Source organism: Silurus aristotelis (genome assembly GCF_946808225.1).
Source record: "Silurus aristotelis genome assembly, chromosome: 22".
Taxonomy (NCBI): Eukaryota; Metazoa; Chordata; class Actinopteri; order Siluriformes; family Siluridae; genus Silurus; species Silurus aristotelis.
Window position 1 is genome coordinate 6,857,300 of NC_139595.1, and position 495,000 is coordinate 7,352,299.

The 495,000-nt window shown below is 37.7% G+C and overlaps 20 protein-coding genes and 2 long non-coding RNA genes across 74 annotated transcripts; 14 read left to right on the forward strand and 8 right to left on the reverse strand.

The window, feature by feature from the left end:
* Positions 1-770: 770 nt before the first annotated feature.
* LOC310717184 (cathepsin Z) lies at positions 771-5,280 on the forward strand. Its single transcript, XM_083524904.1, has 6 exons — positions 771-1,018; positions 1,834-1,997; positions 2,637-2,816; positions 4,284-4,434; positions 4,527-4,692; positions 4,949-5,280. The coding sequence occupies exons 1-6, from the start codon at positions 879-881 to the stop codon at positions 5,060-5,062; spliced, it is 915 nt and encodes a 304-aa protein (XP_083381030.1). The 5' UTR covers positions 771-878; the 3' UTR covers positions 5,063-5,280.
* An 897-nt stretch (positions 5,281-6,177) lies between these two features.
* Positions 6,178-16,913, forward strand: abhd8a (abhydrolase domain containing 8a). 4 transcript variants are annotated; one of them, XM_083524888.1, is made up of 6 exons: positions 6,178-6,259; positions 6,412-6,562; positions 10,904-11,670; positions 12,010-12,180; positions 13,006-13,222; positions 14,020-16,913. In XM_083524888.1, the coding sequence occupies exons 3-6, from the start codon at positions 10,922-10,924 to the stop codon at positions 14,230-14,232; spliced, it is 1,350 nt and encodes a 449-aa protein (XP_083381014.1). In that variant the 5' UTR covers positions 6,178-6,259; positions 6,412-6,562; positions 10,904-10,921; the 3' UTR covers positions 14,233-16,913. The 4 variants fall into 4 exon arrangements, with proteins under 4 accessions (XP_083381014.1, XP_083381013.1, XP_083381015.1 ...); XM_083524887.1 differs by lacking the exon at positions 6,178-6,259 and having other exon boundaries at positions 6,266-6,562; XM_083524889.1 differs by lacking the exon at positions 6,178-6,259 and having other exon boundaries at positions 6,266-6,562; positions 10,909-11,670.
* Positions 16,914-26,456: 9,543 nt separating this feature from the next.
* On the forward strand, positions 26,457-40,780 carry LOC310717049 (uncharacterized protein). The gene is made up of 4 exons (XM_083524708.1): positions 26,457-26,807; positions 27,071-27,638; positions 37,119-37,389; positions 37,998-40,780. The coding sequence occupies exons 3-4, from the start codon at positions 37,146-37,148 to the stop codon at positions 38,423-38,425; spliced, it is 672 nt and encodes a 223-aa protein (XP_083380834.1). The 5' UTR covers positions 26,457-26,807; positions 27,071-27,638; positions 37,119-37,145; the 3' UTR covers positions 38,426-40,780.
* A 4,656-nt stretch (positions 40,781-45,436) lies between these two features.
* capsla (calcyphosine-like a) lies at positions 45,437-48,291 on the forward strand. The gene is made up of 4 exons (XM_083526220.1): positions 45,437-45,711; positions 45,848-46,025; positions 46,203-46,412; positions 47,299-48,291. The coding sequence occupies exons 1-4, from the start codon at positions 45,638-45,640 to the stop codon at positions 47,398-47,400; spliced, it is 564 nt and encodes a 187-aa protein (XP_083382346.1). The 5' UTR covers positions 45,437-45,637; the 3' UTR covers positions 47,401-48,291.
* ranbp3b (RAN binding protein 3b) lies at positions 47,990-72,461 on the reverse strand. Of its 8 annotated transcripts, none has more exons than XM_083525806.1 (17): positions 72,373-72,460; positions 63,787-63,845; positions 62,498-62,534; positions 61,524-61,610; positions 61,100-61,171; positions 59,835-59,900; positions 56,863-56,964; positions 55,767-55,867; positions 54,124-54,243; positions 53,942-54,039; positions 53,751-53,826; positions 53,512-53,605; positions 52,965-53,089; positions 52,604-52,724; positions 51,927-52,069; positions 50,948-51,194; positions 47,990-49,297 (listed from the first exon to the last, which is right to left on the reverse strand). In XM_083525806.1, the coding sequence occupies exons 1-17, from the start codon at positions 72,392-72,394 to the stop codon at positions 49,251-49,253; spliced, it is 1,617 nt and encodes a 538-aa protein (XP_083381932.1). In that variant the 5' UTR covers positions 72,395-72,460; the 3' UTR covers positions 47,990-49,250. The 8 variants fall into 8 exon arrangements, with proteins under 8 accessions (XP_083381932.1, XP_083381930.1, XP_083381931.1 ...); XM_083525804.1 differs by having other exon boundaries at positions 52,965-53,116; XM_083525805.1 differs by having other exon boundaries at positions 56,863-56,976.
* Positions 72,462-91,544: 19,083 nt separating this feature from the next.
* Positions 91,545-94,822, forward strand: ccl25a (chemokine (C-C motif) ligand 25a). Its single transcript, XM_083525374.1, has 5 exons — positions 91,545-91,680; positions 92,158-92,248; positions 92,945-93,062; positions 93,160-93,267; positions 93,693-94,822. The coding sequence occupies exons 2-5, from the start codon at positions 92,185-92,187 to the stop codon at positions 93,727-93,729; spliced, it is 327 nt and encodes a 108-aa protein (XP_083381500.1). The 5' UTR covers positions 91,545-91,680; positions 92,158-92,184; the 3' UTR covers positions 93,730-94,822.
* Positions 94,823-107,482: 12,660 nt separating this feature from the next.
* On the forward strand, positions 107,483-112,335 carry pnhd (pinhead). The gene is made up of 6 exons (XM_083524754.1): positions 107,483-108,669; positions 108,984-109,114; positions 109,990-110,266; positions 110,592-110,773; positions 111,625-111,683; positions 112,135-112,335. The coding sequence occupies exons 1-6, from the start codon at positions 108,591-108,593 to the stop codon at positions 112,283-112,285; spliced, it is 879 nt and encodes a 292-aa protein (XP_083380880.1). The 5' UTR covers positions 107,483-108,590; the 3' UTR covers positions 112,286-112,335.
* Positions 112,336-114,080: 1,745 nt separating this feature from the next.
* On the reverse strand, positions 114,081-115,041 carry LOC310717798. 2 transcript variants are annotated; one of them, XR_014530922.1, is made up of 2 exons: positions 114,929-115,041; positions 114,081-114,711 (listed from the first exon to the last, which is right to left on the reverse strand). It is a non-coding gene; the product is annotated as an uncharacterized lncRNA (long non-coding RNA). The 2 variants fall into 2 exon arrangements; XR_014530923.1 differs by lacking the exon at positions 114,929-115,041 and adding an exon at positions 114,811-114,922.
* On the forward strand, positions 115,012-116,995 carry admp (anti-dorsalizing morphogenic protein; the record flags this gene model as incomplete). The annotated part of the gene is made up of 5 exons (XM_083525916.1): positions 115,012-115,381; positions 115,570-115,706; positions 115,800-115,922; positions 116,014-116,209; positions 116,316-116,995. The coding sequence occupies 5 exons, from the start codon at positions 115,012-115,014 to the stop codon at positions 116,738-116,740; spliced, it is 1,251 nt and encodes a 416-aa protein (XP_083382042.1). The 3' UTR covers positions 116,741-116,995.
* A 2,641-nt stretch (positions 116,996-119,636) lies between these two features.
* Positions 119,637-145,649, reverse strand: LOC310717872 (GRAM domain-containing protein 2B). Of its 3 annotated transcripts, none has more exons than XM_083526252.1 (13): positions 135,421-135,581; positions 129,387-129,530; positions 128,859-128,919; positions 127,905-127,977; positions 127,542-127,645; positions 126,926-127,024; positions 126,686-126,757; positions 125,549-125,611; positions 124,885-125,002; positions 123,673-123,744; positions 123,383-123,482; positions 121,813-121,920; positions 119,637-121,427 (listed from the first exon to the last, which is right to left on the reverse strand). In XM_083526252.1, exons 1-13 carry the CDS (start codon positions 135,468-135,470, stop codon positions 121,412-121,414), a joined length of 1,080 nt encoding a protein of 359 aa, XP_083382378.1. In that variant the 5' UTR covers positions 135,471-135,581; the 3' UTR covers positions 119,637-121,411. The 3 variants fall into 3 exon arrangements, with proteins under 3 accessions (XP_083382378.1, XP_083382379.1, XP_083382380.1); XM_083526253.1 differs by lacking the exon at positions 135,421-135,581 and adding an exon at positions 132,359-132,559; XM_083526254.1 differs by lacking the exon at positions 135,421-135,581 and adding an exon at positions 145,472-145,649 and having other exon boundaries at positions 121,271-121,427.
* Positions 145,650-147,705: 2,056 nt separating this feature from the next.
* On the reverse strand, positions 147,706-287,530 carry ptprsb (protein tyrosine phosphatase receptor type Sb). Of its 13 annotated transcripts, none has more exons than XM_083525484.1 (32): positions 287,217-287,530; positions 268,168-268,303; positions 261,658-261,731; positions 256,941-257,013; positions 255,168-255,293; positions 249,370-249,515; positions 246,490-246,631; positions 235,626-235,814; positions 219,297-219,419; positions 202,764-203,033; positions 201,876-202,457; positions 200,820-200,956; positions 199,521-199,665; positions 179,689-179,783; positions 178,907-179,160; positions 177,258-177,345; positions 174,954-175,169; positions 173,721-173,878; positions 172,250-172,261; positions 171,810-171,922; positions 169,835-169,932; positions 169,238-169,361; positions 165,912-166,087; positions 164,314-164,433; positions 163,278-163,432; positions 161,978-162,263; positions 160,537-160,715; positions 157,865-157,991; positions 157,198-157,323; positions 155,594-155,748; positions 152,688-152,823; positions 147,706-151,589 (listed from the first exon to the last, which is right to left on the reverse strand). In XM_083525484.1, exons 5-32 carry the CDS (start codon positions 255,259-255,261, stop codon positions 151,521-151,523), a joined length of 4,515 nt encoding a protein of 1,504 aa, XP_083381610.1. In that variant the 5' UTR covers positions 255,262-255,293; positions 256,941-257,013; positions 261,658-261,731; positions 268,168-268,303; positions 287,217-287,530; the 3' UTR covers positions 147,706-151,520. The 13 variants fall into 13 exon arrangements, with proteins under 13 accessions (XP_083381610.1, XP_083381616.1, XP_083381605.1 ...); XM_083525490.1 differs by having other exon boundaries at positions 219,309-219,419; positions 287,217-287,528; XM_083525479.1 differs by lacking the exon at positions 256,941-257,013 and having other exon boundaries at positions 219,309-219,419; positions 287,217-287,525.
* A 10,149-nt stretch (positions 287,531-297,679) lies between these two features.
* fem1a (fem-1 homolog a) lies at positions 297,680-302,244 on the reverse strand. Its single transcript, XM_083525770.1, has one exon. It carries the CDS (start codon positions 301,090-301,092, stop codon positions 299,239-299,241), a length of 1,854 nt encoding a protein of 617 aa, XP_083381896.1. The 5' UTR covers positions 301,093-302,244; the 3' UTR covers positions 297,680-299,238.
* A 14,142-nt stretch (positions 302,245-316,386) lies between these two features.
* On the reverse strand, positions 316,387-334,041 carry LOC310717567 (fizzy-related protein homolog). Of its 6 annotated transcripts, none has more exons than XM_083525798.1 (14): positions 333,875-334,041; positions 331,315-331,395; positions 329,557-329,685; positions 329,383-329,446; positions 328,187-328,314; positions 327,253-327,335; positions 325,139-325,322; positions 324,976-325,041; positions 324,407-324,509; positions 323,802-323,986; positions 322,544-322,777; positions 320,606-320,710; positions 319,025-319,117; positions 316,387-317,401 (listed from the first exon to the last, which is right to left on the reverse strand). In XM_083525798.1, the coding sequence occupies exons 1-14, from the start codon at positions 334,037-334,039 to the stop codon at positions 317,360-317,362; spliced, it is 1,662 nt and encodes a 553-aa protein (XP_083381924.1). In that variant the 5' UTR covers positions 334,040-334,041; the 3' UTR covers positions 316,387-317,359. The 6 variants fall into 6 exon arrangements, with proteins under 6 accessions (XP_083381924.1, XP_083381923.1, XP_083381927.1 ...); XM_083525797.1 differs by having other exon boundaries at positions 328,187-328,317; XM_083525801.1 differs by having other exon boundaries at positions 328,187-328,317; positions 331,315-331,396; positions 333,868-333,992.
* A 1,088-nt stretch (positions 334,042-335,129) lies between these two features.
* LOC310717617 (uncharacterized protein) lies at positions 335,130-337,191 on the forward strand. The gene is made up of 2 exons (XM_083525908.1): positions 335,130-335,435; positions 335,518-337,191. Exons 1-2 carry the CDS (start codon positions 335,271-335,273, stop codon positions 336,661-336,663), a joined length of 1,311 nt encoding a protein of 436 aa, XP_083382034.1. The 5' UTR covers positions 335,130-335,270; the 3' UTR covers positions 336,664-337,191.
* A 938-nt stretch (positions 337,192-338,129) lies between these two features.
* Positions 338,130-340,711, forward strand: LOC310717780. The gene is made up of 2 exons (XR_014530904.1): positions 338,130-339,128; positions 340,023-340,711. It is a non-coding gene; the product is annotated as an uncharacterized lncRNA (long non-coding RNA).
* Positions 340,712-342,345: 1,634 nt separating this feature from the next.
* Positions 342,346-345,307, forward strand: LOC310717750 (uncharacterized protein). 2 transcript variants are annotated; one of them, XM_083526195.1, is made up of 3 exons: positions 342,346-342,489; positions 342,608-342,839; positions 344,644-345,307. In XM_083526195.1, the coding sequence occupies exons 2-3, from the start codon at positions 342,638-342,640 to the stop codon at positions 344,883-344,885; spliced, it is 444 nt and encodes a 147-aa protein (XP_083382321.1). In that variant the 5' UTR covers positions 342,346-342,489; positions 342,608-342,637; the 3' UTR covers positions 344,886-345,307. The 2 variants fall into 2 exon arrangements, with proteins under 2 accessions (XP_083382321.1, XP_083382320.1); XM_083526194.1 differs by having other exon boundaries at positions 342,346-342,464.
* Positions 345,308-348,209: 2,902 nt separating this feature from the next.
* Positions 348,210-413,040, forward strand: LOC310717446 (myomegalin). 22 transcript variants are annotated; one of them, XM_083525412.1, is made up of 49 exons: positions 348,210-349,002; positions 355,854-355,909; positions 356,108-356,175; positions 361,269-361,379; positions 366,997-367,073; positions 371,029-371,152; positions 371,486-371,646; positions 372,965-373,118; positions 373,920-373,973; positions 383,881-384,018; positions 384,314-384,433; positions 385,021-385,113; positions 385,199-385,402; positions 385,575-385,733; positions 386,005-386,109; positions 386,226-386,363; positions 386,457-386,636; positions 386,945-387,139; positions 387,385-387,585; positions 387,669-387,726; positions 387,807-387,892; positions 387,989-388,057; positions 388,211-388,317; positions 388,687-388,826; positions 391,557-391,684; positions 392,639-392,802; positions 392,933-393,329; positions 393,460-393,658; positions 394,436-394,552; positions 394,754-394,983; positions 395,214-395,425; positions 395,564-395,799; positions 395,973-396,027; positions 399,589-399,830; positions 400,153-400,230; positions 400,336-400,491; positions 400,918-401,130; positions 401,239-401,370; positions 401,653-401,769; positions 402,320-402,509; positions 402,697-402,821; positions 404,019-404,264; positions 405,418-405,519; positions 406,237-406,442; positions 407,810-407,953; positions 408,045-408,183; positions 408,605-408,651; positions 408,807-408,861; positions 410,943-413,040. In XM_083525412.1, exons 1-49 carry the CDS (start codon positions 348,953-348,955, stop codon positions 411,062-411,064), a joined length of 6,900 nt encoding a protein of 2,299 aa, XP_083381538.1. In that variant the 5' UTR covers positions 348,210-348,952; the 3' UTR covers positions 411,065-413,040. The 22 variants fall into 22 exon arrangements, with proteins under 22 accessions (XP_083381538.1, XP_083381541.1, XP_083381545.1 ...); XM_083525415.1 differs by lacking the exon at positions 400,336-400,491; XM_083525419.1 differs by lacking the exons at positions 400,336-400,491; positions 408,807-408,861.
* Positions 413,041-414,700: 1,660 nt separating this feature from the next.
* prkab2 (protein kinase, AMP-activated, beta 2 non-catalytic subunit) lies at positions 414,701-423,365 on the reverse strand. Its single transcript, XM_083526099.1, has 8 exons — positions 423,218-423,365; positions 420,390-420,568; positions 420,009-420,166; positions 419,409-419,502; positions 419,135-419,249; positions 417,266-417,399; positions 417,118-417,186; positions 414,701-416,087 (listed from the first exon to the last, which is right to left on the reverse strand). Exons 2-8 carry the CDS (start codon positions 420,540-420,542, stop codon positions 416,010-416,012), a joined length of 801 nt encoding a protein of 266 aa, XP_083382225.1. The 5' UTR covers positions 420,543-420,568; positions 423,218-423,365; the 3' UTR covers positions 414,701-416,009.
* A 3,470-nt stretch (positions 423,366-426,835) lies between these two features.
* cactin lies at positions 426,836-436,627 on the forward strand. The gene is made up of 10 exons (XM_083525649.1): positions 426,836-427,317; positions 428,498-429,098; positions 429,806-429,901; positions 430,001-430,146; positions 432,808-432,970; positions 433,165-433,279; positions 434,271-434,463; positions 434,550-434,672; positions 435,057-435,427; positions 436,048-436,627. The coding sequence occupies exons 1-10, from the start codon at positions 427,019-427,021 to the stop codon at positions 436,536-436,538; spliced, it is 2,598 nt and encodes an 865-aa protein (XP_083381775.1). The 5' UTR covers positions 426,836-427,018; the 3' UTR covers positions 436,539-436,627.
* A 4,190-nt stretch (positions 436,628-440,817) lies between these two features.
* On the forward strand, positions 440,818-443,142 carry LOC310717670 (uncharacterized protein). Its single transcript, XM_083526060.1, has 8 exons — positions 440,818-440,877; positions 441,115-441,172; positions 441,294-441,367; positions 441,539-441,631; positions 441,730-442,104; positions 442,292-442,387; positions 442,528-442,762; positions 443,016-443,142. Exons 1-7 carry the CDS (start codon positions 440,875-440,877, stop codon positions 442,759-442,761), a joined length of 933 nt encoding a protein of 310 aa, XP_083382186.1. The 5' UTR covers positions 440,818-440,874; the 3' UTR covers position 442,762; positions 443,016-443,142.
* Positions 443,143-449,294: 6,152 nt separating this feature from the next.
* LOC310717089 (uncharacterized protein) lies at positions 449,295-453,055 on the forward strand. Its single transcript, XM_083524766.1, has 6 exons — positions 449,295-449,739; positions 450,756-450,807; positions 450,928-451,001; positions 451,173-451,265; positions 451,364-452,785; positions 452,879-453,055. The coding sequence occupies exons 1-6, from the start codon at positions 449,713-449,715 to the stop codon at positions 452,975-452,977; spliced, it is 1,767 nt and encodes a 588-aa protein (XP_083380892.1). The 5' UTR covers positions 449,295-449,712; the 3' UTR covers positions 452,978-453,055.
* Positions 453,056-459,301: 6,246 nt separating this feature from the next.
* Positions 459,302-488,451, reverse strand: LOC310717090 (uncharacterized protein). Its single transcript, XM_083524767.1, has 28 exons — positions 488,324-488,451; positions 486,291-486,436; positions 483,309-483,371; positions 481,680-481,778; positions 481,456-481,555; positions 480,347-480,451; positions 480,069-480,220; positions 479,483-479,655; positions 478,785-478,938; positions 478,156-478,378; positions 477,921-478,036; positions 476,469-476,638; positions 474,790-474,842; positions 474,128-474,604; positions 468,690-469,001; positions 468,302-468,447; positions 467,867-467,929; positions 466,707-466,805; positions 466,477-466,576; positions 464,708-464,812; positions 464,409-464,560; positions 463,908-464,080; positions 463,210-463,363; positions 462,536-462,758; positions 462,301-462,416; positions 460,792-460,961; positions 460,021-460,073; positions 459,302-459,836 (listed from the first exon to the last, which is right to left on the reverse strand). Exons 1-28 carry the CDS (start codon positions 488,427-488,429, stop codon positions 459,451-459,453), a joined length of 4,389 nt encoding a protein of 1,462 aa, XP_083380893.1. The 5' UTR covers positions 488,430-488,451; the 3' UTR covers positions 459,302-459,450.
* Between the last annotated feature and the right edge of the window lie 6,549 nt (positions 488,452-495,000).

The window sequence follows — 495,000 nt, forward strand, 5'->3', positions numbered from 1 at the left end:
AGCGTTTTAAGGTGAACCTAACATCTATATACTGTATATATATATATATATATATATATATATATATATATATATATATATATATATATATATATATATATATATATATATATATATATAATTAATATAAATAAATTTAGATCGATTTATATATTTATTTTATCTTAAAATCAATCACATAATGCAAACAAAGAATGACAATTGTTACAAGCAGCTAAAGGAAATTTTATTGAACTTGTAAATCATTTGACTAATAAAATCACATAGCAATCTTTGTGATAATGAATTAATTAATATGAATAAAAATAAATCCGACTGGACATCAGTATGGAATTGCATTACAGCGGCTTTAACAGCTTCGGCTGAATACGGCTGAACTCGGCTCTATTTTCGGATATAACTTCGGCTAAATTCGGCTCAATTTTCGGTTAAACTCGGATATAACTTCGGCTAAACTCGGCTCAATTTTCGGCTGAACTCGGGTATTACTACGGCTGAACTCGGATATTACTACGGCTGAACTCGGCACAATTTTCGGCTGAACTCGGATATAACTTCGGCTAAACTCGGCTCAATTTTCGGCTGAACTCGGGTATTACTACGGCTGAACTCGGATATTACTACGGCTGAACTCGGCACAATTTTCGGCTGAACTCGGATATAACTTCGGCTAAACTCGGCTCAATTTTCGGCTGAACTCGGATATAACTTCGGCTAAACTCGGCTCAATTTTCGGCTGAACTCGGCACTATTTTCGGCTGAACTCGGCTCTATTTTTCTTGAGCGCGCGATGCATTGTGGTTGTTCATGCCCTGTGTTTTTGCATTAAGGGTGTGTGTGTATTTTTACTAAACCGCGGTACCTTTTAAAATCCCATCATGGCTCCTGAAGCCGGTATTTTACTTTGGCAGTTATTTATTTTGTTGGTTTTAGAACAGACGCCGAAAGGAACTGCTGTCGAGGAAATATACAAATCTTGCTACAAACCAGTCAAGTTCAACAGACCTACTTATATAAGGTACATAAATGTATAAAAAGCTGCAATCTGATTGGTTGACAGACTTTTCCTACCCATTCCTGAGATGGGATGCGTAGGGAACTAGTTTTATACAAAAGATCGTTTTAAGAACAAATTTCAGGCAAAATGTAGTGAAAAAACAACAACAACAGCAAGATGTCAAAAGTGTGGTGAATGTGTGATGAATAATTGACTCTAGATGAGTGAATTGTTAGAAAATGATTGCACATCTCGGTGTAGACCAGTGTTTCAGCCTTTTCATCATTGATATGGAACTGTAATGCAGCCAGGTCTTTATCTGTTCATTCACCTTAGAGCAGAGGGAAGAAGAAAAAGAGGAAGTGCAGAGGTGCACGAAAGAATGGGCAAAAAAATAACTAATTTGATTAAGAGCCGTAGGCTGATAGTGAATGTTGCATTATACCAAACTGTATTATATTAAAATAAAAATTGCCCAGTTTTCCCTCATTTATGATTTCATAATATTTAGAAGTAAATAAGTAGAATGACTCTGTAATCTGCATAACGAATGTAGTTTTATTTTCATTTAGTTCAATTAACCTTTTGTACAATAAAAACACAAAAACAGCCACATTTATAGTACAATAAAGTTCAGTGCCCCCTTTTTCCCTCTTCTCATACAGTATATGCCATAGCAGGCCAAATCAAAGGTCATTCATAGGCCTTAGTTTGGGCATCTCTGTAGAACATACGTAAATCAATTATATTATACTATATTGTATTGTGGACATTCATTCCATGCAGATCATTTCAGAGTGCTTTGCAATTGAAATGCATAATATGTATTTATGTAGAACCTATCCCAGGCCTCATGAGTACTTGAACATCACTGAACTTCCTGCTTCCTGGGACTGGCGTAACATCGATGGGATCAACTACGCGAGTGTGACGCGCAATCAACACATCCCTCAGTACTGTGGATCTTGCTGGGCCATGGGATCCACCAGCGCCCTCGCAGGTACACAACCTAGACTATGATACATAATTAATAACGGCTGAATCTCAAGCGATCACCTACTGGACTTATAATGCATTATACTGAACCCTTACATTTCTACCCTGTGTAGCTCTTATGCAGATAATGAACACAGGCTGAATCCCAAATGAATCCGTGTAGTGCATGAAGTGCTGTACCTGTATGCAGAAGCCATTATATCATACATTATGCAGTGTATGTGGAGATGGAAAGAAGTACATCATATAGCAGTTAAACATGTGCTTATTGTCCTGTTCAAAATGGAGAAAAGAGCTTATTGTACATATCGCTGAAATACCTAATGAAACCTATACCACAGCAGTATGGAGTTCCTGAATCTGATTACTCAGTAGGCATAAATACATTTTTCTGAATCTGCAGTTCTCACAGTTTTGGCTGTAATTTAAAAGATGTGTGGATGAGCTACATAATGAGCTACATAATGATAAAAAAATGTAAAACTTAAATTTTTCCAAAGGAAATTTTTATTTCACATGTTTGAAACGCAGTAGCAGTGTGTTTATTTTCAATATGGGAAATTCACAACAGCAGGTTGCACATTCTGAATTCTTTTTAATACGAACAAAAAAAACATCCCGTTGTTTTTTTCCCCCTCATAAGATCGTATAAACATCAAAAGAAAAGGGGCATGGCCGTCCGCTTACCTGTCCGTCCAGAACGTTATTGACTGTGGAAGGGCCGGCTCTTGTTTTGGAGGTGATCACATGGGTGTGTATGCTTACGCACATGACGAGGGCATTCCAGACGAAACCTGCAACAACTACCAGGCGCGAAATCAAAGTAAGAACAGAATTCATGTTATGAACACAAAATTAGTAAATTAGTAACAAATGAATGTAGCTCCTCGATCATATGTAATAAATAAACATATTTCATTTAAATGTAATTTTGTGCACTTAAGTATAAATCAGAAAAGTTAAACAGGACTCTCGCTGTAACAGGATCCGTGGACATACAATTTTCTTCTTAAAAACAATTATTTTACATTTTGTTTTACATTTAATTTTAATTTTAAAAAGAGAATTTTTTGAAAAATGTGATTTTTATTTTCTCAGAATATTCCAGAACCAAACTACGGAAAAACAAGTCATTTTCACGTTTCTTTGTTTATGCAAAAAAAAAAAAATAATAAAGGGAAAGTAAAAGAGAGAAATAATTTTTTCTTTTATGTGTAATTGCAGAACTACAAAAGCAGTACGTCACAGCATTTTCAGGACAGCTATGCTTAGCCATGTTTAGATTAGAAGTGGGCGGGGCTTATACAGTCTATATAGGCAGTTGCACTACTTAATACCTGTAATTTTCTTTTATTTGGATTGAGCTATTTTACATTCATTTTTATTGGATTGATGTCTGCAATTTTTGACAAAACTTCTTTTAAATGAGGTCACTTGACTTGTTTGGGTCCAGTATTGGACAATAACAATGTAAATGTAATTCGTTACTCTATTTAAGTAGCTTTTTTTTTTTTGCGTATCTGTACTTTAGTAAAGTATTTCTATTTGGGGAGACTCTAACTTCACTACAATTAAAAAATATCTGACTTTTTACTCAGCTACATTTTGCAAAATCATTTGCTCGTTTTTAATCATGAGTGGATAAAAACTTAACTGTCAAACACGTAGAAAATCAACGCACCAATCATGGTCGAGCGTGAGCTCTTGTTCCTGTTGTGTTTTGATTGGTGCTTGGTGGTATTTACTTATCACCAACATACAGTTCAGCATCAGTTCAACAGCAAGCAGAACATATGGAGAGGAATAAATGATGGAGGAAACTCCAGAATCGAACTCGTCACAACACCCGTGGCCTCATTTGCACGATTTTTTTAAATAGTTGAAAAGGTTTAAAATGATCATTTTAATAGATAATCAGTGTTTGACTCATTATTATCATTCTATTAATAGATTTTTCTGCTATGAGTAACAGAGTGTTTTCACAAACTGAGTTGATTAAGTAAAGAGTCTTGTGATAAAAATGATAATAGGAACATTATAACCATAAAAATCATAGAACTTTCGGTACTGGAGTAATATTTTACCGATTGTATCTCTACTTTTATTCAAATACATGTTGTGTGTATTTTGCAGTTTGGCTCTGGAGTATTAGAAGAACATTAAAAAACAAAGGTTATTATTATTTTTTTTTTCAAATTCTCTTTCTAAACTGAAAATTAAATGACCAGAAGGTACCTGGACCTAAAAGCATGAGGTTGGTTCTCCATCTACCCAATTTCTGTGTTTGTAGAATGTGATCAATTTAATCAATGTGGCACGTGCTCATTCTTCGGGTCCTGTTCGGTTGTAAAGAACTACACTACGTGGAAAGTAGGAGACTACGGTGAGATTTCAGGACGAGATCAGATGAAAGCTGAGATCTACAAAAATGGCCCAATCAGGCAAGTGTCCTACTTCATATATACACTGCCATATGCTCTTTCCTAATGTTTAAACATGATCCTCTTCCATCTTCATCTTCTTCGCATGGCAGCTGTGGAATCATGGCAACTAAACGTCTTGAGGCATATAAGGGAGGCGTGTTTTCAGAGTTTCATATCTTCCCACTCATGAACCACATCATATCTGTGGCAGGCTGGGGAGTCACCCATGATGGAATAGAGTATTGGATAGTCAGGAACTCCTGGGGCGAGTTTTGGGTGAGCTATCATTCTTATCTGTACAGCCAGAAGACTTTGTATATGACCTGTGTCAGAAAAGACAGTTGTTTACATTGCTATTTTTTTGTTTACTCCAACAAAAATATTCCTCTAATTGCATAATAAGGATATAAGGCACCCAATAGTTTATGAAGCACCACACAGACCAATGAAAAATGTTAATGGTTTTGAAGATGAGCCGGATATATTATATGATTGCATCACACACAGCAGTGATTTGTACTTTTGACCACAGGGTGAATCGGGCTGGGCCAGGATAGTCACCAGCGCGTATAAAGCGGGAAAAGGGAACAGATACAATCTTGCCATTGAGAAAGCCTGCGCATATGGAGACCCCATAGTGGCCTAGAGGAAGAGCAACCGTTTGGAGCAGCTTTATCCACATGTCCAGAGTGGAATCCAACAGAGGGCAACATGTAATATAGGCATTATTAAACCATTACAAATGGCAGTGTTGTTAGTAATAGAGTTCATTTTTTTTCCCAGGTGAAATGCGTTCATGGTTTATTATTGCCTGCTGTTTGATTTTAATTTAAAAAGTTTTTATAAAAAAAGGTTTAATTTTAACCTGCAATTTGCAAATAATTTTTTATTACCAATGTCTTGGTTAATGTATTAAAAAGAAAAAAGAATAAGACCTAATACAAGTATGGACAAATCAGTTCTCGCATACGCATGTAAACCGTTATATGTTTTTGCATTCTGTACAACTAGAGTCTGGAAGTAAATTTGACTAGAATTATAATGTACTTTTATATTTGTATACTTTTTTTATTGGTTTTTTTTTTTTTTTTTTATAATTTTGCAGGCTGCATTTTTTTCCCCTACAAATCAATATAACTAGGATATTTAGAATTTTTTTTATGACATTAAATCTATTTTATTCCCAGTTTGTACCACTGCAGAATGTTAAAAGGTTTTGGTGGTCAATATTAAAAATCTTTCTTTCTTTCTTGTATTATATTAATGCAGTGCTTTTCGGATTAATTACAATATTGTTTGTGATCATTTTCATGCTCATATTTTCTTTTTCCAATGGTGTATTTATCGTTTTCTAATTATTCTTCATTTATTATTCATTCATATAAATAATTGTAAAAATTTTATTTAATATATTTACACAAATATAATGTATTATCCTGGTGATTTAACAGTTTGCATTAAAAAACGAATCCAAGTCTATAAGCAAGACACTACAAAAGAACATCAACACACTTTCATTGTTTCATTCAACATTTTATACCAAGGTTTTAACCAAATATCAGTAAAATTTTTAGAAAATAAAAAACAGAAAATAAAAAAACAGTGAAATACCAGCTCTCTACATCAGTTCTAGCATGTACCAGTCCCTAGATAGATAAATAGATGATGCAGGCTCTTGCTGGCTCTTATTGGCCGACAACCTTAGTAACAGAATACAAGCGCTTCTCATTGGCTGCTTTGTTCGAGCACTCGGTCAGTAATTAGACAGCTTGAGTGCCAATTAAATGTGAGCCTCAAAAGCTCCGCCCCCTCCGACTCTGCAGAAAACAAGGGCATTGGGTTGGTAAGTAACCCACCCCGGGTGCACTGCGAAACGGGGATGCTGAGCACAGAGACGCGCCCCTGTCTCGGAGCAAGGCTTTTGATGACTGTTTATAATCTCTGTATATATAATGCACTCCTGGATGTGAAGCTGGATCCTCGTGCACTGTGCAGAATCCGGCTACACTGCAGCACTGGATTGTACGCAGACTAGAAACAGCATTGCTGCTGCTGGTGGTGTCCCCCCCCCCTCCATGTGAGTGGATGAGTCGGTCACTGCGTCTCTGCAGAACTGGAAACCATCGCTAAGGAATAAGCATCCCAGGTGAGCTGTGATATTCATGCATCTTTTTAAAATATATAATATGTATATATACACTAATCTTCTAATCTGCATTGTGGACTCTACAACATGATGTGTTGCTCAGAAACCCATCAATACCAATGATACGTTTATTGCAGCTGGATAAAATGTCTTATTGCCAAATATAAACCTCAAACATGCCATTACACATGCTATAATATTTAATGCATGAATTATTAATGGGCTTTGTTATGATGCACTGTATCCTGGTCAACTATGCAGTAATATGAATGTCAAATATTTTACTTAACAGATATTTACATTACATTACATTCAATACTTTTATCACATTACACAACATTAGTACTGTCATTATTTGTATGTTCAACTTGCACAAACAAGTGTATAATTGTGTACAATAATATATCATTTTCTTGTATACATATTTTCCACTCTTATAACCAGGTGAAATCTTTCGTTCTATCAGGGTTTTTACAATCATAATTTATTAAAGCTGGAAATCTATTTAGAATTTGTTTATTAATTGCTAGTGGTCCAAAAACAGACGACTAAATTTGTGATTGGATTTAGTTTGTGAAACCTTGTTTGTTTTTTTTTGGCCTCAAGAAAAAAATCCTCCCCTGTCCCTGTATCCCTTGGCCTTCACTGTCTACCTTCAGTATTGATCTATGTGCAACTCTTATCGAGCTTCCTTTTGGGAAATGGGTACACTGCACTCACTGCAGGATAATCTGATCTACAATTATTTGCCAAATCGAATCTCGAATCATCAGCATTGGAATAATTATGTCTCGTGATGAACTTGCAGACAACATGTGCAGTATTCCCACAAAAATGGCTTTTAGTAGGTGTTTGTATTTACAAATAGAGGATTTGAGTTCTGCTGATACACTGCGAATGGTTTAGATGGCTACCTGGCTTGTTTTAACTGGGCAGCTCTAAACTCGATTGTGTAAAACTCTGGCCTTTTGCTGCACATAGCATTGATTGGAGTTTGGGAACCTCGGAGGATGCCCTCTTTTGCCAAACGATAGTCAAGAAAATGCACTGCAGCATCTAGAAGCAAGGCTGACGTAGTAAATGTATGTCCTGAAACAATGTAAACCCAATGTTTTACTTCAAGATTACTCATAGAATGATGCATTTCTAATTCTAGAGCAGGGGGTCACCAACATGGGGCACCAGGTCGCCCGCAAGGACCACATGAGTCACCCGCGGACCTTTTCTAAAAAAAAAAATAGCTTACCATAGTACCACTTAAAAGTGAGCTGTATCTCTTTTTTTTTTTTTTTAAATCACACTTGCATTGGTGTGAATTTAAAAATGACAATATAAAAAAAAAAACCTTTCAAAATTGTTACATATTAGATTAGAGCCAGCTGGTCTCCAAGTTGATTTTTGTATGTTACGTAATTGATAATCTGTACAAACATGATGCAACGTAGTGCATGATTTGTTGTTAGTAACTGGTGAAAATGTTGTCGAAGTGATCATGTGAAGATGTAAATACTTGCTGAGATTTACAGAAAAAAGTTTTGCATATTGATATTTGTTTCTTACCTTGTTAAATCATTGTCGATAATATATTGTGAAAAATCCTTAACATGATCAGTGTCTTCACATACATGAATATCATTGATTATTAATAATAACATATAGTTAAAGGTAAATTGATCAAATTTGTTATTTCAGAAGTGTGTATCAAACTGGTAGCCCTTCACATGAATCGGTACCCAAGAAGTAGCTCTCAGTTTCAAAAAGTTTGGTGACCCCTGTTCTAGAGAATCATATGTCCTGAGTAAGTCTCAATGAGAAAATAAATAAATGAATACAGCAGACATATGTAAATCATTTGTCATTTATTATTTCTAATAATAGGATACCGAATGGATGGTGCAGTGTTCTTGTGTGCACAGTCCCATGTTTTGTTTTGGGTTTTCTTTTTTGCCCCCAAACCTCATTGACCACCTCATTGAACAGTAATGTAACATTTCCAAGTAACTACACTGTGTTGGGGATATGAAGTCGTTTTTGTTGTTTTCCAAACCACAATGGGAATAAACATGCAACTATAATAAAAAGTACGCTTAGCCATGACACCAAGTCTGGTTCCAATGTACTGTGTACCAATAATTTGTCCATCCTTCTATATAAAACCACACAAAACCTGTTCTCATCTTTCTCATTATTCTCACCCAGTGTCTATTAAAAACATCAAAAGTTTAATGACTTTACCACCAACACACCTTGAGACAGAATGGTCCTACATTTTATTTTACAATGATGACCTTAAGCTTTTTCACTTGGCCCTAATCCAGCAAAGGGAATTCTTGCTCTGCAATCACCAACGTAATAATACTTCAGTGCCAGTGGATAGGAAATCGGATCTCATTAAATAGATGTATCAAAAGCACTTATATTTATTTTACTTTAGTCCACGAGGATCTGCAGTTATTTTGAGCTACACTTTGGTAGGTTCCTGTTGAGAAGCTTCCTTTGATGTGAAATAATGTACAAACGAAAACCTACTATTTATTCTGCATAATGCATGGCACATCATCATGAACTTGCAGAAATGAGTGGAGATGTCCAGGAGTGGCTAAGGCGACCCAGCTAGGGAAAATCCCATGGAGCGAGAATGAGGGATGCAGGTGTTATTATGCGGCCCTTAAAAAAAAAAAAAGCCAGCCAGACAGGGAGTGTATCAGTGAGACAGCCTTGATAAGTGCTCATATTTCTCCCTGCAGCTCGGAACGCTGCTTGTGAAGAGCAGATCGACAGGAATCGCGACCCTGCGTTCTCAGCAACTAATCGTTAGTCTGTCAGCTCTCATCAGCACTTACAAAAGCCAGCGTGCTGACTAATGCTGTGCCAAGCTACTGGTGAGCAGGTGCACTCTACAGATTAGAAATAAAGTGCTAAAAAGAGTTAAATAGGAAACACAGGTGGAGGACACTTGTTCTGGTGTTGTGGAAGGCCAGACATTTGATATTTAATGTATTTCCTGTATCTCTGCAGAATTTTATATGTGCAAAATTGGGTTTGACACAATAGGAGGATTAAAAAACAGAAAATGACTGCACAACATCATGCTTAATAGCTCTGAATCGATTTGACTACAATGCTGTCTATATAAGAGGCATACAACAAGCACCTAGTCAGCAAAAATCCAATTTTGACCATTGTCTGCCTGTGCAAGTTGCATGATTACACAACGGCAGTCAGGCAGGCTTTCACACTCGAATGAAATCCAACCCAAATTAGCCTTCATTTGTATGACAGTTGTGCAGTCATGCCATAGGCTGCTTTTTTTTTTTTTTTCCCTCAGTGCCCAAAAGAAGTATGGTGGTGTTTTTGGAGCCATGGGTATTTTTAAATCAATGTCGAGGTGAATTGACGTGTCTTTTTTTCACCCACACACAGTACAGCTAAGCCACATGCTTCATATTATATTACCATTATGGCTTATGTGAATGGAATTGGAGGTCATTTATGTGGGTGAGTGTTTGGTCTTAATCGTGTTTGCTTTGGTATTAAAAAGATTTCCATTCCGGATCGAAGCACGTTTAAAACAAAAGCAGGTGAGGACTTGTGTATGAGTGTGCTTCTACTGCTTGAAAAAAAAAAAGTGGATCCGGAAGCTGCCTGAAAAACCTTTCAGCATTCACTAGCTCCTCCGAATGTCCTTATACAGTGTAGGTTGACAGCAGCTGTCAGGCACCGCATCAGCAATTGCATGCAGCTTCTTTTGTGTGAGTCACTCTGCTTGTTTATTTCTAGGGCACAACACAAAAGCCCACGCTGTAAAATAAATGCTTTGTGCCAGTGCTGGTCTACTGTACTGTAGCTGAACCCAGGTCAAGGACATATCTCGTTTGATATACTCGAGTCCAGATCATTACAATTATGTTATTTCATTTCAATGATGCTTTTATTCAAAGTGGCCTACAACAGGATAAACAGGATACAGTCATGTAATTGAGGGTTATACATCAGGTTCAAGCACCCAACTGTGACAGGCTGGCAGGTCTGGGATTTGAAACCACAACCTACTTTACAGTAAACACTGAGCCACCACTTATTGGTGGTATTTAGAGATTACTTGCGAAAGAGAAAGGGCAAAAATCCTCTTTCCTGATGACTTTTGCATGTCAGAAAGAAGACCAATTATTTTCAATCGTCGAAAAATCAGAAACACTCAACAATCGGTACAATGTTACACAGTGATTATGCATAAATATATTTATAGTTTGATTTAACTACAGTATGTGTATGTTTAAAATCAGACCATATGAATTTTACCATCGATTGATGACACTGATCAGACTCTCTATACATTAGTCCAGGTGAGCGAGCACCATGCTGACGAGCATCACAGAGGGCATCCTGTGCTGCCTGACAGGCAAAAGTGGAAATGTGGTGTTGCCTGTGAAGCCATCGGGCGCTGCTCCTTCTGATGGGTTCGAGTTTGTAGAGGTGAAGCCGGGTCGTGTTTTGCGTGTGCGTCATGTTCTGCCTGAGCGTCCTGCCAATCCAGAGCAGGAGCAGGGTACCAGTGTTCACTGCAAGCGCAAGATCACCGTCTACCGTAATGGCCAGCTGGTGATTGAGAACCTGGGGGACGTGTTGCGATCTGAGATCCTTCATTGCCCCAATGGAGATGTGGAGCAGTGCAGCACCGTGGAAGTAGAGCTCGCTGATTACTTCACTGCTCCTTCGTCCCCAGAACCCAAACCAGCTTCTCCTCCTATTCAGGCATCGGACCAACAGAAACCAGCTCCACCACCGAGGCGGCGCAAGAGGAAGCCCAAGCGTACAGTTCTCATTGACTCGGAGAGATGTATTAGCAGCTGTAAGGGGACGCACTCGGACGTGGCGCTTTTCTTCATCCATGGTGTTGGAGGCTCACTGGACATCTGGGGTCGTCAGTTGGACTTCTTCTCCAAATTGGGCTACGAGGTCATCGCACCAGATCTGGCAGGGCATGGAGCCAGCACTGCCCCTCAGATAGCGGCTGCTTACACTTTCTACGCCCTGGCTGAGGATCTACGTGCCATTTTCAAGAGATATGCTCGCAACCGCAACATCCTCATTGGCCATTCATACGGGTGAGTTTAGGCATAAGGTTTTTTAAACATGCTGACATTGGATCAGCTGTTTTGGCCCCACATACAGAGAAAGATAAATATATTTGTATTCATATAGGCAAGGGCTTTTAGGCAAAAGGAATTAGAGGAGAAGGAGGGTAAGAGGGTTTAGGGGAATTTAAGAGATTAGAGAGAAATGGTCTTATAAATAAGGGGGAGTTTTATTTATTTATTTATTTATTTTTTATAAATGTGACAGTGGCATTTTTTTTATATTTTTAATTTAAATATTTGCCAATATTTAAAATCTGATAAAAATGAACAAATCTAACATGTTGCCCCTTACTCTCTTCATTCAAGGGTGTCCTTCTGCACGTTTCTGGCACATGAGTACCCAGAGCAGGTACATAAGGTTGTGATGATAAATGGTGGAGGCCCCACAGCGCTGGAGCCAAGCCTCTGTTCCATCTTCCAGTTGCCCTCCTGTGTCCTGCACTGCTTGTCGCCTTGTCTGGCGTGGAGCTTCCTCAAGTATGAATTGCGCAAAAAAGTGCAATCAGTAAAAGGCTACATTCACACAGAAGGCAAAAGTGGCCCAAATCCGTTTTACTTACAAAATCTGATTATGAACTGATGTAAAAGGTGCACAAATCTCGTTCTGCCTTACAGGATTGAGGATACACACAAACATATATCAGATACATATCGTATTTCAGTAAACTGGAATCGACAATGTCATATTCAGTGTGCTTTTTGCAGTTCACACAGCGATACAGTTAAAAAATCTGTCACATTTGAGTTTGGCATCTACCAGAAGTGTAAACAGTTTAGCAGGTTAGCAGTTTAGCATCAAATAGTACAAATAGTAGCGATTGTGCAAATTGGGACAAGTGCAGATAAATATACAAATATACGTACAGCAAATAAATATAAAGGCTATGGCAGTGAAAAAATGTGCAGAAGCTAGTAGCATTTACTGCTAATTTAATATCTTATACTGGGCTTTTCTCAAATACAAACTCACCACATTACTAGGTAATATAATTGTGGTCATTAAAATGGTAGCTAAGCAGGTAAATTGTACCCCAATGGCATTTATTTTAGTTTTTTATTGGTCGTATGTCACATGGGTATTCAGCTAAATGTAATTGCACTAATAAAAAGCAACTAATAGCTCTTTAGCTGTTATTAATGACACCATTTATAGCCATTATGTTAGTACTGTGGTAGCAATGTATTAATTGTTTGACTTTGCTCTCTGTTGCTTTCTCTCACAATGTCATCTCTCTCTCTTTCTCTCTACTATCTCCCTATTACTGTTTCTTTTACCTACTTCTCATCCTCTCACCGTCTCAGGGCTGGATTTGCCAGACAGGGCGCTAAAGAGAAACAGCTGCTGAAGGAGGGCAATGCTTTTAACGTGTCCCCGTTCGTGCTGCGGGCCATGATGAGCGGTCAGTACTGGCCCGAGGGAGACGAGGTGTACCATGCCGAGCTTACTGTCCCCATCTTGCTTGTTCATGGCCTTTACGACAAGTTTGTGCCAATGGATGAGGATCAACGAATGGCCGAGGTATAGTGAAATATAAATAATAAATGAAAGAAAAGTACAAAAATAAAAGTGCAAATGAAAATACTTAGCATCTTCTTATTAAATAAGATCATGGAGTTTTCTTCGGGATCTACCAGTAGCCTAAAGATAACGTCATAGATGACAAGACAACCATAAACAACTAGATCTCTGTGCTGTAATGAATGTATTGTTCATTAAGAAGCATTATGTAATTTCAGATGCCCCCACAGAAGTGGCAGATGGTTACTGAATGAAACAAAGGCCTTCTTTTATTTGACTGAGGAGTGTTTCGACGATTCTTAAACATTTTATTCCAAACGACTGTCAAATTCTTAAATCTGATTGGTTAGAAGGTGTTCAATAAGTTTCCATAAAATTATAGAAGCTCTGACTGAAAGTTTTATTCAAATACTTTATAAACTCTATAGGAACTGTAAAATCACAAAGAATTTTATGCACGATGCTTCACATAATCTAAATCGAACATGTGGTGAGGCTTTTTGCACATTCTAAGTTCGGAGTTCTGCTCTTGGCTGACAGAGTGGAACCCAAGGTGTATTTCTTTTGCTGTTGAAGCCCAAAAATTCAGCATCTTGCATGTCCTAAAATGCTTCTAATCTCAACACAGCAAAAAATTTTGTAGAAAGTGATCCAACAATCAGTTATCCAAAGCTCTGAAGTATGACTTAATGAATTTCACTGCTGCCACATGATTGGCTGACAGGATAATACATGAATGAGCATGACGAGCAGGTGTTGCGTGGTCACGGATTATCTGACGTTCTCTGTATTTCCAGATTCTCCTATTTGCCTTCTTGAAAGTGATCGAGGAGGGCAGCCACATGGTTATGATGGAATGCCCAGACACAGTCAACACACTTCTACATGAGTTCTTTCTCTGGGAGCCAGACATCACCAGAAAGGATTGTGCAGATGATACACCTGCTACAGACACCACGACTGACGAAAGCACTGGCACACAAAAATCCAACAAGCCTGTAAACAAATAACCGATTGGGACCGGTGTTTTTGTTGGGCAGACCAATCAGAAGGCTCTTGATGGCAAGCTGTATGAGGTGGAGTGATCACCCAGGCTGAAAGCTAATTTTCTGGAGCGGAAGATTGAGGGTTCGAGCAAGTTGCATCAAGACAGCAAGAGCGATTCAAGAGACTCGGCTAACGCAGGCCAGAGGATAAAAGGAAAAGAAAAAAAACAAAACGAAATGAAAGCATAAACCTACTTTCAGACCAGAAATCGTGGTTTATTACATTTCATTGGTGTCATATCTCTCTGCTACCGTTTGGACAAATATCTTTTCTTCTTGTGGTGTATCAACAAAAGAACTGAAACTCTGTCTGTTGGCTGCAGAAGTGTGATAGCTCCAACTGGAAAGTTACAAACTGATTTCTTTGGGACTATGGAAGTGTCCCCATGCTCATGCACCGCTCGTAAATCCATTGTGTCAGATCTTTTGTGATCCACATGAGTGCATCAAAGCGGGGAGAGGATAAGAGCCAAATCTCTGTCATGTTTAACATGCTGTATCTGAACATTGTTATTTGTTCAATGTAACACTGATAATTATGAGGAAAAATATAGTAGTGATATTGTCTTCCCATATAACACACGCTTACAGTCTTAGGAGGATAAAAAAAATAGCAGGCTGGAAAGGAAAACAATGAAAAACATAATATTTATATAATAAATATTTAATTCGAAGGCATTTCCTCTGTCCTCGTTGAATAATTGAGGCTGTTATGTAGGCCATAACTTAAATACTAAAATGACACTGTTACTGTTAGCACTGTTTTAATGGGTTTTTTTGTTAACAAATTAATGTTTTCTTTAAACAAACGCAAAGTGCAGATTTGCGACTAAGTGCAGGGACGGAGAACACAAATGCAATGAGAAGAAAATTCTGTCAGCAGAAGCATGTTCTTGTCTCCTAGCAACAAGAAATTGGAGGAAATGATGTGTTGGTGGTGCATTCACAGCTCTGCCACAGAGAGGAAGAGAGAGAGAGAGAGAGAAAGAGAGCAAGAAAGAGAGAGGAAGAGAGAGAGTAATGTACCACTGATATGGTTTTGGTGCTCTAATAACACCCAGGGAATAAGCTAGAAAAACAAAATACTGTTAAAAATAACTTTAAGACTGGTAAACAAGCATGACCAACTTTAAGACTCTACTGGAGACATCAGTGTCATATGGCAGTGTTCGTATTTGTGTAAATTGCTGCACATTGAGTGATTATGCAAAGGAACAGGACATGACTTTCGGAAATAAACAGAAGTACAGAGATGGTGACTCATGAGCAAAGCACAGATCAAGGATATATAAAGATGCAGGTTGCCATAACAACAGACAGTAAATTGCCTGCATGGTAAATGAGAGGACGGCTTGGTCAGTGTGAGGCAGGAAGTGCATTGCAGAAAATCTAAAGGGTCCATATACGTTGCCTTTATTACTTCCCTCAAAATTTTTTCTGGGGGGCAAGAGGATAAATCATTTTGTTTTACCGCGTTTCCTGGGACACACTCATACAAATGAATTTACTGTGAGTGATGTTTTCAGCAGATATGCTCACTAGATGTTTTTTTTTTTTCACCTGTAAAAATCCTGCTGATATTTTCTTCTGTTAATCAGCCACGTCATGCTCCTTTAACGTCACGCTTTTGCATCACCGTTTTGCTGAGACACACGTTGATGAGAAACACCCATGTCATTCGAGATCATTCATTTCAGCCTCATCTTAAAATTAAAAAGAAATGAAAAAGGACAGCTTTTTTGCAATATTTTATTTTCAATCGAAAATCATCTCACCCGAGTTAATAAATGCAACGTACATTGCGCTTTGCTGTCAGGATAATGCAATGATTATGATGCAGTAAAACACAGAAAAAGCAACACAGAATTTAGGATTTTATTATTTTTTTTTATGAGAATTAAGGATCCCAAAGTTCTGAGATAAATTCGAGAATTACAAATTGATATATATAAACTTTTTTTTATTAAACTGATTTCATTATTTACCTTGGAGGATGACCAGATGTCTGTTGTGTCTGCATATACACAGAGAAGAGGGAGAGCATTTAAACAGCATTAATATCAGTGCTTGCAGGTCTAATCGAAGACTGTCAGTCACTACACTACGTTGTTGTATAAAAATCTCTAAGAGAATTATTATGCATGCAAAATGGAGGAACACTGTTTTAGAGCAAATCTGTTTATACCCAATACAAGATGTATTCATTCTTCTTTATCAAAACCTTTGTGATGTGAAACCATTGCTAAAGCACAAGTAGCATTTATAGGCATGGTATTTATGATCATTACGTTCCACTGTAGCTTTTAACAATCTTCACACCATCGTTATAACTCTATCCCTAGTAGGATGAATTCCTCAAGACACATAGACATGATCCAGTGTATATCCAACATTATAGACTCGGGTAATCACATGATCGTTCATGACGGTGTTTTTTTTTTGTGTGTGTTTGTTTTTGCAGCAATACCGTTTCCTAAAAGCTGATGTGTAACACTACTATGTAATAATTACTGCCAGGACAAATCAGTATGCCAATATTCTTTCTTTTTTTTTATCACTATCTTGTTTCGGGGGAAGAAACCACACTAAAATAACTCAGCTCTCACTTTGCGCTGCTAATAAACGATTATGCCAAGTATGAGCAATTGGTGTAAGTGTGAACCTAAGTGAAAATAAGTACACTGATAAAGAGTGTTGAATATTTAGCGACTGAAAGAAGTAGCTTCAGGTGCAGTGCACAAGTTGCTACACGTTAAAGGATGTTCGCTTACTGAACAAGAACGACTGCATACTGTAAGAGGGTGTTGAAAGATTTAGACTTTTCTCTTTAAGAACAAGTGAAGAAAATGAGGAGCTCAGTTTTGACATTTACGATTAATGCTCTTCCTCGGTGTGTGTGTGTGTGTGTGTGTGTGTGTGTGGGTGTGTGTGTGTGTGCGCAGTTTCAGTGCTCTACTCTACAGTGTACTACTATTCGTGGTTCAGTCTATGCCAGAGAGCTATGTTATACAATCTATCAGACACACACTGCCTGAAATGTGTGAATATATATATATATATATATATATATATATATATATATATATATATATATATATATATATATATATATATATATATATATATAATGTAAACAATAAAAAACCTACATAAAAAAGCAGCTCTGTGAGTGTTTAATGGCTTGAAAAAATGTTTAGAGAAGTGTTTTTAGATAATAGACAATTACATTACATAAGGTAGGCATTTTATTGTACTTTTCTTTTATTCCCTTTTAGTCATGACATTAAAGGAAAAATCCACACATGAAATATGTTCATACCAAAATACTTTTGGTGTGTCTAAAGATTCTGGTGCTAAATGTATGTATGTATGTAAGTTGTCTGTTGCACTGACATTATTGCAAGTGTCATTAAACATCCATTTATTTTTTAAATCTATAAACATAAACTAGCTTCGAAATTGAAATGAGCAAGAGCTTCTTGTCTCAAGTCAAGTCTAAATATCCCATGATTAAAACATGCAGTGTAAAAGGACTGGAGAAAGAAATCAGCTACAGTACAGTTGTGTTATGGCTCAGGTAGTTAGCAAAAAATAGTAGTTATTAAAATATTACTCCAGTAAAAGCAAAATTGCTCCCTTTATTATATTCGATGAAAAGCGTTTTAAAAGGTCAACTATGAATTATAAAATAAATCCTGGACACCATTGAGGATTAGGTGTCGAGTCTATGGATTCATGTCGAAGCCATTTAGGATGGGTTTTTTTCTTTAATTGAGCTGCCTATGGGTTTCGGTTGCAGGCTGATAAGAAGACCAACAGCAACAATTTACATGCATACCTATAAAAATAACCAAGAAAAACACAAGGGGAAAAAGCTGCAAACCTGTGTCTTGTTGTATTGGTGACCACTAGAGGGCGCTGCTGGTTGAGAAAACCTGTACAGATGAAGTGCACTTGCTTGCATCTCAGGCATTTTAGTGTAAAAATTTTTAATCTGAACCTACCTGAAGAGTTTAATGAATAAAACAGATTTTTTTTGTCATTAAAACTGTCAATACAGAGCTTACACTGCGTTGCAAGTCACGTTAGTCATTTTCCCGTGAACGCTTGAAATTAGCTGTAAAGTCAAAATTTTGTCAAAACTTGAAATGGCTGTCAGGAAACCGATTAATTAGAAACAGCCAAATATTTACACTTCACACTCTCGAAGCAGTCATCATCACAGCAGCTTCGGAGCGTATCCTTTATATTGAATGCTTGGCCACCCCACCCTCCTGCATATTTTTGCACTTAGTAACTCATCAAATATGAAGTCAGCTCTTAACTCGCACATGGAAAAGTAATGCTATGACTATGTCACCTGCTATTAACTTTTGGCACTGCATTTCATCTCAATTATATAATCTCATAGCTCTTACTCACAGGTGCAGCGGTTCACATCATATCATACCTGCGAATCAAACACTCTTTCATAATGTGTGGTCATTTTACAAGACATTTTCTGGATCTGATTTGTCATAAGGCATAAAATAACACATTTCCCAACTGGTGTTTCATATAATTTTACAGAAATGTTTACAGGAGTGTCAACCACAGTCATGTCAGGATGTCCTTGGTGAGCCCTTTAAATCATACACGGGTTTGAAATAAACATTTTAAGCCTCAGTAAAAAAAATAGCTGTAGTTTTCATCTGGATGTGTGTGCTAGTAGTGGATTGTGTTACAAGTAATTGGTTCCATCATTCGAGTAGTCATGCCCAGAGAGATTGAGTTGATTAACTAAAAAAATGTCAGCATGCCATGCATGGGTGTGTGCTTTGTTTACTCCGATCAATAACATGTATAAATTGTATGTTGTTAAGAAAACATGGTGACAAAATCACTACCATGAATAAAATGAAATTCAAATAAAATAGAAACTGGCACGTTAAAACTGGCACACGATTGCCACCCCTTTATTTTTTTCACCGTAAATTTTTTTGCATTTTTACTAGTTTCCTGAGTTCGCACCAAGTACAAAGACCACGACCCTTGAGACAGGAGAGACCATAACATAATACCAGTTCTATGTGACATCCTGATACAATAAAAACACACTAGGAATCAAATGGCTGAATAAACAGAAGTCATGCTGTAAAACAAGAGATAGAAAGAGAGAGAGAGAGAGAGAGGGAGAGAGAGAGAGAGAGAGAGAGAGAGAGAGAGAGAGAGAGAGAGAGAGATGGAAACAAAGGATTGTATGCGTCACCTCACGTGTCTAACTGTCACCTTTATACTTGGCAGGAAAAACGAAATGATTTTACACAGAAGCAAGTTTAGGAACAGATTGTTTTGACTAACACCAACACACAAAGTGTCACTATCTATTTTCATATCTTTAATGTCCCAAATATTCATATCTGCATCTCTTTTTATCGAATAAACCCCGTCTATGTGGCCTAAACCAGATGTTTTAGTGGCCTTTGCTTGTTCCAACACCATCTCACAGCATTTCGTGATATGGGCATCGACTTCAATCCATTGATTCGCGTTCATGGACATGAATTTCTCTCATTTTTCGTGTCACTAAGCACCACTGCCTCCGCCTGACTCCGTCTCCATAGACGCAGAGGATCATGGGTAATGCTAACAGAAATGCCAACGGTAATCTTTTTTTCCCCATTTTCATCAGAGCATAAGAGATACATTTAGGGTTAGTGTTATACTCTAATAAATGTGTGTGTCTCTAGTTAACACAGTCTCCTTAAATAACCAGGAGAATATATTTAATGTATTTTGAAAGGAAAGAACCACTGTTGATGGGTAATAACAGCGAGTAGCTTACCATATATAACGCAATAAATACAAGGATAAAATCTCATGTTCAAATGCTGAATAAAAGTGCTTAAAAAAGAAAAAAAGAAAATCAATAACAAAAAAAACAACAACAAACACAGTGTCTGTGGTATCCAGTGGAAGAAAGAAAACGTCACGGAGGCACCAAAAATACTTCCTATTGAAATACATTATATAGATTGTCGTCCTCAGTGACACAAAAAAAGAGGGAAGTTTGTATCTATGAACATGAATCAATATATCATAAAATGCCATGAGACTAGGCTGCTTGTTCACACATTAAAGATCTCCTATATGAGTATTATATTTTGTTACAGACCACAGGATCCTCATATCCTAGTACACTTCTAGTCTTAAATAGATTCTCTGGCAAGCTTTCTGAAAGGGAAGGGAAATAGAGCAAGTCAGAATCATATCTGAATTTGTTGCCATCTGTTCATTCCGATTACTATATTCATATTCCGTTACATCCCTAATACGAGTGCGTACAAACAAATCGGGTTTGATACTGTACTCATACTTCCTGTTCTCTATGCTTTTAATAGTCATTAAAAGCTGAGCAAATAATGACTCAAATAGACATATTGTTTTCATTTTTTTTTTGTTTAAACGACTTCCCAGTGTAAACGAAGAGATGAGGAAATTTGCTCTGGAAACGTTCACACAACTGCACACCTACAAATGGAAAAGAAAAGTCTTCATAATGCATGGAGAAAAGGTGACACATCCGCTCAACACTCGAGTTCTCGTGGGATTTTGCGCTATGAAAATAATACAGCGCCTCATTTAAGCGCTTCCCTTGAATGTAAACACAGAAAGTAAACAATCATAGATGTATATACGATAATGCAAAGATCTGTTCCATGTCTGAGCTTCGTCTGGCTCAGGGCTCTTTCCAGTACAATTCAGATTCAGAACACATCTTTTTCACCAGTTTCTATTACCACCATTATTGTCCAACAAAGAGCCATTGTATTGTCAATCTACTAGAATTAAATTAGGATGAAAACATATGGCCGTGCGAGTTTATTGCGGTTGTGTTTAGGAATGTCAACAAATCCAAATCCTTGCTGGCTTCGTAATGGTTGTGGGTTTGCAGGAGCAACTGTAGCATCGACTCAAATGGTTGTGACTATTGTATATTTGTTGTTTTGGCTCTGCACTCTAACATGCTGGATATGATATGGCATTGGCAATGAGGGGAATAGACATATCAGAGGAACTGTTTCAAAATCACAGCAAATTATATATACATGAAGCTCGAGTTAAAAAAAAACCAAAAAACTAAACAGTCAAATATTCTGTACAGACGCCATGTTTATAGTCTGGATGAACTGCTTTATATGTACAGTACTGGCATCCTGTGCAAACCTATTCCATTGCCAAGCATCTACTGTAATATAAGCCCGTTTTCTTTTTTTGTTTGTTTGTTTTTGTTATGATAATGTGATTAATGACAATGTAGCTGTGGTATTTCTGCAGAATTAAATTTCTAAAACATTTGGCTAAGAGACTTTCCTGTTTGTAACACATACTATTTTTTTTTCTTTTTCAAACCTGCAAAATAATTTGATCGCTTTGAACGTTAATAACCGTTAATTAAATATTAGATAACCGATATTAGCTAGCCATGTCCTGACAAAGTATCTAATAAATAAAATCACAATCAATAAAACTGATATCATTGACTTTAAGTTAGACTTATTTCAAAACATGTAGTTTTACTTTTTAAAACATAAATAAATATGTCTTGACATTTGATTTTAAGTACATTTTCTGGCTCCACAGTTTTACCTCTAGTTTTTGACACAGTACCCATGATTTCCTCAAGTACAGTGTAGATTTTCTGCTTTACATGTGACTCTTGAGTGCACTGAAAGTTATCCTTAATCTCAAATCTAAATATGTAACTTGGTTTTTCTTTACACCCTGAAACTTGTTCTGGATTTATTCAGTCAATATTTGAGGATTTGAGGTTTAGGGAACAGAACAAGCTGTCAGCCAGCCAGCATAGTAGGCTTCTCTGGTTAGCCTAGACATTCTCCCTGCACAGATTCTAACAATGGTTTTGTTCCCCTTAACAATATAAAAAACATGTAGGAATTACTGAAGCTCTTGGATGCTTATCCAAATATTATCTACAGACAAAAGAAATCTAAGGCAACAGCTAATCAATGCACACAATTACCTCTTGCATGTACTGTGACCATAATAAAATAAATAAGAAACCCTCAAAAAAAACCACACCTGCTTATCAAGAAATATGTATGACGCCATTTTCAGAAATACTGTCGGAAACCAAATATGTTTGTAAAAACCTCATATCCAAAGTGTGGCTACGGCATGAGAAAGTGACTGACTGTATTTGGATCCGTTTCACTATATATTTTTTATAACTTTAAAAAGAATCAAAAACTGTAGTGTTTTTCTTGGGCTTGTGTATTGTATTTTGCACTTTGGTGTATTTTTTGAATACTTTGCCTTCAATTAAAAAATGGCTTACTAAACTCAAAACTTTCTATTGAAAAAAATGCTTATTTTATGCATATTAGACAAGAATGTAAGAATCTGGGATTACATGGAAAACGTCGAGACTTTCAAACTGTTTGGACTTTGGATATCGCAGCCAATTACAATTAAGCCCCATGAGCTTGGAGTAAAAATAAGAAAAGTTAAATAAAATAGAGCCAATCTATCTATCTAAAGCTTGCCAGCAAACTAATCAGTAAAATGTAACTTAAATAGCTTTGGGGCGTTCACTAATGTTTGCAATCACAGTAGAAAACTAGTAGCACATAAACAAAATTATTTTTTAATTGGCTTGACCACTCTAAAAGCACTGATGTGAATTGTGGATGGTTCACCTTTGGCCTAATTTCCATAAAATCTGCATTTTATTTATTTATATTCATTTCTGAATTTTTATATATATTTTTTTAAAACAACATATAATCATTTAAAGGGGGAGTGGTGGCTCCAGCGGTTAAGGCGGTGGGTTACCGATCGGAAGGTCGGGGGTTCAAGCCCCGGTATCGCCAAGCTGCCACTCTTGGGCCCTTGAGCAAGGCCCCTAACCCTCTTTGCTCCAGGGGACCCTTACGAGAAAAACAAATCAAGGACCGTGACGTCGGAGCGACGTGGGGCTGCCTTCCCGTGGGCTCACCCCCTGCAGGAGGGACCGTAAGGGACCGGTGCTGAGAGGATTGGGCAGCAGTCGAAGGCGGGGGCCTTGACAGCCCGATCCCTGGACATGGAGAAGTGTCTGGGGGAATCTGCTTAGACTGCTGCCCCCGCGACCCGAATTACGGATAAGCGGGAGAAGATGAAATGAAAATGAAATAATCATTTAAAATGTTAACTTTATGTTTAAGTAAAAAAATAAAAAAAATAAAAAAATAAATAAATAAAAAGATAAAAATACATTACATTACATACATTCATTTCATAACAAAAAAGATAACATTAAGTGCCAAAGTCAATTTAAAATTCAACCATTTGAACTTTTTTGGCTTTATAATGTTTTGAATATATCGCTCCCTGACAGCTTTGTCTCAAACACACCAAACCTACGCCCATGGTTCCTTTTGCTTAAGTTGAAAATGATACGTCTTTTGTTACTTAGCTGGAAATCTTCAACTGCTTTCCTAAGAAATCCAACATACACTCTGAATTCCATGTAACACTCTTTAGATCATGAGTTAACATGTGTAAGGAGAGATAAACATGATGGTAAACACTTGGGTGAGAACAGAAGATTGAAATAGATTATGACTGCCAACATGCAAAACTACAATCTGTTTCTGCATCGATGCACAAAAGGTTATCAAGCATTTACAATGTAAAAAACATTTTCTTACATTCAGTAAAACTCTGTAGACCCTTTTTTGACATTTATATGCAAATTTCATGATGAAAACATTTTAACATTATTTATTCGAATTGATTCTTGTCTCGTGGACTGCTGTCAGCCCGAGATCGCATGGGATTTGGATGCAAAAGTAAGACTGCTAAAAGATCATGTAATGCATGTACTTTCACGCAATTTGGTGTGATAAGCAGGCGGACAGAGTAGAGAAATGTTTTATAATCACACTATTCGGTGTCACCAAGAAGAGCATGGGTTATCTTTTGAAGGTTGGGTTCCTCTGAAGGTTTCTCAGGGAGGTTTCTCTTGCTGCCATCACTTATGGGTTGGTTGATAGAGAATATAAAGTATCTTTGACATTTCATATCTTGTTTAAAATGCTGTTTTGTAACATGGCTGATTATTTGATGGCTTATAAATGAACTAAATTAACTCTGGCAAACTGTAAATAAGGGAATATAAACCAAAATGTGTCACTTGCTGGAAAGCTGAAGAGAAATACATTATTCCAAAAAGATAATCATAAGTGGGAAATAGTGTGCAGCTATGAAATCAGGATATGTGTCATTTTATGAATCAGGTCTGCAGATTGTTGGCTGGCTGAGAATCTTAGGAAGTGTAGTGTTATTGATTGATACAGGTTGTGACGTGATTTACAGTCCTGGGAAATGGAGCTTGTGTTTTCAACCGGGAGTGACACGAGAAGTTTTCTGGCAAGTAAGTGTTTAACCTAGAGGGGAAAAAAAAGCATTCAGAAAATTTTATCTGCATCAAGTTGCATCAAGATTAGTTTTCATTCTTTTGATGAGTCACGTAGCTGGAAAACAAAGGATTATATGTTTTCTCTCATTTGGAAAGGTGAGATGTCATGAGACTCATATTTGCAAGATATTATAAATATATTTAAACCAATTTTTTACATATTTTATTTATAGTGTTTTTTTTTTTTACTGACTTTAGAACGGAGACACCATGCACACACCTTCACGCCAAGTGCCAACTTAGAAACACCACTTCATGCAATGGGCACATTTCTGAACAGTAGGAGGAAACTGGTAATCCCAGAGGAGCCTCACAGAGTCAAAACTTTTATAAATAACAAATGTTCAGTTCAGTTTTCCGTTTTCTTAGTGGGTTCTCTGCTCTTCGACATTCTTAAGAAATAATTTCCAAGGTATAAACCAAATATCAGTATGCCTAACTTCAGGCATCTCCTGCTGGACTCTTTTGTTTGTTTCTTTAGTTTATATTTGATGTCAACTTGAGATTTTACTTATTTCTTGCTGAATGTTTTACAGTATTATCAAGGCCACAAAACAACGCAAATCTTGTTAAACATTTTAAGAGGCAGTGTGGAAATATTTACCACTTTCTGTTTAACACATACTGGGGTATGGCAATTACACAAATCTCTGATCATTCAAATTTTGTCATGAAGATGGTAAAATCAAGTCCTAGCGCAATCCTCACACTTTTACACCATGAACATTTTTGCATCATTGGGCTGACAATGTATATAATAGAGGAATAATGATAAATAAATGCTCCAATAATTTGGAGTTTCAGAAAAATGGATTACAGTTAATAAAATCCAGAGGCAAGCATCAGGATTGTGATGAATTGTAAAAAGAGCATGAATGACATCTAATAATAAGAATAGACAATGAAGATTTTTTTCTATTCTGTCACTGTCCCACTTTTTAATGAAGGAACATAACTCCAAAGGTAGCACATATTTTAATCCAATGCAATGACACAAATCTGATTATTGTAATCTGACCTAATCTGTTTAAAGTAAAACAAAATACTAACGTGAACATGAAATATTCCATTTATCAATCTCAACTACTTTCCTGCTACTATGGGTTGACATTAGAACACAAATTAGTAGCTTAGTGAAACTGACAGAATCTGGCGACATGTTATTAATTTCTTGCACTGACCCATGTCACGTCGTATTCGTTGTAACAGCACCGAGTGCTATGCACATAGTATACTCGGATAGTTCACGCTACACCCAGGTATTTATTTATTTTGAAGATTAGAGTGCTGGAGGGCTGCCCATAAGCCCTCCATCTGTTCGCCATTTGCTGCTTTTTTACACACCCAATATTCACACAGAAGAAAGAGCTGGCCCCTTTCAGAATAGCTGTGCCTATGTCTCGTTCTCCCAGTTTCATTTCTGTCCCCTACACTCTCTGGCAAACATCTCCTCTGGTTTATGTCCTTAGCTTGTGAGATGTTTTACTTTGGAATGACTTCCAGAGGGAATCATTCTCCAATGTGATTGAAGACTTTCCTTATTAGCCAACACAGCTGAAGGCCATGCGTGCTGCGGCGCTCGTGCATTGCGCAATAGAGGAGAGAACCTATGAGATCCATCCAGTCTAATGCACAATGCCAAAGCCCTTCGCTTCCCCATGCTGGCAGGTCACAGTGTAGCTTCCATCATCATTGCCATTGTTACAGGATGAAAGCTGGCACCTAAACACCAAAATTTGTTAGGCTGAAGTGTAACGTATTATAAAGGTACGAGAAGACACTGGACAGTATGTTCTGCTTGACCTGAGGGGGGAATGTCAGGGCAAAGCCACAAGCGATTAGTAGGACAGCAGTAATCTGAGCTAGTGTGTGATCGTTGGTTGGTCTGAGGTGGAGCCTTGGACACAGGGAGGAGAGAAGGAGTCCTACCAGGAGGAGCACACATATTCACACAGCCTAATCCTTACACTGTAATACACTCAGATATTTACAGAGGCTTACAGCCTATCCTGTGACTGTATTCACCACACCAAAAGAGATCCAGTGAGATTGTGCAAAGCTCCTCTTACTCACTGAGGTAAGTGAAGCTATGAAAGAAATGTGCTTCTTTATTATTGGGCTGCTTGTCACATGGATTATGTTGTTGCATGTGAAGTGTGTTAACTGTTATCTCAAAGTTTCAACATATGCTGTACACAATCTGAGATTAAAGCTAAAAATAATGTTATAATTTATGTAGTAAATGTTTTTTTACATTCACAACAAATATTTTCAAAAGAGCTTTTATTTTTGGGAATTCTTTCTTGACTGTTCACTTTTGTTCATGATCTGCTGTTTCAGATCTACATTCTGCTTTCTATATGGTGAAATCCAGCATCGATCTTCTGAAGTCCCAACCCGTATAATCGACGAATCATTTACCCGCCGGCTGCCCAGGACACCCAGATTTATACATGCTCTTCTATTTAAAAACGTCCACTTTACAAGCTGAATAAGATAACAAAAATTAATTCTGCTATTCCTGGAAATGGCTATACTGAAGGATGTGGAAGATCCTAGATTTCCTCCGGGGTATCCTGACTCATATGAATGATGTAAGCACTCAGAAAAAGTCTGGAAACGCTGTTACCATGACAAGGAATCCTCAACAGTAAACTGTGTCTACCATTTAGACTGTATCCGGACAACCCAGCCCAACCCAAACCAGCCCAGACCAGCCTAGCTTAGCCAGGGGGTTCCTTTCTACAAGTTCCACAAAACATGGAGGTAAAAGGCGTTGGGGGAGCATGATCTATCGTCCCCAATCCTCGCTTACGGAACAAAATGAGGGATTTCCCCTCTCAACCTCTTCCCTGAGGTCAACCCAGCACAGCACCACCCTGATAAGTCCGACTTAGCAGGGCACTCGGTAAGGACACATCTTCTTCTGTTACCATAAGCTACTCCTTATAGCCTGGATGGTAAACACCACAGCACCAGGAGGCTCCAAATTGCCAAAACGTATATTACTACCCAGAAACTACTGCTGATCTTGTATACATCAGGATTTGTCTGACAAATTTTGGGAATGCTTCAGTAAAATTTTACTGCATACAAAATTTTATTGATTTAACCCTAGGCTAACATGAGGTCTGAGAGTATTAGAATACCTTAGACAGGAAATGCATGTTTTCTGGTTTCTACAAAATACTCCCAGGCTTAAATCCCTGCAGAGGATCCACAGTTATTGTTAACTTCCTCTGAGTCATCCACTCTGAACTTTGCACTATATGGCATGCAATTCATGGTATGCCACTTAAAAAGGTTGGGTGTTATTGAATGCAAGTTGGGATCATGAAGTAATTACATTTGTCTACCTGTGTGTTAATGGCTTTTACGTGTATAGGTCAGAAAGGGAGAAATGACTTGTTAGGTCTCATTTTTGTACCAACAGAAGTCATTTACTTATGACTCAGACTGGTTCATCAGGTATTGTGCAGTCAATCTTTACTGTAGTAACTTTAATGGTGAGACAAGGTCCCTCGGAAGTATATGTAGCGGTACAAGAGGTTGATATCGATCCTCTATTATCCCCTGTAACCTGGGATTCAATATGGTTTAGATTGAGGGATGAATAAAGTTTTTCCCCCATCAATCACACTATAAAATCTGCCACTTTGCACTTAAGGGCTTTTTACTCATCTTTCAATATTAGTAGGTGATGAGATTTCCAAACCAGCCAAAGCCGCATGGGCAATGACTCTAACTTGTGCGTTGGCATTTTGTTTTGATGTCTACATGCTTTAGATTGATGTAGTTGAGATTTGTTTTCTCTGCCTTCTCTGCTCTAACATGCTCACAGAAACTGTATTTAGCTACAGCCAAGCTTTAATCAACTAAGCTTTTAAGCTGCCACCACATATAACAAAACATAAAGTTTGGATACTTTGTAGGAGTGTGAACTCTTCAGTGTACACAGATCCTGTCAAGATTCCTTAGAAAAGCATACACATGCTATAAAGGCAGCGAGACAAATATTGTGGTCTGAAATGTTGTATTCAGTCTTCAGCATCAATTCGAAAAAATGTGAGAGAAGTAATACAATACTAAAAAAACAAACCAAAAACAAACCAAACAACCAATGAGAACATTCATGTAAGTGCATTTGGATTGAATTTTCCTATCTTTTGCCTGCTGTTTCTGGTGTCGCTGGCAAGGATAAAGTAGTTATTGAGGAGAAATGAATGAATTCCACCTAAAGGAAGATATAATTTACAGTGTCTGCATAGGCTGTTAGTATATTATATTAATAACGGTTAAGAAAGAAAATTATATATACCTTAAATGTATATTAATACCTTAATATTTTTCTCCTGGACACCATCATCTGTGTTAGAGTTTCACACATCTGTTTGTGCAGCCAGAATTTTATGTGTTAGATGTTTCTTGTTTTTTACACAGGGCACATTTTTAACAAGCGAACAGACATAAATGGAAGTGAAAGATCTTCAAAGCTACTAGGGGCAGAAAAATCTTAAGGCGGCAGCCATTGTAAAAATATCAAATTCCTCGTCTGAATACCTCCATAGATCCACAAATCAAACTACTTTCACTAGATATCTAAAGGTATTCCTTTTAAAAGTTTACACAAACTTAATTTGCACAGTAAAAAAATGTTAAATGCTGCAATGCAAATATATACGTGCTGAATGACAGCCAAACTACATGTTACATCGGTAGTGGTTTATTTGATGTAAAGTACTGGTACAACAATCCAGATTTTAACTCGGTTAACACACTTACATTTGTATAATCTGATCTATTCATAGAGAGACCAGTGTTAATTATGCATTAGCGCTGTTACTATAAACAGACTAAAACCTTCCAACATCAATGTTTGTGCCTTTCGACGAAGACATCAGACTTACCAGTGCCAGTGTTCCCATTTTGAAAGTATAAAGCCTTGAAGCTGGTTTAAATTTTAAGGATGTTAGATAACAGAAAAACGTGTGACATTTTATTGTCAGCCTTCAGCAAAGTCATGGCTGAAGTAGGCCGTCATGAATATATTTTCACGGACAAAGTGGACATGAAGTGCAGTGAAGGTTTGGATTTTTGATCATATAGATAGAAAGGAGTTTTGCTTATATGGAGACTAACCTTTACATGCTCCAAACACAGACTTGGGTTTGTCTAAATAACTGGATTTCTATCAGCAGAATCAAGTTAGAATTGAAATTAGGTGACAAAATAATAAGATGTCCAAAAAACCACCAAGAAAAAAAACAAGGTTGGAAATAATTTATGATGACTTGCAAAATATCATAGTAAAGAAAACAAAGATGTTCATCAGTAATGTGAAGTAAGTACGCTGATATATTAGTAGCCATGTATCGTAACACATGATTAGACAGATATCCTAATCCCTGCATTACATAATCAAACGAACTAGTGGAAAGTACAGGGATTAGACTTGAGTTTACTGGCAGGGCTTTTTTTTTTTTATGTCTTTCAGCAATGGAAAAGAAACTTGTGACGTTTAATTTTGCCACCTTGTGGAAAGAGTTCAGTAGTGCAGTAACCTAGTTGGCCAAACTGTCAATCTGCAGTTGCTTGGGGATGTAATAAGATGATGCATTTTCTTACATGATCTTCCATGGCTAGTAAATATTAGAGTATTTAATGTATGCCACCGCTTGGTCTTGTCAACAAGGCTTGGCTTTGTGAGATTTAAACTGCAGCAGCAGGGTTCAATGGAGCTCTGATTATCCTGTCATGACCTCAGTGCGCTGAAAAACAAAATTCGCTTTGTAGCATACATGAATTAGGCAACACTGGCTATGGTAGGACAGTGTATTCATTCTTCCTATCATAACAGGCTAACTGACAAGAATCAAATGATGTGGCAGAATCAAATTTGTCGCAATTGTAGAAGTGAGGAAGCGTACAGTGGAATCAGATCGCCTGCGTGTAAACCTGGTATGTTTTTCCCATTTAGCCATTTGTAACATCTGTCCTCTGAAATGTAATATTTTCACAAATCCAGCACATAATGGACCTATTTGTCTAGCTCCAAACCCCTAAAACCGTCACACTTAACCATATCTTTTTATTCATTCGGATCTGGACCCCATTTGTGGGTGGATTAATTCAGCAATCAAATTTGTCTCGTACGTGCCAGGTCTGTGATATCTGTTCCAGTTCTTTTCAGCAAAACTTTCACAGGCTCCTAACCTGAACAAATACACAAATGTGATTATGTTAAAACAGACAGGAAAAAACAAATCTGAATTGAGTAGTCCAGCCATCTGTCTCAACATTGCCTAAGGGAGCAGGTCAAGAATTACTAAGGGGAAATAACTTTTTAAAAAGCTTTTAAGCACATAGGAATCTCAACGAGTTCGTAACATAAGCAAGTCATAACTCAAAGCTTCTGGGAAATGAGACACAAGTTAAGATACTCAAGCATCGTGGTGCGAGCAAGTTGGAATACATGAACTTTCTTTTTTTTTTGTGTAAGGGAAAGGTGATAGTTGAGATGGTTAGCATATGTGGGTGCACCGTGTGTGGTGTCAAATGAGGAAGCTGCCAGATTAGCATCACCGGCTGCGTTCTAGAAAGAGCTAGTCAAAGGTGTCTGCCCATATGACTGTAGATAAAGCAGGCGGCATTAGTGTTAATCCTGTTCTGATCTTTGCAGAACACTTCTCTTCCATGTCCTTACTGCTTCACCAAACTCTGGAAGGAAAGGAGGAATCCAACAGTGAACAGTGACCCACTTTATTAAAGTTGTTCATAAAAGAAAAAAAAAATTAGCAGCGCTTGTTAGACACCAGTCAATTATTAGATTAGATTTGGAATGTATTTTTTTAAAAATGTGGAAAATCACCAAATATTTACAGGTGGTTTGTTAGGGCTCAAGGAGCGTTTTTTTTTTTTTTTTTACTGCAAACTGGCACAAAAATAAATAATTACACTTACTGCAAATTTTAATCCCAGTTATGCCACAGCCGTCAATGGCCAGAAGCCAGGGAGCCAATATTGACTATGCTTTCTAGGTAGGCAGGATGAACTACTCTCCCTGTCCTGTCACTCCCAAAAACACTGGACAATAATGAGTGTTAAACTCATGTATGCAGAAGAGGGCAAATAGCACTACTCTCTGAGTAGGTTATTCTGCCCTAAGAAGCTGCATGAAAAACAGCTTGATAAATTACTGTTGGTTGGTTTCTAATGTTTTGGGGAAGCATGTGTTCACCTTCAAAATCCACTGTAATAACCTGCAGTGTGTTTGTTAATGCATTTTATTGTTTACATAGAATACTCTGTTTTATGATACAGGCTCCTGTGATATCATTATTATATAGGTTTTAACATTAGGTGTCTTAGTTTCCTGAAACAGAAGACTCAAGTATTTACACTAGTAAAAAGTTTATACGGTATGCGCACACTCTCTCTGTCTCTGTCTCTTTCTCTCTCTCTCACACACACACACACACACACACACACACACACACACACACACACACACACACACACACACACACACACACACACACACACACACACACACACACACACACACACACACACACACACACAGCACCTGGCCAGTTGAAGTGCTGTGTCAACTCTGTTTGAACCTGCAGGGTTCCTTTCATAGACTCATGAATCAAAACCTGGTGTATTCCACTCAGCCACAGCATTTGGACTGCTGGACCCAACTGAATAAAATATGCCATCCATGTGTTTTGTGTAGACTGTATTTTCATTCCTTAGAAAAAAAATCCATCTTGGTCTGTTGATCAGTTTCTGCTCTTTTACAAAACCATTGTGAAGACAACAAGACTGCAGTCTTGTAGCTCTGAGATAGAAATAATTCACCCACAAATGTTAACATTGTAGACAGTGAATGATAATTACACTGAGTGAAAGTTTGCACTGAGTGCTGAATAATCACAATGTACTCCATACAAAGCTTTTTTTTTCCTTTTTTCTTTTACATATCCACTGTGGAGTTACAATCAGCATGTGAAGTAATTTATGTTATTTACATAGGCAATTAGGTTTACTTTACAGTGTAGTCCCTTTTACTTTAATTTACAGTACACAGTATGTGATTAATACAAATCTTTCTTCAAAAGGAAAAAAAAAGAAAGAAACAGAAAGAACTCAAGTAAAGAAGAGCTTTCGTACTGGAAAGAGTTCATGGAAAAGGCAAATTTACTCAAAAAGTGTATTTTTTAATATTATTTCATTTAATAGTATTTTTTATATACTATTTATAGCACTATTTTAATACACTATTTTTTAAGAGTAAAGCCCATTTGTCGACCAGTATGCTCTTTTTGTAGCGACGTACCATACCCACCACAAACCAACCTCCCAAATGTAGTTTCTGAAAGTCTGATTTTCACTCGGAGATATGACTGTAGCTAATAGTTTGTTGTGATCGTTGGAATAAAACCATATAAAACAAATATATTCAAACCCAGAGTGTGTATTTGTGGCCTCATGAGGTCAGCTGTAACACCAATTACACCCAGCTGCAGTGATGAAACCGACAGCCTGCACCACATTCTAGCACGATACGAAACACGAAAGGTGCTTAATGACAGACATTATACTTTTACATTCAAATCATCATGAGCATGTATTCATGTCCAAAGAGCTTAGTAATTAGGCCTCAAACTGATGTGGCTGGACATGGAGAATTTGAAATTGGAACACGGATGGAATGGAAAATGGTTTTTAAATTGTTTTAACTGTGATCAAGCAAATCCTAGATGTCCTTTTAACAAGCAATTATAAGTCGAATAGAAGTCTGACAGAAGTGAAACCGTGGTTTTTTGCAGTTATAATCAATCCGATTTCTCACAACCCCAAAAATACAACTTTGTTATATCTGCATGTTTATCATTGACATGCCATGCTTTGATGAATTTCCACAAATGATAATATAATCATTTGGCTCTTGAAGTGACAGAGATGTAACAACGCTTTTTTCATCACTGAGTCAAATGAAATGTGAAAGAAAAAGCCACGATTGAAGAACTGTCATAAATGAGACATCCTTTATGATGATGGCTTTTCTTTCTTTATGGCTACCATCCCCGTGCATGTTCTCCAATTGTGGTTTTCCTACCTACCATGCTCCAGGTGTCTTAATTCTGTCTGGCATATCATCCTGTATTCCTGCCTCACACCTACAGCTACCAGGATAGGCTCTAAATTCAGTGACCATTCTTCAGGACAAAGTAGTTACTGAAGATAAAACGTGTTTTTTAAATATATCTTTTTAACAAGTTCGTATTTTTAAGCTTCATTTGTGGTTTTGCTTTTAACTAGTATTATCACTTGTGCCTAAAACGTTTTAGGACTATTAATTAACTTATTTTTTTGCCCTTAAAGTGTGATTTGAAGTAACCCCAAGTTCCTCTAAAGGTACATGAGCTATTGTCTTGTTGTATGTATTGCAATGTGACTTCTGAAGAAGTGCAGGAATAAACTATTACGAATGTGTTGCTTTTTTACTAACATCACTGTATTATAAATGTTTAAAACATTAGGTAGGGAAACACTTATAGGATGGATGAGGCTATTAATAGCTTCTGTTATGGCAGCAGTAATGCTTACAGATGACTTATTGATGAAGCTAAGACATATTAATTTTTACTTTGTCATAACTTTAGCACTTGGCTATACATCATACTCTTACAGCTGTCCTCATAGTTTGTATACATAGACGGGTTAATTACAGCACTAATAGTAAGTACATAAACACCTATTAACACCAGGTGTCCATACTGTTCCAAGACTACTGTGTTAATTGCAAAAAAGTGGTTAAAGGTGGTGGTAGGAGCAATGAAGATCAACAAGCAACCAATCAAGCTTGGTGTTTGATTATTTATTTCTGCAATCAAGTGAAAAAAAAAAAAATCATTATTGGCTTCCCATTGACTAATATGTTCCATTTTCGGAGAAGTTTATTGACACAGCGTTAAGTTATTAGACTTTACACATTCTGGCGTAATGGGGATTTGGATATAAAATATTTAAGTGCTTGGCTGCATGAATAAATAATAAGAAAAATTTAAAATTTATCTTCATTTGTGAGAAACAGAGATTAAACATCTGCCAAAAATAGTATTGAGTTTTTTCATACTCAGAATGAACAAAATCCAAAACACACAGAACATAAAACTGGAATCGAATTGAATCATGTTTCTCATGGAAAAAAGAACGTTCAAGATCAACCCAAATGTTGCCTAAAGGAGAATAAATAATGTGATTTGTTTCGTGTGGTAAAGAAATACTGCGTAATATATTTCAGGTTTCAGATGATATTTTAGAACATGCTTTTATCTAGAGTAACTTGCAAAATGAACTCTGCAGAAGGGCCAACCAGCTAATAGGAAACAGTGGTTATACACTCAGCGCTTCACTTCAATAGGAACACCTGTATCCCTGCTCATTCATTCATCAATCTAATAAGCCAATGATCTAAGCTCATGGCAGCTAAGCAGACACACAAACAAAAACAGGTGAAGTGCTCTGGTTCATATTTACATTACAGTTGGAAATGAGGGGGGAAAAAAACTAGCAGTGTTTCCCAGTCTTCAGCAGTCCAATTCTGGTGAGCCTGTTCACAATGTAGATTTAGATTTATTTTCTTGACTGACAGAACTGGAATCTGTCATGGTATTCGGCTGTTGAAGCACATCTGCTTCAAGATTTGATATGTTGTGAGTTCTGAGATCCATTTCTGCATACTATGCAGAACCTGCAGACCCAGTGGTCACAATTTGCTTATTTCACATCGTTCTGTGTAAAATCTATAGGCTGCTGTCAAAAAAGTAAATCAGCAAACCTCTGAAATTAAGACCAGCCTATCTTGCACCAACAGCTAAGCCACGCTCCATGCTGATGTTTAATATGAATTTGCATGATAAGCATTAATTGTGCACACTACAGCGTTTTCTGTCTGTGTTTGAAGATAGCATTAGATTCAGCTGACAGACGCATACTGTTTATTACATCCCTCTTGGTACCACTACAGGAAAAAGTGCTGTTCCTTCCTAACGTATGAATTACAGTTGTTCACTGCAAAAATAACACAGAGATTTCTTTAAAAGACAGACATTTATAGTAAGGGTGGTCTTGTGTTTCTTCCTTCAAAAGCTTTGGCTGTTAAAGTATTTCTTAAAAAATCTATCCATCTCTTTATGGCATATACATTTTTAGATCTGTATCAGCCAAGGCTAAACAGATCATATTTCACAAACCACATAGACCACCACACAGCAAGTTTGCCAAAACACTTAACTGTGCGTCCTGTCTGGATTTGTTCTTAGCTGCTACACATTTCCCACTTCCTGATCTGGGGAAATGTTTTCCTCTTGCTGATCATGGAAGGCAGCAGATGGCACAAGACCACTATCTGTAGGTGGTAATAAGACTGTAATATTATTCAGGTGTGCAGAATAAAGAGGGATTGATGATGTAAATGATGATATAATGCTAAAATGAACATATACCTACTTGGACAATGATGAACAAGATGCACAGTCATGCTAGCAAAACAAATATATAATTGAGGTCTTGCGTGTCTTTTGTTGCACGCACGCACACACACGCATACACGCACGCACGCACGCACGCGTACACACACACACACACACACACACACACACACACACACACACACACACACACACAAACACACAGACACACACACACACACACACACACACACACACACACACACACACACACACACACACACAACACCAACAGGAATAAGTACGTTTGTCTGGCTAAATCTGTTCCCATTCACTAAATCAACAGTTTCATTAAACAGAGAGGGACTGCAGTGGGTTTTTACTTTTACAAATGCTGAGGTTGAATGTTTGGACATGCTTATAAATACTGATGTGGGGTCCCCACCCTGGCGGATGTTCTACGCCCTCGTGAAAACTGAGAAAAGGATCGCATAAAGAGTAAGGTCTGATCTATGGCATCGAAAGAAAAGAAAAAAAAACTCTTTGCATTCACCTTGAGCAAACAGAGAAGGGTACAGTAAGGATGAAACACGGGTCACAAATAGGGCATAAGAGCACAAAATGAGCACAGAACCTATTAGTGCTAATCTATAAATGCAAACGGCAAAAACAGTTTTGTTCCTGACATACTTACAAATCCATTATATACTCTTGTGAGAAAGAAGAAGGCGACTCTTTATTCAACACCACCAGTTCATCTATATGTCCACATCTGAATTTCCACAACTATATGTTGAATATCTGAATGAAATTACTTGATATACCCTAAGGGCAAACAGTTTAGTATTGTGTTATTATTGTCTTTTATAATAATGCCTAATGTATGATATTTTTTCTTTGTCTTGTAGAGTTTCAATGCTCCACGCCGTTCTAAGATGAAGTTATGGAAAAAGGCCATTTTTGCCTTTATACTTCTTAGCGCTGCTCTCTCTCTCCTGCTTATCATAACAATGGTACCTGCTGGGTCCATCATCACTTGGGACTCAACTATATCTGTACATCCTTTAACAATAACACCATTACCATCATTATCATCAACATTATCATCGCCGCCCAAGGTGACCAGTCGGCGGCGAGTGGGCAGAGCATCTGAGGACATGGAGTCTCTCTTATCTGAGTGTAAGAAACACACACTATTTTCCTGTGGATTAGTTGGGCTAAAAATAAACTGTTTGAGATTTACAGTACTGCTCAGCCATTTATGCTGTTTCATTTACACATCTCACTCACATCACACCTCGTATTTCGGGTCCCAGGGACCCAAGACAGATTACAAGGGGATAAAGAGCCCAGTCTTTTACAATCAGGCCAATTATAAATTGATGGTGAGATGTCAACATTAGTGAGAATATTATGGTTTCAATTCTAAGATTAAAGATTCCCAAATGACCCAAAATCCATGTTTATATAGAGTGAAAAATCAGTTCTTAAACTGTTGAGTTTAAAATGTATTTTAATGCCAGAAATATGCACTCACCTGATCCCTAAATCTTCATGCTGCTCAAGTTATCAGTCAAGAGGCCATTGTATTATAAAGTAAGATATAATCCACCCTTACATGTCTCCCAAGTTGTTGAATTCAGGCCAAAAAAAACATGCCAGCACTGCTCTGCCTTGTAAAGCACACGTATGCCTTCCCTTTTAAAACTTTTTTACTGCCAGTTTTCAGATATTTTATTTATTTATTTATTTATTTATTTATTTATTTATTTATTGCTGTCTTGCAGTTTCCTACCTGTTTCAGACCTTTACTGAGGGTGAGCTACAGAGGGTCATCAGGTCATTGGTGGACAGTAAAGTTGGGAGAAGGACCAAGCGGGCAAAAAGTGCAGAGGTCTGCTCATTGCACCAGGTGGTGCTAACAGTGAGTGAACTGGGCCTAGGTTATGAAAGCGATGAGACAGTGCGCTTCCGTTACTGCAGAGGAAAGTGTACCAGGCGCCTCAGCAACTATGACATGGTGCTGAAAAACCTGATCCAGCGCAAGGCATCCGAGAAAGACTTAACCACTAAAGGGGGCAGTGCTAAGACGGAGAGAGCACCCTACAGCCGCTGCTGCCGGCCCACCAAATACGAGAACATGTCATTTTTTGACAATAAGGCAAAGTTCTTCACCATTCAGGACGTGTCAGCCAGAAAGTGTGGCTGTGTGTGAGACTGCAGAGTTTGCTGACATGGGACTTGAGAAAGAGTCAATTAGGTGAAAGTGGAAGGTGAATTATGTCCATAAAAATTCATTTGGAGAGTCCATGCTGAATCCATGCATTTCATAATCAAAGCCACAGGCTAGATAGTTGTGTCTGACCCTCTGGCAGTGCAGATAGTGGGATGATAGAAGGTCGGTGATAATGCTTTTAAGGGTTTCTACAGAGTTTGGAGCTTAGGAGAAAGAAGATGCTTTAGTGATATGACCGCATGCGAAGTAGCAACATCCAGTGCTGAGACACAACACTGGCCTTTTTATTGAATAATTTTAAATAGGAAATTTCCATATGGACTAAAGCAGTATAGAAACATGTTCTTTTTTTTTTTTCTTTTTTTTTGGTAACAGATACAATCTGTATATTCAAGAATGAAGTTATCCACAGCTACCTCATTTGTATTTGGTTACAGAAATACACATCACACCAGTTCCCATGTGGTCAACTATTCATTGATATAGATGTTTATAAACACCAAATGCTCAGGTCAAATACTGAAGAAGAAAAAAAAAAGCATACACTGCTACTTGAAGTGAAAACCCATAAACTCACACCTTCATTTTCTTTGTACTTGTCAAAAGTACAATCGAACTTGATGCATTTCACAGCCCAAATACAGAACTGTGTCTTTTTTGATGAATCCAAATTTCATGTTGTAGGTCATGAACACTGATGTCTGAGACAATTCTGTTGAAGTTTAAAAATTAAGTTGTTTGTATTATGTCTTATCAAATTGTGACAGAACTTCCAATCAAATGTGCTGCTTTTTATGAACTGTTGTTACCTGATAGTTTTAACTTTAAAAGACATCTGCTCATGATTCTTAAAGATTATGCTCTAGTATATCTATGGGGTTAAGTGAGACTTGTTGGATTGTCCCATATTTTTAGCCCACTGTGCACAGCATTAACATCTAAGTCCCTGTAAGTCAAGTGGCCACAAATAACTAAACAGAACAGTTAGATAACTTTCACATCTAATTTTGAAGGTTCTCTATGTTTTATCCCAGAAAAGGTCAAATTATATACAGGAAGTAATTGCACACACAAGCACAGACAGATTTTGGCCTGAATTATATTCAGAGATATCATGCTGTAAACACAACCTTTAGAAAATTAAATGGACTAAATGGACACAAGGCGAAAGGAGGTAAAGAAGCATACAGCCTCATAGCCACATTAGACTTAGATTTACCTACAACACAACAAAAAAGACACGTCAGTAATTAATGGTTTCTTACAATTCTTTCAATATCGATAGAAGCGTAATTCATGTTCTTTTTTATGTTCTAATAGGCTTCACATTTTTTTTATATAGTTGCAGATTTGCAACTGGAATATTGCAAATATTATGAATGGTTTCACAATCATCATTAAGAGAAATGCTTTAGGTCAGAGACATAAAATGAATGTTCTGGAAAACTCTAATTCATGGGAAATGGGATGCAATAATAAAATCAGTATACATTTACTATATTGCAACTCACAGATAATACTTTATATGTTAATATATTCTTATTTTGTTTCTTTCAAATACTGTATGTCTCAAAAAAGTGCTTTTTTAAGTGGAACACATTTTTGGGTTAATTTTGTCCATTAGTTTTGGACCAGATTGTATTTTAGCATAAAGTGTAGGACTGTATTTTGTTTTATATTACTCTGTGTACCTCTGTGTAAAGATGACCTGAAAGAGGCAGTACAATGTGTGTACAGAAAGCTTCTTCTTAAGTTACCAATTTACAGATTTAGGCAGCGTTGGACTTTTGCCAGACCAACAGCAGGAATGTTGATGCAGTGCATCTTTGATGTGAATAATCGATATTTATTAGACAGTGGTGTGCATATTTATTTAGATACTTTACTCTAAAGGGAGATATTGACTTATTTATTTAAACAAATCCCAGCTTGTGCCAAATGTATTTTCTAACAAATCTACTATTCCTAAGTAACTGCTGAATAAACATACTCAGCTTTACAAAAAAAAAACAATGTCTCCTTTTTATTCCATTGCATCCAAACCCCAAGTGTTCTTTCTCTGTTCCTGAAGATTGCAACCTGATGGCTGACTCCATTGCCTCAACAACAAAATAATAATCATGGCGTAAACAAATGTCCGAGCCCCAAAGAAACATGCTTTTAGAAATCTTTGCAAGTTGAACAGAGCTAATGAGTCGCTTAGAGTAGCTCTTCTGAAGTAACTCATCTAAGGTGGTCTCTAGCGTCTGAGTGAAGCCAGACGCATTACTGAAGACCTTCATTAATATGGACATTACATCAGCTTCTAAAATTCTAGTCAGACTATGTCTTTTTCAAGATCCCAAATTGAACAAAAGCAGTTATTTTTTTCAATGGGGAAAAAAATGTTTGTACAGCCACAAGTAGCTCATCCATCAATATGAGTTCATATAAAAGTACAAAAAAGAATTACAACATACTCTTTGTTGAAACATGCCTGTAAATGCAACCATGGCTCACTGCAATAAACAATTACCATAGTGAGGAAAGTATGTCTGCTCTGCTGTGTGCTTGCGCTATGCAAGGAAACAAATTTAACACGTTTAGCAAGCTCTACTTAATGCCAGCATTTAAAAATAGAAGCTTCAGCTGGCAAATAACAATGTGTGCATTTGATATCTACAGAACATCTGACTACGATACTATCAAGACCACAACTTACTGTAAATAATTTAGTTACAATATTTGCAGGTTGGTATTTTACTAAGAAACTGCTTAAGGTTTGGGCAAATTAAAATTTCTTGTGATCATTCTTGTTTTACACATGAAACCAATTATTGTCACCTCAAACAGTTCCCCTCTGGCCATGCCATTCACAATATCGTCAATCCATTACAACAAATAAACCGCCTTGAATTCCACACAACTCGTTCACCCACCGTTTAATCTTGTGTAATGGGTTTCTTAATGAGAATGTCTTTCACCATGTTTCAAGATGCTTTTCTGTACAGGGTGCAGAAAGCCTGTAAACATATAATGGCTGTTGATGACAGGCAGATTCATGAACAGGTTTAATACGTTACGTATACAGTGGTCTGAATTAGATTTAAAGACTGCACTTAAATGTGTTTCAAAAACACTGTACACTGTACAAATTGTGAATAAAAAAGGAATGCAATAATTTACAAATCTCAAACTTATATTTCATTCACAATAGAATATAGATAACATATCAAATGTTGAAAGTGAACATTTTGAAATGTCATGTCAAATATTGGCTCATTTTGGAATTCATGAGAGCTACACATTCCAAAAAAGTTGGGACAGGTAGCAATAAGAGGCCGGAAAATTTAAATTGACACATAAGAAACAGCTGGAGGACCAATTTGCAACTTATAAGGTCAACTGGCAACATGATTGGGTATAAAAAGAGCCTCTCAGAGTGGCAGTGTCTCTCAGAAGTCAAGATCGGCAGAGGATCACCAATTCCCCCAATACTGCGGCAAAAAATAGTGGAGCAATATCAGAAAGGAGTTTCTCAGAGAAAAATTGCAGAGTTTGAAGTTCTCATCATCTACAGTGCATAATATCATCCAAAGATTCAGAGAATCTGGAACAATCTCTGTATGTAAGGGTCAAGGCTGGAAAAAGATACTGGATGCCCGTGATCTTCGGGCCCTTAGATGGCACTGCATCACATGCAGGAATGCTACTGTAATAGAACTCACAACATGGGCTCAGGAATACTTCCAGAAAACATTATCGGTGAACACAATCTACCGTGCCATTCGCTGTTGCCGGCTTAAACTCTATTGGTCAAAAAAGAAGCCATATCTAAACATGATCCAGAAGCGCAGGCGTTTTCTCTGGGCCAAGGCTCATTTAAAATGGACTGTGGCAAAATGGAAAACTGTTCTGTGGTCAGACGAATTAAAATGTGAAGTTCTTTTTGGAAAACTGGGACGCCATGTCATCCGGACTAAAGAGGATAAGGACAACCCAAGTTGTTATCAGCGTTTAGTTCAGAAGCCTGCATCTCTGATGGTACGGGGTTGCATGAGTGCGTGTGGCATGGGCAGCTTACACATCTGGAAAGGCAACATCAATGCTGAAAGGTATATTCAAGTTCTAGAACAACATATGCTCCCATCCAGACGTCGTCTCTTTCAGGGAAAACTTGGCATTTTCCAACATGACAATGCCAGACCACATACTGCATCAATTACAACTTCATGACTGTGTAGAAGGACAATCCGGGTACTGAAATGGCCAGACTGCAGTCCAGATCTTTCACCCATAGAAAACATTTAGTGCATCATAAAGAGGAAAATGCGACAAAGAAGACCTAAGACAGTTGAGCAACTAGAAGCCTGTATTAGACAAGAATGGGACAACATTCCTATTCCTAATCTTGAGCAACTTGTCTCCTCAGTCCCCAGACTTTTGCAGACTGTTATAAAAAGAAGAGGGGATGCCACACAGTGGTAAACATGGCCTTGTCCCAACTTTTTTGAGATGTGTTGATGCCGTGAAATTAAAAATCAACTTATTTTCCCTTTAAAATAATACATTTCCTCAGTTTAAACATTTGATATGTCATCTATGTTGTATTCTGAATTCTGTATTCTGTTTGTACATGCACAGAAATAGAAGATGTTTTGGGGTGCATTATTGCAATGTCTGCATTAAAACGGCATTAATCTTTAACAACGCTATCAAACTGGACAGCAAGAGCAGCTACTGCCGTACATCGTCCACCATCATTTGTAGTTAAATGCATCACATGACTGCATGACATATTTAAAAAATACATGCTTGTTTTTGAATTTCACTACAATGTTTGTTTTTGAAACGCTCCGTCTTTTCTGAACGAAAATGTTGTCTTAATGTGAATGGAAGGCCAAAACAGAAAAAACAGAAAAATACATCTAGACTGTGGGACAAGCCTACTTGATTTGACTTTAAATTCCCACCGTTTACGGTACAAAGTGAAACAAAATAACGTAACAACATAAATTAACAAAAGGTAACAAAACTAACTAGGACCGAACATAAAGTGGGCGTGTGCGACATTTAGTTTGAAAACAACATGACATTGAGGCAGTAGATGCAGTGACACTGCAGCATCAACCAGTATGGAATACAGAAGATTTGTGTGCAAATGATTATTGCAAATGAATTGTCTATATAATAATAAGTACTGTAAATGCAATGTGCAAAATAGCAATTATTTACAAACAGTTTGTGTCAGGGTGTCTGTCCTGTGTGTCAGTCCAGTCCCTTTTTATTAAGTAGTCGAATGGCTGGTGGAAAGAAACTGTTACACATTTTGGATGTGAAGACCTGAATGTTTCAGTTCCTTTTTCCAGACGGCACAAGCGTGAAGAGTGTGTAGAGGTTTGATCAGTCACAATGCTGGTGTCTTTGCGGATGCAGCGTGTTGTGTTAACGTCCATGCTGGAGAGAAGAGAGACCCTGATCACCTTCACGTTCCTGCTTGGAGTTTATCCAAGTCAATGAATTTTGTACAAGATATATTTAATGAGAATGAGCATATGCTGGTGTGCACAGTGTTCTGTAACTGATAACTTAAAATAAATGCACAATAAAGTTGCATTCTGGTTCGTTTTTTTCATATTACTAGTAAGGTAAACCAACAACAAAACTAACTATAACAAAACTAAAAATCGCGTGCGTTACATTATTTTTGGTTAAAATGACCCAAAATATTTATGTACATATTGTGATAATGGACCTGGTATTTTAATAAATTTGTACCAAAAGTTGAGTTTGTTTGTTTGTATGTTGTTACACTTAGGGATTCTGCTTTAAATCTAGGCAAGTGCATGTGTATACATTCTGACTACTGTTCAATTAATTCAATTTGCATAACATTATTAAGATAAATATTTGTTCTAAAATGTGAGCTCAATACTTCAAATGTTTCCAGTGTTGTTTTTTAGTCAAGGCAATGATTTAAGGATGTCACCCACAACTAAGCTAGTCCAACAAGTCTAAACACGTTGAACGTAGTCACACAAATAAAACGTCTCCTGAAGAAAATTCGAGAAATTTCTCAACGGCATGATCTCTACCGGTTCACCTGTGATTAGCGTAGAAATCAGCCAATCGGGTTCCTTCTCTATTAGAAGGGCGGGATTGTAACGAGTGCACCTGGAAAGACGGCGGGAATTACGGAGGTTAAGAGGTTGTGGTTTTGTTTGTTTGTGTGTTTAACTTGCCATGGTATTTAAAAACTGATGAGCCAGAACAGAGCTAGGAGACTACTGTGACCACTGTGTAAGGAGATAGCATTGCTGGCTTTACAATTTAGTTTAGTCTTGGAATGATGCTGAAATACAAAATGGAGACTTTCTAACATGGATAATTATCCCAAAATGAACAACTTCCCACCTGATTAATGGATAATAATTGTGTTCCTTGAACCCAGGACTTAATATTTTGTACTACTTTATATTATATGTGTGTCCTGTGGTCTCCAGCTCAATAGCCTATATTAATTTGTGTCCATGAATAATTATTAATTAACCATAATGCCACCTTAGATGGCTTGAAGGGACACGACATCAGCAACTACATGTGTAGTGAATGTGCAGTATTGTTTGCTACTTGTTTTAATTTTTTTTTAACCAGCCTTATAACGCGATTTACCATGTACTACATCTAATATACAAAATGTATAAAAGTGTTTACCTGAATTCTTACTTGGTGCAGAGTTTTGTTAACAGCAACCTTCCCTGAAACAGAGAAGCCATTCACATAGATGATGATGTATTATTTATTGTATATGATCTGAGAAGCTCTACAGACCTGGAGTGGACTTTGAACAAAGATTGCTTTTTTTCCCCCCTCCAGATCAAGTTATTGCAGTTTAACTGTTACCCAGTAACTTTATTTGCATTTTTGTTTCCAAGCCAACGAAGCCTTCTGGGCATTTTCTTTGTTTGCCCACATGACTCTTTTATTCCCATGCCAACTTGTACACTCTGTGGACTTTTAGATCCTCACACTCAGATTACAATACGATCAGACAAGAGAGGTTGCTGCTTATAGCAAATCCCCCCAGCAAAACTATTTGAATCAAAGTGTAGCTGCTTTTATATACTGACTATCTGAGCTCTCTTGCAAGTGTCTAGATCTTTTGGATCATCTGGATCAGGAGTCCAAACAACAAACCCTGCAAGAAAAAGGATGGGAGATGTGCTCGAGGAGATAAGAAAGCAGTGTCTGAGTAGAGGAGCAGCTGGGATTAAAGGCCTAGCAAGGCAAGAGACTGCACTTTTTTCCCCCTCATGCACATATTTACATGTATGACCATTATATGCTTTAATAGTGTCACGTGCGATTCGATTTAGAATGATGTAATCATACATGACATTGGCGATCTTGCTGTGTATCCAGAACCTTTCGCATCATGGATGACGATGGCAGCAAGTCTCTAAACCTGGAAGAGTTCCAGAAAGGTTTGGAGACCTACGGATTGTGTGTTGGAAAGGACAAGGTGAAGGAGATTTTCACGTTAGTGGACAAGGATAAAAGTGGCACCATCGACTTTGAGGAATTTCTTGAGAAACTAAGGGTAAGGAAATCAGGTGCAGTGTCACATTTTAAATATGTTCCTTTTTCCAAGGGTATTTATGGATTTAGGTGATTTAATTTTGGCTGTGGGAAAAAAAAGGTTATAAAAGACCCAGTCACTCACCAAATGAGCATTAAAAAAAGTTTTGTGGACTCATGTCAGATCATGTATCCCCAGCCCCCTATGTCTAGTGTCAGAAAGCAGGTGATAAAACAGGCCTTCCAGAAGCTGGACCGAACCGGTGATGGCGTTGTAACTGTACAAGACTTGCAGGGAGTCTACAACAGCAAGCATCATCCCAAGTTCAAAAGCGGCGAGTGGACTGAGGAACAAGTGTTCCGCTCTTTCCTTGACAGCTTCGACTCACCGTACGAGAAAGACGGAAAGGTAGTTATTTTATGTATTATTTATGCTAAAGTTATTTCTCTATATCAAACACAGGACTGTAGTTCAATATGGCAATTGGAAAGATAATCTTAAATGGATTATTTGGTGATTATCAGAATGTCATTGTATTCAATAAACTAGAACATATAGCTTTCCTCCTGCTCTCAACTCACCAATCGCATAAACTATCGTAAATACACCGATCAGTTATGACATTATGATCACGTGCCTAATATTGTGTTGGTCCGCCTTTTACTGTCAAAACATTCCTAACCCATCGAAGAAGCATTAGCTTCTTCAGCAATTTGAGCTACAGCAGCCTGTGTTGGATCGGAGCCATTATTCGTGCTTCTAACACATCTACTTTAAGGACAAAATGTTTACTTGCTGCCTAATATATCCCACCCACTAGCAGGTGGCATGATGAAGAGATAATCAGTGTTATTTACTCCTGGTTATGATTTAATGTCTGATCGGTGTATATTTGTCTGTGAAAAAACATCACCAGACCACACAAGGTGGCAGAGACACTGGGTCTGGCACTCCTACCAGCGACACGTACAGTATTCCACTGTACTGTGTCCAGCTTATGCTTTAGCACCCAAATGATCAAACACTGGATCGCCTACAGACCAATTGTCAGCCTATCTTTAAAAATTGAAAGTTCACATCAGTTTAGGTTGTGTTTGTAAAAAAAAAAAAAGAAAAAAAAAGAAAGAAAAAACAAACAAAAACCTGCCTGTAGCTCTATGTAATTAAACAGACAACTGCATATATATAAGACCAGTTCTATTTCAGTTTCATACAGTTTCTTGCATTGATACTCAGTGATGAAGTCTTTACGCAGTGAGAGTACTAATTTGAACCTTGCTCCTCTCCATGGCAGGTCACTTTGGACGAGTTTGTGAATTACTACAGCGGAGTCAGTGCCTCCATCGACAGTGACGGTTACTTTGTCACCATGATGCAAAACGCATGGAAGCTATAATCACAACAGCTCTCTAATCTGTTCATCTTGCTTGAAATAGTAGTGGAAGCAGCAAATGGTGCTTTTGGTTAATGCGCTTAAAATTGCATCTGTGCAAATGTACTGCAACTCATTTTCTGTTTCTAACAAACTTATACCTGCATTTTAACAAAAAACAAATACTGAAAAACACATTTACTTAATGATCCTAAAATTGTTTCTATCCATATCTCCAAGTGCTGTACAAATATTTACCAGATAGAGATTTACCACTTATTATTGAACAAAGTTAAATTGATGTTCTATCACCCCCTAGTGGACACACTGATGCACATCCAGTTCAGTTAATTATTTTGGGGTCAGGTCAAACAGGTGAATTCCTATGACCCAATTAAATTCCCAAAAGTGTGCTAAGCAATAAATCAGCACACACTAAGTAACATTTAAAACTGTACCAATAATGTGCATTTATTTAAAGTTAAATTGAAATATGCAGTGTGCACCCTGCATGAAGGAACCACAGGTTTTAATTCAGTCTCCTGCTGTAATTTTACAAAGCACTTTGATTTTCACTGACAAATCAAAATAGATAAAAAGTTAAGAGACCACATTTGACATTACACAAAAAATTTATTTCAAAGCTTTTCCTTTTTTAATTTGGATTTTTTTTCTATTTGTTTTGTAAAGGAGATTGGAGACATGTTCTAGTAAATGATAATATATTCTTAAAAATTTACATGGTTCTGTATTCACGTTTCTAAATGCACTCAGTATTTCACACACAAAAAGAGTCATCTCCACTGTACTGTCTCCAATGACAGGGAAATGGATAAAAAAAGTTAATAAAACAATAAAAAAGGTAACATGTTACAAACATTCAGAATATGGAAAATAAACACGAATATCTGCAGAGTTGTTGGTTTCAATTTTCTTTTCCTAATCAAAGCAGAAATAACCATATCTGTCCATAAGCAAAGCTAAAGGGCAGATTCTGGTGATTCCATAATAGTGAGGAAGAGGTGGGGGTGGGGATTCCCTTTTACTTTTTTCTCTTCTCACTGGTGGAACATTGGAGAAGCACAGATCCACAATATCACAGTCCATTTGTTGGTTTAGTCCTTTATTTATTATATCAATAAGAGATCTAACTACCATCATAGCAGACTAGTAGAAGTACTGGTTTAAGGGAAACGAACCACTGGAAATGAGTTAGACTCAGATACCCCAAAAAAAAAAAAAAAGAAAAGAAGAGAGAATGATTGAGGTCCAGTGAGGATTTGGGTTGAGGGTATAAAGTTACTGAACGGTGGTTGGATCGTTTTTTTCTGAGCAGTAAAGTCATACAGTGGTGGTCTGCAACCGAGCACAAGAGCTTAGGAGAAAAATAATACAGCGGGTGGAGGGGACAGCAAGAAAGTAAAAGATAAATCCTGTGGTAGAAGTTGCAGCTGTGACATGTGCCGTATCTTAACACAGAGAGCGGAATACCCTCACACTCATCAATATGATGAGCAGCCAAGTCCAAAACCTTAAATGGAAAAGTCTGTTTCTCTTTGTTTTTTTTTCTTTGTTTTTTTCTTCGTTTGTTTGTTTGCAGTCCTGGAAAACTAAAACAAAACAAAAAAGCAAACAAAATGATAAAAACAAAAATATTGAATTCCAGATTCACGATGAATGTAGGAAGGGGCGAAAAAAATAAAATGAACTACGAGTTTTAAGTGAGAGACGCTGGAGCTCTGCTACAGGGCTGGAGCTGAAGGACCCACAGCGCTGGGCTGAAAGAGTTGCGGTGGTTAAGGCTGTCCACCCAGATGCCTGCACAAAAGAAAAACCCTGTAGAGCAGTTTTTAGACAGGCAGCTGACCAGGGTGTTATGTGCTCTCAGCTGCTGGTGCCTCAGCAGAGGTTTCAGAAGTGCCTGATGGAGGAGGGGGAAAAAAAAATAAAAAGGTGTTATAGTTTCAGATTATAAAATATTTATGGTAGCTTGCAGTCACAATATGGGACTTAAAGTCCAAGTAGGAGAATTTTTCTTTATATGATTTTTATTTTTTTTTGGTTTGTGGTGCTGATCTAAATAATACCTTTTCTTATGCTGATATTTTAAATGACAGATTATTAATACACATCCAATGCAGGGCAATGACTGACAAATATTAAGTAAAAAAAATATCTATACGTTTAGTTTAAAACACCACAAACTGAATCGCGCTGATGACTGTCAAAAGCTGGACCCATGGTTATATATTAGGGTTGCAACAACTAATCGATGATAATTAGTTGATTAGCTGTGCTGCTTAAGTTACAGTTTTAGCATGACGCTAAGATAACACAGCCGCTTGAAAACGAAGCAGAGTACAGGGTCGACACGCAGCAGGAAAAAAACACCGGTGTCACGGATGAAGGCGAAACATCAGAACAGTATGCAAAACCTGTATAATCCTCATCATGTGAAAACGGCAAAGTTTAAATGAAGTGCTTTTGTGTAAACTGTAACTATGGGACAGTCGCACTGCATCTGTTCTGTCGTGACTCGTGCGATCAGCTCGCTCACGACATAGTGAGAGATTCATTTAAAACAGTGCGAACAAACAATACATCTAACAGCAGCACGATCACATGTTAGTCACTGTTGTGGTTTTCAGCCAATGCTTATGCATTTGTACACCAATGTATATTTTTTATATTTTTAATTTAAGCCTGTTAACTTGCATTTCCCTGTTCCATTCTCTTTTTATAGCATTTGTCTACAACTTATCTGCCTTCAAACGTGATTTACTGCGGCTTTACCATGTTCAAATGCTTGTTTTTTTTATTGTTTGGATATTTAATTTATGCAGATATTTAATTATTATACAAAATATAATTCATTATATTCTAGATGCTTATATCTTCACAACTAAACAAAATGTCTCATTTTTAAAGCATGGTTGTCAACATGCCATCTGCAATTTTCATTAAAAACAATACAAATGTTGATTTACACAATTTACACCTTGCATGCTCAAATTTTTTTTTTTGTATTTTTATAACAAAAGAAACAACTCGGCACGAGTGAATTTATTTAAAGGAAAAAAATCCTCCACACACTCCTCAACAAGCAGCCACTGTAAGCTTTAAAATGTCAAAATAAAAGAAAGATACACTTTTTTTAAAGAACACCTTTATACATAAATACCCTTAATTAGGGTTTTTTTATAGTTATAACAAGCCCTAGTTATACACGTATAAAGTTTATTTTAATGGGGTGTGCTCCATTCCATCAGACTGCATCACACCACTTTGAAGTTGGGTATTTTCCAAGGACAGCCCATAATTAATCATTTTAAAAAACCCTTAAGAGGCAACATCCTTCAGGGGCAGAAAGCTGGCAGTTAAAAAGCTGACACTGGAGACACCTTACAGAAAGCTTTAGTACTTCAATATTGAATTGTTTTTTTTTTATAAATGGCACATTCTTATAAATCTGTTTTATTTGCATTCGATTTTATAGAGCGTTGCTAACTAATTTCAATTTAAACAGATAATCAACAGTGTGAAGGGAAGCAGAAGACGGAGAGAACTGTACCGCTGACGCTGGTATTTCCTGTAGGGGCGATGTTGCTGCTGCTGCTGCTGCTGCTGTTGCTGCTGCTGCTGCTGCTGTTGTTTTTAGCAAGCTCTACATCATCATCGCTGTCATCTTCATTGGATTGCGTGATCTCTGGGTGGGGCGGCTCGACTGTGCTCTCTGCCTCTTGCTCGGCGCGACTCCGCAAGGCCAGGATGCGGTGGTGGAGTGCCGCTGCCAGCTGTCCTGCGTCCTTCGAGCTGGCCTGCGAGAGGAAAATCACAATCAGCACGACAGACAGCATCGTAAAAACATTATCCCAAGGCAAAATGTTTGCATATTCGCTTCGAACACTTCTGTTTTACACACGACATCAGTGAAGTGTGAAGACACAGGTACAGGTGCAGTTAAAGCTCAATCCTGGCATTAAGCTCATTATGTTTATTCTGTGGTGCAAAAAAATAAAATATTAAGGAGTAAAATCTGGACACAAAACTTGTCTCTCTGCCAACTGACCGACTTGTCTTGAAGCCAGCTGTTAATAGGAATAAATTAGATTTCCCTTAAAGGTTGTTCAAATCAACTGATGTGTAGGGTTCACCCAATACTGCAACTGCTGCAATACTGTTTTCAGTTTCTGTTCTCCAATTTGGAAAATGTTTGAGCCTTTCTAAAAACAAGCTGTCTTTTTACACTAATAGGGATTTATAGGAAACAGACAAGGAAAGATTTACTGCATTCCTTTGTGTATAACCAAGCTGTGTTTACCTGAAACTAATCTTACACAATCTCAGCAGACTACAAAACATTGACACAAAACAATACAGACTAAGTGGATTAAATAGCAACCGACATCCTTGAAACAATAGCAATTTCATGCTGTATACGTTCTAGTATGCGGTCTAAAACCTAATGCCATAGTAAAAACGCTTGTAGTCAAAACAAACGCCATCTGCTTCTCTCGAAATAGTAACCGACACACAGGCACAGAGCATACCGATATAAGGAAGACCTTCACTCCCTGGTCCTCTGTGTCCATGGCAGTAATGCGGACGCTCTTCTCGCTGGCCTTGTCCACCTGCATCTGAGCCCACAGCTTAGTGTTCAGAATCAGCCGCAGACTACCCTGGGTGCGCATCACTGATGAACAAGTGGAGGGGGGGGGGGGGGGGGAACGTAAAGACAAAGAATAAGAAGCGATATTGCTATTATGAAAAACGTGCTTCTGATTTTAATATACTCAATAAAAGCAACAAAATACAGAACATATGCAAAATAATTGGGACACCTGACTTTTCCAGCCATAGGTGGCTCTTAGCACAAAGTTGGAACAACATAGTAGCATTAAACTTCTGACCTAGAAGACCTAAACATGTTCCAACATGACAATCTCCCTGTGCACAAAGCCAGCTCCATGCACATATTGTTTACATGGTGTAGAGTCAAAAATCTTGTGTGGCCTGCTAAAGAGCTCTGATTTTAACATTAATTAACTCCTTTGTAATGAATTGAAACGCTGACGGCACCTGAGGCTTCCTCAGCCTGCAAAAGTACCGGATTTTACTAATGTAAAAAGCAGAATTGGAATAAATGTTGAATGGGATGTTCACGTAGCACATAAGTATCTTAGTCAGGTGTCCACAAACATTTGTCCACATAGTGAAGTGATCTGACCTAGCCTTGACTGAAGTGTGCCATCGTCGGTAGAAGCCATGTCGTTGAGTCTCAGCAGCCCTCGGCCTCGCTCGATCCACGACTGAGCTGGTTTGTCAAACACGAACAGCTTGCACTGCATCTGTGGATAACAAGCAAGACAAGAGAAAACAATAAATGCACATTTTCAACTCAAAGCTGATATTCTCACATGTGCTGACAACAAGATCCGTTCTCCACTTTTTGGACCAAATCAATAACAGATGCTTTCCAGGAATGTAAAATATGACCAGTCAAACAAATTGGGTACATTTCCTCATACCCTGCACAGACGTAAAAACCACAAGTGTTTTCTGCACCATATCAGGAACCAACAGTTTACCTGAAGCACATTGCTCTCTGCTTCCTCCCCGGTGCGGACCTCCACTTTCTCTAAAATGCACTTCTTGGCCGTGGCTTTGGTGTACGCTGCTGCCGATTCCTCTAGAGATTCTGTCACGCTGTGATCTGGACACACACAGTATTCAGATGCACCTTGAATAGGATTAGAGCAAAGGGATGTGTATATATATATATTTTTTAATATTAGGATTTTTTTTATTTTCAGTCAATTTACAACACTGAGTATTCATTTTTAACCAGTATTCGGTAATCAGTAATAATCTAATCCCTATTAAAATAATGCTCTGATTGTAACATTCACATTGTCATTCACTGCAATCAAAAGGCTTTATTCTTATTTGTATCGTTGTGTGCGTCAAAAAACAGCACCGCCATCTCTAGCCAGTAAAAATACATACAATCGCATGAAATAGAAGCAGATTTTGTTCTAGCCCAGATTTGTGTAGTCTGTTAGTTTAAAAGACCCCAGAGGAGTGCTTTTAGGATAATATTTTATGTATCTAAAACTAAAAACCAAGAGAACTCACTTTTGTCTGGGGTGGTCTCCTGTGACGAAGGTTCTGGTGGAGAAGCTGTGTCTTTACAGCCCTCTGCTGTTGATTCACCGCCTTTTGGAGGACTCTAAAGTGCAAACACACATAATCTTCAGATTCATTCATGTCAGCTTGCTAAGAAAACTACAGCATGCTGATATTTTGGTTTTCTAATATTTTTAGAAGCCAGAACTATTAGGCTGTGCCAACATTTTTGCAGAAATCCATCTTACCAGCACTCTCTCTGACATGTTCTGGCCGAACACAAACTTGGCTCCTTTGTCTGTGTTGTTCGTAGCATTTAGAGAGCTGGGAAGCCAAAAAATGCACAGGATTAGACAATTACTGACAACCTGCTAGTTAAATCAGAATGTAAAAGACAGAAATAAACGTGTATAAAAGAAAACGGGTAAATGGGAATTACCTTGGAGTGCCCATGTACTGCAAGAAGTAATTTGTACTCCCAGACTGAGAGTCCTGTGTGGCGTCTTTAGATTCACTGGCTGTGCTGTTCTCATCCACCTGCAGAGACAACAGGATTTCAACATTTAATACAGAATCAGAAGGGACTGTCACTTGGAAAAGTGCCCACAAATATGTCCTGACCTTTGCCCTATCTTTGATGTTCTGCCCAAACACGAAACCGGGGTCAACGACCACATCCTTCTTCTGTGCACTTTCCTCTGTCTTTCCTACTTCATCCTCTCCTTCGTCCTTGTCTTTCTTCTGCATAAGAAAAGTTAAATTTCAGCAACTGAATTTAACCCCTTGGTCGTCAGCGCCGCACCCGCGCGACCGATATCCAATTGTCAATAAAAAGGGAGAAGAGTAACCAGGCTACATCATTCTAAAGCTCTAAGCCTCAAGCAGCGATTTCACATCACTGTGTGTGTGTAAGCAGTACACAACAACAACATGCATTAAAAAAATGCACTAACATTATTATTGTAATAACGAGTCACAAACATCCACTGCTGCTAATCCTGGTTTATTAGGAACGAGAAATCTCCACTGAACAACATGCCGTAAAGCATTTTTGCTCCAACCAAACAATAGTGTTGTAATTTAGATTGTCATTTCTTTGTTTGTGTCACAAAACTTCGCCTGGTGTTTGTGTGTATATGTTTCCGAATAACTTTTGCATAAAAATGTACATCTTGCTGGTAAAAAAAAAATAAAAAAATGGCTGGTAGAATATAGTGTTACACAACCCTTGAGAACACAAAATAAAAAAATTATAATAAAAAAAAAAAACTGAAAAGAAAACAAGGGGAAAAAACAGACAGTCAAAAAGGTTGTTTTATCTGAGATTTGCACAAAGCAGCAATGTGGAATATATTCTTGGGGGTGAAGTAAAAACAGAGACTTGGAGATCTGCATGGAAATGCTATTTTACATCTGTAAGCCCGTTTGTTTTTATAAGAGAATTGCTTGAAAAGTGTGTGTGGTTATTGTTGAGATTGAAATGGCCGGACATAAATATGAATGGCCATGACTGTAAAACAATAGCTTGTCTGGCTACCTGGCCATCAATATGAATGCCAAATCAATATAAATAACCAAACATGTTTAACAAAAGCCTTTAATGGTCAGCCATTCATTTCTATGCAGACTGTATGAATAGAGTATGAATGGCTACCTGAGTTTAGCAGGTGGCTCTCAAACAGGGGGAGGAACAAAAGGACCAGAAATAGTCACAGATAAATGTTTGTAGGAATCTCATTAAAGTCTTTATGAAATTTGAAATAAAAACTCATGAGATATGTGGCTTTCAACCTAGTACTTTTCTGGATTGCTCCAGGACTGATTTAATGTATTTATATATGAAATAAAACTAATGTTTAATGCAGGAAATGTATATCCATGACACTTCATCTGTAACGTAATATCATTTTGAGCAATATCAACTTTGCGCTTTACTGTCAGTCATCAAAGTGTCTTCTTTCCAAACATGTTTAAATTGTGTATGTAGCACACTTTTATCAGGAACTGTTAACATTTATATTTAGGTAGGGCATTTTCAGCTGAGAGTCCCAAAATCTGTGCCGAAGGCTAACAGGTCAACAAAACAATGATGCAATGTAAAATACACAAACAGAGCTAAAATAAGGGAATTATTATACACTGTTTGAGCAAAAATTTACTAGCAGTTGTTTAATGATTTGAAATGAAATGCACATAAACCTTCAAATGAAAGTTTGTGTGTTCATGATCCTGTTTTGATTTTATAAAAGAAAAAAAAGACTCACCGGTGATTTTTCTGAGCTCTCTGTGTTGTTCAGGAAAATCCCCCGGCCTTCTGTAGCTGCCTCTGAAAACTTGCCCACTCCATTTGTTCCACAGCTTGAGTCTGTTAGGAAAACTTTATTAGTAAATGCCATTCTAATAACAGCAGCATGCTATACATACATAATACTGGATAAAATACTGTATATACAAATTTATTTGGTTAGGAATTTACTGATATTGCTGCTCAGCTAAACATCACAGTTAAAAAAACAATAAACACAGTAATGTGTACTAGGGCTAAAGCGACTCCACGAGTAACAACTAATTTGAATACAGAAAAATTATTATTTGCCTCAAAACTTCGTTCAGGCCATTTAACTACACATTGAGTCCCCACGGACCATTATTATTATTAATATTAAGATTCCAAAGTCTGGGGTCATTTCAAACTAAAACAAAGAAAACAAAGTAGGGTGCGATTGCCTTTTTTTTTTATAGAATTTTATATTTCTATTAATGATTTTTTAATTTTATTTCTATATTCATATTTGCATTTTGATGTAATATGGCAATAACATGCACTAAATAGATTTAGTTTTCACAGATATTCTTGTATGCAAGTTTAGCAATCATCTTTCATCTCCTCCCATTAGGGGTCGCCACCGCGGATCATTTGTCTCCATACTAATCAGTCCTCTACATCTGCTGCTTTCAAATTAACAACCTGCATGTCTTCCCTCACCACATATATAAACCATATCCATAAATAAGTATTAGACAGCAACGCTATACACATTACCAGTGGATACTATTTCTTCATGCAACTGCTACATGTTTATAATAGACAAAAAGCTTAAACAGACACTTGCTCACTTTGTGTCATTACTACAGTCACAACATGGAAAGAGAGACTACAAACATGCCCACTAAGCTTAACCAACATAGAGTGAGATTTCTCATTCAACCCTACAGTATAACAAAATCATGTTCGATAAAGTTACTTTGAGAGTATTCAGGTCATTTAATGATCATTTCTTCCCAGCACTGATGCGGTGAATCTGTTGTATGTCAGTAAAGGACACCGGGGGACAAACAGCCTAGTGTGGGTGTACTCACTGCTCTTGCTGGACTCGGAAAGGGTCTTGGTGGGTGGAGCCTGTAGGACTGCAGGCCTCAGTACGCTGCGCTGCTGCTCCTTAGGTTTCTGACTGGGTACACCTGAAAAACAGCCTACTAATGGATTGGAACGGAAACCGAACATCCTACAACAGCCAGCCAAAGGCTAGAAATCTACACCAAAAACTACAGTTCAAGCCTAATTGCTGTATTTCTAAGCGTTCTTGCATTCAAAAGCAACCGAATCTTAACAGCTTACTGTGTATAAATATTGTAGGTATGGAGACAGACAATTTATACATCAAATTATACATAATTTTATTTGTATATTGTTTTTTAATATATGGCACACAAGGAAAGACTTTACTACTAAAACTAGTCAGATCTCCAAAATACAGAAAAACAAAAATACAGCTTTTTGGCAAAATACATCATATTCTGGATCTGACCAAGCATTACAGAAGACTTATGTTGGCAAATAAAAATGGCACAAACCACTAATTGCAGACGTAGTGTCACATTTCCAGTGTGAGGTCAAGCTAATTAATCAAACATTGTTCTACTTCCGAAAGAGGAGGAAATTAATCTAAATTTAAACAGAATCATTAAAAATTAAATGAAAATGAAACAAGAACAACCATCTCAACGAGTATATCAAATGCACTATATGGACAAAAGTATTGGGATACCCGACTTTTCCAGATACAGTGGTGTTCAAAATAATAGAAGTCCAACATCACTAACCAGTTCAACCACTGTTTTTGGTAGAAATTATATTTCTGCATGGCAAATATTTTAGTAGGAATAGAAAACCAACAGACCCAACAGTAATGACATGCATGTTGCTGATTTTGTGTAAATGAATGAAAAGAGTGTGTTCAAAATAATAGCAGTTCGGAGGTCAATTAGAGAGGTCAATTATTCTGTGAAAAAAACTGGTGTCAAAAAGTGTCCCTTATTTAAGGATGAAGGCAGCAAATGATGTACTGTGCATTTCTCTCTGAAAATCGCAGTAAAATGGGTTGTTCCAGACATTGTTCAGAAGGACAGTGTACTTTGATTATAAGGTTGATTGGAGAGGGGAAAACAAAGAAGTTCAGAAAATGATAGGCTGCTCAGCTAAAATGACATCAAATGCTTTTAAATGGCAACCAAAACCAGAAAGTCATGGAAGAAAACGGAAAACTACCAATCGAACAGATCGAAGAACAAATAGCCAAAATGGCAAAGACTCAGCCAATATTCGGCTCCAGGGTGCTCAAAGAAAGTCTAAAGTTACCTGTGAGTACTGTAACAATTAGAAGACATCTATGTGAAGCCAAGCTATCGGCAAGAAGCCCCCGCAAAGTCCCACTGTTGAAAAAAACGGCACGTGCTGAAGAAGTTACAATTTGCCAAAGAACACATTGACTGGCCTAAAGAGAAATGGCGCAATATTTTGTTGACTGATGAAAGCAAGATTGTTCTTTTTGGGTCTAGTGGCAACAGACAGTTTGTCAGGCGACCCCCAAAACACTGAATTCAAGCCACAGTACACTGTAAAATCAGTGAATCATAGTGGCGCAAGCATTATGATATGGGGATGCTTCTCATACTACGGTGTTGGGCCTATTTATCGCATTCCAGGGATCACGGATCAGTTTGAGTACATTAAAATACTTGAAATGGGTTTCACCAAGACAACGACCCCAAACACCAGTAAGCGAGCAGCATCTTGGTTCCAGACCAACAAGATTAATGTTATGGAGTGGAAAGCCCAATCCTCGGACTTGAACGCGATTGAAAACTTGTGAAGTGACATCAAAAATGCTGTTTCTGAGGCAAAACCACAAAATGCAGAGGAATTGTGTTGTGTAATGCAGTCGTTCAGGGCTAAAATACCTGTTCACAGGTGCCAGGGGTTGGTCGACTCCATGCAACACTGATGTAAAGCAGTTCTCAGAAATCGTGGTTATACTAAACTATATATTAGTTCAGTGAATCACAAGAAAGCTAAATCTTTTTTTTTTTTTTTTTTTTTTTTTTTAAAGAGTATACAGTAAAGTTTTGACTTTAAAGAAACATGCAGACACTGCTATTTTTTTTTTTCGAACAGCCTTCTTTTTCTTCACTTTCTGTAAAGTAATACATTTGATACATTTTTCTCTGTTTCGATTTAGAATTTGCGTGTATTGAAATACAAGTTGTTATAAGGATTTTGAGCTTTACTCACTTTAACACACTGCTATCATTTTGAACACTACTGTATATGTAAGTCCTTCCCCAAGCCGTTACTATAAAAATACAATTGTATACAATGTCTTTGGATACAGTACCATAAAAATTTGCCTTCACTTGAACTGAAGACTGTTCCAGCATGACAATGCCCCTGTGCACAAAGTCTGCTCCATGAAGATATGGTGTGCATGGGTTGGCGTGAACAATCTTTAGTGGCCTGCTACAGAGCTCTGACCTCGAACCTACTGAACACTTTTTTGATGAATTGGAACACTGACTGCATCCCAGACCGTCTTACTGTACACGAGTGCCGGAGTTTTACAAAAACCCTTCATGCTGAATGGTCACAAATCTCCACAAGCACACTCCAAAATCTAGTGGAACATCTTCCCAAAAGATTGATATAATACGAATGGGACTAAATGTGTAATGGGATGTTTAAGAAGCAGACAGGAATCTTATGGTCTGGTGTCCACCAACTTTTGTCCATATAGTGTACATGTTTGGCGAACTCAGGGACTCATTTCCAGTATATCACTACTCTATTGGCTAACTGGAATTTTCATGTGACCAGGTGGAGAGTGAACTTTAAACCATTGTGGTATTATAATCACCACCAGAAGTAAAATACATCCACAATTGGCATAAAACCTTTCAAACTTACACACTGCATATGACACCCATTTCTTATTGCTAAAATAAACATTAAGATTTTTTTTAACTCGCTCTCACTGCATGGAAAGGGTAAGCCTTACCTGCACTCGGCGCTTGACCATGGATCAGAGTTGGAGGTTTCAACCGAAATCCAACTGGCTTCTCCTCTAAAAGAATCAAAGCAGCAAAGAACACAAAAAGGCAGGATTAGATCATTTAACTTTTTTTTTTTTTGTGTGTGTTGAGGAAGAATGTCATAAGGCCAATGGAGAAAAAAACACTTTGGTCCCAGAAACCTACTTTCCTATATTCCTGTGCTCTTGGAAATGATAACTGTGCATATTTTAGTTCTTCCTGTTTGGCTGCTGAGAGAAGAGATAGAAATAGCTTCTCTTGTTTCCTCTGTACTTCCTCAATTTACCACTAAACACTTTCTCTGGGTGCTGTACAAACATGCAAAGGCACGTCACGACTTAGCATAAACATGGGTCATGTCCTGACAAGAGGTTTTAAAATAGCAAAACTACTTTTCATCCTTTCCTTCCTCTGCTGCACAAAACTAGCTTAATCAGGAAAATTATCACAAGGACATGCATCGATATAATTCAATAAACAGACAATATGAAATCCAAACCATGCAGCATACAAAAACAAACAGCAAAAAATTAACAAGTGCAATGTTGCATCAGAACTGTGACTGACTTCTTTATAGAGCATCAACTTGGCTCTTTTTTTGAATTGTCACATAAAATTGTCTTTGTCCAAACAACATTCTGCATTAATTAAAAACACGGCTTGAACCATCTGTGTTTAAAAAAAAAAAAAGGGAAAAATAAATAAAATAAAAAATGAATTGACAGACTAAACAGCAAATTTTCTCCTGGCAGTTGGTTTGCATTGTTGATCATAGCCTGTAATGTGTTTAACATGAAACAATAACACCATTTAAAGTACTTTGACTGGGTTCTGAGTCAAATGAGCCACAGCAAAACAAGTCAAACACGATATTTCCAAGCTAATTATATTTCAAAACAGATTACTCTGCATTTTGTCAAATTCCGGCTGAATGTCTTCTTATTATGCGGGTTATGTGACGTGAACTGGTTTTGGTTTCAGTGTACCCAGCGCAGGTCATTAATCAATGACGCACCTGATGTTGCTCTACAATGCATATTCTATTAAATCGAGAACAATGACTCCTCTTTGTAACAAAGCAAACGTGCGTTTTGAGTATAAAGCTCATTTCATAAGTGTACAAACTAACGGTGAGCTAGAATAAGATGGAAATTGAGCAAAACAGCTTATAACTACTGACTTGTATTTAGTAGTCACAGTAACATGGTAAAATCTTCACAAGTGCTCTTACCTGGCTCAGAGTCCGAGTTGCCTGTTGGAGACTGACAGAAACTTGACGGCATAAACACATTATTCTTGGAAACTGCAGCGGGAGACACAGACACACACAAACACACACACACACACACACACAGAGAGGAAGAAACAGTGTGACTACGGCAGCACAATGAGCCAATATTTCTGACAGATGGCTTGCTAACCGTCGGCACCAAACTGAAGTCACATCAGAATAACACACAGCTGAAGTGCCAAGTAGCATGTAGCAATGTAGAGAAGAAACACAACTGAAAGAATTAAGATGCTTCTTACCGACAGGTCAATATTTGCATGACATTTACATAAATCCACATCGTGGCTTTCAGACTGTACAGGAGCAGCAAAACATCAAATTACATCACGAGTTTATCCGAGTGATGTTACAGTTGTTGCGTTACCTGAATGCGCAGGTGGGAACTGTGTTAAAGACGAGGTTCTCTCTCTCTTCACTGGAGGACAGTATTCTCCGTCCTCCCTGTCTGAGTCTAAAGACAAGACAAATCAAATATAATTCGAAATACCGGCAGCATTACATACATTTATACAAGAGGCGTGCATAGCATTAAATCAGACCCGAATTCAGGATCCAATTAGTTGATTGTTAGTAGATTCCAAGTATAAACTTTAGCATCTTAAATTAGTCCCAAAGGTTTATCCCTAGTGATAAGAAGAAACCTTTAAAGGGGAACCAGACTAAAAAAGGATCCCATCCTGATCTGGATGACACCGAAACTCCATTTCTTATAGTGCTATTGATTCACTCTAATTGACTAACTAATCCATAGCAACTGTTCAGGATCTGGTGTATGTGGTGCATAGATTAGATTAAACACCAGATCATTCCACCCACATTCACCTTGGGGCAATCTGAAACAAATCTAGTAGGGGGGAACCAGGAAACCCACAAAGTCAAAGGAAGAACATATACAATGCCACATAGTCAATCACCTGAGCTCAGGTTAAACTATATACCCTGTAGGTTGCAACATCAAAAAATAACTAAATAAATAGATAAACTAATAAAAAAAAAAAAAAAAAAAAAAAAAAACCCACCACCACAACCCAACTGAAATTCTTTGATGTGATATCAGGGTTTATCTACTGGACTGATAAAACATTCTACATTACAAACAGCTATCCATTAAGTGCCTCACTTTTAATCTGGATCTATTATATTGCCTTTATACTTTGCATGGCCAATTTGACTGGAGTGGTCAAGGATTCCTTTGGGTTTTTCAATGTCGCCCTCTTTAAACAAATAGTTGTTAAGAAGACAATTGGGACATCCCGACTCAAGATCATTGCTTTTAACACAATCAGCATGCAACTGAAAAGGTGCCTTAAGATAAAGCCGATAATAAAGCAGACATACCGTCCCCATCCTCTGCACTGGACCCATCGGCAGATCGCTGAAAAGGAGAAAATCATGCATTAGAGACAAGTAAACTACAACATCTAATTGCAAATCTGCAAACAAGATTGCAAATACATTTCCAGATATTATGCTCCTATCAACCATCTACACAGCAGGACCATAATAATAACTATAATATGGTAATTAATATGGTTCCCGACAAGGAAATCAAATAAAAAAACAACCGAATTGTCACCTGGCCAAAAAAAGCAACATCTATAAATATGCATAAGCTAAATAAATCACAGTACAAGCCAAATATTACCTTCCTGCTAGTAACTAAATCAACTGAGTAAGTGTTGCTTAGTCCCATACAGTCAACTGCCAACAGTCAGCTGAATTTGGATCGTACTGTGTGGTGATGATCCCCCCTGCTGAGCTGGTCCATCTTGTCACCATAGGTACAGTTCCATTGGCTGATGAGGCCACAGCACAAACAGTACCACCATCATTCAAGTCAAAAATCACCTTTTTTTAATCCGACAAAAAAACAAACAAACAAAAAAAAAAACCACTGGCATATAACTCCCTGCTGCTTGCTACACAATCCCAGCATGGGTGCCTTGCCATGGTAATGGGTCACAGTGGTGGCAATGGATCACCACAAGTTCCCAAATTCCTCTGCTGGCTGGAAAGTAATCATTTTTTTTGTTGTTGCTTCTGATCGTTGGGACCACTTTACATGCAGTTCACATGCTGACTGTTATTAAACTGAATTTACCCTCTGGGATGCATTGGAACCTCTGCGTGATATTGATTTTATTTATAATTTAGACACCATTAAATTCAGGTTCGAAAGCAACCTATGCAACAAGCCATGACCAGTAAAACGCTACAGACTTTAACAGGGTCATAACCATAACTTCTTTGAACAAACAAAATTTATATTATGCTGGGTGTCAAATTGCCTGCACTATCAACCTTCCTGAGCTCAAATTATAATAAATTAAACCAAAAGCAAACTCTAATTAGTCATCAGGCTCGAAGAAAAGTCCACTTCGCCAAACTAATTTGTTAGGCAAGTCATTGTGGCTAAATAGATTTACATAAAGCATCCATGTGGAGATCACATAGATCTGTGGCAAGAGCAACTATGAGAGCATCCAGGCTTTAAAACATAAACCCGTCCATCTCTCCATGCAGCATAGACAGACAGGTAGAGAAAGAAAGAATGGAGAGAGAGAGAGATAAATAGATAGATAAATAGATAGAGAGAAAGATATGAAGTAATCAACAATCAGACCTACCTTCTGTGCCTTGTCCTTTTGAAACACGAACACTGGAGGAGCTATGGCAGGCTTCTCTCCTTCAAAAAAAAAAAAAAAAAAAGGATCAGGTTTATTATCATTTCACAAATTAACATATTTCATGTCTATAGTCATAACAAAAATGCAGACAGGTCAAGCAGAGTGCACCAAACATGACTCAGAAAATCGGATACATCATTTAACACTACGTCTTTTGCCTTGTCATCAGTTGTTCCATGGATGGGGTGTGTTCAGGTTGCAATGTCTCACATAAACGCATACAGACGACATGTTCCTTGGTCGCTTGAAAGAATCACCAAATGAATTTTTTCTTTGATGCAAACAATAAGAAAAAACACTCGCACTGCCGTACTTGCACCTTCATTTATCAGAGAAAATATGCTTGACAGAGCTAGAGCTCTGCTAAATGTTCTCAGATTTCACAAATTGGTGAACTGTTCACATAGAGGGAAGAGGGGGTTTGGAGGGCAGCCACTTGGATGCAAAATTAATTTGTGATATTATGTAATGTAAGCAACTCAACTGTCAACTTTCGAAGAAAATTTTTCAATCGCAAATACCAATAGGGGTGTAATGAACAAATGTGATCATGTGTATTGTGGAAATAAACAATATCAGCTTTCTATTGATTATGCATTTAACGCAGATTTTTGGCTGTAATGCAGCAGACAAATGCCTAATTGTTTAAACTTTATACTCCATAGATCACAATCACTTAATTAAAAGCGCCTCTGGTAACTTCTAAAGTAAACCTTCTTCTTTTTGAACGCACTTGAAATGACCCATGGTCCTAATAAAACTCTGGCATGGTTAAGAGGGATTAGAGTACACGTCACATTTGTAAATAAACAAAGACACATGATCAACCTGACCCTCTGTTATTTTTAACAGCAGTAGTAATACATCTGTTGCTGTAAATGAAAGCTGAGAATAAATGACCAGGCTCAGTCAATGTGGCTTAGTGTAAATATAGACGATAACAAAAATTCCAGCAATGCCCGTTTGTGTATATTACAGATACAGAACACACACACACCATTAAAAACATTAACATGGAGTGAACAACATTGATTAAATTGTTACAATGACATTTGTCAAGGGATGGGATATAAATCACACAGCAAGTGAACTATCAATGATCAAAACTGATATACTAAAAGCAAAAATTGGATGAACATAAGAATCTGTGAGACCATGACAATGGCTAAATTGTGATCGTTGGACAACTGGGTCAGAGCATCTCCAACACAGCAGACCTTGTGGAAGTACATAGCAAAAGAGGCCCAAAGAGAAACAACTGGTAAACCAGCAACCCGAGTCATGGCAAAGGCCAGCTAGTCTAATCCATATTACACAGAAGAGCTACTGTGGCACAAACTGTAAGCCAACAAAGGAAAAGTGATTTCTCAGGACAATGTTCGGCTCAGAAGCCTTGGGTTCTGGACTTCTTGTAAGACTTGTCAGCTACCTAAACATTGTTGAAGTCCAAGTATACCCCTTCATGTAAACAATATTCCTTATTGACGTGCTCTTCCACACTACATAATAGTTCACAAATGGTTTGAAGAAAAGTCAGCACTTCTTAATTTTTAGAACTGGAAGGATCCGTTGCCAACATATTGATGCCAGTTAGCGAACCGCAGTTCTGGCAGCAGAAGTGGAACCTACAAAATATTAGGCAGGTAGCTGCTGATAAACATATAAAATTAACTCATCATGTTCAAACTAGCAAGTGACCAGTCTCTTGTGACCAATTCTGCATTACTTCAAAGATGCACTTGCCAAAATTTCGAACAGTTATATAGCTTCTAAAACTAACTAATAATCGTAAAATAACCTATGGTGTAAATAAGTGCCTCTTATTCACTTAGCAAAAGTAAGCAAAGAAATTTTACTAGCATACAATGTCCAGAGAACCCAAAAATATCTGCTACTTTCTTCCAATCTCTATTTTATAGTATCTCCACAGGATGGGACAAAATATGCTGCAAGTGTTTTATGCATTTTTAAGTGTCAGACAAAAAAAAAAAAAAAGGAACTAAAGACACAAAGGCATTGCTGTAACGAGGGGGGGGGGGAGGCTTTGTGAACAATTTTAGACTACACGCACCATAGAATTGCTCAAACTATCGTGTCATATACGATTAACAAGAAATTGAGAAAATCTCATTTCAAAAGCTTGTTGCAATTCCACAGAAATCTCAGCGCCATCTTGCACACAGACGATTATGATCAAACTCTTGATGTCACCCAAATGAGGATGGGTTCCCCTTTTGAGTCTGGTTCCTCTCAAGGTTTCTTCCTCATAACATCTTGCTCATCAGGGATAAATGCACACCATCCACCTTGACTGTTGATTTCTGTAAAGCTGCTTTGAGACAATGTCTGTTGTGAAAAGCGCTATAGAAATAAACTTGACTTGACGATTATTGGTATCTGCTGCTTTATGAGGTTTAGCTCAAATTTAGCTACCCATCAATACCACATGGAACAGCGTTAATGGCATCCTTAAGGTTATAGAGTAGATATAAAATTATAGCCACCATGTTATAAATGCAGACCTCCAGATCTCCACCTTTAATGCACTATAGAAGCAAGTAAAATCTAACCGCAAGATGTTTCACTTTTAAGATATAAAAATAAATAAATAATTACAGCATCAACTCGGTTACATCACTGTGGGCAGCCCTAAAATACTTTGTAATGGCATCATTTTTGCTTATAAAACAATTTTGAGGTCAGATCCACTGGATTGCACAAGCTTCCAAACCTTATTGACTTGGATTTGATCTTTGGTTCATAAGCATCCTGGAAAAGTGAACAGTCTAACAGAGTGGTGTAAATATATAAATACTTGGAGATTTATTCGGATAAAGCCCAAGTTTTTGCCGAAGGAAACCAGTCTAATAGCATAATGTTGCCACAATCATGCTTATCCATGGACATGGTGCTCTTTGGGCTACGATTTCATGATTTAGCGTCAACATATCTTAAGTTCAAAAACGGTTTGTCTTGGTCTCAGCAGACCGTTACATATTTTTCTGCCTGGTTGGGCATGATTTATGCAGGCATGGATGGGTTTTTGTTAAACTCAAGGTCTATCCTACCCTACAGCTCATACATGTGAAGAACATAAGCGATTGCTGTAGCAAACAGGAAATTGTACATTTTCTTGCAGCTCCTTCAACTTTGCCTCTGGACTCTTGGCTGCCTACATGATAAGTTTTCATCCTATTCTTGGCCATGTCACTTTGGAGTCCCATTTTCTTGACATGTTGATGGTCTCGCAGTGTTCCCCTGAATGATACCTTTCACTGGTGAAATCGTCTTCGTAAATTGCAAACTATGACCATCGGATAAAACAAAGACGTCAAGAAAATCCTACAGAAACATCTTTAGCTGCACCCAAATCACCTTATTGATAAGTGTTGCATGACTTTTGCACAGGAGTTTGCATATGATTGGTTAATTCACTGTCACGTGTCCCATTATACAAATTTCAGCTAATGTGTTAGTGTTAAATACGGAAATGTCAACTTATTTTCCACTTGAATTCATTGGTTATCACAAGGTGGAGACAGATCAGACATTATTTATTTTGGTTTCATTTCAAGATCATAAAAACTTGCATATTTAGGTGTTAAGAACCTTTTTAAACACACACTGCATAAAATACTACACTGTGTGTAAAAGATGAGATCTTCCTGGTTTTAATGGTCTCACCGATGTCATGCTTAAAAAAACCTCAATCTCGCAGCTCTGCAAAGAGTAAAGCTTTCCAAAATTACCTACGAGCAAGGAGAAACACCATAAGAACCTACTAAACCAGAATCCGAAGTTAAATTTGAAAACAAATGTTAATATACCTCTACTGGTAAACAAAAGTGTTGGGGTGGATGGTGTTTTTTTTATTATATTACCTACGACACTAACTGGCACTCAGACCATGCCATATGAAAGTAGACAGACGAGTTTGCACACTGCTGCCTTTTGACAGCTCGCTAATCAAATAACCGACATGCCTACATCTCAGCATAGCACTTTCAAACACTTTTACAACTATTACTCAAGTTATCAGATTCAGAGCGAAACTGATACTTTTGTTTGCTGCTACACTTCACATACAGTTTTTTTCGTGTACCGTTCGCCGAGCACAGAAAATGCGGCGTAATTAAAATAAACGGTTACATAAAATGGCCAGGTTGTGGGCATTTCATCAAGCATTCATTTACAAATCATGCATGCGAGTACAAATAGCAGGAACTATTACACTTCTGCAGCACAACAGCTCTGCCCTTTAGCCGAGTTTGTGCCTAGAGATCAGTTTAAAAACTTGCATCTTTAATCGGTAAATAAATTCTTTAGGCAACCCAGGTTCTAGTAGTCAAATCAACTGAACGAAGTTTGAATACTGGGCTTTCACCTTCATAAATGAAAGAAACCAAAAGGTTAAATTCAAAGACTAGCTAACACGCAAAGCATTTTTTTTTAAACAAAATTTTATAAAATTAGATATCACCAAATAAACAATCTCATAAAAGTGACACTCATTTTATTCCACCTACCACCCTATTTTCAGACATGCATGGCCCCGCTGTGAACATTCGTTGGTGGGGGGTTTTTATTAGTAATTTTACTCTGAATCAGACTGTGCAAACACAGTTAGTGTGAAGTTAACAAAAAAAAAAAAAAGATTCTCACCATAAGAATCTTTTGGACTAGATTTAGATTTGACCAAAATACTCTGGATACATTTTTCATCAAATTTCTTCAGTGTTGCTTTTAATGCAAACCAGAAATAAAAATGAACAGTAAATGTTGACTTGTCTCCTGGATAGGCACTTCCATAAAGGAAACCCTATATGAGCATAAGTTTGTGGACACCTGGCCATAGATTGGCATGTGCTTTTTAAATGCACCATTCAACATTTAGTCCCCGTTTGCAGTTATATTAATCTCCATTCAACTGGGAAGATGTTCCACTAGATTTTGGAGTGTGCTTGTGGAGATTTGTGCTCATTTAGCTACAAGGGTGTTAGAAAAGTCAGGTACTGCTGTATGGTGAGAAGGTCTGGGGTGCAGTCACCGTTCCAATTCATCCCACAATGTTCAATAGAGTTGAGGTCAGAGCTCTGTAGCAGGCCACTCAAGATCTTTCACTCCAACCGATGTAAACAATATCTTCATAGAGCTTTCTTTATGAACAGAAGCAATGTCATGCTGGAACGGGTTCGGCTCATAGTTTAAGTAAAGGCACAAATTGTGTTGCATCAAATCAAATACATCATATACAATTGTGTAACTCCAACTTTGTGTAAACAATCTGGGGGAAAGAACCACATTTGGCAGGGAAAGTCAGGTACTTTTGTTAATATAGTGTAGTTTCTGGATGCCCAGTAGACACTGGTTTATCGATTTCCTACCACCAGACACAAAGCCTTTCCATCACCATACATAGAAGCAGTCAATAATATTGCAGCAATACTTTTTAAGACTGGCCAATGCAAAAAAAAAAAAATGATCTCACCACAAAGTAATGAATCCAGAGCTGCATGTGCGAAAGCGTTTTCATTACACTCTGCCTGATTTAGCAGCATTAATGTTCATTACCCAAGTAACTAACATTACAGTGCACTGGCCTGTAAAGAAGATGCTGATAGCCACAGGTCAAATGCAGTACTTAGATTACAAGGTCTTAAAGTTATGCAAAAATTTACTCAAACAAGAAATGAATTAACTGTGTACAAAAAATTTATTTCTTAAAATCACGAGCAGAAAAAAAAAAAAAAATTTAATGAACAAGAAAGCACATTTCCCTATCAAATTCAAGGAAGTTACTACGATAAGCACCAAGCAGTAGCTTTCAAACAAGTTCCCAGAGAGATCTTAACCTTCGTGCAAAAATGCCTGGATTTTCATTATACTTTAATTAGAATGTATTAATATATTCTCTATTACTATATATACTCAGTACCAGTCAAATGTTTGGACACGCCTTCTCCTTCAGTGTTATTTGTTTTATTAACACTGTACATAAATACTGAAGAAATCCAAACTATGAAAAAACATCTATGGAATTGTTGTAAACAAAACAGAGTTAAATTATATTTTCTTCAAAGTACCCACCCATTGCTTTGCTGACAGCTTTGCACATTTTTGGCATTCTCTCAGTCAGCCTCATGATGTAGTCACCTGGAATGAAAGTTCCCAGAGTTCTTGAGTGCTTGTTGGCTGATTTTCATTCACTCTCCGGTCCAACTCATCCTAAAACATCTCAACTAAATTTAGACTGGGTGATTGTGAAAACCTGGTCATCTGATGCAGCACTCCGTCACTCGCCTTCCTGAATGAATAGCTCTTTAAAAACCTAGAGGTGTGTTTGAGGTCATTGTCCTGTTCATAAAAATAAATGATGGTCCCACTATGTGCAAACCAGATGGGATGGCATGTTGCTGCAAAATGCTGTGGTAGCCATGCTGGTTAAGTGTGCCCTCAATTATAACTAAATAATTAACAGTGTCACCAGCATTGCACCCCCACATCATCACACCTCCTCCTCCTACTCCTCCAAACTTCAGAGTGGGAACCAGAAATTTGGAAAGAGTCCGTTCAAGCTCTCTACGTCTAAAATGACAGCAGCTAGAACCAGAAATCTAGCATTTGGACTCAGACCAAAGGACAGTTTTCAACTGATATAATAATTCCTTTACGTGTCATGGCCCAAGAATGTTTCTTCTGCTTGCTGTTCTTTTAAAGTTTCTTAGGCTGGTAATTCTAATAAACTTATTTTCTTTGTCTTCCTTTCCTCCACAGGTCTTCATAAGAACCTGTTTCATCAGTGTTTGATGGCTTTGGTGACTACGCTTGGGAAAACATTTAAAGTGATCAGATTGACTGACCTCCAATTCTTAAAGTAATGATGAACTGTCGTTTCTCTTGACTTAACTGTTAAGCGTTTCTTGCCGTAACATGGATTTGTACAGTAGTCGGAGTAGCACTAATAGGGCTATTGACTCTCTACTCAGTGTTTCCTCTTGTGCAGACAACTGATGGTCTAAACACACAAGTGTTACAAATAAACTCTTGATAAGGCAGACCTGTGAGCTGGAAACCATTTCAGGTGACTTCCTCATGCATCTTGAGAGAATTCAACAGGTTTGCCAAGCTGACAAAGCAACATCTTGCTACTTTGGACAATCTAAAATATGAAACATATTCTGGGTGCTTGTTTAATGCATAAGTCTATGCGCGTTATTTCATAGTTTGGCTGCCTTCAGTATTAAATGTGCAAAAAAAAAAACCTGAAGATGAAGTTGTGTCTAAACATTTGACTGGTACTGTATATATGCATGTACACTGACCAGGCGTAACATTATGATCACCTGCCTAATATTGTGTTGGTCCCACTTTTGCTGCCATACCAGTCCTGACCCTCGAGCTTTAACAGCATTTACTTCTTCAGCAATTTAAGCTACAGGAGCTCGTCTGTTGGGTCAGCCTTCGCTCCTCACGTGCATACATAAGCCTGGTCACTGGTTCACCACTGTACCTTCCTTGGACCATTTAGACTGATACTGACCACTGCATACCAGGAACATCCAAGAGCTGCAGTTGTGTAGATGCTCTGACCCAGCCGTCTAGCAAACACAATGTCAAACTCACTGAAATCCTTACGCTTGCCCATTTTTCCTGCTTCTAACACATCGACTTTGAGGACAAACTGTTCATTGTTGCCTAATATATCCATGCCATTATGAAGAGATAATCAATTGTATTCACTTCACCGGTCATAAGGTTAATGTCAATGTTATGCCCGATCGGTGTATATAATGTATCTAAATGCTCACTAAATGCCATCATCTCATCTGACCTGTGGAGTTGGAGATGGTCAAGAGTTAGAGATATGAGTCTTGGTTTGATCAAGTGCACATCGATGACTCCAGCTAACGTTAGCTTAAAGCTAATCCTGTCTAGGGTGATTGAGTCAGATTACAAAATAATACAAAAGCAACAATAGAACAGAATCACTGATGCCTGACAACAATCATACTCCATAATCATAATCCATGAAGCACTGCTTGGTAAGAAAGCGTGCACTTACTCAACCGGAGATGCCATCACCGATTCATCGCTAAATAATAAATATAAATGATAAAACCATACACGATTTATTTACGAAGCTTTCAGTCGTGCGAGTCGGTCATTAAAAGTGCGGCTGTGTTCCTACACAGAAGCATATAAATGAATATAAATGTGAAACTAGTGAAAGAGCCGAACCCGCCTAAAAAAATCAAAGAAACCAGAAAGGCCCGGAACATTAGCTAGCTCCCGTGGAGGCTGTTTAACCAGCGCTACAGCTAACACCTCTGCTAGCTAACCAGGTTATCGCTAACCATGCTAGCTAAAACATTCCCTCCTAATGTACAGCCGGCTCAATAAAACCAACCCCGAATCTTACAAACTAAATCACGCCACTCTTACAACACACGCACACGTGCTTATACAAGTCTCAAAGGCGTTTATTTTTGGGTTTAGTGGCTCCGCTGTTTCGCCCCATTTGCCTACCTTCGTTCGCCAAGTCCGCCATTTTACTTCTCCGCGCACACCCACAATGCACCGCGGCACACGGGCGTTATTTCTAGCACTGAAACAAAAGCTGGGAACGAAAGTGACGTTAATAGACCCTACCGTTCTTCTTTCTTATATAAAAAAAATTATGTTCTTGTTTACAGTTTAAATATTATATTCCTTTCGATATATGGATTTTCTTTTACAATGTGTACACAGTTTATTTTGTTATATTGATATTATCACTATTTTGCTCCTTTGCTTATTTTATTCTTAATCTAATCTCCTTTTTTTTTTTTTTTTTACTTATCGGTTTTAAAGTTTTGTATTTAAAATTTGTGCTTTTTTTTATTTTATTACAATGTTCTGTTTTCGTTTAAAATAGAAAGGCACCGCTTCACATACAGTATTTCTAAGAGCTGTGCATTTATCATTACCACCATTAGGTGGTGCCATTCTGCAAGTCTACATAGAACCCTAGACGTTTGTACGACCTGCGCGAGATACATTGCCAGTCGCTTCATTATTAACCATCTAAATTAATATGTATATTGGGGATGTGGTTAATAATGAAACGACTGGCAATGTATCCCGCGCAGGTCATTCAAACATCTAGGGTTCTATGTAGACTTGAGGTATGGCACCACCTAATGGTGGTAATGATAAATTATACATTACCATACGATAGTAAAAACATGAAGCAGCTACTGATGCGTTGCGATACGATTCAACCTTATTACAATGCAGTGCGATCCGATTTCGATTTGATTTAACACAATACGATTCAATGCAATACGACGCAATGCAAAAATATGATTTCTATGGTAAAATGTTATTTTTATGGTTCAGAAAGACAGCAAATCATTTTTCTGTATACTGACTGCCAATGCATGGCTTTTTCACAAACAGGCCTTTGTTGTGCAAAAAAAAAAGATTAAATAAAAGCAGATGTTATTTTCCTGTTTTGTCTCCAGGAAGTTGAAGCTCTACCTCTGCCATGTTAATCTGTATTCTATGTGACTCTCAGGACACGCCTCTGTCTCTGTAGTGTTGTGATGGGTCATATTCATATCAAATATTGGTCACAAATTATTGGTCATTTTCAGAATAATAAAAGTATACAAAAAAATATATAAATACATTTGTTAAAAATGAAGCATTGGACTTGTATTCGATGCAAACTTTTTAAATTGATGCAACACATCATTTACTTTTATGCCGATGCACTGATGCAAATCAGTGAATCTTACTATCCCTAATGCATATTCATAGTATTTTTTTTAATTATTATTATATTAATAAAGTATGCTGTACTTTTTTTTTGTTTCTGTATTTTACATCAAATCAAAATTTATTTGTCACATACACATACATACAGAGTACGACATGCAGTGAAATGCTTTTTCACGACGGTCTGCCATGAGGGAATAGGATGGGGAAAAATATAAACCAAGAAAAAGTATAACTATATAAAATATATAAAGATATATATGAGAAAAAAGTGTATATACAGGATGATTATGACAGTAAACAGTAAAACTTATGATGCTTATGACAGTATGACAGTAAACAGTAAAACAGTACAAATTTAAGGCGGTTGATTTATAATTCATAATGTTATACTGTTAAGATCCCATCAATGCATCTTTATCTACAGTCTCTTAGGTCGTCCACCTGATGGCACTAATGTGATCATGTACTTTCTTTTTCTCATTTCATTAATATTAAAACTTTCCTGGTGCACCTTTTCCGCAGTTACTCAAGTTTCCACCTGTATATACAATCATACAATTTTTTTTCCCCCTTTATCTTATTGTGATATATATATTTTTTAAACTTAGTATTAACATTCTTCTAAATGTTGTTGTTTATACTTTGTTGTATGTCTGTGAACTGGCTGCTGTAACATTACAATTTCCCTTACACTCCTTTGGGATTAATAAGGTACTCTCTCTCTCTCTCTCTCTCTCTCTCTCTCTCTCTCTCTCTCTCTCTCTCTCTCTCTCTCTCTCTCTCTCTCTCTTCTCTCTCTCTCTCTCTCTCTCTCTCTCTCTCTCTGTCTCTCTCTCCCTCTCTCAATCCATCTATCTATCTATCTATCTATCTATCTATCTATCTATCTATCTATCTATCTATCTATCTATCTATCTATCTATCTATCTATCTATCTATCTATCTATCTATCTATCTATCTATCTATCTATCCATTCATCAAATTGATAAAACAGTAAACAGTTAAAATAACTTGAAATTGCAATAAGTTGTACATGTATTTATGTAAATCTGGCTTCATTAATTCAATGTGCATAATTTGCATACTTAACAAAAAAAAGAATCTATTCTGTTAGAATTAAAATGTCTATTTTACAATTAAATAAAAATAATTGTTGGATGTAGGATGGAGGAATTTTCATTATAAATTCTGGGAATTAGCACATGTTTCTTTCTAAATCTTTCTAAATAGGTATAAAAAGGTAAAGCTTGGTAAATGCAAGTCATTTAGAAACAGAAGTATTTTGCTGCTATCTGTAGTGTCTTGCTTTAAGTCAATATACTTATTATTTATATTCTATTAGTCTTTTTACTTTTTTATTTATTAATTATATATTTTGTATGTCTAAAACACTTAACAAAATGTGCATCTAGATCTTCCAGAACCTTTTATTATTATTATTATTATTATTATTATTATTATTATTATTATTATTATTATTATTATAATATGTAAACTTTGTAAGAGTGACCTTTAAAATTGTCTAAATTGAAAGTAAATGAAATAAAAATAATACAAACACACATTTTTTAATCATAGTTTCTTTTGTGATTCTTTGTAGAATACTGAAATTTTTTTGTAAGCATTTTACTATACCTAAATACTTATTTAGAATTTTTGAACAACCTTTATAACAAGGATCTATGCATAAGTACAAGGCACATGCAAAGCAAAGATTTTAGTTGATTTTTAGGTTTCAGCTACAAGAAAACGAAACTGTGATATTCTGTGTATTGACATGTTGGGCTTTTTTTTTCTTCTTTTTTTCTTTTTTTTTTTTTTTTTTTTTTTACTTTTTTTCAATTATTTCTGTAATGGTGCCAAAACATACAATGTAAAAAAAAAACAAAAAACGACCTAATAAAAAATAAATACAGAATTTACCGGCAATAGAGCTAAAGAGAGAGCCAGGGGGTTCTTGGGTAATACTATAATTTTATTTACAGCACTCTCTACAGTAATGCTTGTTTTTTTACATTGTAAAAAACATTACTTTTTTTAAATTGCTTTTTTAAACAATGTTGTCGTTTAAAAAAAAATCTAAAAAAGAGTATCATGATGTTTTTGGGAGCAAATGGGAGTGAATCAAGCAGTAGCATTTTTCAATCAAAGGTGCCACATGACTGCTTTAAATTCTTATAGAGAACACCAGCTGCACTAGAGACAGAGAGAGAGAGAGAGAGAGAGAGAGAGAGAGAGAGACAGAGAGACAGAGAGAGAGAGAGAGAGAGAGAGAGAGAGAGAGAGAGAGAGAGAGAGAGAGAGAGAGAGCTTAGAGCATTAACTACATCCAATAGCCTTAGCCTGCTGTAATACACCAGATATGGTTATTAATCAGATGAAGAGTTTTTTTCAATTGAAATAGATAATAATCCAAAAAATTAATTCAGTTTAAAAAAATTTGTATTTTAACAGTGCACTTTGTCCCAAAACAGCTTTACAGAAATAATTCACTTGTGACTCTAAATATTAGTATAATAAATTTTATATAAACTTATAATGCTATCTGTACTCAGTAAACCAGAGGAGACAGTGGTGAAAAAAAAAACCTCCCTGCGATGGTATGAAGAAAAATATTTGAGAGAATCCAGACTCAAAAAGGAACCCACCCTCATCTGTTTGACATCTGTGAGATCTATCATAGTTGCGGGTGTTAGCAGTTGGACACATTGTAAAACTGTACATGGTAATTGCTGCCCAAAGTCATTAGAGCAGGTTGTTTGTATTAATTACAGGCTCAATCAATTTTCATGGTTCTTGAGTTTAACCCTTAACAGTAACCTAATGGAACCTTTTTGCTGTTCATGTGGAGTCTCCAATTAAAGAAATCTCAATCCAGAGGAAGCGCTTCAGGATGAATCATACAGGTGCAAAAAAGATGAAAAATAAAAAACAGTATCACTTGTATATCAGGAGCATGTGTACTGTAAATTGTCTGAGAGACAAAACGAGAAAGAGAGGGAGTAAATCCAAAAATAATGAATAGAATAAAAAATTTGTCAAACAGGTTGTAGCAAAATAGTCAGAGCATGGTCAAAGTTAACAGCAAACTTGAGTGAATAGCAAAAGGTAAAAGTCATATGCTTATGGAATTAGAAAAAAAGACAGGAAGTAAGTAATTTGCAACAACTTTTCAGAACATGCCCCACAGATTGAATAAGAAGCTCTGGGGCACATATTAGGGCATGATTCTGTCTGTTTAGTGCTCGAAAGTTTGTGCAAATTAATTGGTTTTGCTTTCAAGACTCTAAAGAAATTGATTTGCATGTATCTGGTAATCCAGTGTTCCCATGATCCACTATGACCATGACTAGGTCAAAAGTCGTTGCCAAAAATGGATCAATGACTAATCGTATTAGCTTGTAGCAGAATGTTCTTATTTAGTTGTGTAAAATTAATTAAAGTTTTTTTATGCAATACTTAAACTGCTTGCACTTGAAAACTCATAAATCTTCTTGAGATACTCTGGCATTTCTGTATATGCACCCAAGAATAAAAAGAAAGGAAGAGAGAAAGGGATTAAGTGTATGTGATAAGGATATGCTTCTTAGAGTTAACAGCATAAGCGTGTCACATTTGACACATCCCTCAGGCAAAGGCAAAGCCCATGTACTCACATGTTCAGAAGAGTAACTCCATCACAAATGAAAGAAAAGTATGGAATGATGGCTGCTGACTCTTTGCTAATCAATGGCAGGTACTATCTAGTTGTGAAAGCTGTTGATCTATTTAGATGGAAAAGATAAATGCAGACATAAATCTTCATGTATAACTATATAGTTTATATAATAAATCTCTAAAAATAGATTTAGGAAATTTAAATGCAATTTTACTTTGTACTTATAGTTTCTGTAAACAGCTTATATAAAATGTAGAATTTTTTATAACCACCTCATTGTGGAATAGGATTGTAGCTGCATATTAATGCATAATAAGAAAACATTTATAGAACGCCAAAAGTGATGAAAAAGCTCACAGGGGTTGACTTAAGAGTTACGATGCAAAAAACTACAAAAAAATGAGAAAGAGAGAGAGAGAGAGAGAGAGAGAGAGAGAGAGAGAGAGAGAGAGAGAGAGAGAGAGAGAGAGAGAGAGAGAGAGAGAGAATGAATTAAGGATGAAGGAATGAACAGGACATTTATTACAGTTTTTCTCAACTGCTTTCAGTCATTTCTCACAACAGAACTGCATTTCTCAAAACTACTCGTCCCACCGTCAGAACCTGTTGTCAGTTCTTCACATCATATCAGCAATGTCTTGTTGTTTTCATCAATTTGCAATTGCTTTTGGACAACATGCAAATGGTTCTGTCCATCTTTCAGCTGTTTTTGACAATTCTTGTTGCTTTTGTCCTGCTGTGCAAAATAACTAGTCCTAGTTCTCAGCTGAAATGTCACAACCAACAAACCAATTAGTCTTTTTCTCAGGTTGGAAGTCTGTACTATCAAAATGAGTGAACATGTTCTCAGAATTGTATGTCTGTACAGATTTCTACAAATTGTGAGTACATGTTTGCTAAGAAATATGTCCAGAATTGACAAATTGCTCTCAGGTGAGTTTTCACCTTCGTTGACAAAGAGAAACATTTGCAACTCTAGACTAACCAATGATCAACCAGTTCTGTGAAATAGCTCAGAGGTGCAAATCATGAAGACTGATTTGGCAGGGTCACATATATATACAGTGCACAACACAAGTGTTCCCCTTTCTGATAATGGAAGCTGAAGGAAGAAGAAGAGGATTAAGACTGCGTGGTGGAAGAGTACAGAGACACAGAAGAGGAAGGGGTATAAGATGCCAAAGATACACAGCGATTCCAGATGAAATCAGGGCCACACTGGTGGATCACGTTATCAATCATGGCCTTACAATGGAAGAGACTGGTACAAGGGTGAAGCCAAATGTTGGAACTGTGTCATCAATAATTCAAACATTTCGTAGAGAGAACAGGTATGTAATGTACTGTATAGTAAAGTTATACTGTAGACTTACTGTTACATATACTGTAACACACCTTAGGTTTTCCATGCATACAGTATTCTTAGTTATTTACTGTATGAATCAAAATCCTGTGATCCCTATACTTCTATAATTTACAATATATTTTCTCATATAGGACTGCAAGACAACCTCGCAGGGGTGGCAGAGGGCCCCTTTTCACACCTCAGCAGGAGGAAGCAATTTGCAACTTGGTTATGTCTAACAATGCCATAAGACTAAGGGAGATACAAAGTGCTATTGTTGAAGACAACAGTATCTTTGAAAATATACAATCTGTGAGCATTTCAACTATAGACAGGGTCTTGAAAAGACATGTAATCACCATGAAGCAGCTGTACAATGTACCCTTTGAAAAAAATGCTGACAGAGTGAAAGAGCTACGACTCCAGTTTGTACAGGTATGTTGTATACCCACTATACTGTAAGAGTAACTTCTACACATTTGATATTGGTGGAACTTCATAGATCTTTACATTTGATGTAGCTGTAAACAATGAAGACAAATACAGTAATTTATGCACACTGTGTTTTTCTGGTATATAGCGCATAATGGAAATGGAATCAAGAGAACCACCTCACAACTTCATATACTTGGATGAGGCTGGCTTCAATGTGGCCAAAGGCAGAAGGCGTGGTAGAAATCTAATCGGCCAGAGAGCTACTGTTGATGTCCCAGGCCAACGTGGAGGAAACATCACTATGTGTGCTGCTATTTCAGACCAAGGTGTGCTAGCTCATATTCCTATTATGTACAACACACAGCATCTCCTTACATTCTTAGACAATCTCTATAGAAATGTCATTCCTGAAAATGAGAGGGACCTCAATCGAGATGATCTACCAAAGTATGTAGTAATTTGTGACAATGTCAGTTTCCATCTGACAACATCAGGCAGTGGTTTGTCCACCACCGCAGGATGCTGATTGAATTCCTTCCACCCTACTCCCCGTTCCTGAACCCAATCAAAGAGTTTTTTTGGAGGTGGAAGGTTTATGATCATCAGCCACATAGGCGGATGACACTGCTGGCTGCCATGGATGCAGCATGTAAGGACATTTCAGCAGATGCATGCAGAGGCTGGATTAGGCACTCAAGAAGATTCTTTCCACCGTGCATAGCAAGGGAAAATATATGTTGTGATGTGGATGAGAATCTGTGGCCCAACAGAGAGGACCGACATGACGCATAGGAAAACTGCCATATAATTTCACCTTTACATTCTGTACATGTATAGTTTTCCCCACTTTGTCTTTTTCAGGTTTTCATTTGTTGGTAAATAGCCTATGTGTAGTTTCCTTTGTTTTCTGTATGTAAGTACCACTATTGACAGTACAGTAAAAATGTGAATACAGTGTGATCTTTTGTTTCGATTCTTCCATATACTGTTACGTAGGTCAATGTTGATTGGTTAACTGAGGTTAGATGGAATCAATCAGAAAAAATATCTATTCATACCATGTAAATTACTGTAACACCTGGTTGATGCATAATGGTTTGCTAAAGTAACTTCTTTTTTTTACCGGAGGAACACTGTGAAATATGACACACACCAGTAAGGTAATTTAGTAGTTTCTAGTCATCAAAACCTGACTTGAGTATTATTTAAATTTAAACTGAGTATGATGTTCTACTGACAACATGACTAATAATTTTGCCTGTCACGTTCACATTGTTAAAAAAAATGACATGGGATTCTGCTGCCTCTGACACAATGATTGATAAAAAAAACACGCTTTTGCACGATAGACAAAGCATTTTGAGCAGGTGACGCGTATTTTTCGGTTATCCACTATGTTGTGCAGTTTGTACGTGTTGTTTTGAAAAATGCACTTGGAGATCTGCAAACTTCAATTCTGATCTGAGAAATGACTGAAAGCAGTTGAGAAAAACTGTAAAAAAAAACTTTGTTATTGTTATTATCACACAGTTAAACAGTAATAACAGTGTTTATTTTAGTGACTGATTCACTGGGAGCAGCTCTGATTGTAAAGTCTAATAACAACAGGGAGAAAAGACCTTCTGTATCGCTCCTTCAGACACTTAGGATGTAACAGTCTGTCACTAAAGGAGCTGCTCAGAGATGAAACAGCCTCATACAGGGGGTGAGAGTCGTTCTCCAGCAATTATGATAGTTTAGCTACCATCCTCCTTTCTCCCACCTCCTGTACAGTGTCCAGGAGAATCCCCAGGACTGAGCTAGCCCTCCTAATCAGCTTGTCCAGTCTCTTCCTGTCTGCAGTAGAGATGCTGCTGCACCAGCAGACCACACCATAAAATATGGCTGAGGCCACCACAGAGTCAAAAAGGTCTTCAGTAGCTCTCCCTGCACTCCAAAATACTTAAGTCTCCTCAGCAGAAAGAGTCTGCTCTGTCCTTTTCTTATACTGTAAATTTCCTCAGTATTATCTGTCCAGTCCAGTTTGCTGTTCAGCCAGGTATTTGTAAGATGATCACCCAGGTATTTGTAAGAGTCCACTCTCACAATTTCCTTTCCTTGAATGTTCACTGGTGATAATACATTTTGTTTGTGCCTACGGAAATCCACCACCAGTTCTTTGGTTTTCCCCGCGTTTATCTAAAGGCAGCTTTGTTGGCACCAGTCCATAAAGTTCTGGATCAGTCCTCTGTACTCCCTGTCATCATCATCTGTGATCAGGCCGACGATGGCAGAGTCATCAGAGAACTTCTGCAGGTGACAGGTTGCTGAGCTGAACATGAAGTCTTCAGTGTAGACGGTGAAGAGGAACGGGGCCAGAACTGTTCCCTGTGGGGTTGCAGTGTTGCAGATAACCATGTCAGACTCACAGTCACAATTTCTTACATAATTCTTAAATTGAAGAAGTGTGGCTAGGGTTGCTAGCTGGTTGCCTGGCCTAATTGAGCAATCGGAGGAAAAGGGAATTAGTAAGAGATGTGACCAAGAATCCGATGGTCACTCTGACTGGGCTTCAGAGATCCTGTGTAGAGATGGGACAAAGTACCAGCAGAACAACCATTACTGCAGCCTCCACCAATCTAGGCTTAGACAGAAGTCTCTTCTCAGTGCAAAACCCATCGAAGGCCACTGAAGGACTCTCAAACTGTGTGAATCAAGATTTTCTGGTCTGATGAAACCAAGATTTAACAGTTTGGCCTCAATCCTAAATGTTTTGCCTGGATGAAATCGGTCACTGCTTATCACCTGCACAAAACTCTCACAAAAATCTTAACAGTGAAGCATGATGGTGGCGGCATCATCATGCTGTGGGTTTTTTTTTTTGCAGCAGGGACTCTGCAACTGGTCACAGTTTTAGGGATACATGAATTAGGGAATACATGAATGGAGAAAAGAGATATCCTCAATAAAAATCTGCTCCACAGAGCTCAGGACCAAGACCAGAAGATTTAACCTTTCTACATAAGCACACAGCCAAGACAACATAAGATTAGCTTAGGGACAATTCTGTGAATCCTAAAGTGGCCCAGACCCAATTGAACATCTCTGGAGAGACCTGAAAGTGGCTGTCCACCGACAGTCCCCATCAGACTTGACCCAGCTTGAGAGGATTTGCAACAATGAATGGCAGAAAATCCCCCAATAAAAGGTAGGCAAAGCTTGTTGCCTTATACCCAAAAAGACTCAAGGCTGTAATTGCTGCCAAGGGTGCTTTAACTAAGTACTGAGTAACAGGACTAAAAACTTATGTACATATATTTGAGGTTTAAAAAAAATAAAATTTAATTACAGTGTAGATTAATGAGAAAATTTTTTTTTCAACAATTATAGTATCAGGCTGCAACATAACAAGATGGAAAAAAGTGAATACTTTACAAATGCACTTCCAGCTGAGACATATTTTGACCCTGAGTGTTGTGGCAGAGCCCAAGCATGTTTTTAACAATAAGAATAAGTCTTAATAAGATTTCTTAAGTGACAAAATAGGTGTCCCAAAAGGTTTTTATTGTCAAGTTTAGTGTACTGTATACAAGTGCAGTGTAGTGTATGTAATCTTACTAGGAAGGAATATAGTTCAAAGCTTCATCATGTCATCAAGCTGCCACTGTGCATGTCTTTTATCTATGGCCAAAATGTCTTTTAATTTGAGTTAATGCTTATGTTTCAGGAGCAAATCAAGCATTTCACTATACGTATGTCAAGTCATACGACAGGTAAATAGTCCTACTCATTACCACAAAAAACACATTGATATTTTTTTAGCCTCAGATTTATTTGTGTTTGGGAAAATTGCATAAAAATATGTGACCTCAGGCTGAAAAATGCACAGCTGTGTTTATGAGATTATGATCTCGATTCTTAATGTAGTATTTCAAGAAAAGTACTATTTTAAAAAGTAGTTTGTTGGGTTTAATTTTACATGAACATCGCTTCATTTGAAAGTTTAAAAAATGTTTGAAATCAATTTTAAGAGACAAAATGCATGTTCCTTTTGTTTATATGCAACAAACTATAAACTAAATTGCATGACTACTTATATATGTGACCAAACGCATATAAAAATGTACAAATGTTAAAATTCATTTTTTATTGAAAAATCTTCCTTTTCATTGGCAGAGCATTTCAATAGAATTTAGGTGACAGGACAAGCTATTCTATGATAGATAACACTCCAGCTTGGACATACTGTATGCTTTGGCTAATTGTTTTGTTGTATGGTGAAGTGGGTTCCAATTAGCCATGGTCCAGATAGAATTGCATGGTGTTGAAGTATGAAATGGTAGCCATGTTGGGTTAATATTTCAGTATTCTTTGCAGCCAGAGTAAGTCTTCATCCTTCCCTGCTTCTAAACAATGCCAAATCATTAAGCTTTCACCTCCATGTTTGACTGTGGGGGTCAGACAATCTGCTCTCCATTTATACGTCTTACAAAATTTCCTCTGTTAAAGCCAAAAACTGGAGACATCTGTCCACAGAACATTCTTTCAGTCATTACATGTCCTATTCTTGAGTGTTTTTGCCTTTTAACCTGTTTTTTGCATACAAAGAATATGAACATACATGAGTATCCTGTTGCATGATGTCTTTTGACATTTTATCAAAGGGACAGCCATCTAACCTATTAAGTCACTATGTTTTCTTCCTTCCTTCCTTCCTTCCTTCCTTCCTTCCTTCCTTCCTTCCTTCCTTCCTTCCTTCCTTCCTTCCTTCCTTCCTTCCTTCCTTCCTTTTGTTTATCCATCCATCCATCCATCCATCCATCCATCCATCCATCCATCCATCCATCCATCCATCCATCCATTCATTCATTCATTCATTTATTCATGCATTTATTACATGTTAACAATTGTCCAATTGTTTAGTCCAAGTACAGTAGTTGGATTATTATTATTATTATTTTTTTTTTACTAAAGATACATGATAGCTGTAGAAAGAGCACACACAACCAAACATACACACACACACACACACACACACACACACACACACACACACACACACACACACACACACACACACACACACACACCTTAAGTTTAAGCACTATTATCCATGTTATTTTCTTCTCCCTATACCTCTTGTCAACTTATCTGTCAAGTGGATATTTATATTTGGTTTGGATTTCTATAATTTTTGCTATGTACTCTTTTGTTTTCATCTGTCTGTCAATATATTTTTTTCATTTAGACAGAATTATTGTCAGATATGGTTCATTCACAGATCATATGGAAAAAAAAGATGTTCATGTTCAGGGCGAGACTCTGATTCTCAGATCCCCAAAGCACACCTGATAACTTGTTGATCACCGGCTTTGTGCAAAAATATGGAAAAGAGTATTAAATGACTTTCAACTGATGGAACGTCGAGGACAATGCTCACGAATGTTTTTTTAGGCACCATCAAATGTGCTTGGCAGTAGACCATCATTTAACAGAGATCTTTTTTTTTTGTGAGCTTTCACTGTCATTAAACGTTCACTGCAATTAATCCTTCATGATGTCTATGACCATGAGTGTGAAAAAGAGTAGATGATGCCAACTTTCCCATCTCCTATTCTTGCTGTGTCAAACAATATGCAGTGATTTGGAAAAACAAAAATTGATGGGCCTGCATGGTTGGAAAAGTGACAATAACCATTGTATAGACCATGGTTTACTCTTTATTTACAATTGCTTGACTTGAGTTATTGCAATTGCAAATATATGCCAGAAATTATTATCCATATCCAAAGGCACAGACAAGAATTTGTTTTCATTATGATGAAAAACAACTCTTCTGAGCCCGGGTCTTTCTTTCCACATTTCTTTCCTCATTTTGTGTACATGTGGGTTTCCTCCAGTAAGTCGAATTTCTCCCAAAACAGAAATCAAACAAAAACAAAAAACCCTCCTTCCCTTGTACTGGGTCATGACCTGGTGGATGAAGACCTCTGCTCTAAACGATGTGAATATGAATATTAAAGTGTATGAAAAAAATTTAATGTACTGGTTTCTTACCCAGCGTGTATTCCTGCATTATGCCAAGCATTTTCCAAGCAGGCATCTGGATCAGGATAAAACTATTTCTAAAGTGGGTTTATTATACATTAAAAACTCTTGCATTTTTTATATAATGCTCTTTTAAGATCAATGCACAGAGTTATCCAGAGTATTCTTACTGACCCTGGCTGTTAAAAGAGTAACAGAGGACTATACTGATATTTTAACAAATGTTTGACTAAGAGAGCTTTAATTGGGACTTTATATTACGATCATAATTTACACTTGAATAAAACAGACCCAAGCAGGAGCATATGATTTAACAGACATTGTTCAATTATTGCTCATTTGTAAATGGTAATTTCCATTTTACTTTGACATGGAAACATTACACCAAACTTTTAACAGGTCCCCAGAGAGACAGCTTACCAACTTTTACAGATTTGGATTTTTAAACAGTGTATGTAGAGTTTGTACAAATATTTTGTGATAAATCTGACTGCATGTGTCTCGTTAACAATTACAATCTAGGTTTTTTTTTTTTTTTACCTAACCTACAAGGATTAAAGTTTTATTATACATTTTATTATAGTATACAGTGCTTTATTAAAAAAAAAAAAAAAAAATTGCTCTTCTCACCAACACCTAAGCAAACCCATCACTGTCCTGACTAATTTTATAACATATTTATATGCATAATGCCTTCAGAGCTGATTGCTGCCTACCAAATATTATTATAGAATATACTTTCACACTCCACATTATTAGGAACAGTGGTACATCTGTTCATTCATGCAATTAATTACTGGTGCAACCAAACAAGTGGCTACATCACAATGCAAAAAAAAAAATCATGCCGATACAAGCCTAGCGCGTCACATCAATCATCAGAATACACTGAAAATGAGTTTGACAGTATGGTGAAAAAACGTCTAGTGATCAGTAGTTCTGTAGGTAGAAACTGTATTGTGTTAAAGATAACTCATGACTAGACTGGTTCCTGCTAAAAGAGAAGCTATGTGCACATAACTACTCTGTTCAACTGTGGTGTTACACAAAAGCATTTTAAAAACTTCACAATGACAAACCTTGAGGTAGATGGGAAACAACAGCAATAGAGCACATCAGAGTCCACATCTGTCAGCTAAGAACAAGGAGCTGAGGCAAGTAATCATGGGTTCCCTAAAAAAATTTAAAAAGACAGTTTCCTGGTATTAATGTTTTGAATTTCAGTTCTAGTTATTAAAAATGTATAAGAACATTCTGGGCTGTGCCCAAAAATATGATAAAAAATCATAGACTATACAGTATGAATAACAATTGCTAATACTTGGGCAAGAATAAGTTCAATGAGTTTTAACATGGCATTCAACATGTTCCGAGCATGCACGTGTTTTCAGAATCTGCGTTGACCCTTTAACGGAAAGTCTAAGTAAAGTGTCAAGCCAAAAATTCCTGAAAATAATTCTGGCAGTTACTTTTCACTGGTCTGCTGAAAACAAAATGTGAGGGTATAAACTTCAGCAGCGCCTTCATATCGCCAACTTCTTTAAACCCTGTCCGAAGTGAAATTGCTGTCATTCACAGTGATCACAGGAAAAGTAGGGGAGACCTGAACGTAAACATTAGACCTCATTTCAAAACAAATGACAGACAGAACTTGAAATTTGAGAAATATCATCAACTGTCAGAACATGACCCAACCTGAGAAAGAAAATAGCCTGTGAGCACAAGGTGCTCCGACTCCTGCCTAAAGAAGCGCATTTGAGAATGCAATGTAATGAGAAACCCTTAAAGAAATCGTAAAACCATGGTATATGGTATAAAAAGGAGAAATTACACATTTTTCAAATCACACTCCTGTGGCACAAATCGTTATTAGCTTTTTTCAGTGGTTTTAACAATAAACCTGCATTCTCTATTTATATTGATTAAAGGGGGAAAAAATCTGTTAGTTTTCTGTTATGATGTATGAATTATCAGATCCATAGATAAGTTCGGGAGCACAAATTTGATTGTTCACTTGGTTTGCGATATGAGTCAAGTTTCCTGCATCGCGTTAAAAAGAGTAAGACCTAATGCATGCTAAAGCAGGATTTTTTATGTTTTCCAGCAGTCTGATCAGGCCTTTCCTGTTTTTTTAAAGGTGGTCAGTGGTTTGCATCTTCAGGTAAAGTATTAACCTCTGTATTGACATTCATGAATTTTTTTTTTATTGATTGTAAACTTTGTGGGCTAGATGTTGTAAGAGATTTTCCTTTGCCAAATTTGCCAATGTCATTTTTTTTATCTTGTATGTGTGTAAATTTAACCCATTTTAATACTATATTTGCTATACAAATAAAAGTTGTTGGGCACCTGATCAATAAGCTTCATTTGTGTTCATATTGGTACCAGATTTTGGAGTCTATTTGTGGAGATTTGTGCTCATTCACCTACATGGGTGTTAGTAAAGTCAGATGCTTATATAGAGTGAGGTGGCCTAGGGGGAATTCCACATTTCATTTCATCCCAAAGGTCTTCAATAAATTTGAGGTCATAGCTCAATAGTAGGCCACTCAAGATCTTCTAATCCAACCCATGCAAACCATATCTTCATAGAGCTGGCTTTGTGCAAAGTTGCAAGCAAAGGAAAACTTGAATGCGTTGCATCCAAAGGCATCCTTTTGACATAATATAATCACTTTAATTAAAGAAATCTGTGGTGACCAGCAAAACTACAATGTCATAATTGATAGGGGTGTGCATCAGATTTTAGTCAATAACATAGATCATCCACCTGGTCTTATCTAGAAACTTTGAGCAGTACAGAACTAAAAATAGGAAAAGAGTATAAAGAGATTTATACATGTAGGTTTCTTCTTGGTTTTCTGGTTTCCTCCCAGTCAATAAGTAGACTCGCTGTACTACTGCCTTGCAAAAAGTGTTCCCAGGACAGACTACAGATGCAACATGACTTTAATAAGGCTGAAGCAGTTACATGAACAATGCAACATTTACAACTAAATATGAGGCAAACTATAGACTCTAGAGGTCTGGGTTAAAGAACCTTTTTTGCAACAAACAAAGTAGAATCTGCTGAGTACTAAGTAGGTTCAAGGGCATTCTGATATTCAAGAAAGCCGAAATAAGCTAATGTTACAGCCTGGGGATATGAAAATAAAAAGTTCAATCTTTCTTGTTTGCCTTAAAGCATGATGAACACGGAAAGCCCACTCCTCTACAAGAGAGGACATGCTGGAAAATGTGAAGACGTGAACATGCTGACCTGGCTCATCACATAATGGTTACACTCCTCGGTGAAAGTTAGATAGAAATTACAAATGAAAGCACTGACAAGTCGAAACAGCACTGTTTGCTGGGATTGAGTTACATTAAAACTCTCTATAAAGCTTCAACTTTTTTTTGTTTATCTAATGCATTATATTACAGCAATGACTTCTCTTATGTAAGGCCTGGCAAGAGGTGAATGGCTCTTCATAATCTGAGCGCATTTTGCCCCTTCTTACATTTTGCTAAGACTTTAAGGACTTTAAAAGACTTTACTGCTTTGACCTGGCATTATGTATTGTTTGCCATATAGTCTTATTTGCAATGTTTATTTATGAAGACGTGAGCGCTGATTAAAATAAAAATTGGGGGAGATTTGGAAGAATTGCTAATTTGCATTTCATATTCATACAATGTTTTTAGTGCCCGTCCTGATAAATACGCAGTCCTCGAACCTTTCGGCCATGTGGTTTGTTGTGAAAACATACAGTCTCTGAGTGATTATGAGCGAAAATGGAAAAAAAACAAATCAGAAAAAAAGCACAAAACCATATGCAATTAATTTATACAATTGAGTTTAAAGGGTTTTTGCTTATAAAGAGAAAAATAATTTTATGTAACTACTATTTTTTTTATATATTTATATATTTCCACTTCACTTCTTTGTCGCTTCTTAAACATTGCCAGCAGTTTTCCAAAATTTTTTGATTCCTGTTCATTTGCTCTAGCTAATATTTTTGAAATTGCCTCATAAGGTGTCTAATAACTCTCCATAAATTATGAGTCAAAAGAATCAAATACTCTGAAACATAAAACTGCATTTTTTGACCATTACCAAATAGGGATGTAAAATATAGGATGTAGAGGATATAAAATATCTTAAGGAGAGATAGGGAGTCTTTATGGATAGTATTACCATCATTTAGAAAAAAAAATTAATACAAAGACACAGCCAAAATCTATAAAGAATAAGATAAATATTACAATCAAATTATTAAAATAAAGTATATTTTTAATAAAGAAAATTAAGATTTTTTTTTAAAATGACAAACATTTAAGACATGTAAATAATATACTTTATAGAATACTTGTATAAATGTAAATAAAAATAAATGTCATTTAAAAAAAAACAGATTTTTATAATAAATTTGACATCATCATAGTCAACAGGTCATATAGTACATAAGCACATAAGTTTTAAAATTACAATTTAACATTTGTGTATTTTGTGGTTTTTCCATATTATTTTAATTTCTATTTAATGTTTGATTTTGTGCATGTTAACCACATTACATCTGAATTGTACACTGTCAATAAAGCATAAACAGTAAAAACCAAATGCTGAGCTTTTAAGAAATTTATTTATATTTCTCAAATTTTGCTTTTTCGTTATAACTAATACTGTCATTTGAAATTTGAAAATAATTTCGATTCAAAGCATTTTTCACTATAGAATATGGTTTACAAACCATAAAATACACAGATCATAAAATGTGCAATACTGCATATTAAACTGTACAGTACGCAGTGGTGGATGAAGTACACAAACCATGTACTTGAGTTAAAGTAAAGATATACTCTGTAAAATATTACTCGAGTAAATGTAAAAGTGCTCCCTTTAAACTTTCACTTGAGTAAAAGTATTTGCCTTCAAATTTACTTATGCAAAGTTATTTAAAGTATCCAATGATTTATTATGGCTATAATATTCCTATTATAATTTTTTTCAAAAGACAAAATGTTTCAATTGAATTATATTAATAAGTCAAACTGATTTATATCTATTAAAATGTATCATGCGCCCAAAAACATATTTTCAACTAAAATTTTGCTCTCAAAATGTTCTGCTTGCTGATTAACTGACGCTGAACTGTATGCTCATGCTATGTAGATACCACCAATGCCAATCAGAACGTGTTGAAAACAGAACACGCTCGTCCCTGATTACATTTTTATCCACTCATAAATAAAAAGGAAAGACTGATTTCACAAAATGTAGTTGAGTAAAAAGTCAAATATTTGACTTTACAATTGCAGTGAAGGGAAAAATGTTCCATTAGATTTGGAATGTGGCTGTGGAGATTTGTGTTCTTTCAGAGAAAAATTATCGCTGTGTGCCTATGACTTTGTGGTAACGGTTTGGGGAAGAACCACATATGGCTGGAAACATCAGGTAGTCCAATACATTTGTCCATATAGTTTATCACTGCAGCATTATTTACATTATTACATTACTTACAAGAACATCTTCCTAGAAAAGATGATGGAAGATATCATAACAGCAAATGAGGTCTAAATGTGGAATGGGATGCTCAAAAAAGCTTATAGTAAGGTCCAAAAAAGGTTATAAACATAAATATATCGAGTGCTTGTCATAAGCACCTAAACTTGTATGGTTTTTGAGAATCACAGGCATGTTCCCTTTGTTTATATGCAACAAACTAGGTCATGTTATGTTAGGAAGATTTACTATGACCAAACAATATAAAAAGAACAGATGTTCAGCTTGATTTTTCATTAAAAAATTCTCCCTTTACACACACTTGGCATCTAAACAATTAGTTTCTCCAAACATTCATTGTGATCCAGTTCATCCCAGAGCAGTTCAATTGGATTTAGGTGCGGTGACTGGGCAGGGCATTCCATGATAGATTACACTCCAGCCGACTGTTTGCTCTCTAAATAACAAATATTGGATGTATGATTCGGGTCATGGTCCCGTTTTATAATAAAGTTGGTTCTATATTCCTTTCAAACAAGTCTTTAACCTTTCCTGTTCCAACACAACCCAAAAAACGTTCAGCTTCACCTTGTTTGACTGTGGGTATAAGGAAGTCTGAATACATTCAGTCTTACATAAGATCTTCAATTAGAGCCAACAATGTCAAATCTGTACTCATCTCTCCACAGATTTTTCTTTCACTCATTTATTGCCCAATTTTTTTAATTCATTAATTAATTTATTTTTAACATTTAACTAGTTTGTGCTTTTGACTGGCACTGCATATTATCCATAAATGAAGATTATTTGACACAAACACAAAATTTGTTTACCAAAAATGATATTCAGACACAAAGTATAAAAATGAACACAGCTAAAAAAATGTTTACAGCTATAGTAGCCACCAATAAAATATGAAAGAAGTCTCATCTCCGACAAAATTGGCAAACAACACCAAACATTATGACTTTGACCAGGAAAGTGAAAGTATCACTCTGAGGGTGTGTTCTCTTCTTGTCTCAGGTGTCGCCGCTAGACTCTTTATAAAAGGGGAACCATTTGAAGAGGTGAGCAGACTCCAGGAGACCAGACATCATCTCTGTTCATTGCCTACACTGACTCAGGTGAATATCTCACAAATAAGAACATTACAATTACACCAGTTTTGCACACAGTTTCCTATCTATAGATTTTATAATAATTCTTTGTGAGTGTGTTTATTGCTGATAATTTCTTGCATGTGAATCTTTAATTGCTATTGCTGTAAAATTACACGATGGCTTTATTTACCTAAGTAGTAAAAATATACTGAATGTAATGCTTGTATTTAATGAAATAGTGAAACAATGCAAATCAGGCTATGCATGTTACTGAGAGTGAACTTCGGACGTTCATAAAACATGTGTACCGCATGCATGTGGTGTCGTGTGTTATTTATATACAGTGCACATCTGTATGATATTGAACTTGTGATTGCTCCTATTGTCTTTCTAACACTCATTTAATCTATGGTTACAAATATAAATAATAATGCCTATTAGAAAATGCTGGATCTGTTGAGCTTTATTAGCAGCGCATGTGACTTTTCTGTGTGCTTGCAGAAAGAGACATCACCTCGCAACTCAGTCATGCGTTTCATCCTGTTTGTTTCCGTCGTGTTCTTTTGTGCCCTCTACCAAACCCTGGCACAAGGTAAATGACACATGTCTGATTACATGAATCGTTTACGGCATTCACAGAAGGGCTCGTATCTTCTTTCTATGAGTTTTTATATGCAATTGAAAACACTTCTTGTTCAACATTCATGTTTATGTAGTTCGGTAAATATCTGCACAGTTTACTTTCGGAAGATTATAAAGCTTTTCCTCAGTTTACCACATCTCTTGTTCCTTTAATCCAAACAAATGCAGTTGCAGGAAGTCATGCTCTTAAGACAGCTGTTCGAAATGATAGCAACTCGAGTGTGTTTGTAAATCTAACATTCCTAATGGGTGATAAGCAGCACCTGCGCCAAGCCGTAATTACTTAAGTATTGAGCAAACGTTTGCTTTTCACTCAAGGAAAAAGGCATGATAGCGTACATGATGTTCAATTGTGAGCTTTTATATTCATTTCTAAAGACTGAATAAGAGTGGGAGTGGATATGCTTGCATCTGGCCGCATTCGTTTTCGCTGTGTAAATGATATTTGTTCTGTTCTACTGCTTTCTAAGCTTTTTTTTTTTTTTTGAGGAGTTTGGAAGTTGATCTTCCTTGACATCAACACCTTAACAAAAAAACAGATCCAGTGTGCTGTTCTTACTATAATCCTATTCATTAAATCCTACTATGTTCTCGGTGTGTGTGTGTGTGTGTGTGTGTGTGTGTGTGTGTGTGTGTCACTCTGTAGGCTCGTATGAGGACTGCTGCTTATCCTATGTTGGAGAGGTTAATGCAATCATCAAGAGACGAGTGGACAGTTACCGAACACAGAAGCAGGATGGAGGATGTAATCTTAGTGCGGTCGTGTAAGCCACAGGAATTTAAAAAAATAAAAAACGAAGAAAAAAAAAGAGAAGTACCAAACATAGAGAGTTAGGAATGCTAATGTTTATTTCTCTTTAGGTTCAAACTGAGGGGAGGTCGGCAGCTTTGTGCCAGGCCGGCGGAGCGATGGGTAAAAGACCTCATCAGAATTGTTGAGTGGAAGAAAAATAATCCACATAGAAGACGGTAATAGGATGTTTTTTTTCCTTTGTTTTTTACTGGCTATATGGACAAAAGTATTGGGATGCCTGACTTTTCCACTCATATGTGCTTCTTCCCCAAACTGTTACTACAAAGTTGAAGGCACACAATTGTATACGATGTCTCTAGATGCTGTTGCATTCAATTTTCCCTTCACTTAAACTAACCTGTTTGACAATGACAATGCCCGAGTGTTCAATGCGAGCTTCATGCAAGCATCTCTCTTTACGATTGAAGGGTATTAAATGGGAAATATGTATGTGTGGAATCCTGTACTTAAATTATGATCAGGTGACCACAATTTTTTGTCCTTATAGAGTATTATTTTTACTTTTACTCAATCTTTATTTTGTCAGAAAAGAGCTTACTATGAAATTCATTGCAATTTTTATTTCTTTCATTCTCTACAGCAATAAGAATAAACAAAAGAACAAAATCCAAGCATAGTGGACTCCCCCACTGTCTTAGATGAGCTTTGGAGTGCTGCCTTCACTGCGTCCATTTCATCCAAGACGCAATAGTCTTTTCAGTACTGCCTGCATGTTGCTGCTATTACCACCATGTACTTATCTTCCTTAATGTTTTTTTTTCCCTCCATTGCCTATGGCTCAGTGCAAAGGTCCGGCCATGTATGTGCAAGCAAGAAGGAAATAAGGCCTAGTTACTGAATGACAAAAAGCATCTATAAATGCTTTTTTATGGCTAGTGCTTTCGCAACACTTATAATCTACAATATAATCAAAATGTGGGTGGAACAGTTTTGCAGTCTAACCAAATATTCTGCCATTTCCTTATGAGATTATAGCGTGTATCTCAAGTAAAGCAACCACTGAACTTGCCTATTGAGTGATGTGTAAATAAGTCTACTTTTATTCATTTTATAAAATTCAATGAGTGCATTTTTACTCATCATCAGCTATGTCAAACTTTAAGATTTTTTTTTAAAGACTATCTATGAGAACTATTAAGTGCAAGCTTAATAAAGTAGAGAGGAAATTATTTTTTTTGTACTGTTAGAATACCTTTTAGAGATTACAAAAACAATATGACTGTCATCTTTATTACTTTTGATTCTTTCACTGTTCACCGTCAACATTTTTCTTTTTACAATAATGCTGTAAATGTTTGACAAACTCTAAATCGTTTTTGATTTGATAGGAAAAAAAAGAAATTCTGGCTATAACTGCTGTTCTTCTGATAAAGTATTTTATTATTGCTAGTCAATAATTATATAACTATCAGTGTGTGACTACTTCTGTTTCGGTATGGTTTAAAAATATACATGGTAGCATTTTATCAGTTTTTTATATGGAATTCCCGAGTGTGGCTAAGAGGAAAAGATCCACATTATGTATGTAATAAGTAATAAGTGCTATATCATTTCATTCACTGAAAATGTGATGTTTTAAGCAAAATGTACAAGCTTACTTAATGATGTGTATGTCTGTGTCTGAGATGCTACGCCAACGAATTATAAGCAATTTGTGTCTATTGTATCTGACTTGCCACATATATTAATAAAATACATATTTTATATTAATTATTAAAAAGTCTATTTTAGATGAAATGTTAAATTTTATCCTGAAACAACAATCAGAGTATAATATGATAAGGTTTTTTTTTTTCTACTATATAATAACCTATTTTTGGGACTGAATTTACATAAATGAGACATGCATTAGTTGTATGTTTATTAGTTGCTTAGCCGACAAAGGTACTCTAACCAGGATATAAAATAACAACCCGGGAAATTTATGTGTACTCATAATTTCACTCCCTAAGCAAATAAAAAATAAGAAAGAATAAACAAAGTGCTTGTCTACTATATCTAGGTCAGTGGTTCAACATACATATTATAAGTTAATAACAATCGAGGCCAAAAATGTTAAGGCTAAAAGCATTCAAACTCTCAGTTCAGGTACCTAATTTCATTAAAAGGAAATTTGAAAATAATATCTAACACAAAAGTTCACATACACTTTGGTTGTGTTTGTCAGCATTGGCTTTTCACTTAAACTCAAATCAAATGCATAGATTAGACTTTCACAAGCTTCTCACATTACTTTCCATTAATCCTATAAGAAATATTATAACTCAGGTTTGTGATTCTCCTTGCACAGATATGCTTTACTGGAGTCAGATCAGGGCCTTGTAATGGCCACTACAATACATTCACTTTCCTTTAAGACTGGAATTAGACTAAGGTTTAATTTCCTACTGGAAAATCCAGTTGTGACCAAGTTTTAATAGTTAGCTTTATTATTTCTAGATAATTCTACTTCCTCATTACAAAAGTGCACCAGTCCTTTTGCCTAGCAAAATACTATAAAACACGTGTCAAACTCAAGGCCCGTGGGCCACATCCAGACCGGCGTAAAAATATATCCACCCTGCGAGATCATTTTATATATAATTTTTTTAATTGGCCCCCAATATGAAGAGCAGATAACACACAAACTAGAAATCCCATAATGCAGTGCAACAGCTGCCTTACTGAAGACAGACTACCTGCACTTATTCCCGCATCATTTACGTCAATCGATCAATCAAGCGTTTGTTGATGTATACAACCCTAATTTCAAGTCAAAGCTAGTCCCTAACAATGGCCAAGAGAAAAGTTGATTGCCTGGAGATATTTTAAAGGAGAGCAAAATATTTTGTTATTTTAAGTTTATTTATTTTGGAATAATATTGTATCCTGTCTGTTTTATATTTATGTTTTAAAAATGTTTAGTTTTAGTCTGTTCAATAAATGTTAATCATGTTCACATAAAATGTGCTTTGAGTTTTTGACCCCTATACGATTGAGCTTGACACCACTGTTATAAAAAATGATGCTGCCACCCTCATGCTTCACAACCTCACACTTTTTCAATTTCATATTTCTGATAATGGGCAAATAGTTCAATTTCCAGGTAATCTAGATTCCTACCAAATCCTGATGATTACCTGAACACTATAGTCTGACTTTTTAATGTACTTCAGTAGAGACTTTCTGGACATGGCATGTATAAGGATGGGCGATACCAATTATTTAATTTTTTTGATCAGATACCAAGTACAAGACAAGTATCGTCTATACCGATACTTCCGTGAAATATGTATAAAATGTTTTTATAAAAACCTAACTGTACTTTTAAACAAAATGTCCGGTTGAAATATTTGTCCAGTTGAAGCGCTGAGTATATATCAGTACTTTAGGATCAATCCGGCCATCCCTATATCTATGTAGAATCATTTAATTTGTGCCGGAATACTGTAGTGTCTTTGTGGTCCCCAGCTTTCTATAAGTGCATACAACTGTTTGTATGCAAATGTCTTGTATTTACATTTAGCTGTACTGAAAATACACTCAAAGAGGAACCTGACATGTTGATGTCAACACGTTTTTGTGATTTTTGAATGAATTGCTTGGATTCTCCCATGTTAAAAAGGGCAAAAAGCCCAGCCTCTAAACAGTAATGGCAACATCAGCATTCATTAGCTCCCAGTTTTAACAAATCAGCTGATCAGAATCTTCTAAATTTCATTACATCAACTACAGCTGCAATAAATCTGTCTCTAATAATTTTTTTTTAAATGCACTCTAAGTTTTCTAAGTAGATGTTAATTCTTCCTCTTCTTCTTCTTCTTCTTCTTCTTCTTCTTTCGGCTTCTCCCATTAGGGGTCGCCACAGCAGATCATACGTCTCCATACCCCCCGGTCTTCCTCTTTTCCTCCCTCCTGGTGGCTCCATCCTTAGCATTCTCCTATCGATATACCCCATGTTCTTCCTCTGCACAAGTCCTGCCCTCCCTCTCATTCACACACATGTACTCTGTCTTACTCCTACTGACCTTCATTCCCCTTCTCTCCAGCGCATACCTCCACCTCTACAGGCTCTTATCAACCTGCTCCCTACTCTCACCACAAAGAGCCGATCCTAAACTTGTCAAAAAAAGCATGATGAAAAAATTTAAGAATAATTAAAGATCTATAGTCTACATAAAATTTTTGGCTTCATGTGCAACTGTATGTAATTGCAGATTCTTGAACAAAGGCACCAGGTGCACTGCTAATTATGTGAATACATTATTTTGTGTGAAGTCAACTAAGATGTTTATTTATTTATTTTTATTTATTTTATATATTTGCAATAATAATAATAATAAAAAAAACTGGCATGTTTCTCTAGGAATTTTTTTTTTCAGGTCAACACTGGTTTTGAAAGACAAATAAGCCTGTTGTTATCTTGGGTTCATAGGACCATAGATACATAAGTAATTAGAGTTCTGTCTTGCTGCTCCTAATGGGTGGGGTGGGTTAACATCTATTTTAAAATATACAATAATAGATATCAAAACTAACACAGCTGCTACATCTCTCCATTTATTTGGGGAGATCTGCGATAAAGCAAAATCTGCTAAAGCGAAAAAGCCATCAGGGTGTTCTGACCACCAGGAACACCATTAGTTGATGCCAAGATATTGCTGGCCTTAAGCCCATGAACAAAATTCTGTAAATGATTTGCTGGATTCTGTGTTAAATAGGAAGCATCAGTAGTGGAGAAGGATAGGCATATAGTAGATACTAGGGACATTTAGGGTGAATGCATCCTGTCCTAATGGAAATCCAGTTACTCTGGGAAAACCACAATACGCAAGGGCAATATGTTGTCTTGAAAGGAAATTCCCCAAATTTGACATTCCAATGTCAAACAGCTCTATCCACCTTGTGTTGAAGTCCCTGAGGTGTGCATTTTCTTGGTTAGCCTTAGAGCAAGGCAGAAAGATAAATGTGATTTTGTATCATTCTGATGACTGATATGTTTTTCTTTAATGATTAGGATGTTTTATGAGTTATAGATGCCACCCTGAAAGACTAATCGCTTGAATAGGGCTAGACTGATACTCCTAAAAACATCATTCATCAGTTTCCTCTGCACTTTTCACCACTAACACATATAAAATATTTAACAGCTTTAGTAAAAAGTGGCGAGGACACATACCCGTTGTATTTTCCATACACTGTAAACACACAATAAATATATACACTTAAACTGGATTGGACTGGTTTAATCTCTATATCCATATCATTTACTCTTCCAAAGTGCAATCATATGCACTCATAAAGTATAAGCATGTTTTCATGTGTATACAAAAGTCAGGCAATATAGTCTATTTTAGAGGCCATGAAAAATACAGTACACGTACCCAAGATTATTTCATGTCATTGCATTTGGACTTGATACAAAGTTCAAGATTAAGAAACCGTTTACAACCAATCTTATGCTTAATGGCAATGTGGTTCTCATTTTTATGCTTAATTTAGTGTGTATATACACATAGCCAAATTGCCAAATTGTTCTGAAGTTTTTAAGCAAAGTGCATGCCTGAGCATGGAGCTCATAATTGTGTGGAGTAGGTAATTTGACAAGGTTCCATCTCTTTTTCACTTCTCGGATGGAGAGTTTCGGCAGCCAAAGCATGTTAGGCCAGATAGCTTAGCATAGCAAACATTCAGACTTGGCTTCCTTAGTGATTAATGCCTTTCAGCTTCTACCAGTTGCTCACCAAAAAAATCTGGTGTTGGAGGAGGAGGAGGGGTTTCAACATAAGGATTCAATGGTTACAGCTACTGCACTTGAATTGTAACTTGGTGGTCAGAATGCATGATATTTTAGTGTTTGACTGAGTCAATAAAGACCAATATGAGAACATAGCCCTTTCTTGGCAACCTAATCAGATTTACACATTTGAGTGTTTACTTTGGGCTAAGGCATTTGCCAAATGGCTATATTGATACATTAAGATAGGCAGGTTCAATTAATCAATGCCTTTTGCATTTGTTTCCTCTATGATTAAGCCTTTTTAAAAACCTATCCATGGATGTGATAAACATCATTCATCACGTAAATGATCTTTACATAACAAAAGACTGACATCCAGTGTAGTTTCATTTCACTTTCAGAGTCTGTGAATTCAGGTAAAGAAACACATGTCCCATTTTTGGCGAGTGACGAGGATGGACAAGATTAGAAATTAGTTTATTAGAGGGACAGCGCATGTAGGATGTTTTGGTGACAAGGTGAGGGAGGCGAGATTGAGATGGTTTGGACATGTGCAAAGGAGGGACATGAATTATATTGGTAGAAGAATGCTGAGGATGAAGCCACCAGGTAGGAGGAAAAGAGGAAGGTCAAGGAGGAGGTTTATGGATGTGGTGAGGGAAGACATGCCGGTAGTTGGTGTGAAAGAGGCAGATGTAGAGGACAGGGTGGTATGGAGACGGATGATCCGCTGTGGCGACCCCTAATGGTAGCAGCCGAAAAAGAAGAAGAAGAAGAAGAAACACATGTCCCATTTTTCACTTGAGTGAAAGGCTTCTATAGGAGCAGCCAAAAGTAAGGCAACTACAGATTAGTGACTCATAAATGTACCAGCTTGTGTTAAATCAGCATGAATCATCATGTCAGAGTTTGTCAAATTACAGATTACATTTAAATGGAGCTAGCTTGTTATCTTGGTGATTAACTAGCTAATTACTTCATAGTGTAATCTGATCTGGACCTTTTGCACCAATCCTAATAATTTCTGTAGTATAATCCTAGTGTAGAAGTTAAAGTGAAACAAACATGTTTATCCATAACTGAAGAAAACATTCACACTGCAGCAGACTTTAAAAATTAAAGACCAGGGTTATTACTCAATTTATAGAAGAGGTATATAATCGCAACAAATGTAGCTTGGAGTTTATTTTGTTAACTTAAATTTCCAATTCTAGCAATTGATTGCAACATTATAAAGTCTGCAGTTTGCATGGCTCAGCTGTTCTGTCCAGTTGTGGCTACTCAAGATCTTCCACTGTATTAAGCTCAAATTGTGCACAGGGGGATTGTCATGCTGACACATGTTTTCGTTCAAGTGAAGGGAAAATTGAATGATACCACATCTGAAAACATCCGATACAAATTTTATGCCTTCAACTTTGTGTAAACAGTTTGAAAAAGAACCACACACAGCTGAAAGTCAGGTGCCCCACTACTTTTGTACGTATCGTGTATATCTAGCTTGTACTTGATCTGTCACAATTGGCCCCTGGTAGAGATATTATGTTCATGGCATTTATTTATTATTGCCTGAACCATATATGCTATATATAACTGCAGTACTAGCATGAGAAGTTTTCATGCAGTGATTAGTTATACCGCATTTATTACTCAACAGTGGGACTACTGTTTGAAGATTTTTTATTTTTTTTTTATCGTAGTATGTGTTTATTGCAAAAGATTAAGCTGTATTATGGGCTTCTGTTCAGGCCCTGAGGTTTCCAGTGTATAAGCATAAATATAAGTAATGGTGAAATATGGTACCTTGTCAAAGCCTTGTGCCTTGTCAAAGCATTGTTCATTCCTCAGAACTTTCTGGATTACGATCAAAAGTAGATTCTCACAAACCCCAACAAGTTTGATAAGACATGCATGCTTTCCTAATAGCTGCCTAGTGAAAGCCTGTCTGGACAGTGAGAGATCATTCACTATCAGCCTTAGTCGAGCCTCAGGGCTAGTTCACATGAGCGAACACAAATTTACAAGAAGCCAAGGTCTTAATACACGACCCAGAACTCCAGGAAGAGTTGTGAAATAGGCAGGAAATGCAAACATCGACTTTTTTGGAGGCATGGGGAGTAAAGCATCACTTGTAAGGTAAATTATGATATGCAATGTGAATTCATGTATTCTGGTATTTGGGTTTCACACAAAAAATTGGCATAAAACTGTTGGTGAATATTATTTAAGATCAAATCTGTCTTTATAATGATCATTAAATACTTTTTTGACATTTTTTTTTTTAATCTATATGCAAATAATATTTTCGTCATTGTCATTGGATGCTGTAACATAAAATTTTCCCATCACGTGAACCAAGGGCCGATCTACCGTAGTTAACCCCTGTTTATTAAATTTTATAGGACCCCGGTTTATTATTTTATAGGTCAATATAAAAATGTGTGCCCCAGTGTATACACCAAATATGTATCTCATTTCTTAATTCCACAAAAACCACGCAAGGATGCTTGCTTCAGTGTTGCCAACCCCTCGTAATTTTCATTCCACCCCATAAATAATTTTCTGGATCCGCCCCTGACTTGAACTGGGAGACCCAAACCTGTTTCAGCATGACAATCCCCCTGTGAAAAGGTGTTTACATGGGTTGAAAAATCTTAAATGGCCTGCTATAGAGAGTTGACCTCAACCCTATTGAACACACCACACGCTGCATCCGCAAAGCCAACAGCATTGTGGACGACCCCACACACCCATCAAACACTCTTCACCCTCCTCCTATCAGGGAGGGTGAAGCAGTCGGGCCGCCACATCCAGACTGTGTAACAGTTTCTTCCCTCAAGCTATCAGGCTTCTCAACAAAGAACTGAACTGAACTCACATATTTCTGTTTTGTGTATTGTATTGCACTGTCTTGTGTTGTCTTTGCACTGCTTGCCCCAGGTTGCAGACATGCACTTTATGTGGCGAGGACACTTACTAGTTCTTTGCCCTGTGTTTTCTGTTTCTGTGATAATTATTGTATGTAGCATCAGGTTTCAGGAGCAACGTTGTTTCATTTCACTGTGCACTGCGTCAGCTATATATGTTTGAAATGACAATAAAAGCTACTTGACTTGACTTGGATGAATTGAAATGCTGACTGCAACCAAGGCCTCCTCAATCTACATCAGTACGTGACTTGACTAACACCCTCACGACAGCACAAATCTCTACAACCAGATTCCAAAATCTAGTGGAACAGCTTTCCAGAAGAGTGGAAGTTATTATAACATCAAATGGGAGCTAAATGTGCCATTTGATGTTAAAAAAAAAAGCACATACAAATCTTATTATCAAGTGTCCACAAACATTTGTCCATGTAGTGTCTAAAAAAACAAAATCTATGTGTGTTTAGCTGTGTGTTGTATTTCCTTTAACATGTTTAAAACTGTAGTTTAATTGTGCTTCACGTTGGCTCTTCATTTGTTCAAATACATGCACCAGTTTTCTTGAGAACACCCTCTCATAAATAAATTTATAAATTAATAAATAAATAAATTTCTGCTCGAAAATAAGCCAAACGACCTTATATGGTCAAAAATATCACATATTCCTTAAATTAATGCGACATTTACTCCACTTTCTTCACTTCATGCCTCTTGCATAAATTATGTCGCCATCTGCTGGTAAACTATGCGCATAAGCACATATGCTATTTCAAGCACCTAAAAAGAGCTAAAATAAAAATTAAATACCGATGCAAGCCAAAACATACTTTATTATATTATATACTATATTATAAAATATATAGTGTAACCCTATATCAATATTTATGATCTCATTCTTTTAGATATATTGTACATGCATAGCTATCATGATACATAACAATATTTAATACCATACCAAACACATTACTTTTCAAATGTCTCGCTAGAAGTCTAATAACCTCATAGGCTTCTATAATATTACTCTGGGACTCATCTTCAAGCATATTATGTAGTTGCTAGTATAGATTATTCAAGTATGATAGTATGAAGTATGAAGTCTTCTTCTTCTTTTCTTCTTCTTCTTCTTCTTCTTCTTCATCTTTTTCGGCTGCTCCCAATAGGGGTCGCCACAGTGGATCATGTCCTCTAAATCTGCCTCTTTCAACCCAACCACCTGCATGTCTTCCCTCACCACATCCATAAACTGCCTCCTTGGTCTTCCTCTTTCCTCCTTCCTGGTGGCTTCATCCTCAGCATTCTCCTACCGATATACCCCATGTCCCTCCTCTGCACATGTCCAAACCATCTCAATCTCACCTCCCTCACCTTGTCTCCAAAACGTCCAACATGTTCTGTCCCTCTAATAAACTCATTTCTTATCCTGTCTATCCTCGTCACTCCCAATGAAAACCTCAACATCTTCAGCTCTGCTACTTCCAGCTCCACCTCCTGTCTTTTACTTAATGACACTGTCTTCAAGTATGATAGTGTAACTAAGAAATTAGGTGAATGTATGTCTAGAGCTACAGGTAGCACTTGGGACTTTATGGGGAACAATACATTTTTTGCTAGACTTGTTTACAAGTAAATTGAAGATGTGGGTCATTAATTACAGCACTGTAGACTATTAATGATCTGGAAAATGTTAATTATTGCAATATGAGTATGGGACTATGGATGTGATTTGATGATCATTAATGTGCTAAACTACGTCCTGTATTCATTTCTGAAATAAATGACAAAATTGCACTACTACTTTATGCAATTGCAAATGATTTATTTTGATAATTCAAAGATAGAACTTGCTTCGATGGACTCTCCACCACTACCTTCTTAACGACTGATTTATCTGTGCTAAGGTGCCCTGCTGGATCTGCCAGATGTACCAGTGTAATTGAGGATAAAAGACTTGACCAAGGCTAAGAAAGGAGCACTCAGCTGACACTTGTCCCATAAACAGTCTTGCTTGGACTACATGTACGTAAGGCTAATGTAGGTGGCATCTAGCTTCAGTTTGCTCAGACTGGAGCTGTTAAGGCTAAACATGGTTGTAATCATACATTATAGAGTCCTCAGTGTAAAAAAATCCCCAGTATTGGTTCGAGTCTTGACTGTGTAGCTCTCTCAACACAAAGATTTTCAAAAAGCAATTTTCTATATCCAGTAATGGAGTTTTAAAAGAACCAGATACAGTTCATGTGTCTATATTTGTATAATTAATACATTACTTCTCAATAATTATCCTTGCATGATTTGCCTGATTGACCTCTGTGGTCACTTCCTTTGCTTTGATAGCAACAGCACTGCAGTCATTACTTTAAAATATTATTAACAATAAGTTGTGATTGTGATGGAAAAACATAACATGGTGTTCTTTTATAAGAAAATAATAAACAGTAAATAAAAATTACAAATACAAAAATAAAGTGTTTTATTTTATTTTGATACCATAGCAATTCTTCTAACAATAATAAAATACATATAGGGGTCTTTTTTTGTTGTTGTTCTTTGATTTATCTAATGTCATGGTCATGTTCCCATAGGTTTAGCTGTACAATGTATACATTTCCTAAATATTAAAAAAAATAAAGAAATGTTCACACATAGGCATTAATAGCCCAGGGTTTTTAACAACTTATAATAGCAATATTTGGTATAAATGACAAGGGCATATGACACCAGCAAAAAAATAAATTAATAAATAAATAGAATTAATTACATTAAGTTTTACTCACTATGTGACTTCAAGACCTGCAAAAACTCTCTTGCTCTCCACAACAGAAAGTCTCCCCCTGCTGGAGATCCCAGGTAAAGTTCTTCGCCAGAGACTCATTCAATGACCAGGTACAGTGCATTAGGATGGTGCATCCAGTTTCTAAAAAATAAATTACTAAATAAAAAAATAGAGAATGACATAGCGAGAAAATACGATGAATGCATTAGAAGTAAATGGGGTAGGAAATCCTTCTTATTAAGTATTAAAGTACAAAACCCAGACTTTCGGCTTATAACTGGCCAATTAGCTCCTTTATTTAAATATTTCTTGAAAACATTTGGGCTTTCAGACTAATAAAGCTACAGATTACATTATTTTAGGTAATGCTATCAATGTCCTTGTGAGATTTACTGTATTAGCCTTGTTCTACTTCCCAAAATGCAGTATATAAAGATTATGCTGAGGTCAAGAATCCATAATACAAAAGAGACAGCGAGAAATATCTGAGCCTTGTGCAAACCGTATAAGAACACTGCCAGATTCTTCTACTTGTATGTGTATATAGTTGGAAGACATCTGACAGACTTTCTGTTTGACCTACAAACACATGTAGGACATTCACTCATTAGCAAGACAGTAATGAGATTACAGATTCTCACTGTCTACTACTGGGCCGTTACATTAAGATGGGAAATGAAGATTAGCATGCAGTCTCTCTCTCTCTCTCTCTCTCTCTCTCTCTCTCTCTCTCTCTCTCTCTCACACACACACACACACACACACACACACACACACACACACACACACACACACACACACACACACACACACACACACAAGCAAATCATATATTTCATCAAAGGACAAATCATGCTATGTTCATCTAAAACATGTAACTTGGAAAATCCCAAGTTACAATTCAAACAATTTAACTAAGGAATTCCTATGCTACAAGATGAGATGGACTCCTCTGCTCTGAAGCCACCAACATACACACTCTTCATCTTCCTGCCCTCTGGAAGAAAAAAATTACTGGAGCATTCAGACCCTCATGATTAGCTGTTTAACTGATTAACAGTTTCTTCTTAAAAGACTTTAGACTCCTTAACAAAGGACTGGACACACACACACACACACACACACACACACACACACACACACACACACACGCACACACACACACACACACACACACACACACACACACACACACACACACACACACACACACACACACACACACACCCATACAAACCCATTCGTTACATTTAATGGACGAACATTGGCTGCTTAATAATCACCAAACATTGACATGTACAGTGATGGAACTGTAATGAATGGACATTTGGTGCGACCCAGATGAGGATGGGTTTACTTTTGAATCTGGTTCCTCATGCCATCTTGGGGAGTTTTTCCTTTGCCACTGTTGCCTCTGATTCGCTTATTAGGGATGGCCATAAATGTATAGGGAACAAACCTGCACTCAATAAACGTATATATTGTTTTGTTTCACTGCTGTACTGTATATGTTTGAAATGACAATAAGCCACTTGACTTGTGTGATGTCAAAACCAAAATTCTGCTTCCCAGCATCCACAGTAAAAAGTCGCACATCTTTAAAAAATGTATACTGTATTTATCTATAATACTATGCTTTAGTATATTTAGCAATTAGCTAGAAAACCTGAGGTATAGTTTTCCCTCTTTTCTCTTGTGACAGTGTATGAGTTCCACTTTTCATCCTATTACACATATAATTCAACATAGCCCTATAACATGTTATAAACATGATCAATTTCAATATCAAGTAATTAACAACACTAAACAATTATCTATAGAAGTAAATAAGGTGTGTCTATAGAAAATGCAAGTACACTAACAAGGGGTTATCTGACTTTGAAAAAAAGGCAGTGGAATCTAAAATGTACTCTGCTTTTTCTGTCTAAACAAATTAGATAAATCTAGAACACGTCTCTATCAGAAAATCACTCTAAAAATATGGAAAGATATGGTTTTTTTTTTTAGATTAAAACTAGTTCAAAAAGCAAGAACTATTAACCGTTTATATAAAACGGCTTCATAATTGATTACGCTTGTAATATTGTGATACAAAAAAAATAAATAAAACACACAAAAGCTTACGATGTAATGTACAGTTGTGCTGATTTGAGATGAGCTGATCCAGAAACCTTCTTTCTTCAACTTTTCGACCTTCCCACAGTTCTCACAGTTGAAATGCGTATGCAGCTTTAACGATGCCCTTTGTCCTATTATCATGGAAAACTTGTGGATTTGGGAATGAGAATGCACTACAAAAAGCATTTCCTGACAGAAGGGGAAACTTTTCAGCTATTACGGTTAATACTAGGTTCATCTACTTTTGTTAAATATAATTGATGGCTCATAATATTTACCTCTAAGAGATTATGTATCTAATAATCCTATCACGGTTTATGGAAGGAAACAATTAGCTGCAGTAATTGAGGCGTGATGCTGGCGGATGAGTGATTAGGTGTCATTTAGGCCTCCTTTTAACTGGATCAGACGCAGAAACCGAGCTGGTGTCAGTGTGATTAATGTGTGGGGTGTGTTGAGGGTGTAATTGAAGCTCACCGATTATGAGTGAAGTGGAAATTGGTCAGACAACAGATCAAAGAAAAGAAAGACTTGAATTCAGTGCTAGCTGAATACACTTACATAGAAAACAAGACGGGTTGGAAATATTCAATCTAATCATAACTTTCTTAAAAAAACGAAACTTAAATAATAGTAATAAAGTTACACGTTAGTCAAACTGTAAAAAAGTGACCATTTTGTCCACAATTCAATGTAGACAAAGAATTAACATTATTATCATTGTTTATACAAAGAAGACGGGAGTCAAACACATTATGTTCCACTGCTTTTTATTTACTCTTTATTTCAGCAAAAAGACAAAAAAAACAACAACAACAACGCTTTTGGGTGGAGCTTTAAAAAGAATATACTACATTTGGTGGTAAAACAAGCATCAAATTGTACATTCACTCTTTTTTTCTTGAGATTTCAATTCCAGTATGCTTATTGAGGGTCTTTTGTAGTTCTTACTCTCATTTTCTATGAACATTTTGGGTTGTTCATCATAAAAATGAATAGATATCAAATCCCAACACATCATACCGTGCAAATTTATTTAAAACAGAAAAATGATAGAAAGAAAGTGGGCATGTATGTTGTTTTGACCTCTTTCCCTTTCTCTTATATGCCATTTGGCTCATCCTGAATAAACGTGAAGGTGCCGCTGTCCTCGGCAGGGGGTGCTTGACTGCCACGCACAGCCAGTTTACTTGTTGTGAGCCTCGTTTTTGGTTTAAGTGGAGGTGCTAAACACCTTCCTCCCGAGATAAAAGGTGAATAATGCCTTTCAATGAGAGGTGCTTAGAGCCTCAAAGCCCCTTAAGCAGTTCATTAGGGAAAGAGCGGGCCTGGTCGATGCAGCAAAAACAAGGGGGCCTCTACAGGTACTTCCCTTTGATGTGGCCCCCGCCTAGGAGCAGGCATTAGAGTGATGGAAATTTGATTATTCCTCACCCCTTTCATTTAGCCAGTGACATTTGTGGCCACATATAAAGATCGCAACCAGCTAGAACAGGAGGACCAGTCAGGCAAGACTGAGTACAGGTTTAGTTTGAGAGAGTGTGTGACACTGAGGAGTATTGCTATGGATATGGTTTCGCTTTACATGGTCCTGCTTCTTCTCTCTTTGTGTCGTCAGAGCTGTAAGTACTACCCTATATGTACTATTTTGCCTTGCTCACACGGCACTATTATGGATACTTCATCAATACCTGTTTTGAACTTGGCTATGCTAAAAAAAAAAATTTTGTTTTTGTATTATAATTATTATTACATTATTACATGCAACTAGCTTAGACACTAATACAAAAAGACCCATTATGGTCTGTGAAAGTTGGAAATATGTCTTTCTTTTTGTAAATTAAATCTGCCTATTTTGATCTGGAAAGCATTTACAGAAATTTACAGTTTATTCCTATTCTGTGTTTTTGCCTGCCTTTTACAGTGACAGCTGTATTGAACATGCACATAGAGCCAAGAAATCTGTTTGCAGAGAGAGCTTGCTGTAGACGCCAGAGTCACTTCATCTACATAGGAAAAGGTGAGGAAAAGAGTGGGTGTGAACCATGGCGCCCCCTATCAGTCCTTAACAGAACGCTATCAGTCCTTAACAGAACGAACAGCTGAAATATAAAAAAAGCATATCCTGTAAGTTAAGATCAGTGTTTCCCAACTCTGGTTCTTTCTCCAGCTCTAATACGCCTAAATCATTGTTAAAAATAAAGCTCGCACTGCAGTGGGACTAAACCAGATTTAGGAAACACTTGTCTAATGTATAATATTCTGTGCAGTATCAATGAAATGCAAACAGATTAGAGAGGATGTAATTGAACTTACCAGCTTTGTGTTCACCAGATATCTCAGGTAGTCCAGTGAACGTGGATGTCGGCATGTGCAGAACAAACTGTGGCCAAGCACGACCCTCGTCCTTTGACACTGGGATGCAGGGATACTCCTCCCTTCTGGAGTTGCTGCGAGACAAAAAGGTATTGTGTCAATAAAATGTTTACACCACATTTAGAATCATGTAATATTATACACTAGCGGAAAGTACCCGTGCTTCGCTACGGAAGGCAGAACGCTAAGCAATATGGCAATAAGCAGTAAGCACTGAGCAGGACTGGATGATCAGAGATCAGAACGTAACGTCAACAAATAACGTACTACCCCTTTGTAGTACCGATACAGGGCAAACTACTTTGAAATAAATTTTTATAGTGCATCTAACATCTAATAAGAAACAATGTAGTAAGTTTCATTAAGATCCGTAATGTTATTTCGAAGAGTTTACAATGCGTGAGAAATCGTGTTTTTCGCGAGTTAGCCGCGATCCAGGGCGAATTTTTAAAAACCCTTTCTTAGTGAGCACCTAAGACCCAAGAGGAAGGTATGTTCCAAATTTCATTGCAATCCGTTCAGTGGTTTTTGAGATTTCATAATGAGTGAGTGAGTCAGTCAGTGGTATTTGAGCTTTATATATATAGATTTCTGAATTATTACTCTAAACATATACTTTTAAAATATTTATTCTGTGAATTATAACACCGTCTGTATCACAATTCCTTATTTTGTTTTGTTTTTAATTAAGTTATAATCCCTGGGAGCAGATTTAAGCTTTCTCATGTTTGATTGCAATTTATAAACAAATTAATTTCACAAAGTTGGTCAAACAAATTGTACAAAAGTTGCAAATGTATTATACATTAAATAAAAATATCCTCAAATATCCGCATTTTGAAATGCAAAACTACTGGTTTTACTGCACTTAGGAGACCTATATATCGTGTGTATCATAGAAATGTCTTGAATATTTTAAAACGCTACCTCTACCTCTATAACACATAATCCACTTTGTGTGCAGATGCAAACTCCAGGAGTGCCCTCTTTTGAGCTCACAGGCTTCGGAGGAAACCTTCGGGCGTGTGGCGCCAGCATGACCTGTGAACCCACTGGACTTCGTGTAGATAAAGTAATGCTCATGAACGGCCTTCGTGAGGTGGAAATCATTGAGGACTGCCACTGTGAGGCCAAAGTGACTCGCTGTGTCCGAGCACCCTCTCTCAGAACATACTTCTTCGAAACACCTTATGAGACTGTTATCGACGTGGGCAAGTGTGTAGGATCGAAAGGTGAACCAGGTAAGAAACCAGCCAATAACTGTTCATGCACATGGACATGGGCAGTTCATTTTCACTATTACCCCCTCCCTCAGTTGTACCCTTTTTACCTCTTTGAACATTTAAGATACGAAAGAACTTCTTTTGCCAGAGACTGCTTCAGAGTACAAGAACAAATTTATATAAATGAAATATACATTTAATTCTCTCTCTCTCTCTCTCTCTCTCTCTCTCTCTCTCTCTCTCTCACACACACACATACATTTTAATTATTTGACATACCTTCAGCACAAAATATGGTGGCTCTATAAAGTGAACTGATGTGCACTCTATTTTTTTTTTACAGAGGGCTTTTCCTGTGTGCCCACTAAGTTTGATTCTGCTCTTGTGGACACTCCGAATAAAGTGGAACTAATTCAGACGGTGACCGGCTGTGATATGAAAGAAGGCTGCTACAGAATCCCGTACGTGGAATATCATTACGAGATCACATACAATGAAGACGGGCTCAAGGAAGAAAACCTCAAGGTGGGTTTTTTTTTTTCTTCCCGAAAAACGAGTGAAACGTCTGAGAATCAGGAAAATCCTGAAATGAGCAGAACAGACTGCTGTGACTGTAGTCATTTTGTCTTTTTCTAATCGACTTAATGTCTGAACTACATTTGATTTAAGAATTTCTTTAAAAAAATCCAAGCTACAGCTTTGGCTGAACGGCTTTCACTTAAAGAGGAAATTAGTCATTTCCATTTGGTGTTAGCTGAGACTAATAAGTGAGCCCCATTTGCCAGACACAAAGGTTAAACCAATGATCCATTTCCCCCAACTGCAATCCACATCTTTACTTTTAACACCCAAATGATCCATGCTTTGAGTTTGACTTATCCTTTTTACATTCATTTGTAATACAATACTAATCTAATACTAAACCCTTTTTCTTTATTTATATATATATATATATATATATATATATATGTATATAAATGTATTTATATACATATATACAATGACAGTCGTTGTACATGCTAGACCTGAGTATTGGTCCTACTGTTATACTCCTATAAAACCCCTAGTGATAAAACCCTTTGTGTTATTCGAATCAGCTTCATTAATTCACAACAACTTAAAGCCCATTTTGGCTTTGAAGGCACCAAAACTGTTTGACTGGTTCGAGCAAACCTTCGGCCATCTGTCGCAGCTCTGTGAAGGTGTGAAGGCTAAGGATCACAAATGGCCCCAGCAGGTGCCAAATCAAAGTGTTTATCATGTTAAGAGAACAGAACCCCGTACCTCCCCCTCTTGGTTTAGAGTGCGCTGGTGAATATTAGCGGCTTGTGGTGAGCTGATTGCTTCTCTCTCTTGTCTTGCTAATTGTTTCGTAGGAAATAGATGTGGGGAGATGTTTGGGAAGCTGCACCTCAGGAAACCGCTGTCTTCTAAGGTATGCTAAAAAACAGCTGATACAACACAGCTACATAACAAATCCTCGACAAAAAAGGGCTTGATTGAGTTTTTGTGATTCGCTCTTCAGCAAACTCCTAACGGGATTTCAGTCACATACACTAAAATGCCAAATGAAACAGCAACTATTGCTATAGTGTCTAGACTACAAAACAGTAACGGGAGTTAAACAGTACCTTTCTCCCCCACATTTACCATTTTAAAGATATGTATTAATCATGTAAATTAGATTTATTTGAAAACTACTGGAAGTGCATCTTACTACATTTATCTCATTCAACATACAACTGAGTAGCTATGGGGTTAATGGTCTTGCTCAGGGGCCCAGAAGTGGCAGCCTGGTGTGGCTGGGATTTGATACGCTTTATGTATATGTTATCACCCATGAGCACTCAAATCCCTGACTCTTTCTCTCTAACACTTTTGTACAGGAGTGCCTCTGATTCTGCTGAGTGTCTACTGTGGGCAGAAGGACGGGGCAGTGCGTGTGTTCCACAAGGATATGAGAGCCACACGTTTCTCAATCAGCATGGACAAATCCGAACTGTGTTGGCCATTACCTCATGCCTCTGCCAGTCTTAAAAATAGCGACCTCTACTGAAAGTGCATGCACACTGCACCAACCAAGAGGACTTGCATTTACAATTGACCAAATGCAGAAGCACGTTAAAAGTCAAGATTTTTAACATAAAAATAGCACATAGTATTATAGTATTCAAAAATACTAATTAGTATTATAATATGTGGTTTAGGGCATAGGTTTTCGAATCTGTGTTTTCCTAACATTACATGATCACGGACATTTGTTTCTCTTATGCAGAATTTAAAGTTGACCTGTTACAGCTGTCCCTGTAATATATGTAAACTATGTAAATATAATTTTGTAAATAAAATGTGATGCCACTAATTAAAGCAATGTACAGTAATCGTTGTTATTGTCCAATAAGCATCAATAAACAGAAATACCTTGTGAAGGAGAAAATCGTAATTGTTACAGCTCACTGCTTCGAAAGTGCAGTATAGAAACAGCAATAATTTCTTTCAGTTGTTCAAGTAAATGAATGCTACTCTCTGACCTCGCTGTTTCACAAACTATACTCTTTATTAGAAATTATTTTACAAACAGGCTGCATTATTTTTAACCACAATTTACTCAAAGTGTCTCAAAAGTTGTAACATTTAATAAAATGAATAAACATTTATTCTGTATTTGTACAGGGCCATAAATAAAAAAGATAACAAATGAATTCAACAAATAAAACCTCACATCACGCAGCATTAAATGTGTTCAGAATGTTGATCAATGTTATAAAATTGGCATTTTTACTTTAGAATTGTTAGATCACTTTAATTTTTTTCATATAGTAAAATCCTGTAAAAGAAATTGTACTTTTGAAAATATAATCGGTTCAATGTTGGATTAGCTGAAATTGAAAAAGAAAGGTTTAAAACCTGTGCAATAACATTAATAAAACAAAGAACAAATTGATAATCAAATATTTTACCATGTGCCTATTTTTGCAAGCTAATGTATTTCGAAATTGGGTTAAGAAAATACGGTTTTTAATTACTGCATACAAATTTTCTGTATTTTCTAGCTGTATTCTACAAAAGAGACTTAGAAAATAATAATGTATTGCCAATGATACCTTTGCTGAAACAAGAAATGTAATGGTTGCCTAAAACTTGGGCAAAGTACTACAGTATTTTGTGTGTGTGTGTGTGTTTTCCCCCCCTGTATTTTCTAGTTGTTTTCTACTAAAGAGACATGATATATATAATCATGAATATCATGTATATCCATTATACTATACCTGAAGAAAGAAATCTAATTGCAACTATATGTGTGTGTGTGTGTGTGTGTGTGTGTGTGTGTGTGTGTGTGTGTGCGTGTATATAATGGTTGCCTAAAACTTGGGCAAAGTACTACAGTATTTTGTGTGTGTGTGTGTTTCTCTGTATCTTCTATTTGTTTTTTTACTAAAGAGACATGATATATATAATCATGAATATCGTGTATATCCATTATACTATACCTGAAGAAAGAAATGTAATTGTGACTATATATGTGTGTGTGAGTGTATATACTGTATGTGTGTATATATGTATATGTAAATGTATATGTATATATATATATATATATATATATATATATATATATATATATATATATATATATATATATAAAATGAGATTTGTCCTTATATTATCTTTTATGCAGTTTTTGTTAAATAGCAAATAAAGAGAGTGCCTCATGACGACTGTGTGTGATTTCCAATAGTCTGGTGAGAAAACAGAGCACATCTAAAGAAACCATTAGATTTACACTGTTTTGTTTTTAGCTTTGAACTCAGGTAAACACACCAGCAGACTTCAGTAAACCACTTGCAATCTCTTTAATGCCACCCAGACCTCCATGAAGACCTCCTGGCCTCCAAACACACAACTACTCCCCATGTGAAGCTCAGATCTGAATCCATACCGTCTCTATAGCAGTGTGTTAAATGGATAATAACCGAGCTGACACTTATATCTCTAACCTCGGCTTTAAGAAATAATGTCCCACGGCGTAAAGCAATGACCAGAAAAGTCTTTGTGCGTTATAAATGAGGTGACAATAAAAAAAACAGGATATGTTTTCATTAACAACCGATGACTGGAGCTCTTTCCATACCTGAGGGGATTTGCGACTACTTATGCTAACGATAATGAATGGGCTGATTAGCATAATGTTTCCACGACTCATTTGTTCTCTTAAAAAAAAAAAAAAGGTATAAACTCCTAAAACAGGCTTTATCTAACTGTATTTGTGCAGGTGTCGCAAACGCTTTCCGTTTTGTTTGCCCGTGTAATTGTTGTTCCTCAGTTAAATTATCCCCGTTTGCTTGAAATTAATGGATCCATTGATAAGCCCGTTAGCCGCCTGCGGTGAGCAAACTTCCTCACCCTCCTTCAGCATGCCGCCCAGGAACCTCTCTGCTGTAGGGCCGGCATTAGCTTCTTTTCACCTCAATAAAAATACATTTAAAAAAAACGCATTCTTATAAATGTGTCATTACAATGTCTACATTAGTATTTATAATATATTTAAAGATAGTCTAAGGCACCCCTGTAAGGAGACTCGCATTCTTGGGAGCTGGAGTTGAGCTAATCACCCGTTCAGGTTCACACCTTGTTAACACCACCATTTAGCTTTGCGCTACATTTCGCCGATTATTGACTTACATTTGCGATCAAATAGCACCTCTTTATCGCTGTTTACCGATGAGCTGCACGCCACTAAAGCATTTCATATAAAGCCCTGGCTGATGCCGAGGTGTTCACTCAGCAAGACGTTCTTCATAAGGATCGACCTCGATACGCCGGTCGATATGCTCGCCTCCGCCGTCTTCTTCACCATCGCCTTCTTGGTTGGCCTGGGAAGCTCCAGGCCTTCTCTTGTATCATTAGGAGACCGCTTTTCTGTGGAAAACGAGTCGGGGGAAGTCCGCTCGGCCGCCATTAAGCGCCTTTTGGAGGTTTTCGGCATGGAAGATCCTCCTGCTTCTCAGGGTCGAGGCCACAAGCAGCCTCCTCAGTACATGCTCGATTTGTACAACACGGTGGCGGATGTGGACGGGGTTACCAAAGACCCTTCTTTACTAGCTGGAAATACAGTCCGAAGTTTCTTTGACAAATGTAAGTTAAAAATTTAGGATTTTTATCTCTATAGAATAACTAAATAAAGTAGTTTTTTTTTTGCCCCACAGATTGTTCTGTGTTATGATAATTAACATCTAGCCCTGTACACCTCCACGTCTAGATTGTACACAGTTGTTCTGGTTGTCTTCATATACAAATATTTCTTTCTGGTTTTTGTTAAACAGTACACAGCCAACAGGTCGAGTTCATGTTCAACTTGTCCACCGTGGCCAGAAATGAGAAGGTTCTTACAGCAGAGCTGCATCTGTTCAAACTGAGGCCTCAAGCATCACTCACTTTCAACAGACATCACTTCTGTCAGGTAAGACCCTCATTATCTCCCCACCCGAGAAACCGACTCAAATGTGAAACGAAACAAGTGTAAAACGTAAACTCTTTTTCTCCTTATCTACAGGTCAGTGTTTATCAACTTCTCGATAACACCAAACTGAACGTCTCACACGGAAAGAAGCTGGTGTCTTCGAGACTCATTCCTGTTCATTCGAACGGCTGGGAAGTTTTCACCATCACACAAGCGGTGAGTTAAAACCGGGATTTTCAAGACCGTCTCACATGTGGTAATGATGTGGTAATGATCTAAAAGTCATTATTGGTGCCTTTCTTTGAAGGTTCGCACATGGATGGTGGATGCAACCAGCAACCTAGGGCTCCTGGTGACCATCCGGACTTTGGCAGGGATTCAGCTGGACATGCGGACTGTGCGTTTTGCCTCAGGGCAAAATCACCATCACAGTAAGCAGCCCATGCTTGTTCTCTTCACTGATGATGGCAGACGTGTCGCCTCTCCAGAAGGTGCTCTGAAAGGTAAAACCAAAATTTAAAAAAATGTTTCAGTGTCTTAATCTTTTGGAAGGAAAAATGTCTTGAAATTGAGACTCGGTTCCTCTAACAAAAAGGTTCTCTCCTCCAGGTTCTGATGATTTGCTGGCCAGTCCCAAGCTCCCTCTGCCCAGCCTAACACTCTCGGGCCCTGGGCATCGTAGTGCTCGCTCCCTTGACTATGATGAAGACCCAGAAAGAACATGCCAGAGACTGCCACTGTATGTTGACTTTGAGGAGATTGGCTGGTCTGGGTGGATTGTGTCTCCCCGTGGCTACAATGCATACCACTGCAAAGGGTCTTGTCCCTTTCCTCTGGGCCAGAACATGAGACCCACCAACCATGCCACTGTTCAGTCCATTATTAATGCACTCAAGCTTACCAAGGGCATTGAGACACCGTGTTGTGTGCCAGACAAGCTCTTCTCCATTAACCTCCTGTACTTTGATGATGATGAAAATGTAGTGCTTAAACAGTATGACGACATGGTCGCCGGAAGCTGTGGTTGCCACTGAAATCACAAATCTGTTTTTAAAGATTCCAAGTTTCTATTTAGCTGAAAAAACATCTGCCAAACAAGAAATGTGGCTTGTTGGATTCATGAAGTTTTTGTTATTTTACTGTTAAGTCAATAGCACTGATGAATGGTGTGTGGTATTCTGTAAAACTGGACTGGAACCCAGCTGAAATGACAGACTGCTTCTTACAGCTTTGTATTATATGTAAATAGATATAAATACTAATATATGGAGGAGGTTGAGTGGCGCCTTGTACATTTGTATATCGCATGTTGTGAACTATTATAAAGTTTTAAATAAATTGTAAAACAAAAAAATTTTTTTTGCAAATGTATTATTTAATAACCTAAATGTCATTGTAGACAAAGAAATGGGATCTTAATCTAAATATTATTACCTGTTTAAATGCATATTTAAATGTTAATCAGGTGTGAATTTCAGTCTGTTACCCCACTGTTCTGAAGAGACTAAACTTGCACATACATATGCATTTGAATCGTTCACAAAAGTAATGTGGCGTTACATTACCAGAGTCATTATGTTAATCAATATATCACAGTAGATTATTAAAAATAATTTTATGATAAATTAAACAAAAATTAATGGCTAGTATTGAAATTGACAGCATATATGTCTTTAGTAGTTGTCATGCTGATCCCTTAGCAGCAGCTTGATAAACAAAAAGATAACAAATATACATAAATAAATTAAAGTGGTTAAATAAGCTATAATTAAATACACCATAATATCAAACGTATTATATGATATTATAAGTATTTTTTCAATATACAGTACAGACCAAAAGTTTGGACACACCTTCTCATTCAAAGAGTTTTCTTTATTTTCATGACTATGAAAATTGTAGAGTCACACTGAAGGCATCAAGGGCTATTTGACCAAGAAGGAGAGTGATGGGGTGCTGCGCCAGATGACCTGGCCTCCACAGTCACCGGACCTGAACCCAATCGAGATGGTTTAGGGGTGAGCTGGACCGCAGAGTGAAGGCAAAAGGGCCAACAAGTGCCAAGCATCTCTCGGGGAACTCCTTCAAGACTGTTGGAAGACCATTTCAGGTGACTACCTCTTGAAGCTCATCAAGAGAATGCCAAGAGTGTGCAAAGCAGTAATCAAAGCAAAAGGTGGCTACTTTGAAGAACCTACAATATGACATTTTTCAGTTGTTTCACACTTTTTTGTTATGTATATAATTCCATATAAAATTCCACATGTGTTAATTCATAGTTTTGATGCCTTCAGTGTGAATCTACAATTTTTATAGTCATGAAAATAAAGAAAACTCTTTGAATGAGAAGGTGTGTCCAAACTTTTGGTCTGTACTGTATATATATATATATATATATATATATATATATATATATATATATATATATATATATATATATATATATATATATATATATATATATATATATATATACTTATACTCTGCCATCATTGAGTCTGTCATGTGTAAATCCATAAATGTCTGGTTTGGTTCAGCTACCAAATCAGACATCAAAAAGCTACAGCGGACAGTCAGGACTGCTGAGAGGATTATTGGTGCCCCACTGCCCAACCTCCAAGATCTTCACTCCTCCAGAGTGGAGAAAAGGGCTAAGGGCTAACTTTGAACCCCCCACATACAACCCACTCTCTCTTCAAACTGTTGCCTTCTGGTTGGCGCTACAGACCAGAACAGCCATGCACAAACACATTTATCCCGCAGGCTATACTCAGCCTGAACAATTAAAATATATATAACTACACATTGTCCATCATAACTGACACATTTATACATAGGATCCGAATGGTACATTTGTAAAATGCACACTTGTAAATAACACATATGTACATTAATTTCAACAATATTTTTACTTCTGTATATAATGCATTATTTAATTGTCCATTTTACTTATATTTAGTTATATTATTTCTGAACTTTTTAACTCTGAACCTACACTGGAACCTCTTGTTGCCAAGTTAAATTCCTTGTGTGTGTAAACATACTTGGTAATGTGTGTGTGTGTGTGTGTGTGTGTGTGTGTGTGTGTGTGTGTGTGTGTGTGTGTGTGTGTGTGTGTGTGCCCAGTCACCACACCTAAATCATATTGAACTGCTCTGGGATGAAAGAAATTTCCAACTAGCAAAGAAGACGTTTGATAAGTTTTACAAGAGGCAAGGAAAACTGTACAGATGCCAAGAGTGTGAAAAGATGTAATTTATTCTAAGGAAGGATTTTTCAATGACAATAATGTTTAACATCTGTACATTTATATATTTGCTTGCTCAGAGTAAATCCTCATACCAATAAATTGGCTAGTATGTTGCATATAAACAAAAGGAGCAAGCATGTGTCTTAAAAGCAGTAAGACTAAGTGTTTCCACTTTTGCATATGATTCATATTTATTTTATGTACATTCACAAATTGAGTTTTTCTAAATGCTCAGAATATAAGAAAAAAAACTATAAGGAAGCGATGCAATGTAATGAACCAGTAGATGGCGACAAATTTATAAACTCCTTCATTGAATTATTATAGAAGGTGTGTGAAGTGTAGCCAGACAGTCTGTGATGTAATTACAGCACAACCAACCATTATCAGGTATTATATTAATTATTTACATTTTATTAACCTGTTTGGTCATTTCCTTACTAATCATAAACAAATATCTAAATAATTTTAGCATTGACTCACTGTGTTGTGTCGGTGTAAAGATAAGCAACGGAAAGATATACAGTACCAACTGATTTAAACAATGTTCTGGAAAAAAATATATACTGAGGGGTCTGATTTATTGTACAATGTCCCCTGGTTTTAAAATGTTTGTGAGCCTCTGGTCTAAAACATTACCTTACGTGTACATGGCCATTTCTTAAGAGATCATTGATGACAACTGTCACTTTAAAAAATAGATTTTTTTTAATCGAATCATTTCATTGCATAGTATTTCAAATACAATGATGTCTATATTGAAGATCAATAATTAAACCATTAGGCTAGGAAATCAAAGCACAAGCATTAAAACAAACCCACAACTATAATGAAGATCAATGTACAAGGTTTAGAAACAACAAAAACAACAACAACAACAACAACAACAACAACAACAAAAAACAGATCCCAGCCCAAAGTGCATTTTAAACAAATAACTGTACAATCAGATTATTAAGTGCAAAGGGCAACATTCTGGATCAGCCCTGGTGTAGTGTATTTTTCACACCATTAAGGAATTTCTGTCTGTTTAAAAAAGATTAGCTTATAGATTTTAATAAGTAGATAAAAGTGAGCATAGACTGAGGGAAGTTTGAAAGCTATGTATATGCAGTAAAACAATTCCATGTCCAACACATTTAATTCAGAAAATGTTAAAAGAATGTTAAAAAAATTTGTTTATGTTTGCTACCATGCATCAAATACTTCAATTAGTTCATTAATATTTAGGTCTAAATTCCACAGAAAAGACATTCAAAACAACTAAATATGACTGTTTAAAAGATCATAGGGTATAAAAGGTAGGGTTGAAAGGTCTGCATTGTCCATATTTAAAAGTATTAAAATTAATGTACTACTAAAAATGAATAACTACTAAGAGTACATAAACATTATACTTATATTTGTTGCACAGAAATTGTTGTCTTTTATCTACTATCTATTATGAGCTACAGGTATGTTAGAGTCGCATTCTTTTTTCTTCTGTGCTAAATTTTTTAATTGCTAAATATTCCCCACAACATGTGGAGAGTCGGTTTCAAAGATTCTATAAAACTTCAAACATTGATGTAGAAATTAACCCCTATGCAGAATAACTCTGACAATCAGGTACTTTGGTTTAAAAGTTTGTGATCCTCTATCAGGGTTGCCAGATCTCAGTGAAATTTCCAGCCCAACTATATTTAAAAAAATACACAAGGTGCTAAAACTAGCTCCCAAAGCTCATGCACTGAAAAAGGGAAATGCATTAATCTTCAGTGTGCGCACACATTTCTGACCAGCAGAATCTGCAATACACCTCCGAATTGTTTTTGCATTAAAGTGTGTATTACTGCAATTTAATTATAGGCATTCATTATAGCATTATCATTAATTATATCATATTTTTCCTTTTATTTTTCCTTTATTTAATCAATCCTGTTTTTTTGTCTGTAGGTGGGCAGTTTGTTTTAAACTGCCCACCTACAGACTTGATTTCAAGCTGCATTTTCCAAATGTACACCAATTTGGTATTAAAAAAATAACCAAAACACGAACCTGGCAACCCTGATTAGAATAATGGTTTGGTGTTATTGAATAAATAATCTAATGACTGTCACCAAGCAGTAGAGGTGTGGTGTACAGATATATTACTTAAATTTATATTTAATAGTTTCCTAAAAAAAAAAACTATGCACTTTTAATCATTTAACTCAACTGTACCTGAGGGTAGATACCATACTTTACAAGAGTTAATCCTCCATTTGGTTACATCCCAGGCAAATGCAATTAATTTTTTGGGACACGACTGGAACCTGATGCTGAGCAGACCTGCTGGGAATATCGTCTGCTGTTTTCAGATTGATTCTTGATCAGTTTGCTGTGCCACTGAAGATACATTGTTGCACTGATTGTGAAGAGACAGACACGTTTTGACTCCTCCAGGAATTTTCAGGCTCTTTGTACAGACAAGGTGTTATGTTTCCTTATACCTGAGAAAAGGAAGCGGGTTTAAATAGAGGGCACTTTTTTTCCCCCACACATACAGACAATAGAAACGAACTGAATACGTAGTGTGAACTTCGTTGACTTCGGCAGGCATTTTGTCAGTTCTTTTTCAGTTTCAGATGATTGTATCGTGAAAAGTGTACCACAGTGCACAGTGTAACTGTAAGTCTGATGCTATCTCAGATAAAAGCATATGTTTCATTATTGAAATTTTCCAGCCCTTCCACTTTGTCGCCCAGTCTGTTTCTGAATGCACTGTAACCTTTATTCACGTGAACTCTCTTCCACTCTTCCACATGTCAGGTCATTGTGTTTCACGTGAATGCGTGACATGTGTGTTCCTGGTTGTGTATTTGAACAGTTACTTACGTTTTCTGTAGACTAAACTCACTCGTGGCTCCCAATGTGGTCAGTTGTTCCTCCAAAGCTGCAATACGCATACCGATGTAGCCGGATGACAGGAGCAGGAGCAGAGCTCTGCATACAAATATTAATGCAGATCAGTAATACTACGCCTACAGAGTCTAACACTCAACATAACCTCAGGAACCAACAGGAAACCCCTTTAAGCTAAATGCATTAAACGGCACAAAACAAGCAGCAATTACCATTAAACCACTGACTGATCCAAAAAGCAAGATTTGCTCAAGCTACTGCACTTATGCTAAATACTGCACTCTGAATGATAACACCTCAATACCTCCAATCTAACATCCACCTCACCCTGAAGCATGCTAGTTTTTTATTTCATTTCATGTATTTATGGAGGTATGCCACATATTCAATATTTAAGGCCTATTTCCACCAGAATCATTTATTCTAATTACAAAAGGGCCCAGTTATATTTAATAAAAACACTTTAATGATAAGCTTCACAAGAAACCTGACACAAACTGAGATCGTTCAATATTTGCATGCACCGTTTTTACTTGTCCGGAATGCAATTTATTGATAATATTCATATACTGAATATTAGTAAAAAAAAAAAAATATAAAAAAATTAAGTATTTTTCCTTTGGTTTGTTGCTATTGTCCTGCTCGACCCTTGACGAAGATTCAACTATCTGTTAATTCGCCACTGAACAAAACGAACTTGCCACATCAGATATGTTTATGGTATGGTTCAGACACTTCCTGAACGACTGCATGGCATTTATGCCAACTTCAATTTCCTGGAAGCGTCAGTGCTCCAGCTATATAGTAGGTCCCAACCCCATTCTCGTACAAGATATCAGATTAAATACACTCATGTTTGTCAGGTTCTTTCAAGGTTTCACATATAAATTTTAGTATTTATTTGGTAAAGAATTTGCAACTGAGGAAGGAATCCACATATCCTCGCAGTTCTGTTGAATCCTGGATTCTGATTGATCAGAAGGTGTTGATTAATTTTCTGTAATAGCAGCTCTAACAATAGCAAAGTTAGCATATATTAGCATATACTCAAACAAACAGTAACCAACATGTAAATAAACATGCAAACTAATAAAAAATTTGCCTAAATAGCAAAGTTTTTTGTGAGATGTATAAACATTACTTGCCTATTTTGTCCTATTGCCTTCATGAAAAAGAAAAATTTTACTGATGTGGGAAAGAAAGCTTTTATAGCTTTTCGAAGAGATAACAGGAACAAATGAACATTAACTGCAGCTTTAAATTATTTCAAATGTTTGAGCTGTCAAAAAATACATAATTTAATTGGCTAATTGCTGTTTTATAAGAGAAATAATCAGGCAGTGCTGCTTTATGATATCAATGATGTCATTTAAATACCCCTATAAATACTGCAATAGGATTGATTCTCTTTTTATGATATGAAAAGACACAAATTATGAATTTAATATCAAGAAACTACATTATAAAGCCTTGCAACCAGGACATATTGTGCCCCTTACAATATAGAATATATTACAGTATAATACAATATAGAATAACTTACAGTATGAGATAAACAATGATGAGTTTGTTGACGTTGGTTGTGCCTCCCATAGAGAGAAGAAATCTGATCTTCTCTGTTACCATGGTCACCCAAGAGATGGCTAATTATAGAACACATGGTAAAAAAAAAAAAAAGAAATGATTAAATTAGTGTGTGACCTAAGTATCCTGAACCAACTGAACTTGGTGTGTGTGGGTACCAATGGCTTAGTTTGTGACCTGGTGTTAAATTATGTTTACACAGAATTTCTTTCAGAACATCTAAGCAATTGTGTGTGTTCAGCTTTTTACCTGTGTTTTCCTCTGAAGGGTGATCATCTCTCCTGGTGCCGTTCCATGATGTGGAGTTGTTTTTCTCTTCACCTATAAAAAGTAATTGTGAGATTCATCAACGTATCAAAACAGTGTTGTTATTTAAGTTTTCATTTATTACGTTTTTTGCTTCAATACAAACAAACTACGAGATGTCCTGTCCGATTAGCACATACTAGGTAGTTGGCTAGAATTGGTAGTAAACAAAACATATACACTAAAAAAAATCTGTGAATTTAAATATTTTCCTGTCAGAAATTCTGTTAGTTTGGCCTGTTGGTTAACAAGCTAGAATTATTAACATTTGTAATTAGCAAACATTTTCTTAAAAAAATCGTACAGAAAATACACTACATGGACAAATGTTTGTCTAAATCTGACCGTAAGATTCATATATACTTTAATTCCCATCGGCTGTTCTAATAACCATCACTCTTCCGGGAAGATGTTTCACTAGCATTCCAATTCATGTCAAAGATGTTTAATATGGATAAGGTCAGAGCTCTATAGCAGGACACTCAAGATCCCCCACGCCAACCCATGTAAACCATATCTTCATGAAGGGGCATTGTCAGGCTGGAACAGGTTGGGGTCTCTTAGTTATGTGAAGGGAAAATGTTATGCCACTGCATCCAAGGATATTATATACAGTTGTGTGCCTTCAACATTGTAGTAACAGTTTTGGGAAGAACCACATATGACTGGAAATCTCAGGTGTCCTAATACATGTCTAAAAAGTATTGTCTAGGGTCACCTTTTTCAATGTTTCAATTTATTGTTATTACAGTTTGTTTATGAATTCTGTTCTATTCTGTCTCTGCTAATAGAAGCAGCAGCAGCAAAAAAGCATTTAATGCCATCAGATAAACATTTCTTCCCTTTGTCACAAGAAAAGAGAGGAAAACAACAACTTTCCAGTCTTTGTTGGTGTGGAAAATTCCAGGAAATTAATTTTATAAGATAAGATCAGATGAGATAAGGTAAGATGTTCCTTTTTTTAATCCCCTGCAAGGAGGGATTTAGAACACAAATACAAAATATATAGTTTTAAGATTAAGTTAGGCCCAACCAATGTAGGAACTATTTTAAGTGCATCACAAATGAACTAATACTGTGAAATCTGTAAACAATAGATTGGTTTTCTTGATTAAAAAATTTATTCAGTAAATGCAGTGTGTGGAGATATCTGACCGTTAGAAATTTTGATGGGTGATGAGAGAGGAGCATTGCCCTCTGTCCTGTCCGGTCCTGATACTGAGAACCTGTGAGGGTCTGAACTATGTTCTTCCTGACTGGAGTAACTGGAAATCTGTGAATAGAGATCTTCTCAGAACTGCACTACAATTACATCAACAACAAATCAAGTTACATATTTCTGGAAGTCTTAAGGCTTTTTTTTGTTTATTTCTTCTATGTAACCCATAATTCTTTAATTACAAATCCCTGCAACAGCATTTCCTATTTTCAAAGTACCAAACAGAACCTCTTTACTATTTAACATGCCTCTAAAAAAATGCAATCTCCTATGTAAATGCACTAAATGCAATAGCTGAACGATTGTATTTTTTTTTTTTATGTTTGTGTGACTTTGTATAGCTATGATGGTAAGCACTTTCTGCTCATTTGAAATAATAGACAACAATAAAGAAATATATACAGTAAAAAGGAAAAGATGTGTTTATATAAATGCACTTTAGACAATGTGAAATATTACAATGCAAACACAGTTTAAGCAGCATTCCAGAAACAATTCCCTGTTATTGTAATTATTGGTTAGAAAATGTATGTGATATGGCACACCATTATGAAACCATTATGAACAAATTATTTAGTTCATTTCTTTTCTTATTCTCACCGTGTCGACTTCATGGCCGTTTTCTGCAGAAGACATTTGAGGGCTGCTATTAGCACTTACATGCTGTGGGGAAGAAGCAAAAAAAATGTATATATTTATATATATATATATATATATATATATATATATATATATATATATATATATATATATATATATATATATATATATATACTATGACTTTGTCATCGTAGCAGCTTGATGGTTAAAATGCTAAACTTCTGATCTAATGATCATGAGTTCAAATTCCAGTACCAACAAGGTGTCACTGCTGGGACCATAGCAAAACCATTAACCCTCAACTGCTACAAGATAATTGTATGCCACTTTGAATAAAGGTATTTACCAAATGCCATAAATGTAAACGCTCTTTCAAGTTACTACAGATTTAAATCTGTTAATCATCTGCTTTAAGATTGGTGCAATTTTCTAGATCACTTTATGTCCCAATCCTTGAAATGGTTATTAAGCATTATAACTCTGTCCTAATTACTTTGTCTCTTGTTTATCTATTAACTCATGAATATAGAATGTTAATAACACATGAGACTTGAAGCATGCAATAAGGGACAATCTGCCCTATTCGTAATCCATTTTGAATTTGCAATATCATAAAAGTATCTGCCATATAGTTCACTGTAATTTAAATTAAAATGCTATTATGGGCAAAGTATTGGGACACCTGACTTTTCCAGGCATTAACGGTTAATTGTGATATGTGCTTCCCTTTGAGCAAAGTGAGCTTAATGAAGATATGGTTTACATGGGTTTGACTGGAAGATCTTGAGAGGCCTGCTAAAGAGCTCTGACCTTAACCCTACTCAACACCTTTGGGATAAATTGGAATGCTGACTGCACCCCAGGTTTCTTCACCCTACATCAAAACCTAGCTTAAATAATGCTCTTGTGGCTGAATGAGCACAAATCTCCACGAACACAATAATAAATTAAGTGGAGCATCTATCACAGAATAGTATAGGTTGTTATAATAGCAAACAGTAACTATGTGTGGAATATATAAAAAAACACACACAAACTTTTGTCCATTTAGATTGTTTTTACTACCAGTTGGCCAACGCACATTTTACAATTAGATACAATACAAATAAATACTAATAATGAATAATAATGACCAACCTGTAACTTTGGACATATTGATTTTAGGACATTGAGACAGGCATCTCGATTCCGCAATGAGCCAAACAAATACTGAAAAGACAAGAAAATATAATATAAAATAATATAATATAATATAATATAATATAATATAATATAATATAATATAATATAATATAATATAATATAATATAATATAAAGTAAAGCCTCAGAACAGTGACAAAATTATTCTTTCTTTACAGTTGATGCAAAGCTCATACTTTTTCTCCAGTGCTGGTGATGATTGAGATTGCATTGGGTACAACCCGTGCTGTGTTCTTCTTCTTTATAATCTGGATTGTGGATGTGTGTATCTGAACCTGGACACAAATAACAAAAATACAAAAACTATGATCATTATGCAGCGTTCTGAAATAGAGCTACTACATCTGGGTTTCATGAATACGTAATCCAGATCCTTAATATTTAAACACAATAGTATATATTTCATATGACATTTAAACATTGTATAATTCATTATTGATTAAGTATTTGTCATCAGGCATTGAAGTAAGAAACAGAACAATATAATGGTAAGTTCTAACAAGACAATAGGGGTTTTCTGCTTTATTTAAAGAGCGAGATGCTACGCTTTTTTTTTTTTTACATTACATTTTGTAGAATGTCTATAACACAATTTAAGATTATTACAGTGCTGGTACTATAGATTTATTCCTAAAATAAAAAATTGCAGACATTTAAAAAAAAAAAACTGTTATTGCAGAGTGTCTGCCATACAAGTTGTGTAAGTTGCTCTAGTGGAAATCTTATCAGATATGAAGATTAGTAAGAATGCAAAATTAACCAACACCATCCAACCAGACTTTCTGTTCTTACCTTTGTCTCTTTTAGTAGAACAGAGGAATAGAAACACACATGATGCTGGGACACGTACATCTTGCCATGGTAGAGCACTTCCTTTTGAAGGGCACAGCTGAAAGCTGTAAAAGTAAAAAAAAAAAAAAAAACACATACTGTCAAGCCTGCATGCTTTTCAATTATGTTCAAGGCCATCACTGGATCGTACTATACAGCTGATCTATTTCCTTGAAAAAAAAGGGGGGAAAACCTAAGGTGGAAAGTGCACATGGAATATTTGGAAGCACACATATAGGTTATGGAATATTTTTTTATATATTTTGCATAAAAAATGGTTGATCTAAGAATTGCAAGTAGAAGGTTAAACCGCAATGTACTCACCGTTGATATACTCTTCCATCTCAGAGATTTCTGAGAAATGTTTGTGGAATGTTTTCCTATGGTTCTTTAAACTCTGGGGGACAAAAATACATACAAAAATACGTACATTAAATTACTAATTCGGGAAAAATATAAAAACTATACATTATAAAAACATAAAATCCTAGAATGATCAAATATTGTTACTAGGTGTTTTATAATAAAATTCAAAGTATGTAATAAATATAGTTTTTTTTATGAATATGTGAAAATGTTCCAGTTTGTTCTAATTGTAGTATATAGTATACTGTGTATAGTCTAGCACAGGGGTCACCAACATGGTGCCCGCGGGCACCAGGTAGCCCGCAAGGACCACATGTGTAGTCCACGGGCCTTTTCTAAAAATAGCTGTTTCCTACTTTGTTAAATCATTATTGATAATTATTATGAGGAATCATTAACATGATCAGTGTCTTCACATAGATGAATATCATTCATTATTAATAATAACATAGCATAAAAGGTCAATTGAGCAAATGTGTTATTTCAGATCAAACTGAAAACTGTGTGTATCAAACTGGTAGCCCTTCACATTAATCGGTACCCAAGAAGCAGCTCTCAGTTTCAAGGTTGGTGACCCCTGGTCTAGCAGAACCTTATTCTCTCCAAAGCCTAATTTTTACGTTACATGAAGTTAATAAGACCAACAGCACATGAAAAAATGCAAGCCCTTTATCGTGACGATCCTGTTTAGCAAAACCTTCTCTGACTCATGCAAAGTAAAGACAATATAGACTCTATTCAAAGATAATAAATAAATGTATAAGATACACAAAATGAATCATTACCTTTTGGCTAATAGATAATTCAGCAACAATGTGGTGAAATGATCATCATAATAACACTTGCTTATGTAACGATTTTATAATCACTGCTATCAGATATGTACTTCTTAAATGAAAGCAAGAAACTCACACTGCGATTAAGATGTCCATTTGTGTGCTCAGCCCCCTCCTCCGCTATTGTGCTAGTGGTTCTGTTGGACACATTTACATTTACAGTATATAAGATTGTGACTTAAGTTACAGTTCCAAAATGTTTTCCCTGGTAGAGCTATATTTTCTTTTCCGAATTGTCGAGTAAATCATGAGTTATTCTAGAATATCAGTAAAATAACTGTATAGTTGATCATTTCAGAAGTAACACACCAATGTTTAAGGTTTAATACATGAACCAAATAAAAGAAAACAACAAACTGTCCTGTCACACTAAAGTAATACTAACTTGATCACATTACCATAATACCAGGATGACTCACTATGTGCTATTCAATATAACTGTATGGAGTTAATGATTTGTGCAATGTGACACTTAAAACTTTTGAACGTCATGCCAGCTGGCAGCCTTAATATATAAAAATCTGTTTATTTACTTTTAGAGGTTCCTGCAGGCTAGCAATAATTTCAATAAAAAAAATAACAATAAATATGTTAATATGCTAACCGCAGGGAGCCGCTTCTCTGGAGGGTCTTGTTAGAGACTTCAAAATGTGCCTCCTCCAGGACACGTCCCTTCATGCTTTCAGAACTCCTCCTCATTTTACACTCTTTGGACTTTCCCAGGGTTTCTCCACAATCTGGGATGTAGCTACAGCAGGTACATGTCATAACATCAGTAATGCTTAACACCTGAACACAATGAACTAAATACAAATTTATATTGCAGTTGTAACCTGTATCAGAACATGTTATTCAGTTAATGTAACCTTAAAATAGTGGGCGAGTAATAATAATAATAATAACAGGAATTAATAGCACATTTTTATAGACATAAAATGGACATAGTATTATATATTATACACATATAATCATATATATATATATATATATTAGGGGGTAATGGTACACAAAATTCACGGTTTGATACGTACCTCTTTAAATGCAAAACATAAAATTGCTTGATTGTTTTTTTTTTCTTTTATCAACGCAGTTTATTATTATCAACATTTGTGATCATCAAGATTTGAAAAAAAAGTGATATTATAATCATTTATAAAAATAAAATAGAATAAAAAAAATGAACGCAATACACTTTTCTTCTATATTAATTACATTGATTAATCAATTAAATTGCCACAAATAAAACTGAATAAACAAAATAATATCAATGGAAAATATAAATTAAATAGTTTATTTTTTAGACCCCATTTCGGTAATACATGTGTGTGTGTGTGTGTGTGTGTGTGTGTGTGTGTGTGTGTGTGTGTGTGTGCGTGTGTGTGCGTGTGTGTGTGTGTTTAACATTTAATATTCAAGTTTTTAAAGACATGATCTACTTAACTGTCCTACTTATTTGAGCATACTTTAATAAATGTCTAATAAAGCCACAGTGACACTGCACTAAATCTAGTTCCGTTTTTATACCCCTGCCGTTGTTTGTTTTCAAGTTTAATAATAATAATAATAATAGAATTTTGATAATAATAATAATGCACTCAAAGTGTGATGCTAAACAAACTTGCGGTCTGCCACTTAATACGTTCCTAAAAAGAACTCAAATTGTAACTATGTTCCGCAAGTAAAAAGGATTGCATTAAGCCTTGTAATAATGTAGATTTTGGTACAAATACTTGTAACATTACACCCCTTATATATATATGCATTATCTCACAAAAGTGAGTAATCCACATTTCAACCGTTTTAGTATCTTTACTCAGGGAACAATACTATAAAAATGAAACTTGGATGTGTTTTAGAGTAGTCAATATGCCGCTTGTATATCCGTATAGATTTACTGTCTAAAAATAACTTAACATACAGACATTATTGTCAAAATAGCTGTCAACAAAAGTGATTAGACCCTAAGTGATAAAAGACGTACGTCTTGTAAACACACGTCCTATTCCTCATGTTCATGCTTTTGTTTGCTTGATACAACCATACACATTTATGTATCTTGTATTAGAGCAATTCAAATTTGGTGAGTACAATTCCCTTATACTGACCACTGGATATTCAACATGGCACCTCATGGCAAAGACTCATATACATACATACATATATATGCTAATAACAAGTGCCATGATGAAGAGATAATCAGTGGTATTCACTTCACCGGTCATAATGTTATAATATTATATTATGCCTGGTCTGTGTATAAATTAATTAATACATTAAACGCCTTAACTTCTCAAAGAATAATATACAAAATAGTAATAGAATTTACAGACAAATAACAGCAAAAACTTCAAATTTCTTGTCATTTGTTTACAAAAGAAAATTTTCTGCTCACAAAGTGATTATATAAAAAAAATCTATCTATCTATCTATCTATCTATCTATCTATCTATCTATCTATCTATCTATCTATCTATCTATCTATCTATCTATCTATCTATCTATCTATCTATCTATCTATCTATCTATCTATCTATCTATCTATAATTATTATTATTTATTTTTTCTTCTTCTTCTTTTAATGTCAGCATTATAAATGCATGGTCATGATGTGATGTTTTCTTAATTAGAACAGTTTAAATGAATTAAATTATTAGCATATTGATGCATACTTTTAATAGTGAAAAAAGCGTGGCCAAATTGAACATGACGTTTTTAACTGTTTAAAAATAGAGGCTGTAGAAACCAAATACTTTGTGGTAATTCGAATCTTTGTTTCAAGAAACACTGTGACTTAAAGAACTGGTTATCAGCTCAGCAGTTTTCTGACAGTAAACTGAATACTAAAGTGAAAAGTGATACGTTGTAGAAATCTTTATCTCATAAACACAAAGCTCCAGCGGTTCAGTGTTATATTTAATAAGTTTCATGTAGTCATATTTAAAAGTTTGATATTAATCAAATGTACAGTTTAAAAGATTCATGTCACAGCAGGTTTTCATAATACTTTAGTTTTTTTTTAACTAATATACAAGGTAAAAGCATTTGCTAGGGGCATTATCAGATTTTTAAGCACAGTCCTCAAACCAGAATAACATCAAGCCGTTGAAAACACTGGTGAACCTTAAACTATTTTAACCCTTAAAGTACCTTAGGTGTGGTTAATATTAACAGAATATATTTTATGACCTGATTTTCTAGCGGTGTCACACGTTACACGTTATCATTACATAACATTTAAACATTTTTTTAACAGCTCCCATATAGATTATCATATAAATTATTTAAAAATTAAAATGATCTAAATGTTATCAATATATATATATATATATATATATATATATATATATATATATATATATATATATATATATATGTATATATATATATATATATATATGTATATATATATATATATATATATATATATATATATATATATATATATATATATATATATATATATATATATATATATATATATATATATATATATATATTGATAGCAAAAAAAAGAGAGAGAGAGATTGAAAGAGAGAGAGAGAGAGAGAGAGAGAGAGAGAGAGAGAGAGAGATTACCGTCCAGAATCTTCAGGCTCCATTTATTAAAACAGACAGCAGTCCTCACACTGATCGTAAGCAATTAATGAAACTTGACTCAAAGCTAAAGGAGTGCATTGCAACACACGTGCACACCTCATGAATGCTTTATCAACTTGACATCATTCACCTCCCAAAGTAGTAGTATGGGGACAAGTTGCTCTCAATACAACATAAGCCGTGCTTTCAACTTGAACAGATCTTGCATTCTTACACTTGTGAGAAGCTGAAAAACCTGTTTCCTTCTATCATTTTCTTGTCCTGTGTAAAACCAGACCAAATAGACAATACAAAAAAATGAAGTAGGAGCAACGCTTATAGACTGCTGTCACTTTCAGTTTTTAAATGTGTCATTAATTTAGCATCACTATTTCATAAACAGCTAAATTAGCCTTACTCACATTTACTCACATTTCTGAATATATATACACTATATGAACACAGAATTAGGACACACGACATCTTCCCAAAACTGTTACCACAAATTTGGTGGCATTTGTATAGGATGTCTTTGGATGCAGTAATATTATATTTTCCCTTCATTTGAACTAGGAGACCAAACCTGTCCAACATGACAATGTGCACAAAGCAAGCTCAATGAAGATATGCTTAACACTGGTTGCGGTAGAAGATCTTTGAGTGGCCTGCTATAAACCTCAACCCTATTGAAAACCTTTAGGATGAATTAGAATGCTGAGGGTACTCAAGGAATCCTCACTCTACCTCAGTACCTTTCTTTGTTAATGCCCTTGTGGTTGAACACTTAGTGAGTGGAGGTTATTATAACAGCTAATGGGGACTAAAAAATCAGGGAAAGCACATGCAAATCTAATGTAACAAACATTTGTTCATTTTTAGTATGTCAGACATGAAAATCTCCTGCACAATCTCCATTCAGCTTTATATTGTAAAATATTTATATAAAGGTTTAAATGGATTTTATTAATATCTTTTTTATTATTATTTGTAAACCATTAGACATAACTACAGACATTTATTTTTTGGTGCATACCGTAATTTAAAACTATAAAGCACACCCATATATAAGCCGCACCCACTGAGTTTTACAAATATTTAAATTTTTAACAAAAATAAGCCGCACCTGTCTATAAGCCGCAGGTGTCTACACTAATTTACTTTACACAGGCTTTAACGAAAGACACGTTACACTCGGTGTAACGGGTGAAATATGTTGCACTTCCTTTAGGAGCATAGCGGTATTTTGGGAATAGCCTGGCGCCGCATTTTTCCAGTATTACTGCGTGTGTTCAAGACGAGGATTATGTCCTTATTATTTTCTGATGCTGATTTCTAAGTTTCTTTGACTAACCCTTAACGCTGTTGCCAAGAAAAAAAAAAAAGCACAAGTTTTGGAAACCTGTCTGTGCTTATATGATTTCTGTTGCAACTGGAGTTAGCGAGCTCTCCCTTCACCCAGACTCAACGCGCTACAACGGCTTGTATCTAAACAGTAGCCTACCAAGAAAGTCATTGTTCACTGTCTTCCTCCTTCCTTTCACAACTATTTTTCTCAGAGGTTTATCTTTTGACATCGTCGTGCGTTTAAAAATCACCCGGTGAAAGTTTTTCTCCCGATGCCGTGCAGCTCAGAACACAGGTGAGGTGCGTTTTTTCGTTTTCGTTCGGAAATTTCATTGGTCTAATGTTATGCCGCTCAGTTTTTTGGCTTGAAGTTTGTGAAACCGGGAAAAACCCAGGAAAAATTCATAAATTAGCCGCTTCGTTGTTTAAGCCACAGGGTTCAAAACGTAGGGAAAAAGTAACGGCTTATACTCCGAAAAATACGGTACATACTACATATTCTTTTAAATTCAGACCTCCTATTTTACAACAAAACCATATACATCTACAACCAATTCATATTAACCAGCACCTCTTTTTATAATACATATAATAAATGTGGCTTAAGGCCACCTGTAATATATGTTATATTAAAAATTACACCAAACCCCAGCCACTCTAACAAGAACATGTATACAGTCATTCATTCAATTATCCAATTCACTTAATTATGTATCAGCAGCATAACTCTAAAAATGAAATCCTGCAGATACAGGACAAGCGTTTCAGTTACTTTTCATTACAAATAGAAAAAATTTAGACCAATGACAGAGCTGCAGGTGGAAATTCCTTGTCAGCATGGTATAGTAATTCAGTCTGTAGTAATTTGAACACAAACCATGATTGTAAACATGATGGTATTTTCTGCTGGACCTGTGTATGGCAAGTCAATTAGGAAAATAATGCATACTAATGAAAATAGAATTATCACAAATGTGACCTTTCGGAATGGAAAAAAATGCAATATCCTTGTTACTGTATAAATGCAAATTTCAATGCTGCAGTGGGACTGAGCTAAATTATTTTGCAATTCATTCATGCTAGCAAGCATCTTAGATTAGAACTAAACAAAACTAAATAAATAATACTGGATTCTGGGTCAAAAAGGCACTAATTTCTGTGTGATCTCAGGCAGATGTGTTGTTCACTTGTTAATCATTCTTGAAATTAATATTTATTTAATTACTTTTCCTATATATACTTACATTTTAGTGAAGATTTCAATCTTTCACCAGACTATGTAGTATTTAGATGAGTAATTGCATATAAATGTAAGTTTAAGTTATCTTCATTAACATTTTTGGATAGTAAATCAAAATGTATTATAAATATATTACATTTTAAACATTTAATACAAATTTACACTAAATACCTTACAACTGCACACCAAATATGCATCATGGTTGATTGCTGGTTGAATGTATATCTAAATACATGTATAATATTTCATATTTATGATTATTATGATTATATTATGAATATTCTAAGCATCATGAATGTGTATAATGCAAGATGCTGAGAAACAATATATATTAAATATAAATAACATAACGTTGAAATGTAGTCTATACAATATTTGTCATTTAAAATATTATTTACAAAATGAAAATAACATTAGTATTATAATGTCATCCCAACCACCATATTTAAATATTATGATGCATCAGTGGGCAACTCACCCCAAACTGTCCAGTGAATATTTCCTGCACATTTCTTTATTACTATCCATGTTGCAAACACAAATGAACTTAATGAGAGTTCAGCTTCACTCACTACACACCTTCTGTCTACACACTCACTCAATTCTAGTGAAAAACTGCTTTCTGCACCACACACTACACAGCTGATAGTAACTATAGCCATGAGCCATGCAAACTCCACCTCTATATGCTCTATCAACCCCACCCACACTGACCAACCCACTCTCCCTTTTACAAAGTTGCCATGGATGCATAGGATCCATTTGTTCCACCCAGTACAGTGAGTTTGAATGGGGTTGTCTTGATGAAGCATGGTTCCTGCACCACAACTCCATGCACATTATGCAAATTTATGAGAAAGCAGGTGATGAAGAGTCATGGGTTTGGCCACAACACCTTCTGCTCTAAAGCTCAGATATACATCAGCAGGCGATTGCAATCAGTAGCCTTACTGGAATTCTTAAGGTTGTTGTGAACAAAAAAATGTAGGTGAAAGTGTGCAGAGTAAAAACTATGAGAAAGACACAGCGACACGATACACTACAATAATACATGCCATTTTGTAAAATGTACTAAAATGTTTTACTTTTACTAGTAATAAATCTTAGAAGTTATAAGAAAAACAACTGCCTACAAGAGAGCGTATTACGGAGAACACATCTGTACAAGAACAATGTGATCTAAGTATAGAACATGCATTCTAACTATTACTAAGCATTAACCATAGTTAGAACTTTCATAATGACATGACAAACCAGCACAGACTCAACCTGCCTCAAATTTAATTCCATGAAAAATGACTATATTGAAATACAGTACATTAGGAAGCTTTTTACCCCCCCACCCATACTCCTAGGAGGCCTCTGTACTTTTCTTGCTTTTTGACTTCTTGCAATCCAGCTTCGATATATGTGTAGATTTACCATGCATCTAATTTTTGGAAAGGTTTCTGCTGTATACATTCAATGAACTTTGTGATTGTGTTTTTTTAATTGATGTGATTGCTTCAATTACAGGCCAATTATTTACCTTAAAGGTGGAAGATACCTAATATTAATCAGCATGAAGCAATTAGGTTCACTATCTTCTTTAATTGGGTATATGTTAACATTTTTCTATCCTGAAAATGTAAGGTTAGCATAAGTTAGAGGTGGTAGCTCAGATGTTAAGGCGTTGGACTTCTGATTGGAAAGTTCAGATCCCAGCCATACCAAGCTGCCACTGCTGGGCCCTTGAACAAGACCTTCAATTGCTTAGTTGCATCCAAGCAATTGTTGTAAGTTGCTCTGGACATAGGCATCTGCCAAATGTTGTAAATGAAAGGAAGCTTCAAACTAAAGTTTACTAACTTTTCAATATTTCTAAGCTTTTGTTAATACTTACTTTTAATGGTGTACTCATGTACATAATTGTGTGTACTGTATGTCTGAAAGAGATAGAAATAAATAACATCTGTCTGTAATGAAACAGAGTTTTGAGATTTAAGTGGAAAACAAGATGTATTCAATTGACTAAATTACTCTTAAAGAATAACCGACTGACAACTCATAGCAAGAATATTAGTTTTTTATATAATGAAGTATTGGAATTTTATGGAATATTTTTGTTGAATGATACAAACAGTGACTAAATACCAGCACTGTGGAATACTGCATTAGATGTTTTTGCACTAATTTGCTTTAATCATTTTTTTTATCCTACATTAAAATACTCATGTAAAGTCTATAGGAAAACATCTATAGAATGATACTTGCAATTATTTACAAAATATCAATGTCAAAATCACCAGTAAAAATATAAAAAAATCATTCACAATATTTCCACAATATTTCCACTTAAACCCTTTGACACACTTTAGCATAACACTCTTTAATTTAAGCAGGCCTCTCAATAGAGTTTAACAGAATGCAAATCTAAACGACTTTATGTTTGCATGCTATTAAAAACCTGTGGTGTGATTAAAGAGGGCAGTCTAAATATGCAAATGTAAGAATGTAAAGCTCATAAAATGTGTACATGGAAAAGCATTGAAGATCCTTGTACGTATAATATTTAACCTTTCGCAATACAGTGATAGTTGCTGCAAGCTGCAGCTTTACCAAATTTTAATTACATGGCTGTGAATAATTTTGGGGAAATGAATCTCTGGGAAAAAGTGTTCGGTGTAAAAAATAAAGTCAAATGAAACAATAATATCGGTGTTGACTGTATATCAGGTGTACAACACAATAAAAAGGCTTGGCAAAGGTAAATAAGCCCCACAGGTGCGATGGCTGATCCCTTTGGTGGCACAAACAGCATTAAGTATGTCTGAGAAAGAACACACCTGACACCCATCCACCCACACACCCACACCAACACACACACACACACACACACACACACACACACACACACACACACACACACACACACACTCAGAACAAGATGAACTTAATGAGAGTTCAGCTTCACTCACTTTACAGCTTCTATCTACACACTGACTCAATCCTTATGAAAAACTTTGCTTTCTGCAGCACACACGGCTGATAGTAACTATAGCCATGAGCCATGCAAACTCCACCTCTATATGATCTATTAACCCCATCCACACTGATCAACCCACTCTTTCTTTTGTAACAGTTGCCATGGATGCATAGGATCTATAAGGAAAGAACACACCTGACACACACACACACACACACACACACACACACACACACACACACACACACACTCACACACACACTCACACACACACACACACACACACACACACACACACACACACACACACACACACACACACACACACACACACACACACACACACACACACACACACAGAGTAACCAGCACTAAAGCACTTGGGGTTTACATGTGTAGCACTTCAGTGATTTCCAATAAACAAGGTAAAAGTCTGTGTTCTAGCGCAGCAGTGCTAAATGTTCCTTCACGTCCTGTTATATATAAAAAGAGAGTGTAAATAAACAAAAGAAAATGATCGAACATGGTAAAAAAAAAAAGAAAGTGAAATAAGCGTGTGTAAATGTTAATAGAAGTAACAAATCTTCCAGAAGCTTCCTATACTGTTGTGTAACAGCTTGCATCATCCATAGCGCATATGTTTTCATGAGGCCCCGGGGCTGCTTGACAGCTTTTGTCACAAGAGACATTATCAGTGTTCAAGGCCAGTTTAGCAGCCAGACTACAGGGGGGAAAATACAGTTTATCTCTGTTTTTGAAAAGGCAAATGTGTTGACTATTTACATTAAGTTAACCGTAATGGGATTAAGGAATTAAGGAAAAGGTTCTAAATGACAAAATGGAGTTTAAACATATGGGGACATGCTGTTATAGAAATACGATCCACAAAGATTGATTATTTCGCTATAAGTGGACAAGAACACTTAGGTGTACTCCCTAAGGCTCTGCGTTACTGATCAGAAGTTTGGGGATTCAGGACTCGGTAATGCTAAGCTGCCACTCTTAGGGCCCTTGGGTAAGTATAATGACCCTGCCCTCTGAGACCAGATTCCTAACATTGCTGGAATTTGCAAAGAAAAAATTTCACAGTGCTGTAAAGTACATGTGACAAGTAATAAGCACCTTTGTTCTTTTTCTTTTTTTATTACATAAATTCTTTTGCTTTTTACAGGGTGGTGGCGGTTCAGCGGTTCTGGGTTTCAAGGCCTAACCTCTGATGCACCATGACCAACCGCTCTGACCCCATGTTTCCTGACAAGCTGGGATATGCAGAAAAGACAATTTCCTTTTGGGATTGATAAAGTACTTTAAAAATCAATAACTCATGTTATCACTTACATTATAGCAGCTATATAGATGTTGAAGAGAATAGAAATGCAGCTTATCATGTTGCAACTGCATTTGCCAGAATCTGAAATCTGAACAACTGTTACAGTGCCAACACCAGAAACTTTTTCACATTTTTTAAATTAACATGTTCTTATATAATAATAACTCATTATATTTCCCAAACCCTTACTTCATATTTTCATCATTAGGCATTCCAGTGTCCGTGATGAGCTGTTACAATAAAAAATAAATGTATTAGAACAAGCAAAATTATAAAAATATGTAATCTTCCTTGCAACTTGAACAACTGCCAGAGCTCATCTTATAGCAAAGTAATTAGTTCCAGTCCACTAATTTGATTACAGAGGCGGCATTCAAAAAGTACTGAAAATATTTTACAAATATCGCAAAGTGACATGGATTGTGCCACTTGTCTGTGTTTGCTACATAAATTTCTAATTCTAGCAATGGATTGTTACACTAAAACTGTTAAATAAACTATAAGAATCAGTCCGTGCTTTGCATGGCACAGCTGTTCTGTCCAGCTGCGACCTTTTTTGAGAACTACACTATTGACAAAGGTTTGAGGACACCTGACCATTAGATTCTTATGTGTTTTTAAAAAAAAACATTCTACATTTTTTCCCCATTTGATGTTATAATAACCTCCACTTTTCTGTAGAAATGTTCCTCTAGATTTTGGATTATGCTTGTGAAGATTTGTGCTCATTCAGCCAAAATGGTATTAGTCAAGTCAGCTACTGATGTAGGGTGAGCAAGACTGGGGTGCACTCAGCATTCCAGTTTATCTCAAAGGTGTTTAATAGGGTTGAGTTCAGAGCTCTATAGTAAGGTCTTCAGCTACAACCCATGCAAACATAAATGCATAGAGTTTGCTTTGTGTGCAGGGGCACTGTCATGCTGGCACAGGTTTGGGTCTCCAAGTGAAAGGAAAATGTAATGCTGCCACATCCATAGTCTATTGTGTGCCGCCAACCTTGCGGTAAAAGTTTGGGAAGAAGCACATATGACTGAAAAAGTCAGGTGTCTCAATACTTTTGTCCATATAGTCTACAGTATATTGTGTCTGACAACTCAGCTGTTAAATATACATTTCTTGTGTATAGAACTGCTGTGTAAATGCAGTGTGACTTTCAGAAGCATGCTGTTGTACTAAATATATTTGCATAGTCATGAGAACCTACAGCCCCATACCTGCAGCCCCGTACCCACAGCCGAATCACAGATGTATAGATGTTTAAACAAACAGCAAATTCTGGCAGATGAAATTTGTAAATTCAGCAAACCTATAGCATGATTAGCCATTTAAACTTTAAACTGAAAGAACACACTTTTAAACTCATTTCAACTGTATGACCTTTTCCTTTCTTGGATATGAAACAGAGCGCACACATTATATCTTTTACGTCGGTTGTCTAAGCAAAACCACTATCATGAGAGATGATCAGAAAACGCAGCGAAACATGTGATAAAAAAAGACATGATAACACTAGAGCTAGAGGTACCAAAACCAACCAGAACAATCCAGCAAACTCTAGATATTTCAGCCCTGTCTAGTGTCAGGGTAGCTAAACATAACAGATCGCCTAATGGTTACAAGCTTGTTGTCTTCCATATATGTTGTATTATTATAAATTAACAAAATGGAAAGTCACTGAACAGTAGAGAAATTCAAATCAAATCAATATTTGGTGTTCAATTCTTTCTTTCGCACACTTTGAACACTTGCACAAAGTCAGGGATTTTGTAGGATCAGAGTAAGGTGTATGATTAACCTGCTACCAAGCAGGTGCTAATAATCATCAATTTCATTTGTAGGTTGAAATCAATTAATGTCAGTCATTAGGTGATGTGTAGGATCTTAAACCTGGGTGAGAAAGAACCAAACTCTGCTACTAGGGTGAGGTTGTGGAAGTCTTTTTCATGTCCCTGATCATACACCATCGCTTTAACCCAGCCATTAGGGGGGCACAAGCCAGTGTACTCTTAGTGCCGGTCCCAAGCCCGGGTAAATGGGGAGGGTAGCGTTAGGAAGGGCATCCAGCGTAAAACATGTGCCAAATCAAATATGCGGATCACAAATGAGAATTTCATACCGGATCGGTCGAGGCCCGGGTTAACAACGACCGCCACAGGTATCGTTAGCCGACAGGGTACCGGTGGAAATTGGGCTACTGTTGGCCGAAGGAGGAGAAGGAGAGGAGGAAGGCGTCTACAGAGACGGCAGGAAAAGGAGCAGTGTAGGAGAGTAGAGGTTCTGGTTGGTACTTTAAATGTTGGTACTATGACGGGTAAAGGGAGAGAGATAGCTGATATGATGGAGAGGAGAAAGGTAGATGTGTTGTGTGTTCAGGAGACCAAGTGGAAAGGGAGTAAGGCCAGGAACATTGGAGGTGGGTTTAAACTGTTTTATCATGGTGTGGATGGGAAAAGAAATGGTGTAGGGGTGATTCTGAAGGAAGCGTACAGTAAGAGTGTAGTGGAGGTGAAGAGAGTTTCTGATAGGGTGATGATCGTGAAGGTGGAAGTTGAAGGGATGATGATAAATGTCATCAGTGCCTATGCTCCACAAGTTGGCTGTGAGATGGAGGAGAAAGAAAGATTCTGGAGTGAATTAGATGAAGTGGTAGATGGTGTACCTAGGAAAGAACGATTGGTGATTGGGGCAGACTTTAATGGGCATGTAGGTGAAGGGAACAGAGGTGATGAGGAGGTGATGGGTAGGTATGGTTTTAAGGAGAGGAATGTGGAAGGGCAGATGGTGGTAGATTTTGCTAAAAGGATGGAAATGGCAGTGATGAACACGTATTTTAAGAAGAAGGAGGATCATAGGGTGACGTATAAGAGTGGAGGAAGGTGCACACAGGTGGATTATCTTCTGTGTAGGAGATGCAACCTGAAGGAGATTGGAGACTGTAAGGTGTTGGCGGGGGACAGTGTAGCTAGACAGCATCGGATGGTGGTCTGTAGGATGGTTTTGGAGGCGAAGAAGAAGAGGAGGAAAGTAAGGTTTGAAAGAAGAATAAGATGGTGGAAACTGAAGGAGGAAGAGTGTAGTGTGAGGTTCAGGGAAGAGGTCAGACAGGGGCTTGGTGGTGGTGAAGAGGTGCCGGATGATTGGGCAACTACTGCAGGAGTGATGAGGGAGGCAGCTAGAAAAGTACTTGGTGTGACATCTGGAAATAGAAAGCAAGAAAAAGAGACGTGGTGGTGGAATGAGGAAGTGCAGGAGAGCATTAGGGGAAAGAGATTGGCAAAACAGAAGTGGGATCGACAGAGTGATGAGAAGAGTAGGCAGGAGTACAAGGAGATGCGGCAGCAGGTTAAAAGGGATGTGGCGAAAGCCAAGGAAAAGGCATATGAGGAACTGTATAAAAGGTTGGACACTAAGGAAGGAGAAAAGGATTTATACCGATTGGCCAAGCAGAGGGACCGAGCTGGGAAGGATGTACTGCAAGTTAGAGCAATAAAGGATGGAGAGGGAAATGTGTTGACTAGTGAGGAGAGTGTGTTGAGAAGATGGAGGGAGTATTTTGAGCAGCTGATGAATGAGGAAAATCAGAGAGAGAGAAGGTTGGAGGATGTGGAGTTGGTGAAGCAGGATGTAGATAGGATTAGTAAGGAGGAAGTGAGAGCAGCGATTAAGAGGATGAAGAATGGAAAGTCGGTTGGACCAGATGACATACCGGTAGAAGCGTGGAGATGTTTAGGAGAGATGGCAGTGGAGTTTTTAACCAGATTGTTTAACAGGATTCTGGAAGGGGAGAGGATGCCTGAGGAATGGAGAAGGAGTGTGCTGGTACCGATCTTTAAGCATAAGGGAGATGTGCAGACCTGCAGTAACTACAGGGGAATTAAGTTGATCAGTCACACCATGAAGTTATGGGAAAGAGTAGTGGAAGCCAGGCTGAGAGAAGAGGTGACCATCTGTGAGCAACAGTATGGTTTCATGCCGAGGAAGAGCACCACAGATGCCTTATTTGCTTTGAGGATGTTGATGGAGAAGTATAGAGAAGGACAGAAGGAGCTGCATTGTGTATTTGTGGATTTAGAGAAAGCGTACGACAGAGTGCCGAGAGAGGAGTTGTGGTATTGTATGAGGAAGTCAGGTGTGTCAGAGAAGTATGTGAGGGTGGTGCAGGACATGTATGAGGACAGTGTGACGGCAGTAAAGTGTGCAGTAGGTACAACAGACTGGTTCAGGGTGAAGATTGGACTGCATCAAGGATCGGCCCTGAGCCCTTTCCTGTTTGCAGTGGTGATGGACAGGTTGACGGACGAGGTCAGACAGGAGTCTCCCTGGACTATGATGTTTGCAGATGATATTGTGATTTGTGGTGAGAGTAGAGAGCAGGTTGAGAAGAGCCTGGAGAGGTGGAGATATGCGCTGGAGAGAAGAGGAATGAAAGTCAGTAGGAGTAAGACAGAGTACATGTGTGTGAATGAGAGGGAGGGAAGTGGAGTGATGCGGTTGCAGGGAGAAGAGGTGGAGAAGGTGGAGGAGTTCAGGTACCTGGGGTCAACAGTGCAAAGTAATGGAGAGTGTGTTAGGGAAGTAAAGAAAAGAGTGCAGGCAGGGTGGAGTGGGTGGAGAAGAGTGACAGGAGTGATTTGTGATAGAAGAGTATCTGCAAGAATGAAAGGGAAAGTTTATAGGACTGTGGTGAGACCTGCGATGTTGTATGGATTAGAGACAGTGGCATTGAGTAAAAAACAGGAGGTGGAGCTGGAGGTAGCAGAGCTGAAGATGTTGAGGTTTTCGTTGGGAGTGACGAGGATGGACAAGATTAGAAATGAGTTTATTAGAGGGACAGCACATGTAGGATGTTTTGGTGACAAGGTGAGGGAGGCGAGATTGAGATGGTTTGGACATGTGCAGAGAAGGGACATGAATTATATTGGTAGAAAAATGCTGAAGATGGAGCCACCAGGTAGGAGGAAAAGAGGAAGGCCAAGGAGGAGGTTCATGGATGTGGTGAGGGAAGACATGCAGGTAGTTGGTGTAAAAGAGGCAGATATAGAGGACAGGGTGGTATGGAGACGGATGATCCGCTGTGGCGACCCCTAATGGGAGCAGCCGAAAGAAGAAGAAGAAGAAGAAGATCATACACCATCGCAAGCCTGAGCTCAAAAACTTCATACATCTGACATGAAAAGAATGCTCAACAAAACTATGGTGCAGAAAAAAAAGTTGCAGGAGGTGTTTTGGACAGATGTGTAAAATTTTTATATTTGGCTGTAGCAAAAAAACAAGGTGTTGTTGGAGAGTGGTACAATAATAAATTAACAAACTAAACAGTGAAGCATGGTGGAGGTTTCCTTGCAAGTTTGGGGTGGCATTTTGCAAATAGAGATGGAGATTCGGCCAGGATTAATAGCCTTAATTCTGACTAGAATTCAGACATGAAGGCATCTGCCATTAATGCTGAGATCATCAGGAAGGCATCTGATTGGCCCCAAATTAATTCTGCTGCAGGACAACAACTCCAAACAAACAGCCAATGTCTTAAGTGTAGAGGACGAGGAGAAGAACAAGGATTCCTGAAAGTTCTATTCCTGCAGTCCTGGGTGTACTTGGCCCCCCACATAGCCCTGATCCCCAAATCATCAAATCTGTCTAGGATTACACGAAGAGACAGAAATATTTGAGGCAGCCTACAACCAAAAAAGATCTGTGTTAGGAACAACCTACCTGCAGAGTTCCTTCAAAAACTGTGTGAAAATGTTACATAGAAGTGATTTTTGCATGCAAAGTGTGGTCACCCCAAATATTGATTAGATTTGGATTTTTATTTTGTTTATTTACTTTCTATTATTTTAACATTTATTTTCAAAGCATTCTTACCTTACAGCATTTTTCGTGCCTAAAACTTTTACACAGTGCTGTTTATAAAAACAAGTGACTACAAATTGTCAGAAATACAGTGCCAGTACAATGTCAGGATGAATATTCAACACACTGAAAAGCCTTGTATTGTTACTTTGCATTGCTCATCAACAAAGTACTTAGGAATATTCACCAAAACATTCTGTAATTCTACATTTATTGTACGAACTTGCTTTAGTTCCCTTCATCCCTCATTTCCCACAATCTATACATTATGCATTTAATTTATAGTTTTTCTGCCTGCACATTTTTTCAAATAAGTAACCACCACTTACTAGTGTCTTAAAAAATATTAACCATACTCTTTAGCATTGAACACAAACACACCTCAGGGCTCTGTCAGGATGCGTGTTGTCCTCGCTTTGCTCTGAATGCCATCGCTTCCACTTGCTAAGCTTCTTTTCCATCTCAGTGACCTCTAAAGCAACAGCTGAAAGATTTAGACTCACAATCCTCTCAACCCTCTCAACACAAACAAGCAGTTATTCTTTGTAAACAGTTACATTTCTTAAAAAAAAAATCATATATGTATCAGACAGGAGCATTTACCTATGGCTAAAGGTGTGAGTAGGATAAACCTAGTCCTCGTTTATACATGGGGAGGATTAGGTTACCCCTGGTTTCCTGGACACAGGCCATGTACACAGTAATAAGATACAGTACAAGCAGAATGAGACCTTTCAACAAAAGGAAAAAAAAAAACACACAATGGTTGTAGGATGGTTGTGAATAGAAGAATGGGGAAAAGAGAGACCTGGACAGCATCCAGATGGTTAAAGATGGCCGAGCCATATTTAAGGCTAAAATAAATGAATAATTATGTTTAACAAACAAGTAAATCATCCTCATGCAAGTTCTGGTCAGAAGATCCATCACAGGTTTGTGATTCACCATGCTCATGAACATTGCGGTACATATTGTATTGCTGTTTTAATTATATCGCCATCTAGTGGAGACTTCAGCAATACATATGAAGAGTGTGTATTGTGGATGTTGGAATACCATCATCTGCATTTATATGCATTACTGTACCAAATATTTCTATCTATCTATCTATCTATCTATCTATCTATCTATCTATCTATCTATCTATCTATCTATCTATCCATCTATCCATCTATCTATCTATCTATCTATCTATCTATCTATCTATCTATCTATCTATCTATCTATCTATCTATCTATCTATCCGTCTATCCGTCCATCCATCCATCCATCCTTATAAGTCCTTTGTAGTGTTGCTGTCAATGTCAGTAAAGTTTAGTGAGTCAAGCCTAAAGCCAAGCCATGACACTACCTCCAACAAGATGATATTTTCGGTTGTGGTCACAACTCTCACAAAAATCCTGCCATCAAATGCTATTGTTTTTCTTGGGAGACGTTCATTGTCTGGTGGTTAGAACATTAGTAATTGATTTTTTTTTCCAGGACAGTTCTTATAATTGTGCTGGCTGTGCCAAATGCAATGGCTCTAATAGATTTTCCTGCTTTTTTTCAGTGTCAGAATGGTTTTCTCCCATAGACTTTTCTTAGAAAGGTTTTTCTTCCTAACAGCAAATACAGTGTTCAAATTAATTACCCCATTAACAATAGGAGGATAATTAATTAACAATCCTATTAATTGGTCAAACCATTAAAAGGGGCACACCCAGGCAACAAGAAACAAATGTCAGCCTCATATTTTTCATCACTTAAATGAATGCTGAGTTGGAACAATATGTGTCATGTCAACACAGATCTCAAACCTCTAAATGTCTTCAGTCATTTACTACCAGTTTCTTTAAGTGACTGTTGCTAAATGTTGTTCTATATAAAAACGTGTACTTATTTTCTATAATTTTTTCTGAATGCTGGTTTACTTTTGGGAAAATTGAGACTACATATTAAAATTGATTATGTATGTGATTGTCTCCAAAGAGAGGCTTGCAGTCATTTAGCAGAATATGTGAGAAGAGCCATTTTCATTACACACAAACAAATGAGAGGTTAAGAAATTTCTTCACACTGATCCTTCATTGCTTGAATATATTTATACAGGGTACTAACCATGGTATTACCCACTTTTTTTTTTTTTAAATCTCACCTTGATTTTATACACAGAGGGTCAGCGGGATGAAAGTGATGAAAGAAGGTGTGGGGGTAGAGGGGTTCATCTCTGTCTACCTGGATTTGAAAAACAAGATGATGTTGTGAACAGCTTGAAGGTGAGAAGGGAGAAATAACAGGAATGGTGATATAAGAAAGAATTAGGATCATGGAAAAAGTGAGAAACAACTTCGAATGGGAAAAACAAAGAACAGATGGAAATTTGACAAGCGATTGTGATTTCAAGTCTTAGGAAATGTAATATTAAATGTGTGGCAGGAGAAAGTGTTGAGATATTGACTGACTCATAGCATTTTGAATCTGTTGGCTATGTGCTTGAATTGTGAACAGAAATAATACGTGCTACTGGTGTGAGTACAAGGTGTGAGCTGATCACTTGTTTCTGAAAAGAAAAAAAAAAAAATTGGAAAAGCGTCCTTGGGAAAGAAAGCAGACTCTTTGAAGATCACTGTGGCTCCAGTCTTTCTGTTTTTATTACAAAGTCAACATATCTACATATATGATTTCAAATAAATCAGCAGAGAGAAGTAAGAGGTTGAAAATGTGAACGCTTGTTAGCACTTGGCCTGAATATCTTGCAGTGTATTAAAATCTTAGGGTCCTTTTTTTCTGTCCAGTTATCCTGCTTTATGTTTCCTCTTTAATGGTGGCTCCAGAAAATAGTCACCCCCTAGAGATTAGTCCTTTTTTCGCTGTATTGCAACACCAAAGTTAAATATATCAGCATGCATTATTTCTGCTTCTTTTAAATTCAAAATGAAACAAATTATTCCTATGTTCTCAGAAATACTGTTTAACTGATCAACCCTTTATGCAATAAATATCACTGATGTTTTAAGGCTTCACAGATAAAACATCAGATCAGGTCAATCCTGTTGTCATGAGCACCAAAGAACTGCCCATGAAGCTTCAAGATGCAGTTGGTAGGAGGAAAAGATGAAACCTGGGTAAGGTAAGAAAAAGATCAACAGCACTTTCAAAATTTTAAGGAGCATTGTGATATCCATTACAACAAAGTGGAAAAATATGGCACAGCCCAGACACTATACAGATCATGCCATTCTTCTGAACTGAGCCCAAAGCCAAGAAGGGCAGTTGGCAGAAAATGTTTAAAGCTGCCAGCAGTAACAGTGAAGCAGTTGTACAGTTTACTGGCTAAAGGGAGAAACCGTGTAGACCTGAAAAATATTAGCAGCTCTTTCCAGATTTAGTTTCTTTAGACCTGTGGCCAGAAGAGTCACTTTTGGGAAAGTCTACTAAAAAAAAGATAAGGCCTAGAGTTTGATATAAGGCACAGGACCAAATTTCAGAATTTGTGGAAAAATTATTTCGGTAAAGCATTATGTTTTTGGCACAGACCAAATGCAACCTAACACCCAGGTAACACCATTCCTACCTTCAAGGTGAGTGGTGGTAGCATCATGCTCTGGGGTTGCAAAAGCACCTGAAAATCTTGTTGCCAAATTAGAGCAGAACTCGAGTGTTCAAAAGCAAAAACTACAAAATAAATGACTAATATATTAGGGTTGTATTCAAGAATGACCGAGTCAATACTAGACTTTAATCCAATTGAAAATTTGTGGCCTGACCTAAAAATTGCTGTCAACCAAGGTTCTTCATCTAATCAGGTAGATTTGTGCTTAACAATTGTCCAAAATGGCCAAATCACAATGTGCAAAGCTCATAGAAACATATGGCAACGCAATTACTGCAAATGGACAAGTACTGGTTCTGGTGGTAGGATAAGAGAAGGCTACTTAATAACCAAGCAGTGTTTAGATGTTGTAATTTGTAAATGATTCTTAGAACATCTAAATAATTCATTATTTTCTGTAAAGATTCACTGTAAAAAAAAATCCTATTCTTTTACTTAAATTTGATGTTACAACACAGCAAATCACTGGGGGTTAAATACTTTCTGGGGGCACTGGTATGTGCTGTAAGATTTGTAAGTTATGTTAAAAGCTGGCTATATATCCTTTATAACGTTTAAAGTTGTTAAATATTCAGCTGTAAGTCTTTCAGATGTGCTTTCCTCGAAGGGATGAAGAGAGACGCTCATCTCCTCTGTCGCTTCAGCCCATTACAAACTGCAAAGTGCATTTGAACATTTGAGCTGTTACGACCATTATGCTTTATATTGTGCAATTCCACCGTAACCATTTCCATATATTATCAACAAACATCTGCCTTAATCTAATAAAAATAAGCAAGATTGGATAAAGGGTAATAAATAAAAGTGAAAATAATATCAGTACTCCATCAGTGTGTGCTTTAAAGAACAGGCTCTTAAAGTCGCTGTGGTCGTTTTCAAGTCCCATAATCTCTCTCCAATACCTTTAAATGGCCGTCGTTTGTTTCTGTGTAATCATTATTATCAACAGGAGAATTTTAGTTATACTACTGGCACTTAGCGCAGATCCTTCTGATGAGAAACAGGGTCGGAGTAATTTTCACAAAATTAGGAAAGGCTGTTAGGCCCTTCTGAGGGATTTTTTAAATCTTTTTTACTAAAAAAACAATTCCAGGCCTTGTGCTGTTCTGTTCCTAGGACATTCTAAGAGAAATTTATACAGGAAATATAAAAAAAAGAAAAAAAAAAAAGATTTTACAGAGGGACCATGTACAGTCACATTAGCTTGCCAACTACACAACATCTCGTCGATTATATTCCAGCAAGTACTCCAAAAAAATGAATATAAATATTATTAAAAATACAAGCATCATATCAGCAAAACCAAATAAAAAAATCAGATCGGTTAAATATTTGACGACGACGACGATAAGGCTCACTTTTAGTCTCTTGACGAGGATCAGACCTACGAAAAAATGTCCTCCGTCTTCGTCCGTTCCAGAGGGCTTGTGCTAAATCTTCTGTAACTATTCATAAGAAACTCCTTTGTGCTATGCCTACACACGACTCCTCCACTAAACAAAAACCTAACGTTTTCTTCTAGCACAGTTTAATTAAGCGAAAGAACTACTGGAATAATTCAATTGAACTGGCTTCTGCAGTCAGTCTTTGCTTTTGGCAGCGGGTTTTATTCAACTTTACAAAGCACTTTCATTTTTAGTCGGAACACTAGAATGCTTTGAAATTGACTTTTGAGAAGAATCTTCAGCTTAAGATTTTCTGCCAAGGTATAGGGACCAAGGGATAGAGGATATATGGTCATGTTATAGCCCATATGCTCTTAGCCTGTCAACATGTCAGAAGTAAATAACAGTGTACTGTTTGCATACGGTCTTTATACGGGCCCAAAGAAAAACAGCTTCTTCGTCTCAAATCTTGGATCTTTTACCAAAAAAAAAAAAGCTCCACAATTCCGACATTTTCAGATGATGACTAAATTTAAGCCGTTGCTAACTCATATTTCTCACGCACAGGGTATAAGCAGCATATTTGTGGAGAGAAGAAAGAGGAAAGAGACAGAGGGGGAAGAAAAAGGAAGAGAAAGAGTGACACACATCAGAATTACAGTATTCACAGGCGCTCTGTCCAAAACTGACAACAAAAAAAAAAACTCTATAGACGTATCTGACAGCTCTTTAAAGGCAAAGTTCAATCACGATAGCGCTCCAACTGACCAGGAGTAAAAGAGACACTGAAGCTGATTATATTACATTACTAATGTAGTGTAAGAAGAGTCAGTGATACAGCCGTTCGCCTCCAAAACCAAGAGAATCCATAACCTATGACCCTCTGCCGTTGTTGCTCCGTTAGGCACAGAAGGTACGAGTTCTGCTTCTCCTTTACGGCACCGAAAACCTTCGTCATACAGGAGCTGACGGGAGTTCACCTCTGATCTTGTTTCATTGGCAAATACAGTTCGGTTTCAACTCCCAGTAAAGAGTGCAGCAATTTTCCAGGCGTTTTTGAATTCATTGTTTTTTTTTTTTGTTTTTTTTTTACATATCGTAATTTTTTGTTGTTTATTTCGAAATAGGTTTCGTTTTATTTATCCACGTTGTAATATTTCTAAAAAGGCGACCACGACATTAATATCAATAACTGAACACTGAGGTAATAAGCTTGCTGTGATACAGAACTTCCCTGGGAAGCTCTTGAGAGAAAACTTTTTTGTTTGTCAATTTGTCTTTTTTTTGTCTTTTTTTTGTCTTTTTTTTATTTCTCCTCCAAAACTGCATTCAATGTCATCGAATTTCAAAAACATTCCCCTTCGCAATGGCATCATGGAACAAGAGAATTTCTGTAGCGCTGTAAAACATTGAGACAGGTGTTGGGGAGACGAGTGTGTTCTTCCTTCTTTTATGTTGCATAGTGATCAAAGCTTCCCAAGTACTCGAGAGCGGCCTGGTAACAGAACTGGTATTCATCCTGCAAAGACAAACAGCAAGACACAACAAGTTAAATTCCACCAGTGAAGAAAATTTGACAATATAATTCGTTTTTTTTTTATTTCGGATTGGGAGCACTGATGAGTTCTATGTAGAAATTCTCAAGAGAGGTTTTTCCCTGTGAGAAAAGCTTTTAAACAGAACTCATATCCAGGTGAAATCAATAAAGATCCACAGAACCCTTGAGGAACTTGGACAGTCAGGTTTGTTTCTTGTCCTAATTGTGATGCACTTAATACCGCTAGATGCCAAGACGACTGGGTCAGAGCATCTCAAAAACTGCAGTTATTGTGGGGTGTTCCTGGTGTGCAGTGATCAATATCTATTAAAAGTGGTCGAAGGAAGGAAACGTTGTGACAGGGTTATGTGCGGCCAATGCTCATTGATGCGCATTGGGAGTAAAGGGCGGCCCGTGTGCTCCAATCCAACGGATGAGTTACTGTAGCTCAAATTGCTGAAGAAGTTAAGGCTGTTAATGCTCGATGGCTCAGGACTGTTTTGACAGAAAAAAGGGAACAACACAATATTAGGCAGGTGGACCCAATGTTATGCCTGATGGGTGGCCATAAAGTACCTACACTGACCCATAGGTGCACAATGTAGATCTCAGATAGATTCAGAAGTTATGTGAGACCTGCAAATGGGATCTTCTTTTTCTTTTGTCTGCTCCCGTTAGGGGTCGCCACAGTGAATTATCCTTCTCCATATCACCAGTCCTCTACATTTGCCTTTTTTAAATCAATCCTCTGCATGTCTCCCTCACCATATCTATATTCCTCCTCCTTTCTGCCCAAACTGCTCCTCAGCATTCTTCTATTGCTTTATATACCCTGTGTCATTCCTCTGCACATAACCAAACTATCTCAAATGCGCCATTCTTACCTTCTGGGATCTATATATCTATATAATTTATTTTAGATATTATTCATTTACAAAGATCCTAAACTAACTCTCTCTTTAAGGGCATTTTCATGAGATTTTTGGTTTATTCTTGGCCTCAGGTTTATGATTATATAACTAGATTATGAATTAGAGCACAGTATAGAGGTATTCACGATTTAGTCAGGCTTGGTTTTACCTCCGTCTGCACCATGGCTGGTCGTTGTGTACGCAGCATTTTGACTGTTTGGAAGATGTCCACAGCACCCTCGTAACGCATCCGCTCCAGCACGATACTGAGAGTGATGAACACACCTGTCCTACCCACACCCGCACTAAAAGGGTGAGAAAGAGAGAGAAGCAAAAGAAGAAGTGAGAAAAACAGTGTGTGTGGAGTATGAGCGAATAAGCAAATGAGACAGATGAGGAGTGAGAGGAAAAAAAGAAAGTGCAAGTGAAGGTTGAATCCTGCTTAATGAATCGCTCTTATTTGATTTATTAGCAAGTCTAATGTGAGGCAGCAGCTCATGCAGCTGTGATCCTGACCCTTCTTCTGCTTTTTAAAGGCTGTGATCTGGGGGTCAAAGGGAATTCTGCCAACACCACACAAGCATTTCTGAGTGCAAGAAAATGTGGGGCTAATTTATTTTCCTAGCTTATGGTTATACATGCATCTCTTCTACAGATTAGCACTCAATATATAAACAAAAGTTAGTAAAGACTTAAAATTTACTTTTTGCCGTTTGCTGATATATCAACTGCCACTCTTCTGTCTCATTCAGCCACAAGGGTGTTAGTAAATCCAGTGTAAGACGAGGAGGCCTGGGGTGCAGTCAGTGTTCCAATTGGTCCCAAAGGGGTTCAATAGGGTTGAGGTCAGTATTCTATAGCATGCGGCTCAAGATCTTCCTTGCTAACCTTTGTAACCCATAACTTCATGCCTTTGTGCTTTGTGCAGGGGAATTGTGATGGACCACATCCAAAGACATTCTATACAATTGTGTGCTTTTAATTTTTTGGTAATAGTTTGGGGAAGAACCGCATGTGGCTGAAAAAAATCAGGTGTCCCTATACTATTGCCCATATAGTATAGCTCATGTCAGTAGTCTAGAGGAAGAATTCAGAATACACGTGGTGCATTTCTAGAAGTTAAACTATTACAATGTATTCAGTTTTGTCAACCACACTACTGTGTGGTCAATGTGCAGCTTGTATAGAAGTATAGATTTACTGTACTCTGAAAATAACTCAACATACAGCCATTATTGTCAAAAAAAGGTGGCAACGATAGTGAGTACACCCTCAGTGATAACAGCTGTATGTTGTGTAACCATGCAAAGCCACATGTGCGATTCATCATATTCATGTTTTTGTTTGCTTGACAGGACCATTAGAGCAGTAAATTTGGTGGCTTTGAGTACAAATCTGTCATACTGACCACAGAATCTTCAACATGGCACCTTATTGCAAAGAACTCTCCAATGATTTGAGAATTAGAATTGTTGCTCTCCACAAATATGGCCTAGTATATAAGAAGATCAGAAACACCCTGAAACTGAGTTACAGTACAGTGGCCGAGGTCAATAAGAGGTTTTTCTAAGACTGGTTTCACTTGAAACAAGCCTCGCATGGGTCGACCATAGAAGTTGAGTCCTCATGCTGTGCGTCAGGTACAGATGCTGGTTCCAAAAAACAGACGCATGAGTGCTGCCAGCATTGCTTTAGAGGTTGCAGAAGCAGAAGGTCCGCTTGTTCAGATCAAACGCCGCAAACTGCAACAAGCCCTCTTCCCAGAAGAAAACGTCTTCTGAAGCTGAATCACAAGAAAGCTTGCAAACATTAAGCTGAAGAGAACCTGTCCAAAAGCATGAATTACTAGAACCATGTCCTGTGGTCTGATGAGACTAAGATAACTTGTTTGGCTCAGATGGTGTCCAGCATGTGGTGAGGAGTACCAAGAAAATTGTGTCTTGCCTACAGTCAAGCATGGTGGTGGTAGCATCATGGTCTGGGGCTGCTGCATGAGTGCTGCTTGTACTGTGGAGCTGCGGTTCATTGAGGAAAACATGGATTCCACATGTACTGTGACTTATGAAGCAGAACATGACACCCTCCCTTCAGAAGCTGGTCAGAATGTCACTTTTCCAACATAATGACGACCCCAAACAATCTGCCAAGATGACAACTGCCTTGCTGAAGAAGCTAAAGGTGACGTTGATGAAGTGGCCAACTATGTCTCCAGACCTGAGCCCTATTAAGCACCTGTGGGGCTTCCTCAAGCAGAAGATGGAGAAGCGGCATGTGTCTAACATCCAGCAGCTCCGTGATGTCATTATGGAGGAGTGGAAGAGAATCCCAGTAACAACCAGTGCAGCTCTGGTGAATTCCATGCCCAAGAGGATTAGGGCAGTGCTGGATGACAATGTTGCTCACACATAATATTGACACTTTGGAAACAATTTCGACATGTTCTCTTATGATGTACTCACTTTTGTTGCCAGCTATTTTGACAATAATGGTTGTATGTTGAGTTATTTTCAGAAGACAGTAAATCTGTACTGCTATACAAACTGCACAATGACTACTCTAAAATATATCCAAGTTTAATTTCTATTGTATTGTCCCTTGAGAAGATCTACCAAAATGGTTAAAGAAATGTAAGAAAAAATTCCCACTGCATTATTTCTCTATAAGATAGAAATCCCAGTTTTTAATTCCAAATTTCAACGTCTTCGACATGTCTTCAACATGTATACCGGTCATTTAGGGGGTAAAAGTTGACAACTAACTATTTCAAAATAAATCTTTGTTATTTGTTCTTAAACAAATAATAACTCCTTGACAATAGTTGTGCACTACAGTATAAAGTTGCGCACTACAGCTATAATCCAGGTTTTACTTTCAGCTGTGCCATGTGACCATTGTGGTCTCTGAGGACATTTATATTTAACCAGCTGTGTGTGCTCCTGCCCTGTATTCACACAAGGTCAAGTGATTTTTTCTTCAAGAGCACAGTGGCAGTAAGCATCAATGGAGATTGCACCCATGACCCCTTCAGTATGACCAAAGTCGTCTCCAATAGGTAGAATTGTGCTACAAACAAACCTGCAGTGGACAGTGATTGGTCCATCCTGCCCAAACTGCTCCTTGGTTTTGTGAACTTGCCCAATGAAATCGATGAAGCCCTCTCCTGATTTTGGCACTCCCTGTTCGGGCCAGTCAGTGAACTGGAACTGCCTGACTGTCCGTGACTGTCCGTCCTTCAGTGAGAAACATACACATAGTTGACAAAGCTTAATAACCTAAAGTAGTGCTCAGATGCTTGAAAAAGAAGATCTGTAAATGAATTTTTTATGCATTTCTAAGTATTAACATATAATTATTTTTATAAAATATTGCTGTTGAACTCTTCAGTCTAACGGATCATTTTCCAGAACAACAGCGATGTCCATTATACCATATAATCACTGAAATGGTAATGCCGCTTCTAAAGCGATGTCACATTAATTTTAGAAGTCTCCAGTATTATTGCTTTGTAACAATCAGTACGTTTTCTATCATTGTTTTCAGGGTAGAGGACTTTGTGATTTCTGGTTGCTTGAAAGCTATGTGTGTGTTTTTATTTTTTTAGCATTCATAAATTCACTTAACTAAGTCCCATGGATGAACTATGAACAGTTTAAAAGCCTGACATGCAGTTCAATAACATTGAATATTGTATTTGTTTGCAAATTGCTGTAGTATAAGAAGAAATAAAACACTTTTATTCCTGTCAACTTTAAGGTGATCCTTCTACATAGTTGATTAGTTTTATGTTAAGGTTTTTTTTAGTTGTTCCTGAAATTATGATGTAACACATAACCTGATCTAAAACCAGAAAAAAAGTTGTTTTAGAATCTGTAGTAAAGAAAACACATTAAAACATTTTATAATACTATGTTAAAAAAATGACTTTTAGGAATGAAAAATGGAAAAATCTTTGTTTACTGTAAATAAAAACATGTATAGATCCTAGAAATTATATTCACAAATATCTAGCCTATCTATAAGATTATATGAATTTAGTATATTTGTTGCACCTTACGTGATTTAAGCACTTATTTAGGGCTTGAATTACTAAAGACTTGTGTAAAAAACACTTAACTGACAAAACAAAGGTGGGAGATAAATAGGAATTTTTACAGGGCATGGCCAGTTTCAAATAAGCAGAATTATATAATTCCCATTTGTCATAATGACTTTGAGGCTTTGTCTCTGAAATAGAGTGACCATAACCATAAGCGTTTCCTAGAATTATTTTTCAGATAATTCAGATGTCAAGTCACAATATAAAGTCTAATATTATGCTGCATTTTCTTGATATGTGAAAAGGCCTCACAGTTTTTTGACAGTTTTTTAATAGATTCTAGCATCTTTAATTCTGTGTTATAATCAACAATTATAATAACAAGCAATTAGGCATACATGTGGCAAGTTCCTGTCTTATACGTTTCAGTGCCTTCTTCTGATCTGAACTTGCTACAGCAATCGAGACCAATTAACGCACTCAAAAATCTAATTTACGTTCCTCATCTCATTACATCAAAATGCCTGCGAGCTATCTTTTAGATCTTTAACAGAACACTCAATATTTTTTGAGTGGCAGTCTAGATAAAAAGATTTCTGATTAGGAAATGTTGTGTATATTACTTGTGTTGTGCAGTACTCACTCTTGCGTCTGTCACTTTGAATTCTCTTAGGATATACTGAGGCATGTTGTACTCAGCCATGGGGTCCACCACAAAGTACTGGTAGCGGGCAGAGCGCTCGGCAGGCCAGTACTGGTGACATTTTTCCTGTTTAACAGACATAAAGATGAATAAACACAAGCTTTTGAACACTTATAGCTACCGACACTTAACTTGTGAAGTGTGCCTACAGTGTGCTTTTTTAAAATGATTGACTAAAACTAAAAACTTAAAAAGTATAAAAAGATCCTATAATGACCATGAAATTATATTTAAAAAAGTAATATAATATAATATAATATAATATAATATAATATAATATAATATAATATAATATAATATAATATAATATACAGTGATTATGTTTATCAGAGTGACTCAAATATAAAAAGGTGGCACAAATTTGATCATCTCTGCCTTATTTCTGGTGACATATTCACGCTACAATAAAAGAGACTACTAAGCAATAAACAAAATATTGGAATATGCATCGAATATTTTCCTATTTTGAGGATGTTGAAATTAAAATTTTTCAACATGTTTAATGCATCAAAGCATGTTAATAATTTATATATCGATCACATATGCCACCTCTTTAATAAATTTAAACCACAACAGTTCAGGTTTAGTTGTTAAGGTCGTCACCCACCCGCCCCATTTCCCTCAGTTTGGTAAGCATGACTACGATGGTGGAGTTGTGCTCCCACAGCATCCTCCAGAAATCCTCGGTGGTCTCTGCTAAAGGACCTTGTGTGGCGATGTATGCCTTCTGCTGCCTAAAAGAGAAAAACATGATGATACGCATTTAGAATACATTAAACCCTGGGGTAAAATGCCAACATGCTCAGAACTTAGCAGATGGGAAATAAAAAGTGAGGGTGTGACCTGGTATACTAATGAGTAAGAACACTCTGTATAATGTTATTTAACCTGTAATGCAGTCTATAATTGTGGACAGTAACTAGGTTACTATTAGTATTTCCATTTGGGGAGACTTTACTGCATTTCTAAGTCAAATATCTTACTACATTTTGAAAAAATCAGTCATTTCTTTTTATTTGTGTGTGGATAAAAACTTAACTGGTCAAGCACACAGCAATCCACCAATCAGGGTCGAGCGCATGCTCTGTTTTATGCTTATTTCGATCACAGCGGCAGATTTAGGCATAGGGGACATGGGAGGCCGCCAGAGGGCAGCATCTTGCAGGGGGGGCGGCAATGGGGCAACCACGCAAAAAATGTATAAAAATCTTTGGTTTTTTTTAGTTTTTTCGTTGTTGTTTTTTTTACAGCTTATTTGCACGGTGTTCATTGTCAATAAACCTGGTCAGGACTCGGAGTGTGCACCCACTGCCTGGAGAAGTTCCCTCACTCATACACTCAGAAAGGAGAGGCGGAGGTTGGGTGATGTCACCTCAGCCTTCAGGTTTCCAATGGGAGCACTGACAAGACCCGGAGTGACGTCATGTCAGTAAGGAGAGCTGAATCCAAATTAAAATTATGGATGACAAAAAATGACTAAACACTCAGGAGCCTAATTCAGAAAAAAGAGGAAAGAAGTCGGGGGAATGTGCAAAAGATCAAGGTGTGTTCACAGCTCTATCACACATCTCGTTATGAGCATAGTATAAGCTAATGCATTTAATAAAATTGGCTAATCGCTGTATATCACTTATGCTGTGGTGCCTGCTGTGCTTTTATGCATAGAGCAACAAAAAATTTTTTTAGCTTGCATAACATTATAGTTTATAAAATGTAGTTTAGCTTAAAGCTTAAAACAAAACGACTACAACCTCACTAGTCTAGTTGAATTGTGATTAAACTATCACTTATTGATTTGGTTACCTATAACTGAGGTGATGTCATAAAGTTCATGAACTGAGTTCAATAAGGGGAATCTCCAGTTCAGCTTAAAAGACTAAAAACAAAATAAACATATATTATAAGGATATAGATGTTGTCTGTATCTAATGGCTACAATTAGCCAAGGAGTTTTATGGTTCTTGGTTCTGAAAGTTGTGCACAATGACGTGTATTTAATTGTGCAATAAATGCATTTAGGGTGATATTTATACATGAAAGTTATCTCTCAGAAATGTATCCAAACTTGTGGACTGCTTGTGGAATATGTTCTTTCTCATCCAGCGACAGTAGCTGAAGCAGAGAGAAGCTTTTCAAAGCTGAAACTAATCATTGGGGGAGACGTTGGGTCATGGTGTGGATCAGCCAGTGTGTCATTCAAGCCAGAACCCCCATTGCTGGTTGGTGGTGTATCTACTTAGCATGAACATACAGTTTAGCAACAGTTCAACAGCAAGCAGAAATTCCTGACTCTAACTTGCCATAACAATAGTGGCCTTATATCCACAATTTTTAGAAGGAGTTAAAAAGAAGGTTTTCGGCTCATGATCATTTTAATAGATATCAATCGGTGTTTGACTCATTAAAATAATTCTATTAATAGATCGTTGTGCTCAGAGTAACATTAGTCTTTTCACATAAACTGACTTGCTTAAGCAAAGAGTCTTATGACAAAAATTATAACAGGAAACATTATAGCCATAAAAAAATCATAGTATTTTGGATACTTTACATTTGCAGGCGAATACTTTTGTACTTTTGCACTTTTACTTTTTACTGAAGTAATATTTTACCGAATATATCTCTTTTTTTATTCAAGTTCATGGATTGCGTACTTTGTTCGCCACTGCCTATAAGGGACTTTTATATGTTCGTTATTTTGATTGTATTATTTGGATAAGGGAAAATTAACCGACCACATCCGAAGGCATCCTAAACAATTCTGTGCCTTCAAGTTTGGGTTAACAATTTGGGGAAGAAGCACATATGGCTGGGGAAGTCAGGGGTTATAAAAGTTTTGTCCATATAGTGTACAGGGAAAAAAAAATTTGTGCGTTTTTATTGCTGATATGCAGGGTGTCTGAAATATCTAAAATACCATGCACATTTCATTTTTCATCTTCATGGGGTGATATCTGCAATATCAATTTGTAACATAAATGAATAACAAAAAGAAGAGAATATGCATTTCTCTTAGGTTATAAATCAATAATGCTTTAATATTTCTTTTTTGAAAATGCAACATTTCCCCACTAGTAAATATTAAGGTGTTTTCTACACATTGGAATAGCAATGTAGGGTTGTACACAGTATACAGTTCATTCTTATATAGTTATACTTGCAGCAATGCAAGTAAGAACATTCTAATGTACGCTTTTAAATGCACTCAGACACCATAACATTGCTACAACATGTCAATATAAAATGCTAATTTATTCTGAAACTGTGTTATGCCCCTACCTGTATCCATCGATAAAGCTGGCGTTGATGTAGTCCGAACCATCGAGGCCTCTGATTGGCTGCAGGCACACACGGGTGGTCTCATATGGCATGATATTTACTAGCCTGTTCTTGAACTTGTTGCAGGGCAAGTTGGCCGTCACAAACCTGGAGGTGTGAGCTTTAGTGTTTGCCAGGCGCTATAAGAACAAAAGAAAACTAGTTAGTATCGAGCAAACTAGTTTATACAGAGCAAAGTCATAAATAAAAATAATAGTACACTGAAAAGACTGTGACAAAATGTGTTTAAAAGGAAAATAAAATAATTTAACAAGTACTATTTTATTCATTAATATTAATATAATGTAAAATCACATAAAATGGGGCCAATTTTGTCTGAGAGTAGAAACCCACGAAAAACAGAGACATGCTTTAGCAGTCTCCTGAAGCAATCCCGTTAATGCTTAATGAACTCCCATTTAGTGCTGAGCAGCAAAAGTTATTATACTTAACAATATTACGAGATTTAGTAAAAAAAAAAAAAGTGGCGTATATTTTATCCTACACAGAATGTGTAAGGCAACCAAAATTGTGACCACCCTTTCCACCCCTCTCAGCAACTCTTCATCCTTCTACCATCAAGCAGAATGTACCAGACCACCAGACTTCAAAAACTGCCTCATTCTTAATATAGTCAGATTTTTCAAAACATGGCTGCCCCAACAACCTCCTGGTGTAGTCAAACCCTTCCAATAATCCAGCCTTTTGTATACCCATCTGTTCAAGTTTATTTAAAGTTTATTTCTATACCACTTTCCACAATGGACATTGTCTCAAAGCAGCTTTACAGCATGTAAGAATTCTAGAATAAAAATGTTAATATAGGTGAAATGTGTATTTATTACCGATGTGATTTATCCACCATCTGCCTTTAAAAATACTGCTATGAGACACTAATCATGCTGCTACACCTTTTTCCAGTTTTTCTTTAATCCCAGTTGCATGTTAGTGTAGAGTTTTACTTTCTTCCATCCACTAGTGGTCTATTTTTAGTAGTATGCATTAACCTGTCTATTTATTGTCCTGTGCATATTATAATTTATGCTACAGTGCAGTTAAATTCTCAAATCAGATTGTTTGGAAAGTGTACATTATTATTATTATCGTTATTATTATTGACGCTCCTTAACTGTACCTAAATTGTAATAAATGGCCACTCCATTATAAGCAAAATTAAAAACTCTCTGCACAAAATGCAAATCATTTTCTACTGGCACGTTACAAACCACCTTCGTGCATTATTTTTGTTTAACAGCACAATCTGGTGTGTGTTCTTGCTTACACATTTTCATTTGAACATAGTCCTACAATGCTGCTGTCCTGCAGAAATAACATTTCATTCTAAAGTATATCAGTTATATATAGACTTATACAGACTAGACAACTGACACGGCGTCTGTACCTTAAACTCCAGTGCCCTGCCGGTGACGTGCTCGCCGCTCTCCACCTGTGCCAATTTCTGCATGTAGGAGTAGAGGCTGCGTGCTGCCACCTCAGTGTTGCCACAGGTGACAGCCTCCAACAGGGCCTCATGGATGAAGCTGTACTGATCCTCCGTCTGCACCATGTAATTCCTCTGAGAGCGCATCAGCGTCACGTGACCATAGATGTCCACGGTGCGCTCGTGGCGGATACGTTCAAGCATGGCATCGATCACAATGAAACAGCCTGTACGGCCCACGCCCGCACTGAGAGAGAGAGAATGAGTGAGACAGAGAGAAAGAGAGCCAGAGAGATCATTCTGAGGATCATTCTTATTCCTCATTGTGTGTGGGTGTGTGTGTATGTGGGTATGATGCATAATAAATTCTCCAAAGACACAATCTATGACCAGAGACAAGATCCAGCTGAGTTAATCAACCACACGCTGTAAAGCTCAGAGAGACAAATAGAGCCAGACAGAGGAGGATATTTTATAATATCCCTTCTGAAATGAGAGAAGAAATCAACATCTTACTTTCTGTTTAATCTTTATTAGAGGCCACATTACAGTTCCAGAGGTTGTCTATTCTTAAAATTACTTATGGGAAACATGCTGAAACATAATACGCCTTTTGTGGTATGGAGTCTGCAGTGGAAAGACACAACTCCAAACCCAGACGGTATATATATATATATATATATATATATATATATATATATATATATATATATATATATATATATATATATATATAAGGCAGTCTGGAAAAACCCTTTAGATGTCTCTGAAGTCTGGTAAACAGCCAAAAATGTCAATAGACTGATTGATGATCATTTGAAATAGATAAGAAAATAGTTTCATTGTCAAATTATATAACTCTTTACCAAATTGTATGTGTGTGTGTATACATATAAATACAATTTTATATAAACGGTCTGAAGGTCAACACATTAATTAAGAAAATCTGAACAAAAGTTCCCTAAAGTTAAAACTAAATAACAGAAACTGTAATTTACAAAGTTTTCTTTTTCACTTTTATCCGAAGTGACTTACAATTTATTTGAGCAGTTGGTTGTTTAGAGTCTGGCTCAAGGGCTCAACACTGACAGCTTGGCAGGAACCAGGATTTAAACTTACATCCTTCCCAAATAGTAGCCCAGAGCCATAACCACTGAGCCACCATCCCTAAATGCCCCATGACTAAAGCCAAATAATTTCAAAACCCATGAAAATAGAAGGGCTGTGAGTCTGTGTATGTGTGTGGCACCTGCATACCGACCTGCAGTGAACAACGATAGGACCTGCATCTGGAGGATTGCAAGCTTTAACTCTGCGCAGGAAAGCCAAGAATGGAGTGGGATACTCAGGTACACCATGATCAGGCCATGCCGTGAACTGGAACTGTCTCACCTCTCGCCTCTCATTACAGCCACTCTGAGAAAGCGACACAGAGGCAAAAAAGAAATTAAAACTATGGCAATAATAGGGATAGTAAAATGAAAATAATGCTGCTGTCCATTTCGCTCAATGAATTGAAGAATACACAAATGCATCCCAATGATAAGGGTATAGTAATAAATGTACTGTATGATATTTTTTTTTACCTTTGTGCATCCAAATGTAAAGATCTTTCATTAAATAATTATTTCAAATAATAATTCATTAATATTTGACTAAAATGTGCGCATTTCAGTCGTGTTGAATGAATTACTTTGAGTGTCGTTAATTATCATTTATGATGCAGGAATTTTTTTACATTTATTTAGTCGGTGTAATTCATTACACTTCAAGATCTCTCAATCAATGATTACAGTCAACCAAATCCAAAAATAGAGCCACAAAAACCAAATGTGGGCGTACGAGCGTGCACACATATGTGAGTGTATGTGTGAGAGAGAAAGAGAGAGAATGAGAGAAGCCTGATATATGATACACTCCCTATAGAGGGGGAAGGTAATTAGAGAGCCTGAGTCTCCAAGTCTCTGGAGGAAAGCGTCAGTAAGAAACACAGAGAATGTCAACTATTGAGATTAATTTAGACAGCGAGTCATGGAGAAAGACCTACGAGAAGAGAATGTGAGACAGGCAGGGAGTAAAAATCACCTGTTAGTGGAACTGAAAGCACACAATGTGAGAGTGACGGAGAAAGAGGGTGAGATGAAGAAAGTGATAGGAAGACTGACTGGTTGACGGGTTGTTTGTTTTTAACGCAAGAAAGATTACCTAGTATGCATATTCAATTATCAACATAGTTACATTACAACGTATTATAGAATATATAATATATATTATGTGGTATAAAAAGTTCTGATCACCTTGTGCAGTGAGAGGGTCCGCACACAGAACGTCGCAAGCTCCATGGTGTCCAGTAGTGTGACCTGCACCAACCCGTACGTTTCTGTGCCTCTACTGGGCCAGTACTGATCACATTTTATCTACATAGAGACACACAAATGCTATTATTCACAAACATACACAATGTTTTACACAATTAGGCACAATGTCTACATCAACATAGACACAAATATATCTACTTTATATATATATATATATATATATATATATATATATATATATATATATATATATATATATATATATATATATATATATATACAATATACAAAAATATACCTGTACAGTATCTCACAGCAGTGAGTACACCCCTGGCGATTCAGCAACAATTTTATTGTTATTATATGTTCTCTAAGGAGCCATAATACAGAAATGAAACTTGGGTATAATTTAGAAAAGTCAGTGTGCAGGCTGTATAGCAGTACAGATTTACTGTCCCCTAAAAATAACTCAACATACAGCCATTATTGTCTAAATAACTGGCAAAAAAATGAGTTCACCCTAAGTGAACATGTCAAAACTGTGTCCAAAGTGTCAATATTTTGATGTTAGCAACATTGTTATCCAGCACTGCATTAATCCTCCTAGGCATGGAATTCACCAGAGCTGCACAGGTTGTTGCTGGGATCCACTTCCACTCCAAGTATTGTCCATTGAGAAGATATGCTAAAATGGATGCTGGAATGTGAGGGGTGTACTCACTTTTGTGAGATACTGTAAATTATATATTATATACAGACAGACACTTGTACACAAATGTAAAAAAATAAATAAATAAAAAAAATACTAATTAAATAATTATCAAGGATAAATTAAAGAAAGACAATCAAATGCTATAAAACTGCATTTATATATCTTAAGATTGTGGTTTCTTTTATAAAAGCTTTTAAAAAGCTACTGGCAGTATAAATTGTGCAATGTGCGCCTCAGAATGAAAACCTGACTGAAAAAGTTTGCTCTGTTTGTAGTGCACTACCTGTTATTACACTGACATGTGGACTGTGGTTTAAAAATGTGTAAAAAGAAATTCTAAAATGTAAAAAAAACTGTAAAATGTACAATGTTTTAAGGACGTTCCATCAGGCACAAAGACACTTGATGAGCGACATCTGAGAATCACTTATAAAAAACAAATTACAAAAAAGTCTTGCTTATAAACTGCTAATAAATTCACCACCAAAGCTACAGCTAATAGTTAGAAGCTAATTATGAAAATAAATTGACAGAGGCTTTAAACACATTGCTTAGAAAAGCAGCTGTTGTGTTTCACACCTCATCTCTCACTATCTTTTGCACATTACAGTAAAAGTCTCTGTCTTGCTTTCTCTGACACATACACTCACACACACACACACACACACACACACACATACACACACACACACACACACACACACACACACACATACACACACACACACACACACACACACACACACACACACACACACACACACACACACACACCCCCAAGAAGTAACGCACTCTGTTAAATTAACATAAATATGGGACTCTTTCACACAGCACACTTACACACCCACTGAAAAGGATCTCTTACCCTTGATTTCTCCTCCAGTTTAGTCATCATAACAATCGACGCAGCTCTCTGCTCCCACACCATCCTCCAGAAGTCTCCAAACGTCTCAGGCAGTGGGCCTTGTGTGGCGATGTACGCGTTCTGCTTCCTGTAGCCATCGATGTAGTTTGCGTTGATGTAATCGCTGCCTATAATGCCTGAAATAGACAAGCACGAAGCATTACTGGCTTGAACATTTGTTTCAATATATCCGTCTGAGTCACTTTCCTGATATTACATTTGAAACCCTTGTCTCTTCATCAGCAATTCAAAATGCCTGCCTCTGTGACATCCCTCAACACTTAAAAGTGTGGCTTGAGTCCAGGATTGACTGGAATTTTTGTAGAAAACTCAGTTTCTATATGAACCCAGTCCCACCTGAGTCTGTGTCCAGACAGACATAATAAAAAACAAAAGGTGGGAGCTTGAGATAAATACAGTGTCTCTTCTCAAGCATTTGCACATGGACCTTGTTCTATCAGAGCCAACATGCAGTTTAAACACAAAACTTTCAATGCTAGTGGTTCTGTAATGTAATTTCACAGCACTCAAACTCAAGGGTAGTGCTTTGGAGTGGGGTCAGGAGAAGAGCAGTGAATGGGCCAGCAATAATACTGCGGTTATCTGCAGTAATAGGGCAAAATTAAAACTGATACTATTGAAGTGATACAAATAGGAATGGGTTTTATGGCATTTTGACATGATCGGGAATAAAATATTTATTAGCTTCCACAAATTCATATTGCACAATTTAGTGCTATGCAGTATGCAGGGAATAAAGTAGACATACTTCTCTATACAATATTTTAAACAATATAGGAGTGGCTTTAAGTAAATCCCCTCCCTGACAAACATTAAATTTTGTAATGTATATTTGAAATGATGCTAGCGATTCAGATGCTAATTTGCTGGTTGGTAGTAAGGTTTTGTTTTCTGTGAGATGTGCTGTAAATATCTTTATTTTTCAATGTTCAGTGCTTAGTTATGATACTCATCTCAGCTTGATTAGTATTGTATGATGAATTACACAAAATGTAAAAGTACAGAGTATAAATGAGGAGGTGCAGGTGCTCTGCTGCATCGCTCTCCAGAAGGAGCTAAATCCTTTGGCACCACTATCATTAGGTATTCAACTGGCATCGTGGGTAATGTAGGAAACTGCTCAAAACCGTCATCTTAATGAAAGTGGTTTAAGCTGAAAATGAGAGCCAACTTTGTTTCTTGTACATCTTATGTTTATTATTAAGATTATTAACCTTAAAGGATTATTTTTTTAAATAAAGAAAATGTTGTGTTAATGTTCCATTTTATTGCATTTATTTTAGAAAATTATTGCTATTAAAGAAAGACACTGTATTTCTAATTGTTACTCACAATGAACACCAGGTGGCAGCCTCTTAAACAAGCGGTAAAAATATATATTATTATAATTTTTTTAAACACAAACCAAATTGTGCATTTAAGCCATTATACTATAGTTTAAATCCGGAAAGCAACAAAGAATAATTAAGGGCCTTGGTTTTTTTAATGACATAATTAAGCATATTAATACACACTTACAAACACACTGATTCTTTTTCTCCATAAATGCAATTTTATACTGGATAGGAACATTCCTCTTTATGTTCTTAACCAACTTGCTAGCTTACACAGAATGGTTGCAGGATTTGTAAATGATCTAGCAATTTGAATGGAAATGACCTGAGCTCAGCAAAAGAGAATAATGTTAATTGGGGTCTGTGCTGCAGAGACGCTGATTAGCCCACATACATGCACAGGCACATGAATCAGGAAAAAAAGAGGTTCAGTAATCATGACCTCTCAACCCTGGATCTCAATTTACTGCATATATTGTAAAGTGATTTTTTCATAATGGAAGTGTAAACTTATTAAATACCTTTCAAAACAGAAGAAAACCTCAATCATACGTTAAACATTACTACACCTGAAGACAACAGTAAATGCGGCATGATTTGGTAGGAAATCAATAGTGTAATGCTACCTACTTGATTTCTATGTGTTTCTTTATATAAAATCTATAAGTTTATAATGAAACTTTTTTATAACAGCAGGTCCCTAAACCAACCTTTACACTAATTTATTCATTAAAGATTTAAGTTTTTTAATTCAATGCAAAGTGAGACATACCCAACATCCTCTTTTTTTTCCCCTTTTAAAAGTAATAAAAAACCAATAAAAGAATACAGATTGTCTTCATGAGGCCTCCTTCATTAAAACTCAGCCGTGCCGTTTTACTGTTACAAACAATAATTCTGAAGACTCCTTCCAAAAAATGCCATATAAACCTCATCTTAGAAAAAAACTGTCACAAATATACTGTCTTTCAATGTGTGGTGCAGTAAAAATCACAGCAAGCGCCTCGTTCATGCTCCGTTTAGAGTTGGTGGGTATCATTGGGGTATTAAAACCTTGGATAAGTTTCTTTAAAAAAAACTGTTTTGTTTGAGTCTTTTTGCGAAGGCAAGAGACAAAACATTTGTCCTGTAAACTCCTAAACTTTGTTTCTTTTGTATGTGTTTCTTGAGGTTTGGCGCCACATTGGTTTCTTTATGCGCCTGTGTCATGATTTTAGTTACTACATGTACAAAAGGACCATATTTGATGACAGACATCACATTTAGGACAGTGGTAAGCTCTTATATAGACTGCAGAGCTGATGTACGGGGGGTGTGTGATACATGAAGAAAAATCCAGAGAGACTGCAGGTTACTACAATAACTGAAGAGGTAGTGCAAATTGCATTTCACCTGTAGGAAAATTTGATTTCACCTCCTACAGCTTCAGAAGCACTTTGCTTGCACAGCTGATGAAGGACTTTTGCCCACAACTTTACACATTACACTGCAATTTTTCTACTACTATTTTTTTTTTATGTACAAAAGTATTGGGACACCTGACTTTTCCAGTGGTGCCTCTCCCAACTGTTACTACAAATCTGGAGGTGCACAATGGTATAGGATGTCTTTGGATGTGGTAGCATGAAACTTTCCCTTCACTTGAACTACGAAACTTAAAAATGTTCCAGAATGACAATGTGCACACAAGCTCCATGAAGATATGCTTTACATGGGCTGTAATGCAAGACCTTGAGTGGTCAGTTCCGACCTCAACCCTCCTGAACACTTTGAGATGAATTGGAACTCTGACTGCACCCCAGGCCTCCTTACCTACATCTCAAATACTGTAGAACAACCACACTCCAAAATCTAGTGGAAATTCTTCCCATAAATCTGATAGTCAGGTGTCTACAGATATACTATAACTATACTATTATACTATTACTGTACCATTCACTGGTGCGAGCACGACTCTGGTGTGATCATAGGCAATGACATTTGCGTAGCGATTCTTTGGCTTGTTCACTTCCAGGTTCGAGTGCTCCCATGTGAACTGCTGCCCGGGATCGATGGACTACAAAACAAAAATTGGTGACAAACAAAGTGAACATGTTAATTTTCATGATTTTCAACTTCAAAAAGAGCAGAAATGATCACACATTTCAGACAGTTCGGTCAGACAACAGACGTGTGAATTATTGCTGTTTTCCCTCCCCGATGAACAAATGTGCTTGCAGCTAGTCCTCAATTAAACATCATCTGAATAACCTGTGCTGTTTCCAGAGTTTCTTACTGAGTAGCAGCAGGTCTGTATGGCTGATGAGCTTTCCCAGGGTCACCTTGGATTTATATGACCACCTCTCTTTTTGTACTTGCTCTCTTCCTTTTCTTGCTGAATACTCACATCCTTGATAATTCTTCTGTCTTTCATTTTTATGTCAAATAGTTATTCCTAGCTGTTTTCCCAGTTCTTTTACTTTCACACATACTCACTCTCTCTTTATTTTCAATCACAGCCACCCCCCCCCACCCCCTCTCATCAGTCACCTCGTACTCCTGGGAGAGCCGGAGGTTGTCGTTGGCCTTCAAAAGCTCTGTGTGTTCTGCCAGTTCGGAGATCGGGACTGGAGGGTGACTCATCATAGCTGTAGGGGGTCAAAGGTCAAAACGGAAGATCAGAACAGAATAAAATGACCATTAGTCACAAGAACACCTGTGCTAATGAGCCGTGTAAATGTGTCTGTGTGAGTGAACGCATTAGTGTGTGCTGTGCTGTGCTGTGCTGTGCGTAGGCAACAATTCAGGTGTAGGTGGTTACAAGGTGCTGGGTGGGTAACGGTGGAAAAATCTAGACTTTCACCTAGGTGTGATTTCACAGTTATGAATCACAAACGTCTGCATCTCCAGAGACAGCGGAAATTTAGTTTTAGGGACAGAAGAGAGGGAAAAATCCTGTTTGTGATCAATGAAGCAATTTTTAAGCCATCTTTTTTAGTAAAAAGCTTTTTGCCAACTGCAGCAGATTTGACACTATTCTGATTTTGGTGTGACTGAAGTGATTCACTCTTTCACAGAAATTGTAGTCAGAAAATAAACTGTGAATAAACTAGATTTAAAAGGAGTACATACAACCACATTGTTTTATCTTTCCAAAACAGAACAAGAAAAATGTTTTTTGTTATCAGTATTGTCTGCCCCCCAGTCTAAGCAATTGGCTTGTTATCCTAATGTGTGCACCTGTACTGTGTTGCGCACTTGTAGTTAATTATGCCCTGTTGTCTCCAGTGCTCTTCGCCTAGTCTTGGTAATTGTTCTTGTACATTAGTTATTGACTACTGCCTGTCATCTTTATTGGTTAAAGAAATTTCTTGTTCAATATTGTTCTTTGACCCAAGCTATAAATGGTGATTATGACTATTGGATTTCCTTTAACAGGACAAATTCTTACTACATGCACTTGCTCTAAACACATGTTACCATCCGGAAAACTTTCTGTCATCATCCACACATCGGTTTCTCTCCATTTCTCTCTAAATTGCACCTACTGTATGTTTGGGAAGTGCATACAAGCTAAAGTGCACACACAGTCAGAAAGTGTAGTCAGAAAATAAACTGTGAATAAACTAGAGTACATACAATCTAATTGTAAGCTGTCCAAAAGTTATTTCCGACATCCGAAAAATATGCACACCTTTACTTACTTGACTTAATTTTAGTTTTATCTTAGATATTCATTTGCATTATTTTTCACATTAGATATAAAGCTACTATTTCAGATGGAAGGATCTGTTTTTATGTGTTATCTCCTTAGGCAAATCAACAAACTCAATTTTACTTTGATTATGTATAGATAAAAGACACCAAAAAACCCCCCAAAAAAACCCCACTAATGACCAGGCATAAATGTTCTAACATTGCTAAGCTCTCCTGTCTTTAACAAATGAAAAGGTATCAGTATAAAGCTTGTGATACTGAGGATAAAAATTCATTAAAAACTTTTTTGTGCAATATTGAACATCAAAATTATTTGAATTTTAAATAATTAATCGGCAATCTAAATATGTAGATTAAAACATGAAAAAATGAGCAGAAGCAGTTGGTCATGTCCTCAATGTATCAGGGAATATAATCTCCTGTGAAAGAGAGGGTTTATTACACCATGGCAGAAATATCTATTTATGTCTAGTATCAATTAATGCTTATGTGCCATCTTTAAAGGTCAGGCTGAATTAAAATGGTGCGGTTCTCTGCTCTTCGTCTTTCCTGCTCTTCATTTTTTTTGCCCATCTTTTGCCCTATCAAGCCCTTTCTCTATTTCTGCTTTTAGCTTGTTTTCAATCCATTCTGTCGATTTATAATAGAAATCTGTCACAGATTCTCTGCTCTTTTTTCTCAGATTTTATCAATGACCCTGTAAAGCCCTCAGAGAGAGAGAGAGAGAAAGAGAAATAGAGAGAAAGAGAAAGAGAGAGAAAGTTTATATGTATTTATTGCGCGTATGAAATGCGTGTGTGTTACGAGCCTGGTGTGTGGAAGTTGATGCGTCTCATCTCGACAGGGTCGGTAGGGTGATGAGCCATCATTTCAGCGTTGTTCAGTAAACACTTGGTGCCAGGCTCGGAGTCTTTGCGCTTGCTAATTAGCAGAAACAAACACACCCACACACACACACACACACACAAAAATAAAACAGCCGTGTACAAATTCAGGATTTTAACTAGACTCAGGACACATAAATCAATATGTCCAATCTACAAGTCTAAACTAACACTTAATAGGGGTTCTAGCAGCCAACTGCGAAACGTAATATAACAGAAAGCCGATTTGACTATTATTAGCCATAAAGTTCCCTCATTAGCAGGTTCCAGTATTTTTTATTCGAGATTACACCACCTATCCCCTTCCCCTTTAAAATACATGCTGCAATGTTCCACTGGGAATTAGAGGTTAGCACTGGCTTACCTGTCTGGTTTGCTGATGTCCCCAGAGATTGCCATGTGAAATATGAGAGGAAGACAGAATGAGGGAAAAACAGGAAGAGGAAGATGAGGATGAGATAAGGACAAAGACAGAGGCATACAATTCAAAAGGGCCAAAGGGTGAGATGAGAAGAAAAATAACAAAAAAAGAAAATGAGATAAAAAAGTAATCAATATTTTCAATTCATATGCACAGGCTACATGACACCTCTTCTAGATAGCACTGTGTTCCATCGGGGAGTGTTTAACTCCTTTCCCCTGAGGAATGAGAATGTTTCCGGACTAAATGAAAGGGCTGTGAGGGTGGTACAGCTCAGCAAAGGATTTACTTGCCAAAAATGAGATCTAATAAGCCAAGTTCAGGGTGTGTCTGCAGTTTGGCTGACTCGGTGTTCCCCACTGTTCGAATGTTCTCCAACTAAGCAAACACAAGCTGATTCTCCAACCTAAGTGCACATGACTGCTGGTATCCGTAGTAAGAATGACTTAAAATTCCATCTAGCTTTAATTTTTTTTGGTTTACTTTTTAAGAAGCTGGTCTCTCACTCTGCATTGAGGATTTTGGCACTCTAAAAAGAAAAAGCGGTTGGCAGCTATCCTATTATCTCCTTTTATCATTTAATCTCTTTTTTTTTTGCTCTGACACTATTCTCTCCACACCCAAAATACCACCCTGTTACATATTTAATCGCAGCATTAACATCCTCCCCATTACACTAGCAGAGTGTAATATTAGCCGTATTACCAGCAATCCTTTCCCTATTTCCCCTTTTTTTTGTTTAGTCACTTAACCTTATATACATCGAAATTTTGTACACCATTTGTATATATTTTTTATATTTATTTATACATCTACTAATATCTTTAGATGTCTGCATCAAAAAGTAACTGCTTAGGTTTTGACCAAATACAAATGTATTACCTGGAATGAACAGATAATGTGTCCTAATAAGATAGAAATAGAGAAAGGTTCCAGAACTGTTCATAGGGACACAATAAATAGTATGAAAATGTATCTAAAATATGTAACTTATAAGGTTAAAACACCCACTGTTTATTAACATCAAATTACCGCATGCATTCATCCTTAGTAGCTGCCTGGTCAGGGTCACAGTGATGAATATATAACTATTTTTGAATATATTTTTGGAAATAAAAAATTTTATATTGTAGGCAGGTACAAACAATAATAATAACTGTGCAAGCACGAATAATAATAAACACACTCCTGTATAATTGAGTAATGTAGCTGCGGTTAAGAATCAGTCAGAATTTACACATAATTTTACCCCTGAGTTTTTCCAAGTGTTTTCTAGTTTCTCTGGAGATAAAATGGTGGGATTTGTGTTTACTTTGTTGTTTTTGCATTTAATATGCAAAAAAAGGTCTAATCTATTTCACAGTATTGCAGTGAATAGTGCGTGTCTAAAATTGTACAAATGATCATCACTCACTTCTTGTATAGCAGGATAGCGATGACAATGCAGATGATAAAGACCACTGCCAGGACTGGTCCCACCACCCAAATGAGTCCATCTCCAGCATCCAGAGGTTGGGGGTCTGAATCAGGTGCAATGACCGGGTCCGTGTAGGGGCTGGCAACGAACATCTTCTGAACACACAAATACAGCAGTTTTACATGGCAGAATGAGATCACTGCTGTATCTGGAGCATTGCTGCTTTGCAGTTCAGAGTTTTTCCCTTGAAAGTCGAGAAACTGGGCTTTATGAATGATAGTTGCGTATTGTCAAAGTCGACGGGAATAACGACAGTTACTTTAGTCATTGTTTTCTGTTTGAAAAAATGATGTCTGGTCACAATTGTGTGTTAATTTGAGTGGAACATTTTAACAACCTGGAAAAAAAAAAGCTTGTTTTTGTAGTATAAAAAAATCAAAACCAATGTCATCAATATTTACAGCGAGTTGAGTATCATAATGTTAATCATCACAACTACACACAAACCTAGCAAGTGTGATCTCATTTATAAACATGAATCAGAGAAAAAGATGGTGCAAAGGTGAATATCTTTCAGGTTTTTAAGATTAATTTCTTTATTGGCTTGTCCATATTTATAAATGCAAAATTAATTTTATTCTTGTGCTAAAATTCAGGAAAACCTGGCCATAAACTTTGCAGGCATGGTTGGAAAGCAATTTCTTAGACCGTTATCTTTAAAATAAATACAGCCTGCGTTAATAAGCATCTTTTTTTTTTTTTTTTTTTGCAGTAACCTTGGACAAACAAACGTCAAGCTTAGCTTTACCTCAAACCATTTTGCTTGACTGTCTCTTTCTAAGAAAAACTTGAAGTTTTTTTTTTTTTTTTTATAAACCCGTAGACATGACACCTGCATGAATTATGCATTTAAACATGCAAATTAGACACAAGTGGGTGGAGTCCATGCAGTTGATCAAAGGCATACAGCAATTTCATGAATTTGACTTAATAATACATACTTTAATGCTTATTCCTATGCAATTTAGGTGAATTGGGATCATTTCTTTCTATCAAAAAATTACTTTATGTGTGTCCTGCTGCTGGAGCACTGTACGGATTATTGTATGTTATAAACAACAAATAATGAAGTGTTGGAGGCAAAGAAAGATTGATGGTGGATTTCATGGAGATATGTAGAGGACACATTATCATCTAAAACAACTTGCTTGCTCAGCTGCAGCCTCTTACCCCAGTGGTGGAGTTGAGTTCAGCAAGGATAAAGAAGACGTACTCCTGGCCAGATTCCAGAGCGCGGTTATCAAAGCCACCATAGTCCAGCTGGTCCCCAAGCGTGAAGAACGCAGGCAGGCTGGAGGGAGTGAAGCGAGCGGTAATGTAGGCACGACGTAGGTCCACTTGCCTCTGCCGTGGGTCGTGCTGCTTCTGGCTAATGTCCTTCAACAGCTATAAGAGGACACTCAATTAAAAACAGTTTATAACTACGAAGAAACAAAACAAACAAGCAATAGATTTTTAGTTGAATATTATGCAAATGCTGCTGAAAGGCTTTTTTTTTCCCACAACCATTAGTGGAATTGTTGTTGCTGAAGTGCCTGTAATTTAAAGTCAATTTTATTCATACAGATACTGTAGGCCTGCAGGTGTTTAGTGTCCATTTAAACTGACTGATGTAGTAATTAAAAAAAAAAAACTAAATGTGTGTGGTGCTGAGAGTTTTCAGTTCTCCATGTGCATTTGTTTCTGTTTTTGCCATTTTTGTATTTGTTTTGTTTTCAGTATTGTCTGTCCCCCAGTCTCAGCAATTGGCTTGTTATCCTAATGTGTGCACCTGTACTGTGTTGCGCACTTGTAGTTAATTATGCCCTGTTGTCTCCAGTGCTCTTCACCTATTCTTATTAATTGTTCTTGTACATTACTTACTGACTACTGCCTGTCATCTTCATTGGTTAAAGAAATTACTTGTTTATTATTGTTCTTTGACCCAAGCTATAAATGGTGATTATGACTATTGGATTGCCTTAAACAAGAAAATTCTTACTACATCCACTTGCTACTAACCACATGTTACCATCCAGAAAACTTTCTGTCATCATCCACACATCGGTTTCTCTCTATGTCTCTCTAAATTGCACCTACTGTATGTTTGGGAAGTGCATACAAGCTAAAGTGCACACCTCTGCATTACGACAGCTCAAAGTCCCCTAGCAGCAGCTAACGCAAGCCCTACACTTAACTCTGCTGAGTGCCCTCATCATTCAGGCTCAATATACAGCTGCCCAGATGGAAGATTATTACTCACACTGAAGTCACTGTTTATAAAAGACCTACGTGTTTCAAATGAGTATGGTGCAACAGCATGGTGGTTTGGTCAACTTGTTTTGCCAACAATGACAATTTGAATCCTATTCTGAGAAACATCAGTGGACCAAATTTTTTAAGCTATGACTCTGACTCACAAAAAGTCAGAAGTGTTTACCCATCAGGAAAGCTGACGTGCTTCACCACTGACATTTGCTCAGAAGCTACAGGGTGCTGGCTTAATAAATGTTTCAAGTTTTAAAATTGAATAAGCAAATGTTTAACTAACATATTTATAAAAAAGCACCCTGAACATACATATAAAAAGGATTGATTATTCTTAGTAAAGCTAGCAATAACATAACTACTAGTAACAGTAATAACGCATACTATCAGTGACAGAACAGTTAAGGACACAACAATCTAATGCTTTTTCAACACGACTACAAACTAGTACTTTTTATAAAACTATTCTGAACCACAAGACTTCCAAAATGCAATTTTATTCCAGGTGCTCTAATGCTATACGATGTTAACTATGTTTTAGTGACAGTACTCTAAAGCAGATTTCTGTTTACTCACCAGGCAAGCTAACAGATTTGATCAGTGACATTTGCTCTGAAGCTACAGGGTGCTGGCTTAATACATTTCTTATAGAAATCCAGACTTTGCATAATAATGCATGTTCAGTACAACCTCGAAAACTCTTTACACAAAAATGCTGGTTGTTCTTTCAATATATCCACAGACAAGCATTAATAAAAATATCACATATTTGCCTTCAGTTCTTTATGACACCAGATGTCATACATTTCTTATTGCAAATTAGGTCTGGAGATTAAGAGATTAAGAGTTTGAACACTGAAGTCTGTCTTTTTTTTTTTTTCCTTTTTTCACTAACTATTTTTCCTTTGGGTATTCCTTGGATTGAATATATTAGATTGATCTCATGTTGCTGTGTACTCTGTCAGGTTTGGGCAAATTATATATCCATTATTTTGCCCAGCAAACAGAAATAAAAGCTCCAATGTGCGTCCCAGTTACATGTTTTAGTTGCAAAGACACCAACTAGCCCACTATGTGCTAGCTAATGAAATGTAATAAAGTATTTGTGAGTTAAGTGCTTTACTGTTTAACCAAAAATTATAATCAAGAAGCAAACAGTATTTGGATTTTCGACAAAAAAAAAATCTGCAACCTTTTGCACTGAACAATAGATGTCCTATGGTATACCTCTTCCAAGTCCATTTCGTCTGGGCTCTTTAGATGCCGGTTCCCTCCTCTGCCTCTCTTCAGTGGAACCACCACCACATAGATATTCCTGTGAGAACAGAGAGACAGCAGTGTGTGCCAGTTTGTCAAGCTTCTCATTAACTAGGCTTACAGCAGAGCAACGGAGTCCGCTAATGAATGTTTTCAGCACTGGACTCCCTGAGGAGCTGCTGATCGTAATGGCAGGGTCCATACCAGCAGACGCATAAGCCATTGGCGCATACAGGTGAATTTAATAGTACACTCAACACAGCAATTTATCATTGGTCAAGCCTGCGGGGGAAAACACTAAGCCGTGAAATTCTGTGGCCGTTGAAACGGAAAAGCAGTATAAGGTGTGTGTGTGTGTGTGTGTGTGTGTGTGTGTGTGTGTGTGTGTGTGTGTGTGTGTGTGTGTGTGCGTGCACTGTATGAGATGACCATTCTGTGAGGTTTGGGTTGCACATAGAAATGCTGGTGCATCATTTTTTTTTTCTTTTACCTGCAGTGTGACTAGGAGCTTCACATGACGAGCAACTGAGCATTGACAACTGACTGTGAACCAAAATTATTAACATACTGAGAAATTGGAAGAAATCATTCTGTAAATGTGAGCTAGGGTGTGTGTGGAGAGGTGGGGGGGCTAGAATGGAAGCATGTGGTTGATATATGTAAGTGGATGTGTGATTTAATATCACTGTGTGTGTGTTCGTCTTTGTGTAATGGAGATGTGTTTGTACACGTGCGGTTATGCATGATTTATCATGCAAATTACGGGAAACCAGGCTGCAGTCATTTGATTTGTGGGTCAATAAAGTGTAAATTACTATTTTCCAAATCTTTTATTACTTACTTAATTTGGAATTTGATTCTTTGATCCACTTTAATGAAATATATAGAGTTTATGCAGAGTTTATGTAATATAAAAACATTTGACAGTAACATTTTAAGCATAAGAAGATATTTGTGGGACAATATCTAGAAAATTATGAAACAGTCTAATTCAATTTTTTTTTTATCTTGACAGGTTGTAGAATATGGTCTGAGCTGTATAATTATGGGTATAATTTCCGTATAGAACGATAGTATGTATCTTAGCAGTCAGTGACCTTGAGTGTAAGAGAAGCGCTATATACTGCATGTTAAAATGAAATTCTGCCTAATGGGTGATGATGAAGTGATTAGAAGGATCTGCTTTAATATTAATATTAGCTCTGTCATCAAGGCAGTTAATGCTATGGGTGCCTTTTTATTTTCACTCTGATTAAAAGGCAAACCAGGTCTTTTGTTTCTTCTATTATTTAATCCATCAGTCTACGTTTTTTTTTTTTAAACAAAATTGCAGATTTTTTATAAAAAAAAGAATCCCTGCATGCTGAAGTACCTAGTGGTGGAAATAGGGTGGTCATCAAAATATATGTGATTAACAAAAGACTGGAAACCAAGAGATAGGTACATTTGAGTAACAGTAGCAAATTATATGTAAAAATTGCTTTCATTTTATCGTGTATCGTTATTATTGTGTATTTACATATGTTTTGAAATGCATGTGTGTAGACTGTGTGTGTGTGTGTGTGTGTGTGTGTGTGTGTGTGTGTGTGTGTGTGTGTGTGTGTATACTCTTCACTCACCTAACATTGTTCCTGTTGTCCAGCGAGGGCAGTATGATGGTGATGGTAGTCTCTGTATCACGGCTGTGGTCGATCTCAGGCCGATTGATGACCATAGGTGGTGAGGTTTTGGCATGAATGCGGTGTCTCAGGCCACCCAGGTTACCTTCAGGACTTGTGATTTTAAAATCGTAGCTGGTGTCAGGCATCAGGTTGGGGATTACGGCTTTCCTCAAGTGAGCGTCGACCTCCATCTTCTGACGGTTGTACTCCACCTGAGGAGCCATTACAATTATCTTCATTCAATTATAGAGATGTTGTAACAGTATTAATGCCCCAAAAGGCTGTATCTACATTTCTATAACCACAAATAAAGCAGTGATAATAAAATTAATCCCACACTTTGCCATGCATGGCTGAACATGCTCTACAGTATGTGTGAATCGGCTTGAAGTGGCCAGAAACTAAGGCAATAAATAGACTGAAGCTGTATAATATATTGGGGATACACAAGGAGCTAATAATACAGTATCTAATGACCCTTAAAACAGGGGCTAATTTTTAGATTGGGTTTGCAAGTGTTCTAAAAATCAGACAGGTTCCAGACTCTAGACTGTGTGTTTTCCAATCACATTGCTCATACTGAGCTACAAATCAGAGCCTGTATCAAGGAAAAAAGAAATTTCTGGTCTGTCGTATGTACAGTATACACATACTAGTAGCTGTTAAACTGTTAATCATCCACTGTGAATGCCTTTGGTTCCACACCATGCTGTGTGTTTGACATGTTGGCCGACACTCACAGTAAAGCGGTAGGGGGAGCTGCTCTCCGGAAACTCCCACGTCAACAACACACTCGTCTTGGTCGCCAGATTCACAGAGAAGTTCCTGGGTACATCTGTCAAAGCACACAAAAACAAGCATTACTAAACTTCCAATTAATAATCCAAAGGTGACACATTTGTTATAAAGACTGAGGCAATATTGAAACACAGAGATCAAGGTGGTGTGCAGGCTCCTTCCCGCTGTTCCTTTAATCAGCGAAAGGCTGGGTAGGGAATTCTGGGAAATAGAGAAGGTGTGAGCGTGACGATAACAGTTGGACGGTTATGAAGGGCCACATATGTCACCATGGCATTGCTCCAGAGAAAGCTGGCCTAGATTCCTGTGTTCCTCATGAAGAGCAGAGAGATGGACATGGACATTCATAGAGTGAGAACCTATATGCAAATGGAATGAGTGCAACCAAGTTTTGTGCCACATAACAAACTGGAGTGGAAGTTAGTGAAATCAGAACGCAAACGAATTAGAAAAGATGAATGAGTGCAAAAGCTTCCCATCACTTACCATGAGATTCTCCATTAAATATAGGGCTGTTACATCCACTTACCTCTGCAATCAACACCCACACGACTTGCTGACTTTTACCTTAATGCTTGTAAGCATATCATTCTCACGATTACTGCTCCATTCAAGTGAGGGCAACTCTTATTGTGTTGCTGGATAAAGGTTGAAGGTGGAGCAAGCCAGCGAAGGTGCTGGAGTATTCCATTTGCTTCTGCAAACTTGAATCCTTACATCGTCCACCAATCCGCTTGTGGATGGCATCCCTGCGTTCCGGGATCCCTACTGCATTGGTTCCTGGATAGTTCTTGCTTTTCCATAATCCAGAGGCATTCAATAGAAGTGCAGTAAACTTTGGGTCAGAAGGTTCCCATGGCCATGTATCAAGAGTGCCTCCTGATGGATGGGATCAAAGAAAACAAAGAATCGCATATGCAATGAAAACAAGCTCACCCCATTCCCTCCATACAACCCTACTTTCTCTGTTCCCTTAGAAAAGTTACAGGCCATACCAGTAGTTGCATGTAGTTACATTTGGAATTTCGCCCTCACTGGTGGAAAAATGATATTGCAAATGCTACATTTCGTGATGTGAGTTGTGCTAGGTCCTCCAGTGTGCAGATCAACCAGTGAGAAGAGTGTGAAGAACATTACATGAAAAGCAATCAGTGGGAAAAAAAATGCAATTCGCACACACAATTGCTTTTCATTCGAGACTTGCGGCCGCACTGCAACGCAAACGTGCAACACTGAAAAGCATAACCTTCAGTGCATTGCTCTTGTGTTGCATGATCTCTTCAGTGAAAAACATTCAGCAGGGGATTGCTTTTTAAGCGTAACGATGCAAATGTAAGGTGAACGTGATCGAAGTTTAAAAGCAATCCACACCATCTGCCTTGCATTTCACTGTGTGGTTTAACGACTGACGAGCAAACAGCGATAAAACAAAGAAAAAATTGAAAAAAATTTGAAAAAAAAAAAAAATGAGGAAAGCAATACACAAAAAGCATTAGTTTCTCAAGATTGCAGTGGATCCAAACCTGGGCATGAGGCGTAAATACACTCCGGACGCAAATCTACCACAGGGTACCATGCACATCACACATTATTCACACATTTGTCCTTTTCTTCAGTAATAGAAACAGAGATTTTACATACTATAGCCGTAAGGAAAATTGGTAGAGCTATTATTAAATACAAATAAACGAAATATTAAGAGACACTGTATAGCAATATAAAATATATATATATATATATATATATATATATATATATATATATATATATATATATATATATATATATATATATATATATATATATATATATATGTCTAGAAATAACCCCAATTAACCTGTGGCTCTTACAATCCAAGTATAAACAAAAAAAAGGAGTAACGGAACCTCCATCTGCACAAACCCTGAAGAGGATTATAGACGTGTGCAACAGAGGAAGTAATACTGACAGTCTAGGAGTCCTTCCAAAATAATCAAAAGCCAATTTTCTTGTGTGTGCTTGCTTTAGTGCCTCTGGATGAGATTTCAGCAGCTGTTCAGGTTGTGTACTCTATTTCATATTTGGTTCTGCTGCTTTCTGAGCTGGAGAAACTCTGAGTACCTTTTACAAGGGTTGCATTCCTGTTGCTTGCCATGCATACAAAATGTGTGACACGTATACACCATGTGAATCTTGCACATTCTCAGTGACAGTAATTCTCTCACTCTCACACATCGAGATGTATAGGACTGTGGGTGATACTTATATGTTCCTGCAGGCTGGAGAGTCTATACGTGCTATATTACTACATAGGTGGTGGGATGCTCCAGGCTTCCTAAAAATATTTCTGATAACAAACAAATAACATGTATCTACATGCCTGGTGTCTGTGCTTCAGCTCACCGAACACAGCACTACTTTAGTGAAATCAATATTGTCCTAAATCTTAGTTTACCAAATGTTTGGTTTGACAGATATATGTCTGATTTATTGTTTTTTCGTCATACAGATGTAATACATTGAAACTACCTGATTCTGTATCCATATTTTTATATATGCCAGTATAACCTAAGAAATGCTGGGACAATCTAGAAAAAAAACTGAGGTAGAAATGTTATCACTGTCACATGGTATGTAAATTCTAGCTTTGAAAGTTTAGTATAGCAGTCTCCCAAGACATGTATGGAGGACATTTCTTCAATGTTCCATTTCCATTGTTATTTTTTATGAGTTTTTTTGTACCTGCTCTGATTCCATTTGCCCAAAACAAACTAGTAGTCTTATTAATCCACTATGACTCCGAACAGACAGTTACGAAGGATGTCCTAACTGCTTCATGCATAAGCACTATATTTCATAAGCATGAAAGTAAAACGCTCCAGCTCACGCAGCATTTTGTTGCATCCGACAAAACTCCCCCCAAAAAATAACTAAAAAATGAACCAAGCTAAACCAGAAAAATATTAATTTGCCTCCTATTCAAATTTGTACTTTATATCCAATTACAAAGCCATCTGGTCTAAACGTGTCCATTCTTTAGGAATAAAGTATGTGTATTCAGATCTCGATTTTTGGTTCATTGCCATGTTTTCAAGTACTACATTTTGAGTTTGTCTCCTCTAATCTACAGCAATTTGCCTTCGTATGTATGTCATGTACAAATTTTATGTGACTTTTATTTTAAAGGGCAATTTTAATAAAAAAACAGTTAAGTTTTTGTTTCCCTGCCCCCTATACACAGCTGATCCCATCTCCTCTGCTGTAAATCTCGTAAATTGCCTTTTAGAAAAAAACAATGCAGAGCTGAGAAGCACTGTTCTGATTTCAAGGCTGGAAAACTGTCAATAAGAGCCTGACAAAGAAACTATCTGAATAATTGAATTAAATACTGTAAATCGTAGTCATTATAAGGCATACATTTAAGATAATCCACCAGGATTTCATTAACACTGTGGAAAACATATATAAATGTTTTTTATGTTTTTTTTTTAATGATGTTATTTTATCTTCTTTCACTTGAGGTGCAGATTTGTGTCAGCTGGCAATCAGTAAAAGACTGGAGTAATGGTGTGCAGTGTAAAATACAGACACTTGTGCAGAAGGAGAACTTTGCTCTAATGAGCTTCACGTCGATGCTCTGAAGAGTGTCCGCTCAGGTTGATCTGTCTCAGCATTTAGACAGTATATTCACAACCAAGTGTTGGGCAGTGAAGCCTTTGTGAGGAGGTTTCATAACCAGGTTTATGTAATATATATATATATATATATATATATATATATATATATATATATATATATATATATATATATATATATATATATATTAGAGCTGTCAATCGATTAAAATAGTTTATCAGAATTAATCGCATGATTAAGTTTTTAATACTTTAATCAACATGGTCATGTACAAATATGAGTGCTTTATGTAAATGTTTGTTTATTATTAGTTCTTCAGAGCATAAAGAACAGCTTGTGTGTGGCTTGCTTGGGAGAGGAACACGCTAAGTCAGACCTTGAGAAAGCCAACTGCGACCACTGTGCTCATATGTCTCTGGACTCGTTATGCTTGCGTTGGGCACTCTTTAAAGAGGGTGCCCTTACTCCTTGTGGTTCTGGCCCCACTCTTGCCGAGGCAGAGTGGTGTGGCAGTTCTTGGGGGTCGCATATGGACCTTGCAGAGGGTTTCGAGACAAGCTTGTCCCTATCTCCGACCTCACCTGCTCGGTCTAGCTCTCGTTCACAGCCCTGAGATCAACCCAGCACCTTCTATCGAAGGCACAAAAACAGAGCATTGTGTCACGCACACTCCCTGTCAGGGATCCTGCGTAGCGCTCTGGGTCAAAGCCCCGGGAAGTGACAGACCTGAGGACTGTCATTTTCAATAAGAGGGCTTCTGAGATAGGACATTCTGGGGATCTGACTGTGAAAGGGCACACTACACCGCATTACTCTGTGCCGTCCTTTCCTGGCTCCCTCAGGGACCTGGTACATGAACCCTGCCACGAAATGTGTTTCGGTCTATTAGTGGTCCAGGAGAACTCGCCGCCTATTTGGAGGCTCCTAGGGCCGCATCAGGGCGCTACTCCAGCTCAAGGCACACTAGAGGTCAGTCTCGAGAGACTGATACCCTTAAGAGACTACCTGTCAGCCTGGAAACCTTTGCCAGACCAGTCTCAATGGGAGTGAGCCTATTTGATTAAATTCGGGTCTCGTCTGCCCCGCTTCGATGGGGTCCTTCCCACTCTTGTGGGAACCAAGCAGCCTCTGTTAATAGAACAGGAAGTAAGCACTCTCCTGAGGATGCCGCAAATGAGGAAGGAGGCCACCGAGGTGGTCCCTCTATCAGAACGAGAGTCCAGGTTCTACAGCCGGTACTTCATAGTTCCCAAAAATGACGGTGGGTTGCGTCTTATTGCGTCAGCTGAACCACTCACTCATGAGACTCAGGTTCAGGATGTTGACCCTCAAGCAGGTCGCGTCCCAGATCAGGTCAGATCTGAGGGCTGGTTTGTCACGGTAGATCTAAAGGATGCATACTCCCATGTATCCATCCTTCCTTCTCACAGGAAGTTCCTGAAGTTCGCTTTTGGGGCCAAAGCTTACCAGTTTCGTGTGATTCTATTTGACCTTGCCCTCTCACCCCACACCTTCACAAAGTGTGTTGATGCGTCTCTGGTCTCCCTGAGATGGGAGTTTGCTCTTGTAATTCCCTCCATTCTTCTTGTTCCACTAGATTTTGGAGTGTGCTTATCTCACACTGGAAATATGACACAAAACTAAAGTTTAATTAAAGTACATTTATTCTAAACATTTTGTTTTGCCAAAGCTCATCTGAGCATTACTTGGATAAGACCAGGTTGTTTGTCTACTAATGAATAAATGGATGAAGCATGTCCCATTTACATTTTCACTTTTTCTAAGTTCACCTCAGTGTTAAGCAGTGACCCATGACTTCACTTGGTTAAAAATATGATGTTGCCAACTCCCCTGTTTTATACATATACACAAATAAGATGAAAGAAATACTCTAGTGAAAAGAGACCAAAGTGTACTGCAAAAATCCAAAAACTCCAGCAAATGCAGATATCTACTATTACTGCAGTAATTAAGAAGCTTGAAACCAGAGCTGTAACGAATCTGCCTCAAAGAGGATGCAAGTGAACAGTATTTTACCCTGACGCACAGAAAAGTAGGATGTTCAAAAAAGCAAAAAATCATCAATATTGGCAGAAGACGGTGGAGATTTTAGTCACCACATTTTCAAATCTATAATTACAGAACACTTTCATGTGAACTAATGGAACAAGAAAGCCTTTTCTTTCACCTCACCACAAGTATCAAACCTTGAGTTTGCAACACACTTCTGAACTCTTTATTGAATTTGTGTTCTTTGGTCAGTTGGGATTAATATAATATTAAATATTAATATTAAACAATTATGTGTGGTGCCTTGGACCTCTTAATATCTTAGAGCATGTGAAGAAATGTTCAGAGGTATGTTCGCCCTTATTAAGCATTATATGAACCTTGCATAGAAGGTTGATTATATTTTTGTTTATTTTCTTACAACAAATGCACCTAAATAAAATGTTAAATTTCACACTTCAGTAAGAGCTTCAGCTAATTAACAGTAGATATTTTGTTTCCAAACCTTCTTTCACCCATCTTTACCAAGGGCACCAATAATTCTGGAGCAGAGTCCTGAATTGCAGTTCCGCCTCCCCTTATGTGCCTGCCACAACCACATATTCTGCTGCATCATCCGTTTTTCACTAAAACAGTGCCGACAGGAAGAGAAGAAAAAAATACACAGGGTGAAGGAGAAAGAAAAAAACAGAGAGCATGTGATAGAGAGAGAGAGAGAGAGAGAGAGAGAGAGAGAGAGAGAGAGAGAGAGAGAGAGAGAGAGAGAGAGAGAGAGAGAGAGAGAGAATGTGAAAATTATGAGTCAGGAACAGGGGGAGCGTAGGAGTGAAGGGAAAATCGAGTGCAGGAAGGGAGTTAGTGAACGAGCAAGCGATTTTGTGAAAAGGAAGAATGAACAGCCTGCTGGAAGAGCAAGAACAGTTGAGGGCTAACAAGAAGGGAGAGAAAGTGACAGAAAGAAAGAGCGATTAATTCGTACTTTTACCTAAACGTGTATTTCACTTGAATCTCAATTTATGTAAGAGTGGATTTGGGCTTTGAGAGCATCTCTGGCTTTAGTGCATTCAATTGTGAGCATCTAAAGCCTTAATGAACAAAGCATCGGCACATTAGGCAAAAAATATGACGCAAATGTTTTCTATAAATTCAACTTATAGACATGCTTTTATCCAAAATGACTCAGAGTGAATACAACTGACCGGTTTATGGTCAAGAGTTTGGCTACAGGACCCAACTATATTGATGTTTGACATGAATGTTAACTGAAGCTCTTGAGCTGTATGTGCATGAGTTTTTGCATTGTGCTGCTGATTGATGACTAGTAAGTCATGTATGAAAAGTATGGAAAAGGAAATAAGCATTACAGAATATTAGAAAACTGACTGGAATTTCCTGTAATATTTTGTCTATTAGACATAACACAAAGCTTGATAAATGGGACCTATTGAATGAAAATGTTAAAATCTTGTTTTGTTTAATATTTAGCCATGTCAAAGGATAAATCTATAAAACACCATTCTTCACTGCTCATGTAAAATCTGCTCTCAGATTTGACTCATACTCACACATACATTTTTTTTTTTTTTTATGTGGTCTGATACTAAAGGATTTTGGTTAAAATATAGTACTTAATCTTTCAAACATTTGCCTAACATGCAGGTTTAGTCCAAACAAAATGACTAAACACATTACTAACACACTGAAAAATAAGTGCTATTTCTGTGTTTAGGTGGTTTTTACAGCATTCACAAACTATCAGTTTACCTCATATGACCAGAAAGAAAATATTATGTTTTCATTAAAGCCAAGAGAACAGTTGCAGTTGAAAAAAAGTTGCATTTAATGACCTGTGGTGCAACTGAACTCTGCATCAAAGTCTAACTCACTAACAAAACAGTCAAAGCTGTGAAGAGAACCATTTGGACTATTTTATATCTAAAGCTGAGCAAGCAAAGAACAAAAACCATCATTACATTCAAAGTCCTTACAATGTTCAATTAGTTTAGTCTTTACAATCTGCTGAAATGGACACTGTGTTCAGGTTTTGACCATGAAAGGCTGAAAGGTGGGACTAAAATAACAATGTTTTAAAACATAATAGTTAATATGTAATATTGATAATAAAATGGGAGCAAATTCTATCAGCTATTTAATTATTTAATGAATTTATTGATGTGTTTATTTCCAAAGCAGACAAATCCAATACAGGAATTAAACCCATGTTCAAAACCAATTGGAGAGCCATGCATGTCACACCTAAGTTTTCAGTGGTGTCCTATCTGAATCGATCCACCTCTTAATACCATCATCATGATGCCAGGGCTATAAAAAGCATCAATATTATTCAGAAATGCAGTATACCCGAGCGCTGCATCACAGACAGGCGTCTCACACAGTGAGAATGAATGTCATTGCTAAAGCAAGAAACCCAATAAACACAATGCAACAAATCTCCTTTCACAGCAGCCACAGCTGCGTCACCCGCATACATCATCTCTAGCAGATGCATCAATATTAACCTCATAAAATGACCCTAGGTTTTCCATGCATTTAAATGAAAAGAATAGACTATTGAGAATAATTTAATAATTCATGAAATAAAATATATTAAAATGTAAGTCAGTGATTCGGGGCGTTGCTGGCCCTGATGGCTCGGTATGTCAAAAAGCAGAACAAGGTCAAAAGATCTACAAAACAGAACTGAGGTAGACTACTATCTGTAACTTGGCAACAAAAAAAAATGGGTCAATAGAGAGAAAAAGCCAATTAGTGAAAACAGGAACTGAGTAAATGCTTCCAAATATGACAACGAATCAGAGTCTCTTTTTGAAGCATGTGTGTGTGTGTGTGTGTGTGTGTGTGTGTGTGTGTGTGTGTGTGTGTGTGTGTGTGTGTGTGTGTGTGTGTGTGTGTGTGTGTGTGTGAGTATGTTTGTTTGTGTGTAATTGAGCACACCTCTGCATCATCAGTAGCTTGGTGAATAAGAGCACTGCAGTGTCCAGGAAGTGCAGTCCATGGCAGCCATGTTTGATGATCGCAGTGCTGGAAAATGGAGTTGCCAGTTTGCTGTACCCTTTCAATCTACAGTATGGGTTGGTGTTGGCTTGCTTTCTGAATTTACATGCCAATGTAAATGGTAATTCTACTGTTTTTTCTAAATTGTCTTTCAAAATTTTCCCTGATCAAGTAAACAATCATGACGAAGCGTTTTTTGAGAAATACTTCAAAGCCCTTATAAAAATCACCAAAGGATAAACTTATGTCTCTTAAATACTGGTAAATGTAATACAGATGCACTATATAAAGGATATTTCTATGCAAAAATGCAGCAATCCATACAAATGATAAGGTTCTTTTTAAAATAAATGAGGACACACATTTTTACCTTGGCAAACGAGGCCCACTGTGCCTAAAAACAAAACAAAAAAAAAAGCATAGTGAGACGACTTCACCTGGTCATCTTCCAGCATCACAACTCTAATGCACACCAGCCTGTCAGACTTCCTGTTCTCTTACATCTGGTAACCATAGATCTGCCCTTTCGGTTGCCTTGGCAACGCCAAATCGCCATGCCGCCCTAATGGTGGTGGAGATAAGAATCTGTACCTCCACCTGTGAGGACGATGCCACACAAAAACACACATAAAACACACATGCACCTACCTGAGCTCAGTCACATTGGGGTCACAAAATAGCAAGTGATTTTCGACACCATACAGACACACTCAGCAGCACTGTGGTGAAAATCAACCCCAAGAGGAAGTGCACTACTTTAAAGTCTTGTATTACGGGGGTTTTCACCTCTTCACACACACACCAGCTGCAGTGATTTTATCTGGCTTTTTTTTTCTCACACACTTAATCACTTCGACTACAAGAAGACTGCCGAGACGATCACAAAAACAGTCTGGGCAATGGGGTTTTCAGAAAAACTGCCACAGCACCACTAGTGGTTGTAAGCAGATACACAAAATGGAACAAAGACATGAAGCTGAGGTTGGGTTCTTTCCACCTCAGAAGTGGATCAGTGGCTGTTGTGTCAGGTGATTACACCGACTCAAAGACCCCTAGATTGGATCTGCCTTTGGGCTGATATTATGCTGAGTCATTGATGTGAATGGCACAGAATTAATGTGATAAACAGGTTCAGGCAGACAACAAAAGCAATAGAATGCAAAGTCATTACACTATTAAACAAACAGAAACAAAAATTTGAATAATCACTAAAAATTATACTTCACATTGAACTGTATTGTCTATCAGGAGTGAAGCACTATGTGTGTTTGTGTGATTAGATGTCTGGAGCGTGAGAGTGAAGTCATGCAACAGATCAAGTGATAAATCTTATAGTTGGTTATGTGGTGAAGCATTCTTGTGTTCAGAGACAGAGATGCATTCAAGATCTAGAAAAAAAAAAAAAAAAAAAAAAAACGTTTAACAAATTTAATACTAGCTTTTCGATTGTATTCGTTTGAACTCACAATAATCATTCCTTAAGTGACTTTCCGGTTTATGCGATCACATTTTAAGTGTTAAGTTAATTTATTCGCACTGGCACCAATCTGTATTTTAATCAAGAAACACACTGAATGGCATGTTTAGTAAGGCAAACATGCAAAACAGACAAGACGTGCTACTTAGAAACACGCAAACCCCTGGAGGTCTTTTTAGTAAATCATCTTGAACAGTTTTGAAGCGTTATCAAGCTTGCCAATTTTATTTTTTTTTTACACATAAATTCCTAAAGAGTGTAAATAATCATTTAAATATTTTTATTCACAACTTATATTTCTGACAAATTCTATACCAGATTACAATGCGCACTAATGAACGTCAATAATGTTTGTTCTTACTGATAATTAGACCAATCAGAGCACATAAATAATTAATATAGGACTTAAGTCAGGGATATTAATATTTATATCTGATATTACCCATATTACTAAATGATAACAGGTGACACTATGTTACGGAAGTAAACATTTGCTGTGTTAGTAGTAAAAATATTATATTTAAGATTTTTGGGAGGAAAAAACCCAATGTTGAACAGAAAAAAACTATTAATAAAAAACATTAAAAATGTTATAATATGGTCTTTCTTTCTGAAATATTATTCTTTAGTTGTAAATAATGATCCTAATGCATTGGATTAAATGATGCACAAATGTCCTTAAAGCTAGGTGTAATAAAATGGAAGTCATATATTGTCTCTCCTACATTTGCTTCAGGGAAAAAACGAAACAAAACAACCCTGCAGTCAAAGGCACTAACAGCATTACGTCACTTTCACATGTCTATTTGCACACTCTTCTTTTTTACAATGTGCCCTCCCCCATACACACACACACACACACACACACACACACACACACACACACAAACACACACACCTCCCCCCATCACCTACACACTCATGCACACATAGTATCCTTGCAGACACACAGGCTTGTATCATCTCCGTCTCCTAGCAATTAACAGTTTGCCACTCGTGCTCCCATGATACGCCGCCGGAGATGGGATCCTTTCCACTGGGTGCAGAGCTCTGCATACATGCCAACCACAGGCACAATATCATAAGCACTTAGGGCTCTTAAATCTCTTTGCTCAGTAATATTTAACAATGGATCTCCTATTATGCATGTTGTTTTTATTGTACACCAAAAATGGTTAGTGTTGTTCTCCTTTTTTAAATATTTTAAAAATCCATTTTATTTTCATCATTTAAAATAAAGAAAATGTACACACTTGTGCTCTTGTCTTTGCACCACCCAGGGCATAACTTTATGACCATGTGCCTAATATTGTGTTGTTCCACCTTTTCCTGCCAAAACAGTCCTGACCCATTGAGCATTAACAGCATTAACTTCTTTAGCCATTTGTGCTACAGGAACTAATCTGTTGGATCGGACCACACGTGCCAGCCTTTCGCAGGTTCACCACTGTTCCTTCCTTGGACCACTTTTAATAGATACTGACCACTGCACATCAGGAACATCCCACAAGAGCTGCAGTTTTGGAGATACTCTGACTCTGTCAAACTCACTCAAATCCTTACGCTTGCCCATTTTTCCTGCTTCTAAAACATCAACTTTGAGGACAAAATGTTCACTTGCTGCCTAATATATTCCACCCACTAACAGGTGCCATAATAAAGATAATCAATGTTTTTCACTACACCGATCGTAATGTTATAATGTCAATGTTATGCCTGATGTGTACATTAATTATTAAATATGTATAAACTATAAAATATAATGAAAAATCTGTTAAACAACCTGAAATGCATTTTTATTTATTGTGATTTTAAATGTTTGACCAGATTCATTAGATTACAAAAAAAAAACATGACATCTTTATGACAGCTGACCATCACACCCATAAGTGGGTCTTCATTATACGGTCCATTTAGGACGGATTTTTATGCTGTTGCATTACAATTAACCAATACTGGAACCAAGATGCCCAAATATTTTCCAGCATGACAATACCCAAGCTCTATAGAGACATGGCTGGTGTGAAAACCACACTGAACCTTGATAAACTAGAAAGCTGTCTGCATCCCTGGCATTTTTGTCCAGCATCAGTGCCTGAAATTACTACTGCTCTTGTAGTTTAATAAGTAGAAATCCCCACAGCTATGCTCTAAAATCTAGCATAACATTTTGGCAAAGTTAGCTTTCTGCTTTTAGGTTGATATTTTTGAATAAGCGAATTAACCCCAAAGACATATATACTAAGCTTTTTACCCTTCTTTACCAACGTATGTAAGGATGTATGTAAGGATAACTGCCTCAAAAATAAATTCTTATGAGCTAAAACTTTTGGCTTTGGTGAATTTAGTGGTTTATTAAATACTTTATTAAAGTATATATTTGAAAGTTTGTCTATGAAGAAATTTAACGTCCTAGTTTTATTTTTTATTTTTTTTATGTGTTCATTATGCTTCAGGGTGTTCAAGGGTATGAACAAAAAAGGATGAGTCTCCATATTAAGTGCTTATTTAAAGCTTGATGAGACATTTCAATTATCATTTTCGATTCTTTTCTTTTTTACTGGATCGCACTATATTTCTCCATAAAAGTGGCACTTTTAGGGCTGACTCTGTAATCTCAGGCACAGCGAAGCAGTAACTTTCCCAGATTCCTAATGAATATCTGATTCATTTTATAAGATTCAACTACCTGGTAGCAGGTCTTTAGCAGATCAAGACGATGGTTTTAATTTTCTGTGATAGAAGAAACACACTTACTACTTAGTACAAGATGAAGTTCAGACTCAGGCAAAGAGCAGCCAGGAGTCCTAAGTGGGTGGAGAGGATCGAAAGCAAACATGGAGAGGGTGGAGTGATTGAAAGAAAGAGAAATGAAATGATTAAGAAAAAACACGTCTCAGGAAATGTAATAATGGAATGTCAGATGGCGGAGATGAGATTCTGGAGAAGATTTTATGTCCCCAAAATGACAAGCAAATCAATAAACCTAATTATGGCCACTGAATTCAATTTTGCTCCAAAACTTCATAGATAAACGAGTTGAGCGAAACAAACCATGAGGTGATGAAGCAAAATTATATTAATGACATTGGTTAATGAATTTACAGTATGATAAATAATACAAAGCACCGGCAATGTTTATCTGAGAAACCTGTGAAACGCTGAAACAGTCGAACGTCTGATGATGAAAGAAGCATATTGAACGGGAATAAACAACCTAATTAAAGGGAAAGTGAGTGTGTAATGGATAGCTGTCACCTGTCACCCCTCATTCTGTTGCAGCACAAAAAGAGATTGATGGATGGGTGGATGGGCATCTGGCCTGAGGGAAGAAACAGATCAGGCTTCTCAGCCAGATGGTGACAGGTTATGATGAGTGAAACTTAGCCTAGTGCTGCAGCCTTCAACCAAAACATTTCATTTCATTTACAATCCATCAAAGGTTATTACACATGTGCTATTTTTTAAAGCATTAACAGATCCTCCTGAGCATATGCCACAAATCAGCTATAATAATATAAATAATGGAGAGGGCAACAATACATATTGTCTCTCGTTACACTCCAGAAATGCTGGCTATAGGGCTAGTAGTGTCTTAGACACACACAAAGATAGACAGATAAATAGACAAACATGTCTGAGAATGACAGTTAAGTGCTAAATGGAAAAAAAGAATAAATAAATAAATAAATAAATAAAGGCAGACAATCTAAAATGGTAGACTGAATAATTGACTTTATCCTTCCTCAGGGAAAACCGCGTCGTAAAAAATATAGAAGAATAACTGTGTCGTGGCCTTGCCACAATGCATTTACATTAGAGATGCAACTCATCTGACAGTGTATCATACAGCGGTCATGCATAACTTTTGCTGCCAAAACAGAGCTGAACCATCAAGCATTAACAGCATTAACATCTTCAGGAATTTGAGCTACAGGAGCTGGTGTGTTAGATCAGACCACACGGACCACGGACTCCCCACTTGCACCAATAAGCCTTGGCTGCACATGACCCTGTCACCGGTTCACCTCTGTCCCTTCTTTGGATCACTTTTGAAAGATACTAACCACTGCAGACCAGAAACAGCCCACAAGAGCTGCCAGTTTGGAGATGCGCTAAACCCAGTCGTCCAGTGATCACAATTTGGCCCTCGTCAAACTCACTCAAATACTTACGCTCGCCCATTTTTCCTGCTTCTAACACATTAACTTTGAGGACCAAATGTTCTGCCTGATATACTGCACTGACTAATAGGTGCTATGCTGAAGCGATAATCAGTGTTATTTACTTTACCGGTCATAATGTTTTGCCTGATCGGTGTACCTTTGAGTTGCACCTCATCTGACATTGTATCATATGTATCAGGATGTCTGTGCTTCAACCAGCTGATTAGGCAGGGAGAGAGAGAGAGAGAGAGAGAGAGAGAGAGAGAGAGAGAGAGAGAGAGAGAGAGAGAGAGAGAGAGAGAGCGAGAGAGACCTCCTTTTCCATGGGTTCCACCAAGGATTACCGAATAGCATATATATGGAGCCAATATACAGTAAATCTTTAATATGCCTATACACCAGGTATTACTCCAGTGCAGCACTATAATAGCATAATGAATTTAAACTGTGCCAAAGTCCAACATGGAGAGAATGGCCTTTCAGGTACATAGATACAAACCAAATAACAAATTCAAAGAGTAATATGGAGCATGGATTTCTCCATTTGGGCTTGTTAAACCTACTATAAATGATAATTTTTTCAAAAGTAAAAAAGCTCGTTTTTGGTTATTATTTGGTATTAAACTGAACAACAATACTTGCCTTTTTCCCCCAAAAAATCCCAAACCGAACCTGTCCACCATCTGTTCATACTTTAATATCTAACACTAAGGTGATTTAGAACCCTAAAGTAAGTAGTACTGATCTACTCCACTTGTCAATTTTTCTTCAGTGAAATGCAAGACTTTTATTCAGTTTTTCAATTTCTGCGTCTATTGCACAAATTAGAAAAGAATATAAAGGCAGACCTATGTGACCACTCACGCACGACACCTGCACGTATTCACATTCGTCTACAAAATCACTTCCACATCAGTTTCAGCACATACGTAGAATAACTCATCTGGGATGCAACTCTCCAGTCTGTAATAGAAGTTAAACCTGATTTTTTTAAAACAATGGTAGTTATACACCGATTACTCATCCTCTCCTTAAAATCTCAACATTGCAATGTGTGAACTCTGTGCTGCAATACCACATAGACTGGCACTAATAGGTGGCATTAGTGTGAATGGCAGCAGGGTTAATTTGGATCTTTGGTCTGTGTGATTGAGGGTAATTGTGTGAAAGCTGCACAGCTGAAGGCTGTGCTGATGGGCGAAGGACCAGAAACGAGGGAGTTATTAGAAATAATGGAATCCGCGCCGAGTCGTCATAATAATCAATAAACCTGATAATGCTCTTCCGATGAACTGCCTGAGCTCGGGTACACAGAAATGTAGCATGGACAGCATGCCCAGGCATGTAACACAATAATTTCAATATAATTCAATTTATGGTATCAGAGATGACACGTGGAATTAAAAACTGACAATGTGTAATTGCTTTCGAAAAGATTTCGAAATAATGTCTAAAAACACACACATATATATATATATATATATATACACACACACACACACACACACACACACACACACACACACACACACACACACACACACACAAACACACAGGATAATTGGGCTAAGGTGGGCTCTCATTGTCTGTCATGTCAACACTGTGGGCAGCCGCCATGAGGACAGTGTCAATAGAAGTCGGCCTTCTGCCGCTGACCTGAGCTCGACATTCAACAATCTTTTTTTTTTAAATAGCCTCATGAAAGGCAAAATCAGTTAGGGGACTGGGGTACATGATTTATGAGGTAATGATATGGATATTGGGATGTGGCTGTGAAAATTAAACCAGCATCAGAAAAGGTCACCAACTTCTGAACTCCGCCTGTGAATAGTGTCAGTGGACTGCTTAATAATTATGACTTCCTTAAATGAAAGGCAAGAGTCCCATTTTCCAGAAATGCCATTTCCTTTCTGGAATGCTATAGTCTTAAATATAGCACCACTGAAGCTCATGGTGATGTTTGCATTCGGTGAATATGGACTGACTCATCTCAGATAGTTTCAAAGGATGATACATTCCTAGCTGAGGGCAAGATTTTAAAGGGAGACAAAACAAACAGATGGGGAAAAAAGAAAACAAACTCAACTATGTACTGTGGTGTTCAATTCTGAACAGTCCTCCACTGAGCTGTAGCAGAAAGTTCGCAATACAGTTTTTTCTCTAGTTTGATACTCTTACACAAAACATCAGCATCAATGCAGATTCCAATCACCTTGCTAATGCCAAATATAAAATAAATCTATTGGTAGTAAATTTACAAGGGTGAAATGGAATGCGTAATCTTAATCTGACATTCTTGAAAGATGAAACAACACCCTTCATCTTCCACAAGGTTATTAGACTGTAGTCCAATCAGAACAACTGTATCTCTGTCCTAGTCCTATCAAAGTGATATAATGGCTTAGATACCTGGCTACAATAGAAAGTGGCTGCCGTGCTGTCACACAACCAGCTATTGATGTTTATGGTTTCGGAGATATTCATTGATATTTACTAAAGCTAACGAGTAAATATTTCAATATCTGAACCAAATTTCAGTGAAAAGTATATTGTATATCTACCTATAACCATATCTAAAACTACATTTATGCAGGAAAACAACAAAGTGCCTGGAGTCCATTCTCAAATCTCAATTCTGTGCGAATAAAACATGGCAAATTGAGATGTTGGGCTGAACTAATTCCTCAGTCCAGTCTTTGCAATAGGAGTCCAATATTTTTTTTCTAATGTACAATTAGTTCGTATTTACTCTTGTAAATTAAGTGTGTTTTTGAATAGTTTTCTCTATTGTCTTGAACTTGGTCATTAAGCTCAGTAAATATGGTCTTGGTCTTATCAAGAGTTTATACATTAATATTTGTTTGTCTATTTATAGTATTTTTTCCTTATTTTTGGTAAAAATGAACAATGTCGCCAACTACTTGAAGTAAAAGTTTGTACTTTGTAAAAATTTGACTTTTGCCCTCAATCTGTCTTTCATTTTGACGTCAAGAGACAAGATTTTTAGTCATTTTGGTCTTCACCTTTTGCAGACCAATTAAAGCATTCCAGTGGTGCTCATACAAGTCACATACATTAGTCACTATGCACTCTACAATGGCCATCCTGAAACACATGTGCCTGTTTAGAATTTTGCTTTGATATGAATCACAAAAGATGACTTTAGACTCTGAACATTGACAATAACTTAATTTAAAAAAAACAAACAAACTGGGTAATTGTTTCATTTTGATGATCGCAACACAACTCCAAATACTTGGGACAGGGCCATGTTTAAAATTTTTTAGAGGAATATTGTCTAATTCATATACAGGATTACAGCTGCTCAACAGTCTATGGTCTTCTTTGTTGTATTTTCCATATCATGATGTGCCACATTGGTAAAAGATCTGGAAATCAGTCAGGCCAGTTCAAAACCTGAACTCATCTACTACAAATCCATGCTGTTCTACTAGATGCTCTGTGTGGTTTAACATTAAAACTTTCTTTCGGCTTCTCCCGTTAGGGGTTGCCACAGCGGATCCTCCGCACGTTTGATTTGGCACATGTTTTTACACTGGATACCCTTCCTAACGCAACCCTCCCCAATTTATCCGGGCTTGGGACCGGCACTGAGAGTGGCTGGGGATGGTTCCCTGACCGGGGATCGAACCCGGGTCGCAGCGGTAAGAGCGCTGCAGCTTAACCACTAGACCACCAGGGGACCTCTCTGTGTGGTTTAACATTATCTTGCTAAAATATGCAAGAATTTCCCTAAAAATGACGTTAATTCTCTCGTAAAACGAGAAGATGGCACCATTTCTGGATAATGTTTACATATGCATAACAGAACTTCAACCTGCATTTGTAGATAGCATGGCAAACTATTTTCACAGACTATGATTTCTGGAGGTGTTTCTGAGCCCATGCAGTGATTTTCATTGCAGAATGATGCCTGTTTTTAATGCAATGGCACCTGTGTGTTTGATGATGACAAGCATCCAATATCGATTTCTGCCCTGGTTCCTTCCTGCACAGAGATTTCTCCAGGATCTGAATATTTTGATGATATTATGTACTGTAATAATGCGATTTAAAGTATTTGCAATTTATGTTGAAGAACATTATTCTAAAGTTGTTTAATTTGGAGACAGTTTTTCACAGATTGGTGAAGGTTTGCCCATTCACATTTTTACAACACTTACTTTCCCAGGTTTTCGTTGCCCCGTCCCAACTTTTTCTGAGACGTGTTGCAGCCATCAAATACAAAATTACCTTATTTTTGATATGGTTTTATATTCTATTGTGACTATTGTGACTAATTTTTATGAGATTTGCAAAAATTGCATTCTGTTTTTATTTATACTTTACACAGCATCCCAACTTTTGTGGAATTAGACATGTATCTCTCACTAGTGGAAATAACAAAAGAGGCTTACCGTGAGTGGTGGTACAGTCATGCCATTTCACTGCAGTTTTTTTACTCGTGGTCTTGGGTCCCATCAGAGGCCAGACTGATTCTCACTTACCAATAACTGGCTGAGGTCCCACCAGACACCAAACAAATTCTCACTTACCATCAGCCGGCTGTTCGTACGCTGTTTTCTACTTACATTCTGTAAATATCTTGGTTTGTATTGTTTAACATGAGATTACATATTATCACAAAAGGAAAAAAAATAAACCATTACATGTCATTTGGTAAACCATGTAGTGCTTGAGCTTGTGGTTACAGGACTTAGAGTAGGAAAGTAAATAAATATTATAATAAATATAATAATAATAAAAATAATAATAATAATAATAATAATAATAATAATAATAATAATAATAATAATAATAATAAAGAATAAATAAAAAGGAATAAGGAGGAAATTAAATATGAACAAAAACAAATCCCATCCAGTTTGCTTGTGGCTTTTTGTATTGCCAGAAATGGCAAAAGAATACACACTACATAACAAAGGCTACACAACATTCAAATGGCAAAACGAAAAACACAGATAATCGGAGAAGCTGCTGAATGAATAATGATGAATGATGGATGATGGATGGATAGATAGTTGAGAGACAGAGACGTGATATCTTGAAGACAGACTCATTTTGGCAGAAGTTGAGGCATGCATGTTTCTCCATGTTTAAATTTCATGCAGATTGAGCAGAGAGAAGAAATGTGAATATATAGGGAAAAAATCAGTAGCACACTCCGGAAATTCCTCACCAACCCACTACCCCCGTGTCTCACTCCTGTTAACATGTTTTTCATGACTAATGTAGTTTCTGAGGTCAACAATATGCAAAACTCATCAAATAGCCATACTGGAGGTTACATGCACAAGTTATCAATACTGAAACAGAGGTCACACTGAAACATATCTATCTTAATCAGCCATTTTAGATCACAACAAACAATATGAAACACAAGGGGAAATGAGTATGTCGGGATGGGATGGAATCATTCCAGTTCATTAGGGCAGTACAGTACAGAAGCTCTCATTAGACATGGACATACTGGCTTGTGCGGTACGCTGGAAGATCTCATTGGTGAAGGCTCCGATGCCTTTACTGGAAATGGCCGCCAGAGAGAAGATGTACTCTGTGTTTGCTCGCAGACCCTCAACAACATAAAAAGACCTGGGCTCAAAGGATTTCTTCTCCTGTTGATACAAAATAAAAAGGTTATAAAGCGAAAAAAACATCTATAAATATTGATTTATATTACCTAGCATTATCTTATACCACAGAAATAAGTAGTTTTGCAAAAAGGATAATGTGTTTGCTGCCCCTGTGCACTACTATAGATTGTTTTCAGAAATGCAAGAGAACTCAGGAAAAGTGGATGTTCCTATCCTGGAATTCTGACAATCCCATTGCACTTTTTCATGTTAAAGGTCGGATTTATTTATCAAGTTCCCAGTACAATAAATGAAACCTTCTGACCAATTAGTTTTAAGAATTTAACAGTCTTGTAGAAAGTTAATATTTATATCTGTATAATTTTTTCTGTCCTAAATGTACCTTAAATTAATACTTTTCAAGTTTTTAATACTCTAATCAACATGGGCATGGACAAATATAGATGCTTTATGCAAATGTATGTATATTATTAGTGAAAACATACTCAAAATAGAGAATGAAAACAAAATACTATTGTAAATGTTTTAAAGTAATTAAAATTAAATCTTTTACTTATTTAAATCATTTACTTAAATCTTCAGGACACCAAATAAAAATGTTGCTATGTTTCCACACGGACCATTTTAAATGCCGTATGTGGGCATCATGGCGTTTTTTTTTGTTGTTGTTCTGGGGAATAGGGATATGATATAAAGTCTCTGATTCATTACCAAAGAAGATGGTGGTAATGCTCTACTTAAAAATGCGAACCACCAATAAAGAAGAATCATGGCAGATTTTGGTGCTTCATTTGAGACTTGGTGCATCAGTAAAAAAAAAGTTTAGTTATTAAATTTTATTTTTATTTTTTATATCCAAATAAAGAAAGGATGCCGTGAATAATTGTGTGTTGCCTTGAAGGTTTTAATTTCTCTTTTATATTTATTTATTTATTTATTTATATTTTTATCAAAATGGTCAAACAGAAATGTAAATGTAAAAGTAAATTGATCTTTAATAAAAATTAGTGCCCGTAAAATAAATTTTTTCGTTATTATTTTAAAAGACCTATATATATTACACACATATAGACTGTATGTAGACTTAATTATGCACCCTGCTTATTGTTTTCTCCAGAAACTTTTAAAGAATCTCTTCCTTCTTTTATAATAACTGTAATAATCAGATGTCTCACCTGCGTGCCATGCTTTGCAGCTCTGTAAATGAGCTCGTAGCTCTTGATGGGCTCTTTAGAGAACGGTGGATCCCACATCAACTCAATGCTCGTATCTCTCACCTTGCCAGTCCTGAACTTCCCTGGCTGGCCTGGGACTAAATCAACATTTATAAATAAACAATGTAAATTAATATGACATAAAAAAAGATTGAATTACAAAACCATTTGTGATGAACTCTAGTGGAACATAAAAAAGAGATAACAACGCTAAAAGGTTTTCCAAGGTTTCCTAGATAAAAAAAAAAAAACCATTTACATTAGTTCAGGTAAATCTAAATCTGAAAAATGTTTAATCCCTGTGACAGATTATTAAAAATATGAAGGGAATAAAATGCTAGTCCCTGTGACTTCCCTCCATTACCATTTATTTTTACTCACAAATGTATTCATGTGATCAACAAAATTTGCATCAAAGTGGGTTTTATTTGTTCACAAATTCAGTTTATATCACTAATAATAAGGATAAAGGGTCTTTTAAGAGTGTTAATCCCTGAAAGCTATAATATCTTAGATTAAATAAATTCTGATCATTGTACATCTAAAAAGTAGTACATCTAAAACAGTTAATCTATTAGGAAATCTTTCTCAAATTGTCTTTAAAAGAGACAATCTTCCTGATATTGTCTCTTTTATAGACAATTTTATGATTTGCTAAGCAATTCTGGAGATCACTTGTTGGGTGATGTTGGATTTCATGTTTCCATGAAAAGTTTGTGGTTGTCATCATGTAGTCCAAAGGCGTTATGGGTAATATAGATAACCATTACTCAAAATTAAAATACACCAAGATGTCGATGAAACACTTAGAATTTCGTTCTGAAATAAATCTTGCATCCCCCATGATCACACTCATTATAAATTAATATCTTGAACTGCTCGTTTTGACTTTTAAGGCAGTATTTACCAAATGCAGACATTTAAAGGTCAGCAGTCCACCACAGTGAATTCTCAAACATTACACATGTCTGGTAGGTATAAAGATTAGAAATGTAAAGCTGTGTATTTTCTACTCACCCCCAGGCAGGACTTTAATATGCACTGAATCCGAGAAGGGTCCATCTCCTACAGAGGTAAAAGCCAGGACACGGATGGTATAGGTCTCAGAAGGAGCCAGGCTCTGAATGGTGGTGATCACACTATCCTGAACATTATGGATCTTCCAGTTGCTCATCGGCTGCAACGGATCCATGGTGTAGTAAACTCGATAGCCCTTTATCTGGCCATTGGGTTCTTCAGGTTCCTCCCACCTGACGGTTACAGCACTGGGTGAGATGATTTGAGCCTGGACATTCCGAGGTGGGCTGGCGGGCGCCTGCTCTCCGGTCCTAGCATCCACTTTGTTGCTGGGTGGGCCTTGGCCGATGGTATTGAATGCAGAGACGCGAATCTCATACTCAGTGTTGGGGTAGAGGCCACCGATACTGTAGCGCGTCGTCGTGATGCTGTCAACCGTCTCAAACTTGCTATCAGGTGATTTTGCTCTGTATTGGATGATATAATAGGACACAGGGTCTGGGTTGCCAGAGTCCCAGGTAATGGTGATGCTTGTGGCTGTTGTCTCCGTCACGATGGGGGTGCCGGGAGCTCTGGGTAACGCTGTGACAGAATGATCAGTAAAGAGTTTCTGAATTAATGCATGTTTTGGAGGCGAATAACAAAACGAATATAAATAAAGATGAAAAGAAAAACCCTTCAAGACGTCGAAACACGTAATGTAATATTTGCCACTTCTTGAAAAACAATCTGTAGGGTAAATATAGACAATTGCCTTCGAAATAGCAAATAGCAGATGGTATCTTTCAGATGAATTAATAAAAAAAAAATCTTCCATCAGAATTTAACTGACTTTGTCAGAACTGCCTGACAAAAACAGTAAGCAGTCTGCGAATATATCTCACTTACATTTAACGATGACCTGAGCCACAGCTTCTATAATCCCCAAGCTGCTCATTGCCACGCAGGTGTAGTTGGCCGACTCACGCACTCCGTTCAGCTCCAGAACGTTCCGGCCAACCGGCATCTCATCTTCAGGCGTTAGGTCTTCGGAGTTCAGCATCCATTTCACGTAGGGCATGGGGGAGCCCACTGCTACACATGTGATATTTACACTTCCTCCTGGCATGATCTCATGACTTGAGGGCAGGATGGTAAACCGGGGCGGCACGCGGCGAACTGCAGCAGAGAACAAGACAAAAGAAGAGACAGGGATAACAATAATGGCAAACGATCATGTGGGGATTGCAGATATAATCAGGCAGATAAAACGGAAGAGCTGGGCATCAGAATTGACAGGAAAAGCACATCTAAAAAGTAATATTTTAAAAGAAAATAAATGTATATATATAGTATGAGACGACATGGTATAGGGATGTAAAGACAAATCCGAATACATTATTAAGGCAAATGAAATCCTTAACAAATGCAGGACACTGAGTGTTTCCATTCTATGTAGTAGTGACAGAGAATTCATTAACATTATAACTGTGGGGTTTAACAAGACACTACTAAGTGAGCTATGTATAGGAAATGTAAAAGGGAAGAATGTAAAACTCAAAAACACAAATATAAAATGTTAACACGAGGTTTCCTGCTCATTGGCAATTTCTTTTTTTCACCCCGGCAACGTTTCAGAATAACACCGCACCGCCATTAGCAACTCAGCCAGGAGCGAGTGGGAATAATAATGCTGCATATTTCTTTTTAACAGTCTCCCTGTTCCAGTGAGCTTTAATTTCACCGAGTAGCCGTCAGCTTTTGCAGCCGATCTGAAATGCTCTCAGCTTCCCCACGGCTTCGCTGCACAATGACAAATTTAAATGGGATTTTTGTGCAGCTTCAGGGCCAGGCTCGATCCAACAGGGCCCTTTCAAGATCAGACATGGCTCAGGTCGATACGTGCAGCTATCGACCTCATGGGCAGTTCAGTTCAGGCTGCGCTCATCTATTGAGCACGTCAGATATGGATTTGCGAAAGTGCATGAGGGAGCAGGACAACGTGTGCTGCTTGGAATAATGGAAATGTTTGGACTTGAGAGAGGAAAGGAACTCGTGTGGGTTTGTGTATCTGGCAAATATAACAACTAACCTATACATTAACAGGCATAGATTATATTCTAAATAAGTTCAGTCGCTCTGGATAAGTTTGTCTGTCAAAGAATTGCACAACAAAAAGAATTTGACACTTTTAAGGTTTTGTGTTAAATCCATGTAGATGAATTTGGCCTGAATTGACCTTTTTTCTTGCTTTTCACATGATTGTGAATTTAAAACGGTAAAGTTAGTTGCTGTTTCTTGTGTTTATTAAAAGGTTTACTGCTATTTGGTGCAAAGCAACTACAAGAGCATTCTATAGTCACTTACATTCTCTCTCTTTCAAAACATGGCCCCTTGTGCTGTATTTCTAAGTTTAAGTTGAAACTTCTCACCTCAGCAATCATTTTAGTATATCCTCTCAAGGGAGGGATACTATACGATACTATTTAAATTGAATATACCTTAAAGTAGTCAATGTACAGCTTGTATAGTAGTAAAGATTTAATGTTTTCTGGAAATAACTCATCATACAGCCATTATTGTTAAAATAGCAATCAAATTAGCACTGCCTTGATCCTCCTGGGCATGGAATTCACCAGAACTGGACAGGTTGTTGCTGGGATCCTCTTCCACTCCTCCATAATGACATCACGGAGCTGCTGGATATTAGACACATGATGCTTCTTCACCTTCCACTTGAGGATGCTCCACAGGTGCTCAATAGGGTTTAGGTCTGGAAAAATACTTGACCACTCCATCACCTTTACCTTCAGCAAGGCAGTTGTCATCTTTGTGGTGTGTTTGGGATTGTTATTATGTTGGAAAACTCCAATTTGGCAGTTTTTGAAGGAGGGCAATATTTTCTGATTTATAAGTCACAGTATATGTTGTAATCCATGTTTAGCTCAATGAACCGCAGCTCCCCAGTGCCAGCAGCACTCATGCAGCCCCAGACCATTATGTTTCCTCCACCATGCTTGACTGTAGGCAAGATACAATTCTTGGTACTCCTCACCAGGGCGTCTCCACACATGGTTGATATCATCTAAACCAAACAACTTTTTTTGAGTCTCATCAGACTACAGGACATGGGTTCAGTAATGTATGCTTTTGGACAGGTTCTCTTTAGCAAACTGTTTGCAGGCTTTCTTGTGATTCAGCTTCAAAAAAGGTTTCCTTCTGGGATGACGGTCATGCAAACTGACTTGTTGCAGTGTGCAGCGTTTGGTCTGAGCACTGAAAAGCGGACCTTCCGCTTTCTGCAACCTCTAAAGCAATGCTGCAGCACTCATGCGTCTGTTTTTTGAAGTAAGCTTCTGCACCTGAGGCACAGAACGAGGACTCAACTTCTATGATGGACCCTTGCGAGGCCAGTTTCGAGTGGAATCCATCTTGAAAAACCTCTGTATGACCTCAGCCACTGCACTGTAACTCAGTTTCAGGGTGTTGCGATCTTCTTATAGCCTAGGAAGCTTTGTGGAAAGCAACAATTCTAATTCTCAAATCCTCCGAGAGTCTTTACTATAAAGTGGCATGTTGAACATTCAGTATTCAGTATAAGAGAATTGTACCACATTTTTACTGCTCAAATACAAGATGCACAAAATTGTATATTCTGTCAAGCAGCCAAAAACATGAACAGAATGAATAGGACATGTGGATTTGCATGGTTACACAAAGTACATCACTTAGGGTGTACTCAATTTTGTTGCCAGCTATTTAGACAATAATGGCTGTATGTTGAGTTATTTTGCAGGGGACAGTAAATCTGTACTGCTATTCAAGCTGCACATTAACTACTCTAAAACATATCCAAGTTTTATTCCTATAGTATTGTCTCTTGAAACAATATACTAAAACGGTTGCTGAAATGTGAGGGGTGTACTTACTTCTGTAAGATTCTCTGTCTCTCTCTGTCTCTCTCTCTCTCTCTCTCTCTCTCTCTCTATATATATATATATATATATATATATATATATATATATATATATATATATATATATATATATATATATATACACACACACACACACACACACACACACACACACACACACACACACACACACACACATCTTGTGTTATGCTCCAAATGTGTGTTAGAGACTTGATGCAAACACACCACAAGGCAACTCCTACTGTCAAAGCTATTCAAAAGCAAAACTGCATCTACTCTCTCCTGGCAGATCTAGCTCAGTCTGAATAAGTAAATAAATAAATAAACAGATTAAATAAATAAGTGACAAGAAAACAAAAGAAGGAGAAGGTGAGAAATGTAAATTATGGTAATGTACTATGTGCCTATTTTTTCCACACATGAGAAGAGAGATGGAATGCAGCAAAAGGAGACGGATTTTCAGAAGTCAGAAAGAGGAGTGATAGGTGTGTGTCTGAGCAAGAGACGAGTGAGAGAGCAAACTCGAGAGAAGGGAGGGACGGTAATGATAAAGAAGGTATGCCAAGACACGCTCCAAGTGTTCAACACTGCTTAGTGGATTGATGAAATGTCTAAGTAACGGTCAGATTTATTTGGAGCGCATCTACAGCATCAAAGGTTCCGCAATCCAAACTAATGGGACAGGAGACAGAACGCAAACATGGACAGACTCGTGAGAAAGGAGGGAAGGTACGGAGCAACGAACCCTGATAGGTTGCATAAACTACAGCATACTATTGAGAACTGTGTATTAGACTAATATCTATTTATGTATTCTCAAAAACTCGCTGGTTACTTCAAGAGGAACAACTGTGGAGCTGCTCATTCATCATGAAGCACCCAAACAATACATAAAATGTGACTCAAGACAAGAGCATTAGTTAATGTTTATACCTAACATCAGAAAGAAGCAGGACAAAATGTAGAGAAATGGAAAAATGACTTGGTCTATTTTTAAATGGTCAATTTTAGAGAACTTGTGAGAACATAGCCTTGGATCACGATTGAAACCATGACGTGGTCTTTTGCTGTTGTAGTCCAGCCACATCAACTTTTTTGTGCTTTCTGAGGTGCTTTTCTGCTCACCACATTTACAAAGAGTGGTTATTATATAGAATTTGTCTCAGTCTCAGATCGGTCTTTTCGTTCTCCTTGGACTTTTATCCTCAATAAAGCATATCTGCTTGTGGAACTTCTGCTCAGAATTGGTTTTTGTTTTTTTGCACTATTCTGTGTAAACATTTCAGAAGATCAGCAGATTTTAAAAAAATATTAACTAAAGCTAAAACTTAACCTGCACCTGTGTGATTTTATGCACTGTCCTGCTGCCACACTAATTGCTGACTGGATGTTCTTATTAAAGTGTCTGCCAAGTGTATTAGCATATTCAAGAAAACGTCTATAATTATATCTGTAAAAAAAAATACTTATTTAGCAATTCCACCATTGTCCAATATAGTAGTTTCGGTGTAATTACATGACAAGATTTCGCCTTGAGATATTTTTACGAAAAGCAATTAATTCTCAAGGAGTGCCATTCAGAGCCATAACACACTACCGCTGGGTTTCGTGTACACATCCTACAAAGCAAGAACATTCATTTTAATGAAGCCCAGGTTCTTGTTTCTTGGGAGTAGGTTTTTTTGTGTGAGTCGAGCCAGGTCTCTGAGCAAAAGCGCGTATTTGATTTCACGGCTTACGGGGGATTCACTACTCGGGATCATGTTTTAAATGGCAGCTTTGGCCTCGGGAAGAATATAAGCCCGTCAGACTAGCCAGGAACACAAATATATCAGCTTTAGGTTAAGCTATTCAGCTCAGGCTATCCTGCTAGGTAATCAGGTCACCAGCCTTATGGAGATTAGAGATTTAAAAACAGGGAGTGTCAGACAGAGATGACGCTCATGATGCAGCTACACTGGGAATGAGAATGTAGATGCGGCCGTCAGCATTTAGGTGAACCGTATCTCATTATGAATGCTACAGTTCATAGATTATTCAAACGCTCACAATCATAAATACATTTTAATTTTTATACAGTTGTTGCAGTTTTTGCATGCGCCGGAGGATACCCAGAATTGGACAAGAATAAAAAAACTACGACAAACATTAACAAGCCTGAAACAAGTCATTGCCTTGATTAAAGATAAGTGATCATAAAAAAACAGGAATGCATGCACAGATATGAATCATCAGCGAAGGCATATTTAGACAGAGCTCACAGCACTGCGCCGAAAGCAAGCGGCATTCACAGCATGCAGCATTCAATCCAGACTGTTTCCAATTCAGTCTCACAAATGCAGCAAGCACACAGAAAACATTCCAAATAACTGCCTTTGAACATAGGCTAATAGCACGATTAGCATATCTTCATAGCACACTGATGTATAAACACAAGACGCCCCCAAAAATGGCCATGCTAGTATTTAGCAGTGTCCGGTTCAATTTTTTAAACTGTTTCTAATAAAGAGCATTGGGTTGACTAGTCAGCCGTCTAGACATGACAAATATCTGCTTCTGTAGTAGGAGTATGTCCGAATCGATGTTTTTTTTATTATTATTGTTAAAGTGATAATAGCCCTGCTGTCTGCTATTTGTACTATTTAGCCAAATGCGATTTGGCCTTGTAAATCAGACGCATTAAAAACAGAATTCTTATCCTTGCTCCCAATGAGATCCATGTAAAGAACAAGCCTGAGTTATTGCCTTATAATTTTACAGCCACCATAAGTGCAGCAATAAAGCACTAGCTTTCAAACAAGGGCCGAGGTTAAGGCCAAAGGGCGGCCATTTTCTAGACAGCTGGAGGAGACGGCGGGAGACTGTCTGTGCCACATCCAAATGGCTCCGTATCTCCGGCCTGGCATATCTGCCCTAGTCACCAAGATATATATTCACACAAAAGTATGTACACCCCTCATATTTTAGCAACTATTTCAGTGTATCTTCTCAAGGGACAATAATATAGAAATTAAACAAGGATGTATTTTGGAGTAGTCAATGTGCAGCTTGTAAAACAGTATAGATTTACTGTCCTAAAAATAACTAATAATCCTAATAATAATGAAAATAACTGAACATAGAGCCGGTATTGTCTAAATAGCTGACAAAAAAAGTGAGTACACCCTAAGTGAACATGTCAAAACTGTGTAGTATTAGTATTGTCCCTTGAAAAGATACTAAAATAGTCGCTGAAATGTCACTTTTCTGAGATACTGGATATATATATATATATATATATATATATATATATATATATATATATATATATATATATATATATATATATAATTACAGGTTTCCAACACCTATTTAACACTGTTCAGCAAATGTCATCATTATTCATTTAAACCAGCATTGGTATAATATTCACCTTAATACCATTTACTGTCTTGGCATTATCGTGATGATTGGCAGAGAAATAGCAGGATCTCCCGCCAATACTGGATGTGAATAGAAGGGTAGACGTCTAGCTCAAGCAGTTGATGTCACCCTTTAAAAAGAGCAGCGAACCAACACTTTTTTATCTGACTCAAAGGTGACAGACACACAGCGTGCATACCATCCGCCTTGCGCTTTCCCATAGAACGATTATCAAGCTCAACTGGTTATCATATCATTCTTAACCTCTTTAACGCTGCATTTAAATCAGAGAGCTTTGAATGGCTAAGCAATAAAACACAATGTGGTGTCTTGTTAAAGAAAAATAAATACTTAAATTTTTTTTTTCAAGATCACAGGTGTACTTATTATTCATTTATAGTTTTATTTAAGTATCAGGAACCATAGCAGCAAATAGAGAAGCAGCAGAAGTCACCAGCCTCTATCTATGGTCTTTCGAAATATAAAAAGCATCAGCACCACAATGCTTACACTTAGTTTTATAGTTTTTAATTATTAATATTATTTTTTACTTTTTTGTTATATGTCACGGTAGCGCCAGAACTGTATTACCCATTAGCCCTTGCAGTCTTGCAGAGTTTTTATTGTTCTTGTTTTATTTTATGGTTGTTTAGTTGTGTTGTTGCTCTTTACGTAATAAATCGTCTGCCTTTGTATCTGCTGTACTAGTCACTGTGTATAAGTTTACTATATATTTATATACTATATTTATTATTATAGTTTAATATATATTACTTATATAAACAATCAAATACTATATAATAACTGTTCTACAAAATTATCAACACAATCAGAACTGCAAATTGCACAAAGCGATAAATTAGACAAAAAAAAAAAAAAAACAGTTGTTTTAAAAAAATAATAATAATAATAATCGAAGAAATATTGAACAGGTCCGAACACGTTCAATAACACGCAGATCCAGAGCCAAATAAATATGTAACAACTCTCAAGTCTGACAGAAGAAATAACAAAGGATTGATGGAAAATATAGATATTCCAATAATTTTTATATCAAAGGTTATACTCGTATTTTATCACTGCTTAATCCCTATTGATTCCCTATCTTAATCCCAGCTGAATGCACAGTAATCGGATTTCTTAACGCGTGCTCAAGGTGAGAACTTCTTTAACAGGCCAGGGCTCGCAGCGATGATACGTTTCTGAATATCCCTCACTGCCGTCACACCTACAGGCTCGCATTAGCATAATCTGCCTGAACACTTTCAGCATGAGGAGATCAACACATCAGATTAGCCAGCACGAGATTATTAAGGTTGTTGTCCTGCTCATGCACTGCAAGCCAGTGTGCTGACACGCTTCGTTCTCATGGACTACTTAATGATAATTTGTACTGAAATAATGAAACTAAATATATTAAACGTGTTAATTTCAACATCATAATTCCTCCTACCTGCACTTTTAAATAATTTCTTATGTCCAGCAAGTCATGTGACCACTTAAACATAATATTATGAAATACAATACAGCTAGATCTTTAGCTAGCACTTCTCTACATTGAGGTTTAACTAGCTGTTTCTTTTTACTTTAGTTTAGCTAGCTAATTTATAAGATGATGATTAGCTAGCTGCTCTCAACACTGAGGTTTAGCTAGCTGTGTTTTCTTTAGTGATGTTTAGCTAACTATTCTCTATAGCTGTTCACTACATTGAGGTTTCGTTTGAGGTTAGCACTTCCTACGGTGAGATTCAGCTAGCTGTTTCTTTTTTACTACAGTTTAGCTATCCAATTTATAAACTGAGGATTAGCTAGTTGTTCACTACACTGAGGTTTAGCAAGCTGCAGAGCTGTTCTCTATTCTGAGTATTAGATAGCTGTTCTCTACACTGTAGTTCCCTTTCAGGAACTTAAGCTGCGTCGGAATGCTTTGGGAACGTGACTGCATTGTCTATGCTCTGAGTAATGAGTCTAATCAGTCAAAATTGAAGAAAGGCTGTCACCGGCAGGGTGACGTCATGACCAGGCAGTGTAAAGCGCACCTGGAGAAAAGACTGCTTCAGCTTCTGTTGATTCATGAAGCGCTCTGTGTGAAATTTAATGTTTGTCTGTTTGTGTTGTCAAAAGAATAAAGGCATCTGAGTAAACCAAGCACACGTTTCGGCCATGTGCTTTTTCCTGTCCTCGTTTTATTTCGGGAAGGAATACACACAGCGTGTGTGTGTGGCTTGTTTGGGAGTGGAGCATGTGATTTCAGCTTGCGAGAGAGAGCCGATTGCCAGCACTGTGCTCGCATGCCTATGCGGCTGCTCCACTCCCGGCGGGCGCTCTTTAAGGGGAACGCCCCCACTCCTCGTGGTTCCGATCCCGCTTTCGCTGAGGCAGGTGGGAGGGGGGTGTTCGCGCTTACGAACCCGATAGCAAGGAGCTATTGAAGGTTGTGACACGCGCCGTTCAGAAGCTCGACAGTTTAGCCGGCCGGTGAGCCCCTGTAGCACAGCCTCCACGTCAGGGGTTGCCGTTTTCCCCTGACCTGCACTCCGTGGTGGACCTGCACTACGTCTCTGGGCTTAGGGATTATGGCTATAGTGTCATGCCACGGGTTGAAGAGACACTAGCACACTATCTCTCCCCGGGTGTGGCGTTTTCCCTAAAACCCCCGACATTACCCACCAAGCTCCTGCGCACTACCTCAGCGTAGGTTGGTAAGGCTTACGCCTCAGCAGGTCAGGCAGCTGGATGTTAGCACACCATGTCGGTACTGCAGGCATACCAAGCCGACCTGCTGCAGGAGCTGGATCTGGGAGATCCCTTGGGCGGACAGTTTTCTGAGATCCGCCAATCTGGCCTTACGGGCCACAAAGGAGACCTCATTTCTAGAGCTGCGTCTGGGCACTGCCCCGGCGCTGGACACATCAGAGGTCAGTCGAGAGAGAGTGATACACTTAAGAGAGTATGCGAGGCTATGCGATTCGGTTCGGGTCTCGCCCGCCCTGATTCAACGGGCTCTCTCTCACTCTGGTGAGAAACAAGCAGACTCTGGTCCTGGAACGAGAAGTATATACTCTCCTGAGAAAGAAGGCCATCAAAGTGGTCCCTCCGTCAGACAGGGTTCTACAGCCGGTACTTTATAGTACCCAAAAAAGGACGGTGGGTTGCGTCCTATCCTAGATCTACTTCAACTGAACCGCTCTTTGATGAGGCTCCGGTTCAGGATGCTGACCCCTTAAACAAGTCGTGTCTCAGATCAGATCGGTTTGTCACAGTATATCTAAAGGATGCGTACTTTTATGTACCCATCCTCCCTTCTCACATGAAGTTCCTTAGGTTTGCTTTTGGGGTCAAAGCATTCCAATATCGGGTCCTTCCCTTCGGCTATATCAACCACTAGGGGGTCTGCATTCGCGCCCCTGTACAGGCTGGTGTGCCAGATCCTCCAGCTTATATCCCGGGCCACTTGAATGAGGTAGCAGACACCCTGTCGAGACAGGGGTCCAAGCCAGAGGAGTGGCATCCCCATCCCCAGGTGGTGGGACGTTTTTTGGAGATTTCGGCAAAAGCCCTATGGTTCTCCCTATATCCACCAGCTCCGTTGGGACTGGATGCTGTGGCGCAACCTTTCCTCGACCCAAAGTGTGGCAGCCTGTAAGGCTTGGTCCTCTGGAGTGTCCCTCCAAGACCTCTGTGATGCTGCGGGGTGGTCCACCCTGCTCACCTTTACCAGGCTTTACAACAATGACCTCTGTGCCACTCCTGGCACCTCTGTCCTTCCACTCAGTTGTGCTCATTCACACTAGTCAGGGACTGGTCGGTGTGGTGTTATTAGACTCTCATTCCCAAAGCGTTCCGACACAGCTCGAGTTCCTGAAAGGAAACGTCTCTAGGTTACTTATGTAACCCTAGTTCCCTGAGGGAACGAGACGCTGCATCTCTAGCCACACCTTCGGTGCCCCTTAACGCTTCCTTCACAGTTACAGAAGCTGAAGTAGTCTTCTATCCAGGTGCGCCTTATACTCCCTGGTCGTGACGTCACCCCGCCGGTGACAGCCTGTCTTCTTGACTGATTAGACTCATTACTCAGAGCATGGACAACGCAGTTGCGTTCCCGAAGCATTCCGACACAGCATCTCATTTCCTCAGGGAACTAGGGTTACATACTTAACATAGAGACGTTTATATAGCTCTTTCTCTATACCGAGGTTTAGCAAGATGTACTCTACATTGAGGCTTGACTAACTGTTCACTATAGCTGTTTTTTATGCTAAGGTTTATTGAGGTTTAGCTATCTGTTCTCTATAGCTATTTTCTACACTGAGGATTAGCTAGCTGTTCTCTAATGCTGTTTTCTTCACTGTGTTTTAGCTAGGTATTTCTTTATAGCTGTTCCCTATACTGAGGTTTAACTAGCTGTTCTCTATAGCTATTATCAATACCTAGGTTTATGTGGCTATTTTACACACTGTCATTGACATAGCTTTTCTCTACATTGAACTTTAGCTAGCTCTTAGAAGAAATTATTACCAAGAGGTTATTGCATCAGGTACTAAGTAACTCACAGTCATACTGATTTTATTCTCATAATATGTCCATAACGTTCATTAATTTCAAACTGCACATATTTGGGCTGCCACCCAAACGTTATATTACTCTACAAAACAACACATCACTGCTATTTAGGCATACTATTTAGTGTGCATTGTGTGGTTTGGGTCTATTTGAATGTGTGCATTCAGTTAAGAGCAATACAACCCACAACACTTTTACAGTGAGGAAAATAAGTATTTGAACACTCTGCTATTTTGCAAGTTCTTCCACTTAGAAATCATGGAGGGGTCTGAAATTGTCATCGTAGGTGCATGTCCACTGTGAGAGACATAATCTAAAAAAAAAAATCCAGAAATCACAATATATGATTTTTAAACTATTTATTTGTATGATACAGCTGCAAATAAGTATTTGAACACCTGTCTATCAGCTAGAATTCTGACCCTCAAAGACCTGTTAGTCTGCCATTAAAATGTCCACCTCCACTACATTTATTATCCTAAATTAGATGCACCTGTTTGAGGTCATTAGCTGCATAAAGACACCTGTCCACCCCATACAATCAGTAAGAATCCAACTACTAACATGGCCAAGACCAAAGAGCTGTCCAAAGACACTAGAGACAAAATTGTACACCTCCACAAGGCTGGAAAGGGCTATGGGGAAACTGCCAAGCAGCTTGGTGAAAAAAGGTCCACTGTTGGAGCAATCATTAGAAAATGAAAGAAGCTAAACATGACTGTCAATCTTCCTCGGACTGGGGCTCCATGCAAGATCTCACCTCGTGGGGTCTCAATGATCCTAAGGAAGGTGAGAAATCAGCCCAGAACTACACGGGAGGAGCTGGTCAATGACCTGAAAAGCGCTGGGACCACTGTTTCCAAGGTTACTGTTGGAAATACACTAAGACGTCATGGTTTGAAATCATGCATGGCACGGAAGGTTCCCCCTGCTTAAACCAGCACATGTCCAGGCACATCTTAAGTTTGCCAATGACCATTTGGATGATCCAGAGGAGTCATGGGAGAAAGTCATGTGGTCAGATGAGACCAAAATATAACTTTTGGTTCCACTAAACGTGTTTGGAGGAAGAAGAATGATGAGTACCATCCCAAGAACACCATCCCTACTGTGAAGCATGGGGGTGGTAGCATCATGCTTTGGGGGTGTTATTCTGCACATGGGACAGGCCGACTGCACTGTATTAAGGAGAGGATGACCGGGGCCATGTATTGCGAGATTTTGGGAAACAACCTCCTTCCCTCAGTTAGAGCATTGAAGATGGGTCGAGGCTGGGTCTTCCAACATGACAATGACCCGAAGCACACAGCCAGGATAACCAAGGAGAGGCTCTGTAAGAAGCATATCAAGGTTCTGGCGTGGCCTAGCCAGTCTCCAGACCTAAACCTAATAGAGAATCTTTGGAGGGAGCTCAAACGCCGTGTTTCTCAGCGACAGGCCAGAAACCTGACTGATCTTGAGAAGATCTGTGTGGAGGAGTGGGCCAAAATCCCTCCTGCAGTGTGTGCAAACCTGGTGAAAAACTACATGAAACGTTTGACCTCTGTAATTGCAAACAAAGGCTACTGTACCAAATATTAACATTGACTTTCTCAGGTGTTCAAATACTTATTTGCAGCTGTATCATACAAATAAATAGTTTAAAAATCATACATTGTGATTTCTGGATTTTTTTTTTTAGATTATGTCTCTCACAGTGGACATGCACCTACGATGACAATTTCAGACCCCTCCATGATTTCTAAGTGGGAGAACTTGCAAAATAGCAGGGTGTTCAAATACTTATTTTCCTCACTGTATATTCCATATCCCAAATATAATCATGTCCCATTTTAACACTTTTTTGTTCATCTCTTTACCATTTTCACCACATCGTAGGTATGCAAAGGCGTTTCCTGTATATAACTATTCTGAAATATATAATAATGAGATGTAGTAGATATTAAATAAATAAATAAATGTTTGTACTTGGATTACTACAAAATAATTCAAAATGGCCTTGGTAGACTGTAGGTTAATGCTGAATGTGTTTCACTTGCAATAATAATACGTATAGCTACGAGCCACATCTATTATGAGACCATAAGGAAATTATCTTGATAGACACAGCAAATCCGTTATATGAATCAATCTCAGTATAGAGAATATCAGACACATGAGTGTTAATGATTAGTAAGTCACACACACTCACGCTCATAAACAACAAGAACATGCAAAAAGCTAAGCAACAGACACACAGACAAGCAAATCCAATGATATAAACAGAGCAAAAAAAAACAAAAACGTTACATTTTGGCAGAAGCAGACGAAACACGACACAAGCTCCAAATATAACAAGCCATTATAGAAAGGCAGAGACATGTCATGGACAGCGTGAAGCAACAAGATGACACTCAAAGACTCATCAATAAGCTTCTTTTGTTCAGGCATGCAAGCATTCACACATTCTCCCATCATGCACAAACTTCAGAATATTTCCAATTGCTGGGTTTCCATGGCAATGCGTGCAGCGAGAGAGAAAAAGAGATAGAGAATGGGAAGAGGAGGTCTTCTGATAGGAAGGGCTTTAGCAAACAAGAAAAATAGATCCCACAATGCAATGCAAAGAGGTTAACATAACCCTACATAAATGCTGGTGGCTATAATTACTAGGTTAGTTTGTATTTATGACACATGATCTGGCATTGACACACTGTCAAATAGCTAGCGTTTAATATTTAATTAGTCTTTATGTCTTGTTTCAATTTTCTCCGATTGTGAACGTAAAAAAAAGCCAAAAAGAGAGAAAAGAACCAAAAACACACCAACCTTCTCGTAGCTCTGAGGGGTGTAAGGGGGGTTGATGCAGAACACAATGACATGAGGAGCCGAGAAGAAAACCAGGAAACACAGAAAGAGAGTAAAAAAGGCCACCGCAAATCGACTTTCAACCTGCCACATTCCCGTCCTCCTCCAACCATCCCACTGCTTACCTGTTGCTCTCGTCATTCTCATTTTTTTTTTGTCTTTAAAAGCATTTTATCATAACATCCACAATTTATTTGGCACACTTTATTTTATTTTTTACGTGGCTGTGATATTGAAATATCAATCCAAACACAGCTCCGATTTTAAGGCCTTGTTCTGCTCAGACAAGAAATTAAAAATTAAAATTTTTGTTAAGAAAAAGAAATTAAAAAATAACAAAAAAAATATATATATAAAAAGCAAACCAAGGACATCAAGTCACAATGCAGAAAATTGTATCTAGAGCGGTCGTTAAAGGCAGAATTATTACCCCATCATATTTATTATATTCATGCTTAACATAAGAGAAATCCAAAAACAGGTCAGTTGTTAGGATTAGGTAGAATCAAGACAAAAAAAAAAGGCAAATCCTGCAAGTTATTAGAGTATTAGTTAGCATAGTTAATATTTATCATGCAAAACATCATATTCAGGTTTAGAAGGAGCATAAGATTTTATTGTCAGCTTAATGAATAGATCATTAATATTTATTATGTTACACTAAGATGCGTGATAAATATAGCTCTATGGGTCGTTCTACTGAAGTTGTGCAATGCGCTGCAACTGTATCATAATGTCATTTTTTATATTTATATATATATATATATATATATATATATATATATATATATATATATATATATATATATATTTATTTTATTTTATTTTTTTTACTGATCAAACAATATAAACAGCAAGTCAACCAAACAGAGCACAAATGTAGCAGGTATACAGGACGCCACCTAAAGCAATCAAATATAAACCATATTTTCAAAAATAAAGAAAAATATGTCATGTTCAGACAAAGGGCAAAATCAAGTTAAAGTATATCAAAGTATACTAAAGACTTGTCTAAGAGGGCGAGTTTAGGTCACAAAGGGAAATGGCATCAGTACGATCAGCCCTGGATCAATACCAGCACAAAATGGTGGCTCAGATATCAGAAAAAAGAAACGTTGATGTGTATACATTTACTACATACAGCGTGAAATATCAGAGGAATGCTTGTAGCGCAACAATTTCACGTAAATAGGTCATGTGATACCAACAGAAGCCATGTGGCCTTAGATTAACAACAACAACAACAACCAGTGGACTATTCAAGCATGTACTCTGATCTGCACTCAAAAATTCATTTACAAGAAAATGTACAAATCTTTCCCACAGATTTAAAAACAATTATTTTTAGAATTGCTTTCATTATACTTTCTACTTAATTATATCAATTCATATGTACTATTTAAGTGATTTTGTTGGAATAAAAATTCAATCCTCATATGGTATCATAATAACAAATTAATATCTATAGAAATAAGATAGAAAAAGAAATAGATGAAAACATTTAAATAATAAGTTTTAAAAGTTTTATTTGAAGTTTTTAATTATAGCTATGAAATAACTAGGAATTAATTATTTAATTAATTTTTTAAAGGTAATGGGAATATTTAAGCATTTGACATTAGTTTTTTATTGTTTTTTTTGTAATGTTCGATAAAAAATTCATAGGTGACAATTATCATGAACTGAATTAAAAAAAACAGTTCTATCCAAGAAAAGTGGATTTATGGGGACACGTGAACAAAAACAATATTTTAAGAAGATTATGTAACAAAGTTGTTGCATTTTTTTTTCAGTCAAAGTACACTTCAGGTCCAGTTTCTGAAATGAAATAAGATGTTTTGGTGAAATTGTATATCACAAATAACCGATTTCAACACAGCAGTCCTGCATTTGCACTACTTGTGTAGAATGACCCAAATATATCACCTATACAATCAGGTAGATTAGGACTGTGGACCAAAATTTGGGAAGTTTGGAACTTTTGGAAATCTGAGTGAATCTTAAAAATAAAAAGAGTTAAAAAAAAAAAAAAAAAAAAATCATCTTGGTGTTTGTGTAAAATTAGCATGCCTGCTGTTTGGGCTCTACACGTGTATCACTGTAACCCACAAGATACAGGCTTCGAGAGACTTCACAAATTAGAAACCTAAGTGGTACTAATCTTACATGACAGGCCGTGCAGCAAGCTGCCACGTTCACCCTCATCTCAGCCAAATACGCACTCACCTTCTCTCTCTCTCTCTCTCTCTCTCTCTCTCTCTCTCTCTCTCTCTCTCTCTCTCTCTCTCTCTCTTTCTCTCTCTCTCTCTCTCTCTCTCTCTCTCTCTCTCTGTTAAATGAACAGAAGCACTTTGTGCACTGTTACGCTTCAAACAGCTCGCAGTGTTTAGCCCAACAGCAAATATCACTAATTAAGTTAGGGGAAGCTATTACACGGCAACAAACCCAATTCATTTCTTACCAATTAGCTTCTTTTAATGATATAAGCATCAGATTGGGAATTGACAGCAACGTGTGCGAACTCGACGAATGACGAGCCTGTGCTCGGAAAATGAAACCTATAATAATTACGTATGGTCTTTATTTATTTACTTTTAATATTTTATGCATCGCGTTTTTAAATTAAAGTGCAAGGGGAAGTCAGCTCTCATGCTGATCCTTGAATGAATGCGGATTACCTATGGGGTACCTACTGTTATCCGTACCTCTCACGTAGAGATTGGCTGGGGAGGAGTAGCGCACTCCTTGCGAGTTCGATGCTACACACTCATATTTCCCCTGGTCTGTCTCCTCGCTCCGCTCGATCTGCAAGGCACCTGGAGACAGAGAGAGAGAGAGAGAGAGAGAGAGAGAGAGAGAGAGAGAGAGAGAGAGAGAGAGAGAGAGAAGAGAGAGCAATTGATTGAGGAGGAGATTGAAGAAGGGATGGAGGAAGAGAGGGTGTGTGAGACAAAGAATGAGAAGGAGGTGGTGAAATACAGAGAGAAACAGATAAGGTGGGAGGAGGAACGATTGTGGAAGATTTGAAATGATATTGGAGGGGGGGAGGGTGAGAGAAAGCATTCAGGACAAAGAGGAAGATGGGAAAAAATATAAGGAACGATGGTTAAGACAAAAATTAATAGGAGGAGGGAGGAAATTAACAGATGGAGTGATGGAGCAGGATTGGGGGGGGTGGGGGGGCAAAGGAACGAACAGATAAAGAATGACAGCCAGAGTTTTGCAGGAAGAAAACGAGAGACAAGGTACAAAATGTTCAATATATCGAATAAGCGGTACATGAATAGTTTCAGAAGAACTAAAACACTGCATTTCATTAACATTTGTATGCCCTCCCTTTTTCCTCCTCCTCCTGTTGGCAGCATACCATATCTCTCAGAATAATATTATAATAATAATTCCCTGATTTATTAATCGCAAAATCCTCATCGCACTATTAGAATTTCGTCTTCTCTGGTACTTTTTGCTTTCAGTCTGACTGAACTTTTCTTTTCTTTTTATGTCGTCTGAGAACATTATGCAGAATCGCCAGCGGCGTCTGAGTCAGAACGAGTGAGAGGGTTAGACCAGGCAAAATTGAGGTGGAGAGCACTAAGAGAAGAACGGCGCATGTTATTTTTTACTCGCTGGAGGGTTTGAGCGCCACCTTTTCCCATTCTCTAAGTTTGCGTGCAGAAAAGGGGCATGACAAAGCATTATGCTTAAGCAGGAGCTAAAGGTATTTGCTCTCAGCTCTCCTCTTTAGAAACCCCCATGCAACTCTGAGGTTTCTCTGGAGATGCATCTTAGACAGACTAAATTTCACACTTTTGCAGCTTTTTCGCCTAAATTTAGTTATGGCCAATTTTCAGGCAATGAGCTAGTTCTCCAGTATTGATCAGTAGCTACCAGTCTGGGATTAACACTAAAGTTGTGGATGGAAGGATGGAAACTTTTTCCGTGATTCAACGCCCCAAAATACAACAGTCATTCACAAAATGTGAACCAAGGAAGCAAAATTGGGATTACTTGTCAATTACTGTGACACTTGCTGACCATTGGTGTCTTTTGATTCATGTATGCAATATAGGGCAGATAGCATTTCCCTTCAAGTTAGTTACGTTATTCAGTGACATCGTAAACAACACTCATGGCGAGGGAATCATGTGCCATCATTCACTCTCCACAGTTTGAATACACTGAAGAAATACACCGATCAGGCATAACATTATGGCATTATAATATTATTACCAGTGAAATGAATAACACTGATTATCTCTTCATCATTGCACTTGATAGTGGGTTGGATATTAGGCAGCAGGTGAGCATTTTGTCCTCAAAGTTAAAGTGTTAGAAGAAGAAAAAATGGGCAAGTGTATGGATTGAGCGAGCTTGATGAGGGCCAAATTGCGATGGCTAGACAACTGGGTCATTTCCAAAACTGCAGCTCTTGTGGTATGTTCCTGGTCTGCAGTGGTCAGTATCTATCAAAAGTGGTTCAAGAAAGGAACGGTGGTGAACCAGTGACAGGGTTATGGGCAGCCAAGGCTCACTGATGCATGTGGGGAGCAAATAAACATATGCCAGGTTGTTGTACTGTATGTGGCTGGTAGGTACGAATTGCTAATGAAAAAAAGTCATAATAGAAACTTTAAATCATCTCCAAATGTGGTGTTTTTTTATTATCTACAATTAACATCGGCTCAGTGCAGAAAAAGCACACTAGCATTAGCACCTGACAGCTCCGGGGTCCGCAGTTTGATTTGGGTTTCCTCTGGAGTTCTCAGGTTTCCTCTAACTTACCAAAAAGCATGCTGGTAGCTACATAGATTGTATACGCTAAGCCTTCCCTGTGTATGAACGTGTGGTATCCGAACAAGGCAATAACCTTCCCTCATGCCCAGTGTTCCCAACACAAGCTCCAGATCAACCACAAGCCTGCCCTGGATAAAGCACTTATCAAAGAAGAATAAAAGAATGAATCAGCCGGGTTCAATATTATTACTTTTGCTGGTATAAGAAATGTTTGAAGAGCTCAGTAATTTTCTCCCATGATGAACTCCCCCATCATAATTTAGGTTTTCAGGTCAAGATTTAAGTCCAAGTACATGACAGAGCTTGGCAGGAATTGGAAACCAAAGCTGCTAATCAGACAACTGCAGATAAATTGGAGCAAGCTAGAACTAATTGGTCAACATCCTAGACTAACTTTGTAACACTCTTAGGGCTGAAGGGAATTGTACTGTTTAACTAGTAGAACAACATCTTGAGAAAAGAGTGCCAAGATGATCTAAACTGCATTCATATCTCCAGGATCTCTAGAATTTCTTTCTATTTCCCAAAATGCGCCTAGTTACACTATATGGAGAAAAGTATTGGGACACCTGACCTTTCCTGCTATGTTTGGTTCTTCTCCAAACTGTTACCACAAAGTTGGAGGCACACAATTGTATAGTCTTTAGATGCGCTACAAAAACATTTTGCGTTCAATTGATCTTGGAAACCCAAACCTGCTCCAGCACGGCAATGCCCCTGTGCACAATACGAGCTCCTTGAAGATTTGGTGTACATCATTTAGAGTGTAAGATCTTCAGTGCAATGCTATAGAGCTCTGATCTCAACCCTACTGAACAATTTTGGGGAAGAATTTGAACAATGACTGCACCCCAGGCCTCCTCACCTCACCTTCATCAGTACCTGACTTTACTAACACCCTTGTGTGTGAACACAAAGGTCCACAAGCACACTCCAAAGTCTAGTGGAACATCTTCCCAGCAGAGTGAAGGGAACTTTAAGAGCAAATTTGGACTAAATTGTAGAAAGCAAAGCTCAAAAAACATGTACCATGCTTATGATGGTGTCCGCAAACCTATAGCGTATGAATGAGTGTGTTTCAATGTTCTGAAATGGACTGCCATCTCATTTACAGTGTATTCCTATCTTGCCTTCTGGGATACACTCTAGATTCATCATAGCACTGACCAGAACAATGTCAACACTGAATATGAATCAATGAAAGATCACAATGTAATGATGGATGGATCATGTTGACTGTGCAAGTTGCCTTATTTCTAGCTTTGTTGAAAAAAACTGTGGAAGTCAGAAAGCTTCGATTATTCCGATTCTTCCGAGGGTTGACGTGAATGTTTTTTTTTCCCAGCTGGACGGTGGTAATTATACTTTTACCCAAATTACATGAATGATTCCTCTTGAGATCAGTGAAGTCACTCATTTTCTAATTATTACTCATGCATCAGAAGGAAGCTCTTAGGCACAGATGGCTTTGCTACTTCAGCTGTAGGTGATCATTGTACTACATTGTATGACTTTTGCACACTCTTTTACAATTTCTTTTTTCTTCATCGTTGCTTTTGACCTACACCTCAGTCGTTGATCTTCCCCCTGAAACCCCTTTCCATTTAATAAAAGATGTGAAAGTAGAATAAACAGTGACCTGCTATTCCCTTAGCCTCAACCTGTCAAGATGCATCTAGCTCTACACCTTGCCCATCGAAAGGTTTCAACAACACACACTCTCTCACATACGCACACACACGCACACACACACACTGACTAGACCTATTCCTCCTGGGAGGTGCTGGGCTGATAATAGGAGCAGACGTATGCCTCAGTCTGTCTCTCGCCGAGTGGTTGAGTCGATCCTGGCAACAAATTTACACCCACCATAGCACCAATTCAACACACAAACACACAAACACACACACACACACACACACACACACAAACAAGTAAACCCTAGCAGCAGTAGATCCCAGATTGATCCAGATGATTCAGGTGGAAGAGACTAATGAGAGTTCTGCGCATACGGAAAAAAAATACGCAACCGCCTGTAATGTAATTGTGTTTGTATGTGTGTGTGTGTGTGTGTGTGTGTGTGTGTGTGTGTGTGTGTGTGTGTGTGTGTGTGTGTGTGTGTGTGTGTGTGTGTGTGTGGATGGATGGAAAATACAACAGTCTCATATTCTTTCATCCTCACTGGGTGCTTAACACCTACCCAGACAAAGCTTTTTAGACACACACACACACACACACACACACACACACACACACACACACACACACACCACACCTCTTGATAGGTGTGATATAAAACAACAGGGGTCTCAGGAAAAAATGTCTTTTTTGGACAATTTGAAGCAAATGATTGTGTCGAAGAAAAGTAATGCAGCATCTTAACCCTTAAACACTGTTTCTTTGCTGCATAATTAACCGCATTTAATAAAATGAAGGCTTTCCTACTCTTCGTGTCTCTTTCTTTATTTCCTTTTTCCTCATTTTCCTTTCCATCATCTAACCCAAACGTTTGAATGCAAGTGATTGAATATTACAGTCACACCACAGCTATAAACATAAATTTACTATAGCACAGACTATGCAGTGGAAAAAAAAAGCAATAGAGAATCAAGGGCTTTATTTTCATGCAGGTGCAAGCACAGCGACTGTTAATTGGGTTGGGCATATTTCTTTTCCCGGGTATCACTATAGCAACAAGGGCTGTGACATTTGCTGCTGCCGGACCCACTTTGGTCCACAAGTTGTAACTCGTGTCGTGACCAAATATAATATTTCTAAAAAGTCACCACATGGCGAGAGTGGATAGTTGGACTCTAAATTCACTTAATCAGGATACCTCCTGTACATCCCATTGCACAATCAATAAAATACAAGTCAGGAATAATTTTTATTTTTTTCTCTCCATTTTAATCTGATTCAAACTTTAAAATGTAGCAAATGTAACCCCATGTGACTTTAATCATGGTGTGAGATTGTTTGGGTGTTTTGAAACAGCTTCCTGAGACTATGGCTATGTCGACCCAAATATGTCTAAATTTGAAAATGGCGTCTTCGTCTAAAAACACTTTGCGTTCACACTTTCGTTTTTAGTTGCTTCCCAAAAGTTGTTCATTCACACTGAAACATCTGAAAATGCTCATGTCCCCGTACTGCGCATGAGCAAAACATAAGATGCTCCGAGCTGCTGTTTTATTTTTACTTTCCGGCTTTTGAATCTAGAGGCAATGACTACAAAGTCGTCATATTTAAAAGCCCCCGTTTTTAAAGTCCACACAGAGACGCGAAAACTTCATTTTGTAAAAAAATGAGCTTTCCAATGAACCGTATTAGTATGGACACGGCCTTTGACACCCAACTGTATGTAGACTTTGTGGTAAAAAAGAGCCAGATCTGCAAGATGTTTATGAAAAAGGTCCAAGTAGGATGACCAGAGTCCAGCTGACATGAAGGCTAGAATAACTTAAATAACTACTCTTTACAACCGTGATGAGCAGAAAAGCATCTCAGAACACTCATCATGTTAATCTCTGAGGTGGATGGGCTGCAACAACTGAAAAGCACATTGTGTTTCTCTTCTACAAGAACAGGAACTTAAGGGGATACTGAGTGCAGGTACAGAGAAACTGGACATACTGTAAAAAAAATCCATAACTTTTTTCAAAAAATTTTTTTTAACTAATAGTGTCTGTGCTGATGGTCACAAAAATATCAGTCCTATTTTTTGTGGCACAGGTACAAACTCCAGTGACGTGATCATGTGGCTTAATTCTTTCGCGTTTGCATCATGCTTACGACAGTAACCCCCAAGACTCTCTCGCTTAAACAGTTCAGAAAGTTTAATGAAGTGAGGCACAGGTGTGCCCTAAAAACCCACTCCAATCACGCGAATGCTAATCTAAATTCAGATAAGCATCTTTATGCGTCCTCCGCAAGAGCTCACGTGTGCCTGACTAGCAACGTCATATTTCTGACAAAAATCAGCCATTTATGGAAAATAACTTTTTTTTCTTTGCAAGAATATTGCTGCACTTGTCAGAGATCCAAAAGACAAAGCCATTGATCAGATCCTGAAGCATGGGTAACTTTTCATTCAAACAGCTAGGAGTGTGAAAATACCTCAAAACAGCAGCCTGGGGGGCTTAACCAACATGGCGTCAGTTGGGGAAACTTGTTCAAACTGACTTCATAATGAGAGTTTCTACCGTTTTCTGCACTCATACCCCCAACCATGTCTGTCTCTGTCAGTTTGCACTTCTTAGACGTGCATTCGGTGCGAAAATCGCCTCCCTCGAGAATTTCTGAGCGCTGACTTCTCAAGACTGCCTTGACATGACGAGGGCAAAAGACGGAAAAAACGAAGGAGCAAAAAATGCTGTCTGAGGCAGCGCGTTTACCTGCACATGTCTCCTGCACGCGAAAGACATTAAGAATACAGGGAGGAGACTGTGTATGTGCGACTCGGTCTTTGTGTGCTTTCATGCATGTGCATCAGGTAAGGTAAGCTGCGTGGGTTCTGCTCGAATGCGACCAATCACTCTCGCCATCTGTCGTGCTCTAATGTATTCATACACACACAGAGCTCCCCACACAGGTAATGCTGCATGCTAAGCCTCTGGCAGCTCGCCATCTCGCACAGACACACAGCAACACACACACACCCAGGTGCAAAGTGCAACGTAAAAATTGCTTTCAGGCAGGAGTCATTAGAGCGCTTCAAGAAATCAAACTAGTGTGAATATTATCAATAGCACAACTTGGGCTGGAGTACACTAGAATAAATAGGGCTCTGGAAGATATCGTTTAGTATTACGCTCCGAACAACTCCCACAACCTGTATGACAAAAGCAGAGTGAATTATTGAGGCTATTTGTAGTAGATAGAACATATAATGGCTTATATTCAACTGCAGGATGTATTTTTTCAATGTTTATTATTGCTTTTTTTTTTTTACTCTCCGTCTCTCACAAACACGTTGATATTTAGTACCGGGGGACTTCAATTCAAGGATGCACCGATAGACACTTCAGTAAAAAGGCCCTTATTTGAAGTTCATGCTTCATGAATGCATAATTTGACTTGAGATTTTCGTAATTAACCAGCATTGTGTATATGTCTGTGTATATGTCTGCCTTTTAACATGAGCACTTTCCTTTATGTCCATTGAAACCGAATGACAGAAAATACATAATATTTATATATAAATCCATTATAAACAAAAGTATGTGAACGCCTATCTGTCACACTCATATGTCTAATTATCACACCAAAAGCTGTTGCAACAAAATTGGAAACGTGTAATTCTCTATAATGTCTCCGTATGCTGTTGGGCTACAACTTTCAAGGTATGCAATATAGAATTTACAACAATACAATACACTGCATCTAACAATCACTGAAGTACATTGATACACACTGTTCTGGATATACTGTACTGAGGTATGCTATCATTATTCAATAACAAATTCACCCATGTTAGGTGTCTGTCTTAAGATCAAAATTATACTTTAATGCCACACAGACACACACACATGGAACACCTGACTTTTCCAGCCAAAGGTGGTTCATCCCCAAAAAGTTACCACAAAGATGTAGGCAAACCATTCAATACATGACAATGGCCCTCTGCACAAAGCAAACTCCATGAAGATATGGTTTACATAGCTGAAGAGGAAGATCTTGATTGACCTGCTGTAAATCTCTGGCCTCAACCCTACTGAACACCTTCGGGAAAAATTGGAACACTGACTGCACCCCAGACCTGCTCACACTACATCAGTACCTGACTTTACAAACCCTCATGGCTAAATGATCACAAATCTCCACAAACCTGTCAATATAGTGAAGAGGTGGCCAAATTTATTTCTGTGATGGGCCAAAAATTAAACTTGATCAGGGGCGTGGGCCAAAAGTAAACGTTGCATAACGTAAATGTTCTTGTCGCCATTCTTGTTTCGTATTGACAGGCAAATACTGTATTCTTTCAAAAACAGCAGACAATTTCCTCTTGCCTCGAAGTCTCCATAAATACCTGTTTGCTAATTTTCACAAAGCATGCTGTACCTGCAAAAAAGTCTACATTTCAATAAAATTTTTCGCAGCTTCTGATAACACAAAAGAATTATGTTAAATTACAAATGAAGCTCTGTGCCATTTTTCCCGTTTTCCACTTCTCCTATACGACATGATGAGCCATATACATGGAATCACAGGCCACCTTTGGTCGATGGCCCTAGTTTGGGCATCTCCAATATAGTGTGTATTTATATACAATTACATGCTCATCATAGTTTCTCGTGGATATATATATGCATGGATTTCGTGGATATCTACTATAATAATGTGGTTATCATGACTAACGTTAAATTCTTCTACAGGTTGGAAAAGTGTGAACAGCTGGTAATGAGGCACATGTCTTTTTCTTGGAAAACAACTTTCCTGGTTTAAATCCGTAGCATTTTGCTGGATGGTGCTTTATTTTCTTTGTTCACATAAGAATTGTCCATCCACATTTGGATGCCACAGGGTTACACTGTGAACAGTTACAAATGGTATTTAATAGGAGCTCGATCATAAGTGATTTATCAGTGAGAAATCTAGTACAGAAATAGTGGACCCAATAAATATTGGACTCAAAGTTGCAGAATGCTATGCAGCTGTGCAATGCAGTTCTGCTGAGTTATAGCAGAGACTCGGCACTTGTTAGCGAGCACTGTGGTGTTGATGGACTCAAAGTGCTGCTGCATCACTCTTTCCGTAGACATAAAACAAGGGCATCACTACAAGCTGCTAGACAAAAAAGCATTGTGGGTAAGAAACTGAACCATTAAACCAAGACTCATTATAAAGATCACATTGATCACATATGAAAGGGAAACCATTCAGGGTGCGTATTTTTTGGTATTACCCCTCACTATATGTACTTTAATCAACTCTGAATATAGAAGTCGCATATTGTTTTTCATGGGAGCATACAAATAATATCATGATGTCATAATATCTGCTGCATATAGCCTACAAAACAATCCAAAAACTGTGTTTAATCCATATCTTATGTAATGCACTCTCACTTTCTCTCTCTCACACACAGTTACACACGTGTCCTTCTGAGGGATTTTGAATTGCACCCAAAAAAGCTCCATTAGCTTATTGTTAATCTCGTGTTGCTGAGAACTGAACCAGCGAAATGTCATTGAATTTCGAAGTAATCCTTCTTGCCTATTGCCACAGGCAAAGTGGAATGGATGAGCACTAAAACACAAAAAGGTAGGAAAGTGGAAAACTATGGGACAGCAAAAAAAAAAAAAAAAGAAAAGAAAAACAGCACGGTTGGCATAATGTGTCCCCAAAGCGGCTCAGGACAAAACCTGAATTGGGAGACAAGGACAGGTAGAAGGCCAAAACAGCAAAGGAAAAAAAATGAAAAATAAAAAAGAAGCGAAACCCACAGGAATTCTCCCAGCTTTGACGTGTCATCTCTATGATAGAGCTTTTGTGATCAAAACGCTATGATGGGCGCAGCGGCCCGATTTGAAGCTAATAAGCTTGTTCTGATGCTGACGGAAACGCGGCGGTCCTTGTCCGAATGATTAGTAGTCCTGCTTCTTTTTATTATGCTCTTTTTCTTATTACCCTGTTATCCTTATCCGAAGCGATAACGAGCATGGCCTAATCAGAAGCTCCGGTTGAGTCACACGCAGGAACATGTGCGTCATTATCCTGACCCTGAATGAGACATGAGAGAGGGCAAGAGAGAAATATTGAGGGGAAAAAAAAAACGAAGACAGAAATAATAAGAGGCAAGCGAACAAATATAATACAGAGATGAGAGTGTTACAAAAAAAACAAAAAAGTATTGCGCTCATGTGTTTTTCCATCGCAGTTTAACGGGTTGTTGTCCCGTGCTTTGTCTCCACGGCCCTGATCTCCGTGTCTCGCCGTACATCATGCCTTGTCCTCTTCGGTCTCCCTGCCTCTTTTTTAACAGCGGATCAGTGCACTTTTATGTGATCTGACACCCTCATCTGCGCACTCTCTCTCTCTCGCTCTCTTTTTCTCTCTCTCTCTCTCTCTTTCTCCCGCCTCGCTCACTGTGACTTGGAAGCGGCTTTCTCAACATAACTCACAATTACACCATCCTCAGCGTAAAGCTGCTCCATGCGGCTCTATTTTGATGAAAAGCAGGCTGACATTCTGTTGATCTGAACTCCTTCAGATTAGGAGAAATGGCAAAGTGTTTGTTTCAAGTCAAATAAAAAAAGGAAAAAGGCAAAGAAAACGAAAGGAAAGGAGTAAGCAGATAAAAAATACGAATATTAAGAAAATAAAAAGGCCCTGTTCTTCTTTTCTGCAGCGATTAATTTGTGTGTGCGGTATACTGTATGTGTGTTATTGTGAAACGCATCAACAGTCCTCTTAAAGCAATCAAGCATTAGCCTATTTACTGTGTCACTTTTCATCGTTAGCAAACACACAGTGTCGATGCTTTCAGCTGACTAACAACACGACGGGTGAGTGGGGTCTTGTTCTCGTCAGGGAACAGGTGCGAGGAAATGGTGTCATGCTGCTTATTGAGATCAGAAAGGCAGGAATGATAATGCTGAGCAGGCATGGTTCACTTTCGGGATGGCATGACGTTCCACAGGATGTAGCAGTGGGATACTACCAATGTATAGTCAATTCTATTGAGAAGTAAGTTATACAATATCCAAACATATTTCCATCTTAAAATTGTTTCACTTCAAGCGTGTATTAAAGTGGGCAGCAACGTGTCAAGATGAACTGAATCTGGTGACGAATGGACAGAATTTGAAGAAGAAGTAGTAAAAATCTCGGGAATCCAGGAATGTCTTTTGGACAATTGACACAATTTCTAACAGCATTCTTGCTAAATCTACTAAAATAATCGGTGTAGAAAAATAGCACTGTGACTCAAACTTTAGACAGCTGGCTAGTAACTAAGTACCGTATTTTCCGGACTATAAGCCGCTACTTTTTTCCCACGCTTTGAACCCTGCGGCTTAAACAACGAAGTGGCTAATATATGGATTTTTCCTGTGTTTCAAGATAAAAAACTGAACCCCATAACATTAGACCAATGAAATTGCTGAACGGGTTCAGGTGAACCAATAAAACTCTTTATATTAAATGAGATGCGCTCCCACTGAATCGGGCCGCACCACATCATAAATATGGATGTGGTTCCTCTGACGTTCCTCTGTGGTTTCGTCACGCTGAAAACAACTGGGCATGAAAAAACGCACTTCACCTGTGTTCTGAGCTGCACGGCATCGGGAGAAAAGCTTCACTGATGGTGATTTTTAAACGCACGACGATGCCAAAAGATAAACTTCTGAGAGAAATTGTTGTGAAAGGAAGGAGGAAGACAGTGAACAATGACTTTAAGCCATGTAACAGACACTGTCTTTCATTAAAGGCTGTGTAAAGTTAATTAGTTTCAATGTAGACAGTAGTAAAATTCAGAGGGTGCGGCTTATATTTGGGTGCGCCTAATAGTCCAGAAATTACGGTACATGTCCTATTTTATAATATTTATTTTCCTTATTATTATAAATTAATAAATACATTAGCTAACAATGGCCCATCCTTTATTAACAAACTACTCAGGTTCCAAAGCAATTCCATTGCATCACAGCTAGCTAGCTAGCACTATAGCATACTTTAAACTACCACTAACCCTCAATAATGCTCACCAAATGAAACAAATTTTAATATACAGACTGTACTTCACCTAAATACAGTTTTAATAGTTTTTTTACGTTCAATATCTGCACTCTATTTGCTAACGTTTAAATAGCAGACTTGATAAATGTGGTCTAAAACACCTGTGATCACGTTAGCTCAGTACGAAAACAGATGAACCTCTTTCCAACATTTCCAAGCAGGGTGAGGTGTGGAAGGTCAGGAGCAAAGGAACTGTTTTTACTGCGGGTTAGAAAATGTAAATGTTTATGGTGTATCGTTAGCGATGAGCCTTTATCCAACTGTATTTTTTTTTTAGCATTTTACATATTCACAATACTTACACTTTATGCCAAAAGTATTGAAAATAAAATTTAAAGAACTTAATAAAATAATACTATAAGAAAAACAAGTACTATAAAATTTGAATTCCTTTGCACTATGGTTTATGAACGAATTTCCCGAGCTAGAATTTATGCTCCCCCTCTCATTGGCTAGTGAGAGTTGGATCGATGGCTCCCTGACCAGGAAGTTTCTTTTATGGAGAGCATTTTCGATGGGATTCATTAAGCGGTTTGGCCATTAAGTAATGAGAATGAAGAGACAATTTATACCTCTAATATTAATCACAAACGAATACACTTACTAAGTGAGGAAGAAAGGAAGTCATTTCCACCGCTAACACTATACATATACAGAGATCTGCATCCAGATTCCTGTCCAAAATTTGCTGAAGTCTCTACTTCAAGGAGCTCTCAATCCAAATATCAATAGCCAATGACAGTGAAAAGAAGTGTAGGAGAGTGGAGGTTGATGAGGAGGTGATGGGTAGGTATGGCCTTAAGGAGAAGAATTTGGAAGGGCAAATGGTGGTAGAATTTGTTAAAAGGATGGAAATGGAAGTGGTACATACATATTTAAAGTAGAAGGATGACATATAAGATCAGAGGAGGGTGCATACAGGTGGACTATATTTTATGCAGGTGATGCAACCTGAAGGAGATTGGAGACTGTAGGTGTTGGCAGGAGACAGTGTAGCTAGAAAGCATTAGATGGTGGTCTGTAGGATGGTTTTGGAGGTGAGGAAGAAGAGGAGGAGAGTGAGGACTGAAAAAAAGAATAAGATGGAGGAAACTGAAGGAGGAAGACTGTAGTGTGAGATTCAAGGAAGAGGTCAGACAGGGGCTCGGTGGTGGTGAGGAGGTGCTGGATGATTGGGCAACCAATGCAGAAGTGATAAGGGAGACAGCTAGGAAGGTACATGGTGTGAGATCTGGAAAGAGAAAGGAAGACAAACAGATGTGGTGGTGCAATGAGGAAGTGAAAGATGAGAAATGTAGGCAGGAGTACAAAGAGATGCGACAGCAGGGGAAGAGGGATGTGGCTAAAGCAAAGAAAAAGACATATGAGGAGCTGTATGTGAAGTTGGACACTAAGGAAGGAGAAAAGGATTTGTACTGATTGGCCAGGCAGAGGGACCGAGCTGGGAAGGATGTGCTACAAGTTAGAGCAATAAAAAGTGCAGATGGAAATGTGTTGACTACTGTGGAGAGGGTGATGAGAGTTGAAGGGAGTATTTTGAGCAGCTGATGAATGAGGAAAATAGAGAGAAGTTTGGATGATGTGGAGATGAAGTGAAGCAGGAAGTGAATAGGATTAGTAAAAAGTAAGTGAGAGCAGCTATTAAGAGGATGAAGAGTGGAAAGTCAGTTGGACCAGAAGACATTCCAGTAGTAGAGTGGAGATGTTTAGTAGAGATGGCAGTGGAGTTTTGAACAGGATTGTTCAACAACATTCTGTAAGGTGAGAGGATGCCTGAGGAATGGAGAAGAAGTGGGCTGGTACCGAGTTTTAAGAACCTGCAGTATATGTACATGTACAGATGTACAGACCTGCAGTAACTACAGGGGAATAGAGTTGATCAGTCACACCATGAAGTTATGAGAAAGAGTAATGAAAGCCAGGCTGAGAAAAGAGTAGACCATCTGTGAGAAACAGTATGGTTTCATGCCAAGGAAGAGTACTACAGATGCATTATTTGCTTTGAGAATGTTAATGGAGAAGTATAGAGAAGGTCAGAAGGAGTTGCATTGTGTGTTTGTGGATTTAGAGAAAGCGGACAACAGGGTGCCGAGAGAGGAGTTGTGGTATTGTATGAGGAAGTCAGGTGTGTCAGAGAAGTATGTGAGGGTGGTGCAGGACATGTATGAGGACAGTGTGGCAGCAGTGAAGTGTGCAGTAGGAACGACAGACTGATTCAAAGTCGAGGTTGGATTGCATCAAGGATCGCCTCTGAGCCCTTTCCTGTTTGCAGTGGTGTTTTACAGGTTGACGGACGAGGTCAGACAGGAGTCTCTGTGAACTATGATGTTTGCGGATGATATTGTGATTTGTGGTAAGAGTAGGGAGCAGGTTAAGAAGAGCCTGGAGAGGTAGAGGTACGTGCTGGAGAGAAGGGGAATGAAAGTCAGTAGAAGTAAGACAGAGTACATGTGTGTGAATGAGAGGAAGGGCAGTAGAGTGGTGCAGTTTCAGGGAGAAGAGTTGGAGAAGGTGGAGAAGTTCAGGTACCTGGGGTCAACAGTGCAAAGTAATGTAAAGTGTGTTAGAGAATTGAAGAAAAGATTGCAGGCAGGGTGGAGTGGGTGGAGAAGAGTAGCAGGAGTGATTTGTGATAGAAGGGTATCTGCAAGAGTGAAAAGGAAAGGTTTATAGGACTGTGGTGTGACCTGTGATGTTGTATGGATTAGAGACAGTGGCATTGACTAAAAGACAAAAGGTGGAGCTGGAGGTAGCAGAGCTGAAGATGCTGAGATTTTCAACAAGGATGGACAGGATTACAAATGAGTATATTAGAGGAACAGCGCATGTAGAACGTTTTTGGGGACAAAGGGAGAAAGGCACGATTGAGATGGTTTCGACATGTGCAGAGGAGGAACATGGGGGTATATCGGAAGGGGAATGCTGAGGATGGATCCACCAGGAGGGAGGAAAAGAGGAAGACCAAGGAGGAGATTTATGGATGTGGTAAGAGAAGACATGCAGGTAGTTGGATTGCAAGAGGCAGATGTAGAGGACAGGGGGGTATGGAGACTGATGATCCGCTGTGGCGACCCCTAAAGGGATCAGCCGAAAGAAGAAGATGAAAAAGAAGAAGAAGTAAAGCGCTGTTAAAAACCACCCCCACACAAAGTAAATTTTTATGGGTTGAAAACATGAAATGGCAGTGCATTCATAAACCATGAGTTCAGAAAATCAAACGATTAACAAAGAATGCTGTTCATGTGAAGACCATGTTAAAATTTTGCCAATGAGTTCATAGTTTATAGTTTGAAAGGGTTCTTTTTACTCACTGCATATTGTTTTGCTTATTTAAAAAAGTAACAGTCAATAATTTTGGCACAAATATAATTCCGTAGCACTGATGCAAACCTTGGTACTTTTTAATCAAAGTACTGAAATTAGTATATTTAGGCAATACTTTCTCTCACTGGAGTGTGTGTGTGTGTGTGTGTGTGTGTGTGTGTGTGTGTGTGTGTGTGTGTGTGTGTGTGTGTGTGTGTGTGTGTGGGTGTGTGTGTGTGTGTGTGTGTGTGTGCATTAGACTACCATTAAAATAGGAATACAGAGCAAAAACACATACATCCAAAAATGCCCTCATTAGCTAGGAGACTGAAAAAAGATGAGTGCTGCTATTCTGAGTTCCTGGAAAAACAACATCTGATAATGGTTCACATCTATTTACGCACTTCGCTTTTAAACAGGATCAGTTTTAGACCCAGGTTTTGTGTAAAACGCAGCAGTTGTTTTTTTGTTCAGTGCTTCAAATGGGATTTTATTTTAATCTTATATACTGAAATACAGAAGTAGACCTGCTTCTGCCATGTGACATTACAGATTCAATCTGCATTTTTTTATTTTCATTGTATCTGAATATCAATTGCAGGGTGAATGAATTTGCAAAATCTAATAATGTTCAGAAAATTAAAAAATTACAAGTGAGTTTAATGTAATAGTCTTTTACTGAACATATCCGTTTACATAAGCGAAGTGATAAAGCAACAGCGGCTCTGGTTGGCCGAAACTGTATTTGGCTGCGTGGCAAATCTAATTGATGACCCCTGAAGTAAATTCTATAATCATAGCCTTCTGTTCTGGCTCCAGTCGCAAATTACAGTCTCCCCCAAGAAAAAAAAAACGCAAGCTATATCTTCTCTTACATCTCGAGTTGGGCTGCAGTAAAAAGCAGTGATTTTAGAAATGACTGCCTTTCCCAAGTACCCATTCATCCAAACTCTATCGCTGGGTCAAGAAGCAGGCGATCTAAACTCTAAACTCTGGACTGACATCAGAATAAAACCTCTACAGAAAAAAATACATAAATCATTGCCAATATAGTTTGGTGTAACATTAATACAGTATGTGTATATTTGTAAAACAAATGTTTCCTAATTTACTAAGTTACTCTTTACTCGTCAAAACGCTCCATATTCTATGGCCAACCCAGTGAGTGGCTCTATTTAACATACCTGATCGTAGTTGTTTAATACGGCCCTGGCTGAGCGCTGGCTCCACAGGAAGGAAGTCTTTGAACCAGGAGATCTCAGGATCGGGGACGCCACTGGCAGCGCAGAGCATGGTGGCAGTGCGTGTTCTTTCCACAACCTTCAACTGGGGACCCATGTCTATACTAGGGAAGCCGAACGGCAGCAGGTCCTCTGCACAAGGAAACAGAAAGAGCCCAGTGAGAATAGGTAGTGTGTTTATAGGCCATGTTTGTGCAATGCGATATGTTGAGGCCATGTCATGTTATTCTGTATTAGTTTTATTTGGTGTGCAATATAACTAGGCAGACTTGGAAGTAGTGACATTTATTCAACGTATGACATTGTATGACAATGAAATACACTCATTCTATTATGTAAAAGTAAAAAAAAAGTAAAAAAAAAAAGAATAAATATAATATAAAAATATCCACCAAGCACAATATGTACAAAGCACAGTATTTGTGAACAAGTATACCTGATGTAATATAGACCATAACTATCATCACTGCAAAGCATACAGTGTGTGCAAAATCTATCTAAAGGTAGTTTGATTTATTGATTCATACATGCAACAGTCATAAATTCTCTAATCTGATAGGTAACAGAACAGCCAAACAAAAAAGGTCTAATTACTGATATGGTAGACATGTTTCCATAAACAAATCAAACATACAATATTCTGTAATGTAATTAAGAATGAGCTAAACGAAGATATGGTTTGGATGGTCTGGAGTGGAAAATCATAAATGACTGGCTACAGAGCTCTGACTTCACCCCTATTGAACACCTTTGTGATGAATTGGAGTGCTGCCTGCACCCCAGGCCTCCTCACCTCACCTGCATCATTACCTGACTTTACTAACACCCTTGAGGTGTTAATTGAGCACAAATCTCATCAGGGACACTCCAAAATCTAGTGGACCGTCTTCCCAGAAGAGTGGAGGTTATTATAACAGCAAATGGGGAGTAAATGTGAAATGGGATGTTGCACATCCGTTTATGGTCAGGTGTCCCTACAGTGTACCGCTAGTGCTCACATTAAAGCCTTTAATCATTTATTCATCTGGTTTATGGCTTTAAGTTCTAGTTTAGAAACTTTCATAGCATGGCTTTGATTTATCTTCAACATTTAGCCCTTTCATCAAATCATACGTCCTATACACTCTGAGCTGTGCTCCATCTTCTTTTTTCTCTTTTTTTGAAGATTGAAAAAGCCATGAAATCTAAAAAATTGGACCGCAACAGCAGTGAGACGTTTCAGTGCGGTGATTTTAAAAAATTCATTAGCAGAAGCTTCTTCGCTTGTTAAACCAGTAAGGTAAGCTTACTCTGATCATTTGGATAATTGTCTAATTGGATGCCTTAGGATGAGAGAAGCACTTTGCACCTTTTTTTATTAATTAAACAGTGATTTGTTACTTGCTGAGGAATTAAGAAAGCAAAAGAACAGTTCTGGAGAGTTTTCCTAAAAGAAATGTTTTTCCCTTGTTACAGAAGGAAAAAAAAAGTTCTCATGTTACTTTGAGGTAATTGTCAGTTCACTAGTTATCATTTGGTCACTACAAATATCTCTAACTGCATTTCGATCTCACTTTCTTACACCGTTTTTACAATGCAGCCATGATCTAAACACAATCAGTATGGAAATGTCTCTCTTATATCAAGCTAAATTATCAAGTTAATTCAGATGTTTATTTCAAGTGCAGATACGGCATTCGGTACAGCTTGTAAAATTATTCATAATCGCTTTAATTCCACACAGCCTAGAAAAGCTCACTTTAATGACAAAAACGGCAGACCTGCCATGAAGATGACTGTGTTATTTTAAGTACGCTCTGTCTACAAAAATAGACTTCATCCCACGCTATGCATGCATAATTCTCAAGCCGAAACTTTAAAGCACTAGGCCCTGCTTTGATTCTCAGTCTGTGCAAATGAGCATTTCAGTCATTTAGGTGCTCATTACAATTTATTTCTACATTTGGCACAGATTCGCTTACAATGTATGATGAAGTTTCTGTGCAGTGGGAAATGAAGAGGGAGAAGAAGGACACACCACCCACATCCAGCACTCTGGTTATTGCTCATCGAGCCTGCGGCAGGCAGAATTCATTAACACACAACATAAATAAAACAGCCGCACAGAAAACAATACAAAAAAAAAAAGTGATCGGAGGAAAACTCAGGGACAACACGGGTTCTCGAAAGCAAAAGAATGGTGTGTAATTATATACCTACCTAATCACTATGCGTGAACACACCTCAGCAAGGACGACGGCAATTACACAATGCACAGCGGGGAAAGAGGGATGGGCGCTGCATAGGAGCTAATAATTATTTGTTCGGTCTAATTGAAAAGGCAGGGAAGGCGTAAAAGACCAAGTAAACACAAGGATGTGGGTCAGCGCTCAAACTGTGCCTGTGCTCGGGACGAAATGAGGACCAATAGTGCGATAAATTCAGCGGAATCGAACGAATAAAACGCAGCAAACAGGCAGGGAAGTGATGTGACGTGGCGCATTACTAGCACCATAATCCAACATGTTTCATTTCAACTATACCACAGCAGTGCTTGATTAACAAATCATTTTCATTTATTTATAGTTACATTTATGATTGTGGAACATCCATAATGCAGTTATAAACTCTGCTCTTTCTTGATGTTAGTAATATATATCAAGAACCCATTAATAAGCATACTTATAGAAAGCTTCATGCATTTAATTCTTTTTTTTTTTACTCTTTTTAATCGTTTAGAACTAGAATCGGATTACGTAGAGCGTCTGCTATAGAAATCCATGAAATTTTGTTACTATGAAAACAACATTGTAAAATAAACACATTCATGTAAACCTGTGATTCTTCTGGCAACCCGGACACACTGTATAGAAAGAAGCAATTTTTTTTTTTTAACTAAGAAAAAAATGTATCAACACCTTCTGACATATCCATCAGCAACACTGGGGTATAAGCATGTATTATATACAACATACACTCTATATAAATGTAATTCATGCTAACTACAGCTAAATAATATAGATTAATATAGATAAATTTTACATACATTACTGTCGATCATGTAATAAATCATTGCAAATAAATACTTCACTAATAAGATAGGTTAAAGGACAAGGCCCTTGATTTGGTTGATGGATAGATAACTATTTTGGTTTGACAGTGGCAGCATCTAAATGCAGACCAGCTGCATCCTCACACACAAAGCATTCATTCATTCATTTACTCACTCATTCATCTTTATTTCCTGCTTTATTCTTATTTGCTTCATGGATCTGGAACATTATGTCCGAGGCAGGACTACAACCTCGATTAAAATTGCACTCACACACTCCTTTATACTTGGGTATGTTTTTCGGAAGTAGGAGGAAACCAGACAACCCAGATGAAGTCTATTCAAGCTGGTACAGACTTCACACCCACATTTAAAACCTGTCAAGCCATGTTAGATCCCATCTCAATACATGGAATAAGACTAAGCAAATATTTGACTTTTAATATATGGCCAATATCACACCTTTTTACATTCTTAGTTAATTAGAAGATCTTGAATCGTGAATATCTATGATATTTTCATTGGTTGGAAAACCCACAGCATAAACCCTCAAATTCCACCACTTCAACAACTGCTGTATCAATGTTTACACTGGTTACTGAAGCTGTAAAATATTCAAATTAGAACCTGCATTTGAAATCAAGTTTTAGTATGTATTTTTACATTTAAGTTGCACTTTGTGTCCTTCATGTGTGAAGAATTAAAGTCCTTTTATGTAAAGTACTTTTATGCGTGAAGGCGAGAGCTGTGTTAAACACGGTAAGACCAGTCTAACCTTGCTGCTTTTGAATCACAGTTCGACCAGAGGTTTATGGGGGATTGAGAGGACTGGGTGGATTCGTGACTGAGAGAGGAGACATTTTCCCCTGAGTCAAATCAAATGCCTTGTAGCTTAGCCAAGGGTAAGACAAAGAAAAGACAGACAAATGGACAGACTCTTAGTCTACAGTGAATACTTAGGATTATTTTATCAATGAGATTCTTTCAAATAGAAGTAATTAAATGTGATTATCTTTTAAAGATGGATGGACATCCATTACATTATTTCTGATCCGGAAATAGGAAGTAGTTCGCAGGTGCACTTAATTTCAGGCATCGATAGGCAGTTAAAGGCAGCTGAACATGAAGAGCAGAATTGAGTGAGCAGGAAGGTGGAGGATACCCCATATTGGGGGTAGGGGATTGTTGGGTAGGAGGCAATAGGTCAGCCAAATAAAGCTGAATGGGTTTACATAAGGAAAATTATTTGTATGAATGCCAGTGTGTTGAGCCAACAAACAATTTACTATTCAAACAACAGACACACATGCAAAAAAAAACATCCATGCGATCAGGGAGACAAATGATTGCCAGAAACATGTCTGGACAGAGACAGATCTCTGAGGAGAAATGGACACTCATAGGGTACTTGAAAAAAGATAAAAGAGACACAGAGATTTTCTGTAGAGATGTATATCAGCCTTCTCCAGCCCTGCTGCAGTGCATGCTGGTCGAATTTCTGCCAGTATCCTTCAACAGCCGAGCAGAATAATCAGTCCTACTCAACTTAGAATGCAGCGCCGCATGCCCCCAAGGCCTTTGGACATCCAATAAAGAGAAAAAAAAGTGAGAGAAACCTCTTGGACTGTGAGAGAAAAAGCGCTTCAGCACACTTGACCTTAAAAAAGTTAAAGCATTATGGTCCCGAGCGTCCCAGACTTTATGTCTGTACTGTGGGTATGTGCGAGTGGGTTGTATGTTATGCAATTTTGCGCTCACAAAGGAAAGAGCCCTGCTGAGTAGGAAGCCTGGACAGTGTGTTCGTGTATCTGCGTTAGCATTAGCCAGATGGATTGCCTCCATCCTGTTGAAAAAAAAGTGCCAAAAACAACCACGTGCCCAAAGGAATGCCCGTGACAGAGGAGCCACTCGCCATGGCAACGGCAAAAGTCTTTTAATTTCTCAGTTCGGGGGAAAAAATAAAGAAAGTGTAAAAAAGTGTGCACATTTCTTTTTTTTTTTACATATCTTTCGTTGAGTCTGGTTCTCTCTGAGGAAAATGTGAGATGAGCGCTTACATTTGGCGTATGCCAAAAGCGAAGAGGGAGTATGGCACTCATCTGTGTCTCCTCCTCATCGCCCCCTCCTCCTCCTCACGACACAACAATGGCTTTTAAAAACTCCTCCGGACGCAGCTGAAGGATCACGGAGAGACTAACACGGGACGTTCTTTACAAGCGGGGCAGCAGCTGCTCCCTGATTAGGGCGCTATAATAAGCTTGTTTAATAGAGTTTGGCCACATCAATAAAAATCGCACTGACCCACGTATCTCCTTGAGGGAGGACCGGAGGAGGATCAGCTCCATATGCTTGGGTCCACTGGGAACACACAGCCGGGACACTCAGTGCTGCAGCTGTTCACACCAGCTTTCTTTTCTTTTTGTTTTTTTCTTTTTGGGGGTAATACACAAAGAATGGCATTTTAATACTAATGAAATCAATGCACCTTGTAGGGGGAAATAAACTGCCTTAAGTTGCAGTGCGGTTCCAGATTGGTAACATACAGCATCGGGAGTAAGCTAAAAAAATGCTCTACTTCCCCAGAACGTTAGTTTATGTGCCTCAGTTATATTTATTTTATTTTTTCCTTTTCGTTGTAGCAACCGTGCAGCACTTACAAACTGTTTTAAATTCCATAAACTACATTCAATTAAATTTCAATTTACCTAAATGTGATTCGTTTCTAAATGTAAAATTATTTATTATTCATGAATAAACTTCCGGTTTTATCCTAGAAAATTGGTCAAGTACATACACTATATGGACAAAAGCTTGTGGAGACCTAACCTAAGATTTGTGTGTGCTTTTTTTTAACAATCTATTCCACATTTAGTCTTCATTTGCTGTTATAATAACCTCCACTGTTCTGAGAAGATGTTCCACCAGAATTTGGTGTGTGCTTGTATAGACTTATGATCATTCAGCCCCAAGGGTGTTAGTAAGTCAGGTACTGATGTAAGGTATGGGGGCTTGATCAGTAGGGTTGAGGTTAGAGCTATACAGTAGGCCACTCAAGATCTTCCAAGATCTTCAACCCATGTAAACAAAATCTTCACAGAGCTGGATCCAAAGTCTTCCTATACAATTGTGTGCCTCCATCTTTGTGGTTACAGTATGGGAATGTTCCAATACTATTGCTGATATTGTGTATCTATAGCTATGTCTCCACTGTGCTGGATAAAAAAACGCAACTTTTTGGCTTTTCTTCCACACCTAGATGGCGTTTTGTTGTGCAGCTAACACAGGTTTTTTTTTTTTCGAAAAACACTCTCTCAAGTAGATAAGCAGTTTTGGGTTGTAATGCAAACTGAGAAAACAAAGACGTGGCTCAGCTACATGACAGATGGCTTTAAAAAAAACATTGCGTTTTTTTCTGTTTATCTTGGAATCCTGTCCATTTGTTTGCTTTTAGCATCGACACTGCCCCATCCTTTCAAAGAGTTGCGAAGTAAACAAATGTCTAAAGAAACATGACGCAGGCAGCAAACTTCGTCCTTTTAGCTTAGACGAGCACATTTTAGAATACGTTTGAAAATTGGCCAATTTAGATGGAGAGTTTTAAAACAAAAACCTTTGTTTCCAGATGTATTTGGTTTACTGTTAACAATAATGCGTTTTTGTTATTGCAACATGAGTTGTACAATATATTGTTTGTTAAGTATTGCACAAATCAGTATCCCAAGTGCCCAGGACAAGCACATTTCATGGCTGGGCTTTTACATTTTAATTCACAGTTTTTCATAGAACATGGAAATCTATTTATCAGAGTTCCCCTACCTACTGCACTACAAACAGAAGTTATGGTGAGATCTGGATTTATTAGAATTCATTTCGTTGCACAGATATGCTCGAATGATGAGGCTTAATGCAAACTACATGGCAAGACTTTGCAACTTGACAAAGAAAAAAAAATAGAACAAACGAAATAGTCAAGGGCTTACAAACACAATTGGGAAAGAGACCAATGACAGGACTGTGTGGAAACTAAAATCACAACAAAGACACAAGAGACAATATGAACTCCGCCAACCAAAATAGCTAGCTTAGTTAAAAATGAACGTTGTGTAGCAATGCAGCTTTTTAAGTGTAACATATCATAGCTTAATCTGTTTATTTTTAAGTTCCATGAGTCATTTTGTTATTTTTCTGTGTAATTTTGAGTTATATCATATTGTGTTATTGTGATTCTTACTGTACCAAAACTAACATCAGTATCTAAAAACATATCTTATAATTCAAAATTCAATCCACAATGTGTTTAAAAGGAAAAAACATGCTACAAAAGTTGTAAAAGTAAAAATTCGTCCAGAAATTCGGAGGGGGCTCATGAAAAGGCTGCTGTCTCTTTTCACCTTTTTACCGTTGCTATGTGAAAACATTTAGCTAAATTGGCAGCTCTCGGATGGATGGTGGCTGAAATCTCTCCATGGTGATGTGACTAGGCCACTTTAGCTCCTCGGTGTGCAGTGGGCATGTAGGATGAGCGGAGATTGAGGTGTCGTGAGAGAAAATGTTCCTGAGCCTCACGTCTTTCCTGCCACACACGCGCCAAGTGTAAACACAGCCCGGGCTGCAAGATTAGCTTCATCTCATGGCAAATGAAAAAAAGTACACAAAGACACACAGTCTCACACACACGAACACACACACACACACAAGTCCAATCACGCACAGAAACCAACATGTTCACTGAGGCAGCTTAAATTTAAATTTGCCCAGGTGGGCAGTAAGACCTGGGGGGGAGGGGAAGATATGTGAGCTGTAGTAATGGCAGTAGCAGACCAAGCAATTCCCCGAGGCTCGGCGCCTTATGCTGTGTCTGAAACCTGCCAAATCCCTCCATCACTCTCTCATTCTCTCACTTTCTCTCTCTTCCCTCCCTTCTCCTGTCCTCCATCACTCTCTATTTCTGTCCCTACCACTCTCTTGCTCTGACCTTCTCTCCAGATATACGCCCGCCAATACTCAAGGTGTGAATGAGTTTCTGCTCAAGTGAGAATTAATGCCTAATATTTTAGTTACTATGGAACCCAAGCGATTGAATGTTTTTCTCCTTTTCCTTTTTCATTTATTTATTCATCTTTTTTTTGTTCCTAGTGAAAATGAAGGAACCTCTGTGAAATCCAACACCCTCATTTACTGACTTACTACGATCCGAAAATTACAGGAATTCACTGTATGGGCAGTTAGGGGAAATAACACAGGCGATTTACCAAAAAGGATTACATAGGAAAATGTGGCAAGAGATTTGTAGAAATGCCAACACTCTCAGCACGGTGAGTGAAGTCGGGCCCTGATTAGTCCTCAATCTCAGCTACATCACTTCAAATCATAATTGGTCTTGATTAGAGACTGTCCATTTTAAAAAACCATCTTCATTGTCACTATATTTACCTGAATAATAAAAATAAAAGATTCTAAAGATATCGACAAACTAGCAGCCTAATTTAAACCACTGAAAGTCTGACCGGGCAGATACTAAGGATGATTGAAGATGCTCATGCTAATAAATATAGTGTTTGCTTGTCTCTGACAACTGTCACTTATATCTGTATTCATTCTAAATATCTTTTAATTCCACATAATGTATGTAATGCATTGAATATTTAGTATGAAACAACTTGACCAATGTAATGTTAATGACATTTTAATGATGATGTTATCGACTTACTAAGGATTTATTTAGGAAAACCTTTGTTATAATTAGATTATAGGGGTATCATTTTGTCCTCAGAAGCTCAAAACAGGTCCATATAAATACCTACATTTTAAACTAAGGCAAACGAATGAAGCATGTTATTTTTGCTCATTTAAGATACATCCGTCTCTGTAAATGCAACTTTCCAGGTTTATTACACACCCAAAAATTCAGTAAATCTTGAATTTCGTAATAGTATCTTTTTGTCTATTTTATTATGTCCCAAGAGGGCAACCTACCAGTCACACAAACTGTGTTATATCCCAATACATGGCATAATGAATATCCATCCTGTACATAGTGTCTCCCTTGTCTCTAAGTCATGTGATCTGAGCTCATATTCAAAAGCACACAAAGTTAACATTTTCAATCTGGCAAGGTTTCCCAAAATGAATTGTGCACTCTAAAAATCTACAAAAAAAAAAGCACTCAGTGTTCTCATACTATTTAAAAATAAAAGCTATGATTTTACAGAATAGAATGATTAAAATAAGGCGACCTGCACCAGACGCAATCTTTCTCCCCTGTAAAAGAAAACCCATCTAGGTCTCATTTGTCCAACACCATTGGTTCCCTAGCTCTTATATATTTTACGTAGCCACATCTATAAAAAATAATAAAATGAATAAACGTGATTAATTCGCTCGCAGGGAGCTGTCGAGATCGAACTGGGGGCTTCTTTGCTTTTTCCCTATGAAAATAAATGAACTCATCATGTTGCTGAGAAATGCTGAAAGACGGCCAGACACTGCCGATACTCACTGGTTAAATACGCTGTGACTGCCAATGTGACGCACTTCATTACCAGACTAACAAATTCATTACTGCCTTCATCTCTGTCCTCCCTCTCCGCTCTGCATGACGCTCCCCGTCTCTGCCTTCGCCTCAAGCACGTTAACAAAAAGAAAAGAGGGACAGTTTGCTCATAACGCTCTGCAGGTTTTTTTTGTGTTAAGCGTGGAAACCTTTATTTAAAAATGAAGGAAAAAAAAAAAGACAGCTCTTTAGAGATCAAGTCATACATTCCCAGCTGAACTTCCTGTTCAGAGCTCTTTCAGTGTGTGATTTGTGCAAAAAAAGCCTTTTCCCTAATGATTTAAGGTGAGACACCACATGCGAACGTGGTCATATTTGCTGATATTCTATAAAGAATTGTTTTGCACCGGAATAAATTATTTATGCAAATGATGCAGCGGTTAATTAAATTTGCATGCATTTGCATACCGTATTTAAACACAAGCCGAGTTTTGCTCATGTTGCTTACACTGAAACGTTCACTCAATGTGATGATGATATCAAGAGCACGATTTTTGCAGAAAGGTTTACTGAAATATCATTTGTTTTCACTTATTCAAATGTCACCTTTCTCATTTTTCATCTAAAAAGTGAAGAATTTCTGATTATAGATTGTGATTATATAGTGAATTTGAAGTTATATTCTATTCCATTTTTCTGGGAAGATGTTCCATTCGTTTTTTTTATGTGGTTTGGAGATTTGTGTTTAATCAGTCCCAAGGACATTAGTACTGTCAGGGTTTTGATGTAGTATGAGGAAGCCTGGGGTTCAGTCAGCATTCCAAGATGTTTCACTCCAACCCACGTAAATGAGCAAAATTAGTTTTATTTCGCAAAAATTGAATGCTACCGCATCCAAAGACATCCTATACAAAAAGAAAAACTCAGGTGTCCCAATACTTTTGTCCATATAGTGTATCGTGTATGGTGTATAATGTAAATACATAAATTGGCATATACCAGGAAACAAGCCTTTTCATGGATATACAACAAGAGGTGGTTATTCACAGTATGGCAAAACTTTATTCTTCTTTACAGCGAAAAAATTCTGACAAATGAGTCTGAAATGTAATTTCTAACTTGCTACAAGCACAATTATCACTTTGTAATGCAGCACTATGATGATATGATGGCAGCACTCGGGGTATACTACAGTACACTGCATGATGATCAGTTAAAAAAAAAAATGGTCGTACGCAACAATTATATTGAAATGAGGCATTTATTGAAAACATGTACTTTACCTCTGATAATAGACAGCTTGGAGGTGACTGCGATTTCGCCCTCACTGTTCCGGGCCACGCACTCGTAAACGTTCTCATCTCGCGGAGCTCGCAGTGGTTGGATACGAAGCACCGCCCCTGCTCCTTCATCAAACTCTATGGTCTGGACCAATTCGAAAAAATAAACAGATTAATAGAATATCTGAACATTTTTTATTAAACAAGAGACTGAAAATATTCTTTGCAATTCATTCAGTGAAATACAAAATTATTGGCACCCTTCGAGAAGAAGCTTTTAAGGCAAAAGGGGGGCAGACTGTTGTTAAACTGAACAAGCCATGTAATAGATACATAAATACAAACAAAAAAATACTCGACAAAAGCAGGTAAACTGAATCATGACCAAAACGGTGCACTTGACCTTTACCGAGCTTCACTGGAACGATAATTGGACTCTGTTGTTGTTGGCTTGTTGACCATGCACAGCAATGGATTTTTTTTTCAAATCAGGAAATGTGGACTGCATGAGAATAGGAATGAATTATGTGTTTTTAAATGCATAAGGGGCATTTTTCATAGCATCATTAGCATGTTTAGCCTGCAATTTACCTCAAAGCTGATTGCCTGTACTGGAAGGTTACGTCTTAGAATTGTTCAAAAGAAGAAGTGAACTTTAACATACAGTACATTCCAAAAGATCATTACACTATATTTAAATTCTATTGAAAATTTGTAAATTAAATTAAAAAAAGTGATAATGCCTGAGATTATAGAGGTTCTACATGAAGAAAATCCTTTTTACACATAGATGTATGTGCACACATATCATTATCAGCATCATCATCATTATGACACAACAATTTATGTTTCCTTTCCTTTCCATTCCATCTCGTATAGATGTGATGATGTCGAGGAAAAGCACAGAGTTTACTATAGACTATACAGTTGCATGTTTTTTATGTTTTAATACGTCATGCATTTTCTCAGTTAAAAAAATAACGCAAAAATTGTTTCTTTGTTTTTCAACTTGGAAGTGTTTAAAAAAACCTTTATATCTAGGGATGTAACGGAACACATATCCACACCAAAATATTTCGCTACAGGGCTTTTGGTTCGATACACATGTGTACCGAATGCAATTGTTTTTACATGCAGCTTCAGTGTGCATGGAAAGTCAAAACTGAGAAAAAAATGCGTTTGCAAATGTATTCAGCTTAATGTGGCTGTAACCAGAAAAGTGATCAAAACAATGGCTAAACGATAAATGTGCCAAGTTTTTGAGATGATGAGACTGTTGTGTTCACATTAAAGACAAAAAAATCGTTTAATATAAACGAACAAACAATAAAATCTTAGTTGTGTAAATAACACATCAAGACATACATTGCAAGAGACAGTTGAATAAATAGGGTCCATGAGCCTTCTATATCTTTCTTCACCTTCTTATGATTAGAATGCAATGTACAATTTAAGGCTGTCCCAGACAAAAGATGACCAATGTGAAACAATTCTGCTGATTTATTTTGAACAAAGTGGTTCAAAAATGTCCATTATCACGGTCTTGAGCCCAAAAGATATTGTGGCAAAAAAGTAGAAAAATTCTTTGACCTGCATCTACTGATCAGCCAAGACAAATGTGAATAGTGAATCAATGTCTCATAGTGTATTTTAAATAAATGATCTTATAAGACTGCTGAAAACATTGTCTGTAGAAGGCATTAGACATTATATGAAAAACTCAATGCTGTTATCATCTCCAGCTGAGGCGTTTGAACATATTACATAGAGGGGTGCAAATACTTTTAAAGCCACTCTTTTGCACAACAGTGCAGTATAGAGAATTATATATTTCAGCTCAGCTGCCAGGAGTTTCTGTAGGGTGCCAATAATTCTGTAGCTGACTGTAAACACTGACAGAGGTTGTTCCTTTTGAAATTCCACTTAACATGTCGCTCATTTAAAAGCCATTTAAATGTAAATCGCCACTGAAGTGTAGGAGGTTTGTGCTGAATGCCTTCACACAAACTTTCCTTTGCTTATATTTTTATTCATGTTTGCATTTAAAATGTTTCGCAGCGAGTGCAATAGTTTGTGCTCTGCCATAGGCAGCAGGGTAGGAGAAATATTCTATTGTTTATGTATATGCGGATGTAGAATATTACCATGCATGGCAGGCAAACCATGGCATATGGTTTAAGTTCAAGTTGAAAGCACACAGAAACGCTCTTTCAATTTCATAAGTGTTGTTTCATTTGTCTCCATTTTTATGAATTCTCCATGGTTCTGTACAATATATTGGCATATCGTTGATGTCTTTCTGGTTAGACGGAAACCAGTGGTGAATTTCAGCTCATAAACAAGCCGCTGCTCCTGTCAGACGGATTCATAAAAATTTAAATAAGCCTAAGTAGTGCGAAGGAGCGAGGACCGAGTACGGAATCTGTTTGTACTGTATAAAGTGACAGATGTTAAATATTGTATATGGAAGAAGGAGATTATATCAGATGTAAGTCAAAAATGTGGAGAAATGGCATGCTTCTGGTTCAAGACTTTGCTATTATTAAAGATTTATAGAATCTAGAAATAAAATAAAGTTGGTGGGAAAAAAAAGGCAAAAGTGCATGTGTGTGTGTCGGGAAAAAGACTGAGAGGTAGACCTGCTTTTCAAAGCAAAAGGTATATATATATATATATATATATATATATATATATATATATATATATATATATATATATATATATATATATATATATATATAAAAGGAGTACAAGGTAAAAATGAAACCCTTCAGGCAATTCAAAGCATGCAAGGTTGTTTGAGCTGCTACACAAAGCATCAATTGTGTGTGTGTGTGTGTGTGTGTGTGTGTATGCCTGTGCTTGTGTAGGTGTGCATCTCACCTCTATCCTCTGAGAGTTGACCTTTTTGCCCTTTTTGTTCCAGATGACCTGCGGCTTCGGGTTGCCCGTGGCTTGACACACGAAGGACACTACACCACCGGACACTCCTATCTGATCAGTCGGGATTTTTGTGAACTTAGGGGGAGCTGAAGAGAAACAAACAAAACGTTCAAAATACATGAATAATAATAAAACATTTTTTGAAAAAGTTATTGAAATTGAAATGAAAAAAAATAATGACAGCACAGCTACAGCTTCTTGTTCTTTCAGCTGCTCCCTTTAGGGGTCGCCACAGCAGACCATCCGTCTCCATATCACTCTGTTCTCTACATCTGCCTCTTTCAAACCAACCACCTGCATGTCTTCCCTCACCACATCCATAAACCTCTTTCTTGGCCTTCCTCTATTCCTCTTGCCTGCCGGCTGCATCATCAGCATTCTTTTACCGATATACCCCATGTCCCTCCTCTGCAATGATGCAAACAGAACAGCTACAGCACTTACATTTAAATGCTTAAGCACTAATGATCTGTTTTACAGTAAGGGGTGTAACACAATGCCCCTACCTGCATCTTTATCTATTTAGTGGTCAAAGGATTCAGATCTGTATCTGTGTTCTAATTACGGCAATTATTAGCAATTTGCCGAACTCCAGAGCCTATTCAGTTCTTCCATCTCGGCTACACTCGGGTTCAGAACTTGCTTTCAATGCCGATTTTTGTTCATAGTTTTATTACAATAGCCAACAAAAATATGATGAGATTTACTTTCAACTCGGTCGGAATCTATAAAGGTGTTAACCAATGTTTTCTTCACCTCACAAGCTTATTATTCTTCAAGCTTAAGTCTGGATCGAATGATCTCCCAGTCCTGATGCACAAGTCTATTCTCAACTGGATGGTATAACTGGAAAAGAAAACTAGCGAAATACGAACAGTTGACTTCAGTGTGCTTTTGGAGATTGTAGACATTCAGCCACAATGATGTTTAGGAAGTCAGTGTAAGGAATCCTGGGGTTTTCCAATTCCAATTAATGCCAAAGGTGTTCAATAGGGCTAAAGTCAGAGCTCTATAGCAGAAGCTCTTCCAATCCAACCCAATGTGAAGCATATCTTCATGGAGCTCGCTTTGAGTACGAGGGCATTGTCATGCTGGAACAGTTTTCTATCTGCTAGTTTAATAAAGGGGAATCTTTATTATACCACATCCAAGTCATCCATTACACTGTACAATTGTGTGCCGATTACTTTGTGGTAACAGTTGGGGGAAGATCTTGGAAAATTGGCTTAACGACTAACAACAGAATTCTGAAGCGCTAACTGATTCCAACTATCATGAAGTCGATCAAGTTGGACGATTTAGTGTGTCTGCGGCTTCATGATCGACAAAAAGAAGCCTTTTTGTATCTTGTATCAAGTGTTTCCTCTATCGCCTACTGATCCTTTATCAACATTAATAGCCATTGTTGTCTGACCTCGAAACAGGGCGATGAAACATCTTACTTTGAGAAACCTTAGTTTCCCTCATCTGCCCTTTAACAGATAAAGTCATTATCTTTGCACACAGAACACAAAAACAAGGGAATAAATTGTAAAAAATCGTACAGTGTTGCTTATCGTTTGATCAAAAATGTAACAAGTATTTGTGCACGCATAGTTTATACGATATTTTTATTCAATTTTATACTGAGCATAGTTACTACTAATAACTTGGAAGTTTTATTTACAGTCCTGATTCCAGTTCTGCAAGATGGGTTTAACAACAAAAAACATATAAACAAATGCTAGCAATAAGCAGCCTCAGTTGGCTCGTAACTAGCTTTTGGCATTATTTCTTTTTCAGTGTACTGATTACGATTGCGAGCGTCTAACCACGTTCCTGTCTATTCCCTTCTCAGAGCCGCAGGCAATACTATGATCAGTCAATGGATTTTTGTCTGATAGAATGATGGCATCTCACAAGCCTACGCTTTATTCTTTAAACATTCTGTTTTTGTGATCAAGGATTTTATTCTTTTTTTTTTCCCATCAAGTCATTTGTACAATTTGCTAATTAGACCAGACAGGCGAATACTAATCCACAAAGGTCTAAAAACTCTTCCCATTCTGAACTAACGTCTTCAGACCCGTGGTTATTCTGATAAGATGCTTCTGATTGAATAATTTGTATAAAAAATAACCAAAAGCTGGATCTGAAACAAAAGCCCAGCTGTTATATAAGGTAAAGTGGTAAAGAGGGAAAAGAGGCTTTTACTTGCATTACAGCACAGTGAAATTCAGTAAAAGTTTGCATATTCCAGGGATGTTAGGAAGCTGGGGTTCAGAACGCACAACTGACCCCAGTCCTGACCTCAGTCCAGTGAAAAATATAAAAAATATTGATTTACAAGATCATATTGTGGGTTTTGCCTCTTGCGAAAGCAGTGGTGTCAAGTATTTGAGTAAATTGAATTTTTTGTCTACTTTCTAGTTTAAATGGAGTATTAAAGATATAAGCAACTTTTACTCTATACTCAACTACATTTAGGATTCAATATATACAGTGGAACTTCAATACTCACGACCTTGACACTTGCGACCTTGATAGTTCGCGACTTTTCATTTGGAACCGGACTAAGAGTAACTCGTAGAAAATCTTTTTGTTACTCGCGAGGGGGGTTGCACTGTATACTTTCAACTCTACTATATTTTACAATGACCGTTACCAATTACATTTGCAATCAGTCAGTCAGCACTGAATGTATGGTTTTACTTTATCTAATATCCATTGCATACTAACAGTTCTTCTACTTTGCGACATGATACTGTCATTTTATTTGTTACCGACTTGTTTGATCTTTGCTTCATTTTGCCATGTTGAAGAGGCTGTTGTGTGGTCAGTTAATGCAGTGTTGAGGTGTAAATTTGATTTGATTTTAGGAAATAAACCTTTCACTAACATGTGTCTTGGTGTTGATTAGTGCATCTTTGAGCCTACGTTCAATATGAGTTAATAGTCAAGTACTGTACAAATTAGATACTCTAATTCTTTTACTCAAGTCATATTGGATATTTACTTGAAAAAGTTAAGTTTTGCACTAAGGTATCTATAGTTTTACTTAAGTTTTTTTTATGTACTCTTTACACCTCTGCTAATAAGACAATACAATAAAATTGTCATTGTACAAGAAGAAGCTGAAAGGCAACTGAAAAGCGCTGGCATGAGCATACACTTTCTCTTCCCTCTCTTTATAGTGATATTCAACACTTAATAGATGCTTTCAACTTGTTCTCCAGCAAACGGTATTTCACAATTGGCCATAACAAGGCAAGTAGAAGGTGCATAAAGCCCAGAAACACAGCTGCTTTATTGACCTGCAGGAAGTTGCAATCAATTTATGCCTGCAGCTCCGTGGCCATATTATAAAAGCTTTAACCAGCAACAAACAGATCCCAAAAAAACAATCCGGTGATTTCAGAGTGCACAATAAATTCAACAAAATCGTTCTTACGTGCTACACCTGGTGACTTGGGCAAAACAGAAAAAGCTGTTATTACACACACGCTGGACTGCGTGCAAGCCCGAGGGCAGATTTGTGTCAGAAAGCGACAAATGCTGTAATGAAATAAAAGGCTAATATTTCACGGCGGACAAAAAGTCGAGGCAGAGTGAGTGGCACTCGCCAGCCGATTTAGTGCTCTTCTGTCAATGTGCAGACGGGAAGCGATAAATACGACACCGCTGTAATTCCGCGGCTGAATCTAATAAAGCGTGCCTGAGCTTGGCCCCCGTCCGCTTGACTCCGGATGCAGAGTGGATCGAATTCCCACCGGACACTGAATTGCATGTGTGTGTGCATGTGTGTGCATGTGTGTGAAAGGAAGGTGTTTCGAGGGTGGGGTTTCGTAGTCATAGATACCAGCATTACCAAGCCGAGGATCATCGCCTCCGTGTCCTGTTGCCATAGCATCGGTTCAAACAGAGCCGACAGCGAGCTCACACTCATCTGTCAGGGCTAAGCCAGGCCTGGTTCTCACCATGGCAACCAGATCCCACACCTCCTCTTTCCACCTACCCGCCTTCATCACAGTTTTTTATTCGGAAACAAGTGTTTCTTCACGTTTCTCCCAGCCTTACCTAAGTAAAGCTAGAGAAAATCAGCCTTTTATTACAAAAGGGTAAACAAAAGTATTTAGAGCTCTAATATGTGAAGAAGGATGGAAACGAGTAGAAAATAGACGAAGCAAAGAAATAGGCAAAGCATGCAAGTGGTATGTGCAAAAGAATTAAAGTATATATACCAGCATTTTATATATATAAATATATATATATATATATATATATATATATATATATATATATATATATATATATATATATATATATATATATATATAGCTGACTAAAGTATTCCCGGGCAGCATGATGGAGAGATGGTGACAGGGAGCAAACTATTGATGTACTCTAAAGATAAAAAAACTAAAAGAAATCGCTGGAGAGAGCTGCTGAGGGGCGTTGTCTCTTAACATCTCTCGTCACACCGCTTCAGCTTCCACTATCACTGCGCTATCACTGACTCGGCTTTTTACTGCTCGCCTTCTGATCTCGCAGAATCTTCCAGAAGCACTGGGACATGCTTCTGCTCCCTCAGCAACACAAGGCTTTATATTCAGACCTCTCTATTGGGAGCCGTTCCACTGATGTAACGTACACACACCCTTACATGCACACACGCACTCATGCATTCTGCAGTTGTTCGTTTACCCAATGGTACTTGTTCAACCGGGAAAACAAAAACGACCAAACAACCATGAGGAACGAGAGATCAGCTGATGCTAACTCTTAACTAGTGATGTCACATGCCCCGGTGTGGAGTGGAGCACACCATCCGCATGACAACTATAATTAAAAAACCATCAGGGACAGAGGACGCTGGTGGAAGAAGAGGAACCTTAATCATTCTCGGGCATGCACGGGCCACGATCGAGTGAGGCGTGATCTGCGGGAACAATGGCTCGACCAGAAATAAGGGATGATAGGTGTCTCTGTTTGACTCGGGAATGATACATGAAAACATTGTTGTGACTTTCATGAACATATTACATAGAAAATAAAATCAGATACGTCAAAAAATCCACAGACTAGAGCCTCATGATCGAATGAGGTGTGAGAATAGGAAACAATGGCTTGACCAGAAGTCAAAGATGGACCAAAGGTTTGATAAATGTCTCTGTTTGATTCTGGTATTATACATGAAAACAGAGTATTGACTTTCATGAACACATAATATGGGAAAAAAAATCAGGTCCGTCAATAAAACCACAGACTTGAGCCTCGTGTGGTTCATCCTGTTGGTAACCCCATGTCTATCATCTTCCTATAGCAATATGTAATATGTTTACTAAATAATAACATACAAAACCTTGCATCTATTTATAGTCACATTTAATATTGTGGAATGTGATGTTACAGAGACGCTCACAATCCTGAAGACTCTCCAATAGAGAACATGGAACAGAAAACATTAAACCTTGTAGATTCCATCCGTACATTACACCATATCAGCCATGTTAATATGAAAACGATAACGTTAGAAAGAGTGCTATCATATAAAAGTGCGAGCTGATTTAAAGCCGCCAGAGTCAGAGCTGCTGTTTTTAAATTAATCACCACCTTCTGACCAATTCAGATATTCGAAAGCTGCGATTAACAGCTTTTATATGAAACCCCATCATCGACAGCCCATATGTACAGTCACTACCAGACATTACGTCACCTTTTAATGATACAAATTTGTTAATAAATGGCTGGATACATACATAAGGCATGGCAGGTGCTGGAGAGCAAAGAGAGCAGGAGGGCCAGCAGGAGCAAGAAGGAAGAGGGAAACACCTCCAGAGAGCCAGGAGCCATGACGGGGAAGCACACACGATCGTCCGGGCACACTGCAAAAGGAAAACAGAGCTAGAGTTAGCTTTTGCTTCGAATTTTTCCTGGTGTCATTCAATCAGTAAGTGAGAGAAAAGGTCAAGCAGCTACGCTATCTAACCCATTTCTTCATACCTCAAAACAGACCATTTACTGATATTACATATTACAGCGCCTAACAATGACTATCATTTGTTGATTTCTTGTAGTCTCAGAATATTTTCTCCTGACCATTAATTTTTTCAGTCCAGATCAGTCTCATCGGTGACATAATAAGAATAATGTGAGGAAAACCCATCACACACATAATACTCTATTGGATTCATGCCATATTTCCACCAAATCCCAAACACAGTAACCGGAAAAACTATTCTTTTCAACATCAAAGTAATACAACATATTTATACTTTAATTAGACAATGTGTGTTCACTCAATCGATTTTTTTCCTCCTTCATGTTTTTCCTCTTCCATTTAGAGAAAAAGAAATGGTGATAAAGTAAACAATTCGCTTTGTTCGCCTTAATTACATCGACAACTGTGTTTCATACAAACCGTCTCAATCGCTGCGGATGACGTGTTGCTTATATGAACCAAAAAAGATCATACAAAATTGCATAAAATCTATAGGTGCACTCACATGACAAAATCTAGGGGAAAAAAACTACATAATCCGTCTGAAGATGTTTGTTAGTGGTAAATGCCAAAAATAAACCTTATATGAGTGTATTTATGTCTTGCGAAGAAGCCCTGCTAATCCATTTGGAAGAACCGCTCCTAAATATTCTCAGTCTAGTCCTTCTGTCATTCTCTTCCTTTTTCTTTTCTTCTTGTCAGGACACTATACAGTGGGTTTGTTTTTGTTTTTTCAATGGTGCACACTGCAAAATGACTCTTACGATCATGTATAGCCTAAGCAGCATCAATCATTTTTTGCTCAAAGCTTTGCTACTGTGTATGCACAAATTCCTGAAAAGCATGGGCAATGAATAGCCTTTAGGAAATCGAACACCAAAGCTCCCTAGTCTGTCGACAGCAGCCTGAGCTGTGCAGTGAAAATCTAAAATGTCTGCATACAGAATCTTGAACAAAAAGCTTGAAAACCAGAAATTATTGTAGCTTATTATGTCATTACAAATCGGCCAGTTTCATAGGCGACAGGCCACAGTCCAGTGGAAAGATTATTACTGCACAGGAAATGAGCTATTTCATGCTACAATTGCATTTGAAATGTGATCCTCAAAGCATCATTTTACAACCATCATCATGCTATTAAAAGAATTAGGATACCTCATCTAATTGCAGATCACAGGAATCTGTAAAAGTGTGCAATTTAGCTATAAAAAAAAAGATTATGAGAGTTTCTGAGTGGAAATTAAAATGTGTTTCAAGAGAACATGTCAAAACTGAATTATGTTTGCCTTGGTTTATGTTGTATTGGTAACATTTAGAATAATAGGAATCTATGGTTTATGCTTTACTAAAATTGTGAGTATTACACTAAAGCACTAAAAAGCACTAAAGTTGACACTTAGACATTAAATAAATGTTCCCTAACAGAAATCAGTGTTTGAATCAGTTATTTATTATGACTTATAGCCTCATGAGGTCTCAATTATAGCAGGCACTACTGACAGAGTTAATATTTTTCAATGCGGATTAATACCTTCTGGCCAATCAGAGTCCAGAACGGCGTTTCACCCTCCTTGAACTTTTCCACGTTTTTGTAATTTTACAACCTGAAATTGAAATAGAACATTGATTTTACACAGTCGTTCAAATGATGGCGTGAGCAAGATGATTTTCAGGTTACACAGCAGTACAGTCACAAGCTTTATTTCTCCATTATATTTTCCTATCAAATTGACATCCATTTTGGTTCTATTGCTACAAAAATATGGAAAATATACTTATGCAAAACCCTGAAATAGCAGATTCAAAAAACGCTGCAACAAATGTATCATGTTTGGCTACAGGGAAAGTGTGTATCTGTGTATGTGTGTGTGTGTGTGTGTGTGTGTGTGTGTCTCCCCTAAAATCATCTGTAAATTGCAAGCTGGAAGAAATTTGTCGAGCTGCTTCGTATCTTGCTTACTAATCGCTTTTTATATCCACAGTGAAAGGAAAAGGAGGTGCTCTGCTGACCTTACCAATCAACCCAAGAATTTACATACACACACAAACACAAATGCACATAAATTTTATATATATGTACTTTTTTGACAGCTACAAATGAGTGAGCACTTCATTCATCAGGGTCAAAGATATTTAGCTTTCAAAGGAGCAATTATTTCCAATTACATGAATTAAGCCTACAAAGTATCCCTTTTACAGATAATAACTATTTAACTTACATAAATCATTCTTTTTTTGCAAAATAAACACATATTATATATAAAGTCACAGGTCACATACAGTTTATTCGCTCAAAACACTCTGCAACTGAAGACCAGAGCTGGCAAACAAAGCAGGAAATCTTTTTCATCATTCTGTAATTAATCTTCTGCACTAATGAAAGAAATGCTTACTACCGCAATGCCGCTTATAATAAACAGTCCACTCAAAAACAAATCTACACCTAAGTGCTCTGGAACGCTTCATCGTACGTGTGTCATAACATAATGCATCGTCGCACTCATGCTCCTGTCCAACCATAGCGGATATGAAATATTTTTTTGTTTTTTACAAAAGGCCTATTAATTATTGAAAACCTTCCCAGTGCACTGTGTTTTTCCTGGCCGGCTTTCACATTAAGTGTGGTGAACACCCAAGTCTGTAGGAGAGGCCAATTTTTCAACCAAAGCTATATGATTCGCCTATCCAGCAGTCAATATTTGCAATAAGTTGTGTGTGTGTGTGTGTGTGTGTGTGTGTGTGTGTGTGTGTGTGTGTGTGTGTGTGTGTGTGTGTGTGTGTGTGTGTGTGTGTGTTTGGCACCCAATATTACCTCCTTCCCCACTACCTATAGTTCTCTATGATGAGATAAACAAGACTACAAGTGAGATGTGATGCTTTCGATCACCTATTTTTGATTGATGGAACACGGCTGCATAAATAAAAAAATTTTTTTCCCTGAACAAAAGGTCATACGAGTCGATCAATTTCTGATTGATTCTTTTTTTTCTAGAAAAGATTGCAGAGCGTGTGCTTCATTTTAAAAAGAGGAAATAGCGTAGGCACAGAATAAAGAATAAGTCAGATAGTGATCAATAATTATATTTCAATAATTATCTTTAGAATGTATAGTGTTCAAAGTAAAGACTTTATCTGGATAAAATGTATATATTACATGCATAATCATCCAATATTAGGTATATATTACATGCATAATCATCCAATATTAGGTAATATAAGCACTGAATTTGACAAAGATTTTTATTTTGAACATTAATAAGTCGCACCTGTCTATAAGCCGCAGGTGTCTACACTGAAACTAATGAACTTTACACAGGCTTTAATGAAAGACAGTGTCTGTTACACGGTTTGTATCTAAACAGTAGCCTACCAGAAAAGTCATTGTTCATTGTTCATTGTCTTCCTCCTTCCTTTCACAACAATTTCTCTCGACAGTTTATCTTTTGGCATCGTCGTTTAAAAATCACCATCGGTGAAGCTTTTCTCCCGATGCCATGCAGCTCAGAACACAGGTGAAGTGCGTTTTTTCATGCCCGGTTGTTTTCAGCGTGACGAATGATTAGCATTTCCTGTTGACAGTCCGAGTGAGCGGCAGGTCAAATGTCAGAGGAACCGCATCCATATTTATGATGTGGTGCGGCCCGATTTAGTGGGAGCGCATCTGATTTAATATATAGAGTTTCATTGGTTCACCTGAACCCGTTTGGCAGTTTCATTGGTCTAATGTTATGGGGTTCAGTTTTTTGGCTTGAAGTTTGTGAAACCGGGAAAATGTATAAATTAGCCGCTTAATTGTTTAAGACTTTTGTTCCAAGCGTGGGAAAAAAGTAGCGGCTTATAGTCCAGAAAATACGGTATATATTTCTACTAGCTGAAAGTACCCGTGCTTCGCTACGGAAGGCAGAACGCTAAGCAATATGGCAATAAGCAGTAAGCACTGAGCAGGACTGGATGATCAGAGATCAGAACGTAACGTCAACAAATAACGTACTACCCCTTTGTAGTACCGATACAGGGCAAACTACTGTGAAAATAATTTTTATTGTGCATCTAACATCTAATAAGAAACAATGTACTAAGTTTCATTAGGATCCGTAATGTTATTTCGAAGAATGTACAATGCGTGAGAAATCGGGTTTTTCGCGAGTTAGCCAGGGCGAATTTTTCAAAACCCTTTCTTAGTGAGCACCTAAGACCCGAATATGTTCCAAATTTCATTGCAATCCGTTCAGTGGTCTAGAAAGGACTTCCTGGAGTTCAATGGTTTCAAACTTTTTACAAACAAATGAGTTGATGACAAGCCAAATATCAAATTAGGGATCTATAATTAATAGTTTGGGCCGAATTTCTGTGTCTGGGGAAAAAAAAAGCATTTTTTCTTTTTCATTTACGATGGAGAAAATGAATTTAAGGATTGTGAAAACCTATGCAATGAATGTGAAAGTGATTCTTTTTCTTCCAATAATTAAATCAGTATATCCTGGAGACTAAAAAGAGATAATGCATGCCTGTGCAAAATGCATAATGTGCATGGGATTTAAATAAAAGCAGATTTTTTTTGGCCAGTTTGTATAGAATTCATGAACAATTGATTAGCTGTATTTTGGGCGTTCGGTGCAGCAGTGGTTATGCTAACAGTGTGCCTCCAATTTGTATCGATATTTGTATCTGTTTAGAAAACATTATCTGTTTATTCTATATAACAGACTCGTGTTGGGTTACATCTATATACTCGAGGTATCACATCGTCATGTCCCTAATTTCAAGGGAGGTACTACTGAACTGAGCTAAAAATACTACTTGATGGTAACACTATTATCATAATAGTAGAACTATTAGGATGGAAATAACTGCCAGTGTATCCTCTAGTCTGTTCAGATTGCTTGCGAATCATTTACACTCTGCCTTAAATTAACTCAGAATCGAACACAGCCACTCCTCATTCCCGGCTTTACTCCCGTTTTAACCTGCATGACCTCCACCAAATGCTGCAACATGCTGTGCTCAACAAATACAGTTAAAATAAAGGATCGTACCAGATGCAGACATGGCATGTTTCTGCAGGAGGAGGCGATTATACGATGCTATACCTCTGCTCAGGTCTTGCCAAGCAAATGCACAATTAGGGAAAACACTTCCTTCAATTGATAATTAGAAGCATGGTGGGACTGTTTTGACACAGGTACAGCACGTATTCACTCTCAACAGGAGGGCAGGAAAAAATACAAAGGATCCTTGAGCCGAGGTTTTCTTTAACAAAAGCTCAGCAAATAGCTTTCTCTCTCTCTTGCTCTCTCTCTCTCTCTCTCTCTCTCTCTCTCTCTCTCTCTCTCTCTCTCTCTCGACGTCATCATTTCTTGTCACGTGTCACTCATCATTTCAACACCGGCTATGATTCATATACGCCCACTACTAACGTTGAATTTAATTAAATAAAGTCATAAAAAAAATCATATAAATCCTTATCGATTGGTAATGCAGAGTGACATGTGAGCTTATTAGCATAGCAGTTTATTAATATTGCTAGTTCAGTAGTTGGCAAATAGCTTAGGTAATTAGCAGCTAGCAAGGAAGTGCTTTATATAACCAACACACTTAGCAAATGAAACAAGAATTACCTGTATAACACACTAGTACACAATAGAGAGAGAGAGAGAGAGAGAGAGAGAGAGAGAGAGAGAGAGAGAGAGAGAGAGAGAGAGAGAGAGAGAGAGAGAGAGAGAGAGAGAAAGATATTCAGGTTTCCCCTATCAGAGCTTGAAAATATTGAGACATAGCCTAGCCTACCGGGGAGCAATAATAAAAATAGTGATTAGTATGGGAAAGTATACTGTAATAATTTAATCATTTAACAAATCACAGTACATATTTTTTTTACACAGTAAACAGAGCAATTTACAGTACTGCACAATATAAACTATACTATATATATATATATATATATATATATATATATATATATATATATATATATATATATATATATATATATGTATGTGGTAGCAGGAGCGTTGATGAGAGCCATTTCGCTAATGGAAGCTGGATCATACGCTGCTACGTTCAGCTGCCACACGAAACGTAAACATTTTTTGTTTCTATTTCGTCATATCGCTATCAGCATCATAGGATTCAAAAATCGCAAGTTCAACCATCGTAACTCAGGAAGCAGCTGTATTTATTTTTATAAACATAACTAAACATTACTACTTTATTTGGGACCATTCAATAAAAGAATAAAGCCTACTAACCACACTGTCTTTTTATACTTGATTTGGTGTCATGTCCAGGTTTTGGTAATCCTCTGCAGGTTGAACGTGAATGCCTAAAAAATAAACACGCACACAAACACATACAGGGCATAAAATGTTAACGTGATCCGATCATTAATCAAAGAAATTCAGCGAAAGACAGCCAAATCTGATACGCTGTAAAATATGACTCGTGGGCATTTGTTATATTCAGAGCCCGTGATCGAGCAGGTCATAATCAGTGTGCTGAGCTTGAACAGATTTTGCTGCTCTTCTTTAATTACACATATTCAACAAGCGAAAAGACTTAAGAGAAATGTCAGGCACTGTTTGGAGAGATGTGATGGTATATCTATGTATGTATATATGTGTGTGTGTGTGTGTGTGTGTGTGTGTGTGTGTGTGTGTGTGTGTGTGTGTGTGTGTGTGTGTGTGTCCTCCCTCGCCACATCCCAAGCACTGTTCTTCATCTCTGGTGCAGTGAGGCGTGTCTTTCCTCATTGTTGCCTTGTCAACCACTTTTCCCTTGCCTCCTACATCTATCTGTCTCTCTCTGTCTCTTTCTCTCTCTCTCTCTCTCTCTCTCTCTCTCTCTCCCTCTCTCTCTCTCTCTCTCTCTCTCTCTCTCTCTGACTCGCTCGCTCATCTTCATCAGCCAGCAGTCTGTTTGTGCAGTCCAGTCCACAGGCTTAGTCCTAGGGCCTCAGGGAGCATCATTTCCATGACAACTGCACCAAAATCCATCCAGTCAGTATGATCTTCCTGCCAGGCCTATATGCGACCTTAAGCCTTAGAGGCATCTGAGGTTAGCGGGCCAGAACAGAACTGAATGGAAGCTGCACTTCTAGATCAATGTATCGGATTTAAGGGCAGTTTTAAAGCAGGGGATGAAATTATAAGATTGAAGAGGTTGGAGAACTTTTTTAAAGCACAATAGATCTATGTAATTGCAGGTATATTGAAAAGGCTCGATAGCAGACTTTGGATCAGTTTGAGTAGAATGATATGTTCATGGAAAGATTTCAATTGTTATGATGTGTAACAGAAGATCAAATTGTCCTTTTTTTCTTACTTAAATAAATCAATTCAATATGTATTTCATCTGTAGGATAAAATCCGTTTACTCGAAACGCACCTATAATGGACGTCTATGAACCGGGAAAATGTGTGATGATGATGATGATGTACACTATAGTCATTCAGTTTAATTACGACCATACTTATTATGCATTTCTGTGTTTTTTTGCCTATAATAACCTCAGTTTCTTTCCTCTGGTACAAAAAAACAGTCCCTGTTCTGAAAGGACACATTGCACATATTCATTAAAATGTTCTACAAAAGTATGCGATTCATATAATTGGCTATTGACACCCCCAACAACTGTTCGTAGATTTCTGTTATAATTGAGCTCTGGATAATCAGGTTTTCTGTTCGTTTCCGAGTACAGGCAAACATTTTGAAATTGCCATTTATGATAATTTACCATATGTTTCGGATGCAGTAGATTAAGTTGAAAAACAATTAGTTGTTTCTGGAAGTTGAATTAATTCGATCTCACTGTCCAGCAACATCTTCGTAAATAGACAATTAGAGGTCTGCATTCTGAAATGCAAAAAATGTCACAAAGATGTTTTTTGTATATAACTAAGCAAATAGGTAAGAGCCTCCCATTGGAATATTACTGCATGGATGAATATGTTTCATTTGCTAACAAGTTATTTAACCCTAACTGATGCATTGAGTAGCTTCTCATTTCTTAAACAACCATGTCAGAAGACACATCCTGTGTTGCAGAAGGGTCAAAGTTTTGGCATGCATCAAGCAAAGAAAACATCTAAGGAGACTGAAAACTACTAAATTTCGGTTAATAACTGTTCAACACATCATTAAAAACTGGAAGGATAGTGGGGAACCATCATCTTTGAAGAGAAATGTAGTCGGAAAAAATCTTGATTGGCGATCACTTAAATGTTTGAAATGTGAAATCAGATCGTAAAAATAAAACAGTACAACCTACAGCTATGTGTAATAGTAACTCAAGTGATTGGGACTAAACAGCTGTTTAGACTTAAGAAAACCAATTATTAGTGAGGCTAATCAGCAAAAAAGGCTTCAATTTGCTAGGGAGCATAAAGATTGGACTTTGGAGCAATGGAAGAAGGTCATGTGGTCTGATGAGTCTAGATTTACCCTGTTCCAGAGTGATAGGCACATCAGGGTAGGAAGAGAAGCGGATGAACCGATGTACCCATCATGCCTAGTGGTGTGGGGGCAGTGCAGTTCTGATCTGGTGCTGCTGCAGTTGGTCAGGTCTGGGTTCAGCAATGTTATGTGCCCAAAGAATGAGGTCAGCTTACTACCTGAATATACTTAATGACCAGGTTATTCCATCAATGGATTTTTTCTTCCCTGATGGCACAGGCATATTCTAAGATGACTGCCAGGATTCATCTGGCTTAAATAGTGAACGAGTGGTTCTGGGGGCATGAGACGTTATTTTCACACATGGATTGGCCACCACAGAGTCCATACCTTAACCTCATTAAGAATCTTTGAGATGTGCTGGACACGACTTTGCACAGCAGTCCGACTCTCTTACTGTAACTCTGGATGGGAATACATGTTGTGGCATTGCAGAAGCTTATCGAAACGATGCCACAGCGAATGAGTGCTTTAATCAAAGATAAAGGTGGTCCAACTGAATATTAGTGTGTGACTCTTTTTTGTGTGTAATATATATATATATATATATATATATATATATATATATATATATATATATATATATATATATATATATATATATATATATATTCCCTGCGTCCCTGTCGCCGGTTCACCACAGTTCCTTCCTTGAACCACTTTTGATAGATACTGACCACTGCAGACCAGAAACATCCCACAAGAGCTGCAGTTTTGGAGATACTCTGACCCAGTCATCTAGCAATCACAATTTGGTCCTTGTGATTGATCATTATTTCTGCTTGTAACATGTCAACGTTGAGGACAAAATGTTCACTTGCTGCCTAATATATCCCACCCACTAACAGGTGCAACGACGAAGAGATAATCAGTGTTTATCACTTAACAGGTCATAATTTTGCAATGTCATAATGTTATGCCTGATCAGTGCACATTAGTTGGTGCACTGGACAGAAAACCAAAACATATGGTTTAGTATGAAATCTGTTGGCAGACTTTATATTTACAGCAAAACTAACTTCTGTCTTGGAAAATCAAATGGCAAATAAATAAAAAGTCTCAGAAACGATGAGTGAAGGGACCTAAATGCAGTCTTTAATGAAGGCAGGGAGCAGAGCAAAAAAATCCCCACTGTCCAAAAACTTTTAAACACTTTCAAAAACAGTCAGAGAACAGAATAAACAAATTCAAACCTGGAGACCAGGAGAAGCAGAGAAAGAGCACAGTCCGAAAAAAAGAAATCAACAAGCAGTAAAAATAACAAGAGCTGGCAAAAAGAGCAATACATTGCAGAGTAATAAACAAAAACCAATTTTCCCAAATTGGTGAAAGCAGGAGCAGGAACAGGAGCAGAAGCAGAAGCAGGAGAAGGAGCAGGAGCAGAAGCAAAAGCAGGAGAAGGAGAAGAAGCAGAAGCAAAAGCAGGAGAAGGAGCAGGAGCAGGAGCATGAGCAGGAGCAGAAGCAGGAGCAGGAGCAGGAGAAGGAGCAGAAGCAGAAGCAGAAGCAGGAGCAGGAGCAGAAGCAGGAGAAGGAGCAGAAGCAGGAGAAGGAGCAGGAGCAGAAGCAGGAGAAGGAGCAGAAGCAGAAGCAGGAGCAGAAGCAGGCAGGGTGGCAAAAAAAAATCAGAGGGACCTAAAATATATTATAAATATAATCTGGCCCTGAGTTTTTGCCCTTTAAGTCCTTATCTACCTTAAAAATATATATCCTTTTACCCATATGGCATTTGGGAAAGTTGCCTTACCCAGAATTTATCCCATTTATCCCATTTACACAACTGAGCAGTTTAGGGTAAAGGGCATTGCTCAAGGGTCCAACAGTGGCAGTTTGGTGGAGATCGGATTTAAACTTATGATCAAATCCACCCACTTCCAAAAACACAGCACAAATATGTTTACTGCATGTGTAGTGTCTAAAGCCATAAAACTAAACTTAGGACAAGATCTGGGACACTTGGGACAAGAGCAACTTTAGATTTGAGTTACGTGATCCTTGTGGCTTATGAGTTTTAATCTTAAGGAAAGCTGCACCATAGAACCAAACCCAACAACCCTAGAGCTACGAAGACCACCTGCTCCACCAGTGTGCTGTTCTTCTTTCATTAAAATCTTAATTGCAAGGCAATCCGAATAAAATAAAAATGAAGAAAAAAAACATCTGGCGAATGAATAACCGTAAGAGCTTATGCTTGTTATGTTCAAAGCTGAATATATGCCTTGAGCCACGGTCAGAGTGGAGCGGAGTCGCGTTAATGGTAGCATAATGGCTAATAGCAGTTGAAAGTCTGCGCATGTGAAATGTGCCAGAGGCGAGTCATACACTTGCTGGCTCGTTCGGACACAAAGCCATGCTGCAAATTGTGTGTATGAGACATCAGTGTGAGCGTTGGGTTAAATGTACATCAAAAAACCTTCACAATGGAGTACATTAAATAGACACTACAGAGGGATGGTTACACTGGTGTTCAACCTTAAACATAGTTAAAAATAGAAAGATTTTACTCTCAGCAAGGGCTATTTTTTTTCTTGCTCACCTTTTTCCAGTGAAATTTAATGTCTGATTAATGAGAAATCCCGTGTAGGAAATATGGTGACCATAAACACTTTAGAAAACAATGCAGAAACGTCACAGCTAATTAGTTATCTTTGAGATAGCAAACACATTGACGTGGAAGGCATTGATTGCATGAAAGCTTCGGAAGCTGATTTGATGGGAATGTACAGATAAATAGTTGTAAGATCTGAACAGAGTACTGGACTAAAGCACCGCTGCATCGTTCTACTTGAAGGATTAACGCAAGGGCTAAATTCCACTGCTGCCAACTATCACAAGCCTAGCTGAATGGCATTGTGGGTAAAACAGGAAAATGTTAACCATAATGAGAATAGGTCAAAAAAATTTATAATAATTTCATTATACCATAAATCTTGGATACAACACAATTATAAACAGGAAACGTTGGATCTTCATGCAATAAAAGTAGAATGCTTGCGCAAGTTTCCTTTCCAGGTGCCATTTGTATTTGCTTTGCCAACCGGTGTGCTCGGAAAAAGGTACGGACTCTGTTTAATGAGAAAATCACTGATGCTTTGTCGTACTGCCAGCCCCGGGTAAAAACACAATGCTGTCCAAGACTTATCAACAGACAAATTATCCAGTCCAGCACTGTCACCTGTGTGCCGGCTCACTCTCTCTAACACACACACACACACACACTAAAGCATACACACATTTAGTCACACCAACTTATTCTACCTGACAATGTATAATGAGCCTCTTTTTAGTCATTCTTACATCAACACTGCAAGCTTCAAAAGGCTTATTTAATACCTTCTTCGTTTATGAATTTAGTCGGCATAAAAACATTCATTCAAGAATTATTTTGCGCATCAAAAGATAAGATAATTCAGTGGACAAAAAAAAAAACAAGCTTCTTCATAGATGAGGAAAAGTCATCACCAGTACGGGTGTGGGATATTGACGAAGAATTATATCGATATATATTTTTTATCGATAACGATAATTCTACAACTTTTTGCTGAGTGTGTTAATATGCTGGTACATCAGGGACTATCGTGGACAGCTGACTCCTGAAATTTTGGATTTACTTCATATTCTGTATGAAGGTCAGTTCATAGTAGTGACAGATTAATCTTTTCCAATAAGTTTAAATTGACTTTTACCTTTTATGGGCATTTGTTTTACCTTTATAAAAGCTGTTTGTTCTGAAAAGTTCAACTTTTAAGTCAAATTCTTACATTTTAATCAGTCAATTAGAATAATAAGACAATTTGGCTGTTACCAAATTAGTATTAAATATAAATCAGTATTTATATAATATTCAAATATAATTATAATATAATATAAATGTTGTAATGCTGATTTTTACAGGGGGTCACTTTTTCACATATTGTAAATTGATATAAATGTACACATTTTCTGCCTTTTCTTAATGCATTTCATCAGACTGAATCAATTATACTTGCACATCGTTAAAACAACAATTATGAGATTATCCTAGACTAAATATATCGTATAACCCTAGTCACCAGTTTTATTATGTTTTGGTCTTGCTATGTTATCACAGAATTAATGGTAGGCGATCAGATTTCGGAAAATAACACGTTTATATACTACATACTGCTATGACAAATGGAGCAGGTACAGAGGTTATCCTAGAGGCAGGCTTTTTAATTTAAATTTTAAATTCCATTTCTGCGCTCTCTCTTTCTCTTTTGCTGCATTTCATGTCTGGACCTTCATTACATCCTCTCCTGAAAACAATTTTAAAATTGAAAAGCTCACCTTGTAGACCCTTATATATTGAACCCGGAGATGTGTTAAGAAATCCCGGTCAGTCGGATCGCAATCTGTGACGCCAAGAATGCAAAAATACTGATTTTAGTATGTTTTAGGACATCCCTCTTCTTCTCTCTCAAATCTGAAAAAACAACAGAAAGTGGGGAAATTTAATTAGTGGTTTTAGAGAGTTTAATTCCTGAAAATAAAAAAAATAAAAAATAAATAAATAAATAAATAATGATTCTGCGAGGAGGATATGAGTGGGTTTACAACAATGTAGATGACACGGATAGAATAAAAGAATGATATTAGTATACAAATTGAATTAATTATATATTCTAAAAGCTTATATCTTCACAACTGAACAAAATGTCTGTGTATTCTTTTTTTCAACTTAAATTGTCAAAACAATGTTTATTATATTTGATATTGAGTTTTTTTTAAGCGTGGTTGTCAACTCGCCCATCTGCAAGTATCATTAAAAACAATATAAATGTTGATTTACACAAATTGCTTCACCTTGCATATTCAAATGCTGTTTTTTATAGAAAGAAACAACCCAGCATGAGTGAATTCTTTCAAAGAAAAAATCCCCCATGCACTCCTTAACAAGCGGCTAATAAATATATCTCAATTAAAAATAGTTAAACTCAATATGTGGCTCAATATGTTTGCATTTTTAAGTGCACTTTTATACATAAATACCCTGAATTAGTTTTAAAAAGCATTTCATCAGACTAACAAAAAAAAATTAATATATTAATAAAATAATAATTATTTACAGCACTAATTCTTACACAATAAAATTACAATGCTTGCATAAGTTTAATTTCCACATACAATTTATGTCTGCTTTGCCAATCTGTGTTTTCAGGAAGGAAGTAGGGACTCACAAAATGGGGAAATAAAATTTATTTATATCTTAGAAAGTTGCACTTTTGGAAGAAAGTACTGACATTCCTGTGTCTAAAGAACTGACCCAGACAGTCTCAGACAGGCAAGGGCAAGAGAATGATAACTGAAATAGATGAGGTAAGATGGGGATACGTGGGGTGAAGAAAACAATGGTGAGGAGGATAGAAGTGGGCAGACAATGTTACAATATGATAATATGATCATCTGAGTACTCTGTCTTCCAACAGGATGTTGATTTCTAATCATGAAATGAATAATCCATGAGCGGAACCGTATATATATTTTCCAGTCTTTGATCTTGAACTCGTTTGCAGGTGAATTCCCACCACAGTGGACACAAAGTATGTAGTCATGCATCACAAAATGGTTACATTATTGACAAACAAATATATGAAGTTGGTTTTATTGTCACTTCTTAATTATGTAAGGAACTAATTAGAATCGTGTTACTGCTCATTAAACAAAATCATGACCTAAACACATCAGAAATGAACAAACTATATTAGTTTTTTTTTTTCGTCTTGTTTAAACAGTCCTTTTGTTTAAATTAGTACTGCATCCTTAAAAGCACTTTTATAAACTCAAAAAAATACCTCATAATAATAATAATGTCTAACAAAGTACTTATGTACTTATCATACATAATAATTGAATATATAAAATATCACTTTTTGCACTTAAAGCACTCAAAAATATCGTTTTTAAATAATAGGGCTGGTTAATAATAATTAATAATGCTTATAATTCTGATAAATATTGCTTCTCAGTTATACACTGAACACCACATTATTACAGATTTATGAGGCATTAATAGATCTTAAAAAAGTCTTACAAGAAATCATTACCAATTACCTTTTTCTCACTTTTCATTTGGTGGGTCCCAGAATTCCTTCGGCGTAGAACGCTCTAAATATTGCTCTGGTTTACAGAAGTCATTGTTCTGGCTGCAGGCCCAGAAGTTATTAATTTTTTTTTTACCTTTTCTCCCTTCTGTATTCATTAAACGCTAAAATTCATTGACCAGGTGACCTACCTCATGATTTGCCCTGGTAATCAAGAACCTACTTCTTTTTAGTCCTTTGAGGAATTTCTAAGGTTAAAAAAAATCAACTTACTTAAAAAAAAAAAAAAAAACCTAAAAGTGTCACAGTTCAGATAGGTTCATGAGGGTAGCTTTTATATGTACATTGAATCTTCTTCTTTTTTTAGCAATGCCATTGAGGTAAAGAGCTGTTTAACATCATTGTGTTAAGTAGCAATTAATAGGCATTTTAATTCACACTGCCTAATGAAAACTAGCTTGGGGGCTATATTGATCATTTCCACCATTATTTACAAACAAGCCTGGTAAGTAGTGTGTGACACAAAATGGCGGAATGAATATATTCTAGTTACTTTTTGTCCTCTTTCTTTGCAAGCTGTCAAGATGAGGCAGGGATGCACCCTGGACAGGATGCCAGTCCATCACAAGGGAATCATGCTTACACTCACACACATGCAACCTCACGTTTACAGACTCATTCGTGTGACCTTCACGTCTGACTTTTCTACATTGTAATATGGATTTCTTCTGAGATATTAACTGCCAAGCAAGTTTCTTTACTTTCTCGGCTGTAATGATGTGGGAGGCTGATACTCACTCTGCCGTCGTCAAATTAATGGCGCTAATTTATGTTACAACTAATTTTTCATCTCACTTTCACCCACCCACACACACGAAGTAGAGGTGGTAAAAATACACAGTAGTTCCAGTACATATTAAACAATCTCACGACCTTCAAATTTCAACCCAGAATGAAAAAGCTTGCTACTTTTAGCAAGTAGTGATAACTGAAGCCTCTCTGTGTTTTTAATACCTCTGTGCCCAGCTGCCATGGCAGCCAAACCCATCGAAGGCAGATGGCGAGGCATCAAGGGGGCATAACGCATACGCAGAACGATCCGGAAGCATGATAAATAACACACAGTAAGAAGTGAGGTACACCGGCAGAGTTAAAAGCGGGGCGTATTCAGATAATATACTAACGCAGGAAACCTACTATAAACTACAAATACAATTATAGATGATTTAATAAAAGATTGTGCTAAAAAATAGATAAATTGATACATTTCTCATGATTGCTCATTTGCATAACTTGGATGAAGACGTAATGGATTTGATCCAAGAGCAGATGTCACTTTTGTTTTCATTCGGAATTAAAAAAATAATAAAAACAGACTTTGGTAATGTTTTTATGGTTATTAGTCTATATGGGCATGCATCCAATTCAAGTCAAATTTAGCAAAATATAAAACTGATCCTGAAATCATTTCACTTCAAATTTACATGTGTAATAGGCGTACATAAACAGGAACAAATCTGCTGAAATACATTTCAATCTGCTGCTTTTACCTAATAATTTAGATAACCAGGAATAATCGGTTCATCATGCATAACAAAATGTACCGCAGGAAGATCTACGGCTGAATTATTTTTCTTCTGTACGTAATCTCTAAGGGCTATTTATTTACAACTCATGAATGACACCTCGATATACAGTGCTAATTTATAAAATCTTACTAAGAAAAGCTCTCTGTTCAAAAATCTTAAACAACAAAAACAACAAGGAAAATAAAGTAAATGCATTCATTTTCTTTTCTATTATTAGATACACAAATTGATTTCACTATTTTGTATAATGACAGCTAATGCTCAGCATTATCAGCATATTGAACCCAAAGATTGGGTTTAGCTAGCTAACGTTTTAGCTACACTATATGGAAAAAACATTAGGAAATCTGACTTTTCCAGCTAAATTTAAAGGCTCACATTATAGTATGGGATGTCTTTGGATGAGATACCATTTAATTTCTTTTCACTAAAACCAGAAAACCCAAACTTGTTCTAGCATGACAATGTCACTTGTGCTCAAAAAGAGCTCCATGAAGATATGGTTTACATGTGTTGGAATGAATTACATCTTAAATGCCCTGCTTTAGAGCTCTGACCGCACCCTATTGAACACCTTTAGAATTAATTAAAATGCTGACCGCATCCCAAATTCTAGTGGAACTCAATGATGAATCGTATGTATCTTTTAGCCATGTGTATTTAGCAATTTAACAGGTTTGATTTCTTCGTCATTACACTTATGTGATTTAATCTTTCATGATTGCATTACCTTCAATATTTCATACTATAAAGTGTTTGTACTCTTGCTTTTACTGCATACTGCTAAGGGTTCAATGCCAACTTGCAAACTTTAAGGTATAGGCAAAATTTCTGTTACCAGTGCTAGCAGTGAGCTACGGTCAAATAATATGAATTACAGAAACCTCAGGCTGGTATAATTTAATATTACAGCTTGTTTCGGGTTTTTTTGCTTGCTACAAAAGGAAGACTAAAAACTACTGCAGAGGTGTAATACTCAATCACATTAATACTTAATTTGCAAGCCTAACAAACTCACGTATTAACCTGTTATCTTGTGCTTTTGCAAATGTGCAAGGAAAAAAAGCACAAAAAAAGAAGTAGTGAAAAGAAAAGGGGGAGCACTTGAAATCTAGGAAAAGCAAAAGCAGTTTTCCCAAGCTGCTGTTTTGTAGCCACTAATTTGAATTTTCCCAGCGGCCACTGAATCGTCTGTCTAGCATTAATGGGACAAGTGTTCCACAGTACAGAATTGTTGTATTGTTATTGCACATGGAGGCTCGATTTGTTAGTTAGTCTGCCAGGCCTGTCAGCTTTTTTCCGTTTCAAAAGAGGAACCGTGTGCATGTTCTATGCTAATAATATAAGGCTAAATGGCTAATAAGTCTCTTCTATGTGCTTTGCCTCCTGGATGTTACAACACATTTAAATGACTGCTTTGTTTTGCTGTGACGGTAATGCTGTTTGCGCTGCTGTGTTTGCATGCTGCTGTCAAAAGCCATCAGAAATGCATATTTAAATGCTGGTTTTTCCAAAAGTCACCTCCCAGAGGAGCATTCCCCCCAAACACAATTAACATAAAAACACCTCCTCCAGTTGGCAAATTACTCGAACGCCCTTGTGTAGCGTTGAGGACACGGCAGAATTCGTGTGTGCAGCTGATTAAATCCACAAGAGGTAACAAAAATTCACAGCAGTCGATGGAAGAATCAGGGTCCTATAATCACAGCCTGTAAAACATCACCAAACCACACAGACAAACTGGTGCAAAAGGGAAGTCTGAAAGAAGAGAGTAGAGAAATCTAACACACAGCAGAAAGAACAGTGTAAAGATACACGAGTTTACAAATATTTACTAGAGTCCACAATAAACACTCAAAATCTTTATTTATAGAAGAGAGAATATAAGCATTGAATGAACAGGTATCATTTGAAACCAATCAAAAACCATATGAACAAGATCACAACTCTGAGAATGCGCCATCTAGTGGCAGGGTGTTATTTAACACCTTGGAATCACAGTAGTCATGTTCACAAACAGCTCAGCAGGCAGGTTTTTTCTTAAAGATAATAAAAGAATTACTTGACATTTTGAAGTATTGTGCTGCTCTCAAAGTGTCCTCACATTCAAATGTGACACCTGAGCATAAGATTTGCATGTGCTTTCTGAACATTCCATTTCATGTTCAATCCCCATTGCCACTCTTCTGGGAAGATGCTCCACTAGATTTTGGAGTGTGCTTGTGGAGATTTGTGATCATTTAATTCTAAGGGTGTTAGTAAAACCCAGTACTAATGTAGGGTGAGGAGGCCTGGGGTGCAGTCAGCATTCTAATTTATCCCAAAGATGTTCAATACGGTTGAGGTCAAAGGGATATAGCAGGCCACTCAAGATCTTCCACTCCAACCCATGTAAACAAATCTTCATGGAGCTCACTGTAAGCCCAGGGCATTTTCATTCTGGAATAGGTTCTGGGTCTCCTAATTTAAAAAAAAAGGGAAAATGTAATACTAAAGCATTCAAAAGACATTACAATTGTGTGCCTCCAACTTTGTGGTAACAGCTCGAGGAAGAACCACATATGGCTGAAAAAGTCGTATCCCAATTCTTGTTTTGATATACAGTGTGTTATAGCAGTGAAAAGAAGTCAACACCTTACCAGCTTCACTTTAATGAATGAGACAAAAATGGTCCGGTGACAGAAAGATTACTAACAAACTCTCACACTGGAGACTCGTGCCATTAATTTCCAGAACACTACACTACTAAAACATAATACTGTATTAATGCTATTATAATACTACATATATAAGTACTGTATATATATACTATAGATACTATATAACATTAATACTTGAAGGCATTTCTCAAATACACGATGCTTGATCATTGAGCTAACCGACTATCTGCAAAACAAAGAAAATTAGATTTGAAAAAAAAAGAAACACATCAAAGGCCTGCATATAATACCACATCATTAATGAACATTAATATAATATTAGTATTATATTTATATATCTCCCAGTCCTAATTAAATACCTGTGATAAGAAACTACAGCTGCAAATTACAGAGCTGCTGTTATAGAACATTAATCAACAACTTGCTTTTCTCGATAGAATTTAACGTGGTCTAAAAAGTGTCTTTTCCTCTTTTTATTTTATAACTTTCCCTCTCTCTGACATGTCACCATTCAGTCTGTGTAAATAAATATTGCTCCAGTTATATTACTGCATCCCAGTGATAAGCTGAAAAGTCTTCACTGCACTCTCAGTGGTCCCCGAAATCCAAATAGGTAATTACCAAACATATGGTTTTGCTATTTCCGGATATGGGAGCAGAGGAATGGCCGCATGCTGCAAAAAACAAATTCAGCCTGAGATATGGATTATTGCAACAAAAAAGGAAAATCCAATAATTTGGGCATATTTATATTTCTTTTTTTTATGCTTCTGGGAACCAGAGCTCCTACATAGGGATGGTAATAACAGTCTGTCCCAAAGTCTCTTAACCATAACAAATGAAACCCCAAACACTGCAGGAAATAAAGAAAAGGTCTGCTAACAATAAGTTGTACTAGAGTTTTAAATGAAATAAGAAGAGACTATAAATAGGCTATTTGCCACACATCAAGAGCTTGTTAGTGCAGCTCAGCCTAGTGCAAAGGTGTTGGAATTCTCCACAAGAAAACACAGATTGCTGATGCTTCACACAGATCTTCACTGGTGTTTCTTTACTCGCTAAGAGAGGAAACCCTATACTGTGTGGTGTAAATATATAATAGAGGTCATAAAGATAAATGAAAGCGAGTTTTAAGATTTATATTATTGACATTTTTGTATTATGACACTTCAGACATCACAGCTTTAGCCTGTCATGGTGTAAACTTGAGAATAGGGCTGCCGATTAGTCCATCGATTAATCAAGTAATCAGATAAGAAGTACTTTTTCTTCATTAAAGAGCAATACTAAATGTACAAGAGAAAATAAGACGGGTCTCTTAAAATGAACAAATAATTTTTTTCTTCTTGAAAAAAATTACATTTTTATTGCTGAAATTGCAATATGTGAAAACTTAACCCATTTAGTGCATTTAATTGCCATATTACATAAAATTGCAAATAAAGTATATACATAAAAAAAAATCATAAATACAATTTTTAAAATCAATTAGAAATTACTTTCAAAAAGATAAACGCACTGTATGTTTTCGTTATGTTTTAGTTTGAAATGATCTCAAATTTTGGAAATTTTCTGTTGTGTTCTTTGGACTAACATTTCTCCTCACCCCTCGCTGTTTTCTCACCGTTCCTACATTTTTCACTCTACAGTGTCTTCTGTGTTTACCTGTCCAGGGGTCTCATTTCTCATTTCGCAAAAAAACAAGGCTGAAAACGTGTGTATTCATTGTGTAAAGCAGTTCAGCATTCCAGTGGAACATTTGTGAATCAGTATGCAAAGTGCAGACATTTTGTTTTAAACAGGCCTTTTTGTGAGTAGCAGAATGCATTTTCATAATTCAGGCCTTGAAAGGATGACTAAAAGCACAAGTTTCATCATCGGCACAGATCCCGACAATGACATTATTCGATGGGTTTTTAACACTTAGTAAATATAAAATCATAGAAGACTAGAGCTTTATAACTGTTCTCAGCTGCAGGTGAACTGGAAGCAATCCAGCAGGGAAAGAGCTACTGTTTGGCCATAAATAGGTCTAATAGACTATCAGCAATCAGAGATAAAAGCTTACTTCAACCTCATCTGCCCCAGAAATGGGTGTTGCAAAACCCGTTCCTTTTAATCTAGTGTTATTATAGATGAAGAGTTCGATGGCACCGCCCCAGCGAGTCTATAAATCATTCCATAGTCCACGTTTTTTCTCCATTTTTCATTACACACTAAGACTCCTTTTTAATTACACCACGGAAACAATGAAAATGAAATTTTCCCTGGGTTTCCTTTATATATTATATGCTTCACATCTCTCTACAAAAGAACAACAAGAGAGACAGCTTACTTAACCCAGGTGCTCTGTTTATTCACCTTTATTTTATATTATATAACACAAGGCCCTTAGGTTGAAGAAAAAAACGTTCTACAGCGTTCTCCCAACCTCCGGAAATTCCCCTCGCATCTCATTCATCTTGTCTTAATCACGGCTCTGTAATGAGCACCCCAATCTGAGAATAACCTCCAGTGTGACTGACATCAATCAGAGCACCCCAGCCTTGTCAACACATCCTGCCATTAGCATAGCCTATCTCAGCTTGGCAGATCCCTCGCTCCAGGTCGACACGATCTAATCACGCCCGGATGACATACATATTCACGGACACAGCATCAAGTCAAAACTAACCCAAACTATCTGCCTTCGGAACCAGAGCTGCCTGGATAAAGCATATGCATGTCAGTTTGGACAATCTGGAGACACTAATTAAAACATTCCTGTGCAGTAGAGGGGATAAAAAAGAAAATGTCCTCCAGGTGTAGGCCAAGTAATTAACAAAAAGGTTCATGCTCACATTTGCTTTGAGCTGTAAACCCAGTCCTTCATCGTAACACTACTCAAAAGGTGACTTCCAATAAATAAATCAAAGCCTTTTGCGTCGGTTGTAGTCTAATTTTGCACTTTTGAGTGGCGCCATAGTGTATGCGGTCGGGTCGCATGCTCCAAATGCAAATGATGTACCTGAATACAAATACATTATTAAGAAAGAACAGATAGCGTGGACTAAATAGATAGAAACAGAGATACAAAAAGGAGATACACCTTTTGTTACCCTGCTAAAAACATTCAGAGGTGTGCATTAGGAGCATGATCCTGTTTGACGTAAGAAAAACATCATGCAGCCAGCAGGTTATTTATTTTTATGCAGGCGAAAAACAGGAAAAACAAAAACCAGGTTCATTACTATGTGATACATTTACAGTGTCCATGCATACATATTTAGTAGCAGCCAGGTCAGGGCCATGTGGTTTTGATTAGACTACTAAATTGTTGCATTCTGAGAAACAGAACAAGGTATAGATGTTAGGAAATATAGCAGATAGGTACAAACAAAACCAGAGACAAGTTATAAACTTAAGTCATATAGCTGAATTTGTGGAACTGTCATAACCAGAATTCACAGACCATGCAGTCATTGCTGAGCATTTATCTCTTTTTTTATGTCTGTGCATATAATGTTCATAAAGGTAAGGTATATTAAATATTAGGGTAGTATTTCAATTATTGTTATAAAGGAGCTGTGTGTTTAAATGCAAATTTAAATAAAGGTATGGCTATTTGAAGAGTGTTAAACCCCTATTAATGGTATTTTGAAATAGCTACTAAACATATTTTCTCTTCACCAGATTTTTTTATTTTAGTGCAGGTAAAAAATTAATTTCAAAATGTCTGACACATTATACTGAGAAATGATAAGGGAAAAATTAAATGTACCGTCAACGCTTTACTGAATATCAGCAATAATTCTGCCTTGAGCCTTACTGTAGCAGAGTGACACTCTGGAGATTTAAAATGGATCAAATTCAAACTTCATTTATAACTTTATAAGAATTTAGTAGTAAAACAAATTGCACTGGACAATTCAGATTGATAATGATGTCAGTACAGATATAGTATTTAATTTACTTAACCAATGAATAAAAGCTTTGGGGTTAATGTGAAAAGTAAGTGCAGTGTTGCTTATCGGAAAATTGGCTCAAACTGCAAAACCTCTGACCACAGTTGTTTTGCTCTGGGCAGCTATATATTACGATTCAAGGAATTTCTTTTCCATATTCTCTCACCAAGTTGATGTAGAACCTATGGCTCAAAAATTGTGATTTCGTTACAAAAAAAGACCAGGTTTGTTAGCATGTGTTACATTGACAGTGTTCATTTATTCATTCATAACTTCTTGGTCAGGACCATGATGGTTTTGAGCAGAATACTACATTTTAGCATTTTGAGACCTGCTTTTTTTTTTTAGGAAATATAGCAGGTGGGTACAAAACAAGTTGAGACTAGTTGTGGACTCGAGTGATGTAGCTGAGTTTGAGGAAATGTTAAAATCCAGACCATGCTGACATTGCTACCATTTATGTCTGTGTATTTTGTCTAGTGTTTCCATTGAGAACAGAGATAAGATATATTTAATTTTATATTAAATTTAGTGTGGTGGTCTATTTGTTATTTAATGATATATTAATTAATAATGATCTTACCAAAATCGTTTTGCTCTGAGCATCAAAATACTACAATTCATGCAATTTCTTTTAAATATTCTCTTTTCAATTTCTTGTGGAATGTAGGGCATAAAAAATTTACGATTTTATTTTATTATTTGAATTTTCCATATATCTTGATAAGACTATAAAAATGCAAGATTTTAACAGTTGGACTTTTTTACATTTTAGAAATAGGTATATAATTAATGGTTTACATACAAACAGCAGTAAACATACAAAAATTCTGTTACAGTTTTAGAAATTACATTTTCTCACCTGAAACTCTTTACAGACAAAGAAGATTCAAATTTGATTGCAAAAAACTCAAATTCTTGACTGAGAGGCATTAAATAACGCTGATTATAGCAACCAAGTTTTGTCCTACTGACTAGAATGCTATTAAACAAATGTAGTTATCACTCCCACACCACCACTGTAAATGCATCACCTCTAGTTAAGGGCTCTGTGTTTATGTGGCTAATAGTTTAAAATAGTGAAATGCTATACGCAGAGGGTGTACTCTAGAGAACCATTGTGGCGGTACATGGGATTTTTTTTAGCTATAAATCAGAATGCAATTTATTCTTTGCTCTAATACTCAATATATGTGTATGTTACAAAAAGTCTAGTCTCATATCATCATTTTTGAGACACAATATGGAATTTTGGCTTAAGTTAAATCCCTGTGAAGATCTCTTTCATTTATATTCACATATGAGCTCTCACGCTGCTTTTTCCTCACGTTACCATCTCAGTCTTTAGTCATCAGAAATATAGTCGTCAATGAAATGAAACCCAGAGAGCGCTTCACATCACCGGAGCGCGCTGGCCACCAAATGAAAAAGGCACGCCTGTACCTTTGTTTGAGTGAAACGCAAACAAAATGGGCTGTATTTTTAGATGGCCACAATGCACCATCCTCTTGATGTTGTATTACAGTAAGCCCAATTGCTTTAGGAGCTTGTATCAGGATCAGGTTGCACTGCAGAGACAGAGATCCTGAATCTCAAAGGGAATTAACAAGACTGCTAAGAGGCACAGATCTCATTTAGAATAGAAAATAGTTTGCCCCACCAATTGTGCGCTGACATGTAGAAGTAATATTAGATGTTATTTCCTTTGTCCACTTAAGTCTTGTTTAAGGTCTTTATCGCAGGGGTTTGATCAGTGACGAGCCAACGCTCGTGCAATGACAAACTATTGATCGCTATGATTGATGGTATGAGGGGGTATCTACATCACAATGGAAGAATCAATAGAAGAAAAAGCTAAGAGGGAGGAAAAGCATAGAAACGCAGCTTGGACCATTCAGTCGTCATCATTTCGCCATTACTTATGACCCCAGGAAGCGAACAGAGTGATGAAGCATCAGCTAGGCGCATTAACCTCACAGATGGACTTCTACACAATTATTCATGTGGCACTAGTAAATATCTTCTACATCTTCTACACAGGTAAAAAAAATAATATTTCAATTGTTACAAAAAAATTTTATGGCTAGAGAATTCCTTTCAAACACAATTAGCATTCGTAAAAATATCACACTAATATATGAAAAAAATAAGCATTAAAAGAAAGCACAGAATTCTCAGCATTTATTTTGCCTTTACTTATTTTGCAAGGATTTAATAAAAAATATACAAAAGAAAAACGCTTTTAAATATTCCCCCAGATACATTGTGCTGAAAATAATTATATTGCAAAGTTACTATTCATTGTTCAGACCTGATAACCTCACCACTGGTACATTGATTTCTTTTTTTTCTGAAAACAATATAAAACAGTAAGTGCTTGGAAAGAAAAATTAAAGCAAACAGAGCGATGGAGCATTTGTGATGCGCATTAACCTCATAGAGCCGACGTTATTTTTTCCCCTGCCTTTTTTCTTCCACTTTCTAGCACAGAAAACTCCATTGAGAAAGATGCTTCAGTCATGACAAGGAACACTCAACATCCATTCTGTGCCTTTTATATGGTGAAGCGCCCTCCAGGGACTCCCTACGCTCATGTAGACTGTAAAGGGCTTTGACTGTAGGCTATGCGTCATTCTTTTAGAGTTCAGCCAGACGGAGCCAAGCCTCACTCGAACATGAAGAGGAAATTCTACCTACGGTGTGCATCAGCAGCATTCAGGACCCACGTGAAACTAATGCCTTTGTCCTAACTACTTAGATGAATTAGAGGATGAATAAAACGCTTTCGTTCTGTGTTTGCTGTTTCTATTGAGCTAGTTTAACCAAAACCAACGAACTCCTACACATTTATCTGTGCACCACTTAGCGGAAACACGCTATAGGCGAAAATATGAAATTGAAAATTCAACGAAATAACCCCAGATTAAAATGGCTTGGGAAATCGTTTTCCTTTAAACACAATCAATAGTCATACACACTTACACATCATATAACGCTAATATATGTCTGAAATCATTCTTCTGACAGACTGCATGTGCTGCAGGTCAACCTTTGTAACATAAAATTAACAGGAAACCCACTGTCCATGGAAAGCGCTAAAATAATATCCCTGCATTCAGCAGGTTTGCCTTTTCCAGACCGGTGCAGAATAACTGGCAGCCATCTTATCACTATCTCTCACACCATCTCTCAGGGCTGTCTGTCAAATTCATCCAGATGCTTCAACCAGCCAATCAGATTCGCAAGCCAGGGTGGTGAAGAGGCAAGGCTGCGATAGTTGAGTGACATTTCAAGGTGCCATCTTGAGATTTGTCGAGATTGAGTAGCCCGTTTCTTACACTTGATGTGCTCTAGCAGTGTGAGCATTAAAAAACAAAAAACACAATAATGCCTAATTTACAGGACAACTAAATTACAGTCAAAAACCTGGAACAAATGTATAAAGCATATTTTGTTACCGCAGGCAAGAAATACCTTGTCACGAATAAATGCACAGCCAAATATTAGTATAAAAATGGCAATGCTATATTAATAGGGAGACATACAAGAAGCTAGCAGCTTGTCTATAAAATAATATGTTTCCATTTCCTTTCAGATATGCAGCTCACTGCATTATGCATGAGGTTATGCAGTTTTGTCTCAACACTTATAAGGTTGTAGCTGATACAAACCACACTGTATAAGTCTCTATGGGTGCGTTTTCTTTTGCTGTGCTGTTACCTGTTGTCGTGATTAATGATATGTGTTGCTCGCAGTTTTGTTTGTTAGGCTATCTGCCGTTTTGTCGTGAGTTACTCTTATATAACTTGGTAAACTGCATCATTTGTTTAACTGACTGCTTCGTGGCTTATGTTTATAAAGGGTACAAGCACTTTTACCAAATCCATGTGCTCTCCCTGTTCTCACACTTGCTGCTGGTTACTGATTTAATTATTGGACATTTCGTCTCACAGTTCCTATAAAATCTTGGTGCTTGGATTGCAATTAGCCTCATTTGTTGCTGTCGAATAATTTAATGTAAAATTACGTGTAAACAAAGGACATAACAAGATGCCTGACCTGTTTACTGAGCTGTAAGGTCTCTAAAAATGCTAATGCTGCTAATAGTGTATAAAGCCTGAAGGCCTAAGTGTCAGTTAATGTCATGCTAATGGTCTCCATTAGCATTCTTTCATTGGTTAATGAATAAGACTGTTTGCTATTCGATCCAATTAGCTTTAGTCTTTTTTTGGGGTGTTGGATTTGTTTTCTAACATTGCCCACTGTTACCAGTCAAATGACTTTGTATATGTGTGTTGTATAGAGTTCTTGAGCTATCATTCGAGCTTCATATTTTGAAAGTAAAACATGAGACACACAGCATCTCTCTACAACCAGATTTATGTTCATTTTATCTTTTTTCTTCTTTCTGCACACTGGAAATCACAGATGGCACCTGTATTCTTGAGTCCATATATGGAAGTCAGTCTTTCTATATAAACATGAATTTTTTTAATTGCTCCCAGAAACACATTATTATGACCCACTGTCACATGAACAACCCAAACACATTTCTAGCAACCTGAAACCGCAAAAAAATAATATTTTCTATTAGTCATCATTCATCAACAACTTTTACACATACATTACAAATGCATTAATTTATAAGGAGTGGCAATGTCTTGAATATTTTGAGCTAAAACAACTCACTTTCATTGTACATACTGCATTGTGGGGCATTTGCAAATGGAAATTATGTTTAATCTCTGATAATTCCACAATTCTGGATCTGTACAGAAAATATTAGTTGTCCACTTTGAAGTCAAAATCACTTCAATAGATATTGAATTCATGTCATGAGCTGACCTAAAACGACTACGAGTTCATATTTAAATTTAGCTAGTGTAAGTTCCATAAGGTGACCTGACATGGTTATAATAACACCCATAGATGATCATCATTGCTAATGCTTGGCATCTGGCTACATAAGCTAACCGTAGCAATTCTTAAAAGTGACAATTTTTTCTGTTTTTTCTAATAAAAGTGTATTGTTTTTTTTTACTAAAGCTAGCTAATAAGTTAACATGTGCAAACCTGACAGGATTTCTGAGAGGTCATATTTATTATATATACACACACACCGATAATTTCAAAAAGCTAGCTAAATGTGCTAAACTGACAAAACGCCTGTGAGCAAAAGTAACCATATATACGTTTATATTTTTAGTAAAACTATACATTTGTTCTATAGCTAGCCAGTCATCTACTGAAGATAACTTGGTAATAGCTTCTAAGGTGTATATTTAAAAAAGTTAATCATTTTATCTTAAGCTTGCCATAGCTAGCTATGTCCTAGCCTGACAGAGAGATCTAAAAAGCAAATCAAAATCATTTTCATATTTATGATTGTTATTTTTACTAAAGCTAATCAACCATGTACTTCAGAAAACCTCCAAATAATTTCTAAGAGGATACCTGGGCAATGATCTTAACTAAAGCTAGCTAGAGGTTCTAGTTATGTACAATAGTTTCCAAAATAATGTTCTTATGTGTTCATAATCTTAAATGCCAATGCTAGGCAAATTAAGATAAATTGTTCCTCTGATGAACTAGCGGTTAGCAACAATTCTAGTAAAACTAGATATAACTAAAGCCTATAAAAGTGAAACAACATGAAATAAAAAGGCATTTGGTAAACTGACTACAGATATAATTTTCTTTTGATAGCCAGGGAGGCAATTCTAGCAAAGTAAAATAAAATAGAAATGTTCTGTTCTTATGTTTCTTTACCATTCTTATCTTTTCTTTCAGTTTAATATGTATAAATGCAGAAAGCATTAGCACTTCCAGAACTCTGTCCTATTTTAAGATGTTTGCCAGCCTACAGTATGTAAATACTGCCCTTGTGTTCTTGAGAGATGGTGGGGCCACTGCAGCAAAGATCTTGACTTTTCTTAGCTTTTCTTCCCTCCTAGGCGATCAGTAATGCGCTTCACAGCGCCCACCAACAGAAGATCAAAGACCAAAGAATAAATTATTTCTTGCACATCGCGCAGTCGCCACATCTATAACTCTTGGATCAGAATCTGGAAAATGGATTAAGAAACCAGGGGTGTCTAATGCATATTTAAGGAAAACTTTACTAAAATATTAAATTTGAAATAATTTAGTAAGTGGGGTTTTTGTTTTATGCTTTTTTTCAGGCCTTTGTTAATTAGAAGCTCAGAATGCAAATGAAGTTTTAATTTTAATGCTGTCACGGTGAATAAGTTAAAAGGCCTCAGACACAACTCATTGATTATTCACTCGACAGTGTTACAGTGGTAATGAAGAGTTAAGGAGGAACTGCAGGAAGCAAGTAATTAAACCTGACGGATTGCCATGATGTGTGTGTGTGTGTGTGTGTGTGTGTGTGTGTGTGTGTGTGTGTGTGTGTGTGTGTGTGTGTGTGTGTGAGTATGTGTGTGTGTGTCTGAGAGAGAGAGAGAGAGAGAGAGAGAGAGAGAGAGAGAGAGAGAGAGAGAGAGAGCAATTCCAAAATTTTTAAAGTCCCAAAAAAATAATAAATCATTCCAACAACTCTCTTTTACATTAATAGCGAACACCCTTATCCACAACAACTTACAATTCTCTACAACTGAGCAGTTGAGGATTAAAGGCCTTGCTCGGGGGGCTAGTATTTGAACCCACAACCATCTGATCATAAATCCAACAACATAAGCACTGAGCTACCCCCACCACACTTCCACCAAATGTATCTTATTCCATCATAACATTCAATCAAAATGACTACGCTCTACGGTTTCTCATTTCAGGTACTACATCATTTCATTAAAAACAGTTCATCTCTAAATCCCGTAATGTCGATTTGGTCCTTTTGTTTTTTTAATGAACAGATGGCACTTACGGTTCAAAAATTCGTGAACATGAGATGGCTTGATGACTTTCGCACTAGTAACATAAATGAAAGCTTAGAGGGTAACTTCCCACAATGTCATTCATTTTTAATAACAGCTGCCTTTTGGTAAATAATGTTCACTCTTTAATTTCAATATTTAGTCATTATAAATGGACAATAGGCTTTTTTTTGCACATAAACAAATGCAAACCTAATTGGTAAGAACTCCGCAATTTAAAATTATACAACGAATATATTACATTTGTAACAATAAATTACTATTTTATTTTATATATATATATATATATATATATATATATATATATATATATATATATATATATATATATATATACACATCCATTAAACCAATCATCTTCAATCTGTTAATGAAATAAATTTGGATAAACATTCACAGACAGAAACACTTCCTTTACCCCAAGATGGTTTCAGTAGCCTTTAGTAATCAAAGGTCATTTATTAGCTACACGTAACCTTATCATTACCACAACACACATTCTGTTATGCTGATGCATAACATTTGCTACACATGATAAAATCTTGTGCGGAGATTCTGACAGGATGCTCACCCACTCGCATACCGCATATAGCTAACTGAAAACGTTATAAAAAGCTCTAAGGCCCACTCGCTGCTGATTTTCATCCATCCAGCCTCGTGCCACACCGCTTTGAATGAGTAATTCCCCAACAAAAAAAATGGTGAGTAGAACAAAATGGACCGAGGAAGCAGGAAAATGTTCACGTACCACGTAGGGTAGTTTGATATCGTAAGTTTCTCGAGACACAATGCGTTTGGCTCCTCAAGGATTATTATTAGCGCTGATACGCATGTCTGTTTCGAACCAGCACACACAAAAAAAGGCTCTGGATTCGTACCTGATATTTAATCACCACTTTCCCCAAATATCTAGGCTACACAGATTAATGTAAAAAAAAAAAAAAAAAGATCTTACATCCACTGGCACAGTTGCATATAGTTCTAGTAGACAGAAACCAGTCAGTAAAAAAATTCTGATTTAGCCGGGAAAGATTTCTAGAACTACATATTACAGGAATTACAATACAACATTTATTTTTTATTTTTTTATTTTTTATTTTGTGTCAGTTTTCCCTGTTGTTTCTAATCAGCAAAGAAATCTGGTGTTGCTTATCAATAAACAGATATACCATATTAATTACAGCTCATTATTGCAACAAAGCAAATAGCCCCTCTGTATAAGTAGTGTAAGTAGTGTAAGATCGTTTCTGATCGATTCTCAAATATCCTGTGCAATATTCATGCCCTGGCAGATTAGACACAAAAAGCACTACCTATAGGTACATCTGTGGATATGCATTCTTATTCTTAAAGAAAAGAAAGAAAGAAAGAAAGAAAGAAAGAAAGAAAGAAAGAAAGAAAGAAAGAAAGAAAGAAAGAAAGAAAGAAAGAAAGAAAGAAAGACATTTGTTAACTTTTGCACAAACCACATTGCAGATTCTTCTGAAATATTTCCACTCCATTTATTTTTTATTCATAGGTTTTACTATATGAGTGATAATCTGAAGCACGAGCTATCATTTGTGTATAAACAGTACTGAGTAATGCAGCAGGGCATTAGGTTACTGTTAAACATATAATCTTAAGGCTGTACTGATATTTAGAAGCTTTATGGAGGTGGGGAGGCGCTTGGAAACATCAAATTGCATGGAAGAAAAGAAAGCGAGGGCAGAAGTTAATGGAGTCTGAAATGAAGTGAAATTGGAACAAAAGGCCGCGCGTCGGGACGCGTTCACGACTGAAGCTCCCCGGTGGATTACATTATGACGCGAACAATGCGAGCGAGCGCGCGCGCGGCTTGTGCTACTGGGTGGCCAAAAGCACGGGATGCGCGTGACAGCACCGAGAGCATCCCGTAGTGCACAGCTAACACCAAGCTCACCGGTGCACCCTTACAATAATCCTGAAACACAAAAGGCTCATTCAGAATGATTGGCATCCGATCCACACAAAGCATCTCTCTCGAGCGTCCTGTTTGCTTGCAACGAACCTCGTCTTTGCACAAAGCTAATAAACGCTCCATTAGGGTGGGGTGCACGAACTAGAATCAAATGCAAAAACATAGCCACCTAACCACAATAATGCATGCATGATCAGTGCATGTGATCAGTGATATTCTTATAGTTATTTTGCATTTTTCTTGAAACATCACGGAAAGGCCGTTTACCTTTGTTGTCGCTCCGTTTGCAGCGATGCGACCAATTCATGTGTGCACGCGCTTCATGCCCCTCTGGGCTCTGGATGGTAAATTCCGCGTATCCGGACACCGAGACAGAGAGAGCGACAGAGACTGAGACTGTGGCTTAGACAGTGACTCAAAGCTTTCTGGTTAAACCTCTTTCCAACACCGTTATCTACGCGCCCCCATTTTCCTGCACGAGCTTGGGTCGGCGGCGCGCTCAAGAACAGAACAGGAGCTGGTTGATGTCATCGATACTCCGAGGTACAAAAAGCCTGCTCTCTCTCTCTCTCTCTCCTCCCTGATACCCACCCCTACCTCCAAACCACGCCCCCTGTTTTTTTGGGGGGTTTTTTTCTTTCTTTTTCTTCCTTCTTCTTTTCCTTTATTCAGTCACGTGACGGAAGCCTCTCAGCATCCTCAAGAGAGGCTTGGGCAGACTGAGAAACAATTAGAGTGATCACATTCGGTTTGTCTCCAACCCGAAAAGACTCATGGAGTTAGACATGGGCTAGGAGTGTGCAGAAAAACCCATTTGTACCCTTGTTTTAGGTCGCAAATATGCATGCATGTGAAATGTATTTAATTTATTTTAAAGCCTCAGAGCATACAAAATAGGACACATCAGTGTTTCTACTTTGTTGTCACTGGAATGTCCTTCAAAAATACATCTTTTATCCCTTTATCATGTATACCTACACATGTGCATCGCTTCAGGTTTTTCCCTCATAATTTGTTATTTTACGCTACAAAAGCCTTTAACATCTACATCTATTAACACTCCATAACTATAAGACCTGAATATTTGGACTCTTTGCTATGATGCTTGGAGCTCATGTGCATCCTCTCTGCACCATCTATGATACCCTTTTTTGCACTTTGATTGTGTATGAATAAAAAGTCCATATAAAGCTAAAGAGCTGAGCCAAAGAAGACTAAAGAAGCTATCCAGCCAGATAGATGTCCAGTTGATATGACTCAACTTCCAGAGATGACTGGATGAAGTCTTCCCAGACTAAACAGCTTATGTCAAAGAAACTGCCTGCAGAGCTCGTAGACAAGATTGAGTCGAAGCAAAGATCTGGGCAAGGCTACCAACATTTCTGCTAAATTTGAGGTTCCCCAGAGTATACTGGCCTCTGTAATGCTTAAATGAAAGAAATTTTGAACAACCAGGACTCTTCCTGAGAGCTGGCTGCACAGCCAAATTGAGCAAATTTCAAGCAGGGCTTTGGAAAGAGAACTGACCAAGAACCTAACGGTCACACTGGCTGCACTCCAGAGGTCATGTGTGAGGATGGGAGAAGGTCAACCGGCAATTTTTTTACAACACAATAACATAGTAAAAATAATAAAACGCGAAGCTGGAAATGGACAGTATTTCGGTTCATTTTAATTACAAGAACAATTAATAATGCATTTATACTAATCTGAGGTGCCTTTTACAAGTGTGTCCTTTCACATAACTCTTTAAAAGAAAGGTAGAAATGTGATGATGGAAATCTATTGAAATATAAATAATAATCTTTTGAAAGAATCACAAAATATGTTAACTTGGCTCATTTTTTTGCAGCCTTCTCCTCTCTTGGGTGTATACATTACAAATGGCTTTGGTCATGTGACCAGTTATTCACAGTATCCATTCGAGTGAAGTGGATCCAGAGTCTATCATGGGAACTCTGGGCACCAGGGAAAGCTACCTCGAGATCGATTGTAGGTCATCAACCACATACACACCTTTTTTCCTCATGGTATTGAGTACAAGTTTTATTCAGCATCTCATGTACAGGCAGGTTTTTATTTTTGGTATAAAATCGAACCCAGGAGCTGTGATGTGGCAACACTAAACCCTGTGCCCTCAAGCTGCTCCAACCCCCGTTGCAACAGCCACATAAAAAAATCATGCCAACCTATAATTTTATTTGCACAGTCAGAATAAATCGGTTAAAGCACTTCCTGTAGCATAATGCGAACTGCATGATATCATCACAAAGGGGCTCGCTGCAAATGAGTGACAGAAAATGAATGATCACTTTCATATCACATACCGCCATTGAATGATGACTCGAACACACGTCTGTAGCCCGTACAACACATGATCTGGACCGCAGCTTCAACTACAAAACTCTACAAAATCCTTTTTAAAAAGCTTTTCACAGAAGAGCCACGTTTTCCCACCATGTGCTCTTCATTGCCAATTAACTGATCTTTATATGGCAAAAAATCATCGATATTTGGCCTTCAACTACACAATATAGACAGGAAGTGGGTCACCTGACCTTTCCTGCCATATGTGGTTCTTCTCCAAACTGTTATCACAAAGCTGGAGGCACACAATTGTATAGGATGTTTTGGAATGCTCTCTAATAAAATATTGTTCACTTGAACTTGGAAACCCAAACCTGTTCCAGCATGCCAATGCCCCTGTGCACAACGTGAGCTCCATGAAAATATGGTTTACATGTTTTGGAGAGGAAGATATTGAGTGGCCTGCTACAGAGCTCTAATCTCAACCCTACCGAACACCTTTGGATTAATGTGAAGACTGACTGCACTCCAGGCCTCCGCACCTCACCTTCATCAGAACCTTACCAACAACCTTGTGGCTGATGAACACAAATGTCCACAAGCACACCCCAAAATCTAGTGGAACATCTTCCCAGAAGAGTGGAGGGAATTATAATAGCAAATTAGGAATAAATGTGGAATGTGATGCTCAAAAAGCACAAAACATTTGGCAATATAGTGTATCTATTATCTGGGTGAATAAGTGCACAGAAATAAGTTGTTGCTTATTATTTTTATAGATAATAGTAAGCAATTGGATTCTTTTGGCAATCTTATCATCTAAGAAGTTAATAACATGAGCACAACACTATTTATTAGCTTCAACCCCAATTCCAAAAAAGTAGGGACACTTTGCAAAATAGAAATGAAAATAGAATGCAGTGATTTGCAAATCTTGAAAAAAACAAGAAAAAAAAACCCCAGAAGTTTCAACTCAAAATATATACAATTTTAAGGGGAAAAAAATAAGGTCATTTTAAATTTGATGGCTGCAAAAAGTCTCTCAATTTTTTTCCACTATTGTAAAAAATACAACGGGTTAATGCGCAAATCACTGCATTCTATTTTTATTTATGTTTTCCACAGTGTCCCAGCCTTTTTTTTTGGAATTTGGGTTGGATAATAATCTGGTAACTTTAAAGACTTCAATCCCTTTTAAGCACAATTTGTGTGATATAAATATTTGCCTAATCAATTCCTGTAAACAAGGATCTGGAGCTCCTTAACCCTACGTTCATTCTCGTTGTTTTCTAGAATATTTACAGCAACTAATGGACATGTACTCTTTTTAATAAGCTCCTTTTTATAATGGTTGGTCTATATGACAAAACTGTCTGGGTAAAGAATATACTATAAACACAATTTGTGATGAAGATGAGCACCACGGTGCTGACTCATGAGGATATGCTGGATGTCACCATCTATTTTAGTTCACCTACTAATCCGACATAAGTCTCTAATATTTACATGTTTTTGAAGACCATGTAATTAGGTTGCTCAGATGAGTCAGTCTGGGGCTGGTACTAAACCACATAAGGCATCAGGTCTGCTAAGATCAGGGCTTAGCAGGGCATGTCTATACATACGAATACAGACTAAAGTTGGTGTTACACATGGTACTAAAATTAAATGATGTTCTGTTCGGGTTTTGAAATCTTGCCATTAATATGCCCTTTTTTTTTTTTTTTTTTTTAAAAAGTATTTGGATATTTTTTTTTTGTTTGTTTAGACAAAGTTCAAATCTTAGACCACAATTTTAATGAGCATTAAACTGTGTATTAATAATATTTTATAAATGCTGAACCTCTATTATTAGCAGCAAATATGTAGGACAAATTAGAGTCCATATGTTCCCAATTAATGGGATGGCAAACAGGTCTGCTCTGTTTTATTTAAAGGGATCTATTAAAGACTCAATTTTACAAGTGTCTGTGAAAGTGAATCATGGCACAAACAAAAAAGAGATTTATGAGGACCTCAAAAAAAAAAAAAAAAAAAGTATATATAATTAATAATAAAAAAAAAAGGTTACAAATCCCCGGTGGTAGAAGTTTCATGGTTTGGTCCCGTTTTGCTCCATCTGGTCCAGGACGGCTCGTCATCATTGATAGAACAATTCAGAATTAGACCAGCGAATTCGAAAGTAAAATGTCAGGACCTGTTTATGAACTAAAACAAGCCCAAGCACACCAAAGAATGGTTAAAGAGGAACAATGCTAAAGTAGTATAATATTTTAATCTTTGTTTAAGTGGGTTTACTTTATCTACTCTTAGGACTTGTGTGAAAATCTTATGTTTTGGCTCATATTTATGCAGAAATATAGAAAATCCCAGTTGTTTACACTTTTCTCTCTCTCTCTCTTTCAGTTTCAAGTTCACCTCTGACTGCACCCAAGACCTAAAACTGGAGACTCCAATAACTGTTAAATGACGACATTCTCACAAACATTAAGCTACAACATGTAAAATGTTAGTATAGAAATGATAACACACAGAACAGAGATTACAGAAAACCAATCAATACGAACAGACCAATCATATTTGGGAATTCTATTACTATTAAGTATAAAGTAAACAGATAAGATAATGTTACTGAATTTAAAAGGCACCTATGCAAGAAGGAAGGTAAAACAACCCCTTGTTAAGTGTCTGGATTCAGGCAAGCCAAAATGGACACCTGATTGATGTCAGATAACTGGTGTTTCCCAGATACATTAGCAGATCCAGACCTCCGTGTTCCATTTAATTCTCTTGAGCAAATCAAACAAAAACCAGGTTACAAGTGATGCTGAGAAATAAAAAGGTTTGTTTGCTCGTCTCAGAGCTGAAGAGGAAATAAGGAACAGGAACAGAGTGTAAGCTAAAAATAGAAAAGGGTGATTTTTTTCAGAGAGATTATGGCAGAACAGGTTGTTCATGTCGCCGAAAAAACTGTCAGAGCTGATCTCTGTCCTTTCAGATTGCATCATTTGATCCGCGCTCGCTCTCTAAGGAGACAGAAGCATAGCACTGTAAAAGTCAGACACAAAGAAATCCATTTTGTCTCTTTTCTAGTAAATGACCAAATGTCACTTGGTTTGAAGCCTGTGGTTAAAAAAAAAAGAGAGCGAGAAAAGAAATCTATCGTCTACTGCCACCTAGTGGTGAGTAAAAAAAGAATGAAAAGGAAAATGAAAAGATTGAATGTTCTTGTGATGGAAAGTAATTGAAAACTAAACTAAATAAAATTTAGTTACTAAAGTTTAGTTACTCAAACTTTCCTGCGAAGTTTAAATAATTTTAGCTTAGTGTTTAATATATTCAATGATCCTTCAAGTTCCTCAATGTAAAAAAAAACTCAAAAAACAACAACAACGATTCTACCAATGAATCCTCAAAAATCATAATAAAGCAGCCAAGATCATCTTAGGATACACAATGTAATTAGCACTGGATAAGCAACTTTGTCTATAGTTTGAAATTTGAGGAAGAAAATTACCTAGTTCTACTTTATTTTACCCAGTAAAAAAATTTATATTCTGGAACAAGCAAAGAAATATAAATTAAGGCATATTTTCAAGAAAATATAAACTCCTAATAAAAAAAAAATGCTGCCATCTGGATAAGTCCATGTTTTACTGAGATGAATTATGAATTATCTATACATACATGTAAATAAAATATTCTTGTCCAGCTCTTGGGGAAAAAAAGGAAGCAGGGATATGCAGATGTTCTCAGTTTTCCCGGTTGAGATGTGGGGAAAGAGGAAGGCACTAAAGACCTAAAGACTGTATCCAGAGCCTAATTCCAAGAATGCTGGACACCAGTTCATCAGAAGGCACCATTAACACCTACATTGAGACACAGGGGCAACTTTTTGTTATATCCAAACCATCACAATGTTTTTGAGACAGGAGAGGAAACTAGAGAACCCATAGGAAACTCACACAGACAGTGAAAGTTTAGTATTTAACCAAACCAGACTTTCAAGTTCTGATATCTTAATTCATTTCCACCATTTTACCAAATAAAAAAAAAGGTTCCCTGCAAAACCACACATTTTTTACCAGGAACAATCCCACCATCTGTTATCTTATTGCTTATTAAAAATTAAAGTCATTACTGGTGCAATTTTGGTGCAAAAATAAATAAATAATTTCTCCTTCAGATTTATTCGGATGAAAGATATTAAGATATTTATCACAACCCTGAAATTATGAAGTTCAGGGTTCCAACTTTTCTAACAGTCGACAAAAGTAGTACGTGTTTACAATCCATCTGTTTGGTCAAAGCCAGTTCAATATACTGTATATATATTGCACACACCACAGTCTATATAAAGCCCCACAACTGAAAAATCAATCCATGAGGGCAACGGGAATTCTCTATAAACCTTGAGAGATACATGTGAAAAAGGCTTCCAGCAGTCTTAAACAAAAGTTATTTCCCGCTCTTTTTACAGCTCTGAATAAATGGGTTGAGAAGAGTCTTAATCAGGAATGTGATCTGGTCTTTATGGTAGCAGAAACCGACCAAAGCCTCTCATTAGAAAAAGGTCAAAATGCATTTAAAAAGTATTTATGCTATGAAAAACAGCATCCTGAGATCATCAGGACTGAGCTCCTTCATAGATGCTTAACATTCACATGGGAGAAAACCAGGCACTAGATTTTCATATCCAAGACAACAGCATATGCACAATGCGAGTACCACATACCTAATGATTTTCTGGTTAGATAAATGATAGCAAATGTAACTTCATACCGCAAAAAACTGTTCCAGTACACTTAGTACTGTGACTTAATTTTGTACAGTTGCATACGAATCATTATTCATAATTCCATCGTCTGGTTTTACCCACAAGAGCATGAGCCCAGTTCCTTTCAAGGTTTCTTGCTTATGTTGTTCAATAAAAGGTTTCCTTGCCACTTACTTTCTTATAAGGAATCTGTAACTATAAAATTTACAACCCGATTTCTGTAAAGCTGCTTTGTGACCATACAAATCAAATGCAACTTAAAAATTGAAATTCAAAATTTAGATTCACTTGAGTGGTTATGTGGTGATCAGGTGAAAAAGCCGGTAAAGCAAAGCAGGTCCCATGAGGAGAAAGAGTGGCCAGAAGTAAGTGTTTGGTCTCTGACTCAAATATATAGTGTTGCCTTACAGGAACAGACAGCATAGAAACAGGGAAGGGCTACCGGACCCTAAAATAGCCAAGGAAACACCTTCATTACCAGGGCAGACCATCTCCTGAACACACACATTCCTCGTGACATTCACCACACACTATTTATACCTTAAGAGCAGATCATCTTTCGGCATCTAGTGCGGCAAACATTACGCAGGAGCTGCTCACTTGCACCCTGAGATGAGTTGAACTCAGAGGAAAGATAATGCTGATGTGGGTGTGTGCTGCAAGACAAGATATAAAGGTTACTGAGTGCAAAAGAGAAAGAAAGAGAGAAAGAAAGAAAAAGAAAGAAAGGAAGAAAGAAAAAGACACAGATTATGAACTGATATACACTGCAGTCATTAACTTCAGAAATTCATTAATTCTTGAAGCTCTCTAAAAACCCATTATATTAGGCTATTTAGGCTGAATTAATTATTAAACCGTATTCATTCAGACAGAAAAAAAATAGGAAAAATAGAGAAAGGAAAAAAAGAGAAACAAATAGTGTAGGAGAAGGGTGAGGTCTTCCATGTCTACCGATGATGTGTTTAGGGCAAAGCTGCTGATTAAAGAAAAAATAAAAAGATTCAAGCACTGTATTTTTTAAAATTAGGAAAATCTAAAGTTATAAATTTGATTATAACCTATATATATATATATATATATATATATATATATATATATATATATATATATATATATATATATATATATATATATATATGTATGTTTTATACAGTTGGGGTTAAAATGAATAAATGACTATTATAACAATACTGCCCTGCTACACAAACACTGACACCCCACAGCAACAAAATAAGAGAGGGAGAAATAAATAAATAAATAAATAAATAAATAAATAAATACATACATACATACATACATACATACATACATACATACATACATACATACATACATACATGCTTAATAAATGAGCTCATGATCAATTAAGCCCGGCATTGAAATTAAACTCAGAGAAGAAAAATAAGAAAATTACTTTTTGGTTTGATAACTAATGAGTGTAGACAGATGTACTACAGATATTAAAAACCTAAGGCATAAAACTACAGGGAATGCTTTAGCATCTCTGATCAAACAGGTCTATAGCCACTTTCTCATCCCGATCAACCAACAAATCCACCAAATACCATTTCCTCGATGCCCCCACTCACAGCTATTGCGTAAATACCTTTCCAACATGCTCATTCATTAGCACTAATAGCCTGTCCTCTGCCCTAAACCTCTCCATCCTACATATGCAGTGAGCACTTCCAACCGCAATTTCAGCCTTTCCTGCCTCTTTAAATCACATATATTTATGTATATGCATTATGAATAAAGGATTTATCCACAAATAAACCCAGCTGTCTACCCATATCACACATTTTCTAAGATAAACATGTCAGAAAACAAAACTTAAAAATAAATAAATAAGTATTTTCCAGTGTCTTTTAAAATAATAAGCCTTTCATGAATGTAATTCAAATGTATACATTCTAACCTCTTAATGGGCTGCGTAAAAAATAAAATAAAAAAACAACCAGAAAGTAGGGAACGCTATAAATTTGCTCACTTGTCCACTAGTAGCAATTTAGGGTACACTGTCTGTTAAGATTTCAGGGGGGAAAAAAATCAGAGCACCCAGAGGTCTGACAGACAGAAAAACCTGAGACAACAACAGCATTATGTCCAATGACATTTTTATTATACTATATATATATTTGATTTATCTTTCAAGTATTGTTCATTTATTTTTAATCTATTTACTATTTATTCCATTCTTTCTAATCAACATTGTCATTCAAATATTTCCATAATATTTTGGTTGATTGAACTCTATGCAAGACAAGTTAACACCCTTCTTTTAATAAATAAGAACAATTGCTTCAAATATCTCCTAGGAATTGGGCTCCCAAAATGGTTAGTTTTTCTCAAAATACTACTATTTAGCTCATTTGGTTGAAATGTACCCAAGATGACTTACAGATCAAATATATAAAACTGAGCACTGAGGGATTCGGAACCCGATGGTGGCCAGTTGGTCATACACCTACACTAACTGAATAATCTATATGACATAAGAAAAAGCATTTGCTGACGTTTCTGTTATAGTTCAGACCGCATTAACTCAATTCACTTTTATGCACCAAGGTGGGAGCTAAGTGGTAAGGCTCAAGGTTGAAGTTCAAGCCCCTGTATCACCAAACAGCCACTCTTGGTGCCCTGATTGCAAGGCCATTAACTATCAGTGGGTCTCATGGCTGACTCTTTGCTCTGACCACAACTTCCTAACATCCTTGAGATATGTGAAAAGAATTTCACTGTGCTGTAAAGTATGTGCAACAAGTATAAAACATCTTTCTTACCTTTCAAGCTTTTAAGAACAGCCATTAGCACAGTCGGTTTACAGAAACCTGTATGGTCATCTATAGTCATAACGAGTAAGCCAGTTGTAGGTCAGTGCTTTCTCAGTATTGTAGGGATGCCAAAATCCTGACTGATATTGGCTCTAGACTTCATTCACCGCTTGTCACTCGGAAGGCCATACATAGAATATAATTTACACCAAACTGTGACCTTATCAACCCATGGATTGGGGTTGACTCCTACAGGAACAGGCCACTCCCATTGGGAAAGAAGGGTTTCATCGTAGTTTCATCTAAAGTGAAGAACCACATAGTATTGATTTGCAGTGACCTTGTGCGCTTAAAGTGTAACCGAAACCGTGTCACAAGACAAAAACAGCCTCTGGCTCTCTTTTAATTTATCACAATTTGTCATCTGTAGATTGTTATAAAAGAGCACTAGATAGGAGGCAACAGTAAGATAGATATCAGACCCTTGCATTTGTGACCTGCTGTCGCATAAATAATGCACGTCACTCATCACCCTGAGAATGCAGACAATACAAAATGGCTGCAATTAGCACCCTAGGTGGTAAATAAAGCACAAATGTGAACACACTGTGCCACACAGTAACACCGGACAAAAATATACACATGCAATCGATGCTTAAAGAACATAGCAGAGGGATTTTAGAATGATTTTCTGATATGTTCTTAAAATTGGGTGAAATTTTAACCCCTGGAATAACACAGCATAGAAATGAATGTTATCACATGAACGAAATAACATCGCATCCGTTCTCTCTCTCTGTCTCTCTCTCTCACACACACACACACACACACACACACACACACACACACACACACACACACACGGCAGATGTGATACTTGAATTTTATTCAGGCATCTCCAAACCCACTGAACTGTCTTAAATTAATTACACCCATCAAAAGTCATTGAGACAGAATCGTTGCTTTAGAGGCTAAATAGTGTTAGCATGTTTCAAAGTGCTTTCATTCGAGTAGGATTTACAGTGAACCCAGCATTTTGATGTAAAAAGAAAGGACAATCGGAAATAAGACTGCGAAAAGAGTCAGACAAATCGAGCTGTCTGTTTTACTTTGAGCAGACCCGGGGTTGCCAGGTATGTATGTAATGTAAATCCATCATTGCTGAGAAAACTGCATAGATAATCGACGGATACCCCAGACTCGTCTCGTACTGGGTAAAGTGCCATGTTCTAAACGTTAGAATAATTTTTTTACAAAGTAGGAGGAAGACACAGGGGCCGATATCTCTCCTGCTCGTGTGGTTAATTAAGTGCAAAGCATACCGCAGATGTTCTGTACGCTTCTACTTATACAAAGGGCAATTAAACCAAACAATGCTTATGTGGCTAAGAATAAACGGACGTTAATGTCCGCAGCTTGCATGACCTCATCAGCACAGCAACACTGGCTTTCATTCATGGCCACAGTAGTACCGCTTGCTCTGACAATCACGGAACACAAACGTAGAAATTGTTTTTACATTAAATGAAAAAAATGCATCAAATTAATAGAAAGCTAAGGCTATTATTTGGCACAAGAGGCATCGGCCTATAGGCCAACATTATAACTTAGGACAGTTAAATTAAACCACACTGTAATAAAGAACTAAAATTAATCAGATCAAAATGTCTGATCATCAATACTGACATGACTGTTGCTTTTGCATTTACACAATGAGCATGCAAAAACTGTCTAAACTAACCAGACTTCATTCTGCTACACACAAACTTCCAGTCAGCAAAGTGCATCGGTACTATTTATAACGTAGATGTTCAAACATGCCCTAATTCACCCTGTCGCCTTTCGGAATTTACACACAAATACAAACAGGCCAAAATATTTTCATTTCCCGCACGCTAAGAAATAAATGAAAAAAGGGGCAGGAAAAAAAAACAATAAGGGGCAGATAAGAAATAAAGCCCGAATCAAATGCAAAGTCTTTCCCCTTCAAATAGTATTCAAGAGCATCAAAGAGTCCCGGTTCTTGTATTTTTACTTCAACAAGCCCTTGTGAGAAAAAAAAAAAGGGGGAAGGCAAGACATATAAATGAGCGAATACTGCTGCAAGTACAAATCTTTCCCTGTTTGTAATTATTAGTCTGGGATTATTGCTGTGATTTAGAAGCCTGAGGAAGAGGTGAGGAGGCTTAAGAGTTCGTCTGCCTGATATAAAAGAGGGGCAAAAAATCAGGGTGGTCATGAAGACAGGGAGGATGGTGAGGTAAAGTCAGTGCAACACAAAGGCTTCCATTCCTGCGAAAAAACTGTCCTCAGAAACAGATGAGACCTGATGTAGAGACGAGAGGAAAAAGAGAAGGTTTGGGAAAGTTGTTCGGAAGTAGAGAACATGACCTGAACCTGGAGATAAAAATAGGAGTTTGAGGTAAGATCAGTGGAGCTCGATGAAGGCTTCCATTTCCTCCGAGACGAGGCCCTTGTAGGGCACTCGGTGTCTCTCGACAGCACGGGCAGCCAGGCATTGCAGCGTGACATGGCTGAGAGGGTGCAGCGCATGCCTCGTTCCACCGGCTTCCTCCAGCAGCTCGTAAGGCATCTTGCGTTGTGCGTTAGTTGCATCAAAGTGCGCTCCAGAGTGCACCAGCAGCGTCATTAGTTTAGGGCAGCCGTTACGGGCTGCCACGTGAAGCGGCGTGTTGTTGTCCGAGTCCCGCGAGTCTACATCAGCGCCACACTCCAGCAGCAGCGCGGTCACGGGCAAAGATGGAAAACGGCCCACTGGGTAACGGCCCACCGCTGTCGTGTCCTTATCTACAGCCATGTGCAAAGGCGTAAAGCCACTCCGGCCCCTTGGGTTCAGCTTGAGCAGCCGATAGACGCTTTGTTTTTTCTGGTGCTCCTGTGCCGTGCTGCATTCCAACTTCTCCAGCAGAAATATGAGGTGGAGGATGATGGACAGCGCTTTAGTGAACTGCGTCGCATCAGGCTGATTATCCCGCTGTGCCACCGCCCGCTCCACCTCACGCACACCCTTGGCCAGGACACCCATCAGGTCGAGGAAGGCAACGCGTGCGGCCGGTGCACCTTTTGCTCGGTCTTGAAGGACAAAACTAAAAAGCTCGGCGAACGACAAAAAGCTACTGGCTGTCATGGGGCTCAGTGGGTCCAGGTTGCTCTGCTGCATGTCGAGTGCATATTTCCACAAGCTGACACAGCGCTCGAAATCTCCCGAGTCAGCGTAAACAGCACCCCGATAGCGGATGTAGTAAGACGTGTCTGGGTGCGAAGGGCCCAGGATGCGCTCTCGGACCAGGAGCGCCTGCATTCGCATTTCGTCTGGGTCAGTGATCAGGGCCTCCAGTTCCTCCACTGTGTTAACCTCTCGAGCACAGTCATATGCTGGAACGGGCGGCCCAGGAGGCGGCTTGGCCAGAAATCCCGCTTTATCTCCTGCTTGCCGGAGCTCCATTGCTCTTCGCCAGTAGCGCATGGCCCCTAACAGATCACGCTTCTTGTCTACGTAAGTTGCTCCCAGCAGCTCCAGGGCGTCGATGCACTCCTCTCTCGTAGCTCTGGGCTGGTGCACGAGGTACTCGACGATGTTTGTGTGGCCGGTAACACTGGCAGCCAGCAGCGGGGTCATACCATAGCCGTCTCTCTCCATCCTGGCTTTGCACTTCAAGAGCATTTTCATGATCTCCAGACTGCCAGACTCGGCGCAGTCGTGCAGCGCGGTGTTGCCTTTGACGCTCTTGCGGTTCACATCTGCGCCGCGCTCCAGCAAGAACTTGGCGATTTCTTGGTGCCCTTTGTAGCAGGAGATCATCAGGCAGGTGTGTCCGTGACGGTTCGCCACCTCCATGTCGGCATGATGTTCGACGAGGTACCGCACGATTTCCAGGTGTCCATCGAAGCAAGCAGCGCGCAGAGGAGTCGAGTTGGTGAGGGTCGTGTTATTAACCGAGGCGCCGTGCTTCAGGAGAGTTTTGACAACCGGAAGATGCCCCGCAGCGGAAGCCGCCCAGAGCGGCGGAGCTCCTTCGATCGTCTCGCCATCAAAATTGACCGAACCCCCGAGCTCTACGTTAGCCTTACAATACTCAAGTAAATAATTCACCACTTCATAATGTCCGTACCGCGAGGCGACCAGGAGCGGCGTGCCTCCCTGAGTCTTCTCCTCGGCGAGCGCCTCCAACTCCTCCGGAGTTTTGTTGCTCAGCAACTTCTGGATAAGTTTCAGTTTCCCGTCTTTCGCCGCGTTAAACACCGCAGTCGTGATATCCATTTCCCCCGCATGCGTCTCGCTCAGTCCCTCTCGGTGCTCACTCCGTATCGGAAACCAAAAAAGAAAACTTTCCTTCCCCGTTGAAACACTAAAACCGTCCTGAACCTCCGTCTTTCCTCTACACTCACTGCCATTTTAAGGCTACAATCAAAATGGCGTCGGTATTCCTCGACACATTAGTGTTTACTCTCTCTTTTGCGTGCGCGCTTAGAATTCTGGGTATTGTCGTCTACAGCTCTACGTTTAATCGTTCAAAATTTTACAATTGGAAATACAATTCCCACAATCCATTACAACGGGACGCGTAGTTCACTTAGAATGACAGGGAATTGGGTTCAACTCATTTCAGGGAATAAATGTACAGGCAATTGGTCGTCAGGAGAAGTACTACATTGCCATAAAATAAAACTACAAAAAATATTATTTTTATTGAATATAATATAAAATAAATTAGATTGACATACACATAGAGGAGTAGGTCTATATATTAACCTACACTATAAATTTCCCTCATAACCCAAGTGTTTTACAGAATATATTGTCAATATTTTTATTAAAATGCATTTAATATGGCAAAGAAAGTTTATATACAATATATTTCAAATACAAGTGAAATACGACCTAGAGAAATTGATTCATTCATCAGTTTCCAAATGGTTCTTTATTTTCACATCCATGTTCACATCAGGTACACGAACGATACGATATATTCAATCAACAACATGTACATCTTTATGGAACATGCAACATTATGGAATTGATCATTTTTTAATTTGTTAAATATGAACATATTGTACACAATCAACAACAATAAGGGAAAAAATGGGATAAATAATATCAGTTCTGGTGCTTTACACACCTTTAAGAACCTTGTAATGTTTATTGTGCAATCAACCATATGGTAAATTTAGGGTATTTTGTTATTTTTTCCACTCTGTATCCTACTTTTCTTTCTTCTGCTTCCTCCTGCTTCTTTGTCTATATTTATATCCATATTTTATATTCGCAATCTTTGCACTTTGGTTTATAAACACACATTTGAAACCGTACACTGTCCTCCAACCACAGCTTTTCCATTGTTTCATCTATACAGTTTTCCTACACTGCGAGTGGCAGGGGTCAGATGTGGCGATTGCTCCTGGCGCTGAGAGGTAGACTGGGTTTTGTTGTTGGTCTCTTTGTTTAGTATCACAACAAAATCACTAGTCTTCCACACAGCACTGCAGGCCATCCAGACTTCAGACAGACATTCTTTATACCTGCAAGGAAAAAAGCGTATATAACAAAAACGTTACGAATCATTTTAGTCTCCTATTTTCTTTTGTGAATGTGCGAAGGGAATTATTCAAAAATCTAATTTTATTTTATTTTTTTGCAATTTAAAGCAGACTTAGAGCACAATTTAATGCAGAAGCTTCAAATTGAAGTCGAAATTACTTTCATTTAATATTTTATTATAAACTTGCTTTATAACCATTATGACCCTATATCTTAACCCATAACACAATGTAAATATCTAAGCTCTGCATTGTTTGCATGGTTTAATTGTAAAATGGGGTCAGTGCATGAAAGGACTCCTCGTATTGGTGCTGCCTTTTCTTCATTTGCAGCATTGGCTCAAAGTAGTTCTTCTGATGGAGGCAGAGGGGATGTGCAGGACCTGCTGTTCCATACAGGCACCCTTCCCTTTCTATTTTCTTTGCCTTTGCACCCCCTCTTCTCTTTTATTACTTGCTCCCTCAACACACACACACACACACACACACACACACACACACACACACACAAAAACAGAGTAAAGCACACAACCTGCCATCTCTCTGAAGCCTGTTGACATTCAGTTTTCCCTTTGTTGGGTGAGCCAAGCCTCCTCCATCTCTTCTTGAAAGGTGTGTGTGTGTGTAGAGAGAGTAGAGAGAGTGGAGAGTGGAGAGTGGAGAGTGGAGAGTGGAGAGAGGAGAGAGGAGAGCGGAGAGAGAGAGAGAGAGAGAGAGAGAGAGAGAGAGAGAGAGAGAGAGAGAGAGAGAGAGAGAGAGCAGAAAATTGCTGAAAAGCTGGAAAAGCAGAGAAAGCAGGAGAAATTGGGATTGGATGAGAGAAGCAATGAGAGAAAGCCTGAGTTGAGTGGGAGAAAAGCAAGGCAACAGTGATAATAATAAACTGTAATTCTTTTTTTACAGGATGCTGGGTTTGATCCGAGCAGTAATGATATCCCCACGGTCAGTGTCACCTGCTGTTCACAATAATCCATCATAATCTGCTCACCCAGATGAACATCATATCAAGATTCGGCTTTCCTTCCAGACTGACACACTCCCACACCCACACACCCACATGCACAGACACGCTAATCACGGTCCTTCGTCTGCGCTGTGTTTCACGGGCAGCGCTGGTAGCTATGCAACAGGGCTGAAGCAGCAGAAGGGGAAGGGGGTGGAGAAAAAGATGGACATGGACGATGATGACAGTCCTCAGTGCCATGCACAGACAACTTACCTGTGGCTGCTCCGAGCTGCACAGATGCTCGGATTTTAGACATCTAGGACTTTATTAGTGGTGTTTGTGCTGCTCCTTTAATATCAGCTCCTGGAGTCAACCTGCTGCTGTGGGCAGACTAAGTCATCGTAGCTAAATCTATTTATCAGAACATATGGCTCTTTAGATAACAGGCTGTCATTAGATTCAGTGAAGCTTGCTCTGCATAGATTGTAGCTTTTGTCTGTCTAGTCGTTCCACCTCTTGTTTACTAGTGCATCTCAATCTTCTCCAGCAGCTTCCACACCATCTGGTTTTATTTTAATGTAGAATCCAAAGAGAAACTGCTCTCGGATTGATATAAACGTCCAAACTTCAATCATGAATTAAAAAAAATATATAAAATTCCTGGAGCATTTTTTTTTTCTTGAGCTATAAATAAATAAATAAAAGACGAACAAGGAAATCTGGACTAGGGAGCTGTTCGCCACGTCGGTGCTGAAATACGCCCGTGGTCGCCTCCTAAATAACTCCTTGATGCAACATCCAGTGCACTACATAGGGCGCAGGAGCCATTTTGTTCACCCCCTATGTAGTGCGCGGAGGAAGGGAGGAGTGGGGGCATTCGTGATTCAGTCCATGGCATTCACCATTCGCTCTTCCGGCCGAGAAAACTTACCTACCACCTGTTGCACAGAAAGTTTCAGCTCCTAAAAAGCGACCTTACTCTCTGTCCTGTTTCACTCGCGTGTCCCGTTCTCGGTAAATCTGAGAACAGGAATCTATTCGGTTTAAAACGATTTTTATGATTAAAAAACAGGGCTATGATTATATGGCTGTCATATATTTTAATGCGAAGAAGCACCAAAAACAAAGGTCCAATGGGTTGCATCTGCGCACTCCAAGGCTGATGTTAAAAGGGTCGGTGAAGGAAATTGCAGAAAATCGTTTGAATTCAGTACACACACACACACACACACACACACACACACACACAGAGACTGTCTAATCATCTTACTCACCCTATTGCCACCCCTAAAAAATATGGATCAACAGGTGATAACGTCGTTTTTTTTTCTTTCTTAATCAGGATCGTCGGAGCGCAACACAACACACCGCACCGCACCGACTCGTTGTCTCCGGCTGCCGTCGAAGCGACTGTCAGTCATCTGGCCCCGCCCACTTCGCGTCGGCCGTAGTCGTGGCGGTGATGTGACTGGGCGGCTCGCACAGAGAGATGAACGCCTGTGTGTTTATATACCGTCGGCGCCAGACAGAGGGACGGCTCATTACCGGTGACGACTCCGCGATCCGGCCAATTGCGTTTCCCTCTCTTGCTTTTTTACAAACGCCTTCTAATCACCAAGGCTCCAAGGCAGGCAATAAATAATATTAATCATTCAAAATCATCACCAATGAAGCCATATGCGTTCACAATCATACCCTAACTAGACGCGTAAGATGGCCAAAGTGCATGATGAGGCTTGACTTCATGCGCTGTGATCAGGCACAACCAAAATGGCCACTTTTTTTCCCCTTCCAATGGGCTACGTCCTAAACTGCATGCTTCCATACTAAACAGTAGGGTACGTAAAAAAGAAAAAGGTACCCTACTTGTTGGTTGCTATAGTTACTAATTTGTCATAGTATTTAGTGTGGGAAGTAGCCAAGGTCTTGTTCTTTACATGGCACATGCTGGAGTTTGCTCTATAACATGCTTTCTTTTTCTATTTATTCGTTTTAGACGAAAAAGAAAAAAAGCCCTGTGATATTCCAAGCATGTAGGAGACTAACAGTCTAATCCATCAGCATGGTTTAATATTTGCAGTGACAAAAAACAAGGGAGCAACATGAGGTGTCATATCACATCATGCTGATGAACTAGATCAGATCAAATCCTAATTGTTGCCTACTGTAAAAGGAATAAATATCAAAGCAACAGGGGGCCATTTATTTTCTATGTACATGCCCAGAGTCATGATTTTAATGACAACGACAGGCAACAGCTAAACAAACAACATTTCAATGAATTCCCTTAATTCTATGCAAATTAGAAATGAAGCCATTAAGCGAGAAAATCGAAATAATTGGCTCTAATGATTTCTCAGATTAATCCTACCACAAGTGTGTGATCTTATCTTACCCCAAGTTCTCCATACACAGCTAAAGGTACTCTCTGTAGTTATTTCCAGTTTGATACTAATACATAAAAATGTATACCAAACTATATAAATGTATGTATATTAAATAATTTAAATGCAACAAGTTTAAAAGCTTTTACTTTTTAGCTTTTACTCAACATCTATCTATCTATCTATCTATCTATCTATCTATCTATCTGTCTGTCTGTCTGTCTGTCTGTCTGTCTGTCTGGCTGGCTGTCTGTCTGTCTGTCTGTCTGTCTGTCTGTCTGGCTGTCTGGCTGTCTGTCTGTCTGTCTGTCTGTCTGTCTGTCCGTCCGTCCGTCCGTCCGTCCGTCCGTCCGTCCTTCCTTCCATCCATCCATCCATCCACCCACCCACCCACCCACCTACCTACCTACCTACCTACCTACCTACCTACCTACCTACCTACCTACCTACCTACCTACCTACCTACCTTTCTATCATATTTATCTATCCATCCATCCATTCATCATCTATATATCTATCTACATTATATAGACAAAGGTTTGTGGACACCTGACCATAAGATGCTTTGCTTTTTGATCATCTCATTAGACATTTAGTCCCCATTTGCTGTTATATTAACCTCCACTCTTTTGGAAAGATGTCAGATGCTAGATGTTAGATTTTGGAGTGTGCTTGTGAAGATATTGGATAAGGGAGTTAGTAAAGTCAGGTAATGATGCAGGTTGAGGAGGCCTGCGGCTCAGTAAGTTTTCATCAAATTAATCCTAAAGGTGTTTAATAGGGTTGAGGTCAGAGCTCGGTAGCAGGCTCCTCAAGATTCTTCACATTCTTTCAAACCATGTAAAGCATATCTTCATGGAGCTGGCTGAATGCACAGGGCATTGTCATACAGGAACAGGTTTGGGTCTAATAAGTAAAGAGAAACTTTAATGACACCACATCCAAATTTGTACTGTACAATTGTCTGTCTGTCTGTCTGTCTGTCTGTCTGTCTGTCTGTCTGTCTGTCTGTCTGTCTGTCTATCTATCTATTCTATCTATCTATCTATCTATCTATCTATCTATCTATCTATCTATCTATCTATCTATCTATCTATCTATCTATCTATCTATCTATCTATCTATCTATCTATCTCTATCGAAAACCCATTGCAAAACTTCACATAAACAGCAACCCAAAATCAGGAGGGAACAAGAAACACTGGAGCTGTGCATCTATGCCACCATGACACACTCTACTAATTTTGCTCTTCACAATTTATCAGCCCCCCCATGAACCACACCAATTAATTGAAAGAGACCACCACAGGATCACTGTTGACTAGAGGTATTATTCAGGTGGTGGACAATTTGCAGCACAGTAGTGACACTTTTATTTGTCCATGCACAGTGTGCGTTAATTGACCTCTATCCTTCATCACTGTCATGATCTGACCAGGGGATCGCCACTGTGTGGATAGTTTTATGTTGGTGAATGCTTCTCAATTTTGCAGAGAAATTAAGATATTTGCAAATTCCAACGTGCCATATTCAAATCGACACCATATGCACTCACACCACCGTGGCAGTGCAACTGCTGTGCTGAGGATGATGAGACACTATTCTGTGGTGCTCCTTTTCCATCAGCGCATGGAAGGGAGTCTGACAATTTGCTTACCAGCAAGAACACAATAAAGTAATTGTGTATCTATGTACACGTTAGGTCCACATTTACATAAAATTACAGATAAATATAGTTAATTATAAGGTATATAAAGGTAATTATAACATTGCTCATGAATGTATTCATCAGTCCCGGTAATAACTTCACAAATCCTACATTTTTAACCTTGAACTGGTCTTTAAATAATAAAGAGAAGCATGTGTCATGTACATCACAGCTCATACGTTATTCAGTTTACTAAGCTTTATTGTTAGATTTTTTTTTAATTATTCTTTCAATGTCAAAATAATTCTTTTTTCCAAGGGCAACCGAGTGTACTTAGAAAACTGAGACCACATCACCACTGCTTTTAAAAAAACCCTTTGTCTGTTAAGGACATTGTTTTTCACTGGTCATTTAGAGGGTTCTTATAGGGTGCTGCAATGGCCTCATCTCTCTAATGATGTGTGTAAACCTTAATGGAGCTTTAGAGGCTTTTTTTTCATGGCTGAAGAGACACAGGTTTCTTGAATGCACCAAAAATAATTTTGTTTCTTTTATCCCTTTTTTAGGTTAATGACATCTGTGGAAATGAAACACGCCGCACAAAACGAGGAAGAAAATAGTTATATGTTACGCTTCAGCATAGCAGGAATATGGACATTACTAAAGCAAAAAAATAAAAAATAATACCACGCTGTATTGAGAATGAGCCACTATCCGTGGTGGTCCCTTTCCAGTAATGGATAGATGGGAGGCTAAAGGCTTTGTATATATATATATATATATATATATATATATATATATATATATATATATATATATATATATATATATATAATATATATATATATATATATATATATATATATATATATATATATATATATAAATATAAATATATATATATATATATAAATATAAATATATATATATATATATATATATATATATATATATATATATATATATATATATATATACAAATTTCCCAGGCTGCCATTCTAGACATCATTCTGAGCTTCATTTTTTTTGCCTCTGTACATGCCTACATACAGTATTTCCATATGTTTTCATGTAACATACAAATGCAAACCAGAAAGTGCATTCTCAAAACAATGTGTACAAACAGCACAACACATTGGATTTCTTGCAAAAGCCTGCATTTTTCTTAAAATCCTTAGTTCATTCATTCATTTTCTCCCACTTATCCGTAATTCGGGTCGCGGGGGCAGCAGTCTAAGCAGGCCCCCGCCTTTGACTGCTGCCCAATCCTCGACAGCACCGTCCCTTACGGTCCCTCCTGCAGGTGGTGAGCCCACGGGAAGGCGGCCCCACGTTACTCCGACGTCACGGACCTTGATATTTCCCTTGTAAGGGACCCCGGGAGCATAGAGGGTTAGGGGCCGTGCTCAAGGGCCCAAGAGTGGCAGCTTGGCGATACCGGGGCTTGAACCCCAGACCTTCCGATCGGCAACCCAGCGCCTTAACCGTGGGAGCCACCACTCCCCCAAAATCCTTAGTTCATCTCTCAAAAGTTAGTATTTGTGTCAATGAGCATCTCATTCCCATCAGAATGAAAAGTCACTTTTTTATTATTCACAAACAAGATCGTCAAAACGTTTAGTCGTTTTCAGTACGACAGTGCACAATTTCAGGCTTTTTTTTATATAATATTATAAACTACGGTTTAGATCACAATGATTAAAAATGCACAAAGTTAAATTTCTTCTTTTTGACAAATATGGATTTCAACAGCATTGATTTGCATATTTGTTTTATATTGATTGCATGAGACCGGACAGGATTCACACTTTTACTGAACTGTAATAGTGTTTGTTTATTTCTTGGTTGTTCATTCATTATCAGAAATTGTAATTCTGTGTTTTGCTTTGTTGCCAAATGAAGATTCACAAGATTTACTTTTACCTTTGAAGTTCAAGATTCATCTGCACAATTTATCATTTCAAGACAAATTTACCAAAAAAAGTTATAAATATAACTATATAATAATAGAAATTTAAGATGACAGATGATGACAACTGGTTTAACCGTTTTGCATTCAATGACTTATGCAATGAATTGATGCTTTTGGGGGTTATGACTATTCAGGTGAAACCAGTATAATATATATTGATCAACATGACATAAACAACTGATAATGTAGGAAACAGCAGACAATTGTAAACAATCGATTAAATGAATGTACTAAAGAATTCGCAATTTGATCAAAGCAACAAGAAATGTTTTTATGATGTGCGCAAGTGACAAAATGACGTGGAGGTTGAACAAGGAGTTGTGAGAATTTTATTTCTGATCTGAGAAACGTTCCAAAGCGACTGAGAAAAAGTATAATATCTCCGGGAGGTCTACCAGCTTGTGTAGCTGACCATTTTTCTATAGTTTTTGAATATGTATTTATTGGCGCTACACATCTCTGCCTTCACCCAGCCTGTGCTTTCAAAAGAACGCTAATGCAGAGCCTATGTTTTAGGTAGCGCGAATTGCGAACAGTGTGTGTCCACAGGTGCTCTCGGTGAAGATTCTCAATTTGCAAATGAAACCTTCCCCTCTTCCTGCACAGATGTCATCAGGGTGAACAGGAATGGCTAGAATAATAGGAAGGTTTCATTGAGCCACCGTGGCTCCTGGGGCTGCTATTATGTGCGGATTAGGACAGATCGCAAAAGGCCCGAGTCTCTCAGTGGTGAAGGAAGAGGGATTATGCATATTGAAGACATCCCATTCATTATCTTTCTCCCTCTCCCACCCCTGAAATGCCACAGAGCTTCAGTTTGGAAGCTGCGTGGAGAGGGTTCTTGGATGAGGATCTTTAAAATCACAAAGGCTTCATGATTTGAAAGGAACAGAAATGGGATTTAGCATCAAGGCTACACCTGAAGGTTCCACAGCAGCAATCAGACTCTGCTCTTTGTGTCTTTGCTCATGACTTTAATCCTAAATGGCTTATTAAAAAAAGAATGCTTCAAGTCATGTCCTTGCAGTAACAGGTGTTCTCATGTTCATAGTTGTGGCTGGAAAAAAAATCTGTATGTTTAATCATATAAATGGCATTGACTAATTATGAAATTCAAATTAATATGCATTACAATTAGCATCGACGAAAAAGAGCTTCACAGAAATCCGGATGAAGATTTAGATCCCTAATGAGCACACCAGAAGCAACCGCCTTAATATGACTTATGGAATTATGTTTGCTTTATATCTTATTACCACAATACTGTCTAATACTCATACTTGATTCTGATTGGCTAGAAAATTTTCATTAATTTTCTATAACCGCATGGTTTAGAAGGTCGTTCCAGCTGCAACGTTTATATTAATGAGCATATTCTAATATATTATTGTTTCTATAGCAACAACATACACAGGGACTTGTATGACAGATGCTTCATATAATAAATGAATCTTCGAAAATGTGTTTAATTGTTGATATGGTGAAATTTTCTGTGAGGAGACATTTTATTTTGTGGGGTTTTTTTTGTTAACATGTTTTTCTTTTCCTTATGTGTGCTTCTGTAATTAATAAAAAAAAATGTCTTTCAAGAGAAAGAAAATGCTTCAGGACTTCGAAATATAATAAACGTGGTTGTGGTAACACACCACTCGGTCATTAATTAGACTCTGTAACAGCATGCTCTGTCCTGTTCTTTTCCTTATTGAACACATTATTAGTGTTTGCACTTATCTAATATTTATCTAATAGTTCATTTGATATATGAATTGCAGCTTTGGTCATGTGTGAGGAGACATGGGGTATATTAGTAGAATATCGCTGAGGATGGAGCCACTAGGAAGGAGGAATAGAAGAAGGCCAAGGAGGAGGTTTATGGATGTGGTGAGGGAAGACATGCAGGTGGTTGGTGTGAAAGAGGCAGATGTTAAGGACAGAATGATATGAAGACCGATGATCTGCTGTGGCGACCCCTAACGGGAGCATTGAAGCATCCAGGAGAAGAAGAAGCTGAAGAAGAAGCTGAAGAAGAGGAAGACAGCAATAGGTTGTCAATAAGTTTAGCTATTTGTAAACGTACTGTAGAAAACGTAAAGGCCTAATTAAGTCAACATTACATTTAACATGGTGCCAATGACTTTTTCCCCCAATCTAGATATGATTAAACTCGACTGGCGACTGAAGCCAAAATGACGGGCTGTTCACTACACCCGAGTAGCAACATAATAACATTAATAGTGTGAGGAGATGATTTAATAGTGAATCACCACAGCTTTGGCCAAACTATATACAGTATCCAGCATGGGGTCTTTTGCATACAATCTGTCTGATTGCTCCAGATCATCTCTATCACCCTCTTTTTCTCGGTCTTTCTCTCTAATCAGAAATGTGGAGGAATAAACGAGGTTCATGAATGTTAAGTGATGAATGGAAAATTGTGAGGGTGCGATACTTGATTTGTGATGAGATGAGAGAAATTATGTCTTATGGTGGCTTGGGGGTAACTTTGGATATTGCCATGAGAATAATCACCGGGTCTTGGCAGCGAAATCAATGTTTCTTTACGAAATCAATGTTTCATTTAAAGAATGTTCCGGTTTTTTTTTAAAGACATTTAGGTTATAGAAAAATAGTAAAACTACAAAAACAAAAATTTAGCTTAACATTTATTCTTTTGTAGAACGTTGACTTGTTTTTTAATGCTACATTATGGCAGGGACTGTTTGTTTTCGGTTTCGGAGAATTTTTTCCTTATGCCCCCTGGTGGTGGTATTAAGACCTGAATTGCAGAAAAGCCTCATGATCCTGACTAGAGTGAACCAGATATATCAGATGGCTAATGTAACTAAATTAATACACCCTATGTACATACATACAAATGCACAAATGCACAGATTTACAGGTGCTTCATAGAGTTAAGTTTTTCCAGTTGTAAAACCAAACAATGCCTACCCACACAACCTTTACTGGAAATAAATAGCATCATAAAGTGCATGACTGTTTGTCAAGGTTGGTGTGCAGTGTCGGAGCCCGGGATTTTTCATAGAGTTGGCCAGGCAGAAGCCAGAAATTACTCTGGTGTGGCACAGAAAATATCATTACACAAACAAATATGGCACTCATCCCAGCTTAAATTACCTGAATTGACACTTATTTTTTAAACAAATCATAATAATTTTTCCGATTTTATAACTTTCCTGAAAATATATGTTTTTGTGCTCACTTGGAGTTGATCCAGGAACCAAGGTTGCACTGCAAAGCTGACACGAATGACTATAAACCATTTTTATGTGAAAGTGAAAAAATGAACTCCACCAATACAGAAATCCTAGATTCAATCACAAATTCACTTCTTCATTATTATACCTTCCCCACAATATTTTAGCTGAAGTGAAAGCAAACATGAAGGTAGGTTTCAGTCAATGTCACACAAGTTAAAGTGACTTAAAAGTAAAGGTCTTTAAGAGACTCCAGAACAGGGGGAGGCTCCAAAGTGGGCTCCAATGCCCAAACTATGATACCCAAAAGAGATTCCATCCATAGACTTTGCACATTGATGGCTGCCACATACACTGCCACTGATAAGATGAACACAATTTACAAAACAGCTTTAATTTAAGGGGGTACAAGCGCCTTTAACTAGAGATTCACTTTTGATGGCCCACAGACATTATTGACTGGCACTATGGATACCAAATCTCACCACCTATCTGATTGATCAGCCTGGGGAGGATCCTTTCTGCCAATCAAAAAGATTTGCTTTGGTGTAGGGAGCTTCTTCTCTGAGTTTACTGTGAGTTGGAGCATTCCACTGTAGAAATGGGGGATGGATGTGTTCCAGATGGCCTGCTTCTTGATTGGAGCTCACAGGAGACAGTTGTTCAAATTAAATGAGACAAAACTGTGTCTATGCCTCCTGAAAACAGGTGTAGGTGCTGATAAAAGGCCAAAATGCTTGGTTTTGGGTTTGAAATGCCCTTGAATGGCAAACCCAAAGAAAGATTTGCTTTTATAGGGCAATGGGAACATAAAAATCAATTATTTTTGCACAAGAACCATTAGAATGGCTGTGTAGCTTGAACCACATTTATTACATGTAGCATACTGTAAAGTGAGGGAGCTCACTATGTAGTTAACCCATTTTAAATCTTATATTAAGAAGAAAATAAATCGCTGCTGAATCTACTTCTCTATCAATGATTTGTGTGAACGTGAACACATTTCTTGGCACATAACTATAACTTCAACTGCTTCAAATGAGATCCCCAAATAGGGATCTTAAAGTTGTTGAAGATAGTGTAGAAGACCAGAATATTGACCCTAGCACATGAAATAAGATGAAAAGAGTATATACATCATATTGCCTGGTCACAAGTATGTCCAAATGAGTATATTTAACACACAGCTTGAATGCAGATAGACTTGGGATTATCAGAATATTCTCTAAAAACCAGATACCATATGAATGATTGTGTTCACCAACCCTACTTGAACTACAGCCATCTCCATTGTGACTGTTTTAGCTTAAAGCCTGCTATAGGTACAAATGAGCTAACAGAACCAGACCCCTACCTGGTCAGTACCACGGCACAAGTTTAAACGGCAGGTCATTATCAACCTAAAAAAAACACTTCCCTGATGTTTGCAAAATTACCATCCAATGTGTTTACCTGATAAGAGGTGAGAAGGACAACTGCACCCAAAAAAATTTGATCTGTTAGGAAGTGCAACATTCAAATTACACATTCTCACCTCCCAGAACATCAATTTCATTTGTGCCATGTCTGTCACCAAGTCATTGATTTGTCTAGAGAGTAACTCAGTCGATTTTCTGGACTCCTTGCTGTGCTTGACATTTGCTGCCAATCTTGGGTGTTTGAAACGAGCAACCTGTTTAGAGGGACTTGGGCCAGATTTGACTGCAAGCCAAGAATCAAATCTGCCAGCCAAACACAATGTGTTGAAACTGGCATCATCACACAGACAAAGTGACATACACCTTACAAAATACAGTGAACAGAAACTACTTAGCAATCCTGCCGATACTGTGGCACAGAAGTATTTTAACATACAGGAGCCCAAAGAAACGATCGTCCATTCATAAGAACAGAAAGCGTCTTGATGGAACTAGTCATGTTTACAAGGGAACTGAAGCAACAGCTATGTCCAGTAGTGTCTTGTGAACTATGTTTGCAGCTGAACAGAAACACTTATTGAAGTATTAAAGAATAAGAACAGACTATGAAAGACGGCACAACTTTAACTCGGCTGTTTTTACAAGCTTGCTCAGCACATAGCGTCATGCGATGTTCATGTAGTCTGATACGCACAGAGGCAAGACTGAGAAAGGGAATGATTGGTGCATGACGGCGGTGACCTTGTTAGAAGGCCCATAATATGAATAATAGATACATTATTGGCAGTTGAAAGACACGTATTTTTCCCCCTTCAGGCTCATTGTTGCAATTTTTGCAACTGCTATGTGCAGCCACAAATAGCACCAGATGTTTATTTATTCTTCAAACCATCCCCCTGTCTTGAGTACACCTGCAGTACTGGAAAGCCTAGCTCATGCACATATGCTAGGTAGTGACAGTTAAATTAGATGTTAGACAGATTAACCTTTTTCTTTAAATGTTTTAAATGCATTAGCCAACAACTTTATGTATTTGTATATACACCGACCAGGCATAACATTGTGACAGGTAATGTGAATAACACTGAATATCTCTTCATCATGGCACCTGTTAGTGGGTGGGATATATTAAGCAGCAAGTGAACATTTTCCCTCAAAGGTGTAAGGATTTGAGCGAGTTTGACAAGGACCAAATTGTGATGGCTGGATGACTGGGTCAGAGCATCTCCTCAAACTGCAGCTCTTTCCAATCTGCAGTGGTCAGTATCTATCAAAAGTGGTCCAAGAAAGGAGCAGCGGTAAACTGGAGACAGGGCTTGGTGAGCAACTGTACCTAAATAGTTGAAGAACTTGATGCTGTTAATGCTTGACATGTCAGGACTATTTGGGCAGCAAAAGGTGGACCAACACAATATTAGGCAGGTGGATATAAAGTTATGCCTGGTCAATGTAAAGTCTCCCCATAACACAAGAAAAGAGATTTTCACCCAAATGAGGATGGGTTCTTCTTTTGAGTCTGGTTCCTCTCAAGGTTTCTTCCTCATAACATCTAGGGGAGTTTTTCCTTGCCACAGTCACCATGGCTGCTCATCAGGGATAAATACACATTGTTCACATTAACTTTTAAAATTCTGTAAAGCTGCTTTAAGACAATGTCTGTTGTGAAAAGCGCTATAGAAATAAACTTGACTTGACAAAAGGTAATTTTAAAAAAAAGCCGGTAATCTGTAATTAGTAAAGATACACTTCTGAGGCCTCCCGAAATTGATACCATGGTTTCAAACATTCATTCATTCATTCATTCATTTTCTCCCGCTTATCCGCAATTCGGGTCGCGGGGGCAGCAGTCTAAGCAGTTCCCCGCTTTCGACTGCTGCCCAATCCTCACAGCACCATCCCTTACGGTCCCTCCTGCAGGTGGTGAGCCCACGGGAAGGCGGCCCGACGTCACGGACCTTGATATTTCCCTCGTATAGAGCATAGAGGGTTAAGGGCCTTGCTCAAGGGCCCAAGAGTGGCAGCTTGGCTATACCGGGGCTTGAACCCCAGACCTTCCGATCGGCAGCCCAGCGCCTTAACCGCTGGAGCCACCACTCCCCCTGGTTTCAAACATGCATGACAAAAAAAGCTAAGTATTTCAGGAGAGCAATGTGTAATCTATTAGTAACAATGAATAACTCTGATACTGTTGTGCATGAATACACAAGCTGTGAGAGGATTATGGTCCCCCATCCCACCAATCACTTCTTCCATTTTAGACCAGAAAATGGATCATATTTTTTGAGAGAGATGATCAACATAAATTACGAGATAGTTACACCTTTGTAACGAATTTTCACTGGTGAACATAACATCAACACTGCTATCCTGACTGCTAGGTTTTAGACATAGGAATAGAGTTGATTTTTAGTCATTTCAAATACACACGACCATGAACCATAGAATACTTAGTTTTATTCATTTTCAATGAGAAAATGTACACTTTTTTCCTTAATGTATATTCTTAAACATTCTTGAAGCTGTAATGAAAAGGACAACGTATTTTACATGATTGCGAATGGCAAAATTAAAAACGAGCACCCATTTTTCAACATAGATGTGATCAGCTTTTCGACAAGTCACCGCAGTCACACATTAAATAAATAGCAATCATTCTCACTGATACAACACATCATTTACACCATGAGAGGTGGAAAAAAAAAAACAAGGGGGAAAAATATGACAAAAAAAAATAAATTAAAAATCTCAGAATAAAATAAGTGCCAAATAGTATTTTTTTTTTCTTTTTCTTTTACACCACTGGAATTTCGATTTCAAAATTATAAATAGTAAGTGGTTTCAGAAGAATGGTCATTATGGTAGTCAACACTGCATTCTTGTTCGAAAGGCATGGAAAAGTGACCTCTGCTGCAGTTTGATGCTTAAAAACAGGATTTACAATGGAATATCTGCTACTGTACACATAATATATATGTGACTGATTAAACATGTAGAAAAAATTAAATAGCTTCTCTGATATGTCTAAATGATGTACATGGTCTGATCCGTTTAAAAGCTGCAAAGGCCTACCATTATCCTGTAGTTATTTCAACACTGCATTTAAGGCTGATGGACCCAAAGCTCAAATGGCACAAACACACGCACAAAAAAAACCCCAGCATAATGGTTCAAATAAAAACTTTTACAAACCAGCGGTTAAACATTCACACTGACTTTTGGCAGTAATACATGCTTTTGTCACTCAAGTCAAATGGAAAAGCACGCAAGTCCCACATTTCACTTGTCTTCTTCACAAACCCACAGAAAGGAGGCTATGCCTAGAAGTGTCCATCAGTCACATAGACTGTCATCTTAATAATCAGTGTATAGAAGTCCTAAATGCAAGAACCTCTGGATGTGCACAAATATTATCGGATCCTTGTGAAGAGGTTCAACACAGATATTGATTCCTGGAAAAAAAAAAAAGAGAGAGAGATGCCAAAATTTTAGACACTTGCACATTGCAGAAATTAATTTATTCAAAAGGTGTTGATTTTCTATACAATACACTATATGGACAAACGTTTGAGTATTCTCCACCATAAGATACCTGACCATTTGAATGTCCCAGTCCACATTTAGACCTGTTTTGGAAAGATATTCCACTAGATTCTGGAGTGTGCTGGTGGAAATTTGAGCTCAAAATCCTTTCCAAATCATCTTCATGGAGCTGGCTTTGTGCACGGGGGCATTGTTATGCTGGAACAGGTTTATATTTCCTAATTCGTGGGGAAGGGAGAATCTTATGCTGCCACATCCAAAGACATTCTATACAATCGTGTGCTTCCAACTATGTGGTAGATCCACATATGGCTGTAAAATTCAGGTGTCCCAATACTTTTGTCCACAACAACATTAATTGCTAGTATAAATATAAATGCGAGTAAAGGTGCTTTATATTTGTCACATTACACATCACAGTGTAATTCTTTGCATATCCCAGCGATGTTAGGAAGCTGGTGCCAGATTGCAGAGTCAGCCATGATTCAGTGCCCATCAAGGGTCAAGGGACTTGCTCAAGGGCCCGAGAGTAGCAGCGTGTCGACACTGGTGAACCGCTGACCTTCTGGTCAGTAACCCAGGGTCTGTGCTATCACTGCTTGCTTCCCCAAATTCAAATATAAACAATAAAACTTGACATGAGCATTACATCATTCTGCTGATTCTTTTTCTATGACAGCACACCATTTAAGTCCTTAAATAGGAGTCAGACTGGGTGGCTGGGCGCTTTTTCTCTTTGTGCTGAGATCTTCACATCCTTCGGCTCACATGAGAATAGCGGGTTACTATTTGGATTTTATTTTTCGCTTTATAATATAAATAAGTCAAGTCTTCCTAATGTGTGCCAAATTGCTATGGAGCAATCATTACATCCTATTAGAATGAAACTGCATTTTCGCATTGCAATAATCCCCGTCTTTCCCTAAACACGGAGCCATGAAGCCGTTACACAACCGAGCACAATTAAAATATCAGTGTTCGGCGTTCCGATGTAGCGCTGCATTAAACGGCTAAATGACAGCTTGAGTGTGTGCGAGTGAGGGCACGAAACAGCGTGTGTCTGATGCCGGCGATTTGAATGTAACTCAGTGTCTAACCGGTGACATCTATTACAGATCTTGCGATGTGACAGAATGACTGAGCAACACAAAAAAAGACAAATAAAGACTGTGACATTCTGCTGCATTATTCACAGTGTCTGTGCAATAACAAATGGGCAGTAATTCGCATTCATTCAATAATTCATTGATCTTCATCAGTAAACCTCTTCAAGCCCCCCTTCATGCATTCTTTTCCTACGCATACGCCTGAAACGCTTTTTCTTCTATGTGGAGGAATCAGCGAGCGCTATGACTACCTACGGAGTACATTTCACATGTTGATGTTATAATTATAGCTTTTCGGAGTATACCTTACTCATCCCGCTTTCATTGCAATAAAAATATGTACAGAACACCGTTCCTACCCCTGGCACATGTTTTTTTTTCTACTTGATACTTGAAAATTATCATTGTCATTAGGACTAATGATACCTTGGTAGATCTGGTTTTGCTGAAGACGTTCCAGAAGCGTAGAGTCTCGTCTCCTGCTCCTGTGACTATGGCCTCTCCATCTGGAGACATGGCCTGTGAGAAAATCAGAACAGAATTATTTCCATCTCACCAAACTATTAAAACTAAGAGCATTCAGCTAAAGACAATCATTTGTCATAGTTGTATGCACCAATAGCAAATTTGATCTGTCCAATTCAATTCAGTTTTATTTTTTCAGTGTCCTTTAGCAGCTTTACAGAAATAAATCTTTACAAATACAGACGGTCCCCAAATTACAATGGTTCGACTTACGATTTTCCGATCTTACGATGAAGATAGCGGCAAAATACGACAAAATGCCCTTTACTCGCAAACCGGCGCTCGTCCACGCACCTGCTGCCACACACATACATACTGTATAGTTTACACAGTGCGGTACTGTAAATTGCTCTGTTTTATTAAATTATGTACTGTATTTTGTTACATTATTAACCAATTACAGTATACTATCCCATAATGTTCACCAGTGTTCTAGGCCATGTCTCGATATTCATCTCCATTGAAATTCGGCCGCTACCTGTATACAATTTTGCTTCGGAAATTTGTCTCTGTACGTCGGTCTGAGAAAGAAACCTTGAATGGAAAATGTGCATCCTCTGAGACACTCTGCCCTTTTCTACATACATGCACAGAAACCCGTGAATAGCTAATGTTGCTGTGATAGAACAGGGACAGAATATTTTTTCATCTCTAATTTTCTATACCATTCAGAAGCCTAGTTAATAATAGCCTAGTCAAGCTGTACATTTCCGTGTGGATTTGTAATTGTGTCCTCCAGTGGCACACAAATGCTTATATTTCATTTCTATTAATGCATTCTAATATGATATATAATAACCGACACATTCGCAGGGATGTTCGGCATGGATGCACCGCCGAGGAAAAAAGAAAACATTAAGCGTATTCACTGATCATTATTGTGAGATGTTTAGTATTTTTGGGGGGGGATTTCTAGTGCTTTATAACAGTCAGATTTGGGCTTGTTGGTTTCTCTGTAACATAATTTGCATTTCTTAGTCTTATTAACTTCAAGAGCATGAGAGAGTGAGAAAGAGAGAGAGAGAGAAGAGAGAGAAAAACAGAGAGAATCTGGTGAGTAAATAACTGTTTTGAACTGCACCCTATGATGTTTTTCTTCTAGTTTCTATGCAACCTAATGCAAACAACTATTCCTAATAAATAAATTTCACACAAAAAATGTATCTGATTGCATTTGCAGATTAAAGTTTGTTATCTTAGTCGTCTTCGTAAATAATAATAACATATTTCATTTAAACAATCACTTTTTCTGACATTATAAATCAACAGCTAGAGGACTTAACAGGATCCCTAGTATTTGTTTTTGCTTTCAAGTTCCTACAAAACCTGACAACAAATATGATTACATTCCCAAATAAATGGAAGTAAGAATGCGTTGTGTCTTAGTTTTTCCGCTCTCAGTAAATTGGCAGTCTAACATCAGCAAAACAACAGAGTGAAGGCATGTTGAATAATTCAGACAGGTGTGCTGGTGTCCATTACCAAATAAAGGACTCTGTAGGAGTGGCCAGTGAGCTTGGCAACCTGTGTCAGAGAAGGGTACTTCCACACCAGGATCTGATTCTGAGAGTAACCATGTGTGCTGACCTGTGGACATACACAGAGAGCAGTGGTTGCTCATCAAATACAAAGACAGATTTATAGGCATGGCATGCTGCTTACATGTATTAGATAGAAACTGGAAGGACTCCAGTAAAATCCAGCCGTTATATGATGGTAATATAAAAAACCCATCGCATACCCACGTATTAATTGAAAGGACCTGGGGCACACTAAAATATATAAACAATAATTATAAGAAAAAAGAAAAAAAAAAAAAAGCAACACTTGACATTGCATCAATTGTACCATGTGTTTTAATAGTGTGGCTGTAAAAAATTCTCCAAAGTTTGTCCTGCAGTTCTTCACAGATTCAAATACACTATATGGACAAAAGTATTGGGACAACTGACTTTCCCCAACCGTATATGGTTTTTCTACAAAGTTGGAGGCTGGATGTCCTTGGATGCAGTAGCAATACATTTTCCATTCATTTGAACCAGGAGACTCAAAGCTGTTCCAGCATCACAATGCCCCCTTGATTACAGGAAGCTCCATTAAGATATGCTTTACATGGGTTGGCGTGGAAGATTTACCATGTTTCCACACCCTACATCAGTACCTGTCTTTAACACCACCCTTGTTGCTGAATAAGCACAAATCTTCACAAACACACTCCAAAATCTTTACTTCTTTGTCCATATAGTGTATATGACTGATTTGTTCATGATTTGAGAAAAAAGTTAATAAATAAAAATAAAATAGTTGTGTCCTTTTATGTCAACAAATGTATATTAATGTTGAAGAATGTTACCGGACACTAGCAATGGCAGGATAAGGAGAAAGCCAATTGTGATCATTTATAAGCTTGTAAATTGCTTAATTTTCTGTCCTCTTGGACAGTGTTCAGAATTAAAATCAGCATCAGCTGCTTACAGTTGCATTGCATCCTTTCTGAATTGTAGGTCGCTTTAGAGGGAAAACAAAATCCTGCCAAATGAATAAATAGAATACGAAATGTAATCACACAATCTGACAGACCTGCTTTCACAGGTAATGATAACTGTAGGATATCTGCAACAAGTCTTTTTTTTAATGAGCATTAGAGGTAGCGGTACATAGACAAATCGGAAAATTTGAATTTGAAATTATTTAAGATCTAGAAAAGCAAATGTAAGACTTTTTAAGGCCAAAAATTTTGATTTTTAAATTGTAGACTTTTAAGACACAGCAGAAACCCTGCTTTATAACACATCAGGTCTATTGAATAATGAGACCGCCCATTATGAATAATTTATTATTAAGTCACACCTTAATAATTGTTACAATCAAGGTGAATTGGCAAACACTAAATAACTTGCTATATAACCATCACAACCTTTTAAATGCGGGCAAACGCAACAGATTTGAGATAAAGAACTGACTTAATCCTTGATGCACAAGTGATCTGAGATATGTAGCTGGTCTACATGAACATGATCTACAGTTAAACATTGCTACTAATAATAGTGTATATCAGGCCTGGGTTTTTTTTTAACCCCCTGCCCTGCACAGTGTGACGTTCTCTCTGCCATCAACACACCTGGCCCTCCTCATTAAGGGCTGAGTAATTATCTGATCAGTTGGATCAGGTGTTGAACAGTAGGAAAAAAAACACAAACTGTGCAGGGCAGGGAGTCTCTGTGACTGGAGTAAGAACCTGGTGTTAAGCCGGCTTTACACTGTGTGATTACAGCAGCCTTTACAATCATCAATCAGTGTGATCTGGGAAACTCGAGAAAAGGGTGTCAGATAAACAGAAACATTTGTGTACTAAGGATATTTTTATGTACTTCAGCTTCTCTTATATTATACACTAAGGTACCCAGTGCAACTACGTACCAGTTCGTTAGTGTGTTTGGACCATGCCAGGTTGCAGACCTGCGAGCCCGTGTCTGTGCATTGCAGTGGCTGTCCTGTCAGCGTGTTCCAGAAGCGAATGCAGCGGTCAGCGGTGCCCCCCCCTGATGCCAGCAGGCCATGCTGATGAGGAGACCAAGAGATGGCTTTCACCGCTGCTGAGTGCTCGGTGTATTGCTGCATGGGTAAGACGCTGGAGTGATTCCACACCAGCAGCTACAGATAAAAGTAAAAGATCAAATTTGTTACCTCGTGACAAAATTACTCAGTGGCACTCTGCTCTTTTAGAGATGTCAAGCACAAGCATATCTTGACCTGATGACAAGAAAAAGCATAAATCTGGTTTCTTTACATGACCTACAAACCACATCTTTTGGGAAAGGAGTAAGACAGTAAAGCAATTTTCGAGAATATCGAGTCCCTTCTGAAAGTACTGGAACAGCAAATCCAATTAAGTTCCTTTTAGAATAAACTGAAAAAAACTTGTGTTTAAAACCATTTACATGTATACGTGGTAAACAACTTAGAACATGGCACTTTTGGAGGCAGACCACCCACTTTTTTTGGTAAGCCAAAAACTATTGGAAGAGACAGCTTCATTGTTTTGGATCGTGAACAAATCCTTTCTTTCTCCACACCTTGGCTTTTCAAACACTGTGGTAAAGAAATCTCTGTATTTCTGAGAATTTGAATCTGACCTTCTGAATCTTACTGCTTATTAGTGATTTGCATCTTATGATAAAGCTGTTGATGTCACAGGCTTTTTTTTCTCAACTGTTGTTTCCTTTAGCAGACTTATATTATGTTTTGTTATTAGGACAACATTGGTTTCTTTCTTTTCCAGAAAATTACATTTGTATTGTTTTCTCAGCTTCAAAATGGCTTGCATTTCTCCTATAGACAGCTCTCTGGGCTTCATGTTGGTTTATCCTTTTTTGACAACAAAGATTCTTCACAAGCAATACTCAAAGTCGAGTTGAAAGTTTAAACACCTTAAGGTTTTAGGAAATATCAAAGTGAAAATCTCTTGTTGATCTTTTGATTTCAAACCTAAATGTTGAAAAAACAATGAATTGGCCTTGAAGGTCCAATCCTTATGGATGAGATGTTTATATGACTATGATTGATATGCAAATTAGAAACACCCTTCTATAAATTGTGAATCAAAACCTGAATGGTTGAAAATCTGACTGTTTTAAGTGCGTATGACGCATGTGATTACAGCATATAAACAGTCTACCTTATTGTCATTGCCACCGGAGGCAAGCAGCTGGTGATCAGTGCTCCACTTGAGGCCGCACACTTCCTGTCTGTGGCCTTGTAACCTGCGCTCGGACTGCAGCGGAGGAGCTCGAATATCACGTTGTAGGATTAAGCGGTCTCTGCTGCCTGAAGACAGCTGGTCCACATTCCATGCTAATGCTCCTGGTTGACGACACACACACAATTAAAAAGATTTACATATCTCTTGTCTTTTAGGCTGTCAGCATGTTACTATATGTTCATTATATAGATACTTGGTTTAAAATCAAATTTAATTTCACAGCCCATCTGTTCAGCTACATACACTTCTGTTCCCTGCTGTTCTGTAGAACCCCATTAACACACAAAACCTGGAATATTGCCAAAGACTCAATACCACCTTTAATTACAGGTGCACCGCATTCAGAAAAATCCTGTAAAGTTTTGCAGTAAATTATACAAACATATGGCAGAATATATTACGTTTTGGAAAAAAAAAAGCCAATTGTCTATTTCCAAATCCAGCTATTTTGCCACTAACTGGAAAAAATAATAGGCGAAAATTAAACCATCTGCTGCGTTCCAAAACAGCACTTCACTCACCAACTCTGGCTGTGTGGCCTTCTAATACCGACAGCTTCTTCCCTGCAGCTGCATCCCAAATCTGTACAAAGCCTTTATGAGTGCCCACTGCCACCAAGTTTCCCTAAACACAAAATACAATGACACATTAGCCACAAAAAGCTATTTCCAGCCTTGTTAACCAACGGTTTTCCAACCATCGTTCTGCACCATGACTGTTGAGGAGGGTGCAGTGTTTCCTCCACTTGCATCCAGTCTGCCATAAACATGCCAGTAGATGGCTTGACGAAAGTGAATTCTCCCAAGCTATGAAGGAGTACTTGAATGAGTGTGTGAATGGGGTTGTGATGGATTGGCATCCTATCCAGAGTTTATTACTGCAGATCCATCATGACCCAGATCAGTATAAAGTGCTTACTGAAGATGAACAAGCTTTTGCATGGAGTGTGTAACAACTGTACACACTCAAGGACCTGGATTGGAAAAGAACTAGACATCGGTACAGAATTATTATAGGGTAAATCTGAGCAAATTTAAGTGATTTATGGATGAAAAGAATGCAACAAGAAGAGGGGAAAAAAAATACTTACTCTCTCTGACCAACCCACTGACGTGACCGAGTCGCCTTCTACTGACAGATCACAAAGCCGTGTCACCTGTACAAGGACAAAATGGACAGGGGGGAAAAAAAGCCCAATTTACAAACTGTCTTTCTCCAACTGTTTGTCATATGCTCACAAAACACACACACACCTGGCTAGTGCAGGCACTCCACAGGTACACGCAGGTACCGAGGCCGACGCTGAGCACGTTTAATGATGACCAGTCCACCAGGTTGAGGTAAAAGTCGTCCTGCAGCTCGGGGGCGTCCAGCACCTTAAAGGGAATTTTGGAAATCTTGCGCATGGGCTTCCGTGGTGATTGCAATAGCTTCTGACTACATGGTGTTTGGGAGACACGTGTGAAAACACAACGAGATATGTAAAACACATAAAAACAGAAACGATGTACAATTAAAGAATAACTTCTCGTTGCAGAGGAGCTCTGGGGGGAAAATCTAGAATTTATAGGAATGTTTTCTTTTCCCTAAAACACATGTTCTGACTGAGCACACAAACCGAATTCATTTAACCAGGCAGCCACACGGCTCCCTTTATTAAGGACGCATTTAATTCGAGTGCAGGCCATGTTCCTAGAATTCTGACATCTGTTTGATGCAAACATCTGTTCTCAAGCTGTCTGCACGTTGCAAAGCAAGTGCAAGGCGGGTTAAACATAATCGTAATCCTATGATTCGTGATGTTTTTTCAATAATATGTGCTTTTTCGTGTCCTAATTGTTAGTTCACATTTTTACATGTTGACTTTTTTCAAAGCAGGTAATTTGGTGTGGGTTTTGCAATTAGGTTAACAATGTGATGTGGATGATCTTAACTGCGAGGGGTTAATGATAGACTGAGGAGAAAAAAAACAATAAAAAAAATTATCCAAGTTGGGCCTGTTGAAAACTTTACTACAGAGATATTAGGTGCAGAATATGAGACAGAGACTGTAAGGTACTAAATTAAATCCCTCTCTAAACAACAAAGATTGTGACATTGAATGCTGAATGGGTTGGTTTATTTGTCAAAGTGCAGATAATGAAACAAAACAGAAAGCAACACATGGTTTCGTTTAAATATATATTAAGAAGCTATATTTAATATAGAGACATCTATATCATATACACAAGCATATGTGTATATATCATGTATATACACGTGCATCTCAATAAATTTGAATATTGTGGAAAAGTTCATTTATTTCAGTAATTCAACTCAAATAGTGAAACTTGTGTATTAAATCATTTCAATGCACACAGACTGAAGTAGTTTAAGACTTTGGTCCTTTTAACTGATTTTGGCTCACATTTAACAAAAACTCACCAATTCACAATCTCAAAAATAATTTAATATGGGGACATGCCAATCAGCTAATCAACTCAAAACACCTGCAAAGGTTTCCTAAACCTTCAAAATGTTCTCTCAGTTTGGTTCACTAGGCTGCACAATCATGGGGAAGACATTCATTGACAAATTTTAAAAGAAGGGATAAGACACAAACATTTATTCCTAAAGAAGCTGGCTGTTCACACAGTGCTGTATCCAAACATGTTTCACAAGAAGAGTGGAAGGAAAAAGTGTGGAAGAAAAAGATGCACAATCAACCGAGAGAACTGCAGCCTTGAGAGGCTTGTCAAGCAAAACCGATTCAAGAATTTGGGTGAACTTTACAAGGAATGGACTGTGGCTACAGTTTTCATATTTCCCTTGTTAAGCCTCTACTGAACCACAGACAACTAAAGGCTAAAGAGAAGAAGAACTGGACTGTTGCCCAGTGATCCAAAGTCCTTTTTTCAGATGAGAGCAAGTTTTGTATTTAAACTTTTGTATTGAGTCTGGAAGAAGGGTGGAGAAGCTCATAGCCCAAGTTGCTAGAAGTCTACTGTTAAGTTTCAACAGTCTGTGATGATTTGGGGTGTAATGTCATCTGCTGGTGTTGGTCCACTGTGTTTTTTGAAAACCAAAGTAAATTGAAATAAAATGCAGTAAAACTTTTCCCTTCACTTGAACTAGGAGACCCAGACCTGCTCCAGCATGACAATGCCCCTATGCACAAAGCAAACACCATCTAGATATGTTTTGTTTACTCTTTTTTTCATTAGTCTAAATATCTATATTTAGACTAATGTTCTTAGACCGCGACCCATTTTGGATTTCCCCAAATCTTCACTCCCTGCGGTTGGTTCGATGTGCATAATTCACATCTGGATGAACTGTTGCTTTTTACAAAAGACTCTGGGGGAGCGAAGGATTGCTTTTTTCCTACCTGTTACTGCTGACGGGCGAGAGTGAGTATGGAGAGACGCTGTTGCCATCATCAGGGAGCGCACGCTTAGCACTTAGGGAATACTGTAACACAAACGAACAGAAAATCCAGATTACACTCAAGTGTCTATGTTGCTTTCATTGCAGACTATAAAGAATTAGTGCAGACTGGAAGCAGAATATCTGCTCTGCTGACATGAAATAGGGGTAGACATGAAAGTATCACTTTTTGATAAAGCAACAAAATCATTAAGCCTCTCAAAGGAGAGAAAACACGTAGGCTGTATGTTACCTACACTCTCAAGGCCATCCGACATTCTACAACTCCTCCTCACATCGTTTGAGCTCGAGGTAGATAAATAGGCAGCTCTTTTGAGTGTGCCAGTGTGTGTGTGTGTGTGTGTGTGTGTGTGTGAAAGGTTTATGTACATTCAAACATATGCCACATTCAACATTTTAACATTAAATTCACCATAATCAGGAATGCTGTTTTCATAGCTCAATCTGAACAATGAAAGCTTAAGCCCTAGCAACAAGCGAGTCAGCTGACATTAGTGATGTGTAATAACTTTAAAATTGTATTGTCCCCCTTTAGAACAGCTTCTCACAATGTTCTAAATTGATTGAGCCTATTATTGTGCCATTTATTGAAATGTAAAAGTGACTATCCTTTAACTTAAAAGGTAGAACTGTGGCATTTTCTTTCCCCTTACACCAGGAAGAGAGGTGGTAGCTCAGTGGTTAAAGCTCGGAGAGTCGGGGTTGAAGCCCCGGTATCACCAAGCTGCCAATTTTGGGGCCCCTGAGCAAGGCCCTTGACCCCCAGTGCTCCAGGGGTGCTGTATTATGGCTGACCCCAGGTCTGGCCCCAGCTCCTAACATCGCTGGGATATGCAAAGATTAATTTTCTCACAATGTGCCTCTTGGCCACTTACACTAAACAGACTTGTCTTCTCAGGTGTCGAAGGCTGCAGGCGCCTGTCCTCAGTCTGAGGGTCCTGCACCTTCTCGATGCCTGCTCCCAGCAGCTCATTCTTTAGCAGCGCACAGTAAGCCAGGCCATCTGCTACAAGGGAGAGAAAGAGGACAGGACATGTAAAATACCAGCCTACGCTGCGTTCACACCAGCCATTCAGCTTTTTGTGTTTGTGTGGGTTTTTGAAATATGCTGAATACCGTAGGAGTCAGGTTGTGGCTTGATCTCATTACTTATAAAAGAAATCAATAGGACCCTGCTGTTGGCATTTGTTACATTAAATAAATGTTTAGATACAAGCAATTCGGTACAACGGCAGTCTATTCATCACACCATCCCACCCGCTAGCTACAGTTCCCTAAGACTTCTCCTTCTTCCCTTCAGCCAATCGGATCTTCTTATCACATGATAGATACTATTTGCCCTCTTCCTCATACCTGAGCTCACATCTAGTCCATGATGTCTTTTTGTTATAATTTGAACAAAGCCATAATGCCTATCGTTATAATCTAAACACTGCACCTTCACAAAGTCAGTAGAAGCCCCGGAGCTACTTGGAACTGAAAAGGAAAAAAGTAATGAAATCTAGCAAAGGAAAAAGAACTAAGAAATGTTGAAAGTAAGAAATAAAAAAAATTTAAAAAGACAACTGTTGACTCTGAAGGAATCCAAATGACAGACAGAAACAGGGGAATGAGGAAAAAGAGGCAGATCAACAAACAGAAGGACAGGAAAGGGTGAACGAGTGCACTGGAGACAAACTAGAATCCAGTTGCCATAGCAACCAGGCTGCCATAAGGGAGGCCTTGTCTGAATGTTTTGAGATGAGAACATGCTCGGATTAAGTAGGCTATTCTGTGCTGTTGTACAGCTATGCACTCGCGCACACACACACACCCTTGAACTACGCAATGGCTTAGTACTAGTCTGTTTGTATTCTGCAGCATGTAGTGGAGGGAGGCATCCACACACACACACACACACACACACCCACACACACACACACACACACACACACACACACACACACACACACACACACACAGAGGGCATAAAACTCTGTTATACTGTATGTTCAGACAAAAGCTGCTTTGAAAAAAAGAAGAATGGAATTAATTATGAGCATGGAAATAACACTCAGCACTTCAGCATTACCTTTACTGCTGTCTGATGTGCCGTCTTTTGTCTTTCTGTTCTGATTGTGCGACTTCTCGTTCTCCTTGGAATACAAAACAAAATGATTGCGAGAACAAACAATTGCGAGCTCTCTGCTGAATTCAGGGCTTGACATTCCAAAAATATAAAATGTGTCACGTTTCGGAGGCGTACGTTTATGCGGTGGAAGTTGACGCTCCAGTTGGCGCCGGCGCGAGACGGGATGAAGCGATCTCCGTGTTTACTCGGTGAGGAGAGAGGAGAGTTAATGGGGGTCAGTGCACACATCACCTCTGTGGCTTTCTGCAGAAAAGAAAAGAAAAAAAAAAAGATAAAGTTTTTATTTAAATTTGGAGTCAGGTTTTGGAGTCGGTGCATTGGGCTTTTTTTTTTTTTTTTTTTAACTTTGCTTAGACGTCATCACTCTGAATAAAATAATTATTCAGACTAATTTTTGTTAATACAGTAATCCCCCGTTTATCGCGGTGGTTACGTTCCAAAACCGCCTGCGATAAACGAAAGCCACCCCAAAACTGCTATTTTACGTATACAGTGCTGTACTTGAACATTTTACTTTATTTTAAAATAAATAATTATATTTTTATTAAATGTTTCATTATTTTAACATAAAATACACAATTCTATAATACACTACATGGACAAAAGTTTGTGGACACATGACCATAAGATTTGCAAGGGCTTTTTGAACATCCACATTTAGTTCCCATTTGCTGTTATAATAACCTATAGGAAGATGTTCCACTAGATTTTGAAGTGTGCTCCACTCCACCCTATCTAAAGCATAGCTTTATGAAGCTTGCTTTGTGCAAAGGCATGCTGAAACAGGTTTGGATCTTCAAGTTCAAGTAAAGAGAAAAGTTTTACGCTACCATATCCAATGACATCTAATACAATTTTGTGCCTCCAACTTTGGAATAACAATTCGAGGAAGAACAACAAAGTCATGTGTCAAAGTCCCAATACGTTTGTCCATACAGTGTATGAATGACTATGTATACACTTTCGAAAACATCACCAGACACATATGTGTAACGTAGTGTGATATTCTGCTTGTATCACGTTTATACATAGAATCAATGGAAAACAACCTAGAGACAAGATAGTTCCTGTTCTGACTGTGTAAGGTTGTGTTAAAACATTGTCATTCCCTCACCAGTCTTTCCTCTTGTTCCCTCTCTCTCTCTCATTATTTGATAGAAAACGAGTGGTGTAAACTCATTCCTCCTGCCTTTCGCAGTGACTGATTCCGTCCATACAAAAAGTCACCTCATCAACAATAAAATATAGTTATACATTGTTGTCCCTGAGTATGAGCTGTTCCTATATAAACAATAACGTACTAGAACAAGTGAGCTAATATGAAACTATCATTCACTATACAGCCTTATCTGCTTTTCTGACAAACACTGCTATACAATAATAACAGGGGCCTTCTAACCAATCAGCTTCCAGGATTATATATATTTTTCTTATTTAATTGAATTGAATTTTTTTTTATATATATATATATTTGTATTGAAGAATGACATTTTTTTATAAACTTTATAAATGCTCATTTAATGTTGGGAACTTGTCTCACAATCTTCCACAAGATTACATAATGAATAAATAAGTGATGATATAAATAAATTCATTTTACAAAATTTAATATTTGTAATTATAAGGAAAGCTCTGTGGTAGGAAAGGAATAAAACATGATATGACATGCTGTAATAGGAAAACAATCTAGTTCTCCTTTAACACTGTGTCTGATGGTTGCTTCATTTCTTATTCAAATCAGGCTTGGTGAGAAAAATCGACATCAAACTTAATTTCAGTACCAAACCTCGCCTGAATCACCTGCACTTCGTGATGGAAATAAATACAATTAATTTAACCTGTTTTAAAAGTAGGGATTGAATGCACACTCACAATAGGGCTGGCGTTGGCATTCTGGATATTGATTTGTCGCAGTAGCCGCCGCTCGTAGTTCTGGTCCATCGTTGCACAACACCTATACAAACAAGGATATCTGATCACAGGGTATTCTTACAGATGAGGAATTAGGAGAGGAACAAACAGCATAACGTTTAGTAGCCATGTTAATTCAATAATAGTCTTTGGAGCAAAATATTGGGGTTGTGGAGAACATTAGACTCGCACCAAGCGTACACTACATGTACAAAAGTCTGGGGACACCTGACCATCATCATCTTCTTCTTCTTCGTTCAGCTGCTCCCATTAGGGGTTGCCACAGCGGATCATCCGTCTCCATACCCCCCTGTCCTCTACATCTGCCTCTTTCAACCCAACTACCTGCATGTCTTCCCTCACCACATCCATAAACCTCCTCCTTGGCCTTCCTCTTTTCCTCCTTCCTGGTGCTCCATCCTCAGCATTCTCCTACTGATATACCTTTCTTCTCTGCACATGTCCAAACCATCTCAATCGTGCCTCCCTCACCTTGTCTCCAAAATGTCCTACATGCCCTAATAAACCTGTTTCTAATCCTGTCCATCCTCATCCCTCCCAACAAAAACCTCAACATCTTCAGTTCTGCTACCTAATGGCTGGGTTCTGTGGACACACAAGCTTAGTATACACTTTTTTGTAACATCCTGTTCCACATTTAGGCCCCGTGTGCTGTTCTAAAACCCTCTAGACTGGGAAGATGTTTCACTACATTTGGAGTATGGTGATTGGAGTAAGTAAAGTCGATGTAGGGTGAAGAGGCCTGTGGTGAAGTCAGAGTTCCAATTCATTCGAAAGGTTCAATAAGGTTGATGTTGGAGATCTTTAGGAGACCAATATAGCAAGGCAGTCCTATATAGTTGTGCAAGTCCAACATTGTGGAAACAGTATGAGAATGAACCACATACTGTATGGCTGGAAAGGTGGGTCAGGTGTCCCAACACTATCCATATGGTTTAGTTGTTACTATTGATCTCTCCTCACAATGTCCCTTTAATGAAAAGTCTGTATGGAAAATGGTATGTAAGTACATCTGCAGGCAAATCAGTTTCGTCTCCTCTGTCAGTCAATAAGTAATGAAACAGCTATTAAATCAACAAATATATTTGAGTTTGTGCAGTTTGCTGTGGAAGCGGTTTAAGAGCTCTGACTAGTTCGCTCTCCAACCAATCAAAAGACACGAAAATGCAACCGTTATTCTACGCCTGCTAGATGGCGGCAGTGTCGGCAAATCGAAATCTGATTGGTTAAAGCAACAGTTTCCTTCTCGATATTTTTGAAGCTACAGGCAGCCACATTGTTGGTTCTATAATAGAACTGGATAGAAACACTAACAAAAATACACTACTAGAAGCAGTGCATCCAAGAGAAAAGCTATGAATGGAAAAGAATCGACAATTGGGAATAATGTAATACATATTCATGGAGAAATATTAATAAACACTTACAGGTCCTGACGACCTGTTACTGCTCGTCACCCTGTACGAGATGATCTCAATGCAACCACAGATGAATTCGGTAACAAAATGCTGCACAGTCTCTAAACATTTTATCACTTAGATAAAAATTTGCTTATGCCATCAGTTCAGCGGCCAAAAAACATGTATTCACATAAAGAAAACAATTCTTCAATGGAAGCGTTATGTAAAAGCCCACCAGCGGGCTTTGTTCACATTTAGTCATCGTTACTACATTTCTGCATTGTATTTGTAAGTGTCGAGAGAGTTCTGCATCATCATGGATTTCCTTTATGTGCGATTTAAGTGTAAAGGTGTCTCGAACTGTAATGTGTATATGCTATTAAGGAATAAAAAGGGGTGTGAGGCCAAAGCACATATTTCTAATTTTGATTACATGTGGCATTAAATTTAGAAATAAATTAACGAAAATAAACCCTTACGCACGCACACACACACACACACACACACACACACACACACACGGCTGTCTTAGTATCCTTCTAAGGACCTTTTATTGACGATTATTAATGTGTCTATTTAAAAGATCCATTTACACCTACACCCTTCAAACTTAATATCCGAGGGATTTTGTTTTTTACAGATCTTTCTCGCAGAAACCAGCTAAATGTCTCTATAAAATCCCCCTATCCTTGTGAGGACAATGCAGGTCTTCTAAAGGATATCAATACATTTCCAGACACACACAGCTGTTAGTCGACAGCTGTTAGCTTAGCTTCTATGCAGAAGACATGAGAGGCTAAAGCAAATGAATGAATAAATAAACGAGTCCTGACACCGAAACAAATGAATAGAGAATGAAATAATAAGAACGGTTTAGCGGAAATGGGATGTGGAGGGATAAACAGATCCAGTGCAGCAGTAACTCAGGGTGAGAGAATCAGGACGCAGTCGGAAGCTAGCTGTGTTAGCCCAAGCCGAACACCTCAGACTTACAGAACCGGAGACTCTACGCCTGGACCGAGTGAGCGCGATATGGTCAGGAAATATATGTGTGTACATAATGACGTACCGGAGTCTCGGAGTCTCAGAGTCTCGGAGTCCCGGAGTCCCGGAGTCCCGGCATAAACTCCCTGAAGTGACCCGACTCTGTGTTTCAGCTGCGGGCCAACACAACACACTGTTGTTCCACAGTGCGCGGAGGATTGTGGGTAAGGTACAGTGGTGACGTCGGCGTTTTGATTCAGAAGATGCAACCGGGTTTCCATAGTGACAGCGATAATAGAGTTACATAATTATAGAAAAAAAATACAATAGCCATCCCAATATTGAAAATTATTATTATTGTTGTTGTTGTCTTGTTGCTGTTATTATTTATTACTGTATTAAATAATATATAATTTATAGTGTTATTAAACATTGTAGTTTGTTTTTATGGTTTAATTTTTGGGTAAACTCTCTAAAACTCTCTTTTTAATAAGCTATGACAAGATTTAAATAAGATTGTAGTGAGCTTTCACATGACATCAGTGTGTTAGAAGAAAACGATGCACAACAGTGAAAATCACACTGCAGGAAATCACAGATACAAAAATATGACCGAAGATGGGAATCAAAACATGACAGAGATTTACTGAAATCCAAAGCAACATCAGTAAACTGGATAAAGGATCTACAGAGGCATCCAAGTGACAAACACTTATTTTGTGTTATTCAAGAACATAGTCATAGAACATGTATGTAGAGAGGAAAAGCATGTAATCAAATGCAGAATTCAATAAACTAAACAAACAAATAAATGAAAGAATAAATGGGTGGATGAATAAATAAATAAACACGGAAATACCGAAACCAAATAAATAAATAATGAAATAGCTTATATAAAGTAAATACTAAAGGAAATCAAATGCATTCATTTAATTATACCTTTTTATTGACCGACGTGTGTTTATTTACTCAATAACGCATTTTTATTTGTTTGTCTGCTTGTTTATACGTCATTTTTCGTCCTTTTTATGAAGCAAGATTTGATTAGAAAAAAAATTCTAATATATAATACTTATATATATATTTTTTTATCTTTATCTATATATATATATATATATATTATACTTTTTATCTTTATGCCTTCTTTTTTGCTTGGTTTATTTTTCCTATTCCCTCATGCTGGACCGTCGTAAAAAGCATTTCACTGCATGTCGTACTCTGTATGTGTATGTGACAAATACAATTTGATTTGATTTGATTTGATTTAAAGAAGAATTAATTTATTGATCAGTTTTTGAACTGGGGTGTACATACTTTTGCACTCTGCAGTCTATACTAAATGTGCCCAGTAGGCGGCGCTGTAGTACAGGACCGAACTGTTTGCGCTGTTTATAGTAGAAGAAGATCCTAGCCAGAAACTGTGGATTATAGATGGATAACGACGCGTTTTTAAATCTAATATTATAATAAAATGTTGGTTTTTGACTGATTTTTGGTAAGACAAAAGATAAAATGGAGAACGGGGAGGCGCTGAAGTCTGTCCTGTTCACGTTGAGCTTCCTGCTGATGAAACGGCGCAGGGACAGGAACAGTGCAGAGACACAGAGACGGCGTGAGGTTCAGCGACGGGTCAGACACCGGCAGTATTTCCTACAGAGACAGAGGAGGATGCTTATGGTAGGATGTCATTATGTCTGTAATGTTGCACCAGTACTGAGCTAAGAATGTTATCATTAATGTCTGCTTCCTGTATTTCCAGATGCTGATCGCTCAGAGCACACGGCCCATCACTGTAGCTCGAACCCGTGCCTGGTCCAAAACGCCAAGCACTGATTGGTGGGAGCGAGTGGTCCTAACAGAGTTCCAGCCCTCCGATTGGCTGGAGCGCTTCCGCATGAGCAAGGAGACCTTCTTTCACCTTTGCAACAAGCTGAAGCCCTGGCTGGCACGGCAGGACACTTGTCTGCGTCCTGCTCTGCCCCTTGAGAAGAGGGTGGCCTTGGTTTTGTGGCGTCTGGCCTCGAACATCGAGTACCGTACTATTGGGGAGCTGTTCGGAGTCGGGCGCTCGACAGTGTGCAAGTGTGTCCGTGAGGTGTGCCATGCAATCGGAGCCACTCTGCGGCCGCTCTACCTCCGTGAGCCAAGTGAACAGGAGCTGGAAGACGCTGCACGCCTGTTTAGTACTCGTTGGGGCTTTCCGCACTGCGTGGGCGCTGTCGGGAGCCTCCACGTACCCATCATTGCGCCAGCCACTGACGCTGATAGCTACTGGAACAGTCGAGGCTGGCACTCGGTCATTACCCAAGGTGCAGTTAATGGCGTCGGGCAGTTCTGGGATGTGTGTACGGGCTTCCCAGGTGGTTTAGAACCTGCATCCATTCTGCAAAACTCCTCTCTTTGGACTCTGGGGTGTGAGGGAAGGCTTTTGCCCCAGTCTTTACCCCGACACTTTATGGGCAGGCAGCTGGGGTCTGTAGTCCTGGGGGATGCTGGGTATCCTCTTCAGACCTGGTTACTGAAAGCCTACGGTAAGTCAGACAATCTAAATACTGCGCAGCGAGCATTCAACCGGCGCGTGGAGAGAGCACGTGCCATCGTAGACGAGGCATTCCTGAGGCTCAGAGCACGCTGGCAGTGCCTTCTAAAGAGGAACGATTGCCACGTAGACGGGGTGCCGGCCATGATCTTGGCATGCTGCGTGTTGCATAACATGTGCGAGGTGCACGGTGACGAGTTGGCGGAGGAGTGGCTGGAGGCAGCGAGGCGGGAGGAGAGTCCCATGCCCACTCACACGGTGCCTGTCTTTGATGACGATCCTGCCGGAGAGGAAGTGCGAGAACTCTACTGCCAATATTTTTTACAGCAGGAGCATCAGCGGAACCAGCAAGAGCAGCAGGACTGAACAAGGGCTGAATTTGCTGTATCGTAAACACTGGTGATTTGCAGCATTTAGCAAATGCCCTTATCCAAAATGATTTACCATAAATACACGATATGGACAAACCTTTGTGCACATCTGACTACAAGATTCACGTTTTCAACATCACATTTAGATTTTGCAGTGTGCTTTATTTGTGCTCATTCAGCCACAAAGGCAGTAGTAAAGTCAGGTATTGATCTAGGATGAGGAGACCAGCGTTCCATTTTATCAGAAAAGGGTGTTCAGTAGGGTTGAAATCTTAGCTCCATAGCAGGCAACTCAAGAGCTTTCACTCCAAACCATGTAAACCATATTTTCAAAGAGCTGGATTTGTGCACAGGGGCATTGTCATGCTACAGGTTGGGGTCTCCTAGTTGAAATAAAGATTGATGCATCCAGTGACATCCTATACAACTGTGTTCCTCCAACTTTCTGGGATCAGTTTGGGGAAGAACCACATATGGCTGGAAAAGTCCAGTACTTTTGTCCATACACTGTCATATATATATATATATATATATATATATATATATATATATATATATATATATATATATATATATATATATATATATATATATATATATATATATATAATGTGTGCGTGTTTGTTTTTCTCAAACGTTTTCATTCTTCAGACTTTACGTTTGCTGTCCTGTAAATATTTCTTCCTGCAGCAGATTTGTAAAGACCATCTACAGCAATTTTAATATTGATTTCAATCCATCAGTTTTCTTGCCAGGTTTAAATTTGTGCACAAGAAACATTAATGGAAATGTTAATAAAAAAAACAAAACAATGAACTTATCACAGCTTTAATGTGTGTAGTGTTTTACATAATATTTAATCGAAGGGACAAAAAGACCCTCATGGTAATAGGAAACTGGAACATAATCTACAGCATATTAACTAATATAATTGTTTTTGTAGGTCAGTATGAGAGGTGACCAATTAAGAGCATTTCACTGGAGTGTCAGAAATCGTAATACAGTGTTGTGGCAGTGCTGCGTATGGGTTTATATTAATAGTGGCTCTGAATCAAAGTCCGGATTAGAATTATGGCTATGTTGTTGTTATTTATATTTTGTTGTCTGGAATAAACAAATGTACTTCAAATAGCAAACTGTCTAATTCTACAGTTTTGTACAGTTTATATGTTTGGTGTCGATCGTTTGTGATTTCTTACTGTTGTGACTGGAGGATAAATTTGAGACATAAGTAAGCATTAAAGCAGATTGGGGGCAGACAGTAAACACTCATGTGAAGGTCTCCACATGCCCTGCAACATACAAAAATACTTTGAACTTCTTTGTTCCATTTCAGCGATCCCATCTTCTGATCTTCTTAAGATTCTTATCGTATCTATATTTCACGCTTCCGTTTTTTAAGCGGCTTTTTTTTTTTTTTTTTTTTTTATCTGATGCTTATTATTTATTATAGCAACAGCATAGTCAAAATTCTCTTAAAAAAAAGGATCTATGATGGGTGGAAGTATGGAGCAAACTGCTAAATGTTACCATACTTAATATTTTTCTCAATCAAGACCTCTGAAGTGTTTAATTCCTTTAATATTCAAATATTTTTTTAATCAGCTTATAGTTATGGTATAGCAATATTGCACTTCCATGAAACATGTTCTTAATATGATAAAGAAAATGCCATTCCTTTTGTTCCCTTAGACCTCTGCCTTGAAGATGTCAATATCATTTATGTTTTTTTTTTGTTTATAGAGACTTATCTTAGATTCATCAACATACAAATCTGTATGAACGAGTTTTTACTAGGAAAATAATAATGTATTCGAAGGCACATGTTAATATACCACTGTATATTAACCTGTGACTTGATTTACAGCTGGCACAAGTGTCAGAGCTGCTAGAATAAAAAAATAAATAATCACCAATCAGATTCAAGAGTTCAGGAGTGCTGTGGAATAATATTCAAAGAATCCATGATGCCAGTCTTAAGGGATGTTGGTACTTAGAGGTTAAGTGGATGTTGGGGGTTAAGTGTTCAGAAATGCCTTTAAAGGTGTAGAAAAGATTAATAAGCAATCCCTTATGAAACAGATTATATTTCTAGCAGCTTATGACGTTGAACTCTTTCCAATAGCCAAGCCAAGATTATCTCCTGACAGACCAGAGAGTCCAAACTGATTTATCAGACACTGCTCATGAGGATCTTTTGGAATCTTTACTATTGCTTCCATTTTCGGCAGACATGTTGCATCCAGCCATGATCGGGGTCTTGGTGTTTAACATCGTATTAATCGTGATCGAGTGGACGTATATCATAAGCGAGATAATGAGAGTGGATGATGACTGAAAACAAGGTTGCTTCACAATAGTAGCCTGCAATCAGGCTTTAGATCGGATGGGTTAGATAACTTTACAGAGCTTTTTAAAACTTTAACATAATTTGAAATGTGCTTCAAGGATTGTATCAAGGTAAGAATGCATACTTTGTTGTAGTTTTTTTAGAATATGTATTTCTTGATGGCTTTTTGAGACAAAAAAAAAAAACATACCCTGAATATATCTTTTGATATCCTATAAAAAAGATTTTTTTTCCTCTGATCAAAAGATTTTTTTTTTTTTTTTTTTTTTTTTTTTTTTCTTCAGCCAATTTTCAGTTGATTTCTCTGAAATTGGTATCCTGGTCCACAGCCATAATAATATCTTGAATAACAAAAGGCATTTTTAATGGGATGTATATGGGTATATGTAGTATATTGTTTTTATTATTTATTCTTATCCTTGTTTTCATCCAGAACTTAGTTTGAGATTTTAATGCTTCATAATTGTGATAAGAACATCTAAAACATCTAACCTTTCTGTATGAAAAGTAGTACTATTAAAGAAATATAATTTAAATAAAGGGTTTTTATGCCTTGTTAGATACTAAAATAAAAGATTTTTTCAGTCTGATTGACCTGGCTAATGAGTCCCATTTACACCCAGGCCATAAAAGACTGTAAGCATTAAGCAATGGTTCTCGTACCTAGTCCAGAAGAGGAGCTGATAAAGAACATCTCAGGCATGAGCATTATCTCTCTGGCACTTGATTCAATAGCTGACCCTTTCTTTAGCTTGTTCTATATATGCTGGTTAAGAGTTATGCTGGTACTGGCCTAAATGCCTGAAAGGCCCAGTGCTAGATGTCTTCATCACTCATGTTGTCATGAATTGATAGCTTTTGTGAATTTTTCTCATGTCTCCTTAAGGTCTCAGTTGTTTTGTAACACTGTATATATGTGTATCATGTGTTATTAATTTTGGAGACCTTCTTATGATTATTGAAATTGTTTATTTATTTATTTTATTTGTTTAATTGCTATCTAGAATGAGCCTTTGAACCTAAATTGGTGGATGACCAAAAAAAGATGATGAAGATAACACAGAAGATGGAAAGAAGGCAGGCGGATGAGTGAAGAAATATAAACTGGATTATAGGCTTACATGGAGGTTCCACATCTACAAAACCAACATGGCAACCATTCTGAATTTTTCCAAATAAATCTTGTTTTTGTTATGGATTATCAATTGCAGTACCAGTATTTACATTACTATGGGTTATAATAAATTAAATACACGCTGATTCTTTCTTTTTTCCACAACCATTTTATATATGAAACATCTGAAAGTTGCAATAAGTGCCATTTCTTGGTAAAAATATTTTTCAGACTTGTAGAAAGTGAAATACAGCTCTAATTATGGCATCAGAAAGTAAAATATGTTTAAAAAATATCAAATGTTTTCTATTGTCCAGTGCAGATATTCATAACTTTGAGCTATAGTACATGTAACTCACTGTAAATGATTTATATTACAATGGATTTAAATCTGCAAATACTCAGTTCTGAACTGTTCTGTACTGTTCTGTAAAATGCTCATTCTCGAAACCGCTATAATTTGTTGCACTCCATAGAGCATTAAGATTTATGTAATTAACCTTCACGTCTGTGTGAAAATGGTTGACTATGTACCACATACTAGATTATGTTCCTTAGTAAACATATACTCTGACTCATCATGTTGTGTCTGAATTACCTCTTTATCCACTTCTAATGACTTGAACAGCCTGATGCAGCTTAGAGATTTACAGCCAGGGTCAGGAGAGATGGCCACTGGTAATTAAAGCTTGTCTATGAAAATGCATTAAAGTTTCGTCATCCGATCAAATGTGCAACATGCAAGATATTGCAAATGGTTACCGTCTGTATTGTTACCTTGCTTCCTGATATTTTCTGAATTATCTCCAGAATGTATAATAATGTATTTGAGTTACCGTTTAAATGTGATATTGAGTAGATCTGTATATGGGTGATTTTTATATGCCTCTGGTCTTAATCTTCATTCAGGTCTCTGAAATTATAAGTGAGGGATAAGTAACATAGCCTTCACCTCCAATGCTCGCTGGAGAGTTTTTGGATTTGTCCCATTTGTAGCAGTTCATTATCTTCGATTCTAATAATATCAAATTACTTTTAGATAATATTAATACATCTTTATACCTTTTATTGCCAGTGTAAGATGGATATACATTATATTAGCTAAAATGGGAGAATTTCTTTTTAGATTTGTCATTTTCATAAATGTTACTTGCTAAACATTATACTAGAATGTATAATGAGGGTAGTTAATATAGAGTGATAAAATGTTAAATCTTAACGATTATAACCATTATAAGTAGTCCTAGCTGGATAATATCTGACTTAACAGAATTTATATTTTATATTGGATGGCTCATACTAGCTAGCTTAGAGGTAACCCTGGAGAAATGTATATCTTATTTTAACAATTATTTTTATTGCTACTTCAGTCTGCTACAACATTTGAGCAACCTGCTAAGATTTTCATTTATCTTAAATTTCTAATAGTAATTATCTTAGAGAAATATACCAGTAACAAACGGCAGTAATTCTAGTGGTAGCCAGATTGCTAACATTATCTAACCTGACAGGATTTGGGGTTTTTTTTGGATTGAATTTCTACTATCTAATTTACGGATTAATACAAAGATATAAAGTCATAGTAAATGGCTGTAACTTCTGAATCTGAATAGCAACATTTTATATAAATTTTAATAAACGTAATCATAATGGTAAATTATTTCCCCTGTAGGTAATATTAGTTAGTTTACAGGGATAAGCTAACCTGACAGAGTAATAATACAATTCTGAAGTCATATTGTTATGTATTTATCATTTGCTCTGCTAATTTTAGCCTGCTAGTTAATCTGACTAAAGGATTGTCAGACATTATCTTGCTAGCTAATGCTAGTCTTCTTGCTAAAATATATGAAAGACTGGAAAATATATATTTTCTTAAGTTTGTTATATTGCACCCCTTGCTCAAATATGTTGACAAAAAGCTTTAGTTTTATCCCTAGTTTATCAGTATTTTTTATGAATGGACATTTAATGACACAAAATAAACCATTTAATAAATTTTTATACTGATTAATTCTAGCTGTTGGCGCACCAAGATCTAATATCAATGCTAGAATATCAGTGGCATACTTAGTTTAACGGTTCTGTTGGCTAGGCATTGAGTCTAATGTGCTAATCCATATCTGATAAAGGATAATACCTTTGACCTTGAGAGTCTTAGCAAGTTTCAGTAGTGTACATGGTGAAGTACACCAGCAGTTCTGTATAAGCGCCGTACTGTACCATATCACAGCGTTATTTATTTACATAATAACTTAAGGAAAAAACAAAGAAAAAGAATGAAGAGGAATGAAAGGCTCTTGTGCTATTAATGTACCTGAAGGATGTCATCGTAAGTGGATTTAATTTCATATGAGGTATGTAATGGGAATAGAATTTTAATTTCTGAATGCTCACTTACAATAATAGTTTTCTAATACCCTTTCCAGCCTAATTTTAAAATATAACTAAAATATCCTGTTTATATATTGGTAGAACGCTGTGAAGACATCCTCGTTCAACACCATGGCGGGTCCCCTTGAACTTTCAGATCTCAAGCCTCCAAGCGAGGATGAGGTGTTTTTTAAGAACTATGTCCCGCCAGCTCGAGATGCCATCCATATGCCTATTCATGTGTTTTATATGGTCCTGGCCTCCATTGTCATAGTCATGACCCTCTACGCCATCATCGGTCACCTTATCAAAGACCTACTCCATGATTTAGCAGGTAACATCAGAGTTCTGTTTATTTATTTTTATTTCATTTGTACTTAAAGTTGTGTATATTGTGCATTTATATATTCCTAAAAGAAAATTATGGTTATTGAACCCTATACCATAGGCAAACCATTTTAGGTTTCCTAAATAATTTAACCTAAAGGTTTTTAAACTATTTCTGTTGGTGCCATAAAGAAATGAAAAAACAAATCCCACCATTAATGTTAACATTATATGGAAGTATATTGGTGATTATTAAGCTTATTGTGCCAAAATAGAAAAAGAAGTTTCTTTAGTTAAGTTAAAGTGATTGATCAATGGCAAATAAGCATAGTTTTATTGGCAATTTTATTTTAAAGACTTCACTATCAGTGTTTCACAATGTCACTATCTGTAACTGTATCTAATTAGTGCTTAAAATGTTTGTATCTGTATCTGTTTTTAAACCCAAATGTGTGTGGCCTAATCAGGATTTGTTTTTTTTATTATGTGTCTAAATATGTGAAACACATCCTACAATATTAACACTGTAAATGCCCCGAAGAAGATAGTCTTTGCATTTACTCACCCTCAAATGAAACTGAAACCTATTGATTTTAATATAGTAGTATTTTTATAGTGCTTTCAACAATGGACATTGCCCCAATGCAGAAATGCATTCATTATAGTTTCATCATTGTTTAGGTTATCAACTGTTCACACTGATGGGCACTTGAATGCTCAACTGTTTGTGACAATTGTTGACCTAAGCCATTGTAACAGAAAATATATTAATTACAGTCCATATCCATCCCCGTAGTTCTTGAGTTTAACTGTTTATGTTTATGATCCTGGTCCATCGCTAATTCTGGCACACGTTCTCAAAAGAATGCATTGTGTATTTACTATTTGTATCTACAATTGTTTCAATCTAAAGCCTCTTTCAAAGCAACCACTTGCATGTCTTCCCTCACCACATCCATAAACCTCCTCCTTGGACTTTCTCTTTTTCGGCTCCATCCTCAGCATTCTTCTCCCAATATACCCCATGTTCCTTCTCTGCACATGTCCAAACCATTTCAATTGAGCCTCCCACACTTTCTCTCCAAAATGTCATACATGCTACTATCCCTCTAATAAACTCTTTTTTAATCCTGTCCATCCTCGTCTCTCCCAATGAAAATCTCAGCATCCCTAAATCATACATCACAGGTCTCACCACAATCCTATAAACTTTTCACTCTTGCAGACACTCTTCTATCACAATTCACTCCTGCAACTCTTCTCCACCCACTTCACCCTGCCTGCACTTTTACTTAACTTCTTTAACATTTTAAAGGAGTTGTATTTGAAATAATAATTGTAAATATTAATTATTTTCCCTGTTAATATTAGCTAATTTACAAGGCTAAGATTGCCTGTTATCTAGCTTCTTAATCTGACAGGATTTCTGATAGTATTGTCAGACTTTATATTCAGTTATCTGTTGCATTTGTTTTATTTGGTCATTAGCAATCATTCACAAGTGTACAGTAAGGCAGCTATTCTTCATAGTTTTCGGTTTATTCAAAGTATGACTGGTTTGCACTGAGACTTACTACAACATCTGTAGAATTCTTAGCTATCTGGCTAACCCAGTATAGGCTCCAAATCCACTGCAAGCCTAAAGCATTTACTGAAAACCAAATGTATATCACAAGCATTTTCACTATTTATTGCTAATCATTGTAGTTTCTCATTGTGTACTATTATGGTCATAATAAAAGCTGTTTCAAAGTTCAATAATAACCTCCAAAACAACTTGGTAGTAATCAGCCACCTGTCTCTTCAAACAGATTGGCTGTTTGGCGAGCAGCCGGAGGAGGTAAGGATCAACTTTTTGGAGACAAGGGATAAGTTCATGGCAGACTGGTGCCCAGAAACAAGCCCTGAGCTGGAGGAGCTGGCAAGAGCTGAGCAGATCAAAGTGGTCATGGAGAGCAGCAACCATAATCCAGCTATCTGGGTCATTTCAGATGGGAGTGAAACACGTCCTCCACGTGCTGGACCCCGTGTTGCATTTCATAAAAACACATGAGCTTTGTTTCTGCCTCTTATGTTACTACTGTACCATACTGTGCAAAAGCACATGTGAGAAAATGCTTTAAAGCATAGATAATAATTTTTTAAAAACTGAATGGAAACTACACAAAGTAAATATCTCCCTTTGCTTTCTTTTAAAAAATAGTAGTCTGATTGACAATTTGTCCTATTTTATAAGAAGATAAGTTAATATGTTTTTTCTTGAGTATCTTGAAGGATCTGCTGCAGTTCTTCTACAGACATTGACTGTGACAATTAACTTTTTTAAGCAAAAACCAGCATCCTTTATTATGGGTTTTTTTTATGTCTGAAAAGTAATCTGTTCTGTGATACATTGCTTTCAGTGCTGCCATACACACATTTTGCTGTGTCTTTGTGCTGGAAATACTTTTGTACTGATTCGCTAATGCAGAATTTATAAAGATCTCTGTACAAACTACAGAGCATGCCTAGGACTTTTGAACAGTTACATGTTACAGTGTTTTCCACGACAGTGCAAGATTGTTGTAGTGCCATGTTGCTGCTACGCTACTAAATAGTTTACAGTGTATTTACTGTCCTGGGTAGTTCTTGTTTTGGGTGTTGTCATGTAAATGAAGGAAGCGGATTTAAGTGCAAAAGTATTTAATAAAGTGCACATATACAAAACAAACACAAAATAAAGAAAGAAACAAAAAGCAAAACCCGAAACGTCGAAAACAGGGGTACCAAAATGAGCATGAAAACAAAAAGATAAGGAGGAACAAACAAGAAGAGTTGCAGCAGTGAGTCTATATACAAGTATTAATTAAAATATATTAAATTTCAGTTGTGCAAACATGTGACATGCCCCATGAGGTGTGACCATAGTCCTGATAGGTAATTATTGTCCTGGGTATTTTCTGTCTTGTGTATTTATTGTCATATATATTGATTATTCTGGCTATGAATTGTCCTGAGTATTTGTTGTTTAGTGTATTTATTTTCTTGTGTATTTATTGTACTGTGTAGATACTGTCCTGAGTATTTTTTGTCCTGAGTACTTAATATATTTATTGTCCTGGATATTTGTTGTCCCAAGTATTTTCTGAGTTCTGGGTATTTATTGTCTAGGAAATTTCTTGTCCTAGTTATTTGTTGTTCTGGGTGCTTATTGTCTCGTGTAGTTATTATCTGTAAAGAGGAAAAAAATAAACTGTAAAGAGGAAAAAAAAAAGTGACATTTGACTAATGGGGGGAAAAAATTACAAATGTGACAAATGAACAAGGTTCCCCGTTGCCAAATAATACAGTATTTGGGTCAGACAGACACAAGCCACCTGAAAAATGATCAATGGTGCGCTAGATATATACTGAATATAAATTATTACACAATATAAATACATATAAATATAAATACACCATTATGAATTTCCAGGTTTTTAAAACATAAAGTCTTAAAGTCTCACACTTTCAGGACAGGACGCCTTCCTCCCAGATGCACTGAACGACTTTTACACCTAGTTTGGGGTGCAGAATTAACCCACGGAAGTCTGCTGGACCGGACAACATTCCTGGCAGCGTGCTCAATGAATATGCAGAACAGCTAGCAGATGTCTGTACTGACATCTTCAACATCTTCCTGAGCAGCGCCGTTGTTCCTACGTGCCTCAAGACAGCAACCATAGTCCATTGCTGAGCATACTGGGCCTGAACATCGCTCTTTGCAACTGGATCCTAGACTGAGAAACTTTAGTCAGCATCTCCAGCACCACCACACTGAGCTCTGGGGCCCTCAGGGATGTGTGCTCAGCCCTGTGCTGTTCACTCTGCTGACTCACAACTGTGTAGCAATGCACAGCTCAAACCACATCATCAATTTCGCTGATGACACAACCGTGGTGGGTCTCATTAGCAAGAACGACGAGTCAGTATACAGAGAGGAGGCGCAACAACTAACAGTCTGGTGTAGAGCCAACAACCTGTCTCTGAACGTTGACAAAAACAAAGTTGTTGTTGACTATAGGAGAGCACAGAGCATCCATTCTCCACTGAACATCGATGGATCCTCCGTGGAGATTGTCAAGAGCACCAAATTCCTTGGTGTTTATTTGGTGGAGAACTTCAACTGGTCACTCAGCACCAGCTCCATCAGCAAGAAAGCTCTCTACTTTCTAAAAAGGCTGAACAAAGCCCATCTTCATCCCCTATCCTAACTATTTGCTACAGAGGGACGATAGAGAGCAACCTGAGCAGCTGCATCGTTGCCTGGTTTTGGAACTGCACCGTCTTTGATCGCAAAACGTTACAGAGGATAGTGAGGAGAGGACAGCCCAGAAGATCATTGTAGTCTCTCTTCTTTATCATTGAAATTTACAGCACACGCTGCATCCGCAAAGCCAACGGCATTGTGGACGAACCCACACATCCCTCACACACACCTTTTATTCTCCCATCAGGTAAGCGGTTCCAAAGCATTCAGGCCTCACATAAAGACTGTGCAACCGTTTTTTCCCTCAAGCCATCAGGCTCCTTAACATACAGAGCTGAACTGTACCAAACTCACACACACACACTCAAATGTGTGTTACTGAACTGTTGCAACCTGAACTTAACCACACACTGAATACTCATTTCAATCCTACATGTCTTCAGTATCATATTATACTGTTTACATGCTGTTTTGCACACCGTTTGATTGCTGCTCTTGCTGTTTTGCACAACATTGTGCTTATGTTTACAACTACATTCTTGTTTATAGTTCTCTTTTGCATATTTTGTACAGTATACGATTAAACAGTGGGTTTACTGGTCAGCACTATTGTGTTTTGTGTATATGTCCACACTGTCCTGTATTGACTTTTGTCTTGCACTGTTTGCACTAGGGTTGCACACAATGCACTTTATGTGGCTAGGACAACTTATTTTAGTCCTTAGCTCTGTGATCTATTATGTAGCTCTATGTTGTGTGATGTAGCTCTATGTTGTGTGATGTAGCACCAGGGTTCTGAAAAAACGTTGTCCATTTCACGGTGTACTGCGTCAGAATTATATGGTTGAAATGACAATAAAAGCTTCTTGACTTCACTCTTAAATAAGTCGCTATTAACTTTACACATCTAGACAACTCAACAAAAGAAGTTGAAGTTCCTTCAGCAGTTTGCAAGAGGACCCTGTGCCCAGTTCACCATTGTTCCTGCTTTGGACCTTTTTTGATAGATTTGATAGGTACTGATTACTGCAGACCGGGAACAATCCACGGAAGCTGCATTTTTGGAGATGCCCTGTCCCAGTCGTTTCGCTGTCACAATTTATCCCTTGTCAAACTTAAATCCTTCCGCTTGATCATTTTACATTTACATTTACATTTGCGGCATTTAGCAGACGCCCTTATCCAGAGCGACGCACAAAAGCGCTTCGAGTCTCTAGCAATGAATAAATCTACACTGGTACGCTAGATTACAAACTTAATATAAATATAACTCTGGAATTCTACAAGGCAAATTCGGAAAGTGCTAATTCAAGTGTTTCAGGAAGAGGTAGTTCTTCAATCGTCGCTTGAAGATAGTCAGGGACGCCGCTGTATGGACATCTAGGGGAAGTTCATTCCACCACCTCGGTGCCAGAACAGAGAAGAGCCTTGAAGTATACTTTCCTCTCATTCTGAGATACGTACCTCTCATTTTTCCTGCTTCAAACACCTCTGCTTTGAGGACAAAATGTTCACTTGCTGCCTAATATATCCCATTTAATAACAGGTACCATGATACGGGATAATCAGTGTTATTGACTCAACGGTCATAATATTAAAATGTCATGCATCATGATCGGTGTTTACATCTGTATATTGCACTCATTCTGTAAACCGCGCGAGAGAGAACGCGAGCTGCGAGGAGGGTCGCGCGAGATAACGGTGCACAGCTCAGCATCCTCACGTTCCTCTCTCTCTCTCTCTCAGACACAATGCAGTGATGGAGCTTTGTGAACGTTGCGGCATTTCAGAGGAATAAAAGAGCGTATCGGGGGTTTTTTGTTTCGTGCATCTGAAGGACAGGAATAAACATGTAGGAGAGAAATAACACTCAGGGCTGCGGTTTGCTCAGAATGGAATGGACAGATGAATCAGGCTTACCGAGCTGGCCTGCAAGCGAGAGGTAATATACCAACGTGCTTTCTTTTCTTTCTTTTTTTCTTTTTCTACATTGGTTGTTGTATCAGATCCAATAGATTCATGAATTAGGCTGAACATTTTTTTTGGATAGATTTTTTTTTTTGCCTGGAATATTGTATGCAGGCCTCTACATAACCCACCCCTACCTCCCTCCCATGTATTTATTTCCTTTCTTTGAATTGTATCCTCATCACGGAAAAAAGAAATGCGTGCTTAGTTATCGTTGGGATAGATTCAGAATCTATGACGTCATTAATTAAAAAAAACCCAAATTCGAATCAATAGCAAAGAGCGTCTGATTGGTTTACATTTAAGAGGACGCACTGAATTCCCAATCCCTCTTCCCACCCTTTGTAGGCACACTACATTTGGTGTGACATAAATAATTTAACTTCTATAAAGCTCACTCCTAATGGTGTAGGAATGAAATAGCCCTTTCTTCAAGACTCAAAAAAAATAAAAAAATAGTCGGAGGCAGAATAAAGAAATGTATGCCACGTTATTATTAGGATAGTGTAGAGATTTGTGAAATCACTATGTTTTTTTCTGTTTATTGTTTTTTTTTTCTGTTTACTGTTCATTGGAATTCTTTTAATAATATTAATGTTGGTGTTGTCTATTCAATACTGCAATGACAATAATCTCTGCCTAATGTATTATTATAGGGGTATATGAGAAGTCTTTAACAAAAAAGTTGCTGTAATTTGCAATATAACTTATAGTTCATATATTTTCAAAATAAATTCTAAACTATCGTAAACCAACATTTCAACACGGTATGACGAGATGCAGCTTTTTGTGTGGAAAGTTCAGAATAAAGAAATGTATGCCACGTTATCATTGGGATAGTGTAGAGATTTGTGATATCACTATGTTTTCTTTTCTGTTTACACCATTTCCTAAACTAATTTGAAGTGTGTTATTGATTGCTTGCTTGATTGATTGATTTGCTTTTAAGATTATTAGGAAACAGCTGTTTGACTAGAGAGAGTCATGTGACATAAGCATTGAATTCCCACTCACTTTTTCCACCCTTTTTAGGCACACTACATTTGGTGTGACATAAAAGATTTAACTTCTATAAAGCTCACTCTTATTGGTGTATGAATGAAATCGGTTTTTCTTCAAGACTTTAGGTCATATACTAGATAGTCTACTTGTGTGTCAACAGATTCAGGTTTTTTTACACATTGGTCTAAAATGTGTAGTGTTGAAAATTCATGCGTACCTGTGGATGATTTTACTGAGTGCCACTGTTTTAACGATTGCTGGAGGACAAATCAATTCAGATGTACTGTGAAATAACTTTTTTTAACGTTTTAACATCGTCTAAGTTTTGTTTTCATAAATTTAAATATATTACATTTCCAAAATCTTTAAGGTGTTCACTAACACCAACTGCGGGAAAAAATCAGATTTGCCAAGTACAGGGTGTAAAAAGAAACTGGATTTGGTGTAATGTCTCACAGTTCATGTCCAGGATAAATACAATATAATTCAATACAAATAAAACACAGTGTAATACAGTAAACTACACTATAATACAGTGCAGTATAGTGTGCTGCAATACAGTAAAGTGTAATATGATGCAATACAATACAGTAATATACAGTGTGGTATGGTACAACACTATACCATCCAATACAGTGCAAAATGATGCAGTGTGATCCAATAAGTTACAATAAAATACACTGCCATATGATGCAATACATCCGATGTACAATACAGTACAGTGTAATATATTACAATACAATAGAATGCGGTACTTTACACAACAGTGCAAATTTGATATGACACGTTATAATGCAATGTGATTCTAAACTATTCAAATACAATACATTTGATTTTTATACAGCACAACACAGCACAGTAGGTTGCAATGCAATATGATAGAATTCTATCTATCTATCTATCTATCTATCTATCTATCTATCTATCTATCTATCTATCTATCTATCTATCTATCTATCTATCTATCAAATGGGATTGTTGATGTAGTATAAATTCTGTTGATAATATTAATGTTGGGGTTGTCTATTCAATACTGCAATGACAATGATCTCTGCCTGCTGTCAAAACAACAACTATAATAATTGCAGTAATTAAATGTATTAATATAGTGGTATATGCGAAGTCTTTAGAAAAAACTTGCTGTAATTTGCAATAAATCTTATAGTTCATATATTTAAAAAATAATTTAAACCTATCGTAAATCAACATTTCAACACTGTATGACAAGATGCAGCTTTTTGTGGGGAAAGTTTAGGGATTATTTAATTAAATTGCTGCGATAAATCAATATATCGTAACTGTGCTTATTTTGCCTCTAATTTGAGAACCTTTGTGAAATGTTATTTATCCTGCAAGCATAGTTAAATCTGTAAAATAAATCTTAAATCATTTTCTTAGCATTTTCATAGTGGAAGGAGTGTGTTATTTAATCCCCTGTAGTAGCCCATCTTTCTACAATATAACTCTAAACATTCACACAGGTTAAGATTTAAAAGCATTAGTCTTTCTAACCAAATGTGGCCATTTGGGAGTTGATTGTTCTTCTCACTTTTTCTCAGAGCAATTCAGTCATTCATTCATTCACGCTATTATTCGGGCAGTTGTTGCTATTGCTATTAAACAGCATCCCACTGTTTTCACACTGCTGTGTCACAATGCAGGGCTTAAAGTGTGACAATGAGCTGAAATCCAATGCAATGCTTCGGATGCCTTTATTTAAAATTCTCTATCTTAATTCATTTGTTTTAGATAACTGTCACTTTAAATGACCTGATCAAATCACTCGAAGATGCCTGAGTTTGTTTAATAATCACTATGCTGGATGTATGCTTGTATTTGGAGCATTACATGGTAACGATATGAAAAGCTTGACTCTATAATGCACAGTAGACTGCTCCCAAGATGCTGACCTACTTTATTTAGCCTACTTTGTTATTCAAATTTCTTCCATGCAACATGCATTGTTATGAAACTGAAGGAAATCTGTCAGATGAGCCTTCTTGATTTTTCTTTTTCCTTTATATTATTTGTACTTTTTAACTATATGGACTACATTGTGAATTACATCAGCCTCAAACGTCTTATACCTATAAATGTTTTGTCTGATGTGTATTGTACTTAGACATTGCTGTTTAAGTAAGACATTCATAAAACCTAGACACTATATAGTGAGCCACAAGGTTTTTCAGGTTTGTTGCACACAATTTGTATTTGTCTCGATAACAATAATGGCTCAATTGAAATTCCAGACGAATGACCTCTTCTTGTAAAAGTAAGCGGTTGTTGTAAAGTGTATGGTCATAAGTTTAACAAATACAACTTGAATTCTTGAACATTTTATGTGACAAAAGCAGTTTTGTCAGTTTATGCCCCAGAAATGCTGGCAAAATGCAGTTGTAGACAGTAAAAATGTAAATGTAATTCATTACTGTAGTTAAGTAGCTTTTGTCACCTATCTGTACTTTACTCAAGTATTTCCGTTTGTGGAGACTTTAATTTTAATTTTACTACATTTTAAAGTCAAATATCTTACTTTTTACTTAACTACATTACGTAACTGGTCGAGCATGCAGCAATCCACCAATCAGGGTCGAGCGCAAGCTCTGTTTTACACTTGTTTTGAAGGTTTTGGTTTTTCACATTCATGATCATTTTAATAGTGAGTTGAATAAGCAAGAGTCTGACAAAAATAAGAATAGAAACATAGTATTTTGGATCCTTAAATACATTTGAAGGCGAACATTTTTCTACTTTTACTCAATGGAAAGTTTAAAGGGAGCACTTTTACTTTTACTGGATTTATATTTACCTACTGTATCTATATATTTTTCTTATTGTTTTGCGTGTTTTTTACACTTTAATGTTTCAGATCATCAAACTAATTTAAATATTAGTAAAAGACAACACAAGTCAACACAACATGCTGTTTTTAAATGAAGGTTTTTATTATTAAGGAACAACAAAATCCCAAACTACATGGCCCTGTGTGAAAAAGTGTTTGCCCCGTGTTAAAACTGTGGTTTATCACACCTGAGTTAAATTTCTTTAGCCACACCCAGGCCTAATTACTGCCTGTCACAATCAAGAAATCTCTTAAATAGGACCTGCCTGACAAAGTGAAGTAGTCTAAAAGATCCCCAAAAACTACACATCATGCTGAGATCCAAAGAAATTCAGAAACAAATGAGAAAGAAAGTAATTGAGATCTATCAGTCTGGAAAAGGTTACAAAGCCATTTCTAAAGCTTTAGGACTCCAGCTAACCACAGTAAGAACCATTATTCACAAATAGCAAAAACATGGAACAGTGGAGAACCTTCCCAGGAGTTCCCAAAATTACCCCAAGAGCACAGCGACGACTCATCCAAGAAGTCACAAAAGACCCCACAACAACATCCAAAGACCTGTAGGTCTCACTTGCCTCAGTTAAGGTCAGTGTTCATGACTCCACTATAAAAAAGAGACTGGGCAAAAATGGTCTGTATAGCAGAGTTAAATGATGAGATAAGTGAGTGGAATTTTTTGGAAGGTGTGTGTCCCATTACGTCTGGCGTAAAAGTAACACTGCATTTCAGAAAAAGAACATCATACCAACAGTAAAATATGGTGGTGGTAGTGTGATGGTCTGGGGCTGTTTTGCTGCTTCAGGACCTGGAAGACTTGCTGTGGAACCATGAATGAATGAATGAATGAATGAATGAATGAATAAATGAGTTTATTTATACTTAATCAGGGACAATGCACAGAGAACATTAGGCTAAGAAAGAAGAGATGTCATGTGCCAGGTTATAGCACAAAAAATAAAAATTTTCTTCCTAGTCAAAGTCCTGACCTGAATCCTATTAAGATGCTGTGGAATGAATTTAAAAAGGCGGTTCATGCTCGAAAACCCTCCAAGTAACTGACTCATTGCAAGTTATTGTAAACGCTTGATTGCAGTTGTTGCCGCTAAGGGCGACCCAACCAGTTATTAGGTTTAGTGGGCAAACAGTTTTTCACACAGGGCCATGTAGTTTTCCCTCAATAATAAAAACCTTTATTTAAAAACTGCATGTTGTGTTCACTTGTTATCTTTTACTAATATTTAAATTAGTTTAATGATCTGAACCGTTAAAGTGTGACAAACATACAAAAATATAAAATTAAAAAACTTTTTCTTATCATCGTATATGTTTTTAATTCTGTGAATCTTATGGCAGCTGAAATTTTATAAATACAAGATTTCATATTGTGCTTAGTGACCAAGGAAATGTTGTAGCTTTCCATGTTTGGGTTCTAATCGTACATCGGTGTTCATAAACTATTTAGAATTAAATGGAAACAAAAATGTATGAATGACATTTATCTGACATAGGCAAATATAATTAGAAAGGATGTTGGGAAACATTAGACCTGGCAGCTGTGTTTGTACATGAGGACATGAGGACGTGTTCACACAAACACACACGCACAGTTTACACAGGTCATGAAATTTGATAGTTTGGGCTTGTTCGATAAGTTACAGAATAAGTTGTCAAAGGTTAAATTATAAAAATTATTGTTAAAATTTAGATAATGTCCTGGTGAAAAAGACATATACATACTATTAGACATCTTTTCCTACTTTAAACACATTTCCCTAGTCTAGATTCGCTGACTTTGCATGTTTTTCTCTAATGTTGTGTTATATTTTGAATAAAATCCTGTCAGACATGATCTTGATCCAAAAAAACTATTTGGGATTTGGAAGTTAAAATATAAATCATAAAAATTAATGATGTTATCACCGTTATTATGCCATTTTCTACTTTCCAGAAACATGAAGTCAGGCATAACAAACTTGCACATCACACTGTTCAGTTAGACTATTAATGAGATTAGGAACCTAATTCTTTTATCTCGTTAACACAAGGAGGCCCTGTGGATTTATTTTCTTTCACATTATGCTATTTGCACTACTTGTATGCTTCATACATTTTTTGCTTGTACAGTATTATAATAAATATTTCAACAGAACTTGACTTTTTTAAATAATTTATTTGCTAAATGTAAGACTCAGCATCTCTAGGCATAGGGAAACTAAGTGACTAAACGCCCTCATCCATTTAGATGATTTACCTGTTTTTCTGCTGTAGTTTATTATACAATAAATACTTGAATTCGGGCAATTTTGCAATGATTATTAAATGTGCTTTTTTTATGGAAAGTTGCGAATGATTTGTTTGGTGTGGGGCTGAAACATTGTGGTGGGAAAGCAGAGCCTTTAGATGGAGTGACAATAGGAATTTCATCTAAAAAACTTTCTTTCGGCTTCTCCCGTTAGGGGTCGCCACAGCGGATCATCCGCATGTTTGATTTGGCATGTTTTTACGCTGGATGCCCTTCCTAACGCAACCCTCCCCATTTATCCGTGCTTGGGACTGGCACTAAGAGTGCACTGGCTTGTGCAACCCTAAAGGCTGGGTTACAATAAGAATCTCATCTAGGGTGGCAAAAAGGCTAGAAAGGGCCCTGGTGTTACTGATCGGATGCTAATCGCATTTGTTTCTTTTGGTGCTTGTTCTCTGACAGTGACATTACATTTAAACCTAAATTAATCTACTGATGACAAGAAAAAGGTTTTTTTTGTGGCAAATTAACATTTCTGTTTTCTGTTATGTTTTAGTTCCTACTTGAATATTAGCTTGACCCTTCTGAATGAGTGCTCCTAATGCTTGAAATGATTCCAGATATTACCTTTCGTAGATTTGCTAATTTATTTACAACTTGTGCTTAGCGATATGGGAAATTCACAGGTTTACTTTATATATGTTTGTGTTGCTGATCTGTTGTTTTATGTTTGCAGGGGAAGCACTGTAGACCAGCAGGGCAATGTGTGCAGGAGCACGGGTCACATGACAGGTAAGAAACATTCCAACAGAGCGTATCTCAGAAAAATACTATGCAAGATTATGAGTTCTTTAGAAGCTGATGAGTTCTTTAGAATCTAATCTTTAGAGTCTTAGAGATGCAATGTGATGTATTAGAGAGTTATGCTTGAAACGTTAGCGAAAGTTCTGTTCGATCTTTATGTTCATATAGATTTTTTTTCTTTTTCAGATTACCTGAGTGATGACTCGGAAAAAGCACCGCCACTCCAAGCTCACACGCTGAGAGAATTTGAACAGGTGGACCATTTAAATCTCTTGAATACATTTTTTTAAATCAACACAATTACTTCTTGAGCTGTATGTTTGGACACAATGTGGTGTCTATGGTACAGTGCAAACGTGAAATTAAAATGCACTCTTATTTTACCATCTATCTCAAAAAAAAAAAAGAAGATGAAATATGGTAGCATTCTGCAGCAGGACTACAATACAACAATACAAAGTAAACCCCCAACAGGAACAGAAGCATAACGTTAGAAGGTCAAATAAATATGGCTGAATTATGAAATGTTTTGACTGTATAGTATTTAACCAATTGGTTTTACTGGATAATAAAGAAATATGTCTGATTGCAGTGATTGTTCAAGGAATTCTTTTTTCAAGAAGGTTCAGCGTTGCTGCCATCATGTGGTCATGCGTGAGAATGCATGACCACATGATGGCAGCGTTGCTGCCATCATGTGGTCATGCGTGAGAATGCATTTTACTTTCTAGTTTGGTACAAAACTGAATTATTTAGTTTTTTTTAGATTCAACGGACTAAAATTATTCAAAGAGCAGTGTTTTGCATAGGAAAATCGTTAATTGCTTATGCTTATCTCGATTTCTGGTTCTCTGAAGCCTGATGATTAGTGAGTTAAAAAGTATAATCTTCAATGCAACATACTTAATGGTGAATTACATCAGCTAGAGTAAAAAAATAGCAGATTGGCACTTTCAGTTTCTGCATTTTCTTGTACAAATGATTTTTTTTTTCCATTTTTGCCCAAAAAATTTCATAAAAGAAGCTTATTATGGAACACACCTAACTGCAGTTCGGAACAGCATTTTTCAATATAAAAGACAGTTTGACACTACATGTGAATATATAATATTATATAGTATTATATAATATATAATATTATATATATTATATATTAAATAAATAGTTTTACTGGCTAACGTAACCATTTGATTCATGCTTCATGATTTAAATGCGATCTGATTCTCAGTATATTTCACAGTAGCAAAATTGAAATGAAAGAATCTTCTAACTGAAGATCTTTGAACAGAGGATAAATATTGTAAACGAAATTTATTCGGATATAAATATTTTAGATTCACCTTTTCTAAAAACATGACTAAATTCATTTAAAAATTCTCCCCACAATTTTAAATAAATAAACAATGTGATCAGCTGAAAGTGATCATAAGATCCATAGCAGAAATAGCCCTCCAAAATCAGCTCAACTGAACATAGTTTTGTGGCCTTTTGTGTTGTTTAAAAGCTGTATATTGTTTATATAATGCATAATACACACACACACACACACACACACACACACACACACACACACACACACACACACACACACACACACACATACACAGTATACAAATTCTAAATCCATGACTTACACAAATTGGAATCTCGGTACAACTGAATTTCCTGCATAAATAACAGAAGGCATATTTTTGTATTGACATACAAAGTGTTATTATGTATTGTTAGAGTACACACAGTCTCACAGCTGGGTAATGATAGAAATACCACAACGAGGATAAATGACTGATTAGCCTATAGCTATCCACCAAACTGGAGAACAAACAAATGATTTGTCTATTAAACAAGTAACATGCTACCAGCTTATTTTCTTCTTAGTAGTACACTATATTACATTTTCTCTGACTCCTATTTGTTTACTCTGTCACACTCTCTTCTCTGATTGGCTTTGGTTCTTGTCTGTCACTGTGTGGTCAGACTACTTTTAAGCCTGATGTCAGTGACATGACTGTGAATGGTCAAACTGGGATTGACTTGAAGGACCCATAATGCAGGACACAGGGTTTAAAATAACAGTCCTTAATGAGATAGTAGGCAAAGACTAAAGGTGACTGTCCGAAGACTTATGGACAGAGGTAAAAAAGAAATGGCCAGACTAAACCAGGTCTGAAACAGACAGTCCATAATCCGAAAACCGGCAAACAGAACAATGCAGGGCGGAAGGCACAGTCCAATATTTGATTCCTTATACCAAAACCATAACAGAGCAATACGGGCAGACACAAAAATCAGAGCCAGAAAACCAGTCCTTAATTTCAAATACACACAAACAAAACAATAAAGGGCAAAAACGAAAAAAAAGAAGGTCCAAATCAGTAATCAGGTTAGCCAGGCAGACCAGGGATCTGAGACGGGATTAGGGACCAGGAAACGTCCCAAGGAAAGGAAGATTTGAAAGGAAAGGAAAAAATAATCTAGCCATGAAGAGCTAGTGAGATAACCCGGCAAATGTGGCACCTAAAATTGAGGCTTGATGTATGTTTGATGCATCCAAGATGGAATATGACATACAAATGTTTACATACAAGATATATACACGTTTCTTTCCAATTCCAGCCTAACAACCCTGACACAGCACTGTACAGTGCAATTACATGACTGTCATAGCATCATAGCATTATAACATTTATTTTGTCACCATTTGAGCAAAGAGTAATATTCATGACGAATGGGGTGGGTTAAAGGTGAATTGATGGACGGAGAACACATTGTTATTTTAGCAGATAGGTGCCAGCTGTTCCCTCGAGCTAGACCAGATGATGTCATTTTCTCCATGGTGGTAAGAGATTCAGCCAAGCCCTGATAAATTATTTAGACCCTGGTACACAAGAATGAGTTGGATGATGTCGTGCTAAACGGGCTGGGTTTTTATTGCACAGCATGCTTTGGAAAATAGGCAGTGATGTATCTCATAAAAACATAAGGTTTCATTATGTTATTGATTGAATATCTTAAATGTTATATATTTATCTAAATCACTTCTATGCCTCTTTGAATGCATTACCTCATGCAAACTCAAATTTACAATATTTCTTACTACTTAGACAATAACACAGCACAATATCCCATTATTATTATAATAATAATTATAGTTATTTACTCTTTATATACCCCTATAAGTTAAATAAATACAATACGATCTTCTGTTTCAGTTTCCACCTTCTAAATAAGATTAGAGTCTAGAGATTTAAAAGATTTACTGACATTCAAGTCAAATACAAGCCTTGGTGCAAAATATACAGTAGTTGAGCTACAGTCATGAATGCTCTTGACGCCATGTAGACAAAAGGTTTTTTTTCCAGTAGAGGGCAGCACACTGGTGACATGGAAGCCCATCAATCTCCATTACACAGTTCATTTGTCAACTGTAAGTGCTTGTGTAGATGGTTGTGTAAATGGTTTAATTGTGGGCCATCATTTTTATATTTTATTCTTGTATGAAAGAGAGTTTGTGGTTCACCATTTTGGGGGCTTTTATATTTTGTAATAAATCTATAGGACATTGTTAGACCTGTTTAAGTCCCAACATACTTCCACCTGTCTGAAAGGTTTTATTTTTTGCCAACAAGCATCAGAACGCAAAGTGTATATATATGGTGCTAGTCAAATTATCAATTATGTAAAAGTATGTCAGTCTATTGATGAAATAAACCAAATTCTAGTTAAAGCTAGAAAACTGGAAAAACAGACATACAGACAAAAGGACTATGTTCATAGTCATTAGGAATCAATCAATGCAATGTTATTGACTTGCCCCAGGTTTGAGGTACCAAGGCCCCATCTGTTAGTAGAGGCTTTTACCTCAGTCTGATGTCTTACGCTCAGGGAGTATCAGTCTACGATGCTGATGCTGTCTGCTGAAAATGGCTCCATTAGCCTCTCAATGAGCTTTAGATACCACACAGACATAATCCTCCAGGATCAGTGATTGAGTGTTGGGAATTGATCGACCAGGATCTTCCAGCTGTGCCCCTCATTCATAAGATAAGAAGAAAAGGAGCATATACACATTCATTATTATTATGATTCCCATTCTACTTTGAATTTCACCTAAAAAAGCTTTTGTTGGAAATACCCTGCATGGAGATATCAGTTATTGTTGCTGCACTGAATCTTCTGTACTGTATGAATCTTCTGTACTGTAAGAGTAACAAGAGGAAGCTCCGGGAGATCTGTTGCACCTGTTCCGAAATATCAGAGCTGGCACTGGCGCTGGCTCACTGCAGCTTCTCTGCTTCTGAGGGCATGGTTACAATCATAATTACAAACCCACCACCTGGCAGATGGGTTAAAGCAGTGCCTCTTAATTTGTCTGACCTTCACCATGTTCCTTGTCTATATGGTTCAGGATTACTGTATTGCTTAATGTCCAAATCCAGTAAATAGCACACTGATGGAATCACTGCTACTGCTGTCGATACTGTTTGTAAGATATAAATTTTTTCAACATATCCTCAGCACAGTAGAATTAAGGGTGGTGATTTTTTACTTTGAGTACATTATAGTACTAAGCAAAATGTATCCTTACATGTTGGCTGCTGTCTGTAATGAGGAAATGCCAGTCAATTCAAACACAAAGGTATATATACCTGCCTGTCAGTCATGGTGCCAGTCAATTTAGCAACGTCCATTTTCTATATAGGCATCAAAATAGCTAGTTAGTTATTGTACATGTTCGGATACATAAAAAGTCAGTCGCTCATCATTTTGTGAAGGAAATAAAAAGGGTAGGTGTGATTTCAGCATCTTCCCTCCACTTCTATTGCATACATAGTACTCTCTCACTTTTTTTCTCTTCCTTTCCCACTCCCTGTCTCTCTTTCTCTTATGGGTGATCAATTTACATATTGCTGGTGCCTGTGATCTTGGAGGCCAGTCCTTCAGCTAGGCACAGATTCCTGGGATACCTCCCTCTGAGTAAAAAAAGCCCCAGTCCTCCCCTCCCTGCCCCAGAGCACATTATGACCACACAATGGACACAGCTCTGAGACGGAGGGCCTTCTCTTTGGCCCTTTAGCAATCTTCTTTTCTGTGTGTGTGTTTGCGTGTGTGTTTGGAGATTTTTTATTTGTTTTTTGTTTTTTTTACAAAATGTGTGTCCGTTTGTATCGATTCAATATGGGGCTATAATTTTCAATAATGCTGTAGTTTAGTTTATCTGTACAGTCGTTTTCATTGTGTGCGTGTCACGATGTCGTTGAGCTGAGAGTGAGGGGGGGGCACGCGATGCCCCCCGGGGTGAAAACACACACCGGACATGTCTAACAGTTACCGCACTCTCTCCCAGCACCTCAATGACCTGAAGAAAGAGAACTTCAGCCTTAAGCTGCGCATCTACTTCCTGGAAGAAAGGATCCAGCAGAAGTACGAGAACAACAGCGACGATGTCTACAGAACGGTGAGTTGGATGTTAGACTTTATATATGATCATAGTGACCAATGTCTGCAAGTTTTGTGTAGTGAGGCGAAAAAAGTATGGATAAATTCAGAGCTCGTAGATGATGTCTTCTGTGTCAGTGTCAGAGTCAAAGTCACGGAATATCGTTCACATTATGTCAAAAGGGTAGATGTCCAGGAAATCAAAACAGTCTTCATATCTCATCTTTAAGAACACTCTGTTACTTTATGGAAGATCTACAGAAGCCTTTTTCCATTGGCATTTTACCAGCCGCTCATTATGAGGTGTGAATATAATAACCATCATGAAAAAAAATTTTCTTTCACCTGGTTTTAGGCAACAGGACTGTGATTTGATTGGCTGGTTTTATTGCGATCTTATTGTCTGTCTAATCTATACAATATAAATATACAACATGACTAATCACATCAAGCATAAGCCATTATAAGGACAGGTTCTTGCATTCACTTAGCATATACTGTAAGCCTGGAATATTTGTGAAATATTTCCGTATTGGATATATTGCTTATCCTTGAAAAAAATATAGGAGCAGAAATGAACACTTGCTTTTCAGAGGTGCTTCATATATTCATTAAATCATATTCAAAATTTTAGATGAATAGATTTGCTAAATATCTCACAAATGTATAAATCATCAACTGTAATAATGCTACATTGTCCAGTTAAGGCTTCACAGAGCATTTTTTGAGTGTTAGGATGGTTATATCGCACTGCAGGGGGTCACAGTTCATAAATGATCATGCCTTTTTCAGCATAGCATATAATAGGAATGCTTTCAGAATACAGTGCTCTATTTTCAAAGTTTCAAATGTATTTTTCATTTGAATTGACTATATTGAATTAATTGATATTTTGCATTTAAAGACTGCAGTTAATTTGCATCATGGACGTTTTCACAGCCGGTGTGTCCAATTACAAAGAGAATTGATTTGGATTGTGCTGGGTTTGCGCAGAGTGTTTTTATCACCGTGTTTTTAAAGCTAAACCGTAACAGTACGAACAAATTTATCCAAATTTGTTGCGATGTGTTTTCTCAAAGCATCACACACAGGAGCCTCACTTGTACTTCCAATGTTACACTGACAGCCATTAAAGCTGTTAAATAAGGCAATTTTGCTGGATTTAATTTAAACAGTGTTTCAATATACAGTATATGATATGTATGAATATGGATGATGCGTATCACTACTGTTTGTGCAAAGAAGCTCTTTTTAAACATCTATCTTGTGATTTGATATTAGAGGATAATTAAAAACCCATTCCAGTGTTCTTCTGCTATAGCACATCTATTAACTTTATCTTTTGTTCAAGCTTTGCATAATAATTTCCCTCTGCAACAATCAGCTCAAAATCTGTGAGCTTGCATATATGTCTCTGTAATGACGTGTCATATTTTATTGTTTGAAGCAAGACTCTTGAGTCGATACACCTGAGGATCAAACAATACATTCATCAGATTTTATACTTATATACTGCTTTTATTGCATAAGTGTAATAAAAATGATTTATTAAATAAAATGAATCAATCAATTTAAATAGTGTAGTGTATTAGTTTGTGCTAAAACTGCCAAGTAAGCTCATTAACAGAAGTTTGTTTGGAAAAATTTATTATTATATTATTATACATTATATGGGACCACATTTTTTAATCAGTTTGCCATTACACCCGTTTGCTGCTATTTTCCTATTATAATCACTGTCTATAGAATGACAAAAAACCCATGGATGCACATGTACCTGTCATCTTATCAAGTATTTTGATTTTCTATGAAAAAAAAGAAGTCTTATTAAATATCTGGAATTTGCCTGAAGCTGCTTTCTACCTAGCCTACCTGCTTTCAAAGTAGAACATTGTGTACTGACAATTGTTTGACCATAACAGTGTATTTTAGATATTGTTATATGTCAATACTGGAAGATTAAGCTTAAAATCCTGCCTACTGGTACAATCACGATGTCTAAGTTAGTAGCAAGGTGACTCCGATATGCAGTTGCTGTCTGTGTATGTGTGTTTTACATAATGTAATGATAGATGAGCCAATTATCAGACTATGCCACAAGTATTTAGTTAAATAAGTAATATGTTGTAGAGCCCATATGTTTAGTGTGTGTGTGTGTGTGTGTGTGTGTGTGTGTGTGTGTGTGTGTGTGTGTGTGAGAAAGAGAGAGAGAGAGAGAGAGAGAGAGAGAGAGAGAGAGAGAGAGAGAGAGAGAGAGAGATGGTCTTCTGCCTGCTCAGTATAATTTTGTTATTGTATACGGATAGCCCTGCTTTTGAACCCTGTCCCTCAGCAAGAAATCACAGGGCCTCATTTTACCATCCAGAATGGGCTGCTTAAAATGAACTCTGTCTCTATGGGCAAAGGGACATAAACAGAAGTGTGTGTGTGTGTGTGTGTGTGTGTGTGTGTGTGTGTGTGTGTGTGTGTGTGTGTGTGTGTTAAAATAAAACAAAATGATTCTGTTTGTTCACTGAGATTAATGTAAGTGTTACATAGCAATCATAAGCAAATAACGTTATAAAGGTCTTCACAAGGAATAACAAGCTGAAGGTGTATGTGTTTGTGCAAAATACATGTGGATCACTGTGTGCGTGACAGCGTGTGTCTGAGGGAGTGTGTTGAATATGATCATAGGAACGTGTGTGTGGTGCTGCCAGAGTTCTCCTGAAGGTCAGCAGCAGTAAACACCTCAACCCAAGCCTTCTGCTCCTCTGCGCATACACACTCACCTCTCACGTTACGCTATGCGGCTGCAGCAACGCTTGTTACAGAAATGTCCTGTATTTCAGCTCAGCCTCAATTCACCTTAGTTTAGACACGTTTCCGCGACTGGAGTCAAGAATCCAGATTATCTTCAAATACAAATCTGTACTAAATAGCAGTACTGTAAAAAAGGCTAAATAAAATACAGTACAAATCACAAAGTCAGTGTAGTGCTATAGTGTATATATTATATACATATTAGTATGTATGTATGTATGTATGTATGTATGTATGTATGTATGTATGTATGTATGTATGTATGTATGTATGTGTATTTATATATTAGTATGAGTCTGGATGTGATGTGATTGCATTTTTTTCAAGCAATTTCATGCCCAGTCAATGCGTGTGTGGGGATTTAAAAGCAGGTAAGTGTACAGCAGCTGTCGAGGTCCGGTTCTTAGTCAGTGCCAGCACCACATTGCAAAGTGCTAAATATAACCTAAGTGACAGCAGTAAAGATGTTCCAGCTTTCCGTTAACTCGACTCTGTTCATGTCATAAGCCTAGCAGACCACAAATAATACATATACGGTACATATTACTTATACTGTATGCAGCTTTATTTTATATAATGTATTTTAACACATTTACAGAGCATTTTTACTGTTTAGCCAGTCATGTAAATGTGGTGCAGGGCATAAAACCATGCAGATATGTTTAAGTAATGTTCACAGCAACCATCAGAATGAGGAATAAATGTGATCTCTGTGACTGTGACTGTGACATGATTGTTGATGACAGAGCGGCTGGTTTGAGTGTTTTAATAACTGCTGTTTTCCTAGGATTTTTACAGATACTATATGGAAAAAGGTATTGGGACTTTTCCAGCTATATGTGGTTCTTTCACAAACCATACCACAAAGTTGTAGACCAGTAATTATATAGGATGTCTTTATCTTTGGATGTGGTAGCATTAAATTACAATGCTTTATATGGGAAGGAGTGGAAAATCTTGATCTGCCCTCAATCCTAGTAAACACTTCTGGGATGAATTGGAACACTGATATAACCCTAGTCCTTCTCATCTTGACCCTTGTAGGAACACCATTGTGTTCCATATAGTGTACATCTAAAAAATGTCCTGAGAATGGTGCACTGGACAAAAAAAATAAATTCTGTGGGCTTAAATGGATTGATCAGAAAGGTCAAAAATTAATAGACTGTCTCAGACCCTAGTAGCTCAGAAAAGCAACTGTGTTGAGCAGAAAAGCATCTTATAATGAACAACACATCGAACCCTAAGGCAGATGGGCTACAACAATGGAAGGCCATGCTGTGTTTCCTTTCTGTCAGCAAATAAATATAATAATACATGCTTTAAAACCTTTAATAAAAAACATAAAAAACGAACATCGCAAAAGAAATGAATGCTCGTTGACCCTGCCAAATCAAACTGCTTTTCATATCTCCTGTTTCTTCAATGCATGCATGCCTTCCCTCATGAAGATGTATTAAGGCAGAAAGTGTGTGCTCAGCATGGCTTCCTCGTTCTCATGTCGAGTGTGAAAATCTCTTACGATTTCATCTACAGACCCACAATTCCTTTCAAAATCGTCACAAATCTCACATGTCCTGAATCTCTTATTTCTGCCTGTTAATCTGGTTATATGACTTGTATGGGGGGGAAAAAAAAGGTACTTCGTTGCATTGCCTGCCATTGGTCATGATCAGTTTTTATGCATAATCTCTCTTTGCATTGTGTAGGCATGAGCATAGAGTATCAGAAGTATAAGAAGTAATCTTCATGACCTAAGATTATACCGCATATAAAAGTTTGTATATAAAAGTTTAATCAGAGGAAACACAAAGGCGTATTTAACTCATTACTGTGGGTATAAATAATAGATTATTTTCCCTTGTTGTTAAATGTGTTAAATGTTTAACGAAACCTATAGTGCATTGTAGGTTCATATATATTTAACGATAATATGTTGAAACACTAATACAGGAATTATTCACATCGGTATTTACACCTCAGACTTTAACATAAGTCAAAAATTGAGAAAGACATATAAATGTGGGGTTAGGTTTGAGAGTCAGTTGAATGCAACTCTGGATGTAAGCACATTTTAATTGCGGCATTTCCTATGACAAGCAGTATAAAGTCCAGTGCTACTGTCTATTGTTTGATATAACCAAAATATTCCTGCAGAAATGTACATTTTATGTACAAAGTTTTGCTGACACCTGACTATAAGATTCGCGTGTGCTTTTCTGAACATCCCATTTCACAATTAATTTTCAGTTGCTGTTATGTTAAACTCCACTAGATTTTGTGAAGTTCTGTGCAGGTTCTGATGTAGGATAAGGAGATTTGTGGTGTAGTCAGCATTCCAGTTCATTCCAAAGGTGTGCAATAGGGTTGAGATTAAAACACTATAGCAGGCGACTCAAGATCTTCCATTCTAACCCACGTAAACTATATATTCATGGAGCTTGCTTTGTGCACAGGTGCATTGTCATGCTGGAACATTTTCAGATCTCCTAGTTCAAAATGTAATTCTACTAGTGAGGTGTCTCAATACTTTTGTTCATTTAGTGTATGTTTTGTACTGTAAATACACTTAAAACTACAGAAAGCCACTTGAAGATAGCTTAAGCATGTGAGTAACCCAATTCTGAATACAAGAAAGTTTCCAGCTTTTCCAACTGTTAATTTGAAAAAGTGAAAGGCAATAGTGCAGTCAGGTCAAATCACATTTAATGAACATATTATACAACTTTTTATTTCACTGACATTTAAATAGGTTTACATCATCCTAATGAATACAAAGGTTAGGATTATTAATTAACGTGTAATATAATTTTGGTGATTTGTGTTGATTGCAGAACATTGAGCTTAAGGTGGAGGTGGAGAGCTTGAAGCAGGAGTTACAGGAGAAACAGCAGCTCCTCAACAAAGCTCTGTGAGTCTCTTCTCTGTCTACCATCTGTCAGACTGTGTCTTTGTGTCTCTGTGTCTCTCTCTTCATTAGTCAGTATTTTTAATGATTTAATCGATTCCAATAAATGTGTTCATGTCTTTAGGGCTGTAGTGTGATAAGTAACAAAAACAAAACAAAGTTTCTATGCCTGAGTGATCCAGACACTGAGGCTGTTTTTCTCCGTCTGAGAAATGTCTGATTGGACTCGTTATTAGTGCTTTCCATCAGACAATGAACTTTAAATTATAACATTTCTATGCTTTTCCACTGCTAAGTGAGCGATGCCATACTTAAATACACATGCTGGATCGAATTATCCTTCTTGAAAGTTGAGCCGGAATGTGTGAATGGAGATGAAAATAGTTCAGAGCATTAACTGATCAAACCAAATCGAATCATCTTGAAACATCTCTCTCGTTAAGCTTTATCATCAAACATAGGGTATAACAATCACGTTGTATTTAGTGTGAATTAGCATGAAGCCTGAGATTCAGCCACATGAAAGATACAATTCCTGGTCTTTTATTGTATTTTTTGTATTTGATAATTTCTTTAAAGTACTGATAGGAATCCAACATACACCAAGATTCATGTAATCCGGGGTTTGGATTTGTTATTGACTCCTGTGATGACGCCATTCAGTGGAAAAGCACTACTCATCTGATCGATCTGATTCATACCAACGCACACACCTTCTTCAATTACAGTGAGCAACTGGAAAATGCATAGGGCAACACTGATAGATGCGGATATAGAAATATATCTAAAGCAAAGAACCAAAAAACTGACAGATGAAGAAGATGGAATGGGAAAAACGTTTTAAAATGTTATGAATGATGGACTGAATATGACAATTCCCTAACTCATTCAATATTTTTAATTACCTAATGACTAGGTCTGACTAACAATCAGCAGTAGGTCTTGTGGTGCAGACAGGGTTGTTTATAGGTAGGTGAGGTACTCAGAGACACACTCATGCTCCCACTTGACATCTTCTAACAGGTTTTAATCAATGAAAATTACAATCATGCTAGTGTGGAATTTGGCAATATAAAAACTGTGGCTAGTCAACAGGATCATATACTTAATTTACTTTTTCAATACATACTCCAAGTACAGATGAATCAACATAATCTTTTGTTCTTTGATTTCGGAAAGAGGTTATGCTTCCTGCTGTGTGGGTTTAAATGCCCCCCCCTCGTGCAGGCTCCATGCCATTTCCGGCCTACAGATCCATTATATCCGGCCCAAATGGTAATATCATATTTCCAGTGTAACTGCCAAAGTTTGACTCTGTGAGTCTGCACAGTTTCCATGCTTCATCTTCGAAACGATGCCCCATTTACGCTTTATTACAATCAAGTATTGATGCACACAGCTATGTGAGCTATGTGTAACCTCACAAGACACCTTGACCTGATGACATATACACTTGACAGGGCAGTTGTACATTGCAATACATTTGCATAACACATAACTAGTATTTATTTATTGATAGCAGTGTCTCAATGTCAGGTCAGAGGACATGACCTTTGTGAAGTGTGCACCGATAAAAGCTAACAATTGTCTCTATGCTATATCCAGATGGCTGTATAAGTGGTCACAAGTCTGTGTTTATAAGCACTCTTATCAAGTCTCAGGGGATCACTTATAACAGGGTGTCACTTATCAGAACAGGCTGTGTATAGGTCATAAATATATATGAAATAAATATATTTGAATCATTGCTTATGTGGGTTATGATTTTAATCAGACGGACATCATGATTTAATGTCTAATCTTACAGCATATTGGCATACTGTTTATACAATTTATTTCTGACATGCTAACAGAGCTAATTATAACCCCTCAAAAAATTTATCAACGGCATTTAAATTATAAACATTTAAATAGTAGCTGCCATTTGTAATTAAAATCATATTACGCTCAATAAAAAACAATGTGTATTAATATTTACTAAAACGATTCTTAAAATCTCTATCTAATCCCTTAGCAAGCATGGTCGCTTTGACAATAAAGACTAGCTTGTCTGTCATTATACCGATAGACTAGATAAAACTAAAATGTAACTAATGTCAAAGAAATATTTGATTTATTTGATCATTATGTTTCAAATAATTTCTTTTTTTATTTAAAGCAGAGTTAAGATGAGTTAGGCAGAGTCAAATGTTTCTGTATTTCAAAAGTTTCTTAGCCATCCATTAAGTCATGGATTAGTTTGTAAAGGTATGGAGTGTAGAGAAGGGATCAATGTTTCTAAATAAGGTGAATAAATAAAAGAAATGAAAGTGAATTATAGAGAGTTGAAAATCTTTTTACATCTCAAATGCTTCGAGAAACTCTTTAACAGTCATTAAGGAAATGTATCTTAAAATTTTTTAGTATATTTGACACAAGAATCCTCCGTTTATGGTGTACAAAAATAATGGTTGTCCCCGGCCTTCCAAAAATGGCTGCCCGAACAAGTGATGTAGCTCTCAGATGCTAGAATTAAATTAACCCTTAAATACATTGCTCAGGTTGCCAGACCATGAGCTCACCACATACCTCAGTCGCGCCATCACCCCATCTCATAATTGTTTTGCTGTTAGACATTTGACTGTTATTTTGTTATGAATAAAAATAAATTGTAAAGAAAAATCCCATTGACAATTATAGATATTTATATTCAGTTCATTTTGGGGAGCTCATAATGTGTGCGTTTTGTAATTTGTTAATTTTCTTAAATCAAATTTAATTATAATTTAATTTATTTTAATAAAATGAAAAAAATATTTAAAAAAATTAATGAAAATAATTTTACATAACTAATGCCATAGCTCCAGTATGTTAAAGAATATTTTAAGTGCTGGCTCTACAACAACAGCTGGAAAAATAGTTATCCATGGTGGGAGTGAGCTGACAGTCGTTATCCCAGTTTAAAACCAGTACATTTATACACACAGTGACAGACACAGTGGTGTGGGCCATTCCGGGGGTCCCATCAATACAAAAATGAGTCCATCTGTAAATCTGTGTGTGTGTGTGTGTGTGTATGTGTCTCCATGTACAAGCCATAGCTATTCTAAGATATGATGACAGATGTTTAAACATGGAAAATGTTCCATGATGACCGAAACCATCTCTGGGTGTTAGGGCATACCTTCTTAGTTACCTGTGCAACTTTTCTTAATTTTGGATATACTTTTTTTTTTTTTTTAGGAATTTTTGCCTTCACAATGTAGCACATCTGTTCTTGATAGTCAAGCTCTCCAGGAATGTCTGGTAAATTAGAGTTAGATCTAAACCCACCAGGCTTGGTCAGCCAACTGGCTCCTTCATTTGAACATATGTATGACATTCCACAGGTCGACACTTGCAGGGAACTAAAAAAAAGTGCAGGCATCCATAGCTAGACATTTGTTCTCAAAACAGCTGTAGCTTTATGTTTACATAGCTGTAACCAGTAATATTTATACTGATAGTAATGGGTTAGTAGGGCAAAGCGCCCTAAGGATAAAGCTATCTCAATCAGGATAAGTGTGATTTAATGTTGCTGACACATCACGCATCTAGAGCATTGACTGTCCTCCGAAAGGTCTTCAGAGGTCTTTAAAGGAAAAACTAAAAGTACACACTGTGCAATGATATCCCTCAAGAAGCTCAAGATTGTGTGTGGTTAATGTGTCTTGCAAGAATATGCAAGTGTTATGTTTACCACATTTGGCATTCAGAGCAAATGGGAAATTAAGTAGAGCATTATGAACTTGATTTACAATCAGAAATCAAGAATGAAATTAGAAAATCTGACTGTCTTTGTTTTTTATGTTATCCGTGATATCAGTTTTATTGTTAAATTATTGATAGATTTTAGCTTCTCTAATGTTGGGACACATGTTTCAAAGCAAAAGCAGGATAGTGATTATCCATCCAACCCACTCCTGCCGTTTTGCGATAGGACAACAGCAGAGAGCCTGACCAATAACAATGAAGCAGAGCTGCAGCGTCGCTGTGAGGCGAGGCAGCAGGAGATCGACCACATGCAACAGGTCCTGCAGACCAAGATACAGCTCCTGCAGGAGGTACACATTCTAACATTTACATATACGGCATTTGGCAGACGCTTTTATCCAGACCAATCACATTAATACAATTGAGCAGTTGAGTGTTAAGGGCCTTGCTCAAGCAGTGGCAGCTTGGGGGTTCTGGGATTTGAACTCACAACCTTCTGATCAGAAGAACAACCACTAAACTACAAATTTAAAAAGCCACTGATCCACATACTTTCATATGCAGTGCACATAACTACTCACTAGGCAGGTCTACATGTGTGTTTTTTTAATAATCAACCTAAAGAATATTATTATGTATTATAATGATGATGACGATGATGGTGGTAATGGTATTTATGGCAGGAGGCTCAGTTAGCACGGAGCGAGGCTGAACGCATGGCCAGTCTCGCAGAGTCCTGCTCTCAGCATCCCCCTGTCCCCATGGAGCCCATCACCAAGGAGATGTCTGTTGCTAAGAGCTCACAACCTCCCGACATGCTGCCTGACAACAGAGACAGCAGAAGGTAAGGGAACACGAGAGACTCGTTTTAATTGAGTTATTCCCTGAGGCAGTTTGAAATAGTTCTCCATCCAAAAATAACACAATACACCCACAACACATGTACTGTGTGTCCCTCTTTTTCTTTTTTCAGTGGTTGGTAATATCCTGCATTCTTGCATACAATAAACAAAACAGAGTGTCTATTAAACCTATATTATTAGCAACACCTCTAAAATGATGGTGACAATAATCATTTTCAGCCTCTGAGTCCAATATATATCTTGAGCTAGAGTTAATCCACATACCACATTCAAGCGAACGTAAAACGCAGCCTAGCGCAACCCCTAGCGAAGATGGACTCATCCTAAACACATTCCAGTGTATTTTTAATGCACTGAAACATGTGCTGTCTGAGCATGTCACACTTGTGTTACTTATTTAACCAAAGTTACTTAAAGGTTTAAGCTATGCAGCTTGATACTATTGATTAAATACAGTTTTTCAGATTTTCACAAATTCATTTTATCTATTAACATTTTTTTTTTTTTATATCATGTTTGTTTTTTTGTTGACAAATGTTTTTGGACACCTGACCATAAGATTCATATATGGTTTTTTGTATTTGTATACCTCCACTCTTCTGGGAAGATGTTCTACTAGATTTTGGAGTGTGCTTGTGGAGATTTGTGATCATTCAGCCACAAGGGTGTTAGTATAGTCTGGTATTGATGTAGAGTGAGGAGGCCTGGGGTGCAGTCAGCGTTTCAATTCATCCCAGTGGTGTTTAGTAATGATCTTTCACTCCATTCGATGTAAACTGTATATAATGGGAGCTTCCATTGTGCACAGGGGAGAATTTTCATGCTGGAACAGGTTTTGTTCTTCTAGTTCAAGTGAAAGGAAAATTCAACTGCATCCAAAAACATCCTGTACAACTGTTTGCCTCTAACTTCTTGGAAACAGTTTAACGAAGAACCACGTATGGCTGGAGAAGTCAGGTGTCCCAAAACTTTTGTCCATATAGTGTATGTTTACATGTGTCCTGCTAGCAAAATAAACATGAACTAATTGAAAAAAGTGATGGGTTTACAAACAGACCAGGCGTGTTCAAAAAACATATGAAAGTGAACGTCCTCCCCTTTCTGAAATAGCATCTCTGGTCCAGTGAGCTGAGATGTTTGGAAAGCTTGAGTTGCTCCTGCCTTTTGATTTTCCCTTCTGTCAGTTTTGCTAGTGTTTTTCCCCCCAGGGTTCAATACTAATATTGAGTGTAGTAATTAGGCTCACCTATCACTCCCATACAACCACACAGGTTGCTAATCTGTGTTACTTATCTACAGGATTGAGGAGCTCACCGAGGCAGTGCGCTGTAAGGAGATGTTGATACGGGAGTTAACGGAAGAGAGGAGCTCTCTGAGAGAGAGAGTCACAGAGATGGAGGAACAGCTCCAAGAACTCTCTACCTCACTACTGCAAAAAGAACAAGATGCAGAGGTGAGCGAGAATGTGTGCATGTGTGTGCATGAGAGCAAGCAAAAGAGTAGCCAGAGAGCACAGAAAAATATCAGTATTGTCAAGTCTTTCTGAAATTCATTGTTGCCCTCGGCACTGCCCTCTGGTGTCTGTTAAGGGAATTGAATCCACATCAAAAACCAAAAGCTGTGAAAAGCCCTGATCTCACTTCCTCTCTTGTACACGTATGTCCCCTTTTAAAATATACACCATGTATGTCATGTAAAACATTTATATATTAAAAAAATATCAGCTGATTATTTCAGGCAAAGAACCTAATAGAAAATTTGCATTTTTAAGGGTTATACTGTGATGTATTTTTGCTGTAATCCACAGCACTGAAACACACCTCTATCTACCAACACAGGTGTGATTTTTGGAGAAATGTTTTTTTAATGATTTGGAAATTAGTACTTAGTCAGTTCATATCTATAAGATTAAACAGCTCTCTCTGACAAGAGAGGTGTTGAGTAGGTCAGGTCTCTTAATTTCTCTCATACAACTGATGTTACATGAGATATCATAGGACCAGAACTCATCTTTCTGCTGACACACCAGCAGCTGCCAAGTTCCTCACAAAGTTTCTCACTCTCATTCTCAAGCTGTAACGGATAAGGTTCTGAATGTGAAGCTATGCCTTCGCAAGTAAATTATGATATCAATTATAAAAAAGTGATATTCAATGCACATAAAAACATTTTAAGAAGCTTAAGTTGAATGGAATAACAAATCAAACAGTATATGACATCGTCTGATCGCTGTTCTTTATTGTGATTTTTGCAGTTTTATCAGGAAGAGCTGGGTCGTGAGCGGCTGCGTGTCCAACAGGAGATGCAGGTAGGACTTCATTATTAAATGTATATTTGTGTACAAAATCTTGAATCAGTCTAATGCCGTTCTGATCATAAGCATGTCAATGTTGTAGTTTTCTTATTACCAGTTTGTAGAATAAATTCCTACATGTTCAATCCAAGTACTGCATCACATAATCTTGTACACCACAACCATGTGTAGGTCCAATGAGCACCAGTATGTCACTTTGTATATCACTATTGGTCTGGTGACTATTGTGAGAATCATTGTTGTATATCTGCCATGTATATATACCACACTGTAATATAGACTGAACAGAAGTAATGTACTGCATAAATATTGACACAAATATGTACCTAAATTACTGTCTAGAGAACGGCAGAGCCATAGTCAGTATAATTATTTGGAAAATATATCATGTTTGTGCTGTTGTAACCATAAAAGTTACACCATATTGACAAAATTTTCAGGCACTCAAATGTTAGCATGTTCTTCTTGAACATTCCATTTCACACCTAGTCCCCATTTTCTGTTATAAAAACCTGTTGATGTTTTACTAGATTTTAGAGTGTGTTTGTGAAGATATGTGGTCATTTAGCTATAAGGGTGTTAGTAAAGTCAGATACTGATGTAGGGTGAGGATTTCTGGGATGCAGTCAGCACTCCAATTTATCCCAAAAGTGTTTAATGGGGTTGAGGACAGAGCTCTATTGCAGGCTATTCAAGATATTCTACTACAGCGTATGTAAACCATATCTTCATGAAGCTTGCTTTGTGCATGCTGGACCAGTTTAAAAATTTTTTTGTTAATTTTTTAAAAATGACATATAATTTGAATTAAAAGGCATCGTGTGCCTCTAACTTTGTCCTAACAATTTGGTAAAGAACCGCCAATTTTTTTTTTGAGGGCATTGAGGGTCTTCTTCCACAAAATATCACAAAAAATTTCAGTATGAAAAAAAATTGTGTATCTATTTATGAAATACACAAGCATGAGTAGTTATGTATGAGTTGAGAAATGTGCTTAGGGCCTTTTTTTCTGGAATGTGTACAAACTTGTCTAATTCCAACTCATCTTTTTCACTGTCACATTAAATTGGCAAATATTCATGATCAAAGCTTGCCCTCTAGTGGAGGATAACAGAAAAGTCACCTTGAACGAAAAATTTCGAAGAGAAAACAAATACTGAGCCATCCTAGTTCTCCTTCAGAGTTCATTCCCTTTTGAAGCAGAACGAACATAGAACACATTATAACTTGTGTGATAAATTAAAGACAGCTGTGAGCTCCCATCCTGTGAGCTAAGAAAGCAAAAAAGGGTTTGATCTAACATAACCAGAGCATGGTTACATAACATGCTGTTTTTAGACCATTGTCTCAAGCAACACAGTCGCCAATAGAGTTTATCTCTGGTACCAGTCATTTCAAATCACATCCAGTTTATTTATATATGCAGGACCTGTCCTGTTTTTTTCTTGTTTGCTTTTTTTTTTTTTTTTTAAATAAAATGTGCCATTTTTGGTAGTGTTTTTGGTGTTCTGTTAATGCTAAACTAGTAGCTGTCTTCTTAATTATCACTTACTGTTGACTATTTACCTCATACCTCACTGAACAACATTCTGAAATGTTTTTTTTTCCCTTAATTACTTGTTTTTGTTATTTAGCATCATTTCCCTGTGTGATATGTTGCTCTGTCTTTAATTGTATTTTGCTAGCATTTAGTCAACTTGAAAGGAAATGAGACAAAAGTCCTTTGCAGGCCACATTTCATCTCATCTGATTTCCATTAGGGAGGTTTCTGTTATATTACACTGAGGGTGGAGTGCTTCATGAATCATTGTTGAGCTCCATAAACACATTGTGTTTAACAAGTAATAATGGGTGTGTGGTCATTTCTGTATTTCTATGTACTAAAGGAGGACATTGAGTATGAATGTGTAGTCAGAATACATTCTTAATATAATCTATGCCAGGGGTCCCCAAACTGCAGCCCGCAGGCCAAAAACAGCCCTCCCCCACATTTGGAACAATGGCAGAGACATATTTTGAAAATGTAATTTTCATGTAAGTTTTACTCATATCATAAATGTATTTGATAATAAAGGTTGACTTTTAAACAAAAATGTCCCTTAATAAAGGGTCGAGGCACTGAAAGGTAATTGCTGGAACTGTAGACTATGTGCAAAAATCCATACTGATAGTTTTTCCGGCTTCCGGTCCACGGTCATTACGAGAGCAGCCTCTTTGTTTTTATTTGTGAGACTGCATGCTGCATGAAGAGCGCTATATTATATTTAGTATTTTTTTAATTTAGCAATTATATCATTTTAATATTTGATATTATTATAATTAAATTAGTTAAATTACGTGTATATATATATATATATATATATATATATATATATATATATATATATATATATATATATATATATATATATATATATATGTATGTATATACGTATGTATATACGTATGTATATATATATATTTGTAATATTTGTTTGTTTTTTATCCAGTATCCATTTTATAATCCATTAATTAATTAGTTATCGTCAAAGTACGATCCAACCTAGCTATATGTATCGGTAAGATCCACTATCCATCGACCTTTAGTTATTAACACAGACTAATTATTTGTTAGATTTACCCAATCATATGCATAAGTAATTTTCTTTATTTCGGAAGCAATGAATATGAAAAAATGTCTTTATGATAGTGATAATGCTCTTTAAATAGGCAATATATATCTCTTAAAAAAGTAATGTTTATTTCTCTGTACAGTGTAAAACAAAATAATAAACTAATCTAGCATTAGGAGGCATAATAAATACATTTAAAATCATAATAAAATGTCCATAGTAATACTGGTAGTCACTCCAGGCCTTGCAATATCCTGTTACAGCCCGACCCGGCCCTCTATTGAAGAAAGGAAAAATTATGTGGCCCTTAAAGAAAAAGGTTTTGGGACCCCAAATCTGTGCGATAATGTGTTTTGAGAAATATGCTTTATTACATACTATTTACTGAAAAACTTTTCCCGCCAGTTTAAGAGTTCATTTCTTGTGTTACAAAGCTAAAAAGGAAAAGATGTGTGTCTGTGGCAATGTACTATGTACAATTAACACTTGAGATGTGATCCTATTGGGAGGTGACCCAGGACTGTTCAGCTGCCACTTGGCTTCCAAAGACGGGAACTAAACTGACTAGTGTACAGTATGTGTTTGATGTGTTTCTGAGAAGGCATGAGTACACGTTGCCTCCAGGCACTGTTTGACTTGTAAATCAGCACAGGGGAATATGCAAATGCTGGAGATGGCAGGAATTACTCGGCTCAGATTGCTGGCTGAATTGAACACAGCTGCCTCACTCGTTCACATTCACTCACTGTGGCTCTCGCAGACATTCATCTTCACACGTACTTATTCAAAATTGTAACACAGTAAGCCTTATAGATATGTATGACACTTGAGTTGAGCAAGAAGCGCTAGGTGATAACACATTCAACCAGTTGTTGTAGTTTGTGTAGTGTACTGTATGCATAATGCGAATGTGTCCTTTTTGAAATCTTTTCAATTTTGGGTCTTTTCACCTTTCCAGTTTTGCATCATGTAAATCAAGTAAACTCCAGATTCACAAAACTAGCTAATGATTTCCCGCTCAATACACTACAATATTACTTTTCTGTAAAAACTTCCATGACAAAGATGGTCATAATGGTGGATGAAACCTTATTCTGTTACAAAGTGCACAAAGTGCTGAGAAGTGCACAGAAATATGTTTTTGTACATCATGTATATAGGATTGGTGTTTACTACTTTGGAATATAATACCACACAGCATTGCGGAAGAAATATAATGTGATTGCCTTCTAAATGAATGTGTGAATTTGTTTATATCTATGTGTTGCTGATTAAACCAATGTCCTAATTTAATCTGCTAGATTATTAACCATCTTTTTGTTTCTCTGTATATCGTTGTTGAAAATAATATCTCCATACTGTTCTCAGTACAGAGATTCATAATTATGAATATCTGTTTGTATTGCAAACGATTCTAACACAGAAGATGTTTAAGACAAATAGAATGCAGTCACATTCTGGTTCAAATGTCTAAAGATTTTCCTCTGTTTTATTTATTACTACTTTCATTCATTCATCTACTTACTTACTACAGGTCCTCTATCTCATCTTTCGAGATACAAAGCAAAATAGATAAGCATTCATATTTAATATTTAACAGTGTTTAGTTTGTATTACTGTAAATACAAATTGTCTTAGATAGGAGCTCGCAATTCAATTATGACAAGTCATGTAAACCATGTTACAGAAAAACATGCAAAGACAAGATGACTGAGCTACAGATGTTAGTTATTGTCAGGAAGTGAAACTGTGAATGTGTTGCTGAGTTCTTAGGTGCCTATAATATGCTAAAAATGGCATACTGAATCATTCAAATGCTAATAGCACACCAATACTGTTTTGGATGGAACTGCCCTGGAGCTAATTCAGTTCTAGAGAACATACTTGTTGCTGTTTAGCCCCACATGCTGGTCATTATTCTCAGTTAACACATGACCTTTCTGGAGATTGATGACTCTCCTGTGGCTACCACCATGAGGGAGATAAGATTCAGACAGAGCATGTGGGGATATGCGTGTGTGTGTGTGTGTGTGTGTGTGTGTGTGTGTGTGTGTGTGTGTGTGTGTGTGTGTGTGTGTGTGTGTGTGTGTGTGTGTGTGTGTGTGTGTGTGTGTGTAGGTGGGTGCACGTGTGTGTGTTTAGCTGATACACTGTGAACATCACTTTCTTTTCATAACCTTGTTCATGTCACACCATATGACCTTTACCATGGCTTTAAAATAGTTGTATCCAATTATTGGACAATACATAGCATTGTGTGTGTATGTGAAGTTGTTTTGCTCTATTTTTAAGCAGGATTGTTTGCATAATCTAAAACAGCATAGAATGCAGCAGTAGGGTTACAGACCCAGCATTGTATTTTTTAACAGAAATCAGTTCAAGTGAGACCCAGAGGCTGACTGACCTCATTGCGAAGCATCTGACTGAGCACTGCCAAACTGCATCTCATCGCTTTGTTATATAAATAGCATGTATCTAATACATAATTTAGCTTGAGATAATATTCTTATAAGGGCAGGTATGTCTACTCAGGTGGCCCTTGGGTGTTGAGAGCACAACAGAGTTGGTAGTGGTATTCGCATAAATGTTGGAAACTTTTCAATGCTGATCTGTTTCAGCACACAGAGGAGGTGAAGGGACTGTACGGATGCAAGGATTAAAGTACTGCTACATCACTATTCCTCAGGTAGAAATGAAGAGAAAGGTCTGAATGCCATTTGCACAATTATCATATATTAGCATGGATACTGGGTTTAAGCTAAGCAACCCAGATCAAATCTGGAAAAGTATGTCTACTTCAGGTGACAACTTTGGTAGTTATTGATGAGACGAAGAACACAACAGGGTTTATGGTGGTATTCACACGAAAGTTGGAAGCTTTTTAAAGCTGATCTATTTGAGCTCAGGGAAAGTGGTAGCTCAGTGGTCAGGTTACTGATCAGAAGACCCATTATCACCAAGCGGCCGCTTTTGGGCCCTTGAACAAGGCCCTTAACCCTCTGTGCTTCAGAGGCACTGTACATGGCTGACCCTGCGCTCTTCCTTGCATCGCTCGCAAGAATTTCATTGTGCTGTAATGTACAAGTGATGAGTAAAAAGCACCTTTATCTTTAGAGCAGGTAAGAGGACAGGGTAGATGCATGGACTAAAGCACAGCTGCATCACTACTCTTCATGTAGAGATGAGGCGAAACGCCTGAATGCAACTTGCACCATTATCATTCAGTTGAATGTTATTTTGGGTTAATGAAGGAAAGCATTCACCCAAAATTTTGAGCTGAGAATTATTTATAAAATAGACATTATAAATAATTGTGAGCAAATTATGATTTTTTTTTTTATTGAATTTGAATGATATACACGTTTTTCCCTTCTTCACACCCTCATTTTGATTTACAATAAATTTTTTGTTCTTAACCATTTGCAGTATAGGAATGGCATGCATTGCACGATGCGCGCGAGCGACATTTCACCTGCTCGATGAACCTAACACATTACGGCTTAGTAAAGCCTGAGTGGGAAAGTCCAAAGCCACACTGCAGAGGTAGAGACAGCCCTCAAGTTTGAATGCCATACTTGCTCATACATTACTTAAACATTTGTTAAAGATTATACCGACTTTTTTTTTTGGTTATTTACACGTAGATTATCATGCGATTGATTTCAATTATGAAATACACATTTTTATCTATAGCGCGCGTTGCGACAAATGGCACAACCTGTGTTTTGGGAAATGGTACGTTCTCTAGTCCTCGACAACTACAGCAGCGCTGCTACATCACTGCTCCGTGCGGCTGTGTGTTGAGAGAGCGGCGGTATCTGTACCGAGTCGGCTGCCTTTAAACCATCACCTCGGCTTGTGCCTTTTGGAGAAAAATAAAATGGAGGAGATGACAGAAAATGGTCAATGAGAGCGCGAGAATGCCGGGCTGAAGCGTGGGTACCTGTGTTATATATCTGAGCGCAGTGACGGAGGAGGTGCGATGAAGCAACGATATGAATATGAAGAACCATCCTCGGCGCTGCGAAGGGAAAGAAACTCCGCTACAAAATGGCTCTGAAAAAAAGACCGGTTTGAGCGACATTTGGGATTTAACTAGGACTGAAGCTTAAACTATGTATTTATGCTTTCCAGAAACCGAGAAACATGTCGTTCTTTACAGTACCATGCCGGCAAATCGACCTTCATCTTCCGGATATAAAAGACTGCAGCGTGGCCTGGTTCAAAAAGGATGGCTTCATTATAAGATGAAGTCTCCTGTCACCTTTTCTCTCTCATCTTTAGTCCACATAAAGTAGGAAACAATTTTCCATATTCAACAAGGTGTTCAATTCAAGTACATATTTTTTTCCCTCCATTTTTAATCCATATTTCTACAGATCAAATGATCATCAGGTTTAAAGACTGACAGCTCTACAGATGTATCTGAGATCTTTCACCTAGTTCTTAATACATTTCTATTATTGGTGATCTTTTTGGCACCCACTTGAACACTTGATATGGACTGAAGTTCTGACTTCAAGATCTTTACTGGAAAATACTTTAATTCCAACAATCCAGGATGAAGGAGGTGTGCCGGGTTTGCGCCCGTGAGCTCTGCGGAAATCAGCGCCGCTGGATCTTCCATCCGGCAGCTCGACTCCAGGTGCTGCTGTCGCACGCTCTGGGTCACGAGCTCCGCCGAGACGGTCGTGGAGAGTTTGTGTGCAGCAAGTGCGCCTTTATGCTTGAGCGTATGTATCGCTTTGACACGGTGGTTGCTCGTGTGGAGGCGCTCTCCATCGAGCGGCTGCACAAGCTCCTGGTGGAGAAAGACCGGCTACGGCAGTGCATCAGCGGGATGTATCACAAGAACAACAACAACGACCCGACACCTAGGGAGAAAGATTGCATGGTGGATATGTCGAGTCTTCATGATGCCAAGTACTGCGCTCTGGTCGAAGAGGATTTGATGTATTCAGTTTACGAGTCCTGGGCGGAGGAAGAGGAGCAAACGCTGGAGTGTAGCCATAACCCACAGTGCCATGGGTTGGACATGTCTTCGTTCTGGCACCGGGCAAGAAGATGCCGAGGCTGCAGTGCTCTCCGAGTAGCTGACTCAGACTATGAAGCTGTGTGCAAGATACCCAGAAAGTTGGCACGTAGTACTTCTTGTGGTCCTTCCACACGCTACTCTGAGACTACCATGACAACAACAGCATCAAATACTCTTGTACCAGAGAGTCACCAAACAGCAAGGGCCTCACCTGATAGTGACAAGACTATAGAAGGGAGACGAAGCTCCAGCGACTCGGCAGAGTCCCTGACCTCCGCCTTGGGTGCAGCACCCCATGTAGTGGAGGTCGAAAGAAATATTAGGGAAGAGCAGAACTGGGACTCTGTTTCCGAACAGCCCTTGGAACCCAATATAGGCCACGCAAGTGCAAGTAGAAAGCTGCAACTTGCACTGTGCTTGGTACAAAACTGCATATACAAACCTATTCAGGTCCCCCATGGAAGTAGGCTGCCTGTTTTAATCAAACCTGGCTGTGTGGATACTGGCGTTAAGCTAGGCAACCCAGATCAAGCCCTGGGGACCCCCACTGATCAGGCAGTTTCAGCACTAGAGATGCCACCAAGAATTCGTCTGAGCCTGGCGTTGGAGTTGGTTGAGCTGGCGGAGATGTGGGATGATATAAATGTGGATTACTTGCCTTTCTGCTTGCGGAAGGTAGAAAAAAAGGTGAAGTGATGATTTGGTAGAAGGTGTCCCATCTATTTCTTGATGTCTAACTTACCAGCCAGTGACTTGAGTAACAAGATCGTGTAGAACAGGTTTTGGAGTACAAACCAGTAAAAGGAATATTCAACATTTTTAAAATCAAAATAAGGCTGTGAAACTACAGTACACAAGAATTTCTGCCTAGTTTCACATTAACCTGAATTTCACACATTATGGAAGTCTAGGGGTTCTTTTTGATTGTCAATACTCCAAGTATATGGTTAGTTAAAACCACTTCAATCGCATTTTAACTTTATCCAAAAAAAAAGCATGCGCTACCCTTACACTTTCAGTACGAGTAAAGTTTCAGGTTGAACTGGTTTGCTTTTTTTTAACTGGAATGCGTGTTGAAATTCTTGTTTGTGGGCATCATATGTGCATTACATCTATTATTAATAATATCGATACTATATAGAATCATTTTTCATTATACCTTTAAATAGATCAGGCTTACAGGTTATCATATATATTTATATAGTTTTGCCATTGAATAGGTTTGGGTTAGAATAGGCTCAGGTTGTTTATCCCTGTTTATCTCCTCTGGATCCCTGTTCATCACTTCCGAGGGTAGTTGAGTATAGGGAAGATTTATTGTGCAGCTTGTAGTCACACTGAGGATGTGTGGGTCAATACAGCATCAATCACACCACTAGTCGTGTAAATGTACCGAACCATTAAGAACAGATTAGAGCTGCTGTTTATTCTATACATAAAGAAAGAAACGTAGAAAGAAAATTGTTCCTTTATTTTGGTCGTTACAGTGGCTTTTACTAAGACCTTTCCCTGAAGAGGAGCAACGCAAGTGAATTGTTGTATGTTAGTGTGAATGTACGGTAGATTTTTGCAGGTCTAAAGATTACAAATTGCTGGAAATTTATATCCCAACTCTCAACATGTCAATAGTCTACTGTATATCGGATGAATAATGTCCTGAAATGGGGGACTTGTCTCAGTGTTTCGTTTTAATTTAAAGCTCTCTGAATTCATTGAAAGCAAAACATCTAGTGTTAATAGTATTATAATAACATTGTTATGGTTGACAAGCATGATAGTGAAGCGAGGAAGTAGGGACGAAAGCAGGAAGTGGCAACTCTGATCCGTAGATTTGCTCTATGAATAAATTAGTGACGAATAAATCTAGCTCTCATCCCTTGTTGGTGTCTGCTGAGGTGGTCGTTATCCTTCCTATTCAAATGAAAGTAGGTTAATATGGTGGAAATGGCAATGCCACTGACCTAGTTGTCTTACAGACTGCTGGAGGCAAAACACACAGTCACAGATGTCTGATCTCATGATTGTTACTGTACTATGGAGGGCCATGACTGTGTTCAATGCACTATAAGGCTTATAGGATTTAAATGGAGGATTTTATACACTAGAACTGAGGTTAAACCATGCTATTATACAGAAGGGCAATACTTTGTACTTGTGTGTATTTTTATGTGGGTTTGTCTCTCAGAACAGCTGTCTCAGTAAAAAGGATGCAGGAGTGTGTGGTGTAACGTCTGCTTATTTCTCTTTGTTGTAGTCTCTGATTGAAGAGCAGCAGTCTCAGCTGAACCAGTATGAATCTGCAGCGGGCCAGTGCGTGAATGAACTGCAGAAGGCTCAGCTACAGGTTCAGACACTTCAAAATAAGATCCAGGAGAGTGAAACCAGCAACAAGGTATTGAAAGATCTTTTCAAACAAACTAGTTTTCCACAGTTGTGTTGTAGTGCCACATCATAAAATAGCCACCATCTTTCCTGAGTGTATGAATCAAGCATTTAGACCTGTACTGTTCTCGTGATTTCACATGCACTCATCCACTTGGTTTATAATTTTTTTTATATAAATAGCTCAGAGCATGATGGAGAATTCATAACTTTCTCTCATGCAGTACACAAAAATTTTCAAATGACGGATTTTTCAGTTATGAATTTACATTAATGAAGTCTTTATTTTGGATTTTGTTTTTCAGAATCTACAGGAAAAGCTGAACGAAATGGAGACTGAGCTGCATTCTATCAGGCATGCAGCTCAGAATCAGGAGAGGACCATCCAGAGCCTCACTGAAAATCTTAACACTAAGGAAACAGAGGTACAGAGGGTTTAGTTGATGCATGTTAGAAGAAGTATGCATTTAGAATGAAAATGAAACTATGAAACTAAACAAAATTAAATTGTAAGCAAACTAACCCTGCTGCAATTGTCTAGAATGTCTTTGTATACTGTAGATTTAAGAATTTGCTTTAAGAGCACAAAAGGGCCCCACATCTGTTTCAGCATGGCAATGTGCACAAAGCAACATGGTTTGCCAAAGTTGGTGAGAGAACTGATCTCAAATCTTTTTTTGTATTAATTTTAATCGTGGAGTGCTAACCAGACCTCCATGACTTAAAATCTCACTTATACGCTTAGATCTGAATGAGCACAAATCCCTACAACCATGTTCCAAAATGCAAAGTGCTTTTATAGCAGATTTTTGTCCAGTTTCTTTAAGGGTGCCAATAATTCTGAAAGAATTATTAAAATGTACAAGTCAAACCTGTCTTGTTGGAATAAATATGATCACAGGTAAAATGCAAAGCAGGATGGAAAGCTCATATTCTGTGTGTGTGTGTGTGTGTGTGTGTGTGTGTGTGTGTGTGTGTGTGTGTGTGTGTGTGTGTGTGTGTGTGTGTGCAGTCACAGGAGTTATATCAAGTTATAGAAGGACAGAATTCCACCCTGTGTAAGCTTAGAGAAATGGCCCATCGCACTCAACTCCAACATTCACAGGTAAATGCATTTCTGATTCTTTTTCTACCATTTCATCCTATGCAGAAATATGTCATTTTTTTCCCTCCTTTTTTTCTGTCGCCAGATTGTCGAAGGGGTTGACCTGAAAAGTGAAGTGGTGGCACTGCAAAGCTCTCTCTTCGGCTGCCAGCTGGAGCTGGAGGCCAGTCAGCGAGCACAGAGACAAAGCCAGAGGGTGGCAGAAGACCTGGCACACGCTCGTGACCGCCTGCACAGTGACCTGGAGGCGGCGCTGCAGCACAGAGAGACCACCGAAAAGTACAACCAGGTAGAAACAGCCGATAAAAGATCGAAAGACAGAAGGGAATTGTGGGGAGGGCAGCTAAAAAATGTTGAGTCGTACGTCATCTAACTGCAAAGCGAATACTGTGAAGACTGTCGTATATAGAAACTACGCTTCAGTACAGTATGGTCATTGTGGGTTTTTTCGTGTATTGCAGGATTTGCGCAGCACAGTGCAGCAGCTGCGTTCCGAGCTACAGGTAAAGGAGTCTCAGCTGAAGGAGAGCGAGGCCGATAAACACGCCGAGGTTTTAGAACAAAACAAAACCATCTCAGAGCTACAGTTTTCGCTAAGGGAGAAGGAGAGAATTGTGCAGGTTTGCAGATAGTCAACTTAAATTGAATCATGCTTTAAGCCCATGGTTTTATGTCTTTTTACTTCCACAAATTTTATTAGGTAGCTGTACAAAAGGCACTAAAATACACATATAATTAACACATAAAATCAAGAGTTGATGAACACCTGTCATATAACATTTCCTAGAATGCAGCAAAACCACAGCAGCAACATTTTTAACATTTTATGATTTTTCCACAAAGCCTTGACTTTAAACTCTTTCTTGTTTTTCGTGTATGTGTGTGTTACAGGAGTATTCAGAGCTGCTGGACCAGCCTGCTGAGACTGGCCGACCCAGAGACGCCCTGCTGGACAAACTAAAGTGTCGTATTCGTGACCGGGACAAAGCTTTTGAGGTACTGCATTCACACTGTATTATAATAATCCAGCTGATCATCATATTTTCCATTCACTCAGTACCATTGTACAATGAGTATACAAGGCATCAATTGTGCATCGTGCGCCTTCTTAGCGCTCTATAGATGAGAAGTTCCGCTGCTTGGAGGAGAAGGAGACGGAGGTGCGCAAGCTGCAGTTAGCGCTTCGGGAGAAAGAGAGAGACCTCGAGAGACTGCGCTGTATTTTGACCAACAATGAGGAGACAATCACGGTGTGATGTTTTCTTTGTTTGTCAATCGGACATCTTACAGAGCTCAAATTATTCTCTGTAGGTATTAATGTGTATATATTTGTGTAAGAGCAGAGTCTGGATGGTCTGATGCGCAGTAAAGAGCTGGAGTTGGAGCAGACTCAGGAAACATGTCGGAAGCTGCAGTGGCTCAAACAGCAGTGCGACGAGAAGCATGCAGCCGCGCTGCGTGATAGAGACAACATCATCGCACAGCTGCACACTACGCTACACACACGCAGCAAAGAGACCGAGGTAAACATCAAAACAAGACCATTGTGTACACATGTCTGGCATGTAAACGGTTGTATTAATTTATCATGGTGAGTTTAGGACTCGTTTCAGTTAGACCTGATAGACCTGTTTCTCTTCCTGAGTTTTCTTCACTGATCCAACTAGTAACAGCCTTTTGTGAGAAACAACTGCATATAGGGGTAAAAACCTGTAACTATTGTATATGGTTATTTACAGATTATCTTGATACTTGATCACCGAATTATATGTTATTATACTTGGGTTATACTACTTTGCTGTTTAAGTTTGTGTTTATGTTTGTATCAAAGGACCTGACGGCAGCGCTGCTGGCTAAGTTCTCCCCAAGTCCTAATGAGGTAGTGGAGGAGCTGAAGTCACGTCTGGCCCTGAAAGAGCGCCTCTTCCAAGAGATGCTGTCTGAGCGCAGCAGGCAGACTCAAGAGCACCACACACTAATTCAGGACCTCCTCAATACAATCAGCTCCAGAGACCAGTACATCAAGGTAAAGCCAAAGAATAGACAATCGACATGGGTTTGAATCCTATCTTCTGAGAATATTTTTTTATGGAAAAATTTTTTTTTAAACCATCCTAGTTTTAAAGAGTAGTGTGGCTTTTACTGAGACTTGCATTATCTGTATTGAAATGTTTTGAACTGGAATTGGATTATAGACACACCCATGCAGGCACCTCTTAACCATTGTCCGGTTTTGTTTTGACATATTCTGATGTATGGCTGACCCTTTAGGAGAACGGCGAGAGGTTGAGAAAGGTGATAACCGAGCGGACCAGGCATCTGCAGGAGATGCGCAGGCAGCTCTCATCACGGGAACAGGAGCTGAGTGATGTGAGACGGGACAGGGAGAGGGAAAGAGAAAGAGGAGCTTCACACGCTATTGAGATGGACAGATTTCAGAGTATACTGAGAGAGAAAGAAAGCCTTATACAGGTAAGAGATGTGTATATTTAGGCACATTCTAACCTCAGAGTTAATGTGAATGTAATAGTAAATGTGGTGAACTTGCTGTGTAGGATCTGATGCAGAGTCAGGAAGAGGCACAAGCAACCTCCAGATCATCATCTACACTAAGTATGTTCACTAATAAGACGTTTGTGTTTTCGGTTCTATTGTTATTAGGAAAAAAGTTGAGTAGTGTGTGTTTTGTGCAGGATCAAGGGATAGCAGCTCGGAGCTGGAGATGCAGGCTGTCAAAGAGGAGCTTCAGATCGCCCTGAGGAAACACAGAGAGGCAGAGGTACATACACACACTCACACACACACACACCCTCTCAATTAAAATTGCTTGTTATTTTGGCTTTTTGTTTGATCACCTTCTTCTTCATGTTCACAGCGAGAGCTTATGGAGTTAAGATCTGCTTTGACCAAAAAGCCTGAAAATCGCATTAACACAGATCCCCAGGTTTGCAACAGGAATAATTTTATTTTCTAATGATTGTCTTTCGTAGTTGCGATAGAAAAAATCCACATTTAAAGGGTTATGGCATGCTTTTTATTAATTACGATGAAAAGAGTATGTCGTTCAGTACGTAATTTGGTATGACTTTTTCCACAGAGTGCTCTGGAGCAATTGGTGTCAGAGTACCAGCAGCTAAACCAGGCCCTGAGAGCTGAGAAGAAGCTTTACCAAAACCTGAACCATATGAAGTCCACAGCAGACAGGTCAGGGCCTGGGCCTAATTTGATGATCAGCTAACATTATTACATTATTGTATTTTTAATGTTAAATAATAACAAAACTCTTATTCAGTCATGAAATAGAAGCTTTTGGATTGTGCATTACATTAATGCATAATAATCACACATTTTTTTAATCCTACGTGTTATTTAGCCTAAATATATATAAGCAATAGGATATCCATTTATATTCATAAAAAAAAATCAGCAAAAGGAAATCCTTTAAAAAAAATGTGAAGTGACTACTTTGGTGCTCTACTACTTAGATACAAATTTATAGTTTTAAAAGGATTTAGCATGCATTATAATTCACTATTGGATTATTTGAATGGTCTTGTTTCATTGCTCGAGCAGTGTGGAGAAGACGCAGGCGCTGCACATGGAGCTGGACACAGTTCAGGCACTGCGCGGACAGCTGGAAGAGGTCCTGAGCAGGACCCGAGACACAGCTCTGGCACTGGACAGGGCAGTTAAGGCCCACGCTGACTATGGAGGTGGGCTACAGCAGAGTTTGGGCTGCAAGTTACAAAAGGCCACCGGGCCAACAGAGGGCGCCGTTCTTAGCACCGTATAATAAAGTGTGGGTCTGAACCAAGAAAAGCACTTCAACTAACAGCAAAGTGTACTAACAGTGTGGTTATTGTGGACACACAAAATGGCAAGGCAAACAAATGTGACTTTTTCCATTCATTTCTAACGTGTGTATGTTTTATTCGTTTCGCTATAAGTGTTTGCATTTTTTGCTTTTTGGGTGCTTTTGTCCGTTCTACCATTGCTGTGTATTGTGATTCTTGTGTTTATATTTCCTTGTGAACTGCTGCTATCTGCGTAGTCTGCTCATTTCATTTTGGAATTTTATTTTATTTTTTAAGTTTTTCGTCATTTCCACGCACAAACACAGATATGCCTAATATATTCCAGTCAAAGCCTTAAGCTTGATGTGCTAAAATCTGAATTTGGGTCAGGAATTCTAGTATGGATTTTGCTTAATTGTCCAATTTGCTAATTTTTTGCTAATATATGCAAATGTAAAATGCAGTAACTGGTATTTGGTACGCAGCACTGATTAGCTGGTAGTTGTGGCATCCTGCATGGTATCCCATAATTAAAACAGTCTTTGTCACCCTTGCTGTTGAAACATGGTGCCAAATGAGATTTTGACTTGTAGGTTTATCAACAGAATAAAAATAAAAAAGTAGGTCATGTTTATGTAAAACACAGTAAAGGAAATAAACCTTAACCAGCTTATATGGTCAGAACTGTTTTTTTGTATTTTTTATTTCTTTTTTGACAACTATAATCATTAGTAAGATCATATAGTTGACATGTAAGGAATAAAAGCATGACAGGGTGTGCTGATAACTTCACTCCCTGAGCTGTTTTATTCCTCTTATAACACAGCAATTTGCCAAAAGCATCTCATTTTCATCTATTGAAGAATGACATATCATTTTTAATCTGTTTACAGTTGCAATTAATGTTTGAGAAAACCAGCCTTGCGTGCTTTTTCTTTGTCTCGAATTTAAAACAAAAAATACATGCCGTTCTTTTACACTCCACCCCAAAGATTGTCCTGTACATGTCCATGTCCCTCCCTGACTGTTACAAAGCACTCACATTGGAGACTCATTCCAAAAATCCCAAATGAATGTCTGCTCACAGAAAAAAATCACCATATCAGCAATGACACATTAATTATGAATCAAGAATCTGCTGTTCAAAGGCCCGTGAATGAACTTACTATACAGACAATAATATGTTAATCAGAATTTACAGTGCTGTGGTATAATTCGTTAAAGTACAAACACTATTGGAGCATAAAATCTTCCACCTAAGGTAAGTATATAAGAACTACATTAATTTTATACTTTTATTTGGCAGTCAATTCAATATTGTCCCCTAGCGTCCATGGACACATGCATGCTAACCATGCATGCTAATGTTTGCATGCCTACTATTTTACAGCCAGGGTTATTTTATTTTTATTTTATTTTATTTATTTTTTTAAAGGGTAATCACGAAACATTTAGTTTGACATCAGCACATGAACAATTTTTTTTTTTTTTAATCCTGTATTTTCTTAAATGCTTCCACAGTGACACAATCATAAAATACAGTCTAAACACACACACACATAATGGCCTTACTATAAATTGTCACAGTCTAAACCCTTGTAAGAGGTTTTCTTAAAAATATTTACTCCTTTTCTCCATTTATATTGGCTACATTTTATGTCATGACAAATATGCATTTTTATGAATCATGGACAAATTACGACTTTATAAATAATTCAAACTTGGATAGCAGTACAAATTAATTACGTTCATTGTTGAGGTCTACTGTTTTATAACAGCATGACAATGATTAAACATCTCTCGTAGTCAAAGAAAATTAGTGTTTTGCTTTGAAATAAACAGCTTTAAGAAATCACATACATACTGGATAAAAGCAGGCTTAATCCCAGACCCAAATGTACCCTTCAGCCCTGGACCAAATGAATTTTAATCTGTTTTCATATCAAATAAGCCTCATGACATCACTAATCTCTTTTACACAAAAACCTCAGATTTTATTGGTGTCACAGAACTAAGAGAACTGACCACAGGTCAGTGTGAAAATGTCACTCAGGCTTTTTCTCTGCCTGTAAGTAAATAGCCATGCAGCCAAAACCCATTAGAGGTCTGTAGAATGGAGTGGTTTATAATGACTCACTCATAGCCTAACATGGAGTCTCGGCTTATATAACTTGTTCTGTACTTTCATACTCTCAAAGTGTGTGTGCGTCTCATAGATCATGGATCTAGAAACATTTACCCTGAACAACCTTTCTTTTTTTTTCTTTTTTTTTTGGAATGGAATATATACTGACCAGCTTGTGTCCATTTGTTTGCCTTGTTTGTGTGTGAGAGAGAGGAAAGGGAGGGAGGAAAAAGGGGAGAGAGAGAGGAAGACATGGGCTGGACTTCAGGATAGTTGGCTTAGAGCTTCCTGAGAGAGTTTTCCATTTGAGCCTCATGACAGGGAGTGAAGGAGAGAAACGTTTGGAAAACACATTAAAATAGAGTCCTCGTTTTGAGGCTTAAGGAGCAAAACATATAAAAAAAAAAAAAAAGAGGGAATGTGAAAAGAAGACCAATACTAGTATTTAAAAGCAAAGGCCTTCAGAAGGAAAAAAAACTATTTACTTTTTTTTTTTCAACTTCAGACTGTATTCTTGTGTTTAGAGTTCAGCACAGACGAGGACGAGGATGAGATCGATGATGACGAAGATGAAGGCAGTAGCAGTGAAGAATTCACTGACAGTATAGAAGAAGATGTAAAACTGTCTGCTGAGAGTTTGGCTAGCACAGAGGTAAATGGAAACACACCATGATTAAAAAGGCTTGTACTGACTACTAGTTCTGCTGTACTTGTTTAATGATTCAGAGAATGTACACATTCCATGCTGTTAATGATATGTATGTTCTTAAAACCCTCATGTCTGCAAAAAAGAATTTTGTTTGCTAGTTTGTGGGGATTTACCTATAGCTCATTATTTCACTGTATTACCAGGAAGTGATTCAAATATTGTATTTTCATCTGTTTTAGTGATTTCACATTGTTCAGTTCAGCCAATGTAACGTTCTCAAGCTCTTAGGGTCCAAGCATTCACACACCTATAGCTGAATACCAATCCTTATTAATCCCACTGTAGTTATTTATTAATTCAGAGTATCACTAAATCATTTGTATTAACCTGAAACTTAGGGTCTAAAAAGCAACCAGTGACAGTATTCAAACTGGTGTTTGAACTGGTTTATTTGGGTCATGCCTGAATTTTCTTTAAATAATGCCCTTTTTCACATACCATGAACTGTTGTGTTGGACTTGTGGCTTAGATCATAGACTTCATGATGTCACCATGATCTATGGGTGTGGCTTAATTGATTGACATGATGCTTGTTTTTCTTTTTTTTTCTCTCTTTTTTTTTTAAAACACACTTGCATGTGTGCAGATAAACAAGGTTTGTGAATAAAAACAGTTTTGAAAAAAAAAACACAATTAAAATCCCTTAATAATGAAATAGTATAGGCGTTATCTGTGTGACTTATGTAGACCAGGAGAATTTTCCCTGTCTAATTACAAGCAATGGAAAGAATGGAAATGTCTAAACTGAACAAAAAAAAATATCATACAGACACTCTATCTTCACTCTCTAGTGTGTCTCTACAGTATTGTGCAACTCTTGCTTTAATCTAGTAAGTAAACATGAGCAAGTCTAGGCAATAAGAATCAGTGGAGCCATGTTTTGTCTCCTTGTGTCAGAATGTTAAGGTGTGTGGAGGGCCAGTGAGCAGGGGGATATCCCAGGAGGCCATGAGCGGAGGATGGCAGAATGAGGTGGAGCAGAAGAAGAGAGAAGAGATAGAGACAGCAGGAGGGAAAAGCCAGATCAGCCAGGTTGACTGTACCTCAGTGTCTCAAGACAGGTAGATAAATTCATACATACACCATTCAAACATACTAGAAGCAAACACATACCGGTACTCTGCTTTAACTGGGAGATCTGGATTGGAAAATAATAGAAACGTTTTATTATTGAATTTTTATGCCACCCAGGTGTACTCCAGCAGACCACAAGCTGGAAAACCACAAGCTGGAACTGAATGAAAGTGGATCCAGATCGGTGCAGGGTTCCGGATCCGGATGTGAACTGGGAACTGAATGTAAAGTATCTGTGAAGTGCAGAAGGTGGGAGCAAAGTGAAACAGACAGGCTGAACCCCCATGACCAGCAGCAAACCCACATGCTCATAGAGGAAGAAGAAGGCGAATATGATGATGAAGAAGAGGTAGAGGAGGAGGAGGAGGAGGACATGCGCCCCTCTCGAGGCAAGCGTGGCCTCCCAAATGTGACATTGAGAGAAGGCGTGGGGAAGAGAAGGTGTAACAGGCCTCACTCTCTGGACCTCGGAGTGCTGCTGGCCCATAAAGATACGAGCGAATCTAGAGCGCAGGTAATGTGATACAAAGAACAGTTTAGCATTCAGTAGTAACTAAACAACTTAGGACATTAGGATGAGTAGTAAATCTCTGGAAAAAGGATAAGACAAGACTATAATCAGAGTGTCTGATTGTGTTACGCAGGAGATTGAGGGAGAAAGTGGTGGTTCTGCAGGGTTCTGGCAGCATGTCGAGGCGGGACTACGTGAGCATGCAGAGCGTCTCCGTGGCGACCTTGCCCTGAGCCGCCAGGAAAGCAGAGAGCTCCGCGAGAGACTGATGGTGTCCGAGGCCACTGTACACGCACAAGCTGACCAGCTTAAGGAGTACAGAGAGCTACTGAGTTCGTGCACACACACACCAACACATACACAGTAAATTGGACTGTACCTTTTTAATGCTAGGTCTACATCTAAACCTAACCTTAACCAAAAGTGGAGCCAAAATTAGACATGTATCTTTGTGAGGACCTGAGAACATAAAAAACAGCTAAATCTAAGTTTATCTATCAAGCTCAGCATTTGGGTATGCTGTAAAGCACACCACACATCTTAAGAAGCATTTAGAACATGACGCAGGACACCGAGTCATGTGTTGTCCCTTAGGCTTCGACACATGAGGACATGTTTTGCTGTGGTGTCTCTCCCTAGATAAACTCTAGTCTTTGTCGCTAGGTTAAAAAGGCATTTCATAATATAAAGCACAGCTCACAACATCACAAGTGTATAAGTACCTCTGTATTTGTCTCGATCAGTGAAATCTTGTTTGTAATAGATTTCACACAAATGCATTTAATTTTATTTGTTTTACACCTTCGAGTTTGGGGATTTGAATCTCATCCCTGCCCTGTGTGCATGGAGTTTGCATGTTCTCCATGTGCTTCAGGGATTTTATCCAGATACATCCAGATTCCAAATTCCTCTCCTACTCCAAAGACCTGTTGTAGAATGAATGCCATTTCTGTAATGTGTGTGCAATTGTATGGGATGACACCATCTCCAGGGTCTCCAGGCTCCCCTGTGGCCCTGAGAAATGTATTTAAAGAAATCATGGTTCATATTTAGAAAGAATATAAAAGTCTTAATGTGCATCTGTGTTCTATTGTCTCTGTGTCTTACAGCGGATAGTGCAGTGCAGCAGGACAGCAAACAGGTGCAGGTGGATCTGCAGGATCTGGGCTATGAGACCAGTGGGCGAAGTGAGAACGAGGGTGAGAGAGAAGACACCAGTAGCCCTGGTACGCTAAAAAACTCCATCGCACGTTAAATCAATTTCACTGCATAATCAGATATCATGCAATAATAAGACAATAATCAAATATCAACACACTATCAGATGCCAGACTGCAAAAAGTCATGAACACACTACAGCTACCAAACAATATAGTAATTGTTTTTCTGAAAAAACTATTGTTTTACTGTTTTTGTGTTTTCTGCAGAGTATGATGATGTGGAGCTGTGCAACTCTCTTCCATGTCCATCATATAGCAGTGTTGGTAATTCGTGGCATCAGCTTGGTGACAGCTCCCAGCCGGACGACATGTTAGTGCAGGACCTGCGTGCACAGCTCTCTCGCTGCCACAAAGTGATCCGTGGACTGCAGATCCGTGTGCGTTCACTTTCCACTACCTCTGACTATGCTTCCAGCCTTGAACGCACACCACGCAAGGTACAGTTCAGGTTTACTCACTGTTCAGGTGTCACTGTGACAACGCTCTCCAAGACATATTATAATATATTCTATTATAGACAAATGAAAGGTTCAGGAGGTGAAAAATGTAATGAAAATGAAAGAAATTTATTTTCACATACATTTATAGTCACACGTTTTGGATCTCGGCAGAAGCTAAAGGCATTTGATTGATTTAATTATACTTCACCCTCATTGTCTATGCTTAGGTGAACTGGGCCTTCCAAGCATCTACTGCTAACAGTGGCGTTGAGGAGGATGAGGGCTGGCAATCAGACGGGCCAGCTCTTGGACCACTGAAGTCCAACAGGGAGCTACAGGAGCTGATATCACGTGTGGCATCACTGGAGAACCAAATCAGCAACAGCAAACTGGAAGAAAAAAGAGGGACAGAGGAGGGGAAGAGTGCCACATGGCCTGGGTGAGAAAGATTAATACTGACAGTCAAAGTGGGTTGCCGTTTAACGTTCTATCCATGATATTCATTGCTGTAATGTTTATGGTGTCGATATGTGTTTTCAGTTTGATATCTGACTCCTTACTGTTTGCATCTACTCAGAAAATACAACACACTGATCCAGGCTCAAGCTCGGGAGTTGTCACATTTGCGACAGAGGATGCGTGAGGGACGAGGAATTTGCCATATCCTCACGCAGCACCTGGGCGACACCACTAAGGCCTTCGAAGAGCTGCTCCGTGCTAACGATATCGATTACTACATGGGCCAGTGCTTCCGAGAACAACTTTCCCAGAGTTCCTCACTCACACAGAGGATCAGCATTAAGCTCAGTGGACGTGAGTATACACACAGACACAAAGATTAAGCTTCAGTCCAACTATAGCAACTGTTAGGATAGGGATTGTCTGCCTAGGGTCTAGTAATGGTATGAATGTAATATAAAGATTGAGATTTATAAGGGTATAATTGTTATATTTCACATGATGTTGTCTGCCCCTTTGTATCACAGGAGATCGTTCAGAAGTTCAAGATGACAAAATGGGCCACGAGCTATTAGCTTTAAGGTAATCTATCTATCTATCTATCTATCTATCTATCTATCTATCTATCTATCTATCTATCTATCTATCTATCTATCTATCTATCTATCTATCTATCTATCTATCTATCTATCTATCTATCTATCTATCTATCTATCTATCTATCTATACACACATACACAGAAATCGCCCGTTTTACTACAGCTGATTATTGAAATTAATAAATAAAATTATAATTATTAATTATAAAATTAAGTAAAATGTTAATAATGTACAGTACAGTACTCACTATAAATGTGATCGTGTACTGTATTTCTACAAATTTACACAAAATTCATCTCGCAATATTCTTGCAAATGTTTTCTGTGTGTTTAAAGTGTGTGGGAGGATGATTCACGGCTTAAACAATAAAAAAACGCATTTTTGGGGTGGCATGCGGCTTATCGCGTTTTTTCCGTTTATCGCGGGCAGTTTTGGAACGTAACCAAATTATTACTTCCCACACTATTAGTTTTTTAATTTTTAATCAAGATGATCAAGATGGACATGGACACAAATGGATACTTTATGCAAATGTATGTTTATTATTAGTGAAACCATACTCAACATAGAGCATAAAGACAAAATATTCTTGTCAATGTTTTAAAGAAATTATGGTGTTTTAATTTACGTAAATCATCAGGACACCAAACAGAACTTTTGCTCTGTTTCCACACGGACGGTTTTAATTGCCAGATGGCGCATTTTGGTGCTTGATTTGATACTTGGCGCATCAGTAAAACAAAGGTTTAGTGATTAAAAGTTATAAATATATATTTTTTTTATTATTATATAGTGATGCTTAAAGTGTAAAATAGTTTATACACACTATGTGGATACAAGTATGTGGACCCCAATTCCTGTTATTTAATAGACTTTCATTTCTTGCAAATCTTCTGGGAAGATTTGTAAGCACCCAAATTGTATGTGATTTTTTTACATTTCACAATTTGTCCCCATTTGCTGTTATAAAAACATCCACCCTTCTGGGAAGTTGTTCCACTAGATTTTGGTGTGTGTTTGTGGAGATTTGTGATCATTTAGCTCCAAGGAACTTAGTAAAGTCGAGTATTGATGTAGGGTGGGGGGGGTCTGGGGTGCAGTCAGTGTTTCAATCCACTTTTAAGATGTTCAATAGGGATGAGGTCAGAGATATACAGTAAGGAAAAGAAGTATTTGAACACTCTGCTATTTTGCAAGTTCTTCCACTTAGAAATCATGGAGGGGTCTGAAATTGTCATCGTAGGTGCATGTCCACTGTGAGAGACATAATCTAAAAAAAAAAATCAAGAAATCACAATATATGATTTTTAAACTATTTATTTGTATGATTCAGCTGCAAATAAGTATTTGAACACCTGTCTATCAGCTAGAATTCTGACCCTCAAAGACCTGTTAGTCTGCCTTTAAAATGTCCACCTCCACTACATTTATTATCCTAAATTAGATGCACCTGTTTGAGGTCGTTAGCTGCATAAAGACACCTGTCCACCATATACAATCAGTAAGAATCCAAATACTAACATGGCCAAGACCAAAGAGCTGTCCAAAGACACTAGAGACAAAATTGTACACCTCCACAAGACTGGAAAGGGCTACGGGGAAATTGCCAAGCAGCTTGGTGAAAAAAGGTCCACTGTTGGAGCAATCATTAAAAAATGGAAGAAGCTAAACATGACTGTCAATCTCCCTCGGACTGGGGCTTCATGCAAGATCTCACCTCGTGGGGTCTCAATGATCCTAAGGAAGGTGAGAAATCAGCCCAGAACTACACGGGAGGAGCTGGTCAATGACCTGAAAAGAGCTGGGACCATCGTTTCCAAGGTTACTGTTGGTAATACATTAAGACGTCATGGTTTGAAATCATGCATGGCACGGAAGGTTCCCCTGCTTAAACCAGCACATGTCCAGGCACGTCTTAAGTTTGCCAATGACCATTTGGATGAGAGGAGTCATGGGAGAAAGTCATGTGGTCAGATGAGACCAAAATAGAACTTTTGAGTCATAATTCCACTAAACGTGTTTGGAGGAAGAAGAATGATGAATACCATCCCAAGAACACCATCCCTACTGTGAAGCATGGGGGTGGTAGCATCATGCTTTGGGTTGTTTTTCTGCACATGGGACAAGGCAACTGCACTGTATTAAGGAGAGGATGACCGGGGCCATGTATTGCGAGATTTTGGGGAACAACCTCCTTCCCTCAGTTAGAGCATTGAAGATGGGTCGAGGCTGGGTCTTCCAACATGACAATGACCCGAAGCACACAGCCAGGATAACCAAGGAGTGGCTCTGTTAGAAGCATATCAAGGTTCTGGCATGGCCTAGCCAGTCTCCAGACCTAAACCCAATAGAGAATCTTTGGAGGGATCTCAAACTCCGTGTTTCTCAGCGACAGGCCAGAAACCTGATTGATCTAGAGAAGATCTGTGTGGAGGAGTGGGCCAAAATCCCTCCTGCAGTGTGTGCAAACCTGGTGAAAAACTACAGGAAACGTTTGACCTCTGTAATTGCAAACAAAGGCTACTGTACCAAATATTAACATTGACTTTCTCAGGTGTTCAAATACTTATTTGCAGCTGTATCATACAAATAAATAGTTAAAAAAATCATACATTGTGATTTCTGGATTTTTTTTTTAGATTATGTCTCTCAGAGTGGACATGCACCTACGATGACAATTTCAGACCCCTCCATGATTTCTAAGGGGGAGAACTTGCAAAATAGCAGGGTGTTCAAATACTTATTTTCCTCACTATATATAGCATGATCTTTCATTTGAACCCATGTAAAGCATATCTTCATAGTGCTGACTTTGTGCACATGTTTGTGAAGTGACATCCTATACAATTGTGTGCCTCCAACTTTTTGGTAATGTTTTAAAGAGCCAGTAAAAGAACCGTATATGTCAGGTGTCCCAATACCTTTGTCAATATAGTGGTTTTTTTTTTTTTTTTTTTTTTTTTTTTTATATAATTATTGTAATATTTAATTGTTTACTGAATTTAAACAATATAAGAGAAAGATTTGTCTACTAGCTTTTTTGTTTATGATAAATGTCTTAGGACCCATATGCCTTTTTGGGAATTTGTTTTTTAAAGATTTTGTGAAATAGCCGCATAAAGAGAGAGATGTTGGATTCTGATGTATTTTTTTGAGTTCAAATACCAGCACCACGAAGCTACCCATATTGAGCTCTTGAGCAAGGCCCTTAACCCTCATCTGCCCAGTTTTATAAATGGCATAAATGTATGTCATTTGGATAGGGGCATCTGTTAAAACCATAAATGTAAATCTGATAAAGTGATATATTACTAAATATAGAAAGCTTGTGGCATTTGAATCAGACTTTCAGGTGCTGTATATTTAATAAAAGTGAAGAAACTAAATGTAGAGATGAACTGAGATAACAGTGTATGATGAAAGTGTATTGTTCTCAAAGTTGAAAGACGGCAGTGTATTGCAGGCATTGAATTTTTTGCCTTTGTTGTCTTTAACACAGCAAATCACATTTCATCATTTCTTTATGGATGTGTGTGTGTGTAGGCTGAGTAAGGAGCTCCAACAAAAGGACAAGATTATCGAGTCTCTCCACACAAAGCTGCAGCAACGCCCTGACACACCCTCCAGCAGCCACGTCCCATCCGAGACAACAGACCAATCTGACCGTACTTCGTTTGTCTCCGATGAAAGAGCATCGATAAATGAGGACTTGGAACTGTGTTCTGACGTGGATGCTGTCAGCGAATATGTTCAAGAAGAACCAGCTCCTAGATCAAATGATACAGGCATGTAACCTCACACAGACACACAGTAAGAATGAATATGCATTCGACTATATAAACATACACGTATAAATTAAATGATTTAATCTTACCCAATTTATTACGTTATGAAAAGGTTTGGTTATAATGATCAAATATCATTCTTCACTAGTGTAAAAAGTTAAATTTCTTTTATTGGATTTCATATATTTTTGAAATAATTATCGGAAATAAAAATATATATTGTCATTGGCAGCATATAAACGTTTGCATAAACACCAACGTTACCAATGCCCAAATTCACTGAGAATAATCGCATCTCAAAGAATGTCCAAATCTCTTTCAGGCCCTACTTTCTTTCTTCCTGTTTTAACCTCTTTTCAGTCCCCTATCGCCCCCAACAGATCAAAACAGAGTAAGACAGGTAGGCGGGGTCTTTCCGTAGAATCATGACTGAGTGCTTATAGTTAGCTGTACTGTTTACTTTATCTGCATACACTCTATCTCACCCTCCTTTACCCACCTCTAGGTGTGTATTCTGCTCCCTTGTATGGTTCTTTGCCCTTGGCTCAGACCCAACCCTGCTCCCACTCCTCAAATAGCTTAACCTCTGACCCAATTCCCTTTTTTGGGCCACTGACACCAGCACAGCACCGGCAGGGTCTGCACAGACCACCAATCCGAAGTGAGCACACAGCTTGTGTGTGTGTGTGTGTGTTTTGCAGTGTTGTTGTTTTGGCTCCTTTTATAGTTTGCATTGATAAAATTTACATTCACCACATTTTCCTTTTACAAAAACATAATATTCTTACAGACAGAAAGATCTAACATTCACAGGAAGTACTTTTGTGTATGTCTAACATAAACCTACACCTACACTTATAAGGAGGTTTTTTTTTTTTTATTGTGTGTGGTGTCTAACAAAAGCTTCTTTGCCTGCTGAAAAGAATATTGGAACAAATTGCTAGAAACTCACTAATCATAAAAATGATGAAGCCCTGCCTCCTACTGAAAAAATATTGCTGTGTAACTATCTTGACCCTTTTTTCGGAACATTTACTGATTACAGCCCGAATCCTAAACCAACCTTTTCCCTGTGTGTTGAAATCAGGTTTCAGTTTACCACATTCACTGAGCAGCTATCCACTGATGGGCTCTGCACTACTTGATCCATCACATTACGCCCAGCTCTCTCATCATTCCCTACACCAGCCTCAGAAATCAGAAAGCAGCCTGGTAGGGAGCAATGCACCATGGGACATGGACAACATGATTCAGCCAATCATAGGAGAACCCGGTTACCAGTCAGGAAACAGCCATTCGGGTTTGTCCATATTTCCTCTTTAGCTCTCCTATATAGCGACACACTTCTTCGCACACTCAATCTAAAGATAAATTCAGAATTTCAAAGACATGTTTTTTGTGTTTTCAGGTACGGATTTGATCGAGGAGCATTTAAGTGAAATTCGTACTCTCCGCCAACGTCTGGAGGACTCCATCAGGACTAATGAGAGGCTGAGACAGCAGCTGGAGACTCGTCTGGCCAATGCTGCCAGAGATGGAGGTGAGAAACACAGAAAATTTTATATAAAATTATGTAGAGATATTCTTTATGTCCTTGTTTTAATCAATTATTCTGCCTATGTAATAATATTATAAGACCTTAGAATTATTTTCTATGTTGGTTTAAAACCTCTAACATACGGTAAACTCTTCGAACCGTTATATAAGTAAAATTATAATATTTTTTTGCAATTTTTTTTTTGTTTTTTTTGCTTCACAAAGAAAAGAAATACAAACAAAGAATAGTTCTGTTAAAAGTATCATCTTCACGTATGTCTCACAGCAGCACCCACAAATATCTACATCCAAGGCTTGGACACTGTCACTCAGCTGTCAAATGAGATCCGAGTGCTGAAGGAGGAGAATCTGAATCTCCAGTCTCGACTGCAGGCAAGCAGGGGTGAGTCCAATCACTCTGAGATAGGTTACACACTTTTCAGGGAACTTATCTGGATTATGTTTGCATGCTAAAATCAGACAATATGACTGTTTTATCGACAAAAGTATTGGGACACCTGACTTTTTCATCCATGTGTATTTCTTCCTCCATTTGTTACCGCAAAGTTAGAGGAACACAATTGTATAGGATGTTTTTGGATGCGGTGGCCTTACATTTCCCTTTTTCTTCACAAGCACACCCCAAAATCACCCTAAAAACAACCCTGAAAATCTTCCCAGAAGAATGGAGGTTATTATAACAGCAAATTAGGATTACATGTGGGATGAAGGGGATGTTCAAAAAGCACATATGCATTTCAGGTGTCCACAAACTTTTGTCCTTATAGTATAGTTCAAATAAAGAGTGCCACTATATATGGTATAATATATAATATCTAAATTACCATTTAATATATGTATTTGGAATAAATATTAAACATACAGAGAGAGAAGAGCTACACTATAACTAATATGTATTGGTGTTACGTTTATTGGAATTATTTGTCCTGTAGACAACAGTGAGGAGGTGGAGCAGTTACGGGAGGTGGTGCTGTCTGGGCGGGCACGGATGAAACAGGCGGAGTTAGAGGCGGAGCAGTGGAAGGAGGAGCTGAGGAGGCTTCAGACACACACCTGTGAACAGAGTCAGCAGATTCAGCAGCTACGGCAGGAGAGACAAAGCAACCAGGAGCACAACAACAGGTCGGCCATTACTGCCCTTCTATTTAAACAGTGAGCTTTACAATTATTTTGATGTAAATGGATAATTTGCTGACCATAGTGGTGTTTTTACTTTCTCTTAAAGGTCTGCATTTTTGGAAGTGTTTGTATATATGTGTAAGTGACATTAATGTGTGTATGTGTGTGGGGCGGGGGGGGATATGTGCAGGTTGCAGCATGAGGTGAGTCTGCTCCAGCAGCAGCTTTCTGAAAGCAGGCAGCTGCTGCAATCCCTGCAGTGTGAACTCCAGCTGTACGACAGAGTGTGTGCAGGGAGCAAGGGGACCCCCGCAGGTGAGACGCAACTCCTGCACGGCAGCATGATATTTTTCCTGAATACGTTCTTCCTGATATATAAGTGTGTGCAGAGGAAAGTGTGAATATTTGTGCAAGACAGTCTTCATTATTTCAGCAGCAGTTCTTAGGTATAGTGTCTATACTAAAGAAAACGTAAAACATGAGCACGATAACTGCAGATCTGTATGGAAGCATTCCAGCAGTCATAAGTGCAGACATCTTCAAGCCATAGAGTAGTAATTCATCAGGATGAATTGTGCAGGTCCAGAGGGCAAGAGTACATATTGCAACAAATTAAATTTGTAAATAGGGCAATAGTGTTTCAGTGGTTGAGCTCTGAATCTCTGATCATGAGGTCAGGTGGTTTAAGCCTCAGCACAGCAAAGCTGCCACTACTTGGCCCTTGAGCAAGGAACTTAACCCTGTCTGCTAGAGGGATGAAGTACCACCCTGACCCACCAGCTTCCTGACAAGCTGGGATATGCGAAAAATGTCAATTTCCTTATGGGATTAATAAAGTATTATAAAAAAAAGTGGAGCTTGTCTTGGTCTTTGATAAAAACTAGTAGCACAGAACAAATCCATAATCAAAGCTGACAACACATTAGATTCCAAAACGAGTTAAAAAGACATTGTAACACAGCAAGATGTAAGTCCAATCATTTTAACACAACAAGATAGATGACTAATGTATATTATTTATAAATTTGCTAGCTATTTAGCTAAAGCTTGTCTTTTACAGTTGCAGTGTTGCTAATTTTGTAGCAACTTTAATAAAAAAAATTAAATCCAGCAACTTTTGGAGCATGTTGTCCTGAATATAGAATCTCAATAACCAATGAATGTCTCCTGCTGTTTCCCAGCAACCAGTCAGCAATCACCACTGTTTATCCCAACCTCACAATTCTTTGTTGTTCTTTGTTTACCTTCTTTCCTGGAGATATTAACAGTATTCATAGCAATCAAAGCAAGTCATCATTTCCTTCACTACTAATTCATGAGAGAAATCACAGCAGTTTGTACATTATTTAGGGTATTAACCCCTTAAAACCCCTTAAAGTACCATGATCAAGATTGAAATCCTCTTTCTGATTAATGCATATCTACATATTAGCTTTACTATAGTACATGATCAAAAACAACAAAAATAAATAAATAATAAGTATCTGACTGTCTCTTCCTACCTGTACACAGGTTACCTGTTCGAGTTGCCGTACTCCTCTGCTCCAGCTGTGGGAGAATTCAACCAGTTGCTGGTGGAGGTCCGGGCTCTACGGGCCCACTTAGAGCGCAGTGTCCAAGAGAACAGTGCTCTGAGGATACAGCTGCAGAAACAGCTGGAACAACAGCTTTCCTCTGCCGGTTTAGAGCCGAGACCTTCATCTCTCATGCCAGCCAGTCCTCTGCGGGACGCCTTGTACAGGAGGCAGCTGCTGCATGGTGAGACAGCGCTATAACACAAAGCATGTTAGATTGATATACAATAATCTATAAAGCATACAGCTACAGCATGTGATATGTGTCACATGTCGCTGACTTACAGTATATAACCTGCTTAGCAAACAAAAATGTTTGACCCAAAGTGTGCCTGAATATTTATAAAATATTTTAATGATCATAATTTTAAAATATATTTAAATAATCTGGATATTATCATTCAGTTCAATTGTAGTGTGTTTAAATCATAAACCATACTTACACCTGATTTTTTCAGCCATATGTGGTTCCTCCTTAAACTGTTTCCACAATGTTGGAGGCACAGAATTGTCTTTGGATGCTGTAGCTGCTTTGGATAAAATTTTCCCTTCATCAAAATCAAAATGTCCATGTGCACAAATTAAACTAAATGAAGATAATGTTTACGTGGGTTGGGGTGGAAGATCTTGACTGACCTGCGATAGAGTTCTAACCTCACCTCTATTGAACACCTTTGTGATGAATTGGAACACTGACTGCACCCCAGGACTCCTCACCCCACATCAGTACCTGACTTTACTAATGTCCTAGTGGCTAAATGAGCCAAAATCTAGTGGACCATTTTCCCATAGGAACTGGAGGTTATAAAAGTAAACAGGGACTAAATGTGGAATGGGATCTTCAAAAATCGCAGACAAATCTTATGGTCATGTGTCCCAAACTTTTGTCTATTTCACTATCCAATCAGAAATGTAACAGCAAACAACAGTGAGTAAATAACAGTGAGGAATCCCTTAAAAAAGGAAGTAGAAAATCCCTTACGTTGGCTATTATTATCCTAACAACAAAATAAATAAATCCATAAACATGGATGAAAAGTTTTGTTTCTAACAAATTTGGCAAATCTGACTTTGAACTAGGGCTGCAACTAACGATTATTTAGATAATCGATTAATCGGACAAATAACAAATAAGGGGTTGTTGCAGCCCTAGTTTGAACTCTCTGTTGTATTGTATGCTAATTGCTGCATTTTTTCTACCAGCTATACTGTAAGAAAAACTGAGATCATGAGAAATTATGATATAATATTGATCAATATATTTATACATTTAACAGCAGGTTGCATGGGTCTTGTTCAGTGTGCATGGGGTGTTAACTTGCTTGTGTGTTCTGCAGATCCGTCTCCCTCTCCTCCAGTGAGAGATATCGGTCCATTCCCTTCCGGTCCTCTGTGTTCTCCTTATTCGGAGCTTGAGGACAGCTCACTCACAGCTAACGGTGTGTGCACGAATAAATTAAATGTACAAAATCAATAACCACCGTTTTTTTTTTTTACTTATAAAACACATCGAATTATGCAGTCACCAGAAAAGCAAAGAACTAACCGGAATTTGTGAAGTGACCTTGTTTATTATTAGCTTATTATTACTTAATAACTTTATGCCTGTGATGCTTTTGCATTAATTGTGAATTTCTTACATATGCTGCACACTTACTTAAAGTACATTTTGAAGAAGCCAATTTTAGATGCAAATAGTAATATACAGTTCTTTTATATATTTATTTATATACTCAGAGTACACACATCCTTCACTCAATTAGAAGTACAGATACTCATGTTTTAAAATACTTTGGTTCACTCAAGTTAAAGTAAATAAGTTTCGGCTCTGACATGTTCTTAAGTAAAAAGTTGCCATTACGACTACCTGTTTTAGTGTCACACTGGTAACTGGACATGATATTAATAAATTATATTAACAACCTCACATATTGTTATCTAATAAATGTATCCAGGCTGAACACAAGCAGAGAAAAGATAATGACGATCAGGTGATCATCAGTCATGTTTACATCGCTGACTCCCACTGTCTCATCCACATTATCCATACTTTTTGTTGCCTTCTGCCTCAAGTCTACTTAAGTACAGTAACTAAGTATTTGTACTTCATTACTTCCCATCTCTGTTTATACTTACACTTACATTGTATGTCTCAGACACACTGGAGCCCCATGCAGATTTGGAGGGTGATGCCCCGGATGGTTCATTCGCTAACCGGAATGGGCGCCACACCATCGGGCACGTGGATGACTTCAATGCTCTACAGCAGCAAGTTATGGAGGGCAGAGGGTTGGTGCAGAGGATGGAAGCCACACTGAATACATGCCTCAACACTGCACTAATGGAGGTCAATCCCGGAAAGGTTAGTGTGCACATTTCTTCGGTGGTTAACAGCAAAGTTTTTTGTTCCCCAATGAATTTCAGAGGACTTTCTTGAGCCTTGACTTATAATATTATATAATAAATATAATGTACATTAGTTTAAATAAACTTTATGGATGCAATTAGATAAGCCTAGTAACACGTTTCACCTGAAGTAAAACCCTCACATTTCAGGAAACATTTAGTAGATCCTCTCAAGGGACAATACTATAAAAATTAAACATATATTCAGATATACAGTAGTCATTGTGCATCTTCTATAGCAGTACAGATTTAATGTCCTCTGAAAATAACTCAACATACAGCCATTTTTGTCAAAATAGCTGGCAACAAAAGTGAGTACATCCTAATTTAGCATATCAAAATTGTGTCCAAAGTGTCAATATTATGTGTAAGCACTATTGCTATCCAGCACTGCCTTAATTCTCCTGGGCATGAAATTTTCCAGAGCTGCACAGGTGTTGGGTGCTGGGATCTTCTATAATGACATCACGGGGCTGCTGGATGTTAGTCACATGCCACTTCTTCACCTTCCGCTTCAGGATGCCCCACAGGTGTAATGTGGGGCTGCATGAGTTCTGCTGTTGTCGGGGAGCTAAATTTTAATTGATTGCATCATGAATTTACAGATGTACTGCTTTATATTGAAAGAGAAGACGCTACCATCACTTCATGCCCTCGGTCGTCGTGCATTTTACCAACATGACAAAGATCTTAAACACACATCTAAGGCCACTTTTGTATTTCTGAAGAAGAACAAGGTGAAAATGATTCAGTGGCCAGTCTGAACCCCATCAAACACCTATGGGGAATTCTGAAGAGACAAGTTGAGCATCACTCTCCATCCAGCATGCAGTCTCCTAAAGAGGTCATTATTGAAAAATGGAAAAAGAGAAATGTTGCAAAATGTCACCAACTTGTTCATTCCATGCCTAGAACACTTGGTGCTTTCATTAAAAATCATGGAGGCCATACAAAGTACTAGAAGTAGTAGTTTTTGTTTTTGTGGGGTGTACTTATTTTTGCATCACCCTAATTTGAGTAAAACTGAAAAATGTTATATTATTAACCTTACTTTCATGTTTTAAGTTAAACAGATGTTATATTAAACTTCTGTCTTGTCAACATTTTGGAAATTGTTTTTGTGTTCATTGGGATTTTGTTTAAAATGTTCCAAACTTCAAAGCAAAACCTAACAAAAAATATTTGTCTCTTCCAAATTTCTGTCCTTACGAGCTTTAAGAGCTTTATTAGAAGATATGGGATTGTTGTATGATGATTATTCTCATGCTGTTATTTTTTTATTATAATCTCTCGCCTTCTATTCGTTACTCTCACATTTCCTAGGCTCTGGATTATGCCAGTGTAAAAAATCTTTTAGCTAACACCAAGACTCTGAGGCAGATTCTGGAGGAGGCTGTGTCCCTGCTCAAGATGTTCTGGAGAGCTGCGCTTCCTAGCACTGACAGCCCGGTCCAGTATCTCCAGAAAGTCAGTACTTTCCTCATCTCAATTCTGCTGTTCATATCATAGCCTTAGTGGACTGCTAATATTGACGATGTGCATATGTGTGTTTGTGCAGGAGCAGTCAATGAAAGAGGAGATCCAGTCTCTGCGTATGAGGATAGCAGAGCAGGAAGAGGTTCTGCAGAACACCATACAGAGATTGAGGAGCACCAGCCGCACCAAAGAGAGCATGGAGACCTTCATCGTCAGCCAGCGTCAGTCAAAAACGCACTACACCAGACTGAGGAACATCTCACTAACTGATGATCACAATGTCATTTTATAATTATATATGGCGATTTCCTGGTTGTATAATACAGTAATAATGTATCTGGCTCCTGTAATCAATCCTTTCTCACATTTTCATTTAATGCTAGCTTTAACTATGTAGCTAAGACTCTAAACTTTTGTTATGGTAACATCACATGAGTTTTTTTTTCAGCATTCAGATGCTTCAGTGATTTTTTTTTGCAACACTAAATTCTTAATCACTGTTTGGAGTGACTTAAAACATGCTATCAATACACTGCTACATGCAGTCACCTGAAATAAAGTGACATCATCCAAATGAAGATGTGTGAGATGAGGGTTTAAGGTCCTTTCAACTAACCATTTTTTTTTTTTATTTTCTTGCAGTGTCCAGGACTCGAGATGTCCTGAAAAAAGCCAGAGCCAATCTAGAGGTAAGAAAGGAGCTTTAGTGGTTTTTAAACTTGTCTGTACATCCCTGTGTGCATGAGACACACTATAGTCTTTGTGTCCTCATTTTGTGTCCCTTGCGCCTACTTTCTTGGTTTCTCTCTCTCACTTTTTCTTTCTCTTTGCTGGGTGAATCCAGAAGAACGAGCTCAGGATTTCTTCTTTAAGCTCCTCCTCTTCCTCCCTTTACCATGGTAACGGTCCGGTCGGTGCCGTGCTGCATTTCGTGTCACTCCGTGCCTGTGCTTTTACTGACTCAGACCTCACTGCTTCCCCATGACATCACTTCCTCATCCTCTCAACTGTGTCTCAAAGCCCAGTTGGCCTCTGTGAGAGTAACAGGAGCAGTGACAGACCTGGATGCTTATAATGACAGATATAGTGTAGCCTGCCACTGAGTGTGTTCATAAGCACACTAGTATTAATCACTAGAAATCGTAGAAATTATAATCGTATGTTTATAATAATCAATTGTATATCATACATGAGCTGTGGAGCATATTTTTTTAGATCACCAATTGTGCTCATACTAGCCGCTCAGAAATATCGAGACCATCTCCCATTTATGTTAAATCAATACACAAATTCGACTTAAAACCTATTATAATAGCCATCATTGTAATGTGCACAGTCTGCAATTATAAAACTATCTATGCAAAAAAGTAGAAAATGTTAACCATTACACATTTCGTAACATTTAATCAGAAAGAAAGATTTTTGTTTTTGCCTGACTAGAAATTATGTAATTATCAGGTTACATAAAATAATGGGATAAAATGATGTAGTCAATGACGTCAACGTGCATAAAAAACTTTAACAGGACGCACTTACTGTATTGTTAGTAATTTAGACATTTCACTCTTCTGAATATCTCACATTCAAAATCTAAAATGCATCTTGAAACACATTTATTAACATATTTGGTTTATTATGTCTGTATTAACAATTTGCATTCATTCATCTCTGCATTTATGCACGTCCATAAAACACAAGCTAATCATTTTCGCTAAGAGACCGATTTAGTCATAAGACCAAACACCCAATATGTACAGCTTACATCTACAGATAAGATCTGATGTGTTTTAATTACAAAGGTGGATACACACTATATGGCAAAGGTTTGTGGACACCTGACCATAAGATGCTTTTTGAACAACCAATTCCACACTTAGTCCCCATTTGCTGTTATAAAATCCCCACTATTCTGGGAAGATGTTCCACTAAAATTTGGGGTGTGGATAAGGAGATTTGTGACCACAAGGGCTTTAGTAAAGTGTTGTAGCGTGAGGAGGCCTGGGGTGCAGTCCGCGTTCCAATTTATCCCAAAGGTGTTCTTCCACTCTGGCTTTGTGCACAAAGACATTGTCATGCTGGAACAGGTTTGGGTCTCCTTGTTTAAATTACGATGAAATTGAATGCCACCGCAGCCTAAGTCATCTTAAACAATTGTGTGCCTCCAACTTTGTGTTAACAGTTTGGGGAAAAAACACATATGGCTGGAAAGTCAGGTGTCTCAATACTTATGTCCATTTATTGTAACAGTAGTCTGGACAACCAGGATGAGCAGAGGTTGAATAATATTTGTTGTTGATGTGAAAAAATATGTTGCAAAGTTATTATTCCTATATCTTGAGAATATATAGGCATGAGCCAGACTCAAATGTCTTTCACATACGACATGAAGAGAAAACACATTGTAGCCCAAACATTGACCAGTAACCTGCTCACTTTTTTGTTTGGTATTAATGCTTTTAACTAGCTAACTAACCCATTTGTTATATTATGCTAACCAACACATTACTGTCAGTAAGGTTTCCGAAAACCTTTACCAGTCAGTGCTTTGAAGTAGGGCTGGGCGATATGACTAAAATATCATATCAGGATACTAGAGGACATTTTTAGCATACATAGTATGTCTCATATTATATAGCTTATAACAAACAGTAGTTCTGCATCTTCAAAAAAATAGATTAATGACAGTTAGACTGTATAGACTGTATAGGAAGGAAACAGTTATAATGCACATAATATATCAGAAAAGTATTTTGTGACTTAATTTGTCACATCATCAAGATCATATTTCCCAGCCTTCCTTTGATTCATTCACACAGTGGGCACTAAAAAATATATTTATGCTTTGTTCACACCAGAAATAACTGCCATGCTAAATATTTTCTGCTCTTGTTTATTTATTAAAAACAGGGTGATGTTTTGTCTGATGCAACCCTTAAAACCTACCCTATATTTAAATCAAATTGCTGTTTTTTCCCCCCAGGTAAAGTCCTCTATGGTGCCTATCCAGGGTCTTCTAATGGGGACAGCGTGACCCCTGTGATCGCCATGGAAACCTCCGGTCCGAGACTCGCTAAGAAGCGCGCCAGGGAGTGCCTTCACTAGGCGGCGTCCAAAACCAGCCAGGACAACCTTTTCGACCTCTCCGATCATCTTTCCTCTTCTTTACCTCTTATCCCTTCTTTTTTTTGCCCTTATTTTTGCCTTACCTTGATGAAAAAAAAGGACTTTACAAACTACTAGTTTGCCTTGTGAATTGTTGCGTGTTCGGGCTGCTATAAAGAAACTGATTAGACGGTGACTTGCAAGCATTCAGGAGTGTATTTGCATCTTAGGGCAGAAACATGAAACAAAACAAAAAAAAGGAAAAAATGTAAATAGGGACCGGTGTGTTCCGATCGCTCACTACAGGAGCACCTGAATACTGAGTGCAGAAGTAGGATGTTTATGCAGCTAAGCATACTGCCAGAAAATCCCATTGAGAAAACTCAGGGATTTGAGGCAAAGAAACAAAAAAAGCCACATTTCACAAACAGGTGAGACACATCACCATCCACTGAACTAACCGGTGCCTACATTAAAGGCTCAAGCAGCCATCGATTAAAACGTGCCACGTCTATGCACAATAAGCTCCGAGTTGTCTAACAAAGAGCACCGTGCAACAAAACACTTTAGTGGGTGTTAATGCTTAAGTATTATCGTTATTTTCCGGAACTGGCTCACGGTGCCGCCGCCGATCGCCGCTTTAAACAAGCATGTGCAATGCAATTGTGCCAGCGTTTCACTGACACTGGAACTACGTGTTTTTATAATGATGAAAGACCGTCAGTGCAATATTATGACTTGTATTCATACTCCTGTTTTTCTGTAATACTACTGAAATTGTTCTTGGACAGTATTTGCATGGGGGCGATGAAAAAAAAAAAAAAAAAAGAAAGAAAAAAATCACCTTTGTGTTGTGCTGTAAGGTGAGGTTCGCCAATGCTTGCCAAAGTTTGAACTCCACCTTATTCATGTCATTAAACGAGGCGTCGATTTATTTTTAGTGCCATCTTAAACAAAAGTGACATTTCACACATGCTTTGATTGGTATTATATAATCATATTTGATTTCATTTAAAAAAAAAAAAAAAAAAAAACCCTTGTTCCCAATTGAGTGTGTGAATTAGGACCAAATCATGTTCAGGACACCATATTGGACATCGTATAGAAGAGAAACCGCTATTTTTCTGCCTCAAACGCAGGAACAAACTTTGGCAAGGATCTGGTGGGTCCATAACTCTGCTACTGATGCCACATATATAAGTAGCCCATCACTTTTTGAGGTGTTCCCAAGCTGCTTGATTATGTTTTTTACTTTTAATGCTGTATATATTTCGCTCTTGTGCCATTGTGTGCTTCTCGTCACTATTTGTTTGCTCTGTATGCAATGGTTCAGTATCTGGGTAGCTGTGCAATACGTTTAACCGCAGTGTTCATCCTTTAGCTGGAGCGAAAATGCGCTATTACTAGGCTTCTGAGTTGCCAGTAAAGCTCTAGTGTCAACAGTTCCGCTAGTTTATACAAAGCCACAGGTTTCTATGCCTGTTGTTATAAAATTTAAGATGTTGCTTTGCTCGTCTTTAAGCCAGAGAGCCATTATAGTTTGCTCTCGAACGGAAAACTCATACCCTTCTTAGACTCTGCTTGTTGTTAGTTGGAGAGACTGAAATATTCAAAGCAACAAGCCTGGCTGTGTTTGCGCTCAACGTTGTTCTCGGCGACAAGCTCAGAAGAACTCATTTCAAAAGTAGAGTAGGATAATCAGCCAGAAGGAAGGCTCATCCTGTTAGATGTCTTTTGGCGTAATTTGCTATAAAAAGGTTTTTGAAGAATACCAAAGTGAAGCCATTTTCAAAAAGTGAAATTTGTATGGAACTCGAGCGTAAAGCAACGCCTAAGTCTGAAGCGATATGACAGACGGATGCTATAACCAGCCAAGAGAAATTGACTGTATTATGTGTATATAAAGGCTGATTTTGTTGCCAAGGAAACTGTCGTGTTTGTGTAATGCAATAAAAAGATCATGGATGCATTGGAAACCTTGTCTGTCATTTCATTTCATTGTGTTGCCAAAAAGCTCTTTTTGTACATTTACTTTTCATTTTCAGGAACTGGTTTATCCCAGTCAGGACTGCACAGGATTCAGAAACTCTTCTGGGAACACTGGACACATGATGGGGAAAGTTCTTCCAATCTGGCTCAGGGCAGCATCCATACACATTAACATTAAAGGTCGACTGATATGGGGTTTTCTCTAAGATATTAAGAAATCAGAGCAGCCGATGAAGTTTTTTGGCAAATATGTTTGCTTGATTTTCTTATTTCCTCCCATCTCATAAAATCTAACAAATAAGTAATAAGAAATGAACAAAACAAGCCTCTCCGTTCAGTGCACTTGTTCGCAGGTTTTGGTACCCGAGCCTACCTGTATCCTAAACTACAGCTGGTTAAAGGCTGTACATTTCCGAAAAGTTACTTGCGTTCTCTCTACAAAATTTGCATCATATTTAACCAATGAAATATATAAGGCTAGATTAAGAACGAAGGATAAGAACTTAAAGCTCAGAACACACCAAGCCGACGGTCGGCAGACGGGCAATGTCGGGCGGCTTTTTTTTCTTGATGTCACCCAAATGAGGATGGGTTCCCCTTTTGAGTCTGGTTCCTCTCAAGGTTTCTTCCTCATAACATCTGAAGGGAGTTTTTTCTTGCCACAGTCGCCACGGCTGCTCATCAGGGATAAACACACACTATTCACCTTGACTGTTGATTTCTGTAAAGCTGCTTTGAGACAATGTCTGTTGTGAAAAGCACTAAAGAAATAAACTTGACTTTTCTTGTGTCAGCTGTTTTTTTTTGGCTGATTCTGCATGTCAAATTGGAGGCGAAACCCGTCAGCGGGAAGGGACTCCGAAAGGCAATTCTGACAAACGCAAACAACGACAGAATAAAGTGAAAATGCACTGACACTGGTTATTCTTGCCACCTATCTTTGCAACTTAGCAGTTGTAAACGCTGCATGCTTTATATAGTCACAGTTGTAGCTTTTTCGTTTTCCGTTTGGATAAAGACTACTGCCACCTGCTGTTATGATGAAAAATTCGAATCCGTTTACAGATTCAAATCCACACGAGTTCCTTGGGATTCTGCGTGCATTTGCAATGGAATTCCACTAGAGGGCACTCAACCAATAATGAATTCTCCCTAAGTGGAGCCACGAAATCCCACTGTTCAGGTGGATCATCCAGGCCACATATAGGACCCGGAAAAACTGAGTCTCTTGTGCTTCTGATCATGCAGGAAGTTTCCCGAACAACTCAGTCAGCTACTTATTGCTAACTGCAGTTACTTAGAACAACAACATGGTGTAATTTACAATTTGTATTTATATATGTTAGTAGCAAGATAACCAAGGACTCAAGTGATCAGAGTAAATAAATAAATAAAAGATTCATTTTCCAGGAAAACCACTGGTTATCTCAAAAATGTAATTGGAACATCACTGCATTTCAGGGCAACATAAGTGCAGCACAGTAATGAAAATAAATACAATGTAAGGTGGCATTTATACCTGACAGTGTTCTTGTTTCATTATCCAGAGAAGAACTTAAGCAATGAAGGTTTTGTTTTTCAATGTGGAACCTTTTGTGCATGTGGCTATTCAAAGTGCTATTGAACAGAAACACAAAACCCACAGCATCATGCAGTATTGCTTTTTATTTGCAAACAATACCAGAAGCAGCGTGACAATAAAATATGCTGCGCTGCTTTACAAACAAAGCTTTCAGTCAAAATTCAAGTGTTTAAGTTTCTAGTTCCAAAACAGCACACCTCATAAAACACTGGAACTTAAAACTATTTTTTTTTCCCCATTGCATGATGCATTGTCCATACAAACTACAGCATTCCACAACATCTTTGGCGGGAATAAGCATCAAACCATTGTACACATTTTAACAATTTAAATGTCTCAGTACACGTCAAACGTCATATAAAAAGCTGCTAAACAAACAACAACAAAAAAATAACCTTTGACCTTTACTGAAAACCATACAGCTTTAAAGATTTCAGCCGCTATAGCCAGCTACACAGTAAACTGACATTCATATGCAAGAATTCCTAATACGATGCACACTAATACATCAATGCCTTTTCCTCGGATATTGTATTGAAGAGAGTATTGTGCGTGTTCAACTGGAGCCTACAGTACATGATTTGTCAACTGCATAGCTAAGGAACCGAGAAAAAAACATCAACAAAAAACGCTTGTCTGAACCAATCACAGTGAATATATTCGTTAAAGTGCTTACACAATCTCTATGAAAGGCAACAGCATGCTCGTGCTCACCACACACACGCGCACACACACGCACACTCCAGTCGTCTTTTAAAAAATTCATATCGCATCAGTAACTTTCAGTGATTAGACAACATGACTGATGCTTGGGGAAAATAAAAAAAGTCAATTCAAATAATTTCTTTTCCATTTTCTTTGCTTTTCAAATCATTCCTCCAGGCAAAAAAATAAAATAAACCCCTCAACCGGTTCAGTCTTGATCCTACAGCTTACGATAAATACATTCTCAAAGCCCTTTTTAGATCCTGCTTTATATGGTACTCGGCCATGCGATTATAACAAGTGAAATAAATAAAAACACTGGACACTCTAAAACGACACACGTCATCAATCGTTGTTTAACGTGATACTCATTTGAAACATGCCAAAACCTCTTCGGCCTATTTTAAAAACAACAAACCTGTATTTGCATCCACGTGGGGTTGACGTGAAAAATACCAAACCTTTGAAAAGCTAAAATTGCAATTACTAGGTGTGAAGTATAAAGCTTAGTAGACCTGTTCCGAAGAGGACAACCACACGCGCGCACACACGTCATTATACATCACATTAGTGTGAGAGGGAGAGACAGTGGTGATCAGAACCACTGCAAGCTAGGTGTGTAGTATAATTTCAGCCAGAAGAAGCAGGGGTGCAAAGAGATGTTGACTCTCAGATGGGCTTATACAGCAGAGAGGTCACATACTTCTTCTTATACCGGTGAGTTGCGCTGAGGACCATCACACCATCCTGAACAAAAAGAGAGAAAAACAGAGTGTGAACATGTTAGTATTTAATACACTAGAAAATTATTTTCTACTGCGTGGCCCTTTCACAAACTTTGTATGCAAAAAATAAGTAATCGATGCAAATATGTTCAAAACAATGCATCATGATACAAATGCAAACTTTTATCCTATGCACACTTTAAAAAAAAAAATAGATGCATCACATTGTTAACCTTTTTGCCGATGCACTGATGTGAATAAATGAATCTTACCGTCCATATTATAAAGTTTACTGTCCTTATACACAAGCACTTACGTTTAAGCCTCTTACCAACAAAAACAAAGGATAAAAATGCAAAGGGTTGTGTTTTTTCCATGTCAAATGTATAATATAATGATATGATGTGACATGAAAGCAAAAAGCAAACAAACAACACTGGTATTATAATAAAGCTAAAAGGATCTGAGGGATAAATGAAAAGACCTGAGGGGTATAAACTTTTAAACAGGATGATCGTTGTAAACTGTTATTAGTCCTTGTTACATCAGCTATATAATCTTATGCAGCTTATAGCAATTTAAATGTTCCCACACTTCCCATTTGAAAGTTTACACCCCCTGGCTTGAAATAGTAGAAGTCACAGGTAGAAAAGAAGATCAATATACAGAAGATGCTGGAAAACCAATATTGTGCAGATCCTGGAGAAATTTCTAAAATTCTTAAAAAGGTCTGTGGAACTGTTTAGGACAAATGGTGACACTTTATGCCTATGGATTTATTTTTAATTGCATGTTCAAATATCCTATGAAAATAGATGGCAAAGTCATAGGAGTTTGCTGATATAATCAACGCATGAATATTGCTAATTGTAATGATCACATTCATCTCAGTGAATGATGCTTTCACAGCTAAAATACACTTGATTCTGGTGCATGGCATTTGAATTTAAATCCTGATATGCAAGGTCGTATTTTCCTCCCCAGTGCACAAACCTTAACTCCAAATATGTTCTATACTGAGCTGTAGTTTGCAAAGCATATGTGATCTATACCTTTATTGAGAGTGCGTACAGATGATTGAGCATGACATGGTTGGGTTCAGGCAGCAGCGCAGGATCACACTGTACACACACAAATTAACGGAAGATCAATTTCAATATGAATTATTGATGATTAACACAAGCTTTTTTATTTACTCACTGAGATGTTTGTGTCTTTATTGAGGATGACTTGTAGGAGGTGAGGAGGAAGGATGGGTGGGGCTTTAAAGCGCTCCTCTGGTCGAAACATGTACATTTCCTGTCCGTAAGGACCGGGAGGAGAGCTGGACAGATCTAATAAAGAAAAAGACTGTGTTAAGACAGAACTTGCTTATGAATGTTTGGAGAGACTGCTATAATAATATACTAATGTGATGAGATGTCATGAGGAGATGAACTAGAGCTACACTATATGGACAAAATTACTGGGACACCAGTCATATGTTTCTTCCCCAAACTGTTACCACAGATTTGTACAGGATGTCTACAAAATTGAATAGGATGTAAAACATGTTCCAGCTTCACAATGCCCTATAGAAATATGATTTACATTGGTTTAGAAAGGAAGATCTTGAGTGGCCTGCTGTAGAGCCCTGACCTCAACCCTACTGAACACCTTTGGCATGAATTCGAATGCTGACTGCACCCCAGGCCTCCTCACCCTGGATCATTAACTGACTTTTACTAAAGCCTTTGAGCTGAACAAGCAAAATCTACACCAGCACATTCCGAATTCTAGTGGAACATCTTCCTGGAAGAGTGGAGGTCATTAGAAAAGCAAACAGAGGCTAAATGTTGATTGGCTTGTACAAATAGCACCTTGTTGTCAGGTGTTCACATACATTTGTCTATATATACACAGTGGTGTGAAAGTGTTTCCTGATTTCTTATTTTTTTGCATGTTTGTCACACTTTAATGTTTCAGGTCATGAAACTAATTTAAATATTAGTAAAAGATAACACAAGTGAACACAACATGCAATTTTTAATTAAGGTTTTTATTATTGAGGGAAAACAAAATCCAAAATTACATGGTCCTGTGTGAAAAAGTGTTTGCCCCCTAAACCTAATAACTGGTTGACACACTTTTGTCTCATCAGTCCAAAGAATATTTTTTCCCCAAAGGTTTTGGGGATTATCAAGATGTTTTCTGGCAAAACTGAGACAAGCCTTTATGTTCTTTTTGCTCAGCAGCGGTTTTTGTCTTGGAACTCTGCTATGCAGACAATGTTTTGCCCAGTCTCTTTCTCATGGTAAACTCATGAACCATGACCTTAACTGAGGCAAGTGAGGCCTACAGTTCTTTGGATGTTGATGTGGGGTCTTTTGTAACCTCTTGGATGAGTCGTCGCTGTGCTCTGGGGTAATTTTGGTCGGCCGGCAACTCCTGGGAAGGTTCTCCCCTGTTCCATGTTTTTGCTATTTGTGAATAATTGCTCTCACTTTGGTTTGCTGGAGTCCCAAAGCTTTCAAAATGGCTTTATAACCTTTTCCAGACTGATAGATCACAGTTTCTTACTTTCTCATTTGTTTCTGAATTTCTTTGGATCTCAGCATGATGTCTAGCTTTTGGGGATCTTTTGGTCTACTTCACTTTGTCAGGCAGGTCCTATTTAAGAGATTTCTTGATTGCGAACAGGTGTGGCGGTAATCAGGCCTGGGTGTGGCTAAAGAAATTTAAACCAGTTTTAACACAGGGGCATGTAGTTCTGGATTTTGTTTTCCTTTAATAAAAATAAACCTTCATTTAAAAACTGCATGTTGTGTTCACTTGTGTTATCTTTTACTAATATTTAGTATAGTTTGATGATCTGAAACATTAAAGTGTGAAAAACATGCCAAAAAAATAAGAAATCAGGAAGGGGGGGGGGGAACACTTTTTTACACCACTGTGTATTTATTTTGTCATACCATCATTGACTCCTGTTCTTGCTTTTTTTAAGATGTGCAATATGAAAACATCCCTTTGGGATGGATTTTCAATCCGAAGCGATTCAGTATGAGTAATAGTGGCATTAACATTTCATACCAGAGGTGTCGGAGCACTCGAGCGAGTCCACATGCAGTGCGTCAAACACCTCGAAGTCGGACTTTTTCACCTTGATCAAGTTGTTGATGGTCCCCATCTGACTGGTTACAACCGGCTGTGAAACAAAACACCAATCATTACATCTGATACCTGACCACTCTTTTCTGTTAATAGACCATTTTTAAGGTTAAAAATATGTCTAAGCGGTGCAGCGTTATTTCTGATGAGTATAAATAATTAACCATTTCCGATTTCAGGTATAAGTGTGCTTTACCTTAGAAGGGTCATGAAGCCACTGTCCATCAACAAAGAACTTGTACTGATGCTCCCCCTCCGGCAAGTCCAGGATGGCAACAAAGTCATTATGGCTTTGATGTGGAGAAAGAAAAGTGATTATGTAATGCTCATTGTTTTATGTCATTATATAAGGACAAGAGGGTGTGCTGGTATAGGAACAATCAATGGCACGGTGGCACTCTTGTCAAGTCAAGTTTATTTCTATAGCGCTTATATATAATAAAACTACGAGCTACTGAGCAACTCGTAAAACATTTGTGTCATTTGTGTCACTCTTGTGACACAAAGAGTTCCATAAATATTGTGATTGGCAGTTACTACAGCAACAATACCAAGTTGGATAATATAAACCTGTGATTTGTCTCGAAACTTCAGCCAGAGCTGCTGTTATAGCAAATGAATCAACTTCTGGGCAGATTTAAAAAAAATTCAACTGTGCTATGGTTAAAATAGTTTTACAAATAACACAAAAATTATTTAATGCATACACACAATATTACATGTTCTAATGCAGTATTTATAGGGCTGGACAATCAGCCCCAGAAATACTCCTCAAACACTCTAACAAGGCATCCACCTTTTATTAAGTGGGATCTTGGTGCTCCAGTTGTCGAAAGAGCCAGAGATGTAAACATCTTTTCCTCCTCCTGCCCAGCGGATCACAGTTGGACGATCCTGGGGGGCTGTCTTCACCAAATCATTTAAATCTGGAGGTAAATCCTTCTCCACTGGAGCCTGGGGGGGGAAGAAGAGGTCATGTTGGTATACACTTTGATGAAAAAAAGATTCTTACTAAAGTAAGCCTTTTTCCATCTTTGAATGGATTTCAGAATTACAAAAAAAAAATAAATCAATCAGTAGTTAGGACTCTGATTTAATATTCAAATCCTGTTGAATGTTTTAGTTAACCTGATCGTGTAATAAACTCTGCATGTGGTACTAGAATACATTTCAATACCTTTACTTCAGGGCCGTGAGTGTTAAAGATGTTCGGATCGTCCGTGCTGTCCACCATCTTGCTGGGTTCAAGGTCTTTATGGGCACCGCCATCTGAACGATGGGCTTTTGGTCCATGGCGTTCAGCAGCTACACGGTCACTGGTATTGCCCATAGTGAAACACAGAGAAACGCTTCCTCCTGCAATAAAGAAGCACCAAGCATTCAGGTCATGCAAGCCCAGAAATGTGAAGAAGTGAAATAAGATGCAACCACCTGAGTGCAAAATCTAGTTTAGTCTGACTTGCACCCATCTGCCACAGCAAGCTGCCCAAGCTGGTACTCCATATTTACCAGCTGTTAAGTGCTGACAGAAACGAACATTATTGCTATTATTCCCAGTGTTCTCCACAATAATTTTTAAAATGAAACCCACATGACAGAAATTATTTCACACTTGTACTGATCGAAATAAGTCAGAAATAAGACAACTGGAAAGTAACTAACCAGTTTGGCCAGCCTGCATTTTGAGAGCCATCCTGTCCGACAACACTGGATTTTCAGTAATGGGAAGACAAACCAGTCATGTCTCTTTACATGTAAACATTTCAAGTTCCAAAAATACATTTCTTTTCCAAAGTCCAATTCCACACATTGGCTACAGGATCCCATGTTTTCTCTGATCTATGGTGCATCCGAAAAGTATTCACAGTGCTTCAATTTTTCCACATTTTGTTATGTTACAGCCTTTTTCCAAAATTCATCAATTTCCTCAAAATTCTAAAAAAAAAAGATACCCCATAATGACAACATGAAGGAATTCTATTTAAAATCTTTGCAAATGTATTAATTTGCAATGACACTTAAATTGAGTTTAGGTGCATCCTGTTTCTACTGATCATCCTTGAGATGTTTCTAGAACTTGAGTGGAGTCAAACTGTGGTAAATTCAGTTGATTGGACATGACTTGAAAAGGCACACACACTTTTATATAAGGTTCTACAGTTAACAGTGCATGTCAGAACACAAACAATGTCATGAAGTCCAAGTAATCGTCTGTAGACCTCAGAGACAGGATTGTATCAAGGCACAGATCTTGGGAAGGGTACAGAAAAATTTCTGCAGCGTTGAAGGTCCCATTGAGCACAGTGGCCTCCATCATCTGTAAATGGAAGAAGTTTGGAACCACCAGGACTCTTTCTAGAGCAAGCTGCCTGGCCAAACTAAGCGATCGGGGGAGAAGGGCCTCAGTCAGGAAAGTGACCAAGAACCCGATGGTCACTCTGAAGGAGCTCCAGCATTTCTCTGTGGAAAGAGGAGAACCTTCCAGAAGAACAACTATCTCTGCAGCACTCCACCAATCAGGCTTGTATGGTAGAGTGGCCAGAAGGAAGCCACTCCTCAGTAAAAGGCACATGACAGCCCACCTGGAGTTTGTCAAATAGCACCTAAAGGACTCTCAGATCATGAGGAACAAAGATTGAACTCTTTGGATTGAATGCAAAGCATCATGTCTGGAGAAAACCAGGCCCCACTCAGCTACAGTAAAGCATGGTGGGGGCAGCATCATGCTGTGGGGATGTTTTACAGCGTTCCAATTCTCTTTTTATGGCATGTGTCTACTACAACAGTAACTTATCTGGTTTTAAACTTAATGGATTTACTGTCAACTTGCCATCTACAATTATCTTTAAAAACAATAAAACAAAATTATTTACACAAATTGCTTTACCTCACATACACAAATGCTGTTTGTATTTTATTTTTTTACAGAAAGAAACAACCCAGCAAAGGCAAAATCCCCCATGTGCTACTCAACAAGCAGCCACTATAAGCTTTATAAAATTAAATAATGTAAAAAAGTAAAAATGAAATAGTGGAAAACATTAAGTGGCTTTAAGTAAACTTTTATACATAAATACACTAAATTTATTTGGTTATATTAAGCAAAACATCTTATAAAATTGTTTTTTTTTTTAATTGACACACACACACACACACACACACACACACATCAATCGAGTTAAACATGTAATCGCGATTAATCACAGGATTGTCATGAGTCAACTTGTGATTAATCACAACATAATCGCACATTTTTCTGTTCTAAATGTACCGTACACTTAATACTTTTAAGGGTTTTAATATTCTAATCAACATGGGCATGGGCAAATATGAATGCTTTATGCAAATGTATGTTTATTATTAGTGAAACCAGCAAAAATAAACAAAATATTTTTTATATATTCAAGAGTAAAAGTAATCATGAGGACATAAAACAGAACTTTTGCTATGTTTCCACACGGACCGTTTTAATTGCCGTATGTGTGCATCACAGTGGAATTTGGTCCTTGATTTAAGAACTGGCGCATCAGTAAAACAAATGTTTACTGATAAACAATTTTTTCGGTGGTGTTTATTTATTATTATTATTATTATTAATTATTATTATTATTATAATTATAGCAGAGTTGCCTCTCTAGATGTTCTATCCATGTTTTACATATTTACTGAAACATTTATGACCTTCCTCACTGGAAGGTCAGGTCTGGACCTGTAAACGGAGCATGGATTAAATTCCACACCGCTGTGTGTGTGTGTGTGTGTGTGTGTGTGTGTGGTCGTTAGTCTGAGTTGTTCAGGCTGTATTAAAGACTCGAGCTGCTGATGAGCAGAGAGAAACCAACAGGCTTCTCCATGCACACCGCTAACACCCCGTGCTAACGCTATCTTCTCTCAGCCTTACCGTCTCTACCGCCGGGTTCCAATTCTGACCTAAATACACTCAACATTTTATACAACCGAAGCACAACATCTCCTCTAAACAATAGAAACAATAGAAACCCATACCACACACTCGCCTCTGACCGTCCGAACCGAGTCTATTTCTTGACTTTCTGCTCCAACTTCAACAACATTCTTGACGTGAGACTGAAATACGGCGAGCCCGATGTCCCAAATTGATACTAAAACGCGTTTTAATTCTGCCCCCGGTGTGCTTTAAGGATTGGCGATATTTTCTTACTAAATACCAGTATTATCGATATCGATAGTTGGATATATTAAATGATTTTATAGTTTATATAGATTTTAAAAGACATACTTTTTTAACCTGTTTACTTTTTGACATAACAACTCTCCTGCTTTCCACAAAAATCTCTCACGATATAGATGTGCAGTGAAATAGTTAAAAGCTTTTTACGACTGTCCAACTTGTAAACATAAAAAAAAAACAATATAAAGATGAAAAAATAAAAAGTGTAAGTTAACATTAAAATAAAGTATAAAAAATATATTAAAATAATCTGACAATAAAGTATTAAAAGGTTTTTAAAAAATCATGAAGAAAAAAAAATAATAATAATAATAAAAAAAAAAAATATATATATATATATATATATATATATATATATATATATATATATATATTATAGTAATGCAAATAATCGTAAATAAATAGTATATAATTGTAAATAATAGTTGTACAATTATTTACTATTTATTTACTATTATTTGCATGGAAGTAAAACGGAGAGAAGTCCAGGTGCCTCTCCTGGTTTAGACACTGAATGGCCTGCAGGAAGAAGCTCATTCTTATTCTCTCTGTGTTTGCTTTCAGGGAGCAAAAGCACTTTTATATTATTAATTATTAATTAGGAAGTGGTAGCTCCGTGGTTAAGGCATTGGCCTTTGGATCGGAAGGTCACAGGTTTAAATCTCACAATTTTTACTATCAATTTTCACACAAAAACCAAACCAGTTGCACTGATAGACTGGTAGACTAAAACAAGCCAGTGCACTTTTAGTGCTTGTCGCAAGCCCGGATAAATGGTGAGAGTTGCGTTAGGAAGGGCATTTAGAGTAAAACATGTGCCAAATCAAATATGCGGATCACAAATGAGAATTTCATACTGGAAAGGTCGAGGCCCGTGTTACCAACGACCGCCACAGGTATTATTAGCCAACAGTTTACTGATTTACTGTTGGCCAAAAGAGGTGAGGAGAGGAGGAAGACATCTACAGAAACAGCAGGAAAAGGAGAAGTGTAGGAAAGTAAAGTTTATAGTTGGAACGTTAAATGTTGGTACTATGACTGGTAAAGCGAGAGAGGCAGCTGATATGATGGAGAGGAGAAAGGTAGATATGTTATGTGTTCAGAAGACCAAGTGGAAAGGAAGTAAGGCCAGGAACATTAAAGGTGGGTTTAAACAGTTCTTTCATGGTGTGGCTGGAAAGAGAAATGGTGTAGGGGTGATACTGAGTGTTACTAAGTTTAGTAAGAGTGTAGTGGAGGTGAAGAGAGTTTCTAATAGGGTGATGAACATGTAGCTGAAAGTTAAAGAGGTGATGATAGCGTCATCAGTGCTTATGCTCCACAAGTGGGTTGTGAGGTGGAGGAGAAGAAAGAATTCTGGAGTGAGTTAGATTAAGTAGTGGAGAGTGTACCTAGGTAAGAAAGATTGGTGATTGGGGCAGACTTTAATGCGCATGTAGGTAAAGGGAACAGAGGTGATGAGGAGGTGATGGGTAGGTATGGCCTTAAGAAGAGGAATGTGGAAGGGCAGATGGCGGTAGATTTTGCTAGAAGAAAGGAATTGGCAGAGGTGAATACATATTTAAAAATGAAGAAGGAGCATAGGGTGACATATAAGAGCAGAGGAAGGTGCATGCAGGTGTTCTATGCAGGTGATGCAACCTGAAAGAGATTGAAGACTGTAAGGTTTTGGCAGGGGACAGTGTAGCTAGACAGCATTAGATGGTGGTGTTTAGGATGGCTATGGAGGTGAAGAAGATGAGGAGGAGAGTGAGGAAGGGACTTGGTGTGACAACTGGAAAGAGAAAGGAAGACAACAAAATGTGGTGGAATAAGTAAATACAGAAAAGCATAAGGATAAAGAGGTTGGTAAAACAGAACTGGGATCGACAGAGTGATGAGAAAAGTAGGCAGGAGTACTAGGAGATGCGGCAGCAGGTAAAGAGGGATGTGGCTAAAGCAAAGGAAAAGGCATATGAGGAGCTGTATGAGAAGTTGGACACAAAGGAAGAAGAAAAGGATTTGTACTGTTTGGCCAGGCAGAGGGACCGAGCTGGGAAGGATGTGCTGCAAGTTAGAGCAATAAAGGATGGAGATGGAAGTGTTTTGACTAGTGAGGAAAGTGTGTTGAGAAGGTGAAAGAAGTCTTTTAAGCAGCTGATGAATGAGGAAAATAAAAGAGAGAAGGGTGGAAGATGTGGAGATGGTGAAACAGGAAGTGGATAGGATTAGTAAGACGGAAGTGAGAGTAGCAATCAAGAGGATGAAATGTGGAAAGTCGTTTGGCCTAGGTGACATACCAGTAGAAGCATGGAGATGTTTAGGAGAGATGGCAGTGAAGTTTTTAACAGGATTGTTTAAAAATTTTCTGTAAGGTGAGAGAATGCCTGAGGAATGGAGAAGGTGTGTGCTGCTAACATTTTTTTAAGAATTAGGGAGATGTACAGACCTGCAGTAACTGCAGGGGAATAAAATTGATCAGTCACAACACGAAGTTATAGGAAAGAGTAATGGAAGCCAGGCTGAGAGAAGAGGTGACCATCTGTGAGAAACAGTATGGTTTCATGCCGAGGAAGAGCACTGCAGATGCAATGTTTGCCTTGAGAATGTTGATAGAGAAGTATAGACAAGGTCAGAAAAAGTTTCATTGTGTGTTTGTGGATTTAGAGAAAGCGTATGACAGGGTGCCGAGAGAGGAGTTGTGATATTGCATGAGGAAATCAGGTGTGGCAGAGAAGTATGTGAAGGTGGTGAAGGACATGTATTAGGACAGTGCGACAGCTGTGAAGTGTGCAGTAGGAATGACAGACTGGTCAAGGTGGAGGTTGGATTGCATCAAGGATCGGCTCTGAGCCCTTTCTTGTTTCAAGTGGTGATGGACAGGTTGACGGACGAGGTCAGGAGTCTCCACGGACTATGATGTTTGCGGATGATATTGTAATTAGTGGTGAGACTAGGGAGCAGGTTGAGAAGAGCCTAGAGAGTTGGAGGTACGTGCTGGAGAGAAGGGGAATGAAAGTCAGTAGGAGTAAGACAGAGTATGTGTGCAGAGAAGGAACATGGGGTATATCGGTAGGAGAATGCTGAGGATGGAGCCACCAGGAACATGGAATAGAGGAAGGCCAAGGAGGAGGTCTATGGATGTGGTGAGGAAAGACATGCAGGTAGTTGGTTTAAAAGAGGCAGATGTAGAGGACAGAGTAGTATGGAGACTAATGATCCGCTGTGGCGACCCCTAACGGGAGCAGCCAAAAGATGAAGAAGAACTACTACTACTACTACTACTACTAATAATAATAATAATAATAAAAACAAAAAAAGTTTTTTTTCAATGCACGCAAAGGCATACGTAATTAAAACGCCGTTAGTCACTGATCAAGAAGGCCCCAAGAATGAGGTGTCCTGCGCTTCGCCTGTTCATATTAATTCAGACATCAAAATGAAGTCGTACTTCTTGCGCACAAATATTATCAACTTAACTCGTAAAGACAACAAACTTGATTTCTTGTATATAAACACTTGAATCTATAGTTTCTAATAGATCATTTTACGTAGTCTCTGACTAAATATTTACGCGACACGGTACTGTCAGGACCCCAACGTCGACGCGAACGGACATGGAGAAATCATCGGCGGTCCAAAAAAACCCAAAACACCGGCGGTCCAAATCTCGGACTCGCTCTAGAGAAAGGAATAAGAGTCGGGTGGTCAGATCGCGATCTATGGAGGATCGACACGGAAGAACACGGCATGTAGAAAGTTCTCGTAGAAGAACGCGGTCAGGGAGCAGCGGGTCGAAAAGCAGCGGCGCTTCCAGAGAGCGGAGACACGGGGCAGCTGGCCGCTCGAGTGATTCAGACAGCGGTAGCCGGGGGAGGAGACACCGCTCGCGGGGAGAGTCTAGAGATAGAGACAGGTATGTAGGAACAATAAATATATTAATGAAAGTAATGTATTTAGGGTTTTTCCAGCTCTTATTGTAAGCGAGCACTGGGGTCCTGGTGCTTGCTAACATCTTCTGTGTTCTGATTGGCTGATCATTGTGTTCTGGAATCTTGGTATAATGATCAGTGGTGGATGAAGTACATAAAGCATGTTCTTGAGTAAAATATTACTCCAGAAAACTTGATTAAAGGTACAAAATTCTTTGCCTTTAAATGTACCTTAGTATCCAAGTACTATGATTTATTATGGCTATAATGTCCTATTATTATTTTTGTCACAAGACTTTTAATTAATCTAATAATAGAATGAGATGAATGAGTTAAACACTGATTGATAGCTAATAAATTATCATGAGCCCAAAACCTTCTTTTCAGTGACTTGAAAAAACTGTGCATATAAGGCCACTGGTGTTGTGGCAAGTTCGAGTCAGGAGTTACTTTCATTATTTATTCCTCTCGAAATGTTCTGCTTGCTGTTGAACTGATGCTGAACTGTATGTTCATGCTAAGTAGATACACAACCAACCAGCAATGGGGGTTCTAGCTTGAATGACACGCTGGGTGAACCCCGCTATGACCCAAAGTCTCCCCCAATGATTAGTTTCTGCTTTGAAAAGCTTGTCTTTGCTTCAGCTCCCGTCACTGGATGAGTAAGAACATATTCTCAGGGCAGTCCACCAATGTGGATACATTTCTGAGAGCTCACTATCATGTATAAATATCACCCTAAATGCATTTATTGCACAATTAAATACACGTCATTGTGCACAATTGATCAAACTCTCAGAATAAAATTTGTTAAGTAGTTTTGTCATGTATCTGTACTTTACTCAAGTATTTTTAAAGTACACATACGTGACAAAACTACTTAAGTACAGTAACAAATAACATTTACTTCTTTATGTCCACCACTGATAATGACAAGATGTATTTAGTGGAGAAAAGATGGAGGACGGGGTGGAACGACCTTTGTTCAAATTTTTGTTCTGTTGCTGTTTTAATAAAACACACACATGATTCGACTATCAGTCAACAATTTGACAAATCTTCAACCCGACTATGTAAATCCTGAGTGAGGGACACCCCTACGTCGGGCAATGTCTCGATGTCCTAATTATTAAAAATAGTGCAATCTCTTCTCTTTCTGTTTAGCGACGACCACAGGAAAAAGAAACACAAGAAGAAGAGCGAAAGGAAGGAGAAACGTGAACACAAGCCGAGCAGAAGTTCATCTCGTTCCAGCACATGCTCCAGTGCGGAGAGACGCCATGCCAGGGACGGAGACGGCAGTGACCGAGAGGGAAGGAGAAGACGGCGGAGCAGGAGCCTCAGCAGAGAGAGAAGGAGGGAGCGCGATGAGGAGAGGAGGAGAAGTAAAGGGAGGGAAAGGATAAGTGAGGACAGGGAGTGGAACAGGAGGAGGAACGAACGTGATGACAGCAGGGAGAGGCAGCAGAGGAGGAGGTCACCCTCAGCTTCCTCGGAATCATCCCGGTCTTCTGCTTCAGAGCAGGGTGACAAAAAAGAAGGGCAAGCTGCTCGGTCAGCCAGAGAGGAGCAAAAGAGGCAGAAGGAGATGCTGAAGGCTTTGGAGACACCAGAAGAGAAAAGAGCTCGTCGACTGTCTAAAAAAGAGGCCAAAGAGAGGAAGAAGCGTGAGAAAATGGGCTGGAGTGAGGAGTACATGGGATACACTAATGCAGACAACCCTTTTGGAGACAATAACCTTCTTGGCACCTTTAAATGGCAAAAGGTAGGAGGATCACATAACTGAGTATTTCTTTATCCATTTCTAGTAACAGTTCATGTTATGGAACGTCCATGAAACAAGTGATTTGCCTCTGACAAATAAAAAAATATATATTTTATTATAAACAGAAAATAACACATTTTGGTAAAGATAAGCGTAAATGATGTGCCATATTCTTCGTACATGTCTTTGTTACCATAGAAACGATAAAGTGAAACATGAACATTAATAGAAGGTATTGGCAAATAGAACTAAACTTTTCTTAAATCATAAAAAAGAACAAGGAAGTAAACACACTAAATGGCCAAAAGTTATTGGGGAAAAGAAAAAAAGAAATGTGGCTGTTTGACCCAAACATGTCCCAGCATGAATTGTAACACTGACTGCACCCCAGGCATTTACACCCAATATCAGTATCTGATTACATTACTAATGCCTTTCTGGCTGAATAAGCACAAATCTCCAAAAGTACCTTCTAAAATCTAGTGGAACAGCAAATGGGGACTAAATGTGCAATTGGATGTTCAAAAAGCACATACGAGACTTATTGTTAGATGTCCATAATCTTTTGGTTTAGATAGTGTATTGTGTTGTTGTGTAGATCAGTTATTTTCTTACCCAACATCAGTTATTTTACAGAATCAGCAATGGCATTTTCATTCACTAGTTTTTAAACCTGCTCATGGTGTGTGTGTGATTTTGTTGTGTAGGCTCTTGAGCTAAAGGGAATAGGGCACTTGGGTGAAAAGGATCTGAAGGAGAGAAACAAGCTCATCCAGGAGGAAAATCGCAGGGAGCTACAGAAGGTAAATGAAAAAAATGAATGTGTAAAGTCCGCGTTTGTTGTACGAAAGCATTGCATTTGTAGCATTCACGATGTGGGAATGGGGAAATGGTGTTCGTAGGTGAAGCAGTTGCGTCTGGAGCGAGAGAGGGAGAAGGCCATGCGGGAGCAGGAGTTGGAGATGCTGCAGAGAGAAAAGGAATCCGAGCATTTTAAAACCTGGGCAGAGCAAGAGGACAACTTTCATCTGCATCAGGCCAAGCTCAGGTACAAGAGGCACACGGTATATGATCTCGTTATAGCTGCCAGTCAACTGGATTACCGCATTTTCCGGACTATAAGCAGCTAATTTCTTCCCACGCTTTTAACCCCGTGGCTTAAACAATAAAGCGGCTAATTTATGAGTTTTTCCTGGGTTTTTCCCAGTTTCACAAACTTCAAGCCAAAAAACTGAGCCCCATAACATTAGACCAATTAAATTTCCGAACGGAAACGAAAAAAACGCACCTCACCTGTGTTCTGAGCTGCACGGCATCAGGAGAAAAACTTCCACCGATGGCGCACGACGATGACAAAAGATAAACTTCCCAGAGAAATACAGTAGTTGTGAAAGGCAGGAGGAAGACAGTAAACAATGACTTACTTGGTCGGCTACTGTTTAGATACAAGCTGTTGTAACGCGTTGAGTCTGGGTGAAAGGAGAGTTCACTAACTCCAGTTGCAAATGAAATCATATAAGCACAGACAGGTTTCCAAAATTCTTGCTTTTTTATTTTTCTTGGCAACAGCGTTACGGTTAAGTCAAAGAAAGTTTGAAATCAGCATCAGAAAATCTGATTCGTTAAAGCCTGTGTAAAGTTCATTAGTTTCAGTGTAGACTTATACGGCTTATAGACAGGTGCGGCTTATTTATATTCAAAATAAAAATATTTGTAAAATTCAGTGCTTATATTTGGGTGCGCTTAATAATATCACTCACTAATCCATGGTCTGTTTAAATAGTCTATAAATAAAGATAACGAGGCGATGAATTTGCCTTTTAAAAGATAATAAATGAGAAATATTAGAAAAATGGCATAAGGAAGGAACACCAACAGCTTCACAACACACACAGACATACTCTGTCTCTCTTATTATTTATTAGAATTCATTAAAATCCTATTGTAATTATCTGTGTATGATTTAGTGCATGCACAAAGTCTGATCATATTGCCCAAATATAAAGTAAAAAAACAGGAGATTTTTTAAAATAACTTCTTCTTTTGGCTGCTTCTTGCTATTAGAGGTCGCCACAGCGGATCATCGGCTTGTCAAGACGCTTGCCTTGGTCACATGTCTTACCAACATCCGCTACCTTCTTAAAGGGGCTGCTCTGGGTGCTAACACATAATACGATACCGCTAAATTAATACCCCCAAGCCAGCAAAATGAACAAAAAACAACACAGTGGATACACGTTTATTATTATATTTAGAAAATACCGTTTTTTATGGCGGTCGTATAATTTCAACTAGTTGTATTTATCAGCCACACCTTAAAGGCTGGTCCGTGAAAATATTATCTGACTTAAAACCGGTCCATGGCACAAGAAAGATTGGTGACCACTGATCTACATCTGCCTCTTTCAAATTACCCACCTGCATGTTTCCCTCTTTTCATCCTGCCTGGTGGCTCCATCCTCAGCATTCTCTTTCTTATATACCTATGTCCCTCTGCATAAGACCAAACCATTTTAATCTCGCCCCCCTAAACTTGACTCCAAAACGTCCTACCTGTGCAGTCGTTCCTGCCACTTTTCTCCACTCACTCCACCCGGCCACACTCTATTACTTTGCACTGTTGACCCCAGGTACTTAAGCTCATCCACCTTCACCACCTCTTCTCCCTGCAACTTAACCACTCCACTGCCCTCCCTCTCATTCATAGACATGTATTCTGTCTTCTCCTACTCACTTTCATTCCTCTTCTCTCCAGCACGTACCTCCACCTCTCCAGGCTCTTCTAAACCTGCTCCCTGCTCTCACCACAAATCACAATATCCATGAAGACTCCTGTCTGACCTCGTCCGTCACCCTGTCCATCACCACTGGAAACAGGAAGGGGCTTAGAGCAGATACTTGATGCAGTCCAAGCTCCACCTTGAACCAGTCTGTCAGTCCTGCACCACCCTCACATACTTCTCTGCCACACCTGACCTCCTCATACAATACCACAACTCCTCTCTCGGCACCCTGTCGTATGATTTCCCTAGATCCACAAATACACAATGCAACTCCTTCTCGATCAACATTCTCAAAGCAAATATTGCATCCGTAGTGTTCTTCCTTGGCATAAAACCATACTGTTGCTCACAGATGGTCACCTCTTCCTTCAGCCTGGCTTCCACTACTCTTTCCCATAACTTCATGGTGTGACTGATCAACTTAATTCCCCTGTAGTTACTGCAGGTCTGCACATCTCCCTTATTCTTAAAAACCAGTACCAGCACACTCCTTCTCCATTCCTCAGGCATTCTCTCACCTTCCAGAATCTTGTTAAACAATCCTGTTAAAAACAGATTTTAAATAGTAGTTAAAAAAATATATGGAATAACCTAAGGATTGGAAATTAACAGGGGCAAAATGTATTCTTATGAAATAAAAGTTAATTTACACAATATTTAAAAATCCTTGTATGTTATGATTGTACATACGTTTAATTTTCATGTTTCATTTTCATGTCTGTATCCACGGTCTGACCTGTGCGGTGACAGGAGTGTTTTATATATATATATATATTTCACTTCTTAATTAATATATATATATATATATATATATAAGGAACTTCTTTGGCTGATATGAGATCGTCACTACAATCACTGTAAACCTCCACAAAAAGTAAAATCCCACCCATCAGTGTATATTTAAGTTAGTTGTTTTGCATGTGCAGATCTAAAATCCGCATCCGAGATGGTCGAGCCAAGCCTATTGACCTGCTGGCCAAATACATCAGCGCTGAGGATGATGACCTCTCTGTAGAGATGCACGAACCATACACCTTCCTGAATGGACTTACCGTCACAGACATGGACGACCTGCTGGAGGACATCAAGGTATTTGCAATCACCATGAACAATGTTTTAAGACCTTTATCTCCTTAGAGTCAGCAGCCTTCTTTAATTGTTACTGTTTTTTTTTTCTTTTCTTTTTTTAATCCTAATTACTACATATGAAGTTTATCGCAAAAGGAATTAAAGCGAGATTATTGTTTTAAACAGCCATATTTTTTTTTGTGTGTAAATGGTAGGTGTATATGGAGTTAGAACAGGGGAAGAATGTGGATTTTTGGAGAGACATGACCACAATCACAGAGGACGAGATCAGCAAACTGCGCAAACTGGAAGCTTCAGGAAAAGGGCCAGGTAAACACCTTTATCACATTCGATACAATTTCCTAAACAGGAGCATTATTATACATAGAAAAGCAGGACCTTAAACATTTTAAAAGAAGCCAGTAATATAATCTTAAACAGGAAAGGAACGTTTTTTATTTGTAATTTTTTATATATATAGAATATGCAGTTGAATGTTGAAAGTTTTAAAATTACCAGTAATATTGCCAATTTGATTCTTTTTGACTCTAGTTGTCCTTTATCATAAGTAACTTCAATGCCAAACAAAACGTTTCCCAGACCAACGTGAAACAGTTGGGTGTTTTCATCGGTTATGGCTCCTAAATGTACTGTGATAGAGGTTCACACACTGTAAGATGGTCATCCTAATTTTTTGACACTGTCTACTGACTAGCCAATAAAAATTTATTTCAACTTAATGACATATTAATCAACATTACATAAGCTGGAACTCAAATACCATGGAGGTGAAAAGAGCTTAAACGAATACCGATATGTGGGATTCCAATATAGAGGAATATCCATGGATTTGTGGCAACAAAGGTCTTTGTTTGTAGTTCAAGAAGGATACCACATGGAGCAAATAGTGGAGGAAGTGTAGCTCCCAGGTGTGAACTGTACAAGTTCAGTTTGCTTACAGATTAGAAACCACTTTTTTTTTTTTAAGAGCCTAGAGTTCAATAGGTGTCATTATTGTAAAGTCTACATACATATCGTACCCAGTTTTATTAGTTCCATGTCTTAACTTATATAGTTGCTGAAGTTTGTAGAAGGTATTACAGGCCTGATTGCCTGCATGAAAAGCTTCATGTCCTGATCAATAAAAATATCAAATGGAATAGTTTTATAGGGCTGTTGTTTGTTCATAAAGCCTATTATAATGAACATTATAAGTTTTGATTACTGTTTGCACAATACAGTTAAACTGATCAAATGTAAACATCTTGCAAACACCAGTTCACAGTTGCAGTGTGATCTAGCTGTCTCTGTTTGTGAAAAGGTGATCGTCGTGAGGGTATCAACACGTCAGTGAGTACAGACGTGCAGTCTGTGTTTAAAGGGAAGACATACAGCCAGCTGCAGGCACTGCACATGAACATAGAAAATAAGATCCAGGCTGGAGGCTCGAACCTGGACATCGGCTACTGGGAGAGCTTGATGCAGCAGGTGCGGGTCTACATGGCACGAGCAAGGTACTAGCCCTCCACTAATATGTTATGTTTTTAGTTCTTATGAAACCTGTGACTGATTTTATATTGCGTGTGTCATTTCTGTGCAGACTGAGAGAGAGGCATCAGGACATCCTCAGGCAGAAACTCTACAAGCTGAAGCAGGAGCAGGGGGTGGAAAGTGAACCACTCTTCCCCATTATCAAAGAGGAACCCGAGTCTGAGAATCCAGTGTGAGTTACAGTCTCTTTCCTGTTCGGTTAGGACTGACAATAATAATTGCTTGGTCTGTTCCTATTGACGTTTTTTTAATGAATGCAATATGTTTTTATAAACTATATAAAGTGTGTGTTTATATATATTATATTGTAATTAAATCTTGTTTATTTAGTTATGTTAATGGGCTGATATATGTATTTACTTATTTATGTTCAACATGCACACATACAGTTTAGTTCATTTTTATGTTTACCTGGTTATTTTAACAGTTTTAACCATTTTATTTCAAAATCTTTCAATTTTTATACACACAATGCATTCATCTACCTATCTCTGAATTATAAATATTTATTTTAAATACTCTATTCATGACTTATTCATGCCTTTTTTTTTTGTAGTACAAACACAGAGGAGCCTTCCATATCTCCTTCCTCACAGGCTGCTGCTGCTGATTCACTGAAGCAACCAGGGGAAAGAAAAGCGCAGAAGAAAGACGATGGAGATGAGAGACCAGGGCCGAGCTCCAGAGCTTCTGCAGAGAAGGAGGGAGGTGAAAGAGAAGGGGGCGAGGAGGGCGAGAAAAGCGGAGAAGTGGAATCTGTGCTTACTGAGGAGGATCTGATCCAGCAGAGCCAGGCTGAGTACGACTCGGGCCGTTACAGTCCCGTGCTCCTGCAACCTTCCGAGCTCCCACTTGACACGCACGCTGTGGATGTAGAAGAAGACCTCCAACGCTTACAACTCGCCCGCAGGCAGCTGCAGGTCACAGGTGTGTATATTTCATTTGAATAATTATATTAAAATAACATCATTAAGCTGTAATGCTCTACAGCAGTGGTCCCCAAATTTTTTACGCCACAGTTTAATTTCGGACAATATTTTCACGGATCGGGTTTTTAAGGTGTGGCGGATAAATACAACATAATAAAATAATACGACCGGCTTAAAACTGGTATTTTCTAAATATAATAATAAACGTGAATCCACTGTGTTGTTTTATGTTCATTTTGATAGCTTGAGGTTTTCAATTTAGAAGTAATATATTATGTGTTAGCGGCCGGAGCCCCTTTAAGAGGGTAGCGGATGTAGGTAAGACATGTGACCGAGACATCATGACATGCAGTGAGTCATAGACAGATGTGGCAGAGAGAATCCAGAAATTTTCCAAAATAAAACATCGTTCAGAATCAGATAATAAATAAAACAGAAATAATCTAAGTTTTATATTCTTTCTGTTCGGCCCGATACCAATTGACCCATTGATTAGTGCCGGGTTGGGGACCGCTGCTCTACAGTATCTCTTCACTATTCCAGCATAAATGACATTCCTACACGACAGTACTTTTCCATAGCATTTTATGAACCATCATTTTTTTTCCTTTCTTTTAGGCGACGCCAGCGAGAGCGCAGAGGATGCGTTTGTGCGCCGTGCGAAAGAGGGCATGGGGGGTGACGAGGCCCAGTTTAGCGTGGAGATGCCCCTGACTGGGAAAATGTACATGTGGGCAGACAAGTATCGTCCGCGTAAACCTCGCTTCTTCAATCGCGTGCACACAGGCTTCGAGTGGAACAAGTACAACCAGACGCACTACGACTTTGACAACCCGCCACCCAAAATCGTCCAGGGTTACAAGTTTAACATCTTCTACCCAGACCTGATCGACAAGCGCTCCACACCTCAGTACTTCCTGGAGCCGAGCCCGGACAACAAGGATTTTGGCATCCTGCGTTTTCATGCCGGGCCGCCATATGAGGACATAGCATTCAAGATCGTCAACCGCGAATGGGAATACTCTCATCGCCACGGCTTCCGCTGCCAGTTCGCCAATGGCATCTTCCAGCTGTGGTTTCATTTTAAGCGTTATCGCTACAGGAGATAAGGGGCTGAGGCTTACATTTAAAGATGTGTACAAACAGTTATGTAATCGTTTTTATTTTTGCACTAATAAAAATCTGTTCGTTACATGTTCTTCTTGCCTTGATCTCGTACTATAATATATACAATAAATACTCAAATTTTTTTATACACTTACTCACATACACTGAGAATCACAGGTCTGTTCGCAGAATGCTTTTTAACTCACAGTTTATTCAAATCTGAAAAAACTAATTAATGATTTACAGAATATTATAATGAATAAAAAAAAAATTCATGCAATGAGAGGTGTAAATTCTGCTGAATGAACTCCAAGATTAAACAACACACATTTTTAAAGCAGAGTGTGAGGGCTCTATGCTTGATGTCTGATTTACACTAACTGCTGTGCAGTGACACCTTTACAACTGCAGATACAAAACGAAGATTTTCATTCTTAGTAGGACCATGTACTTTATTTAAAGTAGAGACACACTAGGAAAAAAATATTACTCCAGTAAATGTAAAAGTAAATGCTCCCCTATAAACTTTCACTTTAATTTGCCTTCAATAGTATCTAATGTACTATAATTATGGCTATAATAATTTTTTATTATGCAAATTAACATTTTGGAAGATTCTTGCTTAATCAACTCAGTTTATGTAAAAAAATACTTTATTACTCTTAGCACCCCAATCTATTAATTGAATGATATTAATGAGTCAAACATTGACTGATATATATTACAAATATCAAGAGCACAAAACTGCAAAAATGCAAATAAGGCCACAGATGTTGTGGCAAGTTGAAGACTTCCATCATTTATTACTCCCAAAATGTTGTGCTTGCTGTTGAACTGACACTGAACTGTATGCTAGTGAAGTGAATGCCACCGAACAACAATGAAAACAAGTTAAAAACAGAGCACGCATTCCACAATGATTGGTGGCTTGCTAAGTGATTGACCAGTTAAGTTTTTAATCCACTCATAAATAAAAAGGAACGAGTGGATTTGCAAAATGCATTTGAGTAAAAGGTAAGACATTTCACTTTGAAATGTAGTAAAGTTATGCTGGTTAATTCACTGGGTAATTCACTTATTCTGTTTTCATAATTTTTTCTTTTGCTGTAAAATGCTATTGATGATGCCTTATATATGTCTCCTGTTTGCAGTGGCTCCTGAAAGCATCTTGGGAAAGAAACATGCCAGGACCAATGTGTCCAAGGTGTTCTGCTTTTCCTTTACCTTTTCCAGCCTCAGCTCATACGTAGTAGTTTGGATGACGTAGTCTTGACCATTGGAGGACTCTAGAGAGATGCAGGTGTAGTTACCGCTGTCAGTGTCTGAGACATAGAGGATGAGCAAGCTGTCATGTTGGATGTGGTACTTTTTGTCATTTTTTAATTGGTTGATCATTTACACGCCACTGCACTCAGGCCAGGTTTAATCCCAGCTGGCATGGCAGACTGACCATTTGACACAAAAAAAAAACCAACTTTATCGAGTCATCTTCATTTTTCTTCTTATACATATACAGTGGTGTGAAAAAGTGTTTGCCCCCTTCCTGATTTCTTATTTTTGTCACGTTTTAATGTTTGCGATCATCAAACTAATTTAAATATTAGTAAAAGATAACACAAGTGAACAAACATGCCGTTTTTAAATGAAGGTTTTTATTATTGAGGGAAAACCAAATCCAAAACTACATGTGTGTCCCTGTGTGAAAGTGTTTGCCCCCTAAAACTAATAACTGGTTGGGCCACCCTTAGCGGCAACAACTGCAATCAAGCGTTTGTGATAACTTGTAAAAAGTCTGTTACAGCGCTGTGGAGGAATTTTGGTCTACTCATCTATGCAGATTTGTTGTAATTTAGCCACATTGAAGGGTTTTCGAGCATGAACTGCCTTTTTAAAGTCATGCCACAGCATCTCAATAGGATTCAGGTCAGGATGGTATATTATTTTTTTTACTCCTTGAGAGTATCATTTTCCTTTACTGAGAGTTTTAATGACAAAGTCACAGTAGACTTAAACTGTACTAGCTGTCCTAGAGGATATAAAATTCCATCTGTTAACATACCAACTGCAAGACAACGTGTAGCATTTCCATCTTTCAGACTCTGAACCACCTCACTGTAGGAGAAAGAAAATCCACAAACATGACAGAAAATTATAATGTCACTTTAATAATCTCTAGTACAGTCATAATAATATTAGATCATGGTTCTGTTTGACTCTTGATTCTTTATTCAGAAGATTGTTAATTGATTCATTTTTTATAAGAGCAACTGGCAGTAATTCTAGTCACAGATTTGTATCAATGTGGACAATATGTTAGTTTAGGTTTATATACATACTGTTATTATGTTATATAATACTGTTGATATTTATTAAGAATAGCATCTAATAACTGATGTGGTGATGCTGTTTTAAAGGCAGGTTTTTTTTTTTTTTTTTTTTAACAGTAATGGAAGAAGTGTCAAGTGTCAGTGGACAAGTAAGAAATAAAGTGTTCACCACTTCTTTTTTTATTTATTTATTTATTTTTTTATTTTATTAAAAGACTGTTTATAACTGCTGACATGTACTACTAATATGTATCTACTATACACTGATCAGGCATAACATCATAACTACCTTTTGCTGCCAAAACATTTCTGACCTGTCGAGCATTAACAACATTAACTTCTTCTGCAATTTGTGCTACAGGAGCTTGTCTATTTCAATCGGACCACACGGGCCAGCCTTCGCTCCCCACATGCATCAAGGAGCCTTGGTCCGCAGATGACACTATCACGATTCACCTCTGTTCCTTCCTTGGACCACTCTGGATAGATACTGAATACTGCAGAGGTGCAGTTTTGGAGACGATCTGACCCAGTCGTCTAGCATCATATGGCCCTTGTCAAACACACTTGTTTCCCTACGCGTGCCCATTTTTTTGCTTCTAACACATCAAAATGTTCACCTGCTACATAATATATCCCACCCACAAACAGGTTTGATGACGAAGAGATAATCAGTGTTTTTTTACTTCACTGGTCGAAATGTCATTGTGTTGTCTTTCAGACATAATGATGTATTGTAATAGGTCGCTGATGTCACTTCCTGTTTCTGAATTTTTGTTGTTATTGTTTGAGGAAGCATGCAATTTTTTACACATGCTTTTGTATCCAGTGCAATCCATGCTGTAATCTGTACTGAAGCAATGTTTTAAGATTATTTTTTTATAAATATATTTCTTAAGTTAATGTTATGAACATTATTTATGCAAAAGGCGTTTTAATAATTTGCAAAAAAAAAAAATAACATTGTGATGTTTTTTTGTTCCGTGTTTATGCAATTTTCACTCTATCTGTAGGATGTTGTAAGAGCCACAGTAAAAGTCAAGAAACCATTTTGCATCCATCATCATTTTGCAGAGAGACTTTAGTTGGTTGGATAGCTGTAGCTCTTACACTACCCTGAAGTCAACACAGTCATATTGTCAAGTAAAGCAAAATTCAGGTTACCATTTCACACCACTTCATTGTTCCCAGTAAGGTATTTATTTATTTATTTATTTTACAGCATATCACCACATCATGTCTCATGAGATACAAATGAATAAGGTACATGGACATGTAAAAAAAAGTGCAGTTCCACATATTCTATAGCATAGTGTTATGGCCTAGCTTATACATTAATAGCTGTGTAGCTTCTGTACACATGATCTCCTGAATACATTGCAGTAGTCTGGTATGGCCTGTAGATAGAGTATGTTGTTCCATGCGCCATCTGGTGGATAACCTGCGACGCACAACACATGTATTTAAATTCTGAAAAAAAGTGCCTACAGGATTCAACGGGATTTCGGGGGACGAAAAGCGGCAAGTCGCGGGAAGAAACGTGCATTTTAATCGACACATATGGAATAAGGAAACACATTGTATTATCATGGAAGATTAAAACGGGCACAAATCAGAGAACTTAGGAAGCCGAGGAACAAATCCAACCGACGGGACATGCGCTAATTAAAGTGCTAAAACTTTTGATCCAGCTGGAGTCTAAGCCTGACCGATCAAGAAGGGATAAGCTCCGAATATAAGGAGTACCGGGAGGCAGCGTGGATGTGGTTATGAAACTTAAGCGCACATGTCCAGTAGAATGGGTCACGTGATTAAATGTGCCTGTGACGTCATCACAACATTGGCGGCGCGGATCTACTGTGACATCACATTTGAACCCCTATAAAAGGCAGCACACTTGTCGTCCTCACATCATACTGTACACAAAGTATAAGCGATCAGCAGCAGTTCATACTGTACACAAAGTATAAGCGATCAGCAGCAGTTAAGGAAAGAAATTAAGAATTTTAAAATGGTAAGTTAGAAGCAGATCCTCTTCAGTTCTAATGTTCAATAGGACGAGTAAAGCATTGATGATTCAACAGACGAGTAGAAGATAGAGTAGCGGAACTAACATGCCCACGCCTGTTTATTTAGAGAAATGGGATTATTTCAGTGGTAGTCCTCAATATTTTTTCTCTTCATTTCTTCATGTACTTTGTTCATTCTAAAAAAAGAATACCCACTAACTGTTTTTTCCTTGTTTAAGCAGCAAAAAAATCGAGCAGCCATACATGAGACCTTTTCCCATGCCAATGGTAACATGAACAGTAAGTGCCATTTTATTTTCTCCATATTATTCTGCACAGTGGTACAGCGAGAAGTTGATTTGGAACAGGCCATGAGATGTAACCAGAATGGGCTAATCTTTGTTGTTTTTTTTTGTTTCAGATGGAGGGTTTTTTTTCACTCCTCAGCCTCTTCAGCACAACCTGCCATGTCTGGTCAAAAGGCAGAGAAAACCAGTAAGTAATCAACAAAAGCACTACTGAAACATTGTTTAATGTACTCAATTGAATATCCTCTTCGTTAATGTCCTAGACCTTCTTTATTCATTAAATGGTTCTTCTCAACTGCCTCTATATCTCTTGAAGCTTCTTATTTTAACTCCAGTCTTTAACTTGTATTCCCTATAGATTAGAATTCAGGACCCTAATGATGAAGACCGAGATATCACCCTAGATGAGCTTCGGGAAAGGAGACCTGCGTCCTCTGTGACAGCACTTCCTGTACGATTAGTGCTCATTGGCTCAGTTATAAAATAGAATTCAAGAGGTCAAATGTAATTCAGTTACACAATTAGTTAACGTCCTCTTTTCTCTCTCAGTCTACAGATAAAGGTGTTCAGGATGAAAGCATGATGTCTGAGCCTGAACCTCGGTTCGTGTGTGAGTCTAACCCTCAGTTTGTGTGGAAGCCTGATCCTCAGCCCGTGTGGGTGCCTGAACCTCTGTTTGTGTGGAAGCCTCAACCTCAGGTTATGTTTAAACCTGAACTTCGGTTTATTTGGGAGCCTGAACCTCAGCCCGTGTGTGAGCCTGAACCTCAGGCCATGTGGAAGCCTGAACCTCCTAAAAGAGCTACATGGGCAGAAATTGTGATGGGTAATAAGCAGACGGAGAGGACTCATGAGCAAAAGAAACAAGACAAACAACAGCTGTCTGCAAACACACAGAAATCTTCCCTCAGCAAGAACACTAAGGTAAAGTCTGTCTGCAGATCACAGGGCTGAGAGGATGTGGGTCCATGACATGGTAGTGTATCTGTAGATGTTTTACTCAAAATGTTTCAATGCTGCTTTGTGTCTTTTTATACACAGATGTGTTTTGTCTCACATCTTACATCTTACATCTTTTTGATGAATATTGACTTTGCCTTCTGTTTTGTAGAAAGTGGAGCTTTATGTCTGGAACCTCGACTACAGCGTGGACAACAAGCGTTTGTACAACGAGTTCCACTCATTCGGAACCATCATCCACAGCAAGGTCAGCTACTGATCCCTCCATTCCCTTCCTTTTTTATAATCACCTGTGTTCACCTGTGTAATAGTAACTGTCTGGTTTATTTTTAGTCAGCATTTAATGCTCATTCTTTGCTTTTTGTATCTTCTTACTGTCTTCTACAGGTGATGATGGAGGACGGCCGCTCCAGGGGATTTGGCTACGTCATCTTTTCCTCACAAGCCGAAGCATTGACAGCCATTAAAGAAATGAACGGGAAGATGTTGGGACGTAGGGCATTGAATGTGTCTCTATCTAAATTCACAGAGAATCATAAGCCTTACAGCACTCAGGGAAAACAAAACACAGAGAGTAGCCGACCAACCAAACCCTGGCAGAGTCCTCGTGTCTGCGCATAGAGTAAGTCATTGCCGTCCTTGTAATGTCCTACAGAATAGAAGTTTCCCTCTGCCCAGAGAGCTTCCTATTAAACACAGCACATGTGGTGGTAGTTTCTTATTCACATTTTTAATTCTTAAAAATAAGTTAGAATAGTGTAATGATATTATTATACACCATATTATTATTATTGTTATTATTGCTGTTGTTGTTGTTATTATTATCATTATATAAAAATATAATAGAGTAACACAGCTCTTTTTTTCTCATTCAGGTCATCCCTCCGTTGCTCGCACCTGCCAGGAATATGAAAAAACACACAAATAAACCACACACAGAAACACAAAGGAACAAAGAAGTTAATCAATGAATCTATTAATAAATAAACTTAATGTAAAATTTTGATGTGAAAATGCTGAACAAAGCTCTTGTTTTTTATAACAGAATATATAAATAATATATTCAGCAGCAGTTATGGTGAAAAATTTAACTAATTGCGTTACTTAGTTACTTTTTATGGAAAGTAATGCGTTACGTTACTTTTGCGTTCTTACCTGGTTAAGGCTTGATCTCTTTCAGGTCTTACAGATGTAACAGGTGAGAAGTTCTTGTACTAGTGTTTAATGCAGTTATGCATTAAAACAGTGTAATATAGATAATTGCCATTAAGAAATAATTTATATTAGGGCAAAAGACATGTTTTAAAAATTTTAAATGTTTAATAACTTTTTAGAGAATAAGATGATCGACTAACTTTTGACCACAAAGCTGAACACTTTCCAGTCGCACTTCTGTACACTGCTTTGCAATCTGCCTTCGCCGTCAAAAATCTAACTATGTCGTTCGTGCACATAAGGTTAAGGGTGTGGGATGCAACACCGGTGATGTGGAGGGAGAACATACCTTTCGCTGTCATCTCGTAAAACATTCAATTCTGTAAGTATGACCTCGTCCTTGTCTACATCATTCTCTGCTTCATCATCAGCTTGAAACATTCTGAACGCTTTTACAAATCGTCAGTGACCGTGGCAGTTATCTTACCACAAAGAGCAAATGAGCTGTGAATCTGCTCTATCTCCGCTGTGATGGCATCGTACGTGTGTCTCCCACGAAAACGTCTGCAGGCGATTGCAGATTTTTGGCGATGCAGAGTAACAGGATCGATCCAGTGTACAGTAATACCCAAACAATTTTTATTCTGAGCAGTCCATAGATCTGCAGTGGTAGGAACATATTCCAAGCCGGCAAAAGTTTTCTTTAGTTCTGTCTCCATTTCCATATATGCCTTGTCCAAAAAGTTTGTAAAGGTTTTGCGATCGTGTGGCACGCACCCCGGCCTTTTTCCTGTCACGGAGATTTTGCTGATGATAGGAAATGTGGGCGCCTCCACAGTGGACAGCGGCTGCATCTCCTCAACAATAAAAGCACAACCAATATTTTGAGTTCAGTTGAACTAATAGTTTTACCTGGTGGCGAATGTGAACTGAAATCAAGCCTTTGTTGTTTAGCTTGAGGCGGGGTGCAGGTTTCATTCAGCTCTCGCTCTTCCGAATCAGTAGTTCTGTGATTTGTATTCAGATGTTTTTTCTAATTGAATTGGTATTTTTTGCAGTTGACAAGAGCTTTTCACCAATCGCAGTAATGTAATGCTCTTCCATCGGAGTAATGTAATCCTCTGACCTGCCATCTCCGCTTCTGACCAGCTTCTGTTCTTGCGGCTCGCACATATGAGTGCGCGATTCTACGTGACTACATTCATTTAATTCAGTATTTTATTTTTTAAATGCAAAATAATTTAACTGCCTCTCCTTGAACTGCCACCTTAACGTGGTGGAGGGGTTTGAGTACTCGAATGACCCTAGGAGCTATGTTGTCCGGGGCTATATGCCCCTGGTAGGGTCTCCCAAGGCAAACAGGTCCTGGGCGACGGGTCAGACTAAGAGCGGTTCAAAACCCCTTATGAGAGATACTACATCAGGGACCGTGACGTCGCCCGGTATGGTGCAGCCGGGGCCCCACCCTGGAGCCAGGCCCGGGGTTGGGGCTCGTATGCGAGCGCCTGGTGGCCGGGCCTTCCCCCACAGGGTCCGGCCGGGCTCAGCCCGAAGGAGCGATGTGGGGCCGCCTTCCAGTGGGCTCACCACCTGCAGGAGGGACCGTAAGGGGCCGGTGCTAAGAGGATCGGGCAGCAGTCGAAGGTGGAGGCCTCGACAACCCGATCCCTGGACACGGAAGCTAGCTCTAGGGACGTGGAATGTCACCTCGCTGGCGGGGAAGGAGCCTGAGATTGTGCGTGAGGTTGAGAGGTTCCGACTAGAGATAGTCGGGATCACCTCTACGCACGGCCTGGGCTCTGGAACCACACTCCTCGAGAGAGGATGGACTCTTTACAACTCTGGAGCTGCCCATGGTGAAAGGCGTCGGGCTGGTGTGGGTTTGCTTATAGCCCCCCAGCTCAGCCGCCATGTGTTGGAGTTTACCCCGGTGAACGAGAGGGTCGTTTCCCTGCGCCTACGGGTCGGGGATAGGTCTCTCACTGTCGTGTGTGCCTACGGGCCAAACGGCAGTATAGAGTACCCGGCCTTCTTGGGGTCTCTGGGAGGGGTGCTGGACAGTGCTCCGACTGGGGACTCCGTCGTTCTACTAGGAGACTTCAATGCACACGTGGGCAGCGACAGTGACACCTGGAGGGGCGTGATTGGGAGGAACGGCCCCCCTGATCTGAACCCGAGCGGTGTTCAGTTATTGGACTTCTGTGCTAGTTACAGTTTGTCCATAACGAACACCATGTTCAAGCATAAGGGTGTCCATCAGTACACGTGGCACCAGGACACCCTAGGCCGCAGGTCGATGATCGACTTTGTGGTCGTTTCATCTGACCTGCGGCCGTATGTCTTGGACACTCGGGTAAAGAGAGGGGCGGAGCTGTCAACTGATCACCACCTGGTGGTGAGTTGGATCCGATGGCGGGGGAGGAAGCTGGACAGACTCGGCAGACCCAAGCGTACTGTGAGGGTCTGCTGGGAACGTTTGGCCGAGCCTCCTGTCAGAGAGATCTTCAACTCCCACCTCCGGCGGAGCTTTGACCAGATCCCGAGGGAGGCCGGAGATATTGAGTCCGAGTGGACCATGTTCTCCACCTCCATTGTCGAAGCGGCCGCTCGGAGCTGTGGCAGTAAGGTCTCCGGTGCCTGTCGAGGCGGCAATCCCCGAACCCGGTGGTGGAAACCGGAAGTAAGGGATGCCGTCAAGCTGAAGAAGGAGTCCTACCTGGCCTGGTTGGCTTGTGGGACTCCTGAGGCAGCTGACGGGTACCGGCAGGCCAAGCGAACTGCAGCCCGGGTGGTTATCGAGGCAAAAACTCGGGCCTGGGAGGAGCTCGGTGAGGCCATGGAGAAGGACTATCGGCTGGCCTCGAAGATATTCTGGCAAACCGTCTGGCGCCTCAGGAGGGGAAAGCAGTGCCCCACCAATGCTGTTTACAGTAGAGGTGGGGAGCTGTTGACCTCAACTGGGGATGTCGTTGGACGGTGGAAGGAATACTTCGAGGATCTCCTCAATCCCGCCGTCACATCTTCCATTGAGGAAGCAGAGGCTGAGGGCTCAGAGGCGGACTCGTCCATCACCCAAGCTGAAGTCACCGAGGTAGTAAAGAAACTCCTCGGTGGCAGGGCACCGGGGGTGGATGAGATCCGCCCTGAGTACCTCAAGTCTCTGGATGTTGTGGGGCTGTCTTGGCTGACACGCCTCTGCAGCATCGCGTGGCGGTCGGGGACAGTGCCTCTGGAATGGCAGACCGGGGTGGTGGTCCCTCTTTTTAAGAAGGGGGACCGGAGGGTGTGTTCCAACTATAGGGGGATCACACTTCTCAGCCTACCTGGGAAAGTCTATGCCAGGGTACTGGAGAGGAGAATACGGCCGATAGTAGAACCTCGGATTCAGGAGGAACAATGTGGTTTTCGTCCAGGCCGTGGAACACTGGACCAGCTCTATACCCTCTACAGGGTGCTGGAGGGTTCATGGGAGTTTGCCCAACCAGTCCACATGTGCTTTGTGGATTTGGAAAAGGCATTCGACTGTGTCCCTCGTGGCGGCCTGTGGAGGGTGCTCCGGGATTATGGGGTCGGGGGCCCTTTACTAAGGGCTGTCCGGTCCCTGTATGACCGAAGCAGGAGCTTGGTTCGCATTGCCGGCAGTAAGTCAGACTTGTTCCCGGTGCATGTTGGACTCCGGCAGGGCTGCCCTTTGTCACCGGTTCTGTTCATAATTTTTATGGACAGAATTTCTAGGCGCAGCCAGGGGTCGGAGGGTGTCCGGTTTGGTGACGACACGATTTCGTCTTTGCTCTTTGCAGATGATGTTGTCGTGTTGGCTTCATCAGACCAGGACCTTCAGCATGCACTGGGACGGTTTGCAGCCGAGTGTGAAGCGGCTGGGATGAGAATCAGCACCTCCAAATCCGAGGCCATGGTCCTCAGTCGGAAAAGGGTGGCTTGCCCACTTCAGGTTGGTGGGGAGTTCCTGCCGCAAGTGGAGGAGTTTAAGTATCTTGGGGTTTTGTTCACGAGTGAGGGAAGGGTGGAACGGGAGATTGACAGACGGATCGGTGCAGCTTCTGCAGTAATGCGGTCGATGTACCGGTCTGTCGTGGTGAAGAAGGAGCTGAGCCGCAAGGCGAAACTTTCGATTTACCGGTCAATCTACGTTCCTACTCTCACCTATGGTCATGAGCTCTGGGTCATGACCGAAAGGACAAGATCCCGGATACAGGCGGCTTCCTCCGCAGGGTGGCTGGGCGATCCCTTAGAGATAGGGTGAGAAGCTTAGTCACTCGGGAGGAGCTCGGAGTAGATCCGCTGCTCCTCCACATCGAGAGGGGTCAGCTGAGGTGGCTCGGGCATCTGTTCCGGATGCCTCCTGGACGCCTTCCTGGGAAGGTGTTCCGGGCGCGTCCCACTGGGAGGAGACCCCGGGGAAGACCTAGGACACGCTGGAGAGACTATGTCTCCCGGCTGGCCTGGGAACGCCTTGGTGTCCCCCCGGAAGAGCTGGAAGAAGTGTCTAGGGAGAGGGAAGTCTGGGCATCTTTGCTTAGACTGCTGCCCCCGCGACCCGGCATCGGATAAGCGGGAGAAGATGGATGGATGGATGGATGGAATAATTTAACTGAAAAGTAACTCGCATTATTATTTTTTTTTAAAGTAACTCAGATATTAATGTGTAAATTTATAAAGTAAAGCGCTACTTTACTCGTTACTCCAGAAAAGTAATATTATTACGTAACGCACGTTACATGTAACTCACGTGCACGTTACTTGTAACGCGTTTCCCCCAACACTGGCCACCAGCATATTAAAAGACCTACCAAAGCATGGCAAACTGTGCAATAGATTCTTCTTACAAGCTATTTGACTTCTTAATACAAAGGAACTCAACTGACACACACACACCCTCGCGCGTCGACGCGTCACACTGTTTACATTAATCTTGTGTAATGGCGGCTTCTGCTCCTGGGAATGGAGAAAGTTCCAGTCTATAACAAAAAGCTAGACCACGATTATCAAAAGTATGGGAATACTTTAAACAGAGGCCAAATAAAATGGTCCTTTGTTTCTTTGGCAAAACCGAAATGGCGTTCCACGGCAGCACAACTTCGATGTACGAGCACCTCAGAAGAAATAATAAAGCAAACTTTAACTTCTAATTTACATTTACTGGTTGTTGGAAGTTGTTTATGCACACAGAATTAAAATTAACTACTAGATTTACATTAACAGTTCGCTGTAATCTAGTAGTGTACGTGAACATATAGATAAATAGGCTACTAGTGCATTTTTGTTTTCTTTTTGGCACAAGCCGATTCAATAAAACAATCATAAGTACGTGATTAATAACAAATTATCTCATTATTTAAAAAGAGTTTAAAATTCTTTCTGTATTTTATAATAAAATGACAAATTCACTACACTTTCTGAAATACAATTAATATTGTAATCAAAGTAATCTATATTAAACATTGTAATTAATCATATTCAGTTCATTAAAAAATATGCAGATTTACTACCCTCTTTGAAATAAAGTACAGTTTATAAATTGTTAGCATTCATAGATTTCATGTTTAAATTGGTTCCTAATGTTAATTATTGTGTTTGTTTTTTCTCAGTAAGAGGCTTTTTCTTTCATAAAAAGGATGTCACTGTTTGCACGCCCCAAATGGCCGTTACACTTACCGAAAGCATACTCAACATGATTGTAAAAGATATGAGACCTCTTTCTATGTAGACAGGATTTCGTGAGAATGGCATTATTCGTCCCTGATGCTAAAGTATTGTTTAAATTTTTTTTTTGGCACTTTATTTTTGTTTTTATTTTAAAAACTTCAAACATATGAAAAAAGTATGTTTTGGAAAAAATGTAATAAAAGTAGAAATATTATATTAGAAGTTGTACTTATCATTTTTTGTAAAGTTATCCAAAGGATTAATTAGCTAATCAAAAAAAGAACACTAGATTAAGTAAAAAATTAAAATAATTGTTAGAGTTGTAGACTAATCGAAAAAATTATCGCTAGATTAGTCCACAGAAAAAATAATCGTTAGTCGTCTAATGCACAGTGACACCTATCTGCAGCAAGTTGATGCTGTAGGTCTTTGGAGGTGGTCTGTGGACTGTTTGCCTTTGCCTCTCTAATATTTTATGTGGCCAGCCACTTCTGGCCTTAACAAGAACTGTGCCTGTGGTCTTCCATTTCCTCACTATGTTCCTCACAGTGGACACTGACAGCTTATATCTCTGTGATCACTTTTTGTAGCTTTCTCCTAAATCATAACGTTGAACAATCTTTGTTTTCAGGTCATTTGAGAGTTGTTTTGAGACCCCCATGTTGCCACACTTCAGATGAGTCAAAGAGAACAACAACTTGCAATTGGCCACCTTTTCTCATGATGGGATGCACCTGTCTATGAGGTTCAATGCTTAATGAGCTCACCAAACCAATTGTGTGTTTCAATCTATCAGTGCTAAGTAGTTACAGGTATTTAAATCAACAAAATGACAAGGGTGCCCAAATTTATGCACCTGTCTAATTTCGTTTTGATGAAAACGTCCGACAGGACAGGCGTTATTAAAGTGCTAAAACTTCGGATCCTGGAGTCTGAGCCTGACCGATCAAGAAGGGATAAGCTCCGAATATAAGAAGTACCGGGAGGCAGCGTGGATGTGGTTATGAAACTTAAGCGCAAAACATGTCCTGTAGAATGGGTCACGTGATTAATAGTGCCTGTGACATCTTCACAACATTGGCGGTGCGGATCTACTGTGACATCACATTTGAACCCCTATAAAAGGCAGCACACTTGTTGTCCTCACATCATACTGTACACAAAGTATAAGCGATCAGCAGCAGTTAAGGAAAGAAATTAAGAATTTTAAAATGGTAAGTTGGAAGCAGATTCTCTTCAGTTCTAATGTTCAATAGGACGAGTAAAGCATTGATGATTCAACAGACGAGTAGAAGATAGAGTAGCGGAACTAACATGCCCACGCCTGTTTATTTAGAGAAATGGGATTATTTCAGTGGTAGTCCTCAATATTTTTTCTCTTCATTTCTTCATGTACTTTGTTCATTCTAAAAAAAAATACCTACTAACTGTTTTTTCCTTGTTTAAGCATAAAAAAATAAATCTTTCATTCATGCCTGTTACTGACCAATCCAATTCCACCTCATGCATTTCTTCATGTACTTTATTCTTGTTAAAAAAAAACAAACAAACAAGCACACAACTCTTTTTCTTTCTACAGGCAAATGATTCCTTTAGACCTGGTACAAACCAACCCCAAATCCACCTCATGCATAATCCATGTTAATAATCATAATCTCATGTTAATATATCAGTGATTGTATATCAGTATTTAATTTTTTTTTAGTGATTTTGATATTTGTAAAACGTCTACTGCGTTCTTCCAAACAATTATTATTTTTTTTAACCATACTATGACTCTCTTCTGTGTGCAGAATCGAGCAGCCATACATGAGACCTTTTCCCATGCTAATGATAACATGAACAGTAAGTGGCATTTTATTTTCTCCATATTATTCTGCACAGTGGTACAGCGAGAAGTTGATTTGGAACAGGCCATGAGATGTAACCAGAATGGGCTAATCTTGGTTGTTTTTTTTGTTTCAGATGGAGGGTTTTATTTCACTCCTCAGCCTCTTCAGCACAACCTGCCATGTCTGGTCAAAAGGCAGAGAAAACCAGTAAGTAACCAACAAAAGCACTACTGAAACATTGTTTAATGTACTCAATTGAATATCCTCTTCGTTAATGTCCTAGACCTTCTTTATTCATTAAATGGTTCTTCTCAACTGCCTCTATATCTCTTGAAGCTTCTTATTTTAACTCCAGTCTTTAACTTGTATTCCCTATAGATTAGAATTCAGGACCCTAATGATGAAGACCGAGATATCACCCTAGATGAGCTTCGGGGAGGGAGACCTGCGTCCTCTGTGACAGCACTTCCTGTACGATTAGTGCTCATTGGATCAGTTATAAAATAGAATTCAAGAGGTCAAATGTAATTCAGTTACACAATTAGTTAACTTCCTCTTTTCTTTCTCAGTCTACAGATAAAGGTGTTCAGGATGAAAGCATGATGTCTGAGCCTGAACCTCATTTCGTGTGTGAGCCTAACCATCAGTTTGTGTGGATGTTTGATCCTCAGCCCGTGTGGGTGCCTGAACCTCAGTTTATGTGTGAGCCTGAACCTCAGTTTATGTGTGAGCCTGAACCTCAGTTTGTGTGGAAGCCTGAACCTCAGTTTGTGTGGAAGCCTGATCCTCAGCCCGTGTGGGAGCCTGAACTTCGGTTCATGTGGGAGCCGGAACCTCAGGTTATGTGTGAGCCTGAACTTCAGTTTGTGTGGGAGCCTGAACCTCGGCCCGTGTGTGAACCTGAACCTCAAGTTATGTGTGAGCCTGAACCTCAGTTTGGGTGGGAGCCTGAACCCTTGTCTGAGCCTAAACCTCAGTTTGTGTGTGAGCCTGAACCTCAGCCTGTGTGTGAGCCTGAACCTCAGCCCGTGTGGAAGCCTGAACCTCAGCCCGTGTGTGAGCCTGAACCTCAGTTTGTGTGGAAGCCTGATCCTCAGCCCGTGTGGGAGCCTAAACCTCTGTTTGTGTGGAAGCCTGAACCTCTGGTTATGTGTGAGCCTGAACTTCGGTTCATGTGTGAGCCTGAACTTCGGTTCATGTGTGAGCCTGAACCTCAGGTTATGTGTGAGCCTGAACCTCAGGTTATGTGTGAGCCTGAACTTCAGTTTGTGTGGGAGCCTGAACCTCGGCCCGTGTGTGAGCCTGAACCTCAGGTTATGTGTGAGCCTGAACCTCAGTTTGTGTGGGAGCCTGAACCTCAGCCCATGTCTAAACCTGAACCCCAGCCCATGTGGAAGCCTGAACCTCAGCCCGTGTGGAAACCTGAACCTCAGCCTGTGTCTGAGCCTAAACCTCAGTTTGTGTGTGAGCCTGAACCTCAGCCTTTGTCTGAGCCTGAACCTCAATTTGTGTGTGAGCCTGAACCTCAGCCTGTGTGTGAGCCTGGACCTCAGCCCGTGTGGAAGCCTGAACCACAGCCCATGTGTGAGCCTGAACCTCAGTTTGTGTGGAAGCCTGATCCTCAGCCCGTGTGGGTGCCTGAACCTCTGTTTGTGTGGAAGCCTGAACCTCTGGTTATGTGTGAGCCTGAACTTCGGTTCATGTGGGAGCCTGAACCTCCGCCCGTGTGTGAGCCTGAACCTCAGGTTGTGTGTGAGCCCGAACCCCAGTTTGTGTGGAAGACTAAACCTCAGGAGGAAGAGAAAAAGAAGGAGAAGCAGAGTGAGCAAGTCGTGAAGCAGAACGAACAACTTGCTCCAAAAAAAACAACATGGGCAGAAATTTTAAAGGGTAAAAAGCAGACAATAAACGTTAAGAAGATCAGGGAGGAGAAAACAAAGACTGAGAAAGCTGAAGTTCACAAGCAGCAAGAAAAACAAAAGCTGTCCAAGGTAAAGTCTGGAAATCAGACCAAAAACACTTCATACTAATTAATATTGTATAAAAATATAATATAGTAACACAGCTCTTTTTTTCTCATTCAGGTCATCCCTCCGTTGCTCGCACCTGCCAGGAAGCCAATGAAAAAACACACAAATAAACCACACACAGAAACACAAAGGAACAAAGAAGTTAATCAATGAATCTATTAATAAATAAACTTAATGTAAAATGTTGATGTGAAAATGCTGAACAAAGCTCTTGTTTTTTATAACAGAATATATAAATGGTGTAAATGACTTACACAGCAGCAGCAGTTATGGTGAAAATTTTAATTTAAATTCTAATTCATTAGAGTCTCTCTTCCCTCCATGGACATTCACCACCGACTGCATCCACAAAGCCACCAGCAGTGTTGGGAAAAGTTACTTTAAAAAGTAATGCATTACAATATTGAGTTACTCCCCAAAAATTTTACTAATTGCGTTACTTAGTTACTTTTTATGGAAATTAATGCGTTACGTTACTTTTGCGTTCTTACCTGGTTAAGGCTTGATCTCTTTCAGGCCTTACAGATGTAACAGGTGAGAAGTTCTTGTACTAGTGTTTAATGCAGTTATGCATTAAAACAGTGTAATATAGATAATTGCCATTAAGAAATAATTTATATTAGGGCAAAAGACATGTTTTAAAAATGTAAAATGTTTAATAACTTTTTAGAGAATAAGATGATCGACTAACTTTTGACCACAAAGCTGAACACTTTCCAGTCGCACTTCTGTACACTGCTTTGCAATCTGCCTTCGCCGTCAAAAATCTAACTATGTCGTTCGTGCATATAAGGATAAGGGTGTGGGATGCACACGGTGATGTGGAGGGAGAACATACCTTTTGCTGTCATCTCGTAAAACTTCATGCAATTCCGTAAATCATATGTGCGAGCCGCGGGAACAGAAGCTAGTCAGAAGCGGAAATTATATTACTGCGATGGAAGTATTCTCATTATTTTTAAATAGTTGAGGAAAAGGAGATAGGAATAATGGTAAAGTGTAGATTATGTGTTGGTGAAAAACTCTTGTCAACTGCAAAAAATACCACTTCAAATTGAAAAAAGCCTCAAGCTTAACAACAAAGGCTTGATTTCAGTTCACGTTCGCCACCAGGCAAAAAATAATAAGTTCAACTATATTTAAAAAATTGGTTGCTGTTTTTATTGTTGAGGAGATGCAGCCGCTGTCCACTGTGGAGGCGCCCACATTTCCTATCACCAGCAAAATCTCCGTGACAGGGAAAAATCCGGGGGGCGTGGTGCACGATCGCAAAACCTTTACAAACTTTTTGGACAAGGCATATATGGAGATGGAGACAAAACTAAAGAAAACTTTTGCCGACTTGGAATATGTTCCTACCAGGGGCGTAGATTAGCGGGGGACGCAGGGGACATGAACGCACTTTTTATAAAAAGTAAAGTCGTCCAACGCGCAACAGTATTGTAGCTGGAGTCGCATCCGCGGTCTCGCGCGCGATCCAATATTCGGCTGCGATGAGCTCAAAGCGGCAAAAACCGCTTCAGTCCTCGCAGTGTAAGTTGGCATATGATATCCGAATTGTGTTGCACAATGTTTAGTAGCTCTACCTGTTGCTTTTGTTGAATAATTAGCAAGTTTTAAAGGATTATAAGGAAAAATAGCTGCTTGGAAAAACGGTCACTTTTTTCTGACTTTTTTATAACGTCTTTTGTTTTAACAAGTGTGTTATCAAAACCCTTCCAATAAAAATAAAGATAATGTTGAAATGAGATTTTAACAGCATGTTTAACTCTGCTAATTCTACATAATATCAAGTATGTGTCACAGTATGTACACGGAGAGACGAGGACACGAATAGTAACATTAAAGATGTAATTTTAATAATAAGGAGCAGGTAAATCACACATACATACAACGTAGTAAAGACGATAACAGACAATGAGTGAAGACAGTTGTGAGTATAAATAGAGTCCGGGTGAACAGACAGGTGAAGACGGGAAACGAACATGGTGGATGACGGTTGCAAAGGATGATGGGTAATGTAGTCATGTGAATGAGAGTGGATGACAGGGGAAACGTTACAGTGTGCTGATAGGAACTATCTTTACTTTATGGGGTACTCTTTCATTATTGCACTAATTTTACGTTTTGGCAGTTTTATGTAGCTTTATATATTGAGATATATGTTAGCTTCCTGGCTGGTTTGTTTAAAAGTAGTAGCTTTTAAACAAACCAGCCAGGAAGCTTAAAAGAAGTGACACTAAATGTTTATTTGATCTCATTGTATGATTGATATAGGGTCTTGACATGTTTGTCAGCTAAGTTCAATACATATTTTCTTTCAATAGTTTGTTTTGGAGTACTTGTTTTATTCCTGAAACATGGATTGTAGAATAGAACAATTCTATTTGTTCTATGTTCGTTTTAAAATATATTAACTGAAAAGTAACTCGCATTACTTTTTAAAAAAAGTAACTCAAATATTAATGTATACATTTATAAAGTAAAAAGCTAACTTTACTCGTTACTCCAGAAAAGTAATATAATTACGTAAACTGTGCAATAGTTTCTTCTTACAAGCTATTTGCCTTCGTAATACAAAGGAACTCGACTGAAGCACGCACGCACGCACACACACACACACACACACACACACACACACACACACACACACACACACACACACACACACACACACACACACACAACTGAACAATTGGTTAAAACGTTTTGCACATTGAACTACTGCCAAATTAACAATGTTTACATGTACAGAACTGTTTATAATATGGACAGTTTATTTGCACTCACAAATGTATTGAACTCGTTAATGCTTCACTGTTACCTTCTTTATTGTCTCATTGGGGTGTTTTTTTTTTTTGCACTAAATGTACTTTATGTAGTGTCCTATTTAGTTTTGTGTTTTGGATCATCTTGGTAATTTGTGTTGTTTCATGTAGCACCTTGGTTCTTGAGGAACGCTGTTGTGTCGATGTTGTTTTCATTAAATGTGGTTTAATAAGGTAAAAAAAATCTTTATACCTGTCTTTTTGCACACACAAGGAGGCATCTTTATATTCAAATAGATAGATAAAATAAAGAAAGCAATATACAAATACAAATAATAAGCTGGTAGTCAAGTTATTTCTGAAGTAACTTTAACAACTGAATCTAGTTAAATATACATTATGTTGTTAAATATACAGTTGTATGCAAAAGTTTAGGAACCCCTGACAATGCCAATGTTTTTCATTTATAAATATTTGGGTGTTTGGTTCAGCAATTTCATTTTGATCTATCGAATAACTGAAGGTAATATTTCAGTAGTGAAATGAGATTTATTGGATTAACAAAAAATGTGCAATATGCATCAAAACAAAATTAGAAAGGTGCATACATTTACATATGCAAATAGAAAAAAACACCAGCAAATTAAGAAAACATCTTCATCAGTTAAACAACACATGCTGCAAATCCTCACAACGCAACTAAATACAGAAACGTCCTGCAAATCCTGACAACACAACCAATTTATTTGCACTGCATATAGCACAGACCACAAAATAAATGTTTAATGGGGACCCCAACAAATGATGAACCCGGGACTGCTTGTTCAGTGTCTATTCATCAGTGGTTGTGTTGATGATCTGAAAGGTGAGTTTTTTGTTTATTTTACCATCCTGATCATGATTCCTGATCAAAGATATTTTTTCATTTCAGGGTGGAGTATTCCCTTAATTAAACAGAGGCAAAACAGTGATCGGGATAAAATATTATTAATTGTGCAGCCCTAGCTATAGGTTATATGACTTACACTTCCGACTGTACTGCCCTCCGATCATGGTCCCGTTGGGCCTTCTCTGTCACTTGCATTTGTGAACCATTTACCAAGCGCTGTCTCCAGCTCTTTCTTACTGACAGTTTTCAGCAAACGGTTCTGCTTCAGGCTTCCTGTAAAGCAAAAAAAAAAAAATACAGTAGCGCATGCTACTGGTTCAACCAGGGACAACCCATTATTTGTATGTATAAAGCATGAACGGCGCAAAATTACGTTATCTTTAACGTAATCATCATATTTTTTTTAATGTTTAGAAATTATATAAATATTAATGTTTTTTTATCACCTCTACCTATTTCACCTAAATCACAATAAAATAATGTTAAGTATCTCCTCAGAGCTTTTCTCTGTATATTGCATATACACGTTATAAAAGGTAGACAAAGAGAAAGATAAGTCCACAGTGCTTTTACTGTTTCACTGTGCTGTTATCATGAGGACACTATATGGAGAAAACACGGGTGAAAATGGTTGGAAAAGTCGTTATTTCCACATTTCAGTAGACAATTTTCAGTTTTCCATAGGTGTTTATCTGAGGTAAACCAGTTCAATCTCCACACTTACCTTCGTTATATCGTGCCTGCAACTTTATTTACCCCAAATCTTTCAAAAGTATACATTAAATAAAAGCAAGATGTGATTAATTTAAAACAAAACGAAAATTTCTTACCGTGACAGAGATGTCAGGTTATCCAGGTCAGGTCAGGTGCATCAGTAAAAGTGAGTGAAGACCGATTCTTCAGAATCAGAAGGCGGGAGAAACAGGAGCCAATTGGAGAAACAGGAGCCAATTGGAGACACAGGAGCCAATGGGAGACTCTGTGAGCTGCACAACCTATTCTTTCTTTCTTTATTTTTAACTAAAGGTCATACTATGTTGTTGTTAATATATAACATTTTTAATATAAAAAATCAATTTGGAACATTCTCAGGTTCTGATTTTTTTTTATAGTGTTTGCTTCCCCATAAACAATATGGGCCTTAATTAATTGTGTAAAAATGAAAATTTCACCAAGGCTCTTGCATTTGTTTCAATGTATCACAATCTTTCTACCTAAATCCTTTATTTTCAGAATTTAGACAATCTGATCTAATCATTTATATCGGATGGAAAAATATCGGAAGAATTTTCTCCAAAAACAAAAAGCTCAAGGTGGATTAGCACTTCCTAATTTCAGGTATTATTTTTGAGCTGCAAAAAAAGTACTTTATTAGCTTCAGAACCCCAAAGATGTCAGTATTTATTTCTGAAGCGAATTCTTGTACTTATTTATCCCTCCCTGCAATAGCTTTATCCAAATTGCCCCTTTGTATTTCATTATATATACAATTCCCAGTCGTAGCAATTACCCTTAATATTAGGTTTCATTTCAGACAATGTTTTGGTTTCACAGACTTCTCCATAGCTAGCCCTATATGCAAGAACCACCCCTAGTTTCATTCTGGCATTCTGTTTTTGAAATTGGAGAAAATTAAATATTCTCCAATTAAAGATCCACCGAACGTTTTTATTTAGTATGGGCTCCAATGATCTCATATTTTGAAAAAGGTGTAACTCTCCCCAAACTAAAATTAATAGAGAAATGAAAAGGCACAATAGGCTAACAATGTTGTTAGATATTTCCTCATTGTTTGAACTGAAGAGATTTTGTGGGTTTTTTGTTGTTGTTTTTTTGTGTGTTTGTAGTGGGGGGTTAAAATGGTTGTAAAAATTATGAAGAACATTGTATATTTTTTTTGTATGTAACACTTAAAAAATATTATAAAAAAAAGAACCCGCATGCTGAGGCATGCTCAGAATTGATAAATGTTTTGGTCTTTATTTTAAATGTCCAAAGAAACACAAACACACATTATGATATAATGTTGTTATATGATATAATATTGTCTATTGTTATTCAGTAATCTAAATGAGTAAATATTTAAGTACTCTAAAACAAACTCTGAAAGCATTCAAGGTAACATGCACAGCACCAGGGGCACCAACATTTAAACAAATATTGGCCACTGATGTTTCCTAATACCAAAATATGTTCTCTACTTCATTCTCCTTCTCTTCGCCAAGAATATCTTATTCAAAGCTATCCTCAGCAGATCCTCATATGAGTGCCCAGTAACTGTTTAAGGATGAGCTGCTCTCAATTATTCCCTCATGTTAAGTGGAGTAATAATGATTAAGTGCTGTAAGACTCAATATTGGGAGGCACATTGTGATCTTGTTAACCTCCGGGTTTTTGCATGCCTGTTATGTTTTTGGAGCGTCGAGTGTGAGTCGTGGCCGCAAAATAATTGAGACTTGAGCCTCTTTTAGAGGAAGAACTCTAATGCTTACAACTTGCATCCAAGTGTACATGAAACATCTGCTCTGTTTACTCAACAATGTACTAGTCAGATGCATGTCATGTCACAGACACCTCATTTCTATGAACCAGTACAGCAGATGTGCTTCGTTAGTTTTGCACATGAAATTCCAATTCTTAGACTTAAATGTTACAAGTGTGTCTCCTCTTTTCTTTATGATTATTTTCCAAATGTTGCTTAAAGTTTTTACTGAGGCACTTTAACTATATACTTTTAAAACTGTAATTGAAGTTTGTTTTTCAGGTGATGCCAGCGAGCACACAGACGATCCGTTTGTGGGCCATGCATGGTTCGATGGGAGGCTTGGCTGGATCCAGAATCTCTGAGGGCTGAAAGAGAATGTTGCTCTGAAAGTGTTCAATCTCTGGTGATGGATCCCTCTGTTAAGGCGGAGGGGGAACTGCATCTAAAAAAAGTACACATGGACATTCTCCAGCCTATCTTGAGCTCAAGCGAAGAATTTAGGGACAGCAAAATTCTCTTTGTAGAGGTTCCACATAACAAGGGCCAGCAATATTAGTGTGAGGATTACGACCAGGTCAAAGAGACTATTCATCTTTTCCTTTATCTTTTCCAGCCTCAACTTATACGTAGTAGTTTGGATGACATAGTCTTGACCGTTGGAGGACTCTACAGAGATGCAGGTGTAGTTACTGCTGTCAGTGCCTGAGACATTGAGGATGAGCAAGCTGCCATGTTGGAAGTTGTACTTTTTGTCATTTTCAATTGGATGATCATTTACACGCCACTGCACTCGGGCCAGGTTTGATCCCAGCTGGCATGGCAGACTGACCATTTGACCCGGGTAGAAGATCTTAATGATCTTGGTGCTCTCTGTAACAAAAAGAAAACAACTTTATCGAGTCATCTTCATTTTTTTTTCTTTCACATATGTATTAATTTGTTTACTCCTTGAGAGTATCATTTTCTTTTACTGAGAGTTTTAATTACAAAGTCACAATAGACTTAAACCATACTAGCTTTCCTATAGGATCTGAAATTTCATCTGTTAACATACCAACTGCAGGACAACGTGTAGCATTTCCATCTTTTAGACTTTGAACCACATCACTGTACGAGAAAAGAGAATAGCATTACAATATGGCCCTTGTCAAACACACTTGTTTCCTTATGCATGCCCATTTTTTCTGCTTCTAACACATCAACATTGAGGACAAAATGTTCACCTACTACATAATATATCCCACCCACTAAAAGGTTCAATGATGAAGAGATAATCAGTGTTTCTCACTTCACTGGTCGAAATTTCAGACATAATGATGTATTGAAATGCTGAGGTCGCTGATGTCACTTCCTGTTTCTGGTTTTTAATGTTATTGTTCAAGGAAGCATGCAATTTTTTTTACACATGCTTTTGTGTCCAGTGCAATCCATGCTGTAATCTGTACTAAAGCAATGTTTTAAGATTATATATTTATAGATATATTTCTTCTCTATAAGTTAATGTTATGAATATTATTTTGCAAAAGGCATTTCAATAATTAGCAAAAATAAACATTGTAATGTGTTCTGTGTTTATGCAATTTTCATCTGTCGGATGTTTATTTTGCAGAGAATGTTTAGTTGGTTGAATAGCTGTAGCTCTTATACTACTGTGAACACAACACAGCCATGATGTCATGAAATGCAAAATTCAGGTTACCATTTCAAACCACTTCATTGTTCCCAGTCATGTTTTAATTTTGTTTTTTTTTACAGCATATCACCACATCATGTCTTATTCCCCACAACACTACATCACATTATATGAATAATGTATGCTCAGTACCTGCTTTCATCAGCATGAATGCTGTTTATAGCAATGCAGCTTTTAGAGACAAGGTCCCAGCCACAGTAGGGGTCTCTGGCCAGCACACAGTCAGTACAGAAAGAGTACTTGCTACACGCACAAAACGGCATCTGTGCCGCAGCCTCCTCTGAACCAGCATACAGCAGACCCTGAAAAAATATATGCACCAGTTATGAAAATGAGGTTGAATCAAGAACAGAATCAAAATGAATCTCAAGCTGATGTAAGTAGAATAAAATCAATCATAATGTGAATCAGATGAGCATTGGTATAAAACAAAATAAGAATGCCATTAATTGATGATATGCAGTTAGTTTACATTATACTAATGTGATTAATGATACAAACATGTGCATGTTAGATTATTAGTAAGACAACTACATTTCTATATTGTTTAGCAAAATTATAAGAGCCACTCATGAATTGCACTAAATCAGATTAGTGCACTATATATTCAATGCACTAAATCACTTAATCAGTTTGATGTTCATGAGGAAAATATTGAGCAATAAAAAGTCTATTAGAGTCTTACACTAAAGACAACAGATGCGCAGTTCACGGCTGTCTCTGACTGGTTTTGTACTAATATTATGAAAGTTCTCTTAATAGATACATTTTGTATAGATTTTGGTTTAGTTTTCTTTTGATGACAAGCAGCTAATACAGAGGAGATACAAATAAATGAGGTACATGTACATATACAAAAAGTGCAGTTCCACATATTCCATAACATAGTGTTATGGCCTAACTTATAACATCTCAAAAAGATCTTTATTTTAGACCTTAGCTAAATTAAGATTATGCAAACTGGATTGAAATAAATTCTAAATGAGTAAAACTCTTCGTCATGTTTTTCTTTTAGCTGCTCCCTTCAGGGTTCACCATCTGTCTCCATATCACTCTGTCCACTACTGTACATCTGCCTCTTTCAAACCATCTGCATGTCTTCTCTCCCCACATGCATAAACCTACTCCTTGGACTTCCTCTTCGCCTTCTGCCTGGCAGCTCCATCTAATGCCACTGTCTCTAAACTATACAACGTAGCAGGTTTTACCACAGTTCTACAATCTTTCCATTCCATGCTTGCAGATAACCAGATATATTTTGTCCTGTGTTGAGCAGGTATGCTTCTAATATGGTTTGCTGATCACTCACTGTTGCTATCAAGAAATGGTTAGCATAAAAATGCAAGTTTGTTTTTAAAGGGAAGTCTGAGAGAAAGAATGATGTGAAAACCTGATGGTTCATGATACAGAAATAAAATAGTTAAGTGTCATTTGAGATGAATAACTGATGAAGATGTTTGTTACGGGATTAAAGCAGGATGAGTCAAAGGTGCTCACATATATACAGTATATGTTACTCAACCATTCTCAGGTTGGCAAAGCATCAGTTCCTGGAAAAGTGAAAAAGCACTTATAACCTATACACATTTGCTGCAGCTTCAGGAAGGAGAACATCAAATGTAAAAGTGTTTTGAGGTTTACCATGGTGGTGGAGTGGCGCAGTATCTTTACTGGCTCATTATTGTTAAAGAGCTGCACCTCCTCTATTATGACTATCTCCCCATCATAGTTGACTGCTTTCAGCACTGAACCGCTTGCTGTTACAAAAACACATTTGATTTGTGGATGTTTATGACTGGAGTTTTGCTTAGACTATTGTAGCCCATGCAATTTATAAATATTGATAAATGATGTAAACTGCAGATGAAATTATTACCTGTGCCAATAAAAATGACCTGATAGCTGGTCCCATCCAAAGCAGTAGTGTTGGCCACAACTATACTTGTAAACGCAGCTCCTTTCTTCAACAGTAGGGGCTGCTCAGAAGCTGGCTTCACTGCCTGATCCATTAGATTATTGTTTTTGATAAACATAAGGGTGTTATCAGGCAGATCAGAGGACTTGAAAAACCCTTTCTGCCTTGCATCGTTGTTAATACACTAGATAGAAAGAGAGAGCGAGAGAGAGAGAGAGAGAGAGAGAGAGAGAGAGAGAGAGAGAGAGAGAGAGAGAGAGAGATAGCTAAGAGGATCTGCATAGTTAACTCAGCATAGCAATATACAAAATAGTAAACACATTTTGTACGAAGAAAGGCAGTACAAACGCAAGTTTTTAGGAAATATTTGGACATGAACAATAACAATACAAATGCCATATTCTATACAAATCCCTGTGTAAATTATTACTAAGGCAATATCACAACATCATGAATGCAGCAACTCTAGTAACTGAGACTATTGGCCAAGCTGCACTGTAACAAAAAAATAATCAACACCTTCTCAGCACTTAAAATATCAGTCAGCTGTAGTAGATTAACGAGATGTAGTTAAAGTGCTTTTTTATTACCGTAGTAAACATGTGAAAATGATCAATGATTAATGTTGTACTCACAGCTCCGGGACGGGGATCAGGCACCTCTCCGTTGTACGTCACATATTTTGAAAAGTCATCGTTAATGAACGAAGTTTTAAATTTGCCTTCAGAGAACAATTTCTGGATGTCATCTATCCTGTAGGTGCACACTGCAGAGTACTGCAACATGTCCCTGTGTGTGAAATCAAGCCAGTGTATTATGATTGGAGTTGAATAAAACAAAATGTATTTATCATTTTATTCAGTAAATGTATTTACTTATTTTGTGTTGAATTTCTTCCATATGCCACTTAAATAATTCATAAAAAAATAAAGCATATATCATCTAAACTTACCGAAATGATGCAAACAAATTCAAGATCATGCTGAATATTAAGGGAATTTATTATATACTAGTACTAGTACATTATACAAAAATGACAATATGGTTCAGCATATTGCTCTTAATACTCGACCTGTCCGGACTGTTTTAGCAGTAAAAGGGGGACCAACACAATATTAGGCAGGTGGTCATAAAGTTATTCCTGGTTAGTGTGTCATTTAACACCATTACATGTATTTTATTTTAGAATTTATAATTGAGCAGTTAAGGGGTTAAGGGTCTTGCTCAAGGTCCCAGCAGTCGCAACTTTGTAGTTCTCAAATTTAAAATTATGACCTCCTGACCAGTAGTCCAGAGCAATCATTTTGGCATGTGTGAACTGAACCGTATTCACGTCTGAGAAGTAAAGACTCCGTAGAACACACAGGTAGTCCAGTTGCCTGGGCAGAAGAGGAATACATCTTTTATAATTAAAGGCACTTTGCTGTGAAGGACAGGACAGTCCAGTTGAGCCTTTAGGAATGATGTCCACCTCTTTTGCAATGTCCGCAGTCCCCCCACATCCCCCTAGAGATTGAAAAATATAGCAACATTACTGCAAAATTCCATGTTAGCAAATATAACAGTCAAAATGTATTCAGTATTTCCCATTTAAACAAATATAAATAGAAAAGTATTGTTTTAGGGCAGAATCATTTTTAAAATTTTAACTATTTCATTCTCAAAAGAAGCAGCTGTATCTGCCAGTTAGTACAATATAAATTAAAAACTTATCTAAATAAAAATATAAAAACGGAAAAGATAAGAAAGCTGTTGTGTGACAGTGAACAATAATCATTTGCGTGACAAGCCCAGTAATATTGGACAAAGAACATCCTGTTGCAGGAAAGGCTACCTTACAGACACGAGCAACCCTTGACACATCCAACTTATCATAGGAGTCATACTCCACAGCTGTTTCACTAAAGAAGAGGTAAATCTCATCATCATCCCCCTCTGGATTTTCCATTCCTTTAGTCACATGCTTTATGCCAATGAATGTAGGATCTGAAATCACAGAAATAATCAGTGATAATAAACTTGGTGCTTTGTAGACGAATCACAAGGTCAGACAAATGCCATAATTTTACACCATCAAAGACTTCTTAATATTTACCAATTTGACTGTGTGTCTGTGTGTATATATATTCTTACCAATGAGCCAGGAATAGGGATCAGTTCGTATTTTAACAGAATGTTGCATCATAGCCATGTCTGTGCCCAGAAAATTTATAGATGTAGCAGAGTACAGCTCATCATCTAAAACAGAATTGCAATTATTACTAAAACTTTACTATGATATTATTTTTTTACTTAAAACAATCAAAAAAATTAAGATTAGATATTATGAGCAGCATATGTAACAAAAAAGTGCATGGATATTCATAATGAATATACAAACTTATTTCCAAAAATGTTGCGACACTGTGTAAAATGTATTAAACAACAGAAAGCAATGATTTGCAAATATCAGATATCAATACAGAAACAATAATTTGATCCCCTGCTGATTTTGTACAACAGTCTAGAAATTATATGGTAGGTTAATTTAAACCAGGAAAATTTTTGGTAACAAACCAATAACCAAGGTCCCTCTGCTTAAGAATGCACATGAACAGCTCTATCTGACCTTTGCCAATGAACACCTTAATGATTCAGAAAAGGCTTGCGAGAATGTGATGTGATTGTTTCATTGTGCTTTGTGTAGAAACTTGTCTCTGACATCCTTTGACAGCTCTTTGGTCTTTCCCATGGTGGTGGAGGGGTTTGAATAGAAGAGAGTGTTTTAATGACTCGTGTCTTTTATTCACATAACGAGTTGATAGTAAGAGTACTTTCCTAAAGGACAGGACTAATGTCCGATGTAGCATCTAGTTAGTGTTGTCTTACTCAAATATATAAGGCCTGCAAGCTGCCTATGGACACAGGCACTAATCCACTCCCATACCATCAGAGATGTGACTTTTTGAACTGAGTGCCGATAACAAGCAGGATTGGCCCTCCTCTCATTAGTCTTTACTCTTTTTTCCCTATTTAGGAAGAAATTAAAATTTCGATTCGTCCAAAGAATGTTTTTTTTACTTTACCTCAGTACATTTTATACTAGCTTTGGATGGCAGCATCTCTGAATCATGTTCATGCATGCCTTCCTCTTTGCATGATAAGAGATCAAAAGAGCTGTATTTGTGGATGACATGGCAAACTGAGCCCATGCAATGATGTTCATTACAGAATCTGTTGACTGTTTTGCATCCAATATTGATTTTTCCCCTGTGTCCCTTGTCCCTTACTCCAGATTCTTCAAAATTTTTTATGACATGATATACTGAAAATTATGAGATATTTAACAGTTTTGCAATTTCATGTTGAGGAACATCATTTTGAAATTGTTCCACAATTTGTATACACAGCCTTTCACTGATTGGTGAAGCTCTGCTCATCTTTACTTCTGAGAGACTCTGCTTATTTATGCAATTTACACAATTAAACTGATTAGTTTCAAAATGCTTCTCCATCTGTTTAATTTTAATATCACTTACTTTTCCCATATTTTATTGCACTGTCCCTTACTTCTTTGAGATGTGTTGCAGCCATCAAATTCAAAATGACTGTATTTCCATAAAATAGTTTATTAAAATTTGCTTTTTGTGTCCTATTATGAATAAAATATAAGTTAAGGAGATTTGCAAAATCATTGGATTCTGTTTTTGTTTACATTTTACACAACTTTATTTACATTGTACAAACCTTTTTTTAATTGCAGTTGTAATTTTTTTTTTTTACTAAATTGGAAAACAAATATCATTAAAAAAAAGGAGTTAAAATCAAGGCTATAATCATTATATAACTCATTAACTGAACATTGTTTTCTGTGGTCAGTTGAATCATGAAGCAGGTCCACTTAAGATAAATGGGACACCTACCAATAAGTTCAGAGGCATATCTCTGAAAGGGATCATATGGACACCTTCCCTTCCCATCATGTGTTTCATTTTCCAGATTGAGCTTGCCTCCTGTATAAGACTGGATTCAAAGAACACAGGTCAGGCTACATAAAACATAATTACATAATGTGGCCAAATGCAGCAAAACATTCACAAAGCTTGTAACACAAAGCTGCTGTCTACAATAATATCATAATACTTTTGGTCACCATATTTGTACAGGCTGGACTGAAAGCATTGGTACCGCACACATACATCCTTCCATCTGTCCACCTATGAAGGATCCGGATGTAGTTCACACACGCAGTCTGAAAAAAGAAATTACATAGTAAGTTTAGTGATTTATGATAATCTAGATTTTATAGAAAGCAAAAACTTTATATTCCACATCAGTTTAAAGAACAACACAAGGCAGAAGAATAATGTATAATAACTTAATGGGCTGGAGTAGGACTCAGCAAAGACCAGTTGCAGATCAGAGCTTCATGCGATTTATGGGCTTTATGTGTTCCTAATTTGTTTGACATTGTGAAGTGCCATCACAATTTGGCCCTTGTTAAACTCGCTCACATCCTTATGCTTGCCTATTTTTACTGCTTCTAACACAAAATTTTCACGTGTTTCCTAACGTATCCCACCTACTAACAGGTGCAATAAAGAGAAAAATAGTGTTATTCACTTCACCCGTCATAATGTCATAATGTCATAATGCTCTGCCTGATCGGTGTATGTCTGTGGTGGTCTTGGAAATTCATTGATATGGTCAAGTTTGGAAGTGAAAAAAAAGGAGGAAATCACATTTAATTATTTATTTTGGGTTCACTGAAAAGATGCCTCTTTCTAAATTTCTAATCTCAAAAATTTACTTGTGCATAAACATCACTGTCAAAATCTTATTTTTGAGAAATCAGTTATCACTGAGAAGCAAAATCTTCCACATTATTCTCTGTATACCTGAAATAAAACTTACTCGCAACCACTTAAAACAATAGCTGCTGAGTTGTATGAATGAGATAAATGTAAGTTGCTCTGGATAAGGGGTCTGTTGAATTACATAAATGAACTGTAAAATTTCACATATATAAAGAAAACAAATTGACTAAATCTCTGTAAGGAGAAGTGATTAGTTTGAATCGTTTCTAACCATTCAGTGTTTAGTTTTTCACATTATTCTGTGTAAGTGTTGAAATTGTTTTGCGTGAAATTGAAGGTCCTCTGGATAATAATGTGTACCAAATGTGGTAGTCAATTCACTAAATTCCGTTTTACTTAGCTTTGATGAAAACATATGTGAGTGTACATGCATAATGTAACCATTCAATCAAACTAAACCCACTGATGGAACCAAAAACACAAAAAGAGATCTCACCTGAAAATCTCTCCCTTTGTGTGAACAAGTTTTCCGCATATCTGGAGTCACCTCCCACTTAACCTAAAACAAAAAATTAAAAAAGACTATTTCTATCTCCACTGATGTGAAGTTATGGATTCAATTATAACAGTGCAAACAAACACTAAATCTAAAAGCAGCAAATAACAGCAGAAGTAAACGGTTACATTTTATCCACTGTTGTGGCCTTCAGCTAATGTAATGTATTTGTACACCAATCCATATTTCTTTCAATTTTTTAAGCCTGTTAACTTGCTGCGTTTCTCTGTTCCATTCACTTTTTATAGCATTTGTGAAAAAAAACATCAGATGAATTAAAAAAATAATCATCCAATTAATATTTATTAGTTGCAGCTCTAATATATAGTATAGTATATAATATATATAGTAATATTATAAAATAATTTTTCTAACCATATCCTTCTTGTGGGTAATGTTGGCGAGGTCCAGGGCAAAGATGGTCTCTCCAGCCCCGAAGATGAGCACACCCATGTCTTCCATGAGGAGCATGGTAGAGTAGTTACTCACTCCTTCCTCGTGAAAAATGTATCCTCCATTTCCTAGCAACAGCAGAAAAGGAATTAAGTCTCTAGTGTAGTCGAGTAACTAATGGGAGAGTGCTACTTTTAATTAAAAGCAGAAGAGTACTAAGAAGTAGAGTAGAATTAATGCAGAATACTGTTGATAAATTATTACCACAATAATGTTTTGTGTCATTTGTCTTTTCTGTACTAATAAATATAATATATATTTAATAAATATAATATATATTTAATAAATATAATATATATAGCTCACTTACTGCTCAGGGGAACTCTTTTCCGAGGTGTGCTGAACAAAGGCCAATCCTGGCCTAAAGACAATACAGCTGGACCACAGAAAGACAGCATAAGGAGAAATAACATGTCCTTAGCTCTTCTGCTACAGCACAAGGTCATTCTTAGTCTCTCAAAAGTAACACTGTGAAAAATCCTGGAATACTTGACTTTAATACTTTGAGGGGAGTGACTGAAAAAGTCTGTGTCCAGGGTGAGAGGGGTCAGCCACAATCCTAGCTGGGTCCTAGAAGTGTAGAAGTGAAGTCCTGCAGAGTTGGAATATTGCAGCCAATCACCTTATCAGCAGAGTGGATAGCAAGTTGCAGTCTGCCTTTGTCTTTAGCAGTGGCAGTGTTGACAGCAAAGCCACAAAATATGATGGGCGAACATGGGGCTATGTTCTTCCTGAAGTCTAACACCATCTCCACTGTTTTTACAAAGCTGAGCTCAAGATTGTTCTGACGGCACCAGGCCACCAGATTTCCCACCAGTAGTCAGACTCATCTCCATCAGAGATGAACTTAATGAAGGTGGTGTCATCTGCTAAACTTAGGTAACTTTACAGATTGGTGACTAGAGGTGCTGTTCATACTGTATAAAAGAAGAAAAAGAAGTAAGAACACAGCATTGTAGGTAGACAGTGCTGATGATCCAGTATTCAGAGACATGTCTTCCCATTTTTACATGTTGTCTACTGTCAGTGTTCCACCTGCAGGTAAAATATATAGTTATATACAATTAGGACAACCTATTAAATATTCAATACTTTATTAAGAAATGTCAACATGTTAATTTATGATCTTGTTACAATTTGTACCTGTAGATGAAGGTGATGTAATTGCATGTAAACAACAATAAATCACTTGGTTTTCACTTATTTAACAAATTAAATCAACAAATATGTGTATTTCAACTGAAGAAAAAGTTAGGACACCCTATGCCCTAATAGCTAGTGTTTCCCCTTTGGCTGAAATAACCTCAATCAAACGTTTCTTGTAGCATCTACCAGTTTTTGACATCGACTGGAAGAAAGTTTCCCCACTTCTCAATGCAGAATTCTTTCAGCTGTGATATTTGAGGGGTTTCTCGCATGCACAGATCATTTTAAATCACTCCACAGGACTTTAATTGGATTTAGAGATTGGCTTTAAATTGGCCATTCCAGAATTCTACATTTTTTTTTTTTTACATTTTAGCCAGTCCTTGGTGGATTTACTGGTATGTTCTGGGTCATTATCATGTCAGTTCTGCTTCAGCTCAAATTGTTTGACAGATTGTCTCACATGTTCTTAAGCACCTTCTGATACAATGAATAATATATAGTGGATAATATTTCTTAAGGGTAATACATTTAATAATGACTACATAAATCCCACAGTAGATATAACATCACTAAATATTCTTGACACTGTCAAAATGCACATATTGCTAAAAGGAAAAAAAACAGTGTGTCAACCTAAATTCTAAAGAAGAACTGAAGAACTTTAATTTAAAAGTCAGAACCTGAAAGGATCAGCTCTCCAGCCTGTTCAAGGTTTTTCTTTTTTATTTACCACAACTTCTTCCACAACTAACAAACTCTATCTTAAAATTCTCAACAACCATGGTCAGATTCATATATAAAACTTATAAGTGATAACTAGTCAAGTCAAGAGAAGTCAATAAGCTTTTATTGTCATTTCAACCATATATAGTTAACGTGAGGTCAGCTATTTAATAAAGGATCTGGATTACTGATCAGAAGGTTTTTAAAGGTTTTTAAGCCCCAGCATCATCAAGATGCCACTGCTGGGCCTTTCAACAAGACCCTTAACCCTCTCAGCTGTAGGGGCACTGTATAATGATGGTCCCTGCCCTCTGACCCCAGTTTCCTAACAAAGGAAGAAAGAATTTTACTGTGCTGTAATGTATATGTAGCAAGTAAAAAGACTATTTTCATTTCATAAATGTTTGCAAAGTATATAAACATAGAATTTCTGCATTAATTATAAATATACCACAGTGCTGCATTTTTAAATGTGATTGGTCGATGCGCCACATAAGTTACTGCTACTACTACTGCTACTACTGTTTTACCTCTACTACTGATTTTTTGTTGCATCTATTATTACAATTAGTAGTAGTGGTCCTGCAATTACAAGTTGTGGTGGTCCTGCTATTGCTAGTAGCAGTGGCCCTGCTACTAATAATGCTACTAATCTTACTACTGTATTTGATTTCGTATTTTGTAATAACCAGAATAAAAACTGTTGCTTTAATTAGTTTTTCCATAAAAAAGTCTTCATGACCGTTTGTTTTTTGCTATTATCTTTATGAGTAAGGAAATTATTGCTATAAGGTCAATAAAACTTGTTTCACAGGCATTCCACAACCTTAAATGTAACTATTAACAGATTAAAACTGACATGTCATTCTCCAACATGCAACATTTGTACTTATCAGCTAATAGCATTGGTATCAAAATAATAAACCATTGTCCTGCTGTTATCTAAAAATTAACGTTGTTGATAGCCAGAATTCTTTAAACCTTTTTCCCATAAGAAAGTCTTTGGGACCATTTCTTTTTTTTTTTATTATCTTTCAGAAAGTATGGGAATGATTACTATAATATCAGTACAACTTGTTTCACAGGATTCCACAACCTTAAATGTAACTATTAACAATAATAAACTATGGCATGACATTCTTCAACATGCGACATTTTTACTCATTGGCTAACAGAACTGCTGGTCATCCCAGTTGATTCATCTTCAGGTCAAGAGCTACGAATAAATCTTCATGCCTCTCAATAAACAAAAAGAAAGAAAGTCCTAGAGAGAGTCATGCCGAGGCTGCCATCCGTGGCGCCATCTTGCATGGATATGGATACTACATTTAGATACAGTAGTAGCTGACCCAGAATAGCAGCAGCATTTTTCAATCCTCCGATTGGTTGGTCAGAGGGAAACTGTTACAGCCATGTTCGACTAGAAAAACACGTGTAGCTCTGCACACATGAATACATCTGAGTTAGACTTTTTTATGCGTACGGAGAAAGAGAAATTGATTTGCTTGCAGATATACTTAAAAATACATTTTCAAAATGGTATTCACACTCCATACATAAAATGCCTCTCTCACTGCGTTTTTTTTATTTTTTTGTTTTGATGGTTTCTATAATTGCGACGTAATAGTGGTGGCATTAAGAATGTGGATTAAGTCGGGTAAGTCCCCACTGAAGGCCCAGGTGCCAAATGCACGGCCCGCCACTGGTAATTACAAATAGAGTACATTCAAAGCCCTATCAAAAGGTACAAGAAAAGGATGCCATCCCTCCCTGCTTTAGCTTTATGCAAATTACCCCTTTGTATCTCATTATATATACAATTCCCAGTCGTAGCAATTACCCTTAATAATAGGTTTCAATTCAGACAATGTTTTGGTTTCACAGACTTCTCCATAGCTAGCCCTATATGCAAGAACCACCCCTAGTTTCATTCTGGCATTCTGTTTTTGAAATTGGAAAAAATTTAATATTCTCCAATTAAAGATCCACCGAACGTTTTTATTTAGTATGGGCTCCAATGATCTCATATTTTGAAAAAATTGTAACTCTCCCCAAACTAAAATTAATAGAGAAATTAAAAGTTACAATAGGCTAACAATGTTGTTAGATATTTCCTCATTGTTTGAACTGAAGAGATTTTGTGGTTTTTTTGGGGTTTTTTTTGTGTGTGTAGTGGGGGATTAAAAAGGTTGTAAAAATTATGAAGAGCATTGTAAATTTTTTTGTATGCAACACTTCAAAAATATTATAAAAAAAGAACCCGCATGCTGAGGCATGCTCAGAATTGATAAATGTTTTGGTCTTTATTTTAAATGTCCAAATAAACAAAAACACACATTATGATATAATATTGTTATATGATATAATATTGTCTATTGTTATTCAGTAATCGAAATGAGTAAATTTTTAAGTACTCTAAAACAGACTCCAAAAGCATTCAAGGTAACGTGCACAGCACCAGGGGCACCAACATTTAAACAAATATTGGCCGCTGATGTTTCCTAACAGATTATTGTGCAAAGAGGCAATTTAAATACCAAAATATGTTCTTTACTTCATTCTCCTTCTCTTCCCCAAGAATATCTTATTCAAAGCTATTCTCAGCAGATCCTCATATGAGTGCCGACTAACTGTTCAAGGATGAGCTGCTCTCAATTATTCCCTCATGTTAAGTGGGGTAATAATGAATAAGTGCTGTTAATCTCCGGGTTTTTGCATCTCTGTTATGGCAACTGCAAGCCCATCCAGTGGCAAAGCGAAAAGGAAAGATCCCTCTCGCCCATGTGCATGAGGGTCTATAATATTATCTAAAGATTGTCCCCCTCTGTGCATAGCATGTTTGGGAGTTAGGCACGTGTGGGCCGCAAAATAATTGAGACTTGAGTCTCCTTTAGAGGAAGAACTCTAATTCTCACAACTTGCATCCAAGTGTACATAAAACATCTGCTCTGTTTACTCAACAATGTACTAGTCAGATGCATGTCATGTCACAGACACCTCATTTCTATGAACCAGTACAGCAGATGTGCGTTTGGTGTCTGATGTGCTTCGTTAGTTTTGCACATGAAATTCCAATTCTTAGACTTAAATGTTGCAAGTGTGTCTCCTCTTTTCTTTACGATTATTTCCCAAATGTTGCTTAAAGTTTTTACTGAGGCACTTTAACTATATAATTTGAAATCTGTAATTGAAGTTTGTTTTTCAGGTGATGCCAGCGAGCACACAGACGATCCGTTTGTGGGCCATGCAAAAGAGGGCAAAGGGGGTGACGAGGCCCAGGTTAGCGTAGAGATGACCATGACTGGATAAGTTTACATGTGGGCAAACAAGAACTGCCCACACAAACTTCTAATTCAATCGCACACAGGCTTCGGGTGGAAAAAGTACTAGACGCACTACAACTTTGACAACCCATCACCCAAAATTGTCCAGGGTTAAAAGTTTAATATCTATCTAAAGCCTGCTGCCAGTCCATGCTTTGCATGATAAAATTAGGAGACTAAATTAAATCAAATGAAATGAAATAAAATAAAATTTTATTTTTCACATACACATACATACAGAGTACGACATGCTACTACTGACTACTGAAGTAATTCCTTATGGGACCAAAGAAATCAGAGTTTTATGCTTTTGGAGCCCTGAAATCAAAGCATTACATTGTTGGCTGGAGAGGATATAACGAATAAAATGAGCTTCTCCAAATGAAACAGTTCCACTCGAAGAGAAATAGAGGTGGTATAATGTGTGATTTAGCTGCCACCGATAAGGCTCTTTTCCACTGAGGTGATCCTTATGGGTGCATGGTTCGATGGGAGGCTTGGCTGGATCCAGAATCTCTGAGGGCTGAAAGAGAATGTTGCTCTGAAAGTGTTCAATCTCTGGTGATGGATCCCTCTGGTGAGGCGGAGGGGGAACTGCATCTCAAAAAGGTACATATGGACATATTCTCCAGCCTATCTTGAGCTCTAGCGAAGCATTTAGGAAGAGCAAAATGCCCTTTGTATAAGTTCCACATAACAAGGGCCAGCAATATTAGTGTAAAGATTATGACCAGGGCATAGAGACTATTCAGCTTTTCCTTCATCTTTCCCAGCTTCAGCTCATACGTAGTAGTTTGGATGACATAGTCTTGACCGTTGGAGGACTCTACAGAGATGCAGGTGTAGTTACCGCTGTCAGTGCCTGAGACATTGAGGATGAGCAAGCTGCCATGTTGGAAGTTGTACTTTTTGTCATTTTTAATTGATTGATCATTTACACGCCACTGCACTCGGGCCAGGTTTGATCCCAGCTGGCATGGCAGACTGACCATTTGACCCGGGTAGAAGATCTTAATGATCTTGGTGCTCTCTGTAACACAAAAGAAAACAACTTTATCGAGTCATCATCATTTTCTTTTCTGTCACATATGTATTAATTTGTTTACTCATTGAGAGTATCATTTTCTTTTACTGAGAGTTTTAATTACAAAGTCACAATAGACTTAAACCATACTAGCTGTCCTATAGGATATAAAATTCCATCTGTAGACATACCAACTGCAGGACAACGTGTAGCATTTCCATCTTTCAGACTCTGAACCACTTTACTGTAAGAGAAAAGAAAATCCACAAACATGACGGAAAATTATAATCTCACTTCAAACATAATCTCTAGTACAGTCAATATATATTTAAGACCACAGTTCTGTTCAACTCTTGATTCCGGATTAATTCTTTATTTTGAAAATTGTTAATTAATTACTTTTCTATAAGAGCAACTGGTAGAAATTCATTCATTCATTCATTCATTTTCTCCCGCTTATCCGTAATTCGGGTCGCGGGGGCAGCAGTCTAAGCAGGCCCCCGCCTCCGACTGCTGCCCAATCCTCACAGCACAGTCCCTTACGGTCCCTCCTGCAGGTGGTGAGCCCACGGGAAGTGGTAGAAATTCGAGTCACAGATTTGTATTAATGTGGACAATATGTTAGTTTAAGTTTATATACATACTGTTATTATATTATAAAATACTGTTGATATTTATTAACAATAACATCTAATAAAAGATGTGGCGATGCTGTTTTTAAAGACAGATTTTATTTTAACAATGATGGAAGAAGTGTCCAGAGTCAGCGGTAGAGTAAAAAATAAATTTTTACTTTTTAAATTTATTTCAATTAAAAGACTGTTTATAACTGCTGACATGTACAATTGAAATGTAGCTACTATACACTGATCAGGCATAACATCTTAACCGCCTACATAATATTGTGTTGGTTCCCCTTTTGCTGCCAAAACATTTCTGACCTGTCGAGCATTAACCAGCATTAACTTCTTCTGCAATTTGTGCTACAGGAGCTTATCTATTTCATTCGGACCACACGGGCCAGCCTAGGCTCCCGACATGCATTAAGGAGCCTTGGTCCGCAAATGATACTATCACGATTCACCTCTGTTTCTTCCTTGTACCACTCTTGATAGATACTGACCACTACAGAGGTGCAGTTTTGGAAATGATCTGACCCAGTCGTCTAGCATCACAATATGGCCCTTGTCAAACACACTTGTTTCCTTGAGCATGCCTATTTTTTCTGCTTCTAACACATCAACATTGAGGACAAAATGTTTACCTGCTACATAATATATCCCACCCATTAACAGGTTCAATGATGAAGAGATAATCAGTGTTTTTCACTTCACTGGTGGAAATGTCAGTGTGTTGTCTTTCAGACATAATGATGTATTGAAATAGGTCGCTGATGTCACTTCCTATTTCTGTTGAAGCATGCAATTTTTACACATGCTTTTGTATCCAGTGCAATCCATGCTGTAATCCATACTGAAGCAATGTTCAAAGATTATATTTTTTATAGATAATATAAGAAAATTTTTATAGATATAGATTTTATATATAATGTTATGAATATTAGTTTGCAAAAGGAATTTCAATAATTTGCTAAAATAAACATTGTGATGTGTTCTGTGTTTATACAATTTTCATCTGTAGGATGTTTATTTTGCAGAGAAAGTTAAGTTGGTTGAATAGCTGTAGCTCCTAAACGACTGTGAACACAACACAGCCATGATGTCGAGTAATGCAAAATTGAGGTTACCATTTCACACCACTTCTTTGTTCCCAGTCATGTTTTTTTTTTTTTTTTTACAGCATATCACCACATCATGTCTTATTCCCCACAATACTACATTACATTATATGTATAATGTATGCTCAGTACCTGTGTTTAGCAGCATGAATGCTGCGTATAGCAATGCAGCTATTAGAGACAAGGTCCCAGCCACAGTAGGGGTCTCTGGCCAGCACACAGTCAGTACAGGAAGTGTACTTGCTACATGCATAAAACGGCATCTGTGCCGCAGCCCCCTCTGAACCAGCATACAGCAGACCCTGAGAAAATATATGCACCAGTTATGAAAATATGGATGAAGCAAAAACAGAATCAAAATGAATCTTAAGTTGATGTAAGAAGAATAAAATCAATCATAACTCAAATCAGATAAGCACTGGGATAAAACACAATTAGAATGTCATTAATTAATGATATGCAGTTATTTTACATTATACTAATGTGATTAATGACACAAACATGTGCATGTTAGATTATTAGTAGGACAACTAAATTTCTATATTGTTTAGCAAAATAATAAGAGCCATTAATGAATTGCACTAAATCAGATTAGTGCACTATATATTCAATGCACTAAATCACTTAATCAGTTTGATGTTCTTATATTGAGCAATAAAAAGTCTATTAGAGTCTTCCACTAAAGACAATAGATGCGCAGTTCACGGCTGTCTCTGACTGGCTTTTCACTAATATTATGAAAGTTCTCTTAATAGACACATTTTGTATAGACTTTGCTTTAGTTTTCTCTTGATGACAAGCAGCTAATACAGAGGAGATACAAATAAATGAGGTACATGTACATATACAAAAAGTGCAGTTCTATATATTCCATAGCATAGTGTTATGGCCTAACTTATAACATCTCAATAAGATCTTTATGTTAGACCTTAGCTAAGTCAAGATTATGCAAACTGGATTGAAATAAATTCGAAATGATCAAAACTCTTCTTCTTCTTTTTGGCTGCTCCCTTCAGGGTTAAAAATCTGTTCTCTACTGTACATCTGCCTCTTTCAAACCATCTGTGTGTCTTCTCTCCCCACATGCAAAAACCTACTCCTTAGACTTCCTCTTTTCCTCCTGCCTGGCAGCTCCATCTAATGCCACTGTACTACAGTTCTATAAACTTTCCCTCCCATGCTTGCAGATAACCAGATATATTTTGTCCTGTGTTGAGCAGGTATGCTTCTAATATGGCTTGCTGATCACTTTCTGTTGCTATCAAGAAATGGTTAGCATAAAAATGCAAGTTTGTTTTTAAAGGGAAGTCTGAGAGAAAGAATGATGTGAAAACCTGATGGTTCATGATACAGAAATAAAATAGTTAAGTGTCATTTGAGATGAATAACTGATGAAAATGTTTGTTACAGGATTAAAGCAGGATGAGTCAAAGGTGCTCACATATTTACAGTATATGTTACTCAACCATTTTCACTTTGACAAAGGATAAGTTCCTGAAAAGCGAAAAACTATTTATAACCTATACACATTTGCTGCAGCTTCAGGAAGGAGAACATCAAATGTAAAAGTGTTTTGAGGTTTACCATGGTGGTGGAGTGGCGCAGTATCTTCACTGGCTCATTATTGTTAAAGAGCTGCACCTCCTCTATTATGACTATCTCCCCATCATAGTTGACTGCTTTCAGCACTGAACCGCTTGCTGTTACAAAAACACATTTAATTTGTGGATGTTTAGGACTGGAGTTTTGCTTAGACTATTGTAGCCCATGCAATTTATAAATCTTGATAAATGATGTAAACACCAGATGAAATTATTACCTGTGCCAATAAAAATGACCTGATGGCTGGTCCCATCCAAAGCAGTAGTGTTGGCCACAACTATACTTGTAAACGCAGCTCCTTTCTTCAACAGTAGGGGCTGCTCAGAAGCTGGCTTCACTGCCTGATCCATTAGATTATTGTTTTTGATAAACATAAGGGTGTTATCAGGCAGATCAGAGGACTTGAAAAACCCTTTCTGCCTTGCATCGTTGTTAATACACTAGATAGAAAAAAAGAGAGAGAGAGAGAGAGAGAGAGAGAGAGAGAGAGAGAGAGAGAGAGAGAGAGAGAGAGAGAGAGAGAGAGAAAAGGCAGTATGAAGAAAGGCAGTACAAACACAAGTTTTTTCAGGAAATATTTGGACATGAACTATAACAATTCAAATGCCATATTCTATGCAAATCCCTGTGTAAATTATTACTAAGGCAATATCACAACATCATGAATGCAGCAACTCTAGTAACTGAGACTATTGGCCAAGCTGCACTGTTACAAAAAATTAATCAACACCTTCTCAGCACTTAAAATATCAGTCAGCTGTAGTAGATTAACGAGATGTAGTTAAAGTGCTTTTTTATTACCGTAGTAAACATGTGAAAATGATCAATAATTAATGTTGTACTCACAGCTCCGGGACGGGGATCAGGCACCTCTCCGTTGTACGTCACATATTTTGAAAAGTCATTGTTAATGAACAAAGTTTTAAATTTGCCTTCAGAGAACAATTTCTGGATGTCATGTATCCTGTAGGTGCACACTGCAGAGTACTGCAACATGTCCCTGTGTGTGAAATCAAGCCAGTGTATTATGATTGGAGTTGAATAAAACAAAATTGATTTATCATTTTATTCAGTAAATGTATTTACTTATTTTGTGTTGAATTTCTTCCATATGCCACTTAAATAATTCATAAAAAAATAAAGCATATATCATCTAAACTTACCGAAATGATGCAAACAAATTCAAGATAATTCTGAATATTAAGATAATTTATAATATACTAGTACTAGTACATTATACAAAGATGACAATATGGTTCAGCATATTGCTCTTAATACTCGACCTGTCCGGACTGTTTTAGCAGTAAAAGGGGGACCAACACAATATTAGGCAGGTGGTCATAAAGTTATTCCTGGTTAGTGTGTCATTTAACACCATTACATGTATTTTATTTTAGAATTTATAATTGAGCAGTTAAGGGGTTAAGGGTCTTGCTCAAGGTCCCAGCAGTCGCAACTTTGTAGTTCTCGAATTTGAAATTATGACCTCCTGACCAGTAGTCCAGAGCAATCATTTTGGCATGTGTGAACTGAACCGTACTCACGTCTGAGGAGTAAAGACTCCGTAGAACACACAGGTAGTCCAGTTGCCTGGGCAGAAGAGAAATACATCTTTTATAATTAAAGGCACTTTGCTGAGAAGGACAGGACAGTCCAGTTGAGCCTTTAGGAATGATGTCCACCTCTTTTGCAATGTCCGCAGTCCCCCCACATCCCCCTAGAGATTAAAAAATATAGCAACATTACTGCAAAATTCCATGTTAGCAAATATAACAGTCAAAATGTATTCAGTATTTCCCATTTGAAGAAATATAAATAGAAAAGTATTGTTCTAGGGCAACTTAAATGTGTTTCTCAAAAGAAGCAGATGTATCTGCCAGTTAGTAAAATATATATTCAATAATTATCTAAATTCAAAACAAGACAATACATAATCTTAACCTGGTTTATAATGGTCTCAAAATAAAAATATTACTTTGAATAGTTATAGAAGTAGGAATGATTTTAAATATTGGTTAATTCATTTAAATAAAGTGTTAGAAAAGCTGTTGTGTGACAGGAAACAATAATCATTTGCGTGACAAGCCCAGTAATATTGAACAAAAAACATCCTGTTGCAGGAAAGGCTACCTTACAGACACGGGCAACCCTTGACACATCCAAATGAACATAGGAGTTATACTCCACAGCTGTTTCACTAAAAAAGATGTAAATCTCATCATCATCCCCCTCTGGATTTTCCATTCCTTTAGTCACATGCTTTATGCCAATAAATGTGGGATCTGAAATCACAGAAATAATCAGTGAGAATAAACTTGGTACTTTGTAGAAGAATCTCCAGCAATCTAAGTCTTCTTTACATTTACCAATTTGACTGTGTGTCTGTGTGTGTATATATATATTCTCACCATTGAGCCAGGAATAGGGATCAGTTCGTATTTTAACAGAATGTTGCATCATAGCCATGTCTGTGCCCAGAAAATTTAAAGATGTAGCAGAGTACAGCTCATCATCTAAAACAGAATTGCAATTATTACTAAAACTGTACTATGATATTATTTTGTTACTTAAAACAATCAAAAGAAGAAGATAGGATAATATTAACAGCATATGTAACCAAAGTGCATGGATATTCATAACGAATATACAAACTTAATTGCAAAAATGTTGAGACACTCTGTAAAATGTATTTATAAGAACAAAATGCAAAGATTTGCAAATATCAGATATCAACACAGTGGGGGAAACATTTTTTTAAACCATTGCTGATTTTGTTCATTTACTCCTTCACAAAGAAATGAACAGTCTAAAATTATTATGGTGGGTTTATTTAAACAGAAAGAGAAATAATATATAAAAAAATCCAGAAATATTATGAATAGATTAATTTGTATTTGATTGAGTAAAATAAGTATTTAGACCCCTAACAATCAGCAAGACTCACACACCCAAATTAGTTCTGTCCCTTCAAGAAATTACCCCCTTGTGCACAAATTACTTCAGATTCTTTTTTGAAATATTTGATGATTTGATGTACTGTAAATTTTGAGATATTCAACAGTTTTGCAATTTCATGTTGAAGAATATTATTTTGAAATTGTTCCACAATTTGTATACATAGCCTTTCACTGATTGGTGAAGCTCTGCCCATCTTTACTTCTGAGAGACTTTGCCTATTTATACAATTTATATGATTAACCTATTTAGTTGCAAAATGTTTCTCCATCTGTTTAATTTTAATATCAATTACTTTTTACAGATTTTATTGAACTGTCCCTAACTTCTTTGAGATGTGTTGCAGCCGTCAAATTCAAAATGACCTTATTTCCTTAAAATGGTCTTTTTTGTTTTTCAGTTTAAACATATGGTATGTTTTCTGTTTTAAAATATACATTTAGGCGATTTGCAAATCATTAGATTCTTTATTTACACTATAAAAACCTTTTTTGTTAAAATGGGGCATGTAGTATAATGTTGTAATGTAAGCAGTTACACCTAAGATAAATGGGGCACCTACCAATAAGTTCAGAGGCATATCTCTGGAAGGGATCATATGGACACCTTCCCTTCCCATCATGTGTTTCATTTTCCAGATTGAGCCTGCCTCCTGTATAAGACTGGAAAGACAAAACACAGGCTACATAAAACATAATTACATAAGTGGCCAAATGCAGCAAAACAGTCACAAAGCTTGTAACACAAAGCTGCTGTCTACAATAATATCATAATACTTTTGCTCACCATATTTGTACAGGCTGGACTGAAAGCATTGGTACCGCACACATACATCATTCCGTCTGTCCACTTATGAAGGATCCGGATGTAGTTCACACACGCAGTCTGAAAAAAAAAAAAAACAATTACAAATAAAGTTTAGTGAATTTTAATAATCTAGACTTTCAGAAAGCAAAAACTTTCTATTTCAGATCAGTTCAAAGAACGACACAAGGCAGAAGAATAATGTGTAAAACCTAAAGGGCTGGAGTAGGACTCAGCAAAGACCAGTTGCAGATCAGAGCTTTATGTGATTCATGGGCTTTATGTGTTCCTAATTTGTTTGACACAGAGTACTTGCTAGTATTAGAGTATCTCCAGATGGCATTTTATATTTACTGCACAAAGTGTACGACGGTAACCAGGTTAGAAAGAAATGTGGCCTTAAGGTTGTAGAAAACTTGTAGTTATTAGACTGTAGGTAATTAGGAAATGTTGGATTTGTTATGCACATTTGAGAGTTTCCATATATTTATACACTGACCAGGCATAACTTTATGACCACCGTTTAGGCAAAACAATGCCTATGTCACCTGCCTAATATTGTGTTGGTCCCCTTTTGCTGCCAAAACAGTCCTGACCTGTCAAGCATTAACAGCATTAACTTCTTTAGCAATTTGAGCTACAGGAGCTTGTCTGTAGGATCGGACCACATGGGCCAGCCTTCCTGCATCAGCCACGTGCATAAATAAGGAAACACCCAACCAGAGCTGCAGTTTTGGAGATGCACTAAATCAGTCGTCTGATCATAACAATTTGGCCCTTGTCAAACTCGCTCACATCCATTTCTCCTGCATCTTACACAAACTTTGGGCAAAATTTTCACGTTTCCCAATATATCCCTCCTACTAACCGTTGCCATGAAGAGATAAATAGTGTTATTCACTTCACTGGTCATAATGTCATAATGTCATAATGTATGCATGATCTATGCCTGATCGGTGTATGTCTGAGGTGGTCTTGGAAATTCCTTGATATGGTAAAATTTGAAAGTGAAAAAGGAAAAGGGGGAAATCACATTTAATTATTTATTTTGGGTTCACTGAAAAGATGCCTCTTTCTAAATTTCTAATCTCAAAAATTTACTTGTCTATAATTATCAATGTCGAATCTTTTGGAAAATGAGTTATCACTGAGAAGCAATATCTTCCACATAAGTCTCTGTGTCAGCACCTGAGATAAAAGTTACTCGCAAACACTTAAACCAATAGCTGCTAAAATAAAACACATTCAAGTTGCTCTGGATAAGGGGTCTGCCGAATTACATAAATGCACTGTACATTTTTACATATATAAAGAAAGAATAAAAATTTACTAAATTTCAGTAAGTAGAAGTGCTTAGTTTGAATCGATCCTAACCCTTACTTTTGTCTATTCAGTGTTTAGTTTTTAGATCATTCTGTGTAAGTGTTGAGATTGTTTTGTATGAAATTGAAGTTATTCTGGATAATAATTTGTGCCAAATTTGGCAGTCAAGTCACCAAATTCCATTTTACTCAGCTTTGATAAAAACATATGTGAGTGAACATGCATAATGTAACCATTCTATCTAACCAAAACCACTGATGGAACCAAAAACACAAAAAGAGATCTCACCTGAAAATCTCTCCCTTTCTGTGAACAAATTTTCTGCATATCTGGAGTCACCTCCCACTTTACCTAAAACAAAAAAATAAAAAAGACTATTTCTATCTCCACTGATATAGGTTTAAATACAGTAAAATATTTAAATTGTCTACTACAACACTACAATATATCTGTTTTCAAACGTGATTTACTGCGGCTTTACTATGTTTAAATGCTTGTTTTTAATGTTTGTATATGTAATTTATGCATATATCATTTAATTATTATACAAATTTAAATAAATTATATATGCTAGATGCTTATATCTCCACTAATGATCTAAATGTGTTTTTAAAAAATTTTTTTTTTTACCAAAAAATGGCAAAATAATATTGTATTATATTTTATATAGATTTCATTTATGCATGTTTGTCAACTTGCCGTCTGCAATTTATTAATATTCTTTTACAGAAAGAAACAACTCAGCATGTGTGAATTTGGTCAAAGGATAAATCCCCAAATGCACTCCTCAACAAGCAGCTACTATAAGCTTTAAAATGTCTAAAACTCAATATGTAGCTTTTGCATTTTTTAACACTTTTATACATAAAAACCCTGAATTAGTGTTTTATATAGTTATTAAACCTTAATTAAAACACATTATTTTATTTATTACTTTTTAATCTGATCAAAAAAAATCTAATTAATAATCTTTATAATAATTGAGATACTCTCTCTCTCTCTTTCTCTCTCTTTCTCTCTCTCTCTCTCTCTCTCTCTCTCTCTCTCTCTCTCTCTCTATATATATATATATATATATATATATATATATATATATATATATATATATATATATATATATATATATATTCATTCATCCATTTTCTCCCGCTTATCCGTAATTCGGGTCGCGGGGGCAGCAGTCTAAGCAGGCCTCCACCTTCGACTGCTGCCCAATCCTCACAGCACCATCCCTTACGGTCCCTCTTGCAGGTGGTGAGCCCACGGGAAGGCATATATAAATATATATATATATATATATATATATATATATATATATATATATATATATATATATATATATATATATATATATATATAATATTAATAATTGAGATACATACATATATATATATATATATATATATATATATATATATATATATATATATATATATATATACTTGCAATCAGAAATATTCTGTATATAAGGATTTATAAATAAAAATCTTTTCAAAGTGCAGGATTCTGCTTTGGATGGCTTCTTAATGAGTTTAGTGATACATAAAATCAACAAAGAAAATGTATGATGTAGTATTTGTGTGTAACAGTATATTTTGTTAAGATTGCCATGTCACAATTATTTAACCCCTAAATAATATTGATGCTTTTAAAGATTTCTGTCAGTTTTATGGCCTGATCCTTCATTTGCTTCAGCTGTGATGCATATATAAACCCCGACCATGAAGGTGTTCAAGGTGAGTTGCAATCATGGGAAAGACAAAAGAGCTTCCACAAAAGCTGAGAGAGGAGATTATTTCATCACATCTGAAGAGCCTTGGGTATAAGAAGATTTTCAAAAGATTTAACATTCCAAGAAACACCATTGGGAGCATTATAAGGAAGTTTAAAACTTATGGAACAGCTGCAAACCTGCCTGGCCGTGGAAGAAAGCTCACAATTTCATCAAGGGCCCTTAGCAACTTAGTCAGGACAGCTAAGAAAAACCCCCGTGTGAGTGCAAGAAAGCTAAAGGATGACATGATGAAGGCTGGTACAAGTGCTTTAGTGGCAACTATAAGACGTGCACTAAATAATCAAGGACTACATGGCCGGACCCCAAGACGCACTCCACTCTTGACCTCAAGGAACATCAGGAGTCGACTAGAATATGCCAGGAGGAATCTAGATAAAACTACAGAGTTCTGGGTGACTGTTCTATGGACTGATGAGACCAAACTGGAACTTTTTGGACATATGGAACAGCAGTATGTCTGGCGTGCAAAAGGTCAGGCTTATGACCAGAATAATACCATCCCCAAGGTCAAGCATGTAGGTGGGTCAATAACAATGTAATGAATTTTAAAGAAAAATGTGATGCCTTCTGTTGACAAATTAAAACTTGGTGATCATTGGATCTTCCAGCAAGACAATGATCCAAGCACACCTCCAAATCAACCAAAGCTTGGATGGGGAAAAGATGCTGGAGTGTCCTGGAGTGGCCTGCTCAGTCACCAAATTTAAATCCAATTGAAAATCTTTGGTGGTATTTGAAGAAGGCAGTTGCAGCACGGAAGCCGTCAAATCACTGCGTTAGAGGCTTTTGCACGTGAAGAATGGGCAAAGATTCCAATCAAGAGGTGTAAGAAGCTTGTCAGCACTTATCGAAAATGCTTGTTAAAAGTTATAAAAACTAAAGGGCGCTCCACAAGTTACTAAAGCTGGGGGTTGAATAATACTGCTCATGTGTTACAGGACTTACAATTTTCATTAGAGCTTTAAAGTTAAGTCAACTTCTGTTGTCAAAATAACTTAAATATGTATCAATAAATATTGTTTGTTATTTCACAAGTTTTTTTTAATTTATTTTCACTATCTTTCATCAACATCACTGTATTGTCTATTGAGGTGAGGGGGTTGAATATTTCTAATTGCAAGTGTATATATATATATATATATATATATATATAAAGTATCTTAATTATCTCAAAAGTGTGTACTTCTCAAGTGTCTAATATCCAGCAGCTCCATGATGTCATTATATATATAAAATACAGTATTTATAAAATACAGTCTGTTACATAAAGTAAATACAGTTTGATATATAAAGATATAAAGTAGTAAGCGTCACTTCAAGGCATATATTTGTGGAGCGTATAGAAGGCTTTAGACATGATTTGGAAGACCTTTTGAGATGTAGGTGCTATTAAGAGATTTAAAAACTATTAATAAACAGTTCAAAATAAATGTTTCCTGAGCATTTTGAATAAATAAAAAAATAATTTTCCTAACCATATCCTTCTTGTGGGTAATGTTGGCGAGGTCCAGGGCAAAGATGATCTCTCGAGCCCCAAGGATGAGCACACCCATGTCTTCCACGAGGAGCATGGTGGAGTAGTTCCTCACTTCTTCCTCCTGAAAAATGTATCCTCCATTTTCTAGCAACAGCAGAAAAGGGTTTAAGTCCCTTGTGTAAGGAAGTAGCTAATTGGAGAGTGCTACTTGTAATAAAGAACAGAAGAGTACTGAGAATTAAAGAAGAGTAGAAGTAGAGCGAAATGAATGCTTGTAAATATTTTCTTAATATTATTCGTGTTTATTTTATTTTAAAATGCCTTTTCGATCATTTTACCTAATTGCACCTATAAAGACATTTGTAGTCAAAAGTGGCTTGTCTTAAGCCATTGCGTATGCAAGGAGATCGCTAGCAGACTGGGACACAGAAAAATGCGGTCAAAGAGTTAAAAACTAAAATATAGATATTTAATGGCACATTAAATGTACAGTTTAGAAAATATATTTTTTGTTTATTGATTTTTTTATTTTTTTTTGATTTTCTAGATTTTCTTGGTTATAATGTAAATGGTTGAAAAGGGGCACAAGGTCAGTCGATCTGGCAATTTTTCAGTGCAGGGCTTTTGGTTCAGTACAATGCAATCCTTTTTAAGTGTGGAACATAGTTAATAATAATTTTTTAATTAATATTAAACTTGAAAATATGCACAACAATGCCAGGGTTATAAAAAAATAGTAAACTAGAGTTAGTGAAGTATCACTGTGTCTACTACCTCCAAAAAATGATTTGTTTTGCACATGTATGAAAACGCTAATGAATCCATAGTGCCAGGAACTGGCTAGCAACTAACTCTAGCGCTAAGAATTCATTAGTGTTTTATGTCTAGCTTCAAGAATTCCTCTTAAAAGGAGAAAATCCTGAAAATTCGGCATATTCAGGGAGTAAATGACTGAAGGAATGAAGTAGAACAGATCATATCTTTAGAAAATGACCCATTCAATTTAAAACACACATATATACATCTGTAATACCCAAATAGGGTAACAAATGTAAACTATTAAACTGACTTTTTCCATTAATTAAAATTGTATTTGATCAATTAAATTTGTGCCACTTTGACTGATTACTCAATTTTATCAATATAAAAGTGTATTACAAAAAATAAATAAATAAATATATATATATATATATATATATATATATATATATATATATATATATATATATATATATATATATATATATATATATAATTTTGTTATTTAAATTAGCAGGCATTTAATTTAGAATTGTTAAAAATGGAAACTGTACAAATGTTGATGGTCACAAATGCTAATTATATAAATTGTGTTAATAAAAAAAAACGACAAGCGATTTTATGTTTAGTATTTCTTCCCCCAACTGTACCAGAACTGTTCCGAACCATGAATTTTGTGTGCTGTTACAGTCCTAATACATATAGGTGTCAAAATTAACACGCTACGAAACGCAAAGTAGCGCAAAGTAATTTTAATGGCACTAATTTTATTAATACGCGATTAATAAAAGTATATATAAATCTAGAAGAAGCTAAATTCCACCCTTCAATGCAACACACATTTATGCACACCGTTCTTTCTCCATTCAGACATAAAAAAAATAATAAACTTCAGCAAAAATAGATTTTCAATCACTAAACTTCTGTTTTACTGACGTGTCAACTCTCAAATCAAGCACCAAAAAAACACCATGATGCACACATTCGGCAATTAAAACTGTCCGTGTGGAAACATAGAAAAAGTTCAGTTTGGTGTCCCGATGGTTTTCGTAATTTTAAACAAAATAATTACTTTAAAACATTTACAAGAATATGATGATAATCATGCGAATAATCGCTATCAAATATTTAAATTGATTGACAGCCCTTAGATAGATAGATAGATAGATAGATAGATAGATAGATAGATAGATAGATAGATAGATAGATAGATAGATAGATAGATAGATAGATAGATAGATAGATAGATAGATAGATAGATAGATCACTTACTGCTCAGGGGAACTGTTTTCCGTGGGGTGCTGAACAAAGGCAAATTCTGGGCTGAAGTAAATACAGCTGGACCCCAGAAAGACAGGATGATAAGGAGAAACAGCATGTCCTTAGCTCTTCTGCTACAGCACAAGGTCATTTTTCAGCCTCTCAAACAGTCACACTGTAAAAAATACTGGAATAATTTACCATCTGACTTAAAATGGCATTAATTTACTTATATGACAAATAAAATAATAAATGTAAACTAATTTTAACATTTTATTGTGAAATATGTCAAACAATGCTCCTTTTCCTGACATGAAGCACAAATTCTAACAAATATTTAACCAGATTAGACCTTTATATATATATATATAAATATATATATATATATATATAAATATATAAATATATATATATATATATATATACACACACACACACACACACACACACACACATTAAAACATTTTTACACACACACACACACACACACACACACACACACACACACACACACACTAAAAAATAATGTGTATTGTGATATGTATTAAAACATTTTTACACACACACACACACACACACACACACACACACACACACACACACACACACACACACATATATACATATATATGTGTGTGTGTGTGTGTGTGTGTGTGTGTGTGTGTGTGTGTGTGTGTGTGTGTGTGTGTGTGTGTAAAAATGTTTTAATACATATCACAATACACATTATTTTTTAATGTTCCTTATATTTATATTTCAAATTATATTCTCCTGAAATATTATGTTTTTAAGTATTTATAAGTGATTTAATACTATTTTTTAATTCAAGCCTTGGTATAGAAATAATAATCCAATGATTATCCCATATTGAATGATTATATTATATAATATAACCACTGTTATCTGAAAATAAAGTTATTAATATTACTTTGCATCTGGCCATATCACACCAAACCATAACTGTTTGGTTTATGACACGACCAAGGCTTGATCCAGGCTGCCAGTAGTGGAAAGCAGACACACTAGTGGTCAGTAACAGGGAAGTGTTAGAACCCACATGCCCACAAAGTTCAGAATTGATAAATGCAAGGGTCTCTATATTAAGGGTCCTAACACAAACAAACAAACACACACACACACACAAAAAAAAAAAAACAGCTGAGCAAAAATCAGTACATGTTTCAAAGATGTTCAGAGATGTTCTGGTAACACAGGGAACAAACATAAACAAGGTCTCTTAGAACTTAACACAATATCCAGTACAAGCAAAACAAACTCAAACACAGTAATACAAAGTAACGACTTCAGAACAGAGCAGGAGAATCTAATCATACAACGACCAGGCATAAATTATGACCTTATAACATTATGATTGGTGAGTGAATAATACTCTCTTCAAAAAATCTCTTCATCATGGAACTGGTTAGTGGGTGGGATATTACAGGCAGCAAAGTTAATATTTTGTCCTTATAGTTGATGCATTTAAAGCAGGGAAAATAGGCAGCCATAAGGATTTGAGCGAGTTTGATAGGGACCAAATTGTGATGGCTAAATGACTGGGTCAGAGCATTTCCACAACTGCAGTTCTTGTGGGGTGTTCCTAGTCTGCAGTGGTCAGTATCTTTCAAAAGTGGTCCAAGTAAGGAACAGTGAGCAAATCCGGATACATCCGGGTTAAATAACCTGATCCTTTATATCACTCAGGATTTAGGAATCCTTCTCTTCATTTACTTGTCTCACTTGAGTCATTAGCTATCTTGCTACAACAACATATATAAATAAAATTTTAAATTACACTATTTAGTTGTTCTAAGATGTTGTTAGCAAGTAACTGCAGCAACAAGTAGCTGATTGAGTTGATCAGAAAACAGTGGACACAGTGGACTCAGTTTTATGGTCCTAGACGTGTCCTGGCTGATCCACCTGGCTGATCCACGTCGGATTCCTGGCGCGTTTCTGAGGGACTTGTGAGTGGGATTCATGAGTCTGGTGAATTCTAAGCATTCGGTAAGTGCCCTCTAGTGGAATTCCATGGTAAAAACAGACAGAATCCCTACTGACTCAAGTAACTCAAGGAACACGTGAGACTGGGATCCGTTTACTGAGTGATTCATAAGGATTTGAATCCGAAAAACTAATTCGGAATATTCATCTCTACAACTGAACAAACGTGGGAACATTACGGCCAGATTAGGGAGTGGGGTATAAGAAATAGGTAATGTGGGCCTCCTGGCGGCATCTGGTGGCGGAAAAAAAGAAGCACAGTCACAGGAATGCTCCCAGATCCTGACAATAAGATAAAGGCTTGATAAGCATCCACAAGTGTAGCATATTGCATGTAAAGAGCCTTAATAACTTATAACTTACTAATCAAGCTAGTTCATGCAAACTGTTTGTAGCATCTGCAAAGCACAGGGTCACTTCCTTCTTCTTGTGAAATTGTTTGCACTTCATTTAAATGTAAAACTCACGCAGATGCATTCAGAAGAAAACTATATAAAGTCTTCTTCTTACACCCTGTCCTCTACATCTACCTCTTTCAAACCAACTACCTGCATGTCATTCCTTTACCCCATCCATAAACCTCCTCCTTGGCCTTCCACTGTCCACTGCTGATGATGGAGGGCTCCATCATCAGCATTTCTCCTAGCGATATAACCCATGTCCATCCTCTGCACATGTCCAAACCATCTCAATCTCGCCCCCTCACCTTGTCTCCAAAACGGTGTCATTTCTAATCCTGTCCATCCTCGTCACTCCCAACAAAAACCTCAAAATCTTTAGCTCTGCTACCTCCATCTCCATCTCCTTTCTTTTACTTAATGCCACTGTTTCTAAACCATACAACATTACAGGTTTCACCACAGTCCTATAAACATTCCCTTTCACTCTAACAGATACCCTTCTATCACAAATCACTCCTGCTAATCTTATCAAACACCCTGCCTGCACTATTTTCTTCACTTCTCTAACACACTCTCCGTTACTTTGCACTGTTGATCCCAGGTACCTGAACTCCTCCACCTTCTCCACCTCTTCTCCCTGCAAAGCACCACTCCACTGCCCTTCCTCTCATTCACACACATGTACTTTGTCTTACTCCTACTGACTTTTATTCCCCTTCTCTCCAGCACATATCTCCACCTTTTCAGGCTCTCTATACTTCTCCATCAACATTCTCAAAGCAAATAATGCATCTGTGGTGCTATTCCTCGGCATGAAACCATACTATTGCTCACAAATGGTCACCTCTTCTCTCAGCCTGGCTTCCACTACTCTTTCCCATAACTTCATGGTGTGACTGATCAACTTAATTCCCCTGTAGTTACTGCACGTCTGCACATCTCCCTTATTCTTAAAGATTGGTACCAGCACACTCCTTCTCCATTCATCAGGCATCTTCTCACCTTTCAAAATCTTGTTAAACAACCTGGTTAAAAACTCCACTGCCATCTCTCCTAAACCATATAGATTAATAGACAGAATATTCTTAATATATGTTGTGTCAGGGCTCTCAAGTGAGACACATTTCAACCTGTTCACACGCTGACACACCACACCTTGTGTTTCTCACGCTGAGAAGTAAGGGAGAACTTGTCCCGTTATAATGAATGAATAGATAAAGAGCAGACATACAGAGTGAAGTTCTCTGTCTCTCTCTTTTTTATTATTAAAATAATACAAGTATAACTCACTATCCACAGCTAACGAAACAAAAAATAAATAGAAGATATCAGAGGGAAATTCTCTACCGAGTTCATATCTGTCTCGAGTTTTACAGAGTTAAATGCCACCTAGCAGCCAATCAGAATTAGTTGTTTCCGGGTGAAAAATGTGATCCTGCTGAAAGCTGCCTAGTAAAAACTCGTTCTTAGTATATATTCAGTATAAATCAGCAGCAATAAAACAAAATTAAATCCTGAATGTGGCTGAATCTGCTACTCAGGCATGATGTTAGCACCTTCTGTCAGCTCAAACAGTGCAAATTTGTGCAAAAATAAAATATTTGACATTTACTACCAATTCCAAAAATAAAATGCAAAAGGAAATCAAAAGCATGAAAACTCCCCAAATAAACGTTACATTTGCCATCTCATGTGCAATCAGTACAATCAATATACTGGATAAAGTGATGTTTTACATTTTTTTTTGCTCGGTCATGCTCAGTGCATACTGAGAAGTGTATAATAAAGTATAGTGTAATAAACCATGTAATGAACAGACACCGGATGGAACATACCTGTATAAATCAGCAACGATGACTAGATTAAATCATGCAGTTCTCTGTTACTCCTGATAGTAAACACAATCACGTGCTTAAAATAACCAAACTATAGCATGCGCTCAACAGAAAACTAACCAAAAACTACCTGTAATGTGTTCTCTCTTCATTAATAGAATATTTACATGTTTAAGACCGTCATTACAGCTGCATAAAGTAATCTTTTACATTTCTTTTTTACAAGATGTTTGTGCATACCTTCTCTCAGCTTAAATAGTGGATACTGAGAACTGTATAATAATGTATAGTGTAATAAACCATTTTCAGTAAGTGACTGTGACGTTAGTTGTGGGCGGGGCTTAAGTGGAGGCAGAAAGATTTATTTATTTATTTATTTATTTATTTATTTATTTATTTATTTATTTATTTTTGAATCGCAGCGGCATCAGGTATGTGAAAAAATTTCAAATTTAGTCCTGTACTTCATTGATTTTGGCACCCAACAACAAAGCAACATGAAATTTGCGTTCCGTGTGTATGCGACTCTGTGCTGGTTTGTTTTGGCTGCCTCCAGTTTTCCTTTTTTTAAATTAATTCAAACAAGATGACAGCGAAATTTAAACATAAATATAAATAATATACAAATTTAACATAACCACAAAATATTAATAAAGATACAAGGGGAAGAAAAAAAGGGGGAAAATGTTTCTTCGCTTTTCTTGGAAACATATTCCAAATACACATAATTTTAAAAGTATTGGACATTATTTTGCAAATAATTTCTCCCTAAAATGTAACAGAGTACTAAGGAGAAATTCTTAACAAAATAATGTGTCCAATTTTCCTATGTGTGTAGTATGTACATTGAGATCTGCTGTTTAGTTAACTTGTTTAGGCCCATTTATTTTATACATTTGTATTTTTCTAAATTTAAAAATATTTATTTTATTGCAATGAATTTGCTTGTCTTTTATTGGATTTACCAATTGTTAGGATTTTCTATTTGTGCTGGTCAATTGTGAGCAATAGGTAAAATTAAACTGCTAGCAAAATCTGCTGCAAATATTTGAGTGGCTCCTCCTCTCACATATGTAATCTCATTCTAAACTTTTTTTAAACTTGTGAGCCCTGAACATATTAATAAAAGTAAAATATTTAATTATATAAAATATATAATATTATTTTTCCAGCACTTTATAGCAATTGTAGCGAGCACTGGAGTTCTGGAGCTTGCTAACATTCTCTGTGTTCTGATTGGCTGATCATTATGTTTTCTTGGTTTTTGGTAGAATGATAAGATGTGTTTATTAAAGAGAAGATGAAGAAACGGGGTGGAATTATTGTTTGCAGCTGTTATAAAAAAAGTTACAATTGCAATTGGATGGAAATTGCTTTTGGATGAGGAAGTGAAAGGAAAAACATAGGGACATGTATTCAACTGTGGAAAATCATTTAAGCTTACTTTGGTCAATGTCTCACTGTCTGTTATTTATTAAAAGTAATACAATCTCTTCTCTTTCTGTTTAAATCATTGTTTGACTACCGCAGTAAATTGAAACACAAGAAGAAGCACGAAAGGAAGGAATATCGAGAACACAAGCCGAGAAGAAGTTCATCTTGTTCCAGTGTGGAGAGACTGTGTGTGAGAGACAGAGACAGCAGTGACAGAGACAGGGGGGAGGAGACGGAGCAACAGTAGAGAGAGATGGAGGAAGCATGATGAAGAGAGGAGGATTCAAATTTGTTCAACTCAAATAAGCAACAGGAGCATTATTATATGTAGATAAGCAAAACCTTAAACAGATAAACTCAATCATTTCATTTTAAAACAAGCCAGTAATATAAACTCAAACAAGATTGTATGTGTCTTCCAATATGCAGATTATAAATCTTGGCAGTTAATTAAAAAAGTTAAGTTATTGAAAACTTTAGTCTGGATGAATATTCCTGGTCTTTCCAAAAAAGATTCCTAAGAATATGACCAGTAAGATTCCCAGTTAAAAAATTTTCTTAATGCCCAGATGCCCAGGTCGTGGCTTCTAAACAGTGTCCTTTCATTGTGCTGTGAGAGAGGTTCATGGTTTTGCAACAAAAGAGAGACTATTGAGAGACATATGCAACTAAAGAGAGACCAGTGTATCTGTAGAGAAGGAGGGAGGTGAAGGAGAAGATGTGTAAAGGACAAAAAAAGCAGACATATCAGTGCTTACTGAGAATGATCTGATACAGAGAAGAATGCGTTTGTGTGGCGTGCAAAAAAGGGCATGGAGGGCGACGAGATGCCCCTGACTGGAAAAATGTGCATGTGGGCAGACAAGTACCGCCCACACAAACACACAATTGCGTGCACACAGGGTTCGAGTGGAACAAGTACAACCAGATGCACTACGACTTTGACAACCCGCCACCCAAATTGTACAGAAGTTTAACATCTTCTCTCCAGACCTGATTGACAAGCCCTTCACAC

Coding starts and splice junctions, on each gene's coding strand:
- LOC310717184 (XM_083524904.1), top strand. CDS start 879: ATGGCTCCTGAAGCCGGTATTTTACTTTGGCAGTTATTTATTTTGTTG. Junction 4,435..4,526: donor TACAAAAATGGCCCAATCAG/GCAAGTGTCCTA, acceptor TTCGCATGGCAG/CTGTGGAATCATGGCAACTA. Junction 4,693..4,948: donor ACTCCTGGGGCGAGTTTTGG/GTGAGCTATCAT, acceptor TTTTGACCACAG/GGTGAATCGGGCTGGGCCAG.
- abhd8a (XM_083524888.1), top strand. CDS start 10,922: ATGCTGACGAGCATCACAGAGGGCATCCTGTGCTGCCTGACAGGCAAA. Junction 12,181..13,005: donor CTGGCGTGGAGCTTCCTCAA/GTATGAATTGCG, acceptor TCACCGTCTCAG/GGCTGGATTTGCCAGACAGG. Junction 13,223..14,019: donor AGGATCAACGAATGGCCGAG/GTATAGTGAAAT, acceptor CTGTATTTCCAG/ATTCTCCTATTTGCCTTCTT.
- LOC310717049 (XM_083524708.1), top strand. CDS start 37,146: ATGAAGTTATGGAAAAAGGCCATTTTTGCCTTTATACTTCTTAGCGCT. Junction 37,390..37,997: donor GGAGTCTCTCTTATCTGAGT/GTAAGAAACACA, acceptor GCTGTCTTGCAG/TTTCCTACCTGTTTCAGACC.
- capsla (XM_083526220.1), top strand. CDS start 45,638: ATGGGAGATGTGCTCGAGGAGATAAGAAAGCAGTGTCTGAGTAGAGGA. Junction 45,712..45,847: donor GGGATTAAAGGCCTAGCAAG/GCAAGAGACTGC, acceptor CTGTGTATCCAG/AACCTTTCGCATCATGGATG. Junction 46,413..47,298: donor CGTACGAGAAAGACGGAAAG/GTAGTTATTTTA, acceptor TCTCCATGGCAG/GTCACTTTGGACGAGTTTGT.
- ranbp3b (XM_083525803.1), bottom strand. CDS start 72,394: ATGGCGGACTTGGCGAACGAAG. Junction 61,172..61,523: donor GTTCCCACCTGCGCATTCAG/GTAACGCAACAA, acceptor CTCCCGCTGCAG/TTTCCAAGAATAATGTGTTT. Junction 51,195..51,926: donor TGAAGGTCTTCCTTATATCG/GTATGCTCTGTG, acceptor TTCCTCTCGCAG/GCCAGCTCGAAGGACGCAGG.
- ccl25a (XM_083525374.1), top strand. CDS start 92,185: ATGCGTTTCATCCTGTTTGTTTCCGTCGTGTTCTTTTGTGCCCTCTAC. Junction 92,249..92,944: donor CTACCAAACCCTGGCACAAG/GTAAATGACACA, acceptor GTCACTCTGTAG/GCTCGTATGAGGACTGCTGC. Junction 93,268..93,692: donor AATAATCCACATAGAAGACG/GTAATAGGATGT, acceptor CATTCTCTACAG/CAATAAGAATAAACAAAAGA.
- pnhd (XM_083524754.1), top strand. CDS start 108,591: ATGCACATAGAGCCAAGAAATCTGTTTGCAGAGAGAGCTTGCTGTAGA. Junction 109,115..109,989: donor AGTTGCTGCGAGACAAAAAG/GTATTGTGTCAA, acceptor CTTTGTGTGCAG/ATGCAAACTCCAGGAGTGCC. Junction 110,267..110,591: donor AGGATCGAAAGGTGAACCAG/GTAAGAAACCAG, acceptor TTTTTTTTACAG/AGGGCTTTTCCTGTGTGCCC.
- LOC310717872 (XM_083526254.1), bottom strand. CDS start 145,551: ATGGAAAAGAAGCTTAGCAAGTGGAAGCGATGGCATTCAGAGCAAAGC. Junction 128,920..129,386: donor CAGAGAAGCGGCTCCCTGCG/GTTAGCATATTA, acceptor TGTGTCCAACAG/AACCACTAGCACAATAGCGG. Junction 127,978..128,858: donor ATGGACATCTTAATCGCAGT/GTGAGTTTCTTG, acceptor TTTGTCCCCCAG/AGTTTAAAGAACCATAGGAA.
- ptprsb (XM_083525478.1), bottom strand. CDS start 287,256: ATGAATTGGTCGCATCGCTGCAAACGGAGCGACAACAAAG. Junction 200,957..201,875: donor TATTAAAGTCCTGCCTGGGG/GTGAGTAGAAAA, acceptor ATGTTGATTTAG/TCCCAGGCCAGCCAGGGAAG. Junction 152,824..155,593: donor CCAATCACTGTCCACTGCAG/GTTTGTTTGTAG, acceptor TCACCCTTTTAG/TGCGGGTGTGGGTAGGACAG.
- fem1a (XM_083525770.1), bottom strand. CDS start 301,092: ATGGATATCACGACTGCGGTGTTTAACGCGGCGAAAGACGGGAAACTG.
- LOC310717567 (XM_083525797.1), bottom strand. CDS start 334,039: ATGGAAACCCGGTTGCATCTTCTGAATCAAAACGCCGACGTCACCACT. Junction 329,686..331,314: donor ATGCCAACGCCAGCCCTATT/GTGAGTGTGCAT, acceptor TCTTTTCTGCAG/AAAGCCACAGAGGTGATGTG. Junction 325,042..325,138: donor GGAGTGCCTGCACTAGCCAG/GTGTGTGTGTGT, acceptor GTCCTTGTACAG/GTGACACGGCTTTGTGATCT.
- LOC310717617 (XM_083525908.1), top strand. CDS start 335,271: ATGGAGAACGGGGAGGCGCTGAAGTCTGTCCTGTTCACGTTGAGCTTC. Junction 335,436..335,517: donor GACAGAGGAGGATGCTTATG/GTAGGATGTCAT, acceptor CTGTATTTCCAG/ATGCTGATCGCTCAGAGCAC.
- LOC310717750 (XM_083526194.1), top strand. CDS start 342,444: ATGTACCTGAAGGATGTCATC. Junction 342,465..342,607: donor TGTACCTGAAGGATGTCATC/GTAAGTGGATTT, acceptor ATATATTGGTAG/AACGCTGTGAAGACATCCTC. Junction 342,840..344,643: donor CCTACTCCATGATTTAGCAG/GTAACATCAGAG, acceptor CTCTTCAAACAG/ATTGGCTGTTTGGCGAGCAG.
- LOC310717446 (XM_083525407.1), top strand. CDS start 381,153: ATGAAGGAGGTGTGCCGGGTTTGCGCCCGTGAGCTCTGCGGAAATCAG. Junction 387,893..387,988: donor GGAAACACAGAGAGGCAGAG/GTACATACACAC, acceptor TCATGTTCACAG/CGAGAGCTTATGGAGTTAAG. Junction 388,827..391,556: donor GGCCCACGCTGACTATGGAG/GTGGGCTACAGC, acceptor TCTTGTGTTTAG/AGTTCAGCACAGACGAGGAC.
- prkab2 (XM_083526099.1), bottom strand. CDS start 420,542: ATGGGCAATACCAGTGACCGTGTAGCTGCTGAACGCCATGGACCAAAA. Junction 420,167..420,389: donor CTCACGGCCCTGAAGTAAAG/GTATTGAAATGT, acceptor TTCCCCCCCCAG/GCTCCAGTGGAGAAGGATTT. Junction 416,088..417,117: donor TGTACGCACTCTCAATAAAG/GTATAGATCACA, acceptor CTTTTTGTTCAG/GATGGTGTGATGGTCCTCAG.
- cactin (XM_083525649.1), top strand. CDS start 427,019: ATGGAGAAATCATCGGCGGTCCAAAAAAACCCAAAACACCGGCGGTCC. Junction 429,099..429,805: donor GCACCTTTAAATGGCAAAAG/GTAGGAGGATCA, acceptor TTTGTTGTGTAG/GCTCTTGAGCTAAAGGGAAT. Junction 429,902..430,000: donor ATCGCAGGGAGCTACAGAAG/GTAAATGAAAAA, acceptor TGGTGTTCGTAG/GTGAAGCAGTTGCGTCTGGA.
- LOC310717670 (XM_083526060.1), top strand. Junction 441,632..441,729: donor CCTCTGTGACAGCACTTCCT/GTACGATTAGTG, acceptor TTTCTCTCTCAG/TCTACAGATAAAGGTGTTCA. Junction 442,105..442,291: donor CCCTCAGCAAGAACACTAAG/GTAAAGTCTGTC, acceptor TCTGTTTTGTAG/AAAGTGGAGCTTTATGTCTG.
- LOC310717089 (XM_083524766.1), top strand. CDS start 449,713: ATGCTTAATGAGCTCACCAAACCAATT. Junction 449,740..450,755: donor ATGAGCTCACCAAACCAATT/GTGTGTTTCAAT, acceptor TTCTGTGTGCAG/AATCGAGCAGCCATACATGA. Junction 451,002..451,172: donor TCAAAAGGCAGAGAAAACCA/GTAAGTAACCAA, acceptor TATTCCCTATAG/ATTAGAATTCAGGACCCTAA.
- LOC310717090 (XM_083524767.1), bottom strand. CDS start 488,429: ATGCTGTTTCTCCTTATCATCCTGTCTTTCTGGGGTCCAGCTGTATTT. Junction 481,556..481,679: donor GTCCAGCCTGTACAAATATG/GTGAGCAAAAGT, acceptor TTGTCTTTCCAG/TCTTATACAGGAGGCAGGCT. Junction 462,759..463,209: donor CTGATCCCCGTCCCGGAGCT/GTGAGTACAACA, acceptor CTTTCTATCTAG/TGTATTAACAACGATGCAAG.